General features: G+C 47.4%; 7 protein-coding genes and 1 long non-coding RNA gene across 25 annotated transcripts; 4 read left to right on the forward strand and 4 right to left on the reverse strand.

The window, feature by feature from the left end:
• Positions 1-102,756: 102,756 nt before the first annotated feature.
• Positions 102,757-121,828, forward strand: ZKSCAN2 (zinc finger with KRAB and SCAN domains 2). The gene is made up of 7 exons (XM_036310667.1): positions 102,757-103,756; positions 106,304-106,481; positions 108,505-108,596; positions 108,942-109,068; positions 113,224-113,898; positions 115,594-116,085; positions 118,077-121,828. Exons 1-7 carry the CDS (start codon positions 103,388-103,390, stop codon positions 118,994-118,996), a joined length of 2,853 nt encoding a protein of 950 aa, XP_036166560.1. The 5' UTR covers positions 102,757-103,387; the 3' UTR covers positions 118,997-121,828.
• A 5,814-nt stretch (positions 121,829-127,642) lies between these two features.
• AQP8 (aquaporin 8) lies at positions 127,643-153,016 on the reverse strand. 3 transcript variants are annotated; one of them, XM_036309592.1, is made up of 7 exons: positions 152,905-152,969; positions 152,485-152,650; positions 133,989-134,245; positions 132,500-132,626; positions 130,682-130,896; positions 129,180-129,314; positions 127,643-128,138 (listed from the first exon to the last, which is right to left on the reverse strand). In XM_036309592.1, the coding sequence occupies exons 3-7, from the start codon at positions 134,228-134,230 to the stop codon at positions 128,090-128,092; spliced, it is 768 nt and encodes a 255-aa protein (XP_036165485.1). In that variant the 5' UTR covers positions 134,231-134,245; positions 152,485-152,650; positions 152,905-152,969; the 3' UTR covers positions 127,643-128,089. The 3 variants fall into 3 exon arrangements, with proteins under 3 accessions (XP_036165485.1, XP_036165486.1, XP_036165487.1); XM_036309593.1 differs by having other exon boundaries at positions 152,485-152,551; positions 152,905-152,922; XM_036309594.1 differs by lacking the exon at positions 133,989-134,245 and having other exon boundaries at positions 152,485-152,551; positions 152,905-153,016.
• Positions 153,017-154,284: 1,268 nt separating this feature from the next.
• Positions 154,285-196,745, reverse strand: LCMT1 (leucine carboxyl methyltransferase 1). Of its 3 annotated transcripts, XM_036309807.1 has the most exons (11): positions 196,470-196,741; positions 182,753-182,844; positions 180,865-180,986; positions 173,426-173,502; positions 171,510-171,571; positions 169,744-169,846; positions 166,520-166,640; positions 161,912-162,013; positions 161,073-161,164; positions 156,476-156,573; positions 154,382-154,552 (listed from the first exon to the last, which is right to left on the reverse strand). In XM_036309807.1, exons 1-11 carry the CDS (start codon positions 196,574-196,576, stop codon positions 154,530-154,532), a joined length of 999 nt encoding a protein of 332 aa, XP_036165700.1. In that variant the 5' UTR covers positions 196,577-196,741; the 3' UTR covers positions 154,382-154,529. The 3 variants fall into 3 exon arrangements, with proteins under 3 accessions (XP_036165698.1, XP_036165701.1, XP_036165700.1); XM_036309805.1 differs by lacking the exons at positions 161,073-161,164; positions 161,912-162,013 and having other exon boundaries at positions 154,285-154,552; positions 196,470-196,744; XM_036309808.1 differs by lacking the exons at positions 161,073-161,164; positions 161,912-162,013; positions 182,753-182,844 and having other exon boundaries at positions 154,285-154,552; positions 196,470-196,745.
• Positions 196,746-205,509: 8,764 nt separating this feature from the next.
• On the forward strand, positions 205,510-286,368 carry ARHGAP17 (Rho GTPase activating protein 17). Of its 6 annotated transcripts, none has more exons than XR_004967353.1 (22): positions 205,510-205,727; positions 240,191-240,230; positions 244,286-244,390; positions 248,626-248,699; positions 248,880-248,991; positions 249,358-249,434; positions 251,131-251,242; positions 254,880-254,948; positions 255,106-255,187; positions 259,308-259,435; positions 260,215-260,326; positions 260,958-261,039; positions 263,147-263,227; positions 264,975-265,088; positions 267,404-267,495; positions 269,898-270,054; positions 271,562-271,795; positions 273,632-273,813; positions 277,870-278,451; positions 279,405-279,440; positions 281,232-281,280; positions 285,634-285,772. XR_004967353.1 is itself a non-coding variant. In XM_036307862.1 (21 exons), exons 1-20 carry the CDS (start codon positions 205,675-205,677, stop codon positions 281,237-281,239), a joined length of 2,496 nt encoding a protein of 831 aa, XP_036163755.1. In that variant the 5' UTR covers positions 205,510-205,674; the 3' UTR covers positions 281,240-281,280; positions 285,634-285,772. The 6 variants fall into 6 exon arrangements, 4 of the variants coding, with proteins under 4 accessions (XP_036163755.1, XP_036163754.1, XP_036163753.1 ...); XR_004967354.1 differs by lacking the exon at positions 279,405-279,440 and adding an exon at positions 283,969-284,330 and having other exon boundaries at positions 285,634-285,771; XM_036307862.1 differs by lacking the exon at positions 279,405-279,440.
• On the forward strand, positions 205,735-221,650 carry LOC118655707. Its single transcript, XM_036307865.1, has 2 exons — positions 205,735-209,954; positions 216,256-221,650. The coding sequence occupies exon 2, from the start codon at positions 220,559-220,561 to the stop codon at positions 221,462-221,464; it is 906 nt and encodes a 301-aa protein (XP_036163758.1). The 5' UTR covers positions 205,735-209,954; positions 216,256-220,558; the 3' UTR covers positions 221,465-221,650.
• Positions 286,369-289,379: 3,011 nt separating the features above from the next.
• On the reverse strand, positions 289,380-341,931 carry SLC5A11 (solute carrier family 5 member 11). 2 transcript variants are annotated; one of them, XM_036310402.1, is made up of 18 exons: positions 341,755-341,931; positions 340,321-340,472; positions 338,491-338,670; positions 327,395-327,551; positions 323,673-323,744; positions 319,849-319,953; positions 318,739-318,798; positions 316,609-316,713; positions 314,321-314,426; positions 311,856-311,936; positions 309,919-310,124; positions 303,634-303,769; positions 296,203-296,310; positions 295,760-295,910; positions 293,913-294,081; positions 293,374-293,589; positions 292,716-292,872; positions 291,757-291,962 (listed from the first exon to the last, which is right to left on the reverse strand). In XM_036310402.1, exons 4-18 carry the CDS (start codon positions 327,548-327,550, stop codon positions 291,757-291,759), a joined length of 2,034 nt encoding a protein of 677 aa, XP_036166295.1. In that variant the 5' UTR covers position 327,551; positions 338,491-338,670; positions 340,321-340,472; positions 341,755-341,931. The 2 variants fall into 2 exon arrangements, with proteins under 2 accessions (XP_036166296.1, XP_036166295.1); XM_036310403.1 differs by lacking the exons at positions 338,491-338,670; positions 340,321-340,472; positions 341,755-341,931 and having other exon boundaries at positions 289,380-291,962; positions 327,395-327,550.
• LOC118656771 lies at positions 334,557-337,740 on the forward strand. The gene is made up of 2 exons (XR_004967688.1): positions 334,557-334,882; positions 335,606-337,740. It is a non-coding gene; the product is annotated as an uncharacterized LOC118656771 (long non-coding RNA).
• Positions 341,932-353,865: 11,934 nt separating the features above from the next.
• On the reverse strand, positions 353,866-448,098 carry TNRC6A (trinucleotide repeat containing adaptor 6A). 8 transcript variants are annotated; one of them, XM_036310450.1, is made up of 26 exons: positions 447,690-448,098; positions 447,347-447,394; positions 426,242-426,355; positions 421,959-422,038; positions 413,394-413,415; positions 392,724-393,113; positions 380,905-383,484; positions 379,479-379,655; positions 378,417-378,592; positions 377,216-377,248; positions 375,625-375,705; positions 375,289-375,340; positions 372,228-372,370; positions 371,700-371,846; positions 371,414-371,551; positions 370,301-370,429; positions 369,813-369,890; positions 369,346-369,556; positions 365,559-365,690; positions 361,573-361,731; positions 360,898-361,038; positions 359,208-359,315; positions 358,501-358,722; positions 356,876-356,946; positions 356,042-356,181; positions 353,866-355,851 (listed from the first exon to the last, which is right to left on the reverse strand). In XM_036310450.1, exons 3-26 carry the CDS (start codon positions 426,306-426,308, stop codon positions 355,476-355,478), a joined length of 5,853 nt encoding a protein of 1,950 aa, XP_036166343.1. In that variant the 5' UTR covers positions 426,309-426,355; positions 447,347-447,394; positions 447,690-448,098; the 3' UTR covers positions 353,866-355,475. The 8 variants fall into 8 exon arrangements, 5 of the variants coding, with proteins under 5 accessions (XP_036166343.1, XP_036166342.1, XP_036166340.1 ...); XM_036310449.1 differs by lacking the exon at positions 426,242-426,355 and adding an exon at positions 363,389-363,652 and having other exon boundaries at positions 447,690-448,096; XM_036310447.1 differs by lacking the exon at positions 426,242-426,355 and adding an exon at positions 363,389-363,652 and having other exon boundaries at positions 421,959-422,046; positions 447,690-448,096.
• Positions 448,099-564,862: the final 116,764 nt, after the last annotated feature.

A 564,862-nucleotide genomic window follows, 5' to 3' on the forward strand; every position in this document is an offset into this window, starting at 1 on the left:
AATTCTAATTCTTAACTTTTCTCTCTTTTCTTCCAAAGATTTATCCCTCCGAAACACTTCCTGCGAGAGTTCATCGACTGGATCCTTCAGTTCATTAATTTGTTCTTTAGCTGCATTCATCCTGCTGTCCAGCTTATCTACTGACAATACATTCTTCATTTTTTATAATATATTTTTCATGCCCCAAATCGCCAAATGGTTCTTCAAAACTTTTTATCCTACTTTATGCTCCTTAGAGCTTTGCTTCTTTCTTTAGAATGTTTGTTTTCCTTGTTTTAATTTTTTAGAATTTCCATCTAATCCATAATTTCTGCTTCTTATGGCATATGTTATTTAACTTGGTGTCCTGCTATATGTTCTTATAAACTCATGTTCCTCTGGAATGAGCAGCTACCTTTGCTCTGATGAGCGAGGGGGAACAGATGGGGTTGGTGGCAACATCCTCAGTCCTAGTTTGTACTTCTGGGAAGTTGGATTGTGGGAGGATCTCTAGGTCAGACGCCCTCAGGCCGCTTCCCTGTTTGCCCCTCTCCTTCTCCTCTCCTGGGAATCAATCAGATTCCAGGCTGTGGACAATGCCACTCTCCATGGGCTCTGTTGGGACGGTCTAGCCAGCTTCCCTGGAGTCCCTGTCCCCAGGCCAGCACCCTCACATTGCTAGCCAGCTTCCCTGGAGTCCCTGTCCCCAGGCCAGCACCCTCACATTGCTAGCCAGCTTCCCTGGAGTCCCTGTCCCCAGCCCAGCACCCTCACATTGCTAGCCAGCTTCCCTGGAGTCCCTGTCCCCAGCCCAGCACCCTCACATTGCTAGCCAGCTTCCCTGGAGTCCCTGTCCCCAGCCCAGCACCCTCACATTGCTAGCCAGCTTCCCTGGAGTCCCTGTCCCCAGCCCAGCACCCTCACATTGCTAGCCAGCTTCCCTGGAGTCCCTGTCCCCAGCCCAGCACCCTCACATTGCTAGCCAGCTTCCCTGGAGTCCCTGTCCCCAGCCCAGCACCCTCACATTGCTCACCCCTGTCTTATTTGGACGGCCTCTGACTAGCGGTGGACTGAATGCTGTTTCCCTGCCCTGAGTCAGCAAAGAGAGGGGCCCGCCCGACAGTGCCCCCCACCTGTGTGCCTTCTGTGGCACCTGGACCTCTCTGCACCCTTCCATCCGGCACTCAATGACTTGCTCCCTCACCGAATGAGTTGTTAGGTTCTAGGACCCATGTACCTCTTCCTTCTGCCACATCTCCAGGAAGAGACTCAGGAAGGAGTCTATTTATTTACTTCTCCATCTCGGCTGGCCTACTCTTCTTCATGCATAGACTGGCATACATGCGCACACACACGCATGCACACACACGCACACACACACACACACTCAATGAAGCATAATATTTGGGACCACATGCACACATATTTGTAAGACAAATTTTCTTGAAATGCTGCAACCAAGAATAGGCCCATCCTAACTTTTGGTAAAAAGTGTTCAATGCCCTTCAGAACATTGTACCAATTGGCACTGTCAACCTCAGTGCCAGTTCCCCTGCAAGCACTCTACACATGAGGTGTTAGCAAATCTTTCAAGGTTTATGAGGAAAATGTCTAGAAAAAAAGATATTGTTCTTTCCGTTTATGTTGGAAATGAAAGAAATTTTAATATTTTTAGTTATGCGGAAGGTTTAAATATTGTAGCATTTTTATAATAGTTAAAGAGGGCTTGACCTAAATATTTATCATCAATGTGATTTGTTGAATAATTTACGGAATATCCATCTTACAGAAAAAAATAACAATGACTAATGAATACAAAGAAAAATGTTCTAGTCCAATATAATTAAAGAAATATGAATTGAAACAGTAAATATGCCCTGGCCAGGCAGCTTGGGACATCGGAGAGCCGCCCGAACACCAAAAGGTTGCAGGTTTCACCCCTGACCAGGGCACATATCTAGGCTGCGGGTTCGGTCCCTGGCTGGGACACGTACAGAAGGCAACCAATTGGTGTTTCTCTCTCACATCGATGTTTCTCTCTCCCCCTTCCTCTCTCTCTACGATCAGTAAAACATATCCTCGGGTGAGGATTTAAAAAACAGTAAATATGGTGGCAAAGACCTAAAAATTTAATAATTCCTATGGGTGGCAAAGCTGCCTCCCACCCCAATCTACTCGGGGTCATTTTGGGGTGTGTTAGCTTCCCCGCTCTTCCAGGCCGTCCTGTGACTTCAGAAATACGCACTGAGGCATGAAAGTGGAGATAAGCAGCGGGCACTTGAGGCAGAGTGTTGCCAGTGTCATGGAAACTGTCCTCCAACCCCGAAGCTGAAGTTAGAGGTGGGCTGAGGGCATGGAGCATACACGCAGTCACACCACCCTCTTGTCTTTGACTGTGATTGAGGCGAAACCTGAGTGGAGGCAAGTTTGCTGAGCTCTAATAGGCCTGGCCTTTTCCAAAGTAGAGTCGCCGAAGGTCGCTGAAAAGCCCGTGGCTGGCCCCAGGAATAGTGTAACTATCTCCAGCCAAGACAAGGATTGTTGCTTGTTTTATTCCTGGAAAAGTCTCCCTGACCCCCTGGAATGAATGTCCTCTTTCTAACCCCAGGCCCCGAGTCTTAGGTCACCAGTTGAAGTTCTGCTGAAACCACAAATATATTATGACCCACACCTGTTGAAACCACCTGTGACCACAAACAAGGAACTCAGAGTAAAGGCCCCTGAGGTCCACCCACACTAGTCTGCCAAGTGCCAAACCTGCCTCCAAGGGCCGACCTTGGCCCTAGGAGACCATCACGGGCTCCTTACAATCTGCACTCAGAGGCCCTCAAGGTCAGATTTACCCACCGTTACAGCTGAAGCAAACACAGAAATAGGTGCCAACCCTTGTTGTACCTGGGAGCAGTAGGGCCAAGAGAAGAAAGGGGAGAGTTAGAGGGAAGCAGGCAGAGAGAGGAGAAACAGGGGGATTGAGAAGGAAGACACAGGAGAGGGGAAAAGGTGTCAGTGTGCCCACTGAGGTGCCCAGCGATGAGGTGAGCCAAGCCTTGCCAGAGCACATATGCCTCCTCTCCACACTGCCCGCACTGCCCACACTGCCTGCACTGCACACATTGAACACTGCCCACACTGCTCACACTGCTCACACTGCTCACACTGCCCACCTTGAACACTGCCCACACTGCTCGCACTGCCCACCCTTCACACACTGCACACACTGCCCACTGCACACACTGCCCTCACTGCCCACCCTTCACACTGCTCACACTGCCCGCACTGCCCACACTACCTGCACTTTGCACACTGCACACATTGCTCACACTGCACACATTGCCCACACTGCACACATTGCCCACACTGCACACATTGCCCACACTGCACACATTGCTCACACTGCACACATTGCTCACACTGCACACATTGCTCACATTGCACACATTGCTCAAACTGCACACATTGCTCACACTGCACACATTGCCCACACTGCCCACGCTGCACACATTGCCCACACTGCACACATTGCTCACACTGCCCACGCTGCACACATTGCCCACACTGCACACATTGCTCACACTGCACACATTGCCCACACTTCACACATTGCTCACACTGCCCACGCTGCACACATTGCCCACACTGCACACATTGCTCACACTGCACACATTGCTCACACTGCCCACATTCCTCACACTGCCCACGCTGCACACATTGCCCACGCTGCACACATTGCCCACGCTGCACACATTGCCCACGCTGCACACACTGCCCACGCTGCACACATTGCTCACACTGCACACATTGCTCACACTGCCCTCAGTGCACACATTGCCCACACTGCACACATTGCTCACACTGCCCACATTGCCCACACTGCCCACGCTGCACACATTGCCCACACTGCACACATTGCTCACACTGCACACATTGCTCACACTGCACACATTGCTCACACTGCCCACGCTGCACACATTGCTCACACTGCACACATTGCTCACATTGCACACATTGCTCACACTGCACACATTGCACACACTGCACACATTGCCCACACTGCACACAATGCCCACACTTCACACATTGCTCACACTGCACACATTGCCCACACTTCACACATTGCTCACACTGCCCACGCTGCACACATTGCCCACACTGCACACATTGCCCACACTGCACACATTGCTCACACTGCACACATTGCTCACACTGCCCACTCTGCACACATTGCCCACACTGCACACATTGCTCACACTGCCCTCAGTGCACACATTGCCCACACTGCACACATTGCTCACACTGCACACATTGCCCACGCTGCACACATTGCCCACACTTCACACATTGCTCACACTGCCCACGCTGCACACATTGCCCACACTGCACACATTGCCCACACTGCACACATTGCTCACACTGCACACACTGCACACATTGCCCACACTGCCCACGCTGCACACATTGCCCACACTGCACACATTGCTCACACTGCCCTCAGTGCACACATTGCCCACACTGCACACACTGCACAACTTGCTCACACTGCACACACTGCACACATTGCCCACACTGCACACATTGCTCACACTGCACACATTGCTCACACTGCCCACGCTGCACACATTGCCCACACTGCACACATTGCTCACACTGCCCTCAGTGCACACATTGCCCACACTGCACACATTGCTCACACTGCACACATTGCCCATGCTGCACACATTGCCCACACTGCACACATTGCTCACACTGCAGACATTGCTCACACTGCACACATTGCTCACACTGCCCACATTCCTCACACTGCACACATTGCTCACACTGCACACATTGCTCACACTGCCCACATTCCTCACACTGCCCACACTGCACACATTGCCCACGCTGCACACATTGCCCACGCTGCACACATTGCCCACGCTGCACACACTGCCCACGCTGCACACATTGCCCACGCTGCACACATTGCCCACGCTGCACACACTGCCCACGCTGCACACATGGCTCACACTGCACCCATTGCTCACACTGCACACACTGCACACATTGCCCACACTGCACACTGCTCACACTGCCCACGCTGCCTGCACTGCCCACATTGCCCACACTGCCTGCACTTCCCATTCTGCCCACACTGCTTTGCAAGCAGAAGCATTAACAGAACTGCCTTCCTCTACAGGAATTGCACCTGCTTACAGCCTCCTGCTCATTTCTTTACAACTTTGAACTGATGCTAATTGAGACACCTCCTCCAGATGCTAAAGGATATTACCAACATATTAGAAGTCTTCATATGCAGAGAACATATTTGTGGACTTTTGAAATTCCAGTAATCCCAGGTGTGCGGTCCCCAGAATCCTCTCGCCCCACTCCGCTCCTGCATCCATGGAAAATGATGCACGTTGCCCTCCTGGGAAAACCCAGGTCTACCTGGGCATCTACAAGCATCTGTACCAACCGCCCAGCTCTGAACCCAAGGCTGCCTCTAGGAAGGCATTATTTGCTGCATTGCCACCTGCAGGAGACATTTGTCACCGCTGTGGAAGTGTTTACATTCCCAGCACACCTTCCCGCCTCTGGAAGGCCTGACCACAAAATGAGTTGATTTTAACTGTGCTTTGCAGGCAATACACCTATTTTTAGCAATTATCTTTGGAGTCACTGAAATAAAAGCTTCTGAAAATTAATGATTCTCACCAAGGTGTTGGCTTCTGTACATGCAGAGTTGAACTGCACAAGATTAAAGGGAAGCCAGGCAGAAGGTATTAAGGGAGGAGAATACAGAGAGGGAGATGGTGTAGGATGAAGAAATAGCTGTGGACACAGAGGGGAAATCAGAGTCAAATCCTGTGTGACCATGGGTAAGTCACTCCAGCCTCTCATTCTCAATGCTGTCATTGTTTAAGTGGAGAAACTATATATCAAGAAGGAAAATGACTTTAAAAGTTGACCTCAGAATTCCTCTCAAGATAACAGATCTATCTTTTCATAAGAACATACTTTAGTAGGTAGTTTGGCTATGGAACAAGACATTCTAAATAAAGCCAGCTTAGTCTGGGGTAAGGAAATAAAAAGAGATAACTAAAATTGTTTTAATAAGAAATGAACAGAAATTTAGTGTTGGGTCAGCTAATGTGAAGAGGGGAGCAATTCAAAAGAGAGAAGAAGCAATTTCAAGTAGAGTAGGGAACTAACATTAGAAAATGAGAGATGACCAATAAAATGTGAGTGGGGCTGGTGTCCGTCCCTTCCAGGATGAAGCCATGAATAGCACACACGCAATTCTTCTCCCCTCGGCACTGAAATGGCGTCCTGTTTCCTTCAGAACTTGGCAGAACGCACAGCACCATTGGCCTGGGCCCTGAGTGGCCGTGTGGAGCACAGCCCTGGCCAGGTGCACGTCAGCAGTAAATGTCTGTTAGGTTAGGCCACTGTCAGATCTGGAGACTGTTCGTCGTGGCGCTATAACCTAATTTCTTCTGTGTCTCCTTTCCTGCTTCGAGTGTGAACCCCCTAAGAACTTCTAGACAAGTTGGGTTTTCCACCGTATGTGGGACTGCGGCTGGTGCTGGTTCCATTCCATGCTCTTCACTGCCGTGCTCTGTGCCCAGTGGGCTAATAACTTCCACAGACGATATCGTCAGGTATCCCTCATCCTCCGCCTCGGGGATGGAAGCTGCCAGTGGGAGGTGCCAGCAGGAGCTGGGAGAGAGGGAAGGTGGGCTGGTTTGACCACTGCCCCTCCTGGCCAGCTGGCCCCTCCCATTGTGAGGGCCCTCAGTCTCTGCTAAGGCTGCTTCTCCCTCCCCTCCCTGCCCCTCAGGCCTCGTGGTGGTAATGACTCTCTACTGTTGCTCTTCCCCTGCTAACCACCTCTTGTTGGCTCCTTAATCCCGCCCACATCTATCTCTGTAAAGAGAGGGTGCCACCCTTTCCCCCTGGAACTCTGATATTTTCAAGGCTGACACCAGTTTTATTTAAATTTCAAGGGACCCGATTAACCCAGTACTGTATGCCAACGGTCTGAGAAACACCCAGGCAGTTAACATCTGGAATTCAAATCATTACCGTTACAAGGTGTTCTGAAAGGGCGTGAAACATGGGATGTATGTGACACCTACCACCTACGGATCTGAATCTGAGAGAAATAAGCTTTGTTTCCGTGAGAGGCTCAGCCCTTCGCACCTGCCCTGAAGGAGCCGCTGGCCTGGGTTGCAGGGCGCTAAGTCAACAATGTTGTGGCACATTTGGAAGCAAATCTCGTGGATTTCATTCTGACTCCAACAGAGGCTTCCCAGGATGGGGAATAGAGAGATCCTGAGGTGACACCAAGCTCCTGGGATGCCCTTTTACTTCCCCTTTACGGCCTCCTACACTGAGGGCAGGTAGGTGCCCATCAGCGCCCCCTCCACCTGCAGAAGCCTCACTGCCTCACACAGAATCCCTCACCTCCAGCCCTCTCACCCCCTCTCGGGGCATCTGCACTGAGAGCTGGCGCCTGGAACAGGCATGGCACAGCCACTATGATCTGACAGCGGCGTGGGTTACACTCCAAGCCCTGCTTGCTTGGGTAGAGAACGGAGGGCCTAACCACTATCAGTTAACACAAGCAGCGAAGCCAAACACTGACACAGAGGCCTGAGAGGGCCCAGGCAACAGGGAGGAGGAAAGACGTCAGCACAGGAAGCCACTCGGAGGCACCACCCACAGCACACGTGTGCCTGCGGCACCAGAGCTGTGTGCGGCAGTGCCCTCGCGTCCGGAAGCCAGCTCAGCCAGGACCAGTCCTGCAGGTCTGGAACCCCTGGTGGCTGCCCCATCCTGTCCTGACACCTCGTTTGTCTTCAGCGCAGGGCTCTGTGGGCCGGGCTGGAGAGGATGAGTCTCCTGTGACGTGGGGAATTCTAAGGGGAACTGCCACACCTTCGGATGGCTCATCAGGCCAGGACACTTCAGTGGCATTTGCTCAATCCCGTGGCTCCCAAAGTGAGCAGTCAGAGGGGAAGTGAAAATCAGTGTCCTGAAGTGAGTGCCTTTCTGACGGAATTTACAAAGACTCAGTCTAATTCTGGCACCACCCAGCGCTCTCTTTGGACCCAGGACTCAGACGATTAACTGACTGTTACACATTAAGAGGCAGAATGACGTGATGCCCAAGAGCACAGACGCTGGGGCCCAAGTACTTGGGTCTCAATCACGCAGCCGCCACTGACGGGGGGGTGAGGGCGGACAAGCCACTCCTCTCCCCTGCTTCACTTCCCAGCTACAATGTAGTCCCTTCTTCACGGGATTGCTGTGCGTTAGTATGTCTGGTGCCTAAAATAATGTGAAGCACATAGTAAGAGCCGTATAGTACTTGTTATTCTTATCTCTGTCTGGGTGGCCCACAGGCAACTCTCACTCAAATGTTCAGAAAGACACTCATTATTTCCTCTCCCCTTGAAGCACACACGTGCTGGTAGGCACACTGGCTACTGATCTTGTAAGCTGTGCATCCGTTCCCCAGGGACCAAAACCCAACCTCTTAAGGCTTCCCCGTCCTCCTGCCCGCCACGACCAGCAACCACATACAGCTAGTTCTGTCTTTAAAACGTACGCCTGTCCCTTCCTCTCTGCCTCCACCACGGCCTCAGTTCAGGTTCTACACTGGACCACAGGAACAACCCAGAACCCATCGCCCTGTTTCCAGCCTCCCCCTGACTCATCATCCCACCTCATCCCACCCTTCATGCTGCTGCCAACCCCTCCCCTGAAACACAGATCTGAGTGTATGCTTCAGGCAGGCTCTGCTCGGCTGGGCTACGTGACAAACTCCAAATCTCAGCAGCTCAACACGGGAGGTTTGTTTTCCTTTATGTAACAATCCAGTGAGATTGCCCAGCTCTTCTCTGGGCTGCCTCCGCATTCTCAGCTGTGCCGTTGGCAGCCCATGCCTGGTGGGTTAGATAGCAGCGCAGCCTGGACACGAGGGCTCCAACATTGCCCTTAGGGTCCCTCTACAATATTAAAGAAATCTCTTTGTATGGATTACAAATAGAAAATTTTACCGTATTAGAAATTAAGAGAAAATTTTTTTTAAATTTGTATCTATTTGTTCATTTAAAAAGAATAAATAACTCATTACATGGTAATATAAATAAAATATTTTCATAAATAATAAAATAATATCCCTAGCTGGTTTGGCTCAGTGGATAGAGAGAGCATCAGCCCACAGATGATTCCTGTTCAATTCCGGTCAAGGGCACATACCTCGGTTGCAGGCTCGATTCCCAGCCCTGGTCAGGGCAGATGCAGGAGGCAACCAATTGATGTGTCTCTCTCTCACACATCGATGTTTCTCTCTCTGTCTCTCTCCCTCTTTTGCACTCTCTCTAAAAATCAATGGGAAAATATCCTCTGGTGAGAAGGAGGAGGAGGAGGAGGAGGAGAAAGAGGAGGAGGAGGAGGAGGAGGAGGAGGAGAAGAAGAAGAAGAAGAAGAAGAGGAGGAGGAGGAGGAGGAGGAGGAGGAGGAGGAAGGGGAAATAAATGATCCTACATAATAAAAGCCTAATATGCTAAGTGTCCAGTCATCCGGTGACCTGTCGACTGTTCAACCAATCAAAGTGTAATATGCTAATGATATGCTGAGGCCTCTCAACCACTCACTATGATGCACACTGACCACTGGGGGCAGACACTCTGACCGCTAAGTTAGCTTGCTGCTGGGGTCCAGCTGATCAGGACTGAGCCAGATGTGCCGGACACGCCCTGGAGCCCTCCCGCAGCCCCTCCCTGGCTCTGATCGTGCACCGGTGGGGTCCCTCGGCCTGGCCGATGCCCTCTCGCAATCCGGGACCCCACAGGGGATGTCAGAGAGCCAGTTTCAGCCCAATCCCACAGGCCACTCCCCTCAGGAGGGCACCAGATGCAGGGCTCATGGCTGGTGAGAGATGCTGCGGCAGCGTGAGCCTCTCCCGATAGGGACTGATTGGGCACGAGCCGGTGGCAGGTGCAGTGAAAGCAGGATGAGCAGGAGAGGCAGGTAGGAGCTACAGGTGGCATTGGACTGCACGTTTCAGCCCAATGCCTACAGGCCACCCTGAGAAACCCCACCTGTGCATGAATTCATGCACTGGGCCTCTAGTAAATAAATAATAACAATAAATTTTTGTTTTATTCCAAACCAAAAAATTTAGTCATAAGAGTGGTGTTGTGTTATATATTTTTGCAAATCTTTTTAACATATGACTTAGAGAAGAGCGGGCTTCTCTCATCTGCTCTCATTCAGTCTGCGCGATACGCTGTTTTGGTTGAAGCAGATGAGGCAAATCTGGCCTCACACAGATGTGCATTGAAAAGGGAAGAGTGCTACAATATGTCTCCAGATAAATGGGGTATTATTTATTGAAACTATCCCCAAACTTGACAAGTGTTTATTTTCTGAAAGGTTACTTACAATTTCAAATATGAAATCCTGTCATTGGACCCTCATACTCGGCCACATTAAGATACGCTGGTCAGCCACAAAGTGTGATGGACCACTTACCTGCATGATTTTGCAACATCACCCAATGGTCATTTGGAAAATGTTGGTTTGCTGAGTTATGCAGACCTTTCAAATGTTGACACAATTTCATTGCACAACATTTAAAAAAATCGCATCACCAATTTCATCAGAAATGTCCCTAAGAATTGGGAAGTTGTTGAGCTCATGGTGGCAGATACAAGTGTTTAAAACTCTAATTTTCTCCTGGGAGATGGACATTGTCATCTGCAACAAATACTCTCAGTTGCTTTCCTTGAAGTCACTTCATTCATTCTCAGGAAGGATCCTGCCAAATCCTGAGGCTGGGTGCCCACAGTTTCTCAGTCATTCTTTCAAGTAAAAAACGGCATTCCATTTAAAAAGCAGCTGGATAAATAAAAATAACTATTTTCCAAGACCAAACTTGAGCAAGAGGCAGGACATTGTTTTACATGTTGAAAACTCTCCCATGTGGGCTGGACGCTGTCTCTCGGGACAACCATCACGCTTGTCTGTAGCAGAGGGCTGCGTGCGTACCTCCTGCCATCACAGACTCAGGGCTCAGGATTTAATCAATTAATAACCTTTACGATTCTGTCGAGGGCTCTGACAACTGAAACTGGAGTTCTTCTTAATGCGCATGTGTAGCGTGAAGAGCAAAGTGACTACTGATCTAGCTTGGTCACTGTCGCGACTCATGCCAAATGCCAGTTTTACACTGAGTGGCCAGATTATTATGACCACCCCATCAGTACAATGAAGTGAATTAGTTATGCAAATAATAATAATAATAATAAACCCTTGAGAGTATTTGCTTAGGAAGTTTTCAATATTCAGTATTTTTGGAAGTGTCGATGAAGTACTGATGGGGAGGTCATAATAATCTGGCCACTCAGTGTATTATGAAGTGGTTTTAGTTTTAGGACGAAGTTATTTTTGCTTTAGCTCAATTATAAAAGTAGTTTTGCCTCGTGGGCCCCGTCAAGAGTCCGAGGGCGCCCCTAGAATCAGGTCTCCTACTTTGAGGACCTCTGGCCCACCCTGCTCTGATTAACACAGTCATGCACCACTTAACGAGTAAGCTACATTCTGAGAAATGTGCTGCTAAGCGGTGCCTTCCTTGTGCAAACATCACAGACGTATGCACACCAGGATGCTACAGCCCACTGCACACCTAGACTAGGCGGCACAGCTGACTGCTCGGGGCTACAAGCCTGTACAGCATGTTCCTGCACAAAACAGCACAAGATTACATCACGCACAGGACAAAATGATGCCATCAAGAAACAGGAAATGTAAAAGGCTGCTACGTGTGTAACACAGCTCACTGTTTTACAGCAAACTTTTTTTTAGTAAGTAGAAAGAGTACACTCTAAAATCATGATACAAGTCGAGTATAGGAAATACACAAACCAGTACTGTTTTTTATTATCAATGTCAAATATTATGTACTGGACATAATTGTATGGGCCATACTGTTGTATGATTGGCAGCTCAGTAGATTTGTTGACATCAGCATCAGCACAAACATGTGGGTGATGCATGTTGCTATGTGTTTCTATGGGTACAATGTCAGCAGACAACAGAAAATTTTCAGCTCCATTAAAATCCTATGGGACCACTGCCGTACATGCAGTTCATCCTTGACCAGAATGTTATGTGGCGCTTGGCTGGACCGCATTTTACCCCCCGGCTTCATAAGTTTGCCAGTGCCCACAGCAGTGCCACTCACAGTTGCTCCATGAACTGGTGCCATTCCACAGCCCACAGCGAAATGTAGAAATTGAGAGTGAGCATTTAGAAACATTTAGAGAAATTTTATGTCTGTGAAAACTTCAGTAAAAAAAATATATATAGAAAATGTTTTGTATGTCGTTGCTTTTTATTTTATTTTCTAAACATCTACTTGTACTGGATTTCACAAAATATTCATCCATGACAAATTAGAATTTTTTAAGTTCCTTTCCTAATTTAGCGAATACCATACAGTCTTGATTACTGTGGCTATGTTATGGTTTCCAAATCAGATAGAGCAATTCCTCCCACTTTATTCTTATTCAAATTGTTATAGCTATTCTACTTTATTCCTTTTTTACATAAATTTTAGAATAATCTTGTCTATTATCTACAAAATGTCTTAATAGAAATTGTTCCCAGGCTACAAGCCTATACAGAATTTTGATTAAAATTGTAATAAATCAGTCAATTTGTGAAGAACTGATGTCTTTATTATCTATGTTCCTGCTTTCAATCAATGAGCATGGTATGTCTCCACATTTATTTAAACATTCTTTGATTTCTTTCATCAACATTGTGTAGCTTTCAGCATACAAGCCCTGCACATGTTTTATTAGACTGACACCTACATAGCTTATTGTTGGCAGGTTATAAATGATATTGTAGTTTTAATTTCAGTGCCCACATGTTCATTGGTGGTATACAGGAACACAATTTACTTTTTAATGATTATTTTGGATCTTGCAACCTTTCTAATTCAGTTATGAGTCTTAATAGTTTTGGTTTTGTTTTTTGTAGATCCCTTGGAAATTTCTATGTATACAACCAATGTCATCATCTTCAAATCAGGACTATTTTATTTCTCCCTTTCCTAACGCTCTGCCTTTTACTGCCTTTTATTGCCACTGCACGAGATAGAACTTTCAGTGGTATGTTGGTTTCCAGCCCAATTCCATTGAGATTGGAGAACACACTCTGAATTGTTTCAATTCTTTTAAATTTGTTGAGTTTCTTTTGGCCCAGAATATGTCCTACCTTGGTATCTGTTCCATGGGCACTTGAAAAGAGTGTGTAGTCTGTTGCTGTTGGAAAGAGTATTCTATAAATGTTGGTTACATTCCCTTGATGGATTGCGTTTATCAAAACCTTGTGGAGTTTCCTTCTGGTGTTTCTATCAGTTGTTAAGGAAAAAATACTGAAGAGTTCAGCTATAATTGTAAATTTGTCTATTGCTCCTCTTAGTTCAACCAGTTTTTATTCCACTGCTTTGCAGCTCTGTTGTTTGATGCTCCCACATTTAAGCCCCAAATATATACAGTAATACTAGAGGCCCGATGCACAGATTCGTGCACCAGTGGGAGTCCCTCAGCCTGGCCTGCACCCTCTCACAATCCGGGATCCCTTAGGGGATGTCAGACTGCCGGTTTTGGCCTGGGGGATCAGGCCGAAACAGGCAGTACAACATCCCAGAGGGATGTACTAGTAGTAGTGAGTGAAGCGGCAGGTGGCTGGGGAGGAGCCTGAGCCTGGACCAGGCACCACACTGCTCCCACTCATCCCAGCCCTGCTGGGCCTGCCGCCACTGCTTGCTAACGCTGCCATGGAGGCAGGAGAGGCTCACGCCACTATAGCTGCGCTTGCTATCCGTGAGCCTGGCATCTGATGCCCGTCAGTCAGCTGAGCAATGCTCCCGCTGTGGGAGCACACTGAGCACCAGGGGGCAGCTCCTGCATTGAGCATCTGTTCCCTGGTGGCCAGTGTGAGTGTGTGTCATAGCGACTGGTCCTCGTTCAGTCATTCAATGACTTAGGCTTTTATATATATAGACAGATAATGGCCTTCTCTGTCTCTGGTAATTTTTTTACTCTGAAGTATACTTTATCTGATATTGATAGAGCCACACCTGCTTTCCTTTGATTAATGTTGATATAATACATCTTTTCCTTCCTTTTATTTTTACCCTGCCTATGCTGTTATTTTGAAGTGAGATTCTTGTAGGCAGCATATCATTGAGTCACATTTGTTTTTTATTGATTTGAGAAAGAGGGAGGGAGAGATGGAAGAAAGGAGAGAAAAAGAAACAGAGAGAGAGAAACATCAATGTGAGAGAGAGACATTGATGGGTTGCCGCCCACACCTGCCCCAACTGATGATCAAACCCACAACCTGGGTATGTACCCTGAACAGGAATTGAACTCGCCACCTTTTTGTGTATAGTGCAACACTCCAACCAATTGAGCCACACCAGCCAGGGCAAGTCACATTTTGTAATCCATTCTGCCAATCTCTTTATTTTAGTTAATATATTTAGATCATTTACATTTAATGCAATTATTGATATGATAGCACTTAAGTCTATTTTATTTGTTGTTTCTTGTTTGTTTTCTGTTTTTTGCTTCTCTGTTTTCTTTTTCCTGCCTTCCTTAGTGTTACTAGAGAATTTTAGAATCCCATTATTTTTGTGTAGTGTTTTTGAGTGTATATCTCTTTGTATAGCTTTTTAGTAGTTGCTCTTGGTATTACCGTATATATATACATAACTTACCACAGTCTACTGGTGTCATATTTTAACAGTTCAAATAAGGTGTAGAAACTGTACCTACATTTTGTTTTCTTACCCACCTTAATTTATAATTGTTTTAAATATTTCCATTACATGTTTTAGAACCACATCCAAAAGTGTTACAAATTTTTTCAATAGTCAAATATGATTTTAAAAACTCAAAAAGAGAAGAAAAGTATTTCTATTTTCCATATTTTTGCTTATTGTTTGTAGTTTGATGTAGTCTCATTTGTTTAAAATGTCTTGTTTTCCCCTAGCCTAAGAAGATATATAAGAAAAAAATATGTTACTAAGAGCAATGTAGGCAGTTGAATGCCTATGTTTTCTTCTAGGAGTTTTATGGTTTTGAGTCTTATATGTAAATATTTAAATCATTTTGAGTTAATTCTTGTATTGGTATTAGAAGGTAGTCTAGTTTCATTTTTTTGTATATATCTGTACAGTTTTTCCAATACCATTTATTAAATAGACTGTCTTTACCCATTGCATATTCTTGCTTCTTTTGTCAGACATTAATTTACCATATAGGTGTGGATTTTCTTCTTGGCTCTCTATTCTGTTCCATTCATCTAAGTGTCTGTTTTCATGCCACTACCATGCTGTTTGATTACTATAACCTTGCAGTATACTTTAATATCAGGTAAAGTGATACCTCCAACTTTGCTCTTCTTCCTCAAGATCGCTGTCACTATATGTGGTCCTTTGTGGTTCCATATAAATGTTTGGATCATTTGTTTTAGTTCTGTGAAGTATACCATTGGTGCTTTGATAGTAATTGCATTGACCCTATAGATTGCTTTGGGTAGTATTAACATTTTAATAATGCTAATTCTTACCCGGCCAGTGTGGCTCAGTGGTTGATCATCGACATATGAACCAGGAGGTCATGGTTTGATTCCTGATCAGGACATATGTTTGGGTTGTGGGCTCGATCCCCTTTGTGGGGCATGCAGGAGGCAGCCAATCAATGATTCTGTCTCATCATTGGTATTTCTATCTCTCTCTCCCTCTCCCTTCCTCTCTGAAATTAATAAAAATATATTTTTAAAAAATAATTTTAATTCTCCCTATCCATGAGCACCGTATATGCCTCCACTTATCTGTATCTTCTTCAGTTTCTTTCACAATAGCTTATAATTCTCCAAGTAGGCCTTTTACCTGCTTAGTTAAATATATTCTTGGGATTTTTTTTTTATTCAATTGTAAATAGAATTGTTCTCTTAGCTTGTATTTCTGGTAGTTAATCATTGGTGTATAGAAATGCAGCCAATTTATGACTATTTATTTTGTTTCCTGCTAATTTACTGAATTCATTTATCAGTTCTGATAGATTTCTGGTGAAATTTTTAAGGTTCTCTCTATATCATTTCATGTCATCTGCAAATAATGACAGTTTCACTTCTTCCTTCCCAATTTAGATGCCTTTTATTTCATCTTCTTATCTGATTGCTGTGGCTAGGATTTCCAATACTATCCTATATGTTAAAAAGCTAATATGCAAATTGTCCCCTTGACTGGAAGTTCAACCAGGAGTTCAACCAGGGGGTGGGACCAGCTGGCCAACCGCCCACAGCCCCTTCCCCTGGCTGGCCTGGCCTGATCAACCCCAATCAGGGTGGGTCAGGCGGACCCCACCTGTGCATGAATTTGTGCACTGGGCCTCTAGTGTTGAATAAGAGTGGTGAAGGTGAACATCCCTGTCTTATTCCTGACCTTAAGGAAAATGCTTTTAGCTTTTGTCCATTGAGTATGATGTTAGCTGTGGATTTGTCAAATATGTTTTCTATTATGTTAAAGTATGTTCCCTCTGCTCCCACTTTGTTAATTTAAGTTTTTTCATAAATGAGTGCTGGATTTTGCCAAATACTTATTCTGTATCTATTGATATGGTCAAATCATTTTTATCTTTCATTTTGTTTGCATAGTGTATTACATTAATTGGTTTGTGGATATTGAACCAAGCTTGCATTCCAGGAATAAAAACGATTTAATCATGGAAGATCTGTTTAATGTATTGCTGAATTCAGTTTGCCAATATTTTGTCAAGAATTTTTGCATCTATGTTCATTAGAAATATTGGCCTGTAATTTTCTTTATTTGTAATCTCTATCTGGTTTTAGAGTTAGGACAATGTGGGCATCATAAAATTAACTTGGGAGTCCTCCCTCCATTTGAATTTTTTAGAACAGTTTGAGAGGGATAGCTATCAATTCTTCTGTGAACGGCTGGTAAAACTCACCTGTGAAGACATCCAGTCTGGGATGCCTGTTTGTTGGGAGTGTTTTGTTTACTGATTCGTTTTCATTGGTGGTAATCAGATTTTCCTGTTTCTTCCAGATTTTGTCTTGGATAATTGTATGCTTCGGTGAATGTATCCATTTTTTCCAGATTGTCCAATTAGTTGGCATGTAATTGCAGTATTTTCTTTTATTTCCTTGTATTTCTGTGGTGTCAGTTGTCACTTCTCTATCATTTCTGATTTTGTTTATTTGGGCCCTTTCTCTTTTTTCTTGATTTGTCTAGTTAAAGGTTATTAATCTTGTTTATCTTTTCAAAGGACCATCTTGGTTTTTTGTACTGTTTTTGTAGACTTTACTTCATTTATTTTCACTCTGATCATTATTATTTCCTTCCTTCTATTCACTTTTGTCCATGTTTGTTGTTCTTTTTCTAGTCCCCTTAGGGATAAAGTTAGATTGTTTATCCTTTTCTTGGGGTGATATTTATATTGCAGTCTTGGGACTGCTTTCACTATGTCTTATAGGTTTGTGATGTTGTGTTTTCATTTTCATTTATCTCAAAGTATCTTTTAATTTTTTCCTTGATCTTATTTTTAATCCATTCCTTGTTTAGTAGCATGCTATTTATCCTTTGTGCATGTGTGTCTCCGTTGTTTTTTTTTGTAATTGATTTCTAGTTTCATAATATTGTGATTAAGGAAGATGTTTGATATGATTTTAATCTTCTTAAACTTATTGAGACTTGTTTTGTTGCCAAATGTTGTCTATCCTGGAAAATGTTCTATGTGCACTTGGAAAGAATATATATTCTGCTGCTTTGGGGTAAAATGCTCTAAAAATATCAATAAAATTCATCTGATCTAATGTGTCATTTAAGACCACTGATTCCTTGTACATTTTCTGTCTAGAAGATCTATCCATTGATGTCAAGGGGGTGCTAAAGTCCCCTACTTTTACTGTTGATCTCTCCCTTCATGACCATTAATATTTGCTTTATTCTTTATTTATCTTTATTGTTGGAATTATTAAAGATGTCCTTTTTCTTTCCTCATTCACACCTTCCTCCCCACCCTCGCCCCCTCCCCAGGCCTTCACTGCACTATTGTATGTGTCCATGATTATGTATATATGCATGTAAGTTCTTTGGTTAATCTCTTCCCATTCCACCCCACTCCTTACCTCTGAGAATCATCAATCTGTTGCATGTGTCTATGTCTCTGGATTTATTTTGTTTGTCAGTTTGTTTTGTTCATTGGGTTCCACATGTAAGTAAGATCATGTGATACTTGTCTTCCTCTGACTGGCTTATTCACTTAGCATAATACTCTCCAGGTCCCGCCATGTTTTCTTCTTTTTCACAGCTGCATAATATCCCATTGTGTAAATATACCACAACTTTTTTTATCCAAGCATCTACTGATGGGTTCTTGCACTGTTTCCACATCTTAGCTATTGTAAATAATACTGCTATGAACATAGGAGTGCATATATTCTTTCTGATTGGTGTTTCCATCTTCTTAGAATATATTCCTAAAAGTGGAATCACTTGGTCAAATGGCAGTTCCATTTTAAATTTTTTTGAGGAAACTCCACACTGTTTTCTATAGTGGGTGTACCAGTCTGCATTCCCACCAGCAGTGTACTATGGTTCCTTTTTTTTCTCCACATCCTCGCCAGCACTTGTTGTTTGTGATTTATTGATGGTAGGCATTCTGGCAGGTGTGATGTCATGGTACCTCATTGTCATTTTAATTTGCATCTCTCTGATGATTAGTGACATTGAGCATTTTTTCATATGTCTTTTGGCCATTTGTATGTCCTCTTTGGAAAAGTGTCTATTTAGGTCTTCTGTTCATTTTTTAATTTTTGTCTTCCTTTTATTGAGCTGTAAGAGTACTTTACATATTTTGGAAATTAACCCCTTATCAGATGTATCATTGGCAAATATGTTCTCCCATACAGTGGGTGCCCTTTTCATTTTGATGCTGATTTCTTTGGCTGTGCAGAAGTCTTTTATTTTTATGTAGTCCCATTTGTTTATTTGTTTCCTTTGTTTCTCTTGCCCTAGGCAGTGTATCAGTGAAAATTTTGTTCCATGAGGTGTCTGATATTTTGCTGCCTACATTTTCTTCTAGGATTTTAATATTTGCTTTATATATTTAGGTGCTCCTATAATTAGAGCATAAATGTTTACAAAGGTTGTATCTTCTTGATTGGCTGATCTCTTTATCATTATAAAATGTCCTTCTTTGTCTCTTATTTTAGCCTAAGATTTAAAGTCTAGTTTGTCTAATAAAAGAATTGCTACCCCAGCATCTTTTTTTCATTTCCATTTGCTTTTCCATTCCTTTACTTTCAGTCTGTGTGTGTCTTTCAATCTGCAGCATATCTCTTATAGACAGCATAGGTATGAATCTTGTTTTTTTTATCCATTCAGTTACCCTATATCTTTTGATAAAAGCACTGAATCCACATAGTTTTAAAGTGATTATTGATCATTACATAGTCATTGCCTGTTTATTATTTATATTTATGTTCCATTTTTCTTTCTTTCTTCATCTTAGAGAAAACCCTTTAACATTTCTTGTAATACTGGTTTTGTGGTAATGATCTCCTTTAACTTTTTCTTTTCTGGAAAAATCTTTATTTCCCCTTCAATTTTAAATGATAGCCTTTCTGGATAGAGTAGTTTGGTGGTAGGTCCTTGCTTTCATCACTTTGAATATTTCATGCCAATCCTTTCTGGCCTGCAAAGTTTCTGTTGAGAAATCAGCTGACAGTTTTGTGGGAGCTTTTTTGTAAGTAACTGTCTTTTCCTTGCTGTTTTTAAGATCCTCTCCTTGTCTCCACCCTCTAGCATTTTAATTATGATACATCTTGGTGTGGGCTCCTGTGGCTTCATATTGTTTGAGACTCTCTACACTTCCTGGACTTGTATGTATTTTTTTTTTCACCAGATTGGAAAAAAATTTAGGCATTATTTCTTTAAGTAGGTTCTCAATCCCTTCTCTTTCTCTTCTTCTGGTATCCTTATGATGCAAACATTGTTACACTTCATGTTATCCTAGAGCAGTGGTTCTCAATCTGTGGGTCGCGACCCCTTTGGGGGTCGAACAACCCTTTCACAGGGGTCGCCTAAGACCATTGGAAAACACATATATAATTACATATTGGTTTTGTGATTAATCACTATGCTTTAATTATGTTCAGTTTTTAACAATGAAATTGGGGGTCACCACAACATGAGGAACTGTATTAAAGGGTCGCAGCATTAGGGAGGTTGAGAACCACTGTCCTAGAAGTCCCTTAACTCTCCTCATCTTTTTTCTCTTTTTGCTGTTCCAATTGAGTGTTTTTTGCTACCTTTTCTTCCAAATTGTTGATTTGATCCTCTGCTTCATCTGTGCTGTTGATACCTTCTATTGTATTCTTTGTTTCAGATGTTGCATTCTTCTTTTCTGACTGCTTCTTATTTATTGTTTTCATGTCTCTTTTATGCTTACTATCTCTTTGTTGAAGGTCTCATTGAGTTCTTCCATTCTTCCCCTCATTTCCTTGAGCATCTTTATAACCAGTTTTCAACTCTGTATCTGGTATATTGCTTGCTTCCATTCAGCAAATGTCTTAGGGTACACAAAGGCCAGTTTCCACCTGTTTGGGGCCTGTTGACCTTTGCTTGTGTTGGGGTCAGGGAATAATCAGGGTAGAGCCAGTAGAGCTCATAAGGCTAAAGCAGATTAAGATTTGGCTGTGTGGAGAGAGGGCTCAGCACATGAATTGGTGCCCACCCAGCATGCAGGAAGATGACTCTTGTCCTAAAGCTGCATAATTAGGCCTCTCCCCATGTGTCTCTAGCACCCTGTCCTCACCCCAAGCTTGCCTGGAATTCCTCAAGAGTTTTCCAATAAAGACCACACCACAGCCCAGGCTGGCCACTGTGAGCAGATCTCACAGTTGTGTGTGAGCTGAGTGGGACAGGATCTCATGGAGTCATCAGAGTGGAACTAATGCAGTTCCCGGCTAACACTGTGAAAGGGGGACAAGCCCAATACAGGAATGGTGGTATCAATTAGGGGTTCTATGAAAATGGCCCTCGCCTTAAAGCCACACAATGCAGTTTCTCCCTGTTTGCCTCTGGCACCCCCAGAACTTTCCCAGAATTCCTCAAGAGTATTTTAAGAAAGACTAGCAACCACTGGCAGACCTCAGAGCTGTGTATGAGCTGGGTAGGATGGGGCCTCTGGGAGTAGTCGGCGTGGGGCCAGTGCATCTCCCCAGACTGATGCCATGTGAGGTGAGTGCTCAACCAAGGAAAGATGGCTTCCATGGGTGGTGACAGAGAGGGACTCAGTAGAGGGACATTGTTGGCTGTCCCTCCAGCTCTCTCCCCAAAGCCATACAACTCAAGTCTGTCCCTGTTTGCCTTCAGTATCCTCTGAGCCACTATCTTCCACTGAAGCCGAGGGTGAGTACTTGCAAGCGAGAGCTTGAATACTGCCACTTTAAGAGGACACCTGGGTTTCGGGCAGCTTTCTGTCTCACGTGGGCCAACTGAATCCCTGCTGATTTCTACAGCCAGAGGTTATGTGTGCTTCTCTTCCCAGCACCAGTGCTTGGGGCTGAGGGGCCTGGTATGACGTTGAGACCTCTCACTACTCAGGGTGGGAGCTCTGCAGCTGAGCTATCCCCCCATATTCTCAACCATTGCATGTAGGTGTGGAGCTAGCCCTTTGCACATCTCTGTCCTTCCTACCAGTCTTGACGTGGCTTTTCTATAATTCCTTAGTTATGAGATTTCTGTTCAGCTAGTCTTTCAATGGTTATCCAGATTGATTGTTCTATAATTTAGTTATAATTTTGATGTGGTCATGGGAAGAAGTGACTGCAACTTCCACCTACTCTACCAGCTTGGATCCATATTTACTTATACATTTATGTACAGAGAGAGAGAGAGAGAGAGAGAGAGAGAGAGAGAGAGAGACACATTTTGTCATAGGTTTTGCCAAAATGAAATAGTATTATATATGTTCCAATGCTACTTGCTATTGTCATTAAGAAAACATAGTGAACATCCTTAAAGGTCCATAGTCATAGGTCTAACTCATATTTAATTGTTTTCCATTTATTTCCTCAACAAATAACTTTGTTTATATAGATTACTAAGTGTGGGGCAGATCAGAACAAACAGTAAGTGTATGTTTAAGTTGAATGAAAATGACATGATTATGGTCCCAACATGGCTCTGATGGATTACCTTTCCCCCAATGCTACATATGATTACATATTCCTCCCAAAATCCTTACCAGCTCTGGGCATTTCTCCTTAATTTTAAATCTTTTTAATCTTTCATGGATAAAATAGTATCTTATTTTGATGAAGATGTATTTATTGGCCACATGGATGATCCCATTCACACCTTTTAGCATTTTTCTGTTGGGTGCTAGGGTATGTTTTCTCTGTCTAATTCCAACCAATTATCAAAGCATTGTGTGAATACTTTCCTTATCACACTTACATGTGGCATTGTCCTTCACTGACAATCGCTGTCTCTGTCAAGGTTGTGTTCCTTACACTAAAGATCATTTTCTCAACTCTGTTACCCCAGTTCTAAGCAGTAATTTGAGCATAGTAGGTATCCAAAGGATGCTTAAATTGATTATTGAATTTACATCTCAATAAAAATGTCCCTCCATCTTTCCTTCCCTTTCTGCCACCTGAGTGATGAGTGATGTGTTAATTACAGATATTTCATCAAGTGTCACACTAACCTCAACAATTACAACTTGCAGCAAAGAGCCCAGACAACATGACAGCACCCTCGTTCCCAGAGCTGAGCTGTGTGTACGAAGGAAGACAAGAAAATTGCACCATCTGCTTGAATTCAGATGGAACAGCTCAGCTCACACAGGACACTGCATGGGGGCGGGGGCAGTGCACTTATTTGTCATTCCAGGACATGAAGCCTATTTTCATGTTATGTGTCATCCATGGAACAATCTGACATTACAGATGGTTGCATAAAAGCTCAAAGCTTTTATACTAGTGATTTGCTGCAAGAGAGAGTGAGATAAAGGAGGTTGGGGTCATTTCCCATCAGTCTATGGACTGTCCCCCACTCCAGGAAAGTCTGGGGCCAAAATCACCAAAGTGAAGTGTGACACAGAGTGGAGGAAAGAAGGAGGATAAAAGGAGAAGGAAGTGGTATGTGGAGGAAGGTATAAAAGAAATAGAAGTGAAGTGTGTGTAAGGAACTGAGTGGGCAGCAGTAGCTGAGGGGTGCCGAGACAGAAAAAGAACCTGCTCTCTGAAGCTGGACAATGTCCGTTCTAATCATGCCGGTGTTACTCACCTACCCGGTGTCGTCCAAACTGTCCAGTCACGTTAATGACACAGGAACTCACAGCTGCAGGCACCAACCCTTCCTCCACCCCACTTCTTCGAAGTGTTGCCACGGAAAATCCCTATGTTCCATGCCACACCCGATAGATTTTGTGTGCTTGACTGCTTTGCCAAGTTGGAGTTTTCTGCTAGTCTGGTCTCTTAGCTACAATAGAATTCATCCCTTGTGTCCGGAGGTCAATGGAAGTTACCTGGGGGAAAAGACTAGTTTTTCCCAGATTCCAATTCCACAGCTGATCCTGGCTTCTGAGACCCCGATGTTAGAAGAGTCCGGATGTCTACGTGAGGCTGCTGGTCTCAGGGAGGACTCACCTGGCCCGGTTAAATGCTCCTGGGGAGTAGCGTTTTGTTGTCCTATATGGCAGCCCCTGCCCTGGCCACGTGACCTGAGTGTGGGAGGTGAAGAGGGATGTGGTGCTGGGCGGAATCCGTGTCAACATGAAAGTGATCAGTATCTCCCTGGAAGGCAAAATGAAGAAGACGCCACTCACAATGGATGCCAACCAGGAAAACATGTCATCAGATGCTAAGAACTTTATAAAGAAAATAACAAAAGACAAAAAAGAACTCCTGAGTAAAGTGAAGTCCATGCTAGTCTTCTAATTAGGAAAGTCACTATCTTAAGGAGATGCCATCCCGCCCGGTGTGGACTGAGTGTTTGTGCACTCACCCTCCCCCTGTTTGTATGTTGAAGCCCTAATCCCCAATGTGACGGCGTTTAGAGTGAGGAAGGGGGGTCTTTGGGAGTGATTAGGATCAGGTGATGTCATGAGGGTGGGCCCTCATGATGGAATTAATGCCTTTATTTTTTTTTTTTAAAAAAAAAAAAAAAGGAGAACCATGAAAGCTCTCTGTTTCTCCATCCCATGAAGACACAGCGAGAAAGCGGCCTCCAAAAGCCAGGAAGAGGCCCGCACCAGAACCCAACCAGGCCGGCACTCCAATCGTAGACTTCCAGCCCCCAGAACCGTAAGAAATAAATGTCTTGTTAAGCCACCAGTCTAAGGTATTTTGTTTGTGCGAGCTAAGTAAGAGATTCCCCAAATTCCTGCACACATTTAAAACTGAGTCCCAGTATTTTTTAACTTAACAACTAGATAAGAACTTTCATGTGAGGGGGGAAATATGCCTAAGAACAGCAAAGAAAATCTTAATAATGAAAGAGTGTGACAGCAGCCAGGCATAGGCCACTGAGTTCACAGAACACAATTTGAGTGTCCAGAAATGGACAGATGAGAATTTAGTGTATGATGAGATGGGATTTCTTATTGACAAAGGCAACGAGGGCACAATTATTCAATAAGTGGTGTTGTGGTATAATTGTCTATTCATTCAGGAAAAAATAAGTTAAATTCCAACCTTACACCAGACACAAAAATCAATTGAAACGGAATTAAAACCTAAATGAAAAATATAAACACTAAAGTGCTGTAACACATTTACTAATTACAACAGCTGATCTCCACTGTGAAGACGCAGGCCACACAGCAGTGGGGCCACAGGCACTTTGCCTCCGGTGTCCCCGTTGGGTAACTTCACTACAGTTCTCTTGTAACCTCGCTCATAACTCCTAGCAAAAGGGCTCTGCCTCCAGCCCAGGACAGAGAGTCGGACAAAGAACCTGATAACACTGTACATGCAAAAGGAAGCTCAAGCAAAGATCTGATCTCCCGACCTGGGTGGGCCCCAGTGAGAGTCACAGTGCCCCGTTCACAGCACAGCGTAGTGATGTGGGAAAGGCGGCCCTGAGGGGAGACGGGCAGGTGCCTCCTACAGGGGACAGAGAGGCCAGTCTACCTGCTCACTTCTTACCAAAGAGTTTCTCCCAAAGGGATGAGGCTCGGTCACTGCACACTCCGCCCACCCCCGCTCCAGGCCTGAGAGGAGCTCACGGCCCGCACAAGTGTGCTCAGTGCTGTGCGAGCTCCCCATGGGGCTGCAGAGAACAGGAGCGCACAGCTGTCCCTCCAGCCCCAACCTTGGCTGCCTTCCGGTTACCTCATACCTCCCATCCCCTCTCATTCTCTGTGGCATGCCGCACATCAAAGTCTCTGCCTCCCTAATCTCTTCCAGAACTTTCTATTTCCCAATCCTTCCAACTGCCTGTTCCTCTTAGTTTCCTCCTAGTCCCTGTTCACCTTCAAGTCCCACTCTGCGTGCCCTAGTCACTCCCCTGTGCTTCACATTGGAAAGTCCCACATGTCTCCTCCATGTGCCTGCCTACTTCACAGAAGAGAGACGACCCTTTGGAAAGGGTTGGAAGCATGAGTATGAGGTCTCCAGGCAAAAGAGAGGAAATGAAATTCCTGGCAAATGACGCAGGAGGAACAGGAGAATGTGTAGACATCAGACCTCAGACTGGGTGCAGACCTCAGACTGGGCGCAGACCTCAGAGTGGGCGCAGAACTCAGAGTGGGTGCAGACCCCAGAGTGGGTGCAGACCCCAGAGTGGGCGCAGACCCCAGAGTGGGCGCAGACTCCAGAGTGGGTGCAGACATCAGAGTGGGCGCAGACCTCAGAGTGGGCGCAGACCCCAGAGTGGGCGCAGACCCCAGAGTGGGCGCAGACATCAGAGTGGGTGCAGACCTCAGAGTGGGCGCAGACCTCAGAGTGGGTGCAGACCCCAGAGTGGGTGCAGACCCCAGAGTGGGCGCAGACCTCAGAGTGGGTGCAGACCCCAGAGTGGGTGCAGACGTCAGAGTGGGTGCAGACCCCAGAGTGGCCTGAGTGAAGTGAGCACTGGCTGGTTTGATAAGAGTGGAGGCTTGAGAAGTGGACAGCAGCCACACTGCGAAGGACTGATGTTCTACACTGAAGGCTCTGGACTTAATCCAGTAGGAGATGAAAATCCATTGGAAAAGAGGCTCTGCAAGGCACAAGCCTGCGTTTCTACAGGATTCAGAAGGTGCAAAGGAAAGCCAGACCAACGGCCTCTTGTCTTAAAAACCCTGAAGATGTCAAGAGTCCGAGATGCAACTCTCTCTCTCTTTCTCTCTCTCGCTCTCTCTCTCTCTTTCCCCTCCCCCCCACCCCCAGGTCTTTCCTTCATCTATGTCTTTCTCTGCATGTCTCTATTTCTATCTCTGTCTTTGCCTCTTTCCTCCTCCTTCTACTCCATTCCTCTTCCTCTCTCTCTCCTTTTCCCTCCCCGTTTATTCTTTTTCTCTTTTACACACACACGCGTACAAAAATGTCCACACTTCTCTGTGAATAATGAAGAGATGCAAATAATGCATCATTATTTTAGTTCAGGATGTGATGGACTGATGTTTTTAAATTACTGCTATAAATAATCAGTGCTGTATAAAACTAACAACAGCGGCTAAAACTGCACACAACAAGCATTGTAGTTCACTACAAGCTGAAAGAAAAATCAAACTTTATTTTTTTAAATATATATCTGCAAATTTTGACCCAGAAAAAAAATGGACTTGATAGAAATAATGTCTGTTACATAAAGTAGAAGCCAGGATCAATACAATTTGATGCGGACAATACTTAATCAATACACCAACTTTTGTTTCAAATTTTAAATGGAAAAGAATTGATCCAAACGAAAATAATTTCAGTAGAGTTAACATTTTTGGAAATGGTTTAACTGTGCTATGAAGAAAATTGATCAAGGGATTAAATTAGCTTAACGGAATCCACTCTGGAGAACGCTGTGTGGGGGAAAGTCCATCTGAGGAGATACCAGCCTAATTCTAAGTCAGAAGAGGAGGCACCCGTGTCCTTAAAGTCAAAACAGAGGGTCACGTGGTGCGGCCAGACATCAGCGGCGGGACAAAGGAGGAAGGCATAAGCAGGAAGGATATGTTATGATACTAAGAAGTAATTTAAAACAATAAAATAAATTAAAATGCACAGAAACACCCAACAGGGGAGTGCCTACAACAACAAGTGTAGCCAGTGGTATGGAACTAGGCTCAAGGGGTGATGGCAGGGGAAAGGGAACAAAGAAATGAACACGGTCGTGAGAACTGCTAGATGCAGAGGCCAGACGCGCGGTGTCAGGCACTGTGGAGAGGAGACCAGGCGCATGGAAAAGGCCTGCTCGCAAGCGACTGGAGTGGACACCACGCTGGTGACTGCGTTTTGACTGAAAGCAGAGATTTTGCTCTTAAGACAAACGTGTTTAACTACATGGCTCTGCAGGAAGAAGCCAGCCGCACCGAGCCTGTGTCGCTCAGGTGCCTGGAGGTCAGGGAGCAACCTGTGAGAAGGTGCTGGACACCTTTGTCAAACGAGGCTCATGGGGAGCCTGATCGCAGAGACAAGGAGCCAACGGGACACCCTGACATATCAATGCCAGCTCCGTAGTGGCAGCAGCAATAGTCATCATATTGAGAAGCTACACACACACACACACACACACACACACACACACACACACAAGATGTACATGTTAGTCCTAAAACGCAGATTTAGAGAAACTTCTTCTACTTCCTACTTCCTGCTCTCCTCAAAAGCAACTCCCACAGCTCCTGCCTCCTCACCCCCAGTGCGCGCAGGTGCGTGAATGGACTGTGCCGGGCCCTGCCCTTGCCCTCTGTGCTAGCCACTCCTCTTCCTGGAATGCCCTCTATCTCATTTCCACCTGAAATCAGTCACGTGTCCCTCACACACCAGGACAAATGCCATTTCCTCCATACGTTTCCTATTGGCTCTTCCACGATGCTCCCCGGGCCTTTGTTCCTGTTTCATCACCTCATTTTATAAAAGTCTGTTGCTGCTCCCCCTTAAACTGGAGTTCCCGGAGGGTCTCTCCTCCTGGAGTCCTCAGCAGCCGGCACTCAGCAGATGCTCAGTGAACGTTTGTTAGGGCCAGACTTACTAACGACACACGAATTAGGGCAAATCTTCCCTCTACAGAGATACGTGAATGTATCTGGCCTGTTTTGCAGAGAGAAAGAGATTGCATCGCCTTTTAATAGAAACATGTTTGTCTAGAAAGAACTGTTCTAATGAAATGTCAATTTAATGCTAACAGGAAGGTTCGGGAACATTTATTGGTATTTGGCCTGATTGAGAGTTTGAAAAGCTCTCCTGTCAGGCTAAAATGTGGTCCCTGGACAGACAATATCATCTGGGAGCTTATTAAAAATGCAAATTCTCAAGCCCCACCCAGACAGACTGAATGGGACACTCTAGGGGTGGGATTCAGCAACCTGTGCTCTACTAGCCTTTTGGGGGACTGTGAGAGCCATTGCTAGCCATTGCCCAAGCCGGAAACGTGGGGTCATCCTCGATTCTTCCCATTCACTCCCTCCCCACACCCAGCCAAGCCTGTCTATTTTACCTCAAAATATGCTTGTCAAATTCCTCTCTTCAAGGTCACTCTCCTATCCCAGACGGCCTCATCTCTTACCTGGGCTGCTGTGACCACCTGCCAAGGCACTGGGTCTCAGCGCTGGTTACCAAGAGACCCCTGCCCTCCACTCCTGAAGATGCTGATTTTAAATAGCCTTGGGCTGGAGATGCAGCTGGGATATGATGTGCAGCCTGGGTGGCACTCGGTCTGAAGTCATCTGTCTTTCCACTCTTGCCTTTCAATTTTCGAATTGCAATTGACCTTCAATATTATTTTATACTAGAGGCCTGGTGCACGAAAATCATGCACTCTGGTGGGGGGGGTCCCTCAGCCCAGATTGCAAGAGGATCCAGAGAAAGCTGAGGGACCCCACTCGTGCACGATCGGGGCTGGGAGGGACGTGGGAGGGCTCCAGGGCGTGTCCGGCCCATCTCCCTCAGTCCTGATCGGCCGGACCCCAGCAGCAAGCTCACTTACCTGTCGGAGCATCTGCCCCCTGGTGGCCAGTGCACATCATAGCAAGCAGTTGAGTGACCTTAGTATATCATTAGCATATTACGCTTTGATTGGTTGAATGAATGACTGGATACTTAGCATATTAGGCTTTTATTATATAGGATTACTTTCAGGTGTACAGCATAGTGGTTAGACATTTATAAAATTTATGAAGTAATTCCCCTGTAAGTCTAGTACCCACCTGGCATCATACATACTTATTACAATATTATTGACCATATTCCCTATGCTGTATTTTACATACCCATTACTACTTTGTAACTTCTTAATCTCTTTACCTTTTTCACCCAAACCCCTAACCCCTATCCCAGCCTTGGGCAAACTACGGCCTGCGGGCCAGATCCAGCCCGTTTGAAATGAATAAAACTATTGGAAAAAAAGACTGTACCCTTTTATGTAATGATGTTTACTTTGAATTTGTATTAGTTCACACAAACACTCCATCCATGCTTTTGTTCTGGCCCTCCGGTCCAGTTTTAGAACCCATTGTAGCCTTCGAGTCAAAAAGTTTGCCCACCCCTGCTCTAGACCCATTGATGCTATCCCAAATTATAAGACTTAGGGTTTTGGGGTTCTTTTTAAGTTTTATTTTATTGTTTAAAGTATTACATATAGTATTATATATGTCTCCTTCTTCCCCCATTGACCTCCCCCCAGCCACCCCCCAAACCCTGGCACATGCCCTCAACCCCCTAGTGTCTGTGTCCATTGGTTATGCTTACATGCATGCATACAAGTCCTTTGGTTGATCTCTTACACAATCTTCACCCCTCCCCTGCCTTCCCACTGAAGTTTGACAGTCTGTTCGATGCTTCTTTGTCTCTCTTTCTATTTTTGTTTATCAGTTTATAATGTTCATTATATTCCACAAATGAGTGAAATCAATGATATTTATCTTCCTCTGACTGATTTATTTCACTTAGCATAATTCTCTCTAGGTCCACCCATGCTGTTGCAAATGCTGAGATTCCCTTCTGTTTTACAGCAGCATAGTATTCCATTGTATAGATGTACCACAGCATTTTAATCCATTCATCTACTGATGGGCACTTAGGTGGTTTCCAAATCTTAGCTATTGTAAATTGTGCTGCTGTGAACATAGGGGTGCATATATCCTTTCTGATTGATGTTTCTGGTTTCTTGGGATATATTCCTAGAAGTGGGATTACTGGGTCAAATGGGAGTTCTGTTTTTAATTTTTTGAGAAAACTCCATACTGTTTTCTACAGTGGCTGCATCAGTCTGCATTCCCACCAGCAGTGCACGAGGGTTCCTTTTTTCTCCACATCCTCACCAGCACTTGTCGTTTGTTGATTTTTTGATGATAGCCATTCTAGCAGATGTGAGATGGGACCTCATTAATGTTTTGATTTGCATCTCTCAGATGATTAGTGACTTTGAGCAATTTTTCATATGTCTCTTGGCCTTCTGTATGTCCTCTTTCGAAAAGTGTCTATTTAGGTCCTTTGCCCACTTTTGATTGGATTATTTATCTTCCTTTTGTTAAGTTGTATGAGTTCCCTATAAATGTTGGAGATTAAACCCTTATCGGGTATAACATTGGCAAATACGTTCTCCCATGCAGAGGGCTCTCTTGTTGTTTTTGTGTACTACGTCTTCTTTATCCAGTTGTGCATTGATGGGCATTTTTATTGCTTCCATATCTTGACTACTATAAATAATACTGGAATGAACATAGGGAGATATATATATATTCCTTTGAATTAGTGTGTTGGGTTTCTTTGGATAATACCCAAAAGTAGAATTGCTGAGTTACATGGTAGCTCAATTTTTAATTTTTGGGGGAACCTCCATACTGTTTTCCACAGTAGCCGCACCAATTTGCAATCTCACAAACAGTGCACGAGGGCTCCCTTTTCTCCACATCCTCACCAACACTTGTTGTTTGTTTATTTACTGATGATAGGCATTCTGACAGTGTGAGGTGATATCTTATTGTGGTTTTACTTTGCATTTCTCTGGTGATTAATGGCACTGAGCATCTTTTTATAGTCTAGTAGCCATCTGTATATCCTCTTTGGAGAAGTGTCTATTCAGGTCCTCTGCAACTTTTTAATAGAACTGTTTGTTTTTTGGTGTTGAGTTGTCTGAGTTCTTTATAAATTTTGGATATTTACCTCTTATAGGATGTATCTCATTGGTGAATATCTTCTCATACTTAGTAGGTTTTGTTTTCATTGTGTTGATGGTTCCTTTGCTGTGTAAAAACTTTGTAGTTTGGTGTAGTCCTATTTGTTTACTTTCTCTTTTATTTCCCTTGACTAAGGAGATATATCAGAAAAAAATATTACTAAGCACAATGTCAAACAGTTGAGTGCTATGTTTTTTTCTAAAATTTTTATGGTTTTGAGTCTTACATTTAAGTCTTTAGTCAATTTTGCATGTATTCTTGTATACAGGGTGTGGCAAAAGTAGGTTTACAGCTGTTATACACAAAACAGTTTATTCTTGCATTACTATTTATTAATTACTGGAGGCCCGGTGCATGGATTTGTGCACCGGTGGGGTCCCTTGGCCTGTCCTGTGCCCTCTTGCAATCCAGGACCCCTCAGGGGATGTCAGATAGCCAGTTTCAACCCAATCCCCACAAGCCTGATCCAGACATGAGGGAGCCTGGTCCTGTGTGTTGAGCATCTGTCCCCTGGTGGTCAGTGCACATCATAGTGACCAGTTGACCAGTTGTTCAGTCATTCTGTCATTTGGTCGCATAAGCTTTTATATAGAGAGAGAGAGATTGTATTATTTTCTGTATGAACAACTGTAAAACTAATTTTGCCCCATCCCATACGCTATAAGAAGATGGCCTAGTTTCACTTTTTGCATGTATTTGTTCAGTTTTTCCAACACCACTTATTAAATGGACGGTCTTTACCCCATTGTATATCATTGCCTCCATTGTCATATATTAATTGACCATAAAGGTGTGTGTTTATTTCTGGACTCTCTATTCTGTTCCATTTTTCTATGTGCCTGCTTTTATACCAGTATCATGTTGTTTTGATTACTCTAGCCTTGTAGTATACTTTCATAATAGGTTGCATAATACCTCTAACTTTGTTCTTTCTCAAAATTGCAGTGGCTATTTGGAGTCTTTTGTGGTTCCATATACCAGTAAATTTTTGGGTTATTTCCTCTAGTTCTGTGAAAAAGACATTGGTATTTTGATAGGGATTACATTTAATCTATAGATTGCTTTGGGTATTATGGACATTTTAATGATGTTAATTGTTCCTATGCATGAGCACAGTATATGCTTCCATTTATTTGTATCTTCTTCAATCTCGTTCTTCAGTGTCTTATCATTTTCTGTATACAGGCCTATTACCTACTTAGTTAAATCTATTCCTAGGTATGTTTTGAGGCAATAGTAAATGGAATTGTTTTCTTAATTTTTCTTTCTTTTTTTGATTTTTCTTTCTGATAGTGTGTTATTGGTGTATAAAAATGCAACTGATTTCTGAATATTTATTTTTTATCCTGCTAATTTACTGAATTTATTTATCAGTTCTAATAGATTTTGGTGGAATCTAGAATTTTCTATATACAGTACCATGTCATCCGCAAATAATGACAATTTTGATTCTTTCTTTCCAATTTGGGTGCCTTTTATTTCTTCTTCTTGTCTGATTACTGTGGCTAGGATTTCCAATACTACTGTGTTGAAAGTGGATATCCCTGTCTTGTTCCTGAACTTAAAGAAAACACTTTTAACATTTGCCCATTGAGCATGATGTTCACTGTGAGTTTGTCATATTTGGCCTTTATTGTGTTGAGGTATGTTCCCTCTATTCTCACTTTGCTGAGAGCTGTTATCATTAATGAGTGCTGGATTTTGCTAAATGCTTTTTCTGCATCTATTTATAAGACCTATGATTTTTATCCTACATTTTGTTTATGTGTACTATGTTAATTGATTTGTACATATTGAACCAACCTTGCATCTGAGGAAAAAACCCACTACATCACAGTGTATGATCTTTTCAATGTACTGGTGAATTTGGTTTGCCAATATTTTGTTGAGAATTTTTGCATCTATGTTCATCAGGGATATTTGCCTGTAATTCTCCTTTCTGTAATCTTTGTGTGGTTTTGGAATCGGGGTAATTGTGACTTTGTAAAATAAATATGGGAGCCTTCCCTTCTCTAGAAATTGTTGGAATCGTGTGAGGAGAAATAGGTATTAATTCTTCTTTGAATGTTTGGTTAAAATCACCTGTGAAGCCATCAGGTCCAGGACTTTTCTTTGTTGGGAGTTTTTGGATTACAGGTTTGATTCTGTTGGTTGTAATTGATCTGTTCAGATTTCCTGTCTCTTCTTGATTCAGTCTTGAATAATTGTATGTTTCTAGAAATGTGTCCATTTCTTCCAGATTGTCTAGTGAGTTGGCATATAATTGTTTGCAGTATTTTCTTACAATCCTTTGTAATTTGTGGTGTTGGTTTTCACTTCTGATTTTATTTATTTGGGTCCTCTCCCTTTTTTTCTTGATGAATCTGGTTAAAGGCTTGTCAATTATGTTTATCTTTTCAAAGAACCAGCTTTTTATTTTATTGATCGTTTGTACCTTTCTTTAGACTCTATTTTGTTTATTTTTGCTCTGATCTTCATTATTTCTTTCCTTCTACTCACTTTGGGTTTTCTTTGTTGTTCTTTTTCTAGTTCCTTTAGGTGTAAGGTTAGATTAATTTATGAGATTTTCTTGTATCTTGAGGTAAGCCTGTATTGCTATGAATTTTCCTCTTAGTACTGCTTTCACTGTATCCCATAAATTTGGGGTTGTTGTGTTTTCATTTTCATTTGTCTCAAGGCATCTTTTGATTTCTTCTTCATTCTTATTATTAACCTACTCATTGTTTAGTAATATGTTATTTAGCCTTTGTATATGTGTTTTCAGGTTTTTTCTTGTACTTGATTTCTAGTTTCATACTACAGTTGTCAAGAAAAGATGTTTGATATAATTTTAATTTTTTAAAGTTATTAAGACATTCTTTGGCCTAACAGGTGGTCTATCCTGGAAAATGTCCTGTATGCACTTGGAAAGAATGTATATTTTGCTGCTTTGGAGTGAAATGCTCTAAAAATATCAATAAAATCCATCAGGTCTAGTGTGTCATTTAAGACCACTGTTTCCTTGTTTATTTCTATCTTGAAGATCTATCCAGTGAAGTCAAGGGGTTTGTTATAAGTCCCCTACTTTGACTGTTTTACTCAATCTCTCCCCTGAGATCCATCAATATTTGTTTTATATATTTAGATGATCTTATGTTGAGTGAATAAATGTTTATAAGGGTTATATCCTCTTGTTGGATTGATCCCTTTATCATTATAATATGTCCGTTGTCTCTTATTATAACCTTTGTTTTATAGTCTATTGTCTGATATATAAATATTGCTACCCCTAGCTTCTAACTTTTTTCATTCCATTTTCATTAAATATCTCTCCATGCTTTTACTTTCAGGTTTTTTTTAATATATTTTATTTATTTCAGAGAGGAAGGGAGAGGGAGAGAGAAATAGAAACATCAATGATGAAAGAGAATCATTGATCGGCTGCCTCCTGCATACCCCACACTGGGGATCGAGCCCACAACCCAGACATGAACCCCAACCAGTGATCAAACTGTGACCCCCTGGTTCATAGGTTGATGATTAACCACTGAGCCACCCCGGCTGGGCTTATTTTCAGTCCTGTGTGCCTTTTGACCAGAAGTGGGTCTGTTGTAGACAGCATATAGATGGGTCTTGTTTTCTTATTCACTCAATTTCCCTTTATCTTTTGATTGAAACATTTAATATATTTAAATTTAAAGTGATTATTTATAGGTATGAAGTTATTATTTTATTATTTATATGTATGTTCTGTTTTCCCTTCTTTTTGAAGCAATCCCTTTAGCATTTCTTGTAATATTGGTTTGTTGGTAATAAATTCCTTTAGCTTTTTCTCTTCTTCAGTTATATCTTATTTATTTGTTTATTTGTTTGTTTGTTTTATCCTCACCCAAGGACATATTTAGAGAGAGGAAGGAAAAGGGAGAGAGAGAGGAAGAGAGAGAGAAACATCTATGTGAGAGAGAAACATCAATCGGTTGCTTTCTGTATGCTCCCTGGCTGGAGGTCGAACCCACAACCCAGGTGTGGCCCTGACCAGGAATCTAATCGAACCAGTAACATTTTGGTGCATGGGATGATGCTCAAGCAACTGAGTCACTCCATCCAGGCTCGCCTTCAAGTTTAAATGATAGTTTTTCTGGATAGAGTAGTTTGGGTTGTAGGTCCTTGCTTTTCATTGCTTTAAATATTTTGTGCCAATGCCTTCTGGCCTGAAATGTTTCTATTGTTAAATCAGCTGACAGCTTTGTGGGAGCTCCCTTGTAGGTAACTAACTACTTTTCTCTTGCTGCTTTTAAGATTCTCTCTTTGTCTTTTACCTTTGGCCTTTTAATTATGATGTGTTTTGGTGTTGACCCGTTTGGGTTCATCTTGTTTGGTTCTTTGTGAGCTTCTTGGACTTTTACATTTATTTCCTTTCCCAGGTTAGAAAAGATTTTAGTCATTATTTCTTCAAATAGGTTCTCAATTTTTTGCTCTCCCTCTTTTCCTTCTAGTATGCCTATGATACAAATGTTGTTAGCTCTTAATGTTGTTCTACAACATTATCCTCAAACTATCCTTACTTTTTTAAATTGTTTTTTCTGCTCTGATTGAGTATTTTCTACCTTGTCTTCAAAATTGCCTGTTTGATCCTCTGCTTCATCTAATCTGCTGATTCCTTTTAGTATTTTGTTTATGTCAGTTACTGTTGAAGTTCTCACTAAGCGACCTTATAACCATTGTTTTGAACTCTGTGTCTAGCACTTACTTGCCTCCATTCATTTCATTCTTTTTCTGGAGATTCCCCTGTTCTTTCACTTAGACATATTGCTTTTGTCTCCTCGTTTTGGCTGCCTATCTATGTTTGCTTTTATATATTAGGTAGGCCTGTTATGTCTCCTAGTCTTGGCAGGGTGTCCTTATATAGTGGGTGTCCTATGGGGCCCAATGGCATAGGCACCCTGTTCACCTGAGCCTGGTGCTGCAGGAGTGTCCCTTTGGTGGATTGTGTGTCCCCTCCTGTGGTAGTTGAGATCTGATTGCTGTTGGCATGCCAGAGGGTGGGTTTGACCCTCAGGCTGACTGGCTGTGAGAATTGACCACAACCACAGTATATGAGCTGCTGTGAGGGATTCACTGAGTGGGATTCACTGAGCCCACCCTAGTGGGCACTGGTGCCTACCAAGACCACCCTTTGGATGTGCTCCGTGTGGAGCTCATTGTGCTTTGTTACGGTCTAAAGGTGGCCACCAGGTGTGTTGGCTCTGGGGCTTCTAGTCAGGGGCCACTGCCTGTGGCCCACCCAGGGCTACCTGGTAGGAGCTATAAAGCAATTGGTTGGTAGCTGCCTGTGCGGAACCTGGAGGCAAGTGGGAGAAGCCACACTGCAAACTGAGGTTGGCCACCACCAGTACCAGGCCGGAGATGCCTCAGCAAAAGGCACTGGGCCCCCAAGGCCCGCAGCCACCTTCTGGCTGCCTGTAATGCTCAGTCACTGAAAGAGCCACAGGCAGTATGAGAGTTGGTGAGGTGGTGTCTCAGGGAGTCACCAGGGTGGGACACCAGTCCTGCCTTTTCATAAGGGCTACTGCCAGGGCCATCCCCAGGCAGTACCATCCACATTGCAGCCTATATAAATGGCACCCACTGAAAGCCCCCAGGGCGTACCATTGGGGCAGCTTTGCCCTAGCACCCATGCTCCTCAAAGCAGGAGGAAGGATCTTCTTTTTGTTGTTGTTAATCCTCACTCGATATTTTTCCATTGATTTTTAGGGTAAGTGGGAGAGAGGGAAAGATAGAGAGAAACATCAATGTGAGAGAAACACATCAATTGGTTGCCTCCTGCATGCTCCCCAACCAGGGCTGGGGAGGAGCCTGCAGCCGAGGGATGTGTCCTTGACCGGAATCAAACACAGGACCCTTTGGTCCACAGGCCAGCGTTCTACCCACTGAGCCAAACCGGCCAGGGCAAGGAAAGATCTTCTTAAAATGTAAATCCTATCAGGTCTCTGCCTGATAAAAAGCTTCACTTGCCTTCTGACTCCCTACCTTCAGCCTCATCTTTCTAGCACCATCCTCTCCCAGCCTGGCCTGCTTCAGTTTCCTGGGCCCTTTCCGACACTGGCCCTTCATGCAGTTTGCTCCTTCTCCCCAGAATGTACTCGCCCCAATTGTCACGTGACTCACATCCCCTCATTCTTTAGGTTTCAGGTTCAGTGACTTCTTCAGAGTCACTGCCTTTGGCCACCACCCATTCCCCAGTTATTCTTCATCTCAGTCCCATGGTTGTCTTTATAGCTCATGTCATAGTCTACGAGTCAGGAGGGAGCTCCCTTAAAGAAATGACCCTTAAGCTGAGACTAAAAGGGATGGTGGGGAGTCACTTCCGAACCACGTGAATTTCTGAGTAACCCAAAGGTGCAGGGCTGGCTTCAGAGTAGAGGACAAGATCCCATAGATTCAATGAGATTTCCGCTCCTTTTGAGATGAAGACAGCCTGCAACAGTCCAGGAGTTTTTCTTCTCTGTTTGCGAAGCGTGCAGAGGGACTTTTCACAAGACCGGACAGGTGGGAGAGAGAGTTTGCACCTTCCAGAGGACAGGTGTGTGGTTCAGCATCTCATCCAAGCTTACCTGAGGCTTCAGCCACCACCTGAAAAACTGGAAGTCTTGGTCCTGATGCTGATATCAGACTGTGCTCTAATTCAAGGGACATCACAGAGGATCCTGAATAAATGGCCAGCCCCACAGTAATAAAAATGATATGTACTTTACAATATCCCCATCTTATTCATAATAAGATTTCTCCCAAGTTATTTGTATTGTCTTATAAGCTTAATAAACTTATATCATTCATGTATATAATTTGCATACAGCTTTTGTATGTAGATTCCCCCCCCCAAAAAAAAGCCAAAAATTATACTTCCTAATCATTTTTACTGTGACACAGTTTGAATGTTTTGTCCCATTTTATTGATAAGAAAATGAAGACACAAAGAATAGCAAAATTGAAAATGTGAGAAAGTCCAATAAGAGACAGAAAGGTTGTCTGCCTGGCATGGGAATCATTCTGAGCCTGGAGGAATTCTGGCTCATAATCACAGTTCACAAAATTATACATGTTTAAATAAATTTCAGAAGTGGGGAAGAGCTTACGGTTCAACATGGCAGCCAGAGTACCTCCCACGCCCTGCTCCTTCCAACGGCTTGGCAGAGAAGACGCACCCCAGAAATGCACTCTGTAATGGCTTAGCGAGAGAGGGGAAATTCAAGACAATAAAGGAACATAATGTTTCTGGCAACAAGTAAAAGAGCAACTAGAAACTCCAGGCTTAAAAATTACAAGGAAATCGTGGTCTAAAATATGAAAGTAATTAAATGTGGCATGATTATAAGCAACTGATGTAAAACTATAAAAATCTTTTCACCTAATGCTTTTGACCTTCTTATTTGAGTGAGCCAAGGGCTGTGACTTTAAGCCTGTGAAAAAGAAAACGTAATCCTAGCACAACCCTTGGTCCAGGCGTGGGTGATAATTACATCATTGTAATAGCAAGAGCGCTGATGTGTATTCAACTTTCAGTGTCAACCTATTGGCAAGGAACAACTTAACCGTCTTTGAAGAACAGAATGTAGCTGTTAACCATCTTGGCAATGTGAGATACAAGGGTGGGCGCCAGAAAAGGGGAGAGAGAAGGTCAAGTTGAGGCAGAAGGAGAAACAAAAGGAAACACTAATGTCCTAATCACACAAAGGATGTAGGGAAATAACATTGATAAAATAAATGGTAGGATAGAAATAGCCCTTAAACCATATTATATAAAGTTACAAAAGTAATTTTTCAAGAACTAAAAACAAATGTACCAGCCACTGGGAGAAGGATAGAGGGATTATGTTCATGTACCCAAACTCTCATCTTTCATAGAAAAGAAAAAATAAAAATTGCCTGCAGTAGACAAACAAACAAAAAATAGAGCTGGATGTATAGAATCTAGAATTTTGGTGGCAATGAAGAGAAACAGTTTAAAGGAAGCTGCCCCTGGAGAGAAGATACAGGGGAGGTGAAAGTTTGTTGCTTTTTGTCGATAGTGCTTCTGTATTATAGAACGTGTTACCATGCATATCTTGATAAAAAAAAAAAATTTTAATTTTAATAGATAAAATTCTGGAAATAGGTTCTCTAAATCAATGCCAATGTTATGACTGTGCCTTCTGGTGGTGTTTAGAAAAGCAGACCTGATTTAACCGTGCCCTGGGGAGCAATGGTGTCCTCCTCAATTCAATTCTGCAAACAGTTATTGAGAAAATAGATTCTCTGCGACAGGACCTCTGCTAAGCCATGAAAAGGATAAAAAGATAAATTAGACATGGTTCCTGCTTCCAGCAGCTTACAGGAAAGGAAGAGAAAGACATGAATGCACAAGATAAGGCAGAACTACTAAAGGCATATAGTTCCATCAGAACCAGTCAGGGGAGAAGGGAGGCTGGCCATGGGGTTTAATCTGAGGCAGCGAGGAAGCGTGGCTGACGCTGTCAGTGCCCCACACTCTTAGCTCTCCCTCTGTGCCAGTGCATACGGAGAGCGTCCCACTGCAAACACCTGCAATGCTCCGTTCACGTCAGGGTGAAGAGGACCTCAACAGAAATACCATTGTCTTGAGTAGCCCTGGACCATGGCATCTCATGACCATCGGCAGGTTTATTTATTTCCTGTCCTTTTAAATAAAGTAACTTCTGAGTTGTAGCCGTGAAATATGGGTAAAATTTGGGCAAGCAATGATCAGGCAGAAGGTCATTGCAAACAGAAAGCATAGCAGAGACGGGAAAGGCAAGCACAGGGTGTTTCTCTGTGGAATTTCCCATGGCCTCTGAACTTCTCTCTTGAAGAATTCATCTCTCACTCATAATTATTTCATTTATGTCTGTCTTCCCTACTTGGGAAGCTAATGAAACTAAGAATTCACTTATTTATTAATTGCATCTCTCATAATACCCAACATCTAGGTCCTAGATTCTAGGAGATGTTCAACAAGTTGATGAAATGAGAAATCCCAAAATGAGCAGAGGAGACAGGATGGCAGCTCAGCGCATGGCCTGCTCTTTGCCCTGACAGCTCTCTCCCTACCTGGCATCTTCTAAGAGGCCCCTCCTCTGTGAACTTTTGTCTTTAGTAATCTCTCCTTGCAACAACCCTTTCTCCTCACAGGTTTCTATTTGCACTGCATCCATTTGTTGCTTCTACCCGTCTCTTCACATTTCATGTACCAGACTCTCCTTGAATTCTGGGCTCACCTGTTATCTGGACTCAGATTTGCCCATTTGATTAAAAACATATTAATTGAGTGCTTATTGTGTACCAGGCACTGAAACATAATGATGAATAACATAGACATAATGTCTGCCCTCTCTGGACTTACATTACCCTGCAGTAAGCAGATAATCGTGCTCAAGAAATATTACAGACTGTGTTTGAGCGATAGGAAGGAAGGAAATGAAAAAGATGTTAGGTAGAATAATAGGCGATCTAAATTAGTCCAGTGTTGGAGGGGAAGCGAGGGAGTTAGAAAAGACTTTTCTGGGGAAGTGACATTTAAGCTGGGATCTGGAATTAAAAATAGGAGTTAGTCAGGTAAAGGGGAAATATTGGCTAGATAAGGCTGGAGAAATTGGGCCAAATCATTAAATCATTCAGAGCCTTGAGGACTATATTAAGTTTTTCTGTAGTAATAAAAGTCAATGGCCTACAGCAGCATTCTATTTTACACTCATGTTATATGTCCGTCATGGGTCTTGTCTCCACGTTGTCTTCATGCCTGATGGATCAGCCTTCATCTGGGCCAATGCCAATCTTATACGGGAGGGAAAAGAGAGAAATGAGGAGCCATATATCTCAGTACTTCTGCTTAGAAATAACACACATCACTTTGGCCCACATTCCGTTAGCTTTTGTGTTCAACAAAATAGGAAAATATAATCCTCCTGCATGGGGGGGGATGGGAGGAGGGGTCCCTGCAAGTCACATGATTAAGCCCAACATCAGAAAGGCCAGGAAGTAGAATCCTCTGCTAGGGAGGGAAAGTAAATATTTTGAGCTTACAATTCCCTACATTTGCTTATCCTAAGACTACTAAAAAGCCATTAAAGCCTTTAGCAGTGATAAGAGTCATACTTTTTAATATATTTTTATTGATTGTAGAAAGAGAGGAAGGGAAAGGGATAGAGAAATGGAGACATCAATGAGAGAGAGAGACATCCGTTGGCTGCTTCTTACATGCCCCCTACCGGGCATGTGCCCGAACCAGGAGTCCAATCAGGGACCTCTTGGTTCATGGGTCAGTGCTCCACCACTGAGCCACACTGGCCAAGCAAGAGTCATAATTCTTAATAGGCTGCTCTGGCTACAATACGGAGAATGGTTTAAAGAAAGTCACAAGGGGATGCTGGTTAGTTTTCATGTGGTAAAGGTGAGAGAAAATGGTGAATTGGTCTAGGGTGATGGCAGTGGAAATAGAAGGGAATAGAAGATCTAGTCATTTGTTGGGTATGGATAGTGAGGAAGAGAGAGGAATAAAAAAATGATGCCCAGATTTGATTCTCTATCCTCACATCACAATTCCCCACTCATTCCAGGCCACCCTCTTTCTCACTTCATCTCATCACACAGGCCCTGTGTCCCCTCACTTCATGTCATCACACAGGCCCTGTGTCCCCTCACTTCATGTCATCACACAGGCCCTGTGTCCCCTCACTTCATGTCATCACACAGGCACTGTGTCCCCTCACTTCATCTCATCACATGGGCACTGTGTCCCCTCACTTCATCTCATCACATGGGCACTGTGTCCCCTCACTTCATGTCATCACACAGGCACTGTGTCCCCTCACTTCATGTCATCACACAGGCACTGTGTCCCCTCACTTCATGTCATCACACAGGCACTGTGTCCCCTCACTTCATCTCATCACACAGGCACTGTGTCCCCTCACTTCATGTCATCACACAGGCACTGTGTCCCCTCACTTCATCTCATCACATGGGCACTGTGTCCCCTCACTTCATGTCATCACACAGGCACTGTGTCCCCTCACTTCATCTCATCACACAGGCCCTGTGTCCCCTCACTTCATGTCATCACACAGGCACTGTGTCCCCTCACTTCATCTCATCACATGGGCACTGTGTCCCCTCACTTCATGTCACCACACAGGCACTGTGTCCCCTCACTTCATGTCATCACACAGGCACTGTGTCCCCTCACTTCATCTCATCACATGGGCACTGTGTCCCCTCACTTCATGTCACCACACAGGCACTGTGTCCCCTCACTTCATGTCATCACACAGGCACTGTGTCCCCTCACTTCATGTCATCACACAGGCCCTGTGTCACCTCACTTCATGTCATCACACAGGCCCTGTGTCCCCTCACTTCATGTCATCACACAGGCCCTGTGTCCCCTCACTTCATGTCACCACACAGGCACTGTGTCCCCTCACTTCATCTCATCACACAGGCCCTGTGTCCCCTCACTTCATCTCATCACACAGGCCCTGTGTCCCCTCACTTCATGCATCACACAGGCCCTGTGTCCCTCACTTCATGCATCACACAGGCCCTGTGTCCCTCACTTCATGCATCACACAGGCCCTGTGTCCCCTCACTTCATCTCATCACACAGGCACTGTGTCCCCTCACTTCATGTCATCACACAGGCCCTGTGTCCCCTCACTTCATGTCATCACACAGGCCCTGTGTCCCTCACTTCATGTCATCACACAGGCACTGTGTCCCCTCACTTCATGTCACTACTCAGACACTGTGTCCCTCACTTCATGCATCGCACAGGCACTGTGTCCCCTTACTTTATCTCATCACACAGGCCCTGTGTAACCTCACTTTATCCCAAGAAGGGTGAGTACAGTACAGGAAGATATTTTGAAGGACAGAGAAACCACATTCACACAACTTTATTACAGTATATTACAATATCATTTTATTTCATTATTAGTTATTATTAATCTCCCACTGTGCATAATTTATAAATTAGACTTTATCATAGGTGTGTATATACAGGAAATAGCATAGTAGAATGATAGGGCCAAGGACACATAAGAAGAATAGAGCCCCAGTTGTTTAATGATGACTCACCTTACCAACTATAGGTGAGCGGCTTTCTTCTGAGCCCTGGGAAACTGGAGAATGTACTGCAAGTAGAAAACAGGGCTGTGAAAAGATAAGAGACACCTTGGAGCCCTGATGGGTCCATTGCTCAGAAAAGAAAATACATTTTGAAGGATTTTTATTTTAATAGTTTTTAAATATATTTTTATTGATTTTTTTAGAGAGAGAGGAAGGGAGAGGGATAGAGAGATAGCTACATTGATGAAAGAAAAACATCGATTGACTGCCTCCTGGAACCCCCTTCCCCCACACTGGGGATCAAGCCTGCAACCCGGGCATGTGCCCTGACTGGGAATCGAACCAGTGGCCTTTTGGTTCATAGGTCAATGCTCAACCACTGAGCCACACCAGCCGGGCAAAAGAAAATACATTTTGGGAACAGACAGAGGACAGGAGACACTTTGATCTGGTTGCTGTGCCTGGACCCTAACCCCCTTTGGAAATTTGCCTCAGGAATGCTGACCATTCTCCAGTCCCAGGAACTGACGGAACTGGGTTTTAACACCATTGAAAATTAACTACCTTGTTATCGGACTTCAAAATACTGGAAGGAGACACACGGACCACGGACCCTGCAGCCGTTATCCTGCTCCCCTTCCCCTTCCCATGCAGCCTCTCTTTCGTATGCCTATCTAATCAGCCGGCTAGTAGGAGGGGCCAGCAGATTTTCATGAATGACCCACTGCTCTCGCATCCCGTCAACATTATTGGAGTAAACACTCATATAATTCAATGCTGTCTCTGCTTAACTGGCTCAAGTAGGGACAGGCAGCCCTGACCCATTAGTTGTCCAGCTTCAGATATAGGGTTTGGTGCCATAGGAGGCTTCAGGCCTCCACTGGGGCCTTGGCAGGTACCCTCCCGCAGGTAACAGGGGCCGACTGTATTATGAGGCTCCCGCATGACGCTGTAACAGTGGGTATAAGAACTTTGCTCTGAACCACGGATTGGCAAACTATAAGTCACAGGCAATCCAGCCGCTGTCTGATTTTGTAAAGCAAGCTTTATGGGGACACAGCCACACTCATCCAGGTACATTTGTCCGTGGCTGCTTCCATGCTAAGGTGGCGGCGCTGAGTAGCTGAGACAGAACCTGTCCGGCCCAGAAACCCAAAGGTTGCCCAAGACCCTTGTTTCACCACAGCACCCACATCATTGAGCTTGGCACGTGGCAAGCCCTTGGACAAGTATTTGTCCATCTTAATCTCTCCTTCCTTTCTTTTCTCTCTCTCTCTCTCTCCCTCTTCCCTAAAAACATATGCCAAGATTCTCTTTCTTGGCTTAGCATTCTGTTCAATAGAATCCTTTCAGGGGTGTCTTGGGGACAGGGCCCTGGGCGGAATGTCTCCCCAGCTTCAGGACCCTCAGCAAAATGGGGCTCCTTTTCCCTTTCCGCAGGTGAGTAGCTGCGAGTGAAGGTTGTGCTCTGCTTCTGCAACAAGCAGTGGCCTCTGGGAGACTTGCCATCCTCCATTTCATTACCACTGACACGGCCAGATTGTTTCCCTGGGCGTCACGCCATCTCAGCTGGGAACGCCTCTCACCACGGAGGGTGTGCATGGTCTCTGCTACCACCGGGCCCACTCCACCCTCAAGAAAATAAAGAGACACTTTATTCTCAGTCTTCCTCTCTCCCTCTCACCCATCTCATTTTCTCAAATAAGTGTTTCCGCACATTTGGCCCCAGGTTACCTCAAAACAATGAGCACATTTGGCCCCAGGTTACCTCAAAACAATGAGCCCTTCAGTTTTCAGCCTGTGGAGAGATACCAAGGAGACAGCGGTGAATTTACAACACGGTGTTGTCCCTGCGGCAGGTCTTTCCAAGCCTTGGCGGGGATGGGATGCGGGACCAGGGCTGGGAAGAAGACTAAGAGCAGAGCCTCTGGGGAAGAAGCTGGTGAGAATCGGGTTACAATCTTCCAAGGTCACTCTCCCAGGAGGTCAAACAGCCCCTGTGAACGCAAGGCGGGACTTTATTCCTGTTAACCCCTCCGGGCGAGCCCACACCTCCTTCTTGGAGTGCTCCCAGGCTCTTGCGCAGTCAGTCCTTATGCAGCATCGTTTGGCTTCCACACAACAGGCCCCGTTTCCTCCTCTCGTGTCTACTTCCCCAGCGGTGCTCAGAGGGGAGAAGTCAGAGGCGGGGGCTGGAATCAGGCGACACTGCCAAGTCCATGGAATGCAGCCCATCTCCAGGCTGCGTAGCTCTAGGACAGGGGTGGGCAAACTTTTTGACTCGAGGGCCACAATGGGTTTTTTAACTGGACCGGAGGGCCGGAACAAAAGCATAGATGGAGTATTTGTGTGAACTAATATAAATTCAAAGTAAACATCATTACATAATAGGGTACTTTTTTTATTTTTTAGTTTTATTCATTTCAAATGGGCGGATCCGGCCCGCAGGCCGTAGTTTGCCCACAGCTGCTCTAGGACCATAGAACTTTAGTGCCATGCTCATTTCCTAAGGGGGAAACAAAGGCCCAGGGAGGGGCAGGCACTCATGTGGCTGTGATTTCCAACAGCCTATTCATCGCCCCTGAATCACTAGTAAATCTAACGCATCAGGAGAAAACCCTTGGTTCCTCTCCATTTCCCCAACTCCTTCCTCCCATGTAAATAGACAGCTCAGCATCCACCTGCCAGGTGCTCCAGCCACAGCCTGAGGGTCTCCCTGATGCCTCTCTTCATCCAGGCCCCACGTCCAGGCCATCAGCAAGCCTGGCCACCTCTGCCTCCCGAATCCTCCCATTTCTCCCCATCTTCACCATCATGCCTCTAAACCAAGGCACCATCTCTTTTCACCGGGAATGCCTATGGTACCACTAAGGAAAATTAAAACGAAAACAACTCATTATTCTCTCTGATTCTACTCTGGATCCCTTCCAGCGTACTTCCCGTTCACAGTCATAGTTGACTTCGGAAATATAAATCCCTCCAAACACTCCACTGCCTCCAAGCATCTCATGGGTTCTCTTTCACTCAGAATAAAATCCCATCTCTTCTCCTTGGCCCACAAAGCCAGTCTTGTGTCTGAAGATCAGGGTCTTTCAGCCTTGGTGCTGTGGGCATTTAGGCTGGATAATTATTTCGATGGGGTCTTTCCCTGGGCGTTGTCAGATGTTTGGCATCATCCCTGGTCTCTACCCACTGTTAGGGTTAATGTAAGGTTTAATCTGAGATGTGAGATTTAATCTGACCAAAGCCAATAAATTGACCAAGACAAGCAGGGTAAGAGCGAAATATCGCGTTTATTGGAAGCTCTCGGGTGAGGTCCCACGGTCTGGAGGTGCAGGCCGGGGGAGTCACACCCGCCTGTGCCTGGCAGAGATATTTTATGCTGCTGTTGGACCAATCAGGTTTATCTGAGGTAGCTTGTGGTGGGTGATTGATGAGCGGGAAGTTGGTGCAGCTGCACCCTGGCCATCTTGAGAAGTCTCCGGTGGTTATTTATTGGCCATCAGCACAACAGGATGCTCTGGTGGGTCCCAGGATGGCAGCTATTGTCCAGCAGGATGTGGCTCGGCAGTTCTGGGTTGTTTTGTCCAACTCAGCTGGTGGGATCAGGAAAGACCCTATTTTCCCAGGCCCAGACCTTACACCCACTAGATGCCAGTGGTACCCTCACCTCAAGCAGAGACCCTGCCTCTCAATCCAAACTCTTCAAATGCATCTGAAGCTACCACCAACCTCCAAGCCCTGCCCTGGTCCAATATGATCTAACCCCACTCTCCTACTTTCAAGTTTGTCCCCAAGTTCACACCTACTGCTCCTGTGCCTGGAATGTTCTCCCAGAAGGTTGGTTCCTTCCATCATCCAGGTCTCCACTGAAATTGTCACCTCCTCAGAAAAGTCCTTCCAGCCACCCTGCCTAAGCAGCCCCTGTTCACTCCCCCCCCCCCTCAATCCAGCCCTCAGTATCTCCTTAGCACCTGGAAGTGTCACATTCATTTATTTGTTTACATTTAGGGTCCTTACTTGGATTATAAGCTCTATGAGAACTTGTCCATCCTGCTCTCTGCTGGCTCCTTGGGGCCTAGTTAAGGACTTTAAATAGTAGGCGTTCAGTACTAGTAAGGAGTTGTTGAAGAAGGACTGTATGAATGGAGAAACCAGATGAGAACTCGTATCCATGAAGGCTTTATTAAAAAAAAAAAATACGTTTTTATTGATTTCAGAGAGGAAGGGAGAGGGAGGGAGACATAGAAACATCAATGATGAGAGAGAATCATTGATCAGCTGCCTCCTGCATGCCCCCTACTGGGGGTCAAGCCCACAACTTGGGCATGTGCCCTTGATCGGAACTGAACCCTCGACCCTTCAGTCTGCAGGCTGATGCTCTATCCACTGAGCCAAACCAGCTAGGGCCCCATGGGGGTTTTATACAGGATTCCTTCCAAGGCCCCAAACACAATGGGAACCATTTCAAGGGAGTTATTGTCTATCATGAGATGCTACCACTGGTTAAGGATACAGACTTTCTGGGTTCAAGTCACAGCTCTGCCACACATCAGCTCTGTGGCCTGGGGCAAGGTGCTAAACTCTCCGCCCAACAGCTCTATTATCAGGCGTAGTGACGGTGTCTTTCTTTGGGGTTGTTGCAAGGATTGAGATAATAAAGATAAAACAGAGAGGAATTTTATATTTCAATATAAAAACACTTAAAGGACCATGTGTGTGTTGTTTGTTGTTGTTATGGTATTGAAGGGAACCAAAATGTCGCCACCCTTTGGGGGATATTGATTTAAAGTTGTTTATCCTATATAATAAAGAGCTAATATGTTCATTAGACCACACTGCAGAATGACCTTCCAGGACGACCTTCCGGAATGACCAGTGGGCAGGGGTCGGGGACAAGAGGCAGCGGGAGCTGCTGTGAGGGCCAAGCCCCTTGCACGAATTTCGTGCATTGGGCCTCTAGTTAAGAAATAAAACTCCCAAGAGATGCAGGCAGAGAAACCTGCGTTAGGAAGGGCGCCTTGGCCGTAAGCATCTTCGCCCTCGCAGGAAGACTCCAAGCCTGTTAGCAAAATACCCCCTGTGCCTGTTGTTTGAGGCACCTGGCAAGAATTTTCCTGCCATACATGTTCCACTCTCCCTCAACTCCCTGGAAGTCACCCATTCTCACTTCTGAAATCTAATACCCCACCCCTCCCTTTTCTTTTTTGTCCAAAAATGTCTTATATACCCAATGTTGCCTCTCTGTGTCTGGAACAGCCGTGGGCAAACTACGGCCCGCGGGCCAGATCCGGCCCGTTTGAAATGAATAAAATTAAAAAGAAAAAAAGACCGTACCTTTTTATGTAATGATGTTTACTTTGAATTTATATTAGTTCACACAAACACTCCATCCATGCTTTTGTTCCGGCTCTCCGGTCCAATTTAAGAACCCATTGTGGCCCTCAAGTCAAAAAGTTTGCCCACCCCTGGTTTGGAATGTTCATACTTATGTGAATTCCCCGTGTGCATATATTTAACCATTTTTTTCCTGTGAATCTGATTATTAGCCCAGCTAGAAGGACTTAGAAGGTGGGAAGAAAAGTATTCATACATCTTAGCCCCACAGAATGTACCATGATCAAGAACTTTTCAGGGGAAGGTGACAACCACTGCAAGTGACACAATTCCAGTGCCACCTCCTCTGCAGTCCACCCTAAGAAAGGAACAGCAGACTCACAGAACTTTCTGTCAGGGACCTTTTCTCCCTAAAGCTATTTCCCTCCAGTTAAAATAAATCTGATTTTATCTTGGGCCCAAGCAGAGAACTACTTAAGTAGTAGTAACCTTTAATAGCCAAGAACAATGTAATTGTCAGTTCTGTTCTCCAGGATAAAGAATCCGAATGCCTTGACTGCCTCCTTGCTTGCCCCATTTTCTGATCTTTTACATTCATTGTTCTCAGTTTGGAAACAGATCCAAATGAAGAAGGAGGAGAGCTGCTGTTGTCATAGCAACTGCGAAGTGACAGACACCCCGGTTTGGATGAAATAAGAAAAGTTGAATTGTTGTGGGGGGGTTTTCATTTTTCTTTCTGATTGAAAACATTCCACTGCTTTGAAAAGGAGATGCGTGGCTAACACTGTCATTCTTAGACACTGCCTATTGATTGCCCCTTCACCCCCTCAGTGGAAAGGGGGACTGTCAAAGCATGATGAAAGAAGGTTGGCAACACCTCCATTGAAAAGCATCCCCAATTCATCACCACTTTTAAGGCTTAGTTTTGTATTCATCCAACGAAGTACACAGCCTCTCTCCCTAGTTCCTCTCTTGGTTTGCATTACAAACAGTTGGGTAGCTGCCTACTCTCAAGCTAATCTAATAAACTGCTAAAGATCAGGGATGGTGTTTATTACTTCTATTAAAAAAAAAATCTTTTTTAATTATACAAATAAAACAGCATTATATGATAACTCAATCTCCGTATAAAACCCCTTCATATCACCACTAATTCTGCAGCACATAACACACACATGATTTTTGTTGACATAAACACAATTATATGTACTGTTCTCAGAGTTGCCTTATTCACATCCTGTGACACTGATACCAATATTATGGCACCTGCTCCCTTTCATTTTATCATTTGCATAGTATATCTTTTCCAACACTTTATTTTTAAATTGGTTTATCTCTTTTATTAAAGATTTTTTATTGATTTTTAGAGAGAGGGGGAGAGAGAGCGAGAAACATCAATGTGAGAAAAACATTGACTGGCTGCCTCCTGCGCACCCCCTACTGGGAATCGAGCACACGAACCACCAGGCATATGCCCTGATCAACAATCAAACCAGCAACCTTTCAGTGCCTGGGACAATGCCCAACAAACTGAGCCAAACCGGCCAGAGCAGATTGGTTTATCTCTCACAAATATATGTATATAATGTGGGGTTTTTTAACCCAGCTAAGTAGCAATTTAATAATATGATTAAAAGCATGGCCTTAATTATCAAAGAGCCCTGGTTTAAGCCCTGTTTCTGCTCTGTAAGTAAATGGCTAATTTCTCTTAAGCTTCAGTTTTCTCCTCTGTAACAGGAGAGTAAAATTAGAACCCACCTTGCGGAGGTTAAGTTATCTATTTATAAAATTATCTATAAATAAATTATCTATTTGCAGCTTTTAATAAAAATATCTATTTATAGTGCTTAGTACAATGCTAAAACATAGCTAATATGCACTAAGTGGTAGCTATAGTTTCTGCCTTCTTATGGAGAAGTTTAATTCATGCACTTGGAATCTGAATACTAATACTTGAGTTCATTTTTGCCACCATATTTCATGTCTTCTATGGTCATAGTTTCTTGGTTTCTTTTTTCCATTTCTTTCTTTAATTTTCTGGAAATTGATGGTTTTCTTGGTTCAACTTATTTTTCTAGTTGTTTTGGAAATATAGGTGTCTCAACGAAATGTATACACACACTTTGAATAACTATAAAGGCGGTGTTTTTTAAATTCATTTAATTTTCAAAATTGAACTATCAGCTGTTAAACTATGTATATATTTTTTGGGACACCCTGTATATAGATGTGAAGAGATGATAGATAGATAGATAGATAGATAGATAGATAGATAGATAGATAGATATAAAGAAATTCTCTTTTCTCTCTACAGTGGTAGTTAATATCCATATTCTCCTTATGAACTTAAATAAGTCTCTTGGCATGCTTTCACTTCTCTCCCCAGACCCCCACGCCCACATCCTATGTTGACAGAAGCTGGGGAGTTTATTCCAAATTGCTCCCTCTTTTTAAATTATGCATCAAAATTCCTTACCCTTAACCATATCATTAAATGGTTTGTTGTGTCATCACTGTGCTTTTTTCAAGTCCCAGATCTTCCTTTTTCTTTGATTTTGCTTTTTCATCTTCCTGGAGCACATCCTTAAATAATACTTTCGAAGAAGGGCTCTGCGTGACTAAATTCCAAAATACTGTATATATAAACACATCTTTATCATTCCCTTGCTTGACTGATACTTCAATTGAATAGAGAATTTCAGGTGTATACTTTTCTCTCAGAATTTTGAACTCTGTTTTCTCCAAGGATCCACGGTTGCCACTGATACAAATCTGATGCTCTTTGCTTTCTTGGAACCCTGTTTCTTCCCTCTGGAAGTTTCAAAAATTTACTCTTTATCCTTGTGGTGCTAGAATATATCTAAGGTGTCACCGTGGTTTATTTAAATGAATACTGATCAGCAATCTGTGTATCCATCTTCAGCTCTAGGAAATTTTATTATTTCTGTTCTCTATTATCTCCCTTTGGAATATCTATTAGATTCATTTTATAACCTAAAGACCTATCCTCCCTGCCTTTCACACTTTACATGTCTTTGCCATGTTACTCTGCAGCCTGGAAGAGCCCACACTTTCCGTTTGCTAATTCAGACCACCTATTGGGTGGGTTTCGTTCCGCATCATCCTTCAGCATTGGAGGCCTCTGGTTTCCCATTTCTAGCAGCTCTTTATGTTTGTGGTGACTCCTGCATCTGTCTAAGGAACTGATGCTAATCCCAACACCTCCTTCCTTCTCCTCCATGCTTTCTCGGGAGTGTTTGTGTTTGCTGAGCTTGGGACCTCACTTAGCATACTGGTTTTTCTCAAATGGTTGCTGATTTTTTTTTCTTGTGTTTTTAGATGAGTGTTTTTAAACACTCGCGACCCCTGAAAATACATCCTGCATATCAGATATTTACATTACAATTCATAACAGTAGCAAAATTACAGTTATGAAGTAGCAATGAAAGTAATTTTATGGTTGGGGGTCACCACTACATGAGGAGCTGTATTAAAGGGTTGCAGCATTAGGAAAATGGAGAACCACTGGTTTAGAAGGAGAGTATTTTGCAGGTGGACTGGATTTCTTCAACTCAAATCAAATAAGATCTCTACTCACCTGGCAGCAAATTCAGGTTTGGATCATAGAAGCTCTTTTTTACGTGATTGTGTGGGTTAGAGGCGAGGTGTGCAGTCACCCATGTGGCTCCCATGACCCCTACCCCTTTTGTAAGGGTTCAGGCACTTTTGTAATCCCCTCCCATTGACTGGGTGTGTGTGGGACCTGTGTCTCCTTCTTCCACCGAATAGGATAATGATGTCGCTGTCATTTAAGCTGGTTATGAATGTCTGGGAAAAAGCAAAGGGAAGGCCAAATACTGGATGCATGCCTGAGTAAAGTCTGGATGATGTAGGAAAGGTACCTGCCTGCAGCAGTCACAACTGGGAACAGGCCATTGGCCAGAGTCGGCCTGGCCACTGCAGGCTCAGGAAGATTCCAGATACTTAAGTCCCTAAACAAAGGAGTTTGCTCTCTTGCCTCTTGGCTCACCGTCCTGGTTGGCTTGGGCTCTTACGCTCCTGCATCCTCACGATGGCTCCCAGCCATGTGGACCCCACACACAGGACTGACGGACTGCCACCAGCCTGGTGCTACTCCAGACCCAGCTCCACCGGGGAAGCGAAACTCGGGACTCTGGCTTTGCTTCTAGCTCTGCTGAATCCCCAGCGGCACCTCTTCCAGGACTGGACTCAGGGAAATGGGACTTTAGAAACCCAGGGATGTAATTCCATGCAAATAAAGCTTTCCACCACATCTCATCCTCCTGTGGGCGCTTCCAGAAATACTGTTCCAGTGGCAACCCAAGAACCCCACTCCCACTAGCAACAGAGGAAAGCCATCCACGCTTTTCTCTGATAACAATATGACAAGGCAATGGGATGTCTATCATTATATAAAACTTTCACACTAGCAGCCTCTAGTCTCTCTCTTTCTCTCTCTCTCTCTTTCTTTCATGTTCTCTCTCTCTCTCTCTCTCTCTCTCTCTCTCTCTCTCTCTCTCTCTCTCCTTTTGAAGAAGCTGTCATAAATCCTACAGTCACAAGGAAATGAATTTTGGCAACAAACTCAGGGATCATGGAAGCAGATCCTTCCACAGTCAAGTCTAATAAGAGCCAAACCCTGGTTGACATGTTGACTGCAGCCTTGTGGGTGGTAGAGGTGGGAGGGGTTGGATGTGCTTATGGAAAGGCAACAGGAATGATCCTGTGGTGAGGGAACTTGACTGTGGTGGTGGATGTGTGAGCCCAAACAGGAGGAAATGTTATAGAACTAAATATACATACGCACAGACACTCGCAAAGGAGTACAAGTAAAATGGGAAGTCTGAGGAAGATGAAGGATTGTATCGCTGTCAGTACCCTGATTGTGGTTATTGGACTACATTTATCTCCCTCATAGCTTATCAGATTGCATTGGGCAGCCCTCACTCGAATGGTAATTATTAGCAGTTAAAGCAGAAGTCCAGGTGTTGCTATAACAATAGCCCTAAAGACTCACCATTAAGTAGGCTATTTCAGTATATTTATGGTAGATACCTATATCTACTTCTAGTGTTTTCTTCCCGTGTTCATTGCACCATTTTTCCCCTTTAATCTGTAAATACAGTAAGTCACATTGATAGTTACATGATTCTCAAGCATTAATTTCTCAGATAAATCCTATTTGATCAAGATGTATTATTCTTTTAATATACCAGATTCAATTATCTTGTGTAATTTAGGGGTTTTACCTCTACATTCATAAGTGAGATTAGCCTATAATTGTATTTTCTTGTCTTGCTATCAGAATAGACTAGTTTTATCAATTAAAATGAGTGGGTCCCCACATTTTTCTATGCACAGTCCTGTAAGACTTTGAGTGATCTTTTTCTCCCCTGAAATTTGGCAGAGCCTGCCTGCATAACCACAGAGGGCTGTGACTTGGGTGACAAGAAGGGACGGGCAGGTTGGTAGATGGGTCCCTTAACTGCCATTTCTTTTTTTTTTTTCTTTTTTAAAATATATTTTTATTGATTTTTTACAGAGAGGAGGGGAGAGGGATAGAGAGTTACAAACATCGATGGGAGAGAGACATCGATCATCTGCCTCCTGCACACCCCCCATTGGGGATGTGCCCGCAACCAAGGTACATGCCCTTGACCGGAATCGAACCTGGGACCCCTCAGTCCACAGGCCAACGCTCTACCCACTGAGCCAAACCAGTTAGGGCTTGCCCTTTCTATTATTTGCGAGTGTTTTCTATTGGTTTGCTCAGACCAATTTCAGTAATTTATATTTTCTTAACATTTTTGTCCATTTCATCTAGGTTTTCAAATGGATTTGTTTAGTGTTAGATAGTTGCAGCATAGCATCCATACATTTATTACATGTGAATTCAACTATACATGCTCCATTATAAAAAAAAAAAATTTATTTAAGAGAGAACCTAACCATTAAACCATGTGGGCAGTTCCTCCTGTTCTCCCGGTTAAGGAGGCTGTGTCTCACGCGAGCAAGGCCCTGCCGCTCATGCCGTCGGTCTGTTCCCACACTGCACCACTGTGAGGGGGAATTCAACGGCTTAAGTGTATTTTTCATATAAGTTGGCTACTAAACCAAGGAATAGTAATGAGATCCAAGGCTGAAGAAAAAAAAACATTAAAAATTTGCAAGAGCAGATGTACTCTAACACAAGCACAACCTACGGAGCAGTGGCAATGGCAATTTCGTCACGCGCTGTTTTTGCCTCACCCTCTGACTTGAGCTAAGACACTGTACAAACTCACCACAAAACCTGCTGTGTCCGGGCAACATCTCCTTCGTCTTTCTGATGCCATTTGTGTCTTCTCTCTCCACCTCATCACACCTGCAGAGAGTTTGTGTGTTTTTGTCATTCATTTAAAAAAAAAAAAAAAAAAAGGCTGTGGGTTTTATTGATCATCTCAACTACTGCTTTTTTTGTTTCATGTGTTTCTGCTTTTCTCTAAATTAACTTGATCCATCTATTTCATTTGGGTTTATTTTGGTTTTGTTTTCTTGCCCACTGCTTCCGTGTTGTAATTTGATATTTCAAAGGGAAATTTATAAGCACAAAAAATGTACATACTTTCTCACCCAACAATTTCATGTTTCAGAATCTACCCTAGAGAATTCACCATTTTTCAAAAAAATGCTACATAAAATTTTCTTTTCTCAGTATTGTTCATAATAAAAAATTAAAAACCTACATCAATGTGAATATCACTTACTAAACTATGCTATTCTGACACTGTGGGGCAGTATATAGCAGGTAAAAAGAGAGACATAGAGCTTTGTAAATGTGGCTTTATTTATTTTTTTCTCCAAATAGCCATCCAGGTTCTTTAACCCATTTACTGAATAACCTGTCTTTTCTCCAACCACATGAATACGGCTTCTGGTAACATACAACTCCTCATCGGTTCCTGGGTTTATATTTCTACACTTTATTTCATTGCATTAAGTCACCAGTCTATTCCTCTGCCTCTATTCTGCTGCTATAAATTTTGTTGCTTTAAAATGTATTTTAATATATGATGGAGCAGGGCATTACTCATCACTCTTCTTTTTGGAGAATGCTCCTGGTAATTGCTGCAAGTTTCAAGGAAAAAAAAAATGCTATCAAAATTTTGAAGTTGGATTGAATTTATACATTTATATAATGAAAATTGACATCTTTACAATTTTGAATCTTTTTATCCAAGTGCAAGCTTTGACACTCCAGTGACTCCATTCTTCTTTTATCATGCTAATAGAGGTGTATAGTTTTATTCATATAGATCCTTCGCACTGCTTGTTGAGTTAATCCTTACAGATTTTCTGTGTATTGTTTCACAGGTAGATGGAATTCAGTGTACCCAGAATGAAACTTTTAATGTGCTTCCTCAAATCTGTCCCTTCACCCGGTCCTCCCCAGAGCACCTGTGTTCACCTGGTGCAGCTGCCAGGAACCTGAGCCATCCTGAGTCCTTCCTCCAGTTCACATCCAACTCGCAACAAGCCTGACCATTCTGTCTCTAAAATATATCTCAAACCCACTGCTCCTCTTCATCCACGCATCACTCTCCTTGGCCAAGCCGAACCACTACCTTAACTTACTGAATAGCTTCAGAGCCGCTCTCTCCATGTCCTCGCCTGTCTTCTTCCAGTCTCTTCTTCACACAGCGGCATCTTTTTTAAAAGGTACACTGACCCTGTCACCTCATGCTTACAAGCCTCCAATGGCTCTGCAATGACTTAGATGCAATTCAGCATCTTCAGCAAGACCAACAAGACCCTCCATGACCTGGCCCTGATCTACCTCTTCAGCCATCTGTCCCACCATTGTCCTTCCCATGTGTGACACCCAAGCTCCATTGGGCTTATTCACATCTTCAAATTATTGACAGTTGTTTATTAAATTATTGTTTCTAATTCTTCACTTCCTCCATGCTATAGAATTATCCATCTCTGTATCATTGATATTGGACTTGTTCATGTGACTTGCTTTGGCAAGTCATGATGCAAACAGAGGCTTTTAAAATATATATATACTAGAGGCCCGGTGCACAAAAATTTGTGCGCTCGAGGGGTAGGAGGGGTCCCTCAGCCCGACCTGTGCCCTCTCGCAGTCTGGGACCCCTCGGGAGATAACGACCTGCTGGCTTAGGCCTGCTCCCAGGTGGCAGAGGGCAGGCCTAATCCCTAGGTGCAGCCCCTGGTCAGGCTCAGAGCAGGGCCGATTGGGGAGTTGGGGTGCCGCCCCCTGTCATGCACAGAGCAGGGCGGATCAGGAGGTTGCGATGCCACCCTCAGTCACACTCAAGGTAGGGCCGATTGGGGGGTTGGGGCACCGCCCTCTGTCACACTCAAGGCAGGGTCGATGGGGAGGTTGCAGCACCACCCTCTGTCACCCACAGAGCAGGGCCGATCAGGGGGTTGGGGCGCCACCACTGTCACACTCAGGGCAGGGCAGATGGGGAGGTTATGGCTCTACCCCATCACACACAGAGCAGGGCCCGTGGAGGGGAGTGGGGGGCCGCCCTCTATCACCCACAGAGCAGGGCCGATCAAGGGGTTGGGGCACTGTCACTGTCACACTCAGGGCAGGGCCGATGGGGAGGTTATGGCTCTACCCCATCACACACAGAGCAGGGCCCATGGGGGGCGGTTGGGGTGCTGCCCTCTATCACCCACAGAGCAGGGCTGATCAGGGGGTTGGGGCGCCACCACTCTCACACTCAGGGCAGGGCCAATGGGGAGGTTATGGCTCTACCCCATCACACACAGAGCAGGGCCAGTGGGGGGGGGGGGGGGTTGGGGCGCCACACCCTGTCAGGAACAGAGCAGAGTGGATAGGGAGGTTGTGGCCCCGCCCCCTGTCACACACAGAGCCACAGGGCAATCAGGGGGTTTGGGCGCTGCCCCCTGTCATGCTGATCCCGGTGCTGGGAGGCCTCGCAGCTCCGCTGATCCCGGTGCTGGGAGGCATATTACCCTTTTACTATATAGGATAGAGGCCTGGTGCATGATTGGGGGCCGGCTGGTTTGCCCTGAAGGGTGTCCTGGATCAGGGTGGGGGTCCCCACTGGGGTGCCTGGACAGCCTAGGTGAGGGGATGATGGCTGTTTGCAGCTGGTCACACCCCCTTCAGGGTGGGGTCCCCACTGGGGTGCCTGGCCAGTCTGGGTGAGGGGCTGAGGGCTGTTTTCAGGCTGGTGGGTGACTGAAGCTCCCAACTGCTCCTTTTCTTCTTTTTTTTTTTTTTTTATTCTGGGCCAGCTTTAGCTCTGGCTCCAGCTCTGAGGCCTCTGCTGCTGAAAGCAGGTATCTGGTTTGTTTGGGTTCTATAATCGAAACACTTTATCAACTCCAGCTCTGAGATCCCGCCTGGCTGAAAGCTGGTTTCTGGGGTTTTGTTTAGCTTCTATATTTGTTACAATGTTTCAAACTGCAAGCTCAGAGGCCGGCAAGGCAGGCGGGGACCGTTGGAGTCCTCCGTCACTGAAGCAAGCAAGCCTCATGTTAACTTCCAGCTGCCTGGCTGCCGGCTGCCATCTTGGCTGGCAATTAATTTGCATATCTCGCTGATTAGCCAATGGGAAGGGTAGCGGTCGTACGCTAATTACCATGTTTCTCTTTTATTAGATAGGATATCTTTTATGTTTTTTCTTCTTCTTAAAGATTTAATTCTTTAATATTTCTTGCATATACTAATTTGGTGGAGAAGAACTCCTTCATTTTTTTCTTGTCTGGAAAGCTCTTTATCTGACCTTTGATTCTAAATGATAGCAAAGCTGAGTAGAGTAATCTTGGTTGTAGGTCCTTGCCTTTCATTGCTTTGAATATTTCTTGCCAATCCCTTCTGGCCTGCAAAGTTTCTGTTGAGAAATCAGCTGACAGTCTTATGGGAGCTCCCTTGTGTGTAACTAACTGCTTTTCTCTTGCTGCTTTGAAGATTCTCTCTTTGTCTTTAACATTTTGCATTTTAATTATGATGTGTCTTGGTGTGGGCCTCTTTGGATTCATCTTGTTTGGGACTCTGCACTTCCTAGGCTTGTCTGTCTATTTGCTTCACCAGGTTAGAGAAATTTTCCATCATTATTTTTTCAAATAACTTTTCAATATTTTGCTTTCTTTCTTCTCCTTCCAGTACCCCTGTGATACAAATGTTGATTCTCTTAAGTTGTCCCAAAGCTCCTTAAACTATACTCATTTTTTTAATTCTTTTTTTTCCTTTTGATGTTCTGATTCAGTGTTTTCTTCTTCCTTATTTTCCAAATTATTGATTTGATCCTCTGCTTTTCTACCCTACTGTAATCCCCTATAATATATTCTTTGTTTCAGTTATTATATTCTTCATTTCTGATTGGTTCCTTTTTGTATTTTCTATCATCAGTTCTATGTTTCCTACCTCTTTGTTGAAGTTCTCACTAAATTCATCTACTCTTCCCTTAAGTTCACTGAGCACCCTTAAACCAGTGTTTTGAACTCTGCATCTGGTAGATTGTTTGTTTCCATTTTGTTTAGTCCTATTTCTGGAGTTGTGTTCTGTTCTTTCATTTGGGACACGTGTTTGTGTTGTTTCAGATGGAGCTGCTACATCTCCAGGGCTTTATGTAGTAGCTGTCCTATACGGCCCAAGGGCACAGCCTCCCAGTCACCCAATCTCGGCACTCCAGGCATGAGCTATGTGCACCCTCCTATTCTAGTTGAGCCTTGATTGCTGTTGGCATATCAATGGGAGGGGTTTACCCCCCCAGACAATAAGCTGTGAGGACTGACTGAAACCACAATGGAGAAGTTACTGTGCAGGGGCCAACCTCATAGAACAGGATTCACTTCACCTGGGCTCTGGTGCCCAATAAGTCTGCCTCTTGAGTGTGTCACTGATGGAGGTGATTGAATGGTGCTTCCTGGTTGAAGCTGGCCACCAAGTGCACTGGCTCTGAAACTTCATTGGTGGTACAGGTCAAGATCAGCTACTACCTGTTCCCTGCCTGGGGCCCCTCAACATGAGCTACAAAGTGATCTGCAGATGACTACTACTTATGCTGGGCTTGGTGGTGCCTAGAAGAGGCAAAGCTGTGAACTGAGGCCGTGGCTATTAGTGCTTGGCCTGGGTCCACTTAGAAAGAGGTACATGGGGCAAGCCAAAGCCAGATGCTACTTGTTTGGGGGTTTTACACCTTTGAAGGATTTTAGGAAAGTCCACAGCATGAAGCAAAACAGGCTGTCAGTATGGAAAAGCCACTGGAAATGGCTTGGGTGGGCCCCCTGGATGAGGGAGACTCTGGTAGGGAGTCTCAGGCAATCACCAGGGCAGGGCAAACAGTGTTAGGCAGGTTAATAAGATATCACGCCCACCTACCAGGTCTGTAGGGAGAGGGCTTAGCAAAGGAACATGGCCTCTGCTAGCATTTCTGTCTGGGATAAAGATGCCTCTCTAACTCTCGCCCCAAAGCCAAATGATTCTGTTCCTCCCTCGATGTCCCTGGTGTCTTTCAAGCTGCTGCCTCAGTGCTGGAGCTCAGAGCCAGTGACTACAGGTAAGTTTGTGTGCAGGCCCTTTAAATGGAATGCCTGGGCTTCCTGGAGCCTCTGTCTCACTCAGCTACAATTCCCACTGGTTTTCACAGCCAGAAGTTATGGGAATTTCTCTTCTTGGAACTGTAACTCTGGGCTGGGGGGCTTGGTGTGGGGCTTGGACTCTTTGCTGCTTAGGGGAGACCTCTGCAGCTGAGACACCCCTTCAATTTTTAAACACCACACATGAGTGCAGGACCAGCCTGCTCCAAGCCTCTGCCCCTCCTACCAGTCTCCACATGACTTCTTCTGTTTATCCTTAGTTATAGGAGTTCTGTTCAGCTATATTTCAGGCAGTTCTCAATGGTGATTGTTCCGTAGTTTAGTTGTAATTTTAATGTGCTTGTGGAAGGAAGCAAGTACTGCATTTACCTATTCACACAGGGAAGCCCATGTGAAATCTGCCCCTCAGTTATAAATGAACCCGACCTAACTCCTCCTGTGGGAGCTGCAGCTGGTCTACCTGGTGAATGATGGCAGCAATTCAGCTTCCCTTAATAGAGGCTTCAGGAAGGAGTCTATTTAAGATCCCTGAAGATTCAAGTGCCAAAGTGCAAGCCAGGTAGGAGGGATTGAGGCCAAGAGTGGAAAGGGAAGATCACATATGATAAAAACAAAGGAACCGGAGGTAAGAATTGAGGATAGGGTTGCAGAACAGGTTAAGAGATCAAACCAGGGACAAGAGAGAAGAAAGCAAGTGTTTAGGTAAAGAATAAGCAGCAGGATGATGGGGATTTAGGTCTGCGGCTGACTCATTGACTCCTGAGGATCATGGGGGCACACATCTCCCCAGATTCACCTTCAGTGACATCCCATTGCTGGCTTGCAATCAGCCACAGTGGGAGTATTTACACCAGGGAAATCGGCAAACACTACAAACCGAGCCTTGCTGTTTCTTCAGCAAGCTGATGTCAAGCATTTCCTGCACACCACGGAGTCGTCCCAGGAGAGCAGCTGAAAATGTGTGAGTCATCTTTTTGGGTAGGCAGGCTTGTGGCGCATGGGTAGAACAGCCCTGCTCAGATGACCACGCCAAGGGAGGAATGAATGAATGAATGAATGAATGAATGCAAGACTCTCCCGCAGGGATTCCTAATGTGAACTCCTAAAGGAGAGGCATTATAAGCAATTCTGGTAATTGCAGCATTTCAGGTGGCCAATGAGAGCAGCATCCCTGCAGACTGCAGTCAGGACCTCAGGCACCATTACTCAATCACAGCCATCTCTTTGGTAAGCACAGCAGATAGACATTTCCAGGGGATTTGGCAACAAGCCAGTTTTTGCAACATCCTTCCTCTTTCAGCAAGGAGAACGGGAAAGTTCATGATGGGAGTTTTTCCACAAAAGGAAACTCATGAACTAACATGGATTAACACATTAAGCGCCCAGCCTGTTTTGTCTTCCGGATGGAAAGTATGGTGTCAGTCACTGGTGACTGACTGGGCGCTTAACGTGTTAAGCTCCCCCAGCAGGTAAAGGCTCCCCTGCTGCTTGAGGACCAAATCTACAAACAGGAAGCTGGTGCCTCTCAGACATCAGCTGTCCTTCCACCAAACAACTTAGCTGACCTCGTCAAGGGCTGTGTTACTAACTTCTAATATCAGAACAGGAAGGGGTCACTTGGGTGCAGTTAACTTAAGCCAACGTTAGGTCATAGGTTAGCTGTGAGGGCTAACAACATACTGCCTGCCTCTTTACCTGGTGTACGTATAACCATGTCACTAATCCAGACGCACTGAAAAGCTGTAGACCGAACAAGTTCTGGTATATGCTTCAAAAAAGGCCAGGCGACCTGCGCAGATTCCACAACTCGTTGGAACTTTCCAGATCCACAGGTGTAGAAATCACTGTATAACCTTGCTAAGTGTTTTTAATGTGCACTTTAGAAAGCCTGGGGAAAATGTGTACCTTTAAGAACATCTCCTTCCAGAGCAGCAAGGGAATGAAACAGCTGCTGACAGAACCTGACTAAGTTGCAATGCCTGGCACGCAGTAGGTGCTCAGTACGTACTTGGTGTTGAGAGGTGTTGTGGATTAAAGAAGAAAGGCAAGGAAACGAGCCTCTTATCCTTTGCCAGCTTGTACCAAGCTGCTCATAAAGAAAACCTGATTGGTGAGGAATAAGACGCTCTCCCTCTTCGAAAGGGTCTCAGGCAGCGGCTCTCAACCTGTGGGTCGCGACCCCTTTGGCGGTCGAACGACCCTTTCACAGGGGTCGCCTAAGACCATCCTGCATATCAGATATTTACATTACGATTCATAACAGTAGCAAAATTACAGTTATGAAGTAGCAATGAAAATAATTTTATGGTTGGGTCACAACATGAGGAGCTGTATTTAAAGGGCCAGAAGGTTGAGAACCACTGGTCTCAGAGAAGATAAAATGAGCAGCATGCTGTAGGTGCTGGTGCTAATTAGGAAATCAGGAAGCAGAATGATCCCTTTTCACCAGTCGCTGAAGCAGGTCATGACCAACTGCTCATGACATAAGGAGACAGCCTCTGTCAGGACTACTGACTTTGGAGGTGCTCGAGTCCGAGCCACAGGAGCCGAGCCCCTCGGGGATGACTCCTGCTTCCGAAGCCCCTTCCCCTGCACCCTCACAGCACAGTCCGGACTGAGTTAAGTTTGATCATGATCAGTTGAACTATATACAGAAAAATGCTAAATCATACGTAGGCATTCATATTCCTTACAATGCTCTAATTTCTTTATATCCTTTAGTGTTTATGCTCATGGTCAGTTTATTTAGAGGTCTCTTTAGCATAGCTGGCTGGTGAGGGTTGGAGATAGAGTCCCACAGGGATGCCTGTGAGCCTCCGACCCACCTCTGTCTGAGGACACCCTCGGCCGGATGGCGCACATGAGGCATGGACATGCATTTTGAAGGAAAAAGAAAGTGAGTTAAGGTTTGTGAACGAAGGTTTGTGTAAGTTATAGAAGGTCTGTAGGGAAAAATGTTTAAATGACACAGGCCAGTAAGCCAGGACAAACAGAATAGGGAAATTGAGACAGTTAAACAGCAGTCCGAAGCTAAATGGATAGTAAATCCTATCTTTCTTAAACCAATGATTTGCACTATTCCTCCCCAACCAGAGGGTAAATAGCTTAAATCAACCTACTCAGGGAGACAGACAGCCACACCCAAGGACAAATGAAGCTAAGAGAATCAACCTCATTTTGATATATTATACTACAACCCTCCAAACTAATATCTCTTTCCTTCCACCAGACCATTTGTCATAATTCTTGTTGTTCTACCTTTTGCCTCAATAATACTAAAATTTATAAAAGAGTTTGTCTCCACCAGGTTACAAGCCCTACTTGTACTCAGAAAATACCACCCCTAGACACCATCACAACCTCCTTTTGCGCCCAGGCCTTATCATCCCTCTGCCCCCCAGAACAAGGAGGATGGGCCAGGTACAGAAACTCAACAGAAAGCTCCAGATGCCTAGCAAGGGGCAAAACTGGGAAAACAAGAACCTCGCTCCCAGGGACCACTTTTGACCCTTCACTAACCAGTGTCTTGGGAAAATCATGGTGCTGTGACCCCTCACTCAAACCATGAGGAATCTATACAGTGTTCCAGCAAACTCCAGTCAAAGTCCATCCCCCGATGATCTCAACATCCCCTCTCAGCAAGAAGTAACTATGGAAGATATAACCTCTGTCCCTGTTCCATAAAACAAAAAGGCTGGAATATTAGTTCTGATTAAATAATTGAATCGTTACCTTCTCTCCAGGGAACTGACCTTTAGACCACTTCACAACTGACATTGCCTTTTGCTTAGGCCACATTCCACTTGCTAAGACCATTATCCTTCCTCTCCTGACCTTCCCAGGATCTGGACCTGCCCAGAGATTTCTCCACCCAGAAAAAACCCACCCAGAGTCCTTTAAAATCTCCAACTCCCTGTCCCTGGGTGCTGGTGCCATTTTGGGGTCAGCCCATTTGGTTTTCCAGATGACCTAATAAATTCATAATTCTTTATCCCTTTCAGCCTCACACATTCCTCCCTTGGTGACCCTAACAAAGTCTAGATACAAAACTATCACCCCTTGATGAGGTGTTCCCTGAACACCCTCTTTTAAATTGCACCACACTCCCATCTGGCTCCCTACTCCTTTCTTGCTTTGTTTCTCTCCACCATATTCATTGCCTTCTGGCATATTCCATCTGTCTCCCCAATTAGAACGAAGCACCATGAAGTCAGGGGTCTTGTTTCTGTTCACTGCTACATTCCAGTGCCAAGAAAAGACAGTGCTGGGTGCTTAATAAATATTTATTGAATGAGTCAATGTGATCACACACAACATGGCTAAAACAAAGGGGAAGTTGTCAAGGCCAGAGCACAAGCAGTGCTGTGGCTAAGATAAGGAGACTGGACCTAAGCCTGAACCCTTAGGAGCCAGGATATGGGTCTGTTCAGATTCATACTTAAGAACACTCTCTCTGCTGAGGTGTGAAATTGAGACTAAGGCAACTTCAGAGACAGGGCTCCAGGGTCCACAGCCTGGTGGTCTAACAACAGTGCTAAAGCTGGGTAGGAAAGTGTGAGAGCCAGTCCCTAGAAGTAATTCAGGCTCAGTCGCAACAGGAATTAATCAGGAGAGAATGCATGGCGAAAGCCAAGTAGGTACACAGTTGGTCCGAATGGATTCATGTAGATAATACATGGGACTCTGGACCAGGTCCAGGTCATGATGCCCAAACACTGCTCCATAAATCTTAAAGATGTAGTCTTCTAAGTTTAACATCTGATATCAACCAATTAATAGGTTCAAAAACCTCCCTAAGTCCTACCCTTCTGAGAACAACTTTAGAGCCTGGTGTGGAAATAGTGTTTTTCAATGAATTTTTTATTAAACTTGTTTCTTGACTTATGACCTGTCAACAAAGTTGGTTGCTCTCTCCTAAAATATGGATCCAGCTTTCTGAAGGCCCACACGCTGGCTGGGCACTCCCTCAGGGAAGGTTTCCTTTGGGGCAGACATTTTTCTGTTGAAATAGATCAATTCTTTCCGTCAGTGCTCTTGTCAGGCCTGAAGCATTTATGCTGCACTTAAGCCTTTCATTATAATCAGCTGCCCTTCGCTTGCTCTTTCCTGCAAGGCCTTTGTCTCAATGACTTGCATTACAACAACTGCCCTTTTAGCTGAGGATCAGCTTCTCTTTGGGGTGCCCTATGTAAATGAGAATACTTCAAAATGCTAATTTATAATGAGCCAAAAGTTGACTGACAGAATAGTAATACTACTGCTATGAGTGGACTGTTGAGAAGACCAAATTGATGGTCCAAGAAAGAACATGGCTGGGAAAAGAAGTGAGCTGACCAAAAGCATGGACGGAAAAGAAAAGGGAGGAAGAAGCACCGGCCAGTGACGATCGCCAAGGAGTCGGCGCAGGAGCAGATACTAGGCTGGAAGGGAAAAGGAAAAGACTAATATTTTTTGCTATTGTTATGACAGCTGTGTAGCAAAAACAATACAACTTGGAAAGTCTCCAGGGAAAAACAAGTGAATCTGATAGAGTGACTGATAGAATGAAGTCGCTGAAGAAACTGTATTTGAGAAAGGCAGGTAGTACAAAAAAAAGAGGAAAAAATGAAGGGCAACAAGAAAATTTTTCAATAAGAGAAATATAATCATAGTATACCTTTTGGCCCTTTGGAGAATGATATTTGCTGGTTATTAAATTATAAGCAATGGTATCTATATTAGCGACATGAGACATAGAAAATATAAGAGAGCTAAGTCCTCAATCATTACTTCAGGATGTAAATAGACAATATCCAAAGTTGATACATCAAGAAATAGGTAGCCCTAGCTGGTTTGGCTCAGTGGCTAGAGCGTCAGCCTGCGGACTGAAGGGTCCCAGGTTCAATTCCGGTCAGGGCACATGCGGGGGTTGTGCGCTCGATCCCAAGTAGGGGTCGTGCAGGAGGCAGCTGATCAATGATTCTCTCTCATCATTGATGCTTCTCTCTCTCTCCCCCCTCTCCCTTCCTCTCTGAAATCAATAAAAATATATATTTTTAAAAAGAAATAGGTAAAGGAGCTTATTATTGAGAAAGCAGCTCAAATAGTTTAAAATGCTTACCTCCAGAGAGCAGGAAAGGCGGGTGGAGCAGGCGATGTTGTTTCTCATTCGAAGCCCTTCAGTGCTCTGTAATTATTTTTAATTTTCATGGGACTCAGTGTCACGAAGAGTTGTACTGAGCATCTGCCCTCTGCTAAATATTTTTAACTGCTCAACAACAACCAACACTTTTTAGAAAGTGCTCACTGTGTGCCAGGTGTGAAGCCTTTTACAGTTATTACCTCAGTCTTTGAAACACCTTTATGAAGTGATGAATTTTATTTTGCCAGTTTAACAGAAGGACGGCACAGAGGATGAGAGACTTGCCTAACGTCGCACAACTGGGAATGGTGATGCTGGGAGCCCAGGTAACCTACCCCTAACCTACTATCTCCAGCAAAGCCAAGGCAAAGGTATTATCATCTCAGTTTCGGAGGTTAGGAAACACGGGGGGTGGGGAGACAAAGCCACTTTTCTAACATCACAGACAGTATGTTGTGGGACCTGGTTGACTCTGGGTTAGATTGATTTTAACACCCAGGCTCAGTCTCTCCCTAGCATGATGCAAACCTGTGTTTAAAAAGATGAGCTAGCCTGGCCAGCATGGCTCAGGGATTGAGCGTGGACCTATGAACCAGGAGGTCATGGTTCAATTCCCGGTGAGAGCACATGCCTGGGTTGTAGGCTCGATCCCCACTAGGGGGAGTGCAAGACACAGCCGATTGATGATTCTCTTATCATTGATGTTTCTGTCTCTCTCTACCTCGCCCTTCCTTTCTTAAATCAATAAAAACATATTTTTTAAAAATGAGCTAGCCCTGGCAGGGTGGCTCAGTTGGTGGGAGCATCGCCCTGTACACCATAAAGGTTTAGGGTGCAATTTCCAGTCTGGGCATATACCTAGGTTCAGGTTTGATCCCTGGATGGGGTGCATACAGGAGGCAACCAATCAATGTTTCCGTCTCATAATGATCTCTCTCTCTCTCTTTCTCTCTCTCTCTCTTCCCCTCCCTCCCTTACACTTTCTTTAAAAATGAATGGAAAAAAATATCCTTGGGTGAGGATGAACAAAAAAAGGAAAAAAAAATTAAAGGCTTACTTATCAGAAAGGAAAAAAATAAAACAGTCCATATTTGCAGGTGACATGATGGTCTATGGCCGTGGTTCTCAACCTTCCTAAATGCCGTGACCCTTTAATACAGTTCCTCATGTTGTGGTGACCCCCAATTTCAATTGCAAATTAAACATAATTAAAGCATAGTGATTAATCACAAAAACAATATGTAATTATATATGTGTTTTCCGATGGTCTTAGGCGACCCCTGTGAAAGGGCCGTTCGACCCCCAAAGGGGTCGCGACCCACAGGTTGCGAAGTGCTGGTCTATGGAGAAAATCCCAAGGAATCTACAAAAAAAACAACTAGGACTAATAAATGAACTCAGCAAGGTCACAGGATAGAAGATAAACAAATAAAAATAAATTGCATTTCTATATACTAGCAATGAACACATGGAAACAGAAATTAAAAATATAATACCATTTACAATTGCTCAAAAAGTGAAATAGGTATAAATCTAATAAAATGCATATAGGAATTATATGCTGAAAACTATGAAATCAAATCTCCAAATAAACAAAGAAATACCATGTTCATGAATTAGAAGACTCAATACACTAAAGATGTCAATTCTCCCCAAATTGATATACAAGTTTAACATAATTCCTGTTCAAGAGAATGTGTTTGGTTTTGCTAAATCTGGCAACACACCATGATCCCTGGCCTTCATGGAGATTATAATCTAATCAGTTGAAGAAGGAAAAAACTCTCAAAGCAAAAATATAATAAATAGAGGAAAGGAACAATGGCTCTGTAATAAAGAACATGGGAGACTGAGTTTAGACAAGGATACTCAGGGAAAGCCTCTCTGGCAAGATGATTTGACATGATGAGACCTAAGAGTAAGGAGTCCATGAAGACTTACATGAAGATAAACAAGTAAAAGAAATCTCAAGGATCTAATGTGTGGGGATGAGTTGGGAGCATCCAAGAACCAGAAGAAGGCAGTGAAGCTGGAGCCGAAGAACGGACTGAGGGAGAATGGAGAGAGACAGAGCCAAACCCCACAGACCTTGAAGAGGCACAACAAGGCAGTTTATACATGGGAAGCTACTGCGGGTTAAAATGGTCTGATGCAAATTTTTGAAAGACCCATCAGTAGAGAATGCCTTAATGAGGATCAAGGATGAAGATAAGAAACCTGAGTGGAAGGTCATTGCAGTAAATAATCCAAGAAAGAAAGAACGGCGGTAACTTTGGCTGAGATGGTGATAAGAAAACAGAAAAGCGTGAATGAATTTTGGAAGGAGAGTCCGCACTGTGGATGGATTGAAAACAGAGAACAAGGGAAAAGGAAGGACCAACGGCAACTCCCAGGTCTCTGGCTTGAGCAGGTTGGAAGAACAAAGACACTGTTTGTGCTGAGATGATGAAGATCATGGGGGAAATGGATAAGAAGAGGAGAGGGGTGGGAATCAAGCTTTCAGTGGTGGACACATAGGATTCACATTCCTAAGGGGACAACCAAGTGAAAATGTCAGTACGCTTCCCCCAAAGGAGAGATCTGGGGTTCAGGTTGAAAAAGGGACTCTTCAGCACAGGAGACCAATGGCTCTTCACCCTGGCTATTCAATAAATGACCCAAAGGAGCCCTCGCCGGTGTGGCTCAGTTGGTTGGAGCATCGTCTGTGCATGCACCGAAAGGTCTCCAATTTGATTCCCAGGCAGGACATATGCCCAGGTGTCAGGCTCGATCCCTGGTGGGGATGTGCAAGAAGCAGCCAATTGATGTTTCTCTCTCTCATGGATGTTTCTCTCTCTCTCTCTCTCTCTCTCTCTCTCTCTCTCTCTCTCTCTCTAAAAAACCAATAAAACATTTTTTAAAAATAATAAATTATCTAAAGGGCTTTTCAAATGTGCTGCTGCCCAGACCCTTCCACAAATCAACTACTTCAGAATCTCTGCAAATGGAACCCAGGCATCAAAACTTACAGGGACCACTTATGTTTAAAGGTTGGAAAAGGGGCCCTAACCGGTTTGGCTCAGTGGATAGAGCGTCAGCCTGTGGACTGAAAGGTCCCAGATTCGATTCTGGTCAAGGGCATGTACCTTAGTTGCGAGCACATCCCCAGTCGTGGGTGTGCAGGAGGCAGCTGATCGATGTTTCTCTCTCTTCAATGTTTCTAACTCTCTATCCCTCTCTCTTCCTCTCTGTAAAAAAATCAATAAAATATATATTTTAAAAAAAAAAAAAGATTGGAAAAGGGGGCGAGGGTGGGAGGGTGGGAGGGAAGAGAATCCGGCAAAAGAAGACTGAGAAGTGGCCAAGGATGTAGGACGGAAACCAGGAGGTGTGTGGCTCATGGAACTGAAAGAGGGCTGTTCCCGAAGGAGGTAAGATACTACCACCACGGACATTACAAGAAGTCCATGAACAACTACGTACAAAAGCACTTTATAAACTGCTCATTGATGAGCAAATACTAGCTGAGGCATATTATCATCTCACGTAAAAATGGTTCCCCTCCTGGCACAGCATTCCTCCCTACACCACGGAGACTCACGACAGACGGGACCGTGGAGGAAGGCCCAGCACTCTCGCACTTCTGAGGAGAAAGCAGGAGCCCTTACACTAATGAGGATGAAACAAATTAATGCCCATGATGCTTAGCTCAATGCACAGCACTGCACATCAAGGCAGTAATAATAATAATAATAATCTATACTAATAAAAGGGTAATATGGTAATTAGACCAGGTTGACCAGAAATCTTCTGGTCATCCTGCCTTCCTTCCGGACAAAGCCACGGTAGCCGGGGCCAAGGCAGAGGCAGTTAGGAGTGATTAGGCCGGCAGGGGGGAGCAGTTAGGGGCGATTAGGCCAGCAGCGGGGAGCAGTTGGACATCCCCAAAAGGGTCCCAGATTGGAGAGGGTGCAGGCTGGGCTGAGGGACACCTCTCTCCCCTTCCCTCCTCCCCGTGCATGAATTTTGTGCACTGGGCCTCTAGTAATAATAATAATAATAATAATAATAATAATAATAATAATAATAGCTAACACATACCTACTGCTTTCTAAGTGCTTTCCATGTGTGCACTCAGTTAGCATTCAAAAAGGTTAGCTGTTGCTGTTTTCGTTATTATTAATTCACATCACTTGGGCTCCCCTGGTGGACATGAGCGGAAGGTGTAGAGAGCGGTGGTGCACTCCACAGCCTTCTTCTGAGGTGGAGGTTAGCAATGGCCCGAGGTGGCTCCCCTGGAAGTGGCAGAGAAGGCGAGAGCTGTCCCTCAAGCAGTCCATGAGCCTCCAGAGCCACGGGGCAGCCTGGCGGGCGCAGGGCCAGCCTATATGAGCTCGGTCTGCCCCACAGCGATCTCAGAATTCCTCCTTGGAGGCCGTGTCCCAGGCTGGTTCAGAGCCACGTTGGAAGGCACCAGGGCATGGAGACGATTTCATCTGGGCTCTTCAACTCCACCCCTGTCGATCACTCATGGATGGTAGTGCATTTACTCTCTTTGTGAGGTACAGGCGGTTACCTCCATTCCACAAGGAAGGAAACCGAGGCTGACAGAGGTTTAAAAGGCGTTCCCAAATGCACACAGCCCGTCAGCATCAGAGCCAGGACTCAGGCTGAAACCCTAAACTCAAATGCAGACTTTTCTTTCTGTCACACTAATCCCCCCTCCTCACCTTTCGTTTAACCAGATTTTGAGGAGGTAGGCCCACAGCCAAATTAAAAGAATCCAACACAAGACCCAGAAACACTTAGCCTTCAACACACTAAGCAGGGAAAAGACCAAGGATCTGAATAGGTAATTTACAGAAGAGGCCCAGAAATGCCAAAAGTAAAAAGATGCAAATAAAATACAAATTAAAATTATATCATTTTACATCCATCAAATTAGTTTTAAAAATGTAAAAGTCAGAAAATAAGCACTGGAAGCATAGGGGGGACATACCCTCGGCGTTGCTGGTGGGGTGGAAACGGTGCGATGAGTCTGGAGAGCAAGGCGATGGCGTTAGAAACCTCAGAAACGCTCACGCCCATCACCCAGCCATTCCCGTCGAGGGGTCACCCACTCCTGTCACTGTGCGAGGAGAGACAGACAAGGACACTTCCTGCTGGGAACAGGAAAGAAGGGAACTACTGAACTGTCTATTTTCAGGGGATGGATAAATAAAACAGTGTATTCATACTATAGTACCCTGCCTGGCAGTTCCGATGAATAAACAGATTAATATGTGAGCATGACAGATTCAAACACACAGAACTGACTGAAAGGGGCGCCTGCGGACAGCACACCCAGCGCCGTCTCATGGCCAAGAGAACGGGTTTCGGGGAGAAGGCAGAGTGCAGAGGGGTATAGTTAGGGCCAGAGCGATCCTTAGTTCTAACTCCTCCACACACCTGTTTCCAGACTCCCCGCTTCTTCCTGCCGCCTTCCTTCCCCACCCCACCCCCAACTCCCCCGGTCCGTGTCTCCCTTGCCTTCTGTCTCTCCTTCTCCCTCTCCTAGGTCCCAGGAGTGGCTTCAGAGGCACTAGCGCTGTCCTGACATCATAGTAAGCATGTGTGTTCGTGAGTGCTTTTCCTGGGGAATTATAGCTTTCATCAGATTCTCAGAGAGGTCACTGTCCCATGAAAAGATTACAATTCAAGGGGAGAGTTTTCAGAGGACTATGTAGCTCTGTACGGTTTCCTTGGTCTATCCTGCCCTGGGCATAGGAGTTCTTTCTCATCGGAGGAAAAGAGAAAGGGAGAGATGTAACACGCTTTGTTCTGACCCTGTTTCCACTAGCCCGTGCCCTGGGAGGAAAAGGCCAGCCCCTGGAAACACATCTCCATCCTTCCCAGCCTGCCAGGCCTCCCATCCATCATCTCAGGCAGTTCTGGGCAGCAGCGGCAGCGGCCTCTCCCGCCACTCATGACCCTTTCCATCAGCTGGCAGGCTCTGGGTCCGGCCAGCTCGTTGACAAGGATGGCGATTTTTCTAACCCAGCCAAACAGTCTCTGCCCCAGCACAGCGCTCCAGAGCTGCGGCAACTCAGAGGCCAGGAAGGGATGGCCAGTGTTGCAGAGCATGCCCCCCAGTGCCCCCACAGTGCCCCCACAGCCCCGCCTCCCCAGGGCCTGGACACCCTGGGAGCTAAGGGAGCACCTCTGCCACCTGGGGTTGTAGGGCCCCAGAGTTCTTCACTCTAAACCAGTGGTTCTCAACCTTGGCTGCAAATTAGAATCACCTGGGAATCTTTTTTAAATCCTGATTTCTGGGCCTCATCCTCTGGAAATTCTGTTTCTTTGTTATGGGGTGGGGCCACAACATTAGCAACAAAGAAATAGAATTTCTGGAGGATGAGGCCCAGAAATCAGGATTTTAAAAAGATTCCCAGGTGATTCTAATGTGCAGCCAAGGTTGAGAACCACTGCTCTAAACTCACAGGTCTCCTGGGGAGACCAGTGAGATGGGAACAATTAACACATACAACTGAGGTCAGCAGAGGGTCTGCCAGGTGGCTTGCTGATCTTGGCTGGGCTCACTCATGAGTCTGGGTGCTGACTGACTATCTGCTGATCTGGAATGGCCTCTGCCAGTGGTGGGTTCAGCTCTGCTCCAGGCGCCCCTCACCCTGCAGCACACTCACCTGGGCGTGTCCTCCTGGTGACCACAGGGGCACAAGGGACAGCAAACACAGAGACTTTCTAAGCCTCTGCTTTCATCACCTCTGCTAACATGCCATTGGTCAAACCAAGTCACGAGGCCAGCCCGGAGTCAAGGGTAAGGCTGGTCACCTGCCTGCTGCGAGCCAGCGGGAGCCTGCGTTGCCTTCACCGGGGATGTCTATTAAATTCTCCGAGCAAATCAGACACTACTTCTCATCGACCTGATTAGTGAAGGTCTTTTAAACTGGTACACAGTTCATAATGGGGGTGGAGAAAGAGGCACCTCACCATGCTATTGGTGAGATTTTACCTTTTTAAAGGGCAATTACATTATATTTATTGTGGTAGGCTGCTAAGTGGCCCGAATCTTCTCTTCCCCTTTTCTTCTTTTCCTTTTTATGGAATTTATCGGGGTGACACGGTTTAGCAAAATTATACAGGTTTCAGGTGCACAATTCCACAACATGTCATCTGTGCACTGTATTGTGTGTTCACCACCCCAAGTCAAGTCTCCAACCATCGCCATTTATTCCCTTTACTTTCTTCTACCTCTCCCTACCCCCACCCCTAGCAATCACCACACTACTGTCTGTGTCTGTGAGGTTTTTTCTTTTTTCTCCCCGCTTTTGCTTAATCCTCCACCACCCCCAACCAGCTCCCAAACCCCACCCCAACAGCTGTCTGCCTGCTCTCTTTCCATGAGTCTGTCTCTATTTTGCTTCTTAGTTTATTTTGTTCATTAGATTCCACATGAGTGAAATCATATGGTACTTGTCTTTCTCTGACGCTTATTTCACTGAGCATAATGCTCTCCGGGTCCATCCATGCTGTTCGAAGGGTAAGATTTCCCTCTTTTCTACAGCCGAGGAGTATTCCATTGTGCAAATATACCACGGCTTTTTTATCACTCATCTGCTATTGACGGACTCTGGGGCTGCTTCCAAATCTTGGCTGTTGTAAATGATGCTGCAAATCACATTTATTGTGGTAGATTGTGGAACAGCCAGAATCTTCTCCTCCCGCCCCCCTTTTTTGCCACATAATTTTTTCTTCCCCCTTCAGTGTGACTCTGCACTTCCTCCAGCATGAACATGGGCTAGTCCCGTGACTTGCTCAGGCCGAAGGGATGCTAGCCTTTGTGACACCCACCGGTCTCACTAGCACTTGTACATGGGGACTCGCCCCTTGTGCTTGGGAGCCTGAGACCACTGTGTGGTGAGCCCAGCCAGCCTGCGGTAGGAATAGAGGCCACATGGAGGGACATGCAGGAGCCTCAGTGGACTGAGGCGAGACAACAGACAGACATGAGAGAGCTCAGCCGAGAACTGCCACACCTGCCCTACGCCAGAAGAGCCAGCCAGCTGAGCCCAGCCAAACCCGGGATCCCATCCTGAGCTAATAAAAGATGCCCATTCATTGCATCACCTTGTCATAAGCATCAGTGTTTTTCAGAAGTAGAGCTATAATGTAGCTTCATTCAACAAATACCTATTAAGGCCCTACTGTCACATGATAGGATTGCTCTGGGCATTGATGATGTAACAAGGCGGGAAGAGAGATGGAAGTGTTCCTGCCGGCATGAAGCTTGCACTCTAGGGCTAAGCGACAACAAAGTTAAAATGGCCAAGTATAACACTGCTCTGGAGAAAAGTAGTCATGTGTAGCACTGAGGACAGGGCGTGCTGAGCGGGGTGTCGTGCTGAGTGAGGGAGATCTCTGCGAGAAAGTGGTGTTTGAGTAGAGATCTGGAGGGGGGAGGGGGGTGCTCGTGGATAGTGAGGGGGAAAGGCTCCCTGGGAGAGGAAACAGCAGGGCAAAGGATGGGGTTCAACGGGGGAGAGAAGGAGCCAGGCTGTGTAGGGCGTTGTGGGCCATTAGAAGGAGTCTTTTGTAAACAGTTCTAATGTTTTTTAACCAAGGGTATGTGTTTCCGTCAAAACAATCATTTTAAAGAAATATGTGTAGCAAAAACAAGTAGCTATCCTGAGCTGCACTCTCATTTTCCAGTGTGGTTCGGGAGCAGCTGGAGCCTGCGGGAGGGAGCCATTGCTGGGCGCAGGCTGCCCTCTGCTGCTACCTTTCGGTTTAGCACCAACAAGCACCACCTGGAGACACAGGGTCTCAGTTACCCGGCTGCCGCCACCCCGCTGGCCTGGAGATGGGGTGGGGTGGGGGGTCGGGTGCGGGGAGGCAAAGGCTCAGCCTTGCAATCCCATCTTCCAGGGGCTCTGAGGCTCCATGAACAGGAAATGCAGACCCACTTGGCAGCAGGGCACCCTGTGACAAGCCACCAAAGGACAACGTGGCCCCTCCAAAGAGAAGATCATTGGTGACACCCACTCCGAAGGTAACTGAAAGGCTCTTTTGTTTGCTAATTGCAAACTCCTTCTTCCCTGCTGGTCCCTGGCAGTCATGAGGGAGCACTGATAACTGGTGGTGGTTTGCATAAACTCGGGGAGGCCTAACTTTCTGATGGGAACAGGAGAGGGCAGTTCTCACGGAAGGTGAGCAGAGGGGCAGTGCCAAGCCTGCCACGCTGGGGCTCCGCCCAGATCGCAGGCCAGGAGGCACCTCAGAAGGCTGCTCTGAAGGTGTGCGCTACGTGGAGGGGCTGGATTGGCATCACCCCCTAGGAGACCCTCAGGAAGCTCTGCACTGCTCCCTGGGGCCTGGGGGACTGCGCTCCTTCTCGGGGGAGGGGAGGAAACACCCAGCCCTGCTTTAACGCCAGTAAACGCGAAGCTGGCAGGAGCCACAGGGAGAGCCTGCAGCCACCTGCCTGACCCTCGGCCGCAGCCATTTCAAACAGACAATGAAGCGTCTTTATTAAAGAACTCGTTAGAATAGAACCTGGTAAGTCTGGTGAAGGCTGTTATGGTAGAAATACACACAAAGTACTGTACGTACCAGCGGAGAGAGTGGACCCGGGACCAGCTCACGGGTGAAGTGAGAGTGGACAGATGCAGAAGTGAAGGGAAAACCGTGTGTGGTAGCGAATGGAAGCCACCCCCCACATAGCCACGCCTCGGGAATGCGGGGGCAGCAGCGTAAAGGGGGGCAGAGGCTTAGGGGAGCTTACTGCCTGAAAGGAACAGGCAACCACTTACAGCACACACACACACACAGCACAGACCAAAAAAGAAAGCATGAGCTGCAATACAATTGTGAGATTAGATTTAATGAAAAGAAGGAAATATTCAACTAAGAGAAGGGGTTTGTGTTCATGATGGCAAAGTATAACCTGCATGCAGATTTGGCCAATTAAAGGTCTGTACAGCAAATATCATGCCCTCGGAATGCTTACTGCAAAAAAAAAAAGCAAAAACTACAAGAATTTACAGTAACAACCGCAGGAAGTGTCCGTTCAGTTTCTTAGCCCTCGGCAGATCAAGCAGACCATACGTAAGTAAGGCTGTAGATGCATAACTACAACAATTAACAAAGTTGAACTTATAGGCATGAATGTGGCTATTCAGTGAAAACTGAATTGACACCTACTCTGTGCCCTACATAAACCTTTCTAAAATATGTCTTTATTGATTTCAGAGAGGAAGGGAGAGGGAGAGAGAGATAGAAATACCAATGATGGGAATAATTGATCAGCTGCCTCCTGCACGCTACCTACTGGGGATCGAGCCTGCAACCCAGGTGTGTGCCCCTACGGGGAATCTAACCATGACCGCCTGGTTCACAGTTCAATGCTCAACCACTGAGCCACCCAGCAGGGCTGCCCTACATTATTCTAGGTGCTCAAGGTACAGAGGTGAAGAAAACAGACCATATCACTGGGCTGAGGTGCGGCCGAACTTCACTGTGAAGTTCCTATTTTGCCTTTTGTACACAACACCTTTCTCTTTGGGAGATAGTCTGAGATTCCGTAAATGTCCCGTTTCTCATCACCCATTTACTTACTTGTTTAGCACCCATGGGTAATTCTTACCTCAACAGGGATCACAGGGCCACTACCAGATGGTTTTCTCTTCCCTCACTGCTACTGCACCTGCTCGCTGGAGTCCTCCTCTAGGCAAAGGCCTCCTTCCTTCCTGTTGATTGATTGATCCAGATGGGGCCGGTGGGGGCCTTGACTGGCCCTGGGTCCTTCTCACCTGCTCCCACCCTCGGAGCACTGCCCTGCCTCCTGGCACAGGACGTCCCAGGCTTACGTGGTGCCCTCCTGCTCTTACCTTGGAAGCAGCCATTTATCCAAAGAGCCTTGATGCCATCTATTGAAGAATGGGATTTGGGGAAACTCATATTTGACTGCTAATTTAGCTGAACATAAAATTCTCAGTTCAAAATTATTTTCCCTCACAAATTTTAATGCACTGATTAAATTGTCTTCCAAAGGCTTCTAGATTTATCCTCCACATACTTAACTTCTCTTTTAATTTATTTTCTTTCATTTCTGTTGTCCTTTTATGCTGCATGCTGGGACAAATCATCACAGATTTTATGCTCCACGGTGTGTTTTCATTGATTTAATGTAGCTCAAGTTTCTTATCAGTGCGCTCATTTTAAGATCTTCGGTGGTTCTTTTTCATATCAGCCTGTGAAATGTTTTATGAATGTTATTTCCTGTCGAATAACTCTTTAAATATAAGTTATACTTATTTTAAAGTCTTTCTTTTCCATATTTCCTGTTTCCTTTTGTGTTTTTATTTTACTCAAATTGTCACGTACTTTTTTAACAATGTTATTTCCCAAATATTAGGTGATTCTTAAGAGTGTGCTTATCTTTCAATTTATTAAAAAAAAAAAAATAACCAAGAAGCTCCAAGAACATTTTTTAAAATGTAAAACCAGTTATCCATAGAGGGGAAAATAACCACCATCTCATCAGGTTTCTTGCCCTAGTCCAACCTGTGAGGGGGGAACAGTGCTATGAAAGAAGGTCCCAGTTCATGAGAGAAAAAATTAACCCCCCAAAATTACAGGTAATTGAGGAATTAAAACAACAATGTTAAGCCCTGGCTGGTTTGGCTCAGTGGATAGAGCGTTGGCCTGCCGAACAAAGGGTCCCAGGTTTGATTTCCTGTCAGGGCACATGCCCTGGTTGTGGGCTCGATCCCCAGTAGGAGGCGTGCAGAAGGCATCTGATCGATGATTCTCATCATTGATGTTTCTATCTCTCTTTTCCTCTTCCCCTCTGAAATCAATAAAAATAAATTTTTAAAAAGCAATGTTAAAACTGTATAATTAATAGTGTCAGAGATATTCAATAAGAAATCACATACATTAAAAATTATGTTGCCGAAACCGGTTTGGCTCAGTGGATAGAGCGTCGGCTTGCGGACTGAAGGGTCCCAGGTTTGATTCTGGTCAAGGGCATGTACCTGGGTTGCGGGCACATCCCCAGTAGGAGATGTGCAGGAGGCAGCTGATCGATGTTTCTCTCTCATCGATGTTTCTAACTCTCTATCTCTCTCCCTTCCTCTCTGTGAAAAATCAATAAAATATATTTTTTAAAAAATTAAAAATAAAAATTATGTTAATAGGCAGTAAACTCTCTGAATTTTTTTGTAACAATATTTTTCTGTATATCACCTCGAGTAAGGGAAACAAAAGAAAAATAAACAAATGAGACTACATCAAACTACAAAGTTTTTGCACAGCAAAGGAAACCATCAACAAAACAAAAAGACAACCTGCTGAATGAAAGAACATAGTCACCAATGACACATCTGATAAGGGGTTAATATGCAAAACTTATAAAGAACTCATACAACTCAACACCAAAAAAACACACAACAACAAATAATCCAATTGAAAAGTGGGCAGCCCTGGCCAGTGTGGCTCAGCCCTGGCCAGTGTGGCTCAGTTGGTTGGGCGTGCACTGAAAGGTTGCTGGTCCCATTATCGATCAGGGCGCATGCCCTGGTTTTGGGCTTGATCCCAGTAGGGAGCGTGCAGAAGGCAGACAATCAATGATCACATCAGTGTTTCTCTCCCTCTCCCGTCCTCTCTCTCTCTAAAATCAATAAAAACATTGTTTTTAAAAAGAAAAGAAAAGTGGGCAGAGGACCTGAATAGTTTTCTTTCATAAATTGGACTAGGGCAGTGGTCGGCAAACTGCGACTCGTGAGCCACACGCGGCTCTTTAGCCCCTTGAGTGTGGCTCTTCCTAAGACTTAGGAGTACCCTAATTAAGTTAATAACAATGTACCTACCGATATGGTTTAAGTTTAAAAATTTTGGCTCTCAAAAGAAATTTCAATAGTTGTACTGTTGATATTTGGCTCTGTTGACTAATGAGTTTGCCGACCACTGGACTAGGGCGAGAAGTCTACATTCCACATAATTGTCCCTCAGCACTTTATAGACATTGCTTCTCTCTCTTCTGATCATGCTTAGAAGTCTGATGATATTATTTCTCCAAAGAGGACATACAGATGGCTAGCAGACATATGAAAGGATGCTCAGCATCACTAGTCATCAGAGAGATGCAAATTAAAATCACAATGAGCTATCACCTCACGCCTGTCAGAGTAACTATCATCAATAAACTAACAAGCAAGTGCTGGTGAGGATGTGGAGAAAAGGGAACCCTCATGCACTGCTGGTGGGAATGCAGACTGGTGCAGCCACTGCGGAAAGCAGTATGGAGTTACCTCAACAAATTAAAAATAGAACAGACTTTTGACCCAGCAATCCCACTTCTGGGAATATATTCTAAGAAACCCAAAAGACTAATTCCAAAGAACATGTGCACCACTATGTTCATTGCAGCATTGTTTACAATGGAAGCAACCCAAGTGTCCATTAATAAATGAGTGGATAAAAAAGTGGTGGTACTTTACAGAATGGAATATTACTAGGCCATAAAAGAGAATGAAATCTTACCATTTGCAATAAGATAGATGGACTGGAGGTCATTATGCTAAATGAAGTAAATCAGACAGAGAAAGACAAATGCCATATGGAAACTAAAGAACAAAATAAATTAACAAATGAAATAGAAACAGACTCAGATACAAAGAAGACTGATGGTTGCCAGAGGAGTTAGGTAAAAAAGGTGAAGAGATTAAGCAGTACAAATTGCTTATTACAGTCATGGGTATATAAAGTATAGCATAGGGAATATAATCAACTAGAGGCCCAGTACATAAAATTCATGCATTGAAGTGGGGGTCCCTCAGCCCAGCCTGTGCCCTCTCGCAGTCCAGGAGCCCTTGGGGGATGTCCAACTGATGGCTTAGGCCCGATTAGTGGGCCTAAGCTGGCAGTTGGATATCCTTAGCACTGCTGTGGAGGCGGGAGAGGCTCCCGCCACCGCCACTGTGCTCGCCAGCCATGAGCCCAGCTTCTGGCTGAGCAGTGCTCACCCTGTGGGAGCACACTGACCACCAGGGGGCAGCTCCTGCACTGAACAGGATCGGGCAGAAACCAGCTCTCCAACATCCCCCAAGGGGTCCCGAATTGCGAGAGGGTGCAGGCCAGGCTGAGGGACCCCACCAGTGCACGATCAGGGTTGGGGAGGGAGGTGGAAGGTTGGCCTGCCAAGGAGGGACTGTGGGAGGGCTCCAGGGCGTGTCTTACCCAGTCCCGATCGGCTGGACCCCAGCAGCAAGCTAACCTACCAGTCAGACTGTCCACCCCCTGGGGGTCAGTGCCCATCATAGCGAGTGGTTGAGCGGCCTTAGCATATCATTAGCATGTTACACTTTGGTTGACCAGACGACCAGACACTCAGCATATTAGGCTTTTATTATATAGGATAATATTGTAATAACTAAGCATGTGCCAGGTGGGCACTTGAAATATCAAGGGGAACACTTTGTAAACTTTATGATTGTCTAACCCTGAAACTACTACAAAATAATGTTGAGTGTAAACAGTGACTTTAAAATAAAATTTTCAAAAATCATGTTAAAAAATAAATAATTACTCATGAATTTTGGAAACCGTGTTCACTATAATGTAAGAGAACACAGGGGCGTGGCAGCGTGCCGTTGAGCCTGAACAGGCTCTGAAAGATCCGTCTGCGAGTCTCCAGGAATGAATCATAAAAGGACACAGAGTGAACGTCTGAGGTCAACCAAAGTCAGCAGCCAATTGTCTCTCCCTAGTTCCAGGAGAAGGGGACAGAGAGAAGGGAGGGACTACAATAATAAAAGAAAAAATGGGGTAAACTTTCTCCAAGGTGAAAATATATGATTAATCTATGAACAGCCAGACTATGTACAAAATGCAATAAAATAATCTCTCAGACATTCATGGGTTCAGAAAATCAAGCTCAGGTGCCCTCATTCTAATAATAACAATAATAGCATAAAAAGAGGGACACAGGGAATCTAAGCTACAATGGAGCTGGCCTAGGGACCCAAGAAAGGGAGACCCCGGGACATTGGTGCAGCAGGCCCAGAAAGCCACCAGCTTACATCCAGCTGGATGCAGAGGGCTCTCGGGCGGCTGCCTTCGGAAGTGAGGAGACCCCCTCAGCAGAGAGTGGAGTCAGACATCTCGGTCGATTGGAGAGAATCACAAGGACACACTTCTTGGGGGTTGGAGGTAGAAATAAAGGGAAGGCAGTTATAAATTCCAGCACCAAAGTAACGCTGTACCATAACGTTAGGGCCCAAATACACAGCCAGCTGCGGTGGGAAGTGACTGAGCGATTGGAGGGTTCTGCGGAAAGGAAGTCCATTTCACCTCGATACCCTGAAACACTGACCTCAAGACATGGGCTTAGCAACCAGATGGGTCTTCTTTCCCATAAGTGCAGGCACATTCGTGACTGATATTTATATTATCCAATACTGCAAGTGGTATTTATTCATTTTCCATTTCTGTACTAAACCTATTAGCAAAATGTAAATGTCACAAACCTTGCAATGCACAGAAGGCAGAGGGAAGTAAAACTGTCAGAATACTGATTTCCACATCTCTGATATTGTCTAAAGATAACAGAACAAAAATCTAAAGTTTAAAGATCCTATTTACTATAAAGACATCATTGCTAGAAGAATTACAACTAATGAAGTAGTAGTTAAATTTGGGATAGGATTTGATGTAAGACCATTCCTTAACTTTCAAATAGAGCGTCGATAAATACTGTCTACATATGATAAATTAAAAAGTAAAGGTACAGAAATATTATTTAAATTGTGGAAGTGTCAGAGCCAGCGGGAGCCCTGCACGGCTCTGCTGGTCTGGCTTGCTCTGAGTATTCTAAATTCTCCCATTCAACTACGCCAGGGCTGGTTCCTTCTCAAACCCCGCCCACTGTACTAACTGTTGGGAACTTGGTCAGAGATGCAGGTCAATTCTCGGCGGAGGGGCAGACGGAGAAGCCATGAGAGGCTGTGGGTGTATAAGGATGAGTCTTTCCTGCAGAAGCCAGTGGCCACACAGCCATCAGACAAGAACAGTCATTGCAGCAAAGTCCATACAGGCAAGGCAGCCAGACACCGGCTGGTGAACATGTATCTTTCTCACACAGTAGCATTCATGTGAGAGGTACCCACAGTTAGTATCTGAGCAGCCGCACGCTGCCTCCAAACTCACCGCCTTCCATCGCAGCGGGACCCGAGCTCTCCCTCAGAGCTACAGCCTCAGTAACCTCTCTGGCTCAGCAGCTTCTCCTGTCTCCCCTGCCCAGCTTGCTCTCTCTCTAGGAGACTTCTTCGCACACACCCAGCCGACTAGCTGATCGGTAGCCTACTTTTACACTATTTAGACAAAGAAGGCTTCGTGCCAATAGTTACATCAATCATTTTGGCTACTGAAGGGCACAGTGTATCGTGTGGAATTACAGCCACTCATGGTATCTTGGCCTGATTAGGACTCTCAGGCTCAGAGCCCTTGAACATCCCATGTAGGCTCATGCCATTCTGGTGTATTGGTAACAAGGCCTCTGTGCTCCCTTGGGCCTTGACTATCGGGAGACCTGGTGTGGTTCCCACAGGAAGTAACAACCAAAATATTTAAAAAGGGAAATGATTAAAAGTAGTTTATTCTGGGGAGTGGGATGTGAGGGGGAAGTCTGGAATTGAAAAACTTTTGCTTTTCATATTATGCCTTTCTGAATAGCTTAGGTTTTTTTCCATATTTGTGCTCTAATTTAGTAATGATTTTTTAATGTGTTAAAATATGAGGGCAACCAACTGAAGAATAGAATAGGATCTATAACTTCCAAAACCCAATATGGAAAAAAATGAATCAAAGAAACTCAAGAAATGCAACAATATGCAGGAGAATGGGGGAGGGGCAGAGAACAAGGAAGTATGGTCAACAGAAAACAAATATGATGGAGAAAAAGATACACAACTCTTAAGATGAAAATTGATCAAAAGGTAGCTCTATTGTATTAAATAAAGAAGAGAAACATTAAAAATAAACTTACAAAGGGTTTGGATATATTACATATGTCTGTAGATTTGAAACCTGTCACACACAAACACGCACACACACACACACACACACACACCGCACGAACACACATGCACATACACACTTGCACCGGGAGGGCAAGGAGAGATGGAAGAAAGAGCAGGCCACTCCAGCTGGGTAGGTGGCAGGGTTAACAAGCCAGAGAACTTGCGAGGCTTGTCAGGTGACTGGAAGGCCACTGGAGCCCTGCCCTGCCCTGCAGGCTGGAGTCTTAAGTTTATGCAGAGGCCTCAGGGGTCAGCCACGGGTACCACCCAGGTGGTCCAACCACACCCGGCTCTGAAGGCCACGTCCATGTAAAGGCTCCCACGGCGGGCAGGGTGATGCACATTCCAAGGACAGGGGAGGGGAGGGGCCTCCACGTGCCCTGGGGTCAACCCGGGTGCTGTCCTCTCCAGGGCTTCCTCCAACAACGTCCTGTTACAGCGATGAACTGAAGCTGTGGATTCAGGGAGGAATTCAGGAGGAAGAGACTTAAGAAGAGGAGAGAACGGAGGATATTCTTGGGGCCACAGGAAAGAGGGGATCGGCAGGGCGCTTGGGTGGCTGAACTGGACAGGCCCGTGTCTGACCATTAGAGAGTGTTATGGACTGAACTGTGTGCCCCCAAATTCATCTGGTCAGGTCCTAACCCCCAGTACCTCAGAACGTGACTGCGTTTGGAGAGAGGGTATTTAACACAGTAACTAAATTAAAATAAGGTCACTAGGGTGGGCCCTAATCCAAAATGGTTGGTGGCCTCCTGAGGAGAAATGTGGACTCCGGCCTGCGTAGGGAGAGACGAGTGAGGACCGAGAGGACGGCCGTCTGCAGGGCAAGGAGAGAGGCCTCAGGAGAAACGCACCTGCTGACACCTTGACCTTAGACTTCCAGCTGCAGAACTGTAAGAAAAAGAGCAATGCCTGTCGTTTAAACCCTGTAGGTAGAGGTCATTGTGGCAGCCCTAGCAAGCTAATATTCCTCTTCCTGGTAATGATGTTTCATTAGAAAAACCATATGCAAATGAAGCAAACAAAACAAACAGTAATTACAGGCAGAATGGCACAGGGCCTAGCCGTCCTACCTCGAAGGGGTCTGGGGTTTCCAGCAGTGGGTAAAGGGTAACCGTGAGAGACAGGCTTGGGTGGACATCCGAGGAACTGGGATAAAGCCGGGAGCTCCGGAAATTCGTGGCTACTGCAGCCTTACTTTATCTGTCACTGACATGGTCGTACTTGGGTAAGAAAGTGTTGATAAGTTCTTGTTGCCGGATTCTTTTTTCTGTCGTCTGTGGGTCAGTTCAGGGAAAGACCCGAACGAGTAACAGCAGGGCCTCATCTGGTGGCTCTGCTGGCGTGCTTATCAGTCGACAGCTCTCTGCTCTGTTTGCTTTTCTGATCCTCACTGTTAACAAGAAAGATTAGGCCTGCTTAAGGAAATTAGGACATATAGAAGGAGTCAGCAAACTACCTCAATAATCCCCAATTAAAAGACAAAGACTTGAGTGAGGCTAGCAAATAGGTCAGTGGAAAAGAAGAGAGTTCGGAAGACACACTATTCAATCCACTTATTTTCAATAAAGGAGCCAAGCCAGTGCAATGAAGAAGGAGAAGAGCTGTTACCTAATGAACGGACATCCAAGTAGAAAACATGGGAGAGAGCCCCACCTCCGCCTCACTCCGCACACAAAAATGAATGTGAAAGGGAGCACAGATCGAATACAAAAAGCACAAAGCCCCATTTTAAAACGGCAAACGCTTGCACAGAAACTTGGTTTGCCACAAGCACTGAAAAGTGCTCATCAGCATCGTTAGTCGTCAGGGAAATGCAAAAGGCGGAGAGACGCATGGTTCGTGTTTCAGTCCTGCTACCCAGTTATTGGCCATGCATTCCTACAACAGAAACACCCCCCTAACGATGTGAGAAGGAAGCAGGATGGAAAACAAGAACTCTTATTCATCATTTTTTTAAATACTAAGTAGCATAGCTTTTTTAGAGAGCAATTAGGCAGACTTAAACATCATTTTACATGCAATAGCCTTTGACCCAGTGATATCAATCGTGGGGGAAATCTGAAGAAAACTTGCCCCTGTGCACAAAGATGCACGTTCAGAACTGTTCACTGCAAATTTGCTTCGAAGAGTGAAAATTTGGAAACTCTAAAATGCCCACTACTGGTGTGGGAGTGGTGAAGTAGGTTACGGTGCACCCATCACTCACCATAGATGCAATTGTGAGAACAAGGTAGACTTGTATTTACTGATATGGAGATCACCAAGATATACAGACCTATTGCCAAGTAAAAGGAAAGAAGTCAGTGAACAAGGGAAATCGTCGATTTATATGGCGACAGACATAAGTAAAGATGCACAATTTTGTAAACAGGCAAAGGTAACTTTCTGAAAGGACACATGCGGCATGTAACAGTGTTTCCCTCTTGCACACAGGGAGTCGGGGTCCTCTCATCGCTTTGCACTCTATTTCCGTGTTGATAGAATTGTTTATAACCAGGGTGAATTTCCTTGTTCCTTATGTGATTAAAAGAAAATAATAAAAGCTGCTTTTTGAAGTACTGAATCCTAGTTATTAAGGGGACTAACATGTACAGGGCTGTGGCCCACACTCTATGCTAAAGCCTTACATACACTATCTCATTTAACTCCACAACACGGAACACGGGCCCCGGTGCTCACTACATGAGGAAGTTGGCGCTTAGAAAGTTTAAGTTGGTGGTGCCCAACAGCACCTTAAAACCATCTGAGGAGCTTTGTGGGGGAAAAGCTGACAGCCTCCTCCCAGACTGACCGACTCAGACTCTCTGGGCGGCGGGGGGTGAGGGGTGTTGGGGGGGCCAGCCTGATTTATCAAAGCTGCGTGTGATCCTCGGGCACCGAGGGCGGCGAGCCAGCGGCTGACCGTGGTCCGCGCTGCGAGGTCACATTGCTGGCGAGTGGGGGAGCAGAGGCTGGAATTCAGCTACACTGTCACTGCGCACAGAGGCACAGACACGTCGATGTAGAGGTGCAGGCATAGATACACGTGTGGCATATATGTCTTCCCTTACTGACAAAGAGCATCTTGAGTATAAAATGGGCCTGCACTCTTTCCTCCTCTTATTCCTCCCAGGATGCCCATCCGTTTCCTCTTCTGCAGCGGCCACAGACTCCTGAGGGCACTGCTCCCAGCATTTACACACAGACACACAGACACACAGACACAGACATGGGCCTGCCAGAAGGGAGCCTCGACTTACTGCTGCAGCCGATGCAGACTGCAACCTTTGATCCCCAGATTCTGAAGAAGGGAGGGCTCCCCGGGGAAAGCAGCAGGGAGTGTCACTCAGTGGGCAAGAGACAGCAGCTGCTTACTAACTGGTATGGAAATAGCTCAATATTTTAACAACTATTACAGGAGTGCCAGTGTCCGCCTGGGCCTAGGCAGGTCTGAATGTTTGTTTATTTTGTATTTTTAAAGGTTTCTCTAAGATGGTCTGCCGGGCAGGCAGCTACCTCATGGCTCCACCCAAAGGCCACTCCTTGAGAAGAGAGGCCGCAAGCAGCCGGATCGGGCGGGCTGCCCACCAGCCACCTGCACCTGGCAGCCCGGCTCCCTGCCCCGCTCCTCCCAGCTCTGAGGGTTGTCACCTTGCTGGTTATTGCCACCTTTCCTTCCTGAAGTGGAAGCTCCAGTTGTGTTTCCAAGATAATTTCCAAGATGCTAATTGCCACCTGGTGGTTTCCTGTAAACACTACTTTGCACATGTGACTAATCAGAGAGCTGGGGACTGTGCTGAAGAAGCGTGTGTGTGTGTGCGTGTGTGTGTGTGTGTGTGTGTGTGCACGCCTTTCATTACTGTGGCAGATTTAAATCACAGGCAGTGTTTGCTCACAAAGCTGCATTAGCAAAACCGCAGGGAAAACAAAATTATAAAGCACCATAAACAAGTTCACAGACTGTACAAACAAAAGTTGAGTCAGACAACAACTCACTGACTGGATTCTGGAGCTGAGCTGCAGGAAGTAGCATCTCTTGAGGAGTCTCAGAGCCACAGGTGCCTGTGTTTCTTGGAGAAGCCGAACCTAAGGATACCTGTGCAGGTGCAGGTTTCTGGTAAAGTGCATTCTCTTTAGACTCAAGATCCACCTTGTGCCAAATCCTAGTCCTTTCACTGACCACGTGTAAGAACCACGCAAATTACCTGGACCTTCAGCCCTCCATTTCCTCCTCTGACAGATGGAGATGATAATTTCTAAGTCACCTGAAATAACACGTAAAATACTTATTTAATGGGTTAGTCAGAATTGATTGGATTGGAAGCGACAGAAACTTCATTCAAACTGGCTTAAACAAAACCAGAACTTTATGGAAGATGGTGGCATAGGTAAATATCTATACTCACCGCCGCCCACAACCACATCAAAATTACAACTAAAATACAGAACAACATCCAGAACCACCTGAAAGCTGGCTGAGTGGAAGTCCTACAACTAGAGAAGAAGAAGGCGCCCTGAGACTGGTAGGAGGGGTGGAGGCGCAGCACGGGCTGGTCTGGCACCCACGTGTGCCACTTTTTAATCAGGAGGGAGATGTCTCTGTGGTGCCCCCCTGCCCCATGAGGAGCAAGGGGTCCCAGCCCCACACCAGACCCCCAGCCCAGGGTTCCAGAGCTGGAAAGAGAAGTCCCCATAACTATGGGCTGTAAAAACCAGTGGAGATTGGGGTTCGGTAACACGGAGGCTGCTAGAGACCCAGGTACTCCTCTTAAAGGGCCAGAACATGAACTGAACTTATAAGGTCCTGCTTCCTCTGAGCTCCAGTGCCAGGGCAAGGCTCTGGGGGACACAGACATATACTGGATTGTCTGTCATGGGGCAGGAACTTGGGGGGCGGCTTTCTCCCAGATGGAAGTGCTCACAGGGGTCATTGTTCTTGAGCTGGGATCTCCCCAGTCCCAGGGCTGACTGGCAGCCATTTCTGTTTGTGCTGCCCCGGTGATTCCCTGAAGCCCTGCCCCTTCCAATTTGCAGCGCCACCCAATCTGTGTGCAGTAGCTTTTGCATATGAATGGACTGTCCTTGCTCAGGCTTAAGACTTTGCTGAAATCTCTCAAACAAGCTACAGATGGGTCAGGGAGCCCCAAACCTATCAATAAAGGCCCAAGACATGGCACCAGCACCATCCAGCCTTGTTGGGCCTTGCCTGAGCACTTCCAAACCCTATACAAATAGAAGGAATCTGCAAATCTCTCTGTAGCTCCTACCAGGTGGCCCTAGGCAGTGGCTGATATCGTAACTCCCTGGAAACCCAAGAGCTAGTGCACCCAGTGGTCAGCTTTAGACAACACCAGATTATAACTCTACATATCCATAAGCGACACACTCAAGGGGCAGACTCAGTGAGCACCAAAGCCCCACTGAAGCAAGTCCTGCTCCATAGGGCTGTCTCCTGCACAGCAGCTCTTCTGCTATAGTCACAGCTGGTCCTCAAAGCCAATTGGCCTAGAGGTCAATTCCTCCCAGTCATACCAACAGCAATCAAGTCTCAACTACAACAAGACTGTGCACACAGCCCACACAGGGGTGCAACTAGAGTGCCCAGCTCAGGTACTGGGGAGGCTAAGTCACTGAGCCTATAGGACACCTACTATACAAGGCCACCCTACCAATTCCAGTAGACATAGCAGCTTTACCTAATACATAGAAACAAACACAGGGAAGCAACCAAATTGCAGAGACAAAGAAACATGTCACAAATGAAAGAAATGGAAGAAAGCAAACTACTGGATATAGAGTTCAAAACAACGGTTATAAGGTTACTCAAGAATCTTTATGAGACCTCCAAGGGACTTAGTGAGACTTTCAAGGATCTTAGTGAGAATGCAAAAAAATATATAATAATAATAATTGAAAGAACCAGTCAGAAATTAAGCATACACTCACTGAAATAAAAAATAATATACAGGGATTCAACAGTAGAGTAGAGGATTCTGAGAATCAAATCAATGATTTGAAATATGAGGAAGCAAAAACACCCAATCATAAGAGCAAAAACAAAAAAGAATCCAAAAATATGAAGATAGTGTAAGGAGCCTCTGGGACAACTTCAAGCATACCAACATTCGCATTATGGGGGTGCCAGTAGAAGAGAGAGAGCAAGATATTGAAAACCTATTTGAAGAAATAATAATAGAAAATTTCCCCTACCTGGTGAAAGAAATAAATTTACATGTCCAAGAAGTACAAAGAGTCCCAAACAAGAGGAACCCAAAGAACCTCACACCAAAACACAGCATAATTAAAATACCAAGGGCTAAAGACAAAGAGAGAAAAAGCAGCAAGAGAAAAGCAATTAGTTACCTACAGGGGAGCGCCTGTACAACTCTCAGCTGATTTCTCAACAGAAACTATGCAGGCCAGAAGGGAGTGGCAAGAAATATTCAAAGTAATTGACAGCAAGGACCTACAACCAAGATTACCCAGCAAAGCTATCATTTAGAATTGAAGGTCAGATAAAGGGCTTCACAGACAAGAAAAAGCTAAAAGAGTTCATCACTGCCCTACCTGGTTTAGCTCAGTGGATAGAGTGTCGGCCTGTGGACTGAAAGGTCCCAGGTTGGATTCCAGTCAAGGGCATGTACCTTGGTTGCGGGCACATCCCCAGTAGGAGGTGTGCAGGAGGCAGCTGATCGATGTTTCTCTCTCATCGATGTTTCTAACTCTCTATCCCTCTCCCTTCCTTTCTGTAAAAAATCAGAACTCTTTTATAAAAAGAGTTCATCACCACCAAACCAGTATTACATGAAATGTTGAAGGGTATGCTTTACAAAGAGGAAAAAGAAGAAAAAAAAAGAAGATCAAATATATGAACAATAAATGGCAATAAATACATATCTATCAAGAATTGAATCTAAAAATCAAAATAAATGAATAAGAAATCTAATGAACAGAATAAAGTAGAATCAGAAGCATGGAAATGGAATAGATGATTCTCAGAGGGAAAGAGGGTTGAGGGGCGGGAAGAGATTAAACAAAGATCTTATATGCATATATGCATTACCTATGGACATGGATAATAGGGTGGAAAAGGCCTGGGGTGAGGTGGGAACCAGGTGGGTGGGAGGGGGACATCTGTAATACTCTCAACAACAAAGATTTTTTTTAAAAATTATTGGTTCAAAACTAATTAACAAAAACAGATCCAGAGACAGAGAAGCATTGATCAGACTGTCAAACCCCAGAGGGAAGGTAGGGGAGGGTGGCGGTAAGGGGGAAAGATCAACCAAAGGACTTGTATGCATGCATATAAGCCTAACTAATGGACACAGACAACAGGGGGGTGAGGGCATGAGTTGGGGAGGTCGGGGGTTTATGGTGGGATAAGGACACATATGTAATACCTTAATCAATAAAGAAATTAAAAATATATATATTAGTTCAAAAAATAAAAAAGACCAGGGGCTCTGGCTTCAGTTGCAGCTCAAACTACAAGCTCAAATAATGACTTCAGAACTCTACGACACCCTCTCCACTTTTTGAGCCCTGCTTTCCTCTAGGTGAGCTTCATTCTCAAGCGGGCAAGCTAGTAGACTAGCCAACAGCTCCACACATGTGTCTTATCTGCTCAGCACCTGCAGAGAACTGGTATGGATAGCACCTCACCTGTCAAATGGCCCACTGGCCATTCTCAGACCACAGGGTTTGGGTCGTAGGGTTAAGTGCCTATGCAAACTCCAGAGATACGCCCCTAACCAGCCACATAGGTGAAGGCACAGCTGGACCTCTGACCCCAAACCAAACAAGACAGTTTGAATGGCAGCTGTCCCCATCTGACGATGCTCATAACGGGAATAATCATGTCTTCCAACCTCAGGATCTGAAACCCAGGAGTGATACTCAACCTTCCATATAAGCAGATGACAGGAGAGAGTAAGAGAAGTTTGCTCAACTCAGGAGTTGGTCAGGCCTTCCTACAAATGCTCACATTGGATTAGTTCATTTCAGTTCTGGGCCAGCTGTGGAAGCTGGATGATTCACACTCAAACCCGTGCTCATCAGGCCAGGGTAATGATTTGCCATTTTGTTTCCAAGCCTCTCTGAAAGCTTATAGCATTTCCTACAGGAAATTCTCATAGTACACTAGTCCCCACTTATCCACAGGGAATACGTTCCAAGACCCCCAGTGGATGCCTAAAACCGTGGCTAGTACTGAACCCTGTACATGCTACTGTTTTCCCTACACACACGCCTTTTCTCTCTAGGGAGCACCTGGGGCTTCTCTTTGGCAGATCCAAATTGCCAGCATCACTGTTCTGTGGCCATTAGTAGAATAACGGTCATGAACACAATACTGAAACACTGCAAGTTGATATGAAAACCTGGACAGCTACTAAGCGGCTAATAAGTGGGGAGCCCAGGCAGCAAGGACATGGGGACCAAGGGATGATTCACGTCCCGGAAGGGACAGAGTGCAACAGTGTAAGATGTTATCATGCTACTAAAAATGGCATACAATTTAAAATTTATGAATTATTTATTTCTGAAATATTCCACTTAATATTTCCAGACCACAATTGGACATGGGTAACTGAAATCACAGACAGAGAAACAATGGATAAAAGGGAATGGAAAGTAATATTCCAGCCAGTTCTGGTCTTAAAGGTATAGAACTCATCACTCTATCTAATCACTTAGCCACATTATCCCAACCCCTCTCCTATCCCCCACTAGTGGAGCAAAGGGTCCTCTGTCCCCTTTGTTTCCCTTGTCCCTCCTCCTCAACTTCTCCCTGACGTGGAGAGTGATCATGCCTCAAAGTTACCCTACGAGAGTTGGCCAATATTAGCCATAGGTATCCTGCTCTAAAAAATGTGAGAATTTGGGGCAAATGGGTCTTATCATGACAGATAAAGGGAAGCAGGTGCACAGGAAATCAGGAGATCTTGTCAGAAAAGGATGGAGGGACAAAAATCAAGACAATGGATACAGCTATCTATGAAAGGCAAATTTAGCCCAACCGAAAGGTCATGCACACAGAACAGAAAGCAGGTACTGGTAGCAGCCTTTGGACTCTGAATCTCTTCCTAACCAGCTATGAGGAGCATTGAAGTCCTGTGTAAAATGAATTGAGCTTATTGGCCTTTCCAGTCCTGGGGTTAAAGTACCAGAATTCAATTCAGCATAAAGTGATGGTGAAGAGCATGGTCTCTGGATTCTGATCATAAGGATTTGAATCTAGGATCCTCCACTCTGTAGCTAGAACATCTTGGGCATGTTACTTAATGTCTCTGTGCCTCAGTTTCCTTGTTGGTAAATGAGGATAATAATGACACCTACCTCCCAGTGCTGGCATGAGAAGGAAGTTCATGAATATATATGTACTAGTTAAAACTGAACCTGGCTCATAATAGACACTGACTACATATAGCTGTTCTATAAGCAACAACCTAGACTCCCTTCCTCCAGGGAACTCCCAAGTCTGCATGGTTGATTGGGTAAGTACACCGGGAGGAGTGCTGGCTCTCTCCGTGGACTTACAAAGGCAAAGTGGGGACGCCCAGTAGAGCATGGCTTGTACCGAAGGAGCTTTGATTTCCTCACGAGCTGCAAGTCATTTGCTGCACTTCATTGGCCGATTTGGAGGGGGTTTCTTCTGCTCTGCAGTGTTGGAGTAAGCCCTTCCGTGGGTTTACTCTGAAAATGGAGGAAGGTCGGCAGCACGCTTTTCTTGCCCTAGGCCCTAGGCCAAAAAGACTTGGCAGTAATTAACAGGGATCGAGGTGGGTTGGTCACAGGAGGACACAAATGGACATCAGCCTTTGATAACAATTTGGATGGGAAGCAGCACCACAAAGCAGGCACTGGGGTCAGTAACAGGTGTTCTCAGACCTCCAGAGGCAAAAGCTACTTAGCACCCAGAAGGATTATCCATGATTCGGAGATGAGGGTGGGATTAGGCTACAGGCTGGCTCAAGCAAATTCTGCCAGAGTAGCCCAGGGTATCTTCTCACAGTCATCTTTACGGTCTGCATTTCCAGTCTTCCTCTCTTTCATCAATTATCCACCCAGGTCACTCTGCTCCACTAATTGTACTCTAGCATTCCTTTTCTTTATCGACTCAATTCCTGCTCATTCCTCAACCTTAACTAAATCTCACTCTTCTCCATCAAGTTTGCTTTGACCACTCGCAAACCTTCTTAGCTGACAGCTCTCATTACCTGATACAATCATGTGTAATTGCGGGCTGTCTTATGGCACCTCTTCTACTAGGGCCTTGTGGGAGAGCAAACATCCACTGGTTCTACTTCTGTAGCCTCCTTTACTCCTTTTGGTAGTAACACCTACCCAATTTTTCTCTGGGACAAAAAAAAAATCACGCCCTTCTAAGCTCTTGGTCCTTGTGACTCAGAAGGCTCAGCTCCAGGGACGAACATGTGATGTAGATCTGACCAACCAGGTATTCCATCACCTGGTCACAATAATTGGCTAAGGAATAAGCACATGACCTAAGCCAACCCTATGAGTGTCAGCCCCAGGACTTCTGCTGAAACTAGTGAAAAAGAGGGGGAGAGGGTACTCTCTTTCAAAAGATCAACAGCCACAGAGAACCTTCCTGAAACTAAGGCTAGTTCAAAAAAAGCAGAGCAAAATAAAGGAAGGAATCAGGTGCCTGAGGACATGGTCCGGATCACTGTGCATAGTTATGCATGAACCTAAACTTTCCCTGGGTATTTTGATTATGAGACAATACATTCCCTTCATTCATTTATTTATTCAACAAATATTTATTAAAGGCCTACTGTGTGCCAGGCACTGTTCTAGACATTGGAATACATCAGATAACATTTTTAAAAAGTTGATACGATTTTCACTTGCAACTGAAATAGCCTGGGTCAACGAAGACTTCATGCTGTCTCCTTCCTACCCTAGTTCACATCCTTCACGTGGGTGCCTCTTTTTTGCAAGTAGATCATAAATCCATTATGAATAAAGACTCCACACTGTGTTTTCCTGTATCACCAACTGTGATATGTACATAGTAAATAATTAACAAAGTACTTGTTAGGTCAATAAATAAAGGCTACATATACTGGGAATTACCACTGGTGGTATTGATTCAAATAGCATCATTCAGAAAAAAATGTCAAAGGAGATTTCCCAGTGAATTCTGATTAGAACACAAACATGGCATGTTGATGGAATCAATATTAATCCACAATAAAAGGAATATATCGGGGGATTGAGTCGAGATGTCAAAACAAACGCATGTGCCTACCTCTGCTCCCAGTTCATATTCCTAGAAGTAGCCTAGGAAAGCATACTGTTAAGTAATACACACATACTATTGATGGAAATCAAGAAAAGGTGCAGCAGTGGATCATAAATTCTGAGCATAAGGAAAAAAGCTAAAAATATGGGCAGGAGTTAGTTGGCTGTGAGGATGGGAGTGGTTCTGGGGGTGGTCCAAATTCAGAATAGGAGGCAGTGGATAGCGAGTGGTGAATGAGGATTTGGAGAACTGAGTTCAGCACAATTCACTGAGATTCTTGTGCCCCTGGGAACTGGCAGCAACTCCTTTTCCTCCAGAAGAAGGCATGACTCTGGGCACAAAGGAGGAAAACACAGAATGCTGCCAAAAATATTTTGCAACTCCCAAGAGAGACAGGAAACATTCAAACCAGACGAAAAGCTCTCAGCTCACTCATCTCTTCTAACAGCTAAAGATATGCTGATAAAATAAAAATCACCACCAATAGGTGAGTATCGGATGTCAATCTCAAATATAAGAGGTGGGAGGGACAAAAATCCCCAAATATATTGCAAAATCTAATCTAATTGTCCTTTCTCTATCCTCCTCTCATTTAATTTCTCAACAGCCTTTAATAAAAGTGGCCACTCCCTCCCTCTTGCAACACTTGTTTTCCAAGATACCACACACTAGTGGTTTTTCTTTTACTTCTCTGATGGCTTCTATTTACTCTTCTGTTCTAGATTCTTCCATTAGTTCACTAGGGCTGCCATAACAAAGTATCACAAGCTGAGTGGCTTAACAGAAATTTGTCATTTCCCAGTTCTGGAGGCCAGAGTCTGAAATCAGGGGGCCAGCAGGTCCTTGCTCCCTCTGAAGGCCCTAGGGAAGGGGCTGTTCCAGGCCTCCCCCCTTGTTCTGGTAGTTTCTTTGGTTTGTGGCAGCTTAACTCCAAGCTTCACATGATGTTTTCCCTTTGTGTGTCTATTTCCAAATTTCCCCTTTTTATAAAGACACCAGTTATAATTTGCAGGGAGCACAATTCAACTGTAACAATTCTCTTCCTCAATTATCTGTTAAATGATGGGGTGCTCTAGGGCATGGGTCTACCTTCTTTCCCTTCTATATCTATACTCTTTCTCTATGTTTTCATCAAGTCTGATGGCTTTAAATATATGCTGATGACCCTGATTTTATCTCCACTACTGACCTTTCCCTGGAGGTATAGCCAACTATCTATTTGACACTTACATACCTAATAGAGATCTCAAAATTACTGCATTCAAACAGAATTAATGATTTTCCCAACCACAACTCCACTCCAACAAACCAGTCTTCCTCTCTATATCAAAAACTGTAGTATCACCAACGCAGTTGCTCAAATAAAAAACAGAGGGGTCATCCTCAATCCCTTATGCTCCATTATAGGTCTTGACTGTTTGGCATTCAAAATATATAGAACACACCCATTTCCCTCCACCTCTGCTGTCACACCCAAGTCCAGGTCATCACCTTTTGCCAAACTACATCCAAAGGCCCATACTTGGCCTTCTTGCCCCCTTTCAATCCACTCTCAACATCATCCAGTGTTATCGTGTTAAAGTATCTATCAGATCATGTCACTCAGTAGCTTAAAATCCTAAAATGCCATTTTTTTAAAATCTTCATCCAACAATATGTTATTATTGATTTTTGAGAGAGAGAGAGAGAGAGAGAGAGAGAGAGAGAGAGAGAGATGAGATGAGAGAGATGAGAGATAAACTTCAATCGGTTGTCTCCCGTACATGCCCCGACCGGAGAATCAAACCTGCAACCCTTTGGTGTGGGGGATGACGCTCCACCAACTGAGCCACCCGGCCAGAGCTATAGTTCCATTTTTAAAACCAATTACATGCTCCTTACCGCAGCCTGCACAGCTTTCAACAAGGTCTGTGACTGACTTTACTCCCATTCCTCCGCGTGCTCATGATGCCCCAGCCACACTGGTCTCCTCTCGGTGTGTAGAGCACTTCACAGTTGCCCACTTGAGGCCTCTATTTCCCCCTCTAGGAATGTCTTCCACAGACCCTGCACCTGCATGTTCCTCCTCTTCCTTCAGCCTCCAGCTCAAGCAGCAAGGTTAGAGACACTTTTCCCTGATCAAACTTTATAAATAACCCCTGCCCAGCTGTTGTCTGTCCCACCACGCTATTTTCCTTAGTATTTACTACAGCGGTTCTCAACCTGTGGGTCGCGACCCCTTTGGGGGTCGAATGACCCTTTCACAGGGGTCGCCTAAGACCATCGGAAAACACATATATAATTACATATTGTTTTGTGGTTAATCACTATGCTTTAATTATGTTCAATTTGTAACAATGAAATTGGGGGTCACCACAATATGAGGAGCTGTATTAAAGGGTCACGGCATTAGGAACGTTGAGAACCACTGATTTACCACAACCTGAAATTATCTTGCTTATGTATACGTTTACCTGTATATTATCTGTCTCCTCCAATCTTCACTCCTCAGGGGCAGGAATCAAGTCTATCTCCATTGTGTCTATGTGTTCAATGTCTATGTGTTCTCCTCCAATCTTCACTCCTCAGGGGCAGGAATCAAGTCTATCTCCATTGTGTCTATGTGTTCAATGGATGGGTAGATGAATAAAAAGTTTAATAGAACCTAGAAATCATCTTATTCAAATCCTTGTGTTGTGCGTATGTAAATAATGGCTCTAGCCATAAGTCTATCAGTGGTTCTCAACCTTCCTAATGCTGCGACCCTTTAAAACAATTCCTCATGTTGTGGTGACCCCCAATTTCATTGTTACAAATTGAACATAATTAAAGCATAGTGATTAATCACAAAAACAATATGTAATTATATATGTGTTTTCCAATGGTCTTAGGCAACCCCTGTGAAAGGGTCATTCGACCCCCAAAGGGGTCGCAACCCACAGTTTGAGAACCGCTGGTCTATATGGAGAGAACTTTCTCCCAGAGTCAGAAGGATGCCCTCACCTTCCTAAGCAATGGGCACACTTCCCATTGCCTTCACCATAAAGTCCAAATTCCCTCCCACCTATGAGTACACTTTCACCTTCCACCACCTCCTCCCCACCCCCATACTAAGTTCATAAATACCACTCATGTTCATGATGCTACCTCCCCTTGGAATGCCTTTCCCCTCCTGCTAAACATCCTTCAAGTTTCCCTGTGTGGAGCTTTTCCTGGTAGCCATTGCTATTACCCTGTACTATCACAGGCTTCATGCATAGCTCTACCACACTTATTCTAACATATGACAATTATATGACTGATTTCCCCCATTTTACTATTAATGCTTTGCATAAAAGAGTTATGTTTTATGTACTATCTATCCATAGTGCCTAGTATGGTGCCTCGGGGAGATATGGAGCAAAAAGTTGTTGACTGTTAGCTATATGCCTAAAGTTGAGAATATTTCACTGTTGCTCAATGGAGTGAGAGGAACTGGAACATTTTAATGGTTGTTATTCTGTCAGCTCTCTGACCACCTTTAGTGAGCCAGTGGGAGAGGCAATTTTTAATTTGTGAAATGGAAATTTATTTCAATTAGCTATGGCTTGTTTAAGATATAACACTTGAAAATATTTGTACTAAGTCCAAAATAGACACGCCAATACACACATACTCAACCTTTTCACTTCCAATTTTCAATTTTTAAAAATATGGATTGGATTTTCGGGATATAAAAGAAATAACTGGCATTACTAGGAAATTCCCCAGCTTGGACTTTTTAACTTAGCATAGGTACAGACAGCACTTCTGGGACCATTTAATGTATATTTAATATTCACTTTTATGGTAGCCCTACATTCAATCCCATCTTCTGGTTGCCAGCCAAAGGGCTGGTAGGTCAGCACCATGGACAGAGAAAAAAAGGCAAAATATTGCCTTTTTTATTTTGCTAGATTTTTTCCTAATGTTTAATGTTTTCAATTGCAGTTCACATTTGAGATTATTTTGTATTAATTTCAGGTGTACAGCATAGTGGTTAGACAATCACATACATTACAAAGTGATCCCCCTAATATTTCAAGTACCCACCTGGCACCTAGAGTGTATGATTCTAAGTGAAATGTCAGGCAGAGAAAGACAAATAATATATGATTTCACTTACATGTGGAATCAAAAGGTCACACTTAAGGCTGCTTATAAAATGACAGCTGTGATAGCAGATATATTACCAAGGAAAGACTGGTTTGAATGTTCCTCTGGGACCATGGGAAGAGAGTACCTCTGGGTTTGGGTCAGGTCAGAGGATGGGGTCTTAAGAAAATAACCACTCCTCCAAGATGCCTCCAAGTAGCATGATCGGCCTATATTCATCGGCCTTCATTTATTGGCCTATATTGGTTCACCTTTTTAAAAAATATATATTTTATTGATTTTTTACAGAGAGGAAGGGAGAGGGATAGAGAGTTAGAAACATCGATGAGAGAGAAACATCAATCAGCTGCCTCCTGCACACCCCCTACTGAGGATATGCCCACAACCAAGGTACATGCCCTTGACCAGAATCAAACCTGGGACCCTTTAGTCCCTAGGCCGAAGCTCTATCCACTGAGCCAAACCGGTCAGGGCTTGGTTCACCTTTTTCGACCATCTGCTTTTCTGTTCCCAAGGCACCAACATTTTCATGCTGAAGTAACTGTAAACGTCTACCTAGAAAATGTGGAGAAAATTTGTTCTTTTTACCTGCCTACCACCTATGATCCTTTTTGCCTTTGCAAACTACTTTTCAAACAAATAAGCTGTTTAAAAAATTCAGAGGAACTTTTTATGCTTTTAAGAGGGTTTATGTTGAAGTTTTATTTTAAATGGCAGTTCCTGTCTTTTAGCAATAGATTCTGATAGTTACAAATACAGTAATATGATGTCTGGGACTTGTTTCAAAATAATCCAGGATCAGGGGAGTAAGTAGACATAGAGAGAAGACAAGGTTGGCCATGAGTTGCTAATTGTTAAAGCTGGAGGATAAGAACGTGAAAATTCTACTTTATGTTTGAAATTTTCCATTAAAATATGCGTCTGTGTGTGTGCACGTGTGCTCTGAGAGGCCACACACACACACACACACAGAGACACACACACAGACACACACACACACACTCACACACACACTCACACACACACACACTCACACACACACACACACTCACACACACACTCTCACACACACAGACACACAGACACACACAGACACACACACAGACACACACTCACACACACACTCACACACACACACACTCACTCACACACACAGATTCCTGGCGCCCTTATGACCCTGCACCTAGGAGAGAATGAAGAGCAGCCTAGAGGTGAGGCTACAACTGTCCTGTGAGATCTGAGGGTGTGTCTTGCTCAAGTCCACGTGACGAACAGGAAGTGCAGATGTCTAGGCGTGATCACTTTCTCTGGAGCAAGATGTCCTAGGAGAGCAGTTTCTAGGAAACAAAACCTTTCCTGTACCTCCCTGACAAAAAGAAGCCGAGGGTAGCCTGGAGTGGCAGGGCTGAGGCTGAGTGTAAGGAGAGGGTGCCTCGTTTGTGATGATGGATCCACGGTCAATACCTAAAGTTCCAGGTTAAAAAAAAAAAAAATTATATAAAATGGGCTAGATAAGCAGAGGGAACCAAGATGTGATGCCAAGCATATCAGGATGGAGAGGAGCTGAAATATGAAGAGAGTGGAGAAGTGCAAAAGGAAGGCACGTAAATACTTCGGGGTGGGGAGACGGTTAGGATCTTTTCATGCAGCAGCCGTGTCAGAAGCAAAGAAGGAGCTGTCGGAAGCTTGTGGATAAAATTTAAAAATGAAAGTAAAAGTTCTTCAAAACCTGTGAAACTGCACACACAGGAAGAACTGTTCAGACGCTATGGACAGAAGATAAGGTTTGGGGGTTGAATGCCAACTATGTGTGAGGCACTGCTCTGAGCAGCTGGAATATATGGTGAAAAGGAAAAGAAACCGGCAACATTGAGCAACGTTCTAGTGGAAGGGATAAATGTACTTGCCGATTACTTAAAAATTCAATAAATTTGCCTGGCTGTTTCATTTACACAGAAAGTGTGGCCTCCAGTTTGCCCCAGTCCCCACCATTCCCTCTTGTTTTACCCTTTACCTACTTCACTCAATTTGTTATCTGCCTGAGCCCCCGGGCTTTTCAGTTTGTGACCCCTGGTCTCCAATGTCCCTGGGCTGCTTGGACACTTGCTTTACTTAAAAACACTGAATGGCCCAAGGACTACCTATTCTTGGCTTAATCTGAAGTAACCTTGGGCCAGGACCTATCACCTTGCTGAGATCTCCATGTCCTCACCCCTAGAGTGAAGGCATCCCACCTGCTCTACTGGATTTCTGTGCGACTAGAATTGGCACAATCAGCTCTCCCTCCTGCTTTGGCTCCCCTCCCTGGCATTACTCCTTCAAAGGACGCCTCCCAGAGCTCCTGACCAGGCCAACCCTCTAAAGTGCCAGGTTCTCAGGATCACAGTCACAGTTGCACGCGTAGGTTACTTTGCTGGCTATTTGACTAATGCCGGCCTCTCCCACCAGCCTGGAAGCTCAGCAAGGCAGGGATCCTGTTTGTACTCACAACCTGTCACCTTGCCTGGCATAAAACAGGTGCTCAGCACACCTTATTTTAAAGGGGAAAAAGAGCCCTTGCTGGTTTGGCTCAGTGGATAGAGTGACGGCCTGCGGACTGAAAGGTCCTGGGTTCCATCCCAGTCAAGGGCATGTACCTTGGTTGCGGGCTTGATCCCCAGTAGGGGGCGTGTAGGAGGCAGCTGAACAATGATTCTCTCTCATCACAGATGTTTCTATCTCCCTCTCCCTTCCTCTCTGACATCAATGAAAGTATTTTTAAAAGGGGGGGAGGGAATGAAAGACAAGAAAGCTGGGTAAGACCACCCTGGCCGACATGAGGTGCACCTTAGCCTCTCTCCGACCCTCCCTCCCGGAATGTCTATTGGATAGAGACAGCCCAGCCCCTGGGCTGCGAGAATGTGCACATACAGTTCAGACTAAGACTTTTCACTCTGACTTACACGTCTGAAACTAATACAATAGTGAACATCAACTCCAATCGGAAAAAAACAAAAATATTTAAAGTCACTGCGCTTTGTTTTCCAATAGGCTCTCTACCTCCGGAACAGGGAATTTTTGCTTTGCCCACTGATCTAGGCCTGACATGTGGTCAACAAGAGAGGGTGGAGTGGGTGGGCTCAGGATGGTCTGGGGCACAGGATGGTTGGGGGTCCCACGGAAGCGGGGAGACGCTGGCAGCCCATCTGGCGCCACCGCCGGGAGGGGAGTGGGACCAGGTCCGGAGATCAGGACATGGGCCCCTCCGATCACGTCAAACCACACGGTCAAACCACACCGACATGCTCAGAGCCGGGCCAGAAGCCCCGGCCAAGGGGGGCCAGGTGGCATGCTGCTCTGCGGGCGCTGCTGCCCCTCGCAGCTGGTGCTGCAGGGCAAGGCCGAGGTCGCCGCCAGCACGTGGCCGAGGCGGGAGGAACAGCACCTCCGCTCGCCCCTCCGCCGGCCGGTCCGCGCAGAAAGCGCTCCGCAGCGTCTCCCCAGGGCAGCACCGCCACCTCGGTCTCATCCCCGGGCCTCGGGCCTCCCCGATCCGGGGTGAGGGAGGACCCCCGCCGCCATCCCCGCACGTCCCCCGACCCCAGCATCCCTGCGCTGGAAGCGCCTCGGCGTCGCTCGCGCTCCTGAAGCCCCGCGGCGGCCAGTCCCCGCGCCGCGCGCTCTCGCGAGACCGCCGGCAGCCGCTCCCGCCTCGGCCCCTCGCCGGCGGGAGGGCGCACCCGGGTCCCGCGGCCGAGGTCGCGGGCGGCGCATGCGTGACCGCGGTTCCCAGAGCTCCCCGCGCCGTCTGCGGGCGGAGCGGCCGGCCGCGCGCGGGGAGCCGGCAGCCGCCCCCTGAAAAGCTGGCTCGGTCCCCGCGGCCGCCCTCCCCTCGGGGCGGAACCGCCTCGAGGCCTGTCCTCGGCGCGCGGAGGTCCCGTGAGGACGGCCGGGCCGCCTTGGGCCCGGGACTCCGCCGGCCGCACCGACCGCCGCTGCGGCCTGGACGCGCCGCCCGGTCCGAGCCTCGAACCCGGGCCGGCGGGGTCTGCACCTCCGGCCCCTCCCGCCGGGGGCCTCGCCGCCCGGGAGCCCGGCCCTTAGAACCCGCACAGCACCCCCGGCCTGGCTGTGCGGCCCCTCGGACCCTCGGTCTTCGCCTCGCCGAGTCCTAGGCGGCGCTGAAAATGCGCCCCGGGCAGCCGCGCCGTGGGAGCGCGCCTTGCTGGGGGAGGAGGCGGGGTGCGGGGGCCCCGGGGGTGCGCCTTTACCGTCCCGAGGGTCGCGGGTGGATCTGACCCATCCGCCTGGGGGGCCTGTTTCCGCCGACGCCGCCTGCCCGCGCTCCCCTGAGGCAGGTGCCCGCGGAGGGCCGGCTGGTGTGTCCGCTTTGCGCTGGATGTGAGGCTGACCCGGGTGGAGCATGGACCCTTCGCTGCAAGTCGAGGGGTGCCTGGTGGTGAAGGCGGAGCAGGACCCTGGGTGGGCGCCGGGCGGAGTGGGGAGCTCCGGGTCCGAGACCTTCCGCAGACGCTTCAGACGGTTCTGCTACGAGGAAGTGCGCGGGCCCCGCGAGGCCTTCGGTCAACTCTGGGAGCTGGGCTGCCGGTGGCTGAAGCCGGAAACGCGCTCCAAGGAGCAGATCCTGGAGCTGCTGGTCGTTGAGCAGTTTCTCAGCGTTTTGCCGGCAAAGATCCGGGCGCGGGCTCAGCAGCAGTGTCCGCAGAGCGGAGAGGAGGCGGTGGCCCTGGTCATCCACTTGGAGGAAGAGGCTGGGAGACGGAGAGCGCAGGTGGGAGCATGTTTTCCAAAGGTTCGTGATTAGAAAGAGAGGGGTGGGGGGTGAGGCAGGTGTGTGTGGCAGAAAGCACCATTATGGAAGGACTAGAGGCCTGGTGCACGAATTCGTGCAGGGGTGGAGTCCCTCTGGGTGGCCTGCAGGCATTGGGCCAACTCTGCAGTCCAATGCTGTCTGCAGCTCCTACCTGCTGCTCCCACTCATCCCGCCTCAGCAGCACTCGCCAGTCATGAGCACCCTCCCAAGGGGAGTGGCCTGTGGGACCGGGATGAAACCAGCTCTCTGACATCCTCCAAGGGGTCCCAGATTGGGAGAGGTCACAGGCCAGGGTGAGGGACCTCACCGGTGCACCATGGGGCTGTGGTGGGACTGGGTAGGGCTCCAGGGCATGTCCAGGACCATCTGCTGAGTCTTGATCAGGGCCCCAGCAGCAAGCTAACCTACCAGTTAGAGCATCTGCCCCCTGGTGGTCAGTGCACATCATAGTGAGCAGTTGAGCTCCCTTAGCATGTCATTAGCATATTATGCTTTGATTGGTTGGTCAGTTGTTCTGCCGTTCAGTCTGCATACTATCCTTTTATTATACAGGACTAGAGGCCCGGTGCGCCAAAATTTGTGCACTCATGGGGGGGGTGGGGGGGCGTCCCTCAGCCTGGCCTGTGCCCTCTCACAGTCTGGGACTCCTCGGAAGATGTCCACCTGCTGGCTTAGGCCTGCTCCCCAGGGGATTGGGCCTAAGCTGGCAATCAGACATCCTTCTGGCAGCCCTCGGGGGATGTCCACTTGCCAGTGGGGAGCAGACCTAAGCTGCAGTCGGACAGCCTTAGCACTGCTGAGGAGGCAGGAGAGGCTCCCACCACCACCGCTGTACTGGCAGCCATCAGCCTGGCTTGTGGCTGAGCAGAGCTCCCCCATGTGGGAGCACACTGACCACCAGAGGGCAGCTCCTGCATTGAGCGTCTGCCCTCTGGTGGTCAGTGTGTGTCATAGTGACTGTCATTCCCAGTCTTTCTGCTGTTAGGGTCAGTTTGCATATTACCCTTTTACTATATATAATAGAGGCCTGGTGCATGGGTGGGGGCCAGCTGGTTTGCCCTGAAGGGTGTCCCGGATCAGGGTGGGGGTCCCACTGGGGTGCCTGGCCAGCCTGGGTGAGGGGCTGATGGCTGTTTGCAGCTGGTCACACCCCCTTCAGGGTGGGGGTCCCCACTGGGGTGCCTGGCCAGTCTGGGTGAGGGGCTGAGGGCCGTTTACAGGCTGGCCGGCGACTGAAGCTCCCAGCCTCTCCTTTTTTTCTTTTTCTTTTTTTTAAAGTATTTTTTTTAAATTCTGGGATTTATTTACCTTCTATAATTGAAACTTGGTTGCTGTCACTGGAGCTGAGGGCTGGTTCCTGCTTGCTGTAGCTCTGAGGCCACGGCCTGCTGAAAGCAGGTATCTGGGGTTTGTTTAGCTTCTATAATTGAAACTTTGTTGCTTTCGGAGCTCAGAGCTGGGCTGCGGCAGCGGGGGAACCTTGGCTTCCTCCATCACTAGAGCAAGCAAGCCTCCTGCTCACTTCAGCTGCGTGGCTGCCGGCCGCCATCTTTGTTGGTGGTTAATTTGCATATCTCGCTGATTAGCCAATGGGAAGCATAGCGAAGGTACGGTCAATTACCCTTTTTGTCTTTTATTAGATAGGATATAGTGGTACTAATGAAGGACCTTCAAAGTGAAGCCACTTGAATAGCAAGTAGAATAGAAAGCTTTGCTTGAAATAGGATCTTGCAAATGAAACTAAACCATATTCACCTAAATATTTTGTTTCAAGTCTTTGGCAGTAATGTTTCCCAAAAGAAAATTCTGTGCGAGAATTTATGCTTCACAGGGCTTAACTTTTTCAGCTTGATCCTGAAGAGGACTATTGGGGGCGGGGGGCGGTAAGGACTTAAGCAGTGATCCCTGAGCCCTTTCTAATCCTTCCCTGTGCCAGTCCCTGTCTTCTTAGGCCGCCTTAACGCCATCACCCCGTCACTCTTCTCCAGTCTACCTGCCAGGTCTGCATTTGTCGGTGGCTTTGCATGATCCTCTGGTTGTTTTTCAGCAGCCCTTCCATTAACCTCATGAAATCCTGCAAGATTTGCAGTTTCGCCTTGCACGGGATTTGCATTTCTGTAAAGGTCTGACTGCCAGCGTGTTTCTGTGTCCATCAAGGGTAGACATGAGATATGGAGATTAAGCTTACTAGTATGTTTTCATTTCACCAGTGAATTTGTGTTCTGATAACTCTCTCTGTGAGCCTAGTAGATGTGAGGACTCAAATGATCTCTATTTTAATAACAGGAAGGCGTGTACTTCACACCTGACAGATCTCCCCTCTATGTATTACTAAAGAGCACTCTCCATTCCCTTATGTCCAGACTTCTGGACAGTTCTATTAACCCGCTGACCTTAGAGCCTACATTGGGAATGGACCGCAGTGCCATTCCTTCTCATGTCGCCCAGCCTTCTTTGCTGTCTTTTTCTCCCTTTGTTTACTATGGCTTTGGCTTCATTTCCCAGGTTTGCAGCCCTGTGCAGTCAGAGAAACAGGCCCCACGTGGAGCAGCGTGGGATGCGGCAGACTTGCCGCCAGAGACCCAGCCCAGAGTGGTGTCTCGGGAAGAAGCTGGAAGCCTGCGCTCAGGACACCGGGAGCAGCTGACCCCAAAGAGAGAGCAGCGGCCCTTACCCAAGAATGGTAAGAGCTCAGAGACGTCGAGGGCAGACCATGGCAGATTTGTTTTGTAGTCTTAACCTGTGACTTGCTCAGAGTACTGTCCTCTCAATACATATTTGAGAATAAATTGAATATTGGGGAGAAAGACTTCAATAGTTGGGAATATGTGCAGCATAAGTAAAAGGGATCTCAAAGATTGAACCTAGGAAAACTTAGACTGCCCAAGCTGACCTTTAAGTCTTACAGTGTTACTTAAGGATCTCCATTCTGTAATCAGCCTGTGGTTTTTAGTCCTGCCATGTGTATATGTGGATGTGTTCTTGGCTGACTACAAGGAACTTGAAAACTGTTTGGAAAGGGAAATGAGACATTTATTTTCAAAAATTGACTTATAAGTTAGGCACTATGTAATTGGCATATGAGAAGGATAAACATAAGACTTCATAGAGAAGGGGCCACTGATGTTCGTAGCTGCCCCAGACATTCACAAATCAAGTCAGACACGAGGAAATGAGCACCCTGTCCTTTGCAGTCCACAGTGATCTCTCCATCCCTAGCAATGTGGTGTCAGGCTGAAAGAGAAGAACGGAAAGATCACTGAACCTCCTGTAAAAAGATAGGCTTACATCCTCTCTGCCCCTCCCTCTCTGATCTTGGGCAAGTCATATTAACAGGAGATTAATACATAGAAGTGACAGACAACCTGGGTTCAGAACCCAACTCTGCCATTCTTTATCTGTGGCCTTTGTCAGGTAACTTCTCAAACTTCCGTTCTGTCATTTATAAAAGGAAAATAATAAGGTTGGTGTAGATTAAATGAGGCAGTGTAAGACAGCCAATACATACTAGTGCTCAGTTAATGTTAGCTTCCTTTCTCCCATAATGGCATGATTATTGTTAAACTTTAAATCTGACTTACACAACTCCTCACCAAAAGACAAGATCCAGTACTGTATACTGTACTTCCTTATCCCTCCCAAAATTCATATTATGATAGAATGCATTGCAAATGTTAATGGTTTCTGAAGTTTCTAGTATGTGTGTATGTGTGTGTTCCCTTATCATGTGGATTAAATACTCCCAGTTACTTTAGCTGATAAGCTTAGTACAGTAAATTCATGGTGTTTCTGGATTTTGACATCCCAGAATGATAAGGAATTCCTAAAGTGGAAAGTTTGGTCTGTTGAAGTACTTAGGAGTGTGCAGGATAGAAAATCTGAGGGATAAATATCTCAGGTGAATTCTAAAAGAAGACCTGTGATTTCAGCCATGTGTGTGTCTAAGGGAATAATAAGTTTCCAAGGAAGTAATTTGATTTGCTTCTATAGAAAAGTAGTGTAACAAGCTTTTGAATTCTTGGTCACAGTAATATTTATTCTGGAAGTTTTCCCTGGATAGTCAGTTCATAAGTAGAAGTAAGACTACAGACTTGCTGATTATAAGTTTGTCTATCTTCATTCCATCTTTCAAGGGGTGTATTGCCTGTAGTGTCCAGGACCATGTAACTTCTTTAGCTACTGATGGGGATTAACTGATACTAGAGGTTGCAAACAGGTCATGCACATGCCAAGTCAGACTTGTTTTGTTTCACCTACAAAAGTGTTTTTGGTTTGGGGGTTTTGTTTGGTTGGTTGGTTTTAGTTCTCAAGATTAAGACTTTTGATATTTTGCACAAAAGTCCAGATTTCTGACTTCTCTTGAAAAAAATTAGAAGCTTGGCTATACCAGGTCCATAGTCTCACAAAGAAGCATCATCTGGGACTGAGCTTTGCTGTACCCTTTCAATGGGACATGTGCTCTCTCATTCCCCACACACCTTGCCTGGCCCCTTTCCTGATGGGCTGTATCGGCTTACTCCCTAAAAGCATTGGCATTTGTGAGTCCTGCTTTAAGTTACCATGGTTTCAGGCATAGTTCTGAATTCATGGAGAAAATGATCGGTTTGTATTTGTTGCTTTTTTGTAACGTGCTCATTTCTTAAGAGGAGAAGCAGCATGAATTAAAGGGCCAGAGCCTGCACACTAATTGATTCTTTCTGTTACAGCTCGCCCTTCTCCATGGGTTCCCATCCCTGATGAAGAATGGAACACCACAGATCAGGAAGTAACAACCACGAAACTTCCTGTTGGTTCTCAGGTAAATTGTATTGTCCTCCCTGGACTTCCTCTCTAGGGTATTCAGTCACAATGATTCCTGGGCCTTCACTGTCCTCAAATTTTTATACTCCAACCAAGAGACCTTTCCCCCCTTGTTCCTTTTTCAGAAAAGATTGGACATTTTTCTGAGTAATGGGGGACACATTGGTGGATCATCTGTCTTATGATTCTTTATAGTATCTTCTGTTTCATTTGGCCTCAATGTACACTTGGTTCCTTGATTTTAATTCTTCTTTAAGGCCCTTCTGTGCTTTATTCAATATTGTTCATCCTTCAAAGACCCACATGGTTATCTTGGTAGTCATTGCCGTTAGTGTTGTTACAGGGACCAGTGAAAGATGTCCACTTGACGAGAGGTTTTTCCTACAAAAAGAGTGTGCATCAGATTCCGGCTCACGGAGACCTCTACCAGGATATTAGGGAGGAGAGTGTTGGGAACATGGTCTCCTTGGGTAAGGATTCTTTCCCTTTTTGGATAAAAGATTTGGGGATTTATAACATATGCATTCTACTGATGATAAAATAGTTATAAATGTTAACACTTTAAAGATTTTCATGGGTTGTCAAATCATTTTTGCAATCTAGCTTACTAGACCTAGTACCCACGTATCCATCTTCTCTTATCTCACTCATTCCTTTGTTCCAGTTTAAAATTTATATGCTTATAATTTAGTGACTAAAACATTGGAGAGGTGTCATATTTATATTATCTCAATGTAAACTTACACACATCTTCTAAAGACTCCATTCACGAGGTCTCTTAGGGATTTGTTTTTGTTTTACTATAGTAAACACAACAATTTTCACAGGGCCTGACACATGGGTGGGTGCACAGCAAATATTTGTTATGTGGATGGAAATCTTATAAATAGAAAAAAAGTAATTTTAATACAATAACCTCAATAGTGTGTTGTGAATTATTTAAATAGCATAAATTTTCAGGCACATATCACCACTGAAGTGTCACTTTACAAGCAAACTCTGCTTTAGCAGTAGGACTTCATTCATATGCAAACTACAAGTCAAAGACTACATATAACTAAAATTATACGCCTAGACCCGCCCCGCCCAAGCCCTGCACAGAGGCATTTGCCGGATAGCCTCAGGCAAAGGCTAGATTAGCACCTCCCTAGAGGACAGAAGTTCTCTCACTGCAGACACAGCTGATTCTCACAGCCACTTGGCCTGGAGGTCAAACCCTCCCTGGTATTAGCTACAACAATCAAGGCTTAACTACAAGACTGCGCACAAAGACTACTAGGGGGTGCACCAAGGAAGCATAACAAAATGCGGAGACAAAGAAACAGGACAAAATTGTCAATGGAAGATATAGAGTTCAGAACCACACTTTTAAGGTCTCTCAAGAACTGTTTAGAAGCCGCCGATAAACTTAATGAGATCTACAAGAAAACTAATGAGACCCTCGATGTTATATTGGGGAACCAACTAGAAATTAAGCATACACGGACTGAAATAACAAATATTATACAGACTTCCGACAGCAGACCAGAGGAGCGCAAGAATCAAGTCAATGATTTGAAATGCGAGGAAGCAAAAAACACCCAACCGGAGGGGCAGAATGAAAAAAGAATCCAAAAATGCGAGGATAGTGTAAAGAGCCTCTGGGACAGCTTCAAGCGTACCAACATCAGAATTATAGGGGTGCCAGAAGATGAGAGAGAGCAAGATATTGAAAACCTATTTGAAGAAATAATGACAGAAAACTTCCCCCACCTGGTGAAAGAAATGGACTTACAGGTCCAAGAAGCGCGGAGAACCCCAAACAAAAGGAGAATCTTAAAAACAGCAAGAGAAAGAAACTCAGTTACCTACAAGGGAATACCCATATGACTGTCAGCTGATTTCTCAACAGAAACTTTGCAGGCCAGAAGGGAGTGGCAAGAAATATTCAAAGTGATGAATACCAAGAACATACAACCAAGATTACTTTATCCAGCAAAGCTGTCATTCAGAATTGAAGGTCAGATAAAGAGCTTCACAGATAAGGAAAAGCTAAAGGAGTTCATCACCACCAAACCAGGATTATATGAAATGCTGAAAGGTATCCTTTAAGAAGAGGAAGAGGAAGAAAAAGGTAAAGATACAAATTATGAACAACAAATATGCATCTATCAACAAGTGAATCTAAGAATCAAGTGAATAAATAATCTGATGAACAGAATGAACTGGTGATTATAATAGAATCAGGGACATAGAAAGGGAATGGACTGACTATTCTTGGGGGGGAAAGGGGTGTGGGAGATGCGGGAAGAGACTGGACAAAAATCGTGCACCTATGGATGAGGACAGTGGGTGGGGAGTGAGGGCGGAGGGTGGGGCTGGAACTGGGAGGAGGGGAGTTATGGGGGGGAGGGAAAGAGGAACAAATGTAATAATCTGAACAATAAAGATTTAATTAAAAAATAAATAAAATAAAAATTAAAACTGCAAAAAAAAAATAAATAAAATAAAATAAAATTATACACCTAAAACATGCACTAATATACACTAGAGATGCTTTGTGCTATCTCATATGGTAGCCACTAGTCACATATGGCTATTTAAATTTATAAAATTAGATAAAGTTAAAAATTCAGTTCCTCAGTGGCAGTGGCCACATTTAAGGAATTCGGTAGCTGTATTGGACAACACAGTTATAGAACATTTCTGTCATAACAAAGTTCCATTGGACAACGCTACATAAAAGTATACATAAAACGCAACACTGAAGTATAGAGATTATAAAATGGAGCATGTCAAACTGAATGAATAAGATAAACGAACAGTTGTTTATATAGAAAGCAATTTTTTTTAAAGACCAACTGATGACACATCAGTAACAAAGCACTCTTCCCAAAACAGTGGGCATCCCAGCCCTCTACCTAGTTGTGTACATGATGGATGTTTCCTAATGTTGTCTTGGATCACACAGCATCCAGACCTAGTAAATGTTCAATTAGTCCTTTGTAAACTCTGCAGGAGTGGGATAAGGACCATACTTTAGTACGGATTTAGCCCAGCACCTTCACATATAATTATAGAGTATAAAGACCCAGGCCCAGAGACCCCGGCCCTAATTTTTTATCATAGATTATAAACTAATGGCTCATTATCTAGCCTATACACATATTTTGGCCTTGCACAGCATTTTAAATTTAAATTTAGTTTGTAAATCTGGATTTCCAGTATCTCTTGAAATAGCAAATGCCGGAAAAATACCGCATGATCTCACTCATTCATGGATAATAAAGACCATTATAAACTTATGAACAAAAATAGATACAGAGGCAAAGCTGCCTCAAACAGACTGTCAAACTGCAATGGGAAGGCCGGGAGGGGAGAGCGGAAGAAGAGGGTGGGGTAAGAGATCAACCGAAGGACTTGTATGCATGCATATAAGCATAACCAATGGACATAGGACACTGGGGGGTAGGGGAGGCCAGGGGATTGTCAAGGGCAGGGGGAAAAAGGAAACATATGTAATACCCTTTGTAATACTTTAAGCAATAAAACAAAAAAAAAAATTAAAATTAAAAAACAAAGAAAACAAGTTTAATCTCAATTTAAATAAAAATGGAACTATCTAAAAAAAAAAAAAAAGAAAGAAAGAAATAGCAAATGCCAAGCACCACGAGCCCACAGAATAAGAGCTCGTGCTGAACTGCCACCTCATGCCGTTACGTTGCCAGCCTGGTCCTTATAGACGTTGAGCTCTCGTTGTCCCTGCACTTACTTCTCTCGTGTAAAAATAAAGAGCAAACTTCCATCTCCAGGTTCTTTCAGAAGGTTTGATTTGATGCTATTTCTCTAGAAGAATTTCCTGAAGCCGCTTTGTATGTTACCTAGAGAAGAAAACTAAATTTTATTACAAACTTAGTGGGCATTGGACACTTCAGAGATGATCATTCACTTAGTATTCCCAGCACTTATTTGAATAGATGATGATATTCCCTAGGAAACTGAGGTTCAGAGAAATTAAGAAACTTCCCTGATCAAAAAAATAAAGTCAGTGGTGGAGCTAGGACGCACATTTAAGACAGGTTGCTCTCTACAGGATTGTACAATAACATATTCTGAGTTTGCTTCCAGATTCTTACATCACTTTCCTATTTAGCTTGCCACATGTGTCCAGGAATCCTTACTTCTCATTTCTCATAGCCCAGTGTGTGTGTGTGTGTGTGTGTGTGTGTGTGTGTGTGTGTGTGTGTGTGTGTTGTTGGGGTGGGGAGGTGTGGGAAGCAGATATAAGCACACTTTATTTTATAAGTAACAAATACTGGCCAGGAGCATACTCTGAACCTAGCACAGCATTAGATACCATGAGGTAATAAAATACGTTTCGTACCCTTAAAGGTTTTCCTTTAAGAACCAGCTGGGAAATAAGTGGTACATACATGGGAAGTAAAATGATTGTATGAGTTAGTAGCTGATTGTGCCAGAGAACTCATGTACCAGTAACTATAGTGTGCACTGAGGACCCTAGAAGAAAGGTGATTGGACAGGATCTTTGAAGGACAGTGGTCCAGGAGAGCATGCTGCAGCAGAAGGTGGGCAGCAGTAATGAATGATCTCTACGTCTAGTATGAAGTATGTTTCTCTCACTATAGGAAGTGCAGTATCTACTTGTAACAAGACAGCCCAGGTGGAGCAAAGAAAGGAGTTATGGATGCATTACTCTAATAAAAGGAATAGTCTCCGAAGCAACTGCATCAAGGAAAAGTCAGTTCATGCTGTTCAGATTCCTGCAAGGAATGCAGGGAAGATGCGGAGAGAGCAGCAACAGTGGGGCTTAGAAGATGAAAAGATAGCAGGTGTGCATTGGAGCTATGAGGAAACGAAGACATTTCTCGCAATTCTCAAAGAATCTCGCTTTTATGAAACACTTCAGGCTTGTCCCAGAAACAGCCAGGTGTATGGCGCTGTAGCTGAATGGCTGCGAGAGTGTGGCTTTCTCCGAACTCCGGAACAGTGTAGGACCAAGTTTAAAAGTCTCCAGAAGAGCTACCGAAAAGTGAGAAACGGCCACGTGCTCGAGCCCTGTGCCTTCTTTGAGGACATGGATGCATTGTTGAACCCTGCAGCTCATGTGTCACCCACTGACAAGTCAAAAGAGATTGTGTCTCTCCCTCGACTAAAGAGAATTGGTGTCGGTGCTAAAGGACAGATCAGTCTGATGGAGGAGGAGGAAGCTGCAGAAGAATCTGATAGTGAGGAAATGGGCATCGAGTTTATCCGGAAGTCTGAGATGCATGGTACCCCTGTCTTGTTTCAGAACCTGAGTGGTAAGTATTTTGCTTTTGTTTGGTTTGAAAATGGATGACTGTGGTCTTGTGGGGAAAAGAATAGTCCAGAAGTGACCAGGCCTGAGGAGTGCTGTCATGCACACTTTGCCTCGATCACTGTGACTGGCCGCATAACTAATAGTGTTCTCAGGTGTCTGTTGCTGCCCCCAGTGCAGTTTTAGTATAGCACTGAGTGGCCATGGAGGGTTCTTTTTGAGGTTGGAGCACAGCATGGATTTTGAGTACTTGGGACCTATGGAAGGAAGAGAAGTGGGAGTCAGAGAGCTCTAAGGATCTAACATTATCTGAGACTTGGTATAAAGCAGTCAAGTGTGTGAGATTGTAGTGATACTATCTAGAATAACCAGTGAAAGAGTGTGTAACTAAAAAAATGAGTAAAAAATGAAATTCTAAAAGAAGGTAAGAAAGGAGAGAAAGAGGTAGATGTAAACCCAAATATATCTTCAATTGCAAACTTAAAAAAAAAACAACTATATGTTGCTTACAAGAGATACATTTTAAATATAGCACAGAGACATTGAAATTAAAAGGACAGAAGAAGCTATACCATGCACCATACAAAATAAAACTGGTGTAGTTTGGGTGCTGGGACATGCAGGACTTAACTGCCAGTTAATAACTGTGACAGTAGACACATCATGTGAGTACTTTGAGCTTCAGTTTTCTCATCTGTCAAGTATGACTGAGAATGCCAGCGTTGTTAGTTAAGTGAGATGACATGCATGGAGGCATTCTGCAAATGTTAACATGCAATAAAACATTGCCTGGTATACTGTTACTAGTAATGTTTCTCTACCTTATGAAAAGGTAAGTTCTCAGAACAGAAAAATAAATCAGGCAGGAGAGCTGGGACTGTATGCAGGACTGTACCTGTTCAAAAGAAATAGCTCTCAGGAAAAAGATTGGAAGATACGTTAAGCATGCACAGGTATTCACCAGTCTGGAAATCCACTGACATAGAGTGGTCTCAAATACAGGAATCCAGTGAGGGACTGGAAGAGACCACCCAGTAAGGTAAGGATAGAAATGACTTTTTCCTGCTTACAAAACACAAAAAGTAGAGTGTACAAACTGTATTCCGACATGTCCTAGAAACTTTTGTTCTGCTATAAAAGCCGGACATCTGCTTGTCTTACAGAACATTTCATCTCTCAAAATGGAGAACTCGGTGACCTCAAAAACTACTCTAATGAACATAGTTCTGCTCTTCAAAGAAGACTGGTTAAAAAAGTGATAGGAACTTTGGGGGAAAGTTCCTACCGAGTGTCCCAGACCATTATTCTTAACTTGAAAAGACAGCTAAATCCTTAATCACCAGAGGAGTGTTAGGTTGGGGGACTGCATTTTCACTCTACCAAGTAAACTAAGATTAGTTTATCAATTTCAGTTAAAAATCCTATTGGAATTTTTACTTTATAGATTCATCTGAGAATTGATATCAATACAACTTGATTCTTCCTATCTCTTCATTTTTTCTAGTTCTTTTATGTCTTAAAACATTATAGATTTTTTTATATAGATCTCATTTTTGGCAAAACTTATACCAGGCATATCATAGTTCCTGTTGCTACTGTGAATGGGATTTGTTTTCTTTTACTTCTTATATTTTGTAATTTTATATAGAAGCTACAAACGCCTTTTCTTATATCTTTGAACTTTATCCTTGAATGGCAGGTGTACACTGGGGCTATGAGGAGACCAAGACTTTTCTTGATATCCTCCGTGAGACTCGGTTTTATGAAGCACTTCAGTCCTGCCATAGGAAGAGCAAATTGTATGGGGTCGTGGCGGAACAACTGCGGGAGTGTGGTTTCCTCCGGACACCAGAACAGTGCAGGACCAAGTTCAAAAGCCTTCAGAAGAGCTACCGCAAAGTGAAAAATGGTCACGTGCTAGAATCCTGTGCTTTCTACAAGGAAATGGATGCCCTGATAAACTCTCGGGCATCTGTCCCCTCCACCAGCACCCCAGAAGAAGTCCCACCACCTTCAAGGCAAGAAAGAGAGGATATTGAGATTGAACCCCAGGAACCTACAGGCTGGGAACTTGAGGAGACCTCACAAGAGGAAATAGTAGAAGATTCTGGCAGTGAGAGAATGAGTGAGGAAGAAATTGAACAAGAGTCAGAATTCCAGGGACCTCCAGGTCTACTGCAAAACCCAAATGGTAAGGATCATCGAGGGGTTGTAGTCTAAAAGAGAGTGTGATTTACTGAAAAATTAGTAGATCTGGTATGTCATTTGGGAGTATTTATTCATTAAATATTTGAGTGTCCTGTGCAGTTTGAGGGACAGGGGATATAGCAAAGTAAAACAAAGTTTGTATGTTCATGGTGCTTCTATTCAAGGAAGGAGCTTACATTCTAGTGATTCAGTTTTGGGGATTTCAGCCTCAGTTTTTTCTGTATGGATCAAGCAGTGTTTTATATCTCCTAAAAATTTTGTGGGGGAGGAAATTTGGAATTGTATATGAGAAAAACTCAGCTGAAGGAGGGTGTCAGTAAGCCCAAAACAGAAACATCTCGGTGATGTGTGATACGCATGAGAAAAAGGACAGGCAGAGACCAAATGAGAGAGAGAGGCTTTATACTGGTTCTCAGCTCCACCTGGGTATTTCCCACTAACTATTGGAAACTCTTGTGAGCATCTCATCAGACTTAAACTTTCAAAATTAAAATCACCATCCTTCCTACCCCATGGCTCTTCCCTGTGTCCTCCTATAGGTCCTCCACACTTAAAACTTCAGAGATATTTTTTATGCCTTCTCTCCCATTATTTACATCCAGGCAGTAACACTTTTTTTTTAACTGTTGTAGAACTTCTATCTGTCCCCTCTTTAGTTCCTGTAGCCCATACCCTGGTTCAGTCTTTGTGTCTGTTGGTTAGACTGCTGTAAATGTCTCCAGACCAGTTTTCTCTATTGTCCTTGTATAGGCTATGACTTCCTCCAGATTCCAAAGCAGCATTCGACCCACTCAGAATGCTTCAAAAGAACTGCTAATTGAACAGTGGCATTGCCAGGGTTTTTTACTTGAATTAATGGAATGATTGATGGCTGCCTCCTCCCCACAGCTCATGCCACAGCTGTCCCGCTTGGGACAGAGGGATTCCAGCAGTTTCAACTCAATATATGGAAGTAAAGTAATGTTGAAACTGGCAAGTAGAAACAAGGCAGTATAGCAAAATGCTTATGAACAAAGGTTTGATAATCAACCAAGCCTGAATTGTGCCTAAGTTACACAGCTTGTGAAATATTTATGAATGAAATAATACAGTGTCTGAAGTTTGTTTCAAAATAATCTGGGTAGAGGGGACAGGGAGCATGTAGGAATAGAGATGAAACAAAATTGGCAATGAGAGATCATTGTTAAAGCTGGTGAGTGGTTCATGGAAGCTGATTGTATATACAGTTCTCTACCTTTCTGTATGTTTGAATTTTTCATAGTAAAAAGTTAAGTAAAACCACATAATTAAGTGACCAGGACAGAATCAGAACCAGAGCTGTCTGATTCCAAAGCCTGTGTCTCTTCACCATTTTATGCTCTCTATCGAGAGAACTTCTAGAAAAAGCTGTGATCCAAGATGTACCTTGTAGTGAACATAGGCAATAGCTGAAAGAGTAAGGAAAAGATCATTCTATTTTGGGGAACAGTGAAAAACTAAGGTTGAATTAGTGTGGTCTGTGTGAGACAGCCAGAAAAACAGTGACAGGCACATTCAAGGAGAAAAAAGAAGTACTCTTGGGTAGGATATGATTAAATACTGATAAACTTAAAAGTCCATTGAGAAATTTGGACTTGATCACTAGAATCTACTCTATACACTAGTGTAATATACTGTATTTTAGGATAGAAGTGATACTTTGAAAGCAGGATGAATTAAAGAGGAACTTCAAGGAGATAAGACAAGTTGCTCCCATGTTAATTAAGACATAGATGAGGAGCAATTCAATTCAGAAGACATTTCTGAAGGCCTACTTTGAACTAGGTATTATGGGATGTTCTTGGAACTGAATGAAAATAAGGCATAATGAATCAGGGAAGAGTAAAAGGACCTGATGCCAGTGAAGTGTACATGGAATCCTAACAGATGAAGCCTTGAAGGCCATGTTTATGTTAATATAGGACTGCTCTGAAATTTTTATTGTCTTTTTTTCAGATTTTGAAATTGGTAATATCAAGGAGGATGCAACACAGGTAATATATAAGGACATGGAGCAGCACAAAACGCTGATAGACAAGTCTAAAGGAATTATCCCCCAGAATACTGATCCAGGTAAATATTGTAAAAAAGAATGTATCTCAGGAACACAATGGGAAAACCATCAAGGAATCAGACAGGGAAAGCCGATGTCTCAGCCTAGAGATTTAGGGAAAGCTGTAGTGCATCAGAGGCCTTTCATGGGGAAGAGACCCTACAGACTTCTAAAGTATGGAGAAAACTTTGGAAGGAGTGCTCGTCTTCTGTGCCGGATGACCCACCAGAAGGAAAACTCTTATAAGTGTAGTGTCTGTGGGAAGTGCTTTGGTAGAAGCAGGAGCCTCATTAGACACCAAAGAATCCACACAGGAGAAAAACCTTTTAAATGTCTTGACTGTGGGAAAAGCTTTAATGACTCCTCAAACTTTGGTGCCCATCAGAGAATCCACACAGGAGAGAAGCCCTACAGCTGTGGAGAGTGTGGGAAGTGCTTTAGTCAGAGCTCAAGTCTCATCATACATCAGAGAACTCACACAGGCGAGAAACCCTATCAGTGTGAAGAGTGTGGGAAAAGCTTCACCAACAGTTCTCATTTCAGTGCCCACCGCAGGGTCCACACTGGAGAGAATCCCTACAAATGCATGGATTGTGAAAAGAGTTTCAATAACTGTACACGATTTCGAGAACATCAGAGAATGCACACTGGAGAAAAGCCCTATGGGTGTGCCCACTGTGGCAAACATTTCAGTAAGGGCTCTATTCTGACCAAACATCGGGAGGTCCATGTGAGAGAAAAGCTCCTGCCACATCCTCCATCCATGTATTCCCCAGAGAATCCACATAAGGGGAGAACTGATGACTTCAGGAAGACTTTTTGATACGATATCTTCTGTTCCTCCATGTCCCTTTAGCCATCCTACCCTGATCTCACTCTTGGGATCTTTGATTAGCTATAAAGTAATTCCCAAGATAAGCTTGAGAATTAAATCAAATAAAGACTTGGATCCTGTTCTCACCTCTGCCTCTAACTTGATCAGCTTCTCCTTTAATAAAGGGGAGAACATAAATTGTCTAAGTTCAGAATGGAATTATCTTCAATATGCTGAGGCTACTGCTATGGGATTGCTATGTCCAGCAACATTCAAGATCCTTCCATGTAGGTGAGAGTTGTTTTCAAGGAGATGAAAGACGCTGAAAGGTTTTTTTGTTATCTACCATATGAGATTCTGGATGCAACTTGACCACAGAGTTTCGTGCTTGAGTAGAAGTTTCAGGAGTCCTACATCAAGTCCATTTTGGTTTTGAAGATAGCCACAAAGGAGACTAAAGGTTTTATAACTTCCATCAGAAGTCTTTTTGTGTACCGTTTTTGTGTCAAGAAGTTGATCTGAATAGCGAGGGTAGAATCTCTGTGATGTCCCTGAAGTCATGTTAGTAATGCCTTGCCCTCCGTAGAGACGAGAAGCAAATGATCACCCATAATCCTCTGTATACCAACCTTTTCTGTCCCTGAGACTGAATCCCCTTGGCTGCTGCTTTCCAGCCTATTGTTTCCCACATGTCCCACACTTACCTCTTCATGTTCCAGGTGCTCTTATCCGCTCTTCTGAGCCAGCACACTCTCCTCACATTGACTAGGCTGCATGTTCATGGATGTGTCTCATTAAAGTAAAGGATTTCAGATACATTCTAGTTCTTCCCTGTAACTTCTCTCGTTCTTATCTAAAACATGATGTGTGTTGGCATATTTATGCCTCCCAACCCCACACTTTAGTATAATATTATACAATCATAGTTTTCTAAAACTTTAAGGGGGTAGAAAGAAGTAGAGACCTGAAACATTAAATATTTCTAAAACCAGTAGGACTCCTTAGGCCTGCTTTAGATCAGATAGCCACCTCTGCCCAGACCAGCACTTCCAGGGCTGTTTGTTAAATATTCTTTTTTCTGAGGCTTCTAGACCTTATTTATAGCATCATGACCCTCACTGGAGAGCCCTGAGTATTTTATACAATTCTATAGCTCAGTAAGTGAAAGCAGAAATATTTGCAGAAACTTCCAATCCAGAACACATTAGTGTTTTCTTCATTTACCTGTTTATCTGAAAAACCTTTCTGATAACCCCCTAGCACTAGCCCAATACATAGTGAAGGAAGGGTTCAGATGGATAAATAGTTCATTCCTTTCTGGAAGTTAGATGAAATTTGGTCATCCAAGGCTGGTTGCTTTGGGAGGGAGAAGTCATAGTTTGGTAGTAAGATAACCAGAGTCAGGGTTGTGGGCGCACGCTTCTTCTGATCTTATCTCCTTTCCTTTGCCATGTGCTCTCTTATTTGAACACATCTGGAGATAATATTTTTCCTTTGACTACATTTGAATCCGTTGAAACTTGCTCAGCAGAGTACCAAGAGGGGTAGGCAGTTAGGGTGCCAGCATAGGGTGTGGCCTGCTGGAAGGCAGGTGACTCAGGTAAACGGTGATAAATGACCTCCTTTACACTTGGAAATGTTATGCGTGTTCACATCTGAACAGATTAACTTCCTCTGTGTTGTCAGGTTTTCTTTTTCTCTCTTTTATTAATCATTTTTATTTCTCAGTTACCGTTGACATACATTATTGTATGGTCTCAGGTGTGTGTTGTCTAAATCATAGACTTAATGGTAAGTGCAGCTTCATGTTGGTAGTGTGCTGAGCGAGCACAGTAAGATGTGTTAGTGTCAGTGGCGTGTGCTTACACTGTGTAGACCTTCTGGAATTCCAACTCTAGAGAAGGTGCACATTAATAGAAGTCACCACTTAGTAATACGTACATAGGATTGATAATTATATCGGCTGACGAATGATTCAGGAAAGGTGATTTGTTCAGAAATATTTATTAAGCACCATTGTGTGTTAAGGCCATGTTTTAGGCACAGTGAGGGATGCAAAAATGAAAAAGGGAGCACAGTGCCTGTACTCAAGGACTTTGAAATATGGCAGAGGAAGTATTGCAGCAAAAGGTAAAGCCAATTACATGCAAGTTATAAAGGTCAGTGACTCAATCGTGAGAAAACCACCTTCACTTGCAAAAGTGTTTTTCTAACGCCTAAAATCGTGTTCTTTCCCTCTGTCTCTCAGACTTCCCTAGTGGCAGAAAGGTTCCCACCCAGTCTCTCCTGTAGAGACTGATTCTGTTGTCATCTCAGATGTCTGGGATCAAGCTCAGGTGGAGTTTGGGTTCCCCTGCAGATACTCCTGATTGCAAATGGGCTGCTGAGACATGTATTAAAGTTAACTTAGTGAAGTTTGTCTCTGTTCTGAGGAGACAGAAGGTCCTGCCCACCATTCAACAAGACTCCTTGCATTGTATCCTTTTGCAGCAGGAGTGTGAAAGTCAAAGTGAGTGGTGTCTTCTCTACCACATAGCACTGCCTTTATGACCACTGCAGAGAAAGCTTGCTTTAGAACTCAGTACCAGCACTGCAGCTCTAATCCTGAGGGGGGGAAAAAAGTTATTTTTAAAAACACTGTGATTTTTATAACTTACTGTTTTTCTCCTTTTGTTCTCGCTGCTAGAAAGCCCAACAAAATTTACAACCTACCTTAACCATCTACCTAAAACCTATATTTATTTAATCCTGTCTTCTTTCTTTGAAAATTGTTTCAAATCCTATGCTTTTTTAAATGGTATAAATCAGGAGTCCTCAAACTTTTTAAACAGGGGGCCAGTTCACTGTCCCTCAGACCGTTGGAGGGCCGGACTATAGTTTAAAAAAAACTATGAGCAAATTCCTATGCACACTGCACATATCTTATTTTGAAGTAAAAAAACAAAAAGGGAACAAATACAATATTTGTATTTGCATGTGGCCCGCGGGCCGTAGTTTGAGGACCCCTGGTATAAATAAACAGGCTTTTTCTTTTCTGACACCTTTCCCAAGGCACTTTGGAAACTGGCTTATATTCTCTGGCTAGGCTTGCTTTGTTACTCTCACAAATACCTCCAGTTCTTACTATTGATTTTATTACACAAACAGCCTAATTTGTTCATCTGGAAGGGAACTTTACTTCTTTAAAGAGGAAAACTTAACACATATATTTACCCAGCCCAGGCTGCCTGCCATGGTGGCGTGAGCATTGGACCAGAAGCCAAAAGAGACAAGTTTTAGTCCTGTTGCTGCCACTTACTGAGTCCTTCTACAGATCAGAGCCTCTCTCTGGCCGAAGCTGCTTATCTGAAGAGAGGTTGGACTTGATTGCCCAGACTGCTCTGACTCTAAGGTTCTGTGAGGCTGTGGAGCACGGTGTGGATGAGGAAGAGTCTGTAAGAACAGGCTGCCCTGCCAGTGAGCCCACTGCCCACTTCAGGCAGAAGGATGCTGTGCGCAGCCCAGGAGCTTGCTCAGGAGAGAAGGAAAGATGGCGTGTGTTCTCCTACAGACACCCCGAGTCACCTTGTTAGCCAATTGCAGGTAGCTGGCTGAGTAAGGAAAGCCTATCTTGTGAGGTCTGGTGCCAGTGACAGACAAGACTCAACTGGGGAAGCCGCAAGGCCAGTAGTGTCTGAGTGACTGGTGTAGCTACAAGCCTTTGCCCTGTCTGAATTTATTCCAAATATAAGTGTCTGTTCTTTGTTTTGTATTGATGTTCACTTAGATGTCTTCTTGAAAACTTATATGTGAAATAAATGTCTGCAATAAATGACTCTCATTGGGTTTTGCCATAATTTGATGAATGCCTTCTATTAAGAAGAGACCTTGTCTAAGGTAACAAAAGCTGATGCTAGTAGCTAAAGAGAATTTCAGTCTTGTACCAGTTCACTCTTCTCTCCCACAACTAGTGAGATCTTTTGTGAGTCCACAGCTATTCTTGTGCAGCTGGCCTGTGATAGTAGCCATTGCCATTGTCCCAAATAATGGTTGGCTCTAATTCCAGAGTAGCATTAGCCTTGGGTTCACACCATGTGTGAATTTGGGGGAGGCATTTAGCCACAGCAGCCTTTTACGGTGGAACAAGACTCCACAATTTCCCCAAAGATACACAGTATTGTATTTGATTTACTGTTTTGGTATAAAGGGTTCCAGTGGTTTCCACTTTCTAAGTTTCAACTCCATGGGTCATAGAGTCAGTGTAGAGATTTTGCTACTTGCTGAGCATGTATTTCCCACTATTCTCATGAACTAGGAAGAACCACAGGATGGGTCGCCTAAACATGAGCTAGACTCCAGACAAAGTGCCCCTCTCACCTGGGCGTTGTAGGCCTCTACTCTGCAGCCGACTACAGTGATGCCCAAGGTCCTCAAGAATTATAGCTGCTCAGACAGCATCTAGGAGACCCTGTAAGTTTCCCATGTTTTCCTTGAGTAGACAGCCACAACCTTTTTGGAGTAAGCTAAGATAAAGGCTCATAAATGGTGACCTGAGTTCTCCCACAAGATTACTGACCTCACATTCCATTAGATAGTTAGGTCTGTGCTCTGACTCAGGCTGGGAATTAAATGAGAGACTTTAAATCTCTAAGAGCCATAAATCTTCAATTCCTATAATCAGTTAAAACAATTAGACCTTAAGGGAGGAGAACAAAAGCTTTGTTTTCAAGCACTAATAGGAACATGGCTAGTCACAACTTCCAAACTCCGTATTGGGCCTGGGGACTCGAAGGGGAAGCATGGCTTTGGTTCCAAGAGAGGCAAATGCCTAAACTCATCCTGAGGTGGTGGACTCTGAAGGAGAATGGCAGGGTGGGAACAGGGAATGGGCTCAGGACCTGAAAGGCCTCAGCCTTGAGGTTGCTTGGATGCAACACAGAGCCTGTGGAATATGCAGGTGTGCTTGGCATGGAAGCTGTGGAATCGTCAGTAAAGGGTCCCTCTTTCCTGGTCAAGCGTGACTTAGCGTTAGCACGCACATCTGAGGACCACTCCCAATGGGGGCAGCAGATCAGGCACAAAGAAAAAGGTTCCATGAGTAGACTGGTATACTTCCCTTTCCGGATTGCTTAAGCTCCCAGAGTTTCAGAAGATCTGGTGAGGGAGAGGTGCAAGAGTCTTACACTAGGCTTCCCAACAGCATGGCATGTGAGGGCTCAAGCTAATTCTGGCAAAAGGAAGGAAACAGGACTTCTACTCCAAGGTTCTAGACTAGGACATGCCTATTGCAGTAGGAAGAACACTAGACTGTGTCTAAAATCCTGGTCGAGCTCTGTCACTAGGTCACTGTGGTTAGAGTCAAAGTATCCAGCCTCTCTTGGTTTTGGTTGGACAATATGAGTGCTTCCCAGCCTTTCCCCATCAAGAGACCCGAAGAGCATGATGAGGGTAGTTGACTGAGCAAATGCATTTGTACCAAGTCCACTTAGAAACTCCACCCTCTTGCTATGATTCTGATACCTGCAAGTTGCAAAACCTTTGATTAGATGGTGATCTATATATATATAAAAGCCTAAGCGACCATGCGACCATCCAACCGGTAGCTATGACGCATAATGACCACCAGGGGAAGACGCTTTAACCAGTAGCAATGACACGCACTGACCACCAGGGGACAGATGCTCAACGCAGGTGCTGCCAAGCTGCAGTGACTTGGCAGCTGTGGTTCTCAGGTGATGCACCTGGAACCAGAGAAGAGGGAGCCTGATTCTGGGGTGTGTCACCAGAGAACGGCCCTCTTGCAATCTGGGACCTCTCAGGGGATGTTGGAGAGCCAATTTCAGCCCAATCCCCACAGGCCAAGCCGAGGGATCCCACCAGTGCACAAATCTGTGCACCAGGCCTCTAGTAATAAAAGAGCTGACACATTGTCCACTCACAATGTACTAGGCATTGTGCTCACACTTCACAAAAGCATCATATTTAGTTCTCACAAGCATTCTGGGGCAACATTTCCATTTTACAGACAAGGAAACAGGCTGAGGAAAATTAAATAGCTTCTTCAAGCTTATACAGCAAAAAAGTGGATGTTCTAAGCTTTAAATTCATATCTTTCTCAGAACCCAAACTCATAGCATCTACGTTTTACTGCTACCGTTGTCTAGCTCTAGCATTTTAAAATTATGTGACCTTGAGTGTGCTCTCCCTCCCCTTAGCAGGGCTGTGCTTTCCCTTTCTCTTCCCCTCCCCCTTCCCTCCTCCCAGCCCTAGGCATCTTACCATTAGCTTCCTCATTCCCAAGCTCCAAGGGCCCTTCCTTTGCTTGCTAAGCCCATTTCTTCTAGGAATTCCTTTTTCTACCTCTGTAATTCACCCAATAAATGGTCTCTTACAAAAAAATAAATAAAATAAAATTCTGTGACCTTGTTCTTGAGGTGGCGTGGAGATGAACTTAGGAGATATGGGTGAATTTTGGGTTGTGGTCAGAATGAATTTGGGAGTTCCTGTGCATTCTTTCAGTCAATGAGTACTTAGCCCCTTCTACACAGCAAGCCCTAAGCCAAATGCGGAGTCACAAAGATGAACTGGCATCGATCTTCCACTTGAGAGCTCGTGGTCCTAGAACTCAATATGAAGACCAGGACTTCAAATCCAATTGCAAGTGAGGAGTGAGAGGAGTTATGATGCATGTCTTTCTGTCCCTCTCTTGATGGGGCCAATCAGGCAAGTAGAAGACAAGGCAGGAACCATATTGTCCCTTTTTCAGAAACAGTCAAGTGTGATGACAAAGATCCTGGACCCAAAGGCCAAACACACCTGGTCTTAAACTTTGGCTCCATCAACTTGTGCAGCTTTGGATAATGTCATCCCTTGGAATCTCCATTCTCCTCTGGAGAAGAGTAAGAGAAACTACCTGTATTCGTTTCCTGGGGCTGCCATAACCAATTCCCACACACTTGTTTAAAAAAACAAACAAACCAAAAAAAACACAAATGTTTTCTCTCACAGTCTGGAGGCCAGAAGTCTAAAATCAAGGTGTCATCAGGCCTGGCTCCCTCCAAAAGCTCAGGGAGAGTCCTTCCTTGCCTCTTGTAGCTCTTGGTGACTCCTGGTAAAACCATGAGGCCTCCACCCTTCTCCCGCATGCCTCCTTCCCTGTGTCTCTGTGTCCTTTTCTTATAAAGACACGCACTGGACTTAGGGCTCACCTAATCCAGCATGATCTCACCTTCATTGACCCTTAAGTATGGCCACAAGGATCTTATTTCCAAACAAGGTCACATTCTTAGGTTCCAAGTGTTCATGAATTTGGGGGACACTATTCAACCCAGTACCCTACCTTATAGGACTGCCAAGGGAGTAAATAAGGTCATGCACGGAAAGCATTCTGCACAGTCTGGGCACATAAACACAATCAATGTTAGCTGTACACATGCGTGCATGTTGTATGTGTGTTTATATATGTATATGTATGCATATGTAACTACTTTGTTACTTACTAGATTTACCAAAGGTTTATTTTATTATTCATTTCACCAAAAGAAATGGTAACTTTCAATATTGTTTGCTCTTTGCGAGTGTTCTAATTTGCTTGTTTCTGCTTCTATCATATTATTTTCTTTCTCTTTTTCTTTAGGTTTGTGGTTGTTATTCATATTTGTCTTTCTCTTTTTCTTCAAAAATGTTCTGGATGTTTGGGGATATAGAGTCCATTTTTTCAACAGGCAGTCTCTTATTATATTGGTGCTTTCACTCCAGTGAACATTTTCTTTTTACTCAGGTGAGTATTTTGATCATCTTTTAGAACTGGTGAGCTTTTGTTTGTTGTTAAGAATTATTGTTCCCTGGAACATTTTTATGTTGCTACTAGAGGCCTGGTGCACGAAATTTGTGCACTCAGGGGGAAGGGGGGTCTATCATCCCGGCCTGCACTCTCTTGCAGTCTGGAAGCCCTCAGGGGATGTCCAATTGCTGTGGAGGCGGGAGAGGCTCCTGCCACCAATGCTGCACCCGCCAGCCATGAGCCTGGTTCTGGCACACTGACCACCAGGGGGCAGCTCCTGTGTTGAGCGCCTGCTCCTGGTGGTCAGTGCGCATCATAGCAAGCGGTTGTTCCACCATTCGGTCAATTTGCATATTAGCCTTTTATTATATAGGATAATGGTCATCTACCATAAATGACCCATAGATTCTTATATCCTCTACCTACAAGGGGTGAAGTTCAGAATGTGTCTTTTTATCCTTTTTTATCCTTTCTTATCATTATACTCCATCTTCCATTCAAAGGCCACTGTCCCTCCAAACCTGTATTATGCCACACTCTCTATTTGTTAGGAAATCCTCACAGGTCTGGCCCAGCCCACACCCACGCATGCCCAGCTGGAGCACAGTGAGTGGGCCAGTCCATGTCCTGGGCAGTCCTGGGCACTTTCAGCAGGTCCTGAGGTCTGTGATCTGGAATTGATTCTCACTAGCATCCAAACCAGATTCTAGATTGGACAGAGCTAAGTGGGAGACAGACTCTGGGTTGGCCTGCACCCTAAGGACCTATGGTTGCACTGGATTCTAAGCTCCACTTGAGCCTTCACAAGACTCTGGACAAACAAGGCCCAAGCTGGACTGTGCGTCCTCCCCAGCAGTGCCCATTTCTAAAATGAAAGGCAAGCCGATGGCATGTGGAAGGAAATATGGGACTATTTATTGCAAAGCTAGATTGGCAGCTCAGAAAGCAAGGAAAGAGACCGCAGAAGGCCCTTCTGCAACAGAGGAGCCAGGGAAGGGAGAGGGAGGAAGATGGGCGGAAGGGAACTGATGTACATGGACAGCTGCCTCGCCCAGGTGCTCTTCTGCTCCTGGGACCGTCTCCCTCAGGAGGACAGTTCTGACATGCTGTTTCCACCTCCCTCTGGGCAGTGCTGGCCACATTGCCCAGGCTGAGGGCTCTGCCAGGCACCAGGCACTCCTCAGAGCCTAGAGCCCCTCAGGGCCTAGCAGCAGGCCATCCAGCGAGAAGCCAGGCCCCGCCAGGGAAGGAGCCATGCTCCCTGGGCCTGTGCAGTAGCGGGCAATGCAGAACTGGCCGGGACCAAGGGCACCGGGGCCGCGGGACGCCCAGCACCGGCTTCAGCGTCCCTTTAGGATGAGCCGAGTTTTCCCATCTCCAATGAAGAACCTACAACAACAATGGCCCAGTGAGGTCTCTGAGCCCCCAGGGGAGGGTCACCCAGCCCCTCATCCATCTCTCCAGGCTGAGTTCTCCAGAGAGCCACCTTCCTGAGCTTTTCCAGTCTCCACCTCTAGCTGGGGCAGGTTGGGGGGGGGCGTGGTTAGGTGGGTGTGTCTCTGCTTGGCTTCAGGCCTTTTCCTGGAGACACTCAGCTCCACCCTCTGAAAGCAGCAGGCAATAATCAGGGGTGCTTTGCACTCAGCCATGGGCTAAGGGGTCCGGGCTAGGCCCACTTGCTGAGCCAAACCCTATCCCTGCACAACCTGGAACAGGCCCCTATGGATCCTGGAAGCTCCCAAGAGGGGAGAGATTATCCCCCTGACAACATCCACCTTATTATCCACTGCACAGCTCCACGGAGCACTGGCCACACTGTTTTATGGGAACGGCATCCCTGACGTGCGTGCTCGTGGGCACCGTGTGTGTGGTTTTCTATGTGAGTGGGGCCCCCAGGCGTTGGATGACTCCTTGCAGGGAGCAACTCCTCCCCTGCTCTTGGACCTCACCCCAAGGCCAGGATTAGGCTCAGGCTGCACACAGCCAACAGGCGTGCCTGGCCCAGAGCCGCATGACTGACTGAGGGGAAGGCCGACCCACGCTGGGCAGCCACAGGGGCGACCATCAGCCACGCTGTCGTTCTGTTTCCTCTGACCTGCCGAGCGCCTCCGCCTCTGCTGGGCGCCCCCGTAGGCGTGAAGCCTGCGCAGAGGACCGCCTGTGGGACACGTGTCCTAAGACGTTGTTTGGGCACCTACCTAGCCAGTGCTCCCTGTGCACTCTCAGCTCTGAGCCAACGGGTTCTCCTTCGGGCCACAGCTGTGCTGCAAGGGATTTCTGTCACTTGCGGTCAAAGGCCCAGAGTCAACATTGCCTCTGCGGAAGGCTCCCTCTCTCCTCTACAGACTCAGGTGAGGTCCCATGGCTCTCGGCCTGGACACTGTGGGAGCTGTCACCCGCTGCCCACCGGCGGGGCAGTGACCCACCTACCTGACGAGCGCTCCGACCAGCAGGCTGCCCAGCAGCGGGCCCAGCCAGTAGATCCAGTGGAAAGCCCAGTGGTTGGCCACCACAGCCGGTCCAAAGGCCCGGGCAGGGTTCATGCAGGCTCCCGACACGGCGCCCCTGCAGACAGCAGCCACACTCGTCCCCCGGGGTCCCGGCCAGGCCCAGCTCCCCTCAAGTTCCCTCCCCAGCTAGGCCTACCTCCCACACCTCCCACACTCCCGCCCTATCTGGGGTTCTGGAGGGTTCCAGAAGACACAGGTAGGGGCGCTAGCACTGGACAGTGAAAGGCTGGCCCCTCCCTTGGCACAGCATCAGCCACACCCATGCCCGTCCAGAAGAATGTCCACAAGGGGTGCCTGGGCAGCAGGAAGGGACGGGGGAGGGAGGGTGCAAGATGGAGTGCGGGGAGGGCAAGTCTCTCCAAAGTTGACAAAGCCACGTTGAGCAGTTGTCCATCATGTGAGCTCTGGAGTCAGGCGGACTTAGGTTCAAAACCCAGCCCAGCTATTCCAGCTGTGTGACCTCTAACCTCTGTGTTTCAGCTGAGGTGCAAGCACTGTCTCATGGGTTGTCAGGAGTCGATGAGAAAGCGCATATATAGCCATGTCTCGCCCATAAGTCACATACGTGTGTTTAATCTCGGTGACCAGCAGCTCCTCGAGGCGGCTGTGGCCGGGCTCACCTCTCCAGTTCTGGTGTCCAGAGCTCTGTCCCGTTCTCTCAAGCCTCACCCACCCCGCCTCCTATAGCCACGCTCAATAGGCTTGTAAGTGAGCCAAGAGCCACTAGGGGGCAGCAAAGCATTGCCACACTTTACACAGGTCACAGATCTTCCCCACGCCTCCTCCCAAGGATGACATGAGGTATGGGGGTAGCGGGGACGGCAGAGCCGGGAAACTGTCCCAGAGAAAAGAAAGAGCTGGACATTGGGGGGGGGGGGGGTTCCTCATCCCTTCAGCAGGATATAGGCTCTGGTCCCAGATCTGTCACTTAATTTGCTGCTGCCCCATGACCTTCAGCAAGTCACTGTGTCCTCTCTGAGCCTGTCTCCTCTTACATAACATGAGAGAGGTGCCCCCTCACCAGCCTTGTCTCCGAGTCCCTTCCCAAGCCTACTGAGCGGCTCAACATAAACCAGACGGTGGTGAGTCAGGCTGAAGCCCGGCTGCCCACTGGCTGGGCAAACGGCCTGCAGAAATGTTTACTGAAACGGGAATAATTTCACACAAAACCCAGTCTTCTGACTCCCTTGGAGTGAAATGAGAAGGTCCCTCCAGGCCCCTCCTACATAGCAACCATTTTCCCGAGGGGAACAGAGGTGCCTCCAAAGACACCACAGTCCCAGCACCCCTGTTGCCTGCCTAATGCCAGGCCATGTCTCCCATGGGCATTCCCTTCCTGCCCCTATTGGCAATGGAGTCCGTGCCCCTCAGGTAAGCTCTGCAGGGCCAGGCACTGTGGCCCCACGGCTGGGACGCACTCACCCTGCCAGGATGTCCACGGTGACGGAGAAGCCAATGGAGAACGGGGCCAGCGGGCCCTGCGTCTTCTCGTTGATGGCGCCCATGCAGACAGCCAGCGCCAGCAGCGTGGTCAGGACGACCTCTGCCAGCACAGCCCCCGCCACCTGCCCCGGCTCCTGGACCGTCACAAAGGCTGCCCCAGACGCGTTCCAGAACCTGTCACCAGGACTCACCGCCTGTGGAGAGAAGCCGCTCAGCCCCTCGGGGGTGAAGAGAGGACCAGGAGCTCATGCCCCCCACAGGGAGGGGTTACAGTCAGACCGTCCGGCCCACAGCCAGCTCCGCCATTCCCACCACGCGGCCGTGTGTGAGCTATTGGGCTTCTCGGAGCTCGCTTTGCTCCTCTGTAAAACGGGGATGACCCAGCTGTGGTTCCAGTGGGCCTGAAGCTTCTGTGACTTAGATGATCCTCTTGGAGGAAAGAATACAAAAATCCCTTATTTTTACAAACTTTGCAAATACACATGACCAGGACATTGCTAACCCATGAAAACTCCCTTCGAAGGGGCACGGAGAGCCCCGAGGCTTAAGCGCCATGGGATTCGAGGAAATCGGCCTCAGGGGCCGTGGCAGCACCAGGAGAGGGAAGACAGGGGAGCGGACCACGCTCTGGGCCCTGGACCCCAATCTGGGCTCTGCAGCTCGCCAGCCCTCCGACCTGGGCAAGGTACCCACTTCCCTGCGCCTCGTTTCCTCCTCCATAGAATGGGGATAACGACAGCTGCGCGCCCAGGTCCTGGGAGCCCTCCAGGGACTGACCTGGCCTCTGGTGAGGTGGTTGGGAAATGGAATGAGCAGGTGTGCGGGAGCTGAGCAGGGCGGGCAGATGTGTGTGCGGGGCTGAGCAGGGCGGGCAGGTGTGCGGGGGCTGAGCAGGGCGGGCAGGTGTGTGTGCGGGGCTGAGCAGGGCGGGCAGGTGTGTGTGCGGGGCTGAGCAGGGCGGGTGAGGGAGGGAGAGCCTGGCACTGCTCCCCATCAAGGACCAGAGCCGGAGGGTCAGCGGGAAATGGGGTCTTACATGGGGGCCTGGGGGCCCAGGGCAGGGAACAGCAATATGGGACTTGAGACCAAAGTCTGCAGTGGGCCAGGTCTTAGAGCCATCGTCCAGACCTAGCCCGCCAGCAGGCCCGCCTGCCACCTCCACCTTCCCACTCACCCACATGTGCCTAGCAAGGCCTACATCTGGAAGGGAGGGGAGGGAAAGGGAGGAAAAGAGAGGGAATGGAAGAAAGAAGGGAAGAGGAAGGGAGGGAGGGAAGGAGAGAGGGAGGGAGGGAGGGACAGGCCTACGGAGGGACACAGGGAGGGAGGCAGGCGCTATGGAAATTCTGGGACAGAAAGGAAGAGCCAGACTTCGTGTTGGGATGAGAGGATTCCATTGGGAAGTTGAATATGAACTCCCATCGAAGGCGGAGAACTCGGGTTAAGGGCAAGCTGGGCAACACACGGAGAGGTGAGCTGGGGCTCTGGGAGGAGAACTGTGCTCCCCCGGCAGGCAGCCCGGGCAGAGCTGGGTGGGCCGCCTGTGGCTGAGCGAGTGGCTGGGTGAAACGTGTGGAAACATTAGGACCAGCAAACCCGCTGAAAGCCAGGAGTGGACTGGGAGGGAAACCTCTGGTGCGGAACTTGCCTCCGCCCCTGGGCTGTCCAGACGCGGAGAGAACGGGGTGGGTTTGGAGTGAACCAGCGCCCCCCTCCCACCCGGTCCCACTGGAGGAAACAGGCAGAGTTGGACAGTCCCCACCCCGCCCCCAGCAGCCCCCCGAGGGGATCACCCACCTTGGCCAGGGAGGCCCCGAGCAGCCCCCCGCACAGCTGGGACACCCAGTAGGGAAGCAGCATCGTCAGGTTGAGGCCTCCGACCAGCATGGCCGCCAGGGACACGGCAGGGTTAAAGTGTCCACCGCTGTCACCCAAGAAGCAGAAGGAAGTCATGAGGCCAAGGCGCAGGCTGTGCCGAGGGGACGGGTCCCCACCAGCCCCCCAGGCCGGCCCCGCGCATAGGGCCCAGCCCACAGCGGCGGGCAGCATCGCGGCCATCCCCCGAGGTGCCCGGTGTGGCCCGGGGCCTGGGCGAGCCCGGGAGGGGAGGCTGAATAGATATTTGTTGGAAAGCCAGTGGCTGGGTGAAACGCTGGCATTAGAGGGAGGCAGTCCCTGAGGCGCAGACAGCCTGGCCTCCCAGCCAGCGGCCTGGGTTCAGATCCTACTCTGCCCCTGAGCAGCCGAGGGACCTCGGGCAGCAGCGCACCTCTCTGCCTCGTGTCCCCACCTCCTGAGGCTGTTGCGACGATAGAATGAATTAGCACCTGTGCACAGGCCTGTTACATACATGGGGAGGACTCGGTACACACCAGGTATTATCATCCCCACTCCGACCCTGTGCCCCAGCCAAGACGTGACAGCGCTCGCCTCCAACCCCGCCCCGTGGAACAGAAGAGCGTGTGCTATTCGTGCCCCGGGACGTTGAAAAGAAATGTCAGCGTTCTCTCCCCCTCTTCTTCTGGGGAACAGAATTTGGGTCTCTTCATTCCGCTCCGTTCCCTGAGCGAGATGAAACCCGGCGCCTGGCCCGCATCGCCCTGCCCGGCGCCCCGCACTGTGGCCGGCTCTCCTGGAAGCCAGGGGCTCCTGGGTGGGGCTCCGTCCAGACGGACACTGTGCAAGAGCCCCCACCCCCTCGGGTCACCACTTGATGGGCCAGGACCACTCAGGTGGGTGGGAAACCCCTCTAGCAGCTGCTGTCCCAGGGAAACCTCGAGGCTGGAGCGCCCCTTCTAACACAGCAGCAGCAGAGCAGCCAGTGGGGACTGAGCCCTCCCCATCGCTGCTTTCCCCTGCGCCCCCCCCCACTCCCAACCCCTTCCCTATCTACCCCCCCCCCGACAACCACCCCCCCGGTCCCCAACCCCCGTTCCACGTAGCTCTGCTGCTTAGGAGCCCTGTAACCTCGGGCAAGGCACGCTGTCCTGTCACAGCTGGAGGCGGGTGAGGGAACGCCAGGGGCTCAGACCTGCAGTGGTAGGACAGCGCCTGGCACTAGCCCTGTCGCATGTGTGTCAGCTGGCGATAAGGTGCTTTTAAACACCCCCATGGGCCCCGTTTTCTGGGTGGAGGGGTTCGAATTGGAAGCGTGACTTGCCCCGAGGCACAGAGCTCGTGGGCCGCAGGGCCAGATGCGAGCCCCCAGCCACACGGCCGTCCACGTGCTCCCGGAGCCTGAGTGGGTGCCCCGGGCTCCCCTGCCGCTCAGCTCGCACCCCCTCACCTGATGTTGCCCAGCGTGGCGACCAGGAGGCCCAGCGCCAGCCCGTGGGCCAGCGCCGGCTGCAGCGGCCCCGCTTCCGGCCCGTTCCCGATGACCGACAGGCACCCGATGAAGATGAAGAGGGCAGAGCCCAGCAGTTCCACCAGGCAGGGCCGCACCAAGCGCTCATGCCACCACCCGTGCCCCCTGCCTTCCGCGCTCGGCTCCTTCCCCTTGCCGCTGCCAAATTCAAGGTCCCCCATAGACACGGCGGCGGCCTGCAGAAGGGAAGGGAGTGGGACTGGGAGGAAGGGCGGCCAGGAGAAGCCCCCCCCCCCCCGGAGTTAACTCTCAGTGACCCCGGAGGGCCAGGCTGGGGAGCCGAGGGCAGTGGGCTCACCTCTGCGGACATGAGGGCTGGCTGGCCGGCCCGCACCTGCTCTCGGGCACACGCTTATCTCGGGCTGGACTGCTGCTCCCAGCGCAGGCTCTGCCCTTTAACGGGCGCGAGAAAGCAGTGAGCAGGTGGGAGGTGGCCCTGCGGCCCAGAAAAGGAAACAGTTTTCTTTTTAATCTCAGCTGGGCAGGGCAGGGGCTGGTTAAGGATTGCTGCGCTTTCTGCCACCAGGGGAAGGCGCTGGCTTGGCGGCAGCATCTGGAGGGGAGGCCCAGCCCCCGCGGTCGCCGTCAGGGTCCAAAGCAGACCCGCATGTGCAAGAGGACGCGAGGACTGCCCCCCGTTAGGCCCGCACACGGGAGGCAGCAGCCGACTCATCCTCAGGTCGTTCCGCCAATCCCCACAGACATCTCCTCATTCACGAGACCCGACACCTCCGCTCACACACCTCATCGCCTGATCCAGGCCGAGCTGTGACGGGTGACCCTTCACTGACAGGCAGTTGGGCCCGTGGAGAAGCCGTGGGCCTTAGAAACAGGCCACCGGGGGTTCCGCCCCAACTCTGAGCACTGACTTACCGGCTCTGCACTTTAGCTTGCGCCCTACCATGTGCGGATGGTGGTGACCAGGGTCGCTGTGAGGCTTACGGAGTCAGCACATACATGTAAAGTGCTTCCGACAGTGCCAGTCACATGATAAGCACAATGAGCTGCCTACTACTTTATAACATGTATTGATGTGTAATCAATATTTATTGAGTACTTTCTAACTTGCTAGGCTTTGGGCTACATACCTTACATGTGCTACCTCATTTAACCCCCACAACAACCCCATTAGGCAGGTACCTTAATAATAGTACATTTACAGATGGGGACGTGGAGATTCAGGAAGCTTAAGTTTCACAGGGTTTGTGATTGCAAAACGTGTGGGCTACGTCACAAAAAAAGACAAGTACTGTATGATTCCACTTATACAAGGTAGCGAGAGTAGATAAATTCAGAGAGAAGGTAGAATGGTGGCTGTCAGGGGCTGGGGAGGGGAAGAGGGTTCGTGTTTAATGGGCACAGAGCTTCAGTTTGGGAAGATGAAGTCTGGAGGTGGATGGTGGTGATGGCACAACAATGAGAATGCACTTAAAGCCGCTGGACCACACACTTAAAATAATTGATTTCGTAAATTTATGCTACATATATTTTACCACAATTGAAAACAAACAAACAAACAAAAAAACACTGAATTAAGCCACTACACTCAAGTGCTTTTTAAAATGTAAGGAAGGAGGGAAGAAGGGAAGGAAAGGAGCGAGGGAGGGAGAGAGGGAGGGAGGGAGGGAGGGAGGGAGGGAGGGAGGGAGGAGGGAGGGAGGGAGGGGGAGGGAGGGAGGGAGGGAGGGAGAAGGATGGAAGATAGATGCATGGATGGGTGGATGGATGGATGGAGAGATGGATGGATGGATGGATGGATGGATGGATGGATGGATGGATGGATGGAAGATGGATGGATGGATGGGTGGATGGATGGATAGATGGATGGATGGATGGATGGATGGATAGATGGATGGATGGATGAATGGATAGATGGAAGGAAGGAAGGAAGGAAGGAAGGAAGGAAGGATGGAAGGAAGGATGGAAGGATGGATGGAAGGAAGGAAGGAAGGAAGGAAGGAAGGAAGGAAGGAAAGAAGGATGGATAGAAAAATGGATGGATAGAAGGAAGGAGAGAAGGGTTTCCTTATTCATCCATTCAGCAAATATTTAAATGCCTTCAGTGAAACAGCCCCCACCTGAGCCATGTGGAAATGCACAGTGAACAGGACCAGCAGGTTCGGGTCATGCTCACAGCAGCTCAGGGTTTGTATGTACAGATGGAGAAACGGTGCCACAGATGCAAGGGTTTTACTGACGCTTTCCACCCTTATTGACTAGTCACCACATACCTAACACACTCTGCGTGTATTCATAACAACCCTATGAGGTAAGTCTTGATCACTTCTCATCCCATCTTCAGATGATAAAAACAAGGCGCAAAGAGCTTGCCCAAATGTGTGTAGATACAAAGCAGCGCCTCCGCACAGGAGTGGGTGGACAGCTTGTGGGTGGCTCTTTTTGGCAGGAGACCCAGAATGCAGCGCCTCTTGGACACCCACACGTGTCGGAAGGTGTGGGGTCTGCTCTCTGCTGATTATCTGGGGCCCGTTCTCGCCCTCCTTCCCTCCCACAGCACAGAGCACCAGATGTATCTTACGCCCTTCCTGCTGGTCCCGCACATGGCAACATAAGATAGCGGTCCAGCCCTCCACTTCCCCGTCTCCCTCATTCTTTGCCCAAATCCTGCCAAGTGCTGCTTCTGGAACATTTTTCTCCTGTTCTCACCCAGGCTTTGTCAGTCCTTGCTTGGTCTCTTGAAGAAAATCGAACCTTCAGTGTACAGCCTCCAGGTGCCAGGCTCTGCACTGGGCACTTCTCAGGCATTTCCCCGCTTCACAGGCAGAAACTTCCAGCTGGTAAAACTAGAATAAATCCTCATCGGGTCTCCTTGCCTCACTCTGTTCTAACCCATTCCTCTGACACTGGGAGTGAGCCGGCACAGGTGGGCTCTTCGGTCCAGGCTGGGGGTCAGACTTCTCCATCTATGCCTGCTCTCTCTGCTTCAGTTTCCTCTTTCATAAAAAACTAGAGGCCTGGTGCATGAATTCATGCACTAGTGGGGTCCCTCTGCCTGGCCTGCGGGATCAGGCCAAAACCGGCTCTCTGATATCCCCTGAGGGGTCCCGGATTGCGAGAGGGCGCAGGCCAAGCCGAGGGACCTCACCCGTACACGATTGGGGCCAGGGAGGGACGCAGGAGGTTGGCCAGCTGGGGAGGGACCACAGGAGGGTTCAAGGGCGTATCCAGCCCATCTCGCTCAGCCAAACCCCAGCAACAAGCTAATCTACCAGTCAGAGCATCTGCTCCCTGGTGGTCAGTGCACATCATAGCGAGCAGTTTAGCAGCCTTAGCATATCATTAGCATATTATGCTTTGATTGGTTGAACGGCCAACAGGCCAACTGGACACTTAGCATATTAGGCTTTTATTATATAGGATGGGCTAATGGTGGTATCTATCCCCACAGGGTTGTAAAATGGATGAAATGAGACAGTGTGCTTATTAGCCAAGTGCCCAATTCAGAGCAGGTGCCCAACATATTGTAGCTATTAATATGTTTTGTATTAGTTAGAGTAGGCTAACCTGTGTAACACATAACCCCAATGTTTCAATGGCTTCATATAATAAAAAAGGACTCATTGTTCACATAATGGTCCATAGCATGCTCTTTACCACATGTAACTCAGGGATCCAGGCCACTTCCACTTGGAGACCCACCAGCTAGGTCCTCAGATCTCCTCCTCCAGCCAGCACATGGGAAAGAGAGAATGTGAGGCGCTGTGCAGGAGGTTTTCATGGCTACCCAGGTTTGATTAGTAATAATTCTGTCCATTGAAAAACCACTAGACTTAATAAATGAATTCGGCAATGTAGCAGGATACAAAATTAACATCCAGAAATCTATGGCTTTTTTATACACCAATAATGAACTCACAGAAATAGAAACTAAAAAAAAATCCAATTTACCATTACAACAAAAAAGATTAAGATACCTATAAATAAACTAAACTAAGGAAGTAAAATACCTGTACTCAGAAAACTACAGGACGTTGAAAAAAGAGATAGAGGAAGACATAAACAAATGGAAGAATATACCATGTTCATGGATTGGTAGAATCAACATCATTAAAATGTCCATACTACCCAAAGCAATCTATAGATTCAATGCAATCCCCATTAAGATACCAACAGAATATTTCACAGGCCTAGAACAAACTCTCCAAAAATTCATCTGGAATTAAAAAAGACCCATAATAGCCACAGTAATCCTAAGAAAGAAGAAAAAAGTCAGAGGGATCACAATACCAGATAGCAAGCTATATTACAAAGCCACTGTTCTCAAAACAGCCTGGTACTGGCATAAGAACAGACATATAGACCAGCGGAAGAGAACAGAGAACTCAGAAATCGACCTAAGCCATTTTGCTCAATTAATATTTGACAACAGAGGTGAGAGCATGCAATGGAGTCAAGATAGTCTCTTTAATAAATGGTGTTGGGGAAATTACACAGATACATGAAAAAAATGAAACTAGACCACAAACTTACACCATACACAAAAATAAACTCAAAATGGATAAAGGACTTAAACGTAAGATGGGAAACCATAAAAATCTTAGAAGAATCCATAGGCAGCAAAATGTCAGATATATGTCATAGCAATACAGTTCCTAGGGCAATGGAAACTAAGGAGAAATTAAACAAATGGGACTACATCAAAATAAAAAGCTTCTGCACAACGAAAGAAACCATCAGCAAAATGACAAGAAAGCCCACTGCATGGGAGAACGTATTTGCCAATGTTATCTCTGATAAGTGTTTTATATCCAAAATTTACAGGGAACTCATACAACTTAACAAAAGGAAGGTAAACAATCCAATCAAAAAATGGGCAAAGGACTTCAATAGACAGTTTTTGAAAGAGGACATACAGAAGGCCAAGAGACATATGAAAACATGCTCAAAGTCACTAATCATCTGAGAGATGCAAATCAAAACGACAATGAGGTACCATCTCACACCTGTCAGATTGGCTATCATCAACAAATCCACAAACGACAAGTGCTGGCGAGGATGCGGAGAAAAAGGAACCCTCCTTCACTGCTGGTGGGAATGCAGACTGGTGCAGCCACTGTGGAAGACAGTATGGAGTTTCCTCTAAAAATTTAAAATGGAACTCCCATTTGACCCAGTGATCCCACTTCTAGGAATATATCCCAAGAAACCAGCAACACCAATCAAAAAGGATATATACACCCCGATATTCATAGCAGCACAATTTACCATAGCTAAGATTTGGAAACAGCCTAAGTGCCCATCAAAAGATGAGTGGATTAAAAACTGTGGTACATCTACATGATGGAATACTACATTGCTGTAAAAAAGAAGGAACTCTTACCATTTGCAACAGCATGGATGGACCTGGAGAGCATTATGCTAAGCGAAATAAGCCAGTCAGAGAAGGATAAATACCACATGATCTCACTCATTTATGGAATATAATAAACAACATAAACTGATGAACAAAAATAGAGCCAGAGAAAAATATATTTTAGAATAGAAGTAATCATGTTTTTTGCAGATATTTAATATTTCCTACAACTTTTGTGATATTATACTATATTGGTACAGTTTTGATAATATTATTAAATCTAAAATCTTTTTTTTCTTGAAAAAAAAAATTCTGTCCCACAGCCCCGCCTGACCACAGAGGAGTCGGGGGGGAGTCTGGCTGTGTGCTACACGTCGGGAAAGGAAGGTTTGTTCCCCAGATTGTTGGTTTAATCATGCCCGTCCCTAACTTTGCCAGGAGCCGGTCCATCCTTGCTGTTTCAAGGGACCAGGCATATATGGCATACTGTTCTTAATATGTTTGCTCACCTTCTTGGCACTATGTGTTTTAACCAAGGCCTCTGAGAAAGGTTGTTTCCCCAGGTATGGATTTTCCCCTGAAGTTAGGGAGGGAATAAAACCTCTTAACTAAGTGCCAGGCGGGTAATTAATCACTTTAACTACGAACAATCATGCTTAAGCTACATAATCTTTACTCCCTGGAATGGAGATAAGAAACGCCCTAACCTTTGGAATAGAGATTGATAGGATTGGAATCAACTGGTATAAATACAGATGTAACAAGACAGAACTTAGAAGACAGAACCTACACAGAACCTAGAGACAGAAGAACTTCGCTGGAGAGAACATGGCAAAAGATCCTGGACAGAAACTGGCAACAGAACCTAGAGACAGAACCTAGAGAGAGAACATGGCAAAAGATCCTGGACTGAACCTGACTATAGAACATGGCAAGAGAACCTGACTAGAACCTGGTGACTGAACCTGGCTGGAGAACCTGGACAGAACCTGGCTGGAGATCCTGACCAGAACTTGGCTAGAGATCCTGGCTAGGCTGCTGATCAACTGAACGCTGTCTCCGTGTCATTCCTTCTTTGCTGACTCCGCCCACACCTTTGGGGACCCCTGGACCCGCTGGGGTTGGACCCCAGCATAACTTGAAACCTTTCAGTGCCACTGTGGCTTCCAGGGCACAGCCAACCCCCTTAGCCAGCCAGCCCCAGACTTGTCTCCTGCCCGTGATGCTAACACCTGTCAGGTGAGCGGTGTGCCTCGCCCCTCTCACCTGCGCTGTCCTTGTTTCTCTTGTCCTCTGGCCAACTTCTCCTCGTTCAAATCTCCAACCAGGGCCCTGCCTCCCTGCCTCCAGGCCTGCTGGGTGTCCATCCTCTAGACAGGGATTTCTGCCTTTTCATCTCATGGCACATAAACTAATTACTAAAATCTGCCCAGTCGCCCTAACTGGTTTGGCTCAGTGGATAGAGTGTTGGCCTGCGGACTTAAGGGTCCCAGGTTCGAATCCAGTCAAGGGCATGTACCTTGGCTGTGGGCACATACCCAGTAGGGGTGTTACAGTAGGCAGCTGATCGATGTTTCTCTCTCATCAATGTTTTTGACTCTCTATCCCTCTCCCTTCCTCTCTGTAAAAAATCAATAAAATATGAAAAAAATAAATAAATAAAATCCGCCCAGCCAGCGTGGCTCAGTGGTTGAACATCAACCTATGAACCAGCAGGTCATGGCTCGATTCCCAGTCAGGGCACATGCTGGGATTATAGGCTTGATCCCCAGTAGGGGGTGTGCAGGAGGCAGCTGATCAATGATTCTCTCTCATCATTGATGGTTGTTGTTTTTTTTTCTCTCTCTCTCTCCTTATCCCTTCCTCTCTGAAATCAATAAAACCATATTTAGGGGAGAACCAAGATGGCGGCATAGGTTAACACCAGAGTTTGCTGCTTTGAACAACTACTTCAAAAGTGAAACTAAAAGACGGAAGGGACATCACCCAGAACCACAGGAACGCTGGCTGAGTGAAAGTCCTACAACTAGGAGGAAAGAGAAATGCATATGGACACTCAGAGGAGGCGCAGCGCTGAAGTCAAATTCTGAGGTGCGGAGTGCGCGGAGCGAGCTGGTGGCGGAGGGCGCGGTTGGCGTTTTCAATCGGGAAGGAGTCGCAGACTCTGAGCTCCAGATCCGGGCGAGTCTTTAGCAACCCAGACTCAAACGGGAGAAGCGGGACTGTCTGGCTTCGGTCAGAGGGAGTGCAGCTTTCTCTCCGAGCTTTGCAGCGGGTGCTGGGACTCAGAGAGGCAGAGCCCCTGGGGACAGGACTGAGAGCCGCCATAACTGCTCTCTCCGGCCCACCCTGTTGATCCTGTGCGACCCGCCCTGCCCAAGCCCTGCACACAGGCATTTTTCGGATAGCCTCAGGCAAAGGCTAGATTAGCACCTCCCTAGAGGACAGAAGTTCTCTCACTGCAGACACAGCTGATTCTCATAGCCACCTGGCCTGGAGGTCAAACCCTCCCTGGTATTAGCTACAACAATCAAGGTTTAATTATAAGACTGTGAACAAAGACTACTAGGGGGTGCACCAAGGAAGCATAACAAAATGCGGAGACAAAGAAACAGGACAAAATTGTCAATGGAAGATATAGAGTTCAGAACCACACTTTTAAGGTCTCTCAAGAACTGTTTAGAAGCCGCCGATAAACTTAATGAGATCTACAAGAAAACTAATGAGACCCTCGATGTTATGTTGGGGAACCAACTAGAAATTAAGCATACACGGACTGAAATAACGAATATTATACAGACTCCCGACAGCAGACCAGAGGAGCGCAAGAATCAAGTCAATGATTTGAAATGCGAGGAAGCAAAAAACACCCAATCAGAAAAGCAAAATGAAAAAAGAATCCAAAAATGCGAGGATAGTGTAAGGAGCCTCTGGGACAGCTTCAAGCGTACCAACATCAGAATTATAGGGGTGCCAGAAGATGAGAGAGAGCAAGATATTGAAAACCTATTTGAAGAAATAATGACAGAAAACTTCCCCCACCTGGTGAAAGAAATGGACTTACAGGTCCAAGAAGCGCGGAGAACCCCAAACAAAAGGAATCCAAAGAGGACCACACCAAGACACATCATCATTAAAATGCCAAGAGCAAAAGATAAAGAGAGAATCTTAAAAACAGCAAGAGAAAGACAGTCAGTTACCTACAAGGGAGTACCCATACGACTCTCAGCTGATTTCTCAACAGAAACTTTGCAGGCCAGAAGGGAGTGGCAAGAAATATTCAAAGTGATGAATACCAAGAACCTACAACCAAGATTACTTTATCCAGCAAAGCTATCATTCAGAATTGAAGGTCAGATAAAGAGCTTCACAGATAAGGAAAAGCTAAAGGAGTTCATCACCACCAAACCAGGATCATATGAAATGCTGAAAGGTATCCTTTAAGAAGAGGAAGAGGAAGAAAAAGGTAAAGATACAAATTATGAACAACAAACATGCATCTATCAACAAGTGAATCTAAGAATCAAGTGAATAAATAATCTGATGAACAGAATGAACTGTTGATTATAATAGAATCAGGGGCATAGAAAGGGAATGGACTGACTATTCTTGGGGGGGAAAGGGGTGTGGGAGATGCAGGAAGAGACTGGACAAAAATTGTGCACCTATGGATGAGGACAGTGGGTGGGGAGTGAGGGCGGAGGGTGGGGCGGGAACTGGGAGGAGGGGAGTTATGGGGGGGGGGGGGAAAGAGGAACAAATGTAATAATCTGAACAATAAAGATTTAATTTAAAAAAAAAAACATATTTAAAAAAATAAAATGGCCGAGACCGGTTTGGCTCAGTGGATAGAGCGTCGGCCTGCGGACTGAAAGGTCCCAGGTTCGATTCCGGTTAGGGGCATGTACCTGGGTTGCAGGCACATCCCCAGTGGGAGGTGTGCAGGAGGCAGCTGGTCTATGTTCCTCTCTAATCGATGTTTCTGGCTCTCTATCTCTCTCCCTTCCTCTCTGTAAAAAAATCAATAAAATATATTTTTTAAAAAAATAAGTAGATAAAATAAAATAAAATGAAATTCTGCATCAAACCCAAAAAATATATTTTGCCCATCTGACAAAAAAACAACAAGGTATAATTTCTATTTATTCACACCAGACAGCTATTGTTGTGTTGGCTGTTGTCATTTTTTTATTATTTTTATTTTTGACAATCTAAGGGAAAAGAGGTCAGAGCCCCTGCCTGAACAGTCAGGTATTGCAGGTTTGAAACCTTCTGTGGCCACAGGTGTTCCGTGGCACACAAGCTGAAATCGCTGCTCAAACGTGCTCCTCCCTCACTACAGCCAGCGCCAACGCCGTAGCCGAAGCCAGCGGCCCTCCAGGAAAACACGCAGCAAAACAACACATTTCCACAACCTAAGAATTTTGGCCTGGCCAATGTCTCCATAAACAAAAAAAATCATCAGACTAACCGGTGGGCGAGGGTACAATGGTTTCTCAGACACTGTTTGACCAGCAAACTTCCCAGTCTCCCGGGGCCAGCTGACGTGACCAAGTCTCTAATTTGTGCCGCTGTTAGGATGCAACATGCAAAACGGCTCTGCACCTGCAGGCCCCTACCTGTCATCCGCCTGCAGGCGCAGGGGTGTCAAAGCAGCCGCACTTCACCGGGCACACGGCCCTTCCCTCCTGCCTCTACTGTGGCTGGCCGCCACCCAAGAAGGGACGCCGGGGCCATGGCCGCCATCCTGAGACCAGGATGGATGGAGCGTTGATGACATCACTGCACCTCCTGACCAGCCCCAAGACCACTTCTGGTTAAATCAACCTGCCCGTCCCAGAGTTGCCCAGGGCACCCGAGGGAGCCACGGGGGACTCCGAGGGGTGGGGGGATGTTTTAACTGTCCAGGGGGAATATCATGATGCTAACATCTGTCAGACACCGTGCGAATTACTAGCTCAAGGTCATTCCCAGTTGTAATAATAAATAGCCTGCATTCCTTTCAATGGACACCACAGCTTTGCAAAGCTGGTTTTGGGGGGTCACCGTAACAAGAGAAGTAATGTGAGCATGAATGTGGAAGAGGAAGAGGGTGGCGGCACCCCACATGTCTGCTCTGGGGAGCTGCAGGGCCCCAAAGCACACAGCCCACGGTAAGTAACTGTTTAAGAAAGAAAGTTGTTTAAGAACCCAATTAAACCAAGTTATTTAGTTATAGTTACTTAAGAAGGAAATAAAAACGCATGCCCGTATGTGGGGTTTTAAATACTAAGTTGTTCAGATGGAAGTGCTAAGATTCTGGCACTAACTTCCGATAACAGCAGCCCTAGGTGTGCTTTGGCGGGAACATCGTGAGCCAGGAGCGTGGGAGCCACCGGAGGAAACAGCCTGTCCTGTGGCCGAGTCGGCTCCCTCTCCCTCTGCAGAGACGCCTCCCTCCGGCCATGCGCTCCCTCCCTCCCGCCCCTTCCGGAGACACTGGGCTGTCTGTTGCGTTTCTCCCTGAACGTGGCCACTGTTGTAAAGCAGATGCTGAGCTGTGTGCTCGGGGACAATCACAGACAACGCAGAGCCTCCCCCTCGTTGCTGAAAGGGTGGCGATGTCCACCGAGTGGCTCAGATCACAGGCTAGTCTGAGCCTGAGCACCTCCCTCCCCCGTGAAAGCCAGCAGCACCCATGGGTCCCCGGCAGTGCCACGTTCAAACGCTGGCTCTCGAGAGGCATGGTAACCAGGCATCAGACGTGTTGGCTGTTTCAGAACTGACAGCCGGGACCTCAGTGGACCGAGGAAGCCGCCCATGAGTCTCACCCACGAGGGCCGCCTGCACGCCATCCGCACGGCAGCCACAATGGCTCCGTCCACAAGAGGAGCCAGAATGGTCCCTTGTCACCTGCTGCTTTTATTGGACCGTAACAACTATCAACATTAGATCATTCCGCAGAAGAGGAAATCCAATAGTCAACAAACATGAAAAGACAATCTCTCTAACAGCCAGAAAACACTTCAAATTAAAGCAACAGAACATTTTTAAGTGATTGACGTTCGATACTGACAAAGATGGAGAAATAGGCAAACTCATCCATTGCTGGTGGGAGTGTAACTTGCTACAGTATCCGTAACACAATCTTGCAACACTTATTAAATAGTTAAATCCACATTCCCCAAGACCCAGCAGCCTCGTGGCTGCAAACTGATCCTATGAAAACAAAACCTCTAATGGGAAAGTTTCTGTGCAGGGATTTTGATTCCATCATTTATTGCAGAAAAATCTGGCAACTGTCTGAATGGTCACAATAGATGTCGCTCTCAGTGTTTAAAACACCCCTGAGCTGTACTCACCCTCAAGCGTTTGGACAGTCTGTTTCTTTTACTCAAACTGTTCCCTAAATCTGGCAAAATCCTACTCATCCTTCAGGTCTCAGCTAAGATAGGATGTTACTAAAGAGAGTAAGGGACCCGGCCGGTGGCTCAGTTGGTTGGAGCATCGTTCCATACCAAGAGGTTGCGGGTTCGATCCCTAGTCTGGGCACATATAGGAGGCAACCAGTCTATGTTTCTCTGTCTCTGTTTCTTTCCCCGCCTCCTCTCTCTCTCAAATCAATAGAAACACATCCTTGAGTGAGGAGTATAAGGAGAGAAAGGGTAAGAGGGGAAGCATCAAGGAAAATTCAAGCCACGCGGACCGGGTAGCAAATACATCAATGTCACAAACAAAGTGGAAAAAGTCAGACAGACAAGAGCACACCCTGAGCCACATGAAGTTCAAAAACCAGCAAAGCCAACCGCTATCAGCTTTGGGAGGCAGTGGTGGGACGGGTGCGTGGAGACTTCGGGGCGCTCACATCCTGTTCGTGACCCAGATGCTGGTGGCTGCATTGGTAAGTCCCCTTTGGGAAAATTCATTCAGCTGCTACATGCATGTACTTTCCATGTGTGTTGTCTATAATAATAAAAGCGTAATATGCTAATTAGACCAGACATCCTTCTGGACGACCTTCCAGATGAAGCTGGGGCTGCAAGGGAAGCCCAGGTCCCGGGTGCCAGAGGGAAGCCAGTGCTGGCAGCCGGGGGAAGGAAGGCCTACTCTTGCATGAATTTCATGCATTGGGCCTCTAGTACTCTCTAGTACTTCAATAAAAAGCTGAAAATAAAACCAACCGGCTTTTAGGAAGTTACTTTCTGGACATAACCAAGAGGAAAGCTGTGGGTGAATCTGTGGTCCCTAAGAATGGACTACTGACTGAAACTGCGCTGTTGGCATGACACAGTATCTGTCTCGGGGGGATAGAACATTACACACAGTTAGAAATTGCCTTTAAACCCCAGCAGGCTTTACCACGCCTGTTATGATCTCACTCACTGAAGTTGCCAGCAGAAATGAGGTCAGCGGGCCCCGGCCCTGGCCAGGAGCAGAGCCAGAAATCACTGACTGCCTCATTTGGTTTTAGAAAAGTTATTCCTAGAACGGGAATAATTTATTGAGGTATAACTCATAGACAATAAATTACACATTTAAGGTGTGCAGTTGAGCAGTTTTGGCTCATGCACACACCCACGGAGCCATCACCAAAATCAAGAGAGTGACATGTGTCACCTTCGAAAGTTTCCTTGTGACACCGGGCTTCTTTCAGTCAGCACATTTGTTTTAGGCTCGTCCGTGTGGCTGTGTTGGGGGGAGGGGGCTCGTTTCTTCTGCCTGCTGTGTAGTGTTCTGTTGTAGGATGGCCCGTGTGTTTATCCACACACCCACGGGGGAATGTTTCTCTAGTTTCAGGATGTTCCAAATCCAGAACCTCTGAGCATTTATGTACAAGTCTTATTAATGACACACACTCTCATCTGTCTGGAGGAAATACCTAGGAGTGGAATGGCAGAAGTGCACTCAACTGTGAAGAAACCACCAACCTGGCCCTAGCCGGTTTGGCTCAGTGGATAGAGCATTGGCCTGCGGACTGAAGGGTCCCAGGTTCGATTCCAGTCAAGGGCACATGCCCACCTTGTGGGCTCAATCCCCAGTAGGGGCTGTGCAGGAGGCAGCCAACCAATGATTCTCTCTCATCTTTGATGTTTCTATCTCTTTCTCTCCCTCTCCCTTCCTCTCTTAAATCTATAAAAATATTTTTTTAAAAAAAAACAAAAAACCACCAGCATGTTTTCCAAAATGCCCGTGTAGTCCTACCTGCCAAGTCCAGCTGCTGTGTTCTCCCGACAGTGGGTGAGGCCAGACTTTAGGGTCCTAGAGCTTCTAATAGGTGCACGATGGTCTCTCACTGTGGTTTTAATTTGCATAAAAAATGGATGTAGTGGGTCCAGGTACACACTTCCATTGTAAAATAAGTAAGTCATGGGGGAGTGATGCACAGCATGGCAACCATAGCTAACAAAACGGTCCTGTACTTTGGGAATTGTTAAGAGAGTAGATCTTAAACGTTCTCATCACACACAAAAAAGTTTACGACTCTGTGGAATGAAGGATGTTAACCAGACTTGTGGTGATTATTTTGCAATATGTACAAATACCGAATCATGTTGCACTCCTGAAACTACATAACGTTAAGTGTAAATTATCCTATATAATAAAGAGGTAATATGCAAATTGACCCTCGCACCCTCACATTACAAGATGGCCACCACAAGATGACTGTCCCATGTCATCACAAGATGGCCTGCTGGGGAGGGCAGTTGGGGGAGATTGGGCAGCAGGGGAGCAGTTAAGTGTCAATCAGGCCAACAGGGGAGCAGTTAGGGCAATCAGGCTGGCAGGCAAAGTGGTTAGGGGCAATCAGGCAGGCAGGCGAGCAGTTAGGAGCCAGCATTCCCAGATTGTGAGAGGGCTGTCCGACTGCCGGTTTAGGCCTGATCCTGCAGGGCAGTCAGACATCCGCTGAGCGGTCCCAGATTGGAGAGTGTGCAGGCCGAGCTGAGGACACCCCTTCCCCCCCCCGACCCCAGTGCACGAATTTCATGCACTGGGCCTCTAGTATCTCAATAAAGAAAAGAATCAAAAATCTATACTAATAAAAGGGTAATGTGCTAATTAGACTGGGAGACTTTCCAGATGTTCTTCCGGACAAAGCCATGGTGGTGGGGCTGAGACAGAGGCAGTTAGGGGCAATCAGGCCAGGAGGGGAGGGCAGTTGGGGGCAAGCAGGCTGTCAGGGGGGCAGTTGGGGGCAAACAGGCTGGCAGGAGGGGGCAGTTGGGGCTAGCAGGCTGGCAAGGGGGGCAGTTGGGGGCAAGCAGGCCAGCAGGCAGAGTGGTTAGGGGTGATCAGGCCGGCAGGCAGGTGAGCAATTAGGAGCCAGTGGTCCCGGATTGCAAGAGGAATGTCCGACTGCTGGTTTAGGCCCGATCCCTGGGACATCCCCCAAGGGGTCCCAGATTGGAGGAGGTGCAGGCCCGGCTTAGGAACGAATTTCGTGCACCAGGCCACTAGTTAATAAATAAAAGCAGGAGTGGAACAAGTAATGTAATGACATTCCTTTGATTTTGTTTCTCTGATTTTGTTTAAAAAGAGAATTTTTGTCCAATGGACAATTTCTGATAGTAATAAAATTGTCAAACAGCAACATTTTCTAAGTGCTACCACCTTTTAAGAAACATCCTATATTGGATGTATATATGTTTACAAGGGTTATATTTTGTTGGATTGATCCCTTTAGTATTATGTAGAGACCTCCTTTGTCTCTTGTTTTGAAGTCTATTTTGTCAGATATGAATATTGCTACCCCAGCCTTTTTTTTATAGTTTTCATTTGCATGGAAAAATTTTTCCCATCCTTCACTTTCGTTTTTGTGAGTCTTTTGTACTGAGGTGGGTCACTTGGAGACAGCATATATATGGGTCATGATTTCTTATCTATTCAGTTACCCTATGTCTTTTGATTGGAGCATTTAATCCATTTACAGTTAAGGTTATTATTGATAGGTACTTATTTATTGTCATTTTTATTCCTTATGCCTCTCTCTTTCATCTTCTTCTTACAGCAGTCCCTTTAACATTCTTGCAATGCTAGTTTGGTGGTAATTAACTTCTTTAGCCTTTTTTTTTTTTTTTTTTTTTTTTTTTTTTTTTTTGTCTGGGAAGCTCTTTATTTCACCTCCAATTTTGAATGATAGCCTTGCTGGATGGATCAGTCTTGGTTTTATATCCTCAGTTTTCATTACTTTGAAAATGTCATGCCACTCCCTTCTGACCTGTAGAGTTTCTGTTGATAAATCAACTGACAGTCTTATGGAAGCTTCCTTTTAGGTAACTGACTACCTGCCTCTCTATTGCTGCCCTTAAGATTCTCTTTGTCTTTAATGTTTGCCATTTTAATTATGATGTGTCTTAGTATGGATCTCTTTGTGTTCATCTTAATTGGGACTCTCTGTGCTTCCTGAACCTGTGATTTTTTCCTTTGCCGGTTTAGGCAAGTTTTCTGTCATTATTTCTTCAAACAAGAAATATTCTATTCCTTGCTTACTTTCTTCTCCTTGGAGTACCTCTATGATGCAGATGTTTTTATGTTTCATGATGTCCCAAAGTTCCCTTAAACTGTCCTCATGCTTTTTAATTCTTTCTTATTTTTGTTACTCTGATTGACTTTTTTCTACCTTATCTTCTAATTGCTGATTCAGTTCTCTTTTTCTAACCAACTGTTAATTCCTTCCAGTGTATTTTTTCATTTCAGCTGTCAGTCTTCATTTCTGACTGATTGTTGTTCATCATTTCTATGTCCTTTTTCATAAGCATTCTAAAAACCATTACTTTATACACTGTTTCTGATAAATTGCTTTCCTCCATTTCCTTTTTGTGTGTGTGTTTTTTCTAGAGATTCCTCCTTTTCTTTCATTTGGGGCATGTTTTTTTTTGTTGTTTCCCCATTTTTACTGCTTTTTTGTGTTTGTTTTTGTATATTGGATAAGACTGCTATGCCTCCCAGACTTGGTGGGTTGGCCTTCTTGTGGGATCCAGTAGTGCAAGCTCCTTGATCTTCTGAGCTGTGTGCACTAGGAATGCCACTTGTGTGGCTTATGTGAACCCTCCTGTTGTATTTGGGTCTTGATTGCTGTTGTCCTCCTGTTCATGGGTGGGCTCAGCCCTCAGGCTTGCTGACTGTGAGGCTCAACCCTGACCACATTGTGCCAACTGTTATACAGGTGCTGACAGAACAAAACAAGACCAAACTGAAAACAACAACAAAAAAGCACCAAACCAAAAGAATTAGATTATATTGCCAAAACCGGTTTGGCTCAGTGGATGGAGCGTCGGCCTGCGGACTGAAGGGTCCCAGGTTCGATTCCGGTCGGGGGCATGTACCTGGGTTGCGGGCACGTCCCCAGTAGGGGATGTGCGGGAGGCAGCTGGTCGATGTTTCTCTCTCATCGATGTTTCTAACTCTCTATCTCTCTCCCTTCCTCTCTGTGGAAAATCAATAAAATATATTTAAAAAAAAAAAAAAAGAATTAGATTATATTAAAAAAAATAATAACTGAAAAAAGAGAATGTGAAAAAGAAGAGAAAATAGAATAAGAATAAAACAATAAAAGAAAAAAATGAAAAAAATAATGATGTTAAAATAATGAATAATACAAAATAAAATGTAGAATAGGAAAAGAAAAACAGAAAAATAAAATTAAAATAAAAAGAGAAAAAAATAATAGAATAAAAGAAAAGAGAAGAAAGAAAGAAAAATCCTTTGGATCTGCTATTCGTGGAGTTTGCTGGATTTTGCTCCCATGTTGTTGAGTCACTCTCCCTGTCTGGCCCTGGGCTATCTGACTGAAGCCCTGCAGGGCAGAGCCCCAAGTAGTTTGGTGGGCGGGGCCTCCGTAGCCCAGAGGGTCTCACACATTGAATGTCCCTCTTCGGAGCTGCTCTCCCTTCCCCATGGAAATGGACTCTAGGTGGTGTCTTGGAACTGGCTTGGGTGGTTTCAACAGATTCGCGTTGTGGGTGGTGCCCATGGCTTGTAGGAGGGAGGATGGCACTTCCTCTTCTTCCCTGCCTCAGCTCTGCCCAGGTTACTGGCAACCCCTTGTTGCCACCCCAAGCTAGAAGGGATTAAAAGAACTTTTAAAGTCCGCTCACTTTGCACTTCAATCTTTCAGCGTGGCTGGCCCCCCCTGGGCGTGCCTCCACCCAGGTTCCAACCAGACCAAATACCTGAGGACCCCGCATCACCAGACCCAGCCACAGGCGCAGATTTCCACCCCAGAGCCCCTTCCTCTGGCCTCAGGTCGCAGCAGGATGAGGCAGCACCAGCCTTGCACAGGTTAGGGTACGGGTGCCTTCCCTGTGCTCAAGGTGGGCAGGACCCATCCTCTTTGCTGGGCCACACTGTCCAGCCCCTCCCCTGCTCTCCACCATACGTTCTTCCAGAGAATAAAGGGTCCCTCAGATTCACTTCTGGGTGCACTGGTGAGACCCTCCACTGGCCTCGCGTTCTGCCAAGTGGCCCCTCCCGCAGACCGGGCTGAGCTTCCCAGGCTGGCGCTGTCACAAAGCAGCGGCCCTTTGCCTGGAATGGTGTGGCCTCAGCCTCCCCGGCGGACTGAATCCCCACAATTCCCACCACCCAGTGCTACACGGGCCCCCTCCCCTCTCTGTTGCCCTGGGTTGGGGACCCCTGCACGGGGCGGAGACCCACACTCCCGGGGGCAGGGCTGCACAGCCACACCTTCCGCCCACAGAGGACATGTGTGCCCACTGAAGCACACGCTCTGGCCAGCGGAGCCGCTCCCCCGCCACACACACACACACACACACACTAGTACAGTCAGAAATCTCTCTTCCATTTCCACCCCGGTGCCCCCGCCTGCACACCCTCAGCCTCAGCTCGCACATCTCTCTCCCAGCACCTCCCGCACTGGCCACAGGACAGAGCCGGCGCCACTGGACAGTGCTGTGAGCAGAGACCACGTCTGCATGTCCATGGTTAACGCCACACCAGCACACGGCGTGGCACAGAGTACGCGTTAATGAGGGACCAGCCCGCCAGTGATCTGCCTTCTTCCCCGACCCGCACCCTCACCTGCAGTGGTTCCCCACTGAGGAGTAACAAACTCCCCAAACGCAGTGGTAAAACCACCACCATTCCATCCCGTTCACTCACGATTCTGCGGGTGGGCCGGCCGTCTGTCTGCGCTGGCCTGGCTGGCCGTGGTCAGCTGGGGGGTTGGCTGTTACAGACACGGGGTTTCAGGAGGTGTAGAGGGTCCGTTTTGTATCTGAGCAGCTGCCTTGCAACGCTCAGCCTCTGGTGCTGGCGGTCTCATTGCCTGTGAAGACCTTAGCCTCACCCACCATTAAAGCATTTAAGGGCTGTGAGCTCCTAACATTTTGAGGTAAATCTGGCCTCCACGTCTTCACCAAGGTTCAGACCTCCCCACTGTGGAACCTTCTGTAAATGCCCAGCTTCCAGGAACGTTTGGGTGTGAACTCTGCAGGACTCCCATTGCTTCTAGACTTTCTAAACTCTATTCTTATACTCAACTCAGACAAGCTCTCCAGACTTACACAGTCACCCCCTTACCTGCGGGGATGCTCTCCGAGACCCCGTGGATGCCTGAACTGCATAGTACCGAACCCTGCATGTGCTGTTTTTTCCTATACACACATACCTATGATAAATCTTAATGTACAAGTTAGGCACAGTGAGAGATTAACAATAATAAAATGGAACAATTACAACACGCAGTAACGAAAGTCAGGAGCATGTGGCATTACTAATAAGGGTGGCTGGCGCGCCAGCCCTGCCAGACCTGGGCGGCCCCTCCAACACCCCAGCCGCCTGAGGACTACGGGCGGGGAGTGTCTATCACATGGCGTCTCGGGACAAAGGGAGGGTTCCCATCCCACAGGCCAGGATGGTGAGGTTTCATCACACTACTCAGAACATCACGCCATTTAAAACTTATGAATCATTTCTGGGATTTCCCATTTAATCGTTTTGGACCACGGTTGACCGTGGGTAACCATGAAAAACAAAACCATGGGCTGTTACAGAGCCACCAGCGCCAGCCTGCGTCTTCTCCTGGAACTGAAGACCTGAAAGGTGGCTGAAAGGCAACGCCCCTCACTGGGTGATGGGGTCAGGCCCGCCTCACAGCGCAAGGCCCTGTGTGCCGTGTGGGGCAGAGCAGTGCCATCTGCAGTCCTCGCTCCAGGGACGCGACTGAGACTCAGATGGCAGACGCAGCGCTATCTTCTTCCCGGGAGAGCGGGGGCTGCACTCTGCGCGCAGGCTCAGCTTCGTCGGAGGACAGACCTTGTGTCTGGGTTGTGGGACAAGCATTCTGTGGCCCCCGTTTCCCATGGCTGCTGGGACAAATGACACTCACCTGGTGGCTTCAGACAAGCTCTACCAGTCGGAAGTGTGAAATCAGTTTCCCTGGGCTCCAGTCGGGGTGCTGGCAAAGCTGGCTACTTCTGGGGGTGCTGAGGGACGCCTTGTGCTCTTTAAGCAGCGAGTGACCACCTATAGTCCTCGCTTTTGCACCAAGGTGTCACTGCAGGCCTTGCGTGGGCACCACGCCCCCTCTGACTCTGACTTCCCGCCACCCCCTCTAAGGACCCCAGGGTTATGTTGGGCCCACCCCCAACTCCTGGTAACCTGCCTCCTCCACATCCTTAGTCACACCTGCAAATAAGGTAACGGACAGAGGGATGGGATCAGGAGGACATTATAGGGGCCCTCGCTCAGCCTCCATGATAACAAGGGGGGAGGGGAGGACCACAGGCTAGTCTGGTGGGGCAGACGCAGGAGCCGAGGGGAGCCTGGGACCCGGTGGCCCACGGTCAAGATACAAGGTGCCATGTCGGCTGCTGCAAGCAAGTGCACATGGAGTAAACGCTGAGGACGGAGGGCACGAGCTGTGTCTGACCCAGGCAGTCGGCCAGGCCCAGGTCAGACGCAGGACGCCAGGGTTCAGCTCATGCGGGGACACAGCCCACCCAGGGGAGCGAAGGACCAGCACACAGGCATTGGCAGCTGAGGTTTATTTAACAGGTAGGCTGACCGGAGCAGGAAGTGCAGCGGCAGCCCTAGGAAGCGATGTCTGGAAGGTGGGATACACGGAGACGAGGCCTGGACAGCACTCTGGGCCCCACATGTCAGCTCCAGGAAGGTCGGCGGCTGCAGCTTCTGCACTGACCAGGTTAGCAAGTGATCTCCGTCAGGCCTGAGGGAAACACAGAGATGCAAAGGCTCCCGCAGAAGAGATGACTCGGAGGTGGGAGTGACCTGGCCCCGCCCCGGGACACCCCCCCCCCCCCCCCCCCCCCCCCGCACAGGCCCCTGACACTGCAGCTCCATCCTGCTCCCTCAGACGGGCTGGCACAGGGACATGCGCCCACACGGGGCCGGGCTCGTGGGCAGTTTAAAGGGCTAGGAAAGCCCCATAACTGTGCAAGCATGTCAAACTTCGGCCGGCGGGCCACATGCCTCATTAACAAATGCAGACACGGCTCTTCACCACACACACACACACACACACACACACACACACACGTACCGGCATCATGGCAGTCGGGCGAGGTGGGGACAAAGGAAGCCCCATCATAACAATGTTCACCACAGTCACGCTAAAATCTAAAGTCCACTGGAAGTGCCACACACAACCAGCATTTCCAAAGTTGGGAAAGTTAAGTAAATTCGGACATAGCCCCGTGACAGGATTTCCTGAAGCCGTTACAGTTACACTCACTGAGTTTGTAATAGCAAGGGGAATGCTTGTGTTATAACACTGAGTTGAAAAGATCAGCAATCAAAGCTACACAGCCTGTAAGTTCAACTCTGCCAGCAGCACAAGAGCTGAAAAAGCAGAGGAGAAAGGTCACTCGAGGTGCTCAGTGGCGGGCACCCACGTGGTAATTTCCTTCATCACACTTATCAGCTTTCAAAGGCTCTACTAAAAATTACACTGCATTTAAAATTGGGAGGGGAATACCGATATAAAAACCCCACTAAGGGATCCTATATAATAAAAGGCTGATATGCAAATAGACCAAACAGCTGAACGACAGGTCGCTATGACATGCACTGACCACAGGGGGCAGACGCTTAATGCAGGAGCTGCCCCCCTGGTGGTCCGTGCACTCCCACAGGGGGAGCACCACTCAGCCAGAAGCCAGGCTCACAGCTGGCGAGTGCAGCAGCGGTGGCGGGAGCCTCTCCTGCCTCTGAGGCAATGCTAAGGACCCCTCCAGGGATGTTCGACTGCTGGCCTAGGCCCGCTCCCCCTGGGCCGGCAGTCGGACATCCCCTGAGGGGTCCCAGACTGCGAGAGGGCGCAGGCTGGGCTGAAGAGACCCCCCACCCCTCAAGTGCACAAATGTCATGTACCAGGCCTCTAGTTTTAAATAAAAAAACAAATAGAAAAAGGCATTGTGGGCTGAGCTGCACAGCTGAGTAAATTTATAAAGCAGTGGGGAGACAGGCCCAGGGCAATGATTAACCGCCTCGTGCCAGCCTGCAGTTTCTCATGGGGTCAGAGCCGGCCTTGGTCATGTTCTCCCACTGCATCAGCTGCCTGACTAGGAACTGCCCCTCCCTGGGACACATCTGTAGGAAGCCTGCGGGGCAGTTACCACGTTCAAGGCCTGAGCTGGGATCTAAAGCACTCTCCACAGGCTGCAGGTGCCCCGAGGAAGAAGGGCCACGTGGGAAGCTGTGAGGAGAAACTGGACCAAGGCCCTGGTGCCCGGAGCACCAGGGGAGCCCTGCTCGGCCGGCAGGGCAGCGTCACCCGCAGTGGGTGAGAGACACCGGTCCGTGTTTACCACCCAGGAGACCTGGCTATAAGCTGATGAAAAGACAGACCCTGGTCGCTTTGATTAAGATCACTATTGCTTTAAACGCAAGGTCTTCCGCCTCCCTGCGGCGATCCTGCGCACACCTGCACGGGGTGGCTGGCTGGTTTGGTGCGGGCTCTCCCTGACACCCCTCCCACTTCTGTGTGTGGGACACGGGACATCATGGCCAATCCCGAGACGGTCACGGGCACAGGCACGGGCGCTAGTGCCCTTTGCACTCAAAGCTCAGATGTCGTACGTTCCTTGCAGATTAAAAGGTCCCCACTTTGGGGCAAGGACAGTGACGGTACCTAGCTCGCTGCCCCCGCGGGTGGCCCAGCACAGGCAGTAGTGGCACATGAGCTGCTCCAGGAGCTCCAACTCGTCCAGAAACTCCAGGGCCTCGATTCTGCAGAGTCAACGCAGAACAGACGGTGAGCATGGTTAACAGCGAGGACCAGGCGCTCAGGACACAGACCGCGTGAGAGCCTACAAGGAGCAGCTACGGAGCGCTTCCACGGTAACTTATTTTTATTAAAAAGAAGGAAAAGCACCATAAGCAAAATCAAAAGACAACCTAGAAAAAATATTTGCAACATAAATAACCAAGGTAGATTCCCTTGCTGCATAAAGAGCTGTTGTACTTCAATACGAAAAACTTCAAAAGTTCATTTAAAAGACGGATGGGGTGGGGGAAGGATGAAAAGGTGAAGGGGATAGAGGCACACACTTTCACTTAAATGGGTTACAGCCCTGGCTGGTGACTCAGATGGTTAGAGCCTTGTCCCGTATACCAAAAGGTGGTGGGTTCAAGTCTGGTCAGGGCACATACCCAGGTTGCAGGTTCAACTCCCGGTGGGCACAGGAGGCAACTGATTAATGTTGCTCTCTCACATTCATGTTTCTCTCTCACTTCGATGTTTCTCCCTCTTCTCTTTCCTTTGACTTCTCTCCATCCTCCCCTCCTTTCCTCTAAATATCAATAAAAGTTTGTCCTGGCCGTGTTGCTCTGTGGTTAGAGTGTCAGCCAGCACACCCAAGGGTCACAAGTTCAATTCCTAGCCAAGGGCATGTACTTGGATTACAGGTTTGATCCCTGGCCCCGGTCAGGGCACATGCAGGAGGCAACCAATCAATGTGTCTCTTTCACATCGAAGTTTATCTCTCTCTCTCCCCATCCCTCCCTCCCTTCCACTCTCTCTAAAAAGCAATGGGAAAAAATATCCTTGGGTGAGAATTAACAAAAATAAAAATAAGAATAAAATAATATCAATAAAAGTTTAAAATAAATAAGTTACAGAATGTAATGCACAGCATAGCGAAAACAGTCATGTATATACATGTTGAATCGCTATGTTGTCATCTGAAATTTTAATGCTATATGTCAACTATACAGTGGGGCCTTGACACGAGTTTAATTCGTTCCATGACGGAGCTCGTAACTCAAATTACTCGTATGTCAAATCAAAAAGTGAACGAGTCAGACACGTGATGCTGGGCTGATGTTGTGGCTTTCACTGTGGTGTTCGCTGCACCAACTAGCGGTGGGGCATCTGAAGCTGGCTCATAACCCGAATTTTACCTCGCAACTCAAAGCAAAAAATCGGCCGAGAGACAGCTTGTATCTCGAAAAACTCGTTAGTCAGGACACTCGTAAGTCAAGGTCCCACTGTACTTTAATTTTTAAAAGACAAGTCCACTAGAAAAGAAAAACAAGAGGTTTTCAATTTCACTTTTGAGAAAAGAAATGTAGATTTAAATACTTGACACCTTCCTACCCCTCAGACTGACGAGGATCACAAGGCCAGCATGCCGTGGGGAGGACTGGGGAGGCGCCGTCCTGCTGGGACAGCGGCACCCGTCAGCTCGCAGCGGGATGCCCTACCCTGCACCTGCTCCGGGCCGCGTCCCAGAGCGCTCACCGAAGCTTCCGGCCGCCACGCCGGGACAGCAAAGACCCTGACCTAGAGACGCTGGCGGGTCCAGCATGCACGGACGCCTGCAGCCTGCAGGACAGCCTCTGGGACGCAGCACGGCCTTTAGACCGCAGGCGGCTCAGGCGGTAAGGTGCGTGGTTTACTGCCTCTACACAGAGAGGCGCTGTGCTCATACGTGCACAGAGCAGACCATCTTGGAAACCACAGAAAACACCGCCAGAAGGTAGTGGCGAGCAGTGAGTAGGGTGAGGGCTTTTGTTTTTGTTCGTTTCTTTTTCTTAATCATGTTTGTATGATTTTTTTCAAAACAGCATTTTAAATGTAAACTTTTTGAAGGTATGCACACATTGAAACATGCACAAATATATGCAATGGGGTTTTTTAATATTTTCGGCCATATGCACACGGGGGGGGGGGTGGAATTCAGGCATTTCCAAAAAGTATGAAAAAAATAAAACATGACCCATATTCCTACTATTCACAATAGCCAACAGCAGCACTGGGCATTGGCTTTTGCCCAAGCTGTGTGTGGGGGTGGGGGAGGGAGGTGTGATGTGCACATTTGTGCACATTTCGCGTTTCTGTTCGTGTGTGTGTGTGTGTGTGTGTGTGTGTGTGTGTTCCTGCCTCGGTATTCAGGCCTAAGGGTCACATCTGAAGTGAGAATGTTTATCCATAAAGGACTTCGGTTGCTTCCTGACTGATGTTCCCAACGACTCAGAAGACATTCAAGGCAGGCGTCCTAATACCAAGTTCCAGAAGAAACCAGCACCCTACCAAGGCGGTGACCTCCAAGCTCGGCTGCGAACGCCACACGCAGGCTCGTCTCTGCCGGTTCGGGCCAGCTATTCCTCTTGTGCTTAGAAAGGGCGTAGCACACACTGCGCAGGCAGCACCGGCTCGGCGAACGGGCCTGCCTCGGGCTTTTCATGCGCAGTGCCCTCCAAAACCCTTGGCGAATGTGGACACCAACGACATGGCGTTCAGAGTGGGGAGGACCGTGCCCAGGGCAGACACACCAGAGCTGTCCCCCCTCACCCCCCTCTGTTGGGACGCGTGTCTGCAAAGGCCTTGGCGACATGAGACGGGCTGCCCCGGAGCCGCTGCCCGTTGGCCCAGGCGGTGAGGCTCCTCCCCGGGCTCCCAGGAGAGCCGCGAGCCCCGTGCCGTCACAGGTGCCAGACCAGGGCTCTTCACAACAGTCCCGCTGACATGAAGCCAGTGGAGACCAGCCCGTGGGGACGGAAAACTAGAACCCAGGAGGCATCGGCCGGATCCCGTGGAGACAGCACTTCAAGGATCTGACGTGCAGATTGGGAAACAAGTCGGGCTTCCCACAGTTAAGAAGGGCTGTGGAGAGGCAAGACCAAGTATTTTCTCAGTATCTTGCAAGAGACCAACTCTACCTGTGGGTCCCCAAAGGCAGGAGGAAGCACAGAGCGGGAGCACAGAATGACAGACACCGAGCACGCTGGCGCCCACCCTGGCCAGCGGTGAGCGTGGCCGCGTGTCCCGCAGTGGTGTCTTTTAATTATGTTTTTATTGTGTTGGGTTTTTTTTTAGAGAGAGAAGGGAGAGGAAAAGAGAGAGAGAAACAAAACAAAACACAGGACACCACCATCCACCCACACGTCCACACACCACAGGAGCGATACACCCCCTGGCCACAGGGACCGCACTGCTGTGACAGGTAAAGATAAATATAACCTATTGTTAGCTTTGTTAGAAAGCAAGGTGGTTTATAGACACACGTGTAATGTGAATCTACCGATTAAAAAACACTAATCTGCCAGTAAGCACTTCTCTTTATAGGTGAAGAGAAAGGGGGCGCCCGCTTGTGAGCGGCCCTCAGAGGGCGTGGGTGAGAGAAGGGGGGCACCTGCTTGTGAGCAGCCCTCAGAGGGCGTGGGTGAGAGAAAGGGGGCACCTGCTTGTGAGCAGCCCTCAGAGGGCGTGGGTGAGAGAAAGGGGGCACCTGCTTGTGAGCGGCCCTCAGAGGGTGTGGGTGAGAGAAAGGGGGCACCTGCTTGTGAGCAGCCCTCAGAGGGTGTGGGTGAGAGAAAGGGGGCACCTGCTTGTGAGCGGCCCTCAGAGGGCGTGGGTGAGAGAAAGGGGGCACCTGCTTGTGAGCAGCCCTCAGAGGGCATGGGTGAGAGAAAGGGGGCACCCGCTTGTGAGCAGCCCTCAGAGGGCGTGGGTGAGAGAAAGGGGGCGCCCGCTTGTGAATGGCTCTCAGGGGGCGTGGGTGAGAGAAAGGGGGCGCCCGCTTGTGAATGGCTCTCAGGGGGCGTGGGTGAGAGAAAGGGGGCACCCACTTGTGAATGGCTCTCAGGGGGCGTGGGTGAGAGAAAGGGGGCACCCACTTGTGAATGGCTCTCAGGGGGCGTGGGTGAGAGAAAGGGGGCGCCCGCTTGTGAATGGCTCTCAGGGGGCGTGGGTGAGAGAAAGCGGGCGCCCGCTTGTGAATGGCTCTCAGGGGGCGTGGGTGAGAGAAAGCGGGCGCCCGCTTGTGAATGGCTCTCAGGGGGCGTGGGTGAGAGAAAGCGGGCGCCCGCTTGTGAATGGCTCTCAGGGGGCGTGGGTGAGAGAAAGCGGGCGCCCGCTTGTGAATGGCTCTCTGGAGGCCTGGGTGCAGAAAGCACGACTTTAAACCTCAGCTGCTTTACACGCTTGGAAACTGTTTTAGAACCAGCGTGTATTTGTTACAATGAGAGGGAAAGCCCATTTAAAAACCTGTGAGAGCCCTTTCCTCCCACTCCAACCACGAGGATCACCCAGTGTCCACCCGGAGGCAGCCCTGGGAGCTCTGCAGGAGTCACCGCTTCAGGTGGATGAAGGTCACCTGTTTGGGCGCAAACCCCATCTCGGCTAAGAGCTGCTGCGTTCCGTCAGGCGGAGTGTTTCGTGTGAATCAGGAGGGCAACGTGATTCACGAGGAGTCTACGTGAGAGGACAGGACGGGGTGCCGTACCTGCTGACTTCGGCCCGAGGTAGCCTGCTGTACAATTCCATCATGTTCACGGCCGACGCCGTTTCCCACCCGTTCGACAGGAACCGCTCCCTCTGAGCCGTGCGAGGAGAACGGAGAGAATGAAGAGCCACAGGAATAGTCGTGAATGCGGGCGTCTCTAAGCACTGAGAATTCCTTACATGCCTCCTCCTTCAAAAGCCCATCCCGGCCCCTACCGTCTTCCTTCTTTTTATTTCCCAATGTTCTACACTGAACATGCAGTACCTATTTAAATGAGGGCAGAGTGGGAGGTATCTCTTCAGCAAAAAAAAAAAAAAAAAAATTAAAAAAAGATTCAAATGCACCAACTCTGAACATTTTAAAAAATAACTGCGGAAAACTGAACATGAACTGGATGTTAGATGCTACAAAGGAGTTACTGCCAATTTGTAAGCTGTAATCATGGCATCATCATTCCTATTGGTCTACTGGAGATTTATACTGAGTATTTAGGCAGGAAATGATATACTATCTGGGATTTGCCTTAAAACAGTCCAGTACCACCACCAATAAAAGTTTGGAGGGAATGAGCAGTATTTACAGAATATTAATTATTGAAGCTGGCTGATGGGACATGGCTGTTGGTTTTACTATTCCCTCTACTTTTCCGTTGTTTGAAAAATGCATAATAAAAAGGTAAATAATAGGGTCTAGGAAATATGCACTTGATACCAACATGGGAAGCAGGGTTGGACTGCACTAGCGTGAGAACCGGTGTCCGCACGAGCCTGGCCCGCAGGCGGGCGCTCCTCCTGCGAGGCCGGCCAAGGGTGTGAGAGGACGCCCGCCTCTGCTCTGACCTGGGACTCTAAGGACTTGCAGGGCTCCACCCCCGCCAGGTCACACTGTCGTCTCCGCAGGTTTTCGATCATGATCTGCCCAAACCGGTCATCCATGTTCACCTGGGGAGGGAAGAGCAGCCAGGCATCGCCATTAGGGTGTTCTCTCACACACGCAAATACAACAGCACCCTACTTCTCACAGTGAGGACTGAGGTCTGGGGGTACCCAGTGCAGGCCACGCAGTCTGCGCAGCGCTGATGGGGGCATGAACCAGCGGCCCCTGGAGGCAGCTGTACCCTCCCTCCCCCACCCCGCTCCCCCCAAGAACCCGCCCGGGCCCAGCTTCTCCTGCAGGTGCACCTGCCCATGTGCACGGAGGTGCAAGGGCGTCCGCTGCAGCGCTGCAGACCGGGGAGCCGAAGAGCTAAACGCATCACCCGGGCGCAGTAAATTCTGCATGTTCTACACGATGGAATACCACAGAGCCGGGGAAGCAGGAAAGACACACACACCCACTACGGAATGATCTCTAAGCTCTAAGAACTCCTGAAAAAAAAGGTCCAGGGCAGCAGTTCTCAACCTGTGGGCCACGACCCCTTTAGCAGCTGAACGACCCTTTCACAGGGGTCGCCTAAGACCATCCTGCATATCAGATATTTACATGACGATTCATAACAGTAGCAACATTATAGTTATGAAGTAGCAACAAAAGTAATTTTATGGTTGGGTCACAACATGAGGAACTGTATTTAAAGGGCCAGAAGGTTGAGAACCACTGGTCCAGGGGAATGTCTACTGTATTCTCCCATCTGCATTTAAGAAGAAAAAAAAAATCTCTACATTTGCATATGCATAGAAAAATTCTGGAATCTGGCAAAGTGGCTTCCCAGGTGAGAGGGCTGAGGTTGGGGGTAAGAGAGACTTACATTCCTTGTCTGCCCTTCTGTACTATTTGATATTTTTCTATTCTGGATATAGTGTTACTTTTGGATAAAAAAAAAAAAAAAAAAAACTTGTGTGAAACACTCTAATTAAGGCCTAGCTGGTTTGGCTCAGTGGATACAGCGTCGGCCTGCGGACCAAAGGGCATGTACCTCGATTGCAGGCTCCTCCCTGGCTCGGGCCCTGACCAGGGCATATATGGGAGGCAACCAATCGATATGTTTCTCTCACACTGATATTTCTCTCTGTCTTTCCCTCCCTCTTCCACTCTCTAAAAATCAATGGAAAAATATTCTCAGGTGAGGATTTAAAAAAGCCACACACAACACTGTCTATTGTACTACAGGCACTTAAAATGTTAAAAAGTTAATTTTTTAAAAAAGTTAAAAAAATAATTAAAGCTCTGACCGGTTTGGCTCAGTGGATAGAGCGTCGGCCTGCGACTCAAGGGTCCCGGGTTCAATTCCAGTCAAGGGCATGTGCCTTGGTTGCGGGCACATCCCCTGTGGGGAGTGTGCAGGAGGCAGCTGATCGATGTTTCTCTCTCATTGATGTTTCTGGCTCTCTATCGCTCTCCCTTCCTCTCTGTAAAAAATCAATAAAATATATATATATATTTAAAAAAAAATAATAATAATAATAATTAAATTCTGTCTGTGCACAAACGCCACAGCACACCATCTATTACGGCATATATACACTGTGACGTTGTCATATACAAAGTGGCAAAGATTCACCGTAACAGGTCAGGTGGCCAGGGTTTTCTCCTGTGCTGCATGTGTATGGCTTACGTGGCACTAGGCGTCGGATGGCACACTGTTCATCGGGAGGGAGGGCGTCTGTCACACACACACCCTCGCTGCGCTGCCCGAGTGTGAGTCCCGGCCCGACACCTGACCGCCGGGAGACTCTGACCGAGCTGCCTACCCGCTGTGCTTCAGTCCCCTCACCTATAAAACCACGAGGACAGGACCTACCCTGTGGGTTGCTGTGATTAAATAGGTTAACACGTGTGAAACTCACAGCATAGCATTCGCTATTATTATCATTATTGTAGTTGCCATCGTCCACGTGGTTTTGTCATTTTAAACTAGTTAGGAACTAATGTAAGGCATGTGAGCATTAATACACGTGAGGATGCAGGTGATTTGTATTTGTGATAAAATTACTGAGTTAAGCTGTGGGGGGATCTGAACCGGTTTGGGGACAGTGTGGACAACGTATTGGGCACTGGCCCATTCCCAGGCCTGCTCCAAAGTGACAGGGTCTCTGGCCTAAAATCGCTGAACACCGCCCCCCCCGCCCCCTCGGTGCTGTTGGATAGAGGAGCACAACAGTGAAGCCAGGCGAACGAAGCAGCAGACAGCCGAGATGTGGGGAGCACAGGGAGAGCGGCTCCATTTTCCCCAGGAGTGGCATCCTGCACGCAGCAGGCTCCCGGAATTATTCACAGCAGAAGAGAGACCGAGGAGGCCAGCTGCACTGCGCCCACTCGCCAGGACTGAAGGCCGAGTCTGAGGACCGCCCGCGGTCACAGAGGGAGGAGGAAATCAACCCACCAGGACCCACCTACACAGGAGCCGGGACTGGGTGGGCGGACGAGGAGCCCAGGTCTAGCCCTGGTCTGCCCATAATCACGCGACCGTGGGCAAGGCCTGCACTGCTCTCATCTGCCATAAATATAAAATAAAATATGATAGAAAACAAAGTCAATACAACTAACAAAACTACAATAAACAGTGACATCAGCACGCATGGCCTCGGTGCTTTCCATGTGCATCTCATGAACGCCCACAAACCCGAGGTGGCATCTTCTCTCTTTATGAACAGAGAGCAGGGCTCAGAGCGGGCCACTACCCGCCAGCACTGCCTTCACAGCCAGGGGCTGCTGTCAACAACACCATGAAGCCGGACGTTATCATCCTCGTTTTCAGATGAGGACACAGGCACAGAGAGGTGACGTACCGCGTCCTGGTCACACAGCTACGCAGCCTACCTCCAGAGCACGGATTCCCAATGCCGCGCAGTTCTGCCTCAGGTCTCACAGCCGATAAGACCCAGGGCCAGCTTTGGACCCCAGCTGGACAATCCCAAAGCTCTGGAACAACCCAGTCAGCAAACCCGCAGCCAGAGGGCCAGACTCGGTGAATTTAGAAATTAGGAAATTTTACGTTAAAATCCTGCATTTCTGCCCGGCTGGCATGGCTCACTGGTTGAGGGTCAATCTATGATCCAGGAGGTCACAGTGTAATTCCTGGTCTGGGCACATACCCAGGTTGTGGGCTCGATCCCCAGTAGGGGGTGTGCAGGAAGCAGCCGATCAATGATTCTCTCTCATCATTGATGTTTCTATCTCTTTCTCTCTCCCTTCCTCTCTGAAATCAACACAAATACATTTTTAAAAAACCCTGTGCCACCAATTCCAGCATGTCATAATTTCAAGAGTTTCATCAAAAGGTTGATGAGACTTGGGGACCAAACAGGGTTGAGTCACACATGTAGTCACCTGTTGGGAATGGCTAAAGGCATTTCCCCAAACCTGAATAGGAAACTGATTGTGGCTGCCAGACAGTTAAAGGGCATCTTAATCACATGTTATTGCCTCCTACTGGCCAAACACCTGAACAGCGGTAGGCTAATTCCCCCATTCTGACAATGGACTCTGTACCAAATCCTGACCCTTTGAAGTGTATATCTCTGCCTCGCCTCAGGACAAGTTGTGTTAATAAAAAGCATGGGGTCCTGGGGACGAGGAGAGAAGCTAAGACTTTAGACTTAAGATCTTAGAACTTAGCTCCTTTAGCTAAGCTCCTCTGACCCCCAATGCCTTTCAAAATTATATTTTGTTTCCGGACTCTGTTAGTCTCTGGATTCCTATGTCATCTACGCACAGCCCCTTCTCCAGATTCCTGAGCCCTTCTTGATGCTGGGACAAGAACCCCAGCAACCCTGCTTTCTAACTTCTGAAAAGCAACTGGAGGCTCACAGGCCTCACAGGCTGGGACTGCGGAGGCCGCTCTCATGAGCGGGAGCAGGATGGCTGGGCCCCTTAGTCCCCACCCTCCACAGCACTCTCATCTGCCAACTTCCTCCCCTTGCACCCCGTGCCCACCTCTGAGGGCAATAAGTTTGCCACCCCTACAGGGCAGCAACCAAAACTCCCTCCATCCAGGGCTCCAACTCGATAGGATAGTAAATACAGTGATCAAATAGGAACTCAAGAACCTTCCAAAAGGGCCAATACAGCAGTTCCAAAAAACTCGGGCTAAAAGTTCACAGGAGGTCAAGGGCTCCGGAGCAGCGGGCCTGCGAGCAATGACTAATAAAGGAGATGCTAGCCCAGTGATGTTGAACCTTTTGAGCTCGGCGTGTCAGCATTTTGAAAAACCCTAACTTAACTCTGGTGCTGTGTCACATATAGAAATTTTTTGATATTTGCAACCATAGTAAAACAAAGATTTATATTTTTGATATTTATTTTATATATTTAAATGCCATTTAACAAAGAAAAAGCAACCAAAAAAATGAGTTCGCGTGTCACCGCTGACACGCGTGTCATAGGTTTGCCATCACTGCGTTAGCCGGAGGCAGAAGGAAAAGAAAGAGCAGAAGCAGGTCCGGTGCTCCGAGGCAGAGCCACCCTGGCTCCGGGGCAGGACGCGGATTTCTCGTGCTTCCTCTTACCTGTTCGTAGCTGATGAACATGGCGGTCTCAAAACTGTTGGCTGCCCACTTGATTAGGTTTGCAGACTGCTCCGGAGTCATGTAGACCAGCACACACTCGGTCACCAGGAGTGTCGGCAACCTTGGGAGAAAAGAGCAGGCACGTGTTCACCGGCTGGCACTCTGGCTGGGCACGTGCCGCAGTGCTGGCAGGGCAGTCACAGCCAGGGCCCCAGCAGCACTCTGCAAGCACATGACCACGCTGCACAGCCCAGGTGGCACCGCCACGTCCGAGACATACTGCACACAGGTGAGCCCGAGCGTGGTGTGTCTGGCTTGTGAGAATGAGTTGAATGGCTGCGGACTCTCCCCGCACTGCCCCCCCCCCCCCCCCCCCCCGCGGCAGCAATACCAAACTGCAGGTTCCGCCATGAAGAGGAGGAGGGCATTTCCTCCCCCGAGTCTGGGTCAGTCTGCAGCATGCTTCGGCCAATGAACAAGGAGCAAACAAGAAGCCTGACAATCCCTTGCACACGGGCACTTGCTCTCTTGCTGCACTCGGCAACCTAAAACCACTGTGCGAGTGAATCCAAGCTCGCGGGCCGTAGCAGGGGAGGTCCCTAGGTGAATGAGGCAGCCCAGTGACAGGGAGTCAGCCCCAGCGACCTGCCTGTGCGCACATGTGTGTGCGCGCGCACACACACACACACACACACACACACATGCATGTGACCCCAAAGGATATTAGCTAAGCCTGGTCTCCTGGCAGAAGAACCACCCAGCTAGGCCCAGCCCAAACTGTCAACTCAGAATCCTGAGCAACTAGACAGTGAGCTGTTTGAAACCTCTGCGTTTGGAAGGATTTGTCACACATGAAGAGCTGGCTGATAGATGCAGAAATACTGGCATTCGTTTAACGGAATCTAGTTTTTTATATAAGCTACACCACGAAGAATTGAAAACAGCGTGATCAGTTGTGGGAACCCTAATCAGAACACGCCGGATGTGCCATACGCCTGTGCAAAGGCAATGACCCGGCAGTTTACTGTACGCACTGCGCAGGCGTGCCTTCCTATGACCCAAAGACTGACGTCACTATTTGGCGAGAAGCCTCTTTTGTCTGAGTTGGTAGAAAGATTGTCACTGACCAGCCGGTGCGCGGCTGCTTGGTGGGGCTACTTTGCAGATCTGTTTTGCCTGGTGGCTCCTTGTTAGCAACGGCTACTTGGTCTGCAATAAAGTCTCTCCTATACGCCTACGACTGCTCATACTGTCTTCCAATACCGGCGTCCATGGGGGACAGCCCCTGGCAGAGGAGGAGCTGTGCTCCGACATCAGTCCCCAAGAAAGTACGTTATAATTGGTATCCATTCTCACTAACCGGACACAAGTACTGAATGAATTAGGAAAAACAATAAACTGCTAGGGAAATATCTAAAAGCCTTCATTTCGGAAAGGGAACACTGACTCAAAGAGAATTTTAAGCAAACAGAGCAAACCCCACTCCTATTCACCAACAGGAGCAGTCAGACGGAACCCAGCGTGAGAGTCCTCAGTGTGGACGGGCTGCGGGCTTCCCAGGGCTGGCTTCCATGCCCACTGCCGACCTTCACTCACTAACCTGCCCAGGGAACTAGTCGTGTCCTTGAACTTCAGCACTCACCTCTGCCAGGGAGCACACTACATCTTGCAATCTGTGCAGCACATAAACGTTCCCCAGAGGGAATAAAGGACAGGTGGGTCTGTACCTCCTAATGACAGCCTGGCGGACGATTCCAGGCAAAATAGGCCAACAAAAACTTCCAGACGTAGCCCCGACAGCCATCACCGCATAAGTGAAAGATGTGTTGGGAAGACCAAGCTTTGACTCCCTAACTCCCCCCGCTCAGTCGCCGGCAGGCCACCTGGATGTGCACCTGTTCTTACTCCTCTCGCCCTCTCAGAAGAGCGGGGACCGTCCTTCCCCTGAAGGACGTTAGCCTCGGGCCAAGCTCTGCGGCCCCTTTCCTCTCCAGCAGTGATCCCCTCCTTGCTACTTTATTTCATCATTTGCCATTGATTTTTGCCTTCAGTTTCTTTTTTTTGTGGCTCTTCCACAAAATACCGACTTCTGCACATGGGCCACAAAGTTTCAATCACACTGTACGTGCGCGCCCGCACGTGGTATTTTGTGGAAGAGCCACACTCAAGGGGCCAAAGAGCCGCATGTGGCTTGTGAGCCGCAGTTTGCCAACCACTGATACAGGTTATTCATCCATTCCCCTCCTGATGGATATTTAAGTTGTGTTCAGTTTTCTGCTACTAAAAACACTGCCTATGCCCTGGCTGATTTGGCTCAGTGGTTAGAGTGCCAGCCCTCGGATCAAAGGGTTGTGGGTTCGATTCCCGGTCAAGGACAAGTACCTCAGTTGTAGGCTCGATCTCTGGCCGCCCCATCAGGGTGTGAACTGGAGGCAACCAATTGATGTGTCTCTCTCACATCGATGTTTCTCTCTCTCTGCCCTCTCTCAGTCCCCTCTCTTCCACTCTAAAAAAAAATCAATGGAAAAAATATCCTGGGTTGAGGATTAAAAAAAAATAATAAATAAAAACGGTGACTGCAATGAACACCCACCTGTGCATACGTGCAGGGGACACAGCTGGAGGTGGAGCTGCTGGGGCACAGGGTGCACACCTGTGCGATCTCACCAGGTGTCTCCGACCTTCCTCCCCCCAGCCTACTGAGCTCACATCCACTGGTGCTCTGACCCATTCCTTTTACCCCGTCACCTTGCCAACACTTAATACTGGCTTTTACATTTTTGCCAACTTGATGGAAGCAAAATGGAATTTCATCTGATTACTACTGTGGTTCCCTACCCTTGTCCTACGATGTTCTTTATTTTCTTCTCTGAGCTGCCTTGTCGTTTTTTTCTGCCCATTTGTCTACGGGACTTTTTTTTACAGTAGCTGTTTTTTATATATTCTGGAAGCTAATCCTTTCTTTGTGTGTTGCAGCTGTATGCTTCTATGCACACAATTACCTTCTACCAAGCTTTATGTTACACAACAGTATTTTACAAAAGCAATACAGGTTATTCTGATGTGAAACAGACTCGAGAAACAGTGCTCCTAACAAGTTCAGAAAATCACTCAAGGTAGGGATAAACCGAAACGGGGCCTGGGTATCCCGTTGCACTGCCAACTGGCCTTATCTCACGTTAGCATGGGACCACACACGTGTAAGAGGTTAAAAAAAATCTCACTGTGTGTTCATGTTACATTTCTTTAGTTTCTCTTCCAGTGTGGCTAAATCTCGAAGATCTGCTCCAATAAGGGCGTATCTCTTCGAATCCAACATGTGTCCATCTGCAAATACAAGAGAAGACCATTTCAACAGAAATAAATGAAGAAGAGGCTGTTAATTCCAATGGACAGGGCTTCCTCAAAATTAGTTATTGTTTTTCTCTATTATAAAAGTACATGCTCATTATTTTAAAAAATCAGATAAGAGGAGAGTGAAAACTAACTGATTATTACATTTCCCAAAACAGCTATTAGTGTTTTGGTGTATAACGTTCCAGCTTTTTTTCCTATGTGCTTAAACTCACAGACACAACACAAACTCTCCCTCCCTCTCTCTCCCTCTCTCTCTCTCTACACACACACACACACACACACACACACACACACACACACACACAGAAAATGGGGCCACTCCATATGTTTTGAAAAATGCTTTTCCTGCTTCACGCTGCTTTCATGGCGTTCTGCTGAGTGGATAAAACAGCTGACTGAGCCAATCCCGCCCGAGCAGACGTGGCATTCCCAGGTGGTCTCTGCCGTGGGCACTGCAATGAGCACCCCTGTGCATGCGTCAGGAAGCACTGCCTCATGACCTCTTTAAAGTGCAGAGGAACCTGTGCTGTGATACACACACAGGGATGCTCACCACAGGGCCTAAGACAGAGCTGGTGCTCAGGGCACACACCTGCACCGAGTAGCAAATACGTCCTAGAGACCCAATGCACGCCGTGCCCACTGGCGACCCTGCACCCTAGTCCTCAAAGCTGCTAAGAAATTGGATCTCCATTATCCCGACCGCCAAAAGGAAGCGATAATTATGTGGCATGCTAGAGGCACTAATTACCACTACGCTGGCAGTCATACTACAACATATAACCGTATCGAATTAACAGGCACACCCTGCATTACACAGTGCTGATGTCCAACAGATTTCAATTTAGAAAAGTAGGTTATACGTGAGGAGGGCAACAAGTAAACCTGCTTCACACTGGTAGTGACGGCAGGCTGCTCTCTAAGTGCTGTGCCAGTTTGTAAGATATTACCTTTGACAGAAAATAGTTCAATCCCCGGCTCTGGTCAGGGCACGGGCAGGAGGCAGCCAATTGATGTGTTTCTTTCACATCCAAGTTTCTCTCTCTCTCTCTTTCATCCTCCCTCTCCCTCTCTCTAAAAACCAATGGAAAAAATATCCTCAGGTGAGGATTAACCAAAAAAATGATAAAATAAAATAAAACTGGAGGGGAATGCTTGAGTGCTGGGGCCCAGGAGGTGACAGTGGGTGAGGCACGTCAGGCCGAAGACAGCAGAGGGGGCAGGAGCGCCACTCACCCATTTCAAGCACTTCCCTGCAGGAGTGAGGGTGCAGTTGCCAGATCTGCTCTTTCCAAGGAAAGCAGGAAATCAGGTTTTCATTAAAAACCTCCTATTTTCAAAACGTTGGCAACTAATTTAAATATTTTTTAAAGATTTAAGATTAGGGGTCTATGGACATCTAATAAGTCACAAATAGCTGTTTTAAAATCCTTCCGGGTAACTGTGAAGGAAGTGTACATGGATCAGAAGTAGACACTGTGTGACATCATGTGCACAGGTGCGCACACACACACATGCACACACACATGCGCCTGCACACACATGCACACACACACCATCTTTAAAAAGGAAAGGGGGAATCAAGCAACAACGCCGATGTGGTCCATACAGCACCACCAGGGGGGATACTTGCCGCCTTGAAGTGTGTCCTCTGAATGTAATTCTAAAATGGGCTTTGACAGGTGGGGCCTGGACCTACGGAAGGTGGGAAAGAGAAAGAGGAGTCAGGCGGCTTATCTGCTGCACAAATGCAGACACCACTGAAAAGCAGCAAATGTGATGGCTGCTGCGGTGGGGACTCTGTTCAAGTCCCTCCGACCCGAGGCACCCAGGGCCGTGGTCGGCAAACTGCGGCTCGAGAGCTACATGCGGCTCTTTGCCCCCTTGAGTGTGGCTCCTCCTAAGCCTTAGGAGTACCCTAATTAAGTTAATAACAATGTACCTACCTATATCGTTTAAGTTTAAAAAATTTGGCTCTCAAAAGAAATTTCAATCATTGTACTGTTGATATTTGGCTCTGTTGACTAATGAGTTTGCCGACCCCTGACCTAGGGGAACTCCAGGGACACGCGTCTCGGTTAGGTCAGCTGAGCATCACACTCAGATCCGAGGCCAACCACAAACTGAGCGAGACAGGCTGCAGCAACTCCCCGGCGTCGCAGTGCGGGTCTCGCCATCGCCAGCTGTCCGCCTCTTCTCAAACAGAACCCTAAAGATGCCCACTATTTCTCACAGGTAACTCCAATAATTCACGTACTCAGACCTAAAGTTCAGGAACATTTATGTGATAACGCCCCCAATCAAGACTATGAAAAAAATCAGAGTGCCAAGCTGCCGGTATCCCAGGCAGCACGCACAGACGCATGCCTTTCCGCTCGGAGAGCGCCGCTGGCCCGCATCGAGCCTCCTCACTCCTACTCAGAGCTCGACCAAGCTTCGTCGTCCTCAGAGCATCAGAATTGCCACAGTCGTCCGAAAAGCACATTACATGTAAAACATTCTTTTCTATTTGGGAAGGGTAAAAATCTTATTTTCATTGGCTAAAGAAGAAAAACCAAAGTTTGAAAAGTATTTCCAGTTTGTGAGGATTAGGCATTTCTAAAGGACAAGCTTAAGCTTTCATGCTTATTAAATTTTGTAAATATAAGAATCAGGATTTTGTTTCAGTGGCTGATTTAAACAGGAGGGAGGAAGCCTGGGTTAACACTATTAAGAAACCCTGACCTTGGGCTTGAAGTCAAGGTTTAAATCTTAGCTCGACCCCTTGCTAGCTGGGTGGTCTTGGGCAAATTAACCAAATTTCTTTGAGCCTCAGTTTTCCCATCTGTAAAAGGAGCTAACAGCACTTAACTCATGAGTCTGCTCTGAGGACTGGATGAGACAACCAAAGTTGGTGCCAGGCAACGACAAGCTCTCAGCCAAGATCAGCAAACTCTCTGAAACCTGGAATGGCCCCACAATAGCTCATATATAATCACTGGTTAACTTCATTGGTCTCCATTCATTCATTCAAAAAATATTTACTGCACGTCTACTCTGAACTAGTACCTCTCTATGCCCTGGGAATAAAGAAGCAAACAAAATGCACATGAAAAATCACACTGCCGAAACCGGTTTGGCTCAGTGGATAGAGCGTCGGCCTGCGGACTGAGGGGTCCCGGGTTCGATTCCGGTCAAGGGCATGTGCCAGGGTTGCGGACACATCCCCAGTGGGAGATGTGCAGGAGGCAGCTGATGGATGTTTCTCGCTCATCGATGTTTCTGGCTCTCTATCTCTCGCCCTTTCTGTCTGTAAAAAATCAATCAAATATATTTTAAAAAAAAAATCACACTACTCTCCCTCGAGAGCTGCATCAGTGGGCAGTGTCCCAGGAGAGGGTGTGTTGCATTTCGAAGACTGCACGGCATGCTGGAATGAGGGTCCCAGGGCAAGAATGGAGGCGGGAGGTGGGCAAAGGAAAGCCGTGCACAAAACGAGGTCCCGGCAACCCACACGCTACCCACTGAGGCTGGCTCTGAATTCCCTCTTCAGGCGAAAACCACACTTACCTGATGCTGTGCACCTTTCTCGTGACTATGAGTGGGAAGTCGACTTCAAAATATTTATCTGGGAGAAGATCTTGATCCTGAGGAAAAAACACACAGAAATCTTGAGAATGACGTATTCACGCCTACATTGACTGTCATCTCCACGGAGCAAGTGTGAGGTCCCAAAGAGCAACGTGGTGCCGAGGATTTTAAACCAGGGGAACGATACGGTCAGAAATGCAGTTCCCAAGTTATTCCGGCTCCGCATGAAGAATGGATGGAGGGAAACGTTAGGAGGCCACTGAGGTCGTCCAGGTAAGAAGTAATGGGGCCCTGACCAGTTTGGCTCAATGGATAGAGCGTCGGCCTGCAGACTCAAGGGTCCCAGGTTCAATTCCGGTCAAGGGCATATACCTTGTTTGCAGGCACATCCCCTGTGGGGAGTGTGCAGGAGGCAGCTGATCGATGTTTCTCTCTCATTGATGTTTCTAACTCTCTGTCCCTCTCCCTTCCTCTCTGTAAAAAATCAATAAAATATATTTTTAAAAAAAAGTAATGGGGAACCTAAACTGGGGGAGTGGCCGCTGGGGTGGAGGTGGGAGGTAAGAGGTACTTTGGAAGTAGGACATGACAGTATTTTTCAAAAAGCAGTTGGGGACCTAACAGGTCAGGTAATCAATGTATGCAGCGGGTCTGACCAGCAGTTTGGGGATGAAATAGAATAAAATAGCAAGCATCAGAAAAAAAGAAAAAAGCATGTGACGAGGGCTAGTGCTATTTTGCAACAGGTTTGCTTTTTCTGCGAGAGGAGAATGGTGGGAGATAAAGTGCAGGCACTAGAGCCGGGCGCGGGTTCAAACCCAGCTCACCACTTGTTTGCTGTGAGGCCTTGGGAACGGCACTCTACTCCCTGGGCGAAAAGCAGAGAAATGACAGCACCTTCTGGGGTTGAGAGGACTAATGAGGAAATAAATACAGTAGACACTCAGAACAGGGCCTGCCTCATAAGCACCACCTGTGTGCCTTTATCATTAAAGACGCAGGTACACAAACGCGGGTCCTGGCGTGGGGCTACATTTATTTTATACTGTGGGTCGCAGTGAAAAAGCCTGAAACACACACACACACACACACACACACACACACACGGCCTGCTTCCCTTTCCCGCGTTTGCTAGCTTGGCTGAGACCTTCTCGAACGCCTCCTCTCCCTGTGGGCGGTCACCGCCTGCACAGGCGGTGACCGCACCCCCGGTGACTCTCCAGGCCCCGTCATGCTGCAGCGGCGCTTCACTTCTCTGAGACCCAGCAGGACACAAGGCGCCCACGCCTGGCCCACCTGCCCAGCGTCTCCCTCTGGAGACACTTCAACCCCTCGTGCCCCCTGCACTGTAGTCCAGAAAAACAGAACTACGTATTGTAAAAGAGACAAAGAAGAAGAAGGAAAAGGAAGCCGCTGGCTTGCAGATCCTGGTGGCAGCTGGTGCAGGATGGGAGGAAGGACAAGGCCGGCACCCTTGCTTCTGGCTTGAGCAATTGGGCAGTGACCTGAGACAGAGAACAGTACAGCGGGCAGCAGACAGGCCCCTGGGGCTGCACAACAGGGGCAGAATCATGAGCAGGGGACCCCAAAAGCGAGCATCAGAATTGTGGGGTCCACATGGAGAATGGTCCTCAGTTAAAATCTCAGGGGATCTGGTCTGGGGGAAGAGGGGTAGAGAGGAAGAGGAGGCAGAAAGAGAGAGAAAGACAAAGAAACAGAAAAGAACAGATTTTACCCTTCAACACACAGTACCAAACCAAACGATCACTCAAATTTCTACTACACCCTACCAAACTGTGTCTCCCGTACCTGCCTACCAGGTGCAAGTCCTTCCTGGATGCAACCTATAGCACCCGGTGCCGTGTTAACTGCCTCAGCGGAGCGCCCGTGTCACTACAGCCGCATCTCGGACCAGCCTGGCCCGGCACGAGGCATCTGGCACTAGGCAGCAGCCAACACGCACGCCTGCCACACCCGCTCTGCAGGAGCCTGCTTGCCCCGCACACACGTGCAGACCACGGCGGCTCCCTCATGTAGACGCCTAATGACCTCTCTCCATATACTTTCCACCCAGTACGTGCCTGAGGCGGACAGATGGGTGTTCGTACGTGAAGAAGGCTGTGAAGCAGAACAGGCGTGGACTGCTCTCACCCACTGTGCTCAGGAAGTCACAGCGTTGCCCAGGTCCTTGAAAACGCTATTTATAAGGAAATCAATGGAAACTACTTTTTTTGTAAGTTTTGTAAGGTTCATAAAACCCTTAAATTAATCTAGCAGTTGTTCCCCTAGCTCCGTGGTCAGCAAACCGCGGCTTGCGAGCCACATGCGGCTCTTTGGCCCCTTGAGTGTGGCTCTTCCACAAAATACCACGTGCGGGCGCGCACGTACAGTGCGATTGAAACTTTGTGGCCCATGCGCAGAAGTCGCTATTTTGTGGAAGAACCACACTCAAGGGGCCAAAGAGCCTCATGTGGCTCGCAAGCCATGGTTTGCGAGCCGCAGTTTGCCGACCACTGCCCTAGCTGGTTTGTAGTGATATTGTGGTGATGGGTAGAATGTGATTTTAGTAAAAAAAAACAAAATGAAAGATTCTTATCAAATGTTACATTGCAAAAAAAAGGAATAAAAAGGAGGAAAAACAAAAAGAAAAGAAAACTTCCATTTTCTGGGTGTACAAAGACCATGAAGACCTATCCCAGTGCGTGGGTGGGTTCTGTGGTAGTTAACTTGGTGTGTAGTGTGTTTTCTCAGTGTAGGAAATTGGCTTGCCACATCTAACTAGTCCATGGCGCCCACGGCGCTCTGACCTGCAGCTCCCATTTTTTCTTTCACCGTAGTATGAAGTGTCTTATCCTTTTCTGTGAATTCCAATTTGCCTTAACTCTTTCGATGCTGTAACTGTTTCTGTAAGAGTTAGTTCAAGCTAATGAAGCAGAACTCTGACCAGACGAGCGGGTCTATCATGCCTTGTGAAACAGCAGCACAGGCTTTTAAGAGGCAGTCCATAAAGTTGCTGAAATTTTGCCCTTTTAAAAAAGAGAGAGGGAGGATATGCATGAAGGTGGCCCAGAGTCATCTTCTACAGGACTTGTTTCTTTTTATTTCTTTTCTTTTTTTTGTTAATTTTTCCATTGATTTTTAGAGATGGTGGGAGGGAGGGAGGCGGGAGAGAGAGAAACATGGACGTGCGAGAGACACATCCACTGAGCCAAATCGGCTAGGGCAGGACCTGTTCCTTTTTGAAGAGCTGCCCATGCACTCGCTCACGTGATCTGGTAAGATCCTGAATAGAGGTCGCTGCGGAAGGAAGCTTCTAACACACACGCCTAGCACGCTCACAAAACAGACACCATCTCTCTCACTTTCATGGCTATGGCAAGTGAGGCTGCAACTTTCTTTCTTTTTTAAGATTCAAATCTTTTTTTAAAATATATTTTTATTGATTTCAGAGAGGAAGGGAGAGGGAGAGAGAGACAGAAACATCAATGATGAAAGAGACATGTCGATTGTTTGCCTCCTGCATGCCCCCCAACCAGGGGCCAGGGATCGAGTCTGCAACTGAGGTACATGCCCTTGACCGGAATCGAACCCAGGACTCTTCAGTCCACAGGCCAATGCTCTATCCACTGGGCCAAACCGGCCAGAGCGAGGCTGCAACTTTTTATTCTGTGAATCTCTGACACGCCACTCTAAGTAGCTCGCACGTCACAGGGCAGGGGGACACCCGACTCCACGTGTAACTCCCAGAGGGCAGCCAGGAGCAGCCAGGAACCACTCAACTCAAAGGGGACCCGGTAGGGCCGACCACTTCACAAGCTGCCAAGATCGGCACTGACCCTGCGTACCTGACCCTCCGACTGGGCAGGAATGGTGTTCCAGGGACACCAGGGAACTCGGGCCGGGAGGTTTCATGCGCCCTTATTCTTCCTTCGGGATGATGCTGGGCCTTCCCCTGCCTATTCTTGCCCGCTGCCTGAAGACAGAGCCTGGGCCCAAGAGCCCACAGCCGAGCTCACACAGTAGGACGGCAGAAAGCCTGTGACTCCAGCCACGCCTCTGCGGGCACAGCCGGGGGCCATGCAGGTGGAAGTTGCATGAGACAGCGAGACCAGTGGACGCGGTTTCCCTGCCCTTTCAGAGAAGCGCATATGTTTCTCCAAAACAGGGATTAGCAAACTTTCTGCAAAGAGCCAGACAGTACGTTAGTCTCTGCAGGCCCCATGGCGTCTTGACTACTCGACTCGGCGGTCGCTGTGCTAAGGCACCATAGAGAAGATGCGCCCACCTGGGAGGGCTGCTGCCGATAAGCCCGAGTCACAAGCAGGCAGCCCGTGCGGCCTGGGCTCTAAGAGCGCAAACAAGCATAATTCTGTTCTTGGCAAAAAGAGGAACTTTCCATTTTTTAAAAACTCCTTAGAGCAACAAAAACACCTCCACAGAAGACGTTCAGACGCTGTGCCATTCTCCTTCCTCACTGCTGACGGGCAACCTCGTTCCCGGCAGGAGCACAGGAGCCTCGGTGTACTCGCTCAGAAACGCAACCTCGGGTTTATTTATTATTCACCCACCCGCCAGACAGGAAACGTACGACCACAAGAAACCACACCCACGTCCAGTGTCAGGCCGAGGAGGGATTCTCCAGAGGCCCCTGTCCACACCGCACTCTCTCCACTGCACTCTGTCCAGTGCTCGCACCACGTTAGGGTCCCTGTGACCTGTCCACACCGCACTCTCTCCACTGCACTCTGTCCAGTGCTCGCACCACGTTAGGGTCCCTGTGTTAGAGGCCCCTGTCCACACCGCACTCTCTCCACTGCAGTCTGTCCAGTGCTCGCACCACGTTAGGGTCCCTGTGTTAGAGGCCCCTGTCCACACCGCACTCTCTCCACTGCAGTCTGTCCAGTGCTCGCACCACGTTAGGGTCCCTGTGCTAGAGGCCCCTGTCCACACCGCACTCTCTCCACTGCACTCTGTCCAGTGCTCGCACCACGTTAGGGTCCCTGTGTTAGAGGCCCCTGTCCACACCGCACTCTCTCCACTGCACTCTGTCCAGTGCTCGCACCACGTTAGGGTCCCTGTGTTAGAGGCCCCTGTCCACACCGCACTCTCTCCACTGCAGTCTGTCCAGTGCTCGCACCACGTTAGGGTCCCTGTGCTAGAGGCCCCTGTCCACACCGCACTCTCTCCACTGCACTCTGTCCAGTGCTCGCACCACGTTAGGGTCCCTGTGCTAGAGGCCCCTGTCCACACCGCACTCTCTCCACTGCACTCTGTCCAGTGCTCGCACCACGTTAGGGTCCCTGTGTTAGAGGCCCCTGTCCACACCGCACTCTCTCCACTGCACTCTGTCCAGTGCTCGCACCACGTTAGGGTCCCTGTGTTAGAGGCCCCTGTCCACACCGCACTCTCTCCACTGCACTCTGTCCAGTGCTCGCACCACGTTAGGGTCCCTGTGCTAGAGGGCCCTGTCCACACCGCACTCTCTCCACTGCACTCTGTCCAGTGCTCGCACCACGTTAGGGTCCCTGTCCACACCGCACTCTCTCCACTGCACTCTGTCCAGTGCTCGCACCACGTTAGGGTCCCTGTGTTAGAGGGCCCTGTCCACACCGCACTCTCTCCACTGCACTCTGTCCAGTGCTCGCACCACGTTAGGGTCCCTGTGCTAGAGGGCCCTGTCCACACCGCACTCTCTCCACTGCACTCTGTCCAGTGCTCGCACCACGTTAGGGTCCCTGTGTTAGAGGCCCCTGTCCACACCGCACTCTCTCCACTGCACTCTGTCCAGTGCTCGCACCACGTTAGGGTCCCTGTGCTAGAGGCCCCTGTCCACACCGCACTCTCTCCACTGCACTCTGTCCAGTGCTCGCACCACGTTAGGGTCCCTGTGCTAGAGGCCCCTGTCCACACCGCACTCTCTCCACTGCACTCTGTCCAGTGCTCGCACCACGTTAGGGTCCCTGTGTTAGAGGGCCCTGTCCACACCGCACTCTCTCCACTGCACTCTGTCCAGTGCTCGCACCACGTTAGGGTCCCTGTGCTAGAGGGCCCTGTCCACACCGCACTCTCTCCACTGCACTCTGTCCAGTGCTCGCACCACGTTAGGGTCCCTGTGCTAGAGGCACAGTCGACCCACAGAAAAGACGCCTCCATACAAGCGCGAGGCTGCACACAGAGCGAACAAGGACTCCGGAGGCTGAGCTGCCGCACGTTCCCAGGCCACAGGCTGGCCACCTGGAGGAGACACAGCTCTGGCGGCCCCGGCTGTGTACACCCTCACGGGGCTCTCATGGAAACTCGTCAAGTCCCGTCTGTAAAAGCGCTTCACCAATGGGAGGTCTGCTTATCTGAATGGAGACTGCGGGCAAACACTCAATCCTAAGACCAAGTGGAGGCCGCTGAGCTCTTCTCCAGGAAAGAAAGGCTGGGAGCTCCAAGAGGACAGACCTTGCAGGGGAGCTGCTCTGGGGCCGACATACAGGCTGGTAACACCACACACTCTATCTTTGTGTCCGTCTGCAAGAAATCTGGGGGGACGCTGGTACCCTCGTGACATCTCAGAGAAGAACCAAGAAAAATCTATACACACGTGAAAAAAGTGAATGCAACCAGTGAGGTCTTTGTAGGGAAAGGGCTTGCGGTAAAATTCCAGCCCAGGAATCAAAGACCAACATTGCAGTCCTGGTCCTGCCACTAACTAGACCAGGGGTGGGCAAACTTTTTGACTCGAGGGCCACAATGGGTTCTTAAACTGGACCGGAGGGCCGGAACAAAAGCATGGATGGAGTGTTTGTGTGAACTAATATAAATTCAAAGTAAACATCATTACATAACAGGGTACGGTCTTTTTTTTTTTTAGTTTTATTCATTTCAAACGGGCCGGATCCGGCCCGCGGCTGAACTAGACCCGAGTTCCCTTTCCTGTGCGTGAGTGCACCTGCTCCTGGCCCCTCACAGGGCAGTTAAGGGATCAAATCAAAGAATGGTTCCAAAAGGCTCTGTGTCACATTTCCAACACCCAGCTGTGCAAGGCTCCAAATTTTACAGACACTGTTATGCCCACAATAAAATCTTAGCGTCAAAATCACCAGTACACGTGCTCTTTGTCTCGGCAATTCCACTAACAGAATGTTTTCTCTGATATGTTTCCACAGGCAGAGAAAAACGCACACAAGTTTTCATTAACACCCTGCTTGCAACAGCAAAAGGTGAGACACAACCCACACGTCCTTCACGGGGACCTGGTGCGATGAAGCCGGGGCTGGTGGTGGCTGGGGGCATGGAAGGGCTGGGGACAGGGGTGTAGACGGGCTGTCACTGCATCCATTTTAATATATTTTAAAATTTTAGAACCAGGTGAACATCTTCAAAATTAAATGCAAACAACTGGGAAAAGAGGAAGGGGAATTTTAACTCACCTTTAATATCCAGAAGGTGGTATCCATTCCAGCCCCAAGGTTTAAAATCTGACAGTGACACTCTGTCTTCCGTAGGAATGCCTTTATCAGCTCACTGATGCCATGGACTCGAGCAAAATATCCTAAGGAAGAGACAGAGGAACAGGCGGCCCTCAGTGCCGACAACAGTGGCCTTGCAAAGCCCCCCAAAGAGCGAAGAGCACGCCGGAACACCCTGCCCGCCTCCTGTGGGGTCGGCAGGGGGCTGCAGACTTCGCCTGAGACAGGGCAACTTCCAGGTTCTCTCCCCCTTGTTCTTAAAGCCGTCTGACCCAAACTGAGCACAACCTACGTAAGGGTGGGATTAACTATCTGTCCTAAGAGAAATAAAGTGTCCTATCATTTTACTTCAGGAAGACCAGGGTTTTACATCAAAACATCTGGTCTCAATGTTCCTCTTGAAAATGACCTCTAGGAATTTGGCCTCGTGAGCTTTTTCACGGCCACAGAGAAGCGAGTCGGCTTGGACACTGGAAACACACAGAGCCTTCCTGCACAGTGGGAAGCACTCTCCCACTGGGCTGCAGGTCCCCAAATGAGACATTCAAACCCCAGAGAGAGGAAGGGAGGGAGGAGGCTGACCTGGTGCCCGTCAGCTGCAGGTCCCTGGCCTCTGGGGCACTCACAGGAAGGCTGCCCAGAGAGCGGGAGGGAGGGGGCGGGGCCCACTCAGCCAGGCTCCCCGAAAGCTCGCCCTCTGTTCAAAGCAAACTCCAAGTCCTTATTCTCAGAAACGCCCATTTTTAAATATCTGCATTTCTTATAGGCCCTCCCTCTAGGATCTTCAGGGCCAAGACTCCCTGCTCACACAGGAGCGACTGTCACGTGGTCAACTTCTCAGTCAAATCCTTTGACTTCCTGATGGTGTCACCAACCATTCAGTAAGGCAGCAAAAAGTAGTCTCTTATGTGAACAGGTACTTCACAGTAAAAGATATATAGATGGCTTTTCAACATACGATCTTCAACCTTATTCTTAAGTAAAAAGAATAAAACTAAAACTACTCTATGATAGCATTTCTCAATATCAGATTAACAAAGATTAAAAATTGCACACTGAGCCCTAGCCGGTTTGGCTCAATGGATAGTCAGTCTGCAGACTGAAGGATCCCGGGTTCGATTCTGGCCAAGGGCATATGCCCAGGTTTTGGGTTTGATCCCCAGTAGGGAGCATGCAGAGGCAACTATTAATGATTCTCTTTCATCATTGATGTTTCTAACTCTCTCTCCCTCTCCTTGCCTCTGAAATCAATAAAAATATATTTTTAAAAAAACTTCACACTGATGGCCAAGATTTGATAATTACTAAAATTGATCCATATGTAATTCCACTTTTTCACAGTTTGAAACTTTCCATAATAAAAGTATTTTTAAAAATAAAAATAGAAATTTTTTCTAAATAATTAGTTTCATAATACGCTTGTTGGTGATGATGTTAGGAAATGAGCACTTTCATATACTCCTGGAGAGAGTGCATCCTGGAACTCTCTGTTTAAGAATGAATCCCTCTCCCACCAAGCGTGGCTCAGTAGTTGAGCGTCGACCTATGAATCAGAAGATCATGGGTTCAGAAGGTCATGGGTTCAATTCCTGGTCAGTGCACATGCCCTGGTTGCAGGTTCCCATCACATCCCCAGTGTGGGGTGTGCAGGAGGCAGCTGATTGGTGATTCTCTCTCACCACTGATGTTTCTTTCTCTCTCTCTCTCTCCCTTCCTCTCTGAAATCAATACAAATTATATATATATATATATATATATATATATATTTTTTTTTTTTTTTAAATGAATCCCTGAAACTTCAGACCACTCAGCTGATGAGAAGATGCCAGGGAGAAAGGGGGCCACTTGCCTCTGTTAATTTCAGGGGCCTTTCTCTCTTTGCTCAGCCTCACAAGGTGCTGGAGGTAAGGGTCATCCCAGTAGCCAATGCTCACTGCAAACCTGAGAGGAATGAAAGAGAACGCATGTGAGCAGAGATCTGTGTATATTCTGGCCAAGGTTCACGGCCCCGTTCCCAGGAACCAGGTCAAGGATCCAGAAGAAAGTCATCGGCCTCAAAGGCCACTGACGGCCCAGGCAGGGTTCCATTACACACTTGAGCAGACTCACCACCCCTTATATTCACACACACTTCCCACCACGTCCCCTACAGCGGCCATTTCTCACCTCCATCTTTCCTCTTATGACTAATTCCTTCCCCAGAGCCCTAAACAGCAAATAACTTCACCCCATCGCCACAACGATTTATTCACTCCGCAAACTCACTGGCCGAAGCTTTTATCAGATTACTAAGAAGTCCTATGTCGAGAGAAAGGAAATTCAGAAATATTCGGCAAACATCACTAATAGCGGCCTACGTTTCCTCCTGACTCTGCAGTTTGTGCTGGTCATTTCACATCCCTTAAGGTGGTCACAGTGGGGAGGCCGGGAAGAAACAAAACAACTACAACTTGCACAATGCCCTGGTGTCCTAACCTCTCTACCCCAGGCTACTCCCTACTCAGGTAAAGTTCTACTGTTCCGAGTCTGGGAGCTGAAGCCGGATTACACTGGGAGTCTTCCGGCGACCACGAGTGGCACCAGCCTAGGACCACCGATGAGTCACGGAAGGAACCTGGGTCCCCAAGGCCATGCCACACCACCGAGGGCCTGGAGCCTGCTCTACCTCCCCACGGACATTTGGTGAGATAATTTCTTCACCATCTGAGCCAACCCGAGCCAGGCTTCTGTTCCTTTCAGCCTAAAGCAGCCGTAGGCAAACTACGGCCCGTGGGCCAGATCCGGCCCGTTTGAAATGAATAAAACTAAAAAAAAAAAGACCGTACCCTTTTATGTAATGATGTTTACTTTGAATTTATATTAGTTCACACAAACACTCCATCCATGCTTTTGTTCCGGCCCTCCGGTCCAGTTTAAGAACCCATTGTGGCCCTCGAATCAAAAAGTTTGCCCACCCCTGGCCTAAAGCATCCCACCTAATACCCGAAGGATGCAATCAATTCCATGTTGCCTGATAAGGAGGCTGAAATTTAAGGGGTGTGGATGTGCGTGTCTCCCAGGTAGGTTCTGAGCTCCCAAAAGTAGATACTGTCGCTTTTCTTTTCTTTATACCTACTGACAAGGTTTTTTGCAGCCCTGACTGCAACAGGTGCTGATTCTGACAAAAGACTCCCCCACAGTATCTCACACTTATGTTTACACAACCACAGACACTTATAAGAAGTACCTGTGTTCAGCTACTCAGTACAGCCGCTCAACAGAGAAACAAAGAGCTCGCTAAGAACACCACTTGCTACAAGCCTGGACTCTCCGAGGAAAACAGAGTATTACAAGAGTAAACTCGCTCAGTGGTCCAAAGAGTATTTCACAAAGTATCATGAAATCAACGGAACAATCTGAAAACCTGCATTTAAAAAATGAAGTAGAATACAGTAAAACAGAAAACACCCGTGTGCCTAACACACAGAAAGGGATGACTTCTGTGAAGATTTTGTTGCACATCTGTACTGGAGGAAGTAAGTTTTCTCGCTGAGTTTCATGAACAGATTTCAAAGGATTCATCTAGTGCCATCTAGTGGTCACTGCCTAGTGATAAGAACACCATCGAACAGTTAAAGCAAGCATGTCAAACTCGCAGCCTGCGGGCCACATGCGGACCACGATGAATATTTTTGTGGCCCAACCAATATAACTGTATGCAAGAAGCGTTTTGATAAAAATTTTGTAACTTAATTTTTACAATATCCTGTTATACATAACTAGAGGCCCAGTGCAGCCCAGCCTGCACCCTTGCCAATCGGGGACCCCTTAGGGGATGTCCAACTGCGAGTTTAGGCCCAATCCCAGGGATCGGGCCTAAACTGGCAGTCGGACATCCCTCTCACAATCCGGGACCACTGGCTCCTAATCGCTCACCTGCCCGCCTGCCTGGTCGCCCCTAACTCCCCCCCCCCCCCACGCTGGCCTGGTCACCCCTCACGGCCCCCCCGCCGGCCTGGTCGCTCCTAACTGCCCCCCCCCCCGCTGGCCTGGTCACCCCTCACGGCCCCCCCGCCGGCCTGGTTGCCCCACGCAGCCTGCTTGTTTAGTCATTTGGTCGTCCCTCACTAACACCCCTGCTGGCCTGGTCATAGGCAGCCATCTTGTGAAGGCGTGAGGGTTAATTTGCATATTACCTCTTTATTATATAGGATTATTAATAACAAACTATAACATTTGCTAATGACTGATTACTATAATCATGTTGCATTCATTTCCCTTATGCGCAGGCTCACCATTTCTCTCCACTAATACTAGCAGCGAATATTTTAGCAGCTAATGGCCACATCATTAGTCTTGGACTGACTTGTTTGGTGTGCGCAACAGGAAATATTTCACTTTCGGAGAACAAAAAAAATAAGTTTATTTGTGTTATGCTTATTAATTTGTGCAGTTATTCGGTGTCTGGTAAGTTAATGTTCAAGAAAAAAATATTTTTATTAAAATGTTCTATTATTTTATCTTAACAATGACTCATTTATTTCAGCCCTTGGCATTCAGCATGTCTCTATCGAAATAAACCTATGTTTCTATGAAAATTGAAGCTTTTGCTTTTTGCAGCCACATACACTTCCACCTTGTTGATTTGGCCCGTGTGAGCCTCGGAGTCTGACAGGCTTGAGTTAAAGGGTTGGAAGGGGCCTTGGAAATGATCTGGTCAATCCCAACATCCAGTGCAAGAATCCTTTCATCGGTATCAAGCCGCTCACTCCACTGCCAAGCAACCCCTGTGAGGCTGCTCCGCGGGCCTCCCTCCAAGCTCTCCTGTTGGACTACTGCTGCCCTGGCGGGTAACAAGGAGCAGTTTCTATTCCTCTCAGCTCTGTACTATCAGTTGGTATTAGATTCAGTCAAGCAGCATTTATTGTCCGCTCAATGCCAGGCAAGACGGGGAAGAGCCAGCGGCAAAGGTAAATATGGGATTATGACCGGTGAAGGGCATGAGTAACAAGGAGAACAAAGGGCCTTCCTGAGAGAAGGGGAAGGGAAAGGCCTCTGGGTGGGGGATGGCGAGTTGAGCCCTAGAGAATGGAGTCACTGTGCAAAGGGCCCTGCAGACAGGAGGCCGGGCTGACAGACGCGCTCTGCGTGGGAATGGACTTGGAGTGTCCCGGCAGCAGAAAGGGGGGGCGTGGGGGGGGGCTGGAGAGCGGTAAGGAAACAGGAGAAACCGGGAAGAGGTTGGAGAGAGAACAAACTCAGGCACACGTGCCTGGCAGGAGCCTGGGACTGACCTCAACAGTACACAGGCACGTCTGACCACCATCCCCTGAGTCCTACGTCCCAGTGTTGCTAACCAGTGTCTCTCCAGTCCTCACACTGGAAAACTGCACTCAGATGATTTCTGTGTTACTGTATTCTATTTCATTTTTCAAATGCAGCTTTCAGATATTCCGTTGATTTCATGGTATCGATGGGTCACAACTTACTGTTTGTGAAACACTCTTTTGGACCACCGAGCAATGTATATGTATCTGTGTTTGTATTGTGTACATGTGTACATGTATGCATATGTGTATATATGTATGGGTATTATGTAGATATGTGTGTATGTGTGGTTGTATTGTGTACGTGTATGTGTATCTATGTGTGGGTATCATGTAGATATGTATGTGTGGTTGTATTGTGTACGTGTATGTGTATGTGTATTTATGTGTGGGTATCATGTAGATATGTGTGGTTGTATTGTGTACGTGTATGTGTATGTGTATCTATGTGTGGGTATCATGTAGATATGTGTTTATGTGTGGTTGTATTGTGTACGTGTATGTGTATGTGTATCTATGTGTGGGTATCATGTAGATATGTGTTTATGTGTGGTTGTATTATGTACATGTATGTGTATGTGTATCTATGTGTGGGTATCATGTAGATATGTATCTGTGTGTGGCTAGGATTTTGATTGGGACTACACTGACTCTATGGATCAATTAGGGGTGAAGAGACACCAACACCAAGTCTTCTAATGCATGAACAAAGTATACCTCCCATTTACGTAAGTCTCCTTTAATTTCTCTCAGTAGTGTTTTATAGTTTTCTGTGTAAAGGTATTTCATACCTTTCATTAGATTTATTCTTAGACAGTTTACATTTTTGATGCTATTATAAATAATATTTTTAAATTTCATTTCTTGCCCTTGCCAGTGTTGCTAGCTGGTTAGAACATCTGCACACAAAAGAGTCTCAGGTTCTATTCCGGTCAAGGGCACATACCTGGGTTGCAGGTTTGATCCCCAGCCCTGGTCGGGCGCATGCAGGAGGCAACCAATTGATATGTCTCTTTCACATAGATGTTTCTCCTCTTCTCTCTCTTTTTTTTTTAAAAAATATATTTTATTGATTTTTTACAGAGAGGAAGGGAGAGAGATAGAGAGTTAGAAACATCGATGAGAGAGAAACATCGATCGGCTGCCTCCTGCACACCTCCTACTGGGGATGTGCCTGCAACCAAGGTACATGCGCTTGACCAGAATCGAACCTGGGACCTTTCAGTCCACAGGCCAACGCTCTACCCACTGAGCCAAACCAGCTACAGCTCTCCTCTTCTCTTCTCTTCTCTCTCTCTTTTTCCCCTCCTCTCCCTTACTCCTCCCCCTGCCCCCCGATTACTCTCTCCCTTCCACTGTCTCAAAAAAAAGATGGAAAAAATATCCCCAGGTGAGTATTAACAACAAAAAATTCATTTTCCTATACATGAATGTATATTTACAATACATCTATTTGACAAAAGACTCCTACCCAGCTATGTAATGAACTACAATATAAGTCAAAACCAACAGTGACATCATCAATAAAAATGGGCAAAAAACTTGGACGACAGTTCACAAAAGATGTAGGAATGGCCAATAGGCACATAAAAAAGGTGATTAAGCCCTAGCCGATTTGGCTCAGTGGATAGAGCATCACCTATGGACTGAAAGGTCCCAGGTTCGATTCGGGTCAAGAGCACATGCCTAGGTTGCAGGCTCAATCCCCAGTAGGTGGTGTGCAGGAGGCAGCTGACCAATGGTTCTCTCTCATCATTGATGTTTCTATCTCTCTCTCCTTCTTCCTCTCTGAAATCAATAAAAATATATTTATTTTAAAAAAAGGTGCTTGACCCTGGAGAGGGTCAAAGGGGGGGGGGGGGGGACATCTGTAATACTTTCAACAATAAACATACATTAGTCACCAGGGAAATGCAATGTAAAACCACAGTGAGATGCTATTTCACACCCACTGACCATATGGAGTGTTAACAAGGATGTGGAGTTTTCATCCATTGCTGGTGGGAAGTGTAAACTGATAAACCACTTTAGGAATTAATCTGGCAATTAAATATACACCCCGCCTATGACTGCGCAATTCTACACCTAGACATCTACCCAAGAGAAATGAAGGACCTGTCAGAATGTTCACGGCAGCCCATCCACAATGGCCCAAAGTGGGCACAACTCAAGTGACCCTCGTCCGGTGAAAGGACAAACAAATCAGGGTGTGGTCACACAGCATGAAAAGGGCCAAACCCCTTTACACGGACAGGGTTCTCTCCTCACCACACACGAGCCAGGTTCCTCTGCGCCGTCTCCTCACTCAGCCTGCAACCTTGGCCTGTAATACAGAGACTTGGACAAACACTAACAGCTTCCACGAGCTCAAGGCCACAACCTCAGGATGACGCTCGTCGCACTTAAAGTGCCTGAGAGAATGCAAGGCCGCCAGGAGCACAGCCTGTCCAGCCCCTTCTCCCAGGTAGCAAACCCAGATGGCTTCAAGTGGACCGGCCCCTTCCTCCCTCCCTCTTTGTGTAATTTTTCACTTCTCTGACTCTACTGCCGAGTGCTCGCCCAACTCCTGACTCCCCCACCGCCCTCAAAACGCCCTCTGTAGAGCTGCAGGCGAGCTATTCACCCAGGACTCTTTCCCTGTTGCAACAGTTATTGCTGGTTAAAACCTGACCTTACCACTTTAACCAGTATCTGGCTTTACCTCTGACAACATGAATAAATCTCAATGAACATGCTGAGTGAAAGTAATTACAAAAAGAATGCATACTGTATGATTCCATTCATATGATGTTCAAGAACAGGCAAATCTGATCCATGGTAGCTGAAATCAGAAAATGCTGGGGGGGGGGGGGGGGGGGGGCAAGGAGACCAACCAAGAGAGAAAGCGGCCTTTCTGGAGTTTCAGAAATATTTTACATCTTGTTGAGTGGTGGTTCACAGATATATACAACTGTCAACACTCACCAAATGGAAAACTTGAGCACTTTATTTATAGGGTATCCCCCAAAAATGTATATATGCTTTGAATAATTATAAAGGCAGTGTTTATTAAAATACATCTCATTTTCAAAATTGAGCTATCAGCTGTTAAAGTGTGCATATATTTTTTGGGACACCCTGTATATAAACTATGTCCCTCTCTCCCTCCTCTATTTTCTTCTCTTCCCCTCCCCTATCCCCTACCCCCTCCTCTCCCCTCCACCTCTTCCTCTACTTCTCTCTCCCTTCTCCCCCCTCCCCCTCCCCCTCCCCTTCCCCTCCCCTCCCTAGGGAAATTCTAGGGGGGAAAAAGATGAGGAACATAGCAGGACCTTCAAGTTCCCTTTCTAATATCCACTCACCCCTTCTTCCTTACTAAAAGAACCCCAATTTTGTTTGAGGCATCCATCTGCCCAATGAGTTCTTACCTCCCCACACTTTCCTGCAGCTGAGGGTGGGGCCATATGTCCCAGTACAAAGAAGTCTACAGCTTTCCTGATGAAGAGAGACACACTCAGACGCATGTCTTTTGCTGGTACCCTTCCTTCCCCATTCTTGCCCTTCCAAGCAAGCTATGGGAGCTCTGAATCAATTCACAACTAAGTAACTTTGTGATTAATAGTCTTAAGGCATCAAAATGGGGGGGGGGGCATTTCAATTGGAAGTCAAGAATGCCATCGCTGTGTTAAAGTATATATAAGAATTTAGTATATTATATATGACTTTTCAAGTCAATTGGGAAATAGAGACCATTTAATAGATGGTATAGGGACAACTAGCTAATGCTTTCAGAAAAAATGAAGTTAAAACTGCTACGTTCTTACATAAAAGAGATGAATGATTTAAGCATAAAAGACAAAACCATAGAAGTACTAAACGAAAATGTTGAAATGATTGAAAATGGCCTTTCAAAGCACTGCTCGAAAACACCAGCCATAAAGTTAGGTTGTCAGATTGTGCACCATGAAGATTCACAATTTCTGTATTATGAAATGCACTGACAAGCGAAAGTGAACACCAAGCATCCATCTGAGAGAAAATACAGCAACAAACACAGGCCAAGGCGTGCCATCTCTCATATAAAAAGTCCTTATAAAGCAGAAATAGAAGTACAAATAACCAAACAAGAAAAGACAACAACCCAGTTGGAAAATGACTGGAGAAAGGATTCACATAAAAATATCACTGATAGTGAGCAAAGTGCGCGGTCTCACAGTGATTATAGAAACACAAATTAGAGAGGGATTATTCTCCACCTGCCAGCTGATGAGCCATTGGTCACCAAGAAAATTCTTTGGTTAGCATCTCATTCGCCACAGGCGGGAATGAAAACTGATACAACCTCTTTCGTTAACCATTTTGCAGAAGCTTCTCATGATGTGAATATTCCTATTCTAGATATAAAATCATTACCTTTCACGGGTATTTTCCAATATTTAATTCATTCCTTTTTTAAAAAACAGAGGAGGGCTAAACATCCAGAATTTATTGGACTTTCTTGATGAGCAAGTTTGGCAGCTAATTTCTCCTCAACACAATGTCCTAGATCTAAAGTGGCACATCTTCTCTGCAGGTGCAGAGGCCATCCTTGGTCAAAGTCTCAGCATGCTCTCCCAGGCAGCTGTGGTGGGGAGGGGCAGGCGTGGTGGGGAGGGGCAGCCGTGGTGGGGCGGGGCAGCTGTGGTGGGGAGGGGACAGTGCGCTGGAAAGGTCCAGGCTTGCGGAGACCACCTGCATCTCTAGGGGGACAGCTTTCAGAAATCAGATCCACTTCTATCATTTTCACACTGGCCCCCAGCCTGGTTTCTGAACCGTATAGACCACTCAATACCAGTGAAGAAGAAAAGCAGCTGTTCAAGGCCTCATAGGGTGAGGTAATCTTGAGTGTTCACATCCAGTTCTAGTCACTGTAGCCACCCACGGATGCGTATTACACCTACAATGCACGTGGCTCTGAGGTGGACGCGGCCCCTGCTTTGTATCGTGTTTATTCTAGTGGAACACAAAACTACACCCAATGTCTGAATTGCAAATGGCCGGTTCCCACGAAGGAGGCACACAGGGTGTACGTTCAGGTCTGCGGGTATCAGAGGCCTCCTTGCTTGAGGGAGCCCATCTGAGCTAAGGCGTCATCTATGACTCCCCAGCCTCCCCCCACATCCAATCTGCCAGCACCTCCTATGGGCTCCACCTGACAGCCCCTCGGCACCTCACGGCTCCCACCCTGGCGGCCACCAGCCTCTCGGGCCTGGGGTATCCCAGAGCCTAACTGGTCTCCTGACTCCCATCCTCGCCCTGCAGTTTGGTCCCCACAGAGAAGCTGATGTGATCCCGTTAAAACCCAAGTCAAGTGAGTTCATTCTTCATTCAGTTCAAAATCCCCAGCGGCTCCCTCTCCAAGGAAGAGTTAGTCCTACAAGAGGCTGCAGCATCTGTCCCCCAGCCCCAGCCCCAGGCAGCCAGCCGCTCCCGCCTCAGGACCCGCCTACTCTGCTGGCCCCGCCTGGGGCCTGGGATGTGGGTTCCCACTTACACAGGGCTCCTCCCTCCCGCCCCCAGTCTCTCCCCAGCAGAGCCCTCCCTGGCCATCCCATCCCAGAGGACAACTCCTTCCAACACTCCCGGGCGCTGATCACCAGCTGACACGCCAGATGTCTTGTTTCCCAGCCCGAGCCCCCACTGGAACGAATGCCCTGTAAGAGCTCGGTGTTGGCTGGGTTGATCGCTTCTGCTCCACACGAGAGCAGTGCCTCCACAAAGGAGGCACTCGGTAAAGAAAGCCGAGATGACTGACGCAGAACTAAAGGGGCGAGCGAAGGAGGGAGGGAGCAGCAGACTGGAAGGCCGGAGGAAGGCGGGGGAGCAGGACACACCTGTAGAACTGAGAGGGTGGCAGGGAGGGAGGGGGGTGAGGCTGGAGAAGCAGGTGAGAGCAGGAGCTGGGTCCTCCAACAGCAACAAGAAGCCACTGCACTGGGAGTGGCCTGAGCAGGCAGGCTTTTTATAAAACGCTCACCTCGGAGAGACGTGGATTTGGGGGAGATAAGGGGGCGCGCAGTTAGTGGGCTGGTGCCATAACTCTGACCACAGGTGACCTCAGCTTGGACAGAGGTGGCAGAAGGGGAGGTGAAGAAAGGGAAGCAGATTCCTGGCATACTTAGCAGATAAGAATCAAAGTTCTGATCACAGGGGGAGATGAAGGGGCAGCTTCAAGATCACCTTACCTTTCCGGCCTGTGAGCTGAGCGGGCAGCACCACTCACTGGGGCGGGGGAGGGGTGGCAAGGAGACTGTGGGAAGGTGAACTTGAGCAGTCTTGGAAATAAGGAATTTGAGATCACTGAGAGATCGGCAGGGGGCAGTGAAACAGCCAGGGCAGCATGAGCAGGTCCTGAAAAGTGCGGTGTGTCACGCCATGGTGTGTAGATTTTTGCCTGGTGTCTGACGGTTAATCAAGGGACAGGATAAGATGTGTGGTTCTGAGAAGTCACCCTGGACACAGCGTAAACACCTGGGTGGGGGAGGGGCTAGTCTAGAAGCAGGGAGAAAGTGAGGCCGCTGCAATAAGCCAGGTGGGCCAGCAGACCTGAGCAAGGCTGCACGGAGGCAGGAAATGGGAACGAATTTTTCTAAAACACGAAACCAGATCATGTCGGGTCCCCACTTAAAATCGCTCAGGACCTTCCACCTTTCGTTCTCTCACGGCCTCTCCACAATTCTCTCTTGCCACCCATGCCCCCGCCCAATGTCAAGTTCCCCTAAGGCGCACTGTGCCTCATGGCCATGCTACTCAGCTCCTGCTCTCTCCTTCTGCCTGGCAGACTCCCTTTGCCCTCCGAACACTCACAGGCCCCTCCGTGAAACAAGAAGAGCAGGCCGTCATCGAGGCGCTGGCGGGCGCTCACCGAGGTCACCTCGAAGGCACAAGGTCATACTGCACGGGTGATGCAGGGAGACAGAAGAAGGCCGCTTCATAACTGTCTCAACAGACAAAATGAGGTCGGGGTGCCATCCACCAAGCACCAGACCCTCCCGGCTGCCCGGAGTGACTGCGGCTCCTTGATGAACGGCAGGGTTGGTCTCGCTCAGTCACACCTCCTTCTAGAAAAGGCCGATTGGAGTACCGACGACAGGACTGCCCCGCTCCTGTCGGCACCCAACCCAGTGCAAGTCCTCGCTTCCTTGAACTCTCCCCCAAATTATCCAACCACAGCCCAAGTCCTGAAGTTCTAACACCGTCCCGTCCCCCCCCCCACCCCCCCCCCACCCCCCACCCCCCGCCACTGACAGGCCGTAAGTTCCCCCTGTGAGTGCCCAACTGCTTAACTACAAGTGGCTTCTGGTGGTCTCTGCCGGAAGCCATGGACAGCTGCAACAGAAAGGATGGCTGCTTTCCGGGCGGGAAGTAGGTGCATTCCCACCTGAAGGCTTCCATTTCCTGTTCAGCAATACCCACACCTCTGCTCTGTTACCTTGAGGGGGAGCGGAGGGGAGGGGAGGGGAGAGGAGAGGTTTGAGGAAAGTGGGAAATGGCTGAGTTAAGTATTCTGGGGAGCAGGAAAGTGAGTTGACCAGGGAACCATACTAGAATGGTCATGCTCTGATCTGGGCACAGGTGTGGCTGGGTGACATGACTTCACAGCAGGCCCCATAGTATTTGAGGTGAGAAAGGAGAGTTTGGCTCAACCAGGTTTTGGGGTTTATCAGCACTGGAAGGCAGGGGAGATAAGTCACTGCCAGAGAAGGGCAGAATGGCTGGCCATGAACTCTAAGCTCAATTGAGAGGTAACAGTCCTAGAGCAGCGGTCGCCAAGCGGTGGTCCTTGAGGTCCAAAAGGTTGGCACCTGCTGGCCTAGAGGACATGTCTGAAGGGTAGAGAAAACCAGGGAGGACCTAAGCGAAAATGTGCTGGGGGCGTAACAGGAATAATTGACTAAGCGAGCTGAAAAGAAGAGTGTGAAAAAGCTTCGATGAACTGCATCTGCGTGTCCAGCACATCCGGTCTTCACAGCTTGGCCTAGCCCAGATCGTCTGTTCAGTGGGCCCAGAGCAGCCCCATCCCACAGACCATGCTGCCCTGCAGGTTGGGCTGAAAACCACTGCCTTAAATTCTCTGCAGTTCAAACCCGAAATTCTCCTACAATGTTTAGGTGTCAGTAGACACAGAGGGCCCTGGAAACCGAAGCAGAGAAGAGCTAAATTATAAAAACTATCCGACTGAGAGTCAAGGAAAGTCATGCTCTAGTCCTACTACTTCTCTGTACTTTTCTTTGTGCCTGAACTATTTTATAACTAATTTACTTTTTTTTACTAGGCAAAATACATTTCCAATAAATATTAAGTAAGCCAATATTATTAATAAATATTAAATAAACCTAACCCGAATGTGCTACAGAAAACCTTTTTTGTGTTTTTTTTGGTTTTCTGGTTAATCCTCACTCGAGGATTTTTTTCCCATTGATATTTAGAGAGAGCAGAAAGGAGGGAAGGAGGGGGAGAGAAAGAAAAACATGAATTCGAGAGAGACACATCAATTGATTGTTTCCCACATGCACCCTGAGGGGATCAAACCTGCAACCCAGGCATGCCCTTGACCAGGAATCAAACAAGACCATTTGGTACTCAAGCAGACACTCTAACCCAGCGGTTCTCAACCTGTGGGTCGCGATCCCTTTGGAAGTCGAACGACCCTTTCACAGGGGTCGCCTTAGACCATCGGAAAACACATATATAATTACATATTGTTTTTGTGATTAATCACTATGCTTTAATTATGTTCAATTTGTAACAAGGAAAATACATCCTGCATATCAGATATTTACATGACGATTCATAACAGTAGCAAAATTACAGTAATGAAGTAGCAACGAAAATTATTTTATGGTTGGGGGTCACCACAACATGAGGAACTCTATTAAAGGGTCGCGGCATTAGGAAGGTTGAGAACCACTGCTCTAACCACTGAGCACACGGGCCAGGGCCAGAAAAGTATTTTATTTCGCTCTCATAATTTAATAACACTGTAGATTCTCTTACTAAAGAGCAGTCAACATGAGAACAATTATTTCTAATTCAACAGTGCTATACGTGTGGTCAATAGCAACTGAAAGCGGAAGAAACAAAGCTGGGTGTCTTTAAATTCACAAATTTCACCAAGGATGGCCTCCAAGCCTTTAATACTTATGTATGCATTTATCTATTCATTCGTATTTAATCTACCGCCACTCACATATACCACATGCCAGACACTGCTCTAAGGGCTTTCCTAATATCACATATCATTTCATCTTTACAATCATACCCACTTTACAGACCAGAAAACTGAGAACACAGACTGGTTGAGTAACTTGCCCGAGGTTTTACACGACTTGTAAACGGCAGGGCTCGGAACAGTGTGGCATTCTGACTCCAGAGTCCAGCTTCACTAAGCTTGGTCTCCAAGAACCCACAAAAAGCACAATCCTTAACCCCGACTTCTGTTCTCCCCACCCTACAAGCCCTGCATGGCCCAGCAGCCGGGGCATTGGTTCCGTTCCTCCAACGGTCCACACTTGACTTGCTCTGCCTGAACAGTCTCCGACACTGCTTTTTAAGCCTTTTGTTCTCAGTTTAAACATCACTGCCTAAATTACAAAGCCTAATCTCAGCACTCCACACAAAATTGCAGTTATGTATTTTATGGGTAATTATTTGTCTCCTGTCTCTTTTCCAACTAGGCTGTACGTCAGGCGCGGTGTCAGTCTCGTTCATTATGTGGTCCCCAGCACTGAACCCCCACCACCGTGCACAAATGAAGGGCCTGCAGCAAAGTAAGCTCTCAATAATTTTTGTTGAACGAATAAATGGAGTACATTCAAGTGTTATGCTTTCTTTTTCATGCTTGCAGGTGTGTGATGTCTGCCTGTGCTCACAAGCGCCCCTCCTCCGCCCCCCCAACTACACCCCTAATAGTGTGGACTCCTGTAGCAATCAGGCGAGAACGCTGGAAAGTACTGGCTCTGCACACCAATATGATGTGGTCGTGGTCACGTCATTTCCCCGCTCCACGCTGTACTCTAGGCACGACCCCGGGCTTGCACCGTGCCTGGCACACAGCAGAAGGTACATCATTGTGTTTCATAAACGAATCCCTGCCCTGTGAAATTCACAGGGGAGAAGCCAGGGTCTCGGGAGCTGGCGGGCGCCTGGTGGCGTGCAAGCGCGTTCCACCGACACAGGCCCGCCTCCCACCGGGGCCCAGCACCCGGAGCTGCCGGCCCCTAACCCGCGCCCCGCAGGCACCTCTTGCAGATAGAAGCATCCTCGCAGGTGCCTTGCACGCCTTCGTCGTCAGCTTCGGTCGAGGAAGGACCGGAGTTGAAAGTGGTCGACCTCAGGTTAGTGGCCATGGGCGTGGAGGTTCCGGGGTGCTGTGCCCACCCGGGACATGAAAGCGGGGTCGACCGCCGCCGGGGGAATTAGCGAACCTCCAGGAAGGTAGGAGAGAGGGGCTGGGCTCCGCCCGCTCAGCTGGCGCGGCTCGGAGAGGCCGCCCACGACCACTGTCCCAGCAACCTTCGCGCTCATTGGAGCCGCTGACAGGACGCTCATTGAGTAATTTCCCAGCCTCTCAGCCTGCGGAGGTGTTCATTGGACAACTCCTTTAGCCCCACCCACAAAACCCGGAAGTTTGCCAGGGAGGGGGAAGTAAAGTGAACTTGACACGCTATGGCACCGCAATACTTTCTGGGAATTGTAGTCTTAGGTGAGTTGGGAGGCCACTAAGATTCTAATTGCTGGTCACGAAATTTTATACCCGTAATTAACTCAGGTCAGGGACCCTAGCACTGGGGCGAAGGGCAGGGAAACCAGCCGAAGGAAACAAGTGACAGTCGGTCGAGGCTCAGTCTCATCTAACAATTGAACCAATATTTATTGTGTTCCCTCTGAGCCAGGAGCTGGGCTCAGCAAGCATAATGGTCTTTGAGATGTCGTGAAGGAAGGAATGTGTGGCCCAGCCCGCGTGGCTCAGTGGTTGAGCATCGACGTATGAATGAGAAGGTCACGGTTCCATTCCCGGTCAGGGCACATGCCCGTGTTGTGGGCTCGATTGCCAGTGTGGGGCGTGCAGGAGGCAGCCAATCAATGGTTCTCTCTCATCATTGATGTTTCCATCTCTCTCCCTCTCCCTTCCTCTCTGAAATCAATAAAAATATCTTACAAAAAACATTATCCAGCCGAAACCGGTTTGGCTCAGTGGATAGAGCGTCAGCCTGCGGACTGAAAGGTCCCAGGTTCGATTCTGGTCAAGGGCATGTACCTGGGTTACAGGCACATACCCAGTGGGAAATGTGCAGGAGGCAGCTGATCGATGGTTCTCTCTCATCGATGTTTCTAACTATCTCTTTCCCTTCCTCTCTGTAAAAAATCAATAAAATATATTTAAAACACACACACACACAAAAACATTATCCAAGTTTAATGATGAGAAAAACATCATATAGACCCCAGATGATAGACACTCTATAAAATTCATGACCAATAATCTTTGAAACTATCAAGGTAATAAAAAAACAAGGAAAATCTGAAAAACTGTCACAGCCAAGAGGAGCCTAAGGACACGTGACAACTAAATGTAATATGGCATCCAGGGTGGGATCCTGCAGCAGAAAAGTGACATTAGGGGAAAATCAAGGAACTCTGAAGTATGGACTTGAGTCAATTATAATGTATCAATATTGGTTTACTAATTATGGTGAATGTATCAGACTAATGTAAGATGCTAATTATAGAGGAAACTGGGTGTGGGGTATTTGGGGACTCCCACTATTATCTTTGCAATGATTCTGTGAATCTAACGTTGTAAAATAAAACTTTTTATTTACAAAAAACAAAGGAAGGAATGTGTGGAAAACTAATATAATTGAAAACTATGTAGCAATGAAAATGAATGAACTAGAGCTGCCAGTTGCAAGCATCCACTGAATTTCAGAAACATAATATTCACTGAAAGGAAATATAACATCTTTGTAAAGTTCAAAGCAAGCAAAATTAATGTTGTTTAGAGAAGCATATCTAGATGGTAAAAAATACTATACAAGAAGGTAAAGAAATGGGGGGCAGGAATTGGGGTGTTTTGTTTGTTTTTGTTAATCCTCGCCCAAGAATATTTTTTTCACTGGCTTTTAGAGAGAGTGAAAGGGAGGGGGAGAGACTGAAAGAAACATCGAGGTGAGAGAGACACATTGATTGGTTGCCTCCTGCATGCTCCCCAGCCAGGGCCAGAGAACCTGCAACCCAGGTTTGTGTCCTTGACTGGAATCAAACCGCTTCAGTCAGCTTATGCTCTATTCACTGAGCCAAACTGGCGAGGGCTACACCATTTTCTTTTAGTGGTCCTCTGCCAAGAGGGTAATGCAAAGCACTGAACAAACACGGCCTCCTAGGTCGGCAGTGTACACATTCCCTGGATGTAATAAGTGTCAACAGCAAGTAGAATAAGCTATGGATACCATAGGTGTGGGTGGTGAGCATGAGGGTGACTAGAAGAAGGTGGAAGGTACTCTCATACGCTTCTGTTCTTTGCTGAGCCTTCAATTTAGAAAAAGATGATGATTCAGAAGACTTTGGTCCGTGTTTCACTGAGGGCCACCACCAAAGGCTTCCCGCAGGCAGAGCCAGCTCATTCCATTTAAGCTCCTGGTCAAGGGGTTAGAACTTTATGACACAGGAGTGGAGTCTGGAAATAGCAAGCTTAGCAATCTCAGGCTGATAAGAGATCTCAGCTTCCAGATGTGAGACTACTGAGTAGGTGTAAAAAATGTCCCAGCCGGAGAAAGGCCACTAATCAGCTTCCTTTGACAAAGTCAAGAAAAGAGAAACTGGAGTTTAAAACCTACATAAAAATTAATATCAGGAGCAAAATTCGGGCATTAACCATGAAACTTCTCCCCCAGAGGTTAGAGTGGACGTTGTTGCTTTGGCTCTCTTGTGTTTTTTTTCTTCTATAACAGCTGGAGTTTATTATGGAAAACTACACTCCCCTTTCGGCCCACGTGGATCAGGTGAGGCGCCCTGCCTAAGGAGTGGAACTTACCAAGATCTGGCCAATCACACACAAAACCACCCTAGGGCAGTGGTCGGCAAACTGCAGCTCGCGAGCCACATGCGGCTCTTTGGCCCCTTAAGTGTGGCTCTTCCACAAAATACCACGTGTGGGCGCACATGTACAGTGCGATTGAAACTTCGTGGCCCATGTGCAGAAGTCGGTTTTCGGCCTGGGCCAGTCATTGTCATGATTTAATTTTATGGATATTTTAAGGTAAATTGTAAGGAATTTAATTTTATCAATAAATAATATCATTATTAAGTATGATATCAAGTTTTATTCAACGTACCTATAGTTTAACTAAGACAAAACTTTAAGTAAAGTTTATTAAGTTAATTTTAGGGAACGTTGTGGAGTGAAAGAAGATGTAGTGTCGAGGATTGAGAAAGGTATGTTGAGCTGGTTTGGACATATAGAGAGGATGAACGAAAGGAGATAGATGAAAGAAGTATACAAGACAAGTATGGATGGGAGAGTTGGAAGGGGTCAACCTCAGCAAACGTACCTCAATCAGATTGAGGACTTTTTAGCAAAGGCCAGCTTAGGAGTACCCTAATTAAGTTAATAACAACGTACCTACCTATATAGTTTAAGTTTAAAAAATTTGGCTCTCGAAAGAAATTTCAATCGTGGTACTGTTGATATTTGGCTCTGTTGACTAATGAGTTTGCCGCCCACTGCCCTACGCTAACCCCTCAACCTGATCCCAAGACCCCTTTTCTCTGACTTCCCAGCCTAGGCTCTCCTGTTGCTTCTTCTATGCTAATCTCTTTGTTGTTTTGCTGTCACCAGCTTTAATATATGTTCCCTCATAGTCACCTGGACCCATGTTGTGAGATTTTTCCTGCACAAAGTCAAGAACCCACATACTACCAGCCAGCTCTAGGCAGACCTGCCAAGGGCCAGGACCCCTTTCCGGTAACAGTTGGTGCAAGGGAAGGGGTCCATGGTCCCATTTACTGTACAGAGGTGCCATCGGTGTGACCAACCTCTGGCAGGTGGTCTCCCAGGCTCCCACCTCAGGGCAGTGACAGCATAGCATCTTAATTGATGGGTGCTTGAGTGCCATTTAGTGGGTGCGGGGCTAGGACTTTGCTCACTGTGTTTAGCCTGATGACCACCATGAGCTATTTGGGACAGCAATACAGACAGTGTTTAAGAAAGTGCACTTTCAGTCCAGTCCTGGGGGTGACCCCTGGTGTTGCTTGTGGAAAGAAAGGAGGCCAGGACCCCAGGAAGATTTAAGAATGGCTCCATGGTTGCCTCCTGAGTCATTGTCATTCAGGAAAAGGTAGTGAGGGACCTGGCCCGGCTCCTGAGCTGCTGCTCCCCTTGCTGCTCTCATGTGCTCTCTTGACCCCTAAGGCAGCCCGTGGCCCAGGCACTGATGAAAATAATAAAAGTGGTGGAGAGGCATCTGATATTTAACTTCTCTCCCAATGCAAAACCCCTCACCACCACACTTGGGTTTTACTTAGTCTTGTTGCTTACCAGCAGGCAAAAGACTTACCTTGTGATTAAGGGGCTTGCGATTACCACCCCGGCCACGGACAAAATAGTCTCACTGGATGTGGACTCCAACACGGGGAGATTACTGACATTTCCCAGAAGAAGAGGATGGTCATCAATGGGGCCCACCACCCAGCTCCCTTTCCCCACAACCACCCCCAAGGTCTCACCAAATGTGATTGGATGGAGACAGAAACAAAAGCTGTGACTTTCCACCTAGAAACCAAAAATAGCCTGCAGGGCCTAGTGCAGGAAAAAGGTGGGGAGGGAAGCAGTCCACACATGGAAAAGGGGGGGCTGCAGCAGAAGGCGGTTTGATCCCTCAGCTCCTGCGGTGTGGGCCTGTGCTCTCCCACCATGCCCCTCGGTGGCACAACACCTTGATCTTCGAGGGTATGGGAAAATGCCATGGCAGCCCCATGGCACAGTGACGATGTTCATTCAAGCCCGATTTAAGCCCAGTGTCTTCAAACCATTGCCATGAGAGGGCCCTAACACTGAAGATACTGACCTGATACTCTCTGTGGGGAAAAGTGACAAATATGAGTAGGGTAAAGAGACACTGCCCCACCCCCACATATATCCAGTGATAAACAAACCAAAAAAGGGCACGGAGGAAAGAAACCTGGATACAGGGGGAGAACACACACAAAAATTAAACAAAGGTTCACAGTTTGACCCAATGGGAAGTCCAAAATTTACTAAAATAATGTATATGGCAAAAAGATGAAGTTCCTGATTGGCTTTTGTGCCTCTATTACATAGGTTTTGAATTAAACTTTAACATCTGCTAAAATGCACCAGTTGGCAAACCTTCATAGACTTAATATGAGGACTCACCTTTTGGTTCTATCTAATGTAACCACCATGTTTTCTAGTTTTTGTATTTAATGCTTTGATATCTGAGGCCTTGCTATCTTGGAGGCACTGCCCCTGCCAGGGTTAGTTAAATTCCTAGAGACAGTCAATGGCTCACCTGTGAGTATAGCTTTCAGGTGTAAGCTTACTAGTCCAGGCCTCCACTCTAGGCCACTGTTCCCCAGGGACAACTGGGGACACTATGCCTCAGTGCCCACTGAAATAACTCAAACTAGCCAATCCTAAGCTGCTCACACTGCCTCACCTGTTCTTTTTTTGTTTTGTTTTAATATATTTTATTGATTTTTTACAGAGAGGAAGGGAGAGAGATAGAGAGTTAGAAACATCGATGAGAGAGAAACATCGATCAGCCGCCTCCTGCACATCTCCTACTAGGGATATGCCCGCAACCCAGGTACATGCCCTTAACCAGAATCGAACCTGGGACCTTTCAGTCCGCAGGCTGACGCTCTATCCACTGAGCCAAACCGGTTTCGGCCACCTGTTCTTTTTTATGGAAACCACAACAAAGGTTCATGCCCATGTTTCCCCTCGCTCCCTCTGCCTCCTGACCCGCCATGGTGCCTCCCCATGTGGCCCTCCATGGGGTGTCTCCTGCTTCTTGGGGTCTGTGGGTATAATAAGCTTCTTTCCTCATGACGGTTGTGTCTGTGGCTTTGTGTCTTATGTACCTGATTGAAACAAATCCCAGGGGCCCTTAATATACCTGGGAGCTCACTAAATTTAAGTACGGTAACTACTTTGCTATGGTAGGTTTGGCTTATATGTTCTGTTCAGTGCATATTTCAACATCAAATTTTACTTAAGCCCATTTATGCTGCACCTTATAAATTAGTCCACCGGTGTGGGGCATCCTCTTTCAGGAACCAGTGCTCACCCACCCTCTTGTTACTACAAAGTCTGCTCCCTACACCCCTGCTTGTTCACTCTGTCCCCAAGTGCAGCCGCCATGTGGTCTTGTGTGGTGTGTGCCGTCCTCCCCTGGGCTGGACGTGAGTATACATGACTAATACACTGCTGTCGAGCTCATCTATTCAGCATTTGGCCATCCCCATAACTCGAGGGTGGAAATTCCTCCCCACTGACGGCAAATTAAACACCCCTGGTCTGCACTTTTTAAAAGGCCTTACCCTGCTTTGATTAGACTCATGAGATTAAAAGTATTTGGGTTTGCAAGAAGTCACCTGTGGCTGGAGAGTGGCCAATGTGTGCGTGACAAGTAGGAAGTAAGGTTGTGAAAACAAGACTTGGGGATTGTGTGAAACTTTGGACTTCTGGCAATGGGGAACCCTAACATAATTTAAATCAGGGAAGTGCTTTCAGATCTTCTTCTAAGCGAGTTCACCCTCACAGCAGTGTGGGAAACAGATTCAAAAGAGTGAAACCAGCAAGGTCAGCAAAGAGTCTATGGTACTGATCCATGCAGGGGACAGGAAGGGATGGACCAGGGCAGTGGAAACAGACAAGAAGGGAAGGAATTAAGAAATATGTAGTAGTTGATTGGATGTGGGAATCATTCATATTTGGAAAGCTCTCTAAAGGTGTAGTGATTTTTTTTTAAAGAAGCAAGTCAGAGAATAATATACTTCCATTTATACAAATGTACATATATTTCTAAAAGACCTGAAAGAATTCAGGTTACCAGGGAGTTTCCTAGACCAAAGAAAGAGGCATGTGACTTAGACAGGAAAAAAGAACTTTCACTTCTTAAATTTTATGCATCTTATACCTTTGCATTGTTCACCATTTTTTCTTGTACAAGGAGTGCACACCTCTGTACTTGACATAATTTTTGAACATTAATAGATGAACCCAAAGTTTGATGTTTTAATGACACAAAGTATACATAAACACATAGAACATGAACTAGTCGTTGACCACAGCCTCCAATCCCACCAATACCCACTCTCACAAAAAGTAACCACTGTTTTAAGTTTGGTGAATTCTTTTTTTTTTTTTTTTTTAATATATTTTAAGCCCTAACCGGTTTGGCTCAGTGGATAGAGCGTTGGTCTGCAGACTGAAGGGTCCCAGGTTCGATTCCGGTCAAGGGAATGTACCTTGGTTGTGGGCACATCCCCAGTAGGGGGTGTTCAGGAGGCAGCTGATCGATGTTTCTCTCTCATTGATGTTTCTAACTCTCTATCCCTCTCCTTCTATGTAAAAAATCAATAAAAAATATATATTAAAAAAAAATGGAATCCCAAAGGCTCCTGGGATTCCATCCCCGTGGTGAAAGTAAAAGAGAAATCGTCCATTACAATCCGACTTCCTCAGTGACGCTGCGGCTGCAAACCCACAAATCAGGCTCTGGCACCGGAACCTCTGAGGCAGCCTTACCAGACAGAGGGAGAAAGACAGAACTGAGAGCGAATGCTCCGCATACATGGCCAATATCGGGCGCCTCATAGAGGACATGAAACACAAAATCGGAAGTATGAATGAGATCTACTTTGGAAAAACAAAGGACATCATAAACGGGCTGAGGTCTGTGCAGTTTTGCAGACAAATCAAAACAAGAAGCTCTTAAGAACTGTTGTAGGCAGCGGGAATGGTACCCAGTGTTAGCCCCATGAGGTCAGAATAGACTTGGGTTCAGCAACCTCTGTACTTGAGCTCTAGTTAGGGAAGACTTCAGAGCCAAGACTCACGTTAAAAGAGAACAGTTATTTGGAAAATCACAGAGGTAGAAGAAGTAATTTGTAGAAGGAATGGGCTTAGGAAACATGTTATAGAGGTAAAGGAAGGGTCCTTGGGGCTGGAAGTGAAGAAGGTAAAGCTGATGTGTGGGGGCGGGGCTGGGGGAAAGGAAGAGAAAGGCACAGCTGTTCCTGGGAGGGAGGGCACTTCCCTCCTAAGGGTTTTAAAGGTGGAGATTTTAGGGAAGTTTCCAGGGGAAGATCTTAATAGAATATTCAGCAGCTTTCCAGGTGTGTCCTTTCAGATCAGATCTAGGTCTCCACTGATTGGTTGGCGCTAGAGCAGGGGGTCATTGTCCAATTCAGCTGGTCCGGAGGTCAGCTGTGGGGTCACTTGTGTGGTCTTGCAGCTTTTCTGGGCCTGGAGCTGAAATACATGAGGCCTAAATGTTATCAAAAGATCAAGGGGGCCAAACCACAGGATCTTGGGGGCGAGGTCCCACCCTACAATTGTCCTTTGCTCAGCACTGGGGCTTTCCACCTGGTGACCTTCTGTACCTGGCCCATGGCCCTCGCTCTGCTCACGTCTGTCTCACTCCTACCACAGAAAGACCTGGTGGAGGCTTCGAAGAGAGAGCAGCAATGTTAAATGTCTGCATCATGCTAAACCAGACATGGCATACACTCATTAGATTCCTGTCTTAGAAAACTTGTTTCCGCTCCCTTCCTTCTGGGAAAGGTTACACAACTTGCACCACTGACCTGCACAGCCCCACGCCTCCTGAGAATAAAGCCGCTAAACAACCTGACGACCTTCGAGACTCCATGGCCTACTGCCCTCCACGTTTTTGGTATCAAAACTCTTTCCTTAAAGAGTGAGTTGTTTTATTTGCTCCCGCCTCCGCCCCCAGCCCACTTACAGGCATAAAATACAGCCTCCCCTTTCCGCCCACCTTTGTGTTACATTGGTATAAAAATGTAACACAAAAGAAATTTATAATTGTGGTGTGAACGATAGAAAAAAAACTGGGGGGTAAAAGCCATCAGTAAGGTCTGCACAAGAGGCACAAGTCAGCGTGCGGGGGGCTTGGAGCGCCCCGTACACGGCGGACTTCCGGCAGGGTGGACTTCTGGCAGGGTGAACTTCCGGTGGGCGGGCTTCCGGCGCGGCGGGCGGAAGCAGCTCGTGCGCAGGCCTGGCTGCCCGGCCTCCGGCGCAGTCCTGGGCCGGCGGGCGGCGCCGCTGGAAGTGACGCGCGGGGGCGGGCCCAGGCTGGGAGTCGCCGCCGCCGCCGCCGGCCGGGGAGTGATGTAGGAGCCGCAGCCCATCTGCCCCGCGTCCCGCCGGCTGAGCCCGGGCCCCACCGCCGCCATGAAGAAGCAGTTCAACCGCATGAAGCAGCTGGCCAACCAGACCGTGGGCAGGCGAGTGCGCGGCGGGGCGGGGCGGCGGGGCGAGGGGCGGCTGCCGGTGGAGGGCCGCGCCTCCCCTCGGGCGCTGCGGGCTCTCAGCTCCGGGGTCTGCCCGGGGGCCTGGCCAGGGGGCGCCGTGCCTGGGACGCGCTCCCAGCCTTCGGGGGGGCCCCGCCGGGACAGCCCAGCCCTGCAAGTGCGCGAGGGCGCTCCCTGGGGACACGGTCACTGCCGCCCGCCCCCTCGCTGAGCCCGCTTCACTGCGCCCTTCGGGGACTCGCCCTTCGGGGACTCGGGTGCGGGGTCGCCAAACCCGGGCGAACGGGCACCAGCGGCTGGCCGCACCTTCCTGACTTTCACACGTTGGGAACTGGGAGGAAACGCCGTGGCTCATTGAAAACAAAACAAAACACCTTTTATACAACATCTCTTTCTCACTTGGGATTTGGAAGCAGATACTTACCGGTGTGTCGGTGGTTCTGCTTTAATACCAGACAAGCGTTGACTCTTTAAAAACCTGATCTGCTGGCATAAAGGCCGTGTTACTGACACTTAGGCGTTTATATTTCACTTTCCAATTACAGTTGACATTCAGTGCTATTAGTTTCAGGTATAAAGCACAGTGACTAGACACCTATAAACCTAACGAGGTGGTCCCCCACCGACACCAGCCACAGTGATTGCAGTTACTCTGAAGTGGCCGAGTGGACCAGCCTTTGCCGGTGGCCAGGTGTGGGGACAGGAATGGTCTGTGGTCTGCGGAGCGTCTCCGGGGGATGGACGTTCCGGGGGATGGACGTGCGCGGCATTTTCTGGGGCTGCCCTTTCAGGGTCTTCCAGGGCGGCTGCTGTTCGGTCGGACTTCCCGTCCATTCTGAGATGAGATGTGAAAGTGTGAATTTTTCACAGCTTTCGCTTTTCCCTCCCAACCGTTGAGTCAAAGTGGGGATGGGGGGTTCAGTTTGGCCAAAGCACGTGGGGACACTTCTTTCTTTTGTGTGTATGAAAATACTTTTACTTCCTCTTGAATTCTCCACATTTGCTTTTCACTGTTTCATTTCCCTTAACTTTTTGCTTAGGTTTGTTGCTCCATTTTTTTTTTTTTTTTTTTGGCACCCCACCCTGTTACCGTGGTGTGCACTTTTCCTATTTCCACAGCCGCTCCCTGTCCTCTCCATGTGCCTGCTTCTCTGTGGTTTGTAGGGAAATAAATGACAGACATGAGGGGGAGGTAGACATGGTAGTATGAGGGCTAAGTGTAAAATCAGTACTTCGGAAGGGTCAAGATACGTTTATCAGATTGTCGTCTTGGCCTGCTGGGACACTATCCGGCAAGGGATGTTTGCTCTTCAGTGAAGTTGGGAGGCTTATTAAAGCTGCAGAGCCATTCAAGGTCTCTGGCTCCTGCTCCCTCTGCGGCAGCTTCGCTCTTCACACTTGTAAATTCCAGCCTCACTTGCCTACTTTCAGTTTCCAGAGGAGCCAGGCTCTCCACCAGTTAGCCTGGAACTCCCTGTGGAAGCCTTCTCAGCACACCTGCCCTACAGCCACCGCCTCCTGTTCCTTTGGGTCTCTGACAGGCCTTCCCTGATGCTCCAGCACAGACTGGCTGTCCCTCCTGGGTGCTTTCGTAACCCCACGTAGCACCTGTTTGTCTGTAATGTAATTGCCTCTTCACTTGTCCGCATTCTCCTTTAGACTGCACGCCTTGAGAGGCCTTGCTATGACTACTCTTTTGATTCCAGGGTCTGCTGTGCTTCCTGTCCCTGGTAGAAACTCAGCAGATAGTTAATCCATTGTCAATCTAGTTCTTACTAGATTGCTCTGGTGGTGTGGGCCCAAGCATGGGAAAATGAGAACTGGATAGAGGCATGGTGATTCATACTAGGACTGCAGTTCTGGCCCTGACCTTTGACTATTTGAAAATCTTAATTGCTAGATGCCAGTGGAAGCTGGAGCTATTACAGAGCAATTAAGGGTGTGGCAATTATGCACCCAAAGTCAAAACGTTTTACAGGAAAACCTGTTGCTTTACAGCTGTTGATTTCCTAGATATATTTTTCCCCACTTCTGTAATTATAAAGGACTAGGGAGGAAAAAAATGAAGGCAGGAGAGAGCCTGGAATTGTTATTTTGTGGAAGCAGATGGTGGGTGGCCAATGGAATCAGGATTCTGGGTGTATTGGGGTCAAGATGAAGCCTAGATAGCAAAGGAGGGTCCCCCTGGCCCCATGAGTGAAGTTATATGGGTGACTGACATGCCCACTGTGTGGGTTACCAATTCATAGAGCTCTAGGTGGTGTCTTGCAGTGAAGTGTTCTCTTCTCAGACTTTGGACCTTGTGTGTAACCCCACAGTGAGGTTCCATGGGATGGACATGTAGGAGGATTAGTAATGGCTGGAAGGAGTGAGTTCTCATGATGCAACTTGTTTACAGGGTGGGTGAGTCTGTCTCAGAAGGTGGTTTGTGCATCACAGGGGCAAGGCTTCTGAGGTGGCCTCCTAACAGGGACGGCCCCAGGAAGAGAATTACGATGGTTCCTGTTGTCCGCCTGCCTTTTGTTGATCCATCTATTCAACAGACATTTAAGCCCAAACTGTGTACCATTGTGCAAAATATTAAAGAATCGAAAGTGAAAACTACAGTTTCTGCCCTGAAGGAGCTCGATAGATTTGCGAAATAATTGAAGCAATAAGTGATTATATACTGTGAGAAAAAGCTTATCTCATGGTAGGTGTACAGTGACTTAGGCTAGAGGGATGGCTACGGCACAGAGCAAAACCCAGCTCTTACTGGATGAAGGAGAGGGAACAAAAAATGGAGGTGGGGGGGATTTGAGCAGAGCCCCCCTTCCTTCATTTTCAAGCATTTTTTTCAATTTTATCTTGTATTGATAAGTCTCTTTTGGTTGTAAGAAAACTCAATTTAAATGTACTTAAAGCAAAGACAGGAATTAATTGGCTCCTATGTGATCAAAGAGTGCAAGAGTAATATGGCTACAGACTGGGTGGAGTTCAGAGGCTCCTCTCTGACGGGCTGTGTCCCCAAAGGAGACCCCCGTCTTCCATCATCCTCAGTTCAAGCCCCAGGGGAACAGGGAATACTTTCCTCCCAGTCACTGTGGCCAAAGTCCCAGGACTGACTCCCAATGTTTCTGACTGGTCACGTGCCTTTTCCTGGAAATGGGAATGGAGTCAGCACCGCTCTAATCACACGGACTGAGTCGGGGTGCATGGGTGCTATTGCCAGCAGAAGGGGAGGAGGTGTGCTGGTCTGGCAAACAATAGGCGTCCTGTCATATCTTTTGTAGTCCTGCTACAAAGATAGGTATTTTGCTTTTGAAAATGCTTCGTGTAGGTAATCCAGTGGACGAGGCGGTGATTGGGGGAGGCGATGCCCTGAATCCAGGAAGGTGTACACCAGGATAAGGAAGCTGAGGAACATCTAGTGATGGGCTAGGAGTGTCAAGGAGAAAAGGACTCAGGGACTGACTAGGAGGTTTATGATCTGGTGAGCCGCTGGGAGGGAGTGTCTGGAGATCCGGAATGCTTTCCCAGATGAGTTGTCTTCAGATAAGCCAGTCACAAGCTCCAGTGCCTAGAGGGGCCAGGCCAGTAAAATCAACAAGTGACTTAGGCGAGATGAGGGCTGGCAGGGAAGGGGGAGCCTGAATGGTACTTGTCTCACCAAAGGGGCATGACAATTTTTGGAGTTTTGAGAAAAGCCTGAAATTAGGATTTTAATGAAAATCAGATGGCATTCAATGCAAATTAAACAACTAATATGACACTGTATGGGGCTAAGCAAAGTATCCAGGGCCAGATTTGGCCTGTGGGTCACCAGTTGGCATTTGCTTGTCTAGAAGGACCTGGAACTTAATGATCCCCGTTATTATTTTTTGTTCTGTACTTATTATTACATTCTAAGTTCTTTGAATCTGTTAAAGAACTGTTCTTTCCTTTTCAGAAAACTTTAAAAGATCTGATAAGAATAATCATCACCATTTTACTAAGTTCTGTGCAAACCGCCTGGCTTGGCCCTCGCCTGCCGAGATGATCATTTCTGTTTTATAAAGAAGGAAGAATGCCTTGTTAAGTCCACGCAGCTCCTAGGTGACCAGGGCACAACGTGGGTGGGGTCCAGAGCTTCTGACTGGATTCCATGTGCTTCTGACCACAGACACTGGGCTGCCTCTTCCCCAGGGAAGGATTGATAATCACTATAAGCTGCTGAGCTAGGTGCTTGGAATAAATTATCTCCTTGTATTCTTTTAATTTTTTAATTTTTAGCTTTTATTTATTAAGAAAAGAAAGCAAGAATTGTTGACCACAGCAAAAATATATTTAGGACAATAAGACAAGGAAGGGCATAGAAGCATCAGGAGAGCCTCGGCTCGGCTGCTTTGGCTCACTGGGAGGTCAAAAGGGGGCTTGGAGCCAGGGTCAGGGTAGCCCGGTATGAGCTCTGCTGCCATTGCTCCTCCGGTTGCAAGTCTCATGGGGTCCTTTAGAAGTTAGGGGATACATGCCTGTGGGTGAAGAATGAGAAGAGAGTGGCATGGGTTTGCTCCCTGGAGGGAAAGCACCAATTTTCTTTTTTAAAACATGTTTTTGTTGATTTCAGAGAAAGGAAGGGAGAAGAAGAGAGAGATAGAAGCATCAATGATGAGAGATAATAATCTATTGGTTCCCTCCTGCACACCCCCTACTGGGGAGCGAGCCCATAACCTAGTCACGTGCCCTGTCCTGGAATCGAACTGTGATCTCCTAGCTCATGGGTCAACACTCAACCATTGAGCAACACTGCCTGGGCACCTCTCTGTATTTTTGTTGTTAATCCTTATCCGAGGATATTTTTCCATTGATTTTTAGAGAGAGTGGAAGGGAAGGGGAGAGACACACACAGAGAGAGAAACATCAGTGTGAGAGAGACACATTGATTGGTTGCCTTCTGCATGTGTCCTGACTGGGGCCAGGGATCGAGCCTGCAACCAAGGTATGTGCCCTTGCCCCAGAATCAAACCTGTGACCCTTCGTTCCGTGGGCTGACGCTCTATCCACTGAGCTAAACTGACTAGGGCATTTCTGTATTTTTAAAGCAACTCTTAAGGGGTGATGTTATTTCTGACTTAATGATGAAACCAGAACTCAAAGAGGCTAGAGAATGACAGAGCTGGGGGTTCAAACCCAGGTCTCTGATTCCGAGGCAGCTAAAAATCCATACTTCACAGGGCAGCTCTTACATGAGAAACCACTTGTTTAAGTTATGAGTGACACTTTTATAAAATCCTGGAGGCTAGGAGTTGATGTTCCTACAGTAGCTCTTATCAGGTATGCCCCCCCCACCCCACCCCCGCCAAGGCAAGGTCTGGAGATGGTTTTGATTGTCATGACTTGTTTTTCTTGGGGGACGGGTGGGCGGGGGTGTTGTTACTGGCATCTAGTGGGTGGAGACCAGGGATGCTGCTGAACATCTTACAATACATAGGACTGCCCCCCCCCCCCCAGAATGATCTGGTCCCAAATGCCAAGAGTGCTGAGATTGAGAAGCCCTGGTCTAGTCCTTCCAGGTTCCAGATAGGCAAATTTTCAAGGTTCACACTGTTTGCTTGCTGGGGATACCTGTGTTCTTTCTGACCTATTCAGTATGTATGTGTGTATTTTTTATAGTCATTGGCCTATATTTAAAAATTCAGTTTCCACACAAAAACCTGGATATTTGGCTTCTAAAATCCTGGAAGACCTAGAAATATCTGGCTTTCTCCAATAGCTGACCAGCAGCTGGCCCATCTGGCTGGGGCACCAGCCATCCCGCTTGCCCCAGTCCCTGTCTGGCTTGTTTTAACCCAGTTACATTCCTTGCCAACCCCTCCCTGATCACAGAAATCAGATGACCTTCTCTGGGAGAAGATGCAGTTCTTCCTGAGGGAGCCTGTTCCATAGGGGCAGCAGGAATTCTCAGATGCTGAGTCAAAATGCGTTTCTCCCTGCGCATCCCAGAGCACTCCTCTGGGCCAGGTTGAACCAGTCCCCTCTCTTCCGTGACAGCCCTTCTGGTGTCTAACCTCACAAGCCATCTCCTGACTTCAGTAACATTCTTCATTCGTCACTTACGCTGCTGTTTCATTTTGCTCCCAAGGATGTCCTCAGCCATTTTTATTTATTTATTTATTGATTGATTGATTAATCCTCACCTAGGGATATTTTTCCATTGATTTTTAGAGAGTGGAAGGAAGAGGGAGAGACAGAGAAAAATCGATGTGAGAGAGACACATCTATTGGTTGCCTCGTGCACACACCCTGGCCAGGGCCAAGGAACCTACAACCAAGGTATGTGCCCTTGACTGGAATCGAACCTGGGACCCTTCAGTCCCAGGGCTCTATCCACTGTGCCAAACTGGCTAGGACTGATATATATTTTTTAGTGTAAAATATTTCATAATAAAAATAGACCATAGCCTGGCCAGTGTGCTCAGTGGTTGAGTGTCAACCTATGAACCGGGAGTTTACAGTTTGATTCCCCATCAGGGCACATGCCCGGGTTGGGGGCTTGATCCCCAGAAGGGGGTGTGCAGGAGTCTCTCTCATCATTGATGTTTCTACTCTCTCTCTTCCTCTCTCATATCTCTGAAATCAATAAAAATATATTTTAAAAATAGACCATAGAAGAGTTAATAGATACTTTAGAATTGCTTTATTTTCTAGCTTATTAGTATTTTTTTTAGTTCTGTAAAACGAGTGGGAAGTTTTCTTTTTTCATCTATGAATTTGAAACTTTAAATTATTTATCTTGGAAAAGGGAATGAAAGCTCTAAGTTAAAATAGGAACCTCTTTTTAAAAAGTTTGTGTAATCTCAGAGGGAAGGTGAAGGCGGAGGTGAGTGGTGGGTGGGAAGAGATCAAGCAAAGAACTTGTATGAATATATGATAACCCATGGACACAGACAATAGGGTGGTGGAGGCCTGAGGGGGAGTGGGAGGTGTGGGGACAGGTCGAGCTAGAAGGGGTCAATGGGAGAAAAAAAGGGACATATGTAATACTTTCAACGATAAAGGTTTTTAAAAAAATTTTAAAAAGTAAGTTTGAGTTAGGGAGATTAGATTATAGCAGTGGTCGCCAACCTTTTGGACCTCACGGACCACCAGTGGTCCTCGGACCACCAGTTGGCGACCGCTGGATTATAGTGTTCCTACCCTTTCAGGGCCGTAGTGATTCCAGGTGACATTGTGTGTCTGCTCTGGATTTAGGTGGGGAATATTCTGCGTCTCCTCCCTTCTCAGATCATTCCCCTGGGTGGTCTCAACCCCTCAATGCCACCCCTGGTGGATGACTCTCACCTTTATGCCTCTAGCCCTGGCATCTGCATTTCTAGATCTTTATCTTGAACGTGTCCACTTTGTATGTCCTGCTGAAATTCAGCTCATGAACTACATCCTTGAGTTAGCCCTACTTACCTAGTCTATGGCCTTCAGGCCCAATCCCACCCATTGTCTGTTTAGTGGGCAAGGTTATGGGCACACAGCCATGCACTGCAGTGGCAGAGTGGAGTATTTGTAACAGTGACTGTATGTTCCCCTCTAAATCAGCAATTTTCAACCTTTTTTAAAACTTATGGCACATAAACTAATTACTAAAATTCTGCAGCACACCAAAGAATCCTATATAACAGTGGTTCTCAACCTTCCTAATGCCGCGACCCTTTAATACAGTTCCTCATGTTGTGGTGACCCCCTATTTCATTGGTACAAATTGAACATAATTAAAGCATAGTGATTAATCACAAAAAAATATGTAATTATATATGTGTTTTCCAATGGTCTTAGGCGACCCCTGTGAAAGGGTCGTTTGACCCCCAAAGGGGTCGCGACTCACAGGTTGAGAACCACTGCTATATAATAAAAGCATAATATGCAAATCAACCAAATGGCGGAATGACCAGTTGGCGGGGGGTGGGGGTGGCAGCCAGCGGCGGCAGAGCAGCAATGGGGGGGCCCTGGTATTGTCCCCTGATGGCCCGTCTGGTTGCCTTCTGCAGAGAGGCCTGGCAGCAATGGTGGGGTGATGGGGGCGGCGCTGTCCCCTGATCCCCTGTCCTCACCTCCTGCAGAGGGAGGCCAGACTGTGGCTTAGGCCCGCTCCCCGCTGCTCAGAGGACATCCCCTGAGGACCCCTGGACTATGAGAGGGCTCAGGCCGGGCTGAGGGGACCCACCCCCTCCCCCCACCAGTGCACCAATTTTCGTGCACCAGGCCTCTAGTAGTATATACTAGTATTTTGCCGATCTGACACAAGGTAAGTATAATTTTGATTCACTCATACTGGATGGCTATTGTTGTGTTGGCTGTTGTCATTTTTTTATTTGACAATGTAAGGGAAAAGAGTTCAGTGCCCTGACTAAATAGGTATTGCCCCTGACTAGATAGGTATTGCATGCTTTAAAAATGCTTGTGGCACAGCCATTGATAATTACAGCTCTAAATGATTTTCTTCTTCTTATGAAATCTCTGGAGTTTAGAATTGCTACATTTGTAAGAAGTTGATATTTATGTATCAGAGTTTTGTCAAATTGCCTCTGCAGCGGGTGAGGGGGGTGGGGGTGGGGGGTACTATCATCCCATGTACAGTGAAGCGGGTGAGGCCCCACTGCCACGCACGTCATGTATGGTGGCATGAGTGTCCTGTTTCAGCAGGTTGAAATGAGCGTGCCCCTTTACTTGTATTTCCTTATGTGAGTTTTTGGTATGTATCATTTGCTAATTTAATTGATAATGTTCAGTTGTCACTTTCATTGATCAATTACCAATTCAGTTCAACAGTTGTCTTTTGGGAACCTGTCAAATTCTAGGGGCTGAGGGTAAAAATATAACCAATTTCTGGGAACTTGAATGGGAAGCAGACATACAAACGTAATTTGAATAGGGCCAGTGTACCTATTTTAGCAAACCTTAGGTATTAATAATGAAATGTTAAATCCATGTCTTGAATATTTTTGTTCTCGGAGACATCACTTAATGAATGCAGTGAGGAATCTTGAGGGAGTCCATTTAGGACCCAGTGCAGGTTTGATACACGTTTCCACAGGCAGCGCGGATTCTGTTGACAATCTGACCCTGAGATTTATGTAAGAAACTGCTCTTGACTAGGTACAGCCTCCTTGCAGCAAGTGCTAGGAGAACGCTATTCAGTTCATCTGAGTCCTCTAGGTTGTAAGACTTGTTTCCTGTGTCTGGTTATATTACTTAATTACAGCTTATTGATTATTTGCATTGGCTACTTCTTTTTGATTAATCAGTCCTAAGGTGTTTCTCCCTTCCTCCCCTTTCCCACAGTTCTTCTTAGGTGTCTTCCTTATCAGAGTTACCTTTGGGTCTAGTAGTCAACTTGATCTCTCCTTTAATGTTTTATTAGCATTTCTTCTCTAGTTTCTCAATGTTCTTCCACATGGATTAGTCAAATTTATTCCTCCTAGAGAGTTTAAATCATAAATTGTAGACCTAGCAGGTGCTCAAATGAATACAGATAGATATGTGAGTAAATACATATTTAGAACGGCACGGAATTTTTTCTAAGCCACTACCAGCTACTTGCCACCTGTCAGTGTGAACAGTTATAAATCTACCAGCTTGGATTTCACCTGGTCATTGGATCCTTTCAGAGGCATGGGCTAGAGTGGCCACTTGAACCCATGCCCAGCTGTACCTTGGGGAAAGACACCCAACTATTTCTGCTTCCCTAGACAAGGGGAGTGCTCGGATCAGGGAGCATGGGCCCAGGACTGGGGTCTCTGAGATGTGCTTGGGGTGCAGGGAAGGCTTCCCTGCCATGTGCCACTGGAGCAATCTTGATAACAGGCAAGGAGAGGTATGTGTGATGGAGCATTGAAGAGGGAAGGAAAATAAGGGAAACCTAACACACTAAAAATTTCATCTTTTAACTTAATGTTTTTGTTCAATAAATTGGAAAAAGACAATCGTATCTGATTCTTAACAGTAGAAAAACTATCCAACACATTTCAAATTTATTAGGTAGTGAGTGGCCATGTATTGATCCATGTGTCCTCAAACTCAGAGACTGTGGTATTTAAATTCACAATTTCCTGGGTGCATTTCCATCCAATAGAAGGAGTAAGTTCTTCAAAGGTTTAAAAAGTTTTGCCCTGCCCTAGCCAGTGTGGCTCAGTGGATAGATCATTGATCGGCCCGTGGACTGAAGGGTCCTGGGTTTGATTCTGGTCAAGGGCAGGCTCCATCCCCGGCCCTGGTTGGGATGCGTGCAGGAGGCAGCCAATTGATGTGTCTCTCTCACATTGATGTTTCTTTCTCTCTGTCTCTCCCCCTCCTTTCCACTCTCTCTTAAAATCAATGGAAACATGTAATTTCTTGTATCTACTTTTTTTGTCGGGCTTTTTCTCCCACGGATGTATGACTTCGGGGGTGTGTGCATTTGTGCACCAGTACCACACTGTTGACCTGTAGCATGTTTTAAATGTGGTAGAACTGGTCTCCTTCAACTTTTCTTTTTCTTCTCTCTTATCCTCAGGTGAGGATTAACAACAACCACAAAAGCTTTGCCCTGACCTGTGTGGCTCAGTGGGTTGGGTACCATCCTCTGCACCAAAAGTTTGCCTGACTGAGTCCCTGTTGGGCCACAAGCCTGGATTGCGGATTCAATGCCCGGCGGGGGCGATTGATGTTATGATGTGACATCTATGTTTCTCTCTCTCCCCCTTTCCCTTCTTCTCTTTCTAAAATCAATAAAAATATTTTTAAAAAGTTTTGAAGCCACCAATACTCAATTTTCTTTGCCCAGAATAAACTGATGGCCACCTTTTCTGAAAACACACAGTTTTGTTGTACATTGAAAATTTACTGAGTAAGCATTTCTCACAGTGTGGCTTTTACTTTTCATTATACTTGTTCATCTCCTCTTATAGCCTTTCCGTATTCTCACTGCTTTTGCATTTTTGGATGTGCTAGGATTATTAATATTCCCCATACAACCCCAAGATGGCAGGACTCAATATGACCACCCATGACTGTGAACAACTTTTGGAGACAGGCAGTATGGATTGGCTTTGGCTGTCACCTGTGGAAGACCGTTATTTAAAAAGCTTCGGTTCCAGTTCTGAGGGGGATCATGGTTTGAAGACCACCGCAGTAGAATTTGGGGGATTCTTATATACAGAAGGTTGAGAATGAAGTTGGTGCTTTAGGAAGACAACTCTGGTGGCAGGTGGAGTTGGGATTGTGGAGGGAGAGAGAAGAGAAGGTGGCAGGAGCCTCGTTAGGAAGCTATTGCAGGGGCGGAGGAAGAGGTGCTGACAGCCCGAGCTGAGACAGTGGCGTTGCAGGTTAGGTGGAGAAGAATTCAACACCGTAGTGCTGGGGAGAAAGAGGAAAGAGCTGAGGAGATTCCGGTTATGGTTGGTGTTAGAAATAGGTAACAATATTCTTCACTCTTCCATTATTTTGTAATGCTTCTTTTTATCTCTTATTTTTTTAAAATATGTTTTTATTAATTTTTACAGAGAGAGAGGAAGGAAGAGCGATAAAGAGATAGAAACATCTATGAGAGAGGAATATCATCGATCAGCTGCCTCCTGCATGCCTCCTACTGGGGATCGAGCTCACAGCCCCAGCATATGCCCTGACCAGGAGTCCAAACAGTGAATGACCTTTTGGCTTCTGGGTTGATGCTGAACGGCTGAGCCACACCAGCGGGCAGTGCTTCTCTTTTTTAAACATGTAATTTCTTGTATCTACTTTTTTTGTCGGGCTTTTTCTCCCACGGATGTATGACTTTGGGTGTGTGTGCATTTGTGCACTGTTGATCTGTAATGTGTTTTAAATGTGGTAGAACTGGTCTCCTTCAGCTTTTCTTTTTCAGTTATTCTCTCTTATTTTGTATAAATATGAATTTTGGTACCACTTCTTTTCTAGTTCCTGAAAAATTCATTTAGGAATTTGGTTTGGAGCTCATTTATTCCAATACTTATTGGGTGCCGATATGGATTAGGACAGAGGATATAAAAATAACTAAAACCCAGGAATTATGGTCTGGTAAATTTGTGAACTAACCTGTGGGGAGAATTTATGATACTTTTGCAACTCAAGCACGGCACGTCTCCTTACATGTGCTTTTGTGTGCGTCCAGAGTATTTTGTTGTTGTTGTTGTTGTTGAGAATTGGGCCTGATTAGTTTAGCTGGTAAACACGGGCGATATTAATGTTTGTATACATACTTGTTTACTTTATACCTTTACCTTATGTAGCTGCAGTTGGTAATTTTGTTACTTCTTTGGCTTTTCTGTATATACATTATCTTTGTTATGCTTCCTTTTCTTCTGTCACTTCAGAGATTTCTTTTTCAACCCTATTTACTTGTTTAGACTCCATGACATGAGGTATGGCTGTCGAATTGTTTATAGCATCATTGTATAAAGGCCATACAACTGCACCCCCATTGGACATTCCAGAAACACGGTGAGGAAGGCTTGTCCTGCTAAAATGCAAATGTCCTAATCTGAATAGTTCCCGGTGGAAATCTGCAAATATTTTTCCTCACCTTTTTTGAGCTACACACTTTTTGGTATGTCTGATATTTGAGCCTTTATTGTGTCTTAGTCATAAAATTGGCAGGTGATCTTAAAGGCAGAGTGCTGAATTTGTAGTAGTCCAACTGTACCGGAACGGAATGGAGAAAATGATGGCATTGCCCTTGAATGAGGAAGGAATTAGAAGAGAACGTTGAGAAATGGTGAGAGGAATGGCAGTATGTTAACACAACCTCTAAAGAAGTGGTTGCAGTCCTGGGCAGTGGACTTAATTACATACAGTCCATGAGTCCTGGAGCAGTCTTCAGGCATGGAAACCTTGCTGCTGTGGATTTAGAGGGAGGTTCTAACAGCCCTCTTCTTAGGAAAATCATCCACACCCACGTTTGCACATGATCTCACGGACTTCACAGACATCCCCAAGCCTACGCACAAGCACAGGATGAAAGAAAACCCAGTATGGTTCCACTCAGAAGCCTGCTAGTTAGTGGGCCTGCTAGTTAGCTATGGCTCCCAGGCTGTGAACTGCTCTCTATGTGTGCTCTCACATCTGCTCGCGTTCTGCTCGTCTCCAAAACACACTCGCCGTCTGTATGAGAGCCTCCCTCCAAAAGCAGAAATCTGCTGCTTTCGATGAGATTTTGTGATCACATCAAATTACTTTTCCTTAACAATCAGCTTGGGGGTGATTAGTTAGTTAGTTGTGTTTTAAAACTTTCAGATATGGGCTTAAAAACAACAAACTGCTTTTGTGGGGTGCAGTAGAGGGCATGTTGGGCTGCGTCTGAGGAGTTGAGCCCTCTGTGCTATTGGCTAGCTCGCTCTCTGAACTTGGCTGAATCTCCCTGCAGTGCTTCCACACTGGCACGTCAGCTCCTGGTACCGCACGGAACAAGCCTGGTGTGTGGGAGAAGCTGGTGTGTGATAAGGAGGCATCATAAGAGACGGGAAAATTGTCAGGTTAGATATCCCCTCACCACTACAGGCCAAAAGAAATTGCATACAGATGAAGTTTCCTGAAAAAAAAAACAAACAAAAAAAAACACCAAAAAACAAAGAATAACAATCAACAACCGTAAAATAAGTAGAGGAAAATATGGAAAGTATTTCATGCTCTGGTATGAAAGTGCAGAGAATGAGCAATAAAAGATAGCCGATAGCGCAGCCGGTGTGACTCAGTGGTTGAGCATCAACCTGTGAACCAGGAGGTCGATCACAGGTTTGATTCCCGGTCAAGGCACATGCCTGGGTTGCGGGCTTGATCCCCATTGTGGGGCGTGCAGAAGGCAGCCAGTCAATGATTCTCTCTCATCATTGATGTTTCTATTTCTCCATCCCTCTTCCTCTCTGAAATCAATAAAAATACATTTTAAAAAAGATAGCCTATAGATTTAGCCCACAATAATTAAATTCATCGTTAAAATTATGATGAATGATTAACTGGAAACAGTTGAGAATGGCCACAACAGAGGATTAGTATTCTTAAAGTAGAAAGCTCTCTTAGTTTAAAGAACTCCACTCAAATATCATGAGCAGAAAGACTACAGATGAAAGACCAGTAACTAGTAAATGTATGAGAGTCTTCAAAATTACAAGCAAGTGAAGCACAAAGCTTGAGACTTCTTTTCACTTACCAGATTGGCACAGTTCAGTGATATGTTGCTGCCTTGGGAGAGGGGAGAAACGCTGTGTGACATACTGCTGGGGAATGGCATCTTTACCGGGGAGATGTTGGCCGTTGTGTCTTAAGACACTTCTAAAATCTGAACCCTAATTCGTCCACCATCTCTTACCCTTTCAGATTCCTCTTTCCCAAACAGTTTCTCCTGCCCTTTGTCCAGCCAGTCCCCTTCCATGGGGCCTCAGGCAGGCAGTCTCTGCTGGACATCACTTCCAGAGCTCTGTCCGGCGGGCCTTCTTCTCACAACAGTGGCCTGACTCGTGTATTGTTTTGGCTTCTTCACTCCTGTACCTGGGGTGTAGGGTGTGGCCCGGAGAGACCATCCAGTTTTGAAGGTTAGCACCGCCAAAATTTTGCAGCCTCCAAGCTCAGCTGGGCTTTTACTACGCCTTCCAGTCCTTGGCTGGTTTCCCCTCCCATTTTCCTAAGTGCCTTTGCCAGACTTTTACTTCTCAGACCTACTCCACCCTCTCCAGACACACCCACTCTCCTCATTTCCCGAGAAAACTGGATGCTGCCCCATTTCCCACTCCGCTCCAGTGTACCAGTCTTCATGGTCATCGTGGCTTCCCGCTTGTGTGTGTGCCGCCCCCCCCCTCCCCCCCGCAATGCCAGTGCCCCAGCTCTCCTTCATTGTCAGTCTTCCTCCTCCACTGGCTCTTTCTGCTTCAATGCCCAGCACACTAAGGTTTTTTCTTAGCTTTCTTCTCTCTTCATGTGACCTTGCTTCTTCCTCCCTCTCCATCCACGCCCTGCATCTTGGTTCCGACAGCCATTCTCACATTTTCCTGTCCAGTCAGTCGCTGGTCCTTGCTTCACTGATACCACGCTCCGCTTCTGCCCTTCCTGCCCTCCCTGCCCTCCCTGGGACTCCTCCTTTGTTCCCAGAAGAGCTTTGGCTCTTCATCGGATGTGTTCCCAGCACTTCTGTGTTTAGCCTTCACCTTCTCTGCAGAACCTGCATTCTGATGAGTTCCCCGATTCCGTGTCTGCTGCTGCTGCCCACAGCACGCTCTGAATTTCCCGTCCAGTGCCCTGTCTGCTGCTGCCCACAGCACGCTCCGCATCTCCCGTCCAGTGCCCTGTCTGCTGCTGCTGCCCACAGCACGCTCCGCATCTCCCGTCCAGTGCCCTGTCTGCTGCTGCCCACAGCACGCTCCGCATCTCCCGTCCAGTGCCCTGTCTGCTGCTGCCCACAGCACGCTCCGCATTTCCCGTCCAGTGCCCTGTCTGCTGCTGCCCACAGCACGCTCCGCATCTCCCGTCCAGTGCCCTGTCTGCTGCTGCCCACGGCACGCTCTGCATTTCCCGTCCAGTGCCCTGTCTGCTGCTGCCCACGGCACGCTCCACATCTCCCGTCCAGTGCCCTGTCTGCTGCTGCCCACGGCATGCTCCGCATCTCCCGTCCAGTGCCCTGTCTGCTGCTGCCCACGGCACGCTCCGCATCTCCCGTCCAGTGCCTTTGTGATGCTGCAGAGGCACACAGCCACACCCACCAGGGCATCTCTGCCTGAGTGTGTGGTCAGCAGGCCCTTTCAGCTCAGCATTTCTGGAGCTGACCTCTTTGGCTCATCCTCAAATCCTCCTGATTTTCTCTCCAGGTGAAGAACCTATTGTCTAGTCCAGTGATGGTGAACCTATGACACGCATGTCAGAGGTGACACGCGAACACATTTTTTTGGTTGATTTTTCTTTGTTAAATGGCATTTAAATATATAAAATAAATATCAAAAATATAAGTCTTTGTTTTATTATGGTTGCAAATATCAAAAAATTTCTATATGTGACACGGCACCAGAGTTAAGTTAGGGTTTTTCAAAATGCTGACGCGCCGAGCTCAAAAGGTTCACCATCACTGGTCTAGTCAGTTACTCAAGTTGGAAACTTGGTGACCCTTCCAGGCTCTTTGATCTCACTCCCACCCATACCATGTCACGTGCTCCTGTTCATTGTACCTTAGTAATAGCTCTGTCCCTCCACTTACTCACTGCTTTCTCATTTGGTGGGTGGCCTCCTCCTTTCCTACTTGGGTCTCATGCTTAGAAGTGTCTTAATGTTCTCCTCAGTGTCCCTGACCTCCACGCATCTCCCACACAGCTGCCAGAAAGACCCTGCTCCCAAAACAGTTGTCATAATGACAGCTTACATTTATTTGGGTGCTTACTGTGTGCCAGGCACTCTTCCAGGTGCCAGCAAAATCGGTCCTGCCCCCTTTTTCCAGGTGAGAAAACAGGCACATCTGAGGTCACAGAGCTAGTAAGTCTGCCTCCAGAGTCTGTACTCTTACCTACCACGTCATAACAAGAGAAACCATGTTCTGAGCTTTCTAGCAACTAGCACATTGCATATATCTCTCTTTTAGTCCTTCTGACTTTATAAATCAGAAACTCTTAATATTTCTATTTTTCCAGGTGGGAGATAGAGGCACAGAGATGTTAAGTAACCTGCTCATAGTTAAACAGCTTTTAGATGGACTGGGCTTTGAGCCCCAGCAACATTGCTCCAGGCTCTCCCTCTTAGCCAGTTCACCCACCTACAAGGGTTACCTCAGATGTGCCTACAAATTCTGAACTCAGGGTTTTCTGGGTATCCTCCTGTTCTGCTTTCAGGATCATGGATGGCCAAGGAGATAGGCATGTATGAGATGGCCTTGCTAATAAAGAGAATTTGTGACAAGAAGAAGAGACCAGCATCCTGTTTGACCCACATCCAGATATGATGAAGTACTAGGTTGCCCAGTAATGCAGTAGAAATTCCTATGCCTGCTTAAAATGCTCCTTTCCGAGCACTCTCCTCCTGCCACGGTATTGATGGATTTCATAGTTTGAAATTTTTGATAAGTTCTTAGCACAACTAGCATAGCAACCTGTTACAGCACAGGATTGCACTGTTGTCTGCCATCAGTTCCTGAGATTGTTCATGGCAGGACAGTTCTCTGATGAGGGAGGAACTGAGGGCATTATGGGAGGCAGTCTGGTTTAAGAGGTGGGCTGGATGCTGTGCTTACTCCTTCTCCCCCATTATAATCTAAAAATTTAAATGTTAGAAAAGATATGCTTAAAAATTCTTGGAAATTAAGAAATGTGCAGAAAGCTGTTCAGAAGAGGTCTTATTGAGGAGTAGCTCCGTGACGAGTAAAGCAAGTGCCGTTTTCCTTGTTCATTTATTGTTGAAGGCAGGACAGTAGGATGTAAGGAAAATCTTCAGAAAGGCTATTGCATCAAAATTAAAAAGCAGGCTCCCAAGGAAAGATACAGAGTTCTTGGAAATTCAAAACTATGTAATACTGTCACCAGTTAATAAAACGTTTTAGGGGGGAGGGAAGGGAGTAAAGCGAGTTTCTGTGTTCTTTCATTTCCCAGGGGATAGGACTCCCTCAGAAATCCTATATAATAAAGCTGTAGTATGCAAACCGAAGGAACAGCTGAACGACTGGCAGAACAACCGGTTGCTGTGACATGCACTGACCACCAGGGGGCAGACGCTCAACGCAGGAGCTGTCTCTGGTTGGGGGCAGCTCCTGTGTTGAGTGTCTGCACCCCCCCTGCCAGAGGGAGGCAACTGGCAGCAACAATTGAGGGGCAGAGCTGGCCAGCGGGCGTCGCCAGGCCACCAACCAAGGCAGGTGCCAGTGGGGGCCGCCTGATCCCCCTGCCCGCCGGTTGCCCCACAGATTGGCCCTGATCGCCATCCAGGCCTAGGGACCCTACCCTATCTATTGGGAACAGTGTCTTAGATTTAAAAATTAAAACCTGGCAAGGCTACTCTAACACAAAAAAACAGGATGATGCAGCGATGACATGCATGGACTCTGGCTTGCACATTTTGTGGTCAGCCCTGATTCTAACACTTATAACTGTGTGACAAAATCAATTACTTAACTTCTCTCTGCCTTAGTTTTTCCACCCGTAAGATGGGGGAAATGGCACTACTGCCCTCAGAAGGATCATGTTATGTACTACTTTTTATAATCAGCGCAAAAAAATGTAGCTGCCCATACAACAGCAAGATGTGTTTCACCTGTATGAAAGGTATGGTCAGTGATGCATGCAGCGTCCCGGATTGCAAGAGGGATGTCCAATGTGGGGATCGGGCCTAAACCGGCAGTCAGACATCCCCTGAGGGCGCAGGCTGGGCTGAGGGACTCCCCCCCCACCCCCTCCACCCCCCGAGCACGAATTTCATGCACTGGGCCTCTAGTAACACTAATAAAACAAAGAAGAGTTGTTTACTAGGTTGTTACAGAGTCAGAGGAGGAGCCTTTCTCTTGCTCTAAATCTCCCATCCCATTAACATGACTACATTATGTCAGTGATCTTCAACCGGTATGCCACACAAATTTTAGAACCTGCAATACCAGACTAATTTAGTCAGGGGCACTGACCTCTTTTCCCTTAGATTGTAAAATAAAAAATAAAAAATAAAAAATGACAACAGCCTATACAACATAGCTGTCCAGTGTGAATAACTCAAAATTATACCTATTTTTGGGGTCAGATTGGCAAAACATTTTTGGTGTGCTGCAGAATTTTAGTAATTAGTTTATGTGCCATGAGATGAAAAAAGTTAAAAATCACTGTGTTATGTTGATCTTCACCCAGAAAGACTGCCACCTTTGTGCCTTTTTTGGCAACCATAAGGTTCTTTCCATTAACCAAACGGTTCTTAGTAACTAGGGGAATTTTGAAGCCCCCCCCCACACACACACCCACGCTTGATTTGGCAGTATCTCTAGACATTTCTGGTGGTTATCACTGGGTGACCAGAATGTCAATGCATAGTGCCGAGGCTGAGAAATAGTTAGCTGTCAGCTGTACAGCAGGCTTGCAGCTCGGACTTTTCCTTTACCTCCCAAGTACCCTAATACTTTCCTAGAAAGTAGATAAAATCTCAAACTCTTTATTGTGCCAAATCTGCCTGCACAGTGAAATTTAAGAATGACATTTAGTGGGGCAAAAAATGTCTACAGTTAGAATGACTGGGACGTCTTTCTGCCGCTCTCTGCCATGTCCGTCTGTCTGGCTCTCTCTCCCAGGGACTTGGGTGCAGTCTCCAGCCTTCTCTGACCAGGGCTGCAGCAGTCGTGACTAATCAGAGTTGGCATGGGAAGTAAAGCTATTTGCCACTCTTCCCTAAGAGGTCTCCCCACCCCAAACTGGTTCAGCATAGATGTCCTATGCCTCGTTTTTTTCCCATTTCCCTCCTGCTCCCCACTACCATATTGTAGTGAGATCTTTAGGGGGTGAAATTCTTTTCAACTTTGTCTCTCCAAAAATGTCATTCTTTTGCCTTAATCTTTTTAAAAAATATTTTTAAAATTGATTTTAGAGAGGAAGGGAGAGGAAGAGAGAGATAGAGACATCAATGATGAGAGAGAATCATTGATCGGCTGCCTCCTGCATGCCTCCTACTGGGGATTGAGCCTGTGTCCCAACCGGGAATCAAACCATGACCTCCTGGTTCATATATCAACACTCAACCACTGAGCCACACCGGCCTGGCTTGCCTTCATATTTGAGGAATATTTTCATTTAATGTAAGATTGTAGGTTGGCTATTTTTTCTTTCAGCACTTTAAAGATGCCATTCCATTGTCATCTGGTCTTGTATCCCTGAGGATAAGCCAGCTATCATTTCTACTGTTGCCCCCTCGTATGTGAAATACCCCCCCCCATCTGCTTTTAATATATATATTTTTATGTCTGTTTTTTAGCAGTTTGACCTTGATCTTCTTAGGTGTTTTTGTGTGTGTGTTTATCCTGCTTAGAGTTCTGAGTTTCGGTCAGTGAGTTGATATTGTTCATTAATTTTGGGAACATCTCAGCCATCGATTCTTCAATATTTCTTCTGTCCACGTTCTCTCTCTCTCTTCCCCCTGGCTCTCTAATTCACATACAATATGCAGTCACACTCGGTTTGTGAACGTTTCTTTCCCATCTTGAACAGTTCACTTCTCAACCTGACAACCTTTTCATGCTGATGCCTGTATGATCTCATGCGTCTCTCAGGGGACAAACAAAGGAGAGAATGCGAGAACATGAATCAGTTTACTGCTGTTAATATCTCAGGAAATTGTGCTGTGAATATTTTCATGTTTTTTTGCTTTTGTTACTGCTTATCACTATTACTAAGTTTTCATTTTTTACTGTACATTTTCTTTTCGTATTTTAGTGTAGATAATTTGTTTCAATTTCCAAAACTGCTGAAATCCCTCTACTGCATTCTGTCCACATTTTCCACTGGCTCCTTTCACATATTTTATCATGGCTGTTTGAAAGTCTCTGCAAGGTAATTTCAACATCTTGCCTCTCTTTGGATTTAGTTCTGTTGACTGCATTCTGTCTTGAAAAGGCCTCGTGTTTTCTGTTGTTTTGCCCCATCTCCCAAGGTAAGTTTGCAGAAACTGAGCAACATGCCTTTTCTCTGCCAGGCTGCTTGTGTGAGGACTCCAGTCCATCTAGCCCAAGCATGTTGGTGAGTGAGTCTGGGCTTCATGGTTACTTTTGGTACCTTCAGTTCACCACAGGCTTCAGTTTCTTTGAGGCAGGATTAAAACTCTCTCTCTGGCAGGTGTGTTTATCTCAGTTCTCTGTGCCTTACCCTCACACTGTGCAGTAGGACTTGTGACTGCATCAAGAGAGCTTTTCTCAGTCCCTGCCTCCCTGTGGTTGAGGACCCCTGCCTGATGCCCATGGTCAGGGGCAGAGTGCTGCCAGGTTGCCCTCAGTTCCCTTCCTTTGCTCGCAGACTTCAACAGGCCCATGCACCTGAGCGGGGAGGTGGTGGGTGGGGGCTTGGGGGGGGGGGCTTCTTCCCCTGGCAGATCACCTGTGTCCATTCTTCTGCTCTCTCTCACCTTTGCCCTCCCTCACTGCCTTAATGCACCCTTCTGCTAGCCAACCTGCATGCTTCTAACTGCACCTTATCTCTTAGGTCTCAAAAGCCATCACCAGTTTCAGAGAACCTTTCTGGTATCCTGGCTCTGCATTGATGCCCTCCTGTCATCTCTGTAACCACTGGCAAGTTAGTTAATTTTTTTATGCCTAGGTTTCTCATCTCTAAAGTGGGTGTAATACTGTCGGTCTCCTGGTTATCTTCAGGATTAAGTGAGTTAAAATGTGTGAAGCACCTGAACATAGAAGTTAACAGGATGTCTGGACACACTGCTCAGATTCAGAGCCTAGCTGACAACAAATAAACTTCTCTGTGCCTCGATGTTCTCATCTGTAATGTGGAGACAGTAATACATACCCCATGGAGTTATTGTGAGCTTTAGAGGAATGGATCCTTGCAGAGCACCTAGAGCAGTGCCAAGCACATGGTAGAGCTCAGCAAGCGTTAGCTGGGATGCTGGTGACGCCACCCCCTCCTCCCAGAGGGCCGTTGGGATCCTGTCCGAGGGAGTGTGAGCCCTTATTTTCCTCGACAGCCCTCGAGCTCTGTCCGCACAGGGCCACATCTCTTACTTGTGATGGCTCATGGAAGGGAACCCACGCATGCTTCCTTAATGACCAACCGAGTGAAAGGTTAGCGGTGAAGCACGCCAGATAGCAGCCTGTGGTTGAGCCTGGTGATGGGCTGCGCGGCCGCACTCAGTTATTGCATTACTCTCAGTGTCCTTTTGAGTCAAAGCCTCGTTTAAAAAAGGTGAATTTTCTATTTTGAGTCGTCTGCAGCGTCCTCTCAGCCACCAAGCTGTGGTGTTGGAACACTTTTCTTTGACCTTTAAAAAAGGGCAAGTGAAGATTTATGGTGTTCTCCGCCCAGAATCCACCCAGCATCCCTTAAAGCAGCCTCACCCCAGTTTTCCCTTAATTTAGTGCATCACCCTAATCATAAAACTTTCTGGGCTACATCTGTGACGTGTATTCCTTGTAGAAACCAAAGGTCCACACTTACCCAATTTCTCAGCATTATATGCTTTTTAAGTATAGGTAATGCTCCCCGGCTGGTGTGGTTCAGTGGTTGAGTGTCGACCTATGAACCAGGAGGTCAAGGTTTGATTCCTGGTCAGAGCACATTCCCCTGGTTGTGGACTTGATCCCCAGTACGGGGCGTGCAGGAGGCAACCCGTTGATGGTTCTCATTATTGATGTTTCTATCTCTTCTCCTTTCCTCTCTGAAATCAATAAAAATATATTTTTAAAAAAGAATAGGTAATGTTTATTGTTGTTGGCAAAGCACAGTTTTGAAGGTTTTAAAATATTCTTTTGTTTGCTGTCTTATTGTGGTCTTTTAAAAGTTGTGTGAGATTCTTGATGCAAATATAAAAGTGAGGTGCTGAAAGGCCCAGCTATATGTATTTTTAGATCATAAGATTAGTTTGTAATGGAGCTAGGACCAGCATCTAGCATGAAAATTAAGAAAGACTCAGGCTTGGTCATTGATTTTGAAATTTTGAAATTGTTCTCATTCTGAGGGCCCAAAGACTGTGTGTGTGTGTGTGTGTGTGTGTGTGTGTGTGTGTGTGTGTGTTTGTGTGTGTGAAATCTTCACTAGAGGATATTTTTTTTCCATTGCTTTTCAGAGAGAGTAGAAGGGAGGGAGGGAGAGAGAGAGAAACCTCAATGTGAGAGAGACACATTGACTGGTTATCTCTTGCACACACCCTGACTAGGGGTAGGGAGCGAACCCGCAGCCCAGGTATGTGCCCTTGACAGGGAATCAAACCTGTGAGCCTTCAGTGCTTGGGCCGACACTCTAACCACTGAGCAACAGCAACCAGGGCTGTATGTATTTTATTTAATGGATGCCTGCCTCAGTTTCCACTCCTATGAAATAGGGGTAATAACAGTTTCCCCATAAGAGTACAAAGTAAAATATGTGAAATACTTTCATAAGAGAAGAATATGCAAATGCAAAGTACTGCTTAAATTTCTTTTTATGACTTATCTTTTGACCAGAGAGAGAGCTCCTTATTTTATGAATTTTTTGAACTTTCTAAAATGTTTTTTAAGTTGATAGTTTATCGCCAGTGGTTCTGCCACACTATTTCTGTTACAATAGTGGTAAGTCCTTATTGGCCAGGATCAGGTTGTGAGTCTGTTCTTACCTGTCCCATGGATAGCTGCAGAGCACACCCTACTTGCCCCGAGGTATTCTCCCTGCCTCCATTCTGACTCTGCTACCAGAACTGCCATTCTGAAGTTCAGATCTGAGTTTCAGATCTGCCACTCCATTGTGGAGAAACCGTCAGTGGCTCCCCACTGCCTCCCAGTCCTTAGCAGGCAGTGCCTTTCAGCCGGTCCCACACCCCCTATTCTGTTCCCCAGTGCAGGACCCCTCCAGGTCCCCTGCCGTGTGCTCTTTGGCTGTGTCTGTCTTATCTGACATCTGCTCGGACTGCTCCCCTGTGAAGCCGTTCCTGGCCACACAGCGCATGGCTCTTGTCTCTGCTCCCGGCACTCTGAAGAAGTTGGTGGTTTACATCCCTGCCTTTCCCATCAGCTCCCCAAGGATGGGACTGTGGCTCATATTTCTCCTTCCTCCCCAGTTCTCGACATTCAATGAGAGCTCCCCGAGTACGGCTGAGTGAGTGGAGATCTTAGTATATTGTAGCAGGTCCATCCTGAGATGGTTTCTATCTCGAGGTCTTGAGGCCCTCCCTCTCTGAGCGCACCTGAGCACCCAGCACTGGCGTTTTTACAGCCTCTTCACCGGCAGCGTGAACACAGCCGCGGGACACATTGATCCTTTGATGCAGGGTTTTGTCAGCTCACCACACTCGTTCTCTAAGTTTCTGTGTATTGTGTGCCTGTGTCCTTGGTGGCCTCCAGCCCACGCAGCGTTACCACAACCAACCCTTTGTTTTAAGTGAGCTGCCTGCCTTGCTCCTGCTCTAAGTTTGACACAGCCTCTTGTCTTTGTGATGTCTCTGCTCTACCATAACTTCCTGCAGAAGAAGCTAGAACTGCTTGAATACCTGTGGAAAGGTCATTCTGAGATAAGACTTGCTGCTTGGGATTTATCTGATGCTGATTATTTGTTGTCTCAGAATAGCTAATGTCCATGAACCCTCACTGGGTACCAGGGACCAATTTGATGAGATAAATGGGGTAAATGAGATAACCGTTGGTTCTAAACAGCCACTATATGGTGGCACGATCATCCCTTCTAGTTTACAGTAGGATCACTCCATTGTATGGGGAGGCGTCGACTCACCTATATAGTTCACCAAGCGACAACCCTGGACTCAAGCCCGGTCTGTCTAACTCCAGAGCCCTAACCCTAGCTCCACTGCACAGTCTCCTTCATCTTTGCTAAAGATGAAACTTAGAATCTGTCATCTATCAGCTTCTTATCACTCAGCTTCCTCTGCCTACGAAGGCAAGACAACCATGAATCGTACACGAGACACATTCCAGGCGGTCTTGACTAGAAAAGGGTGTTTGTGGCCTGTTGTACAGGAACCCGGCAGACCATCTGCTGCTGCCCACCACTTACTGCCGGGCCCTCTTCCTACCTGTCCTGGTAGTCACTCCGCCACCTGGCAGCTCTCGGTATTCTGACCTTCCCGTGCGGGGGTTCTCAGTGGGGCTGCACTTGGAGTGGAATGGGGAGCTTTTAAAAAGCCAGGCCCCGCCCCCAGAGGCTTCTATTCAGTCATTCTGGGTGGGAGTCCAGGTAGTATTCATTTTTTAACATGTTAAGCGCCCAGTCCGTCACTGGTGGCTGACACTATACTTTCCGTCTGGAAGACAAAACAGGCTGGGCGCTTCACGTTAAACAACTCTTTTTGAGATCTAAAGCCCATGTGTGCTGACTTAGGAGGAAGCGTTGGAAGCGAGCCTGCACAACCTGTCTGCAGCTGCAGAGCGCCTCCCCGCGCGGCCAGAGCTGAGCCCCTGGCGCCCAGTAGCCTTGCCTTTGGCACTTTTGCTTTAGATTTTCTTGTGGGGCTTTTCAGCTCCTCCGGGCCTCTTGCACTGTCATGGCAGCAAACGGCCCTCCTCCACGTGCTCCCAGGTCTTATCTCCGTGTCTACTGTCCTCATTGTGATAATTCGCAAAATATTTCTCACATATTTTTGCTTGCTTAAATAAATTTGGAAATCTCAAACTCAGCTGCCTCCAGATCCAAGCAGGTGCTAAACATGACTAGAGCAGGGTCGGTAGAGAGGGACTTGGAAGTTCCTTGAGAGACCATTGAGGGGAGGCCCACAGTGTGCTGGTGGCCTCGAAGTTTCCTTCTGACTTGCCATAAGCAGGAATGGTTTATTGGTGGAGCTTTGAGACAACACGTGTTACAGCAGGGCTAGCAAATAGGTTCCATTTCATGTGCTGGGGGAAAACCAGCTGACCAAACAGAAAGCTTCAGGGATACGCTCACACTTGTAGGAAAACGATAACACTCAGTTCCATTTATTCTGACATACAGCAGGTCATCCTCGGCACTGACTGGAGTTCAAGTAATATTATGGACAGTCAGGTAGGTTGATAAGAGTTTGTTATTGTTTAAAATAAAAAATAATTGTTACCTTAGAGAAGCTGTCAATATGTGGGCAAAATTCCATCACTTAAGGAAATAATTCAGAGTATAGAACTATTAGATGTATTTTGCCCATGTTATCAAAATATTTTCTATTGGACCATTTTCCCTTCTGATAAATACTCCCCCCTTCTTTTCAGTGTTATGCATGGGGGTAATTTTTTTCCTTTCCCATACTATCTCATTAGAGTTCTTTAAACTCTTTTAAGACTTTTAAAACTACTTTGTGGAATATGTAACAAATTGCTTCATTTATTGTCAGAGGATCCTTTATTTTTAAAATCCAATTCTGTGGATTTCAGGTTCCTTCCCAGAAATTTGAGACAGCTAATCTACTGAAATAAAACAGGACAAATTCACCCTGGCTCACTATGAAATGAAACGTGTGCCTTCCCACTGGGCGCCAAGGCTCAAGTGGGTTTTGTACACACCTGTAACAGGAGATGACAATGCTACATAGCCTGGTTCCCAGCAGCATGAAATGCATTGGTTGGCTGTCGGTCTGGCCACGGTAATTTCACTGCATGAAGTGATCATGTACTGTTGACCTATGTCATATTGAGGTGCCTCAGTAGATGGGCTAGAATTTTTGTTACTCATAAAAGATGCAGCTAAGTATTTTCAGGTAGCCAGAATTTAAAATCAGTTTGTTAAATGTTCTTTCCATGTCCCATTTCTTTTTTAAAATATTAATTGGTATGTCTAAGTGTGAATGTGTAAGTAAAAAAGACAACAGAACTATGATCTGTGAATTTGTAACCCACAGCATACAGTGCTGTGATCTCGGGACCGGTGATGTTTAGTATGTTGGCCCATGTTTGCCCTCCTGGGTGGAGAGTATGCTGAGTGGTAGGAAGGCGAGCTGTCCCAAGGCCTCAGGGTGGCTGTAAGGATTGACAAGGAGCAATTTTGTGGCATCTTGAAAAGCCAGTGCCACTCAACTTCTGAAACAGGTTGGGAAAGCGCAGAAATCCCCTTTCAACGTAAGAGTTGGGAAGTGTTGAAAGGGAATGGCGTCCAGTCTGAACCACACTCCACTTGTACCCAGATCAGAGGTTGGCACACTGTGGCCTTTGGCAAATCTGGCTGCAGTGGCTCAGAGTGGTGTTTGCATTCTTAAATGGTTGGGGAAAATCAAAAGAAGAATAATATTTAATGGCTTACGAAAATTGTGTGAGTTCAAGTTTCCGTGCCCCTAAACAAAGTGTATTGGAACACCACCAGGTCCATTAATTTATTTGTGTCGGTGGCTGTCATGCTACAACAGTGGAGCTGAGTACTTGTGGCAGAAGACCGTGTGGCCTGCAAGCCTGAAATGCTTATTGTGTGGTCTTGCTAATGCCTGGCATAGACGGTTGTACTTATTCAGATCTTGTCCTGAAGTCTGTTTATAAGTAGGGATTAGAGGGAAAACAATCATTGTAATATTTCAGCATTTAGGGGGGCTCATGGAGGGACAAAAATGGGGAGGTGGAGGACAGACATAATTTCTGATCTCTCTGTCACCACTGTCACCAGCACTGGGCTGTGCCTCCACATTGGACTCTTATTATCAGAGTCAGCCACCCCCACTCATTTTGGCAGCTGCTTCGCGAACATGAGGCAGAATGTCTAGGAAGAGAAAATATGCTTCCAGACGGGCCTCACATACCAGGCCTGCCAGCAAGGCTACCACCAGGCTGCTTCCCTGCCTAGTGCTATTGAACTTTCTTCTTGCTATATGTTTTGAAACCTAGAATATTTTCAAACCTTATTATATCAGTGTGACAGTCATTTACTTTTTTATTTACTCATTCGATGTATATTTATTAAGTACTGTGTGTCAGGCAGTTGCTAAGCTAAGGCTCTGGGAGAGGCCAACGCCCACCTTAGCCCTCACTCCTCGGCTAGTGGGGCGGAGGTCAGTGACGCTCTGCTCAGAAGATCACAGCATGAGAAGGTGTGGACTTGAGCATCTATTCCCTTGGCTCCCGGAATCCATGCTTTCTGGAAATGTGTGTGTTCTGAATGCATAGTGAGAAACAGTGATGCTTCATAATAGTGGCGTTTGGCATTTGAGCATAGTGGTGACAGAAACTCCTCTAGAAATTAATCTATGGATTGATATGCAAATTGTCAGGCCGGTTGGGAATTTTCCTTTGACTCTGTCTCCTAGTTGAAGCATTTTCTGATGGACTGCTTCAGATTGGGAATGTTCCTGTTTTCTCCCGGTCAGGTGAGTGGGCCAAGAGTCACATCCTGTTAAAGGAGATTGCAGGGGGGCCGTTACCACAGCTAGTCCAGGGAAAGGCGAGCATATTAAGGCCAGCACAGCACTGCTTTTAGGTTTTGAGAATTATGAGGAGAAATCTTAGGTTTTACCAACAAGTGATAAATACATGAAAAATCCTGCCTGACCTAAGCCTCGATTGAATGACGAGTTAAATTGCACAGTGACTTGCATAGGAAAAAACAAACCCCAGAGTGAAATGGTGAGCGGGACCTGCCTTCCTGCTTGTATTGTTTTTCCAGTTACAGACAGGAAACATTCAAGTGGAGTGTTTCCAAGCACAGAACATTGGACACAAAGAAGGCTCTGACAAAGCAGAAAAACCCACTATAAAATGTTTAGGTCTGTGAGTGAAATGTCTGCTTTAAAACCTATGTAGCAAGCATCATCATTATTATTTTTTAAAATATATTTTTATTGATTTTAGAGAGGAAGGTAGAGGGAAAGACAGATAGAAACATCAATGATGAGAGAGAATCATTGATCGACTGCCTCCTGCACACCCCACACTGGGGATCGAGCCCGCAGGCCCGCAAGCCGGGCCTGTGCCCTGACCGGGAACCAAACCGTGACTTCCTGTTTCGTAGATCTTTACTCAACTTCTGAGCCATGCTGACCAGGCGCAAGCATTATTTTTTTAGTTGGATAACTTTGACTACCACTTTATTGTTTTGGTCTTTAGATGCCTTGACAAATTGAATATATTGTTCTCCCTTGCTTTGCTAATGAATTAAAAAAAAAAACATCAAAAATAACACATCTCAGTAAGAACCAAATTCCTTTGACTAATGTACATGCTCTTTGGTTGGGCACCTGGGCCAGTATTCTGAATAATCTGTGGACTTTCCTTAGGTAAGAGTTCCATGTCTCGGGTAAAGGTGAACGGACACCCAGTTCAGCATGAAAGGGCTGAGCCTCTGACCAGGACAGTAACGAGGAGGATCAGGTCATTGGGCCATATATTGGGTGAGGTGGGGATGGTGGTGGTTCTCTAAAATAAAGGTGAAGTTGGACAGGCCAATGGGGACATCTTTGAGGGAGGGAACCATTTATATTACATTCTGGAATCATAATTATTCTGGAATCATAATTTGTCACTTAAAAGTAATCTTTCTTAGATGTCTCATATTCATGAATTGGAAGAATTAATATTGTTAAGATGTCCATGCTACTTGAAGTGATTTATGGGTATATATATATATATATATATATATATATATAGTCCATTTATATTGAATTCCAATGGCATATTTCACAGAAATAGAAAAATGATCTTAAAATTCATATGGAAGCACAAAAGACACTAAAGAGCCAAAGCAATCTTGAGCAAGAAGGACAAGGCATCGCACTTCCTGATTTCAAACTATATTATGAAGCTGTAGTAAGCAAAACAGTACAGTACTGGCATAAAGACAGACATATAGACCAATGGGACAGAATAGAACCACACATATATGGTCAACTATTGACAAGGGCACCAAGAATATGCAATAGGGAAAGGATGGTCTCTTTAATGAAATGGTGCTGGAAAAATAGACATCTTCATGCAAAAGAATGAAACTGAACTCCTACCTTATACCACTCACAAAAATTAACTCAGAATGGATTAAAGAGTAAAAGGTAAGACCTGAAACCCTAAAACTCCTAGAAGAAAACAGGGAAGCCTTTTGAAATTGGTCTTGGCAATGATGTAATGGTTGTGACACTGTCAGCATGACTCAGTGGCTAAGCATCGACCTATGAACCAGGAGGTCACGGTTTGATTCCCGGTCAGAGCACATGCCTAGCTTGCGGTCTCCATCCCCAGTGGGGGGCGTGCAGGAAGTAGCTGATCACTGATTCTCTATTATCATTGATGTTTCTATCTCTCTCTCCCTCTCCCTTCCTCTCTGAAATCAATAAAAATATACTTTTAAAAAAGAAAAACAAAAAACCCCGAAGACACAAACACACACATTAGCTTAGGCCTACACAGGGTCAGGATCACCTCTTCCACCTCCGCTTCCTGCCCACTGGAAGTGTTCAGTGGTAACGCATGGAGCTGTCATCTGTGATAACCATTCCTTCTTCTGGAGCACCTCCCAAAGCACCTGCCCCTGGCTCTCTGCCAGGCAGTGTCACTTTTCAGAAGTAGGTCCATGGTGCTTTGCTTGGTTTGTTTCTTTTCTTTTTTTTCCTTCATAGATTTTCTTGTTAGAAGATAATGTACCATGAGCATTCCCTCTCTATTAATGAAAACCTTTCAGTGTTGGGGTTCATGTTTTTAAAACATTTTAAAGAGCTGGTTGAGGTCTGCCAAAACATCTGCTGAATCGAACCCTTCACTATGACTTTCCTTGGGGTTCTTTTTCTTCTGCAGTTTCCTTTTCTCTTGCCTCCTCTTCAGCTGTATTCCTGTTCAGTTCCAACAACTCCTCATTAGTCAGTTCCTCTGGAACCACCTCTCCGAGCTCTTCTGTGTCACCCTCTTCCACACCCAGGTTTAAGTTATTGCCATCTCCACCACAGCCTTGTTGATTTTTGCAACCTTTATGCAACTACATCGCAATAGCTACAGCATCATGATGGTACAGCATCAGCAGGCAATGGGAATTCTTAGCTTCATTATAATCTTATGGGACTACCGGGGTGTGTGTGTGTGTGTGTGTGTGTGTGTGTGTGTGTGCGCGCGTGCGCGTGCGTGCGCGCTGTCTCTTGTTAACCAAAACGCCATTATGCGGGGCATGATTGTAGACATTTTTCTAAAGGGCACATGATTGCAGACATTTTTTCAAAAAAAGATATATAAATGGCTAATAGGTATATGAAAAACCACTGTGAGATATCACCTCACACCTGTTAGGATGTCTGTTATCAAAAAGACAAGAAATAACTAATGTTAGAATATGGAGAAATTAGAACACTTTTACACTGTTGGTGTAAATTGGTACAACCACCATGGAAAACAGTATGGAGGCTCCTCAAAAAATTAAAAATAGAACTACCTTATTTATGGTCCAGCAATCTCAGTTCTGGGTATATATCTGAAGGAAATAAAATCAGTATCTCAGAGATGTCTGCACTTGTATGTTCAATGCAGCATTATTCACAATAGCCAAGCTGTGAAAACGACCTACCATTGTGTGAAAGGACAAAGATGGCACACACACACATCCTGGAAAATTACTCAGCCACGAGAAAGAAGGAATCCTGTCATTTGCAACATGGTGAACCTGGAGGACATATACAAGTGAAATAAGCCAGACACAGACAAAAACTATGATCTCACTTACATGTGGAATAAAAATAAAAATGAATTCATTGAAGCAGAGAGTACAATCATAGTTGCCAGGAGCTAGGGAGTGGGGGAAACGGGGAGATGTTGGTCAGAGGATACAAACCTTCAGTTGTAAGATGAGTAAGTTCTGGGATCTAATGTACAGCATGGTGACCACAGCTCGTAATAGTGTATGATATATTGGAAGTTTACTAAGCATTCTTACAACTGGAACAAAAAGGGTAACTGTAGGAGGTGACAGATGAGTTTGTGATAATCATTTCACAGTGTAAATCAGATCATCACATTGTATACTTTAAATAGATATAGTTTTGTTTGTCAAGTATACCTCAGTAAAGCTGGGAGAAAAAGTAATCTCTTCTGATTATAGGTAATTTTAAATAATTTCAGTAAACGCTAAAATCTGGTTAAGATGCATTGGAAATCTTTCTAAAATTTTATCAATGCAATATACAGTGTCCACAAAGGCAGGAGACAGTGCAAATTTATTTTTGAACAGCGTGTAAACATTTTCATATATTTTTCAGCCTCCAGATACCTTTTTTAGGTAAAAGGCTCTAAATTTAAAGCAAAGGGTCCAGTTGCTAATTTGTAAGGGGGAAAATAATGCTGATTTGCCTTGTGTTTTGGATACGCTGAGGTATGTGTTCTGTTGTACTTCTGTAGGTTGGCGGTTGGACCCAGTGCTTTAAAGTAGTTACGCTTCACTTAAAATCAGATCAAGCATGTCACTTGAAAATGTAACTAACATTATTTTTAAAAATGTGAAACTATGTATCTGTGTAGTCTGGAAAGTCAAATACCATAGAAGGCTTATCACAAAGTAGAGTGGGTTCTCCCCCACACACCCCACTCTCCTAGCTGAGATTCCCCAACCCAAGAGGCAACTCCTTTCACATTGTAGCTGTTTATTCCGGCATTGACTCATTCATGTTTATAAATATGTGTAAACTGCTACCCTTTGAGTTACCAAGTTTAGGTATAATTTATTGACCTCTTATAAATGATGATTTAGGGTTCTTGTGTAACCTTCCTCTCTGCTTCTGCTCCCTATCTTGCCAATACAGTTACATTACAATTTTTGGATTTATTACTATTCGTTATCACAGCAAATAAATTATTTGAAGGTGAGCATAGTAGTGTACTATGATTATCTTTCTGATGGACTTTCTGGGTTTTTTTTCTGAAGTTAATACTTGCTTTTTTGTGTGTGTGGCTATTGCAGTGCTGTGCCCTTAAATGTTTTAACATCTGAATCCCCTCCTACCCCACGAAAACCCTGATTTGTATTGTTTGCGCTTATTTGCATTGTTTTTTATTTTTCTTTTCAAATTACCAGTGTGAGGCCCCTGAACAAGGAGCTAGGAAGAGTTGCACGCAGTGGTTCTCCTGCGTGAATCCCAGCACACTCCTGCTGACATCCCACACTGGGATTGTAGCACACGCTTCCCTCCTCTTTGGTTGCAGTTTTGAGATAAGTTCATTTCAGCCCAGCTGGCCTGGCTCAGTGGTTGAGCATCGATGTCATGAAGTCACGGTTCGATTCCCCGTCAGGGCACATGCCCGTGTTGTAAGCTCCATCCCCAGTGTGGGGTCTGCAGGCTGCAGCCAATCAGTGATTCTCTCTCATCATTGATGTTTCCATCTCTCTCTCCCTCTCCCTTCCTCACTCTGAAATCAATAAAAATATATTGAAAAATAAATATATAAAATAAGTTCATTTCATAAGAGGACATACTTGCTCTGAATCTCTTCTTTTGAACTTATGAATACAGCTGACCTGGAACAACATGGGTTTGAACTGCACAGGCCCATTTATTTAAACATCTTTTTTAATACTAGTAAATACTAAAAATGTATATTCTTTCTCTGCCTTTATTGCAAGAATACACTATACAATACATATTACATACAAAGTATGTGTTAACTGTTACAGCAAAGCTTCCGGTTGAGTAGGCTTTTAGTGAGCTTTGGGAGAGTGAAAAGTTGTCTGTGCATTTCCGGCTGTTGGGGTATTTGCTGCTCCTAATCCTTGTTTAGGGTCCATTGTGTGCTGATGGGAGTTGGGAGTTTCCTGTGTGTACACTTACCCTCGCAGAGGTCAGAGGTGCAGAGGTTCTGCCAAGGTGTGCAGGGCCCAGCTCAGGTCCCTGAGTGTTGGCCAGAGAAGACACTGCCCAAGTCCTACAGTCCCTGGAGGTGCTTTGCTAGAGACAGGGAGAGGCTATGGGGCGCAGGCGCACGGCGGGAAGCTGTGGCGGTCTCATGCCAGGTCTGTCCTTGTTAGTTGACTGCTGGGGTTCTTTTTGAGGCTGGTTCCTTGAGCTCATAGGCCAGCTGAGCCCTGGCCTCCACTTTCCTAACTGGCGTGACTACCTGTGTTTGGCACTTCAGCACGCCTGGCCCTGCATGCTAGTGAGTTCTAGGCTGGCATATTTTGGTCTGCTGCTTGCAGGGCCTGTTCGGAGAGCTGAGAGTTGGCCTGCTTGGGAGCCAGGGCCTTGCCCTGCTGTAGGCCCTGCTCCTCTAGACCTGGGAGATATTGGAGTCAGATCAGAGTTCGGTTTTCTGCAGAAACTGTGAGGGAGCCACTCCGTGGCCATCCAAGTCAGTGGGCACTGCTGTGGCAGCGGGTATTGGAGACCTCTGTGGCAATCTCGGTTTTACGCGTAGGCTGGGGGTGTGCACCACCATACTGGTGGCAGCTGGCGCTCTTCTGGGCCGGCAATGTTTTTAGGTCATTTTAGTGGATTCCATTCACTTTCTGGGTTCATGGCTTTTCCTTTTCTTGTAATAGTTCCTGGGCAAGATAAGCACTTCATTCTGCAATGTATCTTATACAAAGGCTCAGAATTCCTGGTTCATTGCCTTCCCTTTCTCTGCCACTCCCCAATGTTGAGGACTGCAACAGACTTTCTCCTTTCTCTTAGAAATCTCCTTGTTTATTTCCAAGAGACTTGGTAGGTTTGTTAAATGGCTTGGTTTAAATCACTATTTGAGTCAGGAGTCCAAATGGCACTTAGATTGTAGTAAAAAAACAACAGGTTTTACTTAAGTGGTCCTCTGATGTAAAAATTGGTACAATTTCTCCACTTGTTACATTCATTTCTGCCTGTTTTGTTTTAAATTCTGGGGTAATAATTATTACTTGTCCTGAGTTGCTTTTCATTTCTGGATCTCTAACTCTGAACTTTAATTTTCCCCACAGAGCTGAGAAAACAGAGGTTCTCAGTGAAGATCTGCTACAGGTAACTAAATTAAGTATTTTTAAAATGTCCTGTTTAAAGGCATGTCAAAAAAAAAAAAATCCATAGGTGAGAGCTGAAGCTTATGGGGGTTTTTTAAGCCTAAAGCAGAATGACATGGGTTAGCATGGTTTGAGCAGGAAAGAACGGCCGTTGAGTTGCATGGTGATAAAGGGGATGTGAAACTGGTCACGCTGTGTTGTTCACAGGGGCTGGCCCTGCTTTCTAGCGCCAGGTGTTGGAGTGGGGGTGGGGGCCTGGTCACAGGTCCTGGGCAGGTCGGGGGGCTGGAGTTTGCTGCTGTGATGAGGCCTTTGATGGGAGAGGCCCTGCCAGCTGCAGCAGAGGCCCCACTGGCTTCATCCTAGAGTTGTGTGGGGTTTTTTGTTTGTTTTTGGTTAATCCTCACCCAAGGATATTTTTTAAAAAAATACATTTTATTGATTTTTTACAGAGAGGAAGGGAGAGGGATAGAGAGTTAGAAACATCGATTAGAGAGATACATTGATCAGCTGCCTCCTGCACACCCCCTACTGGGGATGTGCCCGCAACCAAGGTACATGCCCCTGACCGGAATCGAACCTGGGACACTTCAGTTCGCAGGCTGACGCTCTATCCACTGAGCCAAACTGGTTAGAGCAAGGATATTTTTTTCCATTGATTTTTTTTAGAGAGAGTGGAAAGGAGGGAGGGGGGAGAGAGAAACAGCAATGTAAGAGAGATACATCAATTGGTTGCCTCCCACACATACTCCACTGGGGATGGGGATCGAATCCGCATCCCAGGTATGTGCTGTTGACCTTCAGTGTGCGGTCAGACACTCTAACCACTGAACTACACATGTGGCCAGGGCTCATCCTAGAGTTTTTTATTTTTTATTGATTTCAGAGAGGAAGGGAGAGGGAGAGAGAGATAGAAACATCAGTGATGAGAGAGAATCACTGATCGGCTGCCTCCTGCACGCCCCCCACTGGGGACTGAGCCCGCAACCCAGGCATGTGCCCTTGACCAGAATGGAAACTAGGACCCATCAGTCCGCAGGCTGACGCTCTATCCACTGAGCCAAACCAGCAGGGCCTAGAGTTTTGACTCCTTGCGCCCTCTTACAATTTGGCTCCCCGACTGAGTTGAGTTGGGCCCTGTGGGACTTAGGGTCTCAGTGACAGTTGACTGGATGTGTCAGAATCACCATGAGGCAATAGGGGGTGGCCTCAAGTCATTAGCTCAAACTTTCTTTCCTCTTTGTAGGGAGAGGCGTTGCTGCCCAGGGCCTAAGCCAGGTCCACTCTCCTCCATCTCTCAAGAGGTTTCCCTAACTTTAGGGGTGGGTTGAAGGTCCTGGGCCCTTGATACATATCACTTCACCTACCCTACTCCATCCCACCCACACCAGATACTTCAGGAAGGACAGAGCCATCCTCACCTGCCTCCTTGGTCTCATATCTGTAATCTGCCCGTCTGCTCCGGGCGTCCCCGAGGACCAAAGGCCTGCTCCCTGGTGACTCGCTCTCTGTGCAGGGAGGCGCATAATTTTTTAAAAAATGCTGCTTCTGCCACATCAGGCCGCAACGTCCTAATTATGACAGCCGTCTGCAGTAGAATATTTTAAGAGCACAGTTTCGTTTCTTTATTTTTTTTATTTTTGGAGGACTGGAAGTTTTCATTAAGGATTAGAAGCCCCCTCCCCCCAAAGATTTATTAAAGAATTATAGTCTTAATATTTTCTCATTGTTTTATTTGTCATATATTTCTAACTCATTTTCAGACATTCAGAAGTATTGTTTGGTCCAGTTAAGCTTTAACCACACTCATTTTCATAAATGTCAGTATTCTCCCGCCCACCCCCACCTCAGTGGCATACATCACCTCACTTAATCCTTGGAGCCCTGAGATGAGGCCAGCGGCCCCTTTCCCTGGAGCGCAGGCAGCAGCCATCTGTTCTTGTCCCTTTGCCCAAACATCTGCTGGGCTGAAGAGGTTGCCAGTTTCTAGGAACTCCTTACTTTGACACAGATAACCTTGTCCGTCATAATTGCTGCAGATGTTTTTTGATTTCTGTTGTTTTTGAGTGTAGAGAGGGAGAATAGTGCTTAAAGGTGTGGAGTCTGGTGCCTAGCTACTTGGATTCGAACTCCAGGTTTGCCCCTGCCTTGCTCTGTGGCCTCGGGGATTTACTTAACCACCCCATGCCTCGGTTTCCAGTTCTCTGAAAGGCAGGTGATAGCTGTATCCGTCTCATAGTTAACCCTGGGAGAGCATGGGGTGGAGGCCAGCACATGGCCCTGCTGAAGGGTTATGTGTTGTTTTGTTCCCACTGTTGCAGGCCAGAGATGATTTTGTTTCTGGTGTGAAATTTCCCTTAACTTGCTCTGTGTCCCCCTACGTCAGCGATTTTCAGCCTTTTTCATGTCATGGCACATAAACTAATTACAATCATGCGACACACCAAAAAAAATAAATAAATTACATTTTTTGCCCATCTGACAAAAAATAGGTATACCTTTGATTCATTCACACTGGATGTATGTTGTCATTTTTTTCATTGACGATCTAAGGGAAAAGAGGTCAGGACTCCTGGTATTGCATGTTTGAAAAATTCTTGCCGCGGCACACCGGTTGAAAATCGCTGCCCTGCATCCTTTCTTGGGTCTCCGTGAGAGCTGTTTAAGAGGCTGCCTGTTTATTTAGCTTGTATGTTGTTTCCTGTGGCAACTGTAATTCCCAGGAGGCAGGAGCCACCATGTATGTACTGCTCTTTTTCTAATGCCCTGCGCAGGGACTCAATAGATACGTGTCCGTTCAACAGATAGTAAGTGAGCACCTTCCATTTGTGTGCCAGACGCGCTCCAGGTACTTGGGATATGGAGTGAGCAGAACAGGCCACAGCCTTGTCCCTGCCGACTACATTCTAGTGCAAATGGGAGTCAGAATGAAATGGAGTTTTTTGGGGGGTTTCCCCCAGGCTTTTGTGGCAAGTGAAGCGTGTGTATTAGTTTTCTGATGTTTTAAAATCTGGCCATTTGTAAGCTTTGGGGAAGCTGATGCGGCATCTGCTGCTAAATATAAACGTGCCTGCCAGACCGGGGCCTGGTGACCCACCGGGCTTGCCTCTGGACGAAAGCTGCTCCGTGCGTGAGGGCCTTAGGGAAAGAGGCACAGAGCCTCCTCATTGGGTAAAACGTTTGGGGCAAAAGTGTATTCTGCTTTGAATTTGTTGATTTTTCTTTAAAATAGAAAGCATCCCTAAGGGCCTGTTCATTCTTAGTGAGTCATCAGAATACACATTTTTGGCATTCCTTCCTGTAAAAAGCAGCTCCTTTGCCATAAATGGCCATATCCCAGCAGTAATATTTTGGGAAGCGAATCATGATGCGGGGGTCCCTTAAGTCAGTGTTTCTTACTACTGGCTGCCATTCTGCTTTGGAGGCTTATTTCAAAAACAAAGACAAAAACCCACCCCACGCACAATAAGGAATAGTTTTGAAAACACAGACCCTGAAGTTAAAGTGTGGTCAGTTGCTGTGTCTCTTCTGCTTGCTGTGTGGGTGGCCACATTGCCATGTGCGGGAGAGCTGCGGAGGGCCCTGCGGCTTCTCCCTCCCGCAGTGGGCCTGGTCTGCTCTGGAGGGTGGACCTGGCCCATTCCTGGTGCTGTGACGTGTGACATCACTGCCACTGCTCTTTCTGTGGCAGGTTTAGATTCAGCACCTTGGGGATCTAAAGCCCTCAGAGTGAGGGAAGTCAGTGGGTCTCTCCCAGAGGTGACTTTGCTCTCTGAGGGGTTATTGGACATTTTCTGGAGACAGTTTTGGTTGTCACAACTACTGACATCCAGTACAAAGAGGCCAGAGATGATGCCACACATCCTGTCATTCACAGGACAGTTCCCCACGTCCCACAGTTACTGGTGTCAGTGGACAGGAACCATTCGCATCTTTACCAGGAGCCAACAAATCTGACTGCAGGGTGCTTCCCTGCCTAGTGCAGGCGCCACATAAGGAAGAGGCTGAGTTTGTTCTTCAGCCCTGCACATGGCCCATTTGTCTCTGTTTTGCCAGATCGAACGGCGCCTGGATGCGGTGCGGTCAATGTGCCACCACTCTCACAAGCGCCTGACGGCATGCTTCCAGGGCCAGCATGGCACGGACGCCGACAAGAGACACGTGAGTAGCAGATGCGACTTCGCTCTCAGTTCTTGTCTCTTTGAGGGGCTTTCTCCTTTGACTGGCTGGATTCCCCAGGCAACATCAGCTTTGCCTGCAGATTTGTACCTTATCTCACGTCCATACTCACAACACCTGCCCGCCCACAACATTCTTTGAAGCTTAGGATATCATTGAGGCTGAAAGCCCTGCCCACTCCAGTGCTTTTGACTGGAGCCATTTGTCATGGATTAGAGAATGGACTTGTCAGTTAGGAATCCTTTAATGGCAAAAGCTGAAGGCTTGTCTGAAATTCACTTAGAAAGTAGAGTTTATTGGCTTCCGAGCTAGCATTTCAGTGATGAGGCCACAGCCCAGGGTCTTTCCTTCTCTCATTTCTCCCTTCAGTGTCCGCTTGACCCCTAGTGGACACCCCTCCTACTTGCAGGTTGGCTGTCCGCTGCTTCCCTGGGTTCACTCTCCTGTGTGTGTCCACCTGGAGTAGAAAGCATCTCTTTACTGTAGTTGTCTTTTTAAAAAATATATATGTTTTTTTATTGATTTGAGAGAGAGCAAGAGAAACATCAATTGGCTGCCTTCTGCACACCCTCTATTGGGGATCGAGCTCACAACCCAGGCTTGTGCCCTAACTGGGAATCAAACCCGCAACCTCTCAGTGCACCAGACAATGTCCACCCAACTGAGCCACATTGGCCAGGGCTTCCAGTGATTGTCTTAATGGGGTGAGAAACCTTCTTTTTGCTGTTGTTTTGTTTGTCACCTGGTGTCTCAAAAGGAAGAGCTGGAACGCAGGTGACCTGTGCCGCTTTCTTTTACATTCCCTACAGGCGTTTATGGGGCATTTTGACAACTGGGTCATTCCTCGCGTGCATAGCACCAAGCACTCTGCAGTGTGTATGTCAAGGAGTGGAAGTTTGCAAACACCTGCAATCCCAGGAGTGCCTGCCGCAGGTCTCGTTCTTCAGATTCAGCCCCTGCCACTCCTTCTCTTGCCACGACTTCTGCTCTGTTTGCCCTTTTAATACTGTTTTCTGAGGTCTGTCCTTCTCGGTCTCACAGTCACGTGCTTTGGACCACTTCCTCTAGTCTCATGGCTTCTAACTGATGTCTGTATACAGGGACTTCTAAACCATTTTCAACCAAGTAGAAAGCTCCCTTCCCTTGCTGTCTGTTCTGGCATGCATAACCAGTTCTGTGCTGACTCAAATTCTAGCCCCGGTTCCGCAAGCTAGAAACTGCGGTGTTATCTTACGTCCCTTTCAGTTTGCCCTCAGTGTCCTGGAGTGGCTCAGTGAGCATATCTTGTGATTCTCTGTGAGTGTTGTTTGACTTCCTCCCCTCCCCTCTCCTCCCACTCCTCCACTTGGCTCCCAGGCGAGACCTGGACTGCCACAGGCACCTCCGGAGTGGCATTGCCTGCCCTGATCACCCTCTTTTCCAGACTGTCTTCAACCTGGTCACCAGAGTTGTTTTCCTGAAATACAGATTAACCCTGTCATCCTCCTGCCTTAAAACAAAGAGACCAAAAAAAACAAACAACAACAAAAAACTTCATTTAGTTGTTCTCCACAGGGACCAGACTACACTCCTGGGATATTTGGAAATGTGTAGAAACGTTTCTGGTTGCCATAGGGACTGAGGTACACTACCGGCATTTGGAGGGTAGGCAGCCAAAGCGCCCAACATCTGCAGTGTCTGAAGGGAAAGTTCTACACTTGAAGGTGCCCCAGTGTCAGCAGCGCCTGCCAGGGACATGCTGCCTTTGCGGGTTAAGGTCTAAGCTTTTAGCATGACTTACGCCCTTGCTAATCGGATTGAATTTCCCCTTGTCAGTCCCATTGTCTCTGTTTCCTTTCCTTCATGCTGTATGCATTGTCCACACAGTTCGGTGTTTGATAAAAGTTTATTTGTGTCTAATGAGTATATGTGACAGCAGAGCTGTGCCTCAAAGCAGACACAGAAGGGACAAGACATACCACGTGCAAATGCTGGATGAGTAACAGGCCATCTCCACCCTGAAGGTGCCCACAGCCTAGTGGGAGAGATACACACAAATGGATGACTATAAAGCAACATGCTAAATAAAATATGCACAGGGTATTATGGGAGGCCCAAGAATGGGCACCAGAGGAGGAGAGGGGTAGTCAGGTGGGCTTCCTGGAGGAGGTGGTATCCTTGCTTTACAGAAGGGAAATGAATGGCAGGTGATGGGCATATTCCAGGGAGCAGGGGCAAGGGTCCCTGGCCCTCATTTTTAAAACCTAATGCTTTAAGCTTCCTTTCCCAATCTCAAACAAAAGTGCCCGAGACTGGCCTCTGAGGAAGTCTTCACTCCGCATGTGGGAAGAGGAGTCACCATGGAAATGATAGAAGAGGGGTGACCAGAAGAGGTCATATAATAGGGAGAAAGTCACAGCAGTCTCTAGGGCTCTAGGAGAGACAGGAGGAAAACCCACAAACCCCACCAGTAACTCCTACACATGTGAACAGGAAAGAATTGAGGGGAGACAAGGCAGTGGCCTCAGCCCGAGCCATTGACACGGCAGAGCTTATATTGTGGGTCGTATCGATCTGGAATTGCTTCTCTTTGTGCAGTTGGCATGCCTTTTATAGATATGACTTGAGGCTTTTTCACTGGAGCCCTAGGCCTCACCTCTCCATGGAGGAGTTAGATGTTGGTGGACCGCATCTTCATCGATGAGCTCACGTGTCAGATAAGCAGAATGTCCTAATGCTTGCACATCAGGAGACAGGGTTGTTGTGGCTTTGGAGTTGGCAGGGGAGCCACAGGCTGTTGGCACTGGGAGCTAGGGTGATGCTCAACAAACAGACTCCTCTTTAGACCTCCCCCAAAGGCCCGAGAGCTCCGGGGCTGCACCAAGTGTTTCTCTTGATCATCACGGTTACCTGTGTGAAATCCCCTTGGGAGGCAGCAGGACTGAAATGTGCAACTTTTCCTCTGCTGCGATAAAGCAGGCTCCCCGTTTTCAGGGGTCTTCCTAGTCTGGAAGTGTAGAGACAGTGGTAGGGCAGGCGAAGCCTACTACTTGTTTGAAAATAACTTGGGAGGAAGGCAGAGGGATAAACGTACTTGTGGTGACTTTTACATTTCAACAGGCTGTGCATTTACATGGTCGAAATCTAGAATATACCCAAGAAGATACAGTGAGACCTTCCCAGCCTGTTTTCCTGCTACCATTCCCTCTCTAGAGCCACCAGTATTCCTGATACAGCCTCCCTGAGAGACTCTGTGCAATACAAGCAAATACGGTGTGAGTGTGTCGGGTGGAGCCCTGTGAGGCAGGAAAGAGAGGGACATGCTGAGGTCTAGCCACAGTGCCCTAGTGGGGAGCCTGGTCTGCTGTGCGCGCCCTTTCTGGTGGAAAGGCAGAGTGACGTGGAGCTCTGCAGCGGGGGCAGCGCCTTCTGTGAGCAGATTACAGTGGTGTAGCCACCCCACTGGTTCCTTTCCCCTCCTCTCTTACTCGTATTCCGAGATAAGCCATCAGCCAGTGGTGGAAAAGCCAAACCCGGGACTCAGGCCACGGGCACTGGGTCTGGCTCTGCCATCCCTCACCTGGGTGCCTGGCCATCCCATCTCACTCCCCACCTCCTGCTTCCTTGGCTGTGCAATTAGAACATTAATCAGATGATTCTTATGTCTGTTTTCAGCTGAAAAACAAATCTGATAAGAGGAGGCTTTGTGCTTAAAAACCTAAAAAAGTTTATTTGGAAATTTGGCTAGATAGTTTTAGACATGTAACTAAAGCTAAATTTTTATTATTACAGCCAAATTAATAGCCAGTTTAAGAATGCTTGTTCTAGCAAAAGTTTTTGAAATTGAGCACCTTACTGCATTTATTTGTTGTGATAATCAAGGTAACTCTATGTCTAGTGCCTGGGACATAGTGTGTACTTGATCAATTAATAATAGTACAGCAACAGCAACATGGCAGCTGCCATTTACTGAGGACTGAACGCGTGCTGAGTACTTGGTGTTGAATCCCTCCTTAGGGCTGCCTCAGCCCTGGGACCTCGCCCCATTCTCATCCCTATAGTCCAGGCACGGGAAACTGACGCCGAGCTTGTCACACCACTCATACCTTTGAGACCAGGGCCAGGCTGTCTCCTACCTGTGTAGTTTGTCCGGAGGAGAAACAAGTGAATGATCTGACGCAGGTAACCTAGAGTGGGTATCAATGCTAAGGAAAAACGCACTGTCTTTTGCCTTCCAGAAAAAGCTCCCTCTGACAGCTCTCGCTCAGAACATGCAAGAGGCATCGACACAGCTAGAGGACTCTCTCCTGGGGTAAGCGGCACTGCTTTGAGAAAGAGCCAGGGGCCCGGTGGGTCAATACAAGTGGATGGGTGGGGGGTGTCCATGGCAGCCATCGTGTGTTCCCGTCATATGGAGGGCAGAACTGGCTGTGCTAACTAGGTGCCTGATTCAGTGAACAGGATTTTGTTCTTGGCGCATCTTGTTTCTTAGGAGGATGCTGGAGACGTGTGGAGATGCCGAGAATCAGCTGGCTCTCGAACTCTCTCAGCACGAGGTCTTTGTTGAGAAGGAGATTGTGGACCCCCTGTGTGGCATAGCAGAGGTGGGTGCTTTGGTGCGGGCTGGGCAGCAGGTAGTTCTCTTGTGTCTGCAACTTTAACAATAATCAGTGCCTTTGACGTGCACTTCTTTTTGGAAATTCAGGGAGTGAATTGATGGTTCATAATCCTTTGCCAAAGAGAAACTGGGAGTTCTATTGCTCGCTATGACATGTGCTGACCACCAGGGGGCGGCAGCCAGGGAAGGGAGGCCCCGGCCGGCCCTGATCGCTGGCCAGGCCTAAGGACCCTACTCGTGCATGAATTTTCGTGCACCGGGCCTCTAGTTTGTAAATAAATACTGCACTTTTAAATGTTAAACCAGAAACCCAAAGCTCATCCCAATTGGTGTGAGGTATGTTTTTTTCTAGGTGGAGATTCCCAACATCCAAAAACAGAGGAAACAGCTTGCCAAGTTGGTGTTAGACTGGGACTCAGTCAGAGCCAGGTAAGGAAAGCTAGAAGAGCAACCAATAAGGTGGCATCATGTCACCTCCCAGCCACCATCCCCAGCGTGGGTGAGAGAATGCTGTATGGACAGTTGAAGGTTGTTGCAGGTTCACCCACCTGACATGCTTACACCGGCCTTTAGTTAGGCCTCATTCTCCCAACCGTGGCAGGAGGGATGGTGTTAGACCAGCCTGGTCTTAGTGTACCAGTAATGAAAAGGGACAGAAAAGAAAAAAGAAACTTGAGTGTCTTAAAGTGGCAGGCAGTGCCAAGAGCATTGCTCTTGGCAAAGTAGAGTGTGGGAATAATTAGATCTGTGATTTTAGCAGCTCCTGAAGGGCCCAGTGTCTCAAAGCCCTGTGTGGTTATGATCACCTTCACAGTCAGACGCCGTGCTCCGAAGGGAGGCACTGGTGTAAAACTAAGTGACCCCCAAGGCCTGCTCACTTGTGGGCTGGTGTCGTGGGCTGGTGTCGTACGACCAGCCTCCTGCTTCATGGCCTGGCCACAGCCTGAGTGCCGTTCTTGAGCACGCTTGTATCAGTGACCTCCCTGGGTTTCTCCTTGGGCCTGAGAGGTGGGGGTAGGGAGGCAGCCACCACACCAGGCCTTTTCTCACACGGGTTGACAAACCTCTGTGAAGGGCCAGGTAGTAAATGTTTTCGTCTCTGCAACTCGGATGGTTCCTGTTGCAACTGCTCAGCTCTGCTGGTGTAGCATAGAGGCAGCCCTGGACAATCGTACATGAATGAGCATGGCTGTGTTCCAATAAAACTTTATTTACAAAACCACTTGGCTTTGCTACACCTGCTTGTTAGCTCTTACCTCTCACTGCAGTCCTGTCTGGCAGACAGGGCAACATAGCTGTCCTTGACTGAGTTTCTTCATGTCAGGTGCTTTCCCCGCAGCTTAGCAAGCTATAACTGCTCCCGTCCTCGCTCCTGAGCTGCCGTTGGCTGTCACGTGTACCACTGATTGCTGTTTGCTTGGGAGGCGGGGAGAAGCACCACTCCATCACATGTCCTCCTCAGTTATGCCCCCACTCCGTGAACCCCATATTGCTGTAGCACAATGCTGTTGTTTTGTTTGTCATTTTTACTTACTATAAAAGGAACATAAATATTCCGCGTTACAGTTGAGATTTGCTGTAGATTTGTCTTCAGAATATTCCTTATAAGTGTTTTCAGTTCTTAAAGTGCTTCCATTGCTATGGCTTGGCAGGTACAGCACTGCATGACTGGGGTTCTGGCTTTTACTTGCTGCAAGTAATCACAGCCCAGGATGGTAGTAGGAAGAGGTCTCAAGAAATGCAAGTACATCGCATTGTCAGTGGTACAGGGAACATTCCAGATCAAGGCAGGAGGGCAGGGGTGTTCCATGGCAAGAATTCCATGACTAGACACTAGCAAAGGGGTTTCGTGGTCTGAGGTTCAGCGGTGGGGCCTGTGTGAGACAAGATGTGGTCAGTCCTGCCTGGAGCAGACAGCTACTCCCAGCACTGTAGTTCCTGTGTGGCGGAAGCTCTTTTGCCTTCTTCCATTCCTAGCGGGTAAACTTAAGAGAAGCTGGCATCCTGGGTACTGGCACCTATCCCAGGTAGAGTCCATTTTAGGGAAGGAGCCTGTCTCCCTGAGGTCCCTGAGACTGAGTATGTAAGCTGGTTCTCAGGTACTGACTACCCTCATGCTTTGCAGGTGGAACCAGGCTCACAAATCTTCAGGAACCAACTTTCAGGGGCTTCCATCAAAAATAGACACCCTGAAGGAAGAGATGGACGAAGCCGGGAATAAAGTAGAACAGTGCAAGGTGTGAGAACATGTGTTTGCATCAATCTTTTGGTTTTTGCAAATGGTGGGTGAAAGGTCATATGTTGCAAATTATTTAATATTTTACATAATTTCTATCAAAATACTTTAAATAACATTAAAGGTGGTTTTAATTTTTTTCTTTATTTTCTAAGACTCTGCCTTCCTTTATAACCAGAATAAAATATTACTTTAAAAAAGTCAAGTAATACTTTTTAAAACTTGACAAAAATGCCTAAGCTTATTTAAAATAAAGAATAGGTGCCCTACTGGTGTGGTTTGGTGGTAAGTGTCGATCTATGAATCAGGCGGTCACTCTTTGATTCCTGGTCAGGGCACATGCCCGGGTTGTGGGCTCAATCCCCAGTGCGGGGCATGCAGAAGACAGCCGATTAGTGATTCTCATCATTGATGTTTCTATCTCTGTCTCCTCTCCCTTCCTCTGAAAGCAATAAAAATATTTTTTCTTAATAAAAAGGAATATGTGAAGAAAAAGGAGAGCAAAACATAAAGTTACAGCAATTTAGACAATGCACAATAGATCGGATTTTCTAGAACGAATGTGATCATATTTAAAGATTGAATTAATAGTAAAGGCATCATTGTATGTCCGTAGGGAAGGGAAGGGAAGGATTATTTTTTAAGTGTTGCTAGGACAGTTGGTTTATAATTAGGGAGAAGCAGAACTTTGTATGTCATAAATTAAATTTCAGATTAGATGGTTAAGTGATCTCATTCTTTGCATTTATCCATGAAAATAGATGTTTATTCCACATGTTATTTGAGGTGGTAAAGAAATAGGTCTTGCTGAAACCGGTTTGGCTCAGTGGATAGAGCCTCGGCCTGCGGACTGAGGGGTCCCGGGTTCGATTCCGGTCAAGGGCATGTGCCTGGGTTACGGGCATATCCCCAGTGGGGGATGTGCAGGAGGCGGCTGATTGATGTTTCTCTCTCATCGATGTTTCTGGCTCTCTATCTCTCTCCCTTCCTCTCTGTGGGAAATCAGTGAAATATATTTAAAAAAAAAAAAAAAAAAAAAAAGAAATAGGTCTTTAGGATTTCTTGTAGGATGATTGACTTGGACTTTTCCTCCTCCTATTATTCAACTTTTTCCAAAAATGGCCTCTTTATTCTACTGGATAAGGTTAAGTCTGTTATATTTCAGCTTATTTGGGTCCAGTGATAACATAGCAAACCTTGATCAGTTAACTGTAGTAAAACGACTTGTTTAAAATAATACAGTGGGTAAGAATTAAACTCCCAAAGTCATGGCCTGGTCTTGCATTTAAAGAGTTGATATTCAGAGCAGTCCTTTGATAAAGTAGCCCCACACACTGACTCCTGTTCAGAATGCCAGTGTCATCCGCCCAGCAGTTTCACTGTATCTGACGTAACCTAGGTCGTGGCTGTTGGCTACTTCTTACACAAAATTTGGTTAGACGCCTGGGGAGTCTGAACTGGTACACTGTGGCTGATGTCTCTTCTCTAAACTTCCACACCATGGCTTGTCATTTCAGGGTGACAATCTATGAAACTATTCTCTTTCTCTCTTTATGCTAACTTCTGGATAATTCCCTGAGATCTCTTCTGTGTCACTGACTTGTTAGTTGTGTTTGATCTGCTGTTTAATGAATTCACATTGAATTTTAAATTTCATTGAGTGTATTTTTCTCTTCTAAAGTTCTCATTCTTCAAGCCTGCCTTTTTTATACTGCAGTCTTCTTCAGTACTTATTTTATGTGTGCTTATTTTAACAGTCTGGCAATTCTGTTTTCAGAAGTTCTCTGGGAGAGTGGTGTGCGTGTGCTCTATGGTGGATTGTTTCCTCCTGTGTTTTGCAATGTTGTATTGTAAGCTCATTTTAAGAGGGACTTACTTTATCTGTGGGGCTCCTGGGGATTCGCAGAGCATTTATTACTAGTATGGGCCACTTTTAACTCAACTTTCTTAGTTGGAAGATTCCTGGACCCTCATGACAGCAGGTCTATGTTTATGAGATCTCAGGGAGATGTTTTACTGTTCCAGACCCAGAGCCCAATCCCAAACAGGTATAGTCTATGATGTCTGTGCCTGCTTAGCGAGTTTTCCCTAATCCGCTCTTGAGAGTATCGTTTCAGAAATGTTATCTTTATGGGTGACATGCATGCACCTGTCTCAGTTACTTCCTCACCTCACCAGGCCCAAGAATTCATTTTCTGTCCTCTGGTCCCACATGACTGCTGGACTCAAACACCTTGGCTACCAAAATTAGCACAGACTCTCACCAAGTCATTCCCACTCAGCTCCGTGCATGTCAGGGTTTTCCTCCCTCCATCTCTCCATCTTCCCTTCCTCCTTCCTTTTCTCTCCCTCTCTTCCTCCCTCCCTCTCCTTACTCTTTCTCTTTTTTTGTGTGTGTGTGTGTGTGTGTGTGTGTGTGTGTGTGTTTGGGGCGGGGGGGGGGGGGGCGGGTCTGGTGGAGAGCCATGAATTTACTTTGTTAAATTCCTAGTTGTCTATTACTCCTAACTAGCATTTTCAGATTTTTTTTTTAATAAACAAGGAGCCTTCATGTGAATTTTATGCACCTTAATGCCAAAAATAGAAAGTAGTACATTAAATATATATGAAATTCTGATGTGCATATATATATATGAAAATTGTGTGTGTGTATGTGTATATATGTATATGTGTATGTATATGTGTATATATATATATATATATATATATATCCAGTTGTCTAATCTATCACTTTTTAAAAAACTGTTTAACTTTTATTTATTTTTTATAACTTTATTGATTTTAGACAGAGAAGAAGGGAGAGGGAGAGAGGTAGAAATAACAATGAGAGAATCATTGATCAGCAACCTCCTGCACACTCCCCACTGGGGATCGAGTTTGTAACCCAGGCATGTGCCCTGACCAGGAATCAAACCCATGACCTCCTGGTTCATAGGCTGACACTCAACCACTGAGCCACACCAGACAGGCCTGTTTAATTTTTGTGTAAATCATTTACATTAATTAAAAAATATCAAAAGTATTAAATAATGTATATTAAAGTTTTTCTTCCACCCTTTTCCTCCTCCTAATTTTCACCACCTCCAACAGGTAACCACTGTTACTGATTTTCGTTTTTCTTCTAGAGATATGCTATATAATAAAAGGCTAATATGCAAATTGTCCCCTCGACCTAGAGTTTGACTGGGAGTTCGACCAGGGGGCAAGGCCGACTAGCCGGCCAACCTCCCTCCCTCGTCCCCTGACCCCGGCCGGCCTGTCCTGATCGGCCCGATCAGGTGGGCCGGCTGGACCCCACCCATGCATGAATTCATGCACCAGGCCTCTAGTTTTTATATAATTATGGCAAAAAAATATATAACATGTTTTTCTTTTTACCGAGTAATAACATACCATAAGTAGGGCTCTATTCTTCACTTCTTAACAGTGTATTAACTACATACTGTGGAGGTCTTTCCATGTGCATCCCTCATAAGTTTCCTCGTTTGTTTTCTTTGTCTCCAAATCTGGTTGTCCATCAGCTGATGGACGCTTCGTCTGCACTGTTTCCATCCTGTTTTGCGAGAGGAGCTCCCAGAGGTTAATTCTAGGTGCCATTTCCTACAGCTGTTTCTCAGTGACGTGTCTTCTCTCACCAGGACCAGCTGGCAGCAGATATGTACAGCTTCATGGCCAAAGAGGGGGAATACAGCAAGTTCTTTGTCACGGTAAGCCCTTGGCCCTGACAGAATGGTAGTGTTGTAAAAACTGAGTCATTTGGGGTTTTTTTGCAAAAGATTTTATTTTTAGTTTTGCTCAGCCATTGTGTGTGTGTCCATCCATTGCTAACATGACTTTTGTTTTTGAATGTGGGTCTGTTCTCAGTTATTAGAAGCCCAAGCAGATTACCATAGAAAAGCATTAGCAGTCTTAGAAAAGGCCCTTCCCGAAATGCAAGCCCATCAAGGTAACGTAACCTGCGTGCTGGCTGCTGCCTCCTCTGCGCCTCTCCTCTGCCCCTGCCCCAGCCCTCTGCATGCCTTCCCTGTGGGTGCAGCCTGGCCCGGAGCTCCCAGTGCCCAGCACAGTTTCGTCTTTCCGGGCTGCATTCTCTAATTTCTCCTAACCCCAATTAACATGCTAATGGGACATTTAAACGTCTTCTGGGATCTTCAGTTGAAACGAGAACTGGACTCTTTGGGGGAGGGGGAGTTCCTGGTGGTTTTCTCTTCTATCTAGGCTTGACACATTCTAGCCTCTGACGATCTTTTCCCAGTCAGTGATTAGTCCCATGGGCTTGATTCTGACCCTGTGACTCCATGAGCATACATCCTAGGGAAAATGGTTTGGAATTTGCAAAGGGAATTCTAGAAGCCAGTCCGTGGTGCTCCATCATCGGGCACTTTTTTGATGACTGAGCGGTAAGACGGCGGCCACGCCGTTCAGCCGTCCTCCGTGTCTGGACACGGGCCCTTGTGCTCATCAGCACGGGTGCTTTGCCCACCCTTTCAAGCATATGGCAGCTTCTACCCACCATGATGAGTGGATGTTTAGTTTGGTTGTTTTACTGAACATGAAGCTTTTGGTTCTAATTCTCTCTGACTTGCCATCAGCACTTGCTAGCAGAGATGAGAGGACATGGCTGAGGCAGAAGTGCAGCGCCTGGTCCTACTCTACTCTTTGACCTGACATTTGGAGCTTAGGTTCTCCCTGCACAACCAGTGTCTGGAGCGGAGAGGAGGAAGCCAGGTGCTGGGTGTGGCCACTGTGATGGTGAAAGAGTGAGCAAGTGTGTGGGTAGGGTGTGTGCTTCAGGTGTGCACACACTCAGCACCCTCAAGAGTGCCCCACTTCACTCAATATTAGGGGGCCCAGCAGGTTGGGCTTTGTGGCTGAAAGTTTCTAGACAGGAATTGGGCAGTTCTGCATCCTGATGACCGCTGAGTCCGACCTTTAGCCATATTGGTGCGTGTGACTGCTTGGCCGGCCCTTCTCCACAGGACGAGCTGCCCTGGCTCTTTTGGGGTCCCGTTTCCTAGTTCCTGCCTGATGGGCGGGAGCCACAGTACAGAGCAAAGAAGCTGCGGCGAGCATTCAGCCTCGCACAGCATGGGCAGAGCACAGAGAGTGTGTGTTCATGGGACGCCAACTGCGTGCAGGGCTGCAGAGGACCAAGTAGCAAACATCTTGTTGGAAGAGTTGATTAACAAGCACAAAAAGAAAAGATTTATTTAGCAGTCCTTTTTTTTTTCTCCCCCCTTTCATTCTATTTTTCTCCCAAGCCTATTTTTCCCTAGAGAAGTATGTCAGAAAGTCATGGGAGGAGGAGTGGGGAGGGGCAGGGTGAGGTGGAGTAAGGGACGCTGGTGGGGGCACAGCTGGTGACGGGACTGTGATCTTTTCTCTCCCTGAGGTTGCCTCCACCTCAGCCTGATTCAGCCCCTTCCACCTCTGCCTGTCCTCCTATCTGCCTCTCATCTTAGCCTGTCTCCCTCTTCCTTTTTCTTCTCTGTTTTCAGAAAGACTCAGAGTATCCTCAGGTAGGGAAAAAACTCGACTCCACTGCCCGATGCCCCTGTGTGCCCCGATCTCACACTCACGGTCAGCTGGCCTTTGGTTAGTGTCCCCTTCAAACTTCTCCTGCCTCTACTGGTGGGATCTTAGAGTGAGTGACTCATCTCCTGCCACTGCATCTTCTTACCTCCTTCCCACTCCCGAACACTGCGGTCTGGTTTCTATTCCTAATCACTCTGCTAGTTAAAAAAACAACAATAGCCCTGACTACTTTGGCTCAGTGGATAGAGCGTTGGCCTGTGGACTGAAGTGTCCTGGGTTCGATTCCGGTCAAGGGCACATGCCCAGTTGTGGGCTCGATCCCCAGTAGGCAGCATGCAGGAAGCAGCCAATCAATGATTCTTTCTCATCATTGATGTTTCTATTTCCCTCTCCCTTCCTCTCTGAAATCAGTAAGAATATATTTTTAAAAAACAACAACAAAAACAGAAAACACTAATTCCGAAGGAGCAGTGACCTCTTAATTGTCGTGTCCTGGCGCTTGATGTGACTTGGGCCATTTCTTCCTTGTTAAAGTTTTCCCTCATTTCACTCAATTGCTTTCTTTTACTCTTAGGGCTATATTTTCTCCATTTCTGCCCCCACCCCCTTTTCCAGGGCCTGGTCCTTGCTCTTGAGTTCTTCTCTCCCTCCCTTCAGCTTTCCCTCATCCCTTTTCCCTTGCACCCCCCCATTCTGACCACCTCCACTCTCGCCTGCGGCTCAGTCCTCACAGCTCCTGCGCGGCAGTCCCTGACCACTGGCTGTCTTGCGGCTCCCTCTCACCAGCTGTCTTCTGCAGGCCGTCCTGCTTCAACTGTGGGAGCAGCTCCTCCTTCCCTGCTCGTCCTGCAGTCGGTTCTGCCCATTTCCCTCTGCAGGGCCTGCTGTGGGGTGACGTGAATTCCCAAGCTCTTGGTCTTTCCTCAGTCCGTCTTCCCGGTTTGTTTACTTCTTGTTTGTCTTCTAAGCCCCAAGCTCTTCGTCGAGACGCCTTCTCCCACAGCAGAATCCAGCAGCGAGCCTGTCTCGGAATTGCTCTCACTGTGTGCTCTACACCAGAAGTTGCAAACTGCCATATCTCATTAAACATTTTTAAACTACTTCATCATTTAAAACCAGACTCTTTCCTTACCAATCCCAATCCTGGCTTCCCTTGGAAGTTCAGAAGGTCTGGTGACCCAGGGTCTGCTTGTTGCGTGCAGCATGGGGTGGCTCCGAGGGCAGCTGCGGCCTTTCGGGAGACCCTGTGCTCCCTCCCTCATTGAGCACCGATGGGGCGGGGCCCGCCTGGCCCCATAGAGACCACGCTTGTGCCCCTTGTCTCCCGTCTTTCTGCCCTGATGCAGCAAACGTGTCTTGTCTTGTTCGTTGCTGGTGTGTGTTCACATGTGTGTCCTGTACTTTCTTCACAATTAGGCTACTCTCACACTGAGGGGGGCTCTGAGCTCGGGTGCTGTGCAGCGCTGGGCACATAGTAGGTGTGTGTTTGAGAGGCCAGCAACCTTGGTGGAGTTTGCTCCAGGAGCTGTTTCTAGATCAGTGGTTCTCACATTTCAGCAGGCAGGGGGTTAGGACACAGTGTTTACTAGAAAGTTCCTGCAGGGTTTCAGGTGACAGGTGCCTTGCCCCAGCCTCCCTGGGTGGTTCTGCTGTTTCCCCCCAGAAGGGTCAGTGGCCGTGTTCTGCCCACATCAAGGATCATTGCTTTAGATAAAAAGGACAAAGCAGTCCCAGTAAGATCTGGCCTCTGAGGGGCCGTCACAGAGCTCTGTGCCTGAGATGGGCCAGGCCCCTGGCTGCTCTTTTTGTTAGTAATTCCACTCACCGGACTGGACCAGAGACAGGGGGTTCCTGACACTTCTGAGAGTGGCCTGCTCTCTGATTTTGTCCCCTGCCCCCTCCATCACCTCATTCCTCAGCCTCTGCCCATCTTTCTCCATGGACTTGTGGGGTTTTTCACTTCTTCCCCGATGTGCGGCTCAGGCAGTGGGCTCTGCACCTGCTCTTACATGTGGGTGAACGCCAGGGACACAGCACACTGTTCCATCCTACATGCAAACAGCAAAGTGGCTGCAGGGCGAATGCCCACTGATGATGGGAGGAGGTGGGAGGAGGACGGAAGCCCTTCCTGTCGCTGGGAAGAGCTAAGTGCTCCTCATTAGAGCGTTTCTGCCAGCTGGTTCCCTCCGTGCCTCAGGCAGCGTTAGGTCCCACAGGCTAGGCCAGCCCCTTGCTGCCCTTCCTGGAGTCTTGTTTCTGTTCTCCTGCTCTATTGGATGTGTTTCTGCCACACTGCCTTAACTCTTTGTGGTCCAAGCAGAACCTGTGACCTGAAAATAAACGGTTGCCTGTGTGCTGTCAGCACGGCTTCCAGCCTTGCTGCTGTGGGCCTTTGGTCAGCAGTGGGAAGCACTGCCCGTCCTAGTTCTGCGTCCGAGGTCACACTGGCCATGTCCAGTCCTGTGGTAGCCTGGGGGCAGCACGTTGGTGCCACAGGGTTGTCGGATCTTACTGACGGTTTGCTGCTCTAGATAAGTGGGCGGAGAAGCCAGCCTTCGGGACGCCGTTGGAGGAACACCTGAAGCGGAGTGGCCGAGAGATCGCGCTGCCCATCGAAGCCTGTGTGATGCTGCTGCTGGAGACGGGCATGAAGGAGGAGGTGAGGGCACCTGGATGTGCAGCAGGGCGGGCCCCCACTTTTCTCCCTGTGACCCCAGCACAGCCCCCGAATGGGGCTAAGGTTCCCCGGCACACCCTGTGCTGCCCCTCCCTGCAGCCCACGCTGATAGTTCCATGGGCACTCTGGCTGTGCTTCATGGGAATGAGTGGCATGGCCACTGAGGGTCCAGAGCTCCATGCGCTTCCGCTTGTGTAGCAAGTCTTAGGTTTGTGTGGTACGCACTTGTCGGGGGACGGGGTGAGGGGAGTTGGCTCTGTCTTCAGAGAGTAGAGACCAGGGCGTTGCTAGCCATCCTACAAAGCACAGGACAGCCTACAGCACAGACTCCTCTGGCCCAAAGTCAGTGCCGCTGCGGCTGAGAAACCTGGACTAGGTTCCTGGCCCAGTGTCTTTGTAGTTCACTTGTTGACCATTCGTGGGTTTTCCTCTCTTACGTATATGTAGGGCAGTGAAAGAGGCTAGCAGTTCAGTCTTACAATTTTTCCCGAGGCATCCATTTTAAAAAATATTTCTAAGTTTAAAAAATCTATAGCATCACCCTTGTGGAAGTATGGTACATTGTTTTTAAATAGATTTCTAATGGGCACCGGTATTTTAGCAATGGGGCAGGGCAAGGACTACTAGGTGGGCAGTGTGACCCTGCCTGCAGGCGGCATGTGCTGGCTGTGGGGCTAGAGGTCCTCTGTCAGGGTCTTACTGCTGCTCAGTGCCGGGCTCCCAACTTGAACTTGATGCTAATGGCTTTGCATTGTCTTTAGGGCCTTTTCCGAATTGCGGCTGGGGCCTCCAGATTAAAGAAGCTGAAAGCTGCCTTAGACTGTTCTACTTCTCACCTGGATGAGTTTTATTCAGACCCCCATGCTGTAGCAGGTGAGCTCCAAGGAGTGCCCTCCAGTGGTGGGTGAGTCTCAGATCACCCAGGTACCAGTGTTGATTTTAGTGTTAAGTGAAATGGCTCCTTCTAGGCTTAAGCTACAAAAGGGAAAGAGTAGATACACACTCACACCTTTTCTATTCCTGTGGGGTTTTTTCCTGGTTATCACGTAAAGGTGAAGGTGGCTTATAACCCAAGTCTTTGGAGGCGTGCTTGGATTTTCTCCCCTTCTCTCACCTCCACCTGGTGCTCAGCCTGGGGAAGTGCTGTCTGTTAACACGGTGACTCAGAAGCTGAGTTGATTTTCATTGGTCTCAATATACAGGGGAGGCAAAAGTAGGTTTACAGGTGTGAGTATGCGAAACACCACAGTTTATTGTATAATGTTTCTTAATTATCGTATTATTTTCCATACGAACGACTGTCTACCTACTTTGCCCCACCCTGTATGTGGCACGGGACAGAAATTGTTTTAGGGGCATTTTATTCTTTAACTGTTCCCACCAAGTCATAATTTGTTCTATGTAGTTGGAAAATTACATGTGAGATCATTTCATTTTGCAAAGTAATACATCCTGAGAGCCCAGCTCCCCTTCGTATCCTCAAAGAGCGTGCTCCTGCCTCCAGGTGCTTTGAAATCCTACCTGCGGGAGCTGCCCGAGCCGCTGATGACCTTCCAGCTGTATGAAGAATGGACACAAGTTGCCAGGTAAGTTCAGAGAGCACCAAGTTTCAGAAGTTAAAGGAAGTGAAACACTGTTGTGTCCCATTTGTAAATTGTCTTACTCTCCTGGGTGAGAAAAGAACATCACCATAGCATAGTTGTTAAATAGGCTGTGCCTCAGTTCTGAAGGTTACGATGAAAATACTGCATATTGTGATTCTTTCGTGGGAAGGTCGCCACTTGGGCATTGATGTAAATGTGTCATTTAGTGGATGAAGATGTACAGTGGTGCCCACATTATGGGTTGTCTGGTCAAAGCCCCTTTCATATTGAAGAAAGTCCTGTCGCTGGGGATACATGTTGTACCGGCCAGTGCCTGTTGAGCTGCATGGGAACTCAGCTGTGCATAATGTCACGTTGACATTGGACATAATTGGTCATAAAAGTTCATGCTTCCTGGGCATGTGCTATGTCTGAGTACTGTACTGATCTAACACCTATCGCCTCCTGTGATCCGTAGCTAATAACTTAACAGCAGATGTTACCATGCTCGTTTCACAGAGGAGGAAACTGAAGTTTAGGAAGTCTCAAACAGTAGCAAGTAGTGGGCAGAGCTGGGATTCAGACCCAGACCTGTGTGACGCAGAGACTGTACTCCCATCTTTGTCTCGTCCCTCCATCCCCAGCATCACCTGTCGAGGAGTAGTTGGTTTTAAGCAGAGCAGAATTGTTTGAAAAGTCCTAGAGCAGGGGTCCTCAAACTACGGCCCGCGGGGCCACATGCAAATACAAATACTGTATTTGTTCCCATTTTGTTTTTTTACTTCAAAATAAGATATGTGCCGTGTGCATAGGAATTTGTTCCTAGTTTTTTTTTTAACTATAGTCCGGCCCTCCACGGTCTGAGGGACAGTGAACTGGCCCCTGTTTAAAAAGTTTGAGGACCCCAGTCCTAGAGCCTTCTCACTGCTGGCCAGCCTGCCTCCTAGTCTCGTCCCTCCTCTTAAAGGTGCCTAATTCCTCATCCCCGAGGGAAGGAGAACAGACTTCCCCTCTATCCCGTCCTCAGACACTGTCACCCGCTCCCTTAGAAATAAGCCATTGCTCTGATCAGTTACAGTTCAGGGATGTGAGACCATCCCTTGTCACTTTCACCAGGGATTTGCAGTGGAGCTTTCCCCCTCTGTCTCTGTGGCGTGAGACTTTGTCCCTGTAGACAGTGACGATTTTAAAGTCAGAGCAAGTTCCTAGTCGTGGTGTCTCCCTGGAGCCCGCCTGGGCTCAGCCTGATGTGAGCATCATGTTTGTGGGACTGGGTGATGGGGCCTGACACTGCCAGGCAGGGAGAGCTCTGGGCTTTCTTTTATGGGGTCATCTGCCCGGCCCCTAAACTGTGACTGTTCTCTGTTCTGAGACTCACACGCGTCCCTGTGAGGAAATGTGCTTGTAAAGGTGTCTGTCTTTGGTGTGTTGGCTCTGTGCCTGAGAATGCTCAGTGCAGGCCCCCGGTCCGCCCCAGGACACATTGCCTGGCCTTGAGTATAACTTCACTTAACTCCGCCCATAACTCTCCAGACTGGCTCGGCGGTGGAGGACGTATTGATAACTTCGGACACTGTCTCCCACTGGTGGCCGGAGTGGACTCTGCCCTGTGGGCTGCGGGCTGGCCCTTTTGTGTCTGAAAGTTTGCACATTGAGCCTGCAGAGCAGAAGCGGGCTGGCTGCCTGGAGCCTTGGCACAGGATTGGGAGGGCACGATGGGGCTGCAGCCTGGGTGTGGCCACTCCTCTGTGCCGCACCGCGTTTAGGACAAGGGATCTGGGCTCCGTGACGCCCTGCGTGGGCAGACACATTTTCTAGAGAGTTCTCAGTGGTGCCCTGTCTCCGGTGTGCCAGGCATTAACTGGTCTAGGGGATGCGCATGGTTGTACCCCTGAAACTCCCATCACGCGGCAGGACCAGCCTTACTCAGCTTTGCACATCAGGAGATTGAGTCTTGGTGAGGTCAGTGAACTGCTCAGTTCAGTTGTTTGTTGGTATTTGACTCCAAATCTGTTTGCTCTCCGTCAATGGAGGCATCACTGTTTGTAGCATATGGCCAGGGTTACTATATGACTTTTCATAAGTGGTTATGGATAACATTTTTTCTTAGTGTGCAGGATCAAGACAAAAAACTTCAAGATTTATGGCGAACATGTCAGAAGTTGCCACCACAAAATTTCGTTAACTTTAGGTATGTATGATTGACATTCTTTAAATAAAGCCACCAAACTACAGTGACTCGACATGAGAATCTGTTAATCCCAGCGGAGAGGCTGTTTAATGCAAGCATGCTGGCACACCCAGAGTGCGGGGGTCCCCGAGGGTGCTGGGAGGAAGGGAACCTACGTGTACTGTGGCCTTTCTGGAGCACATCGGCATTCATGCGTAGGCTGCCCAGTCATTTCACCCCGCAAGCCACCGAAGACAAAAGTCTTGTGGAAGGTTCGGTTGACTATAGGATTTGAAGTCTAAAATTGCCTAGGAGATAAAGGGTAAAAATTAATCAATAGTTGTACTTTCCATAATATCTTCCATATATGCTACATAGTTTTAAATAGAGCATAAATCATCCTAAGTAAAATTTCAAGAAATGGACATTGTATGTTATTTTATGGAATAACTCTGGTTCTAAGAAAATTTACCATAGGATAAAGTTCTGGAGTTTAACCTCTATTTTCCATCTCACTTAAAATGTGGCTTCGAAGAAGGGGAGAGAGAAGGAAAAAGGGTGGCCGTTGGCAATGAAGTTGTTTAAAATCAAAGAATATTTTGTAAGGGGACTGGGTCCAAAATGGCACAGACTTTCCTGGTGAAATGCCTGGCATGTTACCTGACGTGTTCCTCAGTCCTGGGGTCTGTGGCTGAGCTAAGGAAACACCCTCTCCATACCCGAGGCTCAGCCTTGGGAGAAGGTCGGTGCTTGTGATGGCCCTCGCTGGCTCGCGGACACATCTGGCGTGGCATTGCGGGTGCTCTTGCCCGGCTCCGAGTCAGTCCCGGTGCTTGGTACTTTGGGATCTGGCCTTTCATTTTGTTTTCCTCTTTATAATGTTTACCAGTTGTCTTTTGCATAGGGAGCACCTTTCCATGGCTCAGAATTCAGAAAGTGTCCAGTGAAAAGTCCTCTTCGCTCCTGTCCCTCAGCCACCTCGTTCCCCTCCTGAGACACAGCACTTGGAGCCTCTCAGAGCCAGTGCCTGTGTCAGCAGATACATGTGTGCATCCATGCACACATTTCCTGCTCTCACCGCCCCCACTGTTTTCCAAAACCGAGTGGTAGCATATACTCTACATACCATTTTCTCCCTGCCCTTGTTGCTTAATGTGCATCTTGGGGATTTTTCCACATCAGCACCTGGTTGTTTTTCATGGCTGCATAGTATTCCACTGTGTGAATCTATTGTTATTTATGTTATTAGCTCTCTGTTGATACGTAGTTGGGTTCTTCATTTTTTATAGTGCGAGAGAATACATTTATGTGGTAAACTGGATATTTTTTCTAATTACAGCATGAGGCATTTCCACACAGTTCCCTTTAAGCAGCACACCCACATTTCTGTCTCCCTGTGTGTGTATGTGCTCCTGTTTTGTTTTTCTGAGTCTGTTGTTACTGTGTTCGTGTATTGAGCCCCTGTGACTCCCACTGTAACTTACTCAGGGGCAGAGTAGACAGCGCCTAAAGGAGAAATGGATTAGAAATACACAGCAAGTAGAGGTTGAATCACTGAGGTTGACCTCTGAGCTGTTTTCCACTTCCAAGCCCTAAATGTGTCCGTCCTCTGAAACGTGGAACACAGGAAATCTGTAAAGTGTGTAACCTGAGCTAGAGTCTGAGTTAGCCGCACCTGAGCACACGGGACCTGGGCGCGTGGGCAGGAAGATGCTATTTCTGCAACCTTTTCAGAGTTGGTGCTGTCCCCTTATCTTTTCTACCACAGGTATTTAATCAAGTTCCTCGCAAAGCTTGCTCAGACCAGTGACATCAACAAAATGACTCCCAGCAACATTGCCATTGTCTTAGGCCCTAACTTGTTATGGGCCAGAAATGAAGGGTAAGTAACCTTTCCCCATATCGGATTATGCTCATTTCTGCTTTCCACCTGACGGAAGAGTAGACTCAGGATACACATTCCAGTGTAAGGAGCACCTGGGCATGTTCTGAAGTTGATCTTTCCTTGAGCTGACATTCTCGAAACCCTCCTGTGAGCTGTTCCTGTCCCAGATCTGGCCACACAGGGTGTGGGAGACGCCCCAGTCCTTAGAGGGCCCTGTCCTCAGGCAGTTGGACAGATAAGTGGCTCAGGGATCAGCTCTGCCTGCACACCTGTGTGCAGGTACCACAGGCATTACCAAGTCTGATGGCACTGGTGCTTGTTGAAGGGACACGGGTCAGCCTGAGTTCAGAGAGAGCTCTGCTCAGGAAGTGGCCCTGGAGCTGAACCTTAATAAATAGCTCCCTACAGTGGGTCCTGAATGAGCTCAGGTGTTGCAGGATGAAAGCACTAGATCTCTAATGAGGGGTGGGGGGGTGTTGCATGGGCTTATTAATGAGCACAGGTGACATGAGGCTGTGACTGACTGAGGTTAATGAAGCCAGAGCCAGGTCTCAAAAGCCTTGCGTATCTTGCTGAGGTGTTTGAAACTTCTTCTATGGGTCATGCCGTGAGGGTGTTCATCCACCTTTCTAAGCAGGGGAATGAAGCAGGGCAGATTGCATTTAGAAGGTGGCTTTGTTGGCGTTGAGAAGCATAGATGGAATGGGGGAGGGGTCAGGGAGATCGGTTAGAAACCTCCGGGGAAACCACTAGCAGTGGCGTTTACTCTGATGGTGGCATTACGATGGTCTCGCTCAATCCTCACAAGTAACCTGTGGAGTGAGCACTGTTGTCGTTGTTCTTGCAGATGAGTCTGAAGCTTAGAGAAGACAAGCACTTTGCTTAAGGTTGCACAGCAGGGAAATGGTAGAGCCAAGATGCTGGCTACAGTCTGTGTCCCTCAGCTCCACCTCCCTTCTCTGCCTCCCATCACTGCTGCTCAGCTGCGTAAAATCACAAGTGGTTCAAGTTTGCATTAAAAAGTGCCATGGCTTTCGGAATCAAAGTCTTTCTACCTCTCATTCATTTATTTACTCGTGGGTGCCCAATCCTGTTTCAGAAAGTACTTGTAAGATTATTTACAAAGATCTGATATACAGTGAAGTGAAAGACAAGTAGCAGATACATCCAGGTAGGCCAAGGAGTTAAATATAAAAAGTGATGCCATAAAGGTAAATATTTTTTAGCTTTTGAGATAAGAGAAGAATTTTCCAAACATAAAAGCAGTGCAAGAAACAAATTTAAAAATAGATGGATTTGGCTCTATAATAGCTAGAATCTTCTGTATGTCAGAAAGCTTCTAAGCAAATGGTAATTCACAAAGTAGGCAGGAGTTCCTCCAGAAATAGCCAGAATATCGGAAAGGTCCTATGAGTCAGTAGACAGACAGCAGCTCCCCTCAAGGCCCAAGCGACCCGAATCTAGATGGGTGGGGGACCAGCAGGTGGAGCTCGCCTTTGAAGCTGGAATTTGAAAGGAGCTAGAACTTTGGGTTGGTTGGAAATTGGGGTGAAAGTACTCTTCCTACAGGGAAGGAAGGTCAGAGTGATAATAGAGGAGATAGGTTTGGGGCGGCCAGACCGGGACCCAGCTTCTTGGGAATACAGTGTCTTTGATGAAATAAACTAATACGATGTAATGCAACATGTTGAAAGATGGAGTTAAACGAGGTGAAGCGCTGCCGCGTGGTAGGCCTCAATGGCCACTGGGCCTTTGCACCCTGTTTGCTTTCATGGCATTCTGACCCCAAACTGTAGCATGCTGGGTAGCGGGGTAACTATTCTCATTTATGCTCTTCCTTCTGATCCCTTTCCAGACACTTTCAGTTTGTGAACATGCATCTTGGGACCTGTTCATATATATGACAGCCTTCACAATACATGTAAATGGGGGCTCACGTTTTCTGACATGACAGAGGGACGCTGTCACAATCCACGTCCTTGCTTCTGTCGTAGGTGAAGTTGTTGCGTGTGATGTTGGGTCTCACCAGTCACTACCATGGGTAACACCGTCCCCGTGGGAAGCACAGCCCTGTCCCAGCCAGTGTCAGCCCAGCATTGAGTACAGCCATCACAGGCTCCCTGGCAGTGTGACTATCTCAGGGCAGACTGATCGGAGTGACCCACACGCACGTAGCCCGGGCCTTGTGGACTTAACGTTTGCATTATTCTCAAATATCTCATCCTTTGAAAGTCATGGAATGGCTCTGAGCCAGACGAGGGAAATGATAGGCTGCCCAGGGAAGCGTGTGAACTCTGTGCACTTCCTTGCAGGACGCTGGCTGAGATGGCAGCCGCCACCTCCGTGCACGTGGTCGCGGTCATCGAACCCATCATTCAGCATGCCGACTGGTTCTTCCCTGGAGGTAATTAGCTTTGCAGCTTCACTGGCTGCCAGAGCAACACAATAATAGTGTAACAGTGTGAAAAGTCTTTTTCAAGGGCAAATGCATCAATAATCCTTTGTGATGGCATAATAGGTGTCTCTTTTTCTTTTTCTTTTTATTTTTGCACATCTCTGGAATTTATTGAGTAATTTTCAAAATCAGAGTGTAATAAACCACTGGTATTCACTTTTATATCATCAGTCACAGAGAGCTTGATACCTAGCTCACAGACCTCATTTCAATTCTAGCTATGTTGATCTAGGTTGGTCTCTCTTCTCCCTCATTTGCATCTGTGTGTACGTGTGTGTGCGCACGCGCGCGTGTGCGGACATAGGAGTTTAGGCTGATGCCACCTAATGACTTCATCCACAGTAACTTCAACATCCACATTATTGATTCTGCCCAGGTGTCTCTTTTTCATGTATCTTTCCAGACTGTTGCTTTGCATTTGTATTTTGACATCATGGTGACCCCATTATTTTGTGTTTCACTTAACACCAACCATTCATTTTCAGCGTATACTGAATACCCACTAGGTGCCATATGTGTGCTGGTAAGACTTGCTGTCTTTCCTGGAGGAACTCGGACCACTGCAAGAGGCCACATAAACAGAAAAATTATAATACATGGCAAATTAGAAGGATAGGTGGGTGAACAGCAATTTGACAGACTCAGAGGTTGGGAAAGGGAGTCGGATTGCGTGATAGAGTGGCAGCACTGAACAGGCAGGAGTTTCCTCTGGAGGCAGGCTTTTTTGTTTCTCTAGGCAGATGGTTGGCTTTGTGCAGAGTGGAGAGCAAGCAGGAAAGGTTGGCTGGGCCCATTCTGAGCTGGCTGTCAGGATTTGGATTTCATCCTCTAGACCAGGGGTGGGGAACCTTTCTGCCAAGGGCCATTTGGATATTTATAACATCACTAGAGGCCTGGTACACGAAATTCATGCACAGGTAGGGTCCCTAGGCCTGGCCGGTGATCAGGGCCGTTCGGGGCCTTCCGGCTGCCAGCCAGGGCCTTCTTTCATTCCACGCCACCCCCTAGTGGTCAGCACACATCATAGTGAGTGATAGAACTCCCAGTCGAACTCCCGTGGGGACACTTTGCATATTAGCCATATATATATACACACACACACACATACATATATATAATATAGATTTGCGGGCCAAACAAAGTTATCAACTTAAAAATTAGCCTGCTATATTTGGTCTAACATTTAATTAATCACCCCTAATGCCTTATCAGGGCCAGACCAAATGATTTCTTGGGCCTTATACTGTCATGGGCCAGACGTTCCCCACCCCTGCTATAGGCAATTAGTTTGTAAACTACCTGCATTGCAGTCTTGGGATCTTAGACTCCATGGCCCCTTTGAGGGTGCTGGCTGGGCAAGTGTTGGAAGATTGGTCCACGTCTGGACCTCCCATCCCTACTTTGCCAGAGCAGCCCTGATGTCAGGTCCCCTGGAGTGTCAGTTCCATGATGCCAGGGCCACGCTCATCTCCTCTTCACCGGTCTTCAGAACCCACACCTCACGCTGGGAGGTTGCTCAGGAAATGTAGGACGGGTGAATGAATGAATGAGTGCAGTTACACCTCGGTTCTCAGTGTCTCCCATCTCAAACAGTCCCCTTCTCAACTGACAACCTGTTCGTGCTGATGCCTGTATGATCAGTCACGCACCTCTCAGGCAATAAACGGAGAGAATGCGCAAGCATAAGTCAGTACACTTAACATCTCAGGAAATTGTGCTGTGAATATTTTTATGTGTTTTTGCTTTTGTTACTGCTTATTACTAAATTTTTATTTTTTACTTACATTTCATTTTCTTTTTGTTTTTAAAGTGTTTATAGATTAAACAATACATTAGCCATGCACTGTATATAAGAAGGGTTAAAACAGGAAATCATTTGGATTGGATTAACCAATTTACATTATTTCTAAGGGAAAAATGCTCCAGTGTTCGAGCAGCCTCCTGGAATGGATTAAGTTCGAGAACTGAGGTTCCGCTTGGCATTCTGCCCCAGATCTCCTTGGAGAAAAAGAGGCATGTGAAAGCTGCTGTAGGCAGTATGGAGTTCACGTTGCCTTTTATTTCCATTTTATGTCAGACTGAATAATATCACACTTTATTATTCAAATAAGTTATCCATGCCCCTTTTTCGTATTTGTGTGTTTGTTTACAAAAAGACAGCAGAGTCATGTACATGTTCTGAGTCGTGCCCCCGTCTGGTCCCGTCCTGCCTCCCTGGTGTAATCAGCGTCCTGTAGAAGAAGAGAGTGTGGGCTCACGGATGAAAAGGAAGTTCCCGTTCCAGGGGTGTCTTACAGCCTCACTCCCCCGCCTCTGTGTCTCATGTTCCCTCTGCCTTTCTCTTCCTGCAGAAGTGGAATTTAATGTATCAGAAGCATTCGTACCTGTTGCCCCCCCAAACTCCAACCACTCATCCCACACTGGAAATGACTCTGACTCGGGAACCCTGGAGAGGAAGCGACCTGCCAGCATGGCGGTGATGGAAGGGGACTTGGTGAAGAAGGAGAGGTGTGTGGGAGCAATCACTTCAAACCGGCGTTGTTAAACCCTCGGCAGCAGTACTGCCTCGGAGGCCTGTGCGGCCCAGGCATGCTAGAGCCCAGATAGTTTCGGCACTCAGCTCTAGTTCATTGCAAACCTTGCTCTGGCCAGAAGGTCGGTGCCCAGCTTCTCAGGCCACATGTGCTGTGGGCATTCACGCTTACCTGCTGCTCGGTCGCCCCCACGGTGCACTGGCATCTTACACGTCACCTAAATGTACTTGCCTGGGGGTGGAGGGAATAAGAAAAAAGTTAAACATTATGGACTTACGTCCAAGAGGGGGCATGAGAACAACCCACCACTCAACGGTGAGTTGTGTGATTGTTTAAAAGAGGCATATTTTTGGCATAACTCGGGCCCTTGGTGGAAGCCAGCACTGAATCTGATGCTCAGCTGAGAAGCCTCAGCCTGGCTGATTCTGGAAGAGAAGGGTCTGTGTTGAACTTAGCGGGAGCCGCACGTCTCTGTAGAGGCTCCCAGCTCAGGTGGAGGGCTCTCAGGTCGCGGAGGGCTGCGAGGGAAGGCGCTGTGCCCACAGCAGGGCTGGGTGGCAGGGCGTTGCTCAGGGCGTGCCTGTTTGCGTGCAGGTGGTACTGTCACCCGAAGTCATTGCATTAAAACAAGCTCTTATTTTAGTTGCCCAGTCTTAGAGTGAGGTTTGTCTTTTTGTTCTGTTTTTTTTTTTAACCCATTGCAAAGGAAAATGCTTTCCTCATCTGTCTCTCTGAAGCCACGTTTGCTGTGCAGAAGTTTTCCCTTCACACGGTGGCAGTGCTTCCTGATGACAAGCGGCCATAGCAGATCTGCCTTCATGTATTTAAGTTACAGAATGTTCCTTAAACTAGGGTTCTAGTTAGCACACAGTAAGCAGTTCTCTGGCATCTGCCTGGGGAGGCTCCCACCAGAAACACATGCTCAGGGAGCCATAAATCTTCTTATATTTTGAACTAAAAACTAAGAAGTTTTGAAGTTTATATACAGTGGGCTTGAGTGGAAGTGAGCCTTCCTCTGCCCTGTCCTCCAGTCCCCAGGGCCAGCCCCCAAGCAGCCTCCCAGCCCTACGCTTTCAGTTGCTCTTGCTCACACTCCTGCCTCTTCCCAGGGCTGAAGCCCTGGTAGGACTCCCACACACAGATTTGAGACCATGCGCTTGTGTGTGGTAACGTGGACTTAAACAGGTTCACGTGATGTCACGCACTCACGCTGCGGTCTGCCTGCGTGTGCCAGCTGCTCCTGCGCAATTGAGAAGGACACTGGTCAGTACCAGGCCCATTGGCTCTCGCAGGGGAGAGGCCAAGTCGAGTTGCTTGCCTCGGTACTAGGGATGGCCATCCACCTGGTCCTTGTTGCTTCACTGCATGCTGGGCACCTTGGGTAGCTGTACCGTGTGGGTTTTAACACGCGTGGACCAATGGGCTTCTGTGTCTGTTAATTGGCTCGCATGGTGTGTTGACTGTTTCTTCTCTCTGTGTAGCTTTGGTGTGAAGCTTATGGACTTCCAGGCCTACCGGCGGGGTGGCACCCTAAATAGAAAGCACGTATCCCCTGCTTTCCAGCCGCCACTCCCGCCCACAGATGGCAGCACCTTGGCTCCTGCGGGCCCAGAGCCCCCTTCCCAGAGCTCTAGGGCTGAAAGCAGCGCAGGGGGTGGGCCTGTTCCCTCCTCTGCGTGCGCACTGGAGCAGGGGCCGAGCCCAGGCGACAGCAGGTAAGGGGGCTGGCTTTTGCTGGCAGTGGGTGCTGGGCGCCCTCGCCTTCCTGCCGGTGCTGGCCTGTAGGCACAGCACCCATGCCGTGAGTCACCTGGCATGCAGGAAAACATATTTGCCTTCATCCTCTGGTGAGCATTGAATGGAGAAAAAGACTAAATTGCTTGCTTCCTTTCCTGTTTTCCAAAGAATGCGCATTTGTTTGCATTCTTTACTGAACTGCTTCAGTGCTGGGAGCTGGAAACCAGGAGGTGTCGAGCAATGTTATAAACCTCCTTTCCCTGTTGGATGTGGACTCAGTGTTTGCGTACCATTTGCTTATTGTCATCCAATATGCTAGTAGTAAACGTTTCAATGTAGCAGGTAAGGTTTTAATATTCCTGGTGCGTCCATCCATCCCCCCACCCTCCCATCCAGTCAGATCTACTGAACACCTGAGTACTGAGCAGTATGTGCCAGCGCTGTACCAGGCACACCAGGGGACTCCCTAGCTTTCTGTCTTGTAGGGAGTTGATACATGAGCATAAGGTATGAAATATGATAGATTTTCTGAAAAGGCTTTTCTGTTGCTTTACTTTCTGCTCCGTCACCTGGAGTGGACTATGAATGTATAGCAGCTCCAAGGAAAAATGCCTTTTGTTGAACGTGCATGAATTTAGTTCTTCACCCTGACCTGGGCAGATGACCACTCGGGTGGCACCTCAGGTGGTGCAGGCTGGCAGCAGCTATAAAAGCTGAGCGGTGTGCTGACTCTCGTCATTTGCTCTACTTTGGCTGCCTGTAAAGCACCAAACGGTCATATAAAAAGGAAAATAAATGCATAAAACAAGGACGGCCTGTGTATCCTCAGGGGAGTCTCCCCACACGGAGATGGATTTGTGTGGAAGAACTCTCACATTATCTTCTTTGGAGGGCGTGCCTGGTGATGCCTGATGCTGCATCAGAGATAAGAAACTCCCAACTCCTCAGAGCTGGCCACAAAGCTCTGAGCGCTCCCGAATCCCTTCTGCTTGCATAACTCAGGGAAGTTCGCTTTTTGGTTAAAAATAAATACCTTCAACTTCCTAGGGCTCCATGTTGGCTTGTCAGTCATTGCCACTCCTTACATGTATTTGTTTTGGTTTAGTTATTTTTGTTTGAGAAAATAGTATTAGTGAACTCACACATTTTTGCTTATTGTAGCATTCCATTGTCTAATCAAGGCTAAATATGTTATTTAAGACAATAATGAGCCCTCACTACAGCAGGACAGGTGGAATGTCAGCCATCAGTTTGCTCTTTCACCCCTGTGTTTTAGAGATTGTGTGTATGTTGCCCTCTTTGGTGACCTTGACAAAATGTAGCTGTAAAATTTAGCGTAGAGAGTTCTAAGCCAGGACATCGAGAGCCTGAGTTCTGATTTCCACCCACTGCCACCAGCTCTGAGCTCTCCATCACTTCGCTTCTCAGAGTTCCTCTTTCCTGAGGCCACACCAGTGATGGCAGCTGAGCACTTTATATTCCAGAGCTTTCGTGCTTGGCCATAGCTTTTGCTTCATTTTGTATAACGTGTGTCAAAATTGCATTATTTTGAAGCCCGAAAGCCTTCCACGTTTTTAAATATTGCCCAGTGTAAGTAATTGAAATGTCCTGGTTGCTGTGAAACGGTCTCTCTCTTGATGTTTGAGTGGCACAGCGTTGAGGACAGTCTGATGCAGCGAGTCCTGTGTGGCACCCAGGAGATGCTAGCTCTCTAGGACAGTGCGAACTATTTAAACTTCATTGTGTTCAGTGTGCTTAGCTTTTCTGGATGGGCCTGCCTACCTGCCATCTAACTGCATTTCTGCTCCCCTCAGTCCTCCCAAGCCCAAGGACTCTGCAGCTACAGCTGTGCCCACGCTGGCGCCGGGAAGAAACAGCATTCAGGTGGCCAGTGGCCAAAGCCAGGGGCAGGGGCAGCCCCCTGCCGGCTCCCATCAGCTCTCTGTCAGCCCAGCGCACAGCTCCACTGGCTCCAGTCCTCATACTTTGCGGCGAGGTAAGTGGCCTCCTTTGCTCTGTGCCTTGCGGGGATGTGCACAGCGCCCCGGGCATGCGAGCCAGGGAGGGTGTCCGACTTCCCAGCAGACCGGCCGTGCCTGTCCCGTGTGAAACGGCAGGCAGGAAGATCAGCTATTAACAAAAGTCACTAAAGGGAAATGAAAATGGAGAACAGAAAAGCAGTCACTTAAGAAAATGTTTCAGCGAGGGAGCCTAACAAACAAAAAGTCATCTCCCACAAGCACGCCCAGTTCTCTAAGAGTCTGGCATTTCAACCCTTTCTCTCATGTGGAGCTGCCACAGCCTCTGCAGGCCCGGGAGCCACTGGCCTCTGGGTGGACCTTGTTTCTGGGCCCTAATTAACATGAAATTAGGACTGTTCTCATCGGCATCCCCGGTAGTCCTCCTCCCAACTGCCAGGGATGCTGAAAAGCACCAAGCAGGTCGGAGGTCGTGTCAGCTCTGGGCTGGAACTCCAGTGGCTCCCTGCAGCCCACCCCAAGCCAGCCCTCCCCACTCCCCTGACGCCCGTCTGCCCTCCAGCCATGCAGGTCAGACACCTAGCTCATTCCCTCTTCAGGGCTCTGCACTCGTTTTCCAGAATTTTCTGACCCACACCTTCACGTGTTTTTTTAGTTTTATTTTGTGATACGAACACAACATGAGATCTGCTGTCTCACAGCTTTAGTGTGCAGGATGTGTGATAGGACAGCATCTACAGCAAGTCGCTAGGACTGGTTTTCTTGTATAATTGAAATTTTATTCCTGTTGCTGGTCACTCCCCAGTACTCTGGCCCCAGAGGCCCTGGCAGCCACCGATCCACTCTCTGGTTCTGTGAATTTGACTATTTTAGATTTCTCAAACAGAATCTTGTAGTATTTGTCCTTTTGTGACTGGCTTATTTCACTTAGCATAGGGTCCTTCAGTTTCATCCAGGCTGTCAATTATGGCAGAATTTCCTTCTTTTTAAAGCTGAATATTCCATTGCACGTATAGACAACTTTCTCTGTCCAGTCATCGCTGATGGACACTGAGGCCGCTATGACTAGTGCTGCAGTGGACATGGGAGTGTATTTCTTTGAGGTGATGATTTCACTTCTTTTGGGTAAACACCCAGATATTTTGGGTAAACACCTCTCACTGAACTGAGGTGAGCTGCACACAGGGAGGTCGTATCTCCGGCTCGAGCCAGGTCTTGGACCAGTGCCTGACAGGAATCGTGCGCAGGACCTCGGATCTCCTGAGGGTCCCGGCGGCAGGCTCAGGAAACCAGCGTGTCTAGGCTTCTGCCCAACAGAGCTCAGTTTCCGTTGTTGACTTGAGTTTAGGGGGGTGCTATTTAAAAAGTGTGTTCAGCAAGAACCAAAAACGATGTCAGCATGAGGGATGCCCACACTGAAGTGTGTGGGCGGTGACAGCCCACCTCCCATGCACTCGTTGACTTGGGTCTTCTGTCCCCCCCCCCCCCCCCCCCCCCGGCTGCGCTCCTGTTGTTGAGGCTCATGTATAAATGCATGTCCCTGGTAACTGCACTCCCAAGGGGCACAGCAGAGACACTGCTCCTGCTGCCCAGGGTCTAGTGCACAGCAGAGGGGGCAGGCCAGGCAGGCAGCAGTGGGGTCCTTAGTGCCAGGGCGAGGGAAGGACCGCCGAGCAGAGGGTCCTGCGTGGAGTGGAGTGGGTACAGCAGCAGCGTTTTTAGACAGTTGACCTGGCCATAGTGGAGGCACATTGCAGGGATGCCGACAAAGTGATGAGGCCACACCTCAAGGGATGGCTGTGGCCACAGAAAGGGACAGACTCGGGAGAGCTGGACAATTTCCCATGGATTGGTTGATGCTGCTCATAAGAGGCCATTGTGATCAGTGGGAAAAGGCCTTAGGCTCAAAATTTGAGTTCTAGCTTTTGCCTAATTTCACATGGCTGATTAAAGTCTGCCAATTTGACCTTTCCTAACTTAATTCTTACGAATGTAAAGTAGAAATAAAATGCCTTCTTAAGGGGAACATTGTGGGGGTTACATGTAATGTGTCTGCCTATGAAAGCATTGTCTTTTTAAAGCACGACACGTGGCGGGGGGTCAGTTGGGGAAAAAGGAGACTTACGTAAAACTTTAGACAATAAAGGAATAAAATAAAATTAAAAATTAAAAAGCACCGCACGGATATTAGGTGGAATTTTTATAGGTTGCAGACAGACAAATTCAGGTACGCGGCTTGGTAACAGACCCACTCTATCCTCCTTAAAGCTGTCTCTCTCTCTTCTGAGCATCGTCTTCATCTGTGTCCCGCTGATGTTTGAGGAAAATGAAGTCTTCTCTACCTGGATTCCAGGGTAGCGCTGCTTGCAGATTGAGACTTGACTCCTGAGCCACATTGGGGTATTACCTCTCCTGCTCCCTGCAGTCGCAGACCGCAGGCTTCCTCACAGGAAGTGTGATCCTTTCTGCCCTCCCTTACCCTTGTCCCCACCTGCCAGCATCTTCCAGGTGGTCTTGGACAAGGCCTGCCTTTCTTCCGGTCTGGCCTCCACGTGGGACTGGGGCCCATTGCCCTGTCTGCTGCTCTCATACTTCTGCTCCAATTCCTTCAGCACACTTAAATGTCAGGAATGATCCAACTTTCTTTGTCAGCTGGTTGGTTATTTCTGTGGGGAAAGGTCTTCCGAGTCTCCAGGGCAGCAGAAAGTGCAAACTCCATCCTTTTCCTTCCTGGATTTGGGCCTGAGCAGGGAGCCAGGCACTACAGGAATGAAAAAGAGGAAGAGTCTAAGGACATGGTGGTGGGCCTCTGTCCTGCCACTGAACAGCTGTGTGACCTCTTGCAAACACTTGGCCTCGGTTTTCTCCGCTGTGAAATGGGTACAGCAGTGCTGCCTTGCAGGGAGCTTGTGGCACTTGGTGAGACAGTTATGCAAAGGGCCTGTCTTGGTGCTGGTGATGTGTTAGGTGAGCGATGCAAGGTCATTTCCTTCCTTCATTTCCCTCTCCCATGGGGAAGGATTGGTGGAACCTCAGCAGAATTTGAAAAATGCTTCAGTCTCTCCTCTCCAACACCCCTCCCAGCCCCAAACCAGGACTCCACATCATCATTTTCCATCCCACCCTCCTCAGTACCAAGTTCCCACCCCTTGGTGACGCTGACCTTGGCTGGTGTCAGGAGGGATGGTGTGATTCAGCTCCCCTAGAGAAGTAATTCTGAGGCCATCTGCCCGATGGATTTTACTTTTATCTAGAATTATAGCTCAACTGATTCTGGAATTGGTAGAATTTCTGTTATTAAAAAAAATGAAGCCCTCTAGGAGAAGAGAACTTAGAGCAAGTGTCTGTGATGTGTGCAGCAGTCGTGCTTGGGGTCATCCTTAGCTCGCTCGCTTCTCTCCTCCCTGCTCTCCTTCAAGTGCAGGCACCGACAGGGCGCTGAGTGGCTAGAGCAGCGCCTCCTGTGGGCAGGGTGGCCGCTGAGTCTGTAAAGCGACAGGTCTTGAAAGGCCTATAAATGTGTCATGCACTTCTTAAAAATAACCTTTTTATTCTGGAATAATTTTAGATTTACAAAAGAGTTGCAAAAATAGGGCTAAGTGTGCCCTTCCCCACTCCCCAGTGTTAACTTCTTACCTCATTGGTCACAGTTGGAAACCAACTAAAGTCCCTGTTTTGTTCAAATGCCCCCAGTTTTTCACTGATGGCCATTTCCTGTCCCAGGCTCTCTCCCGCCCAGGGCACCTGGCACTCGGTCATCCTGTCTGTGTAACGGCCTCTGCTCTCTTTCTCAGCCTTCCCCGCAGTTTTCATGGCCGAGGCAGTTTGGGAGGGCACTAAGCAGGCATTTTGAAGTCCCTTAATTTGCATTTGTCACATGTTTTTCTCTTGGTGAGGTAGAGTCTCTGGGCTTCAGGAGGAAAACCACAGAGGTAAAGTGCCACCTGATCTGTCCTGTTAGGAGCAGCGACATCAGCGTGGCTTAAACAGTGAGGCCACCCTTGGTCCCTGGGTCAGGGGAGTTGGCTGTCACTGTGCTGTTCTTACTGAAAGGTGTTTCCCTCTTTGTGCAGCTGTTAAGAAACCTGCTCCAGCACCCCCGAAACCAGGAAACCCACCTCCTGGCCAGCCCGGGGGCCAGAGCGCCCCAGGCACATCGCAGCAGGCACCCAGCTTGTCACTGAAGCCAGCCACTGGAAGTCCGTCTCCTCCTGTCCCACACGCAGGCCCAGCCCCCGGGCAGCCGTGCGCCACCTCACAGCTGTGTGGGCCCCGGAGAGCCTCAGGCAGCCTGGCTCCGATGCAGGCACCCAGTCACCCTCCACCGCAGCCCCCCACGCAGGCGCCGCAGTCACAGGCCAGACCAGGGGAGCAGGGACTGGAGCAGCCCACACACACCCCACCCAGGACGCCCACCCCCCCTAGCACTCCGCCCTTAGCTAAGCAGAGCCCGGGCCTGCCAGCCGCCCAGCACCCTGCAGCGGGCCACCCTGAGACTTCGCAGCCACATGCCGGGACCTTGCCAAGACCGAGACCAGTACCAAAGCCCAGGAACCGACCCAGCATGCCCCCACCCCCACACCCTCCTGGGGCCCACCCAGCGGCGGATGGCAGCCTCTCCAGCGCAGTGCCTACTGCCTCCAAAATAGTGACGGGTGAGTAGGAACTTGCACCAGGCTTCTGCACCCTCTCCTGCAGGCTGGTCTATAGCAGGTTAGTGCAAACCCGGCCCAGCCTGTGTGTGGGCCATGCCCGGTGGTCTCCCCGGCTTGTGCTGGAGCAGCCGAGCCGTTGGAGAGGCGCACGGTGCAGAGCCCGGAAGTCTGCTGAGCCCTGATGGGTAGTTTCAGTGCGTGTTCAGGACCTGCCTCCATGTACGTTTGAGAACAGTGACCTAATCCAGGTGGCAGGTCCTGTACTGCATGAGTGTGAGCTTCATTTTTCAGTGAATTCCTCATGTTCATGGTGAAGCATCTCAGGAATAACTTCAACACATGTGGTTTGTGCGAACTGGATGCTCAGGGAAGGGACTTCTTGATCACCAGGGAGCGGGAGAGGCAAGATGTCCTCAAGGTCCCTGGGACCCTGTGGGTGTGGTGCTGACGTACCGATGCAGTGGGCTGCCCAAGGGACATTCTTCACAGGCAGTCCACAGCATGACTTATTTAATTATGATTTTAAAATAAAACTTCCACCCAAAGCACTTGATTTACTATTTGATTTAAGGGTAGGATGAATGGATTTTTCTTTAAATGTGTTTTTAGGAACTTCAGTTTTGTATAACAACTGAGTTTTAAATTTTTCTCAATGGAGCTATTTTTATTTATTTTTTCTTTTTTGTTGTTGTTTTAGTGGAGCTATTTTTACAGAGGAAGCTGAACATATTTCTGGTCCCCCAACCATACTGAGTGACTTCTCAGCTGAAAATGAACCCAGGGCACCCCAAACTGGTACCCCATATAATGAGGGTTAACCAACTAGTCTATCTTTTGATAACGTTTTTTTCAGGACTATAATGTATAATTTGCATGATTAATAACTTTTTTCTGATGATACCTCTGCTGTTTTAGAAAAATAAAGCCACATCTGGTTTGTTGTTTCCCAATAGATGCCCTCACAGGTGGGGAAGGCTCCCGGGACTAAGGTTGGTAGCGCCCAAGCAGCTTGCCCGCTGCCCTGCCTAGCCGTGCTGTGTGTGTGCGCTTTTGAGCTGGTGCCCAGGAGCAGCCTGGCCCGCGCCGCTCGCTCTGCAGCAGGGGGCAGGACTTGTTTTTAGCAGAGGCTCTGGGGCTGCAGAGCTCGGGTTCCAGGGGTAGATGTCAGTAGGCCGAGAGCCCGAGGTCAGGTGCTCCGATAAGATGCTAAGACTGTCTCTTGGGTAAGCCTTTCAGAAGCATCTGCTCCCCCTGGCATGATTTGCCTGTCAGTGATTGGCTCGTCACATCCAGCCCAGGAGGGCTCGGGTGTAGTCAGCATGGGATATTTGTCCCTTGTGTCTTGAGCTTTAATATTTAATTGTATAAAATTTCATTTTAAGTGCAAGTTAACTGCATGGAGCTTCTTAATTTAATGTTTTAAATTTTCAGGACAAAAAAAAAAATCATCTTCCCAAAATCCCACACTAAATCCCTTTGCATTCTAGCATGCTTCCATTTGCTTTCTTAAACCACGTGAGCTTTTAAAAGGCCTTGTGAGGTCTTCTGAATCTTGCCTTTGGGCCCACGCACAGATGGCGTAAGGCTGTAGTGTACAGTGGCTCTCCTCAGCGGACCCCAGCCGTAGCCTGCAGTGGGCTGCTTAGCCAGACTGTGCACAGTTTGGGTCTGAGGACGGCTTTCTGAGAAACCAGGTGGGGAAAACAGGAGCCCACCCTGTCAGACACGGAGGAGGGAACAGGCGTGGTTCTGCCTTCCCGACTCCTTGGAGATGAGCCCAAAAGTCGGGGGCTGCCCAGTGTTCAAGTCACAGAGTGGAGTGACTACATCCTAACTGAGGCTGTGCCTGGAACACTCCAGCATGTGTTTCCCGGGGCGGGCTCTGTTTACTTAGCTCAGCAGTTCCTTCGAGCCCTGCCTTCACGTGCCAACCAGTCTTGCTCACGAGGATGGTTCGAGACCAGCGGGTGCCCTCCAGTCCTTTAAAAAATATATCTACTTTTTATTTCCCAGATTTTTCCTTTTATTTAGATGAAAGCCTGTGAACCAGAATTATGTCTCTTTTTTAATACCTTTTTGTTACTTGGGTAGTGTTTATTTCAGAGGTTTTTTTATTTTTGATCTGCTTCAACACTGTAATGCTCTGTACTTTATAATAATCCGATAAGTAAAAATTTCTAGTAAAAGTAATTTTCTTTTTATTAGCTAAATGTTTAAAAATCAATCTATGCTATAAATTCTCTTAAGAAATCCCAGGTCACCTCAGTTCTCTCTGTGTTACAGAACTAACTGCTAATGTATTAAAGTTCCTGGACTGCGGTTAGAAGCCCACACAAGACCAGTGTTTAGATTATGGGTCATGGGTGTTGGTCGTGCTGCTGTGAACCATTCTCGGACACAGCGTTGGGTATTTCAAGGAAAAATGGCGCTTCCTCTGACAGGCAGTCCTTTATCGCAACGTCGGTTCTCACCTGGGAAGCTTTACACAGACACGTTTCTGAAAACGGGTTGTTGGTTTAGAACATCTAATCTTAAACGGCTGAATGGAGGCTGGGGTTCGGATACGCTCTTGGGGGAGATTGTTGGGTGTGGGCCAGCCACTGGCCGCTCGGGGCGGCACCTGGGTGGGCGATCTGCGCCATTTGAGTCTCCTCTTCGTTGTTACTCTAAACAGCAGGGGGACGTTAGCATCACATGTACAGGAGTTCACATCTTGCTGTTTTTAAAGTAGGGGGTTTTAGCAGAGTGTTCTAACTTCAACATTTTATTAAACAATTTAGATGTATGACCTGCCATAATCAGTCAGAACTGAAATTGGAATATTTAATGGTAAGGAAAAGGCACCTGATTGGCCAAAGCATTTTTGCTACTTTATGATCATATTTGTGCACTAATGCCTGTTACTAACCAGTCACTCTAACCCTGCCTGCTTGTGTCCCCACTAACTGCATGCACCTAAGGAGGCTGGCTTTGTGCTTTCCTGCTTGCTGTTAATTCTCTGAGTACAGTGTGTTCACAGTGTGGGCAGGGTCACAGGCTGGCCTCGGGACTGTGGCAGGGTCCGCCCACTCTCCTCTGTCCCGGGAAGGCTGAGGTGTAGGAAGCGCATGCTGAGTCGGACATGCGGGTCTGCATGCCCCTCTTATGTAATAGCAGGCACAGCCTGGGTCGTCTGTAAAGTGGTGGCATTTGTGAGAATTATTGGCGAGGGGATTGCATTTGATGAAATGAGAAAAACCACTTGCAGTTCTTAATACACAGTGGGTCCAAAAAAATGGAAGCTGTATGATTTTTATCTAGAAAAAAGTTACGTCATGTCAGCATTTTAAAACGTCCCTGCCTGGCCCAGCCTGCCAGGACCCGGATACAGGGGGTTGGAGCCCAGGTGTCCACAGTGTGATCTGGTGCTCCGTGTGCAGTGGGTTAAAGACAGGCCCGAGAGAGGAAGACACTCCTTAGCCTCAGGAGCCTGAGGGTCGCGTGAGCCCCTCGTCTGCTGGGTGGTGGTGGGACAGGTCGCTCGCTTAGTGGTCATTAAAAACTCGACACTGCTGGTTCTCGGTGACCTCTTATTAAAATTAAACTATTTTTGTATCATGAAAATAATGCATTAAAAAATAAGCATAGATATTAAAGCAGATTGGGGACCTAGAAATAGTAAGAAATCTGCTCCCTTCTACAACTGAAGAAGTCCAGTGTTCACGTTCTGTTGTTTTTCCTTCTCGTTTTTTTCCCCTGAAAGGTAAGAGAGTACATGGTCATAATTATTTGCACATACAGGTCTTGTCTTTTTATTTTACTTGACATCAAATGCTCTTTCCTATGTTGTAATGTAGTTTTTATAACCATCTTTTTGGTGACTGCATAATATTTGATTAAGCAGATGTATTATTGCTTATAGTTGGACATTTAAGTGGTTTCTGTTTGCAGTTTATTTTTCATAAGTAGAGACCGGAGTCATGTCGCAGTGAACAGCCAATGAGACTGGCACTGAGTCTCCTTTGGCTAAAACGAGGAAAAGCTGCCCGAGGCTGTTGCAGACAGAGCGGCTAGACACTGAAGAGGGGGAGGAGTCGCCCCCAGATGCAGTTGACGGAGAGGGATGAGCGGCGGGGAGGGGTGGTGGACCTGATAGTTTAATTTGGAATGTGTTTGGGTTTGATACCTGTCAAAGTGGCTGTCAGAATGACCTAGAGATGTGAAGGGTGGTTTACAGCCTCAGCACATAATGCACAGTGTTGATGTGACAGAGACGTCTTCTGGGACAGGCCTAAAGTGCAGAGTGCCAGCCCTGGCCCTAGAGGCCCGCTTCCTGATTATGATAGAAAGGAAGGGACCTGGTTGCAGTTGTCTGAGCCCCGGATCAGGGATGCACATGACACGTGCCCCCTGAGCCCCAGTCAGTGGTGCACGGGACACGTGCTGCCTGAGCCACATCAGCGGTGCACGGGACATGTGGTGTCTGAGCGAGGCTCCTCCTTTTGTTTTGTTTGGTTAATGTAACATCTGCCATATGAACTTGGCTCCAAGCAACCTGTGCTCAATGCACATAATGAAAAATGGTGTCTTATGTAAATTCAGAGCCAGAAAGTTTAGAAGTATGTTACAGTTTTCTAAATAACCTTCTTACTAAAATGAACCAGACTGTTTAAGACTCAACCTCTCTCCAGAGCCTCACCACAGAGCATACAAACTCCTTTGGGGAGGAGGGAGTGCATTATGCGGATAGAATGGACTTCAGAGTCCACCCCGCCTGGCTCCGAAGCCCTGCCCGCGCTGGCCTTGTCACCTCAGGCGAGGATTGAGACTCGGAGTGTCCCTCCCTCATGTGGACGGTGGGCCAGAGCTGCCCGGGGCTCAGTGGGAGCTGTGGCGTGTGCTTAGCACCGCGGCTGGGGATGGCCTGCTGCTGACAGCCGTTGTCACGGAGACCGCCTCTTCCTGGAGGTGGCGCTGCACACGTGCTTTCTGTGGGTAAATAGATGTGTTGCTTTCTTTTAAGAAATGATTGATGTGAGAGAGGGGCTGGGGAAAGAGACATAGCCGCCAACCTCAGCTAAGCAGGCAGTGCAGGCTGGAGGAGAGGAAAGGAACTCCTGAGAACATAGTAATGGGTGTTCATCATGAATAGCTAGAGGCATTCAGAGAAGCTCCAATCCTGAATTTTTGTGCGCTGTAACCAAAAAGCACGTTTGTCCTCTGAAGACACCTGTGGCTGGTAGGTGTTGAGTTTGCATGTGAACACAGATGTTAATCGGCAGGAACCTAATTAGCGTGCACACCCCTTGCATCGTGCATCCCCGGGCATGCTCTCTCCATAGTTCCTGTCTTGTTGGGCTCGGGAAAGGGGGTTGAATTTGCAAAGGATTTCTTGTACCAGCATTGCCTTTGAGGCATGGCTACTTCTTTACCTGAGGCTATAGAAAGAGAGGATTGGAAAGATGGTTGGGCTAGATGAGTCTTCATCCATTCATTTGTTCTTTCTCCATCCGTTCATTCATTCATCCAACTGGCCAGCCACACAACTTACTGAGCATCTGCTATTACCCAGTCACTGTTGGAGGCACAGTGGACTCAAGATAGACACGGCCCCTGCCCTGCTGACTTCCCTTCTTCTGAGGACAATCTAAAACACCCCTTCTTCTGTGCATTTCACCATCCTCGACTGTATGATTGGGGATGCAGTTCTGACAATCCAGTTGGTTTTGCAGTAACCATCAGATCAGACCATGTTGAAATGGCATTGAGCACCTGAACTCTTTGACACCTTGCCACATTCATAAAGCTAGAAATTGCTCTTGTATTGTGGTACATAGGAAACCTCGAGGGACAGGTCTGCCAACCCAGGATTCCACGTGAGGAAAGGGACACCCCAGGAGGTAAACTGATCTTACGGCTCAGGGCGATAGGGACATGGGGGGGGGGGGGAGTGGCAGGAACCAGTCTCAAAACAGGGAGCCTCCCAGAAGTGCACCTGCATTGCCAGCCCTACCTGTGGGTGAGGAGCAGGTGGAAGAAGTACGCCCAGAGCAGGTCCCAGCAGGGTCGGGGCTGGTGAAGCCACCACAGCAAGGACAGCAAGCCGCTGGAGCGCACAGGGAGGTCCCAGCACACCGCCTCCCTCTCTAGCTCTCTCCCTGCTCCCGATACGACTAGCTCTCACCAGCAAAGTAGAACTGCAGCAGATCTGAACACTCCCTTCTCTCTTGCCCCAGCCCTACAATCTCTAACGGAGCTCTGTCCTTTGCTAGAACCCATCTCCCAGAAAAACAATTCCTCTGCTTGGTCAGGGCCCTGCTCGACCAGGGCTTCCTTAGGGTTGTGTCTCACTGCTGTGTCCTCACAGGTAGGGAGGTGCCTGGCCATGGCAGGTGCTCAGTAAGTACTAGTATTTGTGCGTGAGTGAATGGAGACACATCACCTCGCTAGGAAGAGGGCTGTGATTGGTCGAGGTATCTTGTGAGCATGGGAGTGAGGGGCAGTGGCTTGAGGAAGCCATGTATGTGCCATGTTGGTAAAGGAGTTCCTGCCAACATAAGACATGAAAAAAGTGGAAATGTAAATTTTAGAAACAGAACAGTAATACTTGCAGGAGATTTGTGATCTACCTTAGTAATTGTCAACCAGGGGTAATTGTGCCCCCAGGGGACACTTGGCAGTACCTAGAGCCCTCTCTGGATAGGGGGGGGCGGGGGGGGGGGGCTGTGTGCCACCCGCATCCAGTGGGTAGAAGGCAGGGATACTGCTGAACAGCCTGCAGGGCACAGCACAGCCCCACAAGTGCCACCCATGCTGAGGTTAAGGGAGTGGCATTACCAGTAGGAAACTCGGCCTCCGGGGTGCCTCTTCCCGCAGCCCTGCAGCCCTGCAGCCCAGGTGTGCTCAGGAGGCCTCTGGTAGTGCCAGAGGTGCTGGTGAGAGAGAAGTTTCCTTCCTCCCTCAGAAAGCGAATTCGTGAGGTGGCACCGAGGGCTGCCACAGGCTCCCAGAGGGCTGGCAGGCGGGAGTGGGCGCTGCCACGCAGCTGCCCCTGGGTCTCAGAGGCTTGACTCAACTTCTCGGGGCTCATGGTGTCTCTAGTAAGGGAGCGTGTGTGCAGGGGCTGGCTCAGCTTCTCGGAGCCCCTGGGTGGCCTCTTAGGTGTGGCCACGCACTGATACCTAGTCTCGTGTTTTTGTCCAGACGCCAATTCGAGGGTGTCAGAGCCTCTTCGCAGCGTCTTCCCTGACCTGCCCTCAGACTCAGACAGCAAAGACGTGCCCGGCCGCCTCTTGCTGGACATGGACACTGATACAGAAAGCACCGCCCTGTGAAGAAGGCCCGCCGCGGCCCTTCCTCCCCGAGAGGGAACAGGGCAGCGGGCGGATCTCTGCAGACCAAACAGTGAGCAGCCTTCGTGGCAGGCAGAGGACCTGGCCCGCAGGACTTCGCCTATCAGCCAGCGGCAGTGCCGCCACGGAAGCTGAATGACCTGTGTCTCGAGGAACTTGGCTTTCTTTACGTGGGAAAGACATCACGCCAAACAGACCAAGCAAGCCTAGAGGAGGCCGCGCTCTTGCCGCGCTCCTCCCTTCATCAGTGCGGCCCTGGCGGCCACTCGGGGTGAAGCAGAAGCAGAAGCAGCGCGTGACTGTCCCTTTAATAACACGTTCACTATGCAACTGGCCTCCTCCCCGCTCCTTGGACCTTCTCTTGGCATGAAGTGCGGTCTGTCTCTCCCTCACCATGAGCGTCGATGGTGGCTGCTGGATCCGCCGCCTCGGCCAACTGGATGTACTGTGCCTTGTTGGATTGCCAGGATGTAGAAAGAAATGTACTGTTCTTTAAAAACAATGTAATTGCTACTTGATAAGGACCGACATTATTCTAGTTTCATGTTTAATTTGAATTAAATATATTCTATGGTTTATATGAAAACTTGATTGTTCTTGGAGGGAAACCTGGTGTGTGTATGTGTGTTCACTTAACCAAAGAACTGTGGCTGGGCCCCCTGGGTCTCACTGTGGCTGGGCCCCCTGGGTCTCACTGTGGCTGGGCCCCCTGGGTCTCACTGTGGCTGGGCCCCCTGGGTCTCACTGTGGCTGGGCCCCCTGGGTCTCACTGTGGCTGGGCCCCCTGGGTCTCACTGTGGCTGGGCCCCCTGGGTCTCACTGTGGCTGGGCCCCCTGGGTCTCACTGTGGCTGGGCCCCCTGGGTCTCACTGTGGCTGGGCCCCCTGGGTCTCACTGTGGCTGGGCCCCCTGGGTCTCACTGTGGCTGGGCCCCCTGGGTCTCACTGTGGCTGGGCCCCCTGGGTCTCACTGTGGCTGGGCCCCCTGGGTCTCACTGTGGCTGGGCCCCTGGGTCTCACTGTGGCTGGGCCCCCTGGGTCTCACTGTGGCTGGGCCCCTGGGTCTCACTGTGGCTGGGCCTACCTGGTCTCACTGTGGCTGGGCCCCTGGGTCTCACTGTGGCTGGGCCCCTGGTCTCACTGTGGCTGGGCCCCCTGGGTCTCACTGTGGCTGGGCCACCCTGGGTCTCACTGTGGATGGGCGCCCCTGGGTCTCCCTGTGGCTGTGCCCCCTGGGTCTCACTGTGGCTTGGCCCCCTGGGATCTCACTGGGCTGGGCACCGGGTCTCACTGTGGCCTGGGGGCCCCCTGGGTCTCACTGTGGCTGGGCCCATGGGTCTCACTGTGGCTGGGCCCCCTGGGTCTCACTGTGGCTGGGCCCCCTGGGTCTCACTGTGGCTGGGCCCCCTGGGTCTCACTGTGGCTGGGCCCCCTGGGTCTCACTGTGGCTGGGCCCCCTGGGTCTCACTGTGGCTGGGCCCCCTGGGTCTCACTGTGGCTGGGCCCCCTGGGTCTCACTGTGGCTGGGCCCCCTGGGTCTCACTGTGGCTGGGCCCCCTGGGTCTCACTGTGGCTGGGCCCCCTGGGTCTCACTGTGGCTGGGCCCCCTGGGTCTCACTGTGGCTGGGCCCCCTGGTCTCACTGTGGCTGGGCCCCCTGGTCTCACTGTGGCTGGGCCCCCTGGGTCTCACTGGCTGGGCCCCCTGGGTCTCACTGGCTGGGCCCCCTGGTCTCACTGTGGCTGGGCCACCTGGTCTCACTGTGGCTGGGCCCCCTGGTCTCACTGTGGCTGGGCCCCCTGGTCTCACTGTGGCTGGGCCCCCTGGTCTCACTGTGGCTGGGCCCCCTGGTCTCACTGTGGCTGGGCCCCTGGTCTCACTGGCTGGGCCCCCTGGGTCTCACTGTGGCTGGGCCACCTGGTCTCACTGGCTGGGCCACCTGGTCTCACTGTGGCTGGGCCACCTGGTCTCACTGTGGCTGGGCCACCTGGGTCTCACTGTGGCTGGGCCACCTGGTCTCACCGGTTGGAGATGTTTGAAGGAATAGAGAACCAGGTCACAGCAGCGACACCGGCCACCAGGTGCCCCAGAGACTTTCCGCCTGGCTGTTCTCTCAGTGAATGTTCCATGGGTGAGGCCCTTCCTTTGCTCTTGCCAGTCCTGACACCCTTTCTTATCCACCTAGAGACATGTGGGCCCTGGTGGCCGACCCACTGCCCCGCGGCCTCGTGCAGAAGTCAGAGCTGCTGCTCCCTGCGGGTTCCGTTTCCCAGGGTCTGGAAGGCACTTTCCCAGGATGAATACTGGGGAAGGGCTGATGGGAAAGTGGAGTAAAGGGAGGATAACAGACTGGACGCTGCTCGGTGAGAGCCCCTCCCGTGGCCCAGGTTTGGCCTTTTCCTCTTGGGAGTATGGAGCACGCTGCCAGCGCGGGGTGCCCGGAGCCATCCCATTGATGGAATTGCTTGCTGGGCGTGTCCTGCGTGACCTGTCCCAGCACACACTGGCCTCCTTCCACTACGAATTCACTCCGTGAGTTTAACTTGAGAAGGGCAATGCCGTGTTTCCTCTAACACAGTTGCCTGTGCCCAACTACTCCCTTCCCTACATTAATTACATGGAGAATATCTTAAATTCATATTTGCTGAAGGCTCACTCTCCCCCTCATACACCGTCCATGCCTGACCTTCGCCGGGCCCCCGTTAGTGTGGGGCAAGCCCTGCGAGGAAGAGGATGTCTGCCTGCACTGCCCACGGTGTTGAGCTCCTTCTCCAGGGAGCCCGCTGTCCACGGTCCAGCCCCTGCAGCTCCTTGGAGACCCGCCTCCGTGCTGCCCAGGCTCACGCTCAGGAAGCTGGGACTAGTGCCTGGGGGCTGGGAAGGTCCATAGTGAACATCCTCCCAGAATGTAACTCGTGTTCTGTTATCGCTGATTCTGAAATGCAAGCCATACCCTCGTTACCTTAAGAATGTTGTTCAGCCCGACCTGTGTGGTTCAGTGGTTGAGCGTCGACCTATGAATGAGGGGGTCACGGTTCGATTCCCGGTCAGGGCACATGCCCGGGTTATGGACTCAATCTCCAGTGGAGGGTGTGCAGGAGGCAGCCCATCAATACTCTCTCATCATTGATGTTTCTTATCTCTCCCTTCCTCTCTGAACTCAATAAAAGCATACATTTTTAAAACCACCAGCGCGGGGTGCCCAGAGCCATCCCAATGATGGAATTGCTTGCTGGGTGTGTCCTGCATTTTAAAAAATGTATGTTTTTACTGAGCTCAACATCGTGGGCAGTGCAGGCAGACGTCCTCTTCCTTGCAGGGCTTGCCCACACTAATTACATGGAGATCATCGCAAATGGCACGTGAAGGTATGTTTGAGCCAAATACGTTTTTGGAAGCACACGAAGTGCATCAGGGGTGTGTTCGCTGTCTGCTTGTGTATGAGTTCAGCGCTGTGCACACGAGTAAATTACAAGTAAGCACCGGCTGCCGTTTCATGCTGGATGCTCAGCAGTTCGTTTTTGCACAAGGACCTGGAGTCGAAGCCAGGTCTCACCAGCAACTGCTAGGTGTCCCCCAGGTGATCACTGAGGCCTTAGTCTGCCCTACGCGGGCCGACCTGGAGAGCCAACCTGTGCCCGACAAGCGTGGCCTCCACGCCCAGGGAGCTTGCCGACGAGCACCAGGAGGCAGGTGTGCAGAGGGAGGAGCAGTGGGACCACACGGAGGGGAGGTGGCACCTCCGCCGAGAGAAGGGACAGCGGGTGCAGCCGCTGTGGGGCGAGGCGGCGAGGAAGCAGAGAGGAGGCGGCAGTGGGAGCAGGTGAGCCCTACACCCGGTGTGGAAGTTATCAAGGGCAGAGGGGCTGTGAGGGACACGAGTGCCAGTCCGATTTGTATTTTCTGTCCCCATGGCTGCGGAGCAGGCCATGGCCTGGGCGGGCCAGGCTGGAAGCAGGAGAGCCCGAGGGGAGGGCGGAGGCTGGCCACGTTACGGTGAACACGTTGCTGAGGGTGGATCACAGTGTGGTCCGGTGACTGACCATGGCCCTTCCCAAAGGTGAGAGCTGGTCACAGGGCAGCAAAGTCCACGCTTCCCCAGCCAGAGGCCGGGTGGCCGGTCAGCCCTTCGGCCACCTCCTCAAACCTAGACCTCAAGGAACTAACTGCAGAAGTAGTGGGTGTTCCTCGGGCTCTGGTACCTGGGCAGGGGGGGCAGCCACGCCAGCGGGGGTGTGGACTGTGGACATGAGAGGAGCCGGAAGACATTCGTGTTTTAGGGTCATCCATCCATGCGCCATGCACTGTGCTGGGCATCAGTATGAGGGCAGACACGCTGCCCCGAGGGACTTCAGCTCCCAGAGGGAAGACAAGTAATCAACAAAGTGTGACCGCGGCCTGGACGGCACATGTGGTGGGCGCTGGGAGCAGGGCCTTCCTGGAGGAAGTGGTGTTTGCGCAGAGGTGAGTGAAGATGGAGGGGATGGTTTAGGAGGGAAGAGGCTATTTGTAATCATGCTTAGGGCCACTGTGTGCAGCCCCTGTGCTGGGCCTGAGGTGGGGGTGTGAGTGAGTCTGATGAGCCCGCAAAGGGAGACCAAGTTGAAGCTGGAGGGCCTGGCTCTTGGAGCCTGCCTGGGAGTCTGGGGAGGGACTGAGGGGCTTCAGCAGAGTGGCTGCCTGTGGCTGGAGAGCAGGAGAGACCAGGGGCAAGAAGGCCGGGCGGGCGGTCCAAGGGGAGGTGGGGGTGACCTGGGTGTGCCTAGTGACAACTCTTTCTGAAATGCATGTCTGATCCCAACCGGTGGCCGTAGAGCTCAGTGCGACCGTCCAGAGCAGCGCCCAGCTCCCACCCTGCGGCCGGGAGAGGGGCCCTCAGCCTCCATGGCGCCACGGGCCGACGCCAGTCAGGCTCTCGCTGAGCCGGCGGTGGGGTCTGCAGAGTGGCCTCATTCGTGCACGCTCCCACCTGGGCCCTTTCCCAGGAGGGCGGGGTGCCCTGTCCAGGCCACAGCTGTCACTTGCATTTGCGTGGAAAAGCAAGGCGTGGGCAGGCCAAGGCCCGAGCTAGCCCACTGCCCCTTGGTGCAGGCTGCTCCCGGTGTCGAGGGCATCAAGGTGCCACTGAACCACCGGCTTTTCCTCAGCCCCACGGTTTCCGGTCCATGTTCCTCTGAAGTCTGGACACCAGGGTCCCTGGAGAGTCCACCCGACTGGTCACTTGTCAGGCCAGTAAGTGCACCCCTGCAGCCCCTATCCCAGGACGAGGATGAGAGCTCATGGCTCTGGGCTCCCTTGCTCTCAGTGTGCGTGGGCCAAACTGCCCCTCCAGGTCGTGCCCTCGGGCCCCTGGTGACCCAGAGCAGAGGGATCGGGAGGCTGAAGCCCTCGCTGTAGAGGTTCTCGTGGAGTCGTCCATCCTTCTGGCTGGAGGTGTCGGGAGCGTCCTGGTGGGGACGTAAGCAGAGAAACAGGCGGAGCAGAATCGGGAGGCACACAATCCCCTGATTCTTAGCACAGGACTCCGGTGCCAACAGAGGCGCGTGTTCAAGGCCATATCAAGAAGCAAGCATCACTGTGAGAGCCCCGAGCCGGGGCAGCGAGAGCGGAGGGAGAGGCAGGTGCAGTCCACCCCGGGCACCTCGCACCTCGGCGGTGAGCGGGGAAAGGCGCGGCCCAGCACCGGCCCAGGCCCAAGCGTGGCTGCTTCCGGCTGGAGGTCTCCTGCGGATTTGGCCGTTGCTGTCGCACGTGGGCAGGAAGAGGGAGCAACCAGCTTTTGGAGACAAGGAAGCTTCTTCCCTGCTCTTCAGTTTCCAGCTCCCAACCTTCATGCCTCTTTAGAAGAAAAGCTAAATGTCCTGTTGAAATGGCCCACAAACAGCCTTGAAGCCTCCTGGTAGACAGACAAAGCTTTATTCCCCTCATTAAAGGGCATTGGAAACGAGTTGAGGGCTTGGGCCTGTTCCGTCTGCACTAAGCAAAGTAGCCCCAGAGGAAGACGCCGCAGCCCATGCAGAGGACGAGGTTGATGTCCAGAAGGCCCTTCACCAGGGGGCGCTCTTCCAGGGACGCGATGGCGGGCTCCGCGCTGCTCCCGGGCTCCGCCGGGCCCTTGTCGTCCATGCCACACAGCCACAGCAGGACCCTCACCGCGCGGGACTGCTCCTGCTTCCCGGTGCCTGGAAAGGACCGAATCCAGGCGTCAGGAAGGGAGGAGGGGAGGGGAGGGGAGGGGAGGGAGGGCAGGGGAGGGGAGGGGAGGGAAGGGAGGGGGCCTCGCCAGCGTTCTCACGCCCTGTGATCAGGACGTCTGACCTTCCTGGCACCTTTCCTGGCAGGTGTGCTCGGTACTTACTTCTGGGAGGCTGCTCTACTCTGGGAAACTGGGATATTTAGATTTTTCACCACTTTCAGGTCTCAGCTGCCCCTGGGGCCCGGCAGTGGAGTGCAGGAGCCGGGCCCGTGGCATAGCCAACGTGCCAGAAGATTCCTCACTTCCACCAGGAACTACTCTCTCTCCTTCCTTGAAGCACGTGGCCTGTGCCGCTTTAGGTTGACATGGTTCATAGTTACAAGTATGTGTTAAAGGCCACGCGGGATGATAAATGACAGCCCCGCCTCAGGGCCGTGGGGACAGCAGGGCCTGGTGGGGCCTGGCTAACTGGAGGGCAGTCGGGCCTCAGGCACCTGCTCACAGCTCTACACACGGTTCATGGGCAGACGTGTGGCCAGTGTGGCCAGGCCTTCCTATTTTTCAAGAGAAGACAGAAATCTGGAATTGCATGTGAAACCTCAACCAGTGTGCAGTAAAGTGCCAACCGAGGCGTCTGTTGGAAGTTACTAAAGAACCCACTTCCCTCTTCCTGCCTCATCAGACGGAAACCCCCTGGCGCATGCTCCTGGGGGCGCCTGCAGCCGGGGAGGCCACTCACGGCTGTGCGGTGTGGCCTCGCTCCCCGGGGCCTCCAGCGGCAGGTCGTGGCGGCTGGCCTCCTTCGCAGGGAGGGTGGTGGGTGGCGGGGTGGCTGCTGGCACCTGTGCCTTGTGGACCACGGGGTCATGGCGAGTGAACCAGGTCAGGCGGCTGACCTAGGGAGCAGAGATGGCCGTGAGATGGTGGTCATCCCTCTCTCCGCGCCCTGCGGCCCCAGCTCAGCCTGCCGGTCTGAGTCCGCGCCCGGCCTCCCTCTCACTCCACGCCCCCACCCCCCCACCCCCGAGTTCAGCTCCCCAGGACCTTCTGCACACACTCCCCCACCTTCTTAACAAGCCCCGCCCTGGGGTGTGGGACCCCGCGGTCAGCCCCTCAGCTCAACCATTTCTGCGCCACGGGGGCCGCTGGGTGTGAGGCGCGAGGAGAACTGGGAGCTTTGCTGGGAACGCTGCACAGGTGTTTGTGCTTTCGCTTAGTGACCTTAGAGAGGATGAACCCCCAGAAGCTGCCAGCCCCTCGCGGGCCGAGAAGAGAGGCAGCGGGAAAGGCAGGTCCGTCTGAGCCTGCAGCCACGCCGCCTGACGCCCCCGTGCGGTCCCTTTCCTGTCACGTGCAGCCAAGGGTCTCAGTGGGTCCAGCACCAAACCCAAATGTACCCGCTCCGTGGGGGGAGGCTCTGTGAGCCAGCTCACGGCGGACATGGTGACCAGGGTGACCGCAGACAGAATCGTGGAGAAGTAGAGGTAGTGCACGTCCTTGACCACAGCGGGGCGCTCATCCGGCTGGTGACACTGCGGCTGCGTGTAGATGAAGTCCAGGATCAGCCGGATCAAGCCCAGGAGGAGGCCCACGATCAGACCCGCGAAGGCGCCCTGCAAATCGGAGCAAGGCCATCTGAGCGCCGCCGGGGCTGCTGGGGGCTGGCTCGGGCCCCCAGGAACCTCAGCGGGCCGCCTCCAAGCCGCCTCTCTAGTGACGGTGGCCTGTCTGCCTTTCGCATACAGGTCATCGGCTTCCCTGTTCGTGAGAAAGCCCATCAAAATAGAACCGGTGGTTGTTGAAGGCCAGGTAACACCTCCACAGAACTCATCCTCCCCAGCGACACCCACGTCAAGACACCCTCGGGTCCCCTCTCCAGTCCCCGTCTCCCCTCCTCGGGCAGCGTGGGGTCCTGCCCAGCGGGGTGGCCACCCACCTTCTCCGTGCTCCGCTTCCAGAAACACCCCATGATGAAGACCACAGCCACAGGCGGCTGCAGGTAGGAGCTGATGGACTGGATGTAGATGAAGAGCTGGCCGCCCTGGCTGGCCTGGATCACGGGGATCCAGAGGATGGAAACCAACACCAGAAGCAACACAAACACCCTGGATTGGGCGGAGAGACGCCCGTCAGTGCCGTGTTCCCCGAACACCTCTCGCTGTTTTTATAGCTTCATGGAGGCGGTTACAATCCAGTCACTTCTGGTGCCACCGTCCCCACAATCACTTTTAGGACATGCATCATGCAGAAAACTCCCCCATGCCCATGTACAGGGCATGCTTGTGGAAGAGAGAGGAAGAGAGAGAGAGAGAGAGAGAGAGAGAGAGAGAGAGAGAGAGAGAGAGAGAGAGAGACGTCCCACTCTAAGCAAGCAGGTTGCCCCTTCGGACATTTCCCGGAAACGGGTCATACAGCCTGCATCTGGGCAGTGGGCTTCCTTCATGCCTTTGAAGGTCACCCATGCATCATGCCTCTATTTCATTCCTTTCTATTGTGACGAGTGTCCCATAGAAACCCTGTGTGTCTTCCCCTCGCGCACGGACATGGGTGATTCTGCGACCGGGCTGTTGTAAGGACACTGGACAGGCCTCCGTGCGGACTTCTGTTTCCATCTCTAGGACAGCAGTCGCTGGGGTGTATGTACATGTACATTCAGCTGTTTAAGAAACCGCCAAACTGTTGTGAACGGCTGAACCCGTGGCTTTGTGACCTGCACGCATGAGTCCCGGGCCCCCGCCTCCGGCCTGTCTTTTCCATGTGGTGTGTGGTGGCGTCACGCTGTAGTTTCCTAGGTCACAGTCTTGCCTTGGAGTTTATTCTGCATTACAAGTCCTTACCAAATGCTAGTGTGTGGTGTGCAGCTATTTTCTCCCGGTCTGTGGCTTGTCTTCGCATTTTCTAATGCTAGCGAATTCACCATTTCTTCTTTTACAGCCATGCTTTTGGTGTCATACCCAGGAACTCTTTCCCTAGCCCAAGGCTGAGCTAGCTCTCAGGATGCACCTACCCACACAGAGCGCCAGGGTGCTTATTTACATGTACTTGCATGAAATTTACATGCCACTCATTCCTGTCACTTCCGTTCCCCTGTTAGACGTCAGGACTTGCAGAAGGCTTGGTAGAGAAACCTTCCCTCCCCCCGACCCCTAAAAAAACCCAGGACACCCTCCTCCCTTTACCTGGCTCACTGCTTTTCACCCCTCAGGTCCCAGTCCAGGTTGGGGACCCCCCTCCGAACCCTAGGTTTCCTGACTCGCCGTCATAGCACTGTTGGGGTTGCATTGCCTGGCTATTTAGCCTTCACTAGCTCCATGAATACAGAGCCGAGCTGTTTCTTTCCGTTGCTCTATGTGTGGCATCTGGCACATAGTAGGTGCTCATTGAACATCCCTTATTTTTGTTAATCCTCCTTGAGCATATTTGTTTCCATAGAGAGAGGGAGGGAGGGAGGGAGGGAGGGAGAGAGAGAGAGAGAGAGAATATCAGCATGCCCTGACTGGGGTGGGGATCAAACCTGCACCCAGATACGTGCCCTTGACCAGGAATTAAACCTGAGACCCTTCAGTCCATGTGTGGACCGATGCTCTGACCACTGACCCACTGGCCAGGGAGAACATCTCTTGAATGAATGAATGGGGTCCTAATGCACCTCAGTTTCGCCATCAGCGGAGGCTGAGGCTGGGTAAGTTGCTGGCTGGACTGGCCTCTGGGTGGGCTCAGCTTGCTCCTCCCCAGGACCGGGCAGCGCCCTCCCTGGCCCGGCCCCACCCAAGAAGAGCTCACCTGCCCACAATCATGAGCTCCCTCTCAGACGCCCGAGGCCGCAGGCGGTTCCAGAGGTCCATGGTGAAGATGGTGCTGGCACTGTTAAAGATGGAGGTGAGGGAGGACATGAGCGCGGCCACCATCACAGCAATCATGAGCCCTCGGAGCCCTGGGGGCAGAAGGGAGGTCTGTGGGCCTCGGGCTCCTCCTGCTCACAGCCCTGCCTTCACGCATGACCCCAGACCCAGGCCAGGCCGACCCCGGAGGCTCACCTCTGAGGAAGCAGCACTCAGGTGGGCGCCATGAGGTGGCGGGGGGGCCCCTCCTGGGCCAGGGCTGGGCTTCACCGGGGCCCTGGCTCTGGGGCTCACTCCCTCTGCCCCGAGCCTGTTGCCTCCCACCACCCTCGTGCCCCTCCCTCCCAGCAGAGCCAGCCAGCGCCCTCCTTCCCGGAGCATTACCTGTGGGCAGGAGTTCCAGCACGAGTTTGGGGTACGCGATGTCAGAGCAGCCCGAGGGGTTGCCGCAGACCTTCTGGCAGATCTCGGGATCGGCACAGGCCACTTGATCTGGGGAGGGGACAGGCCCAGAGGTGAGCGGGCACCCCCCACCCCCACCCCCCCGCACTGGGAGGAGGGTTAAGGCACGTAACTTCATGGCTCCGTGAAGTGCAAAGGAGCCTGGACTTTACAAGCATGACCCTGGATCTCCGTTTCCTCATCTGTAATTTTTTAAAAAATATATATTTCTTTTATTGATTTCAGAGAGGAAGGGAGCGAGAGAGAGAGATAGAAACATCAATGATGAGAAAGAATCATTGATGGGCTGCCTCCTGCACGCCCCCCACTGGGGATCGAGCCCACAACCGGGGCATGTGCCCTTGGCGGCAATCGAAGGGCTGCTACCACGGGAGCTGGGGGAGGCTGACTCTGGCGGCAGCCCCAGCTCAGCGGCCTGCATCGGGCTCCACCCCAACCAGCCCCCTCCTCCCCACAGGGGCCACCAGCAATGCCTGAGCTCCTCCGGTGCAAAGGACAGCACCATCGCTGACACGTGGCAAACGTGTTTACCTTCTCCCTCCCCACCTTCCCGGTAGCTCAGGTGGTTCAACAGCTGTTTCTCATTTAAATCCGTGCACACCCAGCTGCGCTGGCTCTGAACCCTCACCCCCACTTTCTGCACTTCTGTGCGCGTCCTGTGCTTCCCTGGGCAGCGTTCTCTCACGTAACACCCCCCCCCCCCCCCCCAGCCTTCCCTGGCCCCTAGGTAATACCCCCCCAGCCTTCCCTGGCCGCCAGGTAATACCCTTCCCCCCCAGCCTTCCCTGGTCCCCAGGTAATACCCCCTCAGCCTTCCCTGGCCCCCAGGTAACCCCCCCCAGCCTTCCCTGGTCCCCAGGTAATACCACCCCCTCAGGCCCTTCAGAACTCTCCAGGTTGTCTCAGTGATTTGGCACCTGTGTCTGAGGTCTAGCTTTCTCTCTCTCCCTTCCTTCCTTCCTTCCTTCCTTCCTTCCTTCCTTCCTTCCTTCCTTCCTTCCTTCCTTCCTTCCTTCCTTCCTTCCTTCCTTTCTTCCTCTTTCTTTCTTGTTTTGTTACTCCTCGCCAGAGGATATTCTTCCATTGATTTTTAGAGAGGGTGGAAGGGAGGGCTGGGGCTGGAGCCTGCAGCTGAGGTGCATGTCCTTGAGCGGAACTGAACCCGGGACCCTCCCATCTGCAGGCCCGCACCCCCAAGCACACTGGCCAGGGAGAGGCCAGCTTTCTCCTCACCTCTGTCTCCCTCAGCTCCTCAACCTGAGCTAACTGACGCCTGCCCCACCTGCTCACCCCTCCACCCGCTCACCCCCCACCCGCTCACCCCCCACCCGCTCACCCCCCACCCGCTCACCCCCCACCCGCTCACACCCCACCCGCTCACACCCCCACCCGCTCACCCCCCACCCGCTCACACCCCCACCCGCTCACCCCCCACCCGCTCACACCCCCACCCGCTCACACCCCACCCGCTCACACCCCCACCCGCTCACACCCCCCACCCGCTCACACCCCCCACCCGCTCACCCCCACCCGCTCACCCCCCACCCGCTCACCCCCCAACCCGCTCACCCCCCCACCCGCTCACCCCCCACCCGCTCACCCCCCACCCGCTCACCCCCCCACCCGCTCACCCCCCACCCGCTCACCCCCCACCTGCTCACCCCGCCGACCACTGTGACTCCTCCCTTTCGCCAGGTGGACTCATGCCCACAAGGAGCTCCCAGGCCCGCCCTCTGCTCCGTCCTTCCTCGCTGACGGGCACCATGGCCTTCCCGCCCGCCTCCTGTGGCAACCGGGGCTCACTGCAGCTCCCCCTGGTTCTCAGGCAACACCTGCGTCACGGTGACCATTTAGGGCAGGGGTCCTCAAACTACGGCCCGCGGGCCACATGCAAATGCAAATATTGTATTTGTTCCCGTTTTGTTTTCTTACTTCAAAATGAGATATGTGCCGTGTGCATAGGAATTTGTTCATAGTTTTTTTTTACACTATAGTCCGGCCCTCCACGGTCTGAGGGACAGTGAACTGGCCCCTGTTTAAAAAGTTTGGGGACCCCTGATTTAGGGCCTCGAAGTCAAGTGCACCCCGGCTCGGATGCTGGGGTGGGGCAGCATCTCCAGGCGAGGTTGAATATGAGCCTCTGTGTTTCTGCGCTGAAACTGCTCATTTACTCAGCGTGGCCATGTGAGCCCACAATTTAAAAGTCCGGAGTGTGGCTTGTTCTCTTGCTAATGGGCATAAACCTAAGAGGCAGCAAAGCCCCAGGCCTTCCTTCCGCTGGGAAGCCCGAGGGCCAACGTCCCCGCACCCCACCGGTCCGCCTAGAGTCCCCGCACCCCGCCGGTCCGCCTAGAGTCCCCCGCACCCCGCTGGTCCGCCTAGAGTCCCCGCACCCCGCTGGTCCGCCTAGAGTCCCCGCACCCCGCACCCCGCCGGTCCGCCTAGAGTCCCCGCACCCCGCACCCCGCCGGTCCGCCTAGAGTCCCCGCACCCCGCTGGTCCGCCTAGAGTCCCCGCACCCCGCCGGTCCGCCTAGAGTCCCCGCACCCCGCCGGTCCGCCTAGAGTCCCCCGCATCCCGCACCCCGCCGGCCCGCCTAGAGTCCCCCACACCCCGCACCCCGCCGGCCCGCCTAGAGTCCCCGCACCCCGCTGGTCCGCCTAGAGTCCCCGCACCCCGCCGGTCCGCCTAGAGTCCCCGCACCCCGCCGGTCCGCCTAGAGTCCCCCGCATCCCGCCGGGCAGCCTAGAGTCCCCCGCACCCCGCACCCCGCCAGCCCGCCTAGAGTCCCCCACACCCCGCTGGTCCGCTAGAGTCCCCGCACCCCGCACCCCGCCGGTCCGACTAGAGTCCCCGCACCCGCTGGTCCGCCTAGAGTCCCCGCACCCGCACCCCGCTGGTCCGCCTAGAGTCCCCGCACCCCGCTGGTCGCCTAGAGTCCCCGCACCCCGCACCCCGCACCCCGCTGGTCCGCCTAGAGTCCCCGCACCCCGCTGGTCCGCCTAGAGTCCCCCCCCGCCACCCCGCACCCCTCTGGTCCGCCTAGAGTCCCCCCCCGCAGCCCGCACCCCGCTGGTCCGCCTGAGTCCCCGCACCCCGCACCCCGCTGGTCCGCCTAGAGTCCCCGCACCCCGCACCCCGCTGGTCCGCCTAGAGTCCCCGCACCCCGCACCCCGCTGGTCCTCCTAGAGTCCCCGCACCCCGCTGGTCCGCCTAGAGTCCCCCGCACCCCGTACCCCGCCGGTCCGCCTAGAGTCCCCCGCACCCCGTACCCCGCCGGTCCGCCTAGAGTCCCCGCACCCCACACCTCGCTGGTCCGCCTAGAGTCCCCGCACCCCGCTGGTCCGCCTAGAGTCCCCTCCATGCCCCGCTGGTCTGCCTAGAGCAGTGATGGCGAACCTTTTGAGCTCGGCGTGTCAGCATTTTGAAAAACCCTAACTTAACTCTGGTGCTGTGTCACATATGGAAATTTTTTGATATTTGCAACCATAGTAAAACAAAGACTTATATTTTTGATATTTATTTTATATATTTAAATGACATTTAACAAAGAAAAACAATAAAAAAAATGAGTTCACACCCTAACCGGTTTGGCTCAGTGGATAGAGCGTTGGCCTGCGGACTGAAGGGTCCCAGGTTCGATTCCGGTCGGGGGCATGTGCCTTGGTTGCGGGCACATCCCCAGTGGTGGGTGTGCCGGAGGCAGCTGATCGATGTTTCTCTCTCATCGATGTTTCTAACTCTATCCCTTTCCCTTCCTCTCTGTAAAAAAAGATCAATAAAATATATATTTTAAAAAAATGAGTTCGCGTGTCACCTCTGACACGCGTGTCATAGGTTCGCCATCACTGGCCTGGAGTCACCCCGCGCCCTGCTGGTCTTTTCAAGGCTGGGACCTCCTCTCCACTAACACCCGTCAAGGGCAGAGGGAACGGTGCTGAGTCGGAGGGGGTCAGTGGGACACATGTAATACTTTCAGCAATAAAGTTTTTTAAAAAGAAGTGGGTGCTGGGGCCCAGCGTGTAATACTGATAGCAATTGCTATGGAATAAAGCTGGATGCCCCCAAGCTCTGGTTCAACCTTAGACAAAATTAATACTGGACCAGCCTGGCTGGCGTGGCTCAGTGGTTGAGCACTGACCTATGAACCAGGAGATCACCATTCGATTCCGGTCAAGGGCACATGACCCGGTTATAGGCCGATCCCCAGAATGGGGCATGCAGGAGGCCGCCGATTGATGATTCTCACTCATCATTGATGTTTCCATCTCTCTCTCTCCCACTCCCTCTCTGAAATCAACAAAAAAAAATTTTTTTAAACTGTGGACCTAAAATGACATTTAATAAGAAGTATTGAGAAGAAGCAATCTTGTTGAGAAAAATGCTTGTAAGAGGCCAACGTTCTTGGCTTTTTCTGACTCCTTGCAGAGTTAGAAACACGCTCATGGCTGGCACATGGTGGGAAGCCTCCCCGGTGGGGCAAAGGTCAAGTTGGCGTTAAGCTCCGGGGCCTGCCTCGTGCGGAAGCGCCTCTTCAGGCACAGCGAGAAGGACCTCCCTGCCATATTCAATTAACTGCAAGGCTTTTGTTGGACCTCCTAGGAATGCAGCCTCCACCAGGAAAGACACGAAGGTGACAAGGTTTACAAAGCACGCTTGAGGCAGGAGGTTGTGTTCCGTCTCAAGAGCGTGTGCACCACAGGACATGCGCTGGCGCGGCTAAGTTCTAAATGAGCCAACGTCGCCCTAGCGTCCGCTCGCCCCTCCGGGTTGCCCAACCATTCAAACACGGGTGGGCTCTGTGCCGGGCCCTCTGAGGCCTGAAATGCCGGGTGCCCCCCCACAGAGTCAGGTGCAAACCGCACAAAACCCCCTTCTCCCAGATGCGAGGACGCGGGCTGCAGACAAGCACTGCGCACACACCTTCCCATGCAATCTTCGCGACTCCTCGGGGAAGATACTGTTACACAGCTTTTCAAGACAAGTAAACTGCCCTAGCCAGCGTGGCTCAGTGGTGAGAGCGTCAGCCCGCGGACTGAAGGGTGTGGGTTCGATTCTGATCAAGACCATGTCCATGAGTTGCAGGCCGAACCCCAGCCCGAGCGTATGTGAGGGAGACACATCGATTGGTTGCCTCCCACATTTATGTTTCTCTCCCCTCCCCACCCCCCAGTCCCACTCTTTCTGAAAATCAATGGAAAGTGTCCTTGGGTGAGGATTAACAACAAAGACACGTAAAACAAGGCACAGAGCGGTTAAATGGCGCCCCCACACCCCACAGCCTGTGAGCATCCCGGCCAGGCCCCCGGTCCTTAGCTGCTTCCAGAGCTCAGGGGCTGTGCCCGAGGCCGGCACTGTAGGCCAGGGCTTCGCAGTCTCCCGGCCGGCAGGTTTGTTAGAAACAAGCCCAGAGATTCGATGCAGAGCGCTTTGGGGCTGAAAGGCCCCGCGGTGTGGCTGATGCTGCCGAGGACGTGGCTCCGAGAAGCCCGGCCCAGGGCTTCCCACACGCGACGCCCCTCACGCCCTCCGCGCGAGCCAAACCCTCCTGCACGCACTGCTGTCCCACGTGCGGCGGGCAGTGCGCTCACCGAGAGTTCACGTTACTTTTTCACGGCCCAGACTCATCGGTTACACTGCCAAGTCCTTAGACGAGGACACGACCTTTTGTTTCATTCAATGCTGAAACACGCTGGTCGGCCGACTGTTAAGAGAATAGGTCGGAAGCTTAGCATGCGCTTTCCGAGAGACAGGAGCGTGGCTGAGAGTCAGTGTTCGGAGGCAGATGCGTGTGGGTGGAAGCCCTGCCCGCCCGCACAGCCACACGCCTCCCGCTGAGTCCCGCACCCGGGACGAGCCAGAGCCCTCGCTCCTGAGCCCGCAGCAACCCGTCACCGACCTGCTGGCTTCACAGTAAAATACATTCCAAACCGTCCGTGCGGATCGACTGTGGCCTCTCCCATTCGGGGCCTGCCCAGCACCCCTGGGGCCCCTCACAGCGCTCAGCACGCCCCGGAACAGCTCACCTCTCCTTCTCTCATTCTTTCTGTCCTGCCAGGGAGTGAGTCCCCCGGCAGAGCCCTCTGCGCCCACCCTCACGGTCGCTGTGCAGCAGGTGGCACATTAGTAACCGGTGAACTAGCTTCTCTGCGCTCCAGTTCCCTCATCTGTCACCGAAAACGACAATAGTGCTGACCTCAGGCCGTGGAGGAATGGAGGGGTGATACGCGCGTGGAAGTGAGTGCGCACTTGTAGGCTCAGGCCCCCACCAGGAACGCGTTAAGCCTCGGCCAGTGTCCTCCCCACTTACCAACGAGGAAGCGGAGACCGAGACGGATGAAGTGAGTGTTGGAGCCACACAGCCAGCAAAGGGCAGAGCCGACACGCGGGCTCCGGGGGTCAGCGGCCGCCCGGACCCAGCCACTGCGGCTCCTCGGGGAGCTGCGGGAGCACTGAAGGCGGCTGCTTTGGGCCGCGTTCTGTTCATGCCTGAGCCTGCCCAGTCGCTGTCGATGCTCCTTCAAGTCCCACAGACCCCAGAAGCTGGTTCTCACTCCCCCCAGGACTGCCCTTCCCTGGAAACAGGACCGTGACTCTCGGTTCTTCCTCCCTCTGGGCCCCGAGAGACCAGCCCCCAGTCCAGCTCCACAGACAGCTCCCTGCCCCGCCCCCAGCGCTCCCCTCCCATCCTCACTGTCCTTGAGGACTGTGCTCGCCCCCCCCCCCCCCCCCGCCCGGACCTACCAGCAGCCTCATCCTACCCGCTCGCTACCTCTGTGTGGCCAGTGGGAGGAGGCATCAGGTGGAGCGCTCTGCCTTGCCTCCCTGAGAGCTCAGGGGTGGACATTGAGGAGCTTTCTTCCATCCAGATCACCACTCCCAGCACCCAGCACTCCCAGTAACACCACCCAGGCCTGCTCAGTCCCCATGGTGCAAACCTCACCCCTTCACACACACACACACACACACACACACACACACACACACACACACACACACACACACGCTTTGCTAGCCCGGGTTTTTGTTGAGGAAAGTCCCCCAAAGGGTTCCATTGGGCCAACGTCACCCCGGCCCAGACACTGAGGGGTGGGAGGGGCTCTCAGCATGAGGCCCCAGGGACCTGGCAGAGTCCACAGCTCTCAGCCCCAGGTGGCCTCCACCCCACTCGCTGGCCCTCGGGATGTGCCCAGTGCTGGGAGGTGGCAGAGAGCCCGTCAGTGCCGGGCAGACACCCGCTGCATCACCAGGAAGGGCCTCCAGCCACGTGCTCTCAGCAGGTCGGCAGAATGTTCCAGACACTTCACAGACCTGAGACGCAGACCCGCGGCCTCCCCTCCCGCGGCCTCTCACCTGGGAAGAGGACGCGGCTGACCATGCCGGGGAAGACCATGAGGAAGAGCGGCAGCACCTTCAGGTACGCGGCCATCAGGGAGCCCGCTTTGGCGTGGGACAGGTTCTTGGCCGCCAGGCTCCGCTGAACGATCACCTGGAAGACAGTGGGTGAGGCGCTGGCGGCACAGTCCTCGCAGGCGCAGCGGGCTCAGGCCTCGGTTCGCCCGGCTTCTTGAGGAGGCGTCTCTCTCCTCTTCCCACCCCCTGTGGTCAGGGGGGTGACCACCACCCCCCCTGCCCCGTCCCCGCTCCTTTATCTGGGATGCGCCTGGCCAGCTCCCCGGCCGCCGTGGTTGGTGAAGAAAACGTGCGCACCCAGCACCCAGTGCAGGCCAGTTACAGCCCCACCGGACCTCTTCCCCAAAGGGCACAGCCCAGAGGCCCCTCCCGCCTGCAGCCGCTGGGGGCTCCCTGCCCGGGCTGCCTCCGCCTCCACCTCCGCCTCCACCTCCGCCTGCATCAGGAAGCCTGAGACGGAAGTCATCTCGAGGAAGGAGGCGAGGAGCTGGAGGACGGAGAAGCCGTTCTGATGGCACCGTTTGAGCCCTCAGTCCGGCTGCCAGGCTGGCTTCCGTGCCGATCTGCACACTGATAGCTGGGGTTCAAGTCCCGCTCCCCACTTCTCTGCTTGTGGTCGTGGGCAAACACTTTCACCTCTCCTTGCCTCAGTTTCCCGATCTATAAGATGGGGGGCATATGAGAACTGTTTCGACAATTAAATGAAGTCTAACCATTTAGAATATTTAGAATAGGGTCTGACAATAACTGCCCAGTAAATATTCGTTACTGTTGATATTACCACCTCTCGATCAAGAAAATAAAGACTTAAACTGTCTTTTTCCTGCAGACAACTAAGGTCCTCACCAAATCAGCCAAGAATCCTTAAAGGGAAGTGTCGGGAGGTGGGATCTGCCCTGGCCTCCACCACCCCCCGCCTGTGGCAGCTCCGCAGTGCAGGCATGCACACCTCTTTGGGGGGAACTGTTTGAGGGGTGTCTCATCTCCAGGCCCGTGGACCCTGTCACATAATTGCCAGAAGACGCCAAATGATCGAGGACAATGTCCAACTCAATGACAACGGCACCACCTGAGCCTGTGGACATGCAGGGCAGGAACCTGTGCCCACTGGACACCCCAGTCAGCAGCCAGGACCCCAAAGAGCCCGGTCACGGTGGCCACCCAGACAGGAGTCTGCTTGTGTAGCTTTCAGGCCCTAAAAGGGACAGTAGTCAGGTGGCACTGAGCAGGTAACCAACATCTGGCTTGGAAGAAGGTGACCGGGAGGAATGAATGAGCGGGGGCAGGGCCCTCACCCAGCTCCGCTCACCCGCCCGGCACCTGGCACGCATCTGCCCCCTCCCTCCGCCTACAGCAGCGGGCACAGACGTCCCCTCTGGTGGGAAGGCGGGAGGCCTGTCAGGAGAGGTCGTGGAGGTGGGCTTGGCGACAGGCGGTGGGTATGCAGCTGGGAGGTTCTCTCTTACACGAGGTTCTGGATAAACCCCAGAATGAAGACCCTCCAGTGGGTGAGTCGGAGTAAATGAATAGAGAGGTTAGAAGCTCAGACAGACTCAGGTGTGGATCCCCGCCCCACCAGGTCTCTGTGAGCTCGGACAAGTTCCTTAAAGTCCCAGCCCTCAGTCTTCCCATCTGCCGAATGGGGATCCCAACCGCTTGCTCTGAGGTGCTTAGCAGTTCTTACGCAGAGAGATCACTAGTGATTATTGTCGTCGTCACTGCTGTTGTTGGATGAAGCCAGAGAAAGACGTTCAAACAGGTCCCCAGAAGAGAAGGGAGTTAGCGTTAGAGCTCGGAAACCAGATCAGACAGCCACGCAACCACAGTTCAGACACGGGAAACAGCTAACACTGGCCATGGCCGCAGCAGGAAGGTGGTCGGGGGAATACCCGGCAGGTGTAATGGCCTGGCTGCTTTTTTGAGTGATCTTTGTCCTGGTGGTGGAGGGGCCTTAAAAGGACCGAGGCAAGAAGGCAGCGCGCCGGTCTGGTTGGAGTGAGGAGTTGAGAGAGGGGCCGCGAGGTCCTGGCGCATGGCTGCCGGCAGGATTGGGGTGTCTGAGCTTGCCTACGTCTTGTGCCTACACAGTGTGCCTACGTCTTGTCTGGTGCCTCCTCAAAAACTCTGCTGGGTGGGGTGAAGGTAGGCCTTGCCGAGATCTACCCCCTCAAAAGCGCACGACTTTCCCCAGAGTGTTTTCTGCCGAGACTGGTCCCCTTGATCCTCCTCCAGCCTCCAGATTGGACCCCACGCTCAGAGCTTTCTCTCCTGCTTCCTTAGGCCTTGGGTCCTGGAGCATCTGGAGAAGGGAGAGGCCCCTTTCTGTGCAGGAGTAAACTGTGTCGTTACCATGGCGATGCGGTGGCAAGCAGGACCACGTTGGAACCCCTTTGGTTTTACAGTGGACATCAGTGGGAGCCTTCCTGGTGTCCTGCCCCCTCCTTTGAAATCCATGCCCTCTTCACAAGCTGCCGACCATCCTGGGCACAGCGTCCGGCCCCGGGGTCAGCACCGGCCCCCGCTGGGCCCGGCAGAGCCCGGCACTGCAGGGCTGGATGTGGACTTAGCAGTTGCCAGCCCCTTCCTGTTGGCCTGCGTGGGAGACAATGAAGTCAGCGGGTGAGAAAGGAAGACGGTGCACGGGCCGGTGTGGCTCAGCCGTCAGAGTGTTGGGTCGTTGGTTTGATTCCTGGTCAAGGGCAGGTACCTCAGATGCAGGCTCGATCCCCAGCTCCCGGGGCACGTGTGGGAGACAACCAATCGATGTGTCTCTCACATCGATGTTTCTCTCTCTCCCCCTTCCTCCTTCCCCTCCACTCTCTCTAAAAAAATCAATGGAAAAAATATCCTTGGTGAGGATTAGACAAAGAAAGGAAGACAATGGTGAGGGAACCCGACTGAGTCCGAGGTTCCTGGAGCCACTTCAGCGCCTGATGCCCCACCTTTCCCGGAGCTCATTCAGGTTTGACACACCCTCGCCCCCCCCGCCCCCCCCCCCCCCCCCCACTGCACTGCTCCCGCCTGGATGCTGCCCGTGAAAGACTAAGACGTGGGAGCTGCGTGTCCGAGGCAGACAGGCGCAGGGAGGCCTCCCTCCGGAGCCCGGAGCCACGGTGTTTAGAAGTTGGTGTCACTGTTTCTGTCGTTTCTCAGGATTCCAAACAGGCACCTCTCATGGGGAGCGGAGGCCCGTGAGCACGCGGTGGGGAACGTGAGGGTGTCACGCCTGCAGACGCTTCTCCCTGCTCCGTGACGCGGGCAGCCGCGGTCCTGGCCCGTCCATGTGGAGCCCCGGAAAGAGCCTGCTTTGGCAACAGCGTTTCTAGGGAGGAGCTGGGACCGAGGAGAATCCTGGCTCTTACTCCTCGAAGTAGAGCCTCCAGATACGAATTTAAGAGACAGCGGAGCACGTTTCCAGGCAGCTGCGCTGCTCAAAAACCCACCAGCGGGGAGGGTGTCCCTGGGCAACAGCCTCCAGGCTCACAGTGTTCGAGAAGGGGGTGCACTATGCATAGCCGGCGGGGAGATGGGGACAGGCGCCTGCCGGTACTCCTAGCGGTCCTTAGTCACCTCCTCCGTGTCTGCCCAGCACGATCCGGCCCGAGCTCGCAGTCCGTGAGCAGTGGGTGTCGCCTTCCTGTCGTCTGCTCTAACAGGAGCCCAAGGCTGTGCTGGCGAAGGCATCGATCACACGGGGACCACAGGCTTTGGGCTCTCCGACCCAGATCAACAGCAACACCGTGCAGCCAACGCGTCGTCTTCATCGTCATCATCACTGTCGTCGTCATGGGCGCGCGGGGCTCGGGTTCCTGCACCCTCTCGCCCGCCCTGGCCCTCGGAAGGAGGCCGAGCCCCCTTGGATAAGCCTCCAATTCTTGAACCAAGCAGGGTGGCCGGCGGTGGCCTGGAGGGTACACACTGGAGTGCAGCTCCTACGGGCCTGAGGACTCTCAAGGACACGGGCGGAGGTTGGCTGATGTAAGCTGGCCAGCGGTGCCCAGCAGTACCATACACCGTGTAAAAACCTAAGTGCGGCCCTGACCGGTCTGGCTCAGTGGATAGCGCGTCGGCCTGCGGACTGAAGGGTCCCAGGTTCGATTCCGGCCAAGGGCGTGTACCTTGGTTGCGGGCACATCCCCAGTGGGGGGCGTGCAGGAGACAGCTGATCGATGCTTCTCTCTCATCGATGTTTCTAACTCTCAATCCCTCTCCCTTCCTCTCTGTAAAAAAATCAATAAAATATATTTTTTTAAAAAAACTAAGTGTTTTTAATGCATATTAACTGTCCCTGCAGTAAGAGCACTGTGACCCAGTTCCCCACGCTCCCCTCTTTCAAAACTATCAGTAACCCCACTTAACGGGAAACGGAGGCTGAGGTGCGAAATCGTGTCTCACGGAGATGCTGCCTGGGCCGGATTCTGGGTCTGTTCAGGGTGGAGCCCATGCTGTCAGCCTAGACCCGACCTGTCTCCCTGGGCTCCCCCACCTGAGCTTTCTGAGGGGGCGGGGTCTGCCGCTTAAAGGGGCCGCGTGTGGTATTGCACCCGCGCTGCGATGGTGCTCAGCTCTCATGCGGAGGCTAGCCACGCGGTGACCTCGCTGCACTCTGGGCAGTGCCCCCCTTAGTTAAACTCGCATCAGCTCTAACTGTGCAACTTGGCCTCTAAAACGGTGCGCGGGTCTGACTGTTAGATGTAACGGAAAACAAAACAAAACATTTCAACCGGAGACACAGTCACTGGCTTTGAAACCTGAGAAAGTGGCTGCGCGGGAAGCGGTCCCGCCGCCCTGGCGCCTCTGCCCACGGTACCTGCTCCTTTCCGTTTTAGGCCCGTCTAGGCGCGCCCACCCGGAGGCCTCATGCACGTCCCAGTGAGTGCGGAGGTCCAGTCTGTTCTCTTTCCTGTACAGGCGGGCGTGTAACACACGGCTGCCGTCTGCTTCCCTCCCTCTGTTCTCACACCAGCTACGTGTGCCCGTCAGCTGTGCTCCGCGGTGCCCTCTGCTGCCAACGCTCCTCCCGCCACCACCGGATGGAGCCCTGCTCTCCTCCCTGAGCCTGCGCTCAGGTCGCCCAGGCACATCTCCCCTCACCCCCCTATTTAGAATTGCACCCCACACCCAACCCCTCTGTCCCCACTCTGCTTTTTTTTTTTTAATATATTTTATTGATTTTTTACAGAGAGGAAGGGAGAGGGACAGAGAGTTAGAAACATCGATAAGAGAGATCAATCAGCTGCCTCCTGCACACCCCCCACTGGGGATGTGCCCGCAACCCAGGTACATGCCCTTGACCGGAATCGAACCTGGGACCTCTCAGTCCGCAGGCCGACGCTCTATCCACTGAGCCAGACCGGTCAGGGCCCCACTCTGCTTTTTTTTAAAAAATATATTTTATTGATTTTTTTACAGAGAGGAAGGGAGAGAGATAGAGAGCCAGAAACATCGATGAGAGAGAAACATCGATCAGCTGCCTCCTGCACATCTCCTACTGGGGATGTGCCCGCAACCCAGACACATGCCCTTGACCGGAATCGAACCTGGGACCTCTCAGTCCGCAGGCCGACGCTCTATCCACTGAGCCAAACTGGTTTCGGCCCCACTCTGCTTTTTAAAAAATATATTTTTTCATTGATTTCAGAGAGGAAGGGAGAGGGATCGAGAAATAGAAACATCAATGATGAGAGGGAATCATTGCTCGGCTGCCTCCTGCATGCCCCCTACTGGGGACTGAGCCCGTCCCTGGGCATGTGCCCTGACCGGGAATTGAACTGTGACCTCCTGGTTCATAGGCTAATGCTCAGCCACTGAGCCCGCCCCCGGCCCTGCTCTGCTTTTGTTAATGCCACTCACCACCTGTGACATGCACATCACTTACTGTCTGTCTGTCTGTCCCTCCAGGAGCTCCGCGAGCCCCGCCGGTTTGTTTGGTGATTTCCAAGGGCCTGGCACTTAGATGACGCCCAGTGAGTGTTGAGCAAACAATACCTGCCCAGTTTTATCCTCCCTCAGAAGGTTTCTCTCCTTTGCTTCCCGGGCAGCCGGCAGGGTGTATTAAACTTTGCCATCACGTGAGCAGAGCAAGAAGTAAGAGAACGTGTAGAACAGTAGGAAGGGAGGTGTGATCAAGGATGGTGGGGGAGAGAGGCAGACTCGAGAACAGTGCGGGGAGGAGGCGGGGCACAGCCACCCCACAGCGTGCCGAGGGCGCTGGCGCGGCCGTACCTGGTCCGTGCACCAGTACCAGAGGGACGGCATGGTCATTCCAATCAGGATCCCGGGCCACGGGAGGTCGGAGGTCAGCGGGTCTCGGAAGATATGAAAGGCATCCTCTCGGGGCAGCCCGCAGCTGCTGTTCTCAGTCCGGTTGGTGGCCAGGGCCAGGAAGTACTTCTCCACCAGGCCGTCCAGCCCCCCGACCGCAGCAAAACCTGGACGTCAGAGGGAGCGCTTGCCAGGAGCTCAGAGGGAGCCCGGCAGGAGCAGGATTGGTGGAGACAGTGAAACCCCCCTCAGACGACGGCTACCAAGGCAAGTTAGCACCTTACGAGTCTCAGCCTCTTTTTTTGTGTTTTTAATGCCTTTGGTAGTGAGTATGGATTGCTTCTCAAAATAATATTGCTAAATGCATCACACAAAATAGGTAGGCTTGTCAAGGAAATCAAATGTAGGAAAGGCAATCATCAAAACGTAAAAGCTACTATGAGCCAGTAATTTATGTATTTGCCCATTACGTAGTAAAAACCTAGCAGGGGGGCTAATAACAATGTTGTTTCAAAGCAGCCCTGGGCACAAACAGGGTTTCAGTGCATCAGCATCAACTGTCAGGACACCCGGGTAAGAATGCCTGGTGCATCCTGGGATACCAAAGGCACAGGCATGGCTAATACTGCCATGGTTTAGTGCCTACATGTATAATTGAAAAATGCAACATTTCAATGATAGATTCATAAAATAGAGGTGGTTTCTGCCCCCCCCCCCCCCCCCGCCCGGTTCAAGGCTCACAGACACCCTGAATTCTGCTCAGAGGCCCCAGGCTACGCAGCCTTGCGTTAAGGAAGCATGCTTTCTCCTCTGAACGTCTCAGCACCTCTCAGTTCAGGTATTGCAAGAGTGGTGCGCAGACGTGTGGCCTTGAGCTAGCGACTCCCCTCTCGGAGGCTGTTTCCTCATCTGTCAGTGGGGCCCTGTGGCGCCAACCTCACGGGCTGGATGGAGCTGGCTCATCGAGACACTACCCACAAGGGCACAGTGTCTGCGTAAGCGTGAGCGACTCCGAGGAAGAATCAAGTTCTGCCATTTGGAATCGGCTTCTTTCATTCACTGGAAGGATTCAGGGTTACCTCGAAATAATGTGGCTCTCACCAGGTTACACATTGGAAGTCTTTTTAAAATTTTTTTAGGGTAGACTGAGATGAATACCGTAAACCCTAGGCCAGCACTAAAATAATATCCTCAGGTGAGGATTAAAAAGAAGAAAAATGGAGCTGGAGGACAAATGGGACAAGTAAACAACTGGCAAGTAGTAGACTTTAATCCAACCCTATCTATAAGGACATGAATGGAATTAACCCGAAGACACAAATTAAAAGGTGGAGATTGTCAGATTAGATTTAAAAAGCAACTAGATCAGCGGTTCTCAACCTTCCTGATGCCGCGGCCCTTTAATGCAGCTCCTCATGTTGTGGTGACCCCAATTTTATTGTTACAAATTGAACATAATTAAAGCATAGTGATTAATCACAAAAACAATATGTAATTGTATATGTGTTTTTCTGATGGTCTTAGGCGACCCCTGTGAAAGGGTCGTTTGACCCCCAAAGGGGTCGCGACCCACAGGTTGAGAACCGCTGAACTATATGATGTCTACAAGGAACCTGCTTAGAATATAAAGGCATAGATAGGCTAAGAGTGAAATGATGAAAAAATACCCCCCTTTATTTATTTATTTAATCACCCATCCATATTAATATAGGTGAGCTATTCATTTTTACTTTAAAAAACCCAGCAAGTTTTCATGATAAGCCCCGCTTGCTTTCTGCTAAGTCACCATGCCTCAAGCAGGACTTCGGACAGCTGGGTGTGCTGGTCCCAGCGGTGAGGGCAGATGCCCTGCTGAGGGGGTGCTGGCATCCCCCCCAGTGGCCGGGGACCCCACTTACTGTAGCCCATCAGGGTGAATGCTCCTACGAGCATGATCACAGTCTGCAGGGCATCCGTGTAGATCACAGCGGCCAGGCCACCTGGGGAGGGAGGGGCGAGGACTGAGCTGAGGGTCGGGCATGCAGACAGGGAGGGGTTACTCTGCGTCACAGGGGGACCCTGACTGTCACGATCCAGCGGTGGAGATCTCTCAGGGTTAACGGTCTGCAAAGATGGCCACAACACCCCCTGCGCATTCCTGTTTTTCTTTTTTTTTTTTTTTTTTTAAATCCTCACCGGAGAATATTTCCCCCATTGATTTTTTTTTTTTTTTTTTTTTTTTTTAGAGGGAGAGAAGGGGAGAGATCGAGAGAGAAAAACATTTCTGTGAGAGAGACACATCGACCAGTTGCCTCCCAAATGCACCCCGACTGGACTGAGCCGAGAATTGAACCTGGGACCCTTCGGTCCGAGGTCCAACGCTCTAACCACTAATCGCTGGCCAGGGCCACCATGCTGCTTTAAGGAGCCCTGCCTAGCCCAGTGGAGGATGGTCCGCATGGAGGGAGTGCCCAGCTGACCGCCCAGGCAGGGAGGCCCTCTGGCTCCAGCCGGCTGTTCCCGGTGCCACCTAACGGCAGTTCAACTGAGCAGGCGGGACCAGCAAAACCCACCAACAGACAATCCGTGAAATGAATTGTGGGCAACGATCACCACTGTTTTAAGCCCCTAAGTTTGCCAGTGTCCGTACCCAGTAATTGCCAAGTGACACGGGAAGTGGCGCTTGGGCCGCAGTCCCACGCTCTGAATACCTTTGCTTCTAACGTGGGAAAAGGGATGCGAGGTCTTCAGAGCCCTAACAGCCTTCCCGCACAGGGTCATGGCGGTTGGCCTCAGAGGATTCTTGGTTTTGCCACCAAAAAAATGCTTGTAATATTCCTGGTCAGGGCAGTCTTTCCAGTCTCCTCCCTACCCCTCCCTCCTCCCTCTTCCCTTGTCTGACATAAACACGTGTACCGGTGGGCAAGGTCACTGCAATAAAATCCATGCCCGTGGGTGTGGAGTTCTCCTGTGACGCTCCGTCCTTGGGAGAGACCTGCCTGGCTTCTGGCCCAATGCCCTGCTGTCCTGCCGGGTAGTTCACCGGTTGGAGCGTGGTGAGAACCCGAAGTTTGGTACCACTGACGCCCACCATCATTTCGATGCCAAGGATCAGGGGGCATTAATCATGTGCCAGGCGCTGGGCTTAGTTTCTCATTCGATCGTCGCTGACATCTGGTAGGTTCCCACCTAGTTCTACACAGTGGGATACAGAGGCGAACAGAACGGCAGGCCACCAGGCCTCCCGAGCTTACAGTCTGATGGGGCGACAGGCCCAAACAAGGAGACACGAAGATAAACTGCACACATGGCCGGCCCTTCCCTTCCCCTGGACTCAGGCACACGGTCCTCTCCGTGCTGAAACCTCAGCCGCGATCTTCCGGCAGCAGAGGCCTTTGCGTGGTGCCACAGCACATGGCCCTCAATCCAGGCTCATTCCGTGTCCTTCCAGGCTCCGGTCCCAGCCCTCCGTGTCACTGCCTCGCCTACGGGCGGGGCACAACCTGGACCTGTGCTTGCTCAGCCTCAGCCACATCTATTGCCCTTGCTGTCCCGCAAACAGGCAAACCGTGCTCTCATGTCAGAGCCTGCGATTGTCCTTCCCTCCGCCTGGAGTGCTTCCCCTGCGCCTCATGGCTACTTCCTTCATCACTCAAGTCTGGTTCAACTGTCACCGCAGCTCAACATCCCATGGAAAAACCCTCCCCACCCTCCCCAGCTCACCCGCTGAATTTTCCTGCCTGGCGCTTGCAAGTTGTGACAATACACCTGGCACTGTGCACTGGTTTCCTTGTTCACACCTCACATCCCCACGAGCACGTAGCTCCTTTGGGCAAAGACCGTCCATCTGTTCGCTGCTTCACCCTCCTCCCAGCACGATGTCTGGCATACGGGAGGTGATACACATATAACAGAATAAGTCGATTACACCAATAAGAGGCAGAGAAGGTGAGGATTCAAAACCAGATACTCCTCTACTCTGTGCCAGTCAGAGTCCAGTAGGTCTAGGATGCAAGTCTGAGGGGCAGAGATGAGGCTGCGCCGCCTTGGGCTCCAGAATAAAGCGGTCTGTGGCCCAGCCTGTTTAGTGCGTGTGAGACACAGGTGCAGTCCTCGATAACCTGGTAAGTCCTCGATAACCAGGTCTTGAGTAATTGGGAAATGCTTGATGCAGCCGCGCTGCATTGTAAATCCTCTCTCTTATGGGCAACCTCCTTCCTTAGGACAAAGCCAAGAGAAATCATGTTATCTGAGGCAATGAAGTGGAGTTTAATGGATAAATGGTCTTAACACAGTAGAACACCAGAAGATAGGCTGGGAAAAGATGGGGTGGCACAGCCCCTGCCCACCACCCCTCCCAGCATCACCCCTTATTCAGTCATACCTGCAATAGTGTATAGAGCTGTGATGGCCAACAGCCCAACTATGGCCAGGTACAGATCCAGTTTCAAAGACTGCTGAATAAAGATGGCGCCTGCATACATGTCCACCTGTAGAAACATAAAGTGGATGGATGGATGGGCAGGTAGTTGAGTGCTTGGGTGGATGGATGTGTGGATGGGTATATGGATGGATGGGAGGATGGATGTGTGGATGGATGCGTGGATGGATGGGAGGATGGATGTGTGGATGGATGCGTGGATGGGTGGGAGGATGGATGTGTGGATGGATGCGTGGATGGATGGGAGGATGGGTATATGGATGGATGGGAGGATGGATGTGTGGATGGGTATATGGATGGATGGGAGGATGGATGTGTGGATGGATGCGTGGATGGATGGGAGGATGGATGTGTGGATGGATGCGTGGATGGGTGGGAGGATGGATGTGTGGATGGATGCGTGGATGGGTGGGTGGATGGATGTGTGGATGGATGCGTGGATGGATGGGAGGATGGATGTGTGGATGGGTATATGGATGGATGGGAGGATGGATGTGTGGATGGATGCGTGGATGGGTGGGTGGATGAATGGAAGGATGGATGGATGTGTGGGTGGATGGATGAATGGGAGGATGGATGGATATGTGGGTGGATGGATGAATGGAAGGATGGATGGATATGTGGGTGGATGGATGAATGGGAGGATGGATGGATGTGTGGGTGGATGAATGGGTGGGTGTGTGGATGGGTGGATGTGTGAGTGGATGTATGGATGGGAGGATGGATGTGTGGGTGTATGGATGGGTGGATGGGTGGATGGATGGATGTGTGGGTGGATGGGTGGGTGGGTAGATGGATGGATGGATGGATGTGTGGGTGGATGGGTGGATGGGTGGATGGATGGATGTGTGAGTGGATGGGTGGGTGTGTGGATGGGTGGATGGGTGGGTGGATGGATGGATGGATGTGTGGGTGGATGGGTGGATGGATGGATGGATGGATGGATGTGTGGGTAGATGGGTGGATAGATGGATGGATGGATGTGTGGGTGGATGGGTGGATGGATGGATGGATGTGTGGGTGGATGGGTGGGTGTGTGGTTGGGTAGATGTATGGAAGGGAGGATGGATGTGTGGGTGTATGGATGGGTGGATGTGTGGGTGGATGGATGGATGGATGGATGGATGTGTGGGTGGATAGGTGGGTGAGTGGATGGATGGGTGGATGTATGTGTGTGTGGATGGGTGGGAGGGTGGATGGGTGGGTGGATGTGTGGGTGGATGGGTGGGTGGGTGGATGGATGGATGGTTGGACAGATGTGTGTAGCAGAGGTTCCCGCAGCCTGGATTCAGGCAAACACAGAGGAATCATACATTTTGTTTCTTCACCCATCTCCTTCCAGATTTGGGGTCTCAGACTGGAGCCTTGTTGGCAATTACATTTGAGACCCCTTCCCTGGGCTAATACAACAGTCTCCTCAGTGGTCCCGTTTCTGCCTTTGGTCTTCGTACACCCGCCCTCAGTGCACCTAATCACATGCGGGCGTGGTCATCTCGTCCTTCCCCCAGGAAAGCCCTCCAGTGGCTCCAGGCCCACAGGGTCCTGAGTAAGTTAGTTTCATGCCAGGCCCGTCGTGATTTGCCTGCTGCCTGGCTTCATTTCCGTCACTTGCCTCCTATTTCCAGTCCTCGGGGTCCTCGGGAACAAGTCGCGTCCACCCATGCCTCCCAGCTTTGGCGTGTCCTAATTTATCTTTCTGGAATGCCAATTCCCCTCTCCAAACGCCCCCTCCGACAGAACTTCCCTTGTGGAGGCTTCCCCGGCGTGGAGCCAGTTACTGTTCGGATGGAATGGCGCTCCTCGGCCCCCCTCACCCTCACACAGGACAAGCTGTCCTGGCTCCAGCTGGATGAGACAGCGTGAGCCAGGCTGGCTGAGCGCACACACCCCTGCTCTTGGCCACTTCCCAGGAGCTCTGCCCATCCAAGGGCAGGGCGGGCAGCCCAAGGCCATCAGCACCGCTGATCACTGCTGATCGTGGTCTATCTCAGGAGAAGATCGAAGTCCCGTGCAGTCAGTGACCCGCCCTGCCCCAGGCGTTGCCAAGGAAGCTTTGGCAGGAGCTGGGAGTCCCTTCCTCCACCCTTCCCCTGACACCCTCTGCCCATGCTCACCTACCGGCCCAACGCCCTCTAGGCGCCCTGGAGCGTGTCCAAGGGAAGGAGAAAGTTCATGGGCGGAGACACCCAGCAGGGGCCCTTGCCAATCTCCCCAGCAGGTCCCCACCTTACCGAGATCTTGGTGAAGATGTAGATAAACAGGTAGAGCACAGCCAGGAGTGTGGGGATCCTGTTGCCGCCGAAGCGTTTCCGGAGGTATTCGGGCATCGTGGTGACCTGGGGCCAGAGCCCAGCTTTCACCCCATCTGGCCACGGCCTCAGGGCACCCCCCCACCCCCTCCAACGCTGCACACACATGGTCTTGGGAGTCGCAGTGGGGGACTCAGAAGGGAGGAGAAAATGGGAGCAAAGAGGTGAGTGGAGGACTTGGGGTTCTGTGCAGGAGTATGTGCCCAACCATCGTATTTCCCAAATGTGAGGCATTTGTGTACCCCATCCACATTTTTACCATCTCCACTATTATTAATAATGTTTTCCTTTCAATCAGCTCAGGTTTTTATTCAAATAAGTTAATCTACAAAGGAAATTTCAAATCAGCACTGTAAAGGGAAATCGATTCAAAGTGTACGGGAGGAAGGCAGCAAAAATAAACGCATGGATAATAAAACAATTCGTTTGGTTTCTCTTCTTTTCTGGCAACTTGCTGTTGCACAGCAAAGACTCTGGGCTCAGAGCCCGCTCATTCTTTCTTTAAGAAAATTCTTTCTTTCAGAAGCACTGGACGGGGGTTGCAGGCCTGCCAGCACCCGCGTGCGCTATCCCCCGGGGTCACCCAACAGCTGACTGACCAGGAAAGGAAATCACTCGCCATGGGGTTCCATGTCGCTGGCCACGGGCACACCTCAGACCTGCTCAGTGACTCCCTGTGCCCATGTGCTGACCTTCGGGGAAGTTGCTCTACTGTAACCTTTAGCCAGATCCCTGTGAACACCAGGGGCTTCTACCAGCAAAGCACGCGGGCTCCAGAGAGGACGGGCACCAGAGGACCCCTTCGCCTGGAGGCACCGGCCGAGGGAGGCCCGAGCCAGGTGTCCTTGCCACGTGGGACACCCCAGGAGCTGAGCCATGTTGCTGAGCACCATCTGGGGGGCAGCACTGTTCTTGGGGTTTGGCATGTCTGTCCCCATCTCCTCATCCCCTCTGCACCCCCCGACTCAGGGTTGAGAAAATGTCATATCTAGCCTCTGGCAGATGGCACGATCTTCTGCTCGCCACAGAACACGAAGACCATCGGCTGAGAAGGCCTGGCCGCCTACCTGTGAACGAACCTGCATCGCTACCCTCCTTGACGCCTTTCCATAGTAGGTGCTCAGTAAATGCTTACTAATGCCCTGGCCCACCGCCCCTCACGCTGCCCGGTGCCGTCATACCCCAGACACATTGGCTGTGCAGGAGGAGTCACAGGGGCCCACTCACCAAAGGCCTTTCTTATTCAGACTCGTATTGTCTCCAACTGGGACCATGGATGCCCACATCACCGCCCTTTCCACAGATCGCACTGCTTCTGGCACATTTTTAAACGACTTGTCTCATCATTAAGCAGCTCTGTCTACTTTGTGTATTTGAAAACTTTTCATAATAGAAGATGAAAATCAGTTATTGCTTTATGAACAACTCTATGATATTGATGATCTTGCCGTGTGTGTTAAACCTCTAAAACAGTGCCAGTGACAGAAAGGTGTCAGTAAGATCAGAAATAATGTCCAAAACTGCTTTTTCAAAATCCTCAAGCAGCATTACTTGGTAAAATAAAATTATAATATTTCATATCAGTTAGAAGTAACTCAATTATTGTAGTTTTGCATGCAACGGAAGATAAATCACTGGATTGGGTTTTTCTTAAGTTGAAAGGAATAACGTGCTATGCCGTAAACATTTCAGAGACCGCTCTGAGGACCAGGCTCCTAACTGTCTCCCCTGTGCACCATCCCTCTGCAAGCTGGGACCACTAGGGGCTGTCCCAGTGGAAGTCCTTGTGCAGAGGGAGAGGCACTGGGGAGGGGCGGGGCGCTGGGGAGGAGGGGCGCTGGGGGAGAGGGGCGCTGGGGAGGAGCGGGGCGCTGGGGAGGAGGGGCGCTGGGGGGGAGGGGCGCTGGGGGGGCGCTGGGGGGGGGCTGGGGAGGGGGGCGCTGGGGAGGGGGGCGCTGGGGGAGGAGCGGGGCGCCGGCGGAGGGAGGGATTGCAGGCTTGCCCCTTCCCAAAGGCCTCCTCATTCTGTGCCCGCGGCGCCCTCAGACTCACCTGGCCTGCAATGTAGATGGGGAGGAAGACCCAGGCGAGCGTCAGCACGGAGAATATGCCCTGCGGAGGACACGGAGTCGGCTGGCCGCAGGCGCCCGGGCGTCCCGCGCCCCGTCCCGTAACCTGGTCTGCTCGGCTCCTCGTCTGTCTGTCTCTCACTGGCTGAGTGGCTCACCCTCCCGGGACGTCATATTTCCATGTTTAGATGGGAGAGGGGATGACGTAGGGACAAATGGAGACAGCCACGCCTTTGTGGATGCTAGCACAGTGTCCCCTAAACCTCACGTCATCCCCGTGGAGGGGTCAGGAGGGGCTGGAGGTCAGCAGGCGCTGAAGGGGCGGGGGGGGGGGGGCGGGGGGGGGCGCTAGAAGAGCCCCCTGGGTCCCTGAGACCCATTTCTCTCGCCAGGAAACGGGGGCAGCAGGCCCAGGTGGGCGGTTGCAAGAAAACCGCTGAGATGATGCTTATGAGCCCTTACTACACCACCACCACCCCCCCCCCCCCCCCCCGCCCCTTTTACAAGCACTAACCCCTCATCCTCACAACGTCGCCATGTGGCAGGGGCTGTTACTATCCCCGTTTTATACACGAGGCTCCGAGAGGTCAAGCCACTTGCCCGAGGTCACACAGCTGGCAAGCGATGCAGCCAGGATGCCAAGCCGGGCAGCCGGGCTCTAGTCTGTACTCGAATCCCACGATATAATGAGTCAGTGCACAGAGAACGCACTAAAAAGCTACTCATTATAAAGATGAAGGTCACTTTAATGAGCGCACCCCCCTCCGCTACTCAGAGAGTGTCCTGCCTGGTGTCCGTGGCTGGCAGCCGCCAAGGGCCACCGGGCCGCACAGGCTTTGTGATGCCCGCGGGCAGCCGGCCGCCAGGGCAGACTCTGAGGCTTTCCCCGCACAGTCCTTCCCCATCAAGCAGACAGACCCCGGGCCGGGGGCCGAGACTGGCAGTCAGACTGATTTTGCTGGCGGGGTGCCTGATGCTCCCTGTTCGTGTTTCGGATAGCACCGCTCTGGTTTTAAAGGTGAGGCATGCACACACCTGCCCCCAGAGCTCCCTGTCAGAGGAGAGGGCTGCCCACTGCGTGGTGAGTACTCACACTAAACTCATAAGCAGCTACAGAAATGCCCACCGCAGCGCCCGACCCTGCCAGGCCCACGAAATGTCCACTTCCTATGTTGCTGGCAAACAAGGACGCACCCACCTGTGGGGAGACGGACAGGTTATAGGTTGGAGACAAATTCTGGGCACCTCCCTGCTCCCTCCCCACCCCGTCCCCCCACCCCCTTCACTCCCCGCTCTAGAGGACAGAGGCGAAGGGAGAAGGCAGGGCTACCCCTAGCGTATCTGGCACCTTCTCTTCAAATTAGAAAAGACTCCTCCCCAGACTCTTACTTCCACTTATCGTAAATCAGCATAATAAGCACGCAAACCTACGCTGCCTACAGTGCGAATTGTGCCTCCTAGGGCTGTGCAGTACCCGACGCGGCCTCCCCGAGCAGAAGGATGTTGTAGGAAGTGTGTCCCATGAGAACCAGGAGGCCTGTGTTATCCCAGCTTTGCTTCCAAAGTAGCAAAGCAGAGAGCCGGCCTCAGGTAGAACTCTAAGCGGCCGGGACTGGACTTGACGACCCCATCCCTGGTCTCGGTTAATTGGACCGGATAGGCCTGGGCACCCAAGCTGGGCCGTTGACATTCTCTCTCCGGGGAACCTGGAACTGGCCCCTCAGACGGAGCGTGTGTCACCGGGTGGGGGTGGGTGGGGGCATGTCCAGGTCTGTGCTCATCACTCGCTCCACTGGGAAAGGACCATGACAAAGGCCTGACCAGGTGAGCACCGAGCAAGAGCCAGAGGGTGGAGGGGAAGATGGAGACAGAGTAGAAATGGGGGGAGGGGGGGCAGATAAGAGCGAGATGGAGACAGAGCTGTCCGAGAGGCTCCTGGGCCTCCTGTTGACTCTGGCTTTCATCCAGTTCTAGTCTATTGATCTATCCTTACGCCTCTACCACGTTTTTTCCTGATCAGTGTCATTCTGTAGTAAGTATTGAAACCAGGAGATGTGAATCCTCTAACTTTGTTCTTTTTCAAGACTGTTTTGGCTATTCTGGGTCTTTACATTTCCACCTAGATTTTTGGACCTGCTTGTCAATTTCAGCAGCAACAACAAAAGAAGGCAGCTGGAATGTTGAATCTGTCAGGCAGTTTGGGAAATATTACCATCTTAACAATATTAAGTCTTCAAACCAATGAACACAGGCTGTGTTCCCAATTTTTCAGTCCTTCTTTGACTAAAGAAGAGTTTGTGAAGGATTAGTGTCTTTATTCAGTGAGTCCAGCATCTGGGCTTTTCCAGGGCCACTTCCACTGTTTTCAGTGTATATATCATACTCCTTTTGTAAAACTTCCTATTTCATTCTTTTGATACAATTGCAAATGAAATATTCTTAATTTTATTTTTAAATTATTAATTGCTAACATATAAAAATGTTGACCTTTTATATTGATTTATATGTTGATCTTATATCTGCACTTACTGAACTCATTTATTAGCTACAGTATTTTTTCTGGGTTACTCAGAATTTTTTATTTTCAGGATCACGCCATCTGCAAATAGAGGTAGTATTATTTGCTCCTCTTCAAGCTGGATGGCTTTTATTTATGTTTGTGTGTGTGAGTTGCCCTGGCTAGAATCTCCTGTAAATCATTGAATAGAAATGGTAGGAAGGGACATCCTTGTCTGGTTCTTTATATTGGGGGGAAGCTCTCGGTCTTTCATAATTAAGTATAATGTTAAATGTTGGTGGAGTTTTGTAGATGCCATTTTTCAGGTTGAAAAACTTTCCTTTTATTTCTAGTTGGCTGAGTTTATTATTTTAATCATATAGGGGTGTTGGATTTTATGAAATGTCTTTTCTGCATATATTGAGACGATCATGTAGTTTTGTCCTTTATTACAATGTAATATAGTGTATTACATTAATCAACTTTTTTTGTATGTTCAACCAACCTTGCATTTCTAGGATAAATCTCTCTTGGCCATGGTGTATAATCTTTTTTATATACTGCTAGGATTGGTTTCTTAGGGACTTTTGAATCTATATTCATGAGAGATATTTGTCTGTAGTTTTTTTTCTTGTGGTGTCTGTCTGATTTTGGTGCCAGCGAATGTGTAACTCACAGAATGAATTAGAGAGTGTTCCCTTACATTTTTCTTTTCTTTTTTTTTTAATATATTTTATTAATTTTTTACAGAGAGGAAGGGAGAGAGATAGAGAGCTAGAAACATCGATGAGAGAAACATCGATCAGCTGCCTTCTGCACACCCCCCACTGGGGATGTGCCCGCAACCAAGGTACGTGCCCTTGACCGGAATTGAACCTGGCACCTTTCAGTCCGCAGGCCGACGCTCTATCCACTGAGCCAGACCGGTTACAGCTGTTTATAGACTTTCTTGAATGAATCCTATAAAGTCTGCATTCTTTGCCATGTGTCCACTTAGTGGTCAGCTAATAACTAGGCAGGGATTTTCTGACATGTCTAAAACAAATAGTTTTCCCAGCCTTTGCCAGAAAGCTTTGTATGCATGTCAGCGCATGCTTTCAACACTCAACCTGGATATTTGTCCTAGTTTTCACTTTCTGTTTATGCAGAGCCTCAAGGTGAGCCAGAGGTGAGAGCTGAGGGCCTTTTCAGGTCTTTTCTAAGCATGTGCGCAGCCCTGGATATCACGTGGCTTCTATATTCCCAGGACTATGTCAGAGCTTCTCAAAACACTCTAGGAACGTCTCATTCTCCAGCTTTTCCTCTAAGTGCCTTGATTAGTCCATCGTGGGCCGCAACAGTTATTGCTGCCTCAGACAGCTGTAATGTTAAACAATTGGCACTGATTGCTTTTGACAAATGTCTCTGGGGAAAAGGCTGCTCTTGCAAGTGGAGTCTCCCAGGGAACTCCAGGAAGAAGAAAATAGCGACAATTCTATGAGGAATGGGGTTTTAAAGAGCTCCAATCCTATTCTGCTAGAGGCCCAGACACCTATTATCTCTCTGCATTTTTTTTTTAACTTACTGCAAATGGGGGAAATTCTCCCTCTTTTTAGTTCAAAAATTTAACCCTTATTTTAGGATCATAAGTAAAAGTATTATTCCTGATCACCTCCCCAGGGTCTACTAAGAAGAGGCTTGTCTATATATGTGATGTGTATGGGTGATGTGTATGTGTGTGCACGTGAGTTTAGCATTGCCCTTAGATCTACTTGAAAATAACATACCGTCCCAATCTCCTTAAGGCTTTAGTCCCTCTCATTTCTCATCATATACGCCTCAGGGGAGGTTCCGCAGCCCCCAGCTCAGGCATTGCGTGTGTGACCCAGGCTTGAGCCAGTCAGCACATCAAACCACCCTGGCCACAGTCACTGGCAGCGGATGGGCATGAGCCATAATCAGAAATGAGACATTTTCCAGGGACACTTCCATGGAAGCAGATGCTCTTCCCATGCTGGGCTGGAACTTAGGGGCATGAAAGGTCTGGAGCAGCATCCACCAGCTTGTCGGCATGAAGTCGAGTCTGTTTGGGAATAGCACCCATCCAGAGGAGAGATGATAGATGATAGATAGATAGATAGATAGATAGATAGATAGAAATATAAAGAGTAAATGGAGGGGGAGAGAATAAGTAGAGGGAGACCAGGTCCTAATAATATCACTTGAGCCCCTGTACTCAGCCATAACCGAAACCCTAGATTTTTTTCCTAAGGTGAGCTATAAATTCTTTTTTGATTAAACAGATTTGGGTTGGAACTAGTTTATACTATAACTTCCGCACAATGTGCATCTACAGAGTCCTGAACAAGCAAAGGCAGACAGAACAGCAGCACTTGAAAATTCTTTGCGAAGCGACTGTAATTGAGCCAAAGGTCACTCACAGGCCACCACGCCATGTCCCCTCCGGCGAGGAAGTAGCCCTTCACGGTGTCTCTTTTGGTCCTCACTGTGGACTAAACAAAGAAGGCGGGTGAGGGAAAAGAGGGGCAAACAGGCACCCCTAGGCTGCGGACGATAAAGTGAGCGTCCACTGGGCCAGGTTTAAACACCAAATAGGTTTTGTTTGACCCGTGGTTATAAAGAAGATTTTAATTTGAATACTTTCAGAGGAGACACACTCTTTAGGTCAACACAGCCCCTACTAGTCCCTGCTTCACACATTGATAATAACCTACTTGACCCCTAGGCATTTGAGTTTCACACTCATGGCTTATCTATAATAGCTCCTAATGTGTATCATTTATTCTGTGTTAGCACTTGTACAGTGTCTGACACTATGCTAAGCATTTCAAAGCATTATCTCATTTTATTCTTATTAACTCCCGTGAGGTTGGGAGTTGGTGAGGCTCAGAATTAAAGTCACTTATCTAGTGTCATTTCCAGATAGCAGAAGGGACAGGAATTCAAGCCTAGCTCAGCTTGGTTTTGGAGCCCATGTTTTTAGCTGGCCCACAAAACCATCTTTAGAAGTAAGCTCCCTGGCATTGAAGGCATTTTAATACAGACATTTTGACCACTGAGTAGTTTGTGTGATATTGAATAAGTTGTTCAACTTCTCTGAGCTTCTGGGTGTGAATGTTGGTGAGAGGACTCTTACTGGATGGAAGATGGCATGATATGGTTTCTTTTCATCCCTGCAAATGACCTTCCTATAGAAAACAGACTCTACAGAATGATGTCAGCATCATGGCAAAGTGAGACCACCCCTTTGTGTCTATAATCAGTTGGACATCTATAATTCAACAAAGGTTCCTCTCCTCAGCACGCTAGCATGCCTGAGAGCGCCACACGTGGTGCATCTGAAGGAGGGTGTGTTGGATGCGTAGGGAGGCAGGATGGGGAGGAGGGCAGGGATGGTGCCTGCTAATGCAGTTCCCCTGCTGCTGCAGCTGAGCCCACAGCCCCAGCTGACGAGGGGGAGAAGTCAGGGTGCAGCCCCACACCAGAGCCTGGGGGAGGGTAAGGGGGGAGAAGCAGTGTCAGCACCTGAAAATCTGGCTCCCTCCCATGGCTGCGGTGGAGCTGACACACCTATGGCTCTTGGTCAGCTCAGTGGTGCCGACTGTCATGCGGAGCCACGTGACAGCACGGTGGGCTCATGGACCTGGCTCTCCCCAACCGGCCACCCCCCCCCCCCAGCATGGTGGTGGTGCCCTGAGATCCAGGTGACCTGGACACAGCAGGGGCACCCCCATCCTGCTCACCCAGGCAGTGACTCCCATGACCACAGTGCCAACCCTCATCAGGACCCAAGAGGCACAAGTAACACAGGTAAGAAAGATTTTCTGCTGGAAAACAAAAGAAAGGCCTCTAATTATCAACCTACCGAATTGTTAAAAATCAAAATGGTACCTAAATAGAAAAGGTGTTCACTATTTCAAATGTGCCAGCGGAGGAACAACCCACAAGCAGCACAGAAATAAATGACAATTGTCCATAAACCAAAGTCATGGGAAGTTAGGATCTAAATGATAAAGAATTCGAAATAGTCATGAAAAAAACTCAACAAGATACTAAGAAACTCAGGAAGGCAGCTCAATGAGCTCAGGGATAAAGTTGATAAACAGAAGAGTACTTTACTAAAGAGATTGAAAGTATAAAAAAGAACCAAACAGAGGATCTAAGATGGCAGTGGAGTAGGTGGAAGCTACACTCACCTCCTCCCAACACTGAGCTGGAATTATAACTAAATTATAGAAAAATCTGAAGACTAGCTGGAGAGGAGTCTTATAACCAAGGATTTACAGAAAAAGCCACATCACCAGGGGTAGGAAGGGCGGAGACAAGAAAAGGGCTGGCCCCACAAACGGAGATGGTGGCTGAGGTTCTAAACTGCAAGGGGTTCTCTCTGAGCAAAGAGCCAGGAAGAGGCGCCCACAGAACATCTGGCTGTGAAAGGCAGCAGGGCTCCTGTCTGTCAGGGAGGGACGAGAGTCCACTAGAGACAGAGCGCCCTCTTAAAGGGCCAGTGCACAAATGTCATCGGCAGTCACTCACCCTGGGCTCCAGCAAAGGGAGAACAGAATGGACTAGAGCCGTGGTTGGCAAACCGCGACTCACAAGCCACATGCGGCTCTTTGGCCCCTTGAGTGTGGCTCTTCCACAAAATGCCACCTGTGGGTGTGCAGTACAGTGCGATTGAAACTTCGTGGCCCATGTGCAGAAGTCGGTATTTTGTGGAAGAGCCACACTCAAGGGGCCAAAGAGCCGCATGTGGCTCATGAGCCGCGGTTTGCCAAGCCGCAGTTTGCCGACCATTGGACTAGGGTCACATGAGGAGAGTCTGGGGTTTGTGGCTCTGGGAGAGAGCTGAAGGGCCAGCCGGCAGAATCCCTGTGTTGAGTCCCTCGCCCATGCTGCAGAACACCGGCTTTCCTGGGTGGAGCATTCCTTCCCAAAGGACATCAGCCTGGGGGAGTGCACAAGCCCACCCTCTAGGCTCCCTGTCCTGCTCCCTGTGGAGCTGGGCCCTGCTGAGGGAGGAGTCAGCTGCTTTGGCCAGAACGTAGAGGTCTGGGCAGACTTAGCAGGTGTCAGTGACCACGCTGTGTCTTTGAGATGGATCCCACACCCTCCAACTTCCCCAAAAGCCTGACCAGCACTTGCCCTTCATGGAGATTCACTAGCCCCATCCTCCCAACTCCCGGCAGCCCCACCTTACTGGGCTCGGTCTCCTCCCAGCAGAATCTGTGACAGACTGAGAGAAATATATTTTTTTTAAATATATTTTATTGATTTTTTTTTACAGAGAGGAAGGGAGAGGGATAGAGAGTTAGAAACATCGATGAGAGAGAAACATCGATCAGCTGCCTCCTGCACACCCCCTACTGGGGATATGCCCGCAACCAAGGTACATGCCTTTGACCGGAATCGAACCTGGGACCCTTCAGTCCGCAGGCTGATGCTCAATCCACTAAGCCAAACCGGTTAGAGCTGAGAGAAATATTGATGTGAGAGAAACACATCAATTGGTTGCCTCCTGCACGGGCCCTGAGCAGGGCCCGGACCGGGAGGAGCCTGCAATCAAGGTACTGCCCTTGACCGAAATCGAACCCGGGACCCTTCAGTCCGCAGGCCAAGGCTCTATCCACTGAGCCAAACCATCTAGGGCTGCCTCCTATTTTAAAGGAGAAAAATGTACACAATATTTTCTTGGATTTTGCATAAAGGAACTATGAGAGAATACACTAATTTACACAGAATTAATGACAGTGGTTACCTGTGGAGGGAAGGGGAGTCATGGACTTTGCACTGTATCTCATTTTAAAGTTGTTTTTATTTTTGAATCATGTGACTAAAGAAAAACTTCCTTTAAAAAAAGAGCATGGGCTTCAAAGTGCAGGAGATATGGATTTTAGCCCCTGCTCTCCTAACTTCCCCACAGAATGAGAAAGTGAAATTCTCTGAGCCTCAGTTTTCGTATCTATGAGATGGGCATGGTGATAGTCTCTTCTTCATAAGGACCCGTGCATATTACATGAGATTACGTAAGCGAAAGTGCCTGACTCGGCACCTGACCCGGGGCCAACGGTCAGTGCATTTTTTTAAATGTAAAGTTTTGAATTTAGTTTCTTCCCCTCTGCCGCCCCCTGGCCTGGCTTACCCACAGTCCCACGGCCAGGACGAAGAGGAAGTACAGGGCCAGCACCGCGATGTCACCTGCCTCCAGGCTCCTCTGGGGAAAGGCCTCCAGGGGGTCCGGCTGGGTGGGCCTCGGGCTGCCGGGGCCGCTCTCCATGGTGCTGAACACACTTTGCATCCTGTGGAGGTCACATGCGCGTCAGATGCAGAGCCCAGCACCACTCTCCCCCGCTCACTGCCTGCCTGGGACAGCCAAGCAAGGCGGCACCCGCTCACTGCCTGCCTGGGACAGCCAAGTAGGCGACGCGTGGAGGGATGAGTGTGGAGACAAAGCTGAGGGTCGATTCATCCATCCAGCACCCATTCACTCAGCAAATGTTTACAGGGAAGTTTTACCAAATCCATAGTTAATTCTTACCAATTCAGCCACTCCGCAGAATATAAAGAAGGATAAACAATTTAAATAGTACAGATGGTGTCATCACCTCTGCCACTTAACAAACACGACAGGAATGACAGCGAAAGATGCCTGAGTCAGTTTCTGATTCCCAGGTACCTGAAAGACGGGCAAAGGCCTAGCCAATAATTTTGTCAGAGGGTTGGCCAGACGCTACAAACTTGTTCCAATAAAATTGTATATATTTAACAAGTGCCTATATAACACCTACTGCATGCCAAGCCTTATTCTAAGTATTTACAAATCTGCAAAGTGAGCACTGTTCTACCGTTTTCCAGATGGCAAAATTGAGGCACAGAGAAGTTAGGTTGTTGGGGTCCAGCCCCAGCAGGTCTAGGGGTTCCCAAAGGTGTGGATGGAGTCGGTGAAGAAGGAATGACATGGAGACAGCGTTCAGTTGATCAGCATAGCCAGGTTCTCTTTCTATTCTCCTGTTACATCTGTATTTATACCATTTGATCCTATAAGCATGCCTCTACAGTCACATCATGGTATGTTTTGGGTCCTCCCTTAACCTCCTACAGTTCCTTGTTTCATGTTCATAGTTTCTTATCTGACCCTTGCCAAAAATCCCGTCTCTATCTAGTTCTGTTGATTTTAATCTTGTCTAGGTTAATCTCTGTGTTCCATTATAAGGGCTATTCCAAGGTCACTATTCTACTGCTCTACTGATAAGCTACAAGGAAGTGACTGAAGGAGATTCTCCTCCCCAGTAAAGGTTATGTCCTCCCAGCCCCGCTGCTTGCCTTCCCTGGGACTGCCCTGTGTCGGTGGGTCTTCAGGGGTATAGGCTTTGGTGCTTTCCCTGGTGGGCAGACCCCTGGGGATGTGGGCCCAACAAGTCCCAAATTTATTGCCAACAGTCTTAGTCCAAGTTCTTCATAAGTAGTACATGGTATTTCTGTAACACTAGGGGGTTTTACTGATTCATTTCCTTCCTTAGTCCCGTTAATTCCTAACTCCAGGGAAATATCCCCACCTGGGGAAACAACCTTTCTCAGGGAGGTGACCCTGGTTAGAACACATAGCGCTAAGAAGGGGAGCAAACATATTAAGAACAGTATGCCACATACGCCAGGTCTCTTGAAACATATGCTGTGCAGATGTTTCTTCCCTGCAGTGACTGTGTCAAGCAACAAGGATGGACCAGCTTCTGGCATTAGGTAACTTGCCCAAGGTAATAGAGCTCAGTGGTAGAGCTGGGAGTTGCTCCAGAATCCGTTTTGCACTGCACTTTCAGGGGTGACTTAAGGCATCTCTGTGGTAGGCAGAATTATGTCTCCTCAAAGGTCTTTATATCCCAATCCCCAGAACCTGTGAATATGTTAAGGTACATGGCAAAGGCCCTAGCCAGTTTTTCTCAGTGGTTAGAGCACCAGCCTGAGGACTCAAGGGTCTCAGGTTCAATTCCGGTCAAGGACACGTACCTCGGTGGCAGGCTCGATCCCTGGGCCCTGGGCTGGGCTTGTGCAGGAGGCAACCAATCACTGTGTCTCTCTCACATCAATGTTTCTCTTTCTATGTCCCTCCCCTCCCTTCCACTCTCTCTAAAAAATCAATAGGAAAAATATCCTCTGGAGAAGATTAACAAAAAAAAGTCACATGACAAAGGACAATGAAGTTTGCAGATGGAATTAAGGTTGCTAACCAGCGCTCCTTCTAATAGGAAGCATGTCCTAAAGCTCTGAGAGGGACTGTGCAACCCCCGGGTCCGTCCACGTGGGGGAGGAAGTCAGAGAGGACAGTGAGGAGGATTTGGCCCAGTGCTGCTGGCTTTAAAGGTGGAAGAATAGAGCCGGAAGCCATGGACAGCAGGTGGCTGCTAGATGTTGAGAAAGCAAATTAATGGAGTCGCCCCTAGAACACGCAGGAGTCTGGCCTGCTGTTGCCTTGACTTTTAGCCCTTTAAGACCTATTGGAAACGTATGACTTTCAGAACTATAAGGTAATAAACTTGTGCTGTTTTTATTTCTTTAAAAATAATTTATTCATTTCTGATCATAGGTACAGGGAGGGTGAGAGGGTGATGCCCGTGACCCCGAGGCGGTCGGACGCAGCGGGCCCACCCTGCCCCCAGCGTTGGCTCCTTCCTCCCAACGGCACAGTCCAGCACCTGAGCATGCGGGAAGTTTAAACTTGAGATTTCCAGCTTATTTGTAAATACTGAAACTGAACCAGCTGTTCCAATGGCTGATTTCCCAACACTCTCGTGAATGAGTAGGTCACAGGCAAATTATGATTGCCTAGCTCTCAGAGCCGGTTAAACTCTTTAAAAGGCCTTTCTTCAGCCAGTGACTAAGGCGTCCTCTGTGTTCCCCGCCTTCAAAGTCCACATGCCTGTGGCGCTAGATGGTAGTTTCTGGGGGTCCCCACTTCCTAGGCGATGGGGGAAGGCAGGCGGGCAGCCCCACTTCCTAGGCGATGGGGGAAGGCAGGCGGGCAGCCCCACTTCCTAGGCGATGGGGGAAGGCAGGCCGGGTGAGCATGAGGAATGAACAGTCAGTTTGACTGGGCTCAGGCCAGGAGTCCAGGAGTTCTGAGGGCCTGAGTGTACCTGCTGGTTTTCTTTTGCACGTGGTGTTCGCCCGTGTCAGTGGCCTTGTGAGCTCTTCTTCCTCCCAGTGAGGGTCTTGGCCTTCTTCCCCCAGGGCAGCTGTGATGCCTGGCATTCCAGAGCCTCATGAGCCCGACACCCTGGGTAGACAGACGTGCGCAGGCGTCAGGCGCACGGCCTCGGGGAGGCAGGGACCACATCGGATTTCTCTTGTCCGGTGCGGGTCCCATTGATGCCTGGAGGCGGTCCTGGGCAGCATGGCCGCTTGGTCCTGTGGGGCACATGCCTCCTCCCATCGGGCTGGAAGCGGTGGGGCTGCGGGAAGGGTTGGTGTTCATCTGCTTGTGGAGGAAGGCCAGGCACGCCAACTTGTTCCTGTAGAAATTGCCAGAAGTGTAGATGACCTCACAGACCACGACCACCACCTTCCGGTCCAGTACACCTGGTAGCCGTGGCCCGGGAGATGGCTTTGGCCGCGGAGCACACGGACCTACCCCTCTGGCATCGCAGGCAGCTGCCCGAGAGGAAGCTGTGCTGTTGGAAGCCACCGGGCTGTAACGTGTTACAGCAGCAATTAGGAACTAATAACACCCTCAAGGGTGATTTTCACTACAAGCCACTGGCACGGACTTCCTCCTGGTGAAGATGTGATTCAGCTCAGCGTGTGAGCCTCCAGCGGCCCAGGCATGGGAAGGCTGTCCCTGCCTCCAGGAGGTGCAGCCCCACAGTGGGAACTGCTCACAGGGAACACCACACAGGGCCACGCCTGGCGCCGCGAGCACAGAGGCCCACGTGTGGACGCGTCCCGCCCGGAGCTGCGTAGCCGGCTCCATCCCTGACCCTCCTGATAAGGCGCACGCATCCCACAGTTCCGCCAACACCGAGCCTTCTCCTCTGCAGAGCGGGGCAATGAGCGTGGCCACTTCCAGGTGCCGTGAGCTGTGAAGGGCGAGCACTGCGCTTGCACAGCTGAGCTCAGTACCTTGTGGCGCTGTGACTATTCTCTACAACAGCGGTTCTCAGCCTGGGCTGCACATTAGAATCACCTGGGAAGCTTTTTAAAATCCTGATCTCTGAGCCTCATCCTCTGGAAATTCTGTTTCTTTGTTACTAATGTTGTGGCCCCACCCCATAACAAAGAAACAGAATTTCCGGAGAGTGAGGCCCAGAAATCAGGATTTTAAAAAGCTTCCCAGTGATTCTAATGTGCAGCCAAGGCTGAGAACTACCGCACTAGAAGGTGGAGGAAGGCAAAGACGCCTACTTTTCCACGGAGGAACCCAGATGCAGCACCTGACCTGGGTTTTGATGAATGAGTAGGTGGTCCTGTGTGGATGGGGCGGAGGGGCGAGGGGGGCGTTCTGGGGAGCTTTCGGGGCTGAGACCACAGCACCTGCAGACAGGGAGGTGTGATGAGCAGGGCCCGTTTACAGAACCACCAGACTCTTGCCTGAGTATTAAGGTGGGAGGGGAGGGGGCAGTGAGACTGGTCAGACATGAAGGCGATTGCACAGCCCTTTGGTGTCATTTACGGGTAATATAAATCAGTGGTCTCATCCTTTCATACCTGTTTTGATAACAAGTATTTCATATTAGCCCCTAAAAAGGGCTCTGAGAACATCTACACGATGGAATACTATGCTGCTCTAAAAAGGAAGGAACTCTTACCATTTGCAACGTCATGGATGGAACTGGAGAGCATTATGCTAAGTGAAATAAGCCAGTCAATGAAGGAAAAATACCACATGATCTCACTCACTCATGGATAATAAAGACCATTATAAACTTATGAACAAAAATAGATACAGAGGCAGAGCTGCCTCAAACAGATTGTCAAACTGCAGCGGGAAGGCCGGGGAGGGTGGGAGGGCAGGAGGGGGGTGGGTAAGAGATCAACCAAAGGACTTGTATGCATGCATATAAGCATAACCAATGGACATAAGACACTGGGGGATAGGGGAGGCCAGGGGATTGTCAAGGGCGGGGAAAAAAAAAGGAGACATAGTAATACTCTTTGTAATACTTTAAGCAATAAAAAAAAAAAAAAGAAGAAAAAAAAAGAATTAACATGAAGATAACTATAAAGTATTGTGAAAGGACCAAAATCAAGACTGAAACCAATGAAGTTTCATATATTTCTAGGTGGTGACTTAAATAATAAATAATAATTTAAAAAAAGGGGGGGGGGGCTCTGAGAGCCACAAGATTAAGGTTAAGGGTTCGGACCTACAGGACTGTCCCCACCCCCCTGCACATCCAGGTCGTCACCTGTGCTTCCGACTGACTGGCTGCAGGTCGGAGGTTCCAGGACATGTACTCCCCTTGGGTTCAAATAACCCATTTTGAAAATGCAGGCTCTGAAGTCAGACAGGTCCGGATCTGAGGCTGAGCTCTGCGAGCCTCCTCCCAGCCTCTAACCCAGGAGGGTCAGAGGACTCAGAGACACTTGTCTGAGAAATCAAAGGTCAGCGTTTATGAGAGATTCATGCTGCTTCAACCGGAAACTGCTCTGCCGACCCCGGGAGACGCAGAGGGCGGGCAGATGCTTTCAACTGTGCGAAAGGGGCTCTGAAGAGAAACAGGAGACGCAGAAGCCACTGTATTCCAGAAGCACAGAATAAAGACGAGTCTACAAACACGACTAGAGGCTTGTGCACACCAGATGTTACATTTGTAAAAGTGCTTTGCGATTTTAAATGTTATGGGGAAGTCCAAGCAGGTGCCACGAACACCGTGCTCCTAACGTGAGGCAGGGCCCTGTGAAAACCATTTGAGACAGCGTGGGAAATAACAGCGGGGACACTCCTACATCAAAAGCACCCCAACAGGCCCTGACTGGCTTGGCTCAGTGGATAGAGCGTCGGCCTGCGGACTGAGGGGTCCCAGGTTCGATTCCGGTCAAGGGCATGTACCTGGGTTGCGGGCACATCCCCAGTGGGGGATGTGCAGGAGGCAGCTGATCGATGTTTCTCTCTCATCGATGTTTCTAACTCTCTATCCCTCTCCCTTCCTCTCTGTAAAAAATCAATAAAATATATTTTTAAAAAAGTACCCCAACATATTGTGCTGTGTCAACTGGGCGTAGGTTCCCGCTTCAGACCGTCCTAAGCATGTTTCGCCCCCCCCACCCCCCCACGTCTGGTGGGAAGTCAGAAAGGCCACCTGGGCAGCTGTGCATTTCGGGGTGGCTACCGTCTCTGGCCTCCGGGCACTAGATGCCAGTAGTGTCCCAAATCATTGTGACAACCAAAAGCTGTCCCGTAAATTCTCAAAACACCTCCACGGGGGGAGCAGCCCTGGGCCCACTGCACAGCTGCTCTGAGCCAGGGGCGGCCATCGAGGGATTGTGGACCAGCACATGGCGTGGTCAGTGGGGAGGCTTGACTAGAAGCAAGCAGTGGGCAGGCAGGGCATTGGTCACTGCGGTGCCTCATGACAGGGAACGTGAGGGGAGAACGGGGAGCAGTTTCCTGCTTCTGATCAGAACGGCGAACAGAGCGGCCGGCTGCGGTGCAGGATTGTCCTGTCCTTGTCGCTGCTGGGCTTCACCTCTATTGCCCGTGGGACCGGGTAGCTCTGTTCTGGGGCTGGCACTGCAGGATGCTCGCAGCAGCCCTGGCCTCTACTCACCGAGGCCACAGCACTGACAGCCCTCGGTGTCCCCTGGAGACCCAGCGCCGAGACCGGGAGGCCTGCACACGGCGGGGTTCACTTAGAGAAGCCGCCTGGGGAGGGGAGGGGCTCAGCGATCTGTTAGTTCCCCGCCCACCCCAAGGGGAGCTTTGAACTCTCGCTGAGGCTGGGAGGAGGCTCACAGAGCTCAGCCTCAATCCGGATCTGACTTCAGAGCCTGCATTTTCAAACTGTCAACCTGCTGCTCCCAACGATGAAAACTGAGAACAAGGGGCTTAGGAAGCCGCTTAATTGGGGGCTGAGATAGATTGTTCTAGAAGCCAGCAGGTCTAAATGGGAGGGAGGGTGAGGAGGAGCAGCACTCCGGGTCCCCAGCCCCTCCCCCAGCCCCTCTGGAAGGCCTCTGCCTGCCAGGCACCGGGAGGGGTGGGGCAGATAAACAAGTTACTCATTGCTGGTGCCGATCCTGGCTCTTCCTGAGTCCCAGGAGGTGGGGCCTGCCGGGGCCAGGAGGGGCCGGCTGCATTCTCACGCGGGGATAGGAGCACAGACGAGAGAAACCAGAGCCCAGGTGCTGCTGTCCGGCCACAAGCTCCCAGGCAGAGCCTGCAAGGTGCCCGCTCTCCAGCAAGCCCATGGCACTGCCATCGAACGCCAGGCACGCAGCCCGCCAGGCACACGTGTGCTCTTATCTCCTCCTCACCAGCGGAGAGCGAGCACGTGACACGCCCACCCTGCAGGTGGGAAACGAGGCACCAAGAGGTGACAGTGAGCTGGGCTCTGGGCCTGCGGTGCCACTTGCTTCTAGGCCACAGTACTGACGGGTGTGGGTCTCCAGCGGAAGCTCGTTGCATCATCCAACGCTGGTGGGTCTGTCTCGTTTGTCCCTCTCGGCCCTTCTCTCCTTCTCTCCTCTCCTTCCGTCCTTGGCTCCCTTTCCCTGTGTCTCTTCCATAAGCACTCATTAGGCACCAGCTGTGTGCCAGGCTCCATGCTAAGCCCTGGGGACTCAGTGACAAACACTCATTAGGCACCAGCTGTGTGCCAGGCTCCATGCTAAGCCCTGGGGACTCAGTGACAAACACTCATTAGGCACCAGCTGTGTGCCAGACTCCATGCTAAGCTCTGGGGACTCAGTGACAAACACTCATTAGGCACCAGCTGTGTGCCAGGCGCTGTGCTAGGCATGGAGGACAACGCGGTGAGCAAGGCGGACCTGGCCCGTGCAGCATGTGTGCCCAGGCCACTGGATGAAATGACACCAGGGCCTGCTGCCCCTCGTCCTGCCCAAGCAGGCACACTGGGGTGGGCTCCTGCTTCACCTTCTGCGAGGGCGCTCCCTGGATGGGAGGGCAGAGGCGTGCAAAGCAGGCTCCATAACGAAGGCTTTGTTTGCAAGAACACCCTCCCTTGTGGCCCCCGATGGGCCAAAGAACAAAAGGGAACCGGCCGGCCGCTCACCCTCTGCTCTGGGCGGGTTACATCACCCACAGGGCAGATGTGGGAATTTTCCACAGCCGGCTGCGTGGGCAGGGGGCGGGGCCCGGGTTATTATTCTTTATAACTTGTGCCTCTGAAACATTTCATAGCGAAAGTAAAAGAAACGAACAAGATTTGCAGCATAAAACTGCCTGTGTACTCAGTACATTCAGAGACACAGCCGCACGCAGTGTTTGGCTCGGACGCGGCACAGCGGCAGAGGATCAGACTCAGGCAGGGACGGGAGCTGGGACAGAGACGGGAGCCCAGGACGGCTCTCGAGCGGGAACAGTGGCCCTCCAACCACGAAGCCCAACTTCAGGCCGGCACTCTCCCGGAACGGCGGTCGTGACCGCGTGACGAGGCGTGAGGGGCACTGCCCCTTCAGGTCCCACCCCTGCCTCTTATCAGCTCCGAGAGACATCGCGGGCCAACAGCCTCCCTGTGAATGGGGCTAGTAATCCGACGCGTGTCACAGGTTTGTCGAAAGCTCCTTATACAACATGACAAGGTCCAGAGGACTGGGTCTCTCCCTGCCCTTCTTATAAAACCATTTAGGAAGAGAGCATGGGCTCTGGTCAGGAAGACCCTGGCCCCAGCTGTGAAGCACACAACAGCCCTGAGGGTCAGGTCAGAGGCCCCCAGGGAACAGATACAGGAAACGCAGCCAGTCCTGGGCCAAGGCCACCCCACTAAAGCACCGATGTGGGCTCCTCCCCGGCCTCCCCGAGCTGCTAGCCTGGCCTGCGTGTGGACCCTGGCGGAACTCCAGCCGCAGCCACTCCCCTCCAGCATCCCCTGTGGTGCCCAGTGGGGGTGGCTGCCTCTCCACAGCCCGGCTGGTGACTGGCTCGGGACTGGGATGCCCAGCAACGCTGTGGTGGAGGCAGCCCAGCCGGGCGGGTCCATTGTGGAGGTGGAGCGGGTGCTGGGCCTGGACCTGCAGAGGGAGGAGCTGAAGGACCACTCTGCCAACCTGAGCAGCGGGTGCTCTGGGTTCATCGGCGACTGGTCCTTAGACAAAGGCTGGGAGGACGATCCCGGGGACTTTGGTCGGAGCAGAGGCCACACCGTCCCCGGCCCGTTGGGAAGGTCCACATGCTGGCATTTAGGGAAGATGCCACGGGCAGGGCAGGGCAGGGCAGGGTGTGGCAGTTGTCCCCAGCCAGCGAACAGGAGGTCACCCCATGTGAGTGCCCCTGCCATTCTGTGTGACCTTGGGCCAGCTTCCTGCTCCACCTCCTTGTCCCTCCAGAGATGATCGCGTCTCAGGATTCTCGGGGAGACCAACCGTCACAAGAGCACCTTGTGAGTCCACACCTGTCCATCCAAGGCCAGTGCAGCATCTAAGTGGGGTCCGTCCGGCACTGCAGATGGAACTGTCCAAGCTGGAGACCATGCCTGTCGGAGCTTCTCCTCCTGTCTCCCTGAACGGCCACTTCTCCCACCCGCTTCCTAGACCAGAATCCATTGACTCTTAATCCCTTCCTATTCCACTTCCAAAGTACAGCCTGCATCCACCCACTGCCCTCACCTTGGCTTCTCTCACTGTCTTCCAAGCCACTTGAGCAGGAACCTCCCGTCTTGCCTCCTGGTACCACACCTGCTCCGAGTCCACCCTCGCACAGAACCTCCATCAGATCAGATCACTTTCCTGCTCGAAGCACCTCTGTGCCTGCTCTGCTGTGGCCCTGCCCATCTCACACCGGCCTTCTTTTTATTCCTTGAGCAGCATTTCATACCTCAGGTCTTTGCTATTCTGTTCCCTCTGCTTGACATGCTGTTCCCTACACTCTTGGCTTGATGAACTCCTACTCACCCTTCAGATGTCACCCCAAACAGCCTTCTCTTGACCTCAACCTAAATTTGGCCCTTATGTTATTTGTCCTGATAGCAGGCATGACTCCTCATCACCGTTGAGTCAAGCTGACATTTGACTTGCACGACTCTCATTACTGCCTGTCCCCACTGCACTGTGCCCCCAAAGCAGTGTTAGAAAGAGAAACAGGCCCAAATGGAATCCCTGTTGCTCAGCCCCGTCTCCAAAGCCAAGCCACGTCGCCTGCCTGCCGGCCCAGCCTCTCCCGGGAGTGGAACTTAAACCCACCGCCTGGAACTCCCTGGTCAGCACTACTGGGGTCATTCGCCTTCCCCGACAGGACGCTGTCCAGGCCTGAAATAATCCACTTGTTAACTTCTTAGTCCCACCCTCTTTCCGCCTAAATAAACCTCCCCCTTTGGACAACCCCTCGAAGCGCCCTTCTAGTTGCCGGAGGGGCTGCTGCCCCATTCACGAACCCCTGATTGAAGCTGATTAGACCTGCAGGAGGACGCAGTTGAATTTGAACTTTGCTCGGTAATAGCAGCGCTCAGTAAATGGTTGTGAGACGGCAGCATGGAGTTTTCCGTGCCACATGCCCTGGCGCATCGGGAACCTCCCCACCCCCCACCCCGGGACACATCCCCAGGACCCCTTTGCGGGACACGTCTCCCAGCCGCTGCCCCGAACCATCCAGCAGAAAGCCACTGGAAATCTGGTGTTGCGGTAGCTCACAGTCCCGGGGGGTGAGTCCCAGCGCTGCCACTCTGAGAGACCCGGGCCAGTTTCTAAAAGGCCCTCAGCTCCCTCTGTGATTTGCGGGCTGTGCCCTCACAGGGTGACTGTGCCCGTTAGGCCAGGCCAGGACCCGCCACCCGTGCCCAGCAGGCGCCGGTGGAAACTCCTTTTGCTCAGTGACCAGCAGCTGCACTGCAGGAACCACGGGCTTACTGTTACGCAGATCGCCCCTGCCCCTTCCCTGGGTCCTCAGACCTGAGGCTCAGCGGCTGGCCAGTGACTCGGCCAGTGGGAAAGGGGGCCCACACCTGGTGCCACTGGCTGTGCCCACCCTCCAGCCACCCATCTGCCTGCTGCCGAGGAGCGCGCGCCCTGCCGCTCTGGGTCCCGTCCCCAGGCTGCTCCAAGTTCACAAAATGATCATTGGAGGGGTCTTACCTTCCTCTGGGTGCGGGCCCCCTGCTCTGGGGTCTGGCGGCGGTTTCGGAGGCAGGAGAAGGCAGAGCGTGATGAGGAGGGGACCCGCTTCTCCCTGCAGCCAGAGCTGGGAGGGCAGTGGCGGCCTCCCTCCCGCCAGCGAGAATCTTCTTGCAGGTCAAACTCCAAATTCCAGTGCAGCTGAGATTAGGAAAAGTGAGAATGGTCTTTCCAGGGACAGGGAGAGCTGGGCCTGTTGTAATGTGCCCCGCGAATCACTCAAGGACGCCTCAAGAAGTTGAGTTAAGGAGCCACATTCGTTTCAAAGCTGGGGCTACGAGGGGGCAATTTGCTCTCCAAACCAAATCTCGTTGTGCCCCCTTGGCCGAAACACCAGATTTATTTTATATAGGCAAATATCTCAAAGGTATTGATTACATCTCGAGGTTTGGAATGAGGAACCTGGTTTGCAAAAAGCAGTTTGTTACAGAAGCTTAGATTGAGCTGATTAGTTATCTACAAAGATTAATTATTGTTTTGGGTCTTGGGACCACCCAGTCAACGGAAACACATTATCTGGAGCCACTGGGGCAATTTAGAGTAATTGTGCTGTCCTGGCCTCCAGGTGCAGAGGAATGTGTTTTATAAAACCAGTACAACCACAACCAATGGGGTATTCACATTACAATCAATGGGGTATTCAATCGAATGGGATGATTTATATAGTTCAGAAAATCAAAATAACTTTTCTATTATTTTAGGAAGCAAATAATGACAGAAGCCAAGCCAGCAGGGCTAAAATATTAAACATTCACCCAAACATGGCTGCTACCATGCTTCAGGCCCAGCCCAGCCCTGACCTGGAGCTGAGACCAGCCCCTGTGGGAAGGTGGCGGCCCGAGCCCTGCCCTCAGCCTCCTGGGCGCTCCTGGGTCTGGTCAGGGAATTGAATGGATGCCCCTCCCCTGGGAACTGCCCTGTAGGCCACTCGAAACCCTCATTCCCTTTCGCTTCGACCACATCCCATTTGCCAGGACCACAATTATCTCTCCCCTCCGGACCTTCCCAGGATCCAGACCCCCCCCAGAGTCCCCCCACCTGGAAAAGCCCACCTAGAGTCCTTTACAGCCTCTGGCCACCATCCCTGGGGCTGGTGCCATTTGGGGGCTCAGCCCACCTGTCTCCAGGTGCCCTAGTAAATTTATAATTCTTACCACTTTTGTCCTGGTGCGTTCCTCCTCAGCGACCCTAACAGGCACCACCCAGCTCCACTCACCCCTCTCCCCTCTCCCACGGGCCCGCCTCCATTCTGGGGACAGGCGGGCTTGGGACAGCTGGGGGAGGGGGGGCAGGGACAGATGCTGGCGGGGGAGGCAGGGGACAGAGGAACGTCCCAGGAGAGCAGTCAGTGCCGCCTGGGGCCTCTGCGGCCGGGACAGTGACCGTCTTTGTTCAGCCCCGTCCTGTGCTCTCCAGGCCGAGGCCGTGCAAAGACAGGCGTCTGGAGTCGGAGCAGCTGTCAGGAGTGGCCAGGCCACGGCCGGGGCCTGTGTGGCCCACGACACCAGGACAGGCGGGGACAGAGGAAGGTTTTTGCGGAGCACTCAGGGCATTCAAGACTGAAAAATAGCCCTTGTAAAACACGAGACTTTCAACAGGCTCTGATCTCCCACTGTGGTAGGATAATCTGAAGATGTGGCCACTGCAGACCCCCGTGGCACAGGCAGCCACGCCGGAGCAGAGTCATGGCCACAGCCCCGAGCCTGGGCCTGGGCCTGGGCTGCAGCCCGGGCAGAGGGGCTCAGGAGGCTGGTGGCACACACGCGCAGGTTCTGTCCAGTGCTCACCCACCTTTCCAGTCACCCTCGAAGACAGACCCTGTCATTATCTCCAGTTCACTGATGAGAAAACTCGCCCACAGGCTGCAAGCCAGTAAGCAGCAGAGCCAGGATTTAAACCCAGAGATGTGTCCACCAGATGAGGGCGGCTGGTTGCACAAAGACCTGGCAATTAAATAGACACCAGATGAGTGGGGGCCTGCAGGGGAGTGGCCTGCCCGGGTAGGGGAGGGAGAATGGGTCGCACAGATGGACAGAAGCGGGACAGACAGACGGCCTGACACTGCGATCTGCCTCCAGAGGCACAATCCCAGGAAGGCCGAAGGGTGCGTCAGCAGCCTGGCTCTGGTCCTGAGTCCTTGGGGCCTTAGGGGCGATGAACGTGTCCCAGGGCCCTGCTGCCCACACAGGAGGCCAGCAGGTGAGTGAGGCAGGCAGCGGGGCTGTGGCCGACTGGGGTGCACGTGTTCCAGCTGAAGGGGACAGCCATTATTCAGCTCCAAATGGGGGAGCACAGGGCCAACAGGGCCAGCGACTGTGATTGTTCTAGAAAAATGGAAAGTCCAGCAATCTGTGCAACGTCTCATGATTAATGTGAGGACCGGATACGACCACTGGCACTGGCCGGTTACCTCCGCCGGCTTCTTGATCCCCGGCCCTGGTCCCCTCTTGGTGCTGTAAATAGAAAACGATGGGGCCATCTTGGGGGACTTTTGGGAAGTTTCTCAAAAGTTAACACGTCCCTACCCGGTGGCCCAGCAGTCCCACTCTCAGGTGTTTCACAAGAGAAACTGAAACGGAATTTTTGGACTGGACCCCGGACTCTTTGTGGGAATCGAAGAATGAATCCACGGACAGGAGGTGGTCTAGCAAAGGTGGAGATTTACTGAGGAACAAGGACAGGCTCCCACGTGAGGAGAGGGAAGAGTCCCACAGAATGGACTCCCAGGTGGGGAGGGGGAAAGGGTCCCCCTGAGTTCCTTCTCCCCAGGGCTTATAAGGGCTGCGGATCCGGGTGCCTTGATGTCCCCTCTGATTGGTCACTATTCCCTTAGTCTGGTTACTATAGTAACTCCTGAGCTCAAACGTCCCAGGTGAGGTCCTCCCCGCGTCCTTCCTCATTGTTCTTGTCTTCCTGGCTTTCTTCCTTGTTCTTTATTTTGTAAATATAGACCTTGTGGGCTACTCCCAGCTCCCCTGTCTTATGCAAATCCAACTGTTGCTGCTCCCTGCACCTGGCTTCCTTGTGTTGTGGAGTTGTGCCTCCTCCATGGACCCCATTCCAAACTTCCCCTACGCCTGCCTGCGCCCCTAAAGCGCCTGCTTCAGAAGGAAGCGTGTTCCCGAAGGCGGTGCCAGGTGCCCCGGCAGCTTTCTCTCCCCGCCCCCACCGCGCAGAGCCCGCCGCTCGGCCTGGCGATTACCAGGGTTTTTAAGGGAAACTCACGGGCACTCGCACAGGCTGCACCCACGCCACCTCGCAGGGGCCAAACGGCTCCGTGGGGCAGGCGGAGGTCCTGGGGCGCTGGCTGGCCCCAGGCTCGGGAAGACTCGGGCGTGCCTGACACGGGGCACAGGAGAGCCGCTGCTTAGGGGGGAGCCCGTGTGAGGCTGAGGCCATGGGGCCCCGCGGACGGGGCTGGTGCCTGCAGAGCCGACCACGTGGTTCCGGGTGCAGTCCCGCCTCCAGCGACCCGAGGGGAAGGGGCTGGAGGCTGAATCCGTGCCCAGGGCCAGTGGCCAGCGAAGCCCCCGAAAACCCAAGAACGACGGCTTCTGAGGGCGTCCGGAGGGTGGACACGTGGGGACTGGGACCCCCGGAGGCATGGGCCGGCCCTCCCCCCGCCTGCGCGTCCCTCCAGCGGGTGCCGAGTCACCCCCTTTCCTGATGGGCGGGGTCCCCGGGCCGGGAGCCGCTGTGCGCTCCGGGGGGCTGCGCGGCGGTTCTGCCGAGTCCCCCGGGATTGGGCAGCGCTGCGCCCCCTGCAGGCGGGGCCGGTGGTGGCAGCGACGGCTGAGGCTTTCCCCGGGCGGCGGGCCGCGGTGACGGTCACGGTGAGGCCTGGGCAGCTGCCCCTGGCGCCGGCCCCGCAGCGCCCACCTCGCAGGGACGCGGGACCGGGAGCCCGCGGGGCGCCCCTGCCTGCGCGGCCTCGAGCGCGTCCCGCCGCCACGGCGCCTGCTGCGCGTCCGGACACCGCGGGGCTCCAGGCTCCTTCTCAGCTGCTCGGCTTCGGCGGGAAAACCGTGCTCCGCCGCCGCCTTTTCGCATTTGTTTGTTTCCTGCTCCCGGAGCAGCGGCGCTCACACACCGGCGGCCCCTCCCCTAAGCGGCCTCAGGCAGAGGGGGAACAGGGGGCCGCCCTCACGCCGCCTATCCGCCGCCTATCCGCTCTCAGCCGTGGGTCCCCCCCCAGCTGTGGATCCCTCTCCCAGCTATGGATCCCTCTCCCAGCTGTGGGTCCCCCTCCAGCTGTGGATCCCTCTCCCAGCGGTGGTCCCTCTCCCAGCTGTGGGTCCCCCTCCAGCTGTGGATCCCTCTCCCAGCTGTGGGTCCCCCTCCAGCTGTGGATCCCTCTCCCAGCTGTGGGTCCTCCTCTAGCTGTGGATCCCTCTCCCAGCGGTGGTCCCTCTCCCAGCGGTGGATCCCTCTCCCAGCTGTGGATCCCTCTCCCAGCTGTGGGTCCCCCTCCAGCTGTGGATCCCTCTCCCAGCTGTGGGTCCCCCTCCAGCTATGGATCCCTCTCCCAGCTGTGGGTCCCCCTCTAGCTGTGGATCCCTCTCCCAGCGGTGGTCCCTCTCCCAGCGGTGGATCCCTCTCCCAGCAGTGGATCCCTCTCCCAGCTGTGGGTCCCCCTCCAGCTGTGGATCCCTCTCCCAGCGGTGGATCCCTCTCCCAGCTGTGGATCCCTCTCCCAGCTGTGGGTCCCTCTCCCAGCTGTGGATCCCTCTCCCAGCTGTGGGTCCCCCTCCAGCTGTGGATCCCTCTCCCAGCGGTGGATCCCTCTCCCAGCGGTGGATCCCTCTCCCAGCAGTGGATCCCTCTCCCAGCTGTGGGTCCCCCTCCAGCTGTGGATCCCTCTCCCAGCTGTGGGTCCCTCTCCCAGCTGTGGGTCCCCCTCCCAGCTGTGGATCCCCCCTCCCAGTTGTGGGTCCCCTTCCCAGCTGTGGGTCCCCCTCCCAGCTGTCGACCCCCCTCCCAGCTGTGGATCCCCCCTCCCAGCTGTGGATCCCCCTCCCAGCTATGGATCCCTCTCCCAGCTGTGGATCCTTTCTCCCAGCTATGGATCCCCACTCCCAGCTGTGGGTCCCCCTCCCAGCTGTGGGTCCCCACTCCCAGCTGTGGGTCCCGCTCCCAGCTGTGGGTCCCGCTCCCAGCTGTGGGTCCCCCTCCCAGCTGTGGGTCCCGCTCCAAACTGTGGATCCCCCTCCAAGCTGTGGATCCCTCCTCCCAGCTGTGGATCCCTCTCCCAGCTGTGGATCCCTCTCCCAGCTGTGTATCCCTCTCCCAGCTGTGGATCCCCATCCCAGCTGTGGATCCCCCTTCCAGCTGTGGATCCCGCCTCCCAGCTGTGGATCCCCCTCCCAGCTGTGGATCCCCCCTCCCAGCTATGGATCCCTCTCCCAGCTGTGGGTCCCCCCCTCCCAGCTATGGATCCCTCTCCCAGCTGTGGATCCCCATCCCAGCTGTGGATCCCCCTTCCAGCTGTGGATCCCGCCTCCCAGCTGTGGATCCCCCTCCCAGCTGTGGATCCCCCCTCCCAGCTATGGATCCCTCTCCCAGCTGTGGGTCCCCCCTCCCAGCTGTGGATCCCCCTCCCAGCTGTGGATCCCCCTCCCAGCTGTGGATCCCCTCTCCCAGCTGTGGATCCCCCTCCCAGCTGTGGGTCCCCCTTCCAGCTGTGGGTCCCCCTCCCAGCTGTGGGTCCCTCTCCCAGCTGTGGATCCCCCTCCCAGCTGTGGATCCCCCACCCCGCTGTGGGTCCCGCTCCCAGCTGTGGATCTCCCTCCCCGCTGTGGATCCCCCTCCCAGCTGTGGGTCCCTCTCCCAGCTGTGGGTCCCCCTCCCAGCTGTGGATCTCCCTCCCCGCTGTGGGTCCCTCTCCCAGCTGTGGATCCCCCTCCCAGCTGTGGATCCCCCTCCCCGCTGTGGGTCCCGCTCCCAGCTGTGGATCTCCCTCCCCGCTGTGGGTCCCCCTCCCAGCTGTGGGTCCCTCTCCCAGCTGTGGGTCCCCCTCCCAGCTGTGGATCTCCCTCCCAGCTGTGGATCCCCCTCCCAGCTGTGGGTCCCGCTCCCAGCTGTGGGTCCCCCTCCCAGCTGTGGGTGCCCGTGCATGAATCCAGATGTTCTCATCTGAAAGAGGGGACGTGGGGACTATGGTGCTGAGCTGTTTCATCAGGGAGACCCAATGAGACATCCTTCTTCCTAATCCTGAGGTGTTATTTTTATCGTTTCTCTCATGAATGTCCAGTCAGATTTCCAGCCTGCGTGGCACGGAAGGGCCAGAGCTGCGGCAGAAGCTGAGAGCCGGACACCGAAGAGGTTTGCAAATACACAAGAGATGTCCCTCTTCGCACGAAATCTTTTAGGCAAATAGGTTGTTTTCATAAAAACGTTTATTTAACTGCAGTGGGTTCTTTTAAAAGGAAGGAATAAACATGGTTAGCTGTTTCTTCACTTCAGTGTCACGTGGTAAAGGCCTGTAGCGGAGCCTTCCGTGGCCGGAGACCACGCAGCTGCTCGGTGACAGGCCCGGGTAGCAGGTGTGCGGGCGGCCCTGGGACACCTCGGCGGTGGGTCTGCGGGAGGCGCCGCGACTGCCTGGTGGGCCCTGCTCAGTGCAGAGGGCTCAACCGGGAACAAGGACTCCCGTCAACCCATCGCTACACCGGTGGTTCTCAGCCTTCCTGATGCCGCGACCCTTTCATACAGTTCCTCATGCTGTGGTGACCCAACCATGAAATTATTTTCGTGGCTACTTCATAACTGTAATGTTGCTACTGTTATGAATTGTCATGTAAATATCTGATATGCAGGATGTAATTTCATTGTTACAGACTGAACATAATTAAAGCATAGTGATTAATCACAAAAACAATATGTAATTATTCTGTGTTTTCTGATGGTCTTAGGCGACCCCTGTGAAAGGGTCGTTCGACCCCCAAAGGGGTCGCGACCCACAGGTTGAGAACTGCTGCTCTAGGACAGGGGTGGGCAAACTTTTTGACTCGAGGGCCACAGTGGGTTCTTAAACTGGACCGGAGGGCCGGAACAAAAGCATGGATGGAGTGTCTGTGTGAACTAATATAAATTCAAAGTAAACAGCATTACATAAAAGGGTACGGTCTTTTTTTTTTTTTTTAGTTTTATTCATTTCAAACGGGCCGGATCCGGCCCGCGGGCCATAGTTTGCCCACGGCTGCTCTAGAGGGAGCCAGCCTCAGGGCGCTGTCACCAGTGCCGCCTGGGCTTGGGGAGGCCTGGACCGGGCCCCAGCGCAGGGCCGGCGGCCTTCAGGGTCCAGTTCAGTCCTGGCCGGACCAAGTTGGCAGCTTTGGCAAGTGACTGCACCTCCCTGTGCCTCAGCCTCCCCACCTGTCAAATAGTCAGGGCTGTAAAGATTCAGTGACAGGGTGCCCAGCGGGGACCTGGGATGTGGAGCCGAGGGATGTGGTCCAAGCAGCGGCTGCCTCTCCTGCATGGGGTGAGGGGTGGGGGGGTGGGGGGGCTCCAGGCTGTGCCTCCTCCAGGCCCCACCCAAGGAGGCTCGCCCGAGTGCCAGTGCGAGGCACAGCCGCTCATTCCGTCATTGTGGGGAGCAGCTCAGCTCCCCTCCCTTCGTGGCTTTCGGGCGGGTATTCGTGAGATCTACACGAGTCAGGTTAACAGGAGAAAATAACCAAATTCCGTTACGCACACACGCCTGGGGAGCCCACGGGCACCAGAGGTTCAGCGACAGAAAGGGACGGGGCGTGGGGCGGGGCCAGGCCCACGTGCAGATTCTGTCAGAGGAAACGTGTCTCCTCGGCCTTCAGCTCAGAATAGCCCACAGGCCCGAGGGGCACGTGCTGGGCAGACTTGTTTCAGCCCCCAGTCCCAGCCGCCTGAGGGGAACCTTCTGGAAGCTGGGCTGCTCGGTTCCGAAGGCCTGGCTCGCAGCATCTTCCGGCGCCGGCGCCAGGGACAGTCTGAGATGCTCCTGGCCTGTAGCCGAGGGTCTCCGGGGCCTCCCGCCGCCTAAGGGACGCCTCATATCTGCGCTGTGCCTGTTGGGGTCCCCTCCCAGCCCCCCCGTCAGCGCGGCTGTGGGAGAGGGCAGTGTCCTCAGCGCTCCAGCCAAAATGGGGGGAGGGCCTGGGAACAGTGAGTTTGGAGGCTCAGCCAGAGAGTGGGGGGGCCTGGGAGAATTCAGGATCCGTCCAGTTTTCAGGCAGAAACAAAACTGAAAAGACAGCGAACCAGTGAACAGCCCCAGAATCCAGTACCCGCAGAGGTATTCTACTGACATACGAATTTCCTCTGTGAAATCACCCTCATTTTATCAAAGATAGCCAAATTAAGACTAATTCATTGGCAAAATAAATCAAGTTTCAATAAGTTTGGCCTGATTATTGGTGTAAGTCCAGCAAGAATAATAATTAAAACACATAGACTCTTTTATTTTTAAAATATTTTTATTGATTTGAGAGAGGAAGGGAGAGGGATAGAAACATCAATGATGAGAGAAAATCATTGATCTGCTGCCTCCTACACTCCCGTCCCCCACCCCCCACTGGGGATTGAGCCCAAAACCCACAACTCAGGCATGTGCCCTTTCCAGGAATCGAACTGTGACCTCCTGGTTCATAGGTCGACGCTCAACCACTGAGCCACGCCGGCTGGGCAAACCAATTAATTTTAATTTACTAAATATCTCATATTTGTAACACAGATAGACACACACAGAGACACAGAGACCTTTTAGCCACGAGACAGGTACAATAATGCAACATTCACCAGCTTGTGAAAGAACCAGTTGGATCCAAGCTGAGGTTCTGGCAGATGGGACAAGTGAAAGCTATTTCTTATTAATATTTATGGAGAAGACAATCTCATGGAAGCTGTGGCTAGATCTGGGACCAGAGTGCTTCTATGTCGGCTTTTTAACCCTGCCTCCCCTCTCTGCTGTCTTAGGAACAGAGGGTGGTAAAGGCAGGCAGGCTTTGAATGGCTTCCAAATGGCCTTTGGCAGAAAAAGATGCCCTCCCCACTGGGCCATCCTGTTTTCTCTATTTTGCCCTTATGAATATTTTAAGAACAGGCCTTTCATCCTGGTCATTTTATTCGGAAGCCCTTGCTTTCTAATTGCACTTTTAAACGATCTAATCCAGCGGTTCTCAACCTGTGAGTCGTGAACAATGAAAATACATCCTGCACATCAGGTATTTACATTACGATTCATAACAGTAGCAAAATCACAGTGATGAAGTAGCAACGAAAATAATTTTATGGTTGGGGGTCACCACAACATGAGGAACTGTATGAAAGGGTCACGGCATTAGGAAGGCTGAGAACCACAATTATTGGCACATTCCTCACAATTGCCATGGAATCTTAGGTTGTGGTTTCCCCGAGAGCTGGCCACTGTCTGGTTGGACCACAGCCAAAATGGAGTTTGTCCTGGCCGTTCGTATCTTGGAGCTTCCTACTTCACCAAGCTGTGTTCTTGGGACATAAAATGTTTACGTTGTCTTTAAGTAAGCTTTTGCCACTCTTTTTCTTTCATTTATCTTAAGTTCAGGACAATTGTATTTCGCATGACCTGGTTTTTTTATTTTTTACTAGAGGCCCAGTGCACAAATTCGTGCATGAGTAGGAGGTGGGCTGGCGGGGGGGAGGGGCCATGGGTGGTTGGCCAGTCGGCCTGCCCCCCGATTGGGGTGTTGGGAGCCAATTGGGGGCAGGTGGCCGGGGGTGGGGGGCAAATAGGGGCCTGGATCAGGCTGGTTGGCTGCCGGGTACGTGTCATAGCCACCAGTTGTTCTGGTTGTTCTGCTGTTCTGGTCTCTGTGCTTTTAAATATATAGATTTTTAAAAACTATCTGCAAATGTCTCTTCTCACTGGCTAGGATGTGATGGTGGGAGGGAGCTCTCTTGGCCCATGCAGATGTAAGAGACATTTCAAAGATGGAAGGAGACTGGGACCAGCCCTGCAGCCTTACAGCGGCGGCTCAGGGATAGCCCACAGCGACGTCTCTGGCCAGCTGGTGAACCCCATTCCCAATAATTAGCCCACCAAGCAGCATCAGCAGACCCAGGCCCGCGAAGCCGGACTCTGCATTCTAACGAGATCCCCAGGAGGCTGATCCATGCACCCTGGAGCTTGAGAAGAACTGCTCTGACAGTAGGGAAGGGTTTTGGTTGTTCTCAGTCTGCGATGGCAAGCAAGGTTGCAGTGAATATGCTCGATGTACTTACTCTCTGGGATAGAGCTCCGAGGTCAGATCCTGGACAGGGATTGCTGGTCCCTGGAAGAGGGACCTTTACCAAAGTTTTTTGTCACAATATTTGTATTGATTTTAGAGAGAGAGGAAGGGGAAGGGAGAGAGTAAAGCATCGATCAGTTGCCTCCTGCACACCCCCACCTGGGATCGAGCCCCCAACCCAGACATGTGCCCTGACCAGGAATCAAACTAGCAACCTTTTGGTGGACAGGACGACAGCCAGCTTGATTTGTTTGACTTGATTTGTTTGGCTATTTTCTATTTTGTTTTTTAAGATTTAATTAGAGTGCTGTGGGAAAGCCTGCTACACTCCCTCCTAGATGACTTGATTTCTCAAAGCTTCTTCCAGAAAAAGGAAGTCACTGTGCGCCCCCTGGTGGCTGCTTTCTCCACTGACTAGCAGTGGTTCTAAAGGAATTTGCAGCCCCAAACCCATCCAGGGCTAGCTCAACCCACAGCAAATGAGGGTTCCACTCCCACCCAGAGTTTGGAGGCCACTTCCCATCACAATTGAACAGAACTGATGCAACCAAGGGCTGTTTCCAAGAATACTTTAACATTTTAGTGCAAGACTGAGCAAAGGGAGTTTTTTTGTTTATTTGTTTTGAAAAAAGTCTATATGGAATGATTGATGCACAAAAAACCATGCATATTAAAAATGCCCCTGGATGAGTTTTGACACGACCTCGGAAACCACTGGTGCAGGTGACACCCACCACTTCCCAAAGTTTCTGAGCTCCCCCTGTCCCTAGACAACCACTGATTCCATTCATTTTCTTTCACTGCAGATTAACTCACATGTCCCAGAATCCTATATAATAAAAGGCAAATTGACTGAATGGTGGAAAGACTGGTTGCTATGACGCACATTGACCACCAGGGGGCAGATGCTCAATGCAGGAGCTGCTCCCTGGTTGTTCAGTGTGTTCCCATGGGGGAGCGGGCCTAAGCCATCAGTTGGACATCCCCCGAGGGCTCCCAAACTGTGAGAGGGCGCAGGCCAGGCTGAGGGACCACACCCACCCCCCCCAGTACATGAATTTCATGCACCGGGCCTCTAGTTTTATATAAATGGCATTATGTGATATGCACTCTTTTTTGTCTGGCTTTTTATCTTTTGCTCAGCATAATTATTTTGAGATTCATCCATACTGTTATGCTTATCAATAGCTCCATTCTACGGATATAGCACAATCTGTTTATTCATTAATCTGCTGACGGGTTGGGGTGACTGCAATAAAGTCCTTTCCCGTGAATACTTAGGCGGGAAATGGCTTGTCACGTGATTGGCGCACGGTGCATAGTTAACTATTTAACTGGCTTCCGGCCTGGTGGTGCCATTTGCACTCGTGGCAGCAGGGACCAGGGCTCTGCTGGCTTGGGCTCCTGCCCTTTCTTGGGCCCCGGGTCTGAATCACAGGGGGGCTTGGACCGCGTGGCTCTCTTCGCAGGCCCTGGGGCTTTGGGTCAGCCGTGAACTTCTGACCGCCTGTTACTGATCGGATTTGTTGCTTGGCGTTGGGCACTCTGGTCCGAGCCTCCTGCTGTGGCCCCGTGACTGCCTGTGAGTGTCCCACATGGGGCCCGGCCCGTGCACACGCTCGCTGGCCGCAGTGGCCACTGGCCGTGGCGCTGCCTCTGTGGAGCGGGGGCCCCCTCTCCCCCCCAGGCGCCCCCCCCCCCCTCGGGCTGGTCTCTCACGCCTCTGTCGCGGTGGTGGCCCAGTGAGGAAGCCACCCTCACTGTTCTCCCTGCGTCTCACACAACATCCAGGGGGGACGGGACCACTGCCACTGCCACTGCCACTGCCACCCCCACCCCCGCGGGGAGGCAGACCGGGAAGGACCTCAGCGGGTTTGCAGACACTGACCGCAGCCTCCGGCCTCCGCGCCGCTTGGCTTTTAGAACCGTAGACGGGGATGCTGGACGCCGGGGGCGTCTCTGGAGGACAGCTGCGGGCCCAGAGGGGCTGGCGGCGGGGCGACCTGCAGGCCGAGGGCGCAGCCTGATCTGCCGGAGGGTGTGCTCGGACCCTCGGCGTGAGGGAGGCTGTGAACGGGCCGCGGAGCTGAGGCTGCTTCCTGGCCTCTGCATGCGAGGTTCCAGGAGCAGCCCCCTTCCCCCCTTGTAACAGCCAAGAGCAGCTCCAGGCACGGCCAATGGTCCCCTGGGGCGGGACCAGGTGCCCCTGGTGGAGGGAGACTATTTGGGGAGGTGGGGCTCGGCGGCAGAGGAGTGAGGAAGGGCAGCCGCCCGGTCCGGGGCTCGGCTCCTCGGCTGCGGGAAGGCCTCAGGCAGCCGGCAGGGCTCTGAGCTGAGCTGTAGGCATGCGGGTCACCGGCAGTGCCTCTGTGGTGGCAGGAGCCCGGGTGCTTCCCTGAAGCCGCCAGGCGACCCTGGCAGGCGCACTGCCCCCACCTCTGCCCCCTCACTGGCTCCGGGCTTGCGGGGCAGACACCTGGGCCTGCGGTCTCCAGGCCGCGCTGCTCCTCCTCAGGGGGCACCTGGCTCCCCAGCTGCTCGGGTGGCCGTGGGGGGCAGTGGAGGCAGGAGCCGAGGCCAGAGGGTGCTTCTGTGGGATGCTGAGCCGAGCCTCACAGCAGGACCCATTTCGGAGGCGACCCCCAGCCCTGCATGCACCTTGAGTCTCTGGAGGAGCCATTCTAAAGTGCGGGTCCTGGCCCCAGGAGTGGGGGGACCTGACAGGCTTTTCAGTTCAAGAAGGGACACTGAGTCACAAGCAAAGACGGCTTTTCCCTGCAGCAGTCGGGTGTCTGGCACCTCCCCCTCCCCCAGCGTCTCCGCTCCCCCCTGCGCTGGCACCTCCTCCTCCCCCACCATCTCCCCTTCCCCCTACGCTGGCACCTCCCCCTCCCCTCCCACTCTGACAGACACCTCCACCGGGAATGGAACGCATTTGGGTTCTGGTTCTGGTATATAGTTCCCTTTAGCTCATGGCAAACAGCACTGATTTTCTGTACACCCTCAACTTCGTCAATAAACTACGTTGACTTTAAAAACCGTGAAATCAATGAAAAGCCAGGGGGTTCAGTGATGCTGCCGCGGGGCCTGTGAGTTGGTGTCAGGCCCTGGACTGTTTAGGTCCTGTCATCACCTGAAGCCGGCCCCCTCGGGGATGGACTGTGGACACAGCTGCCCAAAGCTGAGTCCTCTCTCCCGGCAGGTCAGGGGTCTCCTTACCAGCGGTCCGCCGGCCAGGACAGGGCCGTGGATCTGAGCCGTGCGCGAGCAGAGGCCACTGGAGTTCTCTGCTCCTCGGGACGTGAGCGTCCACACAGCTGGCCCTGTGCTGCCCCCGCTTTCTGAAGAGAGTTTCACTGGCTACTTCAAACATTAGTTCTGGATGAAAACAGATGTGAGAGAGCAGAATGCAACATGCTCAGCTGTAAATGCAAAGCTTAAAGTTCTGGCCCAGATCCCCCGGAAGGCTCACCTGCAGTCCCAAGCCTTGGGGGCCACACAATTTGAGAAACACTGCTCTCCGGTAGTTCCCAGTCCGGGCCGGCTGGGGCACCCAGCTGTGAGGCAGGAACCGTGGGCGCACTTGGTGTGTAAGCCTCGCACCATGACTGTCCCTCCCCTCCCGCTTCCCCAGTGCCTGCTGGGAGGTCCCCGGGGCCTGGTCTCAGGGGCTCTCAGGTCCATTGGGTTGCAGTCTGGCCCTCATCCAGCGAGCCCGCCGCTCACATCTGAAAATGAAGGCTCCACAGGGCAAGACCTAAACCTTGGCGAAGAGGGTAACAGGCACGTGCCAATGGTGGAGCATAATCCGGACCTACAGCCAGTTGCTCGATAAAACCGCAGTTTGTACTCCTGTCTGGATCGAAATCTGTCCTGCTGTCAAGAACTTCACCTCCACCTTCCCTGGCTCACCCACATCTTTGGTCCACAAGTGTCAACAGGCAATAGTTTATTTCCTTCCCCTATTAGCACCTACCATGCGTCTGACCAGTGACCACACATCTGAGCAGGAGCTTCCTTGTCACCTGGCACAGGACCTGGAGGTCCTGCTGGGACAGGAAGACACTTGTGGCAACGGGAGCAGCAAGGGGTGGAGGCACCTGGGGGATGGGAACACAGTGGGAACGTCTGGGAGGGTGAGGCAGGGTCAGAGCCCCGCACGTGCCCCAGCACAGCAGCAGGAGCACCTCGGGCGGCGGGAGCACGGGAGCCACCTTCGGAAATGGCTGGCCGTGCTCTGGCATAGATGTGGATGGGTAGCTGGGCTCCTGCGGGCGGTCAGTGACCCGCACCAGGACCCCGGGAATGTCGGACTCCCAGCGGGATGAAGGGGCAGGTGGGAGAGATGAAAGTGGGCTTGGGTGAAGCGCAGTGTCTTAGGGAGCAGCGCTGTATTATTGAAAGACCAAGCAAAAAGCAACCACTTGCTAATTTTTTTAATCAAACACTTTATTTCCACATAACAAGCGCAAAAAACTCCCAAACACTTGAACAATACAATTAACGCAGTTATGAAGTCAATTATATACTACTCAAAGCCCCAAAGGTCAATTAGCGTGACGTCCCAAACATTTCCAGACGTGGTTTTTCAAAGCTACCTTTGGTTTTTGGAAAAACCAGTGTGGAAGTCAATACACATCGAATGCACGGAACACGGCTTACGCCTGGCAAGTGGCCGCAGTGAAGCCTGGCGCTGCGAGCACAGGCCGCCGGAGCCCGCTGGAGCGGGAGGGGCCCGTCCGGCGGCTCCTGCTCGGTAACAGAGGTCTGAGCTTAACACCAGACACTGCCGGGCAGTGAGCCTCTTGCTCCGCGTGTCTGCTGGGCCTGCGCTGGCACGGAGGGCAGGGAGGATGAGCCGCAGGAGCGCTGGGCAGCAGGTCCCACAGGCGCGGGGGCGGGCGGGAGCCAGCCACTGCCGCCCATTGTTCTCACATTATTTCAGGGTGAGACTGTGGATAAGTTCAGGTAAAATGTTCCAATATTTGCTTATATTTTTAATCGGTTGCTCTATGAGAGCCCTCATACATAGCAACTTGAAAACTTTCATTATAAAAAGGAGCGTACAAATAAATTCACAAAAAAGAGACAATTGATGTTGAGCAGCCAAAAAGTCATGGTTTATTATATCTGAAGAAATTTCATAATTAAACACAACCAAACTGTACATTTTACAATCACATTCTATTTGTAAACAGTTAAAAGCCACTGACTTCTTTTGCATCATAGGACACAAACAGTTAGAATCAAGGCAATGAAATGATGGCAAATTCTGTGTGTTAAAATTTTTACCCTTGTTTAGTCTCTCCTTTGACTAAGCAAGCATTATAATACCATTTGTGGGCAAAAAAGGGGGGAGGAGAGAAAGAAACTGTAAAAATGGTGTAACTCGTTAGTTTGCAACAACATTTAAAATTTCCTTTCTACAATGAACGACGCTGTAAGCCCAACACCGTGCTTACAGGATGCATAGTTACTGATTTCGGCTTTAAGGTACAACATTAGACATAACACAGTCACGACAGCAGAAACAGAGCCACTTGATGGAATTACAAAAATGATTCCCTACTGATCATTAGCAAACCATCATCACACTAATAAAAAGACAGCATCTGAAGCAGAACGTCAAACTCCAGCTTGAAGCGTTTTTTTGTTTTTTGTGTTTTTTTTTGGCAGAGAAAATTCTTTAACAGAGCAATACATAGTATCAGTGCTAAAACTTGGGGGTTTCCTTTTTTCCTATAAGAAACTACAAGGTTTTGTTTTTGTTTGACTGGGGACCCGGTTTTCCTGAGAACCATGCTCTCTGATTTAGGACAGGAATAGAAAACAAGAACATGGCCAAATGCTGCTCCTTTTCCCAGAGATAGAAAGCATCTTTTAAATCCTCCTCTTTTTTTTTTTGTCTTTTAAATTTTTTTTTTAATGATGGAAGAGTAAACATTTTTTTTTTCTCAAAAAACAAACAAAAAAATCTGTAAACAAGAAGGTCAACGTGAGAGCCTTCAAAAGAAAATGGAAAGCCCATTCAAAGTGCAGGGCCCCCCGGTGCAGGCGGGCTGCAAGTCACAGCTGTGGCCACAGTTTTTCAAACTGCAGAGCGAAATTCTTTAGTTTTAGAACATGAAGAAACGGGTGCAACACTTTCATTATCGTCCTAAGTCAGCATCATAACGTGATCTCCAACTCCACGACACACAGTAAGGTAGCGGACGTCAAGGCATAGTGGAGAGCGCACACCTTAAGGACATCCTTGAGTAAACATCACACGGAACAGCTGCCCCCCCATATTGCCGATTAGACGGAGAGAACATCATTCAGTGCAAAGGTAAAAGCTCATACGTTATCAGCCCAAACAATGGTTTTGGAAAAAAAAAAAATAAGGGTGGGGGTGTGGGAATAGGGGAAAAAAAAAAAAAAAGAACCCAAAGGCTAAACATGATGAATTCGCACAGGTGAGCTCACTACGCGGTCAGCACGCATGGCGCCAGTGGGAGTGTAACGAGAGACACCTTCACATTATAGTATTGGCCTGCATGATTCAAGTATTCAACTGATATGTTTCGGGGAAAACAAAGTGGAAAATGTGCAGAGAAGAGCTGTTCCCACAGGCGCCCCGGCTGCAGGCGGCGAGCTCAACTTAGTGCCCCTTTCCTTTGCATCTTGAGGTTGCAGTCACGGTCACGAGTCTACCTCTACCTGTCACATGGATTCTCCACCCCCACTGAGGTGGTCAACAGAAAGAAAAGCATTGATGGGGGATGGGCTGCTCATTCCTCGGGGGTCACTGCTGCTTGGAGGGCCCCACAGGCTTGTGGAATAGTGGGGGGTCCCCCAGAGGGAAGTGCCATGGAGGTCTCCACAGTTAGTCCCCGCCAGCCCAGCACCATTCCAGTGACTGAGATCAGTCCGGCTGGAGAACGGGTGGGAACAGTCGAGGGAGCCCAGCCGGTTCTGGCTGGACCCGAGGGACTGCCAGCCAGGGGAAGGGGTCAGAGACTGACTTTGTGCAAAGAAACGACTGATCTCCTCTTCACTGGCAAACTCAGCGAGAATAGTAGTGTTCCCCAGCACACACCTGGGGGGGAGACGGACACGTGAGGACCCAGCCACCGGAGGCTCCCAGGGACTCAAGGGGGGTGGCACCCGCGTGTCTAGGACACACCAGGCACCCAGCACACCCTCCCGCCTCCCTGCATGAGCGCGTGCCTGCAAAACCATCCCACAGGGCCGCAGTGCCGGGGATGTTCTGGGGCCACCCAACTTACATGTGCAGAGACTTCTGTGCCTTCACTACCTCTTCCTTCGAGCTGTAGCGGACCAAAGCGTTTCCGTGCGGGAGGTTCAGGTGGAATGTTATCAGGGGGCCATGCTGCATGCACAGGGTGCGCAGAGTCGAGCCGTCGATCTAGGAGACGGTGCAAGTGCCCGTTAGCTGTGCCGCGGCGCGAGGACACCAGGGAAGCTGTCCTGGGACGGGACTCTCGTCCTCCCTCTCGCCTGAGATGTATCACTCCTGGTGCTACTTTCCCCCGGGACTCACTGCTGTGGTGGGGTACGGCGCCCCCTCCCACCTCCACTGGGCCCAGAGCCATACCTCCGTGGCCTCTGGACCCTGGGACATTTCCCAGGTCCCCAATTCCTTAGACATTGCCCTGCTGTGGCTTCCAGTCTTCTCTCCCCTGCCCTGAGGCAGGACCATTAAGGCCCTGCTCCCTGTGGGAGGGGGGGGGGGGATCTAACATCAGCCTCCAAGGGGGGTGGCCCAGAAACTAAGAACATGGCCGCACTGAACAGGGCAGGCCAGGGCTCTCCAAGTGCACCAAGCTCCTCTGCTGGCCTGGTCAACTGCCCAGCCCTGGTCCTCGCCCACGTCACTGCCCGTCTTGGGCTAAGACCAGGGAATCGGCACATTTCCCAAGGCAGAAGGGCTGCACCAGCCCGCAGCCCGCAGCCCGCAGCCCTGGGACCTAAGCCGCCTCCTCTGCCAGCCCTGCCTCCCACTCAGGCCCGGCAGCCTCTCCTCCACATAAGAAGCCTGGGGACCTCCTCTCGCAGGCCCCCGCGCGTCCGCACACTAGTGCCCGTGCCCGTGCCCTTACCTGAGGTGTAAGGTTTTTTAGAACAAGCCAATTTGTTATTCTCCCTGAGCTGCTCTCACCCCAGCTGGACCCTGAACAAGGAAGAAAGAGGACAAGTCAGTTTCCTGAGACTGTGGCCGGAGCGATAACCTAGGACAAGCACATCCCAGTCCCATCATTATCCGTGGGGGTCGCGGGGCTCCTGGCTAGTGAGGCACAAAGACGGCCTCCCTTTGGGGTATTTTCATTTTTGAAGCTAAATCTATCTCAACAGACTACCACTTGGGGAAGGCCTCTCCAGTGTCCTCTGAGGAACTGGCACGAGTGTCCCCCAGGCTGGAGCTCTGAGCAGACAGCCCGTGTTTGTCTGGGTCACCACGGGAGCATGCCACCTGCTTTCTGCTCTCTTCCAGCAGCAGGCCTTGAAGATGTGATCAAGTCAGCCCAGTCTACAACTGCTCCCAGGCGCCTCACAGACAGCTCGGGAGGCAGCTCCACCCACTTCTCCCTGCACACGGCTCTTGAAACCTTCTAAGTCCAATAGGGAGCCCTAGTGCGCCCCCAGGTCTGAGCCTTATGCTGCTCCCTCTGCTTTGCTTGGCTTCCTGACTCCACCAAGCCTCCTTAGAGCAGGCTCTCAGGCATCCTCTCACACTACACACCAGCCGCTTATAGTAGCTGGCCCCCAGGTGGCTGTGGCCAGAAAGAAAACGTACACACAACATCCATTACATTAATTTGCATTTAGTAGCTTAAAACAGACTCAAGTATTCTTTTCATGTAATCAAAACTTCTCCCAAAGGAAACGCTCTAAGTTTAATTTCAGCCAATCACCTGTCTAAAGATCAGAAATTATTGAGATATTACCATTTTCAGCCTGGAGATGACAAAGTTTGGTACAGGCCAGGGGCAGGGCATGAGGTAAGAACCAGCAGACAGCTCGGAGTTCACCCCGGGGCTGTGCAGTGCTGGTCATGTGCAGGAGAGAGCCCTCTGCCCTTTCCTGAGACAGTCTGCCTTATGCCTGCTGGCTCTGTCTGACTGGCAGCACCCGTTCCTCTCAAATGTCTCTGGTTAGCCCGGCTGGCATGACTCAGTGGTTGAGCACTGACCTATGAACCAGGAGGTCACAGTTTCATTCCTGGCGGGGGCACCTGCTTGGGTTGTGGGCTCCATCCCTAGTGGGAGTTGTGCAGGAGGCAGCTGATCAATGTTTCTATCCCTTTCCCTTCCTCTCTCTCTCTCTCTCAAAAAAAAAAAAAAAAAAAAATTAAAAAAAAGATTAAAAAAACAAAAACCCTGCAATACATTTTATGAGCCCTTACATCAAGGCCAGGCTTTCCCGGCCCTGCTGTGGCGGCTTCTGCTCTCTGTGCCACATGTGGTGTGCTTTAAAGGCTGGTCAGGAGTGAGAAGTTCGCACACATTTTAAGAGGAGCAAGTGAGGAACTTCTCAAAGAAAGGAGCCCCATTCCACTCACTCACCACTGTCTGCCAAGTGTTTTTAGGTGAACCAGGTGACATGGAGACCAAGAAGAGCATGCAGTAGGAGCCACAGGCTGTTCTAGTTCTAGCCCCCTTGACAGAGGGCACTGCCCCCGTCACACCAGCCTGCGTGCTGGCCAGTGCTTGGCACCTCATCTTACCTGGGGTATACCTGGCGTCAGAATTTCCCCATCCTCCACCTACACGCAGAGGAGAATTATCCCACGTAGACAAGGGAGGCTTCTGACCAGTGAGCCCTGGAGGCGGGCGGGATGGAGCAGTGATGTTTTTAGGTGGCAAAGGGACCTTCCACAGCTCATGGGCCAGAGAGGTGTTTGTGACTGACCCCGGAGACCACGTCAATTTGGAATCGCTATTTCTGGCTACTCAAAGGGAACAAAAAGTGGGAGGGGGGAGATATTGCTTTTAGAAAAGATCAAATTTAAATAGTAACATCCACTCTCCCGCTGAAACCAAATCAAACAAAGTGAGACTCTATTAAAAACCCCTAAATCTAACCAAACTGCCCAAGAAAACAAGCCAAGAAAGTGCTCCTTCACCTCCAAACCCCAGACCCCGCAGGCAGCCGATCAATGATTCTCTCTCATCATTGATGTTTCTATCTCTCCCTCTTCCATCCTCTCTGAAATCAATAAAAATATATGAGAGAGAGAGAGAGAGAGAGAGAGAGAGAGAGAGAGAGAGAGAGAGAGAGAGAGAGGAAGCTAGTTTCCTGGCTGAGGCTTCACAGAAGCGGGTGTGCGGTCAACAGACAGCACTGCTCCACCAGAGTGGAGAGCTTGCCGAGAGCGTGACCCCAGCAGAGAGGGGGGAGGGCCCACACCCCGCCCCGCCCCGCCCCGCCCACCTGAAGTGCTTTGTGCTGTACTGCTGAGGGGAACGTTGTAGTTGGAGGCACGAATGGATGACCAGGCACTAGTTGAAGGCAGCGTGGTGTTCAAGGATGAGGATGACCCTATGTGGGGGAAGCGCCCAATTAGTAACTCCCAGAGTAAGCGACATGGTGCCTCAGAATAAGCAAAAGCGCCTAGCACAACCGCCACTTCACAGCCGTCTCGAGAAAGGACAGGCATGCTCAGGCTCACAGGCACTACCCAAGGCTACACCTTCTTTCTCGCCCTCCAAACAGCATGCTGACAGCTCTCTCACTGGACAGCTTGGCCTGGCCAGGCCTTTCTCCTCCTCCACCGTGCCCCAGACTCAGTCTCTGAAGCCTAGCCCATGACCGTTTTCTCTAGTTTAGCTCCAGACTGACCATTATCTGATCGCTCTAACAGCTTCTGCTGGGTCTCCCACTCCAAGGCAACTGCTCACCACCTTGAATAAAGGTTGACTCTTCCACTCAAAACTTTCAGTGGTTTCTCTTGATATCAAAACTAACCCTCCCTCCTCCCCCCGACTTTCAGAATCTCCCATAGATCAGAAGCCACCATCTCTGCGAGCACGTCTCCCATGAGCCACCAGGACACGAGGATGCCGTGTGGCTGTCCCTACTCCTTCCCCTGGGAAGGTAGTGGCTCTCCCTACTTCTGCAGAGCTGTCTGCCTAACTGTGCTGAAAGGACATCTCCTCACCACTGTGATATGGCAAGCACCTGCTCGCCTATGACACGTCTAATGTAAAATGCAGACTGGCATCTTTATTAAAAATTGTTTGAAGGGGCAGATGGCCCTGACTGGTTTGGCTCAGTGGATAGTGTCAGTCTGTGGACTCAAGGGTCCCGGGTTCGATTCCAGTCAAGGGCATGTACCTTGGTTGCAGGCACATCCCCAGTGGGAGGGTATGCAGGAGGCAGCTAATCGATGTTTCTCTCTCATCGATGTTTCTAACTCTCTATCCCTCGCCCTTCCTCTCTGTAAAAAATCAATAAAATATATATATATATATTTATATATATATATATATATAAATATATATATATATATATTTAAAAAAAAAATAAAGAGGCAGATGAAGGATAAATGTTACAAGAACAGAAAATACTCTCATTTCCTTCTCCTTCCTTCCGGTGCACCCACGAAATACAGTAAATATAATCATGTGTATGTAGTAGGATGACTTTATTTGATAACCCATTAAAAAGTGCATCTGGACTATAGGGATCCTTAAAATTGGTATTATTTCCACTCTTTGAGAGACAGTCAAATTGCTTTTCCAGATGACAGTCTTTAATGTCCAGTGTATAAATAAATAACAAAAACACACCTTTTATAAAAAACACCCATTTCTTAATAGCCAGAACAGAGTAAAGGAGGCAACAGCCTGCAGCTGCTAATACAATGACTGGAAGGCGACAAGTTGTTGGTCCTCTGTTAACGTCACATGTGTGTTTACCGTATCAAGTGAGAATGAATCCTCCTCACTTCAAGTGCTGAGGGGTCACCTACGGGACAAGAGACCCTTCTGCCCCCACTGCCTGGTTTCCTGGGCGTCTGGGGCTGAGATGTGCCTGTGACGTTGCTGCTGAGGCCTCACACCTACTCTGAGCCACCCTTACACCATGCTGTCCAGAAACGGAAGTGTACCCGCCTACATACCACTGTTCCTGTCCCTGAGGTGGTCAACTTCCCGCACAGTGTTAATTGAAAGATTGTTTATGACACTGCCAGGAGTGACGTAAGGGTCAGTTTCTGGGTCAATGTTTGGATAACCTTTCCATGGTTCACCAGGGCGGAATTCTGGAAATGAAAACTTTAAATTAGTTCAGGCTTAATCACCATTTTAAAATCTATTACTAAATAATGTAAAATGTTTATTCCTAAAACCTATGTAATTCGCAAGTATTTTGATTCGGTAACAAAATGAGATGAACATAGGCTGTTATTTATGAATAACTTGCAGGTTTTTACAACAGGACCCAATGCTCTGGGTTTGTATACCTCAAACAGTAACATCCTACAGTGCTCCATTACCAGGCACAAGGCCACAGTAGCCGAGCAGGCGGTGCAGGCCACGGGAGCGATTCTGCCCGCTCTGCGGCACAGCTGCGATGCTGCCCAGGTTCCCTGGCACAGGTGGAGACGGAGCATGGGTGCCAGGGGCGGACAGTCCCACGCTCACTGCTGGAGCACAGGGCACTACTGGCCACAGGGCAGATTCGATGCCCGACGTCACTGTCCCTCAGCACTCATTTGTATCCTGAGCCCTCAGTCCGACAGCCGGAACTGGGCTAAACCAGTGCCCAGTCATGACGGAAGCTGCTGGCGTCTTACCTGGTGGCCAGTTAACACTGCTAGAGCCATTGGGCGATTTGGCACGTGGCCAGCCATCTCCCACTGAGCCTGGAGGGCTGGCTGGCGAAGTACTGCTGTTCATGAAGTCATAAGGAACAAACGGAGACTCTTCCAGCCTGAAACCACTTGAAATAGCACCTAAAAGGAGAAATATGACCATGAGCTGGGAGCAAAATACATGACCAAGGTCTGTCCTGTGCTCTGCGGTATGTGAAGATGCACGGCTGAGAGCTGATACCATCCCGGTTCATGTCATTCCAAGAAGGGCGTGAGTGACAGACCGGGATAAGAGTACACAATTATTGCCAAGTCATGAAGACACTTGTACTGCGGCCTAAACTAAGAACAAGCACAGTGCACCCTTTGTGGGATTCCTGCTGGGGGTGAATGAGAGGTACTGGGGGAAGAAAGAGCTGCAGTCAAGAACGTCCTGATATCATCAACAAATGACAAGTGCTGGAGAGGATGTGGAGAAAAAGGAACCCTCGTGCACTGCTGGTGGGAAAGCCGACTGGTGCAGCCACTGTGGAAAACTGTATGGAGTTTCCTCAAAAAATTAAAAATGGAACTCCCATTTGACTCAGTTATCCTACTTCTAGGAATATACCCCAAGAAACCAGAAACACCAATCAGAAAGGATATATGCACCCCTATGTTCATAGCTGCACAATTCACCATAGCTAGGATTTGGAAACAGCCTAATGCCCATCAGCAGATGAGTGGATTACAAAACCGTGGTACATCTACACAATGGAATACTACGCTGCTGTAAAAAAGAAGGAACTCCTACCATTTGCAACAGCATGGATGGACCTGGAAAGCATTATGCTAAGCGAAATAAGCCAGTCAGAGAAAGATAAATATCACATGATCTCACTCATTTGTGGAATATAATGAACAAAAATAGAGCCAGAGTCATAGAAGCATCGAACAGAACATCCAACCTAAGAGGGAAGGCAGGGGAAGAGGGGGGAAGAGATCAACCAAAGGACTTGTATGCATGCATATAAGCATAACCCACGGACACAGACAGTAGGGGGGGTGAGGGCATGTCCTGGGGGTTGGAAGCAGCTGGGGAATGGTCAATGGGGGAAAAAGAAGACTTACGTAATACTTTAAACAATAAAGAATTTAAATTTTAAAAAAATATATTTATTTCTATCAACACCCCCTGCTCCCCAAAAAAACATCCTGAGTGGCAAAGAGCAGGAACCCAAGGATGTATAGGTAAGGAGACAGCGAAGATCTTTTCCACCAGGACACTTACATTTCTCCCCTAGACTCCACCCCTGGGGACTACATAGCACAGGTAAAGGTATCTGTTACGACGAGTGTGAAATCCCATCAAAGCACAGCTAACATTTAGGAATGACCCTCTGTGTTGAGATCTATCCTCCACGCCCATCCCTGAGCTCATTTTAAAATGAGTAATGCTTTACACAGTGGCAAACAGCCTTTTCTCATTAGGACAGGCCAGTTGCTGGACACAGAACGCTGAGTGAGATGGAGTCCTTGCCCTTAATGACAGTGGATTCGCACAAAGAGGTGACCAAGTGAACAGCGATGGAAGGACAAGCATGAGGCGAGGAAGGGCTGAGCCCTCATGCAAAAGGTTGGGGTGGGATCCTAGGTGCAGGTGCAGCCTATACGGACCCGAGGAGAGGACCGGAGCAGTAGCCTGAGAACTGAAAGACCATTTTGTGAGCAACATGGAGGATGGGGTCCTGATCTCGAAGGGAGGGACGCTGAGCCTGCTATTCTAAACGTCTGGAACCGAAGGTGGCCCGGGCCTCACCGCTTAGACGGCGGTCCTGGAAGGCACCGGGGGCAGCATGCTCACGCAGGACTCGGTCGGACACAGCAAGGAGGACCTCGCCTTGAAGCGTTGTAAGAGAAGTGAGACCGGGGCTATGTTTCGGGACCCCGGAAGGCAGGTGTGCAGGGAAGTGGCTGACGTCGGAGACAGTGGAACGGGCACTCGTCACAGGTGGACTGGATATGGTGGTGAGAGCAAGGAAGAACTCAAGAATATCTCCCGGACCCAAACAGTGGTCGACTGCTGAAGGAAGGAGGAATGAAGCACTTAGGAATGCTGCAACACGAGTGAGCCTGGCAAGCACTGTGCTAAGCCAAAATGCTACTCACAAAGACCAGACAGTACCTGCTACCACTCACAGCAAGTGTGCAGTAGAGACGAGTGTACGCGCACAGAAGGATGAGCTTTTGCTAATGGCTAGGAGAGATGGACAAGTGGAGGCGGGAAGAGTGACACCTGAGGCTCTTCTGTGGTCAAGAAAACGTTCAGAAATGGATTGTGGTGATGCATGCAGTACTGAGAATACACTGAAAGCCACTGAATCATACACTTTAGAAAACGTTGTAGACATGTAAATTATCTCAATGGACATGGACTACAAAGCGAACGTCTCTAAGTTTCCAGCTACAATCACTTGATGGGAGGAGGTACAAGTTACTGCAATGGGAGGGCAAGGTGAGAAAGGAGGGCCAGGACCTGGCCACGAGCCTTGTTTCCGTGGGTGGGAGGAGCTCTGGTTCATGGACTTGAGCTGCTCTCGCTGGAGCTTCTGGTGAAACACAGGTTCCCCTGGAGGCAGGTCACAGCCTCCAAATTCCTGTGCCAGTCACTGAGGGCAGCAGAGCAGGACCTCGCCAGGCCCTCACGCCACTCGCCAGGGCATGACCTGCCCCTGACCTGATGTGGTCATTCCACCAATTCTCTTCCCTTCTTTTCTGGCTTCCTCTTCTAGCTACTTCTATTTTTTTTTTTTGGGGGGGGGGGGGGAGGGGAGGCGGGGGGGAATGTTAATCCTCACTCGAGGATATTTTTTCCATTGCTTTTCAGTCAGAGTGGAAGGGAGGGAGGGGAGAGGAGGGAGGGGGAAGAGATACATTGATTGGTCACCTCCTGCACAAGCCCCCATAGGGGTGGGGAGTGAACCCTCAACCCCTTGGTGCGTGGGCCGGCGCTCTAACCACTGAACACACCGGTCAGGGCTCATGTGCCACACACACTTTTTACTGCTCTCTCTCATTCAGTTGGTGAACTTGCAGACTCTGCCCCTGATGAGTCTCTCTAAAGCCATACCCATCGCTGTCATTTCCTGTTCAATTCTCCAGCGGGTTCTGACTTTTTCACTTGCTTACATACTCAACTGTGTATGCACATATGTACCTATACATCTCAGGAACAGTCCTGGGAAAGCAGAAGGTAGTCTATTAACTAGTGGCTAGATGAATGGATATTAAATAAGATGAAAATATTTAAAAACTGTAATTAACTGGTGAAAAGAATACTGAATCTATGTGATTTACACATAACAAAATATATAAAGAAAATGTGTCAATATATAAGAAAATGCTAGAAGTCAAATTATGGTGGAAGTGTTTAATACCCTGCATTACATTAAACTGTGTGAATGTTAACAAGTAGAACATTAGGACAATAAAATAAATTGCAAAAAACTAAAAGACCATCAAAAAGGAAATAATTAAAAAAAAATGTATAATCTGATTTCTATTTTGTATAACAACATTATAAAGGTTAATTTTTGCTTTTTTTATTTCAACTAAGATTTATTAATAAAGCACTTTTAAAAACAAGGAAAGGTTCTAAGAGAATTTGGCTTTTAAAAATATGTATTTAAAATAAAGGCCTAGCCAAACCGGTTTGGCTCAGTGGATAGACCGTCCGCCTGCGGACTGAAAGGTTCCAGGTTCGATTCCGGTCAAGGGCATGTACCTTGGTTGCGGGCACATCCCCAGTAAGAGGTGTGCAAGAGGCAGCTGGTTGATGTTTCTCTCTCACTGATGTTTCTAACTCTCTGTCCCTCTCCCTTCCTCTCTGTAAAAAATCAATAAAATATATTAAAAAAATAAAATAAAATAAAGGCCTAAAAGTTAATATTCCACAGTTGTTGTTTTTTAAGGTAAGAATGTATTTTTACCATGTTTGCTGGAGTTTTGATCCAAAGATGTGTTCACAGAAATGCTGTCCACTGTAGTCCACTTCCTTAGTCTTGACTGTGGCTCTTTAATACTGTTCATATCCATATTTACATTCAAGTTTGAGTTCAAGCCTTAAAAATAACAATTAAAAAATTTATAAAATATAGCATGTTCCTCTTCGTGTACAACTTGCACTTCCTAGAAAAACTAAGTAATGTTTTTAATCTTGCCTGAATTCCTTAATAGAGATAATTCTGCAAATGTGGCACAGCCAAATAATTACAAAGGCCGGGCAGGTGGAACCGACACTTTGTCCCTGGCCAATGTCATGCAGACACAGTGTGGGGAGAAAGAGCCACAGTGAGGTTACCAGAGAGCGCAACGCAGAACTCCTACGTAGTCATTCTGATACTCAATAATACGTTTTCAAACCATAAAACTGTTACTACTATAAAACTGCATTATCTGTGGAAAACTATTTCTCCACATTAATTTTGATTATTTTTAAACTAGAGGCCCGGTGCACAACATTCATACACTCAGGGGGAGGGGTGGTCCCTCAGCCTGGCCTGTGCCCTTTAGCAGTCTGGAAGCCCACGGGGGATGTCCTAAGCGGCAGTCGGACATCCTTAGCTCTGGTGCGGAGGCGGGAGAGGCTCCTGCCACTGTCGCTGCGCTTGCCAGCTGTGAGCCTGGCTTCTGGCTGAGCAGTGCTCCCCTGTGGGAGTGCACTGACCACCAGGAGGCAGCTCCTGCATTGAGCGTTTGCCCCCTGGTGGTCAGTGCATGTCATAGTGACTGGTCATTCCACCCTTCAGTCGATTTGCATGTTACCCTTTTATTATATAGGATTCCTTGGCAGAATAAGAAAAAAAATTTAAAGAGGCCAAATATTAAAGTTTATAAGACTATCTCTAATAAGATATCTCTCTTTAGCTACTTTCCAAGAGTACCATGCATAAAATATTATATATGATCACTTTCAGTTGCTATCTTTTGCTTGCAAACTGAATAATTTTCAACTCGCTGACCAGTCAAAGAAGACTGTCAGGGCACATGCCCGGGTTGCGGGGTCAATCCCCAGTGTGGGGTGTGCAGGAGGGGTCAATCAGTGATTCTTATCACTGACATTTTTTTTTTTTTTTTTAGAGAGAGGAAGGGAGAGGGTTAGAAACATCGATCAGCTGCCTCTTGCACGCCCCCTACTGGGGATGTGCCCGCAACCAAGGTACATGCCCTTGACCGGAATCGAACCTGGGACCCTTGAGTCCACAGGCCGACGCTCTATCCACTGAGCCAAACCGGTCAGGGCATCACTGACATTTTTATCTCGCTCCCTTCCTCTCTGAAATCAATAAAAATATATTTAACTATATAAAAGGCTAATATGCAAAGTGTCCCTGAGGGGGAGTTTGACCGGGAGTTCGATCGCTCATGACGTGCGTGGACCACCAGGGGGTGGCACAGAGCGAAGGCAGGCCCTGGCTGGCAGCTGGAAGGCCCCAATTGGCCATGATCGTGGGCCAGGCCTAGGGACCCTACCTGTGCATGTATTTTGTGCACCAGGCCTCTAGAATTTAAATAAAAAAACAAACAAACAAAAGAACTGTCGTGCTCTAACAATTGTACCTCAGGGCCAGACCCACATACTCTAAGGTGCAATTTACTCCAACTCTGACAATGACATCTCAGGATTAGTCTCATGGAACAAGGATGGAAATGTCTATCTTCGGTACTGTGGTCAGAAAATGGACCCATTCCTCCAATGTTTCTTAAAATGTGATCTGGGGACAGTCAACATCAGAATCCTCTGAGATACTTATTAAAAATGAAGTCAGATCTTTAACACATATCCAGCTGGTTATCCTAAAGTTTTAAAAACAAATAGTTTTAAATACTTTGGTTTCATGACAGTTCACAGGATATTAGATCAGCTAGACTTAAGAACTTTAACAGGAATTCTCTAATATCATATCTATTTTTGAAAAGAGAAATTACAGTTGTTATTCTCTGGACCCATCAATTAGACCCAAGTGTGGCAAATTCTTTAATGGTTCAGAGAGTAAACATCTTAGGCTCTGGGCCACAAGGTCTGTTTCTATAAGACTGTTTTTACAGCACAAAAGCTACAGAAAATATGTTAATGAAAGAACAGGGCTATGTTCCAATAAATCTTTATTTACAAAATCAGGCAGCTGGCCAAATCTGGGCAACAGGCTCCAGTTTTTCACGACTGATTTAGAGAACCATCCTGGTGTTTGCATAGGCTAAGCAGACTTTTTTAATCAGGAAAAAGTATCTCTTGCTGTGAAGCCAGCCTAGACAGGAAATCCATATACAGTGGAACCTTGTTTCTGGAACTTACTTTGTTCTGGAAGGCTGTTGGAAAACCGAATTATTTTTCCCCATTAGAAATAAGGTAAATTGAATTAATCCATTCCAGATCCCCAAATAACCCCCGTTTTAACCTTTCTTATGTACTGTACATGTCTATTGTACTGTTTAATCTATAAACACTTTAAAAACAAAAAGGACATGAAATGTAAATTAATATTTAACAAAAAATGTACAGTAAAAAAATGAAAATTTAACAAAAGCAACAAAACAAAAATATTCACAGCACAATATCCTGAGATGTTAACAGCGGTAACCTGACTCATATTCGTGCATTCTCTCCTTTGTCACCGGAGAGGTGTGTGATGGTCATACAGGCATCAGCATGAAAGGGCTGTCAGGCTGAGAAGCGAACTGTTCGAGATGGGAGATGTTTGAGAAACAAGATTCCACTGCACAGTGACTTCCTCACTGGCCCAACGTCTATGGCCAGCACGCAACCACACCGTGCATCCCTTCCCTGTGCTGAGACCCACACCTCTCAGAGTCCGTGGCATTCTTTACTCTCCCATATACACTGTTGTTTCTGGGATCGCCTGGTCACCACATGCAGTGGTCACTGACAAGGAAACCACAGCTGGGAATGTAGAGACAGTGAACAGTTCCCAGGACTCAAAGTGCTACGTAGGCCCCAGCTGAGAGCCCACGGCAATACCGGGAGAGCCAATCCTGCGCTAGCCCAGCGAGAGCGAAGGAGCAGCCGGAGCAGGCCCCACCCTTGCCCACAGCCCAGAAGGTGCAAGGAAACAAACCATCTTCACCACAGCTGGACCAGCAGGGTGAGCAACCACTGAAGCTGCGTTACAAGAAACCATTGTCAGGGAAGAGACATGAAAGTGAAAAAGAAGAGGATGGGATCAAACAAGGGTCAAAACAGAATCGAAGGGATAAGGAGAAAAGGGACCTAAGGCAGGAGAACAGGTCAAGCCTGACATTTCCAGAGGGAGTACAAGTCTGGAGACATAGTGAGAAAGGGAAGGGAAAGCTACAGGAAATGTGACAAAGGCAACCCCCATTTCCTACAGATATCCCAGTAATCATGTATAAATATCTAGACAATAGTCAAATTTCTAGCTTCTAAAAACTACAATGCTACTGTTTCTCAGCTGTTTTGCCAAAGCAGCACTGCTCAGTATCTCTCTCTCTGGCCCTTCCCTACAATTAAATACCTGAGGGTCTTAAGAGAAATATTATCTTTATTCTAACCCACTCAAATATGAATGTAGTGTTTTTGAAACAGTGTGGTTTTCTTGAAGAGAGAGCATGAAGCATGAAGGCTACACCCACAAAAGGGAACAGCTAACGGACCAGTGTTGTCTTCACAAGGGAACAGCCCTGCCAGGTCGGGGATTTCCACGCACCAGCTAACCGTGTGGCCAAGGAGAAACCCACCTATAGGGAAGTTGCTGAAAGCATTTACTGGAGATGGCCCTTTTTGCAGCTCAGGTGTAGTGTGAGGCAGGACATTTTCAAGGAAAGATTTCATGGCTGGCTGATGGAGTGACTGCTGCTGAGATGGCGGTGTCTGCTGCTTCACCAACAGGTTTGGGTCAAGTTGGCGAGACTGTTGCATCATCTGCTGCTGCACACTAAGAGGTCGACCCTTAAAACGACAAAAACAATCGGGAAAAACTGTGAAGTCTTTCCAGATACCCACATATTCCCCTTCATTTTTTCATCCACTTCCCTCTCCTCAGAAGGTGCACAGTCACCCTGTACCAGCTGGTATAACTCTGGGCAAACAGAGGACTTAGTGAACAACCGACTGCACTACGTTTTCAGGAAGGCCTGTGAGTCTCGTTACAATGGAAGTGATGTGAGGGGCGGGTCAGCACAGCGAGGGGAAGACTCGGACCTACCTGCTGGTCTTGCTGCTGCCGGTTCCCAGAAGGCACGCTTCTCTGACTCTGCGTCCTTTGCTGCTGTGCTAAAAATCGCTGTGGGGAAGAGTGCAGACTGTCAGTGCCATACCATCACAGGTCAAGCTTCAGTGACCGTGGCAGGTGGACCTGCAGAGGCACGGCTTCATCTGATCAGCGCCAACAAGTCCTGCCTAATCGAACACAATCTCTTCCTGGACTCTGGCCTCCAGCAGATCTGTTCAATCTAAACTTCTACTTCATCAGAAAAATTCTTCCTCATCACTCTACCCCCAGTGCCACCCCCGACTCAGCTGGGCTTGCTCTCATAGCATCATGCCCACTGGGCTCACCATTTCCTTCACGGACACACTGGAAGCTCCGTGAGAATCATGGCTGCTGGTATGCCCCCTGCACCACCTCCTGCAGTCTAGCCCACAGGGGATACACTGAATGCACACCGCAGGACAGGTCAGCACTCCACGCACCTGTAACTGGGAGATCTGAGAAAGCTGGTTGAGTTGGGAGAGCTGGTTCAGCATGGCTACCTGTTGAGGGCCAAAGAGCGGATTCAGGCCACCGTTGTTTGGTGCATACTTCAGCAATGAAACTGGAACCTGACGGTCACAATGGTAAGTTAATAATGGGGTAAAACAATGAAAACTAGCTACAGGTACAATGTATTTTAAATTATCAACATAGCAATTAAATGTATGGACTATTGTTTTGGGGAGCATGTTATGTACCTTTTGTTTTCTCTGCTTTACTAATTTACTATTCGCATATACTTTCATGAATTAAGTAAAAGATGAGAGATGAATTTTAAATCAGTAAATGTACTTTGCTATTGTCCCCCTTCAGAAGTTTTATGAAATATAATGATAAATTTTAAATTACCTTTGACTAATTTTCTTCACCCTCCCTACATTCTTTGAATTACCTGCATTTCAAAGATGTCAATAAAAAGTATTATCACTGCCCAGCCAACATGGCTCTGTGGTTGAGTGTCAACCCATGAACAGGTCAAGGTTTCATTTCCAGTCGGGGCACACGCCCAGGTTGCAGCTCAATCCCCAGTGTGGGGCACGCAGGAGGCAGCTGACCGATGTTTCTCTCTCATTAATGTTTCTCTCTCAAATCAGTAAAATATACATATTTAAAAAATGTATGATGATCAACCATTCACCTAATCCTATATAATAAAAGCATAATATGCAAATCGACTGAACAGCTTAACAGCGAAACGACCATCCGGGACTACGCTATGACACCCACTGGTGCCAGGCCAGCCAAGGCACGTGTTGGGGGCTCGGCCATTGCCCATGATCGCCCAGTAGAGGGAGGCCCAGGCCACTGGTCGGCAGAGCGATCAATCAGGGGGCTCCATGATTGCCCCAAAGAGGGAGGCCTAGGCTGCGGTGGGTGGGTGGGGCCCAGGCATGAGGGAAGCCCAGGTCCTGGAGGGAAGCCGGTGTCGGCAGCCCGGGGAAGGAAGGCCTATTCTTGCATGAATTTTGTGCATCAGGCCTCTAGCTCAATTATAAAATTATTCAAGGTTCTTTTCCAGTAAGTAGACGGGAATACCATTGAAATTTATTAACCTGAGGGGAGAGTAATGGAGGAGGCACTTGAGCACGGAGATTAGGCTGAGATGAACTGAGAGGTTGTGCTGGAGGCTGCTGCAGGCCCCGGGGTTGTGCTGCTGTGTTTCCAACACCAAACATACTGGGATTGCCATTCTACAAAAACAAACAGCCAGTGCTCTTCAGGACCAACAGCTCATTACCACATCGTACTTCTGATTTAAGTACAGTAACTACACATAAGAGAGAGCTTATTGCTTCTACAAATCATTCAACAGAGAACCTAATACACACATGGACTTACCTGTCTAACAGAATTCAAGTTTTGCATACCCAGCCCTGCTATGGAGCCGAGGGCCTGGTTAGGTAGTGCACTATTTGAAGGGGGAAGCTTCATGCTCTGACTGGACATAAACTGCAAGTTTTGGGATTCATCTGCTACAATGCCATCCTGATTGGACAGACAGAAAGATGCGCAACACCAGCCAAGCAAACAAGTGGAAGGGAGAAATCATTGCAGGAACAGAAGTCACATGACATTCCAGCATCAACAGGAAACAGGCAGAAAACAGAAGAGATCAGATTAGTGTTAATTCTAGAGCACATAAAAAGAACCAAACACATTTTATGGGGTTAAGAAGAAAATACAAATGCAATCCCTGTGATAAACTGAGACATAGAAAAGACAATGAACTACAAATCCAGTAAGAGGATTTGGCACTGGATCTTAACACTTTATATTACATGAAATGTTGTAAACAGTGAATGAGAAAATCATGCTATTCAGTGTCTTGGTGTATTAGCCCCAGGGGTAAAACAAGAAACAGCTCACCTTATCAAAGTAAGGGCTGCGCTCCATGGAAGACTCTTTGGGCATCTGAGGCCGAGAACCAGGGCCTTTCCCGACCGTTCGATTGTAATCACCAATATTTAGGCTATGTTTATCTATCTCCATTCGTTTGTCTTGTAACATTCCTAACAAATGCAGGAAATAACGTTATCCAGTAGGAAGACAATTAATCTATTTGGTTTCAGATAAATCTGCAGTGGAAAGCAAAATCCTCCCTTCCCAAACTGACCTGTCTTCTGCCTGGACACGGACGTGGGAAACAAATGCACTTGCCTTTAGTAAACCCTGTGTTCCTCACAAGCCAACAATAAAAAACACTGTTATTTTACTGAACCAGTGAACTTGAAAACAGAAGGCTAAGACATCTTTGGTCATCGTTAGTCTGGTTAATTTTGTAATAAACAGTTTCCAGTAACAATAAGAAAACAGTAGCATGACAAACTGCCAGGCATCTTCTATGTGCTTTGTGCCTTCCAATCTAGTGCCCACAGCTCCTACTCACTCCTGCCAGCAGATGGGGAGGCTGGAGGCCAAACAGGTCTTGCTCTACCCATGCATTAATCTCATTTTGATTTCTTTGCAACAAATAGGATCTCCTCTCATGGAAACTCCCATCCTGCAAAACCACCTTTGCTTGAAATAGCCAGCCCCCAGCTACCATCATACATCAACAAATCATTAAACGTGGACACTGCTGTCTGCCTCCACGTCCTCGCCAAATGCCCACCCTGGTTTCGCCCCTCTCTCCACAGTTGGGCCCACTTCCTTTGCTTCTTCAATGCGGGGATATGCCAAGGCTGACTCAGTCAAAGCAGAGAGACTGAGTGTACTCTCTCTACAAATGCGCTTCCCTTACTGTTTTGCTCCCAAGGTGTCGACAGTCACTCCCATGCATGTGCTCCTCAAATACAAACGTCCACTTTGACTTCACGCCGGCATGTAGTCCCACATCTTTAACTGCCTGCTCTTAAGCATAACCTCTCACAGGTGACACCAAGCACATTTCCCCAGACCTTCCTTCACCGGAACGGTCATACAGATTTGAAAATCTCTTTCTCCATCTCCCTGGCTCTCATTCTCCACATTGTCTGTCCTCCAATCTCACCCATCGATTTCTTCGCAGCTGCTGTCCTTTGAGGCATGTTACTGCCACCACCACAAAACTTCCTACCTTCATTCCAGGCAAGTGGAAAAGAAAAGCTTTTAACAAAACAAAAATATTCCTAGAGTAGACACATTTTAGAAATGCGGTTGGTTTCTACATTATTTCCTTTGCCAGAGACACTGAAGCTCTCAGCAGAGGTGCAGGGAGACACTGTCGGAGGAAAGGCTGCTTCCTGGTCCCAGGGCTCCCCTTCCCCCCCACCTCCCCGCCCCCCTTGCAGCACAGCCAGTGGGCTGGCCCGGCTCTGGCTCTGGCTCTGGCCATGCCTGCTCACCACTGGCTAGCAGCTCCTGCCAGCAGCCCCAAGCAGGTTTATAGCAAAGCGCCTCCAGGGAGACAATTCCTCTAGAAGGTGGGTTTCCAATAGTCCCACAGGGGTGACACCTCAGTGACTTCTCTGCCATGCACTGAGCTAAGGCCATGTCCAAGAGTCCTTTATATATAAATAAATAAATAAATAAATAAATAAATAAATATATTTCAGAGAGGAAGGGAGAGCGAGAGAAAAACATCAATGACGAGAGAATCATTGATCGGGGGCTTCCTGGATGCCCCCTACTGGGGATCAAACCTGCAACCCGGGCATGTGAGCTTGACTGAACTCAAACCTGGAACCTTTCAGTCCGCAGGCCGACACTCTATCCACCGAGCCAAACCAGCTAGGGCATGTCCAAGAGTCTTGATCCCAGCCCTGGGGTGAGGCGGGTGGGGCAGGCTATCTTAGGCCCAAGGTTAGTGATTTCTCCTTATATCTGCTCTCTATATATTCTGTAGAATACTCACATTCTTTCTCTTTACCTCTTATTGGCCAAACCACCATTATTACAATACTAATTTATATTTATATTAAACTTTCCCTGTTCAAGTTACTATGTAATTTCCCTCTCCTGCCTAGACTCAGACTTAATGCAACCATTGCTGAACTGCCCAGGCAAGAACACTGGGGATCACCTTTTACCAAACCCATACACTCACCCTCCACAGCAAACTGGTTCAACTTTTGTTGATTCTAAATCCCACATCTCCACTGAATTAGATTTTTCACACCTACTGTCTTGGTTTGGAGCTTAGAAACTCTCCACTCTTTTTTTTTTTCCGATGCAAAAGCAAAGAGTCTTTATTCGAGCTAGTTTGAGCTCCCCGTCCACCACACTCACCGACACAACAGCAAGCCAAGTGGCAGAGAGAGAGAACTCTGTGTGGAGGAAACTCTCCACTCTTTATTGCAACAAATATCTAATGGTTTTGCTGTGTTTAGTATCTTTCTGTCTGTCCTCTGCTGCCAATGTTTTCTGGCCTAAGATATCTTCAATCTACAGCCAAGATTATTTTTCTAAAACATGAATCCAAATCATGTCATTCTCCTGCTTGAAATTTTTTAATTCCATACTTCAGACTGATGTTATCACTCCCTTAGTTTCACAGTGATTTGCACCTGAAAGGCACATCTACACACCTTGCCCGGGTGGCTCAGTTGGATGGAGCATCATCCTGTACACCAAAAGGTTGTGTGTTTGACCGTCAGTGGGGTGGATACCAGAAGCAACTGATCGATGTTTCTCTCTCATAGAAATTTCTCTCTCTCCCCAGCCCCCTTCTCTCTCTCTCTCTCTCTCTCTCTCTCTCTCTCTCTCTCTCTCTCTCTCTCTCATCAATGGATATATCCTCGGATGAGGATTAAAAAACATAAATTATGTACACACACAGTATATGTATATATATATATATATATATATATATATATATGCACATCGACTCTGCCCTCGGAGCCCAGCTTCCACTCGTGGCCGAGGCCAGTGCATTTTCAGCAGGACCATGCCATAGACATGTCTGTCCATCGGAATGAACATAAACTCAAACTCATTCCATTTCCCTCACCTCCAGGAAGGTCCATCTTATTGCTCTGCACATTTTCTTCTGGTGAGTCTCTCTGAAGTTAAGAAAAAGCAGCATGTTAGCAGACCTTAATTTATCAATGAAAATAAATAAAAAATAAAGAATTTTACTTGGTATTTCATTATTTGTGAAATTCAAGTGCATCATAAAACTTCATTTTTCACTGCCTAATAAAAAAAGCCTTTTTAAATAAGTGACTACAGTTCATTAGCTCAAACTATGAAAATAAAGGCTCTGTGGCCAATTTTACTCTAACCTCAAGTTTATTCATGAGAACTCAAAGATAAAGAATTTGTTAAGAAAACAGAACACACTTACCGAAAAACTGATATTTGAAAACTGTTTAACAAATGGATTTATCCATGCTTCTTCTTGTTTGTTTCCACCCTTCATCATTCCCTTTGTAAAATAAAGAGTAGAAAGATGCCATGGCCATTTCTATTTATCTGGGTATAGCGATGGATTAATAAACTAAGACAATTCTCAACTCTCATTTTTAGCCAATTTCTCCTCCAATCAACTCTTAACAGAGTTGTTAAAAATTTAAATCAACTTGTTGGATTTTCAACTTCCTTTGCTCCAGTCCTCTGGTATAGCTGTAATGCACAGAGAACTCCCTGAAGGCAAGCAGTCAGAAGGAAAAGACAGAAGCAACGGGCCTCCATGACCCACAAAATGGGCCTCAGAATAAAAGAGAACTGCTCAGTTTCTAGTTTTCAAACGGACTGTGTTCTGAAGGGTCAATTATAGTTTGGCTTTACAGAGTTCTCAGACCAAACCAAAGTGAACACAGTCATCAGGTTCTCAGGTTAGCCCAAAGAAACCAGCTTACCCCATAATCTAATTATGCTACGTGCCCTATACTTGAAAAAATACGTGTCCATATGTAAAGCATTTCAAAATTTTAATCTGTGTTGCCAAGAATACACCATCCCCAGCAGCAGTTAAACCTGGGGTTCCTCCTAGTTGGTGTTGGCTTTCGGAGGCTGGTTGGGATATGGGTCACACAGAATCTACTTTGGAAAGTGAGTTGAGAGAATGAATGGTCCATGGTTAGCAGGGTGGTAGACAGGGAGACTGGAAGCCACAGGGGCCAATGTCTCCCACTTATGTAAAGCTCACAGGACCATTCCCAGTCTGCTACCTTAATTTCCCTTCCCCAATGCTACTACCTGTTCCTTCTGACTGTGGAACAGAACACGGCTTAATTTCCCCCTAAAGGCAGGTCTCTGAAGCAAGCACCTAACCCTTTGTGAGGTTCTGAAGTGTCTTTGATTCCTTTTCCTCTTTTACTCCCACCCCAAGACTAACTGGTTGCCAAGGACTTCTGTCCTATTCCAATGTCTCTCAAATCAGTCCCTTCCACTATGCATCCATTCTTGCTTCCCAATTCAGATCCCTAATGCTGGTCTTTCCTCTTCCAATTTATCTTTCATCCTATCATTGGTTAAAGTTCCTTAAAGAAATTAATTTAAAAAGTCAAACCAATGCTACCTTCTATTCAATTTCATTGACTCCATACTTATACAGACTAAAGTTCAAATTCTTGGGCATGGTACTGAAAACCCTTTACAATCTGCCCTTAGTCTAACTACATAGCCAGATCTCCTAAAAAAAAAATTAAAAAATCTACATTTTGCTCATGTCAAGCTACTATTTTCCTTAAAACACTCCCCCCCGCCCCCCCGCAGGCATGTTCCAATGTCAAGCTGACACTGCTTAGAGAGCTCCTAATGATCGCATTAGGCTCTGAGCTCCTTGAAGGTGCAGCTAGTAGATTAGTATTTTGAACCCCCAGCACCAAGCACAGTACCTGGCACACAGCAGAGGCTAAATAAATGTTTGCAGTTGTTTTCTAAAAGATTTTTACTAGTAGAAACAAAGGAGAAAGAGTAAAAAGGCTACACACCCTTTCCCTTCTCCTTTTTTTGCCACTCAGACCCTGTAAGGAAAGACAAAGTCACAAAACAGCATGGTCCAGTGGGAAGAACACGGGGTTTGGAGCTGGAAGATCTAAACTTAAGTCCTTGCTCTGTCACTGATTAGCTATGCAACTTTGGGCAAGTCATCACTTTTTCTAGTCTGAAATTCATCAATATTCTATCTCAGAAGGTTAAAAGGATCAAATGATTCATGTGAAATATGGGAAAGCACTTCATAAGCTCTATGGTGAGGCAATGGGCAAATTCAGCCAAATAAAAAAGGTTTTTAATGAAAATGGCAGGTCCTAGACTTAGAATCCCAGGATTAAAAGAGAGGGACCCTGGCAGTCAGGTAGTTGTACTACAAAATACTTGACTCCTAGGGTCTCTCAGAAAGGAAGTTTCAAGCAGGGTGGGGAGGATGTATCAGAATCACCTGGGGGAGTGGGCACGTGTTTTAAAAATGGTCTCCAGGAGAATCAGACACCAGCATCCAACACCACCTCTTAAGAACCAGAGCTCTACACCTGTGCTTCTCAAGCCTGGCTCTGCAGCACAAACACTGGGAAGCTTGTCTAGGACACGTAACGTGGCTCAATTTCCAAAGTACAGTAGGCCTGGGATACAGGAAACTGTACTTTTGAGAAATCCCACATGATTCTGATGTACAGCCAGGTCTGGGAATAAGATCTGCCCACATATAAAAGCAAAAGTGAGCTCGGCTCATTCCTAGGGATTTTTGTCACAGAACCTTTCGGGATGGGAAAGGGGCAAAGGTAATGAGTGGATAAGGAGGAGGAGGAGGACTCTGGGTACAGGGGAAGTCGGGACACTCCAGGTGAGGAGGTGGAATGGGAGATGAACTGGCAGTGCGATGGCAAGAGTCAACATGGAGATTTGCCCTTCTCTTCCTCCTCACCACTGCAGGCAACACCTTACGGTGAAGGGTTGTCCCAGGCAGCACTGGTGGGAGGGGAGGAGGAGAGAAATCCCAAGCTGTAGCAGTGGGGAGAAAGGAAGTTCCTGTGGTCTTATTTTCCTAGGTGGCTGCCCATACAGGACGCTATGCCTAAGGTGGGGACTGCCTGAACTATACTGATTGCCATAAATGGGCAGAACATTAACTTTCTGTGGGTAAACTACCTTTGGAATTTAAAGTTGCAAGGGCACTGCCCTTGAAATGGTTACCTTCGATGACATTTTCTTTGTATATGGTGGCCAATTTAAAGACGAGTTAAGCTCTTGAGATGAATTACTATTCCACATTCCAATCTCCACGTCCTCTTCCTCTTCCCAGCCAGTGGGGCGATTTCCAGGCAATGGCATATCATCACCACACCAGCCATCTTGCATAGATTTTGGTCCTGGTTGTGGATTTGTAATACAAAGAGAAACGTACTTTAATAAAACAACTTTTTCTGGAGGATGAGCATACAGTAAGAGGGCAGGGTGTGGGAATAAAAAAGCCCCCTTTTATTTCCCTTCCCAAATTTGCATAGCAATACTGAGTTAAAAGTTTCATTAAGCAAGAATTTATTCTTATTGAAAGTCCTAAAAAAACATTTTCCATGCTTTTACAAATCCGAGGGCTCCTCAACATGGGACCATAGCGGCATTGTTGTTTGCATGCACTTCATCTGCATGGCAACACACAGGACAAAGAAGATAGATGAAACTCAGAAGAGTTCATTTTCATATATACTTTCAGGGCGAGTGGCCAAAAGTATTGCAGGTCACATGCAGAAAGCATCCTGTCTATACCCTCGGCCTTTGGAATTTCTACGGTGCGTCCTATACACAATCTATGGGACAATGACAATGCTCATCTGAATACCGGGTCCTTCCTGAAATGTGCTCATTTTCTGTATAATGTCCAGGGAATCATCTGGAACCTGTGCCAGACAGTTGGTCTATGTGTCCCTGTGACTATTATATTCCGTCTCTCATGCTGGATAGCCTGACAGCTGCTTGACTATTTCCAGATAATCTAATTTGGTAAAACATAATTTAGACTTGGTGAAGTATATGCAAATCATTAATAGTTGCAGTTCTAAGGAAACTGAGAAAAGATAGGAAAATTCAAAAAGATAAAGAGCAAACCATGTTACAAATTCAAAGAGCCAAATAGTGAGTGGCATCCAGTATGAGGATACGTGGCTACCTTAACAATGACAGACATGATCCAATCAACTATATTCAATGAGATCACCACTGCTATAAAAGAGCTACCAGGGGTTATCAGTAACTTACCAGATTTGCTTAACGCTTGTGGACCAACAGAGCTGGAGCCCCACGTGGAAGTGTTGGATGCCACAGCAATGGGTTCCCCCCAGCTGGGACCACTGTCTATGGGTTTACCCCATGCTGAAGTACCATTATCCACAGTTGTGGCTGGAGTAGAAGGCTCCCCCCAGGGCTCACCCCAGCCTTTAGAAAGTGTGGGAAAAGAAGTCATCAGCACATGGTAGGGAGGTACAGTGGAATCAGAGGCAATAAGGAATACTTAGGGAACAAAAGATGAAGAACTTTACATTTATGTATTATATAGTGATCCTGTGATGAGCAAAAAATGGCATCTATAGTATGTAAAGACAAGTCATTTCCCATCATTGTACTTTAACTGCAGTAAGTGCCCTCTGGGTATAGAGTAGATTCTTTTGAGTAACCTTATTTATGGCAAGTCATCTCCTTTAAAGAAGATAAATTTAATTCCTGAAAAGTCAAGTCTGTCTGAACTACACCTAGTGAATTAAAGCAGGTGACCATGCTGGGTGACAGTGAGTGTATAGAATGTTTACCATACATGCAACCTTTCATCATCAGCATTCGGGAAAAAGGCACCCTACGTTTCTATGTGCTGGACAATGCTTCTTAAAAATTTTGAAATATTATTAAATTGTCCAAAGCAAAGAAAGGCAAAGCCATAAACATGTTTAAAACAACAACAGAACAGCCTTCCCCGCTGGATACCCAGCTGTTTCTTCTAAGAATTAAACTAGTTAAATTAATTCAATAAATTATATTCAGGATAAAAATTGGGCACTGAACGGTTTGTTCATGAAAACACTCCTATTGCCACATCCAATTAATAACTAAGACAATACATTCCAATGACACCTAATGAAAATGTCACTGTCAAGATCATTTGCAGACAGAAATCAGTTCCTTATGAGGGAAAGTGGGAATATACTCGAAAGGCACACACACTCATACACAATGCATCTAATGGACTTGGATTTCATGCCTGCTCAGATCAATCCCTGCTAAGGCCAAACGTAGTACCTAGTATTTAGAGCATGGTCATTAACACTTGCTGTATTTCTGAGGATGTTTTATTCCAATAATAGAAGAAAAAGTGCAGCTTGACTCAGAAGAACTGAGATAAGTGTACAGCATCCCCACCCGACACCACCTTTCCAATTCTGCCTTCGGCAGCATTCCTAACAGAACAAAGTGTGCAGGACTCCACCCAATCTGCCGAAGGCAGAGCTGCTCCCTGATGGTGAACACCTTACCTATACTTTTCTTCCCTATAAGCTTCTGGGTTAGAGTAAAGCAGGCCTCTGTGTGCACAGCAAATACTGTTAAACACATCTTATCAAAGTAAGCTGAAACAAGGCCCACAGTCCTGTGAAGTGTTTGTAAGACCATCCGACTCCACAAAGTAACAACTCACCGGAGCCGCCTGCCTCTGGGGTGGAGATGGCACTTGCAGACGGCAGCAGCTGGTGCACCTGTGCTTGCTGGTCTGAGCGGCTGCTGCCATTCGGGACATTTTTGTTCCACATGTTCACATTCTTATAGTTGTATTTGTTGGGATCTCCCCACGCTGAGGTTCCGTCATCAATGTCCATTTTGCGCCGTATGGACTCCGGGGATGGTTCCTCCCAGCCTGTGGGTTCTTCTTCTTTTGCTGGGGCTGGAATAGGTCCGCCCAGCCAGCCTGTACCAGAGGGTTTGCCTGGAGCCGGAGGGACTCCCCAAGACCCAACAATATCTGGTTGCTTGTTCCAGTCTGGAGAGCTGACTGGTTTTGCCGAATCTCCCCAACCCAGCGACTGACTAGACTTTGGAGGATCTCCCCACCCCTGGGAAGAGTTAGATTTAGAAGATTCATCCCATCCTGATGAATTATTTGGATTTATATTATTTCCCCAAGTAAAAGAACTAGTTTTACCAAGTTCATTCCAACCAGAAACAGACCTGTCACTGTCACTACCTCCTGAGCTAGATTTCTTATTAGCCTCCCCCCAATGGTTACTCCTTGATGTGTCTCCCCAGTTATCACTGGCGGAAACAGACCACCCTTGGTGTGACTTCTGTCCCTCGCCCCAGCCCTGTTTGTTCTTTTGTGAATCATTCCACATGGGCTTCTCGTCTTTGCAATGCCCCCACTGATTGCTCTTGACCATTCCTGTAGCAGCAGAATCATCTTCCCACCCCCCCTGGCAGTTTGAGCCTTTGGAATCTCCCCACCTCAGAGCAGGCTTGGGATCTCCCCACCCCGATACAGATGAGGTATCATTACTGTTAGGGCTAGTCTTGTCTATACATGCCCCTGAGTTAAAAGTCTGTGTTGCAGAGCTTCCCCAAGCCTCTGTCCCATTGTCAGTCTTTCTTTCCCCTCTAGGTGATGTCTCAGTATCCCAGGCAGTATTCTGCTTAATAGGAGTCTGTCCCCAACCAGAGTTGGATAGGACACGTGGATCTAAGTCAGTTCTGTTAACAATGCTTTGGAGTAATGTGTGCTGATCAATTCTTCTTCTGTCTCTACTCTGAGTCTCCCCAGTTACTTTTTCTTCGAGGCGTCCAGTGCTCTCTGTACTACCTTCACTGTCCACTGTACCTCCTGTTTTGGCCCACATGCTGTTTTGCTCATTTGTCTGAGATGTGGCAGAACCCTGATCCTCTTCCTCAGTAGAATTCCATCCGTTTGTAAACTTCTTACCATTGCCGTTTGCACTGTCACTGGAATGCTGATTGCCAGGCAGTTTGCTCCACTCCACGCTGGGTACATTAGTGCCAGTGTTTTGTGCAGGAGTTCCCCATCCTCTTCGACTTCCTCCCAAGTTTGCACCATTTCCACTTCCCCAGGATGCACTCTGGGAATTTGTGGCCCCAGACTCCCACAGGCCTCCTCCTTTATTTGAGTTGACTGGAAAGTTCGTGCCCACAGGCCCATTCATGCCAGGCTGCATCAGAGTTGTGTTCACAGTGTCACCATCAGCTTGGCCGTCGGGGCTTGCACATTTGTCTCCAGAGTAGTTAGAACCATAGGCACCCCAGGTAGTACCATAAGAGCCTGCACTTTTTGACTCTCCATTGCTAAGGTGAGGAAGGGAAGTGCCATTCATAACCGATGGAACCTGTATCTGAGGATGGTTCATTGTGCTCACACGCCAGGCCCCCGAGTTACTGGGCAGCTCATTATTCTGTACTGAACCGGAGTTTGGTAAACTAGAGGTCATAAAGTTAGTAGTGTTATTTGGTCCAGTCATTTCAGTGGTGATATTCTGAGGTTGACCACTGAATGAAATCTTCTGTGTACCACTTACTTCGGATTCACAAGTTTCCTGAAGGCTTCCCCAGGTACCATGGGTAGAAGAACCACCCACTTTAGAGTTAATACTCTGATTGTTAGGCATCTGGCCTATGGTACTGCACTGAATATTGATGCCAGGACTACTACTCCCTACAGGCCCTTTTAGGGCAAGTCCGTTGTTCTCTAATACTGGCCAGGCACCATGGTTGCTAGCTGAAGTCAAAGTGCTTGGATTTACCCCTCCATTTGATGAAGAGCTTACAGTGCCCCAAGCATTCACTCTATTGTTGCTACTTTCTGACTTGCTTTCAGGAGCATCCACAGAGACCTGACATGTGCTTATTACGGCTCCATGGGAGAAGCCCCAGGGCCCAGTACTACTTCCACGACCCAAACTATTGCTGCTGCCGCCAACCACAAACTTGTTTTGGGAACCAAGTCCAGTGCTGTTTCGAAGGACATCTTTCTCACCACCTGTGCTCCCTGAAGCCATGATAGTGATGTTTCTTTCTGATTCAGTACTGGAGGCAGAATCAGCATCCATACATTCTGAAGCCAACTCGGGATCACTGCCAAGGACCAAGGGCCATGCTTCTTTCTCAGGGGAGTTGTTTACAACAGCATCCTTAGAGTCTGTGCTGGAGTTGCTCGAAGAAGACACAGGTCTCTGCTGTGAATTTTCATAATGAGATCCGGAAGCGTTGTGGTTAGTATCTAAAATAAAAGTACAAAAGTTTATGTAGTGTTTGAAAAATTGATTAGCCATGTATGTGGCTATGATACATGTATGGGGCTTCTCAACATCAACAAGATATTACTATTTGGCAGTACAGCCCTAGCCGGTTTGGCTCAGTGGATAGAGTGTTGGCCTGTAGACCAAAGGATCCTGGGTTCGATTCCGATCAAGGGCACGTACCTTGGTTGTCCTCCCTGGCCTGCGTGTGTGCAGGAGGCAACCAATCGATGTGTTTCTCTCACATCAATGTTTCTCTCTCCCTCTCTCTTCCACTCTCTCTCTAAAAAAAAAAAAAAAAAAAAATCAATGGAAAAATATCCTTGGGTGAGGATTAAAAAAAAAATAGATTAATTTTAAAAAAGACGAACTAATTTCTTAAAAACAAAACAAAACTTGGCAGTACGGTTACAAGGGCAATGGTTACATCACATCCACCAATCAGTTCCACTCAGGCAGGGAGGTCTGCACTTTGCTCACCAATGTTGTCCTAAGAGCCTAGAGCAGTATCTGGAACATAAGAGCTACTCAATAAATATTTGCTGAATGAATTAATTCCTAACTTATCAGCAAGTAGAAGAAGTTCAAGTGAGGAAGGATGAGGTGGTAGTAATGCATTAGTGTGTATGAAGCAATCCAGGCTTAGAGACCCGACATGGGAAAAGAGTCTGAGATGCAGACGGGTAAGGGCAAATGAACAGGCCAAACTTAAGGAAATGTATTAGAAATGCAGGGATGGACAAAAGTACATTTACAGTTGCAATACAAATACAATAATTAATAACTAATACAAGAATAAACTGTGTCACATATTCACAACTGTAAAACCTACTTTGGCCCACTCCTGTATATTAGGAAATCTTTCCCTAGTCTTTCTTTCTTGGAACAACTGTTTATTTATTTATTTTTTAAATATATTTTTATTGACTTCAGAGAGAGGAAAGGAGAGGGAGAGAGGGAATCATCGATCGGCTGCCTCGTGCATGCCCCACACTGGGGATCAAGCTCACAATTTGGGCATGTGCCCTGACCAGGAATCGAAACGAATCCTGACCTCCTGGTTCATAGGTCAATGCTCAACCACTGAGCCACGGCAGCTGGGCTGCAGTGCTTTTAACACACATGCTCAAGTCATGTCCTATACCTAATGAACCCACCACTGGGTTGTAGGCCTAGAAAATAAATGTAACTCACTATTAGGATATTACTAATAGAAAAATCAGTTCCAATTAGTAACATCATTTTCTCTCAAAGCACAACTGTTAAGCAGCAAAAGGTGATGGAATGAGAGAGAGTAGCAGAAAAAAGGACTACTACAGAGACACCAAAAATGTATACATAATTCAACATAGATTTATTTCAAAGTTCTATAAGTGACTGATTTTTACTCCATTTAAGAATCATTTAAAAAATATATATATATGTAAAATATATATATATTTCAGAGAGGGAGATAGAAAAAAATGATGAGAGAGAATCATTAATCGGCTGCCTCCTTCATGCCCCCCCACCGGGAATCGAGCCCGCAACCCAGGCATGTGCCCTGACTGGGGATTGAACCGTGAACCAGGTTGATGCTCAACCACTGATCCGCAATGGCTGGGCAAGAACCATTTTTTTAAGCTGACATCTTTCAGTACCCAAAGGAAATTAAGGGTATCAAAAAGCCAGTCCGTCATACTAGATAAAAAGAAATCAGCATGCCAGCACCTGAACTACCAGCAACACTACTCAGCACTACGGCCCATGTGCTTCATGGGCACTTTGTCACTGAGTCCTCGAAGCAACACTAGAGCACAGGCAACCGGCAACCGCCCCCCCTCGAAGTACCTTCTCCCCAAAGAATAATCCCACTTATTTACTCATTTTCCTCATCTCGGTAAGATTTATCCTTGATTCCTTCCTGTGCACAGCAAATTCAAACGTCACCAAGCCCCAAATTCATCCACTTTTCTCCAAATCTAAAGCAATGAAGCCACCATCATCGTCTCTTTATTGGCTATAGCAAAAGTACTTCTGTTGCCATTATTTGCTCTTTGGTGTGTGTGTGTGTGTGTGTGTGTGTGTGTGTGCGCGCGCGCGCGCGCGTTTGTATATGTGTTGCCACATCCATTCAGCAGGAATAAGAATATAAGATTGGGAATATCAGACAAAACCACCCAAGCTGAAAATAGAGGGAGGGACCTGGAATTTATCAATGAAACATCAGATGCATTCCCATAACCAGAAAAAGATGGAATATTTGTCATCAGCACCACTAAACAGTCTTGTGCTGGAAATACTAACCAATGAAATATGACCCCAAAATGAGGGAAAGATAGTAGAAAAGAAACAAAAAAGATTGACATTTTAAAAATAATAGTTTTCCATATTCCAGGAATAATCAACAAGAAAATATAATGGGGAAAAAAGAGCGTCATTGTAGCAGTCACAAAAAAACTATAAAGCAACCTGGAATAAAGCTACAAAAACCCTTCAAGCAACATGTGATTGAATTTATTGCATGCCATATTGAAGGCAACTTGATGGGTACGGAAATTTTCTCAACAGGAACCTGTAACAATGTTTGAAGTTTAATCCAATTATAAGAAATCGCTAACAAGAATCTGTAACTTGATTGGGAGTGATTAAAAATTCATATAAAACAAATGAGAATTTTTAAAAATCTCAAAAAGAGTGGCCAAGTGGGAGGGGGCAGGCGACTTGCACCCCCTGAGTTGAACAGCACTGCCCTGCCAGAGCATCTGAGCACTCCAACTGAGCAGAGAGCGACCCAGAGGCATGCCACAGGTTAGCTTCTTAAATCCGTAGGAGAAAAGGTAGGTACAATACTTAAAAAAGGTTTTTTAAAATGAGGCAATTTTCCAAATAAATCTAAGTGTTAAAAGAGGAAAACATGAAGTTATCAGTGAATGAGAACTTCTATACATAAAATCAAAGAAATTTTAAAAATGGCAGGCTTGACTACTTGCCAAAAAAGTAAAGCTTTTAAAATGTCAACATACATCAAAAGCGAAAAAAAAGAAAAAAAAAAGCCAGCAAAATACACATTTTGCAAACTAACTCTATCATAGACCTTGAATTGCTAGTGAAAATTTCTCTTAGAATCTGGTCCCAACTTCGTTTGGAGATGGTGGGTGGTCTAAATTCTCCTTCTGCTATGTATTCAAGTAAAATAAGGAGAGATGCCGACAGTAATTATTCAATAAAATTTCATTTTTTAACTTGGAACTTAACTTGATACTTCCAAAAACACTAAATTAAAAGACTCTCAAAATTGCATTTACCAAGGGTGAATCACAGGACCTTTTTGCTTATGGAAAATGTTGCAGCTTAACTAGAAAACGCAGAGGTGTGTGTGTGTGTGTGTGTGTGTGTAGAGATACTAGTCTAACAAGCTGTAATAGAATAAGACTCCTCAGCAATCACAACTAAAACGTTTCCCAGTCAGACTATTTCAGAATTGGAAGACAACCTAGTTCCTTAAAAACAAGGAAGCTAAAACCCATCATTATAAATGATCTGGAGAACACATGTATAGAAACATGATTAAGTAGAAGATGACCATAAAACTCTTACAGGAAAGAGTAAGAAACAGTAAAAAGCAGGTGGAACAAAGGGTACAGTGGAGTTTTGCTGAGTGCATGCAAAATACAAAATTTTATACATTGCACTGCTGAGGCAACTAAGATTTGGATGACTGTACTTCACTGAGAAACAGCTGAAGTCCAAAATGTCACCAGCATCCTGCTCTCGCACACAATTACCTCGATAGTGGAGCAGCGCGCACTACCCCTGAGAAAGAATGCAAGAGTGCACCACACAGCACCGGCCCAGGACCCCCAGCGAGCATGTGTGGGGCAGGACAAAGACTGCGGGTAAGTCAAGTGATTTATTCAGGATAAAGTTAGAGCCAGGAAAATTCATATATTTTTCTTATTAAATTTTTAGCATATTTAGGTAAATATGTGCTTTCTGCCTTGAAGACTTTCAATCTCTCCAGAAAGGAAAGACCTTAAGAAATAAATAATACTTGAAGTTTTACAGTATTTCCAGAAAGTATGAAATGGTATCATTGGAAATACGAGAATCTTAGATGTATAATTTCGAACATCACTTACATGAGAAAGTACAAAATGTTTCAGGCATTCTAGCTTCTAGTCCAGGGTTTGGCAAACTTCTGTAAAAGTCCAATCAGTAAATATTTTAAGTTTTGCCAGCCAAGTGTTTCCTGTGGCAACTACTCTGCCAATGAATACTCTGTCACTGTAGCTTGAAAGCAGTCAGACAACAGGCAAAGAACTGGGAGTGGAGACCAACAGGCTACAGGCCAACCTCTGTTCTAGATTAAAGATAATGGTGACACCACAACTAAATGCAACATGGGGACCATGACTGGGTTCTGGTTTGAGAACTGGGGTGGGGGAAGTGGGGGACAGCTAAAGGGCATTCTAGGGCTGGGGCTCTAGACAGGAGGGCGAGTGCCTCAGCCAGGCCAATGGTGGCAGCAGTGCAGACGAGAGAGAAAAGCTCAGAGACATTTGGAGTTAAAATCAGCAGGGCATGGTAAACCCATGACCTTAAGAAGGAAGAGGGGAGTCAAGCATGGTTTTAAGGTTTCTACATGGGTGATTGGATGAATGGGGATGCCAAACTTTTGAGCAATGGCATGAGGAGGAGAAACTGGCATGTGCTAAGATAATGAGTTCAGTTTTGGACAAGTTGAGCATGAGGGGCCTCAAATCAGCTGAAGACATCCAGACTGGAACACGTGAACCTAAAAATGTGAGTGATCTGAAACAAAGCTACTGGAAGGAATAAAACCTGAAAACTGGTCAATGAAAAATGAAAGGGCTGCCCTGACCGGTTTGGTTCAGTGGATAGAGCGTCGGCCTGCGGACTGAAGGGTCCCAGGTTCGGTCCTGGTCAAGGGCATGTACCTTGGTTGCGGGCACATCCCCAGTAGGGAGTATGCAGGAGGCAGCTGATCGATGTCTTTCTCATTGATGTTTCTAACTCTCTATCCCTCTCCCTTCCTCTCTGTAAAAAAATCAATAAAATATATTACAAAAAATGAAAGGGCTTTAAGGAGAAAGTGATCAACAATAAAACATGTAGATACCTATTCAAGCCTGTACTTGATATTAACAGATCAGTGACCTTGGAAAGAGCTATGTTATTAGTCAAGTGAGTAGAGTCAGATTACAAAGGACTGAAGTAAATTGTAAGTACAGGCTACTCCTTCAAGAACTCTGAGACAAAGTAGAGGAAAGAAATTCTAGAATGGTCTCAAGAGAATGGGAGTTTAAAGGAACTTATTTTAAAGAGTGACAGAGACTTGAGTATGTTCATAGACCAAGGGGAAGGTACAAGTTGGGCGAGAAATGGAAGTTACAGAACAGCAAGGATATGTACCACATTCATTGAAAAGACAGTGAGCCTGGCCGGTGTGCTCAATGGTTGAGTGCTGGTCTATGAACCAGGAGGTCATGGTTCGATTCGCAGACATGGCACATGCCTGGGTTGCATGCTCGATCTCCAGTAGGGGGGGAGTGCAGGAGGCAGCCAATTGATGATTTGCTCTCATCATTAATGTTTCTAACTCCCTCTCCCTTCCTCTCTCTGAAGTCAATAAAAACATAAAAAAGAAAAGACAGTGAAGAGCACAGGTGGAGGAACAGTATTTTATTCTTTAGACATCACTGGAAATTTTAATGTTAACATTTTTTCATTAATATTTCCCCCAAGTCTTGGTGTTTCACCATTATAGCTCAATGTCCCTGAGCTCCTTTAAAAAAAAATTCTAAAGCAAGAAAGGGTACAAAGAGTCCTATACAAACACCTGCATGCCGCTCACCTTAAGAAATATACTACTCGCTTTAGTATGAAACCCCTGTGTAACCCTTCTGATTACTAGTATATCTCCTTCCTTTCCCACTGCATAACCAAGTGGTAACTTCTCAAAATGCTATTTTAATTCATCACTAAGCAATACATTGTTGTTTTGTGTGTTTTATATTTTATATAAGTGATACCATACTGTGAACAAACAGAAAGACATCCTTGGGACAACCAGTAGAAATGTGAGTGTCCCCCTTTTGCTTAAGGGTGATCATAGTACCACGGCTGTATAGGAGACTGTCCTTATTCTTAGGAAATTACCTGTGGAAGTACTTAAGATGAAGAGAAATGAATGTTTGAGCACACATGTATGTCTATATGATGGGGGGAGGGTGTGCATAGGTAAGTAGTAACAACTGATAGATTTGGGTGGATGGCATACAGAGGTTCACTGTTCTATTCGTTCAATGTCTCTGTATTTATCATGTAAGCTCGATGATAAAATGTGGGTTGGGAACCCTTTGGCCCATAGGAACAAAGCTGCAGCCAGCCCTGTTAAGCATTGGTCCTCCACAAATTCCAGTGTCATTTGGGCAGTAGCAGGGCCTGATGCCTCATGGCTCTAAGGAATCAACTGCAAAAGGTCTCAGAGCATCAGCTGAAACCGTCACTAAGTGTTTAAGTTCAGCTTGCAGAGTTGTTTGGTTTGACTAGCACAGAGTTCTAAAAAACGTGACATGAAAATGTAAAGATATTTCAGGCAGGGTACAAAAATCAGTACATTTACCCCTGGTCCCATCACTCCCTTTCACCTTTTACATCACTTACCTGCCAGCTCGTGAAGGCATTTTAGTTTGCGACCTCTGATTTATAAAGTACCCAATCTCATATAGGCACTGTTCCCACTCCCAGACTGCACTGGATAAATGAGAACTGCATTATATGAGGAAAAGGGAGACACATCCAGCATTGCACAAACCTCTGACTACATTTCTATGTATGTAATGAATGTAGTTATTTAAATGTCAATTCTACTCCATTAACTATCTCTATTCAGGAAACAAAAAGCCAAATGTAAATACAAATAGACAAAAATGAAAACAGATCGACCCCCACAATTCTGAACTGCATACAGTTCGCAACACAGAATGTCTGTTTCTGGGCCACTGCTTGTGCTGGGATGCTGTCCGCAACACTGCTCCTCACAACCACCAGGCTAAATTAAGGGCTGGTCACTATATTGCTATATTAACCTTTCAGGAGCTGGGACACAGTTAACTGTTTAAGAAGTCTTCCCTGATTCACAGATACCCAGTGGTCTATTCTGTGGCTAAAGTTTCTACAACCATTCCTAGTAGCACCACAAAGAAATTTTAATGTAAATGTGTGACATCTGCTGGTAGGTGGGAATTCACAAATGTTTACAAAGACAAAAGCACAAATCTGGTTCTCCTGCAGAATGCTTTTCCTCAACATCTGCACTCTAGTTGTTGGGACTAGCTCAGACTGCAGTCAGGCGGCTGCACCCTCACTTCCATCCACCCTCCACATGAATGCTGTTCGCGCTTGTCAAGTCCTTTTGGAACAGGTGGGACACTTTTCCTTCTCAGACTCTTTTGAAGACATCTTCCTATGCCCACATCGTAGGCCTTCTTGTCATCTGAATGCACATCGGTAACGCTTTTGGATTTTTTGACCCATATCCCTTTTTGAGAAACAAGACTCTTATACTCCATTTGTTTACATTTCAAAAACAGCTTTGTTCTTTCATTTCCCAAACTGAAAAATAATATATTCAACATATATCATTTTCTCAACTTACCACCCACTTCCCTGTTTAATTACCATACCACCATTTGCTTAGCTTGCAGTAGGTACTCAAGTATTTATTGTATAATAACCTCTCTTAAGGTTTTAACTGCATTTCATATTATACTGATGACTCAATACATCTGCTTCCAATCTGACTTCACAGATGAACTTGGAACCAACTTATCAATTGTTTAGAATCAGGACTGTGTCTAAAGCAGACTCTCCTTCTGAAAAGTGGAGGTCCTCTGTACAACTTTTGGGGGAGAGAATTCATCCAGTGCCAAATGTTCGGCACTAAGCTATTTGCTTTAACATGTCACTTAATTCAATCCTCAGAGCACTCTTACAGGTTGGATAGTACTGCCTACACTGACAGAGTAGGAAAGAGGCTCAAGTGAGCTGAGTGATCTAGCCAAGCTCACATGGTAATAACTGTCTGGAGGGGAGGGAGTATTAACTCAGGATGATAATTCAAGTTTTATCCTTTCCAATAACAACGTGTTGTTCTAATTACCTACGCTAGAAAAATTGCACTTTTGTCCTCTTCCTCCTTACCCATCACAGCCAGTATGTTGCCAAAGCACAGCATGGTTGTTATGAGCACAGCTTTGGAGTCAGACAGACATTGCTGAGTCCAGGCCCTGCTACTTATTAGCTGTGAAATACCGTAATACGTAGAGCAGCTCCTGCTCCATAGACGGAGCATAGAAAGGGACAGTGACATCTGCCTGGGACAGCAGAGACGGCTGCTCGGGTGAGACTCACATACATGGAGCATGTAGGTGGAGCTAGGATACGAAAACCAGGTCCATTTGGTTCCAGAGACTTGATTCATTGCCAGTATGCTAGTGTTGCCATGTGTGGGAACCTTGATTCTCAATTCTCTATCTGGCCTGTGATAAAAGCTTCAAAATATTTTGAAAAGGGAATGGACAAAGCAACCAACCCTCAGAACCTATCAGAACAACATGCCGTAACACACGGGGCTTTGAGAAAATTGTTACCACATACTAGATGTACTTTCTGCCTCACAATCATTACTGAGCTGAGAAAAGCCACTCCGAGGCAACAAGCGAATGCATGTGCTGTTTGAATGTGACTCTCATGAGTGGTAGCCTTTTAATGGCACCTGGGTTACGGAGTGATCTAGGCAAGTTATTTCATGGCGTGGTGCCTCAGTTTCCTCTAATGGAAAGTGGAGAGAAGAACAGCTTACACCTTACAGGGTGCTGAGGATTAAATGCAATATGTCTAACTGCTTAGAATATAACTTGAGGGGAGTGATCAATTTTAGTTATAGTCGCATGATCAATTTTAACTCTAAGCTGCTTATTAAAATAGGTAGAACCTGGAGGGAGAATGATTAAAAGGATTTCTAAAGTAGGATGGGCAGTGACCTTACAGGCAACATTTCAAGACTCCCTATTCATAACTCCCTGTACAGATCGTTATTTTGCTACCCAGATACTAATGAATACAAATACATTACCCCAAAGCCATGAATTCATAAACCTGCTACACCGCTAGTGATGACAGCTGAAGTCTCGTAAGAAGCACCTTCTCTCACCTGACTGGGTTTTGCTGCTCTGCACCTCTCCGTTATTTTGTGGCTGTTGGTTTGTTAAAGCACTGCTTTCTGACTGGCTGCTTAACACTTTAACAGCAGATCCCAGGTTTGCTGCTATGACAGGAAAATGCTGACCCCTCTTTAGAAGCTGCTTATGTTCCTGGTGGCGGAATCGTGGTGGTACTTCACGAGGATACCGAGGCAAGGCCTGTGGTGGCTGCGGCTGCTGTGGCTGTGGCTGCTGCGGCTGCTGCTGTGGCGGCTGCGGCTGCTGCTGACTGTTGGCTGTGGCTCGTTTGGCATTATTATTAGTGCTGGTTGCTGTGGAAGTGCCGTTATTAGAGTTGGCAGGCTGAGGCTGGCTTACACTGGGCTTTATCTGTTCTGGCACTGATCCCGACAAAAGAAAAGGGGTGGAAAAGATTAGCCAGTAAAGTGTACCTCCATAGTTAGCCATCTAAGTAAAAAGGCACTAAGAAAACAATCCTAAAGGAATGAAACTTTAAATGTGTGGGGACATCCTCAGTCACGGGCTCCTTTTCCTGGGAGAGATCACTACCAGCAGTCATTCTGCCTTCTGCTAATTCCCTATCCAGCGAGGTCATGGAGACCACTGCCACTCCTGGGTCCATGACAGCTTGTGCTTACGATCCCTAGTCCATCTTATTCTCTGACTGGAGAATAAGCACTGATTGTACAACTATGGAACTCACAGTAAAGTTCTGGTCACCCTAAAAGAATCCTCGATTCCCTGATAACTGTTCTTACCCTGCTTCATGTTTAATGTATTTGGCCTCTATTTTTCATCTTTGGAAGACAACACAACACAAGAACAAGAGTAGAAAACAATCTGTCGCCCTGGCCGGTGTGTCTAAGTGGGTAGAGCATCAACCTGCTCACTGAAGGGTCGTGGGTTCAATCCCCAGTCAAGGGCATATACCTGGGTTGCAGGTTTGGTTCCCTGGCTAGGACACGTGCAGGAGGCAACCAATTGATGTGTCATTCTCACAAAGATGTTCCTCTCTCCCTCCCTCCTGTTCCCTCTATCTCTTAAATCAACGGGGAAAAATATCCTCAGGTGAGGCTTGAAAAAGGAAGGAAGGAAGGAAGGAAGGAAGGAAGGAAGGGAGGGAGGGAGGGAGGGAGGGAGGGAGGAAATAATCTGTCTGTTTCTTTACAAAAAGGCAAAGTTAATGTTTTTGTGTTAAAATGTAAAGTCTGCATCATACTGAGAACAGGAAAGTAAAGAGAAAGATAACAGGATGAAATCTATGAGACTAATCAAAATTGGAGAAATAAATCTCAGTAGTAGCCATCTGTATACTGTACGAACAATCAGAAACTACAGACAGTGAATTTTTGAACTCCTAGAAGAGATTAAATAAGTAAACAAACGGACAGAAATCCCTTAAACCAGGAAGGTATGCCCAATCTCTAGAACTACATGGAGACAGCATGGGACAGGAACTTCTGGACGAGATGGACCAGGTTTCCAGCCCAGGTGGCCTTCCCTAAGCTCTGTGCCTTTGGGCGAGTGCAGGAAGCTAACTGAGCTCATGGCTCGGGGATAAAACTGTGCAGGGCTGTCCTTAGGTTACATACGTGGATTGTTCACAGGGCACCAAACACAAGGCTATCTATAAACAGTGGCACAATACCACCTTCAACTTCTGTAGCAGCTTAATGTTTCTGTGAGATTCTGATGCATCTTTACAAATGCCACTGTCACATAAAAAAAGTGAAATGTCTCCACATGAGTTGTGAGGACACAGAAAACTGTTCAAGGGTTAAAACCTCCAGGCCTGAAATTAAAACCGCCAAGACTCACTAGCTGGGTTATACCTGTCTTTCTCCTTGTGTACACAGTACAGTCTTGTTCTAGTATCCAGCATAATGTAAACACTCAGTAAACAGAAGCTATTACTGTGGCCCAAATAAAACAAGTGTTTATTCAAATGCCAACAGTGCGTATGATGCTGTGATAAAGTGTTGGTCACCTGTGTTGCTTCCAACAGTCACCAAATTTCCACTTACACACCCTCAGTTCTACAGCCTCCTCTCATTTAACAATTTAGCCCCACTAGTGTTTCCTTTCTCTGAAAAACTGATGGATTTAGATTATATCACTAATAGTTTTATAAAAATATGTTTGTATTGATTTTTAGAGAGAGAGGAAGGGAGAGGGATAGAAAAATAGAAACATCAATGAGAGAGGAGCATCACTGATCCGCTGCCTTCTGCAAGTCCCCTACCAGGGTCAAGCCCACAAGCAGGGCAGGTACCCTGACCGAGAATTAAACAGGTGATCTCTTGGTTCCTGGGGAGATGCTCAACCACTGAGCACACTGGCTGGGCAACACTTTTTAAAAAATATGTATTTTATTGATTTTTTACAGAGAGGAAGGGAGAGGCATAGAGAGTCAGAGACATGGATGAGAGAGAAACATCAATGAGTCGCCTCCTGCACAACCCCTACTGGGGATGTGCCCGCAACCAAGGTACATGCCCTTGACCAGAATGGAACCCGGGACCCTTCAGTTCGCAGGCCGACGCTCTATCCACTGAGCCAAACCGGTCAGGGCAACACTTTTTTTTTTTAATCCCTCACCTGAGCATATTTTTCCTACTGATTTTCAAACAGAGTGGAAGGGTGGAAGGAAGGATGGGGGGGAGAAAAGAGAGGGTGAGAAACATCAATGTGAGAGAGACACATCAACTGGTTGCCTCCCACATGTGCCCAACTGGAGTTGGGTATCAAAACCATAAGCGAGGTACGTGTCCTTGACTGGGAATTGAACACACAACAATTTGGTCTGTGGGCTGACACTCTAACCACTGAACCAAACCAGCCAGAGCAATACTAATAATTTTTTAAAAATATATTTTATTGATTTTTTACAGAGAGGAAGGGAGTGGGATATAGAGTTAGAAACATCGATCAGCTGCCTCCTGCACACACCCCACTGGGGATGTGCCCGCAACCAAGGTACACCGGAATCGAACCTGGGACCTTTCAGTCCGTAGGCCGACGCTCTATCCACTGAGCCAAACTAATAATTTTTAACATATGATTTTCGCCTCTTATTTTAAAAATATATTTATTGACATCAGAGAGGAAGGAAGAGGGAGATAGCGATAAGAGAGAATCACTGATCAGCTGCTTCCTGCATGCCCCACACTGGGGATCAAGCCTGCAACCATGACATGTGCCCCAATAGGGAATCGAACCATGACCTCCTGGTTCATAGGTCACTGAGCCACACCAGCCAGGCTCCTTTCCATTTTTTTTTTAAGGCAACTGAAAAGCCTCTTATTAATAATCATTTGGGCCAAGTACATTCTGGGTCTAATTGCTTTATGTATGAAATTTTTGTCTCCCAAACAATTTAATGCTCCCAGAATGTAGCAATAATGTATATTCCTTTGTCATGAAAAATGTAAGCCATTGGATATTCTAAAGTACCTCTGAAACAACAAAAAGTATATGTAATTATAAAATTATAAGAAAAAGAAAACTTTAACTCAGCTTTTACATACTTAGTCCTGGGACTCAGAGTGGTATTTGGCACATGAATATAGCTGCAAGTGGTACAGCTACCCTCTACTAAAAAACAGGCTTGCCTGCTACTTTATTAAGAGGAAATGATGGTGACAGCAATTTAATACCCAAAGAAGATGGTACTTGTGTGAGAGAGCAATAGGGAAATGTTCTTTAATGCAGTCAAGGAGTCAGAAGATAACCTACACAAAACACTGACTGCTCCACAGGAAGACATGTATGAGAACCCTGACACTACCTCAGAGTGACTGGGACTTCGGAAGCAGGATGTACATGCCACCCAGCACCTCCACTCCTACGTCAAATAATTGCTGTTCTTATTAGTCAAGTGCCACAAGGACACTAAGGCTGAGATAGGTACTCAGTTCTGGGGCTAGAAATAAGTAAAAACATTAAGACAAAAAAATAATGCAGGAAAAAAATAAAAACATTTAAGACAATGCAATTATTAATTACAAAATAAAACTAAATAACCTGAAGTTAAATCTTAAGCGTAAACATGAGATGCAGTAGTAAAGAGCAAAGGAGAAACTAACAGGGTATGTAGGTGGAGTGGAGGGCAAAGTTGCTGGGTAATAACTATAAATAAATACTATAAAATTTATGTAAAATACTGGCTATTTTGCATGTGTAGTTAAAACTTAGGATAATTATATCAGTAAACATGCAAACCATTGGAAGAAGAAAAAAACGAAAAAAGAAAACTTGATCCATTAAACAGATATAGAAAGTGCAACAAAAAGAACTATCCCAATATTGTCGTTAATAAATGTGCATGTGTTAAATTTACTTGTTAATTAAAGCTCTGAAACAGGAGTCAAGAAAATAAAAATCAAACTTAAGGAATATACTTTGCAAAAATTGCTCCTGAGCCCTAGCCGGTTTCACTTAGTGGACAGAGCGTCAGCCTGCGGACTGAAGGGTCCCAGGTTTGATTCAAGTCAAGGACACATGTCTGGGTTGCGGGCTTGATCCCCAAAAGGGGGTGTGCAGGGGGCAGCCAATCAATGATTCTCTCTTATCACTGATGTTTCTATCTCTTTCTCCCTCTTTTTTCTTCTCTGAAATCAATAAAAATATGTTTTTAAAAAATTGCTCCTGAAACAAAACAATGCAGGGAAATTGGGAGTTGAGGGGTGGGGATGGGGATGTAGAAACAGATACTACCAAGAAATGCTAACAAAATTTAAAGAAAGCAGCAGTAATATCAGGTTTTTTAAATTCAAGGAGAAAAGCATTATAAAGGATAAGAGATATTCTGTAGTTATTAAAGAACCAATTGAAAAGATATAAATAGCTAAGTACTTTTATATATCAAACCTTAGTCTCAAAATATATAAAACCAAATGGAGACAGAGAAAAACTGAATAAAAGCAAAACAATATACTTTGAAAGCAGATAACACCTTTTTCACAAGTACCCAAGAAACAGTAATAAAAAGTACACAGACTTTCTAAAGAAAACATCAACGAACTGCAAAAAGTAGAAGACAGATATTTCTGAATTACAATGCAATCACAGTAGAAACAATAAAACTCGCAAATAAAATTGCCTTAAATAAATTTTGAGTTAAGTAATAAGTACCAAAATGCAGGGTTATTGAGAAAATAACAGCAAAAACAACATACATAATAAATTTTAAGATATGACTAAATCAGTGCTCAAAGAAAAATTCATAGCCTTAATTATTTTCAGCAAACAAGAATGAATATAATGCATCCAACTCAAATTAAAAGCAAACCAAAGGAAGCAGAAAGGAATTAGTAAAGATAAAAGAGAAATCGATGACTTTAAAAGTGAACCAATAAATCCAAGGCATGGTTCTATGGAAGAATAAACTACTAACCCGATTTTTAAAAATTTAAAATAGAAAAAATTTTCTAAAATTAAAATATTTCTTTAAGCTCAACTCTATAAATAATTTGAAAAGCTCGAGGAGGGAAGCATTTAACACTGATCTCAGAAGAAGGAGGAAAATGCACAGATTAATTAGCATAGGAGAAATTTATAAAATCACCAATCAGTATCAGATGGTTTCAATGATCAATATAACCATCCATTCCTTTTTCTCACTAGCATACTTTTAAGAAACAGCATAAGATGGAACATAAACATAACAGAGTTACCAATAAGTCAGACAAAACTATAGTACTCACAAACAATGGTGGGACGGGGGGGGGGGCGGGGGGGGGGGAGCGACACAGATAGAAACAGTACTTGGAATAAATAAATAAAAAAGACAATTTCAAATTTAGAGATTCTAGAAAGTACCAGTACAAGTACCCAAGAAACAGTCATAAGAAGTTCACACACATACACACACACACACACACACACACCCTCTCTCTCTAAAGAAAACATCAACAAATGGCAAAAAGTAGAAGACAGATATTTCTTAATTTATTCAGTCTATGCCAATACAACAGAAAGTACTGGTTCAAAAGACTGGCTGGATTCAAATTATGGCTCTGCAACTTACTAGCTGCATGACCATGATATGACTAAACCACTTATTTTGAGACTAAGGTTTGATATATAAAAGTACTTAGCTATTTACATGGGCAAGGTACTTAAACCACTCTATCTCTGCTTCCTCATCTGTTAAAACGGGAGTATTAATACCTACAAAATGTATGGCTGTTGTGAGGCTTTAAAAAAATAATAGGTATAAACCATAATAGGTAAGAATGGTACTAGCACATGGTTAGAACTCACTAAAAGTTAGTGATTACTATTACCATCTAGGTAATAGTAATTAAGAAAAGAAGGGGGAAATAAGGGTGATTCTCCCCACCCTCGGCCCCCTTCCCCAAGTTGCTGGTCTGGAATCTGGGCAAACAGTGGTACCATTACTAAGATATGAAACAGAACACAAAATTTAAGTTTGGGCTCTGGCTGGTTTGGCTCAGTGGATAGAGCATCACCCTGTGGACTGGGGGTCCGAGGTTCAATTTAGGGTCAAGGGCACATGCCCGGGTTGAGGGCTCGGTTCCCGCTGGGGGACATGCAGGAGGCAGCTGGTCGGTGATTCTCTCTCATCACTGATGTTTCTATCCCTCTCTCTCCCTATCCCCTCCTCTCTGAAATCAATAATAAAAAAAAAATAATAAAAATTAAGTCTGGGTAGTTGTGAAAGAGAATGAGTTCAGTTTTTTAAAAAATTTATTTTATTGATTTTTTACAGAGAGGAAGGGAGAGGGATAGAGAGTTAGAAACATCGATGAGAGAGAAACATCAATTCAGCTGCCTCCTGCACACTCCCCACTGGGGATGTGCCCGCAACCAAGGTACGTGCCCTTGACTGGAATCGAACCTGGGACCCTTCGGTCTGCAGGCCGACGCTCTATCCACTGAGCCAAACCAGCCAGGGCTGAGTTCAGTTTTTAAATGTTAGGTTTGCTGATACTGTGGGATAGCAATTCTCAAACTTTTTGGTCTCAAGAACCCTTTACACTTTTAAAAGGTATTGTGGGCGTACACCAAAGATCTTTTATGTGGGTTACATCTATAGATATTTACCCTGTCAGAAATTTAAAAATATTTAATAATGCATTTAAAAACAAACCCTTTACATATTAAAATACATTTTTTAAGTAGCTATTTTCCCCAAACAAAAAGTTAGTGAGAAACTTGCACTGTTTTACATTTTTTTAATACCTAGCTTAACCGAAGGCAGGTGGATTCCCACATTTCTTTCCAATTTATTGTGATATCCATATTATGTAGCCTCTAGAAAACTCTACCTCATACTAGTGAGGGAATAAGAGTGGACAGAACAGTTTTCCTATTATGAAAATAATTTTGACACTGGATCTCATTCAAGTTTCAAGCAGCCTCTCAGAGGTCTCAGATAAACTTAGAAAACCATGCTATAGGATAACCATGTGTAGAATGCAACTGAATAGACAGTTCTAGAGTTTAGTGAAAATCTCAACTGAAAGTACGGGTTTAGGATTCGGCATACAGGTGGAAGACCTGTCACAAGCATTGTAGAATGAGAAGATATGACAAGACCTAAAGAATAGGCTTGGCCCTGGCCAGTGTGCTAAGTGGTTAGAGCACTGGCCCATGCACCAAAGAGTCTTAGGTTCAATCCTCGGCTCCATATCATGCGGAGTGAAGTAAGTCAGAGAAAGACAAGTATCACATGATCTCACTCATATGTGGAATCTAATTAACAAAATAAACTGATGAATGGAGTGGATCCAGAGACATGGAAGCATGGAACAGGGTGTGGAATCTTGGAGGGAAGGCGGGGAGGGAAGGGGAGCAGGAGGTCATCAACCAAAGACCTTGTATGCATATATGCATCACCCATGGACGCAGGCAGTGGGGTGGTGAAGGCCTGGGGCGGGGGGGGGGTGGGGGGGGCAGAGGTGGGCTGGAAGGGGTCAAGGGGGAAAAAGAGGGGACAAATGTCATACTTTCAACAATAAATAGTTATTTTTTTAAAAAAAATCTCAGATCCAGTTGGGAGTGCATTTGGAAGGCAATCAATCACTCTATCTCTCTTGTTTAGATGTCTCTGTCCACCCTCTCCTCTCTCTCTAAAAAAATCAATGGGGGAAAAATATCCTCGGGTGAGGATTAACAACAACAAAAAGAATAGGTTTGCATAGCAAACAGAAGAAAAGAAGCAAAGGCAAGAATAAGTCCTAAGTGCCGGGAGGATGGGAGAGAAGTTATTTATTTATTTCAGTAAACAGCCTCACCATCTATTGTTACTTGAGCAGGGATATCTTCCTCCAGTTCTCACTATCCCACTAGATCTAGTCCGCAGATACCTCCTTGAGATAATTCAAATGCATGCTTCTGTCTCCAACAGCACTGCTTTGATTTAGGCTAGAATCAGTTTACTCTTATAAAAACCTAACTGGTCTCTCTGGATCAAGTCTTGATTACACCCTCCAACCCACCCACCCATACACACTTTTACCTCTTCCCACATCTCTCAGCCCTAAGTTTTCTATATAATTAAAGTGCTTTCAGAATTAATCTAAAGTTCTTAGCATGGCCACTTTTCCAGATTCATATCCTGCTACATCCACAAGCTACATTTCCTTCTCTTCCACACCTGCAATTCTGTAAAAGGTATCATGCTTCTTTCATAATATCCCTTTTGCCTAAAATGCCTTGGTACCTTTCTTGCAAATCTTATTATTCTGCTTTCCTAGGAAACAACTAATCACCCCCTCCTAGATTCAGCTAATCTTAGAAGCATTTTATGACTCCGTGGCTCTCAAAATTCTTAAGTATCCCTTAAACTGCATGTGCTCCTAAGTGCTGGTTTCTTATTTCGCCTCCCCTTTATCACAGGCATTTCCGACTCCACGCACAGCAAATGCTGAAGAGCTACCGGCTGAATGAAAAAAGGTAACAACTGTCAGCATATATGAGGTGACTGAATCCAAAGAACAATACAGAACAATGTTGAGGACGAACCATTGTAGAACACCGATATTCAAGAGGTGGAAAAATTTTGAACCAGTAAATGAGAGGGAGGAAGAATGATCAGGAACAGCAGAAAGGCAATGATGGTAGCTGGTTAGTGTGCTGCTGAATAACAAATCCCTGCTATAAATTAAGCCAGAGTCAGCAGAAAGTAAGTTCAGTCAACATGGTCCTTAATGTGGAAAGATATCCTATGTAACAACAAACAAATATTTTGAAGGAATTTCATTCAGCTAGTATAAAATATACAGACCCACTAAAAACTTTTATTATATTTTTTCTTGCCATATTGTGACTTAACTTGTCTTTTGCAAAATTTAAAGGAAGCAAGCAAACTTTGAATTGTCCCAGAAAAAAATTTTCTTAATTAACAATGAAAGCATTACTCATTTAAACCAATATTTTCCTAGTGTTTCAAATCAAAACTCCATACTTTGTGAAACAGTGAAATGAACCAATACTATTAGATTTTAATATTTGCTACATTTATGCATTTTCTGATAACATTTCTTATGTAAAAACATCCTATCATTCTATAAATCTAAAAGTTCTAAAAAAGTTTATTAATTGAAAAAAATACCATAGCAATTGTCTTATGTTCAAGTAAAAGATAAACTATTTACTATCCAAAGTTCTAAATATACCAGATTCTAAATTTGTAGAAGCAAATTTTATTTACTCTTATTCAATAATGAAAATTATTATTTTTTTATTTTTTATTTTATTTATTTTTAAAAATTATTTTAAATTAATACTTTTCTAAGTCATTAAAGTTTTTTATGTTTTATTATTTTATTGACTATGTATCTGTATGTTTACATACTCTTTTTTTAAAATATATTTTATTGATTTTTTACAGAGAGGAAGAGAGAGGGATAGAGAGTTAGAAACATCGATCAGCTGCCTCTTGCACACTCCCCACCGGGGACGCGCCCGCAACCAAGGCACATGCCCCTGACCGGAATCGAACCCGGGACCCTTGAGTCCGCAGGCCGACGCTCTATCTGCTGAGCCAAACCGGTCAGGGCTTTACACACTCTTAAGGTATGGAAATCCACATACATTATATGATCTAATTCATTGAATCAAACCTTTTTTTTATTGTTTAAAGTATTACGTCTCCTTTTTCCCCAGATTAACTCCCCCCACCCCCCTGCCACTTCCACACCCGAGGGCAAGCCCTCACTGCCCCAGTGTCTGTGTCCATTGGTCATGCTAATATGCATGCATATAAGTCCTTTGGTTGACCTCTAACCCCCCCCCCCTTCTCCCCCAGGTTGGACAGTCTGCTCAATGCCACCTTGTCTCTGGATCCATTTTTGTTCATCAGTTTAAGTTGATCATTATATCCCACATATGAGTGAGATCATGTGATATTTATCTTTAGCTGACTGGCTTATTTTGCTTAGCATAATGCTCTCCAGTTCCATCCATGCTGTTGCAAATGGTAAGAATTCCTTCTTTTTTATAGCAGCACAGAATTCCAGTTTTCTAATCCACTGATCTGCTGATGGGCACTTAGGTGGTTTCCAAACCTCAGCTATTGTAAATTAGCTGCTATGAACATAGGGGTGCATATATCCTTTCTGATTTCTTGGGCTATAGTCCTAGAAGTGGGATTACTGGGTCAAATGGGAGTTCCCTTTTGGCCTCCCACTGCCCACCTGTTTTCCCCAAATGAAGGAAAGGAGGGGCTATTTTGGTTAAGGCTGTTAAGCCTGACAGGGAAGCCTTCAACAGAGTCACTAGAGTTCAGGACTGGAGTTTCAGCTAAGACTGTAGCTCCTGCAGGCCATATAAAGCCCACAATATCATTTGGTCTGGCCTGCCAAGGCATTAGGGGTGAGTTAATTAAATGTTTGACCTAATATAGCAGCCTAATTTTAATGCTGATAATTTTGTCTATAGCCCACGAATGATATAAATACCCAAATGGCCTTTGGCAGAAAAAAGGTTCCCAACCCCTGCATAACTTTTTAATTTTGCTTTACTTCTTCTGTACAGATATTTGAATCTTCTGTGTATGTATTCCTTAGAGTGTCTGGTATTGGGCAAAAGATAGATATTTCCACCTGGTACCCCAACCTCAGAACAACTTTCAACATATATTATAATCCATAATGTTGAAAATATTTGCATCAAATACATCAGATGGGGTGCTAATGAGCTTCTTATACAAGGAGTTCACATAAATTGATAACAAAAACTCTAGGCCCAAGAGGTAAATGGGTAAAAAACAAGAATGGGTAATTTAAAAAAGGAAAAAAGTACACATAATTAAACATATAATATCCCATTTTACCAATAAACAAGTAAATATAAGTCAAGGCAATAACATACCAATACTGGCCTACAAGCACACGAGGACATTATGTCCTGTTCTCGTGCTGCAAGACATATTGCCTGCACTGTGACAGAGACACGGCACTGTGACTCACCATGTGAATGGGTTCTACTTTAATGAGAGGAAAAAGCAAGTCATAGTGTGGGTGAGGATGAACTTGGAAATGATGGGGGAAACTACTTATGTCGTTTTAAGGGGCTGAAAGGTTGCTAGGATACTACCAAATATAGTGGTGGAAATGAAAATGTACCAAGTGTCAGCTGATGCCAGGCAATATAACTGGTATCTCTTTACCCTCATCATGATTCTATAAACTTGAAATATTATTTCCATTTTACATATTAGGCAGCTAAGGCTCAGAAAAGACTGCCCATGATCAAACATCTAGAACTGAAATGCAACACCAAATCTGACCATCAGTCCAACGTTCCTTCTAATATAAATTAAGTTTCATCTTACTTGTAAAAGCAAAATTAAACTCTCCAAGAATAAGGGAATGACCAAGTATTGGCAGTCACTTTGGTACAAAATCACTTTGCATCTTTAATAATATATGTACTACATACTCAGCATCTATTACCCTCTGGGTCCTGAGATCTATGTTATATCATTTCATCCCCACAATATTAAGCTGCCTGGATTATTTCCTTTTAACAGAGTCAAACTGAGGATTAGAGGTTAAGGAACTTGTCCAAGTCATAGAAATAAGAACTACAAAGGCAATATTCAAATTCAAGTCCATCTGACTCAGAAATCTGAACTTTTACCACTATGCCGAGTTTGTGCTAAAACTCCAGGATTATCTTCAGTAGATCATTCAATGCTTTCTACTGCTGGCCAAATGTTGCCTGTAAGTACAGTAGTAGCCCCCACAGGTACATATATATAACAAAAGCATATTATATATATAGGGTTCAGTACTCTCCGTGGTTTCAGGCACTCACTAGGGGTCTTGATCCACGTCCCTTGTGGATAAGGGGGAAATGACTGTCCTGTTTTATACGGCACATTTTTGCTAAGGATACAGCACTGAGAGCTCTCACTCAGGACGCATCCTGACGCACAGCTACTACTCTTATTAGAACCGAATGCAAGTGCAAATTATGGCACATACAGTCTTTTTTCCTAGTCTTGTGCTTTCTCTTTCCTGGTTATTACTGATACAGCTATTCTTGCTAATCCATCCGATTTGTTTTCTTTGAAACTGAAGACTTATTGTGCCAAGGTAGAATCTCAGGGTTCAGGACACAATTCCAGGATGCTCCCACAGCCTCCAACTATGGGCTCATTAATACTGAATCAGGTTTTAAACAATAATTTTAAAACTGTTTCCTGTACTCTAACAGTCCCACAGATACCATTTTCTATGTGTACATTATGTGAACAAGGTCAGGCAATGCGCTCCAAGTCACAACCTATCTGTGCCTCATATCTCCTAAAAATCTATGTAGTAAAGTAATCCTTTGTCAAGTCACCCAAGTTCCTAAAGTTCCTTATTGTAGGAGGCTTTGTGGTTAAGAAACGTAAGCCTTTGTGGATAAAGCGAAGTGGTAAGCTGAGATGCCAGGTACATATATTTACCTTTATTAAACTAAAACAAAGGTGAGAATGGAAAGGCAGTGGGGACGAGGACTTGAGTTTGTTGTTCATGTACAATAGTGCATGGAACAGGGTTGTCACACAATAAATATTTCATAAATGTTGAAGAAAACAATGGTACTTTCTGGATCCTAAGTTTGGGTAATGAATTAGTACACAATTATTTTTCATTTTTGTTTCCCAAGACCTCACAAGATTATGAAACATGGCTGGTACCGGCAGTGACAATTGGTAGGGCGCTGTCCCATGCACAGAAAGATCGCTGGTTCAATTTCCGGCCAGGACACATGCCCAGGTTTTGGCTTGATCCCCAGTAGGGTGCATGCAGGAGGCAGCCAATCAATGTTTTGCTCTGAATTGATGTTTCTCTCCCTGTCTCGGCCGCCTCCCTTCTTCTCTCTAAAAATCAATTTGAAGAAATCTTTTTTTTAAAAAAGGAAAAAGTAAAGAAGTACATTTTTTAATAATGAGGGGGGGGGGCGGCAAATTAAACACTTTTCTTCCTGGGACTCCAACTGAATCATCTAGTAGTATGTATTCCAATAGTTATACTGCGTCCTATAATTTTATCAAATTTTATCAGCAATAAACACCTAGAAAGGAACTATTGCCCAAGCCCATCAGAAGTTGCTTTCTTATCCTTTTGACGAATGCATGAAACAGAGGTGCCGTGATTTTTTGTGGGGGGGAGGAGGGGTCAAAAGTCTCTTTACAGTGCCAGCGGTTCTCAACCTGTGGGTCGCGACCCCTTTGGCAGTTGAAGAGACCCTTTCACAGGGGTCGCCTAAGACCCTGCATATCAGATATTTACATTGTGATTCATAACAGTAGCAACATTATACAGTTATGAAGTAGCAACGAAAATAATTTTATGGTTGGGTCACAACATGAGGAACTGTATTTAAAGGGCCAGAAGGTTGAGAACTACTGCTTTACACCTTCCTCAGAATTGGAGCAAAGCATTTCACACTTAACTAGCAGTCAGGTGTTTTGCTCGTATACATTTTTTACTGCACAGAGGCCTGAAGCACGGGGAAAACTGTTAGAATTAGTTTTTAGCTTGGTCCTCAAAACTCCTTTTTCATCAACACTCAAAGGTGCAAGAAACAATTTAAGAGTTTCTTCTAATGATTCCTAAAAAACCAACCATCTCACACATGGCAAAGTTGTCAAATCCTCCCTGGTTCATGCAATTATGCTGGTGATACAATTCTTTATTTATCTCTGCTAAATCAGAAGGAAAATACTACAAAACCTAAAATCTTTCTGGAATATTTTCAAAAGATGCCTTGTTTTTAGTTCATTCATTGAAAAACACCAGAGGCCTGGTGCACAAAAATTCGTGCACTGGGGTGGGGGTGGGGGTGGGAGGGGAGGTCTCAGCCTGGCCTGTGCCCTCTCGCAGTCTGGGAGCCCTCGGGGGTTGTCCAACTGATGGCTTAGGCCCACGGGGAACGGGCCTAAGCTGTAGTCTGGCCTCCCGCTACGGGAGGCAACTGGTGGGTCAACTGGGGAACTGCGCCAGCTGGCAAATGGCTAGCCCTGCCCCCTGATCATACTCTGCCGCTGCCGGTCGCCCCCCTCCCCCCGCCATGGCTGTCCCCTCCCTCTGCCTGCTGGCACCTTCCTTGGCTGGCCTGCCGCCACCTGATTGCTGGCCCTGCCCGCCGCCGATCAGTCGTTCTGCTGTTCGGTAGATTTGCATATTTGGCTTTTATTATAGAGGATGGGCAATGGTGTAACCTTCCTATTTTTGCCTTCCATTAAACTACAAGGTTGTTTTCAAAGTAAAAGAAACAGTAAAGCCCAGTAGAGTTAGTTACTTAACTTTTCCTTGGCCTTGACTTTACCTATAAATGGTGATACTGTAATTGCCAATGCACAAATCTCAGAATTCCTAGCCTGCTGCTATGGCCCCTCCCCTGGGTCCCAAATATTTCCCAAAATTCAAAAAAAAAGATGACTCCTTTATTTTTTTACTAGAGGCCTGTTGCATGAAGAGATTCGTGCAATAGGCCTTCCCTTCTCCTGGCTGCCGGCACAGGTTTTCCTCCGGCACCCGGGACCCAGGCCTTTGCTCTGGCTGGAGCCGCCTTCGGTCTTCCGTCTTTGCTGCTCCAGCTCGCCTTCAGTCTTCCCTCCGCTGCTTGGAGCCTACGTATGCAAATTAACCACCATCTTTGTTGGTGGTTAATTTGCATATCGTGCTGATTAGCCAATGGGAGGTGTAGCAAAGGTATGGTCAATTACCATGTTTGTCTATTATTAAATAGGATTCTTATTGATTCTTATTGATTTCAGAGAGGAAAGGAGAGGAAGAGATAGAAATATCAATGATGAGAGAGAATCATTGTTTGCCTGCCTCCTGCATGCCCCCAATGAGGATCGAGTCCACAACCTGGACATGTGCACTTGACCGGAATCAAACCCAGGACCCTTCAGTCCACAGGTCGACACTCTATCCCAGGGGTGGGCAAACTTTTTGACTTGAGGGCCACAATGGGTTCTTAAACTGGACCAGAGGGCCGGAACAAAAGCATGGATGGAGTGTTTGTGTGAAGTAATATAAATTCAAAGTAAACATCATTACATAAAAGGGTAAGGTCTTTTTTTCAATAGTTTTATTCATTTCAAATGGGCCGGATCCGGCCCGCGGGCTGTAGTTTGCCCACGGCTGCTCTATCCACTGAGCCAAACCAGCTAAGGCAAAAAGGATTACTCTTAAGACATTAAGCTGTAGGACCCTGTTCCAGTACATATTCTGAATCACTGGTACCCATTTGCTTATTTTTTAATGTTTTAAAATTGATTTTAGAGATAAGAAGGGGGTCAGGAGAGGAAGAGAGGGGAGGGCAAAGGAGGGGAGGAGAGGAGGGAAGCAAAAGAGAAACATGGATCGGTTGGTTGTCTTCCGAATGTGCCCTGAGAATGTGCCCTGACCGGGATTCAAACCCGCTACGTTTTGGTGTACAGGATGATGCTCCAACCAACCAACCAACTGATCTACACCGGCCAGGGCCCATTTGTTATTAGTAATTAAATGTTTAGAATATTTTCCTTAACTAAATGGAGTATATAAAGCACAGTGAAACACACACAGTTAAGTACACAGTTAGATGTCAGGATGTCTCCAAAATGATTTAACATGTATTTTGATCACTTCCTAGATCAACGGATTTAAGCAATAAGATTGTGTTTGATTCAAAAAAATTGTAAGCGTAGAATTGAGTAAGAACAATGGTTTCCAACTGTGGCAGGAACAAAAATGTGTTTTATTATGTTGATTCAATTTTCATGAGTTTTTAATCCAGAATGAGAACAGCAGTAATAAACTATGCTTCCCCATGTGACCACCAGAAAACAAAACAAATCTGTTTTTCTCTATTCCTGCTTCTATCCCAGGCTCCCCTCTCCTCCTTTAGGAGCTCTGAGTTCGTCAGTCTCTGAAATACAGCTTGCTTATGAAGTCACCTAAAGAAAGCACTGGAATGATAGATTCATAGATAGATAGACAAATAAACATTAGCTGTCAAAAATTATCAGTGCACTTTTTTTTACATAAATCTGCATGTATGTATGTATGTTTAAAGAGAAGAAGGAAGGGCGGGAGAGAGGATCCAACCCGCAACCTGGGCATGTGCCCTGACTGGGAACGGAACCTGCCACCTTTTGGTGCCTGGGACAACGCTATAACTACTGAGCAGCACCGGCAATGGCAGCAGTGTGTGTTCTTTTGTAAGGAATGTACAATCAGCATGCTTCCAAAATAAGAACTAAAAACCTGTTGTTGTTTTTTAAATGCCCTTTATTCTTCATCAGGTTTCTAAGGAGAGTCTGAATTCCCAGCCTGCTGCTGTGGCTCCTCCTCTGGGTCCCAAACATTTCCCAAAATTCAATAAAAAGGATTACTTCTTTCTTTTAATTTTTTTTTTTTTAAATTGATTTCAGAGAGAAAGAGAGAGAAACATCAATGATGAGAGAGAATCACTGACTGGCTGTCTCTTGCACGTCCCTGCTGGGGATTGAGCCCGAAACCCAGGCATGTGCCCTACATGATAAAGGCCACAGGGCGTGTTAAATTTGTCCATCTATTCCTGTATCTCACTGTAAATTTTTCAACACTGTTGTTTCAAGGAAATAATCATAATGTACCATTTTTAAAACTGTTATTTATTGATTTGAGAGAGAGAGAGAGAGGAGGGGGAGAGGAGGGGGAGAAACACAGATCTGTCGCTCCACTTATTTATGAATTCACTGTTTGATTCTTGTATGTGCCCTGACTGGGGATCGAACCTGGTCATGTCAGGATGACGCTCTAAAAACTGAGCTACACGGCCAGGGCCATAATAATTATATTTTTAAAATATTTCAAATAGTCAAACATTCAACTATCCCTGCTCTTTACAGTTTTCTAAAGTTCAAGTCACAAGGCAAAAGTAAAACCTTCAAGAATTTCATTGCCACTCATTACACTAGCCCATGTTTTTATTAGGTGAATCATGTATCCATTGCACCAAGAAATAACCATCTAGTTATCTACACATAAAAAAGCTGGTCAAGAATTTAATTTATGAAACTTTACAAAAATCCAACTTTCATACAAGCAGCTGAACCACTGAGCGGCAGCAACATTGGTGGGTGTTACTTAACAGGAAATGGCAGCAGCCTTAGGAAGAACCAGCTCATTACCGCAGAGTCCCACAGGGGTGCTGCACTAACTAGTTATGCTCAGTTTGACTCTCAACAATCAAGAAGGCTCTAGACATGCAGACCAATAAAATTAAAATTCTGCTTCTCGGCCACATTTCAAGGACTCGATAGCCACATGTGACTAACCTTGGGCTCTATATAGACTTTCTAATACAGAAAGACAAAAAAATGATGCTGACAGTACAAACTGCAATAAAAACTGCAATTTTGGATGGGGGAGGGGTGTCTCCTAATTTTTTAATGCTAGCAATAAAAAATTTAAAGGATAATAATACAAACACCCTATGGAGACCAGAGGAGACTGGGAGGACATGACAACTAAATGTGTCATGTGTCTTGCATTGGATCCTAGAACAGAAAGACATTAATGGAAGAAACGGTGAAATCTAAATCAAGTCTGGAGTTCAGTTAGTGCCACTGTCGGTTTCTTAGTTTTGACAAATGAACCACAGAAATGGAAGATGTCAGTAACTGAAAAACTGGGTGAGGTGTAGATGGGAAACTCTCTGTAGTATCTTTTCAACTTTTCTGTAAATCATAAATTATCCCAAAATACAGAGTTTAGTAAACACCACCACCAACTGTGGGCCAAACCTGTCCCACAAGTTTCCAGCTGGTAATCTCTAATTCCCATGAACTCAAACCATAAGCACCACATAGGCATTACACATAGCACAAAGGTCAGCAACACACCTGCATGAATCGGAGCAAACATGACCAATTATGAAGGTAGCTGCTATCAAAGTAAGAATGAGTGAGTAAAAGAGCAGGCAAAACAACATAATGCATTCTGAAGCCTGACATTCTCAGGAGATTCAAATCTGTTCATATTTGATGTATGGATCTAAAAGGATGACTTATATTTGGAAAGGATACAAACAATAGGTAATGAAAGGTTATGTTGGAGATACAAATATCCATGGGATATCCAGTCAAAAATCCAAGAGAGAACATAATCAAGTGCCCCAAAGTTAAGACACATCATCACGTCCTAAGAAATCAGAAAAGGAGGGACGAATGGCAGTCGGGGCGATCGACTGAAAGATAAGCTCCGAGCCGGTTAGAAAGGCTAAAAGGCATCCTTGGCTGAGAAGACTGCTCTGAAAAGTGTAAGGGAGTGATGGAAACAGGTTGGTTAGACCATGGGAAGTCAGATTAAAGAGGGCCTTGAGAGCCAACCAGAGGAGTCTGGTCTTCAAGCAAAGAGCAAGGGACAACTAAAGAGTGGTGTGAGGAAGTGGAGTTTTAAGAAAATTTGCTCACATTCCTATTAAAGTAATGTGACAACCGTTCCTCCCAACATCATTCTACATCCCTGCAATGTTCTCAGACATCCAGGTTCAAAGCCATGTATCACCTTCAATCCTTCTTCTGATCTCACCAGTTGTTGTTTATGCCTCACAGCCTCTACTGACAAGACGGCAGCTGAGATCTTTGTTACCCTTTCTATGCCTTCCCTACCCTCTCTGGTACTGCTTTTATTGGTGACACTGAACTCGACTGACAAAGAGATGTTCCTAAAGCACAGCTTATAACCAGGACCTCTAAATGCAGAAACCTTTGCTGGCTCTCCCTCCAACCAGCATAAGCACTCGTCTGCCTACCTCCAGGCCTATATTCTGCCACTTCCCAACACCCCTATAATCACTCCTTAAATATTTCCTTGTCTTGCCCACCTGCCTCCTCTGCTCTGAGTGCCTTTCTGTTTCTCAGCTCCATCTTTCAGCCAACACTCTCCACACACAATGACTGAGAGCTTTAAAGATGGAACAAAAAACACCAACCATGTCACTCCTCTTAAACTCTTCAGTAGCTCCTAGCTGCCCATAAAAGTCCCATCTTGGTACACACAGGATATGAAGCTCTCTTTTACCTGACCCCTACCTATCTCTTCAGAGAAACCCTTCCAACCTGTCCACTTATCACTGGGTATTTAATGTTCTAGAAATTCCACCACTATGCATAACATCACATTGTTGCCTATCTCTTGCCTTCACCATGCTGATCCCTCTGCCTTTTCATTCTTATTTTTTGGACTGGCTCTTTCATCTTTTAAGAGTCATAACCTCAAGGTCTTCCTCAAGGAGGCCTTCCTTAATCCACTGTGTTAAGCTAATTATTACCCCTCTAGACTTCAGGACAATTCAGACATTTTTACTTTAACCAAATCACATCATATTATACATCATGTTTGGGTATGCCCTTTTATTGCCACTTTCTCCAATAAAATATAAGCTACAACTATTTTTTGTTCACTCTTATACAATTGTACCTAATAAATGTTACCTTCACCAACACTGACCACAAATTAAAATAGGCAATACTGACTGTGTATCAACCAAATGCACATACTTTCCCTACAGCTCAGAGTAAAAATTCAGAATCTTTATGCCTAATAAGTTCAGCATCTGAGAGCCCTACACATTTCATTAGCAGGTAAGTCAACTCCTGGGAGGGTGAAGAATTCCTGATTTAGGATCTGAGAGGAAGTCAGTTCCTGTTACCTTACCTCCCTGAAGTCTTTTGCCTGCTATATACTGGGAGCTGTTCAACCTGGTACAAATGACCATAAGGTTAGCAATCTCCTATCTTCAGTGATAATATAGAGTGGATGTCAGGTCTGCTTACACGATGGAGTAGGACACAATGTATACAGACAACAGCAAGAAATAAAGCAAGGGACGAGGTGAGTCCTAGAGGTAGCCCCAGATAAGACTTCTGATGGAAGACAGAAGGAAAGGTCCCTGTGCTCACATACTTAAACCAAGGAAGTTTGTTAGGAAGTGGTGTTCATCTTCAGAGACAGCTGTAAAATAGGTCCTGAGGCAGTTTATTCTAAAAGTGTAATATCCATCACAATAAAGCACGAACCCCAAAGGATAACTCCAGTGTGGTGCCTCTGAAGAAGTCTGCCCCCACCCCTCTGATTCTTTCACTCGTGTCTCTCTCCCACCCTAGAGGTGAATAAAAATAAAGTAAAAAAGAATAAAAATAGCTTTAAACGTACCTTTGATTTTTTGTTCAGTGGCCTAAAATAAAAACAAACAAACAAAAAACAATGTAAATATGAAACTGAAAGAAATGGATTGTTATGATAAAATGCTAATAGATTACTATTATATAAGACATATACACTTTTATAAGGAATTTGTCATTTAGGTGAAATACATTGGAAAAGATAGGCAAAGACAGCATGCTTTTCCCATATATGTGCCCGATGGTCTCTGATACAATGTTTATTAATAAAATTTAAAAAAAATGTTTCTATAGATGCAATGCAGAGAAGACACGGTATGACAATGTACAGTAAAAAATGGGACTGCATTTATCACTTAATTTTTAAATGATTTTTATATAATCATCACCTTTCCATTAATGCATCTAATGAGGTCTGCACGTTTAAATGGCTTAAAAAATTGTTGTTTCAAATGATAAAAAATGAATTAAGTTTTCTGAAAGAAAAGCTGAAGATAACACTTTAGCCAAATTAGTAATAATTAGGCTGCTATTACAGTTAAACATAGTTAACTTTTGAGTATTTTTGATTGGGAAAAATTTTCAAATACATGTCACTTCTGACATATCTGACAATTCATTAAAATATCCATGTTCAGAAGGTAAACTCACAGGGACATGAGCCCTGCTTTCCATGCCTACCCTACTTCCACTGTCTGTGACACAACAGGGCGAGGGGCTCTGGCACTATACGGCTTCCTTACGGTGGTTAAGACCAATTGTATGGGAGTCCTAAAAATAAAAGACACAAGGATAGGCAGGGAAGTCAAGGAAAGGCTGAATTGTAACTGATATCCAGAAATTATTTCTAAGTGAAACATTTCTTAACTGCCTGCCATGGGGCTTGATTTAATAATTCACATTTGCTTTGTCATATAAAATTATTGTTAACAAAAATACCAATTTTTAACCATATCATTATAAAGTTATATGGTAAAGAACTATCTGGCAATTACCTTAATATTGAAGACACACCAAACATTATCTTTCTTCCCGGAGAGCCAGAATCAGTCCAGGTTTTGACATGCTTTACCAAGTTTTAGAGCATTAGTGATATGTTAAATAATGGAGGCCCATCTTTTACTTTATATGGATCAAGTATTTTTAAAAAATTGATGGAAAGACAATGGCAAAAGATGAGTCAATTAGCATGAACACTTAATTTATTTTTGGAGAAACTGTTTTAAAAATCTAGCAGTAGTAAAACAGTCTTATTAGAGAGAACTCGGTATATAAATACTTTGAAGTATAGAAGTGTCACATCAAACAATAACATACAGTTTTCTAAAGCCAAAAATTTAGCATAAAAATTATTTTACAAGTTGAAAATCTTTTTTTTAAAACTCTCCCATCTCTTCCATAATTTACTTTCAAAGGAAACTAAGTTACAGTACATAGAACCATGACCACATCACTGAACTCCAAGATACAAAGTGCTGCTCTTCTAGACCTTACAACGTAAAGGACACCTAGCCTGCAACTCCTTTGGAAAAGCTCCATGTTGCTTCAGAACAGTGATCAATCTCATTCAGCTGCCTGTCATCTATAGAGAATGGCAACAAAGAGACACCTGACGGTGTCTGCCCATCAGAACATGGATTAATATAGTGAAGAAATCTAAGTCACAGAATCCAAGCGCTCCTAACGGATGAGGAGAAGATGGAACTGATAGAGTTCCATTTTTGTAAAATAGATTTCTGTGAACTGATCCAGGACCTAGCATATCACTCAAACTATTTGAGTGTTTGTCTGCACTGTGTAAAATGGTAGCCATTATTCGGACATGGCTGCTGACCACTGATAAATAGCTAGTCCAAATTCATCTGTATAAAATACATAGCAGATTGCTATTATTTAGTATTAAAAAAGGAAACTATTTCAATATTTTATACTGATTAGATGTTAAAATAGTAATATTTTAGTTATATCTTGGGTTCCATAGAATATATTAAAACTAATTTCAAAAAAGGAGACAAATGTACTACTCGTAATATTTTAAGCAATAAAAAAAACAAGTTAAAAAACAAACAAAACTAATTTCAACTGTTTCTTTTTGACTTGTAAATGACCTTGTCATTTAAACTTTCTCAGTCTCAGCTTCCTAATTCGTCAAATGTAAGGGGGGAAAATCTGTACCGTTTGCCTTTCAGGGCTATTATGAGCTTAAATAAAAAATAAAAACATCTTTAGTTGGAAAGTACACAACACTATTCAAACGTGAGGTGTTGCTATACAGATCTTCTTGCGTAACAGAATTAAAGAATTCTGAAAAGTCTAGCAGCAGAATGATTCCTTCTGAATACATTTTTCTTCCTTAAGCAAGAAAACAAACCAATAAACAAACAAACCTGAACTGTGATTCCACAAGTAATGACCACAACTGCCTCACTTCATTAATGAAGGCATTAGCCAGGGGGCAGACCAGCATGCTAGGTGTTTTTCCTTCTGTTGGGCTTTGCACCACTTGTCCCAACTCATCCCTAAGCGCACTCAGTGGTTAAGAGGTCAGAGCCTGAATTAGACCGCCTGGCTTTGAGTCCTGGCTCTACCACTTACACACTGTGACCTTGGTCAAAATTAGTTAACTTCTCTAAAGCTTGGTTTCCTCATCTATAAGACAAGAACAAAAACTCCTATCTAGTGTGGTAGGAGGGTAAAATGATTTAACTCATCAACAGTGCCTAGCACAGTGTCTGGCATACAGAGAACATTCAAAAGATACAAGCAGCCACTGCTACCAGCCCCCCGAGCTCAGTCCTTTCTCTCATATTTGCAAGTAACTGCTCCCAGTCTTGCTTTTTTCTCTCTTTCTAGTCATCTACAATGTCTTAACAAGGCCAGGTATTAGAATAAGGAAATAATAGTTCAATTCACCTGTTTTAAATGAGATAGTTAGTCGTAAGGGAACTTTTCTATGATTTCTTAGCAAGTAGCACCCTGTCTAGAACCCAGAGCTGCTGAACTAAAATAAGTCTAAAAAGAAAAGTCAGGTGCCGCTTAACAACGGGGATCCATTCTGAGAACTGCGTTGTGAGGTGATGTGGTTGTGTGATCACAGAGGCACTTACAAACCTAGATGGTATAGCCTACTGCACACCTAGGCTGTATGGTATAACCTACTGCTTTGCAGGAGACGAAAAATAACTTTTCCTCTACCCTCTGGGCTCTTAACTGAGACATCTATAATAAATGACAAATTAATAGAAGGAAACCAAAATAGTTTAATAACACAGATACCTCCTGGATACATTGGAGAATATCCAGGAAAACTAGGTCTCACCAAAATAGCTGGACCCACCACCTTAAATAACATCTTCAGTAAACATGGAAGATGCTGGGGTTGGCGGTAGTCAGTGATGAAGGTTCCAGGAAAAGCACAGTAAACCAGGGTTAAGGTGGTTATGCAGTTTTGTCATTATCTTCCCCATTAATAAGAGTTTCTAGAGATAAGGTCATCCCCTCTTCCTGGTACAGGCAGGGAGACACCCTGGCAAATGGAGATTTCCCTTACAATGTAAATGTCTGTTACACAGGGTAACTTTATTTGGTTTTCAGAACTTATCCCACATCTGCTGTTTCTTAAAATAAACCAGCCTAAAATAATCCTTATGCCAAAGAGACATATTTTGGGGTGACAAGTTCTATTCCCCCACAGCTTCTAGGCTACGAACCTATACCACCTGCTACAATGGTATTTGTGTACTGCACCATGCTATAACCACGTCACTAGGAGATAGGAATTTTCAGCTCCGGTCTAATCTTACGGGACCACTGTTGTATATGCAGTCAGTCATTGACCCAAACATCGTTATGCGGCATCTGACTGTAGGAAGTTAGAATAAGGGGCAGAACCGTAAGGGGACACCCTAGATGAGTGCAATGCTCCACCTAGCTTACTGAAAAACACGACAACCCTGCTACTTAGACTGCTGAATATGATACCCAGTCTCAGAACAAAATGGTCTTTGGGAGACATGAAAAGTAAACACTAAAATTTCCAAAAGAGAATGAAGTCTCAATTAAATTCAAATAGAGCACATTTGAATCCACAAAGCCTATAAAAGTCCCTTCAGCTCTTAACACAGTAACAAAACTGTCTCGATTAAAATAAGATCCCAATTTGTATTGTTGCTTTCCTCCAGCCCTCAACAATTAAATGCTTTCTAGGAACTACAATTACAAACTTAAAGTAAAGGTTATACTAAATTATCCCCTCTATAATTAACCCATTTCTCAACCTCCTTTTTCCTCCTTACTGCATATTCAAGATTTCCTCTAGAAATTTCTCCTAAGAACAGAACCTGTATGTATATGTATGGTAACAACTTACTGCTACAGTTGTTTCCCCCTTTTTAAGTACAGAAACTATATTTTCAATGCTATGCCAACTTATTTTCTAAATCTTAGAATCAGAAGATAAGTAAATAGCCATACTTCTTAGATGTAAAACAGGCTTTTGAAAAATAAAAATTTTTTAAACAAAGTTATCTCTATTCATAGAGATGTACTGGGGCTGAAACATAAAAAAATCATGTAATTTTTAAAAAAAATATATTTTATTGATTTTTTACAGAGAGGAAGGGAGAGAGATAGTTAGAAACATCGATGAGAGAGAAACATCGATCAGCTGCCTCCTGCACACCCCCCACTGGGGATATGCCCGCAACCCAGGTACATGCCCTTGACCGGAATCGAACCTGGGACCTTTCAGTCCGCAGGCCAACGCTCTATCCACTGAGCCAAACCGGTTTCGGCAAAAAATCATGTAATTTTTGTGTAATTTTTATTTAAGAAGGAATTTAAATAAATTTCTATTTAAATAATAGACAAAATAAGAAAACCTATCATAATAAAAACATTGTAGTGAGCCTTGTTGGTGTCTGGTTATTTATATAAGGAGTTGTGATATCTGGTTTTTTATTTAAAATAAAAATATAACCTGTGGTCTGAAGTTAATTTTCTTTAAAAGACTATAAAGGCTACTAGAAACTATGTTTTCTGTATCTATGGCATAAAGATCTTTTAAATGCCTTATAAAAATGACTATTATTTCCAGCTTTAAAGTTACCTTTAGATTGTGAAAATAAGGCAAACGTGTAAAAAGGTTCTGCATCAAAGCATAAAGCCATGGTACTGAGTTCTGGGAAAGCACCAGCTGAGGAAGTAGATTTCAACTGCATACCTATTTTCATCACCCTGATAAAACCATGGTAGCCACTTAACTAATTTTAATGCCAGAGTTTTATATATACATAAAAACGAATATAGTACATATATATACATATATATATAAACACGAATATAGTATCTGAAATCTTTTTCAGAAATGAAATACAAAAATTTTTTTTAAGTGTACACAGATTGCATGAAACAGGCAGATTGCCTTTCCTTTAGAGAATTCCAACATTTATATAATGGGCCTGCCTACTTGGCTTATGTAGATGTCTGTCACCTACCTGGATACACCTGCTTACTCTTACAACAGACAAGCTCGAGGAAACTTGTCCAGAAACTCCTATGACTCACAGTCTTTCATATGGGCTTTAAGTGTACCCCCTTGAGGATTTTTTGTTTTGCTTTGTTTTTTCTATTTATTTGGTAACAGCCTATAGAAATACCAGCTGTCCTCACTTCACCAACAGGTTGTATTTAAATTCAGTTGTAAGCTGGTTAATTTGAAGAACAGCCTCACTCTAGTGGCAGTCTAGCCTACTACACTTACCAGTAGAGGTCTTAGGCTTTCCTTTACATTGTGTTCAGTGACTAGGTATCACTGTGTCTTTGGGACATACAGAATACCCTACCAATGCTGAAGGTCTGGCCAAAGAAGGAAACACTCCCCATATTAAGCCTCTGATGATGGTTCTAGGACATGGTTGAGATGAGAGACTAGAACCATACAGTGAGGCAGGGATGAAAGCTATTACTTCAGATCTGGTGAGAAGCCAAATGGCACAAAAATCATTATTTATGTGTTAAAGACACAGGTGATTTAGAGACTGGATATGAAAAAACGACATATTAACAACTAGAGCCATAATTTGTATGTTACAACTTAAATATTATACTCATATTACATATTTTACAAACACAACCTTCCTTTTCTTAGAATTTCCTCACTGAAGTGAGTGAATAGAGAAATAAACATGCTTTGTTATAAAATACCTTAGGCCTCTTTTTAAAGCATTTCACATACATCCTGACTTACCAGCTAAATCTTAAGATTCCTTAGAAGCAGGGATCTCAGGTGCTTGCTAAAGTAGTGATTCTACATCAATAAATAAATCTTCCTCAACAAACCTATTAAGTTTCTTATAAGTTCTTTTCACTAAGTAAATGGGCTTCACAGCATCTAAGAGAGTCTGATAAATCTTCCCCAGTCTTACTACTTACAGAGGACACAACTTGTTCATAACAAATCCTGAGCCAAGACTGATCAGATTGCAAAGACCATCCTATATCACAGGTCTCTGGCAGAGGCCTATGGCATCATCAAATTCAAGGCCAAAACTATAATACTAATGTAGGTCTTCATAAAAGCAAAGTGGTACAACATGAACTTTCAAAAAGCAGGGATACCTGAACTAGAAACCTATTCCAAACCCTAACTATGACAATAGTCACTCCTGAGAGCAACCAAAAGGCCAATGATAGGAGTCACCTATCATCCCAATCTTAATCCTCCTCCATGGTCCTCTGTACTCCGCCCTTCCCCGGTTAAAGTAAATCCTCACTTAAAGTCCTGGACAGGTTCTGGGAACTTCAGGGAAAGGAGTGAAGTGAAACCAATTCACCATAGGCTAATTGATATAAACAAGAGTTAAATTCCAACATCTTATCAACGTTGCTGGATGACCAGTTCTGTGTGTCTTCTAACATGGTTAACTGCTCCCAAAATGTACTTATAGTCACTCAATCTGGAACCTAAGAGTCAATCTAGGTTCCTCGCCCTTCATATCCTTTCAAAAATTTCTGTGGATTTTTTTTAATAGTCCCTTCACCAGCATCTCAGCTTCTAGTTTCGACCCTTTCCAATTCAATTCCACAATTTGCCAAGGTAAACTCAATGGTCCAAACCCCTTAAAGAGCTGATAGCTACCACCAACCCGCCCACCCCCTAAATGTCACCTGACATTTCTACCCTTAGCTCCCTCCCCATTAAAACCCACAGTTTACTAGGAGACTATGGACGCTTTCCTCTGAGGTTAGTCTGCTTGGAATCCTTTTGTATTCAGCTCCTTCTTTACTTGGCTAATTTCTATTCCAAAAAAATTTCTCCTGCCCCGTTTCAGGCCCAGTTAAGCCCTTCTCTCCATGCTTCAACCGTTCCCTATCTACCATATTTTTGTATCCTATGATTTTCCCTATTAAATAATGTAAAGATATGCCAGGCTGGTGTGGCTCAGTTGTTGAGTGTTGACCTATGAACCAGGAGGTCACAGTTCGATTCACAGCCAGGGCACATGTCCAGGTTATGAGCTTGATCCTCTATGGGGAGCGTGCAAGAGGCAGTCGATCGATCCATGATTCTCTCTCATCATTAATGTTTCTCTCTCTCTCTCCTGCTCTCCCTTCCTCTCAGAAATCAATAAAATATATTTTTTAAATGTGGCGATATGTTGCCATTAGTATATATCCCGTTCCTAGCACAGTGCCTGGCACAAGAGTTATGTATATATCAACAAGTCATAATTTTTCATTAGAAGACAAAAATGGGATAGTAATTTCACTGAGTCTTTCAGAACATGTTAAGGCCTTGCAACCTTGATACAGTAAACGAGAGCCAGCTTAGTTAACTGTCATAAGCCCGTAGTATTAATTTGTAAAAAATTTTGTAATTATGAATATAATCTTTTATTTTTTGTAATTTGTATTGCTTTAATTAGTTTCTGATGATGTATTGGCTAGAGAGTTTTTGCAACAAATTATCTTAGATTTATTTAAAATATCCTAATATAAACTGCAAATTTTAAAGATCAGTCCAGGTACTAAATAAAAAGTAAAAAAGAAATTGAACTTTATTTCCTATTATGTGCATTAATGTTTCCCTCATTACTATATTCATGTATTATTTTATTTTCAATTGTGTATCATTATGTGTATGTATTACATTATCTCATTTAATTTAATTCTCATTTTACAAAATGTAAAAAAACTTTTGAGGCCCAGAGAGGCTAAATAAAGTTTAAGGCCATACTGTCCTGCATGCTATATAGGAGAGCTAGCTTTCAAACCCCCTCTATGCAGCTACCAATTCCATGCTCTTCTCACTTACAAAATGATGGACTATGAAAACCTAGCAACAGCTAACAGGAAGATAAAGACCTATACAAAGCACTTACCTTTGAAAAAACTATTGGCAAGATTAAATGACTGTGTGTTAAATTGTATGCATTTGGCAAGTTACTATACATGCATAGTCAAAGACATTAAAGCTTAAAATGAAACTCCACTGAAGTTAAAACATTAAATCAAATGCTTTAAAAATTCGATAAGAATAATTTTATTTTTAAATTTATGTTTAAACTGCTTAATATAAAGTTTATACATATACTACCTTCTTTTGAGCAGCTTCCTTCTTTTTCTTGTCGTCTTTTTTCTTTTTCTTTTCTTCCATCAACTGTTCTTCTTCTTGCACTAAATCCCTGAACCATACAGTTGCAATTAACTTTCCCAAAACGTATTAAGAAATAAAAATAATGTTGCATACAGATTCATTTTCACTCTATTACAAGTACAGACATGGCAAATTATTCTTTTATCATTCACTAAAATAAGCACAAATTGCAACCTAAATCTAACTATAGGGCCACCAGACAGTCCTTTTCTTTAGTAAACCACATGTAATAGAGGTTTTATCTCAATACTAGAGGCCCGGCACACAAAATTCATGCACGAGTAGGGTACCTAGGCCTGGCCAGTGATCAGAGCCGATCCAGGCCTTCCGGCTGCCGGCCGGAGCCTCCCTTCCCTGGCTGCTGGCCCGGGCCTTCCTTCGCTCTGCACCGCCCCTTGGTGGTCAGTGCATGTCATAGTGAGCGATCAAACTCCCAGTCAAACTCCCAAGGGGACACTTTGCATATTAGGCTTTATATAGATAGATAGATAGATAGATAGATAGATAGATAGATAGATAGATCATATCAAGGAAGACAACCTAAAATTAACAAATGTTACAATCTTGCCAGACAGTCCTTTTTGTCTGGGAAACAATTAGAGTTACCTTGTTTCTGACCCCAATTATAATTTACTACTAGCTAATGGCAATGCCTGGAACTGCACCACAATCCTCTCCTGCCTAGGTATTTGGGGTATCTATGGCTGTCCTTGCTCTAAAAAGCTTTATAACCATTTTTAAAATACAAGTTAGTCATACACAGATGATGTATTTCAACATTACAATAACTTCACATTCTATAAGCATTCCAAACTATTCTATAAATACTTGTGAAACAATACATTCATTAAATAAGCTTGTTTTAATTCTTAAAATCACAAATACTCAAACTTGTCAAAAGAACTGCTGGTTCAGGACTTCAAAATGATAGACTAGGCTAATGTGCTTGCCTCTTCTTTTCCATTTATCTTACTGAAATGATAGGAGGAAAAAAGGTAATAAATCTATTCAGAGTTGAGAAATAAACAAAAGCAAAAGTAGCCCCAACCCAAGAATAAACACAAAAGTCCTAAATGAATGTATGTGCCATCCTCTGGTGGCACTCTAGAGAGGCTCCAAGGTCAGAGCTGGAAGAGCAGAAATAGGAATGGAGCGGAAGTGCCCTAGGATTCAAAAGGCTGGGATTCAACTCCTCCCAAGCACTTTCCATTCCCATGACTATTTGGCTAAAGGTGTAGCTGCAATTGAAACCAGCCTAAAACCAAAACAAAAAAAACACACACACTTTCTATAGACTCTAAACCTTACATTTTGAACATACTAAATGAAGACTTTACTGAGTAAAGATCTGGCAAAGAAAAGGTGCTTACAAATTAAAAAAAGAAAATAAGAAACTAAGCCTTCTTATTGGAAACCACGGCCACTCCCCTCCCTCACACCCTAAAGTGAAGCCTGCCAACCATACCTAGAGCACAGCATCAGCCCTCCTGCTTGAGGGAGGAGCCTACTGGGTAATAGAAGTTAACCAAAGTTAAGGGGAACACACTCCAGTAACCTACACTAATGCCATACAGTCTACACAGGGGTGGGGAATCTTTTCTCTGCCAAGGGCCATTTGGATATTTACAACATCATTCATGAACCATGCAAAATTATCAATGTAAAACTGAGCCTGCTATATTTGGTCAAACATTTAATTAACTCACCCCTAATGCCTTGGCAGGGCCAGACCAAATGATTTCTGGGCCTTATGGTGTACTTCCTGTGGGCTGGACATTCCCCACCCTTGGTCTAGAACCTAAACCTTCACTCATAATATCAATAGACAACTAAAAATCGTCAGATACTTGAAAAAAAAATCAATACACAAAGAGAAAGTACCTAAACTCTGCCTTGAGAAAGCTTTCCAGAAGGGACATTATGAATAGAAGGCAGACAAGGTAAGATTCAAGGAATAAGACTAGAAAATAAAACGAAAGAGATTGGCAAGTACATAAGAAACTGGAAGGGTTACTGTGGATGACCTGAAGTGAGATTACACGAAACTCAGGATGGCTCTGCTGATGGATTACCAGCCGTGGTCAAACTACGGCCCGCAGGCCGGATCCGGCCGTTTGAAATGAATAAAAATAAAAAATAAAAAGACCGTACCCTTTTATGTAATGATGTTTACTTTGAATTTATATTAGTTCACACAAACACTCCATCCATGCTTTTTTCCGGCCCTCCGGTCCAGTTTAAGAACCCATTGTGGCCCTCGAGTCAAAAAGTTTGCCCACCCCTGGATTAGACAGTGGAGATGCAGGTAGACAGTGAACAACTAAATGAATGACACCACGTATGACTGATGATCATTTAGCACAGTGAAGAATTACTGCTACTATCAGAAGTTGGAGGAAGAGGATGACTACTTCTTATATTTCGTTGTCCTTTGTTCAGAGTAGAACTGTCATGTGGCTAACAGAGTAGCAAAATATATTGGTGCCAACTGTAACCATGACTCACTCGCTCCCAAATTCTGTGTGAGGGAGGTAATGAGAGTGTGCTCACTCGCACTGCTATCCTGGAAAGTCAAGGATCAAGCCAGCCATAGCATATGAGAGAAAGAGTACGGTTAGAAAACAAAGTAATTAAATTATATCATTGTCCTGTTACTCATCAAAAGTTGATTACTAGCTCTAAATACTTAACTGTCTTCAGTCACAGTTTTTGTACTAAAACTGGGAGTAAATTGCTGTACATATCTACTTCATAACATTTTTATAAAGATTAAATGAGAAATGGTTACTTAACATAGTGCCTCTAGGAAGCATTCAAATGCCCAGTCATGAACTCTTCTCACCAATTCTCAGTGGCACCCAAAAAACCCCTGCATTTATTCTACTTTTCTCAAGATTACATTGAGCATTTATTATGTAGAAAAGGTCAGGAATCTTCAGCATCTGTTCTTTGTGTTCTGGGAGTCATAGGCACATCCTTCTCTAATCTTCTATGTCACTAATTTTACTCCATAGGATGCTATCTATTTGGAATATTTTCTCCCTTCTCAAACTTCATTTTAAAAGCTTTTTGATGAGGCTAAGCAAGTGTTTTCCTGGCCAAAAATGGTCTCTTTAGTATTTAAAAGAAGTACCATATGACATCTCAAAGAAATACTACAATATCAGTTGCTACTATACTAGTAAGCATAGAGATAAAAATTCTGTTCTTCAAGGCCAACTAACCACTTTTCCTACATTTTCTTCAGAAAGCCAACTGGAAAAAACATATATAAATAAATACTAGAGACCTGGTGCACGGAATTCATGCACTCGGGGGCGGGGGGGGGGGGTCCCCTCAGCCCAGCTTGCACCTTCTCGCAGTCCGGGAGCCTGCAGAGGATGTCTAACTGATGGCAGTTGGACATCGTTAGTGCTGCCATGGAGGCGGAAGAGGCTCCCGCCACTGCTGTTGCACTTGCCAGCATTGAGCCTGGCTCACAGCTTCTGGCTGAGCAGCACTCCCCCTGTGGGAGTGCACTGACCACCAGGGGGCAGCTCCTCCATTGAGCGTCTGCCCCCCAGTGGTCAGTGTGCATCATAGTGACCAGTTGTTCCGCTGTTTGGTTGATTTTCATATTAGTCTTTTATTATATAGAATTCCACCTATGCCCAAACACTTCCGCTTTCAGGACTTAAATCAGGGGTGGGCAAACTTTTTGACTCGAGGGCCACAATGGGTTCTTAAACTGGACCAGAGGGCCGGAACAAAAGCATGGGTGGAGTGTTTGTGTGAACTAATATAAATTCAAAGTAAACATCATTACATAAAAGGGTACGATTTTTTGTTTTTTTTTAGTTTTATTCATTTCAAACGGGCTGGATCCAGCCCGCGGGCCGTAGTTTGCCCACGGCTGACTTAAATGCTAGTAGAGACTCATTTAAGACATATGGCTCTACCATTTAAGGTATCTATTAACACATTGTTTGTGGGTAGTTTTTATCGCGCGCTATTAGGTGGCGTGGGCCATTTTTGCTAATTTTTTGCACAAATGGCAACGTTCAGTAAAATTATGATAACTTTAGTTTACGTATTTATACGTTACCCGCATTCTACCGCTAGTCTATAAAAAACGTATTAATACGTGTCCTGCGCTCTACTACCAGTCAACGTAAAACGTATAAGTAAAACGTATAAATACGTTTCCCGCATACAATGTGTTAAAAGGAGTAAGGTTGATGGACCTGATAGGTCTAAGTGATCCATTATATTTGCTCCACAAAGATAAGATTCCAGCCAGCAATCATTCATCCCCTGAAGATTAGAAGCAGGATACCTCAAATCTGCAAATTCTGGACCTAGGAATGAGAATAAACCTCTCAGTGATTAAAGTGTTAGTGATTATGCTGGATACTTTATGTATATTTTCTCATTTGTTACTTTAAAAAATGGTAAGTAAATATATTTCCCTTTTATACACGAAAAAAAATTGAACCTCAAAAAGGTTAAGTGACTTGTCCAAAGTCATATATCCAGTACAGGGAGGAGCCAGGATTTAAATCTGGTTCTCAAACTCATGGTCTACCCTGGGTCCCATGCTGCTAAAAAACCAGCCTTGGAGCGCAGCTTGGACACGTCCGTGCACAGCCAAGCCCTGGGGAGGCAGCCACAAACTGTGGATCACTTGAAGCTTCACACAGGTTCCCAAGAGCCAAAAAAGGAAGGCTTCTGACAGTGGCTAGCACCAAAGTACCTCCCAGGAAGCCCATAACTGGCATGCAAAAAAGCCTCAGTAAACATAAGAGCAGGATCCAAAGGGAGATCGCAGCAGGCACTAAACTCTGCTGACCTCCACTTTGCTTTTTTTCTTTTTCATTACTTTATGTTTTCTTTTTTATTGCGTTATTATTTTTTCTCTTTTTTTCATCTCTTATTTTTATCTTTCATCTTCTTACTCTACTTTTTTGTCTTCCTTCTCTTTTTTCCTTTTCTTAATTCTTCATTCTTTTTTCCTTTTCATAATTTTTCCTTCCTCTACTCGTTTCCTTTTCCTATTCATTATTTTTATTTTTCACTTTCATATTCTTTTTTTCTTCCCCCCATTTCCTTCAATTTTCTTTTCTATTCTTTTTTTTTATTTGTGTCCTCCTTTCGCTTTCCTAACTCTCTTTTCTTTTGTGGTTGTTTTTACTGTTGTTGTTGGAGTCTCTTGTATGTTTTTGTTTTGTCTCTTGTTTTGTTCTGTCAGCATCTGTACATTAGCTCGCACAACATGGTCAGGGTTGAACCTCACAGTCAGACAGTCTGAGGGAGTTCCCACCCATGAACAGGACAACACAATCAAGACCAGTTACAACAGGAGCCCAAATAAGGAACATTACACAAGGAGCATCCAGCTTAGGAGATCAAAGAGAGTACGCCTCCGGGTCCCACCGGACACTTATTACATAAGGCTGCCCCACAAAGACTGGGAATCACAGCATTTCTATCTGATACAAAGAAACAAACAAAAAGACAGCTAAAATGGGGAGACAAAGAAACAGCCCTCAGATGAAAGGACAGGAGGACTCTCCAGAAAAAGCTAACTGAAATGGAGGCAAGCAATTTATCAGTCATAGAGGTCAGAGTAATGATTATAAGGATGTTCAAGGAACTTAGTGAGAACTACAAGGAACTTTTTCAGCATGAAAAGAGACAAAGAAACCATGAGTAAGAAACAGTCAGAAATGAATACCATATCTGACATCAAGAATATGCTAGATGGAATTAAAGTAGGCTGTATGAAGCAGAGGATCAAATCACCAATTTGGAAGACAAGGTAGGAAAAAAACACCCCCACACCCAATTAGAGCAGCAAAAGGAATTTAAAAGCAGGAGGATATTTTAAGGAGACTTTGGGACACCATGAAACATAATATCTGCATGATAGGTGTACCAGAGAAGAAGAAAGTGAGCAAGGAATAGAGAACCTGTTGGAAGAAATAATGATAGGTAACTTGTTTAAGCTGGTGAAGGAAGTCACAAGTAAAGTAAGCACAAAGAGTTGCAATCAAGAATGAACCCAGCTGAACTGGTTTGGCTCAGTGGATGGAGCCTCGGCCTGCGGACTAAAGGGTCCCAGGTTTGATTCCAGTCAAGGGCATGTACCTTGGTTGTGGGCACGTCCCCACTGGGGGGTGTGCAGGAGGCAGCTGACTGATCTCTCTCATCGATGTTTCTAGCTCTCTATCCCTCTCCCTTCTTCTCTATGGAAAGTCAATAAAACATATTTTAAAAAATAAATAAATAAAAAGAATGAACCCAAAGAGACCCACTCCAAGACACATCATAATTAAAATGACAAAGATTAAAGACAAAGAGATCATCTTAAAGCAAGAGGGAGAAAATTACCTATAAGGGAGTACCCATTAGAACGCCAGCTGATTTCTCAACAGAAACACTTCAGGCCAGAAGGTAGCATGAAGTATTCAAAGTAATGAAAACCAAGGACCTGAACCCAAGACTACTCTATCCAACAAGGCTATCATTTAAAATTCAAGGTTAAATAAAGAGCTTCCTGGACAAAAAAGGCTAAAGGAGTACATTACCACTAAACCAGCATTGCAAGAACTGATAAAGAGTCTGCTTTAAGAAGATGAAGAAAAAGACAGAGAAATAGAAGTATAAAGAAAAAAAATGGCAATAACTACCTATCAATAATAACGTTAAATGTAAATGGACTAAATGCTCCAATCAAAAGACATAGGGTAGCTGAATGGATAAGAAAACATGACCCATATATTTGCTGTCTAAAATAGACATATCTCATAACAAAAGACCCACACAGACTGAAAGTGGAGATGAAAAAAATATTCCATGTAAATGAAAATGAATAAAAAGCTGGGGTAGCAATACTCAAATCTGACAAAATAGACTTCAAAACAAAGGCCATAAAAGAGACAAAGAAGGTCACTACATAATACTAAAGGGATCAACCCAAAAAGGGGACATAACCCTGAAACATATGTGTACCCAATATAGGAGCACCTAAATATATAAAAAATTTTAGTGGACTTTAAGGGAGAGACCGGCAGCAACACAGTCATGGTAGGGGCCTTTAAAACCCCGTTATCATCACTGGATAGATCTTCCAGACAAAAAATCAATGAGGAAACAGGGACTTTAAATGACACAGCGGATAAGATGGATTTAATTTAAAGAACATTTTACCCCAAAGCAGCAATTACACATTCTTCTCATGTGCACATGGAACATTATCAAAGATAGACCACATGTAAGGGCACAAACTAAGTCTCTATAAATTCAAGAAGATTGAAATCATATCAGCATTTTCTCAGATCACAATGGCATGAAACTTGAAATCAACCACAATAAAAAAGCTGAAAAACAAACATGGAGGCTAAATAACTTATTGTTATTGAATAGTGAATGAGTTACCAAGGAAATCAAGGAAGAAATAAAAAATTACTTAGAAATAAATGAATAAAAACAAAGAACCCAAAATCAATGGGACACAAAGAAAGCAGTTCTGCAAAAGAAGTTCTTAGTGTTACAGGCCCACCTCAAAAAGCAAGAAAAATCTCAAACAATCTACTCTACACCTAAAAGAACTAGAAAGAAAACAAGAAAAGCAGAAGGAAGGAAATAATAAGGATCAGAGACAAATTAAGTGACAGAGTCCCTAAAAAAAAAAGACAAAAAATTAATTAAACCAAGAGTTGGTTCTTTGAAAAGATAAGTAAAATCAGAAATGAAGGATGAGAATAACTGACATCACAGAAATATAAAGGATTTTAAGAAAATACTATAAACAACTATATTCCAATGAATTGGACAATCTGGGCAAAATGGACAAATTCCTAGACATAAAATCTTCCAAAACACAATCAGGAGGAATCAGAAAATCTGAATAGGCTAATAACAACTAATGAAACTGAAGCAATAATAAAAAATTCACAGCAAATAAAAATTCTGCACTGGATGGATTCACAGGCAAGTTTTACCAAACATTCAAAGACAAACTAACACCTATCCTCCTCAAATTATTTCAAAACATTCAAGAGGAGGGAAGGCTTTCAAATGCTTTTTGTGAGGCCAGCATTATCCTAATTCCAAATGCAGATAAAGACACTACAAAGAAAGAAAATTACAGGCCAATATCCCCGATGAACATAGATCAGGGGTGGGCAAACTTTTTGACTCGAGGGCCACAATGGGTTCTTAAACTGAACCAGAGGGCCGGAACAAAAGCATGGATGGAGTGTTCGTGTGAACTAATATAAATTCAAAGTAAACATCATTACATAAAAGGGTATGGTCTTTTTTTTTTTTAGTTTTATTCATTTCAAACGGGCCGGATCCAGCCCGCGGGCCGTAGTTTGCCCACGGCTGACATAGATGCTAAAATTCTCAACAAAAATATTAGCAAGTCAGATATAGCAATACATTAAAAAAAGCATACACCATGACCAAGTGGGACTCATTCCAGGAACACAAGGCTGGTACAATGTTTGCAAATCAATGAGTGTGATGCATCACATAAACAAAATGAAAGATAAAAATTACATGATCATATTAATAGATGCAGAAAAAGCAATTTGATAAAATCCAGCACCGGCTTATAACAAAAACTCTCAGCAAGGTGGGAATAGAAAGATCATACCTCAATATAATAAAGGCCATATATGAAAAACTCACAGCCTCTCAATGGGCAAAAACTAAAAGCATTTCACTTAAGATCACAAGACAGTGATGTCCACTTTCACCACTCTTATTCAACACTAGAGGCCTGGTGCACAAAAATTTGTGCACTGGGCGGGGGGGTCCTCTCAGCGGGGCCTGTGCCCTCTCGCAGTCTGGGACCCCTTGGGGGATGTCCACCTGCTGGCTTAGGCCCGTTCCCCCAGGGATCGGGCCTAAGGTGGCAGTGAGACATCCCTCTGGCAGCCCGGGAGCCCTTGGGGATGTCCACTTGCCAACGGGGAGCAGGCCTAAGCTGCAGTCGGACATCCCTAGTGCTGCTGAGGAGGCGGGAGAGGCTCCCGCCACCACTGTTGTGCTGGCAGTCTCCAGCCTGGCTTGTGGCTGAGCAGAGCTCCCCATGTAGGAGTGCACTGACCACCAGGGGGCAGCTCCTACATTAAGCGTCTGCCCCTGGTGGTCAGTGTGTGTCATAGTGAGCAGTCATTCCCAGTCATTCTGCTGTTAGGGTCAATTTGCATATTACCCTTTTATTATATAGGATAGAGGCCTGGTACACGGGTGGGGGCCAGCTGGTTTGCCCTGAAGGGTGTCCCGGATCAGGGTGGGGATGCCGCTGGGGTGCCCGGCCAGCTGGGGTGAGGGCCTGAGGGCTGTTTACAGGCTGGCCAAGCCCCCCAGCAGGGACCTTCACCCCATGGGAGTGTGGCCAGCCTGGGTGAGGGGCTGAGGGCAGTTTGCAGGCTGGCCACACCCCCTTCAGGTTGGAGGTCCCTGCTGGGGTGCCTGGCCAGCCTGGGTGAGGAGCTGAAGCTCCCAGCCTCCCCTTTTTTCCCCCTGGGATTTATTTATCTTCTATAATTGAAACTTTGTAAGAGGCCAAGACTGCCTGAAAGCAGGTATCTGGAATTTATTTATCTTCTATAATTGAAACTTTGTAGCCTTGAGTGGAGCCCAGTGCCAGCCAGGGCAGGCAGGAAGATTGGCTTTCTCCATCACCGGGGCAACCCAAGCCTCCTGCTTGCTCCAGCTCCATGGCCATTGCCATCTTTGTGACAGAGTGATGGAGTGATGGTTAATTTGCATATTGCTCTTTTATTAGATAGGATAATACTGGAAGTCCTAGTCACAGCAATCAGAAAAAAGAAGAAATAAAAGGCATCCCAATTGGAAAGGAGGAAGTAAAAATGTTGTTATTCGCAGATGACATGATATTGTACATAGAAAACCCTAAAGACTCCACCAAAAAACTAACACATTTAATAAATGAATTCAGCAAAGTAGCAGGATACAAAATTAGTATCTAGAAATGGATGGCATTTTTATACACCAATAACAAACTTGCAGAAAAAGAAACTAAGAAAACATTTACTATTGTATTAAAATGTAATAATAATAAGGTACCAAGGAATAAACTTAACCAAGGAGGTAAAAGGCCTATACTTGGAAGAATATAAGACACTGAAAAAGAAACACAGGAAGAAATAAACAAGTCGAAGAATATACCATGTTAATAGATTGGTAAAATTAGCATCATTAAAATGTCCATACTACTCAAAGCAATCTACAGATTCAACACATTTCCTATTAAAATAACAATGGCATGCTTCTCTGATCTAGAACAAATATCCCAAAAATTTATATGGAACAAAAAAAGACCCCAAATAGTCTCAGCAATTTTGAGAAAGAAAAAAGTTAGAGGGATCACAATGCCGGATATCAAAATATATTAACAAGGCCACAGTAATAAAAACAGCCTAGTACTGGCACAAGAACAGGCATATAGATCTATGGAACAAAACAGAAAGCCCAGAAATCAACCCACACCTTTATGGTCAATTAATATTTGACAAAGGAGGCAAGAGCATATAATGGAGTAAAAACAGTCTATGCAATAAAAGATGCTAGGAAAATTGGACAGGTACATGCAAAAAAAAAAAAAAAAAAAAAAAAAAAAAAAGAAAAGAAAAGAAAGAAACTAGACCACCAACTTACACCATACACAAGAATAAACTCAAAATGGATAAAAGACTTAAATGTAAGTCACAAAACCATAGAAACCCTAAAAGAAAACATAGGCAGTAAAATCTCAGACATCTCTCAGGAGTAATACTTTTGCCAATATGTCTCCAAGGGCAAGGGACTAAGGAGAAAATATACAAATGGGACTGCATCAATGGTCGGCAAACTCATTAGGCAACAGAGCCAAATATCAACAGTACAATGACTGAAATTTCTTTTGAGAGCCAAATTTTTTAAACTTAAACTATATAGGTAGGTACATTGTTATTAACTTAATTAGGGTACTCCTAAGGCTTAGGAAGAGCCACACTCAAGGGGCCAAAGAGCCGCATGTGGCTCGCGAGCTGCAGTTTGCCGACCATGGGACTACATCAAAATAAAAAGTTTCTGCACAGCAAAAGAAACCAACAAACTGAAAAGGAAACCCACTGTATAGGAGAACATATTCCTCATTGATTCATCTGATAAATAATCTCTAAAATATAAGAGAAACTAATACAAATCAACATAGGAAAGACAAACGATCCAATTAAAAAATGGGCAAAGGACCTGAATAGACACTTTTCCAAAGAGGACACACAAAAGGTCAATAGACATATGAAAACATGTTCAACGTCACTAATCATCAGAGAGATGCAAATTAAAACTACAATGAGGTATCACCTCACACCTGTCAGAATGGCTACTATCAATAAGTCAACAAGTGCTAGCGGGGATGTGGAGAAAAGGGAACACTAGTGCACTGCTGGTGGGAATGCAGACTGGTGCAGCCACTGTGGAAAATGGTATGGAGTTAAAAATGGAACTGTCTTTTGAACCAGTGATCCCACTCTTGGGTACATATCCTAAGGATCCTCAAACACCAATCCGAAAGAACATATGCACCTCTATGTTCATAGCAGCATTATTTACAATATCCATGATCTGGAAACAGCCCAAGTCCCCATCAGATGAATGGATAAAAAAGCTGTGGTAGCCCTGGCCAGTACTGCCCAGTGTCTGAAGCATGAGTCCACACATTGAAGGGTAGAGGGTTTGATTCCTGGTCAAGGGCACGTACTTGGGTTGTGGGTTCACTCTCCATCCCTGGCCAGAGTGCATGCAGGAGGCTACCAGTTTCCTTTCCTCCCTCCATCCCTCAAAATGGAAAAATATCCTCAAGGGAAGATCAACAACAACAAGAAAGCTATGATACACTTACACAATGGAATACTACATGGTTGTAAAAGAGAAGAAACTTCTCTTCTTACCTTTTGACAGCATGGAGGGACCTGGAGAGTACTGTGCTAAGCTAAATAAGCCAGTCAGAGAAAGAAAAATCCCATATGATCCCATTAATATGTGGAATCTAATGAACAAAAGAAACTGACGAACAAGATAGAACCAGCATGGATACATGGAACAGACTGACAAATGTCAGAGGGAAGGGGGGTTGCGGACTAGATAAAGGAAGGTGAATGGTTTAGCTAAAGTATTTGCATACCCCATGGACAAAGATGACAGTGTGGTGAGTATAGGGGGGACAGTTTGGCAAAAGTGGGGTGGGATCAGGGGCATCTGCAATAGTGTCAACAATAAAAAATTAAATATAAAAAAATGCCATGGTCTTCCTTTCCCCTCCCAAGCAAAGTATTCACTCTTTTCAGGAGCCACAGAGAACAAGTTCATTTCCTTTAGATGCATTAAATGATCTTCCCCAGACTGCACCTCCACAATCCTTTTCTTATTTCCTTCCACCTTTACAAGAACACACAATGGAATGTACTGAGGAAACACAAAGTATTCAAGTTCCAAGAGGCATGGCGGGGTGTGATCAGGGGCAAGAACAGCAAAGAAATCAAAGACAAAGACTGAACAGCCACTGGTTTTGACAAGAGGGAGCAGGCACTGGTAGTCTTTAACACAGCAATTCCAGTACTTTTATTTTGTGAATGTTTGTGGGGGAGTGGTGTGGGAAAAACAACTAGACCCCAAATAGTGAATAGGCTAAGCTGTGAGGTCGCACATTTGAGGAATTCAATAGTTCATTTTTAAACGAAATAGAAGGTATCTAGAAAGCTAACAGAAATGAGCAAAAACGTCCTTCTAAAAAAAAACTCATCAGGAAAAATGCAAGGCACATGACAAAGTACACAGTACACTACCATTCGTGTAAAAAGAAAGGATATGTATTCATAGTGATTGTGGCAGAGGGAGCAGAGGCAAAGAGGTGGATTAGGTACCAAAGGAAGGGAGATCTCACTGTATTAATCATAGTGGTCATGTGGTTTTTGACTTTTGATTGCTGATATAATTAACTAGAGACCTGGTCCCTCAGCCTGGCCTGCAGGATCGAGCCGAAACCAGCTCTCCAACATCCCCAGAGGGGTCCCGGATTGAGAGGGTGCAGGACAGGCTGAGGAACCCCACCAGTGTACGATCAGGGTCGGGGAGGGATGCGGGAGGTTGGCCAGCCGGGGAAGGACTGTGGGAGAGCTCCAGGGTGGGTCTGGCCCGTCTTGCTCAGTCCAGATTGGCTGGACCCCAGCAGCAAGCTAAACTACCGGTAGGAGCATCTTCCCTCTGGTGGTCAGTGCATCTCATAGCGACTGATCAACCAGTCGACTGTCTGCCCCCTTGGTGGTCAGTGCACACCACAGCGCACGGCTGAGTGTCCTTAGCATATCATTAGCATATTATACTTTGATTGGTTGAACGGACAACTGGACACTTAGCATATTAGGCTTTTATTATATAGGATTGTAACAATAGATTTTCTGATATTGAACCGAACTTGCGCTTGTTAGTATAAACCTAATTCAATTTTTAAGTTAACTTGCTAGGTTTTCTTTCTAATCAAGGCAAATTAAAGCTATAATGCTATACCACTTTTATTTACTAATTTTAATAGGCAAAATGTACAAGAATAGCCTGGCCGGTGTGACTCAGTTTTGGCTCAATGTAGGGGGGAACCAATGGATCGATGTTTTCTGTGTCTCTATCCTTCTCCCTCCCCCTCTCTAAAAATCAATTTTAAAAAATCTTTCTAATGAGAGAATGAAAAAGCAGATGTGGTTAAGTGTTAACAGTTGAGGAATAGAGGTGAAGGATAGTCAGGAATTCTTTGCTCTATTCTTACAAAATTTCTCTAAGTCTGAAACTATTTTAAAATAAAAAGCTCAGGTTGAGGACAGTTGGTGAGATTAGAAATTACTCCCATAATAACAGAAGCATTCTATAGTGTACAAAATGCTCTGAAATATTACCCATTTTGAACCCACAACTCTGAAACATAGTACTGATATTATTCCCATTTGACACTTAAAGAAACTAAGAATCAGAAAGGCTAAGTAAGTTATATGGTACAAGGCAGTGGTAAGGCTGACCCAAAATCCGGTTTGCTAAATTACCCTCCTAGATTCTATTCCTCTTTGAGGTTTATCTTAATTACTAGTTACTTTCCAACTGATACAAACCTCACCCTTGACCTCTAATTAAACAATGCTCATTTTCTAATTATTTCAGATGTTAATCTCACTCTTCCAAATAAGACTAATTGCAGCTCTGGGAACAAAAACCAGTTCTACTTGTATTGTGCTCCCCAGCACTGAGCACTCCAATAAATGCGAATTCCTGCTTCTTTGCTTTTACTAACTCTCTAGCCCCATCACCACCACTGAACATACACTCTTCACTCTTCCACCCACATTCTACTTCTTTAAGGACCAGTGTAAGTCCAATGTACTATTTAAAAACAAGCATTTCCCTTTAGCATAGCATGCAGTCAGAGCTCTGGCTCCAAGGACAGAGAGAAGTGGGCTTAACTCGCAACTCCACAGCCTGCTGTGTTAGTAAGTTGTTTATTTTCTCTACAGTCATCATCTCCTCATTTATGAGCGGTCTCAAACTGTATCTCCCTCAAAGGGTTTTTTTTTTTTATTTGTTTTTTTTAAAAAATATATTTTATTGATTTTTTTGCCGGGAGCCGGTCCATCCTTGCTGTTTCAAAGGACCTGGCATATATGGCATACTGTTCTTAATATGTTTGCTCACCTTCTTGGCACTATGTGTTTTAACCAAGGTCTCCTCTCTGAGAAAGGTTGTTTCCCCAGGTAGGGATTTTCCCCTGAAGTTAGGGAGGGAATAAAACCCCTCAACTAAGTGCCAGGTGGGTAATTAATCACTTTAACTATGAACAATCATGCTTAAGCTACATAATCTTTACTCCCTGGAATGGAGATAAGAAACGCCCTAACCTTTGTAATAGAGATTGATAGGATTGAATCAACTGGTATAAATACAGATGTAACAAGACAGCAAGAGACAGAATTTAGAAGACAAAACTTAGAAGACAGAACCTACACAGAACCTAGAGACAGAAGAACTTTGCTCGAGACAGAACATGGCAAAAGATCTTGGACAGAATCTGGCTACAGAACTTGGTTGGAGAACCTAGACAGAACCTGGCTGAAGAACCTAGCTACAGAACCTGGTGACCAAACCTGGCTGGAGAACCTGGACAGAACCTAGCGAGGGAACATGGCTACAGAACCTGGCTGGAGAACCTGGAGAACCTGGCTGGAGAACCTAGCAAGAGAACATGGACACAGAACCTGGCTGGAGATCCTAACCAGAACTTCGCTGGAGATCCTTACCAGAACTTGGCTAGAGATCCTGGATAGGCTGCTGATCAACTGAACGCTGTCTCTGTGTCATTCCTTCTTTGCCGACTCCGTCCACACCTTTGGGGACCCCTGGACTTGCTGGGGTTGGACCCCAGCATCTGGCGCCCGAACAGGGACAACCTAGAGACATAACCTGGCTATAGAACCTGGATAGAACATGGCAAGAGAACCTGACTAGAACCTGGTGACTGAACCTGGCTGGAGAACCTGGACAGAACCTGGCTGGAGAACCTAGTGAGGGAACATGGCTACAGAACCTGGCTGGAGAACCTAGCAAGAGAACATGGACACAGAACCTGGCTGGAGATCCTGACCAGAACTTCGCTGGAGATCCAGACCAGAACTTGGTTGGAGATCCTGGCTAGGCTGCTGATCAACTGAACGCTGTCTCCATGTCATTCCTTCTTCGCTGACTCCGTCCATACCTTTGGGGACCCCTGGACCTGCTGGGGTTGGACCCCAGCAATTTTTTACAGAGAGGAAGGGAGAGGGATAGAGAGTTAGAAACATCGATGAGAGAGAAACATTGATCAGCTGCTCCCTGCACACTCCCCACTGGGGATGTGCCCGCAACCAAGGTACATGCCCTTGACCGGAATCGAACCTGGGACCCTTGAGTCCACAGGCCAACGCTCTATCTGCTGAGCCAAACCAGTTAGGGCCAAAGGATTGTTGTAAAGATTAAATTAGGTAACGCAGACCAAGTGCTTAACAGATGCAAATAATAAGCGTACACTAAATGTTTTTTTTAAAAAAATATATTTTTATTGATTTCAGAAAGGAAGGAAGAGGGAGAGAGAGATAGAAACATCCATGATGAGAGAGAATCATGGATCGGCTGCCTCCTGCAAGTCCCCCACTAGAGATCGAGCCCACAACCTGGGCATGTGCCCTTGACCAGAATTGAACCTGGGACCTTTCAGTTGGCAGACCGATGCTCTATCCATTGAGCCAAACCAGCTAGGGCAGCGTACACTAAATGTTAACTACAAGACACCAAATACAAAACAGTACACCAGGCTAAGGTTGCAACCAAAGAAGGAAGAGCATACAGTAGAAAATAGAACCGCCACTTCTTAAAACTGCTCTCATCAAGAAGACGACAAGGTCAGAAGTGTTCAAGAGGACATGGGGAAAAAAAGGGAACCCGTGTGCACTGTTGGTGGGAATGTAAATTGGCTCACCTACTATGGAAAACAGTATGAACAGTCCTCAAACATTTTTAGAGACAACTACCAATGACCCAGCAAACCTACTACTGGATATATATCCAAAGGAAATAAAAACAGAATATCAAAAAGATATCTGCAGTGCTGGCCTGTATTGCCCAATAGTTAGAGCTCCACTCCCCCACACCCCACTCCTACTCCCTTGCACCAAAGGGTCTCGGGTTCCCAGTGAAGGGCACATACCTAGGTTTGCAGATTCCATCCCCAGCCAACCAGGGGGCATGCAGGAGGCACCAATTAATGTGGCTCTCTCACAAGGATGCTTCTCTCTCTCTCCCTCTCCCTCTTCCTCTCTTCCTCCCTCTCTAAAAATCAGTGGGGAGAAAATATCCTTGGGTGAGGATTAAAAAAAAAACAACAAAAAAGATATCTGCACTCCCATGTTTATTGCAGCATTATTCATGATTGCCAACATATGGAAATAACCTGTGTGTCAATGGATGAAGAAGATGTGATACACACACATACACACACAATGTAATACTATTTTATCATGAGAACAAAGGAAATTCTGCCATTTGCGGTAAAATGGATGGACCTTGAGAGCATTATGCTAAGTAAGCCAGACAGAGAAAAACAAATACTGTATGATATCACTTATATGTGAGATATATAAAAAATGAACTTACAGAAACAGGTGGTTACCAGGAGGTGAGGGAATTGACTTACAACTTAGAAGTAGAAGAGGAATAAGTTCTGGAGAGCTAATACACAGAATAGTGATTATAGACAATACTATAGTATATATTTCAAAGTTGCAAAAAGACTAGGTTTTTAATGTTCTCACCACACAAAAACTATGTGACATGCTAGAAGTGTTAGCTAATGATTTGGTGGCAATTATATTGGACTACTTAAATATATCACATCACCACGTTGTACACCTTAAACTTATACTAAGTTAGACATCAAGTATTTCTCAACTAAAAATACAAAAAGAAAAACATGCCAGGGCTAGAGGGATACTTTCTTAACAAAGGGCATGTACCCAAAGCTCACAGCTCACATCATACTTATTTTTAAGACCAAGTGCTTCTCCTCTAAATTAGAAATAAGACAAAGATGTCTGCTTTAGCCACTTCCATTCAACACTGTACTATATGTAGCTTCTAGTCAGAAAATTAGGCAAGGAAAATAAACAAAGGGCGCCAAGATCGGAAAGGAAATTAGAAAACTATCTCTATTCATAAATGACAGGACCATCCTATATAATAAAAGGCTAATATGCAAATTGACCAAACAGTGTAACGACCAGCTGCTATGACGTGCACTGACCACCAGGGGGGCAGACGCTCAATGCAGGAGCTGCCCCCTGGTGGTCAGTGCACTCCCACAGGGGGAGCGCAGCTCAGCCAGAAGCCCTGAGCCAGGCTCATGGCTGGTGAGCTCAGCGGCAGGAGCGGGAGCCCTAAGGACGTCCAACTGCCCCATGGGGAGTGGGCCTAAGCTGTCATTTGGACATCCCCTGTGGGCTCCTGTGAGAGGGTGGGCTGGGCTGGGCTGAGGGACACCCCCCCCCCCCTTGCAGGAATTTCACGCACCAGGACTCTAGTATATACAGAAAGTTCTAAGGAACACGCACACTCTATTGGAACAATAAAGGAGTTCAGCACAGATGCAGGATACAGGATCAACACACACAAATCAACTGTCTGATGTGCTACAATGTAGATGAGCCTTGAGGATATTGTGCTAAGTGAAATAAGCCAGTCACAAAAGGACAAACATTGTGATTCCACTTATATGCAGTATGTGGAACAAATTTATAGAGACAGAAAGTAGAATAGTGGTTGCCAAGGGTTGAGGGGAGGGGAGAATTTTGCAAGATGAAAGACTGTGGAGATGTATGGTGGTGATAGCTGCACAACATTGTGAATGTGCTTGATACCACTGAAATGTGCACTCAAAAAATGGTTAAGATGGTAAACTAGATGTACCAACTTTTGTGCTTCAAGGGACATCAAGAAAAAGTGAAAAGACAACCCACATAATGGGAAAAAAAATAGTTATAAATCACTTTTCTAATACAGGATTTATATTTAGAATAGGTAAATTCTTACAATTCAATAAAAATATAACCAAACTTAAAAATGGGCACAGATGAAGTACTGACAACACACTACAATATGGATGAACTTTGAAAGCATGGTAAGTGAAACAAGCAAGACACAGAAAGCCGCATATTGTATGATTCCATTTACATGACATGCCCAGTAGGTAAATCCATAGACACAGAGTATAGGTCTGTGGTTGCCAGGCGTTGGGGTTAGGGGTGAATGGGCAGTGAATGCTAATGGGCACAGGGTTTTTTGTTCCAGGGTCGGAGGAGGGATGATTAAAATGTTCTGAAATTAGGGAGTTGTGATAATTGCATAATTCTGAATATACTAAAAATCACTGAATTGTATAATTTAAAAGGGTTAATTTTTATCTCAATGAAGTTGTTATAAAAAAAGAGGGAGAAACTGAAGGGAACATTCAGAGAAAAAGGAGTTGAGGATAGCACAAGAGGTACAGGGCATAAAGCTAAACAGATAGCTGAGCACAGACTAGAGTTTGGACTTAAATTCCAGAGTCACTAGGAGAGCAAGCAAAGCTTTCTAAGAAATAGTAAGTGCCAGGCTTAGAACTGTGGCTTGAGGATGACTAACCTGCAGCAGAGTGGAGAAGGCACACTTTATGTCCCTTTCTATCTGACATGTTAAGAGTCTCGCTTATATGCCTTACATTACACCCAGAGAATCACACATAGAATATTAAGTAAACCTACTTCTCTAACACCCTTTGTATGGCCAATTATCAGAGAGTGAAGTAACGCTTAAAAATACATTTCAAATCACCACCACATTTAAGCACCACCAGCACTATTTGTGTTTTAGGGGGAATTTCAAAAGAATAAAAGAAGGGCCCAAAGTCAACAAAACACAGATGTCAAAATTATAAATGTATTCAGTATCACTGCAGCAAGCTGCTTAATAAATGTTAGCTGACTTAAAACCACTAGTAAGAACAGCAAACAAGTGACTTGATTTAACCTTGTTTATTATACAAAATCCAATCAATCACTGTTTGCAGAAAATATCTCAAAGGTTCAAAGTACAAATTCCAAAACCAGGTTTCAATTTGTTTTGAGCATTCCATTAGAGCTGGGAAATCAGCTGAGTCATCGTCATATAACATACTATAGTCCTGCTGAAAATTCAAAATGCTGTTCCCTAGTTACAAGAGTAGAAATGCTAGGGTTCTGCTTCACAGCCAACTCACAGAGTATGTAAATCACTTAAAAATAAGACTACCTTAGTAAGAAACTTAAACTATATTAGTTTTATGTTTGTTTTGAAAATAAAAACTATGCCTTAGTAGAATGTTACTTTCTCTCTTTTGAATCTTAAAATCTCCATGACCCTTTGCCATCTGGTCTCTCTGGAATTCAGGATGAGAAGCCCTGTTCTGGTGGCACAATGCCACCCTACTTCAATAGGGCATTCTTTTCAAGAATGCATAGCACAAGTCCAGGCTCTATGTTTCGTTCTTTTACCAGGGTTATAAGTTTGTCACCGGTGAAAGCTGAAAACAGGCAACTCTGATGTCTAAAAGGGAGCTCCCTTCAGGATAACCCTTCAACAAGGCCTCAATCATTACAACTGATCAATTTAAAGATCTGTAATTATTGTAATTTCAGCAATTTAAATTACTAGTTTACTAGTAAATGAATTGTCTAGCACATTGTAAAATAAAAGAAACTGAGTTAGTATAAGGTAAACATAGTACATACTAAGTAAACTGTTAATTTACTTTAAAATGGTGTGTATGGGAGGGTGGCAGGTGATACACTGAGAACCAACACGTCACCTATGTGATAGTCCTGCAAAAAAGGTCTAACTGAATCTAATCACAGAAACAACCAGATAAATCCCAACTGAAGCCTGCAAACAGGACTAGTCTGGATATTCCAAAATGTCAGTCATGAAAGGGGAAGAAAAGGACAAGGAACTGCTCCTGATGTAAGGAATTACAGACAAGGCAACTAAATGCAACCCCGGATTAAGGCATTGAGGCTTAAATTCATATTTAACATATTTATTGTTGTTGGAACAGCAGGGAACATCTGAATATGGACCCAATAGACAGTAACAAAGTTAACTTCCTTGTGCGTGGTGATAATTTTTTTGTTGTTACCTAGAATGCCCTTGTTTCTGAGACATAAAAGTTGTTTAGTGGTGACATGGCACGAAAAACTAATTTGGCAAATAATTATACTTGGTAAATCTAGATAGAGGCACAGTACAGGTGTTCATTGTACCATTCTTGGTTCTTTGCCTAGGGTTAAATTTTTTAAATTGTAAATGCGAGGACATTTTTTCGATTTTGAGTGAGAGATGTATCATAAATCAGTATGAGCAGAATGCATATAGCACATACCTACTTTAGTCTTTGCAATCATGGGCGAGACTTTTGAGGCTGTCATAAACACAACTGTAAAAGACTTTAACTCATACTTGCAGACTGACGTCAGATGCCAAAATTCACAAGAGATTACAGAACAGCACTCGGATTTTTTCATGACATTTATATTTAAATTTCCAGAAGGTTGTTACACATTTAAAGATAAGCTTAGCTGGTGATTCATTTATTCTATCAACTGACTTACCATATAGCTGCTGGGATAAGCTAGAAAGAAACCTATCAATATAAATTTGCTAGCCTACAAACCATTTCACAAGAAAGCAGCAGAAAAACTTAACCAAATCAAATGACTGTTTTTCCAGACAGAGGTTGATGAATTGCAGGAGCAGGATCCACGCTCCCTAAGGGACACCAAATGCCCTGGTTTATGCCTGTTGTTCCTCATCTTTTCTTATTCAGCATTTGTCCCAGGCAGGCAAAAGCACCTCCAATACAAATGTCTCAGTTTAGATGCTACATCACGCAGTACTACAGTGTCACCAACTTCTCTTATATGATGGTATTTAATGTTGGTTCAGAAAAACAAACAGCATAACCTGAAGCATGTCACTTGTGCTTTAGACAATATGACCTACATTATGGTAAATTCCTTACTAGAATGGGCACAAAATATAGAGAAAAATTGTTCTAACGTTTTTAGAAAGCAGAAACCAAAGCTATCCTTTTCTCTACTGTGTAATGTAGAATACAACACTGCACAGGTGTAGGGACAGTGGGAGTCAAAAGGCCTGTCACTTGTTAAGGGAATAGAACCTTGACTAGTTATTGGCTCTGTCTCAACCACAGCTTTCTCTTGTGTAAAATGAAGGGATCAGAATGCTGACTGGTCTCTACTTAATGTCATGGTCCAGCTCTAAATACTCAGTAATTCCATGGTTTTGGCCTCCAAAATGTTTTTTTTAATTAAATCAGTTGAGTTAGACTTTTTTATAACTAGAAAATGTTATTTATCTTCCTTCCCCAAACTCCTATTTCTGTTCTGACCTCTATTCTGTTCGGAGGCTGAGTGACTCTCCCATTCACCCAGGATGAAGGGCCACTTAGACTCCTCTCACAACTCATCCCTGGTCCCACTTCCTCAGTGACCTTTTCTGTCTCACCTTTTCTATCACCACTTCAATTCAGGTCTGCATCACCTTTTGCCTAGATCACTAGTTAAAATAGTTCCTCAATCTGATATTCAAGAACCTCTCCATCTGCCCCACATTTTTATGCCAACTGAACTACTCACTGCCATTTCAAAATTCCCTGTACTTTCTGGATTGTATGCCTTTACCCCTGCTGTTCTTACACTGCCCTTTTCTCTGCTTTTCAAAATCGATTCCATTATTTAAAGCTCAGTTCCAATGACACTGACATTACACCTAATCGTTACAGTTCCCTCTTTTCAGTGTCCATGATACTAACATAAAGAGACAATTTTACTGGCCAACAGAGGAGAAAGATAGCTTACCTAGGGTGGTAAACTAAAATTATCTCTTGCGCCAATTTTATTGATTTGTTTCCCTGGCACAGGGTCCTGAGAACTTGTAACTTAGCAGAGGAAAAGGAGAGTTTCTGGCAATACGAATTTGACATTTCAGATGCTAGAAGCCAGGGGTCCACACAATGGGATTTACACTCCCATGGTATTAAAAGATGTTTAAATTAATGGAAATTAATTTAACATTTAAAGATTTAACATTAACATGGTTATCTTCAGAAAAAATGCAAAGCTCTAGAACAGTGGTTTCCAACTGGGACAATTGACCCCCTCCCCCAAGGGGGGGTTCTGGCAGTACATGAAGACATTTCTGAGAGTCACAATTGCATGGAGAGTGTTACTGGCAGATACTAAACAGTCTACAATGCATAGAGCAGACATTACAAAATATAAATGATCTGATCCAAAACATCAACAGTGCCCAGGTGGAGAAACTTTGATCTAGAAGAACTGCATGTATTTGTGGTTTCTGCCTCCCCAAGATATTCAAATATTTCAAGATGAAAAAGCATGTCTCTAATCAGAGACAATACAGTCTGAAGCCAGACAGCTCCTCCAATTTCCAGTAGCATGACCCCCTGAAAGTTACTTAACCTTTTTGTGCCTCTAAGTCTTCATCTATAAAACAGGGATAATAAGAGCACCTACCTCACAGAATGTTCCAAGAATCAGATGAGTCCATTTAAAGTCCTTGGGAAAGTGTACCAGGCAGATGTAAGCATTCAATAAATTTAGCTACTTTCATTCCTCTCCTCCCTAGGGCCTAGTCTTGCATTTGGAACGTAGAAGATGCTCAAGAAATGTCTACTAAGTGACTAATGCCTGGTCTTCCTGGGGAGGGCACAAATAGGTAAAGATAGATAAATGCTCTTTATTTGGGAAAAAGGAAGCAAGAGCTAAAGGTGAAAGGAAGCATTTGCCCACCTACTCACATCTCTCCCTCCACAGAACACTTTCACCCTCTAGGAAATGTGCCCCTCTCATGGTCCTGAGGACACTATCCTGTAACCTCCTTCCTATTTTCCTTTTGGTCCCTTCTGACCAACTGACGATGCTCATTCATAATGAGATGGTGTCCTGTTTGGATCCCTACCATCATCTACCCTATATTACTTACTTATGGACTTATTGTAGTCCTCCTGGTAGACTGTACAAGCTTTCCATGGCTAGGGACAACACTCGACTCCTTTTTATATAACCCAAGGGCCTACAGACCTCAGCAACTGTCAGACCCACGCCTGTCGTTTTATACATGAGGCACAGAGAGGCTAAGTGAACTGCCAAGAGTCAAGGTCATATTTTAGTGGTAGAGTTAGGATTCAAACTCGATACTTAGCTGATACAGAGAATCCAAGTTCTAGCTAACTGACTGTAATCACATATGAAAACTGTTTCTGCGGTAGAGACCACTTTTTAATTAAGTCCCAGAAAACCTCTACAGGAATTATACTGATGGTTACCTGACAAAGCAAAAATGGAGGGAGAAATAGACCCCAACTCCAAGCTCCTTCCTGCTGCTGAAATTCCACCTTAAAAACTCCACCTGTTTTGTATCTTTAACATTTCCTTAATAGCTTTTGACAACAAAACTTATTTAAATGTCCAAGAACAGTTAAGTCAGCGATGTCAGGCTTAATTTCCTTTAAATGGATCCATAATTATTTTAAGTAACAGAAAATCTCTTATTTGGTAGTCAGGGACGCCCACCCTTCACCAACTGAACAGAATCTTGAATGATCACTCTAACAGATTCTTATCTCAAAAACTCCAAAGACCAGCCATCTGAAATGATTCTATATGGCAAAAAACAGCCAGGCAATTGGCATCGTGTGTTAACGTCAACATAAACCTAAACCTTACAATCATCAAGCACAGACTACACGAAGATCTGAGGCAGGAGGAAGGTTATTTTATTCTGTTCAAGTAAAACAACGCTGTTCACTTATTAGGTTAATCTAGAAGTTTCCCTGAGCGTCCCGAATGATGCAAAGGAAAGCAGCGAATAGGAAAGGAAAAGTCGGTAAGACAGAACAGTGAAAAGGAGCTACGCATGGGGCACTGACTGCTTTGACGCTTAAGCAATTACAGCTCAGTAAAAGTAAACAATTCCATAAACCTGATGCCATAAAAGCATCATTTAAAAACAAACAAACAAACAAAACACACTCCCTCCGTGGTGATGATTTCAGTTACCAGTGCAAAAGCACTCAAGCCCGGAGAGAATGATAACCACGTCTCAGGAACATATTTTAAATGGATTTACCAGCCTATGAATGAGCGGAGGCGCGACCCGTAGCGTCCAAAGAAAACAAAACGCAGTTTCTGCTCAGTGAAGTTCAAGGGCAAAACCGTTCCCGGTGCAACAGAACCCTCCCGACTACAGTGTTGGGGGGCGGGGGGGGGGGAGTGAACACATAGTATCTTTCTATAAAGACAACACTTTGAGTTACAAAGTAATAACGGGGAAGCCAAAACAGTTTGACAGCACGCCCTCGGGGCGGCCTCCGCCGTGAGTCACACAATGCCTGCACCGCTCGCCACGGTCATTAACGCACAAGTCCCTCATCCCAGGCTCCGAGGGGAGGACGCCTTCGCCAAGTTTACGGGGCTTGCTCCTCGCCGGCCCCCCATCAAGGCCCACACGCGCCATGACGCGGCGCCCGCAGCCCGCAGCCCCGCGGCGGCCCCCTCCCGGTGTGCGCCCTGCGAGCGGGGAAATGACACAGGGAACCCGCGGCCCCAAAGGCGCAGAGCGGGGCTCGCGGCGGCCGGCGCGCGCCTCACCTGCTGAGACTCCTCTCCACGTCTTTGGTCGCGTTAGCTTCCAATTCTCTGCAAAGAAAGAAAGAGGGAGAGAGGGACGCGCCTGAAGCGGGGCCGCTGCGGCAGAGGCGGCGGCGCGCCGGTGGGGGAGGGGCGGGCCCGGCGGCCGCGGGGCTGCAGCCCTCGGCGCCCAGGGGCGGCCGGCGACCCCCGCCGGCCCCGCGGCCGCCCGCGCCCGCCGCCGAGCAGCCCGCGCCCCCGCCCAGGCCCGCAGCTCGGGCGCCCGGCCCCCCGCCACCTCCGGTCGCGGGCCCTGCGGCAGCGCCCGCGGCTGCCCCGGCGGAGGAGGCCGAGCGCTGCTCACCTCATGTGTAAAGTGCACGCGCGAGTGGGGCGGGCGAGCGAGGCCGCGAGCCTCAAGCCCTGCGCAGCGCCGCGGGGACAGGCCCGAGCAGCCGCGCCAGCGCCATTTTCTACACCGACCCGCCGCCGCCGCCGCAGCTACCACCGCCGCCGCAGGCCCCAGGCCGGAAGTGAATGCCCTGCTCCGCAACCCCTTCCGGGGCGCCCCGCCAGCCGCCTCAAGATGGACGGCCTAGCAACTGGGCCCGCGCCGGCCAAGCCCGTGGCAACCGCCGGGGCGCGAGCGCTGCCCCCCGCGCGTCCCTCCCGCCGCCGGCCGGGCGCCCCGCACAGCGCGGGGCCGGGGTCCCGAGCCCGACGGCGTCGCCGCGCCGCTGCGATGTGACGGAGGCCTCCCCTCCGCTGCGACACCCGTTCCCTCTCCTGCGCCGGCCCCTCCCCCACAGAATCACGCCAAAAAAAAAAAAAAAATTTCCGAAACCGCGCATTCTGCCCCTGCAGCAGCCCGAGGAGCTGGCGCAGCGGCGGGGAGGTTTGACCTTGAGCGGCTGTTTAGCTCTGCGCCCGCCTCCGGCCGGGAGCGCACCCCCGGGCGCCGCGTGTCCGGGCGGCGTCCCACCCCTGCAGGCCGCGGCCGGCCCGGCGCGTGCGGGAGGCCCGGCCCGGAGAGCACGCCTCGGGTCTGCACGCAGTCCGTGCACAGAGGCAGCCCGGCCCCGGGGATGGCGGCGAGTCACTGTCAACGCCACCGTGTCCGGCGTGACGGGGGCAGTCAAACCTCCCCTGGTGCGAGGACATGGATGTCCAACCGCAGGGCACACCGACGAAAGGCTGAAATTCTGCAGCCCTGACCGCAACTTAGGTGTAACTTTAATCCATGCGCACGGGGTGGCCGTTGTGGGGTTGTTGGCAGCTGTCATTTTTAACTGGACGGGCCGAGGGGACAGCGGTCAGCGCCCCGACCCGGAGGGAAGGGATGCCCGTGTACACATTCCTGCGCGCCCGGCGGACGCTGCCCACACGCGGGAAACAGGAGCAACCGCCGGGGGGTGGTGACAATCGAGGGAGTGGGAAGGCCGCTCGCACAGCGAGAAACATACAGACGCCCCGGGGGCTACCGATGCGGACTCGGCAAGATACAGACGTGAGAGTAAAGTGAGAAATAAACCTACCTCCACGGAGATAGGGAAGCGGTACATACAAACCAGCAGGCGAGTGGCGGTAGGTGGACCAGGTGCACGCTTGCAGGTAGTTAGGCACATGCATTCGTGTGCTTCCTTCCGCACGATGCCTTTCTTCCGCTGAGCTTCAACCCGTTCTTTATGCTGAGAAGGAATGGGTTTCTTTCTCATCCCGTTTTCCTCTTTCTAAACTAGGTTCTTCCTCTGGCTTTAAAGAACGCCCAAATTTCTCCCATTAAAACGAAACAAGACCACCCCGACTGCCCAGTTCCTATCCTCTCTGGGGGAGATGTGTAATAAACAACTGAATGAGTGAATGAATGAATGAATGAATGAATGCACGAAGTCCTAAAACACGCCACCAAAATGTTAATTTTCTTTTTTTAATGTATCTGGTTTTGTGTGTGTGTGTGTGTGTGTGTGTGTGTGTGTGTGTTTTCTTTTTATACAATGAGAATGTGTAAAAAAACATTTTTTTAAAAATCAGGTTTAAAAATTGTAAAATGTAGGGGGCACCAAATAAATGCTAGTGACTTTCCTTTTCCTGCCATCGTCCCTACCCTCAATTCATCCACATATATGTTTACTTTAGTTTTCCTTTATGGTTACTTCTACTTAAAATGTTAAAAATTGCCCAGCAGTGTGGCTCAGTGGTTGCTCGACCTATGAACCAAGAGGTCCCAGTTCCATTCCCTATCATATGGGGCACATGCCCAGGGCACACAATCCCCAGTAGGGGGCTTGAGGCAGGCAGCCAACCAGTGATTCTCATCATTGCTGTTTCTATCTCTCCCTCTCCCTTCCTCTCTGAAATCAATAAAAATGATTTAAAAAAATACATATATTACAGTGTTTCTTGAGGAATTAAAAAATATGAATCACAGTATGCTTTCATGCCAGGCTTATGACTAATTTTCCACAACAGCATAAGGCAATGAAAACAGTAATACTGTCAACATTTGCACAGCTGTCAAATTTAGCTGACTTTTTAAAAAATTGGGCTTTTCTTAGCTTTGAATAACTCGATGTTTCTTTCGTTTAAATATGTTTTTATTGATTTTAGAGAGAAAGAGGAAGGGAGATGGAGAGAACATCGGTTAGAGAAACATGGATTGGCTGCCTCCTGCACGCCCCCTACTGGGGATAGAGCCTGAAACCCGGCATGTGCCCTGACCAGGAATAGGACCAGCCACCTTTCAGTGCATGGGAGGACACCCTACCTCTGAGCCACACCGGCCCAGGCTCAGGCTGGAGGTTTGACCTTGTGGACGAAAATAGATTTCATACTTTAGATCCACTGGAGTCACCATTTTCACTTTACTTGCATAACCCATTAGGAACAAAACCAGAAACAGAATCCTCGATGGAGTAATGGGTGTGAGTGAAAAGGGGCCGCATGCTAACCTGACTAGCTCAGGGGAGCCTAGGTGGCGGCCTTGCAAACTCAAAGACCTAAAGTAACCACAAGGGAGGGTCTGAAATTAAAACTTTTTAAACAAAAAAGCAGTTTATGGTGGGTAATCATGTCCTAGGCTGGCATCTTCCCTGACAAAGGTCACTCTTTACCTTAACTAAGCCTGGCTGTTGTCTTTTTGCATCTAAGATAACGTATTGTTGGAATGTCAAAGTAATTTCCCTTCTTCCGGACCCCTCAAAGCACAGTCCCCACAAATCTCTTCATTATTATTAATTGTTGACTGTTAACTATCCCGCACCCACCTAAGTCAAAGAAGTATGCATCTATCATTTTCCTTTGTATCCAATCCCAGACGTTTCCCCACTTTGCTTCTTCCCACCTCCCTAATCTATCACCAGTGCATTTCATGTAATCCATTTCTGTCTCCTCTTTTGATTGTAATGTATACAACAAGGTGCAAACCTACCGTTCTCAGGAGCCTCATCTCAATCCGTTGAGACTCAGCTTCCCGGCCTTTGTCGACAGTTTGGCTCAAATAAACTCACAAAAATTTGTCACAGGCTTAAATGTTCCTTACGTTAACATGGGTTTCATTAACACAGCTAATTTAAGTAAGAAAATACCATGTTCTACAACAAGCATATTTCCTAGATTAAATAAATGTTAGAATTTTTGCAGGCCTCGTGGTTGAAGTCTACAGTTACAGAATTTATTTTCTGTGGTGTTAAATGCTTTTTCAATAGTAACTTTGTATGGAATAGTTCAGGAAGGATCTATAACTATCCCAGGAAGGTCCTTGCTAGTTCTTATTAAGCATAATAAAAAACAGAGTCTGTACAAATGTAAATTTAAATAAGGCCTTTTATTCGCCATTTGTCTTTCTTTCTTGGGTGCTTTGTTCCTTTAGTTTCTGAAGTCACCAGGAAATAAATATTCTCCACCCCTCTCTTCCTTGTTCTACTGAGTAGAATAAATAAATGACTAGCCTGGTACTTGGGAAATTAAGTATTTGAAAGAAGATGCTTTTTTTTTTCTCCCAAGGTTTTACTACAAAATACCATCATGAGATATGTATGTATTTTTTAGGTAAAGCACACTCAAATATTTTTAAATTTAGAAGAATCTCCACAATAATGTATAAATGGAAATTGCATGAACATGAATGAAATTTCCTGGAGTGTGTACTTGTTTTAACTAAAACTTATCTGGTACTTAGGATGTGCCAGCCATACACTGTTCCCAGTTAAGTACTTTACAAATACGAACTAGTCATTATCATCGTCCTCACATAGTCCAATGGGTAGGAATGCTAACCCCCATTTTAGAGATGAGGATAATCAACTTGCCCAAAGTCGCATAAATAGTACAGTATTACCAGGCAACTTGGCGCCCAAGTCCAGGTCACTAACTACTACATTGTAGATCTCATTTTCTCAATCATATTGGACCCTTTACCCCTTTGAGAAATATTTTATAACACCACCCTTACTATCCCCAAATGGTAAACGTAGGTAATATATACTACCTAACACATAATTTCAAAATACATATAATAATGACTTATCTCTGATATAAAAAGAGGGTAAGATAAAAGTAAGTATAAAAAAATAAAATGCTGCCCTAGCTGGTTTGGCTCAGTGGATAGAGCGTCGGCCTGTGGACTGGAGGTTCCCGGGTTCAATTCCAGTCAAGGGCACATGCTCTAGTTATGGGCTCAATCCCTAGTAGGGGCGTGCAGGAGGCAGCCAATCAATGATTCTCTCTCATCATTGATGTTTCTATCTCTCTCTCCCTCTTCCTTCCTCTCTGAAATCAATAAAAAGTATATTAAATAAATAAATAAATAAAATGCCTTTCGCTAAGCACATGTGTGGGCTGGTCTGCGCTGGAAGCCTGGGTAAGGCAGGCAGATGCTGGCCCTTGGGTGGAATCCCCACCACAGATGCAGACCGACACACAGGGATGCATTGGTTATTCACAGACCAAGATTAGGTGATGTCAGAGGCGTAATTTCTCTGGAATATAGAACAAGGCCCAGTCAATTTCTTAACCACTAGGAAACAATTCTTCCTCCATTTATGTGCTAATTGCATTACTGGACATTTCAGGGTCTATTACACCTGCAAAAGTAAGGCATTCGGCCCTCAGACAATTGTAAGCACACCTTTCACCTACGTGAACGGTCAGTGACAGGGGCAATTCTCCGTTCTGTGGGACTATCCTTGTCCTGCACCCACAGCTCTTTGCATTGAATCTTAATAGCACCGCTGCCCCTGCCTGCACCCCGACGCACACAGTCTGTGGCAGCCAAAATCTCTTCAGTGGGTTCCCCAAACTCTCTGAGGAGTGGTGCTAAGGATTACTTTATTGTGAGCCATTGCCATGGAGCGAGACGCGTGCAGGAGCGAATCCTGAGAAGGTCTGCTACTCCAGTGCAAACTTGAGCAAGATGGGAAGGAAAACAGGGCAAGGAGAGTGTAGTGGGGCCAAATGATGCCTCCCAGACTGACACTGCAAAACACAGCCTCCTTATTCCTTCTCTGCTTCCTCCTCACCCCACACACAAACTTCCCTAAAGGGACCGTTTCCCCATCACACTCCTGTCAGTGATAACACTTCCAGTCACTAAGCTGCCCCAGCCAGAAAACTCAGAGTCAGTTTCCACTCTGCCCTCCACCTCATCCAATCCATCAATAAGTTATTTTGTCTCCAAACGTCTCTTTTATTCTTCCTTTTCTGTTTTACCACTGCACACTCTGAAAATGCCCCAGTTTCTCATTTCTTCCTCTTTTGTTGCTGTTGTGGTATGGTTTACATACAATAAAATGCACACATTTGAAGTGAAAAAGTCAATGAGTTTTAACAAATAAATACACCCATGTGACCAACTACTACAATCAACATATAGAACACCTCCATCACCCCAGAAAATGCCCTTGTGTCCCTTTCCGTCGCTCACTTGCTCTCCCCAATGCACATATCTGACACCAGGAAACCGCTTTTCTGACTGATATTACTATAAATTACACTAGTCTGCTCTAGGGCCTTATGCTATAAACTAGAGGCCTGGTGCATGAATTTGTGCACAGGTGGTGTCCCTCGGCCTGGCCGGCGATTAGGGCCAATCAGGGTGATCGGGGCCGGCTGGCCGGGGGGAGGGACCATGGGAGGTTGGCCAGCTATGGAAGGTTGGCTGTTGGAGGTTGGCTGTGGGTGCACACTGACCACCAGGGGACAGCTCCTGTGTTGAGTGTCTGCCCCCTGGTGGTCAGTGTTTCATCATAGCAACTGGTCGACCAGTGGTCCATTCGTTCGGTTGTGACGGTCGCTTAGGTTTTTATATATATAGATGGAGTCACAGTAGTTTGTGCTGGCTTCTCTTGCTGAACAGTCTGTGAGAGTCGTTCATGTTGCTGCATGTATCGAAGTTCATTCTTTTTTAATTCTGAAAAGTACTCCATTGAATGACTGCACCACAATTTGATTTCCATCCTCCTCCTGACGGACATTTGGGCTATTTCCAGTTTGGCGTTATTATGAATAAAGCTGCTAGGAACATTCTTGTACAAGTCTTATTTTGGGGACAGCAGACATATGTTTTCATTTCTCTTGGATAAATAGCTAGGAATATAATTATTGATTCACAGGATGAGTGTATTTTTTTTTTAACTCTATAAGAAACTATAAGATGTTTCTAAAATGGTAACACCAGGCTACATGTCCAATCCCAGGAAACGGTCTGGTTGCTCCACGTCCCACCAGCATTGCCATGTTCACTCCTAGCCACTTAGAGTCATTCCCAAATAGCATTCTGAAAGATTTTTCTTAAAAGGAAAACCTTGCTCTCCAGCTTGAAACAACTCAAAGGCTTTGCAGGGCTCTTGATTCAAAGCCTAATATCTTTAACATGGTCTGCGTGTCTCTCCAATGTTATCACCAAGCACTCCCCCAAGCTCCAGACAGTCCCAAGTTTTTCTTCCATTTCCTAAAAGGTGCAGCTCCTTCCCCCAGCCTGCTTCTAACCATCCTTCAACTCTGAACCCCCAGGTAACTGCCTCAGGAAGACCGCCATCTGCCTGGACTCTATTAGGTCTCTAATTACTAGTATGTATTCGAAGGCATCCTCAATCTCTTCATAGCACAAGCACATTTGCATAAAGTATTTCTGCAATTATTTGTTTAGCCTTTGATTCTCCAGAGTCTTTGTACTAGTAAGTTCCAGGAGAGCAAGGACCATGCCTACCTTGTCATCATTATGTCTTTAGCATCTAGCACAATGCCTAGTACATTTGGGCCCTTAATAATATTTATTAAATGAAAGAATAATTTTTCTATGCTTTGCTTATGGCCACCAAAGTGGTCTAACAACTAAATCACTCAGGTCCTTCTGATGCTTAAAATTCTTGGATGGCTCCCGATATTCTATAGAATAGTACTGGAAATGTTACTACCTAACCTGCCCCATTTCCCAGAATTCCTACCTTGTGCTCCAGTTATACTGAACTGTTGATACTGTCTTGTGTTTTCAACGCCTCTGTGCCTTGAACATGTTATCTCCTCTGAGTAGAGCACCTCCCTTAATATGTCTACCTAACAAACTCAGACTTCAGAGCCCATTTCAAATGTATCCTCCTTTGTCAAGCCTTCCCCGAGGTTCTCTGAAGCTCATAGTGATATCAATGGGAGTCAAGTACAATACTAACTAAGACCTTATTGAATCTCTCCCCTCCTATTCAGGTAGAAACTCAGCCACCTAGAAAGAACCCCTTGAGTAGTTAGGGTTGGGTTTTTCATGTTCTCATGAAATAACTCGTTTTTATCCAATCACCTGGCAACTTGTCTGTTGTGTTCAGTGTTGTATTTGCCTGCACCCAGAGCAGTGCCCAGGACATATTAAGCATTGAATTACTGTTTGTTGAATGATAAAGAATGAATGTAGTCTTTTCTCCAAGCAGTTGTAATGTGTGTCAAGGAGCATCATTGTTCTCTCAGGTGCCTGCTTGTTACCATCTTGACTTCTAGCAAGACCTGTCTAGATGCTCCTAGACATCTGTTTGACTTCTTCAAACTACTGGGTTTTGCTTTATTTTACAGATGCAGACAATATTCTTTCCTTAATGCTCTTGTTTTCCACCAGACTCACCAGGCACTTTCCTTGTTTTTTAGGACAAAGTAGGTATTTTAACCTCTTATACATCCCTCAACATTCACTGCTAAAATAATCAGTTGTTGTTTCCCTATTTTTCTTCTGAATGCTATAAGCAATGATGGCACTCTGATTTTTCTTAAGGGCTAACCTTCTTCACTCTCAGTCCATTATGTTAGTGGAGAAATGCTACAGTAAGCATTTTTATATTAAAAAAAAACTTTTACTCCCATTGACCAAATTTGGGATACTTTGAACATTAAAATAAACAATTATACTAAGGCATTATAACCCACTCAACAAAGTAGGAAACTAGCTTTCCGTATAGGCACACCTGTATATCATTTATTCATTCAATAAACATTAAATGAGGAACAAAGACTTCTACTTCCAACCAAGATGGAGCAACAAAAGCTCTATTTACCCTCCCTCCAAAACAACTAAAAGGACAAAATTTATGAAACAAAAAAGACATTGAACATCTAATAATAAAAGACTGTGATCTCAGAGAGATGGGAAACAAAGGGGGTGAACCCCATGGTTTCCCTAGATTACTGTTTGAGGAGAGTTTCCAGGCAATGATGGTGCAGTGGTATGGGAAGGGGAAACCCAAGCGGAGCGGACTCCCTAAGTAGAGGCAGTGCAGCTGAGAGTCTGGAGAGGTCAAGGAGGCTAGAGTTCACAAGTCACAGCACCACAGAGAAGAGAACCACAGGGATGGAGTGCTCAGAGATCTGTAGAGGCTCATGCTTGGCTCTTTAGCTGAGAACCAAGTGGTACATGCATATCATAAAACTACACATCAGGACTGGGGAAGACCCACACGAAAGGGATGAAAGGAACAATATCTGGGGCTCACAGAGAGCTTAGAATACTAGTTCCTGTTCCCATCAACCAGAGTAGAGCACCTGGGACAATAGGTGAAATACTCAGAAGGATTTTGCATCATGATTGCATCAAAGTTAGCTCTAGATACACATCCTCAAAAGTTCAAACTATTTGAACAAAACCCAAGAACACTTATCAACACCCAACAAAGTAAAATTCACAATGTCTGGCTTCCAATAGAAAATTACCAGACAGCCCGGCTCATGGCTCAGTGGTTGAGCATTGATTGACCCATGAACCAGGAGGTCACAGTTCAATTCTTGGTCAGGGCACATGTCCAGATTGCAGGCTCAATCCCCAGTGTGGGGCATGCAGGAGAGACCTGACCAAAGATTCTCTCTCACCATTGATGTTTCTATCTTTCTCTTCCTCTCCCTTCCTCTCTGAAATATATATTTTAAAAAATTACCAGACATGCAAAAAAGTAGCAAAATATGATTGAAATGAGGAGAAAATCTAATCAACTGAAATAAACCAACCCAGAAATGGTATGGATGCTAAAATTAGTAGGAAAAAACATTAAAACAGTTATTACAACCATACTCTATGTACTCTAAAGTTAAGTCACACCATGGAAGATATTTTTAAAAGAAGACATTTTATTTTTGGAAATGAAAACTACAATATCTGAGAAAAAATATACTGACTGAGATTAACAGCAGACTAGACATTGCAGAAGAAAAGACTAGTAACACACAGCAACAGAAACTACCTAAAATGAAATAGATAAGAAAAAAACAGACTAAAAGTTAAATAAAGAGAGCATCAATGAGCTATGAAACAACTTAAAAGCCCAATATTTGTATTATTTGAGTCCCTAAAGAAGAGAACTGGGGAATAGAAGAACTATTTGTAGAAATAATAGTAATTTTCCCCCCAAAATTTGATGAAAACTATAAGCCACAGATCCAAGAATATCAACAGACACACACACACACACACACACACACACACACACACACACACATCATGGGGAATATATCAAGTAACATCATAATTAAATCATTTAAAGACAATGACTAAGAGAAACATCTTAAAGGCATCCAGAGAAGAAAACAGGTTATAAACCACAGAATAAAGAGTCAGATGACAGCAGACTTTTTGTCAGAAAGTGCAAGCATTTAAAGAAAAAAAGATCAACCTAGAATGCTATTACTTGCAAAAAATACTTTCAAAATTAAAGATGAAATAAAGACTTTTCAGAATTAGATAATCCAAAAGAATTGTCACCAGCAGACCTGTACTCAAAAAAAAAAAAAAAGAAAAGAAAAGAAAAGAAAAAAAAAAAGGTAAAATGAACTTATTCAGACAGGAGGAAAATGAGATGAGATGAAAATATAGTTATGTAAAAGGAGGAACACTGCAAATAGTACCTAAATAGGTACATCATAGGTAAATATAAAAAAACATTTTTCTTATTAATTAAATGTCATTAAAACATTATTGTTTAAAATTAAAATGAGAAACGTGTATTGTGGGGTTTACAACATAGGTAGAAATAAAATATAAGACAGAAATAACATAAAATCTGGGAAGGGAAAAATGGATGTATTGCTGTAATGTCTATCTACCAAGATGTATACTATTGCTTAAAGGTAGGCTGTGAGTTAAAGTGGAAGATATGTTAACTATAATTTAAGGTAAACCCTGCTGCAACCACTAAAACCACACAATAAAGAGTTATATCTCATAAGTCAACAAAGGAGTAAAATGGTGTAAAGTGAGGGCCCAACTTTGTTCTTTTGCATGTGGATATTCAGTTTTCTCACGCCATTTGTTGCAAGACTGTCCTCTAACTATTGAATGGTCCTGACACTGACAAAGAAGTAAAATGGAATCATAGTAATTACTCAACTAAAAGTATGCATGGGGGAAGGAAAATGGAAACAAAGAACAAATAGAAAACAAATAGTCAAATGTAAATTTAAAATCTACTAAGTCACATCAAATATAAGTAGTCTAAACTTTCTAATTCAAAGTCAGAGACAGTCAGATTGGATTAAAAGGAGAGAGAGAGAGAGAGAGAAGGATCTATTTGTATGCTGCCTGTAAGAAACTCCCTTTAAACACTAACATACAAATAGATTAAAAGCAAAAATAAACGACCTAAGCTAACACTAATAAAAAGAAACCTAAAGTGGTTGTATTACTAACAGACAAAATAGATGTTTGAACACTGAATATTACCAGGGGGTTGGGGGGCGGGAGGGAGGAGGAAGAGTCAATTCATCAACAAGGTACAATAATCCTAAGTATATACAGCTACTAGACGAGCTTTAGAATACAGCAAAAATGATATAACTGCAAGGAGAAATCTGCAACTGTAGCCAAAGATTTCAACATCCTTCTCTCAATACCAGTTATTTGCTAGAACAAATAGACAGTCGGCCAGTAAGAACATAGAGTATCTGAACAACACTGTCAAACAACTTGAGTTGACATATTAGAATACTCCATATACGGTGAAGGCCGAGGTGGGGTGGGAACTAGGTGGAGGGGGGTATCTGTAATACTCTCAACAATAAAGATTTAAAAAAAAAAATAACAGCCCGGCTGGTGTGGCTCAGTGGTTGAGCGTTGACCTATGAACCAGGAGGTCAAAGTTTGATTCCCAGAAAGGGCACATGCCTGGGTTGTGGGTTTTGGGCTCAATCCCCAGTGTGCGATATGAAGGAGGCAGCCGATCAATGATTCTCATCATAGATGTTTCTATTTTTCTCTCCCTTCCTCTCTGAGATCAATGGAAATATATTTTATTTTATTTTTATAAAATATATTTTATTGATTTTAGGGAGGAAGGGAGAGGGAGAGAGAAATAGAAACATCAATGATGAGAGAGAATCATTGATTGACTGCCTCCTGCACGCCCCCTATTGGGGATTGAGCCCGCAACCCAGGCATGTGCCCTTGGCCGGAATCAAATCTGGGACCCTTCAGTCTGCAGGCTGATGCTCTATCCATTGAGCCAACCCAGCTAGGGCTGGAAATATATTTTTTAAAAAAGAACACTCCATACAATAACCGCAGAATACACATTCTTTTCAATCACATGCAGAATATTTAGCAAGGTAAACAACATTCTGAGTTATAAAATAAATCTCAATAAGTTAAAAAAGAATTCCATCATATACAATATGTTCTCATACCTCAATGGAATAAAATTAGAAATTAACATCAGAAAGAGATCTGTGAAATCCCTAATGACTTGGAAACAAAATAGCACACTGCTAAATAACCCAAAGGTCAAAGGAGAAATCAATAGGGAAATTAGCATGTATGCATAAATGAAAATGAAAACTCGGCATACCAAAACGTGTAGAATGTAGCTAATATAGTGCTTAAAGGGACATTAATAGCACTCCAAATATCCATATTAGAAAAGGTCTCAAATCAACGATCTGAATTTCTACCTTAAGATACTAGGAAAAGCAAATGAAACCCAAAATAAAGAGAAGAAAGGAAAAAATAATGATCAGAGTGAAAAATTAGTGAAACAGGAAAATAATGAAGAAAAATTTGGGAAGAGCAATAAAATTAGCCAGGAAAAAAAGCTAGAAAACACAAAGCAGTAATATCAGAAATGAATGAGGTGATATCACTACAAATTCTGTAGCTACTAAAGTGACAATAAGGAAATATCATGAACCAGTTTACACCAAAAAAATTTCATCAATTTAAGTAAAGTGGACAAATTCTTTGAAAGACACAAATTGCAAAAACTCACTCAAGAAGAAATAGATTACCTAAATAGTCTTATATCTACTTAAAATTTAAACTTTGTAGTTAAAACTTTTTCACGAAGAAAACTCCAGGTCCAACTGGCTTTATTTATTCAACCAAAAATTAAAGAAAGAAATAATACAAAGTTTACCAAACTCTTCCAGAAAATTAAATAAAAAGGAGGCATATTTCCCAATTACTTTGATAAGATCAACATTACTTTCGTACCAAAGACTAAGACATTGTAAAAAAAGAGAAAAAAAAGGAAAACCATAGACGAACATCTTTAATGAACACAAATTTAAAGCAAACCCCCCCCCCACACCTACCAATCATATATAAATATGACAATATTTTACAACCAAGTGGTATTATCCCAGAAATGCGATCAATGTAATTTATCATATTATAAAACTAAAAAGGAAACACCATATACTCATCTCAATAGATGCAGAGAAAGCTTTTGGCAAAATACAATATTCATTCCTGATTTAAAAAACAAAGCAAAATAAAACCGTATAGAAAACTAGTAATAGAAGGAAACCTCCTCAGCATGATGAAGGCTTCTACAAAAATTCTACAACATCACGCCGATGATAAAATGCTGGATGTTTTCCCTCTAATATCAGGAACAAGACAAATATGCCTACTCAGACCTCTTCTATCCAATACTGTTCTGGAGGTTCTAGCCAACGCAAAAGCATGGAAAGAAAGAAGTACGGCTGCCTTTATTCACATACAGCATTTCATCTACACAAAAAATTCTATAGCATCTACAAAACAGCACTACTGGATTTGATAAGCTTGTAGGAGCAGAAGCAATATACAAAAATCAATTGCATTTCTATGCAATAACAATGATAATTGGATTTTGGAATTTCAAATTATAACCATTTTCAATGGCATAAAAATGGGAAATACTTAGAGATAAATTCGACAAAAAGGTGCAAAACCAATATGTACACTGAAAACTACAAAATACTGCTGAGAAAAATGAAGGAGTACCCAAATAAACTGAGCGATATATAATGTTTATGGATTGACAAATTCAGGGTTGTTAAGATGTCAGTTCTTCCCGAACTGTTGTATAGACTTAGTATAATAATCATCAAAACCCAGCAGGCTCTTTCTGTTTGGTAAAAACTGACCAGTTGAATCTAAATCTCAGACAGAACTGCAAAGGACCTAGAGGCCAAAACAAACTTGAAAAAGACCCAAATTGGAAGATGTAGAATTTTATATGAATTGAATCATACACTTTGTGCAATTTTTGGCCTGAGTTCTGCCTATCCGCATCATTATTTTGAAATTCATCCATGTTCTGTATAGTTTATTCCTTTGGAGTGCTGAAGAATGTTCTATGATATGGATATTTGCCAATTTGTTTATCCATTCTTCTGTCGATGGACAATTTGCTAGTTTGGAGGTATTCAAATGCAGCATCTATGAGCATTCATGCACAGTCTTTGCAATTCTAGTCAATGCCACTTACTCTGTAGTAATAGAGAATAGATCCGTGCCTGCTTGGGGTTGAGGAAGATTCAGGGAAGGTGAGAGGAAAAGGTTACAAAGCCAGGAGAAAACTTTTGGGAATGACAGATGTTTATTATCTTGATTGTGGTGACGGTTCTGCAGTTGTGTACGTACTTACGTCAAAACTTACCAAATCATCCACTTTAAATATGTGAGTTGGTAAGACTGTTTCCCCAAAAAATGTTTGATGAGGAGCAAGATGTTTACATAATTCAAAATACTTCCTGCAAACTATTTATAAATTAAAAGGGAAAAGGAGTGACTTTACGTTAGGGAAGCCTGGCAGACACCATCTGATGGAGCGGTCAGAGTGGCCATCAGGAGGGAGGCGCTGGAAGCCACAGCCCATGAAACCGCGGGCACTCCTCAAAGGAACCGGCTTCCCCGTTGTTAAGTATCAAGATGACAGTCAAGAACGGGGGAGCTGTACCTGCTGAGGGAGGCTTCAGAGACTGACAGTGAAAGCAGTGCTTGATTCTGCAAGGGACCCCTTTGCTTAAAACACACCGTTACAACAGTCATGGCGCTCACAGGGACAGCAGTGCCCATTTCCCGTCTTCAGTGATTGTGCTGAGAATTGCCCAGCTTGTCGGGGACACTTACTCATCTGTCTAGTTGATGTGACATGTATGTAGGTATGTTTCCAGGTTGGGTTTGCCATTTGCTCTCAATTGGTTAAGAGAAAAAGTTATTTTTCTGTACTTTCAAATTTTCTGTTAGTTGGTGATTGTTAAAAACATTATTCCATTTACACATCTGTTTATGTGTTTGAGAATTCCGTGGCATAGATTCCTAGAAGTAGACTAGCTGTGTCAAAAGATATGAACATTTAAAAAGGTGATAAATTTACCAGAATGCTTTTCAAAGAGATTGTGCCAATTTATACCCTTGTCAGCAGTCTATGAAAGCAACTATTTCCTCTTTCTCATTTTGGGCTCTATTATGCACTTTTCTTTTTGCCAACCTGCTATCTCATTTTAATTTGTATCTCTTCAGTCAATAGTGAGGTTGAAAAATTTTTATGGGCTTATAAGCAATTACATTTCTTTTATTTGTGAAAATACATCTTTTAAATTTATTTTTACTTATTGACGAGAGAGAGAGAGAGAGAGAGAGAGAGAGAGAGAGAGAGAGATGTCAATTTGTTGTTCTACTTACTGATGCATTCACTGGTTGCTACTTGTATGTGCCCTGACCGGGGATTGAACCACAACCTTGGAACATCAGGATGACTATCTAACCCACTGAGCTACCCAGCCAGGGCTCTGTGAACTACATGTTTATATTCCTTGTCCAATTTTAAAGATATTCATATTTTCCTTTTTAGTTATAAGAATTTTTTGGCCAAGGCCGGTTTGGCTCAGTGGATAGAGCGTCGACCTGCGGACTGAAAGGTCCCAGGTTCGATTCCGGTCGAGGGCATGTACCTGGGTTGCGGGCACATCCCCAGTAGGGGGTGTGCAGGAGGCAGCTGATCGATGTTTCTCTCTCATCGATGTTTCTAACTCTCTATCTCTCTCCCTTCCTCTCTGTGAAAAATCAATAAAATATATTTTTTAAAAAAGAATTTTTTGTATATTAAGACTTTTTTTTTGTTTTGTCTTTTTGTTTGTTTGTTTTGAGTCTGTAGTCTGGATTGTAAAACACTTATTTTCCTAGCTGACTACTTTTTAACTTAGTGCTATTTTTATTCTGTGCAGCTATTTTAAGCTTTATGTAGCCAATTTTCCTTTTTAGTTTCTGAGTTTTGTGTCTTGCTTAGAAATATTTTCTCCAATTCAAAATATGTGTGTGTGTACACTTGTATTTTTTTCTTGTTTTGTTTATTTACATTTGAATTGTTTATCCATCTGGAATTTAATTCATGTAAGGAATCAGATAGACATCCAGCTATAACTTATGTTCTTCCAAATGGTTAGCTAATTAACCCAACACTTATTACTGCAGTGTATAATTTTATTTTTTTTCTCTAGTTGGAAATATTATTTTACTCTCTGCAGGCACATCTTGGGATATTGCAGGTTTGTCTCCAGACAACTGCAATAAAGCAAGTGTCACATGAAGTGAGCCACACAAATTTTTTGGTTTCCCACTGAATATAAAAGTTATGTTAACACTACACTGTAGTCTATGAAGTGGGCAATAGCACTGTGTCTAAAAAAACCAATGTATACATCTTAATTTAAAAACACTTTATTTCTAAAACTAGAGGCCTGGTGCACGGGTGGGGTCTGGCCGGCCCGCCCTGAGCAGGGTGTGGGAGGCCAATCAAGGGCGGGGCCAGCCATGGGGAGGGACCGAGGGCAGTTGGTCGGCCAGCCCCGCCCCCTGGTCGAACTCCAGTCGAGGGGACAATTTGCATATTAGCCTTTTATTATATAGGATAGATTAACCGTCATCTGAGCCACCAGTGAATGTAATCTTTTCGTTGGTGGTGGGTCTTGCTTTGATGTTGATGGCTGCTGACTGATCAGGCTGAAGGTTGGGTGGCTGTGGCAATTTCTTAAAATAAGACAACAGCCCTAACTGGTTTGGCTCAGTGGATAGAGCATCAGCCTGCAGGCTGAAAGGTCCCAGGTTCGATTCCAGTCAAGGGCATGTACCTTGGTTGCGGGCACATGCCCAGTAGGAGGTGTGCAGGAGGCAGCTGATCGATGTTTCTCTCCCATCGATGTTTCTAACTCTCTATCCCTTTCCCTTCCTCTCTGTAAAAAATCAATAAAAAAAAAATATATATATATATATATTTAAAAAAAAAAGACAGCAGTAAAGTTTGCCACATTGATTGACTCTTTCTTTCACAAACCATTTGTCTGTAGCATGTGATGCTGTTTGATAGCATGGTACCCATGGTAGAACTTCTTTCACAATTGAAGTCAATCCAGCCCTGGCTGGGTATGTCAGTGGTCAGAGCATCATCCCAATACACCAAGGTTGCATGTTCACTCCCCGGTCAGGGCACATGCAAGAATCAACCAATAAATGCATCAAGAACTGGAACAACAAGTCTCTCTCTCTCTCTCTCTCTCTCTCTCTCTCTCTCTCTCAAAATCAATAAATTTAAAAACAACAGGAGTCAATCCTCTAAGCCCTGTGGCTGCTTTGCCCACTGAGTTTGTGGAATATTCTGAATCCTCTGCTACCATCTCAGAGGCCTTCACAGCATCTTCCCCACAGTAAGTTCCATCTCAAGAAACCACTGTCTTTGCTCGTCCACAGGAAGCAGCGCCTCACCGTCAGAGTCCCTTCAGGAGATGCAGACCCCAGGCATGTCCTCAGGCTCCACTTCCAACCCTGGCTCCCCTGCTGTCTCCACCTCCTCTGCAGCCGCTCCTCCACCGAGGCCGAGGCCGGCCGGGCCCTGAGGGTCAGCCATGAGCTGGGGTCAGCTCTTCCCCTCCTGTTAAGATGGATGTTTTGACTTCTCTCCATGGATGACAAGTTCTTAATGGCATCTAGAAGGGTGACTCCTTTCCAGAAGGTTTTCTTTTTGTTGTTTTTTAATCTTCATTGTTGAGAGTATTACAGCTGTCCCCCATTTTTCCTCCATTGCCCGCCTCTACCCGGTTCCCACCCCACCCTAGGCCTTTCTCACTCTATTGTCTGTGTCCACGGATTATGCACAAATGCATATAAGTTCTTTGGTTAACCTCTGCACCTCCCCCTCTTCCCTCTGTTCCATGCTTCCATACCCCGGGGCCTATCTTGTTCATCCGTTCATTTTGTTCACTAGATTCCACACATAAGTGAAATGATGTGATACTTTTAAATTTACTTTGCCCAGATCCATCAGAGCAATCACTGTCGATGGAAGCTGTAGCTTTACAAAATGTATTCCTTAAATAATAAGACTTGGAAGTTGAAATGATTCTTGGGTCCATGGGCTGCATGATGGCTGCTGTGTTCGCAGGCGCGGGACAACGCTCATCTCTGTGCATCTCCACCGAGCTCTTAGGTGAGCAGGTGCCTTGCCAGTGACAGTCACCTTTTGAAAGGGATTTTTTTTTTTTCTGAGCAGTAAGTCTCAACAGCGGGCTTAAACTACCCAGTAGGCTGCACTGTGAACAGATGTGCGGTCCTTCAGGCTTTGTTGCCCATTTATAGAGCACAGGCAGAGTAGATCGAGCATAATCCTCCGGGCCCAGGGATGGTAACGGAGCACCGGCTTCAACTTAAAGTCACAGCTGCGTTAGCCCCTAATGCAAAGCCAGGCATTGGCGTCTCCTCTCTGGCTCTGAAAGTCCTGGGTGAGGCTGTCTCATCTCCATCGGTGTCGCCACCTTCATTAACTGCCTTGGCTAGATCTTCCGAATAACTTGCCGCAGCTTCTGCATCAGCTGGCTGCTTCACCTTTCCTTTCATGTTATGGAGGCAGCTTCTCACCTTAAACTCATGAGCCAGCCCTGCCAGCTTCAGACTGTTCTCCTGCAGCTTCTCACCGCTCAGCCGCCATAGGCCTGAGGGGGTAAGGCCTTGCCCTGGCTTAGGCTTTGGCTTACGGGAGTGCTGTGGCTGGTGTACACTACTCAGACCCCTACAACTTTCTCCACATCAGCAAGAAGGCTGTTTCTCTGTCTTGTTCAGTGTTCACTGGAGTAACCATTTTACTTTCCTTCCAGAACGTTTCCTTTGCATTCACAACATGGCTGTTTGGGACAGGGGGCCTGGCTTTCAGCCTGTCTTGGTTCTGACATACCTCCCTCACTAAGCTTAACCATTTCGAGCTTTCCATGCAAAGGGAGAGACATTAGAGGCCACTGTGGGGTTATTAATTGGCCTACTTTCAATATTCTTGTGTCCCAGGGAATAGGGACACCCTAGAGAGGGAGAGAAAGGGGGAAAGGCCAGTTCATGGAACAACCAGAACACACAACATTCATTAAGTTTGTGGACCCCCTAAAACAATTACAAAAGTAAAAATAACCGAGCCCTGGCCAGTGTTCTCAGTGGTTAGTGCAGCGGCTGGCACACTGAAGGGTCACAAGTTTGCTCTCAGTCCCCTGGTTGGGGTGTGTGCAGGAGGCAATGGGATGTTTGTACATAGCATGAGGTAGTTGATGTGTCTCTCTCACTTCGATGTTTATCTCTCTCTCTGTCCCTTCTTCCCTTCCACTCTCTCTGAAAAGCAATGGAAAAAATATCCTCAGGTGAAGAGTAACAAAACAAATAAACAAATAAAAACTGAACACCGGTCACCATCCTATATAACAAAAGGCTAATATGCAAATTGTTCCCTCGACCAGGAGTTCAACTGGGAGTTCAGCCAGGAGCTTGACCAGGGGATGGGGCCGGCCAGCCAGCCGGCCAGCCACCCATGGCCCCCTCCCCCAGCATGCCACAGCCCCTTCCCCAGGCCGGTCCTACCCCTGATCAGCCTGATCAGGGGCAGGGCCGGCCCGCCAACCACCTGTGGGCCCTCCCCCCGGCTGGCATGGCCTGATTGGCTCAATGGGGGCAGGCCAGCCAGACCCCACCCATGCATGAATTCATGCACTGGGCCGCTAGTAACAAATCCTATATATTAAAAGGCTAGTATGCAAATTGACTGAACAGTGGAATGACCAGTTGCTATGATGCACACTGACCACCAGGGGGCAGATGCTCAATGCAGGAACTGCCCCCTGGTGGTCAGTGCACTCCCACAGGGGGAGCACCGCTCAGTCAGAAGCTGGGCTCACGGCTGGCGAGCGCAGCAGCGGTGGCAGGACCCTCTCCTGCCTCCGCTGTCGGACATCTCTCAAGGACTCCTAGACTGCGAGAGGGTGCAGGCCGGGCTGAGGGGTTCCCCCCCCAAGTGCACAAATTTCATGCACTGGGCCTCTAGTATAATAATAATAATAATGATGATGATGATGATGATGGGAAAAGTTTGAAATATTGTGAGAATTACCAGAATATGGCACAGAGACATGCAGTGAGCAGGTGCTGTTGGAAAAATAGGGACACAGACTTGCCTGACTCAGGGTTGCCACAAACCTTTACTTTGTAAAAAACATGAAATGGGTGAAGCACAACGAAGTGAGGCCCAATAACACAAGCCTGTACTAGCTTCTCAGATGTACTCTTTGGGTCTGTTTCTGGATTCTAATCTGTTTTGTTAATCTGCCTTTCTCTTCATGTGCCAGGACAAAACTTTTTTCATCAATGCAGCTTTATAAGAAGCCTCAATGCATCCCAGGGTTAATCCCTCTTTATTACTTTCCTTGTTCAGAATTTTCCTGGCTAGCCTTACTTGTTTATTTTTCCATGTAAACTTTAGACTCAGTGAGTCTACTTCCAAAAATCCTCATAATGTACTTTAATTGACATAAATTAAACATAGAGGCTAAGTTAGAGACAATATGCATCTTTACACCATTCAATCGTCTTACGGAGGAGCAGGGCATGTACTGGTATTTTCACTTTCTTTCATTTTCTTTGTTGCTGATTTTGTCCAGTGGGTGTGGGTAATTATTTTTTTTTTCTATATTGTTTTCAAGTTTATTTTTAAAAACATAGAGATTTTGAATATTACTTTTATTTTTCTAATCATACTCTTGGATTGTCTAGATATGCAATTATATTGCCTGGAAATAATCCTCATATTGTCTCCACTTTGCAATTCTTTAACTTATATTTTAATGTTCGTATAGCTAGAATAGTGTCAAGTAATAGTGGCGATATTACTTTGCTTATCTTCTTCCGGACTTATCAAAAAGTGCTCCTAGTGTTCCAACCTTAAACATGATGCTTTTAAAACTTAAACATCAATATTGGGTGTTGGATTTTATATCCTTTAATCTCTAAGAAGCAGTGTAGCTATTTCCCCTTAACCAGGGCTAAGAGTTCCTCCAATACCAACAGAGTCTGTCTAACATGGAGCTGGAGCAGCCAGGCTGACTGGCTCCAAGCCCAGGTCTCCCGCTTGCTATATGTGTGGCCTTGGCAGTTTCTTAGCCTCTCTGCGCCCTTGTTGCCTCCTCTATAAACAGAGTCAACAATAGCACCTCGCTCCAAGAATTGTTGCAGGATATAAATGAATAAATATATATACAGTAAGACCCTCAGACAGAGCCCAGTTCATGACAAATGCTCTATAAGTATTAGCCATTAGAATTGCATGCTTAGAATTATCCCCATTGCAGCACTGAGCTTTTCTGTTTGTTTGTTTCTTTAAATAAACTTAGTTAATTGTGTATGGAAGTATAACATGCATTTTCCATACAGAAAAGGGCAAAACTGGATGAACTACCACAAAAAGCAAGCACATATGCAACCAACTTCATCCCAGAAAACCCCACATCCCTCCCCACAGGAGACCACCACCCTTATTGCTAAACAGGTTGTGGCATATTGTGGTTTTTTAAAGTGCTACTGGATTCTGGTTTGTGTATCAATATTATGCTGTACCAATTGCATTAGAGGAGATTTAAATAAATGCAAGGACATCCGGAAGGCTTAATATTGTTAAGATGACAACACTCCTGAAATTGATTGAGAGATTTAACACAATCTATCCTGGAATTCCAGGTGTATTCTTTATAGAATTGACAAGCCAACTCTAACATTTATATGGAAATGTAAGGAATCCAGAAGGAAGCTAAAGCCATTTAGAAAATGAACAAAGTTAGAGGACTCACATTTCTCCATTTCAAAAGTTACTGCAAAACATAGTAAACAGTTTGATACTGATGTAAGGATGACATATAGGTCAATGGAATAGAATTGAGAATCCAGAAATAAAGGCTCACATTTATGATGAATTGATTTTTAACAAGAATGTTAAAATAATTCAATGGGGCAAAGAGTAGTTTTTTTCAACAGATGGTGATGGGACAACAGGACACTCAAATTCAAAAGAATGAAGTCTGATCCCTATCTCATGCCATGTACAAACATCCACTCAAGATGGATCAAAGGCCTAAGGGTAAGAGCAAAACTGTAAAACTCTTAGAAGAAAACACAGAAGTAATCTTCATAATCTTGGATTTGGCAATGGTTTCTTAAATGTGACACCAAAAGCACAAGCAATAACAAAATGGGTAAATTAAATATATAAATTGAACTTCAACAAAATTGGAAACTTTAGTGCATCAAAGGACACTACCAATTAAATGAAAAGACAATCCATATAATAAGAGAAAATATGTGCAAATTATATATTTTATAAGGAACTTGTATCTAGAAAATCGATATAAGGAATAAAAAGACATATAATAAAAAGACATTAATAAATAAAAAGTCGCTGAAACCGGTTTGGCTCAGTGGATAGAGCATCGGCCTGCGGACTGAAAGGTCCCAGGTTCGATTCCGGTCAAGGGCATGTACCTGGGTTGTGGGCACATCCCCAGTGGGAGATGTGCAGGAGGCAGCTGAGGCAGCTGATTGATGTTTCTCTCTCATCGATGTTTCTAGCTTTCTATCTCTCTCCCTTCCTCTCTGTGAAAAATCAATAAAATATATTTAAAAAAAAATAAATAAAAAGTCATTAATAAAAAGACATATAACCCAAATAAGAAATGTGCAAAGGATCCACATGGACATTTCTCCAAGGAAGATGCACAAATGGCCAATAAGCTCATGAAAACATGCTCAGCATCATTAGTGACCAGGGAAATGCAAATGAAAACCACAATGAAGTATCGCTTTACAATTCAGTGGTTCTCAACCTGTGGGTCACAACCCCTTTGACGGTCGAACGACCCTTTCACGGGGGTCGCCTAAGACCATCCTGCATATCAGATATTTACATGACGATTCATAACAGTAGCAACATTACAGTTATGAAGTAGCAACGAAAATAATTTTATGGTTGGGTCACAACATGAGGAACTGTATTTAAAGGGCCAGAAGGTTGAGAACCACTGCTTTACATCCACTAGGATGGATATGATTAAAAAAAAAAAAGACAGCTAGTAACAAATATTGAAAAGAATGTAGAGAAATAGGAACCCCTTTACACCGCTGGTGGGAATGTAAAATGGTGAAACCACTTTGGAAAACAGTCTGCCAGTTCTTGGAAAAGTTAAACATTGAGTTACTATATGACCCATCTACTCTACTCCACTTCTAAGTACGTATATACCCAAGAGAAATGAAAACACGTTCACACAAAAACTTGTTCATGAATGACTTTAACAGTTCTATTTATAATAGTCAAAAGCAGAGCCCTGGCCGGTTTGGCTCTGTGGACAGAGTGTCAGCCTGTGGACTGAAGGGTCCCGGGTTTGATTCCAGTCAAGGGCACGTAGCTCGGTTGCAGGTGCAATCCTGGTCCTGGTCAGGGTGTGTGCGGGAGGCACCCAATTGATGTGTCTCTCTCACATTGATGTTTCTCTCTTCTCTCTTCCCTCCCTTCCACTCTCTCTAAAAATCAATGGAAAAGTATCCTCGGGTGAGGATTAACAAACAAACAAACAAACAAACAAAAAACAGTCAAAAGTTGAGATAACTCCAATGTCCATCAACTGATGAATGAATAAATAAATGTAATATATCCATTCAATGGAACATTATTTGATCATAAAAAAGTGAAGTGCTGATACCCACTATAATATGAATGAATCTTGAAAACATTATGCTAAGTGAAAGAAGCCAGTCAAGGAAAGAACGCATATTACATGATTTTATTTATATGAAATGCCCAGAATAGGCAAACCTGTAGAGTCACAAAGCAGATTAGTGGTTGCCTAGAGCTGGTGTGGGGATTGGGAGATTGGGGAATAGCTAAAGGATATTGGGATTTCTTTTGGGGTGATGAAAATGTTCCAACATGGATTGTGGTGATGATTGCACAACTCTGTGAATATAGTAAAGACCATTGATTCCTACACTTTCCATGTGTGAATTGTGGAGGATGTGAATATATCTCAATAGAGCGGTTACCAAAAACATGGCAATTTTACATGGTCCAGCATAATATTCTACACCGTGCTAAATGTCACCTGCATACCATGGTATGTCTTGAAGATTTGATAGAGTTTATGCACCAAGCTGGCAAGAGGAGGGAAATGTAAAGATGACCTGCATGAGAATACAGGGAAGGAGGAGCCGCTGGTGTGGTGGGAGCCTTGCTTCTTTGTTTAGGATGGGAGAGGTTGGGCCTCCTGCACAGCAGATGAGAAAGAGCCAGCAGGGTGGGAGACGCCGAGGAAGTAGGCACCAGGCTGAGGAGTGGACCCGGGAGTCTGGGTGGAGGAACTCACCTTGGAGGGAGTCCAGTCTCCCTTCCATGGACCAGAGGGATGGAGGCGAGGATGGCTTTAGACAGTATTTAGTTGATGGTGCAGAGAACTTTTTTCCTACTGACCTCCATTTCTCCCAAAAGAAGACAAAGTCATTGGTGAAATGAGAGAAGAGGGAGCGGGGCCCGGGGTCTGAGAAGAGGGACAAGTGAGAAGTGTGTCGTGAGGAGTGAGAGAGGGGCTGAGAGGGACTAGGACACGGCTGCTGCCAGCAGAGGAACGGGCTCTGACGTGGCAGCCAACCAGGGCCTGGAGGTCTCCCCTGCAGCCTTGTTTGGGGCCACGCCTCCTGAGTCACCTCTGCTTCAGGCCACACAGCCCGATCCCTCCGATGTTACTCATACATTTTGGCTTTGAGCCTCTGTCTGGACTGTCTCCTGCACCGGCTGCCCGTTGGCGACCTTCCTCCAGAACTGAATGTTCCTCCCCAGCAGGGCTGATCCAGCCCGCCCCGGCGCTGGGCCCTCTGCTTTTATTAATTCAGCCTGGGTGACCAGATTCCACTTGGCATCCTCCTGGCATTGGGTCAAACTTAAACACCCAAAGAGCCCAGAGGAATCTGCTGGTAACGTCAGTCCCCCTTGTTGGCCACAGGAGAGCGTGGGGTGGGAGGAGACCAGTGTTTCATCAAAGAAGCTAGAAAAGGTGTTTAACACGTTGGCCGGCGGAAAATGTATGAAGGTGTGGGGTTGGGGATCAGGAAACGCATATGTGGGCCGTTCCCCACAGCCAGCATCTCACCAGGGAAGGCTGGCCAGGTAGGCACAGCGCCCCTCACCTTAAACCTGGTTCCTGAGCCCAGCCAATCAAGACCCACAGCCCACTAGGATTCAGGAGCACAGCAGCGTAGCAGGAAAAAGAGAGGAGAGGCAGGGAGCCCTCAGGGGCACCTTTAGCTGCCAGCTATTCCCAGATACTGGGGTTACTGTGACCCCAGGAGGCATAGGGTCCCTTATTCTAGAAAGGATAGGACCAAGTGAGGTAGATCTAGCGTCAGATATAGACGTGAGCCTGTCTCTGCTATGTATTTGCTGTGTAACACTAACATCTGTCACACTGCTTACTTCCTGGACCCTCAGCTTCCACATCTGTAAAATGGGATGAGTAATAACATCTATCCCTCGGGGCTGGCTGCCAAAAAAATGGTGTGAGTGGCCCCAGCCATGCTTTCTTGTCCATCTCTGGGCCTTGGTATTTGTTATTCTCGCAGAAGCACCTTGACACAGCCCAGCTGTGCCCGAACACCCCCTGGTCATCCTGCTGGTCTCATTGGCTCTTGTCTGTGTCCTCCTGGCTGCCTTGCACATTCCTTCGCTCCCACTCCAGCTGCCTGCAATGATGCCCAGCACTGTCGGTGCCAAAGTGGCACCTAATCCTATCTTGTGGGGTCCAGCCTCTGTGCATGGGTTAGACTGCCATCGGCCACACTCCTGTGACGACTGCACCCACGCTTCTCCCTATGTGCCTATGACTCAACGGAAAGTTTTGTCGATTCTGGTTGGAATCTGGGGCAAGCCTGAGATTCTGCATCTAGCAGGCTCCCTGGTGAGCTGATGCAGGTCCATATTTTACTTAACAAGGGCCTAAACAATAAGGATTTGTTTTTCTCACAAATCTGTGAGCAACAGCATATTAGAAAGAAGACTAAAAAGAAAGAGATACCCAGATACAGGGGGTTTCTGCATTTCCATGTTATTAGGGCCTGTGTTTCTGTGACTGTCTTGGCTACAAAATAGCTGCTTCAGCTGCAGCCATCAAGTCCACAATCCAGGCAGAAAGAAGGGGGGCAGGCAGGGGGAGGGCCTTTTTACACAAAAGCGAAGCTCTGCTCCCATCTCATTGGCAGGAATGCTGTCACCTGGTCCCCACCGGCTTCAAGGGAGGAGGAGATGGCGCTTGGCCACAGTCCTGGATATAAGATAAGCACCTGCCAAGATCAGCTACAGTCTGTGCTTCTGCCCAGTCATGTCCACACCACTGCTTGCCACTCTCAGGTTACAGGATTAATAAAATAGCATCTCCCTGCCTCGAGGGCTCACATCTGTGTTAAGGTGGATGGGAGGAGGGTCATCTGAGGGCTGGGCTCAGAATCAACCCTCACCCCTGACCATCGTCTTTGAGCAGAACAGCACCTGCAGCAGGAATTCTTTCCAGGAGCTTTTAGACTTTCACACATAAAGAGAACAGAGGAGCGCCCCCACCGGCTCTTCCCTTCCTAGAGGCAACAGCAGAGAAAGGTACCCACCTGCACTCCCACTCTCCCCCCCAACCCCTTATGCTTTGGCAAAACTGATGAAACCTAGGCCCAAGGCTGAGCCAATCAGTGCACTGCATCTCACCAGACTACTAGTGATTGGTTCAGGGCCAAATCAATCATCAGATTGAAAATCAGAAAGATCTTTTTACTTTAGCACAAGGAATTGGTGACAAAGCTAAAAATGCTTTTATTTAAAAAAAAAATTTTTTTTTAAATATATTTTATTGATTTTTTACAGAGAGGAAGGGAGAAGGATAGAGAGTCAGAAACATCGATGAGAGAGAAACATCGATCAGCTGCCTCCTGCACACTCCCTACTGGGGATATGCCCGCAACCAAGGTACATGCCCTTGACCGGAATCAAACTTGGGACCCTTCAGTCTGCAGGCCAACACTCTATCATAGTCTCCAGCATTTTTTTTTTTTTTTTTTTTTTGGTGCTATGATAACAAATGAATCGTCAGAGCTAAAGTCAGCAGAGCTGGAGTCCCTCGGAGATCCGGGCTGAGTCCCCGTCCCCACCCCCTCCCCCGCCCCAAGGCTGACATTACAGTTGACAGGCAGCCAGTCTGGAATGATGAGCCTGACCACCTGTAAGGGGCCACCTCCTTGGGGACATCAAGGCATATTACCCGGCTGTTCTCAGGGAGTGACCCCCGTGGTGACTTCTCAGGCTTCGTGGCCCCTGGGGAGCCAGGAGGGGTGTTTGTGGGGAAAGGATCAATATTTAGCTCGGCCACTAAACCTCACCAGGGGAACCCATCGCCAAAGCGAAACCCCTCATTAGCGCTGAGGAGACCAGCGCAGTGCTCTCGCTGGAAATACCCACGAGCAGACCTGCTGTCCCGCCGATGCCAGCTGCCAGCGAGGGCGGCCATGGCCTCAGGGGCTCCGGGAGGCGCCTTGAAATCCCAAGGAGGGTGACAGCTGACACCAGCCCCCTGATGGGTGGAGAAGTGCAGGAGGAAAGATGGCAAACGGGACCCACGTGAGCCACGCTTGGTCAGTCTGGTGGCTCAGTAAATGTCAATGCCCTTCAGACTCACAAGCTCGCACGGGGCTCCCCGACTGGCGCTGAGACAGCTGGCAGGGGCCCGAACCCCGCTTTGGGGGAATCACAGGCAGGGGCTGCAGCACAGGCAAGCTGGAGGTCCACTCCTCCGCCACTCTGACTGCTCACCCTCACTGCCCAGAGCCCCCATTGCTTCAGCTGTTGGGGCCGGCACACTCAGGTGCAAGGAACGTCACTGTGCTCTGCGGGGCCCCAACGCCCACTGGACCCACTGGGAGCCAGGGCTCAGCCGCTAGAAGCAGGTGGTCCTGGGAGCTGCTCTCGGGCCCTCCCTTGGGTCCCGGCCCTGCGCACCTTGTCTGAGTGCCTGGTGGGGTTTTCGGGTGAGGGCGTGGCTGCTGCTGTCTGTGCAGAGCTTGGACAAGGGGCCGGTGGCTAAGCAGGGACTTCCAGGCCACAGTCCAAATGGGCACATGGGCCATTCCCCTCCGGGAGGCTGCCACCTTCTCCGGGTGTTGTAAGAAGAGGGACATGATGGGGACATGCCCACAGGCTCGCCCACCTTTAGTCCTGGGGACAGTTCTGTTTCTGGGATTTTCACTGTTCGGCCTCCCCTCCATCCTCAGAGATGACCTAACATCTGTCCCAGGACAAGTAGATTTTGAAGAGGAAGCCGGAGAGGGAGTTGTTTGGAGGATCGTTCTGCTTCCTTCCAGACCAGCAAGACCCTCCAGGCGAGAGAACATGATTGGGTTCTTTCTTGGAGCAAAGCAGGAAAAAATCCACTGGGCTAAACTATGAATTAACCGCTCACTAAATCATCTTACCATAGTACGAGCATGTTTATTGCGATTATTATCACAGTGCCATTATTATTTATTAAGCAATTATTTAAAATATACTGCAGTTGGAAATATATTTACCAATTTTCCCTGGGGGAGAAACAGCTTTGGCTCAAATCTGAGACCTCTGCGATTTGTAGCAAATGGTTTAGTGCCTGGCACCTACTGGGACCGGGATAAATATTAGCTTCCCCCCTGGGTTCTCACTAGAAGATTTCCTCCTAGTGAGGTGTTAAGTACCTCTTAGAGACTAAAAATTTCAGAACTACAGGGACAGTATGACTCCATTTACGGCAAAAATGTGAAAAGCACATCGACAGCAACAGTATTCAGATTCCATAGGAAAGGACAACATTGGGAAGGATACACCCCAAACACCCTGAGCAGGGGTAGCAGGGAAGCCAGGATCGGCCGTGGCAACCAAAGGGACTTTGACCGTATCTGCTGTGCTTTAATTATGTTTAAGGAGAATATATTCATGTATTATATGTGTGATTGAAGTAATTTGCTAACCAGTTAACTTATAATTTTAAAGGGTGGCCAATATACATGTAAGAAGATGCTCAACATCACTAGTTATAAGGGAAATGCAAATCAAAATCACAGTGAGATACCGCCTCACACCTGTTAGATTGGCTATTGTCAACAAGACAAGACGTAACCAGGGTCGGAGAGGATGTGGAGGAAAGGAAACCTCGTGCCCTGCTCGCGGGAATGCAGACTGGCGCAGCCACTATGGAGGTTTCTCAAAAAAATTAAGAATAGAGCTACCGTATGACCCAGCTATCCCTCCTTCTGAGCACCTACCAAAACAATCTGAGAACACTTGCTTGTAAGAATATATGTAGCCCTATGTTCACTGCAGCAGGATTCACAGTAGCCAAGACATGGAAAGAACCCACGTGTGCTTTGACGGGTGATTGGATAAAGAAAATGTGGTGCTCAGCCACAAAAAGATGAAATATTGCCAATTGCAACACGGATGGGTCTTGAGAGTATCATGCTAAATGAAAGGTCAGACAGAAGAACAAGAACCATATGATTTCACTCAGATGTGGGATATAAAGCAAAAAGCAACAAATAAACAAAAACCAAACTTATAGACAACAGAATCATGGCTACCAGAAGGGGAGGGGCGGGGAAGGACAAAGAGGATAAAAGAGGTCAAATATATGATGACTGAAGTAGACTAGTGGGTGGTCAGCACACACTGGAATATACAGATGTCATATTATAAAGTTATACACCTGAAATATATACAATGTTATTAGTCAACTAGAGGCCCAATGCATGAAATTCATGCAAGAGTGGGCCTTCCTCCCCCCTGGCTGCCGGCACTGGCTTCCCTCCAGCACCCAGGACCTGGGCTTCCCTCCAGCCACCAACAGGCACCTGGAACCCGGGCTTCCCTCTCAGCCCAGGCTTCTTCCGGAAGGTCGTCCAGAAGGATGTTGGTCTAATTAGCATATTATGCTTTTATTATAATAGATGTTTCCCAATAAATATAATTTTTTAAAAAGTGGATGGCAGCCCTAACCAGTTTGGCTCAGTGGATAGAGCGTCGGCCTGTGGACCGAAGGGTCCCGGGTTCAATTCCGGTCAAGGGTATGTACCTTGGTTGCGGGCACATCCCCAGTATTGGGTGTGCAGGAGGCAGCTGATCCATGTTTCTCTCTCATCGATGTTTCTAACTCTCTATCTCTCTCCCTTCCTCTCTGTAAAAAATCAATAAAATATATTTAAAAAAATAAAAAATAAATAAAAGTGGATGGCAGATCTTATTCAAGATAATACTGGAAGTCCTAGCCACAGTGCTCAGAAAAGAAGAAGAAAGAAAAGGTCTCCAAATCGGAAAGGAGGAAGTTAAATTGTCATTATTTGCAAATGACATGATATTGTACATAGAAAACCCTAGACTCCACAAGAAAACTGCTAAGATTTAATAAATGAATTTGGTAAAGTAGAAGGATACAAAATTAATATTCAAAAATTGATGGCATTTTTATACACCAATAATGACTCTTAGGAAGAGAAACTAAAAAACAAACAAACCCATTTACCATTGCAACAACAACAACAACAACAAAAGGTACCTGGAAATAAACTTAACTAAGGAGGTAAAAGACCTGTGCTTGGAAAACTACAGGACATTGAAAAAGGAAATAGAGGGAGATATAAACAAGTGGAAGAATATACCATGTTCATGGATTGGAAGAATTAACATCATTAAAATGTCCATACTACCCAAAGCAATCTACAGATTCAATGCAATTCCTATTAAAATAACAATGGCACATTTCACAAAGCTAGAACAAATATTCCAAAAATTTATATGGAATGAAAAAAGAATCTGAATAGCTGCAGCAATCTTGAGAAAGAAGAGCAAAGTTGGAGGGATCACAATACTGGATATCAAACTATATTAACAAAGCCACTGTCATCAAAACAGTACTGGTACAAGAACAGGCATATAGATCAATGAAACAGAAAAGAGACCCCAGAAATTAACCCATGCCAATATGGCCAATTAATATTTGACAAAAAAGGCAAGAACATATAATGAAGTAAAGACAATATCTTCAATAAGTGGTGCTAGGAAAATTGCACAGGTACATGCATAAAAAAATGCAACTAGACCACCATCTTACACCATTCACAAGAATAAACTTAAAATGGATAAAAGAACAATAAGTCACAAAACCATAGAAATCTTATAAGAAAACATAGGCAGTAAAATCTCAGACACCTCATGTAGCAGTATTTTCACTGATATATCTCCTAGGGCAAGGGAAACACAGGGAAAAATTAACAAATGGGACTACATCAAACTAAAAATCTTCTGCACAGCAAAAGAAATCACCAACAAAATGAAAAGGGAACCCACTGTATGGGAGAACATATTTGTCAATGATATATCTCATAAGGGGTTAATTTCCAAAATATACAAGGAACTCAAACAACTAAACATCAGGAAGATGAACAATTCAATTAAAATATGGGCAAAGGACCTAACTAGATACTTCTCCAAAAATGACATACAGATGGCCAGGAGACATGAAAAAATGCTCAACGTCATTAATCTTCAGAGAGATGTAAATTAAAACGACAATGAGATATCACTTCACACATGTCAAAATGGCTACCATCAATAAATCAACAAACAACAAGTGCTGGTGGGAATGTGGAGAAGGGGAACCCTCGTGCACTGCTGGTGGGAATGCAGACGGGTGCAGCCATTATGGAAAACGGTATGGAGTTTCCTCAAAAAATTAAAAATGGAACTGCCATTTGACCCAGTGATCCCACTTCTAGGAATATATCCTAGGAAACCCGAAGCACCAACCAGAAAGAATGTATGCTCCCCTATGCTCATAGCAGCAAAATTTACAGTAGCTAAGATCTGGAAACAGCCTAAGTGCCCATCAGTAGATGAGGGGATAAAAAAGCTGTGGCACATTTACACCATGGAATACTATGCAGCAGTAAAAAGGAATGATCTCTTACCCTTTGGGACAGCATGGAGGGACCTGGAGAGTATTATGCTAAGTGACATAAGCCAGTTAGGAAAGATAAGTATCATATGATCTCACTCATATGTGGAACCTAATGAACAAAGTAGGTCCAGAGACATTGAAGCATGGCAGACTGACAGATCTCAGAGGGAAGTGTGTGTGTGTGTGGGGGGGGGGATGGAAAGAGATTAACCAAAGAACTTATATGCATGTGTGCACAGCCCATGGTCACAGACAGCAGTGTGGGAAGACCTGAGGGTGGGGGGGCTGGGGGGAGGGGGCTCAGGGAGACAACATGGGGGACTTCTGTAATATTGCCAACAAAAAATATATAAAAATGCTTTTTATGTAAAAAAAGAAAAAAGTGGATGGCAGAGCAGCCACATACCCCAAATGAGGGTCCACTGAGCACTCGTCACTTTGCTTTTTCGCCTTCGGGCCTCTAACGTGGGTTTCTATAACTACCTGTCGTTTTGTTTTGTTTCGTTTCGTTTCATTTTGAAAAGGGACAAGGAGTCCTTCCCCTGCAATCTGGTTGACTCACTGCTCCAAGGACCAAAGGCCTTCATTTTCTGTAACGGCCAGACCTGCGACAAACCAAGGCAGGCGCTCGGCCTGGGAGCAGGAAGGGGAGGCGTGGCGATGGGGTGAGAGAGAAGCAAGAATATTGGTGACAACGCTGGCCACGTCTTGAGGTCAGGCTTATCTGTACCCTCCAAAGAGGGTGTGTTCCCTCTCATGGAACACGCTTGAAAGATCTCACTTATCTCATCAAATATAGCCTTCATGATGAGTTCATTTCCTCTGTAGCTGCCTCACCTAATAGCACTGGTCGTAGCTGCCAGGAAACAATTTTGGGATAAAGAGGAGTCACTGCTAGGTGACCTCAGACAGGCCGAGGGCATGGTGATAGGCCAGCGGGCGTGGAAGGCCTGCCGCCATGCCAGCGCGGGCTTGCTTGCCATCACTGACTTAGGTTTCCTTGTCCACAAAATAGATACAGTCCTCCCCCCATTCACGGCTTCACCTTCCACGGTTTCAATCACCCACAGTCAACTGTGGCGCACAAATACTCAATGGGAAATTCCAGGACTAACAACGCACACGTTTTAAATTGGGGCCTTTCTGATGAACCCTCAGGCGAGCAGTTTTGCCCCGCCTGGAAGCGAATCAGCCTTGCCCAGCTGTCCACACCCCAGACGCTCCTGTCCCTGAGCCTCCTGGGAGCCGCCTTTGTCACCAGACCAATTGACGAGGTACCTCAGGCCTGTCACCCTCATTTCACTTACTAAAAGCCCCAAAGCACAGCAGTAGTGATGCTGGCAGTTGGGATCTGCCAGAGAGAAGCCACAGGTGCCTCCTGTGAGTGAGAAGGGGTGTGTGTAGGGAAAACGAGTATACAAGGTACAGGGCTCGGTCCTGTCTCAGGTTTCAGGCATCCACAGGGGCCTTGGATCGCACCCCCATGGGTACGGAGACGACTTATTAAGTAAAATAATATGGGTGGACACATTGGAACAGTGCTTTTGGTTTTCATTAGTAGACACCCAGTGAGTCTCAGGTTACTGTATGACAATAGCCATGGTCTGTGTGCCTGGTCAGCTGCGGATGTAGGAAGGCACCGTTCCCTAAAGCTTTTTGTTGAGAAAGACCTCCTCTTGAAGACTGTGGAGTGGAAACTTCTAAGTAATTTCCCTTCCCTCACACTTCCTATTCCTTCTCCCTTTAAACAATGCTTCTTCATAGCATGCATCACCATATAACTGACTTCACCTGGGCACCTGTTCGCTTGGTTTATTGTCTGTCCCTGCACCAAAATGTAAGCGCTGGAAGCACAGCGACTGATATCTGTCTTGGTCACTGCAGTAGCTCAGAACAATGTGTTGGATGAATCGATGAATGAATGAATATTCCTGAATTTTCTCTAGGCCTGTCCTGTGGGCTCATAATCTCAGAACATTTCGTTTGAGGAAGAATACTAGTCAACGTGTATATTTTAGCCTCCAGTTCTAGGTGTCCTGAACTATGTCCACACCAGACAGCATGGCCCACCTCATCTTAAACCCTGGCCACGCTCCGCACTGCCACCAGAGGGCTCCTTACAGGATCCGGTCTCTCACTCTTCCCAGGAAGACCTAGGTTGCCTTTACGTTGAAACATGCTTATACCACTTAGGATGCTCCTGAATTTCCTTAAACCAGAAAACAGGCCTCCCGCCGGCTCACACCGTGCGGAACAGCGCTGAAGGCAGCAGAGCAGGACACGGAGCAGAGCTCGAGCCCATCTCAGCCATGGCTCCTGCGCTGCCGCCAGGCTCAGTCCTGCGTTGGATGCCTTCACAGGCTCGAAAAGAGAAAGCAACTTCTTTATTCAACAACGTTCCAAAGAGGACAGGCCAGTGAATCTCCAGGGTCTCTCTTAGGTGTCACGAGCCCTCATCCAACTTCCCTCTGACCTCACTGAACTGAGTTAGGTCACTGTCTATCATTATTATTATTTTTGGATAATCCTCACCTGAGGATATTTTTTCCATTGCTTTTCAGAGAGGGGGTCGGGGGGAGACACACACACACACACACACACACACACACACACACACAGAGAGAGAGAGAGAGAGAGAGAGAGAGAGAGAGAGAGAGAGAGAGATGTGAAAGAGATATATAGACTGGTTGCCTCCTGCATGCACTCCGACCGAGGCAGGGAGCAAACCTGCAACCCAGGTACATGTCCATGACCAGGAATCAAACCCTCGACTCTTTGGTGCTTAGGCCAACACTCTGATCACTGATCCACATTGGCCAGGGCTACTGCCCATTTTTAAACCAATCCTTCTCTCTAGGACAGTGGTTCTCAACCTTCTGGCCCTTTAAATACAGTTCCTCATGTTGTGACCCAACCATAAAATTATTTTCGTTGCTACTTCACAACTGTAATGTTGCCACTGTTATGAATCGTAATGTAAATATCTGATATGCAGGATGGTCTTAGGCGACCCCTGTGAAAGGGTTGTTCGACCGCCAAAGGGGCCACGACCCACAGGTTGAGAACCGCTGCTCTAGGAGAATGCCATTGATCTAGGTCTGGATCTCTAAATCAGTCACTGACATAAAGGACAAAATATCATAATTGGCTTTTTATCAACCAGGCTCCTCCCTTTTCCTGCCTCCTTGGAGCTGAGGTCACTGGCCCTAGCAGCTGCAGAATGGCAGAGAGAGGATGGAAAGCATGGCAGAGAGGGCCACAGTCTCCTTCACAATTTCTCTCACAGCATCCTGCACACTGTTCCTCCAATGATCACAATTGTTATTTTGAATAACCCCAGCAGCAAGCTAACCTACCGGTTGGAGCGTCTGCCCCCTGGTGGTTAGTACATGTCATAGCGACTGGTCAATTGGTTGACTGTCTGCCCCCGGGTGGTCAGTGCACATCATAGCGAGCGGTTGAGCAGCCTTAGCATTCATTAGCATATTACGCTTTGGTTGGTTGAACGGCTGACCGGTCGACCGGACACTTAGCATATTAGGCTTCTATTATATAGGAAGGAGGAGGATTGGCTTATATGATTCTGGAGGCTGAGTCCAGACCCAGAGCAATGGTACTGTTTCAGCCCGAGTCCCAGTCTGAAGGCCTGAGAAGCAGGAGAGCCGATGGCGTTCACTCTAGCCTGAGTCTGAGTCTGAAGGCAGCAGTCAGTCAGGCAGAGCGTGAATTCTTTCTTACCCCGCCTTTTGTTTTATTTCAGGTCTTCAACAGATTAGATGAGGCCACCGCTTTCGGGAGGGCAATCTGCTTCACTCAGTCCACTGATCAAATGTTCATCTCCTCCAAAAACACCATCAGAGACACACCCAGAATAATGTTTGACCAAATTGTCTAGGCACCCTGTGGCCCAGTCAAGCTGACACATGAAATTGACCATCACACTGGCTCTTAGCCAAATGCCATGGCAAGGAGGTTGGACTGATCCTTTAGTCATTGTGATGTTCCAACATTCATTGATCTCCTACTCCGTGGGCTATGCTAGGAGGTGGGGAGGAGATGGTGAAACAAGGCAGATGTGATGCCTGACCTCAAGTAGGGGGAGATGTAGATATGGAATGCTAATCAGCTGATACTACCCCCTCGGGTAGAGCGTCTCTCACTGCTTATCTCCCAATTCACCCCAAAGAAGACAGCATCACCATCCTCTCGCCCTCCTCTGGGCTCCCAGGGTTCCTTGAAGGTGGTGGCAATAGCACAGGGCTAAGAGCGCTCTCCTGAGTGCATGCACTCACGTATTTAAACCTCAGGCAGCCCCACGCAGTGGTACTAGGACAGTCCCCAGTAAACAGAGAGGTTAAGTAACTTGCCCAAGGACACAGAGCTAGGAAGTGGTCAAGTTGAGATCTGAACCAGTCAGTCCCACTCGAGAAGACAGACTCCTGACCACCATGCGATATATGCCCCCAGTGAGTACCATTGTATCCCCATTTCACAGAGGAGAAGACTGAAGCTCAGGCTAGGATTTGCCTAACACCATGGAGGTTAAGAGCTGAATCGAATGCAGGCAGGAAACAGAGATTAAACTTCCTGTCAGTTACATGCCACCCTTGAAGAGGCCTCTGTCCAGGCCCCAGTCATGCTGTACCGTGTTCATGCTTGTCTCCTTTCTCCAGGGGACGGGCTCCCCGAGAGCAAAACCCCTATAGAGTCCCCTTTCTTCTTCGGCTCCAGCACAGTTTGGGCATGTAATTCAGTACACACTTATTTGCTGGGTAAATAAAATCATGAATGAATGAATGAATGAATGATTGTTTCTGGAGTTCTGAGACCTGGGGTATGCCCTGTGATTAGAGGGATTTAGAAATATTCTTAGCAAATCAGGGGCGTATGTGAGCCTCTGTTTCTTCAGCCGCAGAAAGAAACAAAACCCTTGAAAAGAAAATGGGGCGTAACAAGGACTCTGGGCTGGATTCCATGACGTCACCCTCAAGTCGGATGTCTGGACTGGTAAACAAAGGCTCCTGTCACCTGGGCCCTGGTCCGGCAGCCGCCTGGCTGGTGTGGGGGAGGCAGTTAAAATGGCCTTAGCTCTGGCCTCCAACCCAGGCTTCAGCTGGGTGTCTCTGCATTCAGCAGGTATCTCGTTCAAGGGAAAACCAGGACAGGAAATCCCGTTGCCATGGAGACCAGAGAGGCCCTTCTAGACGCAGGGAAAATAAACACGTTCTGGTTGGACTTACCCCACAAAGCCAGGGTGGCCTCACCTCCTAGTCTGAGAGCTCCGGTTTCCACCAGCAATGTCGGGGGCCTCGCCTCCAGGGCCTGGCACAGGGCTGAGCAGCAACTCAGAGTCCCGGGGGGCAGGGTCCCCCCAGGGCTGAGGGAGGAAGCCTTTCTTTGCTCAGACCTAAGACCTCTTCAGCCTCCTTCGGGGCTGACAAGGACTAACATTTATTTGGTGCTTGCTGGGTGCCAGGCACATTCCTACACATTTTACATGTATTAGCTCATCCGCTCCTCATGACGGCCTAATGCGGAAAGCATTGCTGTTATCATCACACCCATTTCACTGCTGAGGAAACCGAGGCCAGGGAAAGTAAGTGACTCACCAAGGTCACCAGAGAGTGGACGGTGGCAGTGGAATTTGATGGTGGCAGAGTTCTTGGGCAAAAGAAAGGCGCACTTTAGGAAAACAGGACTTCGGAGCCTCTGAAACTAGCTGTGTGTCCTTGAACAAGTTATTTAATCTCTCTGAGCCTCAGTTTCCCCATTCTTTTTAAAAAATATATTTGTATTGATTTCAGAGAGGAAGGGAGAGGGAGAGAATCATTGATCGGCTGCCTCCTGCACGCCCCCCCCTCTGGGATTGAGCTAGCAACCCCGGCCTGTGCCCTGACGGGGAATCCAACCCTGACCTCTTGGTTCACAGATGGATGCTGAACCACTGAGCCATGCAGGCTGGGATCCCATTGGTTTTTAAGCACAGACCTTGAAGGGCATTTATGGAGCACTTACTGTATGCTTGGGACTATTTTGGGCCTTGAAAGTACAGTGGGAATGGAGACAAATGTAGTCCCAGGACCAGGTAGTTGAGGACCGCAGATGCATTGGGGACTGCGAGAAGGGCCCTCGGAGGCCCCAGGGAGAAGGGGTGGCCCTGGGGGCACTGGAGGAGGGCCAGCGGGCTGCAGCTCCATTGGCCTGGAAGCTGGTGAGAGCTGGACGATGGCTTGGAGTGGACTCATCTAAGTGGAGGCCGTGGGCTCACTCCTAGCCCCAGCGATGGAAGGAAGTCAGGCTCAGCGAGCTGTGAGCTGGTAACCCTGGGCTGCGGGTAATCTGACCTGCTCCTGGTCTTTGCAAGGCCCGCAAACCAGGAATGGTTTTTTAGTTTTTAAGTCACCGAAAAAAATCAAACAATTCTATTTTGTGACACGTGAAAATTGAAAGTTGATCAGAGGGCCTACCAGTGAGGTGTTCCTGGCACACGGGCACACCCACGTCTGGGAATGGTCTCCAGCAGCGACAGAGCTCAGTCCTAGCGACAGAGCCGAAAATATGGGGTGTCTGGCCCTGCTGAAGGAAGTTGCCGAGCCTTGGGCAAGACATGTCTGGCTTTGGGGTGCAACTCTAACGAAGGCGAGGCAGCCCATCAGGACTCTTGAGAAGCAAGGCCAGGAGGAGGTGGCAGCTTTCTGTGAGTTTGTGTTGATGGTGACGTGCCCACGATCCTGTGAAGTCAGGCCTATGGTTATTCGCACTTCACACGGGAAGAAACGGGGGAGACCGGGCTAAGGAGCGTGCCCAGGGTGACACCGCTGGCTGGTGACAGAGCCAGGACTCGAAGCGGGCACTTTGCTCCAGTGCATGGCTCCCCCGCCCCCCGACTTCCCCCCCTCCATTTGCGGGTGCCACGCGGGACAGGGCGGCTACCACGTCAGGTATCTCGAGGCTGCAGGGAGTCTGCTCCTGCCACCACAGCTGCTGGGATCCCGCCTGGTGTTGGAGAATTTTAATATTTGGCAAAGCGTTTGTGCTGAGAATGGTCTGCTTGCCCTCGGGCCCAAGCTCCACAGCACTGAAGGGCACAGCACTGGGAGCCTCCAAAACTAGCTGTGTGACTTGGGTAATTTAATGACTCTCCCTGAGCCTCAGTTTCCCCAGTGGAATGCAAGTGGCCACTTTGAAGGACTGTTGGGAGGGTTGAATTCAATGATGCATTCATTGAGCACTTGATGCTCTATGCCCTGTCCCTGGGGAGGCCCACCACATGCACATTCAAAGAGGCCCTTTGCCCTCTGGCTTCCCAATGGTTGTGACCTTAGGGAGCCCCAGAAGGTGACTGGGGGGAAGGAGGGGAGTGAGTTGGGTATGAATTCTCCTGCTTCCTCCCTGTGGGGTCTCTGGAGGCTGGTGCCGTAGGGTCGCACCTCCCGCCAGAAGTCCTGAGGCTTCTCTGCACCAGCGTCTTGGCCTCCAGGTCGTAGGGCTGATAAGAAGCCACTGTAATTAGTGCCTGAAGACGCTTGTGGTTTGCGGACACCCTGCCCTCCTTTGGAAAGAGTCCCTTTATTAAATGCTCTTCAAATTACCTAATTAGAGAGCGCCTGCTCTTTCCTGCTGGGATCCTGCCTGACGCACTCTTCATTTAAATTAATTTCCCAAGCATGCCTGGCAGGCTCCATGCCTAGACCTGCTCTCCAGCTCCCCACACATTATCTAGAGGTGTATCTCCCATCACAGCTGTGTGCCAGGGATGAATTACATCTCCCACGGGGGAGGGCGTGGGGACGTAGGTGCTGCCCCATACAGATGGGCAGCGTTGTCAGAGAGTAGCAGCTAAGCACAGAGGAATTCGGCGACATGTTTCAATCTTTTAAGATAGCCCCTTTCACCCAGCAATTTCATCTGTAGCAATTCCTCTCGAGGACACACTCATGCTATGTGAAAAGAGGTACTGCTGTGAAATCAAACCAGCTGCCTCTCAGTAGATGACTAGTGAAGTTAATTTCCCTCAACGGATATCGTTTGAGCACCTACTAAGCTTCAAGCGCTGGCCGAGCCCCTACGATACAGCAGTGAACAAGCTTTATGAAGTCTTATTCTCATGGAGCTTCCATTTTAGCAGTTGAATTAATTACAACTCGTATATATAATGAATGACAAGCAGCTATGCAAAAAAAACCCAGAGCAGTTCCATATGGGTGAGCATAGAAAGATGCCCACAGTATATCATTACTAGAAAAAAATCTGCCTACAGAATAGTAAGTAAAAGAGGATCCCATTTTTATTTAATGGGTTTAGAAGAAAGTATGGGGGAACATAGAGCAAACTGTTATGACTGCTTAATTGGGAAGACAGGGTAATCATGGGCTTCCATTTTCTATTTTATACAGTCTTATGGTTTGAGTCTTATTGTAATAAACTTTACTAATTAAAAAAAGATGCTTCCATTTTGAACATTAAACCGCTACTTTCCTCCTTTTAAAGTAATATTTGCTTTTTTAATTACAAAAGTTATACATTCTTTGTATAAAAATTTTCAAAAATTGTAGACAAAGTTTAAGTCCCTTACCACCTAAGATAACCACTGCTTTCCGCTGACATGTTTACCTTCAGTTATTTCCACGCATTTACATGTTACATTGTACAGACCACTGATTGTGTGTTGAGTTGAGTTTTTTTTACATGAATGCTATCCTACAATAATTGTTGTTCTGAACCTTGCTTTTAGAGTGTCCGTGTCTTAAAAACCTCTAAACATCAGTACTGTGTCAACTTAGTTTCTCTTAACCACTCCAAAGCATTCATAGTGCAAATACACCACTATTAACATAGGCTATTAGAGAGTTGAGAGCTTGCAGTTTGAACCTGAGTCTTAGGTCATATATCAGTTATCTATATTTATGTAACAAACTAGAGGCCAGGTGCATGAATTTGTGCACCAGTGGGGGTACCTTGGCCTAGCCTGCGGGATCGGGCCGAAACCGGCTCTCTGACATCCCCTGAAGGGTCCCTGATTGCAAGAGGGTGCAGGCCAGGCTGAAGGACCCCACTGGTGCACAATCTGGGCTGGGGAGGGACATGGGAGGTTGGCCAACCAGGGTGGGACCGCGGGAGGGCTCCAGGGTGTGTCTGGCCCATCTCACTCAGTCCCGATAGGTCGGACCCCAGCAGCAAGCTAACCTACCAGTCGGAGCGTCTGCCCCTTGGTGGTTAGTGCACATCATAGCGAGCAGCTGAACAGCCTTAGCATATCATTAGCATATTATGCTTTGATTGATGAATGGACAACCAGACACTTAGCATATTAGGCTTTTATTATATAGGATAACCCTGGAATTTAGCAGCTTAATGCAATAATATTTAGTTTCTGTGGACCCCTGTCTCTTACAAGGCTGAGGTCAACATTTTGGCCAGCACTATGGTCTCATCTAACGGGTCAGGGAGGAGCATCTACTTCCAAGCTTACTCACAAGGCTGCTGGTGGTCTCCTTGCTGGCTATTGGCTGGAAGTGCTTCTAGATCCCTTGCCAAAGGGCCTTTCCATGAGCTAGCCAGCAGCAGAGTAGCTGTCTTCCTTCAGAGACAGCAAGCAAAGGGAAGCCAGTCTTTTCATCCCCTAATCTCTTTTTAAAAAGTATATTTGTATTGATTTCAGAGAGGAAGGGAGAGGAAGAGAGAGATAGAAACATCAATGATGAGAGAATCATTGCTAGGCTGGCTCCTGCACACCCCACAATAGGATCAAGCCCGCAACCCGGGCATGTGCCCTTGACCAGAATCAAACCTGGGACCCCCCAGTCCGCAGGCCAACACTCCATCCACTAAGCCAAACCGGCTAGGGCCATCCCTTATTTTAGAAGTGACATCCTATCACTTCTTTTGCCATATTCTACTCACAACAAGTGATTGAAGATGCCCAGCGCACACATAGGGGAGTGGATTATACAAAGGCATGAATATTAGAAGGAAGAATCGCCGGCCGCCATCTTGGAAGTCCCTACCGTTGGAAAGCAGTTCAGCAACCACATGAACAGTGGAGAGACATGGGCAGTTCAGGGCAGGCGCTGTTCAAAGAGTCATTTATTAATTCAATAAATAGGTACTGAGCACCTACTCTGTACCCAGGCACTATTCTAGGTACTAGGGATAAAATGATGAACAAGAAGGACCAAGCTGAGCCCTCACAGAGTTCACAGTAAGGCAGTCGCCATGCAGATCACAATTTCACAGGTAGACTCATCACATCTGTGCTGCCTGGGCCTGCTGAGGTGTTCAGGATGACTCCTGGGTTGCAAGGCTGGGGCAACTGATGGAGTCTGGTCCCTTTGCCTGGGGGGGTGGGGGGGAGGGAGAAAACTGGAGGAGAAATAGACTGAGGGAACGATAACCAGCCCGATGTTGGACATGTCGAGTTGAAGGAATCCGTGGGACAAGCAGGTGACATTCAGGAGGCCACTGGACACCAAACTAGGAGCTCAGGAGTGATGCCTGGCCTGGAGGCAGAAGATCAGATGTTGGTGGCATCGTGGTGATATTTAAAGGCACGTCAATAAATGTAGAGAGAAAAGAAGGCTTTCCTGTTTCCCGAGGATAGGAAGATCTAAGGGGTGAGGAGAAGAAAAGAGGAAAAAGGAAAGAGAAGATAAAGGAGCAATCAGAGAGACAAGAACGGGATGTTGTGGATTCTACACAGTCAAGAAGTCAAGATGTCTTTCTTGGCGCCAAAGGGAGGTCTGGTGATGAGGATGAGAAGTTTCGGGAGTGTGGCCTGGGAAGGGCAGAGGTTGGGGAGTGACTGAGAGGCGAGGAGCAGGAGTACGGTGTGTGAACATTCCTGCTGTCTTTATCCTCCTGGCACCTACATGAATTCTGAAGCATTATCCGAATCAAATGTCCACCCTTGAACTTGTTTGAGGGTCTGGGAGGCTGCCAGCTTATTCTTTTCATTCAGTCCTAATGCTTTGGTTGGGAATAGTCCCACCGGGCAAAAGAAATAGGATTACTTCTGAGAAGGGGGGAAAGAGCAGGAAGAAAAGCCAGGGTGGCAGGTCCCTCCCAGCTGTGATTGTGAAGTTGTGTAACCTCCAGCACACAGAGAAGCAAAGGATTCCAGGGTGCGAAGGCTGAGGGGTGTGAACTCCACCTTCTGTGTGTGAACTCCACGTCCCCTATCTACAACGAATCCTCTCCCAAAGCTAAAATGCCTCCACATCCGTTAGCCTCCTGGATTCTTAGGAAACTTGGGTATCGATGACCTAAATAGGGGGAATCCACAGCTGTTCTCGTGCTTCTGTGATGATGTCCTGTTTTGAGGTCAGAAAGCCACTTGAAATGGGTGGTGTTGGTGGGAAACTGAGTGGATTGACTCAGATGGCTCCTTTGGCAGCCACTCCATCATCTTTCCTGTGATTCTTTCTAATTTCACATGATTGTTCAGATTTAGAGCAACTTGTACGTGTGTGTTGGGGTGGGGCGGTTAAGACAATGAATAAAGAGTGTCAGCTTCTATCACAATGCATTGAACAATTTATCTGCTTTTATTGTCACTGTGTTTCAATGGGAAGGAAGCCCAGGCTCCATTACCTGCAGATATGATAGCCTGTTGATAAGCTGACGACAAACCACCTCCGTTCCACAACTGTTACCCTTTCGCTACATTTGCTGTGTGTGTGTGTGTGTGTGTGTGTGTGTGTGTGTGTGTGTGTGTGATATAATTAAAAAGTAATAAATATTTGATCTTTGTCATAGGTTCCTGACAAACAACTCCTAAAACCCTTGAGTGACGAGCATTTTGTATGCTAATGAAGTGACTGGTGGCTGGGTCCCGCTCAGCTTCAGGGTGGGGCTGGTCACCAGGAAGTCGAAAGCCTGATTAAAGGATCAGAACTTTCAGCCCCACTGACCTTCAGGGAGAAGAGAGGAGCTGGAGATTGAGTGGATTCCCACGGGCGAGTGATGTGATCAGTCCTGCCCAGCCACTCCTGCCTCCGTGGGAATCTGTAAATGATGGCGCTCAGAGAGCTCCTCCAGCAGACACACTGAGATGCTGGGCGTGAGGCGTGCCCAGAGCGGGCCCAGCGGCTCCACACCCTTCTTCGCCCCGTGCCCTCCGCACCGCTCCCGTTTGGCTGTTCCTGAGCTGCACCCTTTCTAATAGACCAGTCGGGCAGTAAAGCACGTCCCTCCATTGGTTGAGCCAAGAGGGAAGCTAGACCTGAGCTGGGGGCTGGTGGGAACCCTGGACGGACGGACAGCTGGTCGGTCCGACGCACCGGTGACAACCTGGGGCTGGTGACTGGCATCTGAAACGGGGCAGCTTGGTGGGATTAACCTCCTAGCCTGTGGGGTCTGTGCTCACTCTGGTCATTGGTGTCAGAACTGGGCTGAATTGTAGGACACCCTGTTGGTGTGCAGAGAACCAGAGACTTGGTTGTTGGAAGACATCAGGGAGTAAGTATACGTGCAAGTAAATTACAGGCCTCATGACAGTTCTCCCTGAAATATTTTGGCCCGTGTCGCCTGCAAATAAGAACACTCCCACACGAGCACAATGCCAGCGGCACACTTAGCAGGAGTCGACAATGATTTCCCAATGTCATCTACTGCGCAGCCCGTATTCAAATCCCACCTATGTCCCTCAAATGCCTCTTATGGCTGTTTTAGTTTCCATATCAGGATTCAATGGAGGATCACAGATTGCATTTGGTTTTTATATCTCTTTCCTCTCTTTTTTTTTTTTCTTAGAAAAGACCCCTACCCTTTTGTAAATGACATTGATACTTCTGAAGCATCTAAGCCAGTGGTTCTCAACCTGTGGGTCGCGACTCCTTTGGCGGTCGAAGGACCCTTTCACAGGGGTTGCCTAAGACCATCCTGCATATCAGATATTTACATTATGTTAGATTCATAACAGTAGCAACATTACAGTTATAAAGTAGCAACGAAAATAATTTTATGGTTGGGTCACAACATGAGGAACTGTATTTAAAGGGCCAGGAGGTTGAGAACCACTGGCTAGGCCAACTGCCTTGAAGAATGTTCCACATTCTGGCTTTGCATGGTTGCTTTTCTTCAAGATGCGACACTTAGCTTTTCTAGGCCTTATCACTCCATCTGCGAAATGGGTGTAGCAGCAGTAGCTGCCACCTGGCTGCTACATACTAGTCCAGGGTCAGCATGAGCATTCAGGGCAATACTGCTTGTGAAGTGCTAGGTACAGAGTCTGGCCCACGACAAATGCTCAGTAAATGGTGCTGTTGTCATCACTGTGATCAGCGTCCTCATCGCCGCCAACACCCTCTGCAGTCCTCCGGGCTCCCGGCTGCACGACACTCAGACTTTCCCGAGTCTTCCTCACCCTCCGGGATCTCTTTTGCTGGCCTTGCTCCATTCCTTGCCCTGGAGAACTGAATTGATTAATTCCAAGCCCAGTGAATCTCTCAGCCCCTCGGAGAACTGGAGGTTAACCTTACATGCTCCTCGGGACACCTGCTTTTTTCAGAATCGCAGTTTTATTACCCAGGTGGCTCAGACAACAGGGAGGCATTAGGTGGGGTGGAGCGCCCACCCAGGGAGGGCACTGGCGGTGACCTTGGTGCTGAGGCTGCTGGTGCCGCACTGCTACATGCTGGCGGGGGATGCTGGGAAAAGGACATTGGCTGGCGAGGGAGGTGAGGAACATGCTGCCAGAAGACTGGGCTCAAGGCCAGGTGCTGATTACGATGGCCTGGGAGTGCCGGGCCGTGCCAGCCTCAAGTGAGGCCGTGTGGGGGCCGGTGGGCTGGGGGAGGTGAGGGAAATGGAAAGGTGAGAGGGGCTGACGGCTGGAGAAACCCCTTGTCCCCCTAGGGCCCGCCCTCCCTGCAGACCCAGGCTGTCTGGGAGAAATTGTGGCTGTCACCATAGCAACGGCAGCAGCTGATGCACATTGTCTTTATTAGGAACCTTGGTCAAGCTTGTGCCAGTATTTTTCCATCTGAATCTCATTTCTCAGTGGAAGGAGAGGCCAGAGGCTGGGGTGGAGCGGGTGGAGCTGGGGTGTCTGGTGATGGAGACTGGAGAGTCCTCAGATATCCGACTGAGTTTCTGGGGCCGCAGAAGGAGGGGCAGCAGGACTTTCGAGAGCTCTGATGGGACATAATTTACATACTCACACGGCTTCAGCACTCCCCTCAGTTACACACAGCCGGAAGCAGCACCCTGCCTTGGGAAGGGAAAAGCTTGCAGGCAGCCTGTGCGGGAGGGGCGTCTCCCTGGGGCAGGCTGACCTCGGCGGCTGCCCAGAGACTTTACCTCCGAGTGTCTCGAATCCTTCATCTGTGAAACCGAGTGATGAGAGTGGCGGCCCCAGGGCTGTGGTGCGAACTAATGAGCAGGTGCGCAAAGCTAAGCACAACGCCTGGCCCGCATCAGACACACGACAAGCGGTCGCTACTATTACCGCTGGGAATGTTTCCATTGTCACGACTACAACTCCTCCTGCTCTCTCCGGGAGCACCGCTGGGACGATGACTGCTACCACGACTGCTGCCATTCCTGCTCCAGCTGTCCTCTTCCTGTCACCATGGAGACCGCACCCCCAGGTGACGCAGGATGATGAATCATGGGGGACTCCTCTTCCCCCACGAAAGGTGCCTGAATTTGCCATGTCCTTGAGGAGCCTGGGACGTGGTCACCGTGGACCTAGCGGTGGGCAAAGGCAGGGTGCGCGCACACCTGGGGACCCTGTCACAGCCCCAGGCCTAGTGCTAGGTGGGACTGCGCAGCGGGTGCATGTCAGTATTTTTCCAGACTTGTCACTTGAGCACGCCCTCTCTATTTTTGTCCTGGGTACCACACACATTGTTCCTTATATCAGGTTTTTCCTTTAAATTGCTTCCCTTTTTATTGGCCAAATAACTGTGGTGAGGAAGGAGATTTCACGGCGCCGTGAAAAATGTGCTATCATTTGCCACGAGAAAGACAGCTGGAAGGATAAACACCATGGAAGCAACCAGGGCGCCAAACCCTAGCCAGCACTCACTTCCTGTTGGAGTCTGAGACTTGGAAGCCGTGAGCCCCCCACCCCCAATAGAACTTGCTCCCCAAATGGAACTTGCTGTGACCGAAAGTGCTGAAAGCAGCGGGAGGGGAGGGCTCTCTCTGTGGCTCCCAGTGCAGCCACCTAGCATCACTGCTGGCCTTCGTCTCCGAAGGGGAAGGGCTGGGGCCAGCCGCCAGGGCCCAGTGGACAGCCAGGTGGAAGGAACAGCGTGAGTGACAACACAGGCTCGCGCATGAAGCTACACCTTCAGGCAAATGCAAGCATGTCACTCACTGCAGGGGAGGGGCAGACAGACCAGGGCCACCTGCTGAGGCTTCATAGGGACACTAAGGAATTCAGGTTTCACTCGCTGAGTGAGGTGCAAACATGGGAGTAGACTGGCAAGAGAGGGATAGTAGGTGTTGCTTAGAAGTGCTCACGATGCACCAGGCAGGGATTGCTCACGGCTCTGTGGTGGGCAGTGCCAGCCCTGTCCTGCAGATGAGAAGACGGAGGCTTGGTGAGGGTAAGCTGCTTGCCCAAATGTGGGAGACTGCAAATGTGACCCCAGTTTCCACCCCTCCCCCCCGCCCCCATGACCATCACTTTGCAAAGTGACTCTGCAGCTCCCTCCGTCAAGAGAGGAATCTATTTCCCCACCCGCTGGCTTAGTGATCTACTTGGACCACAAGCAGGCAGGGGAAGGCACGGCGGGCCAGTTCCAGCCAAGGCTCCCGGGGCCACGCATGTTCCTGACATCGCCAGGCGCGGGCCTGGCCGCCCGCCGCAGAATGACAGCCCAGGAGGAGCAAAGTCCAGTTATTCCACTCGAGGCCCAGGCAGGGGAAGAGCCCAGCCAGGACCAGCGCAGCCAGGTCTCAGCTTGCAACTCACCCAGACCCCAGAGGGAGCCCAGACAAGGCCAGAACCACCACCCCGCTGGCCGGGTTTCACGCTCAACAAGCAGTGGGGTGACTAACCTCGGCACTTCAGAGCAGCATTGGTCAGTAAAAGCTGCTGAAAAACCACGACAGCCCAGCGAGGACCTTGTTGGAGCTCCTGGGCTGGCTCCTCCCTGCCCCGGCTGTGCATCTAAGCACCCAGCCCCGGCTCCCAGAGACGCCCATACAGGTGGGTGGGCTGAAGACCACTGCTTTAGCAGCAGTAGGTGACAGTGCGTCACACGGAGAGGACATGAATGATGTTTTACAGAAATGTGTGCCCTTCTCCCCTGAGCAGGCCTCCCCCACCGTGGCCTCCCTGCCCTGCGTTCTGTTGGTCCCCACGCCTCTCCCTCATCTCCCACGCCAAACAAGCACTGTCCTCAGGTTCTCCCAAGGCCTTCCTTCACAGCAGGCCCTTCAAGATTTCCCACAGGCTTGTCCTGGAGACGTGGGGTTGCTGGCAGGGCACGTGGCGGGCAGAGCCTTCTGACATCTGCCCACGTTTTTTATGCACCTTCTCTTCTGAGCACAAAAAGGTTAACTCATCAGGGAATGTCAAACCCTGCACCCCCCCCCCCCCCCCAAGGCCTGGCCTTTGATCTGCTCCTGGGAGATAAGCCAGAGGCCGTGGAAAATCCTAACTGAGAGGAGTGTCTATGTTCCTGAGGCCGAGGCCAGGCCAGATCAGCTTGGCTTCTGGAGGGGCTGGACACAGGGTACCTGACGTCAGTCACGTGGTCACTCCATGTACATGTGACTGGACACCAGGCTTGGGTGAGCATCCCCAGTGGCCAACGTGTCGTTGTTTGCTGGAGAGTTAAGCGCTGTGGTGCCACTGGGAGGCGCGGCTGCAGGCCAGCACCTGGGCTCTGCCCTGAGCACCTGGGCTCTGCCCCGTGCACCCTGCTTGCGGATGTCAGTGGACATCCGGTCCCTGTAATAACCGACGTGAACATAACGTTTTTCTCAGCTCTGTGAGTCCTTCTAGCCAATCATCAACCTGAGGATTATCTCGGGGACCCCGGACACATCTTCCCACTCCCTCCTCTCTTTCCCTGCTTTTGGAGGAAGGGAGAGTCCTCTACTTGTCTCCTGCGAGGCAGTTCTGACCAAATCCAGACCATTTGCGGCCTCATGCTCTTGCCTAAGTAGTTTATCAAGCAAACCCATTCAAGGAGATTTAGTGCTTTCCATGGAAGTGATGCCGGCGAAACAGTGTGCTCCACATTCCACACGTTTGCTAACATTCCTGTGTGAGTGCACACCCCCCTGCACACACTCACACACACACACACACACACACACACACCCCGCACACACTCAGAGCTGTCCTGCCTTCAGCCGCACTAAGTGCTGCTTCACTGCTGGGAGCAGGACTCACTTCCGCTGACTGTGAGGCCAGTGAAGGCAGAATGAAGGCCCGGCCTCTGCAAGCAGGCGGTCCCTTCCCTCCGCCTCACGAGGCAACTCGCTGAGTAGATTCCAGCGTCCGAATGTGCCATCGTTTTTTCAACCAGCGCTCTGTTGTTGGATTCTTGGGTCTTTTCCAACGTTTTTGCTTTTCTGATAAAGCACCAATAAAGATTTTTGCATAACAATCATTAGGTTCTTCTATCATTATTATCTTAAGATAAATTTCTACAAATGGAATTTCTGAATTAAAGAGCACAGATTTTTGTAAGATCTTTGACAGATTATATTTTGGGGGGGTTATCTCAATTAAAAATTCCACCAGTTTTATGTAGACATGATTGTTTCCCCACTTCCTTACCACTAATGGGTACTAATTACTTGTCCCATAAATTAGTTAATTGCTCTATAAATAGGAGGACGATTAGCTAAATTACAGTACATTTACATGATAGACTATTACACTGTAGAGAATAAAGGAAATTTCTGAAATATAAAGGTGGAGAGAAGCAAAATGATAGACTTTCCCAAGACAATGAAATGAACCAAAGATTGACAAAATCTACATTAAAAAAACAAAAACAAAAAAACCGCTGGGAGCATTTAGAGGAAAATGAAGGTTTGTGGCTTTAAAATGTCAGTGGAAGAAATACAGAAGTTTCCTGCAATCAGAGTGGTTGGTGAGAAAAAGGTAGACAAGCAAAAATTCTGAAAAATCTTCCTATTATCCCCCAATTTGGAGAAAAGTCCATGTAGGGGATGAGCTGGCAGCCTGGGGGACCCCCCCCTCCAGGAGAAGCTCCGTGCCTGCATCCCAGTGTCCGACAAGAGCTGAGAACCAGCCGGGCTGGCCGGTGCTCCCAGGCACAGGGGAGCACACCGAGCCACTGGGCTCAGGCACCGCCCTACCATTTCCTGCCTTTAAGGACTGGCCTGATGAAGAAAACACATGGGAGAAGTCTCCGGAGGGCGTGTGGCAGCTGGAGGCCCCTTGTCTCTCCTGCACTTCTGGCTCAGCGGGGAGTTCGGGCATCTCAGAGCCGTGGGAGCGGAGCCAGCCGCCAGCTCTCGCTGCCACTCCCAGGCCCAGCCTGGCTCTGCCTCTTCCCTGCCTGCCCCGCGCCCTCCGCAGTGTAAAGGCGGACAAAACAGAAACCCAGCCGGAGCACCTATTTTCTTGTATTCTGGGCATTAAATAGATATTTTCTAAAGTTGACAAATCAGAAAGTAGAGATTTAAAATACCACCTGAAAGTATAAAGACGGCCTTTATAAAAAAAAAAATTTATAAAGCTAAAAGTGACCAGAAACACGTAGCAAAGTGAGGCGGCCCAAAGCAAGCACAGTGCATGAAAACAAAGGAAATATTAAAAACAGAAACATAGGATGAGAAAATTAAAACAAAGCATACCTGTTATTTCAATAAATATGTGTGGACTGCAAAAAAACAGCAATTTAAAGAGTAAGACTTTCAGAGAGAGAAACTAAGATGGCGGCATAGGTAAATACCAGGAAATTGCTGCCTCCCACAACAACTTCAAAAATACAACGAAAAGACAAAATGGACATCATCCAGAACTACAGGAAGGCTGGCTGAGTGGAAATTCTACAACTAGAAGGAAAGAAAAGCACACTGAGAGCCAGAGGAGCTGCGGAAGTAAAGTGCAGAGGTACGGAGGCTCGCGCGCGTGGAAAGGGGCTGGTACCTGAGGACGTGGCTGTCTTTTTGAATCGGGAGGGAGTCACAAGCTCCCGACTGCTCTGAACTCTGGTTCTGGGAAGTCTCTGGGGACCCAGGACTCATACAGGGAGAAACTGGACTGTCTGGCAGCAAGCAGAACTCTGAACTTGAGGGCGGCTTTCCCTCAGAGGTGCTTGCAGCAATTATCGGGACACTGAGACACGAGGCCCCTTAAGGCAGGGCTGAGGATCCGCCATAGCTGCTTGCTCCGCCCTTTGATTCCCTGAGACCCTGCCCCACCCAGGCTGCGGCAGAGGCTTTTGCATATGAATGCCCCGGCCCTTTGCAACCTGAAAATTACCTAAAAAATTGCAGCTGGGCCAGATAGGCCCAGAACTTCCAAGAGAAGGCCCAAGGCCCTACAGCAGCTTGCATTGCTTCACAGCTGGGCCTCACCAGGGCACCTCCAAACTCCAAAAAAGGAAAGGGAATCTGCAGTTCTCTTCGTAGTTCCTGCCGGGTAACCTCAGGCCGAGGCTAAATTTGCACCTCCTTAGATCCAAGAGCCAGTGTACCCAGTGGTCAGAGTGGGACCATCCAGATTACAACTCCTCAGATCCATAAGGGACACACTCAGGGGGCAGACTCAGTGAGCACCAAAGTCCCACTGAAGCAAGTCTTGCCCCAGAAGGGTGTCTTCAGCACAGAAGTTCTCCCACTGCAGTCACAGCTGATTCTCACTGCCAATTGGCCTGGAGGTCAATTCCTCCCAGTGATCCTACAACAATCAAGGCATAACTACAACAAGACTGTGCACAAAGCCCACAAGGGGGTGCACCAAGAGTGTCCACCTTAGGTAACTGGGGAGGCTGAGCACTGGGCCCTACAGGACACCTAGCACACAAAACCACTCTACCAACACAGAAGCATAAAAAATGCGGAGACAAAGAAACAGGTCACAAATGACAGAAATGGAGGAAAGCAAACGACTGGATATAGAGTTCAAAACCACGTTTATAAGGTTTTTTAAGAATTTTATGGAAACTGCCGATAAATTTAGTGAGACCCTGGAGGATATGAAAAAAGACCAACTAGAAATTAAGCGTACACTGACTGAAATAAAGAATAATATACAGATATCCAACAGCAGACAAGAGGATCCCAAGAATCAAGTCAAAGATTTGAAATACAAAGAAACAAAAAATACCCAACCGAAAAAGAAAAAAGAAAAAAGATTCCAAAACTATGAAGATAGTGTAAGGAGCCTCTGGGACAACTTCAAGCGTACCAATATCAGAATTATAGGGGTGCCAGAAGATGAGAGAGAGCAAGATATTGAAAACCTATTTGAAGAAACAATGACAGAAAACTTCCCCTACCTGGTGAAAGAAATAGACTTACAAGTCCAGGAAGCGCAGAGAACCCCAAACAAAAGGAACCCTAAGAGGACCACACCAAGACACATCATAATTAAAATGCCAAGAGCAAAAGACAAAGACAGAATCTTAAAAGCAGCAAGAGAAAGACAGTCAGTTACCTACAAGGGAATACCCATACGACTGTCAGCTGATTTCTCAACAGAAACCATGCAGGCCAGAAGAGAGTGGCAAGAAATATTCAAAGTGATGAATAGCAAGAACCTGCAACCAAGATTACTTTATCCAGCAAAGCTATCATTCAGAATAGAAGGTCAGATAAAGAGCTTCACGGATAAGAAAAAGCTAAAGGAGTTCATCACCACCACTAAACCAGCATTATTTGAAATGCTAAAAGGTATTCTTTAAGAAGAGGAAGAAGAAAAAGGAACTCTTACCATTTGCCACAGCATGGATGGAACTGGAGAGCGGATAAATACCACATGATCTCACTCATTTGTGGAATATAATGAACAACATAAACTGATGAACAAGGACTGATCCAGAGATGGAGAGGCATTGATTGGACTGTCAGGCCTTGGAGGGAAGGTAGGGGAGGGTGGGGGTAAGGGGGAAAGATCAACCAAAGGACTTTTATGCAAGCATATAGGCCTAACCAATGGACACGGACAACGGGGGGGTGAGGGCATGAGCGGGGGGGAGGGGGGGGTAGGAGGTTATGTGGGGATAAGGACACATATGTAATATCTTAATCAATAAAAAATATATTAAAAAACAAGAGTAAGACGTTCAGATTGGGTCAAACAAAGCAAAAGCCAGCTTTTGGTTAAAAACAGAAGAATATGTCAAACAAAGTTTCTCGGGAAGGTTGAAAGGTCTGAACAAAGACATCCAGGTAAAGTTAACAAAAAGAAAGCTGGGGTCATGATATTAATATCCGACAAAGCTGAATCCAAGATTAAATGAGGCAATTACGACCAACTGGAGCATTTATGACACAGGCTACTGACCCTCTGCAATTAGCCTGAAACATCAACGATCGTGAGCGCAGCTGGAGACAGCTCCAAAGCTATCCAGCACCAACTTCCAGCAGACACCCACGGCTAACCGACTCCCTGCAGCTCACCTCTCCCAGTCCACAGCAGACAAGAAAGTTAAAAACAAGGGTTTAGAGCAGCGGTTCTCAACCTGTGCGTCGCGACCCCTTTGGCGGTCGAACGACCCTTTCACGGGGGTCGCCTAAGACCATCCTGCATATCAGATATTTACATTACGATTCATAACAGTAGCAACATTACAGTTATGAAGTAGCAACGAAAATAATTTTATGGTTGGGACACAACATGAGGAACTGTATTTAAAGGGCCAGAAGGTTGAGAACCACTGGTTTAGAGACTGTATATTTAATAAAACGGTTGTTGTAGTTTTTTCTTAATATATTTTTATTGATTTCAGAGAGGAAGGATGAGGGAGAGAGAGTTAGAAACATCAATGATGAGAGAAAATCATTGACTGGCTGCCTCCTGCACACCCCCTACTGTGGATCGAGCCCATAACCTAAGAATGTGCCCTTGACTGGAATTGAACCCGGGACCCTTCAGCCTGCAGGCCAATGCTCTATCCACTGAGCCAAACCGGCCAGGGCTGATGTTGTAGTTTTGTATCAAATGCTGTAAATTTCATACATCTTTTCATGCACCTATGGAATTTTCACAATAACGGACTATATATCAGGCTACAAAGAAAATATTAACAAAATTCAAAAAGTAAAAACAGTATAGAACATTTTCAAATCATAATACCAGGGAACTAGACATTAGGAATCAAATTAGAAGGAAAAAAACCTAACACCCATCTGGGTTGGGAAGAAGTGTGAAGAGAGAGAGAGAGAGACAGAGAGAGAGAGAGAGAGAGAGAGAGAGAGATCAAAGCAAAATGATAAGCCAGACTTTCTTAATATCTTGAATAATAAAGTACAGTTAGTACATATCAAAACCTATGTTATATGGCCAAAGCTGGGTTAAGAGAAAAATAGATAGCCTTAAACAAATACATTTGTAAAGAAGGCAAAAGAAACAAATGAATTTAGTACTTAATCAGAGAAGTTAGAAAAAGAACAGGCAACTATCCTAAGAAGTCAGAAGGAAGAAAATAATTAAAAAAATTAGTGAATTAGAAAAAAAAAAAAAAGTAGAGTTGGTTAATCCAAGAGCTGGCTCTCTAGGATAGGGTTGGTTAGAGTAAAACATGGACTACCGAGTGGACTAAATTGGAAAAGGAGGAAACCGCCCCCCAAATAGAGGAAATGAAAAGGACAGCACCTAGCAAAACTGGGCCATTAAATTTGGAAATATGAATGAAAAAGATGATTTTCTAGAGAAATATAAATAACTGTACCAAAATAAACACAATGCTAGAAATCTTAAAGCAGTAAGCGGGAACAAACCTGAACATGTTATCAGTCAGCTCCCTATGAGGAGTCCACCAGACCCAGAGGGCTTCATAGAGGAATTCTCCTAAAGACCCAAGAAATAAACAATTCTGCCTCTGTATAAATTCTATATGTGTCAGAGAAGTAAAGAATGCTCATGTTTTCTGTGAAAGACACACCAAAACTCAAAAATCATTGCACAAAAACTATATACCAAGCTCATTGATAAATATCATCTATATATATAAAAGCCTAAGCAACCGAACAACTGGACAACTGGTCGACCGGTCGCTATGATGTGCACTGACCACCAGGGGACAGACGCTCAGTGCACAGTACCAGGCTCCCTCCTGCCTGGATTGGGTCTGCAAGGAGTGGGCTCCCTTCTGTCTGGATTGGGCCTGCGGGGATCGGGCTGAAACCGGCTATCCGACATCCCCTGAGGGATCCTGGATTGCGAGAGGGCACAGGCCAGGCTGAGGGACCCCACGGGTGCATGATCCATGCACCAGGCCTCTAGTGTTAAATAAGATATTACTAAAGAAAACCTAACATACTTCAGAAACACAGGATATGCTCAGCATTCAGAAATATATTAATAAGCATTGCTCACCATGGATCTCGATTCCAAAGAAAGCATCATAAAATAGTCTAAAATTTTTAATTTCATTAGCATAAAATTGACAAAATATTCTCTGACATCTTTCTAAACCTCATCTGCATCCTTGCTAACTCCCCACTCTTGTTTTGGAAAAAATATTTCCAAATTTTGAAACATGCACTCTATTTTCCTTAATAAATCTCTCTAGAGTTTTATTTCAATTACCTTATCAAAGATCCAGATCAAGAACTTATTCAACATTTGTTTTCTCTATTGTTTAATTTAGTAATGTCTGCTTTCATCATAAGGGCCATTTACCTATTTTAATTTATTTAGTTCTTTTTCATAACCTCTTTTTTTAAACAGAAACTTCATTTATTTTTATTTTTTCTTAAAAAAGCATTTAGTATTATAGTTTTGCCTATGATTGCTAGGTTGCTCACACCTTATCAGTTTTATGTTATTTGTACATAAACAGAAAGTAAAGTTTTAATTTCCTCTGTTCCACAAAGTAATTTTATAGGTACTTTAAAAAATTCTAAGTATTTTGATTCTTTCATTAGCCTGATGCTATTTACTTATAGTTTGTTTTTATCAGATAATTTCACTTGTAAAATTTCTCCCATTGGAATTCACTTAAGTTTTCATTTGGCTTGATGTATTCTCTTTATGTTTGAAAAGTATGTGTATTTTTGATATATATCTATTATCTAACATGATTAATATCACTAGAGGCCCGGTGCACAAAAATTTGTGCACTCTGGGGTATCCCTCAGCTCGGCCTGTGCCATCTCACAGTCTGGGACCCCTCGGGGGATGTCCACCTGCTGGCTTAGGCCCACTCCCCAGGGGATTTGGCCTAAGCTGGTAGTCAGATATCCCTCTGGCAGCCCGGGAGCCCTCAGGGGATGTCCACTTGCCAGTGGGGAGCAGGCCGAAGCTGCAGTCAGACATCTTTAGTGCTGATGAGGAGGCGGGAGAGGCTCCTACCACCACCGCTGTGCTGGCAGCCGTCAGCCTGGCTTGTGGCTGAGCAGAGCTCCCCCTGTGGGAGTGCACTGACCATCAGGGGGCAGCTCCTGCATTAAGCATCTGCCCCCTGGTGGTCAGTGTGTGTCATAGTGACCAGTCATTCCCAGTCATTCTGCTGTTAGGGTCAATTTGCATATTACCCTTTTATTATATAGGATAGAGGCCTAATGCACAGGTGGGTGCCGGCTGGTTTGCCCTGAAGGGTGTCCCAGATCAGGGCGGGGGTCTCGCTGAGGTGCCTGGCCAGCCGGTTAGGGGCTGAGGGCTGTTTTCAGGTTGGCCCCACCCCCGTCAGGTTGGAGGTCCCCACTGGGGTGCCTGGCCAGCCTGGGTGAGGGGCTAATGGCTGTTTGCAGGCTGGGCAAGCCCCCCAGTGGGGACCCTCACCCCATGGGGGTGTGACCAACCTGGGTGAGGGGCTGATGGCCGTTTTCAGGCTGGCCACACCCCCTGGCGACCCAAGCTCCCAGCCTCTCCTTTTTTCCTTTTCCTTTTTTTTCCTGGGATTTATTTATCTTCTATAATTGAAACTTCGTATCCTTGAGTGGAGCTGAGGGCCAGCCAGGGCAGGCGGGAAACTTGGCTTCCTCCATTTCTGGGGGCAACCCAAGCCTCCTACTCACTCCAGCTCCATGGCCTCCGCCATCTTGGTTGGTTAATTTGCATAGTCGCTCCTGATTGGCGGGTGGGTGTGGCTTGTGGGCGTGGCTTGAGCATAGAGGAGGTATGGTTAATTTGCATGTTTCTCTTTTATTATATAGGATTATTCAAATACTGGCTTTCTTAATTTTATTTTGTCAGAATGAGAATAGTTTGTTAATCTCTTGCTCAGTGTTGATTTTGTCAATATTTCTTATAATTTTATAGAAATGATTACTTTTAATCATCAAATTCTTTGCCTGAGCCTTATTTTAAATTTGAGACAGTAAGCGTATGCAATGGCATTTCACAAAAAGCTCTAAGTTAAAAAACTGTTGACTCTTTTGAGAAGGGAAAACACTGGCTTTTACTTAAATAATTTTCTTTTTAGAAACACATTGGAAAGATAATGCATGCTAGTCATAACATTAAGTTAAAGCTGTACTTTTATGAATTTCTGGCACCATAAAATTAAGTTTTTGTCTAAGCTTGATAACGAAGAAAGGCAAGAAACTTTCTTAAATTCAGAGATTGGCTTTAATAGTTTCAAGAACTGTTAAAATCTCAAAGCAGGGAACGTCTCGTACGGAAAATGGCATCGGGCGAGTGTCTGTGGTGGGGATTTGCTGGTTTCCGAAAGCGGTGAGCTACGCTGACCTGGGAGGACCATTTCTCTCCCTGGTGCAGTTTAACGAACTCGGCCAGATGGGCTTTTCTCCTTACCCAAGGCGTGTCCCAGGACAGGCAGCTACAGCGGAAACGGTTAAAGGCACAGAGCCAAGTCTGTCTTCGGCAGCTTCTGTAGTTTTTTCACCCAGCACTTTGCTTTTTATCTCAGCGATGTTCATAAATGTCTTTATCTGTTAGAGGGGTTGTACCGTCTATCGTAAAATAATACTCTGTCCGAAATGCTTTAGGTCGTATGTCCTCTTGCCTCTGAAATTAATATCACTCTTCTGTTTTCCTTATTTTTGTATTTCTTATGTTGTTTTGACCAACTCCCCTTTTTTCTCTTAAGACTTTGGATTTACTTTGCTTTACGTTTGTCTCTTGAAAACATAGCTAGATTTTAAACATCTGGTCTAAAGGGCTTTGTTTCTTAATGGGGTGGGTTAAGTCCTTTGATTTCCGTGACGTTCGGCCTGATGATCCTCATCATGTTTTATACTTTATGAGGTGAATGTCCGTGCTTATTCTTCCCCCTTGTCACGTGCACTATGAATCATGCCATCTCCCTGGGGTTATTGTGCTGCTTTCTACAAATTGGTTCGTTTCAGTTCACTCAGGGACGCATCCCGAGTCAGTGGTTCCCTGGCTGGTGGAGGCAGCGAGCTCAGGCCTGGATGCGAGTTCACCGGGGACAAGACCGGAAGCCGGTGCTCCCAAGAAGCTCCCAGATTCTCAGGCCACTCTGCAGATTCATTGTTATCCTGGACTAACGTTTGCTCAGTGTCAAGCAGGCCGAGGACCAGGGATAAGCATGTGTCCGTTAGTCAGTGCCTGCGGGCCAGAGGGTGGACTCATCTATGGGAGGCAAGAGTCTGAGCCCGGTCTCCACCGTGAAGAAGGGCAAACTGAGGGTCCAAACATTTTGGTTTCTGCCCCCTTCGCCCGAGGAAGGTGAGGTTGTTTGTTCCTGCCTCCACTTGCTTGGATCCTAATTCCCCCTTACCTGACATCTATGTTTAAAGCAGGGGAAGCCGGCGACGGGAGCAGTGGGTATGGAAATAGGAGCCACAAGGACCTGGCGGGCGGAAACCGGGCGTCAGCGGCCGGACGCCCTCTGGGACTGCAGTGGAGGCTGCTCGCGCGGTGGCCGCTGGTGGAGGAGGCTCGTGAGTCAGTGCTGATCGCTGCTCGGCATTTCCCACCTTCAGTTTCCAGAGAGGCCGCTGTATAATTTGTACTTCTTCTCTTTGAATAATTACGTTTGACATGTGCATTAAATATTATAACACTTGTTTAGACACCATAGAATCTTTATTGCAGTTAATTATATAAATTGGTGTCTTTGTTCATCTTCCCACTTCTGTCAAGACTTCCCCTTTCTTAACTTCTTTTTCCAAATTTATTTTAATTATATGAGTAATACATGAATGCATCCTCCCTATTAAATCCAACTTTGCCTATAGAGGTATAGCCACAGAGGTACAGAAGAAACCACTCTGGTGTGGATCTATCTATCCAATCAATTTTGAAATGCAATATTTTTTTTAAATGGCATCACATTGTAAAACTTGGTTTTCCTCCTCCCCACCTAGAAAGAGGTCTTAGATATCTAACCACATACAGTGGCCTTCAAACAAGCTGGGATTAGGGTACCAACTGGTACATATCATTTTTTACTCTGTAAAAACTTAACTAATGCCCGGCAATGTGGCTCAGTGGTTGAGCATTGACCTATGAACCAGGTAGTCACAGTTCAATTCCCTGTTGGGGCACATGCTGAGGTTGTGAGCTCCATCCCCAGTAGGTGGCCAATCAATGATTCTCTCTCATCATTGATGTTTCTCTCTCACCCTCTCCCTTCCTCTCTGAAAGCAATTTAAAAATCCTATATAATAAAAGGCTAATATGCAAATCGACCAAATGGCAGAACGGTCCCTATGACATGTACTGACCACCAGGGGGCAGACACTCAACACAGGAGCTGCCCCCTGGTGGTCAGTGATTTCCCATAGCGGGAGCACCACTCAGCCAGAAGCCCTGAGCTGGCTCATAGCTGGCGAGCACAGGGGCGGTGGCTGAAGCCTCTCCGGACTCCACGGCAGTCGGACATCCCCCAAGGGCTCCCGGACTGCGAGAGGGCGCAGGCTGGACTGAGGGACCCACCACTGGGCCTCTAGTTATTGTAAAAAACCCCACAACTTAACTCCTACTAGCCTACTGCTGACTGGAAGCCTTACCTATAAAATAGTTAATTAACACATATTTTGTATGTTATATGTGTTATATACTGTATTCTTACAAGAAAGCAAGCTAGAGAAAAAAAATGTTATTTAGAAATCATAAGGAAAATACATTTATAGGATTTATTGAAAAGAAACCCATATATGGGTTTGACCCACACAGTTCGAACTCATGGTGTTCCAGGGTCAACTATATCTATTTTAATCTGCGGCATAAATTTCCTTAGAATAGCCAAGCCGGTTTGGCTCAGTGGATAGAGCGTCGGCCTGCGGACTGAAGGGTCCCAGGTTCGATTCCGGTCAAGGGCATGTACCTGGGTTGCGGGCACATCCCCAGTGGGGGGTGTGCAGGAGGCAGCTGATCGATGTTTCTCTCTCATCGATGTTTCTAACTCTCTGTCCCTCTCCCTTCCTCTCTGTAAAGAATCAATAAAATATATTAAAAAAAAATTTCCTTAGAATAAATACACCACAACTAGGGAGCCATAACCAGCAGATGGACCTGAGGCCGTTCTGGGGGTGGCCACTGTGACCGTGTTAAAGGGGCATGGACTGCATGCCTTCCACGCACTGTGCAGAGGTGCCTTAGGGAGAAACCAAGCCGTGGAATTGCTCAGTTTGCTGCTGCTGTTTTAACTCCCAGGGCGATTCCGTCCAGTGCAGTAGCCTCTGGTCACAGGCAGCCACTGAGCACTTGAAATGTGGCTAATGTGAGTGGAGAACTAAATGTTTAGCTTTCCTTAATTTTTAAAATTTCAAAACAGAATCGGTACAAGACATTTTTTTTTCTGTTAAATTCAATTTTATTTTAGGACAAACATGTAATTATACTCTAACAACTGCATTGCATGAGATACTGTCATAATAGAGTAGGGCACGGGCTGGGGGTGCGCCTTGTCGTGGGCTGGCCACCTGTGGGTGTTTCTGGGGTTACGTGTGAACACATCCGCAATCTAATTGGTCTCAATGGGCTGATTCAGTTCGAAGGGTATTTTTCTGTGCACGGATCTAACACTGCAATGTGTTTACTCACAGGATGAGTTGCATGACACCTTTGTCAATCATAATTGGCAATTAAACCAAAATACATATTAATTTAATTATAATATAATTCCATTAGTTTTCTGTGGGGGAACACAACTGTAAATTTAAAATGGAGACATACAACTGATGTAGAATCAAATGGAGATGCAGAAGCTAGGGATGACTAGCATCTTAAAGAAAACAGGAGGCGAAGTAGGTACAGCACGGATTTCATGATGAATGGCAATAGCAATTGCTGTGGCAAAGCAAAACGAAAAGGCTGTGTTTGTTTTGAAAAAAACCCCACAAACATTTAAAAAATGAAGTGGAAATATTGAGACGTTTTCAGCAAATACACAGTGAATTTGATAAGAAGTTTTTTCTCAGCATTCAAAAAGGAGTTGGTGTCACCCATGAAAAGACGCCCATGTCATTCGTCACTAGGGAAATAAAAATCAAAATCACAATGAGATGCTGCTTCACAGCCACGAGGTCGGCTATGACACCCTCTCCCCACAGAAAACCAAAGCAAACAAACAGCATGGCGACTCCTCATGCAGCCCTGGCCAGTTTGGCTCAGGGGTAGAGTGCCGGCCCCATACAGAAGGGTTGCCGGTTTGATTCTTGGTCAATGGCACGTACCTGGGTTGTGGTTCATTCCTCGCACCCAGTTCGGGCCGTGCAGGAGGCAACTAACCAATGTATCTCTCACATGGATGTTGCTTCTTTCTCACTCTCCCCCCGCCCCTCCACTGTCTGTGAAAAGCAATGGAAAAAATATCCTCTGGTGAGGATTAAAAAACAAACAAACAAACAAAATTGAACATACAAACACCATATGACCCAATAATTCCACCAAAGGAAGTGAAAGCAGGGATTTGAACAATTACTGGCACACCCATGTTAATAGCGGCATTTTCACAATAGCCCAAGTGTCCATTGACAAATGACTGGATAAACAAAATGTGGTCTATATACACAATGGAATATCTCGCCTTAAAAAGGAAGGGAATTCTGACACCTGCTACAACAAGGACGAACTTTACAGACACTATTGTAAGTGAAATAAGTCAGTCACAAAAGAATGACTACGGTATGATTCCACTTACATGAGGTTCCTAGGATAGTCAGATTCATGGAGACAGAAAGTAGAATGGCGAATGCCAGGGGCTGGGGGGGCGGGAGGGGTGGGATGGGGAGTTTGTGTTTCGTGGCAACAAAGTTTCAATTGCAGAAGATGAAAAAGAGCTCTGGAGATGGATGGTGGTGAGGGCTGCACAACAATGTGAATGTGCTAATGCCTCAGAGCTGCACACTTAAAAATTGTTAAAATGGTGCGTTTTATGTTATGTATAGCTATACTAATAAAAGGGTAATATGCTCATTAGGGCGGAGCCTTCCGGATGTCCTTCGGACAAAGCTGCAGTGGCTGCCCTGCCAGGGCTGGCCCGAGGGTGGGACAATGAGGGCCAGACCAAGGCTCAGGCAGCAGCGGCGGCTGGCAGTGGCAGCAGCAGAGGCGTGATGGGGGCATCGCCTTCCCCTGATCGGCCGCTTGCCTCCCTTTAGTAGGACATTCCCCTGAGGGCTCCCAGACTTTGAGAGGGGGCAGGCTGGGCTGAGGGACACCCCCCCCCCCGCCCCTGCACTAATTTTCATGCACCGGGCCTCTAGTTTTATAATTAAAAAGAACCCACGAAAGAGTTGCCCAAAATCAGACCAAAATGTTAAACAAAAACTTTTAAAATAGGCTTTATCTAGAAAATTTTTCTTTCATAGAGAAAGAGGAAGGGAGAGGGAAGGAGAAAGAAAAACATGGAGGTGAGAGAGAAACATGGATCGGCTGCTTCCCGCACACACCTGGACGGGGGATGGAGCCCCAAACCTGGGCATGTGCCCTGACTGGGAATTGAACTGGTGACCTTTTGGTACACAGGACAACACTCAACGACTGAGCCACACTGGCTAGGGCTAAAATAGGTTTTAATAGGATCAGAGATTGCAATTTTGGCTAGCCATAAAATGGCTTGGAGTCTTGTACACACATGTACACGCACAATTTTTTTTAAAGATATTTTTTATTTATCTCATAGAGAAAGGGAGAGAGAGAGATACAGAAACATCAATGACTAGAGAGAATCATTGATAGGCTGCCTCTTTTTTTTTTTTTTTTAATATATTTTATTGATTTTCCACAGAGAGGAAGGGAGAGAGATAGAGAGTTAGAAACATCGATGAGAGAGAAACATCGACCAGCTGCCTGCAACCCAGGTACATGCCCTTGACCGGAATCGAACCTGGGACCTTTCAGTCCACAGGCCGACGCTCTATCCACTGAGCCAAACCGGTTTCGGCGTACACGCACAATTTTTGTTTCTATCTCTTTCCCTTCCTCTCTGAAGTCAAGAAAAACATAAGAAACCCCACACAATTTTAATGGAAACATGGTAAGAGAAATTATTATTTCAGTTGTAAAAATTTTTAGAAAATTATGGGAAAAACTAAAAAGATATTTTATAAAAAGTAAACAATCTTCAATTAAGAAACCAATTGCCTATAGAATAACAGAACTATCAAAGATAATTCAAATTTTGAAAAATAGCAAGCTTTAGCTGAGTCATGGCTATGTGACAACTGCCCAATTAATACTTTGGATATATTTAGTCTTAAAGGTCTTCTAAAATTATGAAAAAACATTGAAATACATGGCTTTAAAAAAAAAAAAAGCCGTAACCGGTTTGGCTCAGTGGATAGAGTGTCGGCCTGCGGACTGAAGGGTCCCAGGTTCGATTCCAGTCAAGGGCATGTACCTTGGTTGCGGGCACAGCCCCAGTAGGAGGTGTGCAGGAGGCAGCTGATCGATGTTTCTCTCCCATCAATGTTTCTAACTCTCTATCCCTCTCCCTTCCTCTCTGTAAAAAATCAATAAAATATATTTTAAAAAAACAAATTGTGCCATATATATTTTAATCTGACAAGAATTTCAGTTAGATATAAAAAAATTGGTTTATTTCATACCAGACTAGAGGCCCAGTGCATGAAATCTATGCATGGGTGTGGTCCCTAGGCCTGGCCAAGGATTGAAGCACGAATGTCCGGCATGAAAGGGCAGGTCTCAGCTGACCTCTGGGCCCTGGGCAGCACCTGGGCCCCCTGGGCCCCCTGGACCCTCGCAGGCCCCCATCCGCCTGAGTCCCCACACAGAGATGTGCGGCCGGACGCCACTGACCACGGTGCAGCATGGGCCTCTGGGCTGCCCAGCAGCACCACACAGGAGCTGGGCAGGCAGCGTGCTCTCTCCTGGCCGGCCTCACAGACTGGCTCCTGCGCAAACCCTCAGGGAGCCCGACCGGGTCCTGCGGTCCCAGCAGCTGTGGCTTGCCTCACCTGGAAGAGGCCACACAGGTGCAGGGCGGACTCCTCACGGGTGCCCAGCACCTGAACATGGGGGCTTCCCTGGCATGTGAGCCCTGGTGTCCTGGGGAAGGGTAGCAGGCAGAGTGAGAGCGAACTCGGCAGACACCCCGCATTCTCACCGCACTCCCTTCCCTGTCACCCCTGCCCCCAGGTAGCCAGCGAGAGGTTGCAGCCCCTTGCCGGGTGCCATAGGAGGTTGGTCGCTGCCACCCACTCCCAGTTCCCGTCCCAGCCTGGGGGCCTGCCGGGGCCACTGGTCACCGTCTGCAGGGCGATCGGCGGGGCGATCGGACCCCTGCTCTCATCTGCCTTGGCCTGATGCCACCTACTCACCTGCCCTACCATCCCACTGCGGTCCCTATGAGAGCCCCATCGGGGCCCACAGCACCTCCACTGCTGCCCGCTGCCAGCGCTGCATCACCGATGCCCGTCATGTTCCATGCCACCCCCTGGTGGTCAGCGCACATCATAGTGAGCAAACTCCCAGTCGAACTCCAGGTTGAGGGGACAATTTGCATATTAGGCTTTTATTATACAGGATGGTGCTCCACCTATGGTCAGTCAAAAATCTGGATTTATTGAAATTTCAAAACAAGAGACTAATGTTTCCCTCATTGCCTGTAAGATGCGTATTGAGAATACCTGGGCTCCCTTTTAGAAGCAGGTTCCATGGGAAGGGGGATGGACACAGTCGTAGCGTGTAAAACAAATGCTGTGGACACGAGTCCGGGAGGCGGGAGCAATGAATGTGATGACCTGCGTCTTCACCCGTGTTCACTGGCTGAGTCATGGGAGAGTTTTGCAAAGACTTACTCTGCTGTCAATTCCAATGCAAGACTTTCTTGAAACAAAAGGGATTCTTCCCCAGAGTTTAATAATCACAGGTAAACACGGCAGCATGAGCTCTGCCTTCTCACTGATGTCACCTTGGTTAGGAACGAGACAAATTTTCTCTACGGAAAGAAAAGCGTCCCTGTCCCCTGGCTAGAAGAGTACAAGAATTTATACTGAAATCGAAACTTTTCATAATATAACTCAGTAAGAATGATTCCATACATTTCCTAATATGAGTCAAATTGCAAAATATTTTGAATTGTAACACCACCATCGTGTAAATTATCCGCAAAACCTACAAGAGAAACTGGAAGAACGTTTTGTTGCACTTGATACACTTAGAGTTACTTTTCAATGTATCCAGTGCCGCTTTACACTAAATGCTGACAATACTGAGCTGACACCAGTCAGTGAACCGGCCAAGCACGAACGGACGGACGGACAGATGGACGGACGGGCACAGCTTGGAAATGGATATGCTTTCGCTTCAAACAGTTCTTCTAAGAAAGATGACTGCGTTGCCAATGCGGAAGTGATGAAAGGAAAGTGACGTTTTGGTACTTGATTCAGTCGTTGGAAGACGTGTACGTATGCCTGGAACTACCTGGGTATGGGACTCCACTTTTGTCGGCTGTAAATATAAGTACACTGTACTGAGCAAATGTGTCCACTGAAAATTGTAGTGTCTGGATGGAGCTGTGCTGTGAGTGTCAAATACACCCTGGATTTCAAACTCTTGAACCAACAACACAGGCACAGATGGCATTAATAATTTTTATACTGATTACTGGTTGAAGTGGGGCATTTTAGGAATATTGGGTGAAATAAAATATGATACTGAAGTTAATTTCACCCGTTTCTACCTTTGAAAATGTGGTTCCTGGAAGGTTTTTAATTGCACGCGTGGCTCACATTATTATTCTGTTGAACCCCGCCCTTCTTATTTGTCCAACCGCCCTCTGGGAGAAACGCCCCTGTGACGGGGTCCGACCAGAGGCGATTTAAAGTGCCGGCCTCCTGCACCTCCACTGGGGAAGCTGAAGGAGCCAGCCCCGGGCAGGGAGCCCTGAACCCGGCATGAGAGCCTTCCCTGGGCTTTGGTTCTGCCGTACGCGGTGCAGGGACAGAGTGTGGTTGGAAGTCAAACTCAACAAGGGGCCGGCGGTAGTGCTGGTACCAATGGGGTGGGGATGGATGCTCAGAACTGAACAGAAGGCCACCAGACGGGCAGCAGAAGAAGATGCTGAGTCAGGCAAAGACGGGGCCAAGCTTCAAGTCTGAAGGGTTAGGTAAGCTCCCAACAGGGAGTAAGAAAGAAGGGTGGGAGCCAGGAAGATGGGAACGGGTGCCGTGGAGTGGAGCAGTCACTGAGAAGAGTGGTGGATGGGTGGGTAGCTGAAAGGAACCACATGAAGATCAAGTAAGAGTTAGGGGAGGACTCGGTGCCTGTCCTAATCAGCCCTCTGCTAAGAACACCATCCTCTGAGTTCTGGAGAAACACCTGTTTTCATGGAGAAATAGGATTCTCTGGAACCATCAGGGTCTTGGCAACCATTACGGCAGTGATGGCGAACCTTTTGAGCTCGGCGTGTCAGCATTTTGAAAAACCCTAACTTAACTCTGGTGCCGTGCCACATATAGAAATTTTTTGATATTTGCAACCATAGTAAAACAAAGACTTATATGTTTGATATTTATTTTATATATTTAAATGCCATTTAACAAAGAAAAATCAACCCAAAAAAATGAGTTCACGTGTCACCTCTGACACGCGTGTCATAGGTTCACCATCACTGCATTAAGGAGCAGTGGGGGTCCCTGCTGGCAAAGGAGAGACAGGCATGACCTCTTCCCTCCTGCCTCCTGCCTCCTGCCTCCAACCTCCTCCCTCCTCCTCCCTCCCTCCTGCTCCCCTGCCTGGGGGAGGGAGGTGGCTCCATGGAGGAGGAGTGGATCTGGGCTCTGCTGTTTCCTGTCCCTCGTTCTCCTTTCCCTAGAGACCAGATCATGCCATTCCCATCAATGGGATGGGTTCTGTTCTTCTTTTATTTTTTTTATTCCTCAGCCAAGGATGTTTTTCCATTGATTTTTAGAGAGAGTGGAGGAGAGAGGGAAAGACAGAGAGAAATATCAATGTGAGAGAAACACATTGATTGGTTGCCTCCTGCATGCGCCCCGACCAGGGCCCAGGCCAGGAGGAGCCTGCAATGGAGGTTCCTGCCCTTGACCAGAAGCGAACCTGGGACCCTTCAGTCTGCCGGCCAATGCTCTACCCACTGAGCCAAACTGGCTAGGGCTGGATTCTGTTCTTAATCCCGAGAGATTGAAGGGTTCAGGAGCTCAACCCCTCTGGCTATTATTTCAGTTTGATGAGGGTTCAGCTCATAACTGGGCTTCCACCACCGAGGCCTTACCTCCCGCCTGTGCTGGCGGTGTCTCCTTCTTCCTTTCTGTGCTGAGGCCTGTCCTAACGCACCACAGGGGACGCAACGCATTCCTCCCGGAGCCTGAGAGGGTCCTTTGACTTCCAACGCTGTGGCCACAGCCCTGCTTTCCGTCCCTCTGCCTGACTTACCCGGCTCGCTGATGGCCTGGGGCCTTCCAAGGCTCGCTCCCCAGACCCCAGGACTAACAGGTGACAAGACTGCTTGGTCTTCTGGAGCCTGACTACCCGCTTAAACCCACGGTTCCTCTGTTCCCTCTCAGATCTGAACTCCTCACGTGGCCTCTGCCTTCAGCCTTCCCACGGCACCTCCCACGCTGTGGTTTCCCCAGGAGCCTGATCTTTGTAGGAGCCACCAGATCGCGGCCACTGATTGGAGTAGACCTTCTGCCACGCTCACCCATCATCTCAGTTCTCTCGGCCTAGAAAAAGCTTTCTCCAAGGGACCCAGTGAAACTCAGCCCATCAGTATACGCCTTCCTGGCCTTTATTGTGATTAATATCATTCCAATTTAGCAGCTTGCCCCACCCCAGCTTTCTCTTCTGTTGTTTTCCCCGAGAGACTAGCTTCTCTGGACATCCTCCCTTGATGGCGTTCCACGGTTCAAGGGTATTTGCTTGTTGGGTTCACTTGCTGTCTTCCAAGTGCCCACAATAGTGCCTGGCACATAGGAGGTGCTCAATAAATAACCACTGACTACATGAGAAAGACACCATGGCTCAGACTCCTCAGAGGAGTCCATACTCATTAGCACTGACCCATATTGATGTACAACACACAGGATGTTACAGCAGCAAAAATAGTTCTTGTTTCGCCAATACTGGGCTTAATGTTCCTTACTATAAACAGCACGTGGGCATATATGAGAGCGGGGGTGTCTCTTCCTCCCCATGTTGAGGTGGGTGTCATTTTAGTCTTCCTTTTCCAGCGTCACCACTGATCAACGCTACGAGCCACTAACCTAGTTGATGTCGCCCCAATGCAGCCGTCCCCCGCCAGCCTGGCCCCTATTTTTCTCGTGGCTCTCTCCGGAAGCTCCTCTAGTCTTCCTGACCCTCTCGCTCCCCACACCCCACGCGTCCTCTGCAAGCTGCCACTGGTTTCCGAACCCTGTGAGTTGCATTGGAGACAGCGTGGGGGTCAGCATGGCTGGAGGGCGATCACCACGCGCTGTCTGCAGACACGGACCCACCTCGAGAAGGTGGCGGCTGCGGTGGCCGTGGCCCTGGGCTCACGAGGGCTAAGCTTTAAACCTCACCTTTTTTCTCTGACCCACCTTTTCTTTGCCCTTGGAGAACAGGGGACATTTATTTGTGCGGAGTTAGATCCCTGCGTGTCTAAGGTCCCATTTCTCCCTCCCGCAGAGGAAGAAGCCCCATTTTGCTTTCGATCGAGCAGGAATACCCCGCTGTCCAGGGCTTCCATTCCACGTCTACCCAGCATCAGGCTGGCTGAGCTCGTGTTTCCAGCCACAGCTCATTCGTCCATTGAGTGTGGGGTCTGCAGGGCCGCAGGCCATGCGGCTACAGAGGGAACCCGGGTGAAAGCGAGAGCCACAAGAGACCAGAGCACCAAGAGGAAACGCCTTTGTTTCAGGGAGTATGTATTCCCACATTTTCACAGACTTGCAGTGGCCCTGCCCCCACTAGCCAATGATCTCTGTTCCCAGGTTTGACTGACAGCTGCCCTCCGTATGTCACCCCAACTTCACGGGGCATGCGTCTATCTCCCCTTTGTCCAGTCCCTTCCCCCAGTGACCTGCAGGGAATGGCCAGTGAGTCCCTGGGGATGCAAAGTTGCAGCTTCCTGGTGAGGCTGCCCAGGTGACAGCTTATACTGTCAGGCCTCCCTGGAGCGCCTTTCCTGTTATTAATAACTGGCTAATCACACGCTATCGACACTGCTCTTACCCAGCTTTCACCTCACGCCTAAGTCATTCAGTTGTCAGAACCCTGAGCTGATGTATCCTCTGGCCTCCTTAGCTGGAACCCCGGCAGCTCTGGCTGAGCACCTGACCGTGGCCCCAGGTGAGTGACACCTGTTCCGTCCTCAGGCTGCAGGATGCCTGAGAGCCAGGACACCTGGCTTCTTGGCCTGGCTCTGCCACTAGTTGCATGACTTTAGGCAAATCACATCACCTCTCTGGGCCTCAGTTTCCACACCTGAGACACGAAGGGGCTGCATTGCATTAGTATTCTCTGCTTCTAGTGCTTCCCTCCCGAACACAGCCAGTGACGCATATACACCTATGAGACTCACACCCATATGCGAGTCTTGGTGATAACTTCATCCCTTTCTTCCCCACTCAAGAAAGTCTATCAGGCCCTGGCTGGTTTGGCTCAGTGGATAGAGCGTAGGCCTGGGGCCTGAAGGGTCCTGGGTTCGATTCCAGGCAAGGGCACATCCTGGGTTGCAGGCTTGGTTCCCAGTAGGAGGCCTGCTGGAGGCAGCCAATCAATGGTTCTCATCATTGATGTTTCAATCTCTCTCTCCCTCTCCCTTCCTCTCTGAAACCAATAAAAATATATATTTTAAAAGAAAGAAAGAGAGTCTATCAGGATGCAAGGGAATGAGAGGGATCCTTTGAATATGTTGTTATTAATATTATAAAGAATCAATAGCCTGCAAGCTTGGTGTTTGACTGCAATGGTTACACTTGTTGGGGATTGAATGACCCACTTTCAGAATGAAAAGCAGTGGCTGGGGAAGAAGATCTCATCACTTGGATAGCGAGGAGTGAGCGTGAGCTAGACTGGGGACCGCTGGTTTCCCACTGTCTCGGCCGTGTCACACCTCCCATCCGGCGGGGTTCTCAGTAAGCCGAGAGTCATACAAATAATTTTTACATAAAGTTCCAAAGTGCACACCAAAGGCTTCAGCTCCTGTTCACCTGCAGAAGCAAAGACCTGGACCTGCGCTGCAAGGAGCCTGACAGACAGCATGCTGTCCCCGGTGGGACCTCTGCTTAGAGACCTTCACAGGCAGCTCCCACCCTGTGGTTCCGCCCTCAACACGGGCTTTCTGAGCCTCCTGTCAGGTGTGACTGCAGAGTTCTAGTCTATTGACGGGCACCACGAGTCTCCCTTCACAGCTGCCGGTGCCGGGAGCCAGGGGGACAGCGACTGAACTAGGTATCTCCCAGGCCTCACGGAGCTCAGCTTCCCACGCTCTGCCCGGCTCCTCTGCTGAGTGCTGCTCCCCCGACGCCTGCCCAAGAAGGCCCTCCTCTCTGCTACCCACCAGCTGTTCTCATCAGCGCTCTGCCATCTCTGCATGGCCAGCCCTTTTACGGAAGGGATGCCACTGTATCTCATTGCGAGAGAAGAGCCCTCTTGTCCATGCTAATCCCGCCCCTTGCCCTTTGATTCGACACCCGGTACCCAACAGCCATTTTTCTGTCGCCTTCTTCAGCTTCTCTCCTCCCGGACCGACTGCAAACTGCGCCAGGGCAGAGACGGTGTCAGTTCATTCCCTGCTCTGCTCCCGCTGCTGCGAACAGCCACCGGTACGACAGGCACGGAGGAGGTAGCTGGTGAAAACGCAAATGACCACAAGACTGAAGGCGGGGTGAATGAGCCAAACCATCCTTATCTATTGACTTGCCCCGTCAGCACGCACACTCACTCTAGCTTTTCTCATTTTTATGATAAACCATCGCACAAACACCAAAAAGCACTGTCCACCCCACGGTACCCCCTCTCAGTTTTCAAAGTGCGTGAGTATTCGTCAGCTTTCATCGGTCCCAGGCTCGCACACTCCGCTTCTCATCGGCCGCCATGGGAGTGAAACTGACCCACCAACATCATCGAGAACCTTCCTGTTGCCAAAGTCATGGGGCCAGTGTTTTGTCCTCACTTCATCTGATGTCCTGGCTCTAAATCATCCTCAAAGCGTGTAAACGTCTGCCGAGCGAGTTCACTGTTCTCACGGCCGCAGAGGGGGTGTGGGGGGGGCAGACATGATTTCTCAAAAGCGCGGCAATGACTGACAATAGCTATGGCTTTAGGGTCCCCAGGTGCCCCGATTCAGGGGGACTACGGAGAACGCCGGCCTGAGAGTGCGGAGATGTAGCTGTGTAACCCCTCACTCATCCGCTCACCACACTTGCCCGCCACGAATCCCTTCCACGTGCCAGGTCTGGGGGAAGGGCAAGGCGCAGGTTACAGGAGGGTCCCTCGGATGCTGTGTCATCTTCCAATGAGACAGCCAGTTTTTTAATTAAAAAGAACAACGATGATACTATTGACATGCAACATTCATATAGACAATGCACACTTACACATGTGCCGTCGGGTGAGTTCTCACAGGCGGAACACCGGGTGTGAGCGGCCCTGCATTAGGAAACAGACCCACCACCGTTCCCAAGGTGCCCCCCTCGCACAGCCGCTGCCGCCTGACCGTCACCGCGTAGATCGGTGCGTCTGCTTTGTACTCCGCACACATGGAATCCTTCAGAAGGCGCGCTCCTGCGCCTCGCTTGTTCTGTCCAACGTGACACTTCCCAGTTTCACTGACCCTGCGTAAGTCCTGTAGATCATTCCTCGCATTTCTGTCTGAATCCTCTGTTAGCAAAGTGCTTACCTCCCCACGCGGGACTTTCCTTCCCACAGTAATGAGGGTCCCCTGTGTCCCCATAGCGTTTCCCATGCTCTTCTCTGCCTTCTCCCCAGGCTCGCATCACCGTCTAACAGACCACACATCTGATTTATGTTCTTTTTTGCCCCTTGCCTGGAATGGAAGTTGCATGGAGTCAGGTAAGTGCTCAATAAACACCTTAGGTGCAAATGAGCCCAGCTTCTCTGCGTGGCGCCAGCAGGGGGCGCACGCGGCCCAGACAGAGCAGACGGTCAGGCACTGCGACCTGGCGTCACGGCCGGAGCCAGGGTGGCTTTCCTGCCGTGACATCTGTGTGCAACCATGGGTATCGATGTGACAACCATACACAAAATGCTTGCAAATGGGTGTTAGAAGTTTATTAACATTGAAAAAGAAAAAGGTCCATAAATAGCTATCAATAGGGACTCCCCCTGGGGATATTGGGAAATTGTGCACTTTCTGGCTTCATATGCTTTTGCATCTTTTGAATTCTTAATAATAACAGCCACTGATTAGTAATAAATAGTTAAAGAATAACATGCCACAACTGAATGGAATTTATTCTGGTACAGTAAAAACTGCTTAATATTTATGAATTGATATTTAAAATCACAAAGCCCTACAAAATTTTATAAAAATCACAAAATTAATATGACAATAATGGAAGAATGCCTGGCTTATAGTAAGCACTCAAATATTTCTTTAATAAGGGAATGAAAATATATTAATGTTAAATCATCCCTACAGGGCAAATAAAAAAACAACCACATCATTTAACTAATAAATGCTAAAAAAAGCATTAGGAAGAATCCAGCAGAATCCGGTGAAAACCCCGGGCATGCTGCCATCCATGCTAGGAAGGGTCACTGCGCCTCCTCGCACACCACTGCAGCCGGCCGGCCGGCCGGCGCTGCGTCACGGACACGCTCCCCGAGGCCGTCAGTGCACCAACCCCAGTGCGCTCGGACGGTACCAATAAATGTGTCAGGAATTAAGGAATAGATGGTAAAAGAATCTCTGGTCAGCAGTCAACATCATCCTTAACAATAAAACACAGAGTTGGCCCTTTAAAGCCATAAACTGAGCCAGGATGTGAGCTGCCAGTATCATATGACTTTTTTTCTGGAAGCTCAAGCAAAAATAAACATGCACCACGGAGACAAAATAAGGTATAGCTGTTGGAAATAAGGAGACAAAAATTACCTTTCCTTGCATGTAACCTGGGAGAATCATCTAAAAGAATAAGAGAGCCTCAGAAGTTTATAAAATAAAGGCACGAAGAGCCAGCGAGCGTTTGTGGATGCTGAGAGATGGGGCTGCTCCGACAGAGAAGGCCAAGACTGGTGAATCAGAAGGAAGACATCTGGGTGAAAAGCAGAGAATCCCAGCAGCACAAATTAAAAAACAAAACAAAAACATTGCATGAAAAATAAGATTTGTAAAAATTGGCTAAATATGAAAAATAAATGATGCTTAGGTTGTACATTTTATATTAAATTCTAGGTGGCAGACAGAGGCTTGATATCTACCCAGGACAGATCAGGTCTGGCTTCCCCACGAGAGATGGTCAAGACTGTTGAGGCTGTAATAAGTGTGCACGGTGCCAGGTGGGTGTGGCCATACAGCCTATCAGTCATCCTATCTAATAAAAGAGAAATATGCAAATTGACCATAACCCCGACACCTTCCCATTGGCTAATCAGCAGGATATGCAAATTAACTGCCAACCAAGATGACAGCCGGCAGCCACACAGCTGAAGCAAACAAGAGGCTTGCTTGCTCCAGTGATGGAGGAAGCCAACATTCCCGGCCTGCAGCAGCCCAGCTCTGAGCTGCCCTCTAAGCAACTATGTTGCAATTATAGAAGCTAAACAAGCTCCAGAGACCTGCTTTCAGCCAGCTTCGGCCTCAGAGCTTAGAGCTGCTGTGATGGCAACAGAGTTTCAATTATAGAAGCCAAACAGACCCAGAAACCTGCTTTCAGCCCTCAGAGCTGGAGCCTGCTCTCAGCTCCAGTGACATCTATAGAAGGTAAATAAATCCCAGAATTAAAACAAAAAGAAAAAAAGGAGAGGCTGGGAGCTTCAGTCACCCGCCAGCCTGAAAACGGCCCTCAGCCCCTCACCCAGACTGGCCAGGCACCCCAGTGGGGACCCCACCCTGAAGGGGGTGTGACCAGCTGCAAACAGCCTTCAGCCTGTCATCCAGGCTGGCCAGGCACCCAAGCGGGACCCCCACCCTGATCCGGGACACTTTCAGGGCAAACCAGCCAGCCCCCACCCATGCACCAGGCCTCTATCCTATACTACAGGCAGGGCGGGACAGCGCAAGCTGCCATCCAGTCCCCATGTGCCGCCCTGGGCAGCAGGGCATAAGCCCCGCCCCCAGCCGGGACCCTATAACTATTGGAGAGCAGGAAAGTGCCACTGGGCCCTGGGTCGCTGTGGTGATCCAGCCATCGGTAAGTAGAGAAGTGCGGCCTGTAGGCAGCCCCCAGCTGCGCCTGATCCAGGAGCAGGAAAGCAAGCCCGGCCTGCGGGCAGCTCCAAGCTGGGCCTGCTCCCCGGTTGCCATGGAGACCTGGGAGCGGGAAAGCCCGGCCTGTGGGCAGCCCCAGCTGGGCCTGCTCCCTGGTAGCCATGGCGATCCGGGAGCAGGAAAGCCCGGTTTGCAAGCAGCCCCCCCATCCTGGCCATACCTCAAGGGAGAGTACAACATGCAGTGGAGGCCAGGAGCCTGAGAGATCAACACAGAGGGGCTCCTGCTCCAAGCCTCCATGGTGTGGCTGGGGGCAGGCCCCCAGCAGACACACACACACACACACACACACACACACACACACACACAGGGCGCCTGCTCCAAGCCTCTGCTGCCAGACTGTGGCCATCCGTAGGACATCCACTGAGGGCTCCCGGACTGAAAAGGAAAAAAAAAAAGTGATCTGGGAAGACAGTGAACCTCCTAGGAGTGTGAGGCGGGAGGGCGTGCGGGCACACTGTGTGCAGGGCTGTGGCCACGGGGACGCACAGCAGCAGCAGAGCCAGGCGTGTCCCCTCTGCTGCTTGCACTTGGTGGTGACCAGCAGGTGAGACAGGCGGGGAGTGGGGTAAGAGGGTCTGGTTGATCGAAGAAGATTTGTGATTAAAAATGTTAGGGGAAATGGATTGATTTAGACTAAAAAGGAAAGTTTAAAAACTTCTGGATTAGTCGCCAACGCCAGACGTGTTGGGTTTGTGAATGCGGTGTCAGTGCTGAGCTCGTCTGTCTGGTCAGGTGCTGGAAGCACCGAAGAGAGTCAGGGTTGTAACTGTGGGTAAAAATGCCCAAGCTAAGGGAAGTGATTGACCATGTTCGTAAACGATGTTAAATACCGAGGAGCATTCCTGCGTCACACTGACCCGTTGACTTGGCACGGACATAAGAACAAACAGACATTAGTCAGGCTGCAGGGGGATGGAGCTAGGCTTACAAACGCAGCAACGTGAAAGGCTTGGGCAAGCAGGTGGTATATTTACAACCTCAATACGCCGAGCGACAGCTAAAACACAAGTATCAGCGTGCACTCTTCTGCACACGGCTGCCCAGACTTAGTTGCTAAAAATATGGCTGGTGTCAGCCTCCGCATTTTCCTTTCTCAGCGTAGGTATCTACCTCCTAGGATCCAAAATTCCACTAAAATGACAGAGAAATGTGTCTCTTAATATTCACAGGCACAGGCAAACTGAGCATGGACCCATAACTGCCAAAAAACAAGAGTCTATTGCAGGGGTGGGCAAACTTTTTGACTCGAGGGCCACAATGGGTTCTTAAACTGGGCCGGAGGGGCGGAACAAAAGCATGGATGGAGTGTTTGTGTGAACTAATATAAATTCAAAGTAAACATCATTACATAAAAGGGTACAGTCTTTTTTTTCAATAGTTTTATTCATTTCAAACAGGCCGGATCCGGCCCGCGGGCCGTAGTTTGCCCACGGCTGGTCTATTGGGTCAAAAGTGGAGGGAACTCCTGTGAGAGAGGACACAGGTTCTAGTCCACGGCAACCCCGGGTGAGAAACCACGCTGAGCCTCCCCAGAAAGGCACCTCTTCCGTGAAGCCCAGGGGAACCCAAGGTCAGTGTGAAGAAATAGGACTGACAGCACCCGCCCCACCCCCACAGCCAGGGACCCGGACCCAGGGCTGCAGTTGGCCTGCCCCCGTCAGATGCCCCCTCTGCTGGCAGCTTCAGGAGGACCAGGCTCCCAGGATAAAGACCCAGGTCTACTTTCTAAGCAAGGGAATAGATCATTTTCCCGGGGAAGGCTCTACACTGCATGGCTGGCCTGGATGGGAAAGCAGTGCCTTTCTTAACAGGGTCTCCTAACAATAAGGGCTGAGGTTGAAGGCGGGGGGCGGGGGGGGGGGGCGCGGAAGACAGGCCATCTCCAATGCGTGCCCCTCCCCGCTCCCTGCACTGCACACGGTTAGGTCCCCAAGGTAGGACTCCTGGGAGTAACCTCCGTGGCTCAGAAGGAGGCTGGCAAACATTCAGCCACCGAGAAGGGTGGAATGCATCTACGTGTGGAATGCAGGCCAGCTGGTCTGGCGGTCCCTTTACCTCGCTCTCTCCTCTCCCAATCCCCGAGCAAGGACAGGACCGCCTTGGGAAGGGCACTCCAGCTCCCAACACCGCAGATTCTAGGGGAAGGAAGGGGTGGATACCAAACACAGTGTCTAAGGAAACGAGTAAAACACATGGCCATATCTAAATAAATATGGATATGCACATTGTGAAAAAAAATTAAAACCTGGAGCTAGAATTTCATAAGATTTCAACATTGACGTTGGGCCAGGAAAGGGCTTGAAAGTATGTTATGGCTCGAATTGCTTCAGGGAGGCAGTAGCTAGATGCAGAGAAAGTCAAGTTCTTATGGCAAGGGGATCAGAGTAATTCTCGTGTACTTGGCTCTGGAATATTGGGTAACTGGAGGCCCGGTGCACAAAATTTGTGCACGGGAGTGAGATCCCTCAGCCCAGCCTGCACCCTCTCCAATCTGGGACCCCTCAGGGGATGTCCGACTGCTGGTTTAGGGATCGGGCCTAAACCGGCAGTCGGACATCCCTCTCACAATCCTGGACTGCTGGCTCCTAACTGCTCACCTGCCTGCCTGCCTGATCGCCCCTAACTGCCCCTCCTGCCAGCCTGATCACCCCTAACCATCTCTGCCTGCGGCCTGATCGCCCCTAACTGCCCCCAACCCTGCCGGCCTGGTTGCCCCTTACTGCACCCCCGTCGGCCTGGTCGCCCCACACAGCCTGCTGTTCAGTTGTTACTGTTACTGTGACAGCATCCCAGACAATTTGCATATTCTTCTATTATTAGTATAGATAAGTAGCAAGAGTCTGGTAGTGCCATATGCCAGCTTTATTAGAAAGACGTGTTTAAATATACTCATACCTGAGAAATATCAATCAGCAAAAGAAATACTGTTGTTTGCAGTCAAACATTAAAATATAGAATATACATATTCAGGCATATGTACATGTATGCATAATGGATTCCACATTATTTTATTCTATTAAATTAGAAAGCGCTAAGAATTATGGGCTCTTAGGTAAAGGAGCAAATGTTTGGGGCCCTGACTGAGGGTTTTGTATAGTTGGATGGGACATGCACCTAAAAACAGTGTGAAGTTTCTCATTGAAGACGGCTTTCAGGAGCAGCTGAGTCAAAGGCCACACCTCCTTCAGAGCTGGGGGGCTGGCTGTGTAAACGTGGGAGGCAGCTGCAAAGGCATTCCTAGTGACTTTTGTTTGCATTGAGCCCTGGAAAGAATGTCTGTGTTTTCTGGCATTGCGTGTGATTTTTAAATAGGCCCAATAACAGGTCATCGATCTTCTCTCTAGAGAAAGAAGAGCAGCACATGGTAGGAGAGAGTGAATGCCTGCGGACGAGGTCACCTTATCCCAGTTCCACTTCCTGACACCGCATTCTCAGCCCTGATACCCTATTATGTTCAGCCCGAAATGAGAGGTTCACGCTTTTCAAGCCACTGACCGCAGCGTGTTGACGCCCCACTTGAAATCACAGATACCATTTCCTCTCAACACTGATAATGACAAGGGCCAGATGGATGTCTGGTCTTCGGTGGCATTCTCATGTCATAAAGAAATCTCTCCTTGCTCACTTCAATTATGCACACCAGTGCCTCCCCCGGGGAGGGAAAGCAGGTTGGGTACACGCCATCCATTTTCACACACACACACAGCGAAGACTGGCTCAGTGACGGAGATGTGGTGGCGCTAACAATTTTCATTGCCTCTTTGAGTAAGATAGGATGCGCACTGCTCTAAGTAAATACACGTGGATAATTCAGCTCTCAGACACCACCATATTTGAGTAGTCATGTGAGGTAGATGGCAAAAGTCGCCCCAGTTCTTCAACCCTCCTTGCAGCCATCCTTTTGTCATATAATGCTAGAGCATGGTCCCACTCCCGCTCTGAGCGGGCCATGTGACCTGCTGTGACCCAGGGAGAGGCCAGTGAGCGTGGTACAAGCAGAGGCCTGGCAGTGCTTGCACACCTGGGTGTGCTTGCTCCTACTCGTGTGCCCGCGCCACGGAGCATGCGTGGGCCAGCTTGCTGAAGGGCAAGATCCATGAAGAGGGTGAGTGGCCCCAGTGGTCCGAGCTAAGTCTCTCATCCCAGACTAGCCAAGAGCCTGCTCATACCCATCCGTGTGAAAGAACCCAGCCAAGAGCAGCTGACTCCTGCTCGACCCACAGCCAGGGCTGGCCTCACGGTCACGTGACCTGGGTAGTCACACAGGGTCCTGTGCTAAGAAAGGCTCCAGGCTTGCTTCTGCTGTCATCATCTTGAAATCATCAATACGTTCTGAATAAGGGATGCTGAGTTTTATGTTGCACTGAGCTCCACAAATTATGTAGTTGGCGGCCCCGCCCATTCTCATCACTGACCCCAGTGAGTCTAGCTGAGATGGGAAGAGCCACCGCTGGCCTGCAGACTCAGGAGACAGATGAATTCTTATTATTTAAAAGACTGGGTCTGCCATTGTTTTTTACCTTATTATACAAAAACAGATGCACCTCTTTGTTGGACACATGACTGGGGCCCCATCAGCGTTTTCTCCAGTACACGTCTAATCGGCACCATGTCTCACAAAAATAATTCTGGATTAATTGATCAACAGAACTCACATTATCAAGTGTATCTTTCTAATTCATGTACACACCCCTGAGACGCAAAGAGTGGGTCATGCTTTTCCCACTGGCGGTTTCACTCAGCCAGACAGATATCGGCCATCCTCACTGCAATAACAGCAGCCCCCCACGCCCGTGTGTGCCGTGGTGCGACGCAGCAGACAACCCTTTCCTTCGTTTTGCTTGGGCGACTTTGCTTTCTCTCCGAGCATTCCATTTGTCCTGAATGTGAGGCTGCTTTTACAAGCTTGTTGACAAGAGGGGATAACGCTCTTGTTGAATAGAACCAGATTTTAGGTATTCACAGCCACGCTTCTCATTCACACTTTTGCTTCGGCTGCTCGGGTGAGATCATCACACGCACAGATGCTCTTGTCCCGACAGATCCCGGAGTCCTGCTCACTATGCTTCTGAGCCGCAGTGTTTGTCCTACTATTTTTATCATCGCTTCTGCACTTCAGGAAACCACTTTTTAGTCATTAATCTATTTTTGTTAATCAGAGCCATAACACAGCATAATAGTAACAATAAAGTAATGTGAATTTTACACACATAAACAATAACATGCACATGATACTGCTAAAACAGGCTATCCTAGCAACTGAGTTTTAACTACATCTTGTTAAGAGTCTGACCAGGGGACATATGTAATACTTTCAACAATCTATAATAATAAAAGCGTAATATGCAAATTGACCGAATGACCGAACAGCAGAACGACCATCCGGACGACCTTCTGGACAACCACGCTATGACATGCACTGGCGCCAGGCCAGCCAAGGCGGGTGCAATGTGATTGGTCAGGGACCCTGCCATCGGCCCACGATCGCCCTTCAGAGGGAGGTCCAAGCCACCTTCTGCACACGGCAATTGATCGCAGACCCCCGGTCTGTGGCCACAGAGGGAGGCCCAGGCCACCAGGCTGGCAACGCTGCGGGGGTGGGTGGGGCCTCCCTCTGCAGGCCAATAGATCTGGGGGCCCCTGCCATCAATCACCCCACAGAGGGTGGCCAAGGCACCCCACACCTGTTGCCTGCAGAGGGAGGCATCTGGCAGGGGAGGGGGGCAGTGCTGCACAGATGGCAAGCTGTGGCAGAGGCAGAGGTGGGGCCAGATGCCGGAAAGCCCCCATAGGCCCTGATCACCAGCCAGGCCTAAGGACCCTACCCAAGGGGTCCCGGATTGCGAGAGGGCGCAGGCTGGACTGAGGGACCTTTCCCCTCCAACCGGGGGCCCACGCATGAATTTTGTGCACCCAGCCTCTAGTAAAGAATTATAAAATAGCTAGAGGCCCAGTGCACGAATTCGTGCACGGGTGGGGTCCCTCAGCCTGGCTGGCGATGGGGGCCGATCAGGGCTGATGGGGGCTGGCCGGCCGGGGAGGGACTGTAGGAGGTTGGCTGGCTGACTGGGGAGGGACCATGGGAGGGCTCCAGGGTGTGTCCAGCCCTCTCGCTAGTCCTGATTGGCCAGACCCTAGCAGCAAGCTAACCTACCAGAGTGTCTGCCCCCTGGTGGTCAGTGTGACTCATAGCAACTGGTCAAGTGGTCAACTGTTTAGTCGACTGATCAGTTGGACACTTAGCATATTACGCTTTTATTATATAGGATAATGATAATAGTAAAAATAGATTGTTAGACCAATTTGAACTATTATTAAGAATAAATGGTATTTGACAACTTTTCTTCCATTTCAACGTTAAAAAAATCTTTAAAAAAATATTTTTATTGATTTCAGAAGGGAAGGGAAAGAGAGATAGAAACATCAGTGATGAGAGAGAATCATTCATCAGCTACCTCCTGCACACCCCACACTAGGCATGGAGCCTGCAACCCAGGCATATATCCTGACCAGGAATCAAACTATCGTGACCTCCTGGTTCATGGGTTGATACCCAAGCACTGAGCCACACCAGCTAGACAAAGTTTAAAAATTCTTAAGCACATTTCTTCATTGCTTCTGCCACATAAACTGCCAACTCACTTGAGGACCATTTGCTTTACAGACAAATAGATCACATTTTAGAAACCATGACCTAGAATATAAAGCCTGAGCTCTTAGACATGGTATATGAGCCATCCCATATCTGGTCCCTTGATTAGTATGACAACAGTTTTCATTTCCTGAGACCTTGCATGGCAGCATGTGACCAGGTGCCACTCTAAGCAGCACACATGGATTGTCACAGGTCAGATGCACACTAACCCTAAGCATTCACAGTGTTGCCGCTATGAATGTACGGATGGGGAACCCTGAACGACTACAGTTCTTGCTCGAGGTCACAGAGCCGGTAAGAGGCCGAGCAGGAATGTGCACCCAAGCGTGCCTGGCTCTTAAAGACCCACTCTGCTTCTTCGACCTCCCCTCTGCGCTCCCTCACAGGCGTGCACAGCCTGTGTGCCCAGCCGCCACCCCCTCAGCTCCCCAGGCGGTGACCTGCTGCCCGTCACTGTGCCCATCTTGCTCCCTCTGTCTGGTATGTTGTCCTTCATTTCTCCCCGTGCCACCTGGGTGAACTTTCACTCCCCTTCAGGACTCAGTTTAAGAGTCTTCTCCGTGAAGTCTTTCCACACGCCAGCATTTTTACCTTGTCTGTAACATTAGCCTAAATTTTACGTCTTTCCATTCTCCAGACGAAGATGCAAAACGGTCCTGAGTGACAGCTGAGTTGTTAAGAATTATGATATGACAGAACATAATTTATTACACTGTGTCTGTCGGTCTGTCATCGGTTGGCTCCACTTATTGACTTCTGCCTCAATGAATGTGCAATTCCTTACTTAAAATGTTACTCTCAGGTGGTTGGAGAATAAAATTAATTCTCAATTTGTCTATCACAGCAACTAGTTAACTCCATGAGGCACAGGGAATCTGTTCTCTATTTCACCCTCTCCAATTTACTCTCCAAGAGTGAGAGCCAGGGAAATAGGTAAAGTTTCTAAATTCACTATCTCTGAGAGATAGTAGATATTTATGGATACTTAGAAAACACAGGTCCCCTGGCCTGTGTGGTTCAGTTGTTTGGGCATCATCCCATGTGCCAGGAGGTCCCTGGTTTGATTTCCAGTCAAGGGCACAGGCCCAGGTTGTGGGCTATGGGGGGGCATGTGCAGTAGGCAGCCCAAGGATATTGCACTCTCACATCGATGTTTCCCTCTCTCTCTCCTTTGCTCTCTCTCTCTCTCTCTAAAAATCAATAAACTGTTCTTTAACAACAGCACAGCTCTACCAAGGTGACAAGAGCATGTCTTCAGATCTGCTGTAACTAGGCAGCTGTAAGTGAAACGGCTAGTTATGTTCTCTCTGAAGAGAAAGTAGAAGGTAATGGCCTGGAGCACTCACCTCAGCCATATACACTTTGAGCCTGCACCCATGCAAATGTGTGCATTTATTTTTTTTAATTTGTTATTTTTTTTAATCCTCACCAGAGGGTATTTTTCCATTGTTTTTTAGAGAGAGTGGAAGGGAGAGAGAGAGAGAGCGAGAGAGAGAAACATCGATGTGAGAGAGACACTGGATTGGTTGCCTTCGCACATGCCCCAACTAGGGCTGGGGATCAAGCCTGCAACCTAGGTATGTGCCCTCGACTGGAATGGAACCTGGGTCCCTTCAGTCCACAGACTGATGCTCATAGAGCCAAACCGGCTAGTGCATTTATTTATAGCTTATGTATGTGCACTATTGTAGTCATATTCAATATATTATAAAACATCCATGAAATGGAAGCTAAAAGGAATGAGGTAAGGATTAACTATAAATAAAAGCTCTACTATTTTCCTTCTTTACCCGGTGGACCATCTGGGTGCCTGCTGGGCTACATTCACAGTCTTACTGAAGACCAAGAGTACAGATGATTGACTAGACAAGTATCAGCTGGCCTCCTTGGACCCAGGTGCTGGGCCACCCCCGGGGTCCCCAGTACCTGGCTGCCCCTGTGGACCCAGGATCCAGATCCACCCACATGGGTCCAGACATGAGGCTGGCCCACATGTACCCATGCACCAGGGTTGCTCACCTGCTGACCCAGGCACCTGACCTATCCACCTGAGGACTCCAGCAGCAAGCCCAGGCATGGATTCTACCAGATGGCCCGCCCCCAACCTCTGGATAGGCTGACTGGTGAGGAGCTTTACCTCTGAGGCCAGACTGTAAAGACCGGAAGATGTGCCTACTTCCTCAAATGCACAGACACCAATGCAAGGCCACAGGGATCGTGAATAACCTAGAACGCATGACACCAGCAAATTGAAACTAATAAAACTCCAGTGACTGACCCTAAAGAAATGGATCTATTAATTTTCTGACAAATAATTCAAAATAATCCTCTTAAAGAAATGCCATGAACTACAAGAAAACACAGATAAACACCTTAAATAAAACTAGGAAAGCATTGCATAAATAAAATGGGAAGTTCAACAAAGAAAGAGACACCATTAAAAAGAGAGAGAAATTCTAGATTTAAAGACTAAAGTGACTGAACTGAAGAATCAATAGAAAGCTTCAACAGCAGACTCAACCAAGCAGAAGAAAAAAATAGTGAGTAGAAGGTAGATCATTTGAAATCATCCAGTCAGAGGAGCAAAAACAAAAAAAAAAAGAAGGAAAGAGATAAAGGAAGTCTATGGAAATTATGGGTTACCATTAAAAGAAATAATCTATGCCCTGGCGGGCATTGCTCAGTGGTTAGAGCCATTGGCTCTTGCACCAAAGGGTCATGGGATTGATTCCCAGTCAGGGGCATGTACCTCGGTTGCAGGTTCAATCCCCGGCCCTGATAGGGCACGTAGTCAATTTGTTTCTCTCACATCAATGTTTCTCTCTCTCTCTTTCTCTCCTCCCCACCTCCTTTCCACTCTCAATGGAAAAAATATCCTTGGGTGAGGATTAAAAATAAAAATTAAAAAAAAAAGAAATTCTGCATTTGGAGTCCCAACAGGAGAATAAAGGGGAGGTAGAGAGGTAGGGAAGGGAGGTAGAGAGCTTATCTACACTAATAAAAACATAATATGTTAATTAGACCAGACGGCCGAACAGCAGAATCACCGTCCGGACAACCTTCTGGACGAAGCCAAACGTGTCTATGAGAAATGAAGGCGAGGGAAGATTTCCTCAAACACAAACAGAAGCTGAAGGAGTTCATCGTCACTGGACCCGTCTTACAAGAAATGCTAGAAAAGTTCTTCAAGCAGAAATGAAAGGAAACTAATTAGTAACATGAAAATATAAGACACACTGGTAATGCTAACTTTAGAATCAAATTCAGAATACTCTAATACTGTAATATGGTGGCACGATAACCACTTAACTACAGCATCAAGGTGTAAAGGACAGAAGCATTAAAAATAAGTACAGCTAGGAGGCTTTCTCTATGGGGCCCATCGGCGCTTCCCCAACACTTTCCCCAGGTGCGTTTTCCTGGCCTCTCTCCTAAGCTCCACGGGCCCTTCTTTGGCTGTAACTTATTTCCTGAGCTCATTTCTTCCATGGCGCACTTGTACCTCTGTGACTTTCTAAATAAACATTTTCTTATTAAAAAAATAAGTATAGCTACAATAATTTGTTAATGGATATACAACATAAAAGAGATAAATTGCGAGATCAAAAACATAAAATATAGGGGAAGTAAAAGGGTAGAGTTTTTGTGTGCAATCAAATTTAGCTTAAAATACTGTCATGTCTATAAGATGTTTTATGCAATCCTTGTGGTAACCACAAAGCAAAAACCTACAATAGATATACAAAATTATGATAAAGAGAAGGGAATCAAAGATACCACTAGAGAAAATTATCAATTCTCAATGTAAGAGAGCAAAAGAAGAGAAAACAAAACAACAACAAAAAAGGAAACTACAAAAACAGTTTGAAAACAATAAAATGCCATTAGTATGTCCTCACTTATGAATAATTACTTTAAAGATACATAGATTAAATTCTCCAATCAGCAGCCAGAGAGTGGCTCATGGATTAAAAAACAAGACCCAACTATATGCTTCCTACAAGAGATGCCCTCAGCTTTAAGGACACAAATAGGTTCAAAGTGAAGGGGTGGAAAAATACAGTCCATGCACATGGAAACTAAATGAGAACAGGGGTAGCCATGCTTATACCAGACAAATAGACATTAAATCAAAAGCAATAGTAAGAGACAAGTAAGGCCATTATATAATGACTAGAGGCCCAGTGCACAAATTTGTGCATGGGTGGGGTCCCTCGGCCTAGCTGGCAATCAGGCCATCTCACCCAGTCCTGATCGGCCGGACCCTAGCAGCAAGCTAACCTACTGGTTGGAGCATCTGTGTTCTGGTGGTCAGTGCATGTCATAGCGACTGGTCAAGTGGTCAACGGCCAGACATTTAGCATATTAGGCTTTTATATATATAGATAAAGTGTTAATTCATCAAGAGAATATAACAATTGTAATACATACGCACCCACTATTAGAGCACCTAAGTACGTTAAGCAAATGCTGACAGACCTAACGGGAGAAATATGCAGTAATGCAATAATAGCAGGGGCCTCTAATACCCCGTTTCAATAGTGGATACATTATTTAGATAGAAAAATCAGTGAGTAAACATTGGACTTGAACTAAATCTAATGCACAGAGCCTTCCACTCAACAATAGCAGGATACACATTCCTTGCAAGCACATACGGACTGCGCTCTGAAACAGAGTGTCTGCTGGGTTAGTTTGCAAAGCAAGCCTTGGCAAATGCAAGGTGACTGAAACCATGACAAGTGTCTTTTCTGACCACAATGGCATGAAACCAGACGTCAGTTACAAGAGGAAAACTGGAAAGTTCACAAATGTGAGGAAATTAAACAACATACGCTGGAACAAGCAATGGGTCAAAGAAGAAAAAACAAAAGGGAAATAAAAATACCTTGACAGAAAAAAAAATGGAAGCACGGCATACCAAAACTAAAAGGGAAGCTTAAAGCCGTAAAGGCCTTCATTAGGAAAGAAGAGAGTGAGCTTGCTAGAATGAACCAACCAGCCTGCTTCTTGCAATGGGGATGGTTACTTCTTGAGTCGCTCCCCGTTCTGGAAAATGAGCCTCCTCGAGAAACCCCATAATCCAACAATGCATGTCTATGCCATAATGTCTTGTCGCTGCTATAACCTGATCCCACAGGCTCCAAATCCGTTGCATTTAATAGTTCCCTGCTTTCTTTACTTTAGTAATTAGTGGTGCACAAGCTGCCCACTCCTGGGATAACAAGAAGCAAAGTTTTGTGGGCATGCTAACCACCGCTGACTTTATCACATCCTGCACTGCTACAACAAATTAGTCTTGGTTCATATCCATGAGCTGGGAGAACAGAAGATAGAAACTTGGGGAGAGGTGTATGTACAGCAAGCACGTCAAACTCGCAGCCCGTGGGCTGCATGTGGCCCACAACAAATATTTTTGCGGCCCACTCAATATAAGGCTATGTAAGAAACATTTTAATGAAAATTTTGTAACTTAATTTTTACAATATCCTATTATACATAATCCTATACAATAAAAGGCTAATATGCAAATAGAACAAACGGCGGAACAACCGAACAACCAGTCACTATGATGTGTGCTGATCACCAGGGGGTGTGCGTGGAACATGGTGGGCGTCGGCCACGGCAGGATGGTGAAGCAGGTGAGCAGCGATGCTAGCCAGTGGTTCTCAACCTTCCTAATGCCGCGACCCTTTAATACAGTTCCTCATGTTGTGGTGACCCCCAATTTCATTGTTACAAATTGAACATAATTAAAGCATAGTGATTAATCACAAAAACAATACATAATTATATATGTGTTTTCCGATGGTCTTAGGCGACCCCTGTGAAAGGGTTGTTCAACACCCAAAGGGGTCGTGACCCACAGGTTGAGAATCACTGTGCTAGACCAAGGTGGGGCGGCGGTTGCTGTCATCAGGGCAAGCCTCTGGTGGTTACTGAAAATTCTTTCCTCCTGTGTGCCGCAGTCCCACCCAGCACTCACACCCGCTGCCGGCACTCGGCGCTGCCCCAATCACTCAGCACCGTCAGTGGGTGCGAGCAGCAGCTGCCAGCCTGATCGCCCCTCAGGGCTTCTCCACCTCCCCTGCTCCTGAGGGGAAATTGGGGCTGGCAGCCGCCTCTCGCACCCACTGACAGCACCAGCCCCGCTCGAACCCACAGCTGGCACCAGAGCCGCCACTCACACCTGCTGCCAGTGCACAGCGCCGGTCCTGATCACTTGACACCATCTGCATTTCTCCTAATGACAGCTCCTTGATGCTGTCTCTTTGTTAATCAGCGGTAGCAAGCGGCGAGGGGCAATTGGGGCAGCAGCTGCCGCTCACACCCACTGATGGCACCAGCCCCAATGGCTCTGCGCAGTCAGAGTGTGGGAGCAGTGGCAGCAGGACCTGGGCTGCCAGCAGATAGGGAATGGAGGGCCGTGGCAAGAGGGGCCAGGTGGAGGCACAGAGGATGGGCAGAGACTCGCCCCTGTGACTACTGCAGCCTCATGGCCCACAGTTCCTTCAAGGTGCATGAATTCGTGCACTGGGCCCCTAGTCTATAATAATAAAAGTGTAATATGCTAATTAGACCAGACAGCCTAACGACTTTCTGGATATCCTTCAGGAAGACCTTCCGGATGAAGCTGGGGCTATGAGGGCCGAGGCAAGCCACCACGGCTGCGAGGCCTGAGCCCCTTGCACGAATTTCATGCACCGGCCCTCTAGTTATTAATAACGAACTACAACATTTGCTAATGGCTGATTACTAGAATCGTGTTGCATTCATTTCCCTTACGCGCCTTACGCGCAGGCACACCATTCTCTCCACTAATATTAGCAGCGAATATTTTAGCAGCTAATGGCCACATCATTAGTCTTGGACTGACTTGTTTGGAGTGCGCAACAGGAAATATTTTGCTTTCAGAGAACAAGAAAAATAGATTTATTTGCATTACGCTTATTAATTTGTGCAGTTATTCAATGTCTGGTAAATTAATGTTCAAGAAAAAATGTTAATTCTTATTAGAATGTTCTATTATTTTATATTAATGATGACTCATTTATTTCAGACCTTTGTATTCAGCATGTCTCTATCGAAATAAACCTACGTTTCTATGAAAATGGAAGCTTTTATGTTTTTGCAGCCACATACACTTCAACCTCGTTTATTTGGCCTCTGTGACCCTTGGAGTTTGATATGCTTGACGTTCAGAAACCCTTAAACCACCTGTCTGCATTTCTCCTAATGACAGCTCCTTGATATTGTCTGTTAATTCAAAACAAGATCCACAGGCTGACAGTTTTTGACCTAGAATTGGGTAACACCTTGAATATCCTCACCCACAAACTTTATTACAAAGCTATAGCAACCACAGACACATAGACCAATGGACCAGAACTGAGAGCCCAGAATAAGCCCACATGTATACAATCAGTTCATGTTTGACAAGGGAGCCAAGAACATGCAGTGGGAAAAGGACAGTCCCTCCAATGAATGGTGCTAAGAAAACTGGACAGTCACATGCAAAATAATTAAATTGGACCCCTATTTAACACCACTCACAAAACTACCTGGAAATGGAAGCAAGGTTCCGATGTAAGACCTGAGTGGTAAAACTATTTGAGGAGGAAAGCATATGGGAAAAGCTCCTTGATGTGGGTCTTAGAAACAAACTTTAGCACATGACAGCAAAAGCACAAACAACAATAGAGAAAATCAGTAAATGAGACGACACCAAACTAAAATGCTTCCGCACAACAAAAGTCAACTAAAGGAAAAGAACCGACGGGGGGGCGGGGGGGCGGGGGGGGGGGGCGGGGGGATATCTGTAAGCCATCGACCTGTGAATGGGTTAATATCCAAATAAGGGACTCGTACAGCTCAACAGAAAGAAAAAACAAGAATCCAATTAAAAATGGGCAAAGGGCCCTGGCTGAGCAGCTCCGTTGGTTGGAGTGTCGTCCTGTCCATGAAACACGGTAGTTGGATTCCTGGTGGGGGCACACACCTAGATTGCAGGTTCAAACCCCCATCTGGGCGCATACAAGAGGCAACCAATCAATGTTTCTCTCTCTCTTCTCTCTTGCTCTGTTTCCCTCCCCTCTCTCTCTAAAATCAATAAAAACGTATCCTCAGGTGAGGATTTTCAAAAATGGGCAAAGGAATTGAATAGACATTTTTCCAAAGAAGGCATACAAATGGCCAACAGGTACATAACAAACGTAATTAGGGGAAGGTAGAATAGGGCAACAAAAATAAATCATCAGGGGAAGGCAAATCAAAATCACAATGAAACATCACCTCACACCTGTCAAATGGCTATTAGCAAACAGACAAGGGGCAAGTTGTGGCCTGGATGTGGAGAAAGGGGAACCTGGTGCATTCTTGTTTTTTAATTAAATTTATTGGGGTGACGCTGGTCAACATGAACATATAGGTTCCAGGCGATGGCGCATTATTGATGGGAATATAAATTGGGGCAGCTACTATGCAAAACAGTATGGAGATTCCTGAAAAAATTAAAACTACTGTATTCAGCAACTGTACTTCTGGGTATTTATCTGAAGGAAATAAAATCACTGTCTCAAAGATATAGCTCCACGTTTACTGCAGCCAACACAGAGAAACAAGCTTAGTGTCCACGGATGGGTGGGTAAAGAAACTATGGCACATATATACAATAAATATTATTCATCCATGCAAAGGAAGGAACGCCTACTTTTTGTAACAGCATGAATGGGCATTGTGCCAGGTGAAATAAGATAAAGACAAATGCTGTCTGCTCTCATTTACATGTGAAATATAAAAATTTGACCTCACAGAAATAGAGTAGAATGCTGGGTGCTAGGGGCTACAAGGTGGGGAAATGGGGGGATGCGGCTCAAAGGGTATAAACTTCCAGCTACGAGATGAGTAAATTGGGGCCCTAATGTGCTGCATCATGACTTTGACGATACTGTATTATAATCTTGAAAGTTGTTACGAGTAGGTCTTAGATGTCATTACCACACACATACATACAAAACGGTAATCATGTCATGGGATGGAGGTGTTGGTTAATGCTATGGTGGCAATCATATCACCATGGATGTGTATCAAATCACCATGTGTACACCTTAAACTTACATGTTACATGCTAATAATATGTCAATAAAGCTGGGATAACAAAGAAGATTAATATAATTCACTACACTCCAAGAATAAAGTAGGAAAATCATTTCACAATTTCAAAGGAAAGAAAAAAATACGATAAAATTAAAAAAAACATTCATGGTTAAAAAACAAACAAACACAAACTCTAACCCAAAAAGAGAGAGGAATTTTCTTAATCTGATAAAAAACAAACAAACTTCTAAAAACCCCATCAGCAAACATGTTGCCTAACTGTGTAACATTGAGTGCGTTCCCTTTGAGGTAAAAATGAGACCGTATTCCAGCAACCATGTCGATTCTATTGTATTAGAAGCCTTAGTTGGTAGAATAGGGCAACAAAAATAAATCAAAAGGTGTAAGGATTGGAAAGGAACAAAATCGAGTTGCAGAAAAACAGTTTGGCATCGTTTGGAAAGTTGAACTTAGGTACACTCTGTGGCCCCGCACTTCCCTCCCAGACGCGAATCTGGAGCCATTCCTGCACAGGTGCCCGAGAGCGGGCGTGGCAGCTTTGTTCACAGCCCCCCAAACTGGGGGTCCAAACGCCCACCGAGAGTAGGATGGATAAATAAACCGTGGCACATCCACATGATAGATTACTATTTGTCAGTGAAAATAAACGACCGGTAGCTACACACTATAATTCGGATGAATCTCAACAATAGCAGTAAAATATTGAGCAAAATAAATGTCACAAAAATATCTGTGATATGATTACATTTACAAACAACTCAAAAAAAGTTGAAAAAAACCTAAATAATCTATTGCTTAGGGATGCCCACGTGGTGATAAAACTAGCAGAAAACTCATTATTAGGAAAGTCAAAATGGAGTTTACCTCCAGGGAAAAGGGGCAGGTGCCATTGGCAGGCTTTTAAGGCGCGAGGTGGCTGTTACAAGGGTCATTTTATTCTTTAGGCTGCACATATATATCTTATATACGTTTTATGTGCTATATCTCACCATAAACTTTTTTTTCAAAAGCAATTCTTTTCGGTCTAATGACCAGCTTACAGGGACGGCGCAGGGGAGAGGAACATATTAAAAGGCAGCGGGAGCAATCCATCACCAAAGCCTAGGCCTGGGGGAAATGTAAAGGGCAGCTTAGCTTGTTTCTTCAATAGCAAACTTCACGGGGGAACAGGAGATACAGGGGGAGCCGGGAAATTATACGACTTAAGAGACATGATTAGCCTATTGCCACGCGCTGGCCTTGTTTGGAGCCCATTCAAATGATATATTCTGGCAACTGCAGATCTGTGAGCTGAGTATCTGATGGTATCACGGTTGATTCTTGAGTCTATCGGGATGTGGTGATGGCCTCGTGGCTACGTTTCAAAAGGGGGCGGTCCTTGTCTTTTAGACTAGTTAATGAAATATTTATGGGTGAAATTAAATCAGTTTAAGATTCAGTTCAAAATAATCCTGGGTGGGAGGCATGGTATAAAGAGCACAGGATTGTCCACGAGCTGAAATTACTGAAGCTACCGATGGTATACTGGGCTTCATGAAATTCTAATTTTTGAAATTTTGCATACTAAAAATTAAACTAAAAAAACAGGCCAAAAAAACTCTTGCTAAATCAAGATCTGTTTTGGAAAAAAAAAAATTTAGGGTTCATTCCCTTCCCCCCTTGCCCAAAATAGCAGCTCCCCCCCCCCACAGGCCAACCTCAGTCATTGCTTCTCAATCTTTAATGTGCATATGACCCACTGGGGATCCGGTAAAATGCAGGTGTGGACTCAGCAGATCTGGGGTGGGGCTGAGATTCGGCATTTCTAACAAGCTCCACGGGGTGCTGAGGACAGACTACCTCCAAGGACACCGCTTTCCACCTCCTCCTCACCTCTATTCCACAGAGCCCACCCCTTCCACGGTCCATCCCATTCAGACCCAGCTGCACCCTGCGGCTCCTCTTGGCAGTCACACCCTCATCGACTTCGTCAACATCCTTTCCCTTTCTCTTCTGTGGAGCATGCCCAGCAAAACTTTAACCCAAGGGCACGCTACCATTTCCGGTGCTTGAACCCAAGCATGTGAATGGTCCTGGAGAAAGCTGCCCATGACACGCTCTCTGCTGCCCTCTGCTCTGCCCAGCGACTCTCTTCTTTCACTACAGCACTTGCTTCTGCTGCTCCCGGGTGCCCATTGCATATGTTCTCCTCTTCCCTCGTCCTGTCTCTTTTTATCTCTGCTAATGACCTTGCCCTTTCCTTCATTGTGACAATAAAAGTTGACAGAAAGGACAAACTCTTTGTCCTTTCAACACCAAATATACAAGCTTTCACATAACTGCAGTGCTGCTCAGTGGATTGAGCACTGACCCATGCACCAAGAGGTTACCAGTTCAATTCCTGGTCAGGGCACATGCTTGGATTTTGGGCTCGATCCCCAGTGGAAGGCGTGCAAGAGGCAGCCAATTGATGTTTCTCTCTCATTGATGTTTCTATCTCTCTCTCCTCCCTTTCCCTTCCTCTCTAGCTAAAGAATCAATACAAACATATTTTAAAAATTAAAATATATCATAACCTGTTCATTCACACACACTTTGGATCCCATTCCCTTTCAACTGGATCACTCCAATAGTTTACACGATCTAGAGACTCCTGATATTATTGAATTTTTTAAGCAAACATAAAATGAAGACAGTTCCCCTGATCCTGACCAATCCCTAAATACTGCCTGCTTTATTATTCCTTTACAGTTCATTTACCTTCATTCCTTAACCCAGTCCAATGTGATTTCCGTTCTCACCACTTCACCAAAATTGCGCTTGTCAACGTCTTCAACTACCTCTATGCTGCCAAGTCAAATAGACACTCTCTTCACTTCAATTACCTGTGTCTCAGCAACATTTGACCCAGTTGATGTAATGCTTGATGTTTTCTGCCCTTCTCCCCTGGCCACCCGCCCCCCAAAGTAATCCTCTCCTAGTCTTTCCTCCTTAGGAAACAGCATTACCAATGGGGGCTTCTTTCACGTGTCCCTTTTCTCCAACTACTATCAAATCCATCAGCATGGCTTCTTCTTTCTACCTCTCAAAGCATTTTTCTAATCTGTCTGCTCCCATTTCATGTCCACTATAATTACATTAAACAAAATTGGCTCCTATTTCCCAAGCAAGCCATCTACTTCCTTCCCTCAGGGCCTTTGCATGTGCTCTCGCCTTGTCTAGAACCCTCACACAACACATTCTGAGTTCCATGTGGCCCCAGTTCTATTCTAGGGCAACAATCTCACACGTTCTCCTGGACTCCACGTCATCCCCCAATACCCTGTGAGAAGAGGAGGAGGCATTTCTACACCACATTCTAGATCAGTGATGGTGAACCTTTTGAGCTCGGCCTGTCAGCATTTTGAAAAACCCTAACTTAACTCTGGTGCCGTGTCACATAGAAAACTTTTGATATTTGCAACCATAGTAAAACAAAGATGTATATTTTTGACATTTATTTTATATATTTAAATGCCATTTAACAAAGAAAAATCAACCAAAAAAACAAGTTTGCGTGTCACCTCTGACACGCGTGTCATAGGTTTGCCATCACTGTTCTAGATACACCCTCCTGGTCCACATCCCAAACTGACGCTCAGGCCCCTGCTTGTTCTAAGCAGAAGACAAAGTTTGACATATGACCAAGTCTAAGTTCATCTCCCATCACAGCAAAATTGGTACCAGGTTTCCTCCTGGCTTCCAGTTCCTCCCATGATGGAGGAGGACAGTATTCCCAAGCTTATCGACTTGAATTCATGCAGAAGAATGGAAACAGGCACAATATCTCTCCATCCCTTGACTACCCCCCTTGTCTAGGCCAATGGGACGCTAGCAAACATGACATAAGCAGATGCTGGAAAGTTCTTGTGTACCGGGGCTCCCTCTCTCTTGCTGCTTTTGGAACTCAGCCACCTGGTGAAGAAGACTGGGCCAGCTCCCTCCACATGGAGTCACATGGTCTGGTCAGTTTCAATTGCTCCTGCCAATCAGCGGGCACACAGTCAGGCCACATCTGAGACCAACACCTGCAGCCAGCCCGTCAGCTGACTTGCTGCATGTGTGACGCAGGCAGGGGCAGCAGCTGTCCAGGCGATCCTTGCTGCAGCTGCCGGCTCCCAGCATAATGAGCCATCAATGCTGTTGTTTTGAGCCACTACGTTTTGGGGGTGGTTTGTAATGCACCCCTTGAAGAAGTCTTTCTATATTGCAGATCCAATTGTGCTACTTCCCTACTTAGAATGCTTTGGTCATTGTTCACGGTCCTAGGAAAAACCTAGGCCATGTAGTAAAGCCTAGAGAGACCCACGTGACCTGGAGGGCCTCATCTCCTAGCTGGCCGCGCACACACCGTCTAGCCCCATCAGCACGGTTGCTGCTTCTCAAGTGGCCCCAGCCCTTCCCCCTCAAGGCCCTCACACAGACTATTCCCTCTGTCTGGAATGTTCTTGGCTTTTCACCTTGTTGACTCCTGCTCCTCTCTCGGGTCCCAACTTAAACATGACATCAGCAGAAGGGACTCCTGTGACCAACTCTTCCCCTTCACCCTCCAGAAGACGTGTGTCTCCAGCTCTCCAGTCTCGTGGTGCCTGCCATTCTCCTTCCTGGCAAACACCCCCGTTGGACAGAAGGTCTTGTGTGATGGCGTGTTTCACAGCTGCCTTCTCTGCTGGACCGTAAACTCCATGAGAACAGGATGCTTTTTTCACGAGGCTGCCCTGAACTTTGCATACTACCCGTCACATAGTGAGGTGTGTAGATCTTTTCGGAGACAGGTGGTCATAGTGGTTAACTGTGCAGGCTCTGGGCTCAAATCCCAGGTCTGTCACGCATGGCTGAGTGGCCTAGCTAACTGCTTTGTGCCTCGGTTTCCCCATCTCTACAATGGGGATAAAAATAGCACCCACTCACTGAGTTGTTGGGTGGATTATGCTCAATCACTGGCAATTGTTTCTTACCAAAGGATGCCAACATACGGGGATAAGAGTGAACCAGAGCCGGGACACAGCCAGCACCTCCTCCTCTGGCTGTGGACAGAGCTATGACTCCCTCCACAGAACCTTCCCCACGGCTGGCTCCAGCCGGCGCTCCGCCTCGCTCAGCAAAGGGGTGGCCTCCAACTCCGGCCCAGCCCGAGAAGATGCCTGACCCCTGGGCGAGCCCGGGCCACTGAGCCCTGGACTTTGCCTCCTGCCTTAGGGCCTGATCTCCCACGGAGGGTCAGACATTCGGGGTCCGAGAGCATTGCATTGCCTCCCGACTGTGGTAGCTGGCCTTACTGTCCCTTGATGATCCCCTCACTGAGCTGGGGTCTCGAGCCAGCAAACATCCACCCGAGACAGGGCTCTGATGACCCCAAGAAACGCATCCATCGCCCTTAATGCCCGTGCGCAGGCACACCCTGCAGGGACCTGGCCGCCTATGTGGACGTGGTGAGGGAAACGTGCATTTCCAATCACCGCTACTCAGGAGCTGCGCGTTCAGGCTCTGGGCAGAAACAGCACGCAGTCTGGGTGTTCGAAAAATAATCTTAAAAGGTGACGGGGAGAGGAGTCCTAAGACAAGCAGTGGGGGCGAGAGAAAGAGAGACAGCAAGTGGGTGAATAAAGAGAGAAGTGAGAGGGGTGGAGACGGAGACGGTGAGAGGCAGAGACTGAGGAGAGAGACCCAGAGGAGCAAGACAGAGGGAGAGCGGTGGGAGGGAGGCAGGCTGGGGGGGGGGGGGGGGGAGGAGAGGGCGCAGAGGCAGAGCCCCGGCCTCCCAGCCTGGCGAGGCAGCTGCACTGCTCCCCTCCCGGAGGCTGTGGGCCCAGGGCCCCAGCTCCCCAAGGCCCGGAGGCCCTTTGCTTCCAACGTGGCCAGCCAGGATGCCCTGCGCGTGCTAATGAGGCCGTCTAGGGCGGCTCGCAGCGGGCTGGGAGTGCTAGGAACTTACCAGACTCGGAGTCAGTGGGCTGCGGAATGATGGGCACAGCTTCGGAGACCCCAGCAGAGGGGCCTGGCCTCCAGGTCCCCGGTGCTCATAGGTCAGTGGCTGGAGGACGACGGGTTTTCATTCAGTCAGGCTCCCACCCAAAGGCAGGGAGAGCCAGACCAAGAGGCAAAGGAGAGGAGGGGAACCTGCTTGTGTTTTTGTATTTAAATTGTTTTTGAGCCCACGTAGCCCTGAGAGTCACATGCTGTCTCCAACATCACCGGAGTCATCACATGATACAGGTCCCCCATCATGTGATGAGACAAATCTGCCCAACTTCAGCGCCCCCCCCCCCCTCCAGCTCCCAGACTGACAGATAAAGTGTTTCTGGAGGAGGCCCCCCCCCCCCCCCAATCAGTGCAGGAGGGAGGGATGCAGATGGAGGGCCCTGGGAGCCCAGGGAGGCTGGGATCTGGGCGATAGTTAATATGCGCGCCCCCTCCCAGCCACTGCGCCTTGGAGCCGCGCCAGCCCCATCCGAATCCCAGCCTTTGTGAGGAACTCAAGTGTCGCCAGCGACTGCAGGGCGTTTGAGCTCACACCACCCTGCCTCCTTCTGAAACCGGCGCGGCTGCCTCCCCGCCCCAGGGCTTCCCAGCCTCGCAGAGCAGGGGCCGCGGGCCGGAGGGCACTGCTCCCCGCCTTCCGGTCCTTTCCCAGCCGCAGGGAGGCAGGTGGGGCCGGCGCTCCCACTAGGCTGTCTCCTCTGCACTCAGCGACGTGGCTCTGCTCTGCCTGCAGTCTCTCTCTCTCTCTCTCTCTCTCTCTCTCTCTCTCTCTCTCTCTCTCTCTCTCTCTCTCTCTCGTAAAATCTGTTAGGCGTGTTTCCTCCCAATGCAGCCATTTCTCCATTTCTCACTCATTCATTTACTCCCCGTCTTTCCCTGCACACGTGTCGGTGGGGCGCCCGCTGCGCTGGGCGCGGAGGCAGGAGGAGGGAGGGACTCGCTGCTGAAGAATCACACACAAGATGTCTAACCTGGAGGTGCACGCTGTCGGGAAAGAGGCAGCAGATGCAAATCTGAGTCACAGCCGCGCAGGCAGGCAAACATGGCAACCCCCATGTGTCTCTCCCCGGACTCCCTCCCTCCAGCCCTCCTTCCCCCGCTCTGCCCGCCCGCCGTGGGAATGCAACCCGGCGCTTCCAAATGGACCGATCTGCGGGACTTTTCTCTGCTGCAGATTTAGAGTCAAGTGGAAGGTTTTTGGTTCGTCAGTCTAGGGTTGAAACTAAGCTGTGGTGCCCTAACTAGTAAACGCTGTCCCCAGAAGGAGGTGGTGTGATTGTCACTTGGCAATCTGGGGGTCTGTGTCGGCCAGGGATCATGCCTACGACCTCTGGGCGGCAGTTTAAAGGCCTCCGCTCCGAACCAGACGCTCTGTTCTGTCCGCCCTCCACGGTAAGAGCAGAGAAGGTGCGTGTGGCCGGCACAGCTCGCCCGCCCCTGGGCCCCGTCCTAACTGAAGCAGCATCCGTGGAATTTGGCGGTTGCCTCCTGGGCATCAGTGACGGTGGAGGGGTGGAAGTCTGGGATGGTGGGTTGAGAATTGGAAATTGCTGATCCGGACAACATGGAGGACCAAGTCATCAGGAGACATTCTGAGCGAAACATATCAGACATTCTTTAAGTGTATAGCTGAGCTCTCTAAAGGGGAAGAAGAAACACAAAACCAGAGCGCTGAGCACATGAGTTAATACCGTGTCAACCTTGGGGAAGTGGTGCTTGTTGGGGACCTGGCAGCCTTAAGACTGTAACCTCAAGAAGGTATAGGAGACAAAGTCTTGTGTCTGAGGAGCTTAAACTGAAATTTCTACATCATCTTAGGGCCCTTAGAGTATCTCCCCAGTGAAAAGGTAGAACAACAACAACAAAAGTTTACCTGTACAATCCAAGGAAACACGGTAGCTTGTGTGATTTGACCTAAATTCTGGATCAGGAAAACATGACGCCCCTAATAATGAATAACCAAGGCCTCTTCATGTGCCTTGGGTATTTGAATATATGCTGCTTTTATAATTCAGATATACCAAAAATAAGAAATAACATAAGAGAAGAACCTTGGAGACACCAACATAAAATTGATCTAGAGGCAAGTTACCTAAATCCAGGCCTCACAGAATTCCCACAGATTAAGTTCCTGCTGCAGATGAATTTACAACCAAAATTATCCAACATCAGTTATATCATACTAGAGGTCCAGTGCATGAAATTCATGCACTCGGGGGCAGGGGGGAGGGGGTCCCCTCAGCCCGGCCTGTGCCCTCTCACAGTCTGGGAACCCTCTGGGGATGTCTGACTGATGGCTTAGGCCTGCTCCCCATGATGAGCCATCAGTCAGACATCCTTAGCGCTGCCATGGAGGCAGAAGAGGCTCCCACCACCTCTGCTCCGCTTGCCAGCTGTGAGCCCAACTCAGGGCTTCTGGCTGAGTGGCACACCCCTGTGGGAGCCCACTGACCACCAGTGGGGAGCTCCTGTGTTGAGCATCTGACCCCTGGTGGTTAGTGTACAACATAGCGACCAGTCGTTCCGCCATTCAGTCGATATGCATATTAGCCTTTTATTAGGATGGTTAAAATTAAAAAGACTGACCATACCATGTGTTGACAAGGATGTAGATCAACTGGAATGTAGATGTCATTCTGTCAGACATTGCTGATAGAATGTGGAATGGTTAGCCACTTTAGAAAAACAGTTTGGCAATTTCCTAAAGTGTTAAACAGACTCTGCCATATGGTCAGGTATTTTATTCTTAGGTATTTATCCATGAAAAATGAAAGTACATATATCCATAAAAAGACTTGTACATGAATGTTTATAGCAGCTTTATTTGTAATAACCAAACACTGGATACAACCAAATGTCCATCAATAGGCGAATGGATAAACAAAAAATACTACCTGGCAACAAAAGGAAAAATACATGTAACAGCATGATGAATCTTGAAATAATTAAGCTGAGTGAAGAAAAAAAAAGGTACCTCCTGTATGATTCCGTATCAAATTCAAATTAATTTATATTGTCAGAAAGCAGAACAGTGGTTTCCTGGGGGTTGAGAATGTGAATATAAGAGAGGAGCTTAAAAATGGCACAAGAAAATATTTAGGGGTGACAGATATGTTCATTATCTTGATTGTAGTGCTAGTTGATGGTTTTTCAGGTGCATACGTATGTGAGAATTTATCAGTTTTGTAGTTTAAATAGGACCAGAGGCATAGATACATGGAACAGACAGATCTCAGAGAAGTGGGGTGGGGAGGACTGGAAGAAATTAACCAAAGAACATATATGCATAGGCCATGGATACAGTCAATAGTGTGGTGAAGGCCTAGGGGGAGGGGCAGGGACTGGGTGGAGGGGGATAAAGGCGGGGGTTGGGGGGAGGAATGGGGGACTTCTGTAATAGTGTCAACAATTAAAAAATGTGCAGTTTATTGTATAATTAAATCTCAACAAAAATGTTTGAAATAAAGTAAAAAGAATGAAAACTACCCTGTGATGTCCAAAACAATAATCAGCAGAATGAGAAAAAGCACTCTCAAATCCAGGACCACGTACTTAGCACTGTCTGCAATGGCAAAGGTTGACGATGGAAATTAGAAAGAGGTGGCCAATGAAAACCATGGAAAAGCATGCAGCTATAGACAAATAGGGATATTTTCTCTGTATTGTAAAAAAAAAAAAAAAAAAGATGTCCAAGTATGTTTGTACATGAAAACTGCAAAGGGCAAAAATAGTGTGCTTAATATTGTTTTGTTCTAAAACTATTCTATATAATAAAAGCCTAATATGCTAAGTGTTCAGCCATTCATTTGATCGTTCAACCAGTCACTATGACATGCATTGATCACCAGGGGGCAGACGCTCCGACCGGTAGGTTAGCTTACTGCTGGGGTCTGGCCAATTAGGATGGGGCAAGATGGGCTGGATATGCCCTGGAGACCTCTCATGGTCCCTCCCCAGCCGACCAACCTCCTGTGGTCCCTCCCCAGCTGGCTGGCCCCAATAGGCCCTGATTGGGACTGGGCAAGATGGGCCGGACATGTCCTGGACAAATCCATGCACCAGGCTGGTTTCGGCCTGATCCCCGCAGGCCAGGCCAAGGGACCCCACTAGGGCATGAATCCATGCTCCAGGCCTCTAATTTGATAAAAAGGAAGGATAATAAAAAAGTGTGTGGTAACATATGTTAAAAAAAACTTTGAAAGGATACACAGGCACCTAATGACACTGGTTACTTGGCATGGGTTGGGTGTAGTTATTACTGGAATCTGTACAAAAAGTGCTAAAGGAAACTTGTCCACTTATTCGTACACATTATTCATAAACTAGAGGTCCGATGCACGAAATCTGTGCAAGGGGCTTGGCCCTCACAGCCGCAGCTTCATCTGGAAGGTTGTCTAGAAGGTCGTTCTGGAAGGTCGTTCAGCTGTTGGGTCTAATTAGCATATTATGCTTTTATTATTATAGATATGTACATTCATCACTTTTGAACCATGTAAATATATACTTTATTCATAAAATTAAAATAGAAACAGTAACAATTAAAATTTCGTAAAGAATCAAGATAATCCTATCTAATAAAAGAGTAATATGCAAATTAACCATCAGTCCTTCACTCCATCACAAAGATGGCGGTGGCCACAGAGCTGGAGCAAGCAGGAGGCTTGGGTTGCCCCCCGAGATAGAGGAAGTCAAGCTTCCCACCTGCCCTGGCCGGCCCTGAGCTCTGCTCGAGGCTACAATTATAGAAGCTAAATAAATCCCAGATACCCACTTCTAGCCTGCGGGTATGGCCAGCCTGAAAATGGCCCTCAGCCCCTCACCCAGGCTGGCCAGGCACCTCAGCGGGACCCCCACCCTGAAGGGGTGTGGCCAGTCTGAAAACAGCCCTCAGCCCCTCACCCAGGCTGGCCACACTCCCATGGGGTGAGGGTCCCCACTGGGTGGCTTGCCCAGCCTGCAAACAGCCATCAGCCCTCAGCCAGGCTGGCCAGGCACCCCAGTGGGGACCCCCATCCTGAAGGGGGTGTGGCCAGCCTGAAAACGGCCCTCAGCCCCTCACCCAGGATGGCCAGGCACACCAGTGGGACCACACCCCCCCCCTCAAAGAGGTGTGGCCAGCCTGCAAACAGCCATCAGCTCCTCACCCAGGCTGGCTAGGCACCCCAGTGGGGACCCCACCATGAAGGGGGTGTGGCCATCCTGTGGGATTAAAGTTACAGCCCTCAGCCTCTCACCCAGGCTGGCCAGACACCCCAGTGGGACCCCCACCCTGATCCAGGACACCCTTCAGGGCAAAACAGCTGGCCCCCACCCATGCACCAGGCCTCTATCCTATATAATAAAAGGGTAATATGCAAATTGACCCTAACAGCAGAACGACTAGGAATGACTGGTCACTATGACACACACTGACCACCAGGGGGCAGACACTCAATGCAGGAGCTGCCCCCTGGTGGTCAGTGCGCTCCCACAGGGGGAGCTCTGCTCAGCCACAAGCCAGGCTGGTGGCTGCCAGCACAGCAGTGGTGGCGGGAGCCTCTCCCGCCTCCTCAGCAGCACTAAGGATGTCCGACTGCAGCTTCGGCCTGCTCCCTGCTGGCAAGTGGACATCCCCTGAGGGCTCCCAGGCTGCCAAAAGGATGTCTGACTGCCATCTTAGGCCTGATCCTTTGGGGAGCAGGCCTAAGCCAATAGGTGGACATCCCCTGAGGGGTCCCAGACTGCCAGAGGGCACAGGCTGGGCTAAGGGACCCACCCCCTGCAAGTGCACAAATTTTTGTGCACCGGGCCTCTAGTTACATATAAAAATAGAAGAACTTGCAAGAAATATCATTAGGTTGTGGGATTAAAGTAACTTTAATTTTTTTGTGTGTGCTTTTCTATAATTTTCAACTTGCTTAAAACATAAGTGTGTTGTTACCTTTGAAACCAGCAGAACAAAAATAGATGTTACTTGAAGTAAAAAGCAGAAAGAACGAGTGAGAGAAAGAAAGAAAGGTGAGAGGAAAAGGACAAACACAAGAAAAGAACAGAATATTTTTGGTTAGAAATAAAAGTGAAATAGCTCTCGCTCTGTATGGGTGAACAAATGAAAAAAAAAGAGTTGTAATTCCAATAGTGAACCACAATTATGTGCAGACTTAGTTGATTTCTCCTTCAGAAGTAAATTAATTCCTCAGAAACAACAACAACAAAAACACTAGAATCTATGTCTATTTCATGTTCTCAGCAAGATCGACCTGGATTCGGTAACTATGTAACTTGATCAAAGTTGTTATAAAAAGTGAGCAGCAAAGGAGGATTCAGTGGACATGAAAGGTGTAGTCTTGGAATCAAACCATGAAGGAGAAAGTGACTGGCAGGCTGTGCGTGGGGATTAATGAATTGGGGAATATAAAATATTATTTCTCCCAATAGAAAAAGGGAAAAGATAACAATGTTTTTTTAAAGCTTATGGAAGAGGTATCCCTTATCTTCACCCTCCAGCAAAGTTACCAAAAGAAAAAATAAAATAAATATGTAGAGGAGGAGAAAAAATAAAGAGATGATGGAATAAAACTTGCCTGATGTGAGGAAAGAATTTAAGTTGACTGCGGAGCCTGAAATCACAAATCTAGAATGGCCTTGAAAACATAAGCAGTTCAGAAACTGACAGAACCTTGGGGGAAACTGACATTGCACGGGCCTGATTTTTGCTAAACCCAGAGGATTTGGCCAGCCCCCGCTGACGTTTTAACAATGCAGTGTTCTTCTTGGTAGAGGTTGGCACTGAGGACTTCTAGCTAAATCTGGTGGACTGACCACGCTTCTTCCCAAAAGGGCACTACAATGATAATAAAGAGGAAAAAGGAAGAAACAAACAAGAACAAAGAAACTAGCAAAGGAAATAACAGCAACACGCTTTTGGAAGGTGGAATTCATACGGACAGTGGTAGCTGGCCCAGCGGGCCAGAAAACCAGAGGTCGAAATCAGAAGCCCGAAGCCAGACGACTCCTAACAGAGCAGCCCAGAAGAACCAGCAGCCGTAGGCAGCAGACATTTCTGAAAGCAGGAATGCAGAGAGGCGAGTACAAAGAAGCTCATCCTGCGACGAATGGGGGAGAGGCTCAGCCAGACAGTGGTTCCCAACCGTGGCTGCTCACGGAGTCACCTGGGCAGAGTCCAGCAAACCTGATGCTCAGGCCACACTCAGAGGAATAAATCAGAAACTTGGGTGGCAGCCACCCGGTGGGCAGCATTTTATAAGCTCCCCAGGTAGTTCCAGTAAGCCCTGGAGAGGCACTGAACAGGAAGCCTTTGCATTTGAGGACGTCGGGCACAGCTGTGCGCAGGTGCTGTACTGAAGATGGGGTGATGAAGTCTACATACTGAATGAAGCCTAGTTGACTCCCCAAAAGTGTTTGGTAGCTGGGTTTGTTTTAATGCATCTCCTCTATCCCAGTGGAGGGCCCTGGCTCAGAGGTTGGAGCTTCGGCCTGCACACAGAAGTATCGCGGGTCTGATTCCAGTCAAGGGCACGTACCTGGGTTGCAGGTTCAATCCCCAGCCCCGGCAGGGCATGTGCAGGAGGCGGCCAGTCGATGTGTCTCTCTCATGTCGATGTTTCTCTCCCTCTCTCCCTCTCTCTCTCACTCCCCCTCCTCCCCTCCTTTCCACTCTCTCTGAAAATCAATGGAAAAAATATCCTCCAGTGAGGATTAAAAAAAAAAAAATCTGCCCTAACCGGTTTGCCTCAGTGGATAAAGTGTTGGCCCACAGCCTGAATAGTCCCGGGTCTGATTCCGGTCAAGGGCACGTACCTTGGCTGTGAGCTCAATCCCCAGTAGGGGGTGAGGAGTAGGCAGCTGATCGATGTGTCTCTCTCATCTATGTTTCTAACTCTCTATCTCTCTCCCTTCCTCTCTGTAAAAAAATCAATGAAAATATATTTTAAAAAATATCTGGGGATACTAGTCCAAGGAAAATGCTTAGAAGGTATTGGCAGCTGGGGATCCCCAGTAACATAAGCCTACAAGGGAACCCACTTGACACACCTTGCACACAGTTGATAACGCAAGGAGCATAAGCAAACCTTTAAAAAACTATCCTATCTCTACAAACCCCATCATAGCCATGAGAAAAGAAAAGAATGTTATTAAAAAGGGAACAAGGAAACAAGAAAGAATTCTGAGAAACTAAACATGACAGCAGAAAGAAAAGTGGGAAAATGTTGAAGAAACCATACAACAAAAGTCATGGAAAATAGGTGAAAAGGGCTAAGAAAATTAGAGGGTCAGCCTAGGAGACCTAACATTTACATAATAAGTTGCAGGGAAAGAACCTAAATGGAGGACATGATCCCACAATGAAAGGATGTTTTCTAGAGCTGAGAGACACAAGTTTCCAGATTGAAAGGGCTCACGCAGCACTCAGCAGAATAAATTTAAAAGACTCACACCAATGCACAGCACTTGTTTTTTAAATACACCCAGCATAAAAGGAAGTTCACAAAAGTTGCCTGGGAGAGGAGAAAAAAATCACATCTAAATGGATTAGGAGCCCGAATGGCTTTGAACTCCTCTCAGCAACACCAGAAACGCCTCTGATAACTCTCAGCCTGAAGCTGTATGCCCAGCCACACCACTTCTCATCTTCTAGGCTGCCCCAAAACGTACCTCCAATTTCCTCCAGCCAAACTGAGGAAACAAAACCAGTAAGAGAAAGAGACACAGGATGGAAGACGCAAACGCCTGGTGCAGGGGAGGGCGGGGAAGGTCCGGTGCCAGCAAAAAGCTGAGAGCTCGCCCCTGCACGCAGGCCCAGAGGACAGCCACTTCATGTGGGAATAGGTAGAAAGAAGGTTCTAGGAGGGTTATTGAAAGAAAACAAGTAAAACTGAAGAAACACTGATTTATTTGAATTACTGAGAGGAGGCTTGCATTTTCAGTAATCTATAGGAAACACTTGTTACAATGAACCAGTTATCGATTCCAGGAAAAACAAAATTTTACAAGAAAGGAATCCTAATATATCAAGTGACTTGATTCTGAAAATATATACATCGACATGAAAATGTATACACCATTTCAATGTAGCCCAAATGATAAGCCTTATTTGGAGGATGAATAGGCTATATACATATGTGGGGGTGGGGAGAAGGAGGTGCTAAAATCAGTAATAACTAATACTTGAGGCTGAAAAATCAAGAAATAAAGAATACGCTTTTTATATATCACAAGTGTGCATGTGTGTGTTCGTAAACAAAGAACTAGCAGAGTTGAAATTGATTTTCTCTGAAAAATTGGAGTCAGCCTGCAATGGGTAGGGCAGGAGACGCAAGTTTTCCGTCTTGAAGAAATGTATGACTTTTTAAATTATGTATAGCTTTTCTAGAAATAAAAACATAAAATATATAGCCTGAAATTGAGAATGTGTATTATGATCTAGACAAACTTAATGAAGACACAATCACAGGCAGAGCCTGCCGGTGCCGAGGTGGGCGGGTGAGTTGGGTTGCTGTTGGGCTTACTACAGGGGGCTGTAACTGCCTGAACGCAAGGGAACTTTGTTTTATTGGCACTTTCATTTCCAGTGACATTTAACTTTTTCAAATGTTAATTAACCTTTTGTGTTTTTGTGTAATCGTTGAGTTTGTAACCTAAAAAAAATGTTAGAGGGGAAAAAATTGCTTTTTAAAAGAACTAACTGCAGCTTCTTCTGCCCTCTAATGGCACAATTCATCACAGAGGGATTGTTTCTTGGTTCAGAAAAAATACCCTACTGATTAATTTCAGTTTAAAAGTTAAAGAACCTAGCCCAACCGGCTTGGCTCAGTGGTTGAGCATCAACCTATGAACTAGGAGGTCACAGTTTAATTCCTGGTCAGGGCACATGCCTGGGTTGCAGGCTTGATCCCCAGTGTGGAGCATGTAGGAAGCAGCCAATCAATGTTTCTCTCTTCTCTCTTCTCTCTTCTCTCTTCTTTCTTCTCTTTTCTTCTCTCTTCCCTCTCCCTCTCCCTCTCCCTCTCCCTCTCCCTCTCCCTCTCCCTCTCCCTCTCCCTCTCCCTCTCCCTCTCCCTCTCCCTCTCCCTCTCCCTCTCCCTCTCCCTCTCCCTCTCCCTCTCTCTTCCTGTCTCTATGAGATCAATAAGAACATATTTTAAAACAACCCGGAGGGATATCTTGGCTGCAGAGGTCCGCCAGGGGAAATGAGGGGTCCCAGTCCCACACCAGGCCCCGCAGCCCAGGGTCCCAGTGCTAGAAAGAGAAGTCCCCATAGCTTCCAGCTGTGAAAACCAGCAGGGATTGTGGCTGAGTGAGGAGGGCAGCTGGAGTCCCAGGTGTTCCTCTTAAAGGGTCCATGCATGGACTTACTCAGACTCACTTTCTCTGAGCTCCAGCGCTGGATCAGCACATCAGGGACATATGGGGAGGAATAGAATTGTTTGAAATGTTAACAGAGACCACTGTTCCTTTGCTGAGCCCTCCCCACTGCAGGTGCAGGCAAGTGTCATATCCGAGTCTCCATCAACCTGGATAACAATGTTCTACCCACCCTCCCCACCCAACTTGCAGACCCACCCAAGCCGCTTCCACTGGCTTTTCCATACCAATTATCTGTCGTGGCTCATGTTGCAAACTTTTCTAAAATCTCTCAGAGGTTCACAAACCCAAAGAGGCAGCATATGATCTCAGGGTATCCCCTACCTCTTGCTAAGTGGCCCCAGGTTCTGTAGCTGGCCTTGGTTTACAGCCTGGCCTCTCCCAGTCACCTTATTAATGCCCAGCACAAGTAGCAACCATATGCAGATCGCTTTGTAGCTGTGCCAGGTGGCCCCAGGCAAGGTACAGGTGGTGGCTGACCCTGGTCTGTACTTTCCAGGAGGCCCCAGAGCCAACGCACCCAGTGGCCAGCTTCAGACCAAACCATAGCACCACCCAACTATCTCCATGAGCAACACACTTAAAGGGAAGACTCACTGGGCAAAAGAGCTCACTGAAGTGAGTCCTGCTCCATGGGGTTGGCCCCCACAGAGCAGCTCCTCCATTTTAGTTGTGGCCAGACCTCAAATGGCCCGATTGGCCTGGGAGCCAATCCCTCGCACTGACCTGTCAACAGCAATAAAGGCTCAACTAACAATAGGAGGGTGCACACAGCTCCTATGGGAGGCACACCTGGAGCACCTAGATCAGGGGTCCTCAAACTACAGCCCGTGGGCCACATGCAAATACAAATATTGTATTTGTTCCCGTTTTGTTTTTTTACTTCAAAATAAGATGTGCAGTGTGCATAGGAATTTGTTCATAGTTTTTTTTAAAACTATAGTCCGGCCCTCCAACGGTCTTAGGGGCAGTGAACTGGCCACCTGTTTAAAAAGTTTGAGGAATCCTGACCTAGATCAAGTGAGTGGGAAGGCTGTGCCACTAGGCCTTATAGGACAGATACTATTTAAGGCCATCCTAACAAAACTGGGAGACATAGCAGATATATCTAATACACAGAAACAAACACAGGGAGGCAGCCAAAATGAGGAGACAAATATGTCCAAAAGAAAGAAGAGGAGAAATCTCCAGAAAGAACTAAATGAAATGTAGGCAAGCAAACTACCAGATGCAGAGTTCAAAACAATGGTTATAAGGACACAGAAGGAACTTAGTGAGAACTTCAACAGAGTAAAAAGGACATAGAAACCATTAAAAAAAAAACAGTTAGAAATGAAGAGTACACTAGAAAGAATCAACAGATTAGATGAAGCAGAGGATTAAATCAGTGATTTGGAAGACAAGGTAGAAGAAAACACCCAATCAGACCAGCAAAAAGAAAATAGAATAAAAAATAAAGAATGAGGACAGTTTAAGAGACCTCTGGGACAACATCAAGCATAACAACATCCACATCATAGAGGTATCAGAATGAGAAGAGAGCAAGGGATTGTAAAGCTATTTGAAGAAATAATGACTGAAAACTTCTTTAACCTGGTAAAGGAGAAAGACACACAAGCCAGAAAGTGCACAGAGTCCCAAACAAGATGAACCCAAAGAGGCCCATACATCATAATTAAAATGGCAAAGGTTAAATGCAAAGAGAAAATTTTAAAAGCAGCAAGAGAAAAGCTACTAGTAGTTATCTACTAGGAAACTCCCATAAGCGTCAGCTGATTTCCCAACAGAAACTTTGCAGGCTAGAAGGATTGGCACAAAATATTCAAAGTGATGGAAAGCAAGGGCCTACAACTGAGACTAATATACCAAGCAAAGCTATCATTTAGAATGGAAGTGTTGTGCCCAGATTTCAAGGTTCCCAAAAAGCCCATCAGGGAGCCAGCGAGTCCGATGCAAAAGCAAAGAGTCCTTCATTTCGAACTAGTTTGGCCGCCGACCACACTCACCGATGCAACGGTAGCCCAGTGGCCGAGAGAGAGCGAGGCCTGATGGGATTGTGGGTTTTATAGTAAGGGCAGGGGAGGGGACTGTGGGCCCTGCTGATTGGCCAGGCGCGAGTCGGGTCTTGTTACACAGGATGTGGTCATCTCTATAGCGCGCATGTCTCTTGATTGTCATTGGTTAGTTTAAAGAAATCCTGGGCGTGGCCAGCAGGGGCCTGGGCTTCCAGGAAGAAGGCACTCTCCTGAGCACATGGCGGCCGCCCCAAAAATGGAGGACCCAGGGCAAGATGGAGGGCGCAGTCCTAGCCCCTGCCCAGGGCGAGCTGAGCCCAGGGGTCCAGCAGATCCAGCCCAGACAGTTCCAGCCCAGACAGGAAGTCCACGTCCTCCACCTCGTTCCCGGGGGCGCCGGCGATCGCCTCCTCCTCCATCTCCTCGGGCGAGGGCACGCGCCCCGCCCCACCACCACTGCTGCTGTGTGGGTCCGGTCGGGGGGCGGCGGGCGGGTGGCAGCCTGTGCTGGGCTTCCGCCGTGGGCTGGGGAGTCGGTGCCTGAAGCCACCAGCAGCATGGTCAGGCTGTGCCTCATGGGGCCCGGTGGCCGGCCCACGTAGGCCCCGCGACGACTCGCCCTTTCAGAAGGACAGATAGAGCTTCCCACACAAGAAAAGGCTAAAGGAGCTCATCACCACCAAACCAATATTACAAGAAGCGTTTTTCTTTAAAAAAAAGAAAAAAAGATAAAAAAGATGAATAATAAAATGATAATAAATACATTGTCTATCAACAATTACTTTAAATGCAAATGTATTAAATGTTCCAATCAAAAGATACAGGATAGCTGAATAGAGAAGAAAATAGGACTCTTACGTATGCTGTCAACTAAAGACTTCAGATCGAAAACCACATTCAAACTAAAAGTAAAGGGGTGGAAAAAGATATTTCATGAAAATGGAAATAAAAAATAAAAGCTGGGATAGCAATACCAGACGAAAAAAGACTTTAAAACAAAGGATATAGCAAGAGTCAAAGAAAGAACCAGCAATTCCACTTCTGGATGTTTATTTGAAGAAACCCAAACACTAGATTGAAAAGACATATGTATCCATATGTTCATTGAAGCATTATTTACGATAGTCAAGATATGGAGGCATCTTAAGTGTTCATCAACAGATGAATGGATAAAGAAAAGGTGGCACATATATACAATGGAATATGACTCAGCCATAAAAAAAGAATAAAATCGTGCCATTTGCCAACAATACGGAAGGACCTAGAGCAGCGGTTCTCAACCTGTGGGTCACGACCCCTTTGGGGGTCGAACAACCCTTTCACAGGGGTCGTCTAAGACCATTGGAAAACACATATATAATTACATATTGTTTTTGTGATTAATCACTATGCTTTAATTATGTTCAATTTGTCACAATGAAATTGGGGGTCACCACAACATGAGGAACTGTATTAAAGGGTCCGACATTAGGAAGTTTGAGAACCACTTACCTAGAGGTTAATGTGCTGAGTGAAATAAGTCAGACTGAGAAAGACAAATGCCAGATGGTTTAACTTACATGTGGAATTTAAAAAACAAAATAAACAAACAAGCAGAATAGAAACAGACTCATAGAGACCATTTAATGATTGCCAGATGGAAAGGGGTTTGGAATAGGTGAGAAAGTGAAAGGCATTAAGTAGTACAAGTTGGTAATTGTACTTCTTAATAAACACAGGGATGTAAAGTATAGTATAAGGAAGAGTCAATAATCCTATATAATAAAAGGCTAATATGCAAATTGACCAAGTGGCAGAACGACCGGTTGCTATGACATGCAGTGACCACCAAGGGCCAGACGCTCAACGCAGAAGCTGCCCCCTGGTGGTCAGTGTGCTCCCACAGGGGGAGTGCTGCTCAGCCAGAAGCCGGTTTCATGGCTAGTGAGCACAGTGGCGGTGGCGGAAGCCTCCCCCACCTCCACTGTAGGTGGGCAGTAAGGAGCGAGGTGTCCTGGACTGTGAGAGGGAGCAGGCCAGGCTGAGGGGACCCCATCCCCCTAGTGAATGAATGTCATGCACGAGGCCTCTAGTATTCCAGTAACTATGTATGGTGTCAGATGGGTACTAGATTTATCAGGGGATCCCTTCATAAATTATGTAAATGTCTAACACTGGGTTGTACACCTGAAACTAATATATTGTTCATTAATTGTAATTGAAAAATTTAAAAAAATTTAATTGTAATAAGGTGCCAGTCTTTCTATAAGTGTTTTATTTTGAATTTTAAATTTATGTCCACTCTTATGTTAGTAACTTTTACTATTAAGAAGGGAACACTAAATAGAAAAATATTTATACTGACCAAGTGAACTTCATAGCAAATTACCAAATAGGCCTATTTCCAAGTGGAAAATCAAGATTCATGCTGGTGTTGACTTGAATATGAAATCACTGCTCACCCTCCATTAGCTTTTTTTTTTTTTTTTTAAATATATTTTATTGATTTTTTACAGAGAGGAGTAGAGAAGGATAGGGAGTTATAAACATCAATGAGAAACATCGATCAGCTGCCTCCTGCACACTCCCCACTGGGGATGTGCCCACAACCAAGGTACATGCCCTTGACCAGAATCAAACCTGGGACCCTTCAGTTCGCAGGCCGACGCTCTATCCACTGAGCCAAACCGGTTTGGGTTCCATTAGCTTTTTTAAAAAAGTGCATAAAGAAATTAGCAATAGTTATTTTTAAGTCATGTTAACATGATCTTTAAAATAATCTCAGAGACTTATGACAAAGCCTTGATAAGCTGTTTAGATTACATTACCAATTCACATGAAATCTGAGTATTGCCTTAACTCCATCTCTTTTCCATATGAGTGTGTAGAACTGTTACATACAGCAGCTCCCAGTACCTATTTATCAAGGACTGATGTGGCTTAGGTTATTCAGTTCTCTTCTCTCATGACCATGTGCAATTCTTTATATATCAAAATAATAAAAGGCCAAGAGGCATCACAACCAAAACAACCGATCACCATGAGGTGCATGGAGCACCTCTTGGACCCTCCCCTGTGGCCCACAGGCTCCAATTGCAGCGAGGTTGGCAGGTGGTGGACGGGCAGGGTGGCGGGTGGTTGTGGCTGTGAGCACGGAGGGCAGTGGGCGGGTGGGCAGGGTGGCAGGCAGGTACGGCCATGGCCACGAGTGCAGCGGAAAGGTGGGTAGGGTGCACTCAGGTGGGCAGGGCCACGCGATATCGCATGTTGGGCCTCTAGTATACATATAAAAGGATGCCCTAACTGGTTTGGCTCAGTGGGTAGAGCGTCGGCCTGCAGACTCAAAGGTCCCAGGTTCGATTCCGGTCAAGGGCATGTACCTTGGTTGTGGGCACATACCCAGTAGGGAGTGTGCTGGAGACAACTGATTGATGTTTCTCTCATATCGATGTTTCTAACTCTCTATCCCTCTCCCTTCCTCTGTAAAAAAAAAAAAAAAAAAAAAAAAAAAATCAATAAAATATATTAAAAAAAAAAAAGGCTAAGCGACTGGCCAGCTGGCCAACTGGCCGACAGCTATGATGTGCACTGACCACCAGGGGGCAGATGCTCAATGCCGGAGCTGCCGAGCGACAGCAACTTTGCAGAGTGGCCTCTCGCACTCCGGGACCCCTTGGGGGATGTTGGACTGCTGGTTTCGGCCAGATCCCCACACGCCAGACCAAGGGACCCCAGCTGCTGGAGGGACCCCACTGACTCTGCAGACACTGCCCCAGATGTGGCTGGCAGGGGAGGGACCATGGGAGATTGACACCAGGGCGTGTCCAGCCCATCTCGCCCAATCCTGCCTCACTGGCCACTTTCTAGTTAGTGTCCTTTCAATGTACATGAATTCATGCACCAGGCCTCTAGTATGTATATTTTATTGATTTCAGGGAAGGGAGAGGGAGAGATAGAAACATCAATGATGAGAATCATTGATCAGCTTCCTCCTGCACAGCCACTACTGGGGATTGAGCCTGCAACTCAGGTATGTGACCTTAACCAGAATCGAACCTTTGACCCTTCTGTCTGAAGGCCGATGCTCTATCCACTGAGTCAAACTGGCTAGTGCACCATGTGCAATTCTTAAAGTTCAAAGTACTCATGACCTATGAGAAGAAAATGTAGGGTACACTACTAGCTGTAGCGGTTAATAATGTGGAATTTTTCAATAGATGGAGTTACACATATGTTGATATGGATGCGATTTGATATGTATGCTATTTTTTAAAATATATTTTATTGATTTTTTTTACAGAGAGGAAGGAAGAGGGATAGAGAGTTAGAAACATCGATGAGAGAGAAACATCAACCAGCAGCCTCCTGCACACCCGTACTGGGGATGTGCCCCCAACCAAGGTACATGCCCTTGACCGGATCAAACCTGGGACCTTTCAGTCCGCAGGCTGACGCTCTATCCACTGAGCCAAACCGGTTAGGGAGATATGTATGCTATTTTGTTGTGTTGACAACAAACTTCAAAACTTCATATGTCAAATTTGCTGAAGGTGTTAATGTGATATTTTTACGCTTAAAAATGTCGAATTTCGTGTCAAAAAAAGAGCATTTGTAGGAAGTCTTAATTCAATACTTTATTTTGAAGAAAAGTGCCACTGAATACTTCGGGAAGCTTATGGTGAACAGGCTCCATCTCAAGATACTTGTGACCGCTGGTTTAAATGCTTTAAAAGTGATGATTTTGATGTGAAAGACAAAGAACATCCAGGTCAACCGAAAAAGTTTGAAGATCAACAATTACAAGCATTATTGGATGAAGATGCATGTCAAACTCAAAAACAACTTGCAGGAAGATTAAACTTTGCTCAGCAAACAATTTCTGATCGTTTACAAGCAATGGGAAAGATTTTAAAGGAAGGAAAATGGGTGGCACACCAACTGAACGAAAGACAAATTGAAAACAGGGAAAAGTCATCAGTGAAATGTTGCTTCAATGGCACGAAAGAAAGTCTTTTTTGCATCCAATTGTGACTGGCGATGAAAGTGGATTTATGTTGAGAATCCCAAATGCACAAAATCATGGGTTGATCCAGGTCAACCATCAACATGAACTGCAAGGCCAAATCGCTTCGGAAAGAAGACAATGCTCTGCGTTTGGTGGGATCAGAAGGGTGTGGTGTATTATGAGCTTCTAAAACCATTAATACTGATCGCTACCGACAAATAATCAATTTGACCCACGCTTTGATCGTGAAACTACCAGAATGTGCCAGAAGACACAGCAAAGTAATGTTGCTTCATGATGACGAACCATCACACATTTTGAAACCAGTTAAAGACATGCTAAAAGATTTTGCCTGGGAAATATTAACCCACCCGCTATATTCACCAGACCTTGCTCCTTCAGGTGACCACTTGTTTGGATCGATGGCACACTCGCTTTCTGAGCAGCACTTCAAAACATACAAAGAAGTGCAAAATTGGGTCTCTGAATGGCTTGCCTCAAAAAAAGAAAAGTTCCATTGGGTCGGTATCCACAAATTACCTGAAAGACAGGGAAATGTGTAGCTAGCGATGGACATTACTTTGAATCAGAGGTCCTCAAACTTTTTAAACAGGGGGTCAGTTCACTGTCCCTCAGACCATTGGAGGGCCGGACTAGTTTAAAAAAAACAACAACTATGAACAAATTCCTATGCACACTGCACATATCTTATTTTGAAGTAAAAAAACAAAATGGGAACAAATACAATTATTTGTATTTGCATGTGGCCCGCGGGCTGTAGTTTGAGGACCCCTGCTTTGAATAAAGCACTTTTGATGTTTCTCTTGAAATTATCGTGTTTCCTTTGATTATAAAATCCACATTAACAGGTACACCTAGTATATACATATCTATGCCTTAATGAGGCTTTTTTTTTTTTTTTTTTACTAAAATGAGACCCGCTGAAGCCAGATTGGGTAAATGAGTTGTATAAAAGGATGCAGAAAAGGACATATCCTGAACCAGGGCTTTTGTTCTGCAGAGTCTTGTACAATGATAGCATTCATTACAGACAGAAGAAAGTGGACAGATGGGGACACATGCATAAACCACTAGCTTAACCATTTCAGAGGAGACATAGCTCCCTTCATTTGGCATGTGGAGACTAGCAAAGGAGTTATTTTTAGGTCCCTGATTGTCTTTCCAATTCCCTTGGTATGCTAAAGTAGTTAGGTATTGGAAGGGTTCTATTTTCTCAAGAATTACTCTCTGCCCTAGAAACAAGAGGCATACCAACAGGTTTCCAGGATGTTTGCAAAATGTAACTTCAAAGCTAAAAAAAAAATGCTTTCATTTTCCCAATTCTAACATTATGTGCAAGGCATAGTTTGGCTTCTGGAATTCAACCAGACACATTCCTTTTCAGGAGCTCACACTTAGTCCCATGAGGGAGACGACCAGGCAGAGCCCATAGAAAACAATTTGGAGTGTCTCTACAGCGTATTCAGTGAGGCTGTAACTGCTGCTCATGGGTGTGGGCAGGCAGGCATTGTGAGGAAGTAATCCAAAAAAGAAAGGCTGACTCTTGAACAATGAATAGGAACCTGAGACAGGCAGAGGAAGGAAATTCCAGGCAGATGAAACAGCCCAGAACAGACGATAGGGAGATATATGGCCTTTTAGAGGACCAGAAAAACTGGGTGGATCTTAAACTTTGTCCAGCCCCTTCAGATGGCAGGGATGCGGACTGGTTAGGCACCAGACTTGAGTATCCAAGGGCTGGACTGAACCTTCATAGGCAGGGGATTTTCTGCTCAACACAGCATTACACATCATAAATCACTAGAATTTTTTAAAATATATTTTTAATATATTTTTATTGATTTCAGAGGGAAAGGGAGAGATAGAAACATCAGTGATGAGAATCATGGTCTGCCTCCTGTATGCCCCCTACTGGGGATTGAACCCGCAACCTGGGCATGTGTCCTTGACCGGAATCGAACCTGGAACCCTTGTCTGCAGGCCAATGCTGTATCCACTGAGCCAAACAAGCTAGGGCAACCACTAGAATTTTTAAGGATCAAATAAATACAAGCAACTAGACCAGCCGTGGGCAAACTACGGCCCGCGGGCCGGATCCGGCCCGTTTGAAATGAATAAAACTAAAAAAAAAAGACTGTACCCTTTTATGTAATGATGTTTACTTTGAATTTATATTAGTTCACACAAACACTCCATCCATGCTTTTGTTCCGGCCCTCCGGTCCAGTTTAAGAACCCATTGTGGCCCTTGAGTCAAAAAGTTTGCCCACCCCTGAACTAGACAGTGCCTGGCAAAGTTATTTCTTAAATTTTCTTTCAAGTCTTTAATTTCATTAAGCAGTGCTCAGAACCCTTACCTAAGTTAGGGGTTAAACTGTTTAGGAACAGCAAGATGGACCAAGGGGAGTAGGTTTGGGGATGTTATGCAGTTGAAATGATGAGGTACAGGCAACCACAGGCAGTAGAAAGAAGAGTGACTAAGGGATGAGTTGACACCTTAGTCCTGAACAAAGCCAAGAGGATGGCACTAAAAGACCAGATTGTAGACAAAATGTTGAGTTTAAAATCAGGAGGGAAATGATCACAGGTGATAACTCAGGAAAACTGTCTTAGGAGTGAACTGAAGTTAAGGGTCAGGTGAGCTTAAAAATTAAAGGACAATAAGCATAGGTAATGAAACTGACCCCACACAATGGAACTTGATAGTACTGGGTGCCCAAATCCTGTGAGTGGGAGATACAATCTGGATATGGGTCCAGATGACTAGGAACTAGGAGTGTAGCCACTAGGAGTGGCTGGGTGGCTGTTAGTTGGAGCATTCCAGGTTTGATTCCAGGTCACGGCACATGCCTAGGTTGCGAGTTAATCCCTGGTCAGGGCACGTAAGGGAGGCAATCAATTCATGTTTCTCTCTCATTGATGTTCATCTCTCCCCCTTCCTCTAAAATCAATAAACATGTCCTCAGGTGAAGATTAAAAAAGTGTCTGGCTGGGGTATCTAAAGCATAAGTGTTAATATGTTTTGTGGGTGGGGTGGGCAAGGGCTGGGAGTAGGCAGGACAGACATCCAATCCCTAGTGATAAATGTCTGGGGAAAAACAAATGTGACTTGAGAATCGTTAACAAAAGCACAGCCTTTTAAAGGTAGCATTTCCCAAATTTAACGTAGTCCCAAACAGCTTTCAGGATGTTGATTTATGTCCCTTATATGACTTTTCTTTAAACTGCCCAATAGTTTTCCTTTATATATTAGAAACATATTTAAGAAAGTATATTTACATACCACTGTACATAATACTGGAGTCACACACTCTGAAGGCACAACTTCAAGGCAAGGAGGCAGGTTAACAAGCCAACTGCTGCTGAGGTGCATCCTTTCTCCTCCCCCCCCACACCTAAA

The sequence above is a fragment of the Myotis myotis genome, unplaced genomic scaffold, assembly GCF_014108235.1.
Source record: "Myotis myotis isolate mMyoMyo1 unplaced genomic scaffold, mMyoMyo1.p scaffold_m19_p_5, whole genome shotgun sequence".
In the NCBI taxonomy this organism is placed as follows: domain Eukaryota; kingdom Metazoa; phylum Chordata; class Mammalia; order Chiroptera; family Vespertilionidae; genus Myotis; species Myotis myotis.

Bases quoted from the DNA above. Each gene is read 5' to 3' on its own strand.
- ZKSCAN2 (XM_036310667.1), top strand. From the start codon at position 103,388: ATGGACCCTTCGCTGCAAGTCGAGGGGTGCCTGGTGGTGAAGGCGGAG. The intron at 108,597-108,941 runs GTAAATTGTATT...GTGTTGTTACAG, and splicing joins AACTTCCTGTTGGTTCTCAG to GGACCAGTGAAAGATGTCCA. The intron at 116,086-118,076 runs GTAAGGATCATC...TCTTTTTTTCAG, and splicing joins TCTACTGCAAAACCCAAATG to ATTTTGAAATTGGTAATATC.
- AQP8 (XM_036309592.1), bottom strand. From the start codon at position 134,230: ATGGGGGACCTTGAATTTGGCAGCGGCAAGGGGAAGGAGCCGAGCGCG. The intron at 130,897-132,499 runs GTGGGTGATCCC...TTCTCTCCACAG, and splicing joins TCGGGGCCTCCCTGGCCAAG to GCGGTGAGTCCTGGTGACAG. The intron at 129,315-130,681 runs GTGAGTGCGTCC...TGCTGTCTGCAG, and splicing joins ACCGTGGACATCCTGGCAGG to GGGCGCCGTGTCGGGAGCCT.
- LCMT1 (XM_036309805.1), bottom strand. From the start codon at position 196,576: ATGGCCACTAACCTGAGGTCGACCACTTTCAACTCCGGTCCTTCCTCG. The intron at 171,572-173,425 runs GTAAGTGTGGTT...CACCTTCCGTAG, and splicing joins AGAAAGGTGCACAGCATCAG to GTCCAGGCCCCACCTGTCAA. The intron at 166,641-169,743 runs GTGAGATTTTTT...TTTTCTCCCAAG, and splicing joins AAATGTAACATGAACACACA to GTTGCCGACACTCCTGGTGA.
- ARHGAP17 (XM_036307860.1), top strand. From the start codon at position 205,675: ATGAAGAAGCAGTTCAACCGCATGAAGCAGCTGGCCAACCAGACCGTG. The intron at 259,436-260,214 runs GTGAGGGCACCT...CATTGTCTTTAG, and splicing joins AGACGGGCATGAAGGAGGAG to GGCCTTTTCCGAATTGCGGC. The intron at 265,089-267,403 runs GTAAGTAACCTT...ACTTCCTTGCAG, and splicing joins TTATGGGCCAGAAATGAAGG to GACGCTGGCTGAGATGGCAG.
- LOC118655707 (XM_036307865.1), top strand. From the start codon at position 220,559: ATGCCAGTGCCCCAGCTCTCCTTCATTGTCAGTCTTCCTCCTCCACTG.
- SLC5A11 (XM_036310403.1), bottom strand. From the start codon at position 327,550: ATGCAAAGTGTGTTCAGCACCATGGAGAGCGGCCCCGGCAGCCCGAGG. The intron at 310,125-311,855 runs GTAAGTGGGGTC...TCTGACGTCCAG, and splicing joins ATTCACCCTGATGGGCTACA to GTTTTGCTGCGGTCGGGGGG. The intron at 293,590-293,912 runs GTGGGTGGCCAC...TCCGATTTGCAG, and splicing joins GGAAGCGGAGCACGGAGAAG to GGCGCCTTCGCGGGTCTGAT.
- TNRC6A (XM_036310447.1), bottom strand. The intron at 378,593-379,478 runs GTAAGTTACTGA...ATCCACAACCAG, and splicing joins ACAAGCGTTAAGCAAATCTG to GACCAAAATCTATGCAAGAT. The intron at 363,653-365,558 runs GTAAAAATACAT...TCCTTCCTTCAG, and splicing joins TCAAAACTCCAGCAAACATG to CAGTCGACCACTGTTTGGGT.